Source organism: Dermacentor albipictus, chromosome 1 (genome assembly GCF_038994185.2).
Source record: "Dermacentor albipictus isolate Rhodes 1998 colony chromosome 1, USDA_Dalb.pri_finalv2, whole genome shotgun sequence".
Classification (NCBI taxonomy): domain Eukaryota; kingdom Metazoa; phylum Arthropoda; class Arachnida; order Ixodida; family Ixodidae; genus Dermacentor; species Dermacentor albipictus.
The window spans coordinates 9,422,108-9,998,823 of NC_091821.1; the positions used below are offsets into that span (position 1 = coordinate 9,422,108).

The 576,716-nt window shown below is 44.7% G+C and overlaps 6 protein-coding genes across 16 annotated transcripts; 3 read left to right on the forward strand and 3 right to left on the reverse strand.

Moving 5' to 3' along the window:
• Positions 1–37,385: 37,385 nt before the first annotated feature.
• On the forward strand, positions 37,386–282,184 carry bchs (WD repeat and FYVE domain containing 3 bchs). The gene is made up of 69 exons (XM_070538948.1): positions 37,386–37,699; positions 40,233–40,477; positions 49,843–49,966; positions 51,176–51,450; positions 59,210–59,402; positions 64,304–64,490; positions 65,044–65,210; positions 66,552–66,607; positions 68,777–68,923; positions 69,014–69,111; positions 69,642–69,817; positions 75,555–75,647; positions 82,342–82,535; positions 83,984–84,122; positions 86,200–86,300; positions 86,402–86,544; positions 90,820–90,909; positions 96,520–96,751; positions 105,070–105,293; positions 119,262–119,632; positions 120,650–120,871; positions 126,589–126,761; positions 134,750–134,978; positions 138,146–138,282; positions 138,362–138,473; positions 139,004–139,194; positions 143,718–143,870; positions 144,133–144,206; positions 148,163–148,324; positions 148,909–149,003; positions 149,135–149,243; positions 150,481–150,698; positions 153,217–153,407; positions 157,249–157,377; positions 162,050–162,244; positions 162,336–162,491; positions 168,524–168,725; positions 171,573–171,644; positions 172,865–172,951; positions 173,050–173,188; positions 173,366–173,534; positions 176,728–176,922; positions 177,598–177,696; positions 177,977–178,054; positions 178,433–178,565; positions 182,913–183,004; positions 196,548–196,713; positions 200,619–200,794; positions 206,178–206,326; positions 208,744–208,800; positions 208,893–208,953; positions 214,383–214,552; positions 222,596–222,650; positions 223,218–223,337; positions 223,417–223,534; positions 223,648–223,754; positions 233,902–234,055; positions 234,171–234,262; positions 236,606–236,818; positions 238,100–238,250; positions 242,340–242,587; positions 248,296–248,523; positions 252,973–253,164; positions 260,583–260,874; positions 276,282–276,460; positions 276,975–277,185; positions 277,627–277,738; positions 280,234–280,431; positions 281,088–282,184. The coding sequence occupies exons 2-69, from the start codon at positions 40,274–40,276 to the stop codon at positions 281,188–281,190; spliced, it is 10,578 nt and encodes a 3,525-aa protein (XP_070395049.1). The 5' UTR covers positions 37,386–37,699; positions 40,233–40,273; the 3' UTR covers positions 281,191–282,184.
• A 25,623-nt stretch (positions 282,185–307,807) lies between these two features.
• Cisd2 (CDGSH iron sulfur domain 2) lies at positions 307,808–311,676 on the reverse strand. The gene is made up of 3 exons (XM_070538956.1): positions 311,519–311,676; positions 309,421–309,629; positions 307,808–307,988 (listed from the first exon to the last, which is right to left on the reverse strand). The coding sequence occupies exons 1-3, from the start codon at positions 311,520–311,522 to the stop codon at positions 307,899–307,901; spliced, it is 303 nt and encodes a 100-aa protein (XP_070395057.1). The 5' UTR covers positions 311,523–311,676; the 3' UTR covers positions 307,808–307,898.
• A 135-nt stretch (positions 311,677–311,811) lies between these two features.
• Positions 311,812–331,058, forward strand: LOC139060113 (ubiquitin-conjugating enzyme E2-17 kDa). Of its 2 annotated transcripts, none has more exons than XM_070538953.1 (6): positions 311,812–311,954; positions 313,267–313,330; positions 314,872–314,903; positions 315,084–315,161; positions 321,047–321,152; positions 330,768–331,058. In XM_070538953.1, the coding sequence occupies exons 1-6, from the start codon at positions 311,931–311,933 to the stop codon at positions 330,905–330,907; spliced, it is 444 nt and encodes a 147-aa protein (XP_070395054.1). In that variant the 5' UTR covers positions 311,812–311,930; the 3' UTR covers positions 330,908–331,058. The 2 variants fall into 2 exon arrangements, with proteins under 2 accessions (XP_070395054.1, XP_070395052.1); XM_070538951.1 differs by lacking the exon at positions 311,812–311,954 and adding an exon at positions 312,006–312,080.
• A 20,308-nt stretch (positions 331,059–351,366) lies between these two features.
• Dbp73D (putative ATP-dependent RNA helicase Dbp73D) lies at positions 351,367–355,829 on the forward strand. Its single transcript, XM_070538960.1, has 2 exons — positions 351,367–351,533; positions 353,566–355,829. Exons 1-2 carry the CDS (start codon positions 351,508–351,510, stop codon positions 355,751–355,753), a joined length of 2,214 nt encoding a protein of 737 aa, XP_070395061.1. The 5' UTR covers positions 351,367–351,507; the 3' UTR covers positions 355,754–355,829.
• A 21,799-nt stretch (positions 355,830–377,628) lies between these two features.
• Su(P) (prostaglandin E synthase Su(P)) lies at positions 377,629–396,835 on the reverse strand. The gene is made up of 6 exons (XM_070538972.1): positions 396,519–396,835; positions 396,130–396,339; positions 395,808–396,010; positions 395,390–395,602; positions 389,760–389,877; positions 377,629–377,891 (listed from the first exon to the last, which is right to left on the reverse strand). The coding sequence occupies exons 1-6, from the start codon at positions 396,807–396,809 to the stop codon at positions 377,742–377,744; spliced, it is 1,185 nt and encodes a 394-aa protein (XP_070395073.1). The 5' UTR covers positions 396,810–396,835; the 3' UTR covers positions 377,629–377,741.
• Positions 396,836–454,836: 58,001 nt separating this feature from the next.
• Positions 454,837–565,955, reverse strand: LOC139060119 (monocarboxylate transporter 13-like). Of its 10 annotated transcripts, XM_070538984.1 has the most exons (9): positions 515,758–515,874; positions 513,837–514,071; positions 513,257–513,384; positions 499,801–500,059; positions 486,487–486,630; positions 480,156–480,463; positions 461,971–462,054; positions 460,954–461,416; positions 454,838–455,636 (listed from the first exon to the last, which is right to left on the reverse strand). In XM_070538984.1, the coding sequence occupies exons 4-9, from the start codon at positions 500,027–500,029 to the stop codon at positions 455,485–455,487; spliced, it is 1,380 nt and encodes a 459-aa protein (XP_070395085.1). In that variant the 5' UTR covers positions 500,030–500,059; positions 513,257–513,384; positions 513,837–514,071; positions 515,758–515,874; the 3' UTR covers positions 454,838–455,484. The 10 variants fall into 10 exon arrangements, with proteins under 10 accessions (XP_070395093.1, XP_070395094.1, XP_070395095.1 ...); XM_070538985.1 differs by lacking the exons at positions 513,837–514,071; positions 515,758–515,874 and adding an exon at positions 565,827–565,951; XM_070538981.1 differs by lacking the exon at positions 513,837–514,071 and having other exon boundaries at positions 515,758–515,885.
• Positions 565,956–576,716: the final 10,761 nt, after the last annotated feature.

Consider the following 576,716-nt stretch of genomic DNA (forward strand, 5'->3'; position numbering starts at 1 on the left):
AGCGAATCTACGCATACGCACGCAAGGGGTTGAAATTCTCCAAGCGCGCATGTTCCGTAACACTAAAACGGCCGTTATCACCTTTTTTGGAGGTATTACGCCGCGGTACGTCTACTACAACGGCGGAGAACTTGCTTGCTATCCCTACAAGATTACCACTCAGGTGTGCAAAGTGTGTCACCAAATTGGTCACCGATCGGACGTCTGTCCCCAGCCGGACATTCCAGTGTGCCGTATATGTGGACAACGGGACCCTGTAGCCGGACATGAGTGTGCTCCCAAGTGTGCAGCCTGTGGGGAGGGTCACATGACAGGAGACCGAAGTTGTAAAAAGCGTCTCAAACCCCAAAGCAAAAGAACGCCGAGGACTGGCGTTCAACGGACTACCCGGAAGGACAGCTCAACGAAGCCACCTCAACGCCTACGTTGGTTCAGTTCCGATGATGGAGAATCCGCATCCGATTCCTCGCCGGAGGTATCGGAGACTCGCCGTCGATCCAGGTCAAGATCGCGGACCCGAAAGAACTCCAATCCCAAAAACCCACCTCATTACCAATCACCAAAACCACCTAAATCGGGGGCTTTCGGCACTGTGACCAAGCAAGTGCCACAAGATAACACGGTAAGCTGGGCACGAGTCGTTTCTCCTACTGCTCCTATAACAGAAAATCCCGAATATCGGAAGATCGTTAACGAGAACAAGCTCCTCCGCGAGAGCTTGGCAGAAATTAAGCGAGAGTTGGCCTCCCTCAAAGCTAGTCGCTGTACCGAAACGAACAAAACAACACATACTAAAGCAGCAGGCATGCCTCTCGAGGTTATAACGACGCCGAATTCTGTGGAAGTTACACTCCAACAAGTTGTGCATCAATTACAAACTATGCAAAATTTTCAGCAGCAGATGTACGCAGAATTTCAAAGCCTAAAAACTTACGTCGATGAATCTGTGGCCAGTGCAAAGAGCGCGGCTCGTAAGCGAGCCAGCATTAGCCCCAGCGCTCAATCTAACCGCCGTCCGCGACCCATATCGACCTCGGACAGCGAAAGCACTATTCATGGCGAGTAGAACGCGAGTACATCACGAATATCTCGAAATTTGGCAATGGAACTGCCGCACCTTCCACAAACGGGCGGCAGCTCTACAACAATACATTAACACGGTGCCAGTCAAACCTGATGTTATTTGTTTGCAAGAGATCGGTAACAAGCCAGTCAGATTGACTGGCTACTACACGATAACCCACCCAGACTGCCCTAAGGTCGCGACGATGGTGCTCAAGGATATAGCAATCAGTATAGATTATCTGGCGACTAGCAGCATCAATCATCAAATTGTAACAATACTACCGCAGAAGCGTAGCAAGGCAAAAACAATAATCACGAACGTGTATAGCCCCCCTAAAGAAAGGAGGGCCGATTTCGAGGCCATCATTCGGTACGTCATGTGTCACTCCGGCACCCAGGATAGACTACTGCTTCTTGGGGACTTCAATGCTCCTCACACCAGCTGGGGTTACCGAACAGACACCCCCAAAGGCCGAGAGCTCGAGCGAGCGACCGAAGCATATGATCTCCAACTCATAATTCTCCCTCAAAACCCGACAAGATTAGGTAACAGCGTCAGTGCAGACACCTTTCCAGATCTCACATTCACAAATAATGTCAACGAGGTATTCTGGACCAATCTAGGAGAGAATCTAGGCAGTGACCATTTCATTATCAGTGTGTCGGTAGGCTCCCCGAAAATTCGGCGACCCTGTGGCCAGGTGGTAATCACGAACTGGGTAAATTATCGCAAAATCCCCATGCCGAAGATATCACCTGAGAACGCTGAAGAGTGGGCAAAACACATTCGAGACGCTCATAAAGCAACATCTAAGCGGCTAGCGCTCACAGCGGAAACGCCGGTAGTTGACAACCATCTGCTACATATGTGGGAAGCCAAAAGGGGGCTAACTAAACGATGGAAAAAACAGCGACTTAATCGCAAACTGCGCCACAGAATTGCTGAAATATCAGAGCGGGCAAACACTTACGCACAGCAGTTAGAGACAGCGAGTTGGGCGAGCTTTTGCGACTCATTTCGCGAAACGTTACACACCTCCAAGACATGGGCGATACTTCGCAGCATAATGGAACCAGGAAAAACAAAAACGGCCAATAACCGCACTCTTCAAAAACTTGCCGGAGAATTTTCAGGAACAGATCAGGCCCTCCTCACTAAGCTTAAAGAGAAGTACGTAGGAGCAGTAATCACTCCCCCATGCACCTTGCCATACCAAGGGCAAGAAAACGCGGTGCTAGACGCTCCGATAACTAAGGCAGAACTCTTCGCGGCAGCGCAAGCTGCGAAGAGAAATACTGCTCCAGGACCAGATCAGCTCACAAATGCTATGATCCGGAACCTGAGCGACGAACACCTAGAACAGCTTACCCGGTATTTTAATGAACAAATATGGTAGAGGGGCGTAGTTCCACAACAGTGGAAGGAGGCCAAAATCGTGCTTATTCCGAAAGCAGGAAAACCTCATGATCTACAAAATCTCAGGCCGATATCACTAACCTCCTGTCTTGGCAAATTATTTGAGAAGGTGATCCACACACGTCTCACTTCTTACATTGAAGACCGCAACCTATTTCCCACTAACATATTCGGCTTTCGCCAGCATCTGTCGACACAAGATGTTTTCCTGCTACTTCGCGAAGAAGTTCTATGCAACACCACGGTTGGTGCGGAACATCTCGTCCTGGCTCTTGATTTAAAAAGCGCATTTGACACTATTTCACATGAACTTATCTTATCTGAGCTAAGTGACATCGGTTGTGGACAAAGAATCTATGATTACGCCCGCTCTTTCCTGACCTCTCGCATCGCGACAATAGGCATTGGCACTACGCGCTCAGACCCTTTTCCCATGCCCAACAGAGGTACACCGCAAGGGGTGATACTCTCCCCCCTTCTTTTCAATATCGGTATGAGACGCTTAGCCAAATCACTCGACGTCATACCTGGGCTAGGGTACGCAATATATGCAGACGATATTACCCTATGGGCAACCAGCGGCTCGTTAGGACACAAAGAAGAAATCCTGCAAGAAGCAGCGACCGTTGTTGAAACCTTCGCTCGCAGCAGTGGAATGAGCTGCGCTCCCGATAAATCAGAATTTATCAGGATACGAGGGCGAGGCCGTCAAACTCACGAGCCGGTGAACCTCTTTCTAGGAGACAGCCAGATAAAGGAAGTCCAAAAAATGCGAATCCTCGGACTGTGGCTGCAAAGCAACAAACGAGTAGACCACACCATTAAAACCCTTGGGACTACGGTGAAACAGATCTCTCGTATGATCCGTAGAGTAACTTATCACCGAAAAGGTTTCAAGGAAACAGAGACGATCCGGCTCGTTCAGGCTTTTGTGCTAAGTCGTCTCACATATAGCCTCCCTTTCCAGGACCCCACGAAAACAGAACTAAAGGCCCTAGATGCGTTGATTAGAACGTCGTACAAAGCGGCTCTTGGCCTACCACAGGGAACCTCTACTGAACGCCTGCTGGCCCTCGGGATTCACAATAACTACGAGGAGCTACGGGCAGCGACGCTCATATCTCAACGGGAGCGGCTTAGCTTAACCACATCTGGCAGAAAATTACTTTGCCGCGTGGGTTACCCTACTCATCCACAGTATGCGGGAGAAGAACTCGAATCTCTGACCAGAGTCCTTCGTGAAAGGATCATGGTAGCCCCAATCCCTAAGAACATGAGTCCAAAATACCACCAGGGACGTAGAAATGCTCGAGCTCGAAAGTTAATGCAGCAATTCGATGGAAACCCGGATACAGTCTACACAGATGTCGCTCGATGTGGTGTTGACAAATACGCCCTCGCAGTGGTAGGAGCGGCCGCAAATCAAGGGCTTGTGACTTGTGCCACGGCTAGAGCTGCATCTGCGAATACCGCAGAAGCTTCAGCCATCGCGCTAGCTATTAAAACTAAGGACGCTCTGGTACAATCGTCGATAACTCTTACAGATTCCCAAGTCGCATGTAGACTATTCCTCACCGGGAGGCTACCACACAGCACCACTCACCTATTAGGATCCAACCTAACGCAGAAACACATGATCATCTGGTGCCCGGGTCACGCAGGACTCGAGGGCAATGAGAGAGCGGACGGCGCAGCTCGTGCTTTTGTCAACCGAGCGGCCGACCACTCTGACGAAAACCCCTTTTTACCACGAGACATCCTTGAGCTCCAGCGGCGCGAGCGAAGAAAGTACAGTCCACCACACCCTGACCTATCCAGGCAGGACTCTTATGACTGGCGCCGAATACAGACGCACACATTTCCAAACCTTTATTTGAAAAATGCCATTCACCCAACGCTGTACAGCGCTCGCTGTCCTTGGTGCGGAGGCCGGCCAACTCTCGCCCACATTACGTGGGACTGCCAGAACAGGCCACCCAAAATTAATACTCCAAAAATAGCCGGCAAACTTTCCGGAAGGGAGCAGTGGGAGACTTGGCTCGCCAGCGAGGATCGGGAGATGCAACTAGCGCTTCTCGACCAAGCACGGCGGACCGCTCAAGCCAGTGGGGCCCTGGACTAGGGGCTCCACCCACTCGCTTTCTGCATTTTTTTTCTCTTTTAAATAAACGTTTTGATATATATTGGGTATTTATGTGTCCTAGTAGAACCATGGGAGTGTTAGCCAGCACAGGTCTGTGAGTGGTGGCGCTGGCTGGCGCTGGCAAGTACACGATTCATGAGTGTATACAAATGTTTGTCCCTCTTAAACTTGGGAAAGTGAACAGCTCTAACCCTTGGATTACACGTGAAATCCTTCAACTAAAACGTGGCGTTAAAGGGACCCTGAAACGATTTTGGCGATTTTCTACAAACGTACTGAGTCGTTAGAGTAGGTTCTTCTGATCATTAATTGATGCATCTAAGTGCTCTGCGTAAAGCATGTAATTTATTATAACGTTTTAAAAATACACATCGCTGCCGATCGCAGCGCACTGCTCGGCGGAATTTTAAGCCGCCCCTACCCATATGATGCAAATAACTCATATTACGTCACATGGGCGAGCTATCTGATTGGCTGACCAGGGCGCGTGGTCGATAATTTTTCCAACTATATGGTGAACAAATGATGCTCGTAATAGTTGGAATGTTAGTTACTTTGTTTTTGTAAAAAGAAAATAACTCAAAGAGAATACACAAGAATAGTTTTTTAGTACACTTCAGCACTTCCGGCACACAGCAAGTGTCGTCTGCTTGTGTTACAACGTACTCCATTTTGACGAGAGCTCCGCGGTCAGAGTCGGTCTCAGTCTTTTCGCGAGCACTATGATTCGACTTTGTTGCCTTGTGGACTGCAAACCTAGCGACCTGCAAACCGCGAGTCCAGTATCAGGGCAAACGCAAGCGCAAGGGGACAGGGTCTGGCCGCTTGAGTGTGCCGGGATGAGCCACGAGATGAGCAGAAGGGCAAATGTGAACGGTCTGCACGGTGCAGCCACCTGGTGGCACAGAGCTCAACCATACACAGTAGCAGCAACGAAGTGTATTCTTTGCTGCTGGTGTGTATTTTTCGCAGGAGTGTAATCATCGACACGTTGATTTATAAATGTTTAAAATGCTTTACACTTCGTTAGAGCCATATTAGCGCTTTGTTCGACTGGTTAAGCGCTGCGCCAGCAAGTGTCTGGACCGTGCAGACCGATCAGGCTGCTCACGCACGTCTACGCTAAAGTTCCTTCATCAGCTTGAGTTTATGCCTCCAGTCATTTGCCGAAATGACCAGCTTGCCTGTTTTTAGTGGAGTACCGGACACGTTCGGCGCTACGACAGAATGCTCGCAACGCACGCTGCTTCGATAGCTCTCGGTCGACGGCCAAGCGGCTAGCGGAGAGGTCTCGCGCGGGCGGGGGCGTGCTCCTAAACAACCGGAAGTGAGCGATGTGACGTCGCATCGTGACGCTGAACCAGTGAAGGCGGAGCTTAGCGCCGCTCGCTCGGCGAGCGAGTTGAGGAGGAAAAGCATAGCTAGGGAGGAGGGTAACTCCTAATCGCTTGCAGCTCCATTAATACGTAACGCTTCACTTAAATTGTGGTGCGAATGTTCTACTTAAGCTGTACCCTACGCGCCTACAAAATTTGTCCGAACCGTTTCAGGGGCCCTTTAAGCGCTTGTCAAGTGCTCGTTCACAGAAAAGGTGCATTTTGCAGGTTGTTCGAGAGGAGTTGCGTAAGAAGATGAGATTGTCAAAGTACCAGTTTTTATGCGAAGCATATTAACGTAGGTTTCGGGCTTTCGCGCGACGCCCGGCGGTGGCCACCATTGACCCTAAAGTGGGGTCACGTGACATGACCTCAGGTGATGACGTCACACAGGCTGCAGATTGGGCCTCATATCGCGCCGTCGGTCACCTCCCGGCGGTGGCCACCATTGACCTTCAAGTGACCTTCAAGTAGGTCACGTGACATGACGTCACGTGATGACGTCACACCGGCTGCAGATGGGGCCTCATATCGCGCCGTCGGTCGCCTCCCGGCGGTGGCCACCATTGACCCTGAAGTGAGATCACATGATGTGACGTCACGTGATGACGTCACACCGGCTGCAGATGGGGCCTCATATCGCGCCGTCGGACGTCGTCCGGCGGAGGCCTCCACGCTTCGGTTCACGCCGTCGCGCGCGACGCGGTGGCGGCGCCACCATCGCTGCATCACGTGATATGTGACGTCACGCCAGGGATGAAGCGGCGCGCGCCCGCCGTCGCGTGTCTCTGTGCCCGCAACCGCGCCAGCGTCTTTGCGCCGAGCGTGTATGCGGTCAAGATGCCTCCAAACGCTAAGGATACGCTAAGGTTAAGCCCAGTGGATGCTTCGCATCCACTGGGCTCAACCTTGATAAGCTTCCAATTTTTTTAACATCAGGATGCACAGCTTCCTTACTAGCGACCCCCAAAAGTTTTGGAGGCACCTTACAGATAAGAGAGAACCTATGAGGAAAATTTTTCTGAACAACTCTGCCGTTACGGACACATGTACAATAGCGTCAGCCTTTAACGACCAATTTCCCAGCGTATTTCTGTGTGGAAGAGACACGGTTGCCAAATTTAGAGGCAAAAATCTAGATCTACCCGACCTTGTCATAAGCTAACAGGGACTTTTTTCAGCACTTCTTCACCTCGACACAAAGAAGTCATCCGCACGGGACGATATTCCAAACTGTTTTCTGCACAGATACGCCGAATGGTGCCCGAAATATTTATTTCTTATCTTCAGCACAAGGTGAAGGTAAAGTTCCTAAAGATTGGAAAACGGCAAAGGTCATGCCAATCTACAAATCCGGCAATAAGTACTCTGTAGCAAATTATAGGCCCATTTCTCTGTTGTGCACCGCCAGCAAGGTTATCGAACACTTCATTTTTTAAACACATGAGCTCATTTTTGGAGAGCGATAACTTTTTCACAAGCAGCCAGCATGGTTTTCGGCGTGGCCTATCGATGGTCACACGACTGATTCATATCACCAATTAATTATTCGCGACTCTGGACAAAGGGGGTCAAATAGACGTAATTTTTCTCGATTTCCAGAAAGCGTTCGACCAGGTTTTACATTTGAATTTAGTGACAAAACTTAGGAGCCTCTTAAACAACAACCAACTTGTAACGTGGTTGGACTTTCTAATCATCATCAATACGTACAAATAGCTAAATGGAAGTCTCATACAGCATCAGTGCTTTCTGAGGTCCCTCAAGGCTCCGTCCTTGGGCCCTTCTTTTTCTTACATGTCTCAATGATCTGGCCATCGTCTCTCCTATACGCAGCCATCTTTTTTGCAGATGACTGCATTGTCTACCACACCATCGAAACAAGCGAGAATCAAGCCGCACTAAACAACTACCTAACGGTTATTACTAACTGGTGCCATGTACGGGAGATGACTTTGAACACCTCAAAATGCGCTCAAATGACAATAACTCGTAAAAAATCCCCACTTCCCTGCCCGTACAATGTCAACAATAACCAAATTACTCTTGTTAACCAGTTCAAATAATTGGGTATAATTATTGATTCCACATTAAGTTGGAACCCCCATATTTAAAAACTTCGTCTCTACAGCATCAAAACGACAGTGGTTGCTCAGGCATCGCTTGATACACTGTAACAGTAAAACAAAATTAGTTGTATATACACATCCCTCGTGCGTCCGTTACTTAAGTACGCATCCACACTTCAAAACAGAAACTAACCACATAGAACGTATTTAAAAAAGCGCTTCGCTTTGTTTACGACGCTTATGGTAAGCAGGTGTCCATATATCTGATCTTTATACGCGGTCCGGTCTTTGCACACTCGAATCACGGTGAAAGTTGCACCGCCTAAAAGTGCTATTCAACATCATTAACAGTAAAGTAAAACTAGATTTCCAGGCATACATGCAATATAACACGTCACGACCTACCCGTAAGAAACACAGCAAGGCTATTTTAGTACCTCAGAGTAGAACAAATGCGTACAAAGGTTCCTTTTTCTCGAGGACTATTGTTAAATGAAACGGGCTGCCGAATGAGGTGGTGAACCTTTCAACGTCAGAATCTTTTGTAACAACCGTTGTTCCTTTCTTGTGATTGCTGCACGTTCTTTGTTGCTCTTTAGAAAGTGACCATGTGCTCATAAGAGTTTATTGTTCATTGTATTACTCTTGTTGGTGTTTGCGTATTTCATGGTTCTTTCGTCCTTAGAGAACGGCAATGATTTGTACCAAAAATAACTTATATTGCAATGTACGTACTCCTGCCTTGGCGGCCAGAAGGTTGCGTTCTCCGGTAAACATTACGGTTGTATAGGCTGCAGTTGCCGGGAAGCGCGAAAAGCAGTCGAGAATCTTTGAATGCTATCATGTTTCACACTTAAAGGCGAAGCTTAAGTGTTCTCCATTTTTTATGCGAAGCATATTACGAGGGCTCAACCCAGCTCCTCAGGCGCGGCTGTGTCGCCTTGAATACCACGTGACACCGTGACGTCACGACAGAGGAGAAGTGGCTTTGGCTCAACTCTTGCAAGATGGGCTGGGTGGGAATCGAACCAGGGTCTCCGGAGTGTGAGACGGAGACGCTACCACTGAGCCACGAGTACGATGCTTCAAAGCGGTACAAAAGCGCCTCTAGTGAATGCGGTGTTGCCTTAGAAACGAGCTGTTTTTAAGGCTCAGGCGTGCGTCGCTTGCTCAGGCGCACATTTCGTTGCCGCGCCGAACGCTGCGTTGCTCGACGCTCACCGCGTCCAATGCGGGGCGTCCAAGGCGAAGCAGAGTAACGCATGAGTTGTTTCTTCGTCTAGCCGAACCAAATATAGCCAAGCAACAGCAGTTCACCAAGCTAAACAGTGGTTCAACAACTAAAATAAAGGCTAGTATGCTTCGCATCCTGGGCTTAACCTTACCTAAGCCACAGCCATTTTTTTCTTTGTATCAGTATTGAATGAATGAATGAGTAAATAAATAAATAAATAAATAAATAAATAAATAAATAAATAAATAAAAAAACAGCTATGGCATGGTTCTTCCCTCTGTACGATAGCTTCTATGTGGAAACGTCGACAAAAACAAAGTACATGGCGCAGTTCAGAATCATGCTGCACTGGAAGGTCTGGAACTCTTAATTACGTCCTTGTGACGTGAAACTGCGAATTCAGAAAAGAACCGACCGAAGTAAACGTCGGTTGGATATATATCATTAAATCATGAAAAAATAGGCAGATATTCCATAGACGGTGGGAATCAATGTTATTCGAAGCATTTCGCACATAACTGGCTATCTATAGCGTCGTTTGGGATTCCGCAAAGTGTTACCAGATGGCGCACCATGTCCGTGTAGGTGGGCTTTAGTGTAGGTCAACAAATTGTGTATGTCACGGGAGCTTGTGTATGGAGGCAACAAGGCGACGGCACGACGACTGATTTCTTGTGCTCCGGTGATAAAATTACGCAACCTATGACTTGGGCGGACTCCGAATGCGGTCTCAAAGTGAACTAAACTAGTGCCTCAAAGCACTAGCTGCCACCAGAGAAGGATAGCGAAATCTGGAGCGCTATCGTGCGAGGGAAGGTAAAAGGGAGGAAGTTGCTGCTATGCAACACGACGCGCGCCATGCGACTCAAAGCACATGGGAACAAATGGGGTAAGATTGTCATGGGAGACTTTGCTGTTCAGCTTGGACCCAGAAGAGTAGCTCTGTGTTGTCCGAATGGCCGAAGACACCGCCATAAAGCAAGGACTGGCCGCCGTCTGAGGAAAGGGGGGACTGGGCCTGCTCGGAAGCGCGCACTCCGCAACAATACTAAACAATCGTTAGCACGTTAGCATGATTCCGCCAAAGAGGGCGAAATTTCCCGCGGATATTCCTTCGTCCGTTGCCATTGCCCTAGCGCGGTATATTGCGTACAGCGTTGCATGCGCGTTCATTTCACGAACTTTAGTTCCTCCTGTCCCACCTGGCCACAGCAACATCCGGTAGCTCACGGTACAGGTAACACAGCGCAACAAAACACGGAGACCAACGCGAACCTACCCGCACGGCGCCTTAGCCATGGTACGAAACCTACGGAGCAACACGTGTAAGCGCACAGAACAATAACAAAGCCGCCATTGTGGCCCGAAAGGCGTGGCCGCCACGGCAAAGAAATAAAAAATCAGTAAAAAAGAGGAGAACCTACTACGTCATTTCCTCCACACTTTTCTCCTAGCGCGCGGAGGGGTAGAGCCTCTCCTCAGTTTCCTTCCTCCATGGACAAGGTGGTTTCTCGGCTTTTCAAGAGCCGTACGGCCGGCGCTAATAGATCCGCGTCAACGTGGCGTCAAACCCTAACTTCCGCCCCCGACACGTGATGAAGCAGTGCTAGTTAGGCCTAACAGTCAAAACCGAGAAAAAACTTCGTCGCTGGCTGGCGCGCGACGGATGGCAAATGGTTGCTCGAAGTTTACCGTTCGCTGACTCATTGAAGACTAGACCTGAGATCACATGACTGAAGATGGGATTTCAAGTCCGACGGCGACCAGCCGATACTGTGAGCGCGTGCTTACAAAGTTCGTCTGTACGCTTAATGGGAGGAAATTATTAAGCTCGCGTTCAGGTACAAATCACCAAGCTGAATTTGCGCTACACAGCCTAAACTGCCGGCGTCGCACAGTCAAGGTTGCATGCCACGTCTGCACATCGCGACTACGAGCGACACATACCACGCCACCCGAAGGGCGAACGCGAAACCACTTCACGGCCTTGACTTTACTGTTGACATTGTAAAAAAATTCCGGCAGAACCCTTCACGATGAATGTTGGCGTTAATGCGTGTAGCATTGAAGCAATGTAGCAGTACCTGAATACGCACGCTGCGCCATCTAGCGGTGCCACCGCGAAGTCCGCACGTGGCGCGTGTTTGAATGTATACAATTCACACAATATATGGATATAAATGACGCAGGTTTTTGTATGAAAGTATCTGACTAACAACCCATTAAAAATAACTGTTTCATGAGATGAAAGGCACAAGCGTTAACTCACGGCCTTGTTAGTAAGACGAACTTAAGATTACTTTAAGTGCATTGTCGACGAGGGCAAGCGAGTGGACACGGCCAAGCGCTAACTTTAGCAAATGTTTTATTAGAAACAGGTGCACGTATTTATGGGCATGCAAATCACCCTCATACGCAGGCAAAGGTGCCGTGCGCTTTCTAAATTACGTTTCCAATGAAGAGATAACCAGCAATCACGTCATTTCTTCACATTGTTGCTGTGTTCTCTTAACCTGTCATTTAGACAGCGTCCCGTCTAGCCTATGCGTAGAACTTACCGCATAAAAGCTGAGAGACGACACATTCTCCACTATTTAGAAAGCATGTTCTATGACGCTTGCTGCAGCGCGCCTCCTGTCAGCAGCGTGGTTAGCGATTTTACATAGTTTATTCCACTTGCAGAGAGAGGAAATGCAAATTTAGCATTGGCGCGTTCTGCCAGTATTTTCATGTTGTGTGAAATCTTGTGTAAGTATGGTAAGGGCCCCGTGACGTAGAAAATACGGTATTGGTGTCGGCGGAGTTATTTGTGAGCGAAAAATGCTGTATATATTTAGGTATATGTATATGCCACGCCTTGCTATATGACATGAGGTATATGCGGGTTACATTACCACGCCATTCTATCACTAGAGTTACTCAGACCTTGTCTCACGTTCTTGACAAAGTTATTCCTCGGAATTTTGAGAATGATAGCCCACAAACAAATGGCATGAAACAGAACACCGACAGCGCATGCCTTTTATGTTAAATCTTCTCAGACTTAATTATTAAAAGTGAGAAACAATAAGAGAAACCTGAAAATGATGTATGTTTTGGCGCGGCTGTGCACTACCTCCGGGATCGGCCGACGCAAGAGGCAGCGTTTCTACCAAAAAACTTGCCTTCGTGCATAGTTTCACCGCCAGCGTTTCCCGGTAAACATTACGGTTACATAAGCTGCAGTTGCCGGCAAGCGGGAGAAGCAATCATGGATCTTTGAATGCTATAACGTTCGTTCTCCTTTTTTTTTTACGTTCACGTTGCGTGACAAGAGTGTCCGCCCGCTGATACGAAAACAACTTATTGAGAACGGACTGAGCTACAGACACTAGAACGTGAAGGGGGTATCCGGCTTCTGAGAGGTTAGCATAGCTTGACAGATGAAGCTTCCCATCATGCAATGGTCACAATATTTCTTAAGAGTATTGTAAAATCGCAGACTATCAATGCTCCTCTTAACGAGCTTGGAGTTGGACGAGTTAAAGGGTAAAAGTTGTTTGTTTTCATGTGGTGAGTACTGCCAACACGTTCGGCCAGAGTGAAAAGTAAGCATAATATCAAGGTATACTTTAGCGTGACCTTGTCAGATTCGTTCCTGCACTTGGTAAGAACCAGGTAGTCGTCAAAGTATACCTAAATATTCCAAAACTTTTGATGTGACATGCGTTTAGAAAGGACTCTTGTCATGATTTGCTAAACATGGGTCACTTAAAATATAGGCGCTATGTATGACCCAATACAAACTACTTGCTTTTGAATGTGGGGTTTACCAGAGCATTTGTTTTGTTGAAGTTAGGACTAACCTGCGTCCCTTCGCTTTGCCTCGTCGTCAATGCGCTTAAAGCAATCTCGAGGTGAAAGTGTTTCCATCTTTGCAACGGCGGTTTCTTTCATTCGTTAACTTATGGTTTTTGTGCCAAGATTTCACTCAAATACCACAACTGTCGAACTATTCGCTTAGAAATTATTTGACACTTCTACTGTTCGCCTCGAAAAAAAAAAAGAACATTATCCGTATCCAACGAATTTTTGGGAGTACTACGTGAAGCGAAGCTTTCGTAAAGCGGTTAATCAAATGCTATAAATTTGTACCGATTTCACTCCTGCATTCCTGCGCTAAGGAAACTGGGGCAAGCATGCACTCTCGCGCACCCCGACTAGCTATCTGCAGTGTGGGGGCAAAATAGGCCATTTTTAATTCTTTAGCTAGGATTGTCGATCGGGTCTCAACGCTACGCGCTTTATCGGATAACGCCCGGCCGACCGCACTAAGCAGTTAAAAAGGTTTACGTTTCTTCGCAGCGCGAGTCGCTTCCTGGACGCGCCTTGCATGCCTGCATCGCAGTGGAGGCTGTCGAGAGACACTCCAAAACAAGTTTCACCTTCCGCCGCTTGCATCGCCCCCTTTTTGATGGGGTCGCCTAACTTAGCCATCATTGAAAGCACAAAATCCTCTTTTTTTTTTAATAATTGACCTGTTTGAAATCAGTGTCGCAATTTTAGCGGTTTTGTAGCTAATTTAAGCAACTAGTCTGTTTAGCACGAAAGTTTTCTATTTAGCGACCGACAACATTTTTTAGCGTTTTTATTGAATATTTCGCGGCATTTTATTAACTTCGTAGTTAGGAAAGTTGCTTCAAAAATGACCTCCTAGAACGCACTTTTTTTATACAAAAGCTAGGTATAGACGACCGAAACTCGCTGTATACGACGCATAAGTGATGAAACCAACGTACGGTGGCCTTCACATTGATAGTCTTCACATTGTGATTGTGCTTGGCAACACGGTGATCATCGCAGACTTGATATATCGTGCTCACAAAATTAATATTTTCTTTTTATTCTTCACAAAACCAACTTGAATGGATTTAAACGCTACGGGGTTGTGTGGCATCAATAACGAATTCTAGTGGTGGGACCTTCGCAAGCGTAGCGGTAATTTATTTACCAATATCAATTGGAATAAATTCCATGTTCACATTTAGAACGCGGCAGGTGAATAATGCGCACCGACACTATAAAAAGGCGTGCATATCGGAGCCGCTGAGCTTGTTAACACGGATCTTCACAAATCCCTTCCATTGCTCACGGCTTTCGCGGACCAATGAATACTTCACTGCGGCTTTCAGGTAGATAAAAGGTGGAAGCGTACTATTTGACCTGTATGTAGTTCGGGTAATTGTAATGTGTCGCGTTAAAAATATGCAGCCAGGCGCGTTTCGTAGAATTTAGTTATCGCATAGAAAACGTCTAAAACCAGAGAATTTATAAGAATAATGCGCGGGATCGAATCCCATGGCCGCCGCGGCCGCATTTTGATGAAAGCGAGAAGCAAAAGGCTTGTGCATTGAGTGCACGTTAAAGAACTCCATGTGGTCACAATAATCCGCAGTCACCCCACTACGGCGTACGCGCCTCATAATCATGCCGTGGTTTTGGCACGTAAAGCCCCCAGAAGTTTATTATTATTATTATTATTATTATTATTATTATTATTATTATTATTATTATTATTATTATTATTATTATTATTATTATTATTATTATTATTATTATTATTATTATTATTATTATTATTACGGGCATAAGCGCTTTTGTGCTAGGAAAACTCGATTATTTGTGTTGTTTTGAATCACATTGCATTGTAACCGCACACTCAGAAAGTAAACGCAGAATTTAAGCTGTCATCTTCCATTGTGTACCTTGCTGGAATGTTCGCTGTTTATCCGTTACCTGAACGGACATAGACAGACAAACATGAAACGTCTAGGTGAATAATTTAGTTCACGTTAGCTTATACTACTGTGTTCCAAACGCCTACGTTATTTAAATTTTAAAAGCGAGAATTTTAGCCACATTTCTTGTATCCCTTCATCGACGCGCGTCAAAAAATTTAGGTAATTAAGACTGGACTTTAGTGACTCATTATGTGTAATCAATAATCAGATCTGTCTATGGCAAAGATAACTCTTACTGACGTATTTTTCAGCCTCTTTTAATGCGGTGGAAACCCGAAAATCTCTTATATGCCTATATATACCTAGTGAATGCTTCTCCGGATGATCCAGTTGTCTTAGAGGGCCCCTCACCAGATCTGGCCATTTTGAGCTGACAAGCGCAGAGCATACAATGCGCGATAACGATCGCGTCTGCAAAGCATTAAGTCGCTACGCGCGGTGGAAAGACCTCAAATTTCAATCCTAACGACGTTTTCCCTTCTCCTAGCGGCCGCTGGGCTCCAAGCCGGAGGATGACGTAGATGTGCTAGTGTGCCTACGTACACGTGTTCCTACTGTGACGTCGCTCGTGGTGACACGTGACTTCGAGAATTATGCAAGCGAACATCTGGTATTTGTGTAATTTGTTGCATCGATAGATGAATAAAGTTTAGAAAAATAATAAAAGAGACAAACCGAATGTCTGCGCGTTTTTGTTTTACTTCGCACCGCAGCAAGAGAGATGTACTTCTATTTCGTCTGTTTGTTCCCACGTCGTGCAGTCGCGCCAGCAGACACCGAAACTATGTCATTTTCTACCGTGTTCCATCGTGGGATCATGCTTTGTAATCCGCTTGTGTCTGCCTCAGTATTCGTGTAGCACTGAAATATACAGCTCGTCAGCTGTTCTTGTGCACAGCGCTCAAAATCGTGCGCTGCGCGAAATGAGACAATGACAACAGCTCGCGCGCGACGCCGTCAGCAAAAGTGCGCCGCGCTGCAACAAAATAAAAATGAAGGCGGGGCCCATCCCGTATGCGTCACGCGATCCTCGAGCTCCGGTATGGGAGAACGCAGGGAAAGAATTTCGCTTGCGGAGGCTAGACGGGTCGAGTGGAGAGAGTGTCTCGCTTGGCAGTGGAGCTCGTCTTCTGAAATCATGGGTTCGCGGCACTGAAATATTTCTATCTCGGCTACTAATGAGCCGATTTCAAAAGTTTTAGTGGCAGAACGCTCCCTAGAGGACTCTTGGCAACTTCCAGAGTACGACCAAAATTTGCTATGGTGCTTGGTGAGGGGCCCTTTAAAGGCACGCAACAGGCACGAACGAATGTGCAAAAAGTTTAATTTCTGCCGACGTTTCAGCCGGGCTTTGGCCTTCGTCACAGAAATCTTTTCGTATACCTACATACAGTTGAAAAATAAGAGTTGCTGGCAACCGTGCAGGGGTTTGAATAAACCCACGGCCGGGGACCGGCCTTTATCACGAATAGTGAACCCGCCGCGCTGGCTTAGCGGCTACGGCGTTGCGCGCTGAGCACGAAATCGAGGGATCAAATGGGGCTAAATGCAAAAACGCCCGTGTCCCGTTCATTGGGGGCACGTTAAAGACCCCCTGGTAGTAAAAATTAATCCGGAGTCCCCCACTGCGGTTTGGCTCTTAACCAAAACGTGGTTTTGGCACGTAAAACCATTCATTCACGAAGAGTGCTTGCTGCCATGTTTTTCAACTTGCATTTTCACACACATTCACCTACACACACACACACACACACACACACACACACACACACACACACACACACACACACACACACATATATATATATATATATATATATATATATATATATATATATATATATATATATATATATATATATATATATATATATATATATATATATATATATATATATATATATATGAGAGGCGAACACGCAGAGACACCAAGGACAGCATACGTTTTTTGACCCACTTTAATTTCCATTAATTTATCATTTCTTTAATTCCCCTTGTAAGTACAAGTAATTTCCCCTATGTTGGCCTTGGTGCCCATGTTAATTGGCTTCTTACGCTGGAATATATATATATATATATATATATATATATATATATATATATATATATATATATATATATATATATATATATATATATATATATATATATATATATATATATGTGTGTGTATATATATGTATGTGTGTAAAAACGTATGTTGTCCTTGGTGTCTCTGCGTGTTCGCCTCTCATGATATGAATAATAAAAATCGGCTCCCTGGTACCCTTTCTTCTCGTTCACTACATCACAAGAGTCTTGAATCCGACGCCTTCAAGTAGCATGTGTGCATGGAGGAAGGAAAGTGATAGGAGGGAGAATGCCGCAACGCCATTGAAGCGAACTTGGTGGTCCAACACGGGATCGTGCGTGAAAGTTGGCGGTTGGTTTTAGTGTTCCCGCTCTACAGGCAGAGCCACGGCAGGACAACTGAACAAGCGCGCACTGAATAAAAACTACTGGCATAGCTACTGGGAGCCCAACGTCTCAGCGAATCTCGATTCTTTGTTAAGAACGGCCCAGCTGAGATGCGAGGGCTGCCAGCCAATTGCGACAACGGGCGTCAATGCTTCCTGGAGCGCCGCCGCAAACCTCTATCCACGGCGTCACTAAGTCGCCATTGTGGCTGAATGCGTTCGGTGGGCCAACTATTGTTACCGAACCCACCAACGCCGCTCTGTTCTGCTAGGAGTGGGGTAGTTGCCGCGGGAACGTCGACGAAGGCCCCTTCACACGCGCCGACCAAGACGCAGGACAATGTCTACCCAGGCGCGCTACCCGGGTCAGCTCCGAGTTCTACGAAGCGCCTCTGACGTCGGCTCCGGACCGTGCACCTGTGTGTGTGTGTGTGTGTCTTTAAGCCGTCCCGGGGAGAGGCGGCGTGTTTACAATGACTGGACGGACGTTTCCGTCCCCTTGGAATCAAGGGGGGACCGAGTGGATATAAGCCGCTGTTGTGCTGATGCTCGACACACTTTTCTTAAGCGGTCATATTGGGCTGAGACACTCTCTCAAGCAGTCATGTTAGACTGACGTACTTTCTCTCGCAGTCATGCTAGACTGATGAACTGCATGTAAATACTGTAAATAAACCCATATTCATCGTTCTCGATGAGAAGCAGTCCTTCCCTTCATCAACGTCCTCAGCATGGATAAGTTGGACGACGGCATGGGCCAGCTACCTTCGAATTCATGCCGGACTCCAATCTTGACAACGGGTTCCGAGCGATGGGATTGAGCCCCCAATCCTGACATCTTCCTCCGTGATCTCGACGCAAGAGGTCACGTGTTGGGCCACCACTGTGGCTTCACGGAGCGTTCGCTTGCCAAGGCTGGCTGCGTGACGTAATGCTCCCTCCGATATTTTTCCTTCCTCCATGCACGTGGGGCTTTATTGACCAGCTGCCGTCACCCAAATAGATCACGTACTCGTGACGTCTGCGGCAGAAAGGATGTTCCACATCCGCCGCCAAGGTTTGGGAGTGGTCGCGCTGGCTAACACTCCCAAGGTTAGTTCTAGGAGTAAAAAATAAATACCTTAAAAAGTAGATGGGAAAACGGCGCCGCCATAGCTCAATTGGTAAGACCATCGCATGCCTAATGCGAAGACGTGGGTTGTTTCTTTCACCCACGTACTTTCATTTCCATTACTTTATCGTTTTGTTAATTCAATTCAATTCATCATCATCATCATGAGCCTATTATATGTCCACTGCATGACCAAGGCCTCTCCCCACGATCTCCAATTACCCCTGTCCTGCGCCAGCCGATTCCAACTAGCACCCGCAAATTTTCTAATTTCGTCGCACCACCTAGTCTTCTGCCGTCCTCTACTGCGCTTCCCTTCTCTTGGTACCCAGCTGCCTGGACTTAACTTTTGTTCCAATATGCCTCAGTGCCAGTGTGAAATGGTTTACGGACAACGAAACGCATGGTAGTGACCACGTTCCAACATATGTTAAAATAGACGGCATACTCAAGTCACACTCTACCACCGTTCTTCATCGCATCGACTGGCCTAAATACACGTTGTTCATGGAGAAGAATGGCCAAAAGAACCAGCACAGTCAACCTGGCAACATCGAGAAGCTAATTAACGACGCTGCTCAAGAAGCCACAACGGTTTTTAGGCCTATTCCTAAATTTTCTGAATTCGAAGTAGAATTGGAGCCGCTTCGAGCTATTCGCCGTCGCGCGGAACGAAGGTACAGGCGCACCAAGTTCATCTACGACCTAAGGGAGGCGAGGCGCATACAGAAGAAGATCCAGCGTCGGATCGATGCCCTGCAGTCTCTAAGATGGAAAACCTTCTGTGGTTCCCTTGATCCACATAAACCCTGTCACATATATGCAGAACGGTGCGGGGTCTTCGAACATCACCGCAACAACGCCACCCCTTCAAATGCCTGGCTCTCTGCCAAGGTCGCAGAGAGATCGACGTAGCGGAGGACTTCTGTTTCAAGGTGGCTGGTCTACCGTTCTCGTTCCCCACACGTGATCCCCGTGATGTTCCGATCTCGCGGGATTCTCGTATGGACAATCTATTTTCCATCGAGGAGTTGCAGGCGGCGTTGGCAGCTTGCAGACGTTCCTCATCGCCTGGACCTGAGGGGGTGACATACGTAGCTCTTAGAAACCTAGGTCAGTCAGCCCGGCATACTCTTCTGGACGTGTAGAATAATTCATGGCGTGAAGGAGCGGTTCCTGCTGCATGGAAGTACAGCCGCCTTGTGCCTTTGCTCAAACCAGGTAAATCACCCCTAGACGTGGCGTCTTATCGTCCCATTGGGCTGGCCGGTTGTCTAGGAAAGGTGATGGAGAGGATGGTGCTGGCGCGTCTAGGGTGGTATCTAGAACACTACAAGTTATACCCTGATGCTATGGCAGGCTTCCGACGCGGACGCTCTTCTGCAGACAATGTCATATATCTTGTCTCGTCTGTTCAGCACGAAAAAAGCCTAAGGAGACTGTCAGCGGCGATGTTCCTGGATGTTAAAGGCGCTTATAACAACGTAACCCATCGAGCCACCCTGGACGCCTTGGGTGATGTCGGCCTTGGTGGCCTTGTTTTTCGATGGATATTCAGCTTTTTGAAGGACAGGTCATTCTTTGTGCAAACAGAGGACGGTGCGTCATCACAAGGCAACACTTACCATGGCGTACCACAAGGCGGAGTCTTGAGCCCCGCTCCATTTAACCTCGTGCTCTTCATACCCTTCCACAATCCGTCCATGTGTCAATCAATACAGACGATATATGCATTTGGTCACCAGGAGCGACGCGTCCCCAGGTGCGTGCCAGACTTCAAAAAGGCGGCCACACTAACATCAGGTTATCTTCGAGCGCGAGGTCTGGAGGTGTCCTCCGAGAAGTGCTTTATGGTCGCTTTCACGCGCAAAGCAATGAAACCGTACGTTGTCAGAATTAATTTACACCCTATTGCCTACGAGAACACGCACCGCCTTCTACGAGTGATAATAGATCGAGAGCGCTCCTGGAGTCCTCATATCTCCTAGCTAAAAAGGAAACTAGTCATGATAACCCACGTGCTTAGATTTCTTGCGAGAAAGTCATGGGGTGCGTCTGTGAGTGCGATGCTCCGACTCTATAACGCACTATTCCTGGTTCTCCTGCGCTATAGCTTACCTGTACTGAGTGGGACCAGTAAGACCACCCTCCGTGCCCTCCAGTCCGTGCAAGCTCAAGCTCTGCGAATTTGCCTTGGTCTTCCCAGATGTGCATCCACGGCAGCAACAATAGTCATCGCGCATGACCACCACATCAATACGAATCTTCAAGTCGACGCTTCAAGGATGCATATCAGGCACTTCGCCCGACTTCCATCGCCTCATCTCGCCTCCCTTCCCGCCGTTCGACCTCGTTCAGCCTTTAGCATGATTATTGCCGCCAACCATGGAACATTATACCGTCAAACTTTGCGCCTGCAGCACGACCATCTCTACCGCTGTGGTGCCTCCATCCACTCCAGGCTCTTGTTATTCCCGGCATCAAAAAGAAAACGGAGATGTCATCTTTCGCCCTCAAACAAACCGTGCTATCATTCCTATATTACAAGCACAAAGAACGCATTCACGTTTACATGGACGGTTCTGTCTCCTCTAAAAAGTTCAGCTGGAGCAGTGGTAATTCCCGCAGAGTTTGTCACCATCAAATTCAAGACGTCTCACATTACATCATCGACGGCTGCAGAACTCGCAGCTATCCGCGTGCTGCTATAGAGTTTATTGGTCACAAATAATCGGATTCATGGTCCATCGTATGTGACTCGAAGGCAGTTCTCCAGTGTCTGATGTCCCCTTTCAACCACGGACCTAATGTGCAACTAGTCGCAGACATCTGACTACTCCACCATCACGCAATCGACAAGTGGCACAACATTATCAACAAGTGGATACCGGGTCAATGCGGAATTTCGGGAAATCACAGTGCGGATGACGCTGCCCGATCGGCCCACGATGGTGCTGATATTATACCAATACCACTTTCAAGAACAGATGCAGCCACAAGTCTTCGCTCCCTCGCCCGCGAGCTGACGCAGAATCCGTGGAACACCAGTGAATTCACGAACGCACGTCTCCACAGATTGGATCCACGTCTGCAACTCCGTCTACCACCAGAGTTACCACGAGCGGAAGCAACACTTCTATGCCGCTTGTGGCTCGGCGTGGCATTCACGAACTCCTATTCCTTCCGCATTGGAATGGCCGACACTCCTACTTGCGACACCTGCGGCTGCGAGGAGACGATCGAGCACCTCCTTTGTGACTGTACCCGTTACAATGTGCCAAGAAAAGTGCTCGTGACCACGCTCGAAAAACTGGAAAATCGCCCCTTCACAGAAGAAAAAGTTCTAGGACACTGGTCCAGACGGGCTTCGGCATTTAAGGCCTTAAGAGATTTGCTGAAGTTTTTAAGGACATGCGAATTGTGCGACTTACTTTGAATGTTGTAGCGCGTAGTATCTCGTGACTGTGTGAATTTCCTGGTTTCCTTTTTTTTTCTTCTGTCTCCTTTTATTCCCTTTACCCCTTTCCCCAGCACAAGGTAGCCAGCCGGTACTTACACTAGCTAACCTCCCTGTCTTTCCTCCCCTTTTGCCTCTCTCTCCCTCTTGGTACCCATTCTGTCTCCCTAATTGTCCAACGGTTATCTAATCTGTGCATTACATGACCTGCCCAGCGCCATTTCTTTCTTTTCATGTCAATTATAATATCGTCTATACCCGTTTGCTCTCTGATCCAAACCGCTCTTTTTCTGTCTGGCATTCTTCGTTTCATCACTCTTTGCGCGGTTCTTAACTTGTTCTCAAGCTTTTTTGTCAGTCTCCAAGTCTCTACCCCATATGTCAGAAGAGGTAAAATGTACTCATTGTATACCTTCCTTTTCAATGATAACGGTAAGTTTCCAGTCAGGGGCTCACGATGTCTGCGGTATGCGATTCAACCCATTTTTATTCTGTGAATTTCCTTCTCATGGTCAGGGTTCCCTGTGATTAGTTGACCTAGGTAAACGTACTCTCCACAGACTACAGAGGCCGACTTGCGATCATGAACTCTTATTCCCTTTCCCGGTTGTTCATCATTATTTTTGTCTTCCTCATATTAATCGTCAACCCCACTCTTACACTCTCCCTGTTAAAGTCCTCAATCATTTGTCGTAACTCATCTGCAGTGTTGTTGAATATAACAATGTCATCGGCAAACCGAAGGTTGCTGAGGTATTCGCTGTCGATCCTTACTCCTAAACCTTCCCAGTTTATTAGCTTGAATACTTCTTCGAAGCACACAGTGAATAGCGTCGGAGAGATTGTGTCTTCGTGTCTGACCCCTTTCTTTATAGGTATCTTCCTGCTTTTCTTGTGTAGAATTAAGGTAGCTGCAGAACCTCTGTATATATTTTCCAAGGTAGTTACGTAAGTGTTCTGTACTCCTTGATTACGTAATGCTGCTATGACTGTTGGTATCTCTACTGAATCAAATACGTTTTCGTAATCTATGAAAGCCATATAAAAAGGCTTATTATACTCTGCGGATTTCTCGATTACCTGGTTAATGACATGGATGAGATCCATTGTAGAGTATCCCTTCCTGAAGCTAGCCTGTTCCCTCGGTTGACTAAAGTCCAGTGTGGCATGGCATGGCAAGAACTTTATTTTGGTCCAGGGAATTTAGGGCCCGAGCGCAAAAGCCCCCAAGCTGAGTCGGTGGCTCCGCCCACGCAGGCACCGGTAGGCCAAAGGCTTTCCCGATGTCGCGAGCTCTCCGGACGGCCAGGAGTTGACCTTGGAGGACTTCGCTGGATATACGCCGACTCCAGCCCTCTTCACTGTTGAGATCCGAAGCTCTTTGGTTGGGGCACAGCGAGAACATATGATCAAATAGACGCGGAGTGTGTCCACCACTTTTACATTCCGCGGGAAAATCCTGGTCAATTTTGTTAAGCACAAAAGGTGTGGGATAAGATTTAGTTTGAATCATTCTTACTGTGACTGCCTGAGCTCGGTTGAGCTTCTGATGGGGGGGGGGGGGGAAGGGGAGTAAAAAATCTCCTGCCGTCCCCATAGTGTGAGGTGATCTCGTGAAATGTAGTAAGTGGGTCCTTGTAGGAGCCGCAGTCATCCGGGGGCAGTTCCTGATCTGGTGCGCGGCATGTGAGATCTCACGCAGCAGAGTGAGCTTGCTCGTTAGGATTGCAGCCATTGGGGCTGACCGAGTGGTCCTGATCAGCCGGAAACCAGAGTAGGTGTGAGCTATCCAGTTGCTCGTAATTATGAGTATTAAGACAGTGTGTAACTAACTTGTGTACTTCCATTGAGACGAAGCCGGCTGAATAGTTCCTAATAGCTGTACGGGAATCGCAGAAAATCGTGGAGCCTCTCCTCATTGTAATTGCAAGTGCTATGCTAGCTTCTTCGGCGGCATGAATTGAGCTCGTTCTTAGTGAAGCCGCGCTTAATAATTTACCGCTCTCATCGACCACGGCAATATATAGTGTAGCGGTTGCCCGATCCATAACTAGTTGCATCGACAAAAAGACCTGAGCTTTGTTGTTGGTGCAGTTTACCCAGATTGCATTTGGCCCTGGCGTCCCTTCTGCCCGTGTTGTGGACAGGATGAATACTTCTAGGTATGGGGTCTACAACTAATTGTGTCTCTACCTCCTTGGGTATTTTGAACTTAGAGACGTATCCTCCTCGAGGCAGTATTCCGACTTCATCTAGAATTTTGCACCCTGGCTTAGTGTTGGAGAGTCTTGCAATTTGTGACATCGAATGCGCCTCAATGAGCTCATCTATAGTGTTATGAAATCCTAACTCGTTGAGGAGTTCGGTACTCATTCCATGCGAGAGTCCCGGAGCCCTTTTGAGTCCGTAGCGTATAAGTGCATTTAGCTTAGCCTTCTCTCCTTTCCCCCAGTTCAGGTATGATGTAATCTACCTGACATGATGGATGAAGAATGCCTGATATGCTCTGACGAGATTGTCCTCATTGAGGCCTGCATTTCGATTTAAGACCATGCCCAGGAGCCTTAAAGTACTGTTGGCCTGACCTGTGAGACGGTTTAGGGTTGTAGCATTACAGCTCCTTGCGTCAATGAGAAGACCCAGAATTTTAATTGTGTCTACTCTGGGTATGACCCGTCCTGTGTTGTCTGTGATTTTAATTGGCAGAGTTTCTAAAGGCGCAAGGTTTCTAACACCTTGTCTCCCCCGCCTAAAGAGCAGCAGCTCAGATTTACTTGGTGATAGCCTGAGTCTGGTGCCCTTAAGGAAGGATTCTGTGGTGTCGACGGCTGCCTGTAGTGTCTGCTCTAGTGCTGCGAGTAACCCCCTGGGGACCCACACTGTGATATCGTCAGTGTATATGACGTGCCCCAAGCTCGGGATTTTGGACAATTCCTGCGAGAGCCTGTGCATGGCAATTGGACTGGGGACAATACTGAACCTTGTGGTGTGCCGCTGTTGCCTAAATTGTGTGGATCGCCTGTGACTATCCCAAGTTTGACCCGAGCTGTGCGATTAGCTAGAAAGAACCTCACCTAATTGTAAAAATTGCTTCCCAGGTTCAAGGTTGAGATTTCATGTAGGATATGTTTATGTGCCACCGTATCAAATGCTTTGATAAGATCCAGACCCAGGAAGCCCTTTACGTCCCTGCTAGGGTCGTCAATAATAGCACATTTGATTATGAGCATGGCGCCCTGTGTGGATAATGCCTTCCGAAAGCCTATGAGATTGTGCCTGAAAAGCTCCTGGTTTTCTATGTGTTCTATTATCCTGTTATGTATAGCATGTTCGGCTACCTTGCCAATACAGGATGTGAATGATATGGGCCTGAGGTTCTCCTTTGTTAGTGGTTTGCCGGGTTTCGGTATAAACGTCACTTTGACCTCCCTCCATTCCGCTGGGACGGTGCCGGATCTCCAGTGACTGTTAATTTCGACCGTGATTATGTCTATAGCATCATCGTCCAGGTTTCGCAAAAGTTTATTCGTGATGCCATCCGGACCCGGGGCAGATCTCCCATTTAAATTAAAGAGTACACGCCTTATCTCAGCTGCAGTGAAGTCACTGTCCAAGTCCGGTTGCGATATTCCGGAGTAAGGTTCGCTTATTTCTTCGTTCTCATATTCATTTTTAAGTGTCAGGTACATGTGTGCGAGGTCGTTTGCGACCTCTCTTGCTGTCCGCCGTATAGTTACCTACTTATTGACGAGTCTATTTATGGCGAGCTTTGTGGTACCTCTGGAGAGCTTGTCATTAAGTAGGCTCTTCAATAGATTCCATTTGCCTCCTCTGCGCAATCTGCCCTCTGTTTCTGAGCAAACTTCGTCTAATTGTTGACGTGAGAGTTGAGCCGTGTAGGTTTGTATATCACGATTAACTTGGGCGATCTTGGCTCTAAGTCTTCTATTAAGTCTGTGACTCTTCCATCTAGTTAAAGGGAATCCTTCGCCTCCAGCATGTGAGCTAGCTTGGAGTCCATTTTTCGGATTTAGATTTTTGTCGAGACTGCTTTAGTAACTTTCTTAATCGTTGCCTTTAGTTGATCTAAGGGCTCTTCACAAGATTCGCCATCTATGCTGGTTTCCTTACGCAACTTACGAAAGAGATCCCAGTCCCCGTACTTATATTTTCTTAGTGGTGGTGGTTGCGTCTGTAAGACGACCTCAATTATGTAGTGATCACTTCCTAAATTCTCCTGCAGATTGTCCCACGTGCCTTCAATTCCTCGAAGGAATGTTAGATCCGGGGTTGTGTCTCTGGTAGTGGAGGTACCAGTTCTAGTGGAGAAGTTAGCATCTGTAATAAGAGCAAATTTTAACTCACTGGCCGTGGTTGCCAAATAAGTACCCTTGACGCTCTGATGACCATAGCCCCATTCTTTGTTGGGAACGTTGAAGTCCCCAGCCACTACGAGTGGGACTGTATCTGCCTTATTGGAAATGCGGCCCAAGAGGGTCTTAAAATCTCTTTTCCTATCTCCCGGAGAGCTATAAACGTTAACTATAAACACATTAGCTGCTTTTTTGTTCTTCAGGATGAGTTCGATCATTTGTGCTTCTAAACCAACCTTGCACTTGGGAAGCTCGTGAGTTTCATAGGAGGTAACCTTTCGAACCAAAGTCGCTATTCCCCGAACCCCTGGAATGATCAAGGTTTCGGAGTTGTAACCTGGTAGAGAGATATCCTCCTTAGCTAGTGCTTCCTGTAAGAGAATTTAACTTTGGCCGATCTAATGAGCTGCTGCAGGGAAGCCTTGCGCCTTCGGAAACTCGCACAATTCCACTGCCAAATTTTAATGTTACTGTTGTCGTTTGTAGAAATTATGATACCATTGGTTGACTACCCGAACCACTAGAGTCCGCGCTCGGGCTACCGTATGTGCCTCCGTGGACTGCCGATGCAGCCGCTGCGCTTGCCTTTGCCTTAACTTTGAGCCTTTCTAGTTGAACCACTCGAGCATCTAGATTAGTGATGAGCTCCATGATTTTCGCCAGAGTCCTATCTATTGTTGCTAACCTTGCAGCTATTGTGACTTTTTTGGGGTTTGGGGGATGCCTCACCCTCTCCCATCTCCTCTGCCTCAGTGGTTTCTAAATCTTCCTCCTCCGTTTCGCTAATGGGAACAGGGTGGGGGGCTTTACGTTTGAGTTTGCCGGCCAAGGGTTTTGGAGCCATTGTCTCCATCTGACTACGGGGTGTTTCGGACCTATCTTTAAAGGATTTGAAAGCCTCCCTGAGCTCGGACAGTTATTTCCTGAATTTCTAATTTTCGGATTCTAATGCCAATATTCGGGGATTTGACTCACATTCCGGCTGTGTCCTACCGTTAGTACTCCTAGACCTTACCCTTGTCGGTTGTCCTGGTTTCCCAAGGCCTCCGTTCTTGACTCGGTCGGCCCAGGTTGCTCTTGGGGTTGACTGTGAACGGGACCTCGATCTTGCCCCAGGTTGCTCTTATTCTATTGGACATTATTTTGGTAAATATTTTATATAATACTGGGGGTACGCTAATGGGCCCATAATTTTTCAATTCTTTAACGTCTCCCTTCTTGTGGATTACTATAATGTTTGCATTCTTCCAGTTTTCTGGGACCATTGCAGTCGATCGTCACTTCGTACAAGGAGCCGCCAGTTTTCCAAGCATTACGTCTCCTCCATCTTTGATTAAATCGACTGTTATTCCGTCTTCTCCTGCCGCTCTTCCTCGTTTCATGTCTTGCAGGGCCCTTCTGACCTCATCGCTAGTTATAGGAGGAGTTTCTGTATCCTGTTCATTACTGTTTGTAATTGAGGTATCCTGACTCCTTGGGGTACTGTACAGGTCAGTATAGAATTCTTCCGCTGCTTTTACTATATCTTCGAGATTTCTGATGCTATTATCCTGCTTATCTAATAGTGCATATATCTTATTTGTTTGTCCTATGCCAAGTTTCTTTCTCACTGATTTTAGGCTGCGTCCATTTTTTACGGCTTCTTCAGTCTTTCTCATGTTATAGTTTCGAGTATCACTTACTTTCGTCTTGTTGATCAGTTTTTACAGTTCCGCGAATTCTATCTTATCTCTTGAGCTGGACAATTTAATTTTTTGTCGTTTCTTGATTAGTTCCTGTGTTACTTGGGAGAGCTTGCCTACTGGTTGCCTTGGTGCCTTAGTCTATGCCTCTTGTTAAGTTTGATTACGGCTACTGCTACCCTCTCATTAATGCTGTAGAATTCGTCAATGCTCTCCGCTATGCGCTTATGAATTACGAATCCTACACCGTATTGTTTCTTATCAGGGATACCTCCATAACAGAGGACATGGCCATTATTTAGCAATGTATAAGCCTCACCGCCTCACCAGTTCTTCTAATCTCTCTCTCTCTCTCTCTCTCTCTCTCTCTCTCTCTATATATATATATATATATATATATATATATATATATATATATATATATATATATATATATATAGAGAGAGAGAGAGAGAGAGAGACACTTCTACAGTGCAGTAACTCATTACATGGATAAATTTGTTCCTAAGAAGAATAAAAAACGCGGAAAGACAAATCCTTGGATGAACCAAAAAATCATTCAGGCAAAACGGAAAATTAAAAGAAAACGGAAAGCATGTTCTCAAAATAAGTATACAGATGACGAAACTTCAATTCGGAAAATGAGGCAAGAATTGAAGCGGTTAATTAAGGAGACGGAAGACCAATTTTACAATGTAACATTGAAGAAGTTCCTCTCAGAAGCACCGGCTAAGTTTTGGCGACATGTAAATCCGCCCAATCATCAGTGTTGTTCTAATCCCGAAATTAATGATGCTCAAAGGGCTGATCAATTTAATCTTTTCTTTTCGTCGGTTAATACAAAGGATGATGATGCAGTGCCTAGCGTATGTGAATTCTCTGCCCACCTTCCCATTTCGAATATTGAGATAACTGAAGAAGGTGTTCTGAAGCTTTTGCTCAATATAAACACTAAAAAGAGCCCTGGACCAGACGATATTCTTAATGAATTCTTAGTGAGGTATGCTGAATGGGTGTCTAAGTTCCTTACAAAAATATTTTATTCCTCAGTATTGAATTGTTTTTTCCCTACCGCATGGAAATTAGCGAGAATAATACCAGTTCATAAAACCGGGAACACTTCAGACATTAGCAATTAGCAATTACCGCCCAACTTCCATCACAAGTACATACTCTAAACTTCTGGAACATATCATATTCAAACACTTGTCACAATACCTTGAAATGTATAACTTGTTATCCCCTGTGCAGCATGGATTCCGTAAAGGACTATCTACGATCACTCAATTAGTTGAATTGGTTTATGACACTTCACAAACGATAAATTCCCGTGGACAGATGGACCTCATTTATTTGGATTTTGCCAAAGCATTCGATAAAGTTTCCCACTCCAAACTTTTGTTCAAAATTAATATTGTGTTTAAGAATCCTAACCTCACAAAGTTGTTTACATCGTACTTACAGTGCCGTCAGCAGTACGTTCAAATAAACGCGCATAGGTCCAGTGTTCAGCCGGTGTTATCTGGAGTACCTCAGGGAAGTGTCCTAGGACCTCTTCTATTTCTTATTTTCATTAATGACCAGACGCACCACATTTCTTTTCCAATAAGACTATTTATTCGCTGATGACTGTGTTGTTTATAATAATGTAGAATCTTCCAGTGACCAAATAAAATTGCAATGCAATCTTGATAATATCATGAAATGGTGTTCTGAGTGGCAAATGGTTATAAGTCCAACTAAATCAGTAAGCATGTTTATTACAAGAAAAAAAGAAGATCCTGCAATTTCCTTATAGTACACATGGCAACAAGCTTAAAAAGGTAGAGGAGCACAAATATTTGGGAATATTATTTAGCAGTGGGTGGGGGGGGGGGGGGGTCTTAAGTTGGAATAGGCATGTAGAAGAAGTAAGTAAGAAGGCGAATAATGCTCTTTGGAGCCTAAGACGAAATTTACACAGAGCAACCTCTGAAATTAAATACTTGGCTTATAGAACACTGGTCAGACCAATCATTGAGTACGCGAAAATTGTCTGGGATCCTTACACAGAGAAAAACCGTACGAAACTGGAAAGGATTCAGAGATTAGCTTCTCGATTCGTCTTCAACAAATATGGTCGACTTCACTCCCCTTCAAAACTATGTCAGCTTGCAAATCTTTCCAATTTAGAATTAAGGACTAAGTATGATAGGCTGAAGTTCCTGTTTCTTATTATCCATAAAGAAATAACAATTAATAGGACGAACTATTTTGAAATTTCTACTGATGAATCTTCTAGACATCGCCACAACATGTATATTCCCCCTCCTGTAACCCGTAATGACACATTTAAATACAGCTTCTTTCCCAGAACGATAGAAGAGTGGAACATGCTTCCCGATTTTGTAGTTCAGTCTACCTCTTTAATAATTTTCTGAGTAATTTGCATGCCATTATTTATTCCGAGAGCGTGGTGCGTTAATTATCTGACTTTCTGAATCATCTGATTTTATGATTTTGTTATTATCCGTGTATGTTGTTCTTATTTTACATGCCTCAAGGCACATTCATTGTTTTTTTCTGCTTGCTCTATTACACTGTATATGAAATGCAATTTCTTTTTTGTACGTTGTATTCAGATGTATTGTACGCCCTGCCTGAATCAGATGTGTTGACATTGCTTGTTTTATTATTTTTTCTCCACTCCTCTAATGGCCCTAAAGAAAGGGTTGACAGTATCAATAAAGAAAAGGAAAGAGAGAGAGAGAGAGAGATGGGAGGTGTGGGGCTTCCCACTCACTCGCAGAATAGTTCGTGCACCACTGCGTATTATATATATTGCCCTCTAGCGGTGCCGAGAACAGGACTAGGATAGGATAAGATAGGAATAAACTTTATTTGTCCAACGGTTATTGCTGTTGGAACGCGGGGCTAAGCTGCCAGGGGTCCATCGTCCGAGGAAAATCTTCCGAGATCCTCGGCAACGGCCTTGGTCCGCTGGACGGCCTACTCCTGGTCTTCGGGTGCCTCGCTGAGGAGGGCGGCTTGCCATCTCTCAGCGAGGCGCCCCGCTTCAGAGGGTCTTGCTGTTGTCTTCCCTCTTCCTCCTGGTCCTTCTTCTTCATGGCGCTGGCTATGTTAGCAACTAAGTCCCGACGCCATAACTTATACATGTGGTTCGTCCTGTCTTTCTCAGCGTCCCATAACGAGATTACTGCGACCATCCCTATTGAAAATTCCATATGCTCCATAACTCCTGTGCCCAATAATCCGATTTGGAACATATAGGATCCCATACAAAAACAAATTATTTCTCATATGTCCAATGATGTGATTGGATGCAGAAGTTATGGGGAATATGGCATTTTTTTTTTCAGAAGGAATGCAGAAATCTTATTGAAGTTATCTTCTCAGGACCTTGTGAGTTTGCCAACTGCTCCTTAAGAAATGTCTTGATTCCTTCTAAATGGAAAATTGCTGAAGTGATTCCTGTAGTTAATACACAGAGATTCAGTTATGACTTCATTCAATATTTTTAAGTTCATAGTCAGTTAGCTCAGTACTAATTTTAAGCAGTACCGCCAAAGCATTCTTTTTCTTTACTAAAATGTCTATTACCTGGTATAATTTTGTCTAGTACTATCGTAGCAGAGCATGTGTTATTTTAAATCTGGTTAGCGAAATTTGGAGCAGAGTTGTTATCAGTACTCGCGCGTGGTTTTTGGAATTTTCCAGCCACGGTCTTCGCAACCCTTACAAACCCTGTAATTGAAAGAGGGCGAGTTCGCTCCCAGTTATCCGAAGCGAAAACACCGAGTAAATTAATGTGATGCTACGGGAACACTCGGTTCCCCGGTCAGCGCGTTACAGGTTGCAAATGAAGCTTTGTGGTAAGTTCAAGTAGTGTGGACTGATTAATGCTCTTATTTCAAGACATCGTCCCAGGATATGATCGCAGATTTTTTTTTAATGTGTAATGTGGATGCTAGTAAAGTTACGAGTGAAGTAAATTATTTCAACTGTCATTGTTTTTGCTTGCGATATTCTCTGCGCTGAAAACAGCTCCAGTAATCTGTGATATGATATGAACCTGCTGCAGATGCCTCCGCAAGCATAGTTGCATGTCATAAGCGGCCAGAAGCTTGATTCAGGTTCCAAGTGGTTCCAAGGTTCCAAGTGGACGTGTGAAGCAGCCAGAAACTTCCCGCTTCAACTACTTTTCTAAATTCATGGTCCGTTCTCATCCTGAAGTGTTTATCTTTGTCTTCAATTTTACTTGTAAGCGAGCGGCTTGACGGAATGTTTGAAACTGCACTATTCCGCGGATTTATCGTATCGTCGGCGATGTAATCCGCGACTTTTAATACTCGCAGTAGCGATTAGCACCCCTTTTAAACAGTGCTGGAGCCCTCAGACTGGCGTTTTTATGCATTCTTTTCAAGTAAATAAAAGGATCAGCTAAGCAGAAGTCATAATTATAGTCTGGTCATGCTTTGTAATGATGAGTAATTACCGTGACCCAATGGAATGCCTCTAATGTCCTTGACTGGGTGTTCTACGACTTCGTTAGCAAGAAAGTTCACGCTATCACAATCCATTGAATGGGATCCATTGTTCCTTTTTGCCAAGGAGGTTTGCGATTTTGCGAAGTGCGAGAGTTGATCATTTTTTGTAGAGAGAATGTCTGCAATAGGTTGCGGCCAAATGAGAATTTAGAGAACGCTGCTATGGGTGTCTGTAAACTGACAATTCAAGTAAGTGCCAATAAGGAGACATTTATTTTCTTATTTGTGTCGCATTCGTGCTCCACACTATTGAAGTGAGGTATCATAACATTAGAGCATCTATTCTATATATGCAGTAGCCATCTGCGAGCTATAGCGGATAAGAGAGCAAAGTGCACGATTCCTTTCGAAGTTGGCGTGTGGGATCACCTAACCGAGGCTGTTACAAAAACAGGTGCTTTGCGGACACTTTCGAGAAGCCTGAACATTCTGGTTGAAAATGCAACCCAGCACTGATCTTCTGCGTTATGTGGGGCACACGCTCCGCGCCCGCGGCACCGATAGCTGAATGGTTCTTGCTCCCCAACTGTCTTGGACAGGCATCTTCGAATATTGAAAGCCTTGTGGAAGACACGGGTCGCATATGCTAAATGCACACTTGTGCAGCGTTCGCGAGGGAATTATTGCAATAAAATTAAATGCTTTATTTCTGCATAATTCATATATGCCATGCAAGGATGGTAAAGAAGAATCTGGAATTCGCATCATTTCAGTCGAATGATAAAACCTCGGCTACGTGCGTTTTCCATGGAGGCCATAAATGCTCATCGACAGTGGCGCAGCCATTCAAACTGGCGGTAGCATGTTGTCACCTTGTAAGTGGAGATCTCAATTTTCCGAATGTTGTGCGGTCGAATTTTTCCGTTAGTGCTAAACAGAGTTCTCCGCATTTTTCAGAATTGTTAAACCTCTGCCACGATTTTAATCCAATTCAACTTGTACACGACCCCACGCGTTCTACGCCTGCCAACACGTTGGATCTTACTCTTACCACTGCACCCAACTTAGCTTTTCCCCTAACGTTCCTGCAAGGCATAAGCGACCATTTAATGATGCGCTTCACTCTTAAGGCGTATGTCAGCAGTAAGAAAAGCTCAAAAATTGTATACGATATTACAACAGAGTCGATGTTTCTTCAGTAATTGCCGAGTTTGAATCTTTCATTGGAAACTACCTCGCGAACTTCTTACAACGAACTGTAGATGAAAACTGGTTTCTGTATAAAAGCAAACTTCCGTCTTTAGTTGATCGCTACATGCCTAAAAGAACGGTAACTTCTAATCTCCATTCACCGTGGTTTAATAATTCGCTAAAGCGCCTGCACAACAAAAATAGCTGGTGTTTCGCCGTGTCAAAGTTACAAATCATCCTGATAACTAGTCCCATTATCACCACATTGCCGATGAATGTTGTTCGGCATTAGCCAATGCCAAACAAACTTTTCTGTGCAATACTCTTCCATCGTTTCTTGTTTCTAACTTACGGAAGTTCTGGTCTGTTGCCACAGGTACTAAAAAGAATACCCTGCAGTTAATTCAGTCTGACGTGCCTGTTTTGCCTCTCGAGTGCTGTGATACCTTAAATGACACCTTCTCCTCATTTTTTCAGCAGTCGCTTGCAGCTGCTGGGCCACTTTTATCACACGCAAGTTTTCCGCCTATGGTTGCCATTTTTTTTACTGGTTGGGCGTTGGCAAACTTATCAGTAACCTAAAAATTTCTTCGTCTTGTGGCCCAGACTCCATTAACTCAAAAATGCTAAAACGCACTGAATAGTTTTCATCTGTTATTTTATGGAATATTTTTGACCAGTCTTTACAGCTTTCTGTCCGGCCCAAAGACTGGAAGGTGGGAAAGGTGATTCCGATTCATAAATCAGGTGAAATCCATTCTGCTAATAATTACCGGCCAACTTCTTTAACACTCATCCCAAGTAAAATATTGGAGCATATAATTTATTCACATCTTATTAATTTTCTCGAGACCAACTCTTTCTTTAATAACGCGCAGCATGGCTTTAGAAAATTATTTTCCTGTGAAACGCAGCTCCTTTCTTTTAGCGACTGCGTATTTCTGGACTTCTCGAAAGCTTTCGATTCTGTTTCTTGTGATTTACTGATCTTTAAGCTTTCCCTTCTTAATATTGATCCTGAAGTATTTGCATGGCTAAAGGATTTCCTCTTTAACAGGACCCAGTATTTAACCACGAACGAATTTACGTCGAAACCTTGTTCCGTAACATTCGCTGTACCACAAGAATTGGCACTCGGTCCCTGCTTTTTCTCATCTACATTAATGACCTTCCTGACTGTATCTCTAATTCAACCATTGGGCTGTTCGTGGACGATTGTGCCATCTATCCCAAAATAACTAACCTTAGCGATTCCGGTAAGCTACAGTGCAGCTACAGCATAAGTTCAAGGTACGGTACAGTATACGTGCCTTCTATGTCTGAAATATAAACAGCATGCAAATATGTCAAGCGGACAAATTACGCAGGGCGTGCAGACGCAGAACCGCGTTAATTAAAGCGCACCACAGGGTCCAGAAGGCACTATGGAAGCAGTCGACCGTCAAATCAACACTTCTGTGGCTGCCGCGGTAGCTTTGCGGCTACCCGCCGTGGTTGCTCAGTGGCTATGGTGTTGGGCTGCTGAGCACGAGGTCGCGGGATCGAATCCCGGCCACCGCGGCCGCATTTTGATGGGGGCGAAATGCGAAAACACCCGTGTGCTTAGATTTAGGCGCACGTTAAAGAACCCCAGGTGGTCAAAATTTCCGGAGTCCTCCACTACGGCGTGCCTCATAATCAGAAAGTGGTTTTGGCACGTAAAAACCCAAATATTATTGTTATTAGCTTTGCGGCTATGGCATTGCTAGAGGTCGCGGATTTGATGCCGACCGCGGCAGCCGCATTTCGACGGGGACGAAATAGAAAACGCACGTGCACTTAGGTTTTAGGACACGGTAAAGAACATCACGGCGTCAAAATTAATCCGGAGTCCGCCACTATGGCGTGCCTCATAATCCGATTGTGGTTGTGGCTCGTACAGCCCCATAATCCAAGTTTAATACTTCTGCCACGATGCGATGTGCCATGTGAGACAATGACAATACTCAACCTTCTCAGAGGTTATGAAATATGGTGCACAACAAAGCCTCAAGCAAACACCACTCGCTGTGTGTTCTGTGTACTACGCAGACAAACAGCAGTGGTGCACGCAAGGTAACGTTTAACATCAACTCACCATTCTCGTGTTAGACTAAAAGTTGAAGAAATTAAGCTTGCGCTGCCAACATCACCGCTAATTATCGTCAATCAAAGCAATCAGCACAGAAAGCTTCGCTTACATCGTTTACCACAGTGCGCAGGATCTGCATAATTTTAACGCGAGAGCGTTAAGGGCCCCCTGTCGCAGAAAATCCGGCGTCGGACATCGCTTCGGCAAAACGAATTTCGAACAAAATTTTGAGCCACGCATACCCACGCACTCTTCTACCACCAAAGTTGCTCACACCTTGTCTTTCACTCTTTGCAAAGTTATTCCTTGGAATTTTGAGAACGGCAGCACACAAACAAATGTAGTGAAAAAAACACCAACAGCGCATATATTTTATGTTATCTCTTCTCAAAGAGCGAAATATTAAAAGTGCGAAACAATAACAGGAGATCGACCCACGCAAGAGGCCGCGTTTCTACCAGAAAGCCTGCCTTCGTGCATAGCGTTCGCCGCCAGCGTTTATCGGTAAACGTTACGGTTACATAAGCCGCAGTTGCCGAGAAGCAGGAAAAGCAGTCAGGGGTCTTTGAAGGCGTTGCGCTCTTAAAAGGCGAAGCTTAAAGCATCCTCCAATTTAAAAAAAAAAAATATCTGTTTCGACACGAACCGTGCAGAGTGGTGCGTGCATGTGCATGTCGTAGCAGGTGCTGTTAAAATAGCTTACGATAGCTAATGTATGCAAATGCGGTATTAATTTTTTAAAGATATATCCTGCACGAAAAAAACCGCCGTCGCAAGCAAAAGGAAACCGAAGGTACCATTAACGATTTCGGATCTATTCGTACCCGAAAACGGCTGTGACAGCTAGCTGACCGCCTATTTTACTGACAACAATGGTCAAGAGGAGAGTAGCAGTGTAACACCAGCAGTATATATTAACAATGTCTAAATGACCTGTGCAGCGCATTCTTGAAGAAAACAGCCTCCCCTAAAAGTAAGCAGCGGTTGTTCTTAAAAAAAAATAATAATAAACTGAATAAAACAATAATTGCAAGGAACGTCGGTTATAAAACGTCCATGACAACGGAGATAAGATTGTCTGTGCGATCGTGAGAATCTACGAGTTCGGCTGAGATGCCGAGAATCACAAAATCCATCCTGCGCTAACCATTTCTGGATGAGCGTTTACGGACTTTCACGTATGACATAGTCCGGTAAGTTTACCTGCATGTGTGCATAATTTATGCTTACAAAGGATTGGGTTATTACTCTCACTATTATTCATTCATTGAGACATGTTCAGGGAGTCAGCAGAAATGCGTGTTACGGTGAAACTCAAAATTCCCGCGCATAAAGGCCGGAACAGCCTTGAAACATTGCCAAAGCAGCGCTAGGGCGCTAGCAGCGCCAGTCGTGCTGCTGTTCAAGTTTGGCTCAAGCCAATCAATAGGTGCTAGCCAATCCAAGTGATCTTCGCATCGAGTTTGTGTAGTTGCCTGCTAGCTTCCGCGGCTCATGTCTTGTGAGATGTAGAGCTAGTAATTTGATCCATAATTTGGCAGTGCGGTACCTCACGCTGATAGCAATGGATGAGATAAGCGATGAAGCGAGGAATGATGAAATTCGTAGTTTTAAGTAGCTACTCTAGGAACCCGTGCACAAGGAACTCCGCAGAAGTGTCCGTCTTCAGCTTAGTATTGGTGCATGCATGATCGTTAGCGAAATGTAGGCCTACACGACGGTGTCTGGGCGGCCTACAGCTGTTTCTAGTAAGTACGGGGGCTTTTAGATCACTGCTTTGTGCTTGAGATGAGCTGGCGTGCAGACGTCAGTCGTCGCTGCCGTATAGAGCTTGCGCTGAATGCGATCAATGGTGTTGCTATTACATCCGAAACGACATCATAGCTCTCGTTGCGGTTGCTCGATTCATTTCAAACGCGCACCGGGTAGTGGGGTAGGTTATATTTGAAGCACCAATTCATCTTCGTGTTCAATACCTGTACGCGTATTTGTGTGGATTACAACTTGATCCTTTGCACGTGAGATGTGGTTGCTCTGGGTTCTCATAAATGATGCCATCGAGGACGTAAGACAGTTCACTTCCGCGTGAGAAAATGAATGAACCTGCTTGTTGCTATCATGCCTGTATGCACGTGGGGAATTGCTGGCGTGAAGGCCCGGTCGGTTATATATAAAGAGGCGCCCTTCCAGCTTTTTGAGCGAGTGAAACTTAACACAGGCGCGTTTAAAAACAGCACTTGCTTGTGCAATACACGAACACCTGTTCTTCGCTTGGTGATATAATAATTCAAGACGCATAATGTTATCCATTCCATTCCATTCTGGGCTGACAGCTGCGATCGGTGTTGAGCTAACTACAGTAGGCGACATGGTCATTGCCAACTTGTCGCCGCCCTGGGTGGGTGGGACAGAGCAGCGTGGCATGCGCGCTAAGCATAGAAGGCCGCGCGTAGTATTCCGTTTTATGGCTGCGCGTGTTGCGTGAATAGCAAACTTCTGATAACGGCGCATTATTTTATCTTTTGTTTCAACGGTCCGGCAAAGCAGACGGCAAGTCCGGCAAGCAACATTCTGCACTCAAATGTGTATTTTAAAAATAAACCTGCGATTTGCTTTTGCAGTAAAATGTATAACATTCAGTTGGTGAAAGCTCTTGTTGAATTTATCCCAAGAAAACTATCTGTAATTAAAGAGGAGTGCATCCGTAAGTTGCACCACTTGCGCCTGCACTGGTTATAGCCTACACTTGAATTATTCATGTGTAAATGTTAAATGCAGTGACACACATGCGCTTTAATGTGCATTATAATAGTAGACGCATCGTGGAGTTTGTAGTTGCATTATGTAAATATGCGAAATTCGCATATTGCATGGATAAAGCTAATGTATGTCTGCCTTAAAGGTGAACTGGAAGGTGAGGGCATTAGGAACTAATTTAGAAATTGACATTGTGCTTCCATTTATGCTAGAGGATGAAAATAAACATTCTAATCTGCAACCTAGCCCCTGCTTTTTCTGGTGGGACATGACTTCATTGTGGCCATTATTCTTTTGCTTTTGTTCACTTATGCTTCACGAAACTTGTGCGAGCATACATGTTATTGTTGGTCATAACAAATTTCTTTTTTGTGTTTTGTATATTGTTAAATGACAAATTAATGAATATCACTCTCAAGTTCTCAACACATTGTAGATGTTAGCTCAGTCTTGAGTGTTTCATAATGATGCCCTGTTCCTCCTCATTGCAGAACTTGTTAGAAGTTTGTGGGCACCCTTTGTGTTTCTTTTTCTTACTCCATTTTTCTTCTTTAGCATACAAACAATAATAAACATTTGCCTGATTACTGGCCATTCATTATTGTTTTCTACTGGCATATACTGAAGAAAAATGACACACTGCAGTACATGGAATGCCATTACATTTTCTTATCACACCTGTCATCTATTGACCAGACATGGGCTTTCATGTGACCCTGGGATAAATACTGACTATATTATTTCGTTAACTGTTTGACGGCAATATGCATGCTCATTTTTGCCTTTTTATAAAAAGTTGTTTGAATTAATGTAATGCATGAACTTTGTAGTGATGTCTGCTTGGAAGCATTGTTTGTTTGTTTTGCTAAAGCATGAAATTTCTGCTGTTTTTTTATCACATTATATTTAATGGGCATGTGTAACTCAAGCAATGGATGAGTGACTCCTAAATTAAGGACAGTGTGGCATTTTTGAAATAGTATTCAGGAATGGTTTGATCTGTGCAATACATCGACTTGGTGATACCATGTATTCTTTGTTTGAGCTGACAGGGAAGGCAATATAACAGTCCACCGTTTCTGTTGCTGTCTTGCTCTTCCAGTTGGCTGAATTGGGTATCAGGTGTAACCATTGCTGTTACCTCTTGTTTTTAACTGCCTCTAATGGCACCTTTGTTTTTCGGTTTAAACATGACATGGGACCTGTCTGTTGCTGTCTGACAGTACCGTTTCCAGCCTTGCATAATCATACTTGATTGTTCAAGCATTACAGTTTTTTTCAGTATAGCTGTATAGTTTGGCATACACATGACACAAAACTTGTGAGAGAGAGAAGGTGCAAAAGCAAGTAAAATAGAGCTGTGAGACAGCCCTGATTAAATAAAGCCAGTGGCCCTCATTATATGCCTCACCTTGTTACATGTTACCATGGCTGGTAGCAAGTCTGGAATTAAGTGACAAATTTAACCCATCTAGATTGTCACAATTTTAGAATAAAATTGTGCTTGCTCTGCTGATGCTGCAGGCTGAAGCTGTGGAGGCAGCGGAGACATCTTACCTGCCAAGATGAACATAATGCGCAAGCTGTTGGTGGGTCACCAGGGCCGAGGTGCAGGTGCCTCCGAGGATGGAGCCCAGAGCTCGCAGCATACGGCCCTGGGTTTGATGCACCTGCACAAGCTCTTTGCTGAGCTGTCGCACCCGACTCACCCGCTCACCCAGCAAGAACAAGAGCAGCGACTCTACAATATGCTCCCACTTTTCTGCAAGGTTGTACACACAGCCTTCTGGCAGATGGTTAACAAATGTGATGGGTGAAGTAGAAAAACACACGTGTTTAAGCTGTGTGTTTTTATGCTGCACCTACTTGCATGTTATTGCCAAGCTTGCAGTGTGTTTTGAGAAGTGTGGTACCACAAGGTCATTCTTTGTTGGATTTTGAAGAGTGGGGTGCGCAGTGTGTGTATTACACTGTGCACATCATTTTTCATTCATCCACTTCTACATCCTGCTGGCAGTTTTATCTAAAGTTTGCTAGCAACAGTTAGATGCATTCTATGAGAGTGGGCCTCTCTCTCCCTAGACATTTTTGTGTTGCAGGGTGAGCATTTTTTTCTTTTGTGTGTATGTGTGTGGGGTTGGGGGGGGGGGGGGGTGAAACCGAAGGTAATATCGCTATGTCGTCATTTTGAGAATGAACAAGTAACAGACAGTTTTTTGTGAACGTTTATTCCTTGGTTTTCCGAACATCGAATTTTCAAGCTTCATTAAACTGCTTTATGTGTGGGTGTGCTCCTCTCAATTAAGGCCTGTCACAAAGGTTTTTTTACTAATCACCAAGATTTTAGCAGCCACAGCTACCACATTATAAGAATGAATTCAAAAGCACCAACTTTCTGGATATTCAAGAATACAGCCATCCCTAAAAATTCAATGCCTTATTGTACACTTCTTAATATATGTAATAATGTGTTGCATTTGCTATTAAGTAGTAAAAAGTTTGCATTGCAGGTAGTTTGTCACATGCTGACAGCTTAAAAATTGACTTTATTTTATAAGTGGTTAGTAGTATGAGTAGTATTTGATTGCTATGGTACATGGCTTTAACAGCCAGTATTGTAGCATTTACAAGTTCTCGCAATGTCTTGCAAAAAGCACTCATAATGCTATTGTAATGATCGGGCATATGTAATTACACAATTGTCATGGTTTAGGAAGCCCTGACTTTCCGAACAATTGTTATAGGCACCCTTCACTGCCGTCATTTGCATTCGATGAAAACTAATGAAAGAAGCTGGGAAAGATGCTGAGTGCAGCCTGAAAAAAACTTGGAACTCTATATGAAACAGTTTCACATTTGGGCAGGACACGTATTGACAACACAGGAACTGAAAGATGAAGTTTATAAGGGACTGGTGCAGCCTGCAGTACTTCGTGAAAGCAAAACAATCACAATGAAGTTTAACATTCAGAATTTCCATTGGCTGAGATGAGTGTGCGGGGTGGTGCAAAAAGTTCATACCACTACTTAATACTATAGGCTTCCAGACCTCAACTCGTCAATCATTTTTCAACGCACGCCAATTTCGCGAGTGTCCACTACACCATTGGCAACACTTGTACAACCTTTTAGCTTACCTTTGATATTTTTGTCTGGTTACAGCGTTTAGCCTGTATCTTAAATTTCTTATTGCTGTCTTGACATATTTAATAATCCATACAGGTGTGTGAAATATCCTTGCTTTATCACTGTGGCCACGGGTGGCTTGCTGTTTAGTTAACTGCATACTGCACATTCATATGTTCTTCATTGTTATGTATTTTTATGTAGATGTATTTTTTTATGTAGAAGCAGCATATATTTGCATATATGCTGCTTCTCCCTCTATGTTGTGCATTGCACTAAAAGCACTAGGCTGTTAGCAGTCGGTCATACAAGCAAAGAGAAAAGTATAACATGATAACAAAAAAATAACTCGCGTTACAGATGTCAGAGCTAAAGTTCAAGAGCAAAGACTTGAAGCGGCCCCAAAGCAATTACAGCAGAAGCAGTTTTTGCAGACTGGCGGTTACAAAGCACCCTTTAGTGAACATCTTCTGGCAAGAATTTTCTAATAGGCAAAGCAAATTCTAGAGTTGATGTTTTGCAGCAGTCAAGCAGAGCAGCGCATTTTTCCCTGCATTGTTCGAGTAACAAATACCTTTACCCAGTACATGGTATTGGTTAATCTTTTTATGTTGGTGTTACTAATGCCTGCCACACACACTTGGCATTTCTTGTTGCAACGAGTTCCCACAAATGATGCTGTGAAGCTGCCGCCCTGCAGAGCAAAAATTCATCCCGCAGCCATCCATCATGGCGATTGAATTGAGACTAAAATTAGGTGCAGCACTGGCTGCTTCTGGCATGAGGTAGATGCAAGTGTGGTCATCGCGTGCATCTTCTTCACATCGACTAGCTGTAGCTGCACTAAATCTCAAATTTCTGTTTAAAGGACACTGAGAAGAACACACTCATAGAGCCGTACTGGTGTATGTAGGGAGGATCTAAGCAGTTCAAGGCGCCACACCTTGCCTAATATTTCACTCAAGGTCAGTCCATGCTGTTGTGGGGATGGAGCTTTCATTTATTTATTCAGCCACTACATTGGGATGATTGACAAATCAAACATTAGGACATTGTAAAAATGCTACGTTCACTTGAGCAGTCCAGGAAAATGAGGCTGAAGAGACTCTTTTAATTTATACATTTATTTTGAGGGCTTCTCACCATACAGAAATGCTGCGGTGTTTGGCAGATGCCATTATAGCCTTGTACTCTACAAGCCTAAACACTGTGCTTGTTTACTCAAAAGGTTTGAACTTGTTTAGGGCTCATTTGAAGTTGCACAGCCATGTGCACTAGAAAAGATGAAAGCTGTATTGGCAAATAAGCAATTAATATTTATCCAGCTGGTCACAGGAAGTGAGGTCAGCTCAAGAGAAGTTGATAATGTACTGTTTAGGAAGATTTTAACACAACACTGTGGAAGGAAATGAACTCAGCAAGAACAAGACTGCGGTATGTGACATAGCTAACAGAAGAATATGCATCTAGGCACAGAGTTAAAATATGACTTGTCTATGCACCATTACTTCAAAAGCTGTATAATTGTTCAGGTATGGAACATGCTAATGTTGCTACCTTGTATACTGCATAGTAGGGTGCTGTACAATATATGAAATCTAAAACGCTGTGATGGTTTATAATGGTGAGCTGTGCGATTGCACGTGAAAATTTGATTCCAAGTGAGTTAACGTTAGTGATTATACGAGATAAGTGATAGGTGTTGGAGGCACACCACAACACACCATAATAGTTACAAAATGTCTTGGGTATCAAACAACCAGTGTGGTATGGTGCACCAAGCAGATGGTCCTGTGGTCTCTTTAGGAGCATACCACTGCGTACAGCTCTCCATAGCAACTTTTGTGCTGATGTGCTTCCTCTCGTCTGGTAGCCGAACTTCCTATGGGAAAATAAAATAAAATTATGGAGTTTAATATCCCGAAGCGACACACAGGCTATGAGGGACGACATAATGACGCAATGAGGTGAGGGTGCTTTGGATTAATTTTGACCACCTCGGTGGTTGATTTAAGTCCACCCGAATTTTAATGCATGAGCACTTTTGCATTCCTCCCCCTTTGGAACATGGCTGCTGTAGCTGAAATTTGAACCTATAACTGTGTGCTCAGCAGCAGGGCACCATAGCCACCGAGCCATCACAGCAGGTCAGTTGAGAGCAAATATGTTTTTTGAAGGGATACTAAAGGGCAACAGTAAATTGATATAGTCTAGTATTCAATCAAAACTCTATATGCATTTATTTGGCAGGAAAATGTTAATTATTGGAGTAGAAAATGAAGGACAAACTTTCATTTTTTGTTGTTGTTTTGTTTGGACTCAAATCATAGCACCAGTACATTGGTGTGCCATCACATCTCATATTTGGTCTGTCTTTGCATGGAAAAAGTTCTCAAAACTTCCTAAGTTCAGTCTTGAATTCTTCTTATGTGCGATGTAACCCTTTATCCACAAACAGCACTGAAGTGGGGGGTGTCTGAATCCATCCGTTACTGGCAGCTTGTGGAGGAGGTGTAAGGTGGCGTCTCCATGTATCTTTTGTTCTCTTATCTTTTCTGTCTTAGTAGGCCTTTTCACGTGATAAAGGTTGTCTTTCTGCTGTTGCAGAAGGTTAACTTACCAATCTGGTTTTGCGTGATATTTTTGTTTAGCATCCCTTTAGCAAACCTTTGTGCATGGTTTCTTAATGCTCCAGGCATATTAGGGTAGCAAGTCAGATTCATGTGGCTGATTGCTAATGCCTTTAGTCAAACGTGATTTAAAGAAAAATTTCATTGTGTCTATTATTGCATGTATTAAAGCAAGCGATGAGCTATTTTCTACAGCTTTGATCCTGCCGTAGTTGTCCACAGGCCATGGATTTCGCTTTCATGCTTTTGGTTGACAAGCCTGAGGAAGAGAGTGAAAGCTTTAATGAAATCCAGATAATTCTGTTGGCATATATTTAAACACATACATGCTACTCTGTGTAGGGAGGGGGATCGGCGACACAAAGGCCCTGAAGGAGTGTGGGAAAAGGCCAAAAAAAGGGCAAGAAAAACATGATCGTAGTATAGACAGGTGAGGCAGAGGTAGTGGTATTTATGTAAACAGTCTAGAGCGTGCGAATCAAGTGGATTTGAAACCATGAAACACTTTATGTTGGAATGTCAAGGTTGCAGAGACAAAAAGACATGCTTTTTTAGTGTAACAGGGTTGCCTTTTGAGAATTGCTACATCTTGGAAGCACACCAAGTCCTATGCCTTCTCCTTCCATGGAATGTCAAGCTTTAAAATACATTTTTTCATTCATTCAAGATGCAAGCTGACATGCAATTTCAGTGCATAGCCTCTTGCTTATTTTATTTACACCTTTATTTTGTTGGATGGGTTTTTCTATGGCTCCTTTTAGGGTGGGGAGGGGGGCGCGTAAGCATAATATTGAAGCTTGGCTTAAGGTTTTATGTCTCAACATCAGCAACGTCAGCCTATTTTATGTCCACTGCAGGACGAAGGCCTCTCCCTGCAATCTCCAATTACCCCTGTCCTGCACCAGCCGATTCCAACTAAAGCCTGTGAATTCCTTCATTTCATCACCTTACCTAGTCTTCTGCAGTCCTTTACCCCGCCCTTCACTGCGCTTCCCTTCTCTTGGCATCCATTCTGTAACCCTAATGGTCCACCGGTTATCTAACCTACACATTACATGACCTGCCCAGCTCCATTTTTTCCTCTTAATGTCGATTAGAATATCGGCTATCCCCATTTGCTCTCTAATCCATACCACTCTCTTCCTGACGCTTGACGTTACGCCTAACATTTTTCGTTCCATCGCTCTTTGTGCGGTCCTTAACTTGTTCTCGAGCTTCAGTGTCAATCGCCAAGTTTCTACCCCAAATTTTAGTACCAGTAGAACACATTGATTGTACACATTTCTTTTAAATGATAGTGGTAAGCTTCCAGTCAGGATCCGACAATGTCTCCCGTATGCACTACGACCCAATTTTATGCTTCTGTAAATTTCTTTCTCAAGATTAGGGTCCTTTGTGAGCAATTCACCTAGGTAAACGTACTCCTTCCCAGTCTCTAGAGGCTGACTGGCGATCCTAAACTCTTGTTCGCTTGCCCAGCTATTGATCATTATCTTTGTCTTTTGCATAATAATCTTCAACCCCACTCCTGCGCTCTCTCTGTTAAGGTGCTCAATCATTTGTAGCAACTCATCCCCAGTGTTGCTGCACAGGACAATTTCATATGCAAATCGAAGGTTGCCGAGATATTCGCCGTTGATCCTCACTCCTAAGCCTACCCAGTTTTATAGCTGGAATACTTCTTCCAAGCATGCAGTGAATAGCATTGGAGAGATTGTGTCTCCTTGTCTGATCTTCCTACTTTTCTTGTGGAGAATTAAGGTAGCTGTGGAATCTCTGTAGATATTTTCCAAGATATTTACGTATGCGGCCTGTACTCCTTGATTACGTAATGCCTCTATGACTGCTGGTTTCTCTACTTAATCAAATGCCTTTTCGTAATCTATGAAAGCCATATAGGGAGGCTGGTTGTACTCTGCGGATTTCTAGATTGCCTGATTAGTGACATGGATGTTATCCATTGTCGAGTATCCCTTCCTGAAACTAGCCTGTTCCCTTAGTTGATTGAAGTCCACTGTTGCCCGTAATTTGACCATTTCAGGTGGATTACGGGTATAGACAAACATAAACTGCTCAACAAATCAGTGTCCAGGTAGCTAATGAGGAAGATGTGCTAATGGTCTTAAATTCATTTTAAGACATATGCTGAAATTGCAGAATGGAAGCAATGCAGTAGTCAAGTTGTGCCCACTCAGCAGAAATTCTCAGACTAGTGCCACTTTTTAGATATCCATCTTTAAAATCTGCTTGAACAAAAATACAGAAAATGAAAAGAAAAAAAGATTGTATAGATGCAGGGAGTTGATTTGCTTTCGCACTTGACCTGTATATGAGTAGATTCGATAATTTGAAAGCTCCAGCATTTACAAGCTCAATGGTATTGGGATGCAAAATTATTGCATACCACACTTTGGATGCGCATTAATGAGCCCCAGCTGGGCAAAAATAATCGAGAACTCTACGCCAAGGCATCTGTTGTAGACCGTGTGTTTGACTGGGGCATCTAACCCCATCAATCCATGTCTAAAAGCCTGATGCAGTTTTCTCTCTCTTCCACCTGAAATGTTAGTATGAGACAAGTACGTGAGAGGAAAGAAATGAATCCCTCAAGATAGGGAAATGAGAAAAAGTGCAAGCCTTTTTGTGAACTGTCTCTGTGCATCACTGTAAATTATAGGACATAGTATTTTGTATATTAGCTCTTGTAATAAACCAAAGCAATCTGTATGGAAGAGCTACTCAAATTCCAATGGGCTATTTTCCTCAGCTTGCTTAAATTTCTATAAGACACGAAACACTAAATATGGGCTATGGTGTGTTTCTGCAACTTTGTATTGACAATGAATAGTGTGGCAGTTTAATGCCACATTTGATACTGTGGTGATGCCAGAACATGCACTAGAATATTTACAGCACAATTTAAGTAGTATTCAACGAGGTAGTACAACGTACTAGCACCATCTTGAACTTTCGTGAGACTATGTAGGGGCTAAAGCGAGGTGCGTTTCCCTCTTCTGTTTACACTTAAATACTTGCCAGGTAATTATGGACTAGTAGTCGTCATTTGAACCTTGCCTTGAAACCTCACATCAATATTTTGGCTAGTTTATTAGTATTAGGGATTCATTATTTAAACGAACACTATAGAGAAACAGCAAGTGAGCTTCAAATAGATAATTCATTTAAAACTCTATTCACATTTCTATTTTAAAAAAAATTATTTTTTAAGTTGGCTATCGATGCAGAAAATTACGACCAGACTACATTTTTCAATTTTTGTGCCAAAGTTGTGGTACTGATGACATCAAGCCTGTGACCTGGGTTTCACTCCGTCTTCACATTTTTCTTTTTTCATGAAGAAAAAGTTAATAAAAGTTGCCGGCTTGAGTCACTGGCGGGGAGTGGTGTCACTGATGGCTGTCGTGGTAATTTGAAGGCTGTGTTGTTGTTTATCTTTAGAATTTGTGATAAGCCTGGTTATAGTGAATTAGAATATGTGGGCAGTGCGCCGACTGATGCTTGCCTTGCCTATTCGTGGGTGTTTCGAGAAGTATTGCACATAGCAGCGGCATTGTTGTCGCTAGCTATTGAGCATGTCCAGCACCCTGTAGCTCTACCCATGGCCGGTCTGGAGCATGTGTCTGGTCAGATACTAGACACACGCTCCATTGCCCGACACGCTTCGGCGCGATGCTCCTTCAATAGTTAGCGACTGTGGCACCGCCACTACTGGCAACAAAATATGCGTCGGGCAGAGAGGAGCGATCACGCTGCTCAAAAAGAGGTTATAGTACATTCTAGCCTGCTACAACTAAGCTGTTCCCAGGTGCTGAACTATAATCTACCAGTCTAGGTTTACATGTCTGGTATCTTAGAAAAACTTCTTGTTGGGCAAGTTGGTGCCTATTAGCAAACAGTTTTATAACTCCGCAAACGAACAACCACAGAGAGAGAGCACGCAAGGACAAGCGCAGTACACAAGGACACAAGGCTGCACCTGTCCTTGTGCACTCTCTCTCTGTGGTCGTTTGTTTGCGCAGTTATAAAACTGTTTGCTAAAGTGCATGGTATCAAAGATCCATAGCCTTGCGATTATTTTGCAACACAAACTTTATGAATAAATTTAGTATGAAAGTAGGCAAGTGCTGCTGGTACCTTTGCAAGCTTCCCCTCCTTTTTGCTATTTGAAGTGCGCTCAAAAGCTGGGCACCTGTGATAATACCCATCATGATCTGCCCATCATTGCTCCGTGCTTTCGTGCTGGCATGGCCTCGAGGTAGTGTGATGTGACCTCCGTCGCACTGCCTGATCTCGCAGGCCAGAGTGTTGGCTCAGTGGTATCATTCTCCACTGCCAGGCGACACCATCACCCTGTCGGTGACAAGATTTCTTGGCTTATGCTTCTACTGGAGGCAATGTTTAGTCGTGAGATATAAAGAAACCTAACCAATGCCATTTTGTTTAAAAGTGCATAGAAATATTCACAAGAAGTGGAGGGGATTTCTCGAATTTGAGGGCAGCTTTATGAACAAAGCTGTAGGCTCCTTGCTACAAGTACAGAAATAACATTAGGCTCAGATGTTGGGCCACTGTTTGCCCTTGCACAATACCAAAAAAAAAACACCATTACCTTAAGAGGCAGCTTGACAAGCCAGAAAGAAACTAAAGACAGGTGACAGTACAGCCTTGAAGCTCCTGCACCAGGTCAACATGACCTGTGGCTTTTGAAGGGATTTGCTCGTAGCTGATTGTTTTTTTTTATCAGTAACGAGACTACATTCTATCCTAACAAACGAGAAAACTGAACTTGGCAAACTTTGAGACCATTTACCGCGCCTTGTCCTGTCGTCTTTCTTGTGTCTGTTGTTTTGTGACACAACAAAGTATTCACAACTGCCAAATAGAAAAAAAAATAGTTTGAAATTCATGACATTGCTCTGACGCACAAGTGCTGGGGTTTCTGCACCAAATTCAATAAGGGGATATTGGCCTCAATTTCCTCATCTAGCAATCAAGCTTTTACAGTGTAATTAATGAAACAACACATTTTGAAACAATACTGTGTCAATCTGAGCTGATTAATTTTTTTTTTCTTTAATGTCCCTTTATGCTGTGTCAGGGGCAAATGCTGAGAGGTTGGATTTCAGGCTGGTGGTTCGTTTGAAGTTCATTTGCGGGTTAACAGGCACTGCTGAGGCTGCTGGTGTTTACTTTGCTGGGTTGGCCTGTTTGGCTGTTTACTAAGTGGAGCATTTTGTCATTAAAGGAATAAGAGTTAAGACTGGCTTTCTTGTCTTTTTTTTTGTAAGTGGCATTGACTTATATAATGATTCTGCTCTGCTCCCTTTCTTATGAAAGCTCTGACTTACGTGTTGTAGGTGTTTGAGAACAGCCCTGCTGCGGATATTATTGACAAGTTCAGCGATGTGCTAGCATTCTCCAAGCTAGTTTCCAAGCTCATGGTTTCCGAGATTCGGAGGCGGGCTTCAAATCAAAGTACAGGTTGGTGTTGCCTCTTCCTATACATGCATTTATATATTTCTTTCTCACAAATAATTTTTTTACATTGAACAAAAGGCTGCAAATTTATTTTGTATGTAAATTTATGTTAGTGTTTGTGGTGCAAAAGGTTGTGGAAGAAAAAGATGGATGGGCAAAAAGAACGCGGAACTCAACTAAATTTCTCTTTTTGTTTGAGTGTGCAGATCCTGAGACCAAAATACAGGCAACCCTACAAGCCATCACATACTTATGTTGTAGTGTGCAGTCACCTTTTGCACCATTAACATTGTCAGCTGTGCATCAAGCAGCCGAACATTGTACTTTGCTAAATTTACGTCCATTCACATTCTTCAAAACCTGCTTATGCGACTTTCCTTTCACCCCCTTGCTGTTGATCGAAGGTGTCAGAAGTTTCATGTGATCAGCAGTAAGTAAAAAAGTGACTGCACCCAGTCCAGTAGCTACCATAAATAAAGCTCTACATTATGTGGCATTTGTGCACAGAGCTGACTATAGTGGCCGGATGAAAAACTACAAAACCAGCTTTGCTAAGCAAGCTGATGATGCTAATGTGCATTGTTATAATATTAATCATTGGTGTTGCCTAGCCCACTTGTGACCAACAATTCTGCAAAAAGCAGCCATTGTATTAGCACTTCACTGTATGTGAAACTACCATGAAAATCATGTATAAAGCAAAGCTAATGCTTCTTTTTCATAGATGTAGTAGCAAGGAGTCACCTCTTTACTGAAAAAAAACTGAAGGAAGGCTTCTTTCGGACTGCAGTGCGTTAAATTTTTTCCCAAGTTGCAGGCTATGCATGTACTGTTGCGTCAGCCCCTTAAATTAAGGTGGACTTGCACAAGAGATCGAATTGTTTATCCAGGTCATGGACAGCAAGACGTGGCTCTGCGATGCCAATTAGTGCCTTGACTATTTTCTAACTCTTGTGTGTGATGGAACGAAGTTAGCACCCTGTGCAGCAGTAAATGTACCTGTATGCCTACTAGCAGTTTGTAAACTAGTGTGGTGTACTACTGGTATCATTTCAACTGCCTTTGTATTCATAGCCTGACATGTCACCTTTAATTCCATCTGGCAAGCTTGTTTGCATGTTCTGTTGATTTCACCAATTGTGTCGCGTGTAGCTGTGTAATCCACAAGCATACGCTTGCATCCCCCCCTCCCATATCTTGTGTATAACCCAGAGAGTGCGAGCAGTGCCATTGCACAATTCCTGGAAATTGAGAGCACAGAGGAGCAGAGCCGTGGTTGGATGCTGCTGGCCACCATGAACTTGTTGGCCAGTGGCGGGGCCCCACTGGTGGAGGTGATGACCTCGAGCGCATTGCCTTCTACGTTGGTCAAGTGCCTCTACCTGTTCTTCGACCTGCCACAACTGCGTGACCCTGACCGCCTGGAGCCCCATTGCGAGTTCACACCCCGCGAGCGCCGGATCCTGCTCCAGAAAGTGTTCGTTCAGGTGCGCACAACATGGAAGTGCATTCCATTGGCATTGAAAAATATTGCACTTCAAGTTCATAAGTTCATAAACAGGTCTTGACACAAGTCGTAACCACCTATTACTCTGTGCCAGCATCTCAGGGCATCCAACAGTTACTCAGGGCGAGTGCACACAAATAAGTCGAACCTTGATATAATGAACATAGATATTATGAAGCGAATCTAGACATTTTTACACTGATATCAGCGTGTAACAAATATGTGCTAATAACAAATATGTGATATAATGCAGGTATTTTCATTTCAATGAGACTTTATTATCACTGTTCAACTGTACAGTCAACGACCGATTTTCCGACATGCCTGATAATTTGGATGCCTGCTTTCATGACACCGTATAGAGCCAGTGCATAAGGACGTCTGAAATTTTGAACACTGAAGCCCTTCGCCGTACGATTTTTTGGACTTTTTGTTGGGACCACAGGTCTGAAACACCCTATTTGAAGCCACCGTCATTTTGATGATCTCGTAGCCTCCAACCAGCGATCTCGCACGCTGATCCATGGAAGCCATTGTAGTCATTTTTGTGCTGTCGTTAGGCCTAGCTGCTTCGATGTTCGCTAATCAAGCTTCCTGCTGTCTGGGGCTGCGTTTTTCATATAAACGATTCCACGCTGTCGGCAATGGTGCCGATTGCACCTTCGTCAACCTCCCCGATGGCATTGAAGCACATAAAGCATGGAAGGGTCTGAAGCATTGCATAATGCCGGTTTCCGAAAGTAAGTTTCGCCGCAGTACAGCTGTGTTACGCGGTCAAGCATACGCAATGTATTGCGTTGAAGCATACCAATACTGTGAAGGGGTCATTGTAACAGCATAAAATGTGTTTCCTAATTATACACGCGCACACCCGCCATCTCCTGTTACAGTACGAGCACCAAATGCCAAAAGCTTTGCATAAAGCTGGTTGCCGAAAGTCAGCGTTGCCCCAATATGGCTATGTTATGTGGTGAAGTCTATGCACTGTATTGCAGTGAAGCATACCAATAGTGCAAAGGCACCACTGTCACAGGACACAGAATGTGTTCCTTAATGACAAACACACACCTGCCATCTCCTGTCACAGTACGAGCACCTAGGAGCCTATGATTGTAGTGGTAGGCCTTTAAAGTTATTTTGGACGTGGATGTGGTTGTTTGAGCCCTTAACTCAGTCATTACCACTAGTTATGTGTTTATGTTCGGAGTGTTGAGAGATATTATGTTTTAAACTTTTATTTCAACACGTAGTAGTCGCAACGTATCCTGCAATATGTAAAATTATAGCTTGATTACTGGTGTTTTGAATGGATGCATAGCAGTAATAACTGCTCAAGCAATTTTTGGGAATTCTTATGTGAAGCTTCAAAGAAGCACCTCAAGGAGCACAAATGGAAGTTGTAAATTGCAATTTTATTATAAGTACTGAGTGTAAGAAATATATACATATACTTTTGTAACCTAACTTTTGTAACTCAGATCATGCAAAAAAATTATGACGATTTGTTGGTGTGAATACTAGCGATAGTGATGCCTATGCTATGCGGGAAAGCAGTAGCATGGCAAATGTGGAAAGGCTGTTTTTACATGTGCGCACTCACCTGGTTTGTTTTTTACTGCATTTTTTATGATTGCAAAGTAATGGCTGTCAGGTCAGTGAGAGTGCTGTAGCCTTCTATTGCGTTCAGTCAGCTTTTCTGAGCAAGCAATATGGTTTAGTGTGCGTTCAACTGGCACTGGAACCTCCACATGCTTTGTTCAGTTCCTGTTCAGTAACTTGGAGTGTTGCACAATATTGTGCAGTAATGAATAAGTGCACTTGCACAGGTGGTGTTCAAAATGTAAGAGATTAGACAGCCAGTCAAGCTTCAGTCGAAGGTCAGTCTGAAATTGACTATGTGTTTCTTGTAATAATTTGTACATGTGCTGTTGAAGCGTTGATGGATAAAAGAAACCCATGGTGGGGAAAATAAAGTTGCACTTGATAGTAATTGAACACATTTATAAAAATAACACGCGCTCATGAGCATCTGCTGTTGTTTGAGACATTGTTTAAGCAGCCGATATGTCGTATCAGAACATTTACAAACCGAGAAAAGCTTTTGTGTCTTCACTGCTGCTGTCACTTAAAAATTATGCGCCAATTCGACCAAAGCGCAGTTTTTGAGTCTTCTTAATGAAAGAGTGCTAGGAGCACTGGAGGCTAGTTTTGCGAAACCTCCATTCGAAATTTTATTTTTCCAGACTCCCAAATCAGCCGAAAATTGTAAAGTTCAGTCGTTATTTTAGACGGCGCAATGACGTCGCTAGTAAAAGAATTTCAATGGAAATGTTCAACAGTGCATAGAAAAACTGTTCATCAAGAATGGTTGTTTGCTGGGCTAGTTGGTTCATTGCAACTTATGTAACAGTGCGGAAAAAAAAATAAGGAAAGGACAGCAATAAAGGCTGAGTGAAAAGAGCGCTCGGTCTCTATCGGTGTCCCTTCCCGATTTTTTTCGCACTGTTACGTGAGCTGTTGATCAAATTAATCGATTTTCTATCAACACAGTAACAAAAGAGTTGAAGGCACTCAAAGGCATGCATTCATTTTTTTGGACTGCCTGATTTTTCGGATGTTTTCGCAGTCCCTAGGGAGTCCGAAAAATCAAACGTCTGTATTTGCTAATGGGTACCTGTAAGGTGTCTATGCTCTCTGTCATCTCTCTTAGCTCAGCTCCCCCTTAGTACTCATGAGCGGTGCAATCTAATGGAAGTCTTGTCCCAGCCAACCTTAGGCCAGCTGCTTCCATTTGCAGTGTGCTTTACTACTTTGTGCCTAAGATGTGTGAGGAGGTCCACTTTTGAAATATTGCAGGAGGTCTAGGATTATGTACGCAGAGGAAGGAAAGGAGACAAAGCCATTTCTTTCTTTCTTTCTTTCTTTATTGATTTATTTAAGACAATGAACAGATTGTCTTAGGGGACACGGCTAAAGGCAAAACATTTGCCTGACTAGGCCGTGCCACCCGTACATTGGCAGCAACATGGCAGTGGCAGGCTTTCAGGAGGTCACACATGAAATTAAAGTAGTACACATTTTCAACACTTGAGTACACAATTCGCGTAAGAAGAAAGAAAAAAAAAGGTTAAAGTTTATACAGTTTTCTAATCAATTGAAGCACAACAACGACAAAAAAAGTATGTACGAAATTTTCCACACCTGTAGCTGAAAGGTTAAAGTTTACACAGTTTTCTAAAAACAACAACAAGAAACATGAACAAAATTTTCTATACCTGTAGTTCAACATTTCTATTAGTCTTCGGATAGTAACAATTCTTTTACCGTTTTCTTAAAGCTTTGCTTTGATATTCCAGAATTTAGCAGGTCCAATACCAAGGGGTAGTCGTTTAGAAGGTTAGGAAGTTGAACTGCTAGTTTTTGATCTCCGTATTTCGTTCTGCAACGTGGTTTTCCTATCAGAGTTTTTCTGAGGTTATAATTTGTCGTTCTGCCATGGTATTTACTTTGGAAGGAACATTTGTCTTCCCAGAATTGCCGTGAAATTTCGAGGAATAATTTGTAAGTGTGAAGTTTTGATGCTGTTAATATTTTGTATTTGTTATAGTATAGTTTAGTGGTATCAGTACGTTCTAAGTTACCTATCGCGCGCAGTGCGCGGTTTTGGAGTGTTTGAATTGATTTTAAGTTAGTTTGTGTAGTGGTTGACCAAACTAGCAAACAATACGTTAATCGAGAATGTATAAGCGCGTTGTAAATATTGCGCTTCACATTTATTGGTAGCAAATATCGCAACCTATTTAGCACACCGACAGCACGAGCGATATTTTTTCTAAGAACGTCTACGTGCGGTGACCAGGACATATTTTCATGGAATATAACTCCTAAAAATCTGGCTGTTGTTGCCTGTTCGAGGTTGACCTTCTGAAACTGGAGTGTTATCTGAGGGTGGATTATTGATTCCTTTTGATTTGTGCTCGCAAGCTTATAACAAGCCCTCTTTCTTCTTCCCCACAATGTCAGTATGTGCTGAAATATTATATCGCACACTAGGCACACTGCACCATTCGCTGTTGTCACTGATTTTAGTGGTAGCTTTCAGGAATTGAGCGAGCCAAGGAAGGATGGGAGAAATGGGAGAAAAAGAGGCTGTTTGCTAAGATGCGTCGTTTGCTACAAGGGCGCAGATCTAGGTGAATTTTTTGTTTGTTATTCATCATGGGAAGCAGGACTAGGCAGGAGGTTACTTCAGAGAGAGAGACTGCAAGATAAAATTAAGGGAACAAATGGGTCAAAGTACAGTTAGAACTGGAACATGTCTTCGTGATATACCACGATGCCATGATGACATGCTATTATACCCGCCAAATGCGCCCACTGTCAACACTTAGACTGTGAACGCCACCAACAGAGGGGCACAAGTCTGTGGTCCAGTGGCAAGTGACTCCATACACCTGGGCAGCAGCAGGATCAGCAAGAACCGGGTGGATTCTGTCAATAATAACAGTTGGGTGTGTTTGACTCAGCAGACAGCTAGACCAGATGCCGTGGAGGGGTTCCCCGTGTGTACTTATGTTTAGGCACACATTAAAGGGCCCCTCACCAGGTCTGGCCATTTTGAGCTGACAAGCGGCAAAGCATACAATGTGTGATAACGATCGTGTCTGCAAAATGTTACATCACTACGCACTGCAGAAAGATTTGAAATTTCAAACCGAACGCCATTTTCCCTTCTTCTCACGGCCACCGCGTTCCAAGCCAGAGGATGACCTACATGTGCTGGTGTGCCTATGTTCACGTGTTTGTGCCGTGACGTCACTTGTGGTGACATGTGACTTCAAGAATTATTCAAAGCAACATCTATTATTTGTGTAATATGTTGCTTGAATAGACAAAATAAAGCTTAGAGAAATAATAAAACGCACAAACCGAATGTCTGTGTGTTTCTGTTTTACTTCACACCGCAGCAAGAGAGATGTACTTCTGTTTCGTCTGCTTGTTCCCACGTCGTGCTGCAGTCGCGCACGCAGACACCAAAACTGTGTCATTTTCTACCGTGTTCCAGCGTGGGATCATGCTCTGTAAGCCGCTTATGTCTGCCTCAGTATTCGTGTAGCACTAAAATATACAGCTAGTCAGCTGTCCTTGTGCACGGCGCGCATAATCGTGCGCTGCGCAAAACGAGACAATAACAACAGCTCGCGCGTGACATCGTCAGCATAAGTGTGCCGCGCCGCAAGAAGGCGAAGACCAAGAAATGAAGGCGGGGCCCGTGACATGCATCACGCGATCCTCAAGATCCAGTATGGGAGAACACAGGAAGGAATTCTGGGCAAGTGGAGAGAGTCTCTCGCTTGGCAGTGGAGCTTGCCTCCTGAAATTGTGGGTTCACGGCAGTGAAATATTCTGTCTCGGCTATTAATGAGCCAATTTGAAAAATGTTTGCAACAGCACACTCCCTAGAGGACACGTAACAATGCCCAGCATATAACCGAAGTTTGCTGTGTGGCCTGGTGAGGGGCCTTTTAAAGAATCCCAGCTGGTCAAAATTATTTCTGAGCTCTCGATTACGGCTCCTTTCATGGCCCCATGTTGCTTTCGATCATTAAGCTCCATAAGCCAATCAATTTACTTTTTATGCCTTCCACAAGCATTTTGCAGTGGCACCTTGCATTGCTCTGCAGCTGGAATTGTGCCGTGTCATTTACTTGATTGCCTTTACGTTTGCACGTCTTTTACTGGCTGTGCATGATTGATTGTAGTGGTTGTTTTAGATTATGTGTTGGAAGTGCAATGAGCAAGTATTTGTTGATATAGGTGCACTTGTGCTTGATCATGCTCATTTTTACGTGTTTGGTATTCAAAATACCGTCGAACCCGGTTATGTCGAACCCACATATAGCAAGTTATTGTGTATATTGAGCAGCTGTAAAATCCCCTTGAAAATCCCATGCAAATGTATAAGGCTGGTGTGTACATATATAGTAGGCCCCTTCACCAGCAGATTCGATATATCGAACACAGCATTATGCTGAAGACCTCAAAATGCACTTTTTTTTGCACTTTGAGGTCACCTGGCGTCTGGAGGTGGAGAAGAGAATCGCGTGCTGGGGGAAAGTGCGCAGGACTCGGCGCGCAACAGAGTAACGCCACCAGAGGAAAGTCTAGGTGGTGTTGAGCGAAGGGGGAAGGAGAAACAAAGTGAAGCATCGCAGCGACCCATATGCTTGCCTGTCACCCGCATTCACAGAAGTGAAACGTGACTGTAACTTTATTTGTTCTTTTGCACTTCTTGCTTCTTGCACACCTCTTGTTTGCAGTCAATTTAACTCATCAAGCTGTTCGGCTAGCCCATGTGCTACCTTGAATGTGAACATTCCTTTACGATTTTCATGGCGTCATCGCATGGGTTTAGTGCCTATTTGTGGTGTAATTTTTCTGCAAACGATGGCCACTGCAGGTGTAAAGAAAAGAATCAACTTGGATTTTGCAATGAAGTTGAAAGTGATCCAGTGTGTTGAAGCCGGCGAGAAGTCCACGGTGAGCAGATGACTTTGGCATCCCGTGCAGCACATTGAGCACGCTTCTGAAGAACAAGGAGAAGATAAAGCTACAGGCCGCTGACTAAATAAGATTGGGAGCCTGTTGTGTGCACATTCCTGCCCACGAGAAAATCGAGAAAGGTCTTTATGCCTAGTTCTTGGAGATTTGCGTGAAAAACATTCCTGTCGATGGCCCATGTTTATGGCTGGGCCATGTGGTTCGCTGCCGCCTTCGGCGAGGAAAACATCAGCGACAGCACTCGTTGTCTGGAGAGGTTCAAGAACTGCCACAACAGTGCCTTCTTCATTTCACAAAAGAAGCGAACCAGAATCGGGAATTTTTTTGCACGTAAAGTGTCCTTGCTTTTTTTTCCAAGTTGCTTGCAGTAACCTAGCAGCCCTTGGACGCACCATTCAGTAAGCCGCCGTGTGCCTCGGTACCTATTATTTTATATATTGAATCACCTAAATATCAAACTTTTTTGTGACCCCCTTCAGATTCGATATATCCGGGTTCGCCTGTCGACAGTTTTATGTTCTCTCCTTGATTTGCAATAATCGGGCACCATTCTACTCAGATCTGTGCTCAGCTGAAATGTTGCTGTTTGTCCTATAATATTTGTTGTCCAGAAAACTTATTGCATGATAGATCACACTGATAGTCAACATGCCATCATGTGCATTTTAGTTTTGCTTAAAAGGGTATTCATTTTTGTCAGTCCTACAAACAGCTAACTTGGCACTAATTGGACAGTTCATTTTCATTGCCTGTAATAGAGAGTTTTTCTTAGGATATGACCTCACTCAATTTGCATGAAGGGAAAAAGCTTGTGTTGTTGACTTTGCTAGATGCATTATGGTTGTTCTGTTTTTGCTTTGGTACACTTATGAAATTTAATGATCACATTATAGCACAGGAGTGGTGTGCATGCTGTTGAATTCCGCAGCTATTTGGATGTTCTTAGCATTCACAATAAAAAAGCAATTCATCTTGAATGAGCAGGGATGCCTGCATTGTGGCCATCTTCAAGCTGTAACTCTCAGTTAAGCATATGATGCCATACTTTTTACTGTCACTGCTATGCAATTCTTTATTTGTTATGCATCCACAAGTTCACTAGTTAAACGGTTCGCTTCATTACTTGTGTCTTGTCTCCACTCTTCCATCATGACAATACTTTGTCGTGTCTCATGCAGGTCTTAGTGCGGCTATGCAGCCACTCCGCCCCTGCAGAGGAGTTGGCACGGAAGGACGACCTGACACTGCTTTTCAGTGCCATTACCACCTGGTGTCCACCGTACAACAATGTGTGGCGCAAGAGTGCCTCCGAAGTGCTCATGACACTGTCTCGACATGGTCTCACCGCTCCTGTTGTCAATTACATCCATAGTAAGTGACCTCATCACACCTCTACTTGCCATGGTTAACATGGTTTGCTGAAAAATATGAACATAAATAAAGCCGGTCAAGAACATTGCAGTTTTTCCACTGTCATTCACCTACGGAAGTATTGGCCCACACTACAGACAGTTTAACATGTCTTGCTGAAATTGGCAGGAACAAATTCTTCAGATTTGCCCACGGTGAATTCCCTCTATCTGGCATATCTGGCAACAACTATTAAAATGTAGCATTTTTCTGGAAGTTGTCCATCATTAAGGGTCGTTATTTAAAATTTGGAGTATAAATGTGTTCTGAATTTCAAGTAATCATTGGATACATTGTTTTAAATATAAGTATTCAATTTAAGAATAACATATTTTTATTCCTTAAGGTTACTGTGAATACAGTAAACCCTACTTATAACGAAGTTATTTGGACAAGAAATTGACTTCAAGAAATTGAAGCAGTATTTTGTTAAAAAGTGGTGAAGCTGTAAGCGAGTTATATTAACGTGGGGATGTACACCCCAACAGTGTGAGAGCCAGAATTTCGTTAAAAGCAGAGGAGTTGTAAGCAATACCTGTGTGTGGAGCTGCATGTGTTACAGTCGAAATCCGCGATAACGAAACCTCACGACAGCGAAATTCTCATGACAATGAAATACAGTCGATCCCGGATATATCGAACTCAAAGAGGATCGCGAAATAGTTCGATATATCGATAATTTGAAATATAAAATATGCACGTCAAAAGCTTCTCTAACATCTCCACTCATCTCAAGGCAGTTTCCCGATGTCGTGACTAACGGGAACTTACCGATCTGTGCCTCCAAGGTGCGTAAAAAAACAAAAACACAGCGCGATGACCAGAGCACTTTATTTCGAAGGAAAAAAATCTGTGACCTTTGCTTGCTTTTTCTTCTGCACCATCAAGTTCATTAAGCTGTCCTCAAGCTTATTGACAGTGTCCAAATGAGAAAGGCCAGCTGCTTCCATTGTGCCACAACAGCGGTGAATGACGCTGAAAACTGATGCAAGTTCAGCTGCAGTGCATGGTGGTTGGTCCTCTTCGTCGAAACCTTCGCCGCTGCTCGAGTCTGCGTCCTTGTCGCCCATGATGTCAGCTACAATCTCCATATCAGCGCCATTCGCTACAGCTTGCACGTCGTCGTCAGGGCTGACGAAATCGTGTGCTGTAACGCCGCCTGGGATGGCACCTGGGAATGCCGAGAGCTCGCGAAATTTGCTGTCCAGGCATTCTGTCCTTCAGCTTAACATCGGCTTTGTTCTTGAGGATCGTGCTCAGGGTATTGCGAGGAATTCCGAATGTGGCGGCGACTGACGACTTTTTCTCGCCAGCCTCCACCTGTCGAATGATGTCCGCTTTAGTTGAAAAATCCAAATTCTTGCGTTTCTTTGTGGCCATGGCTCCAGAACACGTGCCAAAAGCAGAAAGAAAGATGCACGGCAACACACGAGTCTCAAGCCTTCGCGTTGGCCTTGTGAACAAAAGGAACAAAGCGAATCGAAAGATGCACCGCTCCGCGTCTCCGCACTACCACAAGCCCAAGCTGCACTGATCTCATTCGTCTCGCTGCGCCAGCGGTGTCAGCCAACCAAAACACAGGAAACGGGCGCCTGCGGTCAGCGTGGTTTCTCCCTCCCGCTTCCTTTTCACACCCAATCGCACTCCAAGTGCTCCTCGTCATGTGCCTTTTACCCGCACGCCCCTTTCTCGGAGTGCGGGGCGGTGCGCGTGAGATCACGGGAACATAGTGAGAGCTTCGTGAGGAGAAGTGCACTTGCGGGGGTGTTATGCAATGGGAGAAGCGCACTTGCAGGGGTGGGGTATGGTGGGAGAAGTGCACTTGCCGGGGCGCAGCTCAGCACAGAGTTTGATACATTGATATGCTGGTGCACAGGAGTTCTATATACGTGAACAATAGCGCTATACTTTTGCGTGGGGTTCCCAAGGGGATTTTTCAACTCTTCGATATAGGCAATAGTTATATCCGGGATCGACAGTATTTTCATATCCCCGGCGAACACCCATAGGATTCAATGGATTTTGTACCTCTCAACAACAAAATCTCACTGTACTACAATCCTTCATCAACGAAATTTGCCGAAATGTAACCCCGCATATTACCTATTTGCACAAGGCTAGCAGGTTCCGAAATTTGTTAAAATGTGATTGCTTTGCACTAAAATTGCATAAAATACCACCACATTACACTTGCGTGGATGCCACCATTTTTGTTTACGAAAACAACCAAGTTCCGGGAGTGATTGTGTGCTCTGCCATCTTGTTTGATGTCATGGGCGCCATCTTGTTTGATGATCGCTTGTTCAAAGAGGCATTCATGTTACTACCAACATGTGACGACGGTTTTCGCACACCTATACTCGCGGACAACTTTCTATGGCAATGAAGGGAAAGCTACGGGAGCTTGGCTGTTACACATGTGCTATGCCACCAAGTAGTTTGCCAGTGTTTGACAGTGCTTTCGGTTGCTCGGAACAGACGCTCAATTGACGCAGCTTAATGTGCGACGGTTTCGTGTTTACCCAGATGGGAAGGGAAAAGCCGCAAAATAAGTAAACTTTTACATTCACTGGTGTGTTTTACCTTACTCAACTGTTGCTAATAAGGTGCTTATGTTATCTCATTCCCAGCTTAAACTGACGTGGATGAAAACACGGGACTCATTTTAGAAGCGCTCTCACTTGTGCGCACTTTGCTTCCATAGCTTTCCCTTCATTGCCATAGAAAGTTGTCCGCTAGTATAGTGCAGTGCTTAATGTGCATCTCAGTGAGCAAATCGCAGCAAAAACAAGGAAATCCACGTCTCACCGATGTGGAATTGTTTACGACGCCTCAGATGGCAGTCGTAGCATGGAGTGCCACTCATCAGGCCGTGATTAAGCGATCGCCCGGGAATACACATCCCTTACTTCAAGAACACTGGTTTCGGTGCCGCCTGACAGGCATAGCGTGCAGATTCTACACCGGACGTAGATTTTCGCGAAGGGCCCGTAATCTCGATCGATTGCCTTCGGGAATGCGAGATACGATTACTTTCACGCTCGGCACCAGACACGTCGGTGTCTATGGGCAACAGTGTGCACTGGAGAAATTCTGTTGCTTGCGTGGAGCGCTATTGCTGTGTCCAGTGCTGGGTTATGCAAAATCTCGCAAAAGTTATCATATTTCCGAAAGCAATTGACCAAGAATACTGCTTCACGACAGTGCTGCCACTGCTGATCGACCCATGCGGCTCACTTTGTACTGTCAGCAGTGCGGTTCTATATCCTCGAGCAAGGCTTGCCAAAGTAGGCTAACGGAATTTGAGAGTAAAGTTTTGTTTTGCGATGCACTACCTATCTGTGCTGTCTTATTTCGCAACAACGAAATTCTCGCAAAAGCGAATTTTTTCGCATTCCCCACCGATTTCGTTATTGTGAGGTTCAACTGTAGTGTGTGTTGTGTCTGTGCTTTGTTTTTGTTTTCACCACACTTCCTTTCAATAAACCCTCACCATGTCACCATAAGTACCGTATTTACTCGCATAACGATCGCACTTTCTTGTCAAAATGATTGACGCAAATTCAGGGACGCGATCATTACGCGGGTTAAATTTCCCACAAAAAGAAACATTTCCTTTTTTCATCCCGCATTTGCTGTGGGATGACAAGCAGGCAGCTGCAGCTGTCAGTGCGGGACACCAAAACAAAAATGGCAGCCGGCAGAGCAAGCCGAATGTGCCGAGCGCGATTATTTTTCTTCTCGTGAGTACATTACGTGCATTGAAACAGTTTCTTCTGTATCAGTAATGAATAATATCGTTAATATTGGCAAATTTGCGACACTAATGTAGCCATGTCCTCTTTGAGGGGACAGAAATAGAGATGGGCGCGCTTAGCTGCCAGTGACAGAAACACATGATGGGCATGCTGCGGAAACTGCGGCATTTGTGTTCATTGCTGTCCTAATATGGCATGCTTCCGCTAAGGGTGCGTGAATATCTTAGCTGCGTTACAAGCGTCAGCATATGAATAGGGTACACTTCTAACGTATCCGTGTAAACGTGGCCACTATCATTGCGGCTCGCAATTTGTTGCCTGCCCACGAGTGCAGACAAGAAGAATGCACAGTGGCAGAAACACATGACGGGCATGCTGTGGAAACTGTGGCATTTGTGTTCATTGCTGTCCTAAAATGGCATGTTTCCGTTAAGGGTGGGTGAATATCTTAGCTGCGTTACAAGCGTCGGCATATGAATAGGGTACACTTATAACGTATCAGTGTAAACGTGGCCACTATCGTTGCCGCTCGCAATTTGTTGCGTGCCCACGAGTGCAGACGAGAAGAATCGGAAGGCGCCCTTTATTTTGTTGTTGTTGTTCACCAAAACCATTCTAAAGCCTACAAATAATAAAGCCGAGGCAAGTTTGGTTGTAGCTTTTTTTTTTTCATGGAAGTGCGAAAAGTGATGAAAGGAATGAAATGGGGCATCTGCTTAAGAATGTTGGGTGCGTCCAGACCGCTTGGTATGTCTTCAAGAGTTGTTCACGTAGCATTCAACAGATGGTAAGCGCGATCATCATTAGCTAGACTTGGCACACAACATATCGCTGTGACAAGTTCAGGGTGCGATCTTTACACGGGGAAAAAAAAAGAATTTTGACGACAAAATTCAGGGGTGCGATCATTACGTGAGTGCAATCATTGTGCGAGTAAATACGGTAGTATGCTGGGCGTGTCAGTGGGCTAACCTCTCCAGATATCATTAAACATTCACTCGCTCTCTCTAATGGTATATGAAATGTCCAATTGTTTTCTTTTCCAACACCTGTGATATTTATGGTCCTGTTCAAATATGGCTTTTCATGTTTGTCTCTTTGCAGGCAAAGGTTGTGTGGCACTATGTGTAGAAAATGTGCAGAGAGTGCAAGAACTTTCCCCATTAGAAGTTGTAGAAATGTTCGTCACCATTTTCTGCTTCCTGAAGGACTCAAGTGAGGTTTCGCAGCTGTTGCTTGATGACTTCCGATCTTGCCAAGGATACGTGTTCCTTTCGGAATTTCTCCTAAGGTAAAATGCACTTCGAATGTTAGACTTGGCGATGGTTGCTTGCTGTAAGCATCATTTTCCTTTGATGTGTTTTTGTTTAGCAATGTTTAAAGAATGAGCATGATAAAATGTCACCCTTGACAGCTTTCTTTTAGCAACACACATTTCACTAAATGTGTGTTTTATTAAAAATGCATAATAATTTAGTATAAGATTGTTTTCTGCCCGAAGATAAACTGCGTGTAGTTTTTGAGACATTTTCAGATTCGTTCAGCTTCTGCAGTTTTGTGTAAAATTAGGAAGTCTTTCATGTAATCAAATACCTTCAAAACAGCCTCTTTAGGCTGCTTTTAGTAGCTATAATTATGCTTGTTTGTGTTGAATTTGAGTGTTTTGAGCTGTCTTTGGCAAGAACCCCAGAATATGTTAATGAATTTTTTTATGCAAAAGTATACAATTGGTGCATTTCTGTGCCAACTGTGGATAGTTGGTTTTGTCTTTTAATACAAAGAGTACACGGTGGTCAGACTTTTTATATGTCATTATTAAAGAAAGAAAATGTTATAAATTCCAGACTGGAGCAAAATAGCTCTCAGGAAGCTTGTGAAGCACTGAGAAACCTTGCTGTACTAATGACATCGCTCACCACTTGTGGCTACTATGAGCTGAAGCCTAGCCAAGCCAGCACAGGTTCACTTTTCCAAATCCCTGGATTTACGTTACCACAGCCATCTGGCAAAGGTTCGTAGAGCTTGACCCCCCCCCTCCCCCAATCATGTTTGGTGCTAGAAAACAAGGAAAAAGAGGTCCTGCAACTTGACTTGCCCATCCATTTTCTGCTTCCGTTTCACTGATTATATAGTCTAATTTCATTATTTTGACATTGGTTATTATTTATATAGCCTAATTCATTATTTTGATGCACATGTGTATTTTGGCCAATGGATTTACTGGCTTGCAGTCTGTGCCAATCGCATGCCGATCCTGTGTGAATACGCTGGTAGCACAGCTGTGTATTAACAATAGTGCAAAACGCATTTGGAATGTAGCTATGTTCACATGCCATGTACTGCCATGCCATGCTATCAGCAAGCCACCAAAATTTACAGGAGACCCTTTTTTTCACCTGTCATAGGCACCATGCTTGCATTTCTGTTGTGTAAACCCGATCATAATTTTTTTTTTTTTCGCTGATATCGGCAAGATTTTATAACAAATATAGGATGCAAACATTGTTTGACTGTGTACCACCAGGAAATGCTTGACTGGTAGCACATGTGGCATTGTGCATGCCGTATAGTATACAGCATAATGTTGCTTCTATTTTTGTGAGCTAGTATGGGACAGTTAGTTTCCTGTGAAGTGATAATGTGAGTAAAGTGACTTGTGTATAACATGTTGTGCATGAATTTTTCCAAATGAATACCTGTTGAAATTACTCAGTTTAAACATATGCAACATGCATGCTGATTGCCAGTGAATTTTCCCATGCTTCTGCAGGTGCAGAAATACTAATGTTACAGTTTGCACGGTAGTTGTGCAGTATTGGTCAACTCAGATTGGTGTTTTAGAGCATCAGGCAGTCTGTAGAGTCATCATTATTTAGCAATGTTAGAATCGAACAACCAGAGCTAGAACCTGACAGCCCTTGCAAGGAATGAAGAATAAAACTCGACATTAACAAAGATGATAATAGAAGCTATTTCTTGGTCTTTTGGGCAATTCTTCAATTATTCTGAAACTGTGTTGCAAGGTCAATAGTTTACGATGCATTGCAAAGAAAAAGGTTTGTTATTATTATTGCTTGGCTGCTTAGGTTGGCATTAAATGGTGCAGTGTTGTTGAATACTATCAAATCTCAAACACTTCAAAAAAGAAAGAGTCGGTGCTTTCCAGGCCCATATGTGAACACTAAACAACGCATCACCACTCTAGTGGGGATGCAGCCATATGGTGGCATAGCTGCGTTCTGTGTAATTTCAACAAATTGCAATTTTTATTCTGCTATTTTTACTATTACCAATGTATACATGTTTGTGAAATTTGTGAAAAAAATTTTACACATGGCTTACACATTTACAGGGACAAGCGTCAGAAATATTCAAGCATTCCAAGTGCTTCAGACTGTTTTTCCAAAAGTGAGTTTAGAGCATGCTTATTTACTTGTATAGTGCTTGCAGTGTCTGTGAAGTTTGAAGGAGAGAGAGCTGTAGTTAAGTGAATTTACTCTGAACTCTGGCAGCAAGTCATTGACTACTCCTCTCTTAGCATGTTAAGAGCCTGCTGGAGAATGTTGGTAAATACTGCATATTCAGCTCAGTGGAGGCAGTAATACAGTCCTCCAAGTATGAAAAGATTCTGCTCTAATACTTAAATTTGACATATTACATGTTGATAAGCAACATACCTTATGCAGTCGACAATAAATTTTTAATACATGCCCAATAATTCGGACGCCTTCGCGGCTCCGCCACAAAACCCATAGAGCTAATATATAAGGATGTCTGAAATTTCAGACACTGAAACCCTTTTCCATCCGACTTTAGGACTTTTGCCACGAATGTAGTTTTGAAATGGCATTATTCGAAGCCACCACCGCCGTCATTTTGATTACCTTGCAGTGTCAAACCAGCGCTCTCGTACATCGAGGCAGCTGTAGGCACTGCAGCAATGCTAGGCCTAGCTGCTTCGACATCGTTACCAAGCTTCCTGCTCTATGGGGTCATGCTTTGCAGTGAAAAAATTCACCGCTGTCAGCAATGGCGCCGACTCTGCCTTTGTATGGCTTTGAAGAAAAATGGCAGAAGTCAAGCATTGCATTATGGAGGACCCCAAAGGTCACCTTCGCCGCAATAGAAAGGTGTTACACGGTGAAGCATACAAAGACTGAAAAGGGGCTATGTCTTACACAGTGCGAGCACCGATACACCTAATAAGTATACTGGCAGGCCTTCAGAGCTATTTCGGATGTGCGTGTGACGATTTGAGCCTTTGGGGGCAGTAAGGGGCATGTATTCCTTTTTTTTTTTTTTCGCACTGCCGCATTCTTTCTATGTGGCAGTCTGAGGGGGAGTCTGAAAAATCAGACTTTGGCTGTACCACTACAATTGCTACTATTTATAGAAGTGCTGGTCTGCGTAAACTCACATATAGAGGAGTTTTTAGCTAACATATAGTTATGTTTCTTATATGAAGACGTTATTATAGCGGCATTTGGACACAATTTGCCATGTTCATTGTTGTTCATCCAAGCATTATGCACTAAGTGTACTCCTAATACTATCTTTTATGTGAGTGGTTGTAATTGAAATAAGGACGAGTCTACTTAGTATACTTTGAGTTTCTAAAGTTGGAATGCACCATAAGTGACAATGCCTAGTACTACTGTACACATATGCATACAACATGACCTCCACTTTCGGTGATATGAATAGTCTTCTTTTTCATGTCCGAAGCCACACTGCTCTTGACGTGCATTTTGAACAAGTCACATAAGAAGTGCTGTACTTAGTTATCTGTGGTGCTCTTTAGGAATTAAGGCTTTGTACCATTATTATGGAGTCAACAGCTACATAAAAAAAGCAAAAGAAAGTTGTAGAAATTTTCCATGTCATTAGTCCTTTAAGCACTTCAATGATGTGAGGGAACATTCGCTCATTTGCTGTGCAGCCAAAAATGTGGGTCTGTGAAAAAGGCAGCCATTGTGAAAGAGCTGTATGCAATACTGTTGAATTTTTGACTTTGTAAGGAATGCATGCTCAGTCATTGGCGGGATTGTTCAGTTCCAGTAAGTAAGACTTGTCCAAGGGCTGAACCTGATTTGTTTATGACAGTAATAAGTTTATTTGCAACTGAGAAATAGCTGTTATCACTTATCAGCTCACTTCAGCTTACTTTAGTGTAGCAGGGGTGAAAAATTGTTCCTCTAGTTGCAGCAACTGTGGCTGAATTACTGGCACAATAATGGCAACAGTAATCTCCAGCTGCATTATAACTTATAGACCAGTACCGTTACACTTATGAATCTGGACATCACAAAAATACTTTCTCAAGCACCTATATGAAGTGCGGGGAGACAAAAAAGAAAAGAAAGCTTTAGCTTTGGTCCCCCTTTCGTTGTCCGTCACTCTTACGTGTTTTGCTTTATAAGAACTAAAACTTCATTCTTATGCACAAGAAAACTACATGGCATGCGATGAATTGTAAGCGAAAAAATGCATATTTAATGGAAAACAACAGAATTATACTGCTTAAAGGCAGAGCACCCTGGGCAACACTGGTTCTAAAATTTTTGTTATTTTCTACAGGCCCAGACAGTGCATTTGTCATCCCTGCTTCTTGATGCCATCAGCACCATCTACCATTCAGACAAAGCAAATTATTTCATTCTCGAGTCCAGCCATCCCTTGTCACACTTTTCAGAGAAGATCCATCTTAAAACTTCAGAAATTCAGGTTCGTTTCTTAGTATGTTCTTTTTTCTATTTTTTTTTTCTATGAAGTGTGCTAGGTCTACCAGTTGATGCCTCTTTTTACTTGTTACAGGAAAAGTTCTTTAAGCTTCTGGAGTTCATTGTCATGGATCTAAAATTTGTTCCATGCAAAGAACTAATCAGCCTTAGCATCCTTCTGAAAACCAACAGGTATTGTGTTCATTGTAATATAGCACGAAATGCATGTCAGAGTTTTAAAGGTGTGTTAGACATCTTAAAGGAATACCTGATAGAGGTGTGATGTTTTATGTACAGGGTAATTTAGTTATTTGATCAGCTTGGACTCATGCAGCACGCATGAATTTGATGCTCAACCTTACGGTACAAAAATAATGTTTTAGCGAGCTTTAAGAAGTTGTCCTTGATAGGTCTCACTGGAGATCAATTACCCCCGGCGTCGCCAGGACTCGAAAAGAACTTGACAGTACGTAATAACTGGCAGAGATACTTAGGAAATCTTATGATGGTACTACATCTACTGTATAATCTCAGTGAGTGTGAAATTAAAGTCTTCTATAGGTATTGGAATACATTATCATCTTAAATTAACAGATAGAGCGTAAGTCTTGTGATTCAGTGCTTGTAGGTCTTGCATACCAAACCATGTTATAGCCTGTGACCATTTCCTAATGCCATGAGCTGCATTCTCACTAAACTGTGGACCTTTCTGGCCCTTGCAGCTCGGTGTCCTGTTCCATCATATGCCTGCACACGCTTGCAAACATCCTGCAATTTAATGCTGTATTCAAGGACGTTTATCGGGAAGTGGGGCTGCTGGAAGTGCTGGTCACGTGCCTGCATCGCTATGCAACTGTGCTCAAGGAGGCCTTTCCCGACGGTGCCGCAGAACCTGTTGGTAAGACCTGTAATGCTCGTGTATACACCAGAACACCGTGAATTCAAAGGGCGCCGCCATATTGATGAGCGCCGGTCGCGCCATCTATCCCAAGCGCCGCGAAGTAGCAGGCCTGGGCTGCCACGCCGGGAGATACGACCCGGCGTGAAAGCGAAACTTGGGCTTTTTAGCTGGGCGGAAGGCGTGTTTCACGTTTTTTCTAACCTGTCATTTTCGCTGTCTGGATTCAATCAAACTTCAACACCTCGTGCAAGTCCACAATGGACACACTGAGTGCTGTGCAGACTGCAGAAGCGAATACATCGGGTAGGTACGCTATTACGTTTGTACAAACCGCGCGCTATATGCTAGAACACCTGTGAGCTTTTTGGCACGTAACCTGTGAAGGAATTTACAGCACTGTGTTGGTGCCATATATTATTAAAGCACGCAGAACACTGTCATCTGCACTTTCAGTTTGGTCTTGTTTTTAATGGTCTCTACTGGGTTGGCCGCGCTTGGCAACCAACTGGCGAGGTCGTTTGACTGCCTGGTTATCAGACGCCTGTCCTTCACCACCTGCACACTGAAAACAAAATAGATGTTATAGTAAGAAGGGCTGTAGTTCTTTCCCATGCCATCACTTTTGCGAAGATATAAAGTCCTCTCAAAATGAAACAGAAAATACACCAGGCCAATTGTATCGTGCAACGACTTAAGAGTACAACATTCAGAACAAAAGCCTACAGCACTCGTACAAGCAGCATATGATGCTAAACCTGCACTCATTGGAAAATGAGGTACTACAGTAGTTATAATGTTCAACTACATGTGCAGTCAAAGCTCGTATAACAGGGCGAGCATGACAGATGCAGGTGTTGTACAGTTGCACAAACCATGACAGGGCACGTAAAATTACCATCCCTACTTAAAGCTGCATCATCAGAACCCCTTTGGTACAAGACAACAACCGCACCTGCATTCCAAGAAATTAGCCCCACCAACTGCAGCTACCTGGTACCAGACCTGTTTCGCTTGTGCGAGGCCATCGGATTGTTGGCGCTCCCTTAGAAAAGAAAACAGTAAAAAAAAAACTAGTGAGAACGATCAAAATTTTGTTACAAAATACAAGAATAATTAAGCACCTTATTTTCCTCGCCATATGAACGGAAATATTTTGCGCTTTGCCCCTCATAACAGCCCGCACGCAGTTTAGAGCTCAGGAGGCTCAAATGAATTCGTTACGAATGACACCTGCAACACCAGCTCGTAAACGTAGGTGCGCTGCAAGAACACCTTCGGCGACGAGTAGTCGTTGTTTACGTTTTTGTGGACGCATGCTACGTGACGAGCAGACTTCGGTTTACTTTCATTAGCAATAGCGCTCACCAGAAAGGCCTACAACTTGTCGTTCACGCTTAATGGTCATTCCGTGCACCAGCTGCAAGTATCGCTAACCGCAAACTCAACTGTTCCGCTTAACCGTCGGGAGCTCTGCCTGAATGAAAACACGAAAAGGCTTGCCTTTTTGTTATAGCCAAGGCGAAGCACCGGCGCGGAATTCTGCTCTATAGGCTTGTTGCCCAGAAAGTGCTCGGAGCAAACCTGCGTATTACGTTTGTAGGGCGCAAAGTTGAACGTGGCACCAAAATATACACAGATCGAATACTCACTCGTGCATTTTCACTGGGTTGGTAGTTCTTCCTATTCACTGCAGCTATCCACCGGTGGCGCAGCTTGGCATTCTTCGTTGCGGATGGAAATCGGCGCAGGCTGAAAACACCGCACCGGCACGATTCCCTACGTGTGTTGTGCTCTTCGCAAACAGCGCTAAGCAACCTGCTCCTTTTCCGCTGGTTGTTTTCCAAACACGACGCAATGATGCCCAGATGACTTCTTCTACTTTGGATCCGTGTGAACGGGCACATTTCCGCACTTTGGAGCCCTAGAGCTGGCGCTTGCCATGTCTATTGGTCGCCGGCGAACACACTTTGGCAGCCCAGTACAAAATAGCGCCGGTCGACCGGGCAACCCGGGTGCGAGAGTATGCGTTCGGTTAGTCTGGGTGCGAGACTAGCGTGTTCTGGTCTATAGGCAGTTCACTGATTGATAAAGACAAGTTTGTTGTGTTACATGTGCATCTGGTGTACATTGCAGTGCACTGCATTTAGGACTGCTTTGTAGGAGTGAGCGTATATGAAAGTGAATTCGAAGAATAAAAACCAAGGTGTATCAAATCAAATATTTTTGTTATTATTTTTCAAATATGAATACTATTAGTTTTGCAGAAATGCAATTCTTTTCACCAACCAGAGGTACGAGAAAAAAAAAAGAGCAGGTTTATTGTACAGCAAATAACATACAGGAAAATTACGCTTTCTGGTCAACAAAGTTCTCTAGTACAACACTTTTGTTTGGTAGCATCATAACCACAGTTATTTAATGTTGTCATGAAAAAATGATAGCTGCTCGACATGTTTGGGGAGTAGCAACCACCCTCCTGCATTTCACAATTCCTTTAGACATTGAAAAGAGCTGCTCACTGGACACACTAGTATCTGGTACCAGCCGGTATCTCTTCACAAGCTGAGCCAACAGTGGACATCATGCTTAAACCATCGCTCACTATGAAACTACTTTTTGACCCAAATTTCATGATGCACTTATCTTTCAACATGTGCTTCTTGCAGTGAAAATTGCTGCCAGTTGATAAGCTTATAAAGGTCTCTCAACAGGGCTGACATGGAAAGAGCCATTTCAGAAGCTTTCATTGTTGAAGAAATATCTGGTTTCCTTGGTGTTGAAATTTTCCTTGCTTTTTCTAAAGCCTGTTTTTTAATCCAGTTTACCATTGAGGAGTCCTTGGAGTACTCAACTACTTTAGAGCAAGAGTAAAAATATTGCCAAGCTTGCTACTTGGTCAAACTTGTAGTTTCAAAACCCTGTTTTTAGGCACTTAGCCAGATTAGTAGCAGAGCAAGATTTCCACCTGGTGGCTGGTGTTGTCCAGATGTATGAAGAGGCAGCGTGGGTACTTGACCTGATTACTTTGGGTAGCCATCATCACCAGCAGTGGCCCTTCTTATTTTTTATATGCTTCACTTCACGACCATTACGCTTCGCCTCATAACAAGACTGTACTGCGGCAAAGCTAACATAAAAAAGCCGACAAGGCAATTTTTGGAGGTTCATCTACTGCGGTTGCTTAGTGGCTATAATGCTAGGCTGCTAAGCACGAGGTCGCGGGGTTGAATCCCCGCCACGGCGGCCGCATTTCAATGGGGGCAAAATGCGAAAACACCCATGTACTTAAATTTAGGTGCGGCTTAAAGAACCCCGGCTGGTCTAAATATCCGGAGTCCCCTCACTACAGCGTGCCTCATAATCAGATCGTGGTTTTAGCACGTAAAATCCCATAATTTCATTTCATTTCATGTTTTGGAGGTTCGAATATTTCAAATGGTAGATGTGTTTTTCGAATTGAATACTAATATATTTGCACACCGCGACTACTTTGTCTCAATGAAATATCACATTTAATGGCTGCATTGCCACATCTTATGAAAATAAGTATATAATTGCCGCTGAATTTTTCTCAACGCGGAGGAGGCCGTAAAAATTTTTAAATTATTGGGCAGTCGGAAGAAACGAATTTCAATGACATAAAATATTTTTCATTTTGTTGAACTTGAGAGTGACCGACCAAAGATATGGTTTCATGCCATGTTGACGATATTTTCACTTTGGCGGTACGAAACGAAGCCTGTGAAGCCTTTGTGCCCACTCCGCAGTGGTGGCTGATGGTGTTGCCCACTGTGGGACGATGCTATCAGCTGACTGATCTCCATGCAGTTTGACTAGTGCAGCATCAAAACCCGTCAGATGTCACAAAGAAAGCTGAAAGTTGCATGAAATCAATGTGACAGTTGACAACCCATTCTTCACGCCTGCCATGCTTGCTGCAAATTTGCAACATTGCACACATGTCATGTCTGAGAATATTAGCAAGATCCGGTGCAGCATTTGAAATTTCGGTAGCCATTATGCATTGCTTCTGCAGTATGGGCTCTATGAACGAAAAAGTTGTAGTTTCACCCAATAGGCGAAGCATTGCTAACGATAGCAATGTAATAAGACAATTGAAGTTTCGTAGTTTTATCGTTTGTGTAAATTGCAGTAAACATTCGCTTACTAATTAACAAGTATAGTGACAAGCGTGTACAGGGAGACTATGAACGCCTGCTACCACAATGCTGGCGGGAAGAGCGCAGACGTAGGGGAGTGTACGCTTTGTCTTGCTTCGTCTCCAAAACTGTAGATTACATTACCTACAGCACTAAACTCACAGGAAAGCAGTGCATTAGCTCCATGATAGGGTGCGTAGGCAGCGTGTGCACCCGGTTGTGCCTGCCGGGCTAGAGGAGAGGAGACATGCTCGCCCCCTTTCCTAGCATGTGTTTGATCGCGTTGCTACCACCGCTTCCCACCACTTTCACAGGTGCATGCGTGAAGCCACTATTCTTCTCGGTTCATTCTGCACACTTTCCCTTGCATCTACAGCACTTGTCACACGAGGCTCGATAGGATTTTATCACACTTGGATTTTATACGAAACATGGCGAGAGGGTGGGTCTTGCGTTTAGTACTAGTACTACTGCTTATGTTTATCAGACGCTGCTCTGCTCGGCGACGGTTCTCTGTCGCACAGCACACAATTTGAGAGGTGCATTCGCAAGCAACCGAATTGAGTTCAACCATTTGACCATTTGCGCCCGTGGCAGTTTCCATTTATTGCCTCGGTATTCCTTTGCAACCAGTGAAATTTCGTTATGTTGAAATTGAATATAAACACACTTCGTTATAATATTGGGGTTCAAATACATGATGTTCTGTGAACACAGAGTTATAAAAGGTTAAATACTTTGTTACACATTGACAATTTTATTATATTGAAGTTCATTATATGAAGGTTTAACTGTAGTTTACATGTAAATGAAATGCTTGTTTTATTTCATTCTGGGTATTCGTGTTAAGAAAAGGAAAAAAATGCTGCTGCTTGTTTTTAGCACATGAATAATAAAAGGAAGGGTAATGTTATGCATAAAAGTTGCTTTAGATAGATTCTTATGCCATGTGTATCGGCATGCTAATTTTACTATGAATTAGTGGTATTAAAATGTGTTTTTCGTGCACTTAATTTCCTGAAGCTAGGCTTTGAAGACTGCATTCTGCTTTGTTATAGGTGTGTGATCATTTAGTTAAATAGCTGAGTGTTGCTTAGAACACACAATCTGGATAAAGTTATTGTTGGTGCGTGATAGGAGGGGAACATAAATTGTATAACATCGGTCCCATAATATTTTTTTTTTTCCTGAAAGGGCCTGCATTCGGATTGTGTGAGTCTGTAAGTAATGAGAGTTCTACCAGCTATAAGTAGATATGAGCTTCGAGGAAATGTGAGATACACCAGATTAGTAAGTATGAGTAAAGGGATGTTCTAGAGAGAACTTGTTACTTCAGCAGTAATGGACCATGTAAAACATTAGTATGTTTCACAGCCAAATGCAGAAATATATGTGAGATGAATGGTGTGTGAGCTTTTACTGCCATATTCTCACTTGTAGGGCTACAAGTGCATATGTTGTGCAATGAGGCACCTTTCTTTTTTTTTGTGTGTGTGTGTGTGTGTGGTGATACCTTTTATATAAACATATTAGATGCGTGTAATCAGTATCCTCTTGCTTGTTGCACATTTCAGCAAAGGTTCCTATTCCTGATGAACAGCAGCAAATGGGCTCTCTTGTTATGGAAACTCTCACTGTTCTCTTGAATGGCAATTCAAACAATGCAAGTGAGTAACCCCATGTTCTTAAACATTGAGTGACACAAAATTTACATTGTTAGTAGAATCTTACATAGTTACACTGAAGGGAAGTATAGTACATGTTTTACTGTGAAGATAAACAGTTTCCCAACCCCTTCAGTTGCTTTTTTTTCCTTTTTTTGTTAAATCTATGTAAAGGATACAGGCTCTGAAAATTGTAAATTGTGGCATACATTTGCAGCCATCTTAACCCACTATGACCTATGATGAAACTGTGGGCGTGATTTTGATCAAAATTTGCGAATAATGAAAGCATAAAACAAATATCAGGTTTTCAAAAAATCATCAAGAAATATTTATTGGTTGCCAAGTAACAATGGTGTACTACATCTAGTAAACTGGGTGCATAGAGTTTGTGGGAGATATTGGGTTCTCCTCCGTGCGCTTGGGACAAAGGAACGACAACACAGTAGTGCAAACAATCACAAGGGCATTTATTGCACCTTTCTTAGATCAACGCCTGCTAGCCGAGTTGCTATCCACAAAACATGCCGATGGGCGCGCGACAAATCTAGAAGTCCGACTCACCGCGTCCTCGCGAGCAAATATGTTCGCCCCATGCTGGATCCCAACGCCTGGTCGTTCGCGTGTTCGGTCACGTCAACGGTGGCGCGTTCGAAGGCGGCCACGCGAGACGGTCTCGCAGAAGCATGGGTCGCCGGGCGCACGCGGGACGTCCTCGCCGCGCGCCGACCCGCCGGGGAAGAGGGTTGCTGCACGTGCGGCACCGCACGTCCGTCCCGCTTACTGTCTCGAACCCAAGAGGGTGAGCGCCTTCCTTTCGGCGCCCAAGTAACCTCGCGGCGTTAGCAGCGCAACACTCGCGCCATCTCTCGCACTGCGCTTCAACCACTTCGACTGCACGGGCGTCACGCAGGCCACGCGGCGAAGCGGGAGTACAGGAGACGCGCTATGCGGGAAAAACGTCAGGGGAGGCGCAAGGGTCGCGCATCCCCACAAGTTTCAATGGCCAAGGCACTTGTCACTGCACTTTTACCTCCTTCTATGAAATATTTGGAAGCACCCTTTTTCAAACCACAAAGTGGCCGTGCCTTCTCACATCTCCATGTTGCTCGGGCGTGACAAGATCATCGTAGCTGCTTTCCGGTTTTTTGAAGTAGCAACCGACCGTGACGATCCGCCTGAGCGTCCAAATACACTTACAGTGACATCCAGCAAGCACGGCGAGGACAACGCCGACATCGCGAGTGCCGCTAGGTGTGTCTTCAATAATTATATTGCGATGAAACCATTTTGGAAGAATATTGTTGCAGACATTGCTAACCTAAAATAACTGCAGACGTCGTTCATGGCGAGAGCATCGTTGTCATCGCCTTCCGCCTCATTTGTATCTTCAGCTGGTTCTGGTGACACAGTCACAATATCAATGTCTTCTATGTTTGCTGCACTCTGAGCTGCATCTAGAGCATTGTGCAAGCGACAAAATGACTTTCTTCCGAAGATAACCTCCATATTCATGCTGGAACACAACTGAACATGAAAGCGCAGATTTGTGACTGCTAACGCCCAGTGTACTATAAGTACACGAAACTTTGAATGTGTGTTCCATTCTTTGAAATAAAGCAGTAGATATGACCGTTTGTTTCTAACACTCTTAACATATGTACCAAACACCATATAAAGCAGGCGAGCAGTAACATCTGAAAAGCGAGTACTCACCCTAATTTTGTAGTGTCGTTGAGCGGAAATACGGGTGGGAAGAAACGGAGTGAACAGGATTGATGCTAACTCCGTTTCTTCCCACCCGTATTTCCGCTCAACAATACTACATGATGCACCAAGTGGCCCAACAGTCTACGCTTCACCCCAATTTGTTGTGAGTCCACAGTTTTGCTAAAATTAGCACGAAATTATTACATATGGATGAAACAGTAGATTCTGCCTTGTATTAAGGTTTGTGTGTGTGTACCCTCTGGGTAGAAGAAATGGAAATAGCTAATAGGAAATATTCAGCTGTTCAAGAGGTAGGGATGCAAAATCAAGTGTACTAGTTCTAGTACAGTGGGCACTAATGGGTTAAATTAAGGTTGTATTTGCAAGAAGTTTCAATGTCACTCTACAATTAAGGGTTGCTATTTTTTAGCGATGCCTTTTTCGATGCTGATGCCTTTTTGCGCTTTCTGCATTGTGTGTGTTCAAATGCAATCACTCACAAACACGAAAACCGTGAGAAGGCATTAGCATCGAAAAAGGCATTGCTACAAAATAGCAGCCCAGATCTTTCGCCAAAGTCCTGTTGCGAGACTCCAGTGGCTGTGATGCTCTGCTGCTGAGCGTGAAGTCATGGGTTTGATTCCTGGCTACAGTGGCCGCATTTCAGTGTGGGTGAAATGCAAAAGCACTTGTGCACTCAGATTTAGGTGCACATTAAAGGCGCCCTGAACCACTTTTTGTTGAAGTGGGAAAGGCATTTGAAGTAAAAATAGGCTATTTCAGAAGCGCTTTGCTGCAAAAAGTACTTCAATGCGTTCAGCAGAAGCGGAGTTATTGGCGAGCAAACACGGCCTCCACTGTGCTCCCGCTCTTTCTTGAATGCCTTGTACTGCGAAAGCTATGGCGCAGTGGGGTGTGCCCAAATTGGTTCGCCTTCTAAATGTCATGTGGCGCGTAGTTAAGATTTTATTTTGGATGTTAACGTAGGCGCCACGACTTCTGCCTTTGGTGCTTACGATGCGCTAAACATAAGCCAAACGTGGTTGTCCCAAGCGAGACACAGTGCACTTAACCAGGGTACTCGTGGCGGCTGCGGTATCCACGCCATGTAGCTGGCTGCAGCTTGATGTCAGCTATCGGCTAATAGCAGCTGCCTTAAGGAATGATGAAATAATGCATCCAATGATGAAATAGTTCGTCTATAAGAGAGTGAGGACATGGCCTCCTGTTGAAAAGAGAGTGTTTGAGAGAAAGATGACTTCGCAATCTGCTTGCGAGCTCCACGCACCGCATTCGACAGCAAAACTTGGCTGAGATGTTCACAGCAGCATGTGCTACCCTCAGACTATGTTATTTCACCAAGCCCGAGGGGTGGTTCAGGGCCCCTTTAAAGAAGCTTCAGGTGGTCAAAATAAATCCGGAGCACACCACTAGAACATCACTGTTAAATGCTAAACCCCAAAATGAATCAATCAGAAAGGTAATCAGTATTAGTAGGGCTCAAAAATGTTACGAGTGAGTGGCACTACCTGTCACAGTTTCTTGAGCTTTTGAGCAATGAAAATTAAACAAGGCTGCCCTTTTCCCCAGTACTACATGATTCGATACTAACAGGTCCAGTCATGCATGCAGTGGCTGTGGTGTACTTTAAAAAGAAAAACAAAAAAACTGTGATGCATGTAAAATTTCTGATATCAATTTTGTTGGCTTTCTGCAGAATGGGACTAATGTTGCTGTTTACGCCTTCTCAGTGCACTGTGCTTGACCTCATATTTATTTAGTTTATTTTTAAAATGGATTACATTGTCAGATAAATTTTGCATATTGTCTTTGTAATTAAGTTGAGCAGTTACTCTCTCCAGCACTGCTAGTATGCACCAGGTGCTGATAACTCTCATTGAGACCTACAGTCTGCAGTACAAATGCCGCAGTGGACAAAATGACTGGGTGTACTGGCTGCAAAGCTCAGAGGGTGCGAACTCAAAGTGCCTCACAGTTTTCCTGTTCACGTCATTGTCGACACCGACATCGACTTTAAGGGGTATTGTTACAAAAATTTTGCATTATGCTTTTTTTGCTTTATTACAAAGCCGCCAACCCTGTGGCGAAACTACAGTGCCGTGCCTGGATTACCTGAATGCGTAAAAGATCACTGCTGTCCTCTTGTGACCATTTCAAAGTGTGCACCAAATGAAGCGCTGTTTCTGGACATATTGTTTACTTACAAGGGCACCTCTGCACGTTACGTAAATCTTAGGTAGTGGCCATATGGTATCACAAACCACTGATACATGTGCCAGTCAGCCTGGTCAAGTGGTTGCAAGTCACACAATGTACCAGCCGTGGTTGCTCAGTGGCTGTGCTGTTGGGCTGCTGAGCAACGAGGTCGCGGGATCAAATCCCGGCCACGGCGGTCGCATTTCGATGGGGGTGAAATGCGAAAACACCCGTGTGCTTAGATTTAGGTGCACGTTAAAGAAGCTCAGGTGGTCCAAATTTCCAGAGTCCTCCTCTACGGTGTGCCTCATAATTAGAAAGTAGTTTTGGCATGTAAAACCTTATAATTAAATTTTTTAATTTTTTCACACAATGACTGTGTTGCCAAAAGCTTGATGCTCACCACATATACCGTTCTTCCCTCTTTCACTCTGTGCTTCTCTGCATTTAACTCGGTGTACAGTGAAACCTCTTTAAACTGTAGTCGGCCAGAGCTTGGAAAACGTACATACTAAACGGTAGTACTGCTTAACCGAAATAACATGAGATTGCCCACTTACCTGTCAAAAACGGAACTCAGAGAGAGTGCGAAGAAAGGGGAAAAAGACATGCAGTATTTATTCACTTCACGTGACAAGAGTGTTACTTTCATTTGATGCCTCGGCGGCCTAGTAGCGACGACAGCGGCCTCAAACTTACTGAAGCTGCGAGCTAACTTTTCAGCCAGCCCCCTCTTCTCGGCAAACACTCGCATGGCAGATCCCTTGTTGGCATTGCATGTTCTCCGTGTACGCGGGCTCGGCGGCCTAGTAGCGACGACAGCGGCCTCAAACTTACTGAAGCTGCAAGCTAGCTTTTCAGCCAGCCCCCTCTTCTCGGCAAACACTTGAATGGCAGCTCCCTAGTTGGCGTTGGATGTTCTCCGTGTGCGCGGGTGGTAGCGCTGCAAAAGTCGCGGGGCGCCTCTTTCATTGCGGGGTGCTGTTCTCATCGCAACGATTGCATTCATGAGGCTGACGTAACATGCAGTTTCTGCCACTGTCTGGCCTGAATTGGCCTTGCTGTCGCTTTCCGTGTCGTCTTCATCACTGTTGCTAGTCGACACTTCGGCAATAACAGAGGCAACGATGGCAAAGAATCGAACCTCGTAACCGACATCTCTTCGCGATCGCAGCAGCGCTGCTGAGCAACTGCTTTGCGTTCCAAATGCCACACACCGTAGTCAACAGCAGATCCCTGTCACGTGCCAGTGCTGACTTCTTCGTGTCACATTCGATAGCACAAACGATGTCTAATTTTTCTTCTATGCTGCGCACCTGGCGTCTTTTTTATTTGTGCTTCGGCATGACGGGATTCCTTGTTTGCATGATGCTACAACGCTCTCTGACACGGTGCTGAAATTATGTTGATGTGGCTTCACGCACAAATGCACAGGGCGCTTGAAGGCCGTTCTGATCTCTGAGGCTTGTTGTTCTGCCGGGCCGCTCGATGGATACGACGCACCGCCGTGTTTGCGCGCCGTAAAAAGGAAACACTACGTGTTAACCAATACGTACGCAATAAGCTGGTACGGTTTATGCGGATATAAAACACTTTATGTTTACTGACTGCCAAGTCGGGATTTGACTTTACTACTTTTAAAACGAAACTATCTTTAAGCGGGTATGGTTTAATGAGGTTTTACTGTAATAATCTTAGTGCTCTGCTGTCACTTCTCTCAGAACATGCCGTGCCATTCGTCTTTTTCACCTTCTGTATCCTATTATCTTATCATCTAAAGCTTTCAGCAAGATGATCGCAGTGAGGCTTCGACTACTTCACCAACTCACGCATCAGTGATACCACTCACATATCAGTGATACCCCCCCAACCCCCAATTTTCATGACATACAGAAGAGCCTTTGTAAACACCCTTATGCCAAGAAATCTAGCACACTTTTCGAATTTTCCCCATTAAAAGATGTTATAATTAGAAACTGGAACTTCAAGCAAAATGCTCGTTTTTCCTTATGTCCTAATTGTGCCTATTCAACATTATAGCACAAATATGTGTCTAAAAACATTTAAAGGCATCTTTATCATGCCTGTATAAATGCCTAGTTATATGTTGGTGCCTATATTACATTTTCAAAGCCTTAACATGCCTTTTTCCATGTTTTGTCTTAGCCTCACTTTGTTTATGATGTTATAACCGCAACTTAGCTGAAGGCAGCCGATTATTACGAAAAACACTCCTGGTGTAAACGCAGCTATTAACAGCATTGCAGAAGACACTATGATGCACTTGAAAGGGACTTAGTGTACTTGTGTACTCACTTCACGTTTTTAGCCAAGATCATAGAGAAACTTGAATGCTTGGGCACAACTCTTACCCAGAATATGCGACTCATTTTGGACAGTCAGGAAATGTTAGCCACCATCCCCAATAGACCTGTATCTGTAGAGTTAGATCAAAACATCAATCTGTATTGGCAGAGATCCCGGATTTTTGATACTAAAAGCACTGTCACAGGTTCTGACTGGCAATATTATTTTGAAAAGGAAGGCAATCACGAACAGCTAGTGTGGGAACTTCAAGGTGGCATTGCCACTCTTCTTTCTTTCTTTTTTTGCCTTTTCTGACCTGCCAAATCTTTGCATGCTGTAAAGCTAAATTTTTCAGTGTCCCATCAGTGTAATCTTGTTTAAGCGTTCCTCTTTACTTTCCCTTCAAATTGCTACTCTGCGCACAGATGCATTGTGTTTTGTAAGCACGACTATTTGTCTACAGGCGTGTTCCGAGAATGTGGGGGCGCCCGGTGTGCGCACAACCTGGTGCCATACCGTTTGTGTCGACAGCAAGCGCTGGCTGTGGTGCAGCAGCTGGTATTGAGCAATGGTGGGGACGATGACATGGGCACCTTGCTGGGGCTCATGCACACGGCACCACCCCTGGCACTTGACCTCAAGAACCACATCCTCAAGGTGCTTTTTCTACAGAGTCTTTAGCTAATCGAAACAGATTTGTAAAATGCAGCCATATATGACTACACACACTAGCTGCCTAACTGCCTCACCAATTGTATGGTTGCAATAAGTTTTTCAATTGTTTTTGGTGGAAATAATATGGAAAACTGAAAGAAGGAAAATAATATAAAATTGCTACTCATTTTTATTTCTGCTTAGTTTATTGCTTAGGGTTTACTAAAAAATTCTAAAATTAACTGAGCTAGGAAGTGTTAATGCACTGAAAATTTCACTGTAAAGTCGAGGCTGCTGCTACAGTCAACATCCGATTTTTTGAACTCCCTAGGGTTCGCGAAGATGGCAGGAAAATCGGGCTGTCCAAAAAAAAAAAATGCATGGAAAAAACCCAAATGTTTTCGAAAACAAAAACGTCCTCAAGGGCTCAAATCACCACAGCCTTATCCAAAATAGCTTTAAAGGTCTGTGAGCACAATTATTAGGCATATCGGTGCTCGTACTGTAACAGGTGACGGCGAGTACATGCATGTATAATTAAGGAACACATTTTAAGTCCCATGACAGTGGGCCCTTTGCACTCTTGGTATGCTTCACCGCAATACGTTGCGTATGCTTGAACGCGCAACATTGCTGTATTGCGGCGAAGCTGACTTTCGGGAATCGGAATTATGCAATGACTTTGGCCCTTGCCGTGCTTTCTGCACTTTTATGCGATCAGCAAGGATGACAAAGGTCGAATTTGTGCCATTGCCAACAGCGACGAATCCTTCAAATGTAAAACACAGCACCAAACAGCAGGAAGCTTGATAGCAAAAGTCAAAGCAGCTAGGCCTAACGACAGCACAAGACTACTATGGCTGCCAGCAGATAGGCATGCTAGAGTGCGTGTGTGAGGCTGGAAGATAATCAAATTGGCGGTGGTGGTGACTTCAATTGAAGCCATTTCGGACCTGTGGTCACAGCAAAAAGTCTGAGAAATCGGGCGGCGATGCGTTTCAGCATCCGAAAATTTCAGACGTCCTTACACATTGGCTCTACGGGGTACGTGGCAGTGCCATGAAGGCCCCTGACTTATCAGGCACATTCGAAAAATTGGTCGTTGACTTCACAGGGCAAAGTTGTTTCGTCCTTTCAAACATTTTTAACTCAACTTGTGAGGTGAAAGGGTCACTATAAGCGAAATGCCTTTCATGGGTTTCTTACATGATTTGTTAGTTAATAAGAAACTATAATTTAAGGCGGAAAGTTCACAATTAAGTAGGGCCGTATACGTGGGCTCAACTGTGTTGAATTTATCATACTGTAGTTCATGGCTGGAATGTATACCAGTGAAAAAACAATGTCTGCTTTGTCAAACACAACAGTTGATATAAATAGGACAACAGATGACAGTTGGCAACAGTTATGTTGGGACTATTAATTGATTTTTTTCATGATGTCTTATGCAGTCGCTCCTCTTTGTGCTTCGGGAGAGCCATCGAACTCGAACTGTCTTTCGGAAAGTGGGTGGCTTTGTCTACGTTATGTCGGTCCTTGTTTCTATGGAAGGATGCCTGGCTGATCCTCCAAGGGAGCCATGGAATACAGGTGAGAAACTTGTCGACAGAGAGAAACCACAATCTGGTTTTTTACTGGTTTTAGAACTAAAACCAGTAACCAGATTGTGAAAAGAACCACGCGAAGTTTGTAGATTGCGGCGTTGGTGTGGTTTATAAGATTCCTTTGTCATGTGGCAAAGTGTATGTAGGGCAGTCAGGCCGCTGTGTTAACGAGTGCCTTAGAGAACATGAGTGATCAATACCAACAGGCACAGGTTCCCATTTGGCTCAGCATTGTAAAATATGCAAGTGCAAACCCTTGTTTCGTGATACCACGATTTTGAAAAAGAGCCGTGACACCACCGCCCGAGAGTTATCGGAAGCATTTTTCATTCAGTCATTGGGGTCACAGTGCACTAGTGTGCCTTCCTTAAACCTTGTACAGCGCTGAATTTGGTTTTTTGGATTCTGTCACATGAGTGCGCTCTTGGGATCGGATGTTGGTGGCTCAACCGCATGGTGCTCACTGCGCATGTTCCTCTAGTTTGAGCTGTCTATAAAGGAGTGACGCAATAAAATGATGTCAGTTGAGAGTAGCGCCTTGTCCTGGGGGGGGGGGGGAGTCGTCTTCCTTGTGTCTGTTGTTTTGCGCTGAACAAAGTATTTATGTCATTTTTTAACGTGTTCTAGCACGCGATCATGCTCTGTGATCTGCTTGCATCTGCTTCAGTGTTCGTGTAGCACTGAATTATACAGCTAGTCGTGTCTCTTCGTGCCTAGCACACAAGACCTTCAGTGGAGGTGTGCTGCGCAGCAATAAAGCGGGAAAAGGAAATAAGGCAGGGCCCGTGACATATGTGTCACGTGATTCTCCAGCTCCAGTATGGGAGAACACAGGGAAGGAATTTCACTTGCAGAGGCTAGATGGGGGGCAAATGGAGAAAGTGTCTATGTTTGCGGGGACACTTGCCTCCTGAAGTCATGGGTTCTCAGCATTGAAATATTTCTATCTCGGCTATTAATCAACCAGTTTGAAAAATTCTTGCAGTAGAACACTCCCTAGAGGATGCGTAACGACTTCCAGCATATAACTAAAATTTTCTATGTGGCCTGGTGAGGGGAGGGGCCCTTTTAGTTTTACAGAATTTTTAAAACTTGCCTGTAGCAGACAGCATAATTCTAGTCCTTGAGCTGGATTATTCAGAGGTGGGTATTACTTGTACGAGAAATTGAAACACATAATAAACTAATATACAAACATTCACTAACATCTTAATTTAATAATTTGCGGTACATATTGTAGTTTACAGATTGTGGCATGTAAGATTGCAAGGCATACCCACTTTGAACAAATTTTGAGGACGGCACAGGTTTTGAAATATGTGTCATCAAATTCGCAGTAAATGTGCACTGTTGTTCCACTTACTTTTTTAACAAAATGCTGTTTTATGCATTGAAGCACAAAAGTAACCGGAACGCCTATGTATTCATCGCACACTTTGGCAGTGAGTATTTCGAAACTGGTGTCATCCTTAAAATTCATTTTAAGTAGATATGCCTTGTAAGCTCACTGGCTACGATTCGTAAATTGCAATATCTGACGTAAAATAATAATAATTAGAGCTTTTTCTGTTAATTAGTTGAATATGTCTTTCTATTTTTTGTGCAAGTAATGTCAGCGTCTTCGAATAGTGCAGTCATGGACTAAACTTATGCTATCTGCCAAAGGCGATTTTTTTTTATTCTCTAGAACTTAAATATGATCACCCCTTAGATTGGTTGCGGTAGGAAACATGAACAAGTATCAGGTGTGTAGCATGATGGAGGATTTCCATTTATTCCACTCTCTATTGTGAATGTTTTGGCTACAAAAGAGAAGCTTACAAAGTGAAGTACAGCGACCTTCATCACACATAACTCTCCTTCTGACAATAAGTGCTTTGCAAAAAGATTTTGTTGCAAAAGGCTACTTGTAAACAGTTCTATGTTATGCGAAGGAATTTTATGGCTTCACTAATGTTTTAAAAATACTATTTTAGGTTTATTGTATCATATTCGTGTGTTCATATGATGAGATCAATTTGCTTTTACTTTGCCCCCTGAATGTCTTTTATCTGTCCTTTCAGTTGAGAAAAAGCAGATAATTTCTCTTCTGCGGACAGTCTTTAGCACCATGACGGTTGCCATGCGGTATGAACCAGCGAATGCCAAGTTCTTTTCCACAGAGGTACTGCAAACCTTCAGAAATAGTAGCTGAGCTTCTGTACTGACTTTGCACTATTGGGGCTTACACATTTATTCTTAATATTCCATCTGTCTATCTTTTAGATCTGTCAAACAAGCCTTGCAGACACTGTGAGACTGCTTGGCTGTTTTACAAACAACACGGACATTTGTCCTGTTGACACTAGCTTCGTGCCAATGGAAGAAAACCTATTTCATGCTGTGTTTACTGGCCAAAATGATTCCAGGTAAGCACCTGTGTATGTTGTCAATGTGTCAAGCTTGGGATTAACCATGCCAAGCTTAGTGTGATACAAAATTTGCTGAATAAAAAGCATTGAGTAGTTATGTCATATTGCATACATTGAAAATTTTCATTCTGCCGCATATTGAATATAGTGTTTTTGGTCATTTATCTGAATGCAAGTTGTACAGTTTTGCTTTTAGCTTCACTTTCCAAGGGAAAGTTTGTGTCTGACTGGCTTCCATTAAAGAAGTCCTTTGCTGTGGTTCATTGTTCCTGCTGGAGCGCTGTCGCACAAAATTCCATTTGTAACCTTCATGCCGCCAGTTCACATGTTGAGAGCAGTGTGCCATTTATGCCAATTTATTTGTCAATCAGTTCACAAAAATAGTGATGTAGAGTAAGCTGGTTCCAGCCTTAAGCTTCAACTCTGAACAAGACATTATTTTTTCAAGCTTTATCTTGGTCCGTGCCTTCTTCTTGAAAAAAGAAAATGTTCTGGCACTGTTTGTTTCGTGTGAATGATAAAAATGCCGTTCACATTGTACAGTTAAGTGTGAACTCACGGTGTGGTATGAAGGAATTTCCCTCTGTGTGCAAGTTCCCAAGTGCTCCGATTTACAGTAGGTAATAGTCAACTTCTGTTCATTCGCTCCTAATGGAACTGACGAAAGTGGTCTAATTATCCAGCAGTCGAATTAAATAAGAGGCCAAAAAAACATCAGAACACACAGCTGATTTATTTAGAAGTTTTTGCCTCTACTGTAACACATCCCCAAATTAAATGCTCACCCACTTTTAAGGGGTTTCAAAGTAGAAAACTAAAATAAAGATGACATTACAGATCCTAATCAAAGTAAAAATTGAATGCGCACCCCATTTAGCAAGGAAAACATAGCATCCCATTCTAGCAACAAGGCAAATACGAAACCACTAAACTTTACCTTCACAGGATGGAAATTTATTTAATTTTCATTGTTATCACTCTCAGACAGCACTTTGTCACTGTCTATGGAGAACCACAACATGTCATCCTCTGTACAGTCTATAGCGTGTATGATATTCTGCTTTTATGAACTGACTACTCGGCAATCGCAGACAGGCTGATGGCCCATGCCTAGACTAACCATTTCGCTAGTTCGTCCTGCAACGCATGCAATTCGTGTTGCAATGCCATGCATGTGACTTGCTGGCTTAACATGTAAAGTAACTTGTCATTTGAATGTGCTTTCTTAATGAGATTGAAAATGGCACATCATTATCGTTGTCATGCTATGCAAAAACTCGCTCTGTCGCCATCTATAGTTGCCATCTTGTGATGACAATGGCGATGACGCTGGCTAGGCTGGCTCTAACGGTAGGTTGTTGCGAACATGGTTTTGCTTTTGCTTTCCTATTAGATAGCACTGCCCAAGCAATTTTGGAAGCATTTTCTTAGAAAAAAATACAGTGCCCTAGAATCAGGTAAATACTGTAATACAGTCAATCCCGAATGTATCTATCAAACTCGAAGGGGATCATGAAATAGTTCGATATACCAATAATTCTAAATATGAAATACGCTTATCTCAAGCTTATTTGAAAGCTCCACCTATCTCAGACAGTCACCTGAGATCATGATGAAAAGTGGAAATTTACCTACTTGTTTCTCCAAGGCCACATTGAACCCACAGAAGTTTACTTATTTTTTGTGTTTTTGCTGACAAATGTCGTAGGTCACTCGCACTGTGGAATATTCTTTGATGAACTGATTACAGCGCAAACTCTAAAAGCCTGCTTCTCCTGGCCGTGAGACCGCAATGTACTTCATGCACATCGAAGTGCTTCTTGCATGTTTTTATTCAGAATAAGGTAGAAGGGCCCGCAGCACGGAAGCAAACAAGCTTATATGAGTTGCGTCACCATCAGCGTACTTGTACTGCGAATGGTGCATGAATTTATCCGGCCATATGTGTGTTACAATACACCATTTAAGTGGCCAATCGCCATATGTTGATAATCAGTCAACCAGGCAGATGCTGCCAGCCTGCAGAACACCCAAGTCCATAGACAAGAATGGCACTGCCAAGCGGCGCTCTCGCGCCGGCGTGAGAGCGCCGCTTGAGGGGCAAAATTCAACTAGTGGGTGTACATCTCTCCCATCTCTCATTCACACGGCCTTGATTGCCTCTTGCACTGCGCGTGTTTGGGCACGTTTCATACCACGCATGGTGTGTGCCTGCGTGTGTGTGTGTGTGTGTGTGTGTGTGTGTGTGTGTGTGTGTGTGTGTGTGTGTGTGTGTGTGTGTGTGTGGACGTTTTATTCGAGGATGATGTACATGCTCCTATTTGCCTTTAAGAAGATTGGTGTGCTTGACGATTATTTTCATGGTTGCAATGTGCCGAAAGGGCGGTTTCTGCTTAGCCATGTAAGTGACACTGAGCAGGTGACTGGGAACGACATCGTATGTACCGCCAGAAAAATCGTTGGCACATACGATGCATGTTAGCTAAAGTCATTTTTGCAGTTTCCCACAAAATGTTTGCTACAAATCTGTGTTGCCTCTGCTGGCGACAACTGACTTCCATCGACACTGTGCGGAAATATACAAAATATATGACCGCATAGCACAAATACGACATGCGCACACAACCTTAACTAGTACGTCCCCTACAATATAGCATAGAGGCAGCAACGTAAATAGCTTGGCCATTTTTCAACAGTGGTCAAGAGACAGACGTTCATAGTATTAGTAATAATTTCTGCTTCGGTAATGCCTGCGCAACCAAGACGCAGGCGTGTATCGTCCAGTAACTCGATCGATCGGTGCAGTGGTGATGCAGGAATGGACTCTGGTCATGCTCAGTGCATCGTGCACATATTCAATTTCTAGGCACGCGTGAACTCCGGCCACTGCTAGCGCATGCAATAGAAGTGATTTTCATTCTTGGGCAGCGCACACACACGCACGAGAAAGAAGACAGGACAACTGAAATTTTTTATTTGAGTAAAAGGATTATGTGCCCAGTAATCATGAAATTCATGTGGGTTAGGTGTAAAAACCGTCATATGCTCACAAGTGATCAATGAACGAGATCGCTTCATTTGCCAGTGGTTTACTTACTTTGTTCGGTGCACTGCAGTGATCCATGTCTGTCGTCTGCTTTTTTCGTTCCATTTTATTGTGAATCGGCAGAATTTAACTGGTGGCATCAACCCTTTCGTGTTTACATTGCTGTCGTGACAGTTAACAGCACAATAATAATTTCCGGTTATCCGAAGAGGCGCCATCGCAAACGAGACGTTTCACGTGCAGCACAAGCTATGCGCGGGCGCGATCTTGAAGGGAAACGGCAGAAACTTACATCCGTGGGAGGTGAAATCGTTCTGCCAGGGGAGAAACGAGCGCTGGCGTCTAGAATGAAACTTGGCGTGTGGATGTCTATTCCCACTGATGTATCCCTGCAAGCACGAATGAAATGCGTTCAACACAGACTGTAGGCCTGCGAATCGCACAGCAATGAGTCTTGCGCGTTGCTACTGCGATAGTCTTTCCACGAAGGGCAGATGTGGAGGGCTGTTGTTTCGTGAAATGTAAACTGTAACATTGAAATCTGTCGAAGGGGGGGTTAGGGTCAGACTTGTTATGTCCACTCGCCAGCAATCCTTAAGTGCAGTTCACGGAAGCTCAAGTTGACAAATTCAGTGGCGCAGACATCTCAAGTTCGACGTCCCATGCCTGGAGCCACTCATTGAAAATAATGAGTGGCTTCTATGCTTTCTTGTGGAACACACACATCGGACCGGGAGGCTTTTTGCATTTTTGAAGCCGCGCGGCGGTCCTTTTTCCGATAACAAACGGCTGCAGGTAGTATACTTCACTGCACATCATTTCACTATCAATATGCTTCAACGCATTACAAGGCTTCATTGTAGTAAAGCTTACTAAAGCAAATCCATCATTATGGAATGCAGCATTTGATATATTGAATGGGGCAGTTAAGGGGAGTTCTATATAACCATAGTACAGTGCTGTACTTCTACATGGGATTTACAAGGGGTTGTAACAACAGTTCAATATACACAATAATTCGATATATCTGAGTTTTATATATCTGGGATCGACTCTATATTATTTTTGTGCTGTGGTAAGAAGTCAATTAAGCCAAAGTTAAATTCATTCACCAGATGGGAAGGTGAGAGTGAAAGTGAAGACAAAGTAGTAAGAGTTAAGTTGTAGGAACTTTTGTGTGGTGCTTTTGGATTACACGATTAAGAAACTTTTTCTACTTTATGCAGTCTTGACCTGACCAAGGTGCCAACATCCCTTATCTCAGCCTTGGTGGTTATCCGGTTGTTGTATGACATGGCACTTGACTCGTTTGACAAGTAAGTGACCTGTGATAAAATTCACTGTGTCATCTTTATGCTTTCTGTTTATTAAAGTCTTATCTTTTCACTGATTTCTATAAAAGGTCAGCTTCTGTTATTTTGGCAGCACTTTTGACAGGCAACACTTTACAATGAGAGTGGTGATGTAGGCTTGTTGGTTGTTCATCTTGAGACGAGCGAGTTTTAGCACAGGCAGGGAACAAGGACATGAGAAGGTGTGTGTTTCGTGTGCCTTCTTGTGTCCTTGTTCCCGGTCTGCTCTACAATTCGCTCGTCTTAAAACGCTTCACACCATCATGATAATTTGGCTGTAGCATCAACAGGGCAGTGCAGGCAGAAAAGTGTACACATAATGCATATGGATCTGAACTTCATTTTATGCAGAAAGCCAGTGTTTTTAGTGCTCTTCGTTTACTCTTGTGCCATTTCTAAAAACTTGTAAAGATGCTTAACACTTTCGGGACCGGCCCATAGGCCATCGATCCTATATGATCGACGGTTTTGCGCGCACTGCCCCGTTCAAATTTCCGCGCGCTTGGACATGTAGCTCCATCTAGGAGGTCGTCAGGAACTAGACTCTCGGTTTCGGCATAGTTTCTTTCATTTCCAGCAGGTGGCGATACGCGAGAGAGAATTTTCTCGATTGCGGCGGCGGCGGACGCAGTGGAAAATGGCGTCGTGCTCGCGTCCGGTCGCTCGAAAAGAACGCCGTCAATCGCGCGATTCCGCTGCTTCGGCAACGGATTTTTTTGATGAACCGAGCAGCGAAGAGTCTGAAGACGACTTCGGCAGCTCCGATTTTATTTCGGACTCCGATTCGGATGATGATGAGCCGCGGACTTCATCTAGTAGCCGAAGGTGAGCATAGTTCCACATTCATTTCTTTCTGGAGTAGGTGAACGGGCTCGCTATATGTTCTCATTATTTTATCTTTACTTGATAGGGTCTCAACAAGCTACGGCAATGATCTGCTGCCGCCAGCGCAGAAGCGGATTGAGTTTTCGCCGCGACGGGAACCTGGCGTGTACTTGGACGCAGAAGTGGGCGTGGCGCTCAGAAGCGGATCAAAGAAATTCTTGACTGCTCTGGACTTCTTTCTTCTGTTTTTCTCGATGAATGTGATCGAAACAATTTGTGACAACACGAACAAGTATGCTTGGACTCACATTTTGGAAAAACCAACGCATGCTTGTTCCGATGGATCTTGGGAAGAAGTCACCCCAAGTGAAATGCTAAAGTTTATCGGACTCGTAATTTACATGGGCGTTGTGAAGGTTCCTCGGCTGAAGCTGTATTGGAACGTAGGAGATCTGTACAGCGGTCTGCTCCCACCACGGATCATGCGGCGACGCCGGTTCATAGCTCTACTCGCAATGTTGCAAGTTGCAGACTTGGACGATGTCACTCAAAGTTCAAGAGGAAAGCTCCGATACATGTGGTGGCTCCTGCAACACATGAACGAAGTGTCAGCGAATCTTTTCCAGCCACATCGCGATCTTTCCGTGGATGAGCGCATGGTGAAATCGAAAGGGCGGTCAGGCATCCGACAGTATATCAAAGATAAAGTAACAAAATGAGGCTACAAGCTGTGGGTCCTAGCTGACCCTGGCACCGGATATACTGTGCAGTTTAGTGTGTATACCGGTAAGCGTGAGCAGCCAGGGCCCCATGGCTTAGCTTTCGACGTAGTTTGCCAGCTGTGTCACAGATATCTTGATCAGGGCTACAGGATCTTTATGGACAATTTTTACACTTCTACTAGCCTGTTCAGTCATCTTCTCAGCCGAAAAACATTGGCTTGCGGAACCACACGCAAGGATCGCCGAGGATTTCCTGCCGAACTGAAGGATGCACGGTGGGAAAAAAAAGCTCGACGTGGCGACATTCGATGGTTGCGCGATCAGAACATCCTGTACCTTCAGTGGAAAGACCGGCGTGTTGTCAACATGATGAGCACGGTTCATACTGCAAATGACACGGTCACCGCAAAAAGAAGGGAAAGAAGGCAAAACTCCTGGACTCAGATATCTATAACAAAGCCTCTGCTGATCCATGATTATAATGCTGGCATGCTAGGCGTAGATAAATCGGATCAAATGATTGGATATTATAATGTTCTCATGAGAAGCGTACGGTGGTGGAAGACTCTGTTCTTCCACTGCATCGATATTGCATGTGTGAACAGTTTTGTACTCTTCCAAGCTCACCGCACATTGCACCCAGAGATTCCTGAGCTGGCACGCACTGCCGGGTTTGACCACCTAGCTTTTAGAGAAGAGCTCATTCGGCAGCTTCTGAATCTTGACGGTGCCAAGCAAGCACACACGCCTCCACCACCCGTCGCAAAACATGCACTCCACAAGCCGGAAAAAGTGGCAAAACGCAGAAACTGCAAGCTGTGCTATGAGCAGAAGAAAATCGAGCTCAAAACTAATGTCTTTTGCAGCACATGCCAAGTTCACTTGTGTTTTACGACTGCCCGGAACTGCTTCGTCGAGTGGCACAAGAACCGTGGGACCTGAGTGGCTGACCACTGGTGCAAGCTAGATTTCACACAAAAAAAAGACAGTTGTAGATACGCGTGCCAAATTTTCACAAGCAAGAAAGGAGGCATTGTAGCACATTTTGTATATCTTGAATTTTTTTTATTATGTTTTTCCACTTGTATATCCATGACTTTTCCAACTTTTTTATGTTGTTCTTTCAGCAAATCTTGAATTTGAGATTTTTTAAAAAATATTATATATCACTTTTAAGTCTAACCTTTCTTTATGCATGAAAGACCATCTAATTAGCTACATTTTGATAAACATTGCAGCAATATAGCGTAATGACTATTCGTAATAAAAAATAATTTTTGACACCCATCAGAATTGCCTGTTTTTTCCCCGGTCCCGAAAGAGTTAAGCTTTGCCTTGAGAGTGGAATGCATTCCAAGATCCTTGACTGCTTCTCACGCTTCCTCCCAACTGCAGCTTATGTAACCGTAATGTTTACCAGGAAACGCTGGTGGTGAACGCTATGCACAAAGGCAAGCTTTCTAGTAGAAACATGGCCTCTTGCGTGGACCGCGATGTGGCGGAGGCGAGTGGCATATAGAGGTGTTTGCAAGGAACTGGGTACGCCGCTTTATGGCCTCTGGAAAAGGGGTTCGTGTTCGAGTTTCTGCGTAACAGAATTATGTTTCCTGGTACCTTGAAATTACAATCTGAAGCTATCCTGTCTGTAGGTTGTGTTTAGGTTGTATTTTATGATTTTTCTACACATGGTTACTTTGAGGAATTCAATTATTTCAGTAACCTCTCTGTGCCACGCTGAAGGCCTGGGTGGTTGTGGTCCAGTAATGTTTTGCCAAGTGACGTCCAACGCCAACATCAGGTTTTTTTCGACACGGGCCCTTTAACGCTATCGTGTTAACACGGCACTTGCAATTTAGTGTGGCCACAATGTTAGTGTTCGTGTGGGTGATCATGCTGTCATACTTTGTTTAAAGGTACCACCACCATATGTGACATGGTTGTATCATTTTATTGCCAAAAAGTCAACTCGAAACACACAAAATGTATTTGCGGCCATAAGCACATTGAACAGATCACATGACTGTGCCCAGGAAGTTCAAACTGTTGCTTATATTGCAATCAGTGATTGCCACAAGCTGAAACACACTACTTATATCATGTGTGTGACAAAATATGTGACAGAGGCATTTAAGTACGGGCGCCGACCTGTTTTGAAGACCTCTTGGGGGCTGAAGAATAGTCAAAAAAATCGAACAGTCCAAAAAACTTGTTCACCCTCAAAAAATACAATTTATTAGGCTTAGAGTGGCTTAAAATATCTCTGATAATGCCCTGCCTCATACTATGCTTGGAGGCAATCAGGTTTGCCTGGAATTGGCCAAGAGTGACGTTATCTCCGTATACAGTCGACAAGAGTGTCAACGCATTGGCGATCTCTGTTGGCAGAGATCCCAAACACCATTGAAGGAATGAGCCACATACTTCACACCACTTGGTTCTCGTGAAGGCTCAGGAGGTAGTGCCAATCACACAAATGCAAAGCCACACAAAGATGCGATAATGTCTCCAAAACACATCTGCTCTGAAACGTGCAAAATGGCAACTGAAACTTAAAAAAAAAAAAAAAATACTGCATGGCAATTGTCATGGTGCTAAAAGTGGTCTGTAAAAGGGAAATTATTAGCTTTTTCTCAACTGAAAGGATAGATAAAAAACATTTAGGGCACAAAGTACAAGCAAATTGATCTCATCGTATGATGATTGTGCTGACCGAAAAGTGCCGTCCTCTGGGGCGTTTTGTTAGCTAAGGAAGAGCAGGCGTGGCCGTAAGGATGAAGCGTGCGCCTCCCTATTTTGGAGGCTTTACAGCAGTCCACTGAAAGCCAAGCCTGGCCAAGCCAGTGGAAAATCCAACATGGCAGCCCCCAAGTTCAGGTAGCGTAGCTTGGAATAAGCTATTTAGGCTGGAAAGTCTATCTTTGGGGCCTAAATTCATCCAGGAAATTGGTTGCAAAAATGCATTAGCTCTATGGAAAACCTGACGGTGCATTTATGAAGTCCGGAATATCCATCAAGTCCGAAAAATCTGTCGGCGACTGTACACCCTTGTTCACTTGCTTAGAATATGGCTAAACGACAAATTCATGAAAATATAAGGAGATGGGTTTCAGATGTCACCAACTGTACTTCCCAACAACAGGTTCTCATGACAGTTCATGACTTTTAATGGACAGATTTAGTCTGCTGGGCCTTGAATAGGATGAACCGTCTTCATGTTGTGCAAAACAGCTCATAAAGTGTGATACTACGGTGGACACTGTGTTGTTATATTGTTGGCATACTCATAGCCATGTGCGCAACATGCAACACAAATGTAGAATTCGTATAAATCAGCTAAAGTGCAAGTGAAAAACAGACATAATGTTTTTTTTTAACAGATGCAGCTTCATGACAGGCATACATATCATGACAGTATGAGGGTTCTTGCAAAATTTTTCTCTGTTCAGGAGTTCCTAAACTAAGTCTCGTGAAAACCTCACTTGGATTCAAAAAATTCCAAGAGCACTCGAGTTTTTGCTAACCACCTGCTTTGGCTGTGAAGCAGAGGTCATTTAGTTGCAAGTTGCTGCATGAGTAGCAACTTAAATAAAACTGTACATAAAAGTGAAAACTTTCCTTAACAGCACAAAAAGGGCATCTACTTTTTTTAAACACATAATGTATCTACTGCATCCAGTAGGCTTTGGTTCAGTATTCAATTTTACATGCCAGGGATGAGTAATGTATGCCTGCCAACAGCTGTATTTATGTAGAAAAAAGAAATAGCATGTAAACCACCGCATCAGAGCAGTCGACATGTGATGATTAATTAGTAAGTTCATAGAGGTGAAGAAAAGGCGAAAGTGACAAGGGGAGGGGAGGCAGTGCTGTGTGCGTCAGCTTGGGTGCTTGCAAGGACATCTGGCAAAGCCTTCAGCTCTTCAGAGCCTGCTTTGTTGTCGCCTGTGCTGGATTGTGTGTGGGTCATTCTTTGCACTTGGCAAGGCATCATTGAGTGCCCCTGCATATGTCTGGTTGGATCTCCCAGGCCCATGGCGTTGACCAAGCTGGTGACCTGCCCCCCTACCCAGCATTGCACGGTCGAGGTTCCCAAGAAGGCTTCTGAAACCACGGGCAAGGGTAGCCCTCAGGCCAAGAAGCCTGTGCTGGCCACACTCAACCTTTCGGCACCGAGCCCAGACCCACTCATTGTGCACCCAGGAGTGGTCGTGGCCATGTTACACCTTGTCCCTTCTATCGCCGATGGCCACGACTCTCAGGTGGGGCCATAGTGACAAGTGTATCTGTGTATGACGGGCAGGTTTTATTGCCTTGTTTGTCGCCTGGCATGATACTTTTGCGTCATTGTTTGTAGAGTCGTAAATTGTGTTCAGTAGGTACATGACACACTGATTAATCAGTTTCATTTATGGATTTGAAGGATATTACGGCAGAGTATAAACTGAGAACACGACTGTTGAGCCCACTTATGATGGCCAGAATTTCATTCACGGCTGTGAAAAAATACTGAATACTGCTGTGGCAATCCCAGTCTCTATTATAGCAGTGGTATTGCTCTTTACAACACTGACATTCAGATGGTCAGTCAAGTGGTCTGTTTTGAAGTGTTTGCGAGGATCATTATACAGTATGGACATGGACATGTACAGATGCCTGGTTTGGTTGGAGTGAGTGAAGAGCTGACAGCAACATGTAGTACAGGAAAACCTTGTTCATACATTCTGAAGAAAGAAGAAATGCTGAGAAAAAACTAACTGGGAAAATGTAGGACCCGAAGTTAAATATTTTGGCAGTCTCAACTGCAGTTGACATCTACGTAGTGTGAAGTGTTACGCGAATCGTTGCCACACGAATGCGCACCAAGCATGAGTGGCCTAAAACATGCATTGTCGTATTTGTGGCTTCGACATGCTTACGTCTACACTCCTCGATTATGGCCTGGGTCAGCAGCTTCTCTGAGCTGGGCATTTGGGCGGCAAAGACACCGACACATGTCCAGTTTGTGGGGCTTATGCGGCTCAAGACACATGCTTTGTTGTTTTCCTATTGCATGTTTTAAGACAGTGACGGGAAACCAAAACGAAATCAAGCTGGTGGAGACACCAGAACACAATGCTGCCAGAGTGAAACATGACACTCACTTTGCACAGCCTGCTGCAGGGAATGGCAGTGTGTTCGGGTTATGGTCTATTAAAAGCATGCGTTACACTTCCAGTGGCCCTATGCCACGGCGCTGGGAAACAGATAAGTGAAGATGCTTATTGCAATAGGGTTAACAGCGATAGCTGTGGTTGGTGATGTGGCACAACCCACAAGGATGTTTGCTGGTACTGTTGCTGGTCGGTGTTGAACTCGTAATCCTCTGGACGAAAGTGCAGCGAGCACACTGCGTGATTTTTCAGCTCTTTGCCAGTGCACTGTGGCAGAGGTACGGTACTTAACCACTTCGAACGGAGAGGTCCACTCATTGGCACACAGTGATAAGTAACGTTGGATCGCTGCTGCAACTGCCCTTGGCCAAGTTCCGCGGACTGTTCGCGCATCCCACGACATTACATGGACGTGGCATTCTCGCTGCTTGTCCCAAATGCAAGTTTCGCGAGCCAGCAGGACCACCGCAGCACGACGCGATAAAAAAACTGAAACTCCAAAGCGCGCGCGGCGCAAAGTCGAACGCGCAGAGTTGAGCGAAAACGAAACCTTTCTAACACCCATACTACTAAAGGATAACGTCAAAATGTTATTTTTTTTCTTAGAATCGAATAGAAGTAGACAAGTAGCATTTTCTTCCGTCTTATAATCTAATGAAATTATCTTTTTAATACGAGTAGTTGAGTACTAGTGACATAAATTATGATGAGTGCTTTCGTCATCGGGCTAGTACCGGAATGTCGCTGTGGGGTCTCAAATCATGTCGTGCATTTACCTCAATTTCTCGGTTACTAAAGCTCTGTATGCGATTATATTGACACCTTAGACGTTCTAGAGCATTGCTTTATCACTTTAACTTGACTTTCTGGTAACCTTTAGTGTCCCTTTAACATTGGTGCCAAAAGGTAATGTTTTCTTGGAACATGTTAACCCTTTGAGGGTCAATTTTTTTTTTGCCAAGCGTGACCCCCCAGGGTCTGTTTCTTTTTATTACAAATTTAAAATCTTCAGAATGACCAACTTCACAAAAATTTAATGCAATTCTTTTAGAATGACCGCAAAGTGTGAAAATTGTTTTTTTTTGTAGGTAAACATGCATTGTTTATTCATGAATACAGATTTTATTTATTTATGCAATACCCACAGCACCTTTACAGGCATTGCAGTGGAGGGTAAATACATAACACCAAGCGGATTTGGGCACCACGACTTGGAAATAAACAATACAGTACAAAAAGTAAGCAAAACAATCAAAGAATAACAGATACTATTCGCATATAGAGAAAAAAAATAAGTAATAGGGCATCAATCCAACAAGGTATAAAATGTGTCATGTGATATTAACTGTGATATCCACTGAAGATAGTAGTCTATTCCACTCCCATGTTGTTCTAGGAAAAAAAGACATCATAAATAGTTCTGTGTGGCAAAATATTTCTCGTACTTTATGGGCGTGGTTGCCTCGAGCTGATGCATAATAAGGTTCAAGTATGTACTATTGCTTGTCCATACCAATTGTTGAGTGAAAGATACTATGGAAAGGCTTTAAACAACGTTTTTTTCCTGCGATTTTCAAGAGACTCCCATTGTTAATTATTCTTCGCTTGTGTAGCGCTAAAGGTAAAACTAATTTCCAGTAACTAATCTTGCAGCTAAATTTTGTACTCTTTCAAGTCGTTCCTTATCACCAACCATTGATGGGTCCCATAACTCGCATGCATATTCTAACACACACCTGGCGAACGTCTTGATGAGTAGCTCTTCAGTTGTCGTACTGAAATTTTTAGCATTACACTGTAAACCTTAATGACATGCTTGCACTTACTATTAGACGATCAACGTGATGATGCCATTTTAGATCAATGGTAAAATAAGCTCCTAGGTATTTATATACAGACACCCATGACAATGCAATATTATCTAATGTGTGCTAAAACAATGCTGTTTTTGGTACGATCCTCCAGGCATCACATGAGGATTTCTCATCTCCAAACGGAGATTTGCGGGAAGATGTCCCTATTTTCGGTCAAACCCTAATGAATAGCTTGCACCTACTATCAGATGATCACTGTGATGATGCCATTTTAAATCAATAAAATAAGCTCCTAGGTATTTATATACAGGCACTCGGGACAATGCAATATTATCTAACGTGTACTGAAACAATGCTGTTTTTGGTACTATCCTGCCAGCATCACCTGAGGATTTCTAATCTCCACACGGAGATTTGCCAGATGTCCCTATTTTCGGTAAGTCACTTTTGGGGGATACAGTCCCTTAGTGAGAATAGCATGACTCAGCACTGGACGCGTTGGCATCTATGTGCAATGGTGTTTCACACACACGGGCAACAGTGTTCCCGGTGCCTTGCCAAGATACTGTGCTTAGCACTGCAACAACGCTATTGCTTGTAGACACCAACTTGTCTGGTGCCTAGTCACACAAACTCTCGCTAAAGTGGTTGTATCCCCGAAAGTGATCGAGAATAACACTCCATGCCAGTGCTGCCATTGCTGACCGATGCATGGGGTGCAGTGTCACAGATGTTTCCATTAGCCCTGCTCATGTCTACATCTCTGGTGTTGTGTAAATATTGGCATGCATGAAGAGGTTAAACTCTCCAATGAGTACGGCTCATCTGAATAGCCTCTTGTGCATTTGGGAAGAAAAGCTGAGCATCTATGAGAACACAAAAATTGAGTTAGCCAAAGTGTGAAAACACTAGCTAGTCCATTTAAAAACAATGCTTTTGCTACCCTTCCTCACTCAAACATGAAGTAGTGTTTGGAAAGGAAGCTGCCATTTCGGGAATGCATGACATAATTAGTGCTGGACTGTGTCACAAAATTTTCTTCTACTGCAGGAGGTTGCCCAAGACTTTGGTTGTGCTGAACAGCAAAGTGGTTATGAAATAGGAATTGGTGAAGTTGGTAGCCATCTTTGTGTATGTTGAAACTTGTAAGTTGAATAATAGACAATCGCATGAGTCAATTACTTTGATTGTTTTTTTTCATTTGCCTCGCAGGGGCGTCTGCGGCAGCAGGCGTTTGGTGTGTTGCAACACCACGTACCCGAGCACACGAGAGTTGGCGCCTCCCGCATATAGCCGTGCGCGGTTTAGCCATGTCTGGGGAAAGGGGGATCCTGTGGGTTGAGTCGATGCTGGGTGTTTGGACCTTCAAGGTCCTCCGGCGGAGGCAACATACCTCTTCGGCCTCTGCTTCACATAGACAGCACCTCCATACTGACGCACCTGGAGGAAATCGGCAGTCGCCTTTTCCTGTCCCTCTATTCAATCTTTTGCTTTCCCTCTCGCTGGCTCTTCTTTCCCGTCTTCTTATCACTTACGAATTTCTAGGCAGCAAGGGTTAACCTGGTGTATGTATCCAACCTTGGGTATTTTATATTAGGTTATAGTAGCTACGTACAGCTGGCGTCCGCGTTTCCTCCCGGACTCGTGGCATCCCCTTGTTGGGCTCGGTGGTGGGTGGCTGGCATAGCTACCGAAATTAAATGAATTCTGTATGGCTAAGACATCGTTCCCCCTCTTTCGGATCGTCCTCTTTCCAAAAGAGAGCGCACCAAATAAACTTTTCAGCTATTCAGCCAGCGCAAAGAAACTTTCCCCCGCTTCCATGCAATACAGCAGTCCATGCAGTCAAGATCCCGAAAAGACAGTCAGAACTATTTCACCTTTCATCGTAGCTAAATGTCTTACTGACGCACTAGATGCTGGCTACAAAGTGAAGAAAATGAGCTGTGGCGACTTTCTTCTTGAGGTCCGTGACGCTCAACAGCATGGCAAACTCTCCAATCTCTTAGCATTCTGTAATGTTGCAATCACTGTTACCCCCCATCGATCATTGAACACATGTAAAGGAGTCATCTTTGATGAAGATCTCTTGAGCCTGAGCGAGGAAGAGCTCCTGGAGGGCTGGAAAGAACACAACGGGATTCAAGTGCAAAGAATAATGATCAAGTGAGACAATCATGATATTCCAACTTAGCATCTCATCCTCACCTTTGCGTCGAGCATGCTACCGGAAACCCTAGAAATGGGATATACCAAAATTTGAGTCAGGCCTTACATCCCAAATCCCCGAAGATGCTTCAAGTGTCAGAGATATGGCCATGGTTCGCAAAGCTGCCGTGGCTGACTGACCTGTGCAAGATGTGGCAAACACGAATCCGACAACTGTAGTGGCACACTCTGCTGTCCCAACTGTGACGTGGACACGCAGCATACCTACTCTCGTACTTGCCCCACATAAAAAAAAGAAAAAGACATAATTCATTCTAAAAACACAAGGACTCTCATGTAAAAGACGGGTCCTGTGGTGGAATGAAGTGGACGACCAAGGGACTACCTTGGAAGACCAGGCCAACGCTCTAGGCAAACACTTCGAACATGTGTCAAGTTCTGCACATTACATAAAATCATTCCTCAAATATAAACAATTAGCTGAACTTAAGGCACTGGATCGTAAATGCCGTCCGGATGAACCATACAACCGTCCTTTTAATATTGTCGAGCTTAAAGCTGTATTGAGCACATGTAGAAGCTCTGCACCGGGAGCTGGTGGAATCATGTATGACATGATTAAAAACTTACACAAAGACACACAAATGACACTTCTGGCACTTTTCAACTCTTTCTGGGCTGCCGGATATCTCCCATCCTCATGGAAGGAAGCTATTGTCATTCCCGTCTTGAAGCTGGGTAAAGACCCTTCCTTGGCGGCAAGTTATCGCCTGACAGCTCTTACAAGTTGTCTGTGTAAGCTATTTGAAAAAATGATTAATCGTAGACTAACTGAACAATATGCTTGATCCCTATCAGTGTGGCTTCAGAGAAAGGCGTTCCACGACTGATCATCTTGTGCGCATTGAAGGAAATATCCATGATACATTTGTACATAAACAGTTCTTATTGATATTCCTCGATATGGAGATGTGTGACACAATATGGCAATACAGGATCTTGCGAGATTGTCGGGAATGGACATTCGGGGAAATATGTTAAACATACTAGAAAGATATTTGTCCAAACGTACCTTCCGCGTGAAAATCGGCAATGTATTGTTGCGACCTTTTATACAAGAAACCGGTGTACCCTAAGGAGGTGCGCTTAGCTGCATGCTCTTTATCGTGAAGATGAGCACACTTCGTGCTTCATTACCGCCAGCTATTTTTTATTCTGTTTACATAGATGACATACATATAGGTTTCAAATCCTGCAACCTTGCAGTGTGTGAGAGCCAAGTACAATAGGGCTTGAACAAAGTGTCCAAATGGGCAGACGAAAACGGATTTAAAGTGAACCCCAACAAAAGTTTTTGTGTGCTTTTCACAAGAAACAAAGGGCTCATTGCAGATCCCAATATCGAAATGTATGGTCAGCAAATACCTGTGAACAAACAGCACAAGTTCTTAGGCATCATACTTAACTCTAAACTAAGTTTTATTCCACACACAAAGTATCTCAAGGTGAAATGCTTAAAAACAGTGAACTTACTGAAAATTTTATCCCACCCAACATGGGGCAGCGATAAGAAGTGTTTAATGAATCTTTACAAGAGCCTGATTCGATCATGATTGAACTATGGTGCCGTGATCTACCATTCTACCGCCCCAAGCACGCTAAAAATGCTAGATCCGGTCCACCATCTAGGGATCCGACTGTCCTTTGGTGCTTTCAGAACAAGTTCCATTGAAAGTTTATATGTAGAATCAAATGAGTGGTCACTCTATCTGCAAAGAACATACATCAGCCAAACATATTTTCTGAAAGTTCACTCTAATCATCAACATCCGTGTTTTAATACTCTTAACGATATGACATGTGCTATACTCTTTCGTAATCGCCCTCTGTAAGACAGCCCTTTTCATTGCTTGTGAGGGAGCTTAGTGTTGAAATGGATGTCCCACTCCTTAAACATCGCTTAATGCCTCCAGCTAAGCAGCTACCTCCTCGGGAGTGGCAGCTGATACAATGTGATATATCTTTCCTACAAGTTACAAAGCACGCTCCAGAGATTGAAATCCAAATGCATTTCCTGGAACTCCTAGTACAAGCACTCCTGCATGGAGTTCTACACAGACACATTGAAGTCACATGACGGGGTGTCCTATGCAGCCATCGCTCCATCCTTCTTGGAATCCGATGTACTGCACCCAGAAACAAGTATCTTTACGGCTGAGGCCTTTGCACTATTGTTGGCTGTGAAGCATATAAGGAAATCAAAACTCCAAAAATCAGTTATATATACACACTCCCTAAGTGTTGTGAAGGCCTTGATGTCATTCTGGAAGTACAAAAATCCAATAATTAATGAACTCTATTCCATCCTGCGTAAAGCATATATGTCTAACCAGCATGTGATTATGTGTTGGGTGCCTGGCCATAGGGGCATCGAAGGTAACCTTCTAGCGGACCAGATGGCCACATCAATTGCATCGCATGCTGTTAATCCTACTGCTGCAGTCCCTGTCACAGATCTGAAGCCCTTCTTACGAACGAAACTGCGAAACTACTGGCAACGTTTGTGGGACGTGGAAACAAATAATAAGCTGCATGTAATAAAGCCACAATTAGGTTTCTGGCCTTCTGCAACAAAATCATGCTGAACAGATGTCCTATTCTGTCGTCTAAGAATAGGACATGCATTTGGCACCCATAACTTTTTACTCACTGGAAATGAGCCTCTAATCTGTGGTAGATGCGGGGAGAGGCTGACCATTCTTCACGTTGTCCTGGAATGTCGGAAAGCCGAATCTGAGAGAAAGAAACATATTCCCTTAGCATACCGGCAGCACATACCCCTTCATCCTGTAATGTTACTCGGCCCAGAGCCGCTCTTTGACACCAATGCAGTCCTAGGTTTCTTGAAAGATGTTGTGTTACATGTTATTAACCCCATACATTCGTAGCGCCTCCTCTCTTCAGAGGATGCCGCTGTGATAGTTGTTTGGTATAGCACATGCCTCTAGGCCTTTGTGTTTCAAGGGCTCTGGCGAGGCAGTAGTGCTCTAGGCAATTTTAGCATCTCATATATTTTGTATATTGCATCATTCTTTCCCAATGCATTTTAGTGTTCATAGTACACGTCATTAATCATTGCCATAATTTTATTACGCATAGATTTTATGCAATTTACACCAACTCTTTTAGGCCCCTTTACAGCCATGTCACATTAACTTCACAGAACCCATCAGACCACTACGAACTCATTAACACTAGCATGGCGCTCTTTGGCCATACCTGGCCCTTGCGCCACTAAACGTCAAACACTCAGGTTTTTGCATTTGCATTCATGCGGCATTAACATCTGATTTGAACCATAATCAACACTGCTTCGATAAATGTTGGAGGGCCCCCTTTGAAGCTTGGAATAAACACTCTGTGACAAGGCATTTGTTTCATCAGTGGTTGCAGATAGAGCTGACACTGCAGCTGTACCTGGCAGAGGTGCTGCGGTCGCTGGTACGTTCGGAGCGCAACCAACAGGTGATGTGTGAGGCTGGCCTGCCTGGGGAGCTGCTGCAGCGCTGTCGGCCCGCCCTGGAGGACGAGCAGCACCCGCTGTACCTACCCTTGCAGTACATGCTCGAGCGCCTTGCTGCACAGGCGCTTGAGCCCAGGGACCTCCGGTGAGCCAGCCCCATTGATCCACCTGCCCTCTCAGAGTCTGCTTAAGCTTTCTTTCTTGTATGTCTTGAAAGTAATGCAAGTTTGAGGCCTCAGAACAGGAAGACAAATTTTTAGCTAGAACAACTATGCGGCAAAGATAGCAGAAAAGGTGTGGGTGTGCGAATATCGAATAATAGAGTTTGAAACGAATATTGAATCAAACCAAGAAGAAAGAGCCAAATATGGAATCGAATATCAGGTTATCAGAAAATTTAATACAAACGTTTACGCTTCAAAATTTTGCGCAAAAACACAGTAGTGCACATGCTCAGGAGGCTAATCACATTACTTAACAATAATCTTGCTAGCTATCAGTAACTTAGGTACCTAGAAATAGGCCCAAAGGGAACACCAAACTAGTGTGCAAGCACTGATGACAACTCAGTTCGTATATCAAGCTCTGGAAAATATTTTTAATCAATGTAATGTCTGTCAAACAGAATTAAATGCTTTTAAACTGAAGAAATAGCTAAATTTTCCTAAATACCGATGGAGTTTTCAGTTTAATATTGGGCCATACTGTGCTTAATGGCAATCTTCTGTTACTTAGAAAGTATTGCTTTCCAGTTTTCTTACATAAAACAGGAGGGTTTTTCCATCTTTATGGGAGATGGTTTTCTGTGAGTTATCGTCAGCTCCTTATAAAGCCAATCTGTGCAACAGACAAAACCTGGGAATGTGCATAAATCACGTCACTTGGCACTGTTCCTTGCGGTCATCAGTGCCGCACACACGTCGACCATAAGGCGAAGAGTTCTCAAATAAGGAGGTCCACGGCAAGTTCGCACGACATCCCCCCCCCCCCTCCTCTTTTTTATTTTCATCTGCATCCACCTGCTGTCTGTGCAAATGTGTGTGCAGCTGAGAGGCAGCGCACTATTACACTATATTTTCGAGCCCGCCATGTAAGTCCAAAGCTAGTATTGTGATAGGCCGCTCGAAGCTACGAGAAGAGAGTAAGATACCGTTGTGCTCCTACGAACGGCTGTGTACATTCAACGCTCGTCCCGTGCGGTTGCTTTTGTTGGCGAGATGGTTTGTCAGCTTTCTGAGGGTCGTGCGAATGCTGTGAATAGATCTGCATTGATTCGGTGACTGCAACTTTAATTGCCGACATCTGACAATGCAGCTTCGATTAGGCTTAACAAGTTATACAGTGTGGCCAATGGCACGGTCAATGGCATGGTCATGTTGAAAACGCGTTGCTGGCTGATTTGATAACGGGCCACAAACAGTCGCGGAAAGTTTGTCGCTACTATTTTCCTACGGGTGGCTCATCAGTGATAGGTCGCGAAATCACGTGTGCAGGTATGGCTGCTGAAGTGGTGTTCAGGTCCGCGGTAGACCAGCCAGCACCTACTGCAAGCATGCATGCCAAGTTTGTCTGTGTGCTCACATGTGGGTTGAAAGCTTCCAACTGCACGAATTTGCGTGCGTGAGCACTGAACTTGCATATCTGATGCGATCAGCATGCCTTCCGGTGGCTAATCAGCCTGATCTTAATGCATGCTTAACCCCCATTGCATGCTTAACCCCCAAATGCATGCCTAACCCCCATAACCTATATTCGAAAAATTTAATATTTGAGAAATCTAATATCATATGTTTGATTCACGAATCTAATTGTTCGAACTTTCACTATTCGGTTCGAAATAGAATATTCGAGTATTCGCACATTCTTAGAAAAAAGGCATGGACAAGTTAAGAGATGACGATAGCACACACGCTAGACATTTAACTGTCATCATCTCTTGGCTCATTTGGGTTTAGAACAATATTTAGTAGGGTTATGTGAGTATTTGAATATCACCAAATTGAATTGCATAGTGAACATTTGAATAATTCAATTTGCGAGTCGAATACCTACTATTCGATTTTTCAAATCATTTTTCAAACACACGGGTTGGCCTGTGCCTTACTGCATGCAGCCTTTTTGTAACACAAGGTCTCAGTCAGTGTAAGATTCATGTATCGATCCTGCCAGTCGCAATATGGGCAAATGGAATGGCGACAGAAGCGGTGCATATTTCAGAAAGCATGAATGCGTGTGCAAAAATCAGGCCGACTAGTCGCATAGCGTATGCAGATTGTATTGGATACAAATTTTCACGTACACATATTCGTGCAGTTTGGAGCTTTACCATATAGACTCACATAAGGGCCGCACCCCCAACTTGGCTGCCCAAAATTGCGGGGAAAAAACTTTTTCAGCGGAGAAGTTATCACGTTCTGTGCCCCGATGCCACGTGCATGTGTCGGCGCATTTTCGTGCACTGCATACTTCAGCGCTGCCTCCACTAGACAGCAAAAGCTGCATGTTAACTTCTAATGTAATGGTACATCTGGGGATCTGAGGTATGCACAAGTCGCAAGTTGTGCCAGCACCATTTCGACCAAAAGGTTCAGTCTCGTGTAAGGGCCACACGTCATCAAAATTGTGAATAGAAAGTGTGGCCCTTGCACGATTCCATATGCCAAGCACACAGACGAACTTGGTACACATGCCCACGGACCCAAACACCTCCTCAACAGACATCAGTTAGGCCATTAGGCCTAATCGGCGCTGCTTCGTCGTACGTCGGCGACTCAAGTTAGGGTGTGGTGCTGAATCGACGCACAATTTGCAGCAGCCGCACAGTGCTAAAAAAAAAAAAACCGCCCCGACAACGAAAGCGAGTGTACGGTATGGCACCAACAACCAACATTTGCAACACATCATACGGTGGCCCTTCGTTCCCAACGCCATTTGTAGATGCATATCAGTTTTTATTTGTAGCTTTGAGCAACTCCTCACAAGACTAGCGTGAGATTTACACAGCGGGCGCAAAAGTGTCATGTTTCTAGTGCGCTGACCTCCCAGCTGGAGACATTTGTGTTGTCAGCGGATGGATGTGTAAAGGTGGGGGTGCCTCACATGAATTTGCCATGGCCTTCCCTATTTCGGAACCTTTGACAGGTGGCAACTGACACTGAACCCGACAAGAAAAAGGCCCCTGCTCTTTATTGTCGGCGCAACTGCAGTCAACTCGTATACGGCAATGATAGCTGCGTGCAAAGTGGCCATCAAGTCAGGTGATGCACAGTCTGCACTCTCATCTGGTGCACAGGTTGACATTTACAGTAAAACCCCGTTAATTCGGATTTCACGGGATCGAAGAAATTGACGGAATTAACGAAATGTCGAATTTACGAGGTGACGACAATAATAACTAAAAAAATTCCGAAAACATCAACATACCTTTACTTCATAAAATAACTGGTTATTGTTGCTTCTTTAGAGCGAGAAATTTGCGCGGAAAACACAATTTTTCGGAGTTCTTGTAGATGGGGCTGTCCACGCAGATTGTTGGGAGAAACCACACAGATGTCCTCCAAAACTTTGAGCACGTCATCAGCCTCTTTAGCAGTGCGGCGTGGCACTTAACACGCATCCGCGATGGGCACATTTTTATCATCAGAGTTGGGGTCTTCGTCACCGAATACATCATCAAGTATTTTGTCGTTGTTGAGGCGACCGGCAACAGCAACGTCACTGTCTCTCTGGGTGTATTCATCCAGCGGGACGTCCGCAGGCAGGAGTCTGTCGAAATGACTGTCGTCTTCCTCGCCGTTTTCGTCAAAATCCGCATCCCCGGCTTCAAAGGCATCAGTGTCACGGACAACACCACTGTGTCGGAAGCAGTTCGCTATTACTGTGGGCGGTGTTGCAACTGGGGGTCCGAAGACGTGGAATTCACTTTGCTCGTGGAGGAGTAAGGGAACATGAGGCTGGGTCCGATATTCAGAACATTTGACAAAGACATCTATATTTACATATGAGCAAGAAAATGCAAAGTTTTACAGAAAAGTTGACGAAGAAGTTGTAGCAGCCGATCACTCCCACTGTCTGTTACTCCTTTAATGCCTGACATGGTCATTGTTCAGTCACTTCCCCCAATCCGGCGTCAGCAGACCGATGACATCAGGTCCCACCAATCCGAAGGTTGGTTGCTCTTTCCCTCAAAAGGGAATTTGGTTGGGGCAGCTCATCGGTGCCCCTTGAAGAGGCCTTGGCCGCTCAGCAGGCTCAGCTTCAGCTCGAAGTCCCATGCTCGCCGGGAGGATTGAACGGCTGATCTCAACAGCAGCGTGTTGTTCCACACATGCGCCATCATGTGCACTGTGCTGAGTAGAGTCACACTGTATTTTTTTCCGTGCCTCCATACAGAGCAACATGCACTCAAGCACTCACCTGATCACCTGATCCAGAGGCTGCAGGGAAGCCATTGTGTTCGGAGGCAAAAAATGCAGCTCTGTGTTTGTCATCCTTAGCACATTGTTATGCGCACTGCAGTTATCTAAATCAACTAGCGCTTTGCACACTATTGCAGAAAAGCGGCAGTCCAATTTGCACAGCCAGGCTTGAAATATTTCTGATGTCATCCACACCTTTTGACTGGAGTGATAGTCTACCGGAAGCTTCTTGATACTTTTGAAGCATCTTGGCTTTTCGGCTTTGCCGATTATCAATAGCGGTAGCTGCTCCGTGCCAGTCATGTAGGCAGCCAGCAAAACAGTTATCCTGTGTTTGCTTTGTTTACCGCCAGTGCAAGGGTCCCTCTTAAATGTGATTGTTTTATCTGCCAGGGCTTTGTAGAAGAGGGCTGTCTCATCTGCATTAAAAATGTCACAGGCATCATAATTGGCTAGGCACGCGGGTAATCCGGCCTTCCAATCTTCGACAACACCTTCACTGACCAGCCCCTTTCTCGTTGCGCTTCGAAAGACCAGGCCGTGTCTCTTCTTGAATCGGTCTATCCAGCCTTCCGATGCCTTGAAGGCTTCGATGCTGAGCTTCAGCGCATACTTCTCGAGCTGTGCACAGATCAGGGGACCACTCAAAGGCAGCTGTGCATTGCGCGAATCGGCAATCCATCACAACAACGCTTCTTCAAGTGTTGGTGCACTGCCATTCTCAGCCATTTCCTGTTGTGAGTGAACTTGTCGCTGTCGTACGCCTGTAGAATCTGAGCTTCATTCTTTACATACGTGCTGAGTGTGCTTCTCTTCACGTTGAACTTATTCATTATTTGCCGCGGCACCCCTGCCTTCATGGCTTTCAATATTTCTACCTTCTCTGACGAATCCTTTGCCTTGTACTTCGCCCGCTTTGGTGGGGCACGAGACCACATGATGGCACAGCTCGCATGGCGCGGCAGCGACACACACGACGCTAACAAAATGCAAAGTATCAACGAACAAAAAGAAAGCGCAAACAAAATTTAACATGTAGACACACACACAAAAAAAAGAACGAAGTTTCGTAATCCTCGTACATGCACTTGGCGTAAAGTGATAAATGCAATAAAAAGGCCAACTACAACAAAAAGAAACTGCACAACTCCGCAACCACACAACCGCGCAAGCAAAAAACGATGTAGAAAATGGCGGACAGGCGGACGGTAACACAATAAAATAAACATGGAGGAATGATGTAAAAAAAAATGTGTGCATGGCTAGGGTAGCTAGTATAGACCAATAACTACCATGCAACCACAGTGATGCAAAGGTAGTGCTCAACACCAGAAGCGATTTCAAAGTCGGAAGTACGCCGTAGTCGCCATGTTTTTTTTACAGGTTTGTCTGTTACAGTAATGAATAAACGTGGTGGCCTTGACATGTTTCCAGCCTTTTAACACTTCCAGCACATGCAAGCATGGCCTTTGAGATCGGCGCACACTTCTCAGACATGCCTTCGTAGGCGGTTCAATTTAGACTCCCCATAATGCCACCCAATCTTATATGCCTCATGTGCCTCTGAGCTCCACGAACTGTCCAAATTAACCGAAGCACAGCCAAATATGTCTGAATTAACAAGAGTTTTGTGCCATAGGGTTATGTATAAGTTTGACAGAACTAGATGGCGCATCCAAATTAACCGAATTTCTGAATTAATGGGGGCCGAATTAATGAGGTTTTACTCTACGAGCATATGATAAGCCACAAAACACACCTACCTCTAAAGCTAAAAAAACCGTTCTGTATTTTGGAGAAAAACTTCTGTGCAATAAAGGATTGCTATAGAAGAGAAGCCCACTATTAAACTGAAACATCTCATAGGATATTCAGTGTGACTTAACTTGACTGCTTCTTCAGCTTCAGAGGGCAAAAATCACTTGATTCTATTCAGCAGACGTTTTATTGATTAAACAAATATTCCAGACCTTATTATAGAACTGAGCTCAGAGTTTGTACACCTCCTTGAAACCTTTGACACCCTTGAATTTTGGAAAAGGGATGCTAGGGCCCTTAACACTCCCTAAAAGTAAATATGCCCCGTGAATTTCTTGAAAACTGGGATTGGGGGCAACTCTCAAACTTTCAAATTAACAAACTCTGCATAGGGGCTATGCCATGGACACTGTCTACTGAGAAACAATCCTAGATTTTTTTTTGGGAGGGGGGGGGGGGGTTGTTGCTACCCAATTGGAATTGGGGTGTGTTCACAGCTACCAATGGCAGGCCTGTTAAAGTCGCTGTTGCCATCGTGGAGCCATATAAAGCCACATCAAGTGACCAAGTCATGCCACCATTTTGTTGTACAATATTGCTGGTTGGTACACAGCACAGCCATCATGGCTCCATTTTCGTGCCCTAGGCTGTAGAAATGCCTGGCAGAAAGCAAGTTTCAGCCATTTGGCATTAACACGACCGAGTATCTTTGGCTTAAGTCAGACACTACTAACCATCATGCCAGAGGGCAATTGACATCACTACAATGGGAAAGTCAACTTAGGAAGGATACCTGAAGATATTGAAGCATGTGTCCAACTCCGCGACTGCTTAGCTACAAGAAATTGCAGCTAAGAAGTGATTTCACTATTTTTCTGTGTACAGTGCAGTCCTTGATATCAATAAGAACGAAAAAATGAATTATTATAACCAATCATTACCATATCTTGACTGCTGTAAAAAAAGAAAAAAAGCTGCCGAACATACCCTCTTAGCTCCGAAACCAAATTTGCCACTTACCATAAAAAATTGACTTTCTAAAAAATTGGATGTGTGGGAAATGAAATGTTTATTATACTATAAACATTGTTATACCTCTAAACAGCATGTCGAGTGTTCGGCACGCTGAAATAGTCGGATATCTGCACTTGCTTTCGCGGACGTTTCAGGTTCACAACCACGGTGTGCATCGCGCGTGTAGCGGCTGCACAAACAGTGGCGGCTGTAATTTAGCGTGAATGAAATCAGTGAGCGACGCTATCGATGACAGTGCAATTTGTGTGAACATTGGGGTTGGCATCAAATGAAAGACCACTGTCGTCATCACTGCTGCTGCTGTCGTCGCTTCCGTCACACAACGTCGCCGTTTGTCGCGACAGCGATCGCCCCGATGGAGATTCTTCCCGGAATGAGGCAGCGCTATCTCCATCAAAGCACCACCTTATTTATCGCTAGTAGCAACAAGCTCCCAGGGTTCGGTAATGTCAGCGGCTGTTACCGTGTTGGTTTCACATGTGGGGGTTTTGCCCTGGCATACTAATTAGGTGTTTCCTTTAATAAGAGTAGACTGTACTGTACATCTTCATTTTTTTAGGTACCTAAAATATTTATAGGTTGCAACATTCTTGTTATTTAATGCTACTAGACTCACTAGCATGTTCAGCACCGTGTTTTCTTGCACATAATTTGTAAGCATTAATCTTCGTGATAAATTTCCTGATATTTGATTCAATATTCACTTTTTTTTTCTTGATTTGATTCGATATTCAATTTGAAATTTACTATTTGGTATTCGCACACCCCTAATATTCTGTCTCAGCCAGAACCAAATAGTCTAGCTCTTCGCTCTTACATCATAAAGTTGGTGCTCAGTGGAACGAACCATAATAATTTAGCAAAAAAGATCCGGTATTCAGTTAAACCTCAATATAACGAAGTCCATAAAATAGGAAATTTGCTTTGTTATATTGAAATTTTGTTGTATTGAAATTCGACCTTATATGCAAATAAGTACCATCGCCGATCGATTTTTGTTACACAAAAAGGGGCCGCAAAATTATCCGAATTATTGGGCAATAGAAAAAAGGAAATGTGAATGAGAAAACAATTCATTTTGATCAATTTGCGTGTCGACAACGAATGATATGGTTTCATGCCACATCGATGATAGCTTCACGTCGGTGGTATCAATTAAGCAAAGCCAGCCACACTTTCACGTGCACTCCGCCCCCGTGGCTAATAGTGTCGCCCGCACTGGGACGGCGCAATCATGAAAAGCGCTGGCAGTAACGAGCAAATGCTTTGTCTGCCTCTCCCTTCAACGGGTCACTGAAACTCAAGATTATGCAACCTCTAATACTAAACGCATGGGAAAACAGCTTGCATGAAGCCACACTGTCTCGCAACGCGCACTCTTTACACACACTGCAGATTACCGCTAAAGCAGGGTGCGCGGCTGCGTATGTGCTCAACCGTGCTTACAGCCATGCGTAGCCACGGCCAAGACACACGCCAAAAATTGAGACGCATGCCAACCTACTCCGGCCACCGGCACCTCATGCGCACTTGATTGCGTTACCGTGAGCTCGCTACCCTCCCCAGCTTTCCCTTTGCTCACACGGGAATGTGGCACTTGTGAAGCCACCATCTTTCTTGTCTCTCCCTCGCACACTTTCACTTGCACCTAAAGCACACAGTGTGCAAGGCGTGATAGGATCTTATCGCACTTGGACATTATGCGGAGCATGATGTGGGTCCACTTCAGTGGTAGCTCTTGTCGCACAGCCCGTGAGTTGAGAGGCACGTTAACAAGCAGTCGCTTGCAGTTGAATCATTTGACCATCTGCATCTGCAGAAATTTCAATTTATTGTCTCGGCATTTTTATGCGATGGCAATGAAATTTCACTATATTGAAATCGCAAACAAACCCACTTTGTTATATTGAGGTACTATATGTATGATGTTCTATGGACAGTAGGTTACAAAAAGTTAAATACTTCGTTATATCCAGAATTTTGTTAAATTAAGTTTGTTATATCGAGGTTTAACAGTATCCGAAGCCCATTCTATTAAAAGTTACGGCCATGGTATGTTGTAAAATGGTAGAGCTTCACATATACTGCTAACTCGAAGCAAATTGCAAAAACAATGTAAACTACAAAATTAAAAGGCGTTGCGACAGCAGCGTCAGCAGGTGGCATGCAACGATGGCAGAAGCGCGCAACGTGGCCGGCGACACCGCAAGCGAAGCATATGGGTCGGTTGTCGCGTGTGCGCCAAGGGGTCTGAACCGGGCGTCGAGATGGAACGGGAGGCGACGCGAGAGGAGGTGCAGCTTAAAGTCGCATTGGCGCCGGAAACGAGAACGTCGGCGGCGCAGGTCGCGTGGCGACTTCGGCATAGGTCAGAGGTGCAGCCACGTGAGGGCAGGGTTGGGCGAAAGGTAAAGACCCAGCAAGTTCCTCGCGAATGGCCCGCCTAATGGGAGCAGCCAGAGATGTGTCAGGCTGGGGAGGTCCATCGTTGAGAGGCAGCATAGACAATTGGCGCGCCACCTCCTCACGAATGAAATCCTTAATCTCAACAGAGAGCGATGCTGCTGGCGTGGTGTTTGAGCGAAGCGTGAGGCTCGAGAGAGAGTCGCCAGGTGCGAGAGCGCTGCGCGCAAGGACCCTTTGTCGACGCAGCTCATCGAAGCTCTGGCAAAGAGTGACGACAGCTGCGACAGAAGTAGGGTTCCGCGCCAGGAGCATTTGAAATACGTCGTCCTTGATGCCCTTGAGGATGTGCCTCACCTTGTCCTCTTCAGTCATGGTGGAATCGACGCGGGCGCAAATATCAACGACATCCTCTATGTAACTAGTATAAGTCTCGCCGGGCTGTTGAGCGCGCTGGCGGAGGCGTTGTTCAGCACGGAGTTTTCGCAAGGCTGGGCGACCGAAGACTTCCGCGAATGCAGTTTTGAAAGCGGACCAGGTTTGCAGTTCCCGTTCATGATTGTGGAACCAGAGGTTCGCAACGTCAGCAAGATAGAAGATGACGCTACGGAGCTTCGTCGGGTCATCCCACTGGTTGTGTTCACTGACGCGCTCGTAGGTAGAGAGCCAATCTTCTACGTCAGGCTCACCTGAACCGCTAAAAACAGGAGGGTCCCGCTGCCGTTGCACGGCGCCGCACATGACAGGAGCGGCAGATGCGCCAAGCGGATTGTTGGGAGCGTCGTTCATAGTAGCGGCTGGAGCAGATGTTAAAGTTCGGCTGCTAAGTTCCAGGGTGAGGTCGGGGAGTGCAGCACCTTCCACCAAATGTAATAAGATGATTTATTATGAGGAACTAGGCACAGTCTAGTAGCACTGGCAGTAGACGAACGCTGATCACGCGCACAGCCGACACAAGAGCGCCTTCTTCGTCTTCCTCTTCACCACAGAAGTAACAGATGAGTGGGTTTACACTATGATTGTACAACCACACAGCATGGAACCTTGCTCTCCACCGTTTTCTGGATGCTGGAATAATGCATTGTGCAATCGTCGGTGGTTGTTTTTGAAGCGCTGTATGCCATGGCTTAGAAGCCAAGCTGGTTAGGCCTAGCAGCACCCTCACCACTCTACCGAGCCAGCAGCGGTGGGTGGCGGTGAGCGGCTCGTGCCGTCGACTCAAAGACTCTCTGTTGGGCATAGCACAGCATGCCGTTACAGGGAGCTTACTAGTAATGTGTTTATTCTTTAGAAAAAGTGCATTTTTGCACATTCTATGAGTGGCCAGAAATAGTTGCCTGTGATGCACTGCTGCACACATGCATCGCCGCAGCAAAATACGTTTTATTTGCACCATCTAAATAAAATTTGGTAAAAAATTTGGCCTTTGTACCTGGTGGTCTGTTGTAACCGGGTCTGTCAAAAGCAGAATTTGTTGCATTGATAATATAGGCGGCCAAACCAAGTAAAAGGATCATCTGTTATATCCGAATGTATGTTGTAGTATGTGGATACATTGTAACGAATTGGGCTGTATTTACTCACACAATAAATGTGATCGCATAATAAATGCACCCCTAACTATGGTCCTCTGCAGTCCCGTGAACGAACAGCCATGCTGTAGTTTTCCAGTTCACTTGCTTTGACTGATGATGATAGCATAGTGCATGCCACCGAGAGGCATCTCTAGGCAGAAAAATGAATGCTTTTCATCATGGTGCCAGTGCAACAGCCAATCAAAATGATGCTAGACAGTTGTGCAGCTTGAAACAAGTGAACTGGTGTGCTGTACATTATCCCTATATTTAAAACAAGCCTTTCTTTGTCTACCTCTCTGCGATTTGGCTAGTGATGGTAGTAGTGGTCACCATTGCTATCAGCTGTCTCTCCGAGTAGAAGCCTTCACTATCGGGGCTACTGTCACTTTCGCGACGTTTAGTGTGACTCAGCATTGAATGTGCTGGCTTATATGGCCGACGGTGTTTTCGGCGCTGTGCTAAGCTCGTTACCTTCGCAGTGTCAGGAACGTTGTCGACCATCTGCATTGAAATGTTTCATTTCATTTCATTTCATTTTATTACCTTAAAGACCCACGAGGGGTATTACATAAGGGGTGGGTACATATATTTTGGTGAGCGAGTGTTAACAGAACGAAACATGACTGGTAACATTATTGGCAAAGTTGGATGAGCACGTGATGGCTGCGATGTCGTTGGGTAGGTCGTTCCAGTCTGCTGCAGTACGGGAGAAAAATGATGCGGCAAAAGTGGTAGTTCGGGCACGAGGTCGGGAAACTTGTAGCGGATGACGAGTGCGATGAGATATGCGGGCTGGAGGGACGATGTAGGGTGCGCGACCTAGTGAACTATGGAAAATTTTATGAAACAAGCAAAGGCTGGCAATGCGGCGACGAAGTGATAAGGGCAATAAGTCGGATTCAGCTTTCAAAGCTGACACACTGATGTCGTAAGAATATGATGAATGGATGAATCTGGCTGCTCTGTTTTGGACTGATTCGAGTGCATTTATAAGGTAAGCTTGGTGCGGGTTCCAAATGGGTGAGGCATATTCTAATTTTGGTCTGACAAGGGATTTGTACGCTAATAATTTCACATGTTTAGGGGCTTGGCGGAGATGACGTCTTAAAAATCCAAGTGTTTTATTAGCGGATGAAATGATATTCGTAACGTGTGTACTCCAGGACAAGTCGCCACACAAGGTAATGCCTAAGTACTTGTAGGATAGAACCGGTTGTACAGGGACGTTAGCTATGACGTATGGGAAATGAAGTGGGTTACGGCGACGCGTGAAGGACAAGATATTGCATTTTTGAGGGTTAAGTTCCATTAACCAGTTGGCACACCATTCCTGAATGCGGTTAAGGTCGTCTTGAAGAGATGTTTGGTCAGAAGCGTTATTAACCTTGCGATAAATTACACAATCATCGGCGAACATGCGAATATTACTAGAGACATGCGTTGGTAAATCGTTAATATAAATTAGAAACAGAAGCGGGCCGAGGACAGACCCTTGCGGGACACCTGACGTTACTGGGATAGGACTGGAGTTGTGATTGTTAACGGTAACGTACTGTGAGCGGTTAGTCAAGAATTCTTCTATCCATTTAAAGATATTAGAGGGAAGGTTCAAATATGAAAGTTTAAGTAGTAGGCGTTTGTGAGGAAAACGCTTTTGCATCGTCAAGAAAAATAGCATCGGTCTGTACGTTAGTGTCAAGATTAGCCTGCAAATCATGAATAAAAATGGCCAGCTGTGTTTCGCATGAGAAGCCTTTTCGAAAAGCATGTTGCGCAGAATGAAAAAAGTTGTGACAATCGAGAAAGCTCATGACATTGGAGTAGATGACGTGTTTCATGAGTTTGCAGGGTACGCTGGTAAGGGAAATGGGACGGTAGTTAAGGGGTGAAGATAAGGGGTTAAGGGGTGCCGAGTGGCACAAGATCATGCTAAAGATATAGTATAACCGAAAGTGAATGCCTGAGAATATCACCCCTGAATAAAACTTGCCTTTGCTCTGCAAGGTATGCCACTGTGGCTGACGACCGTTATGAGATGCATTTGTTGCTAAAACCTGCTGCGCATTTATCTTGGTATGCCCTTTTGTCTTGCCGGCTTATCAAAGGTTTGCTTACACCGATTTCCACAGCTCATGGGATCTGCATGATTTTTGTTTTCTACTTTGAAGGCAACCATTCCATGACAACATTGTCTTTTTCTTGCTTTTCTGCCCATGTTGTGTTTTCCTGTCGGTAATTGGCGTTAATTCCAGTTGTATGGCTGGTTTTAAGTAAAAAGCTCTGCACTATGCAGTGGAGCATGTGAATAATGCTGTCAGAAGGTAATTAGGTGTTGATGTAGCCCTTGTGCACTATTGGTGAAAGCAGCACGACAAGCTGCTTCCTGCGCATAGAACATGTCGTGCCTTTCAGGGGCCGAAAACTTCAGAGCTGTCACTATGTGAAAATAGTGGACATATATATTTACTGCAAAACTGAGTTCTTTAATGAACAATTGAAATTTTTTTTGTCATTACTGTCTTTCTATTTTTGCTCTTTCGAAAAGGTTCCCATAAAATTTACCCCACAGGTTAAACGCACCTACAACTTTGCTTCGGTTTTTCGGAAGACAAGTAGGCTTACACAGTAAATACAGTGTCTAAGCGATGTTTTTTTGCAATCTGCTCGTGTCTTCTAGTGACCATTTCAGGAAGCCTGGAGCCATAGTCAAGCAGTAGATGTGTTTGGGATTAAATACACTATGCCCTTGAAAGGCTCAACATTTCTCTTTGGGAAAACATGACAGAAATAAAATGACAAGCTCAGCTTGTCATTAGTGTGGAGGGAGAACAATTCCTGTAGCACCTTCTTTTTTATTTGTGCCACCTTAGAATGCAAACTGTCCGAGCTGAAGAAAAGTCTCACCATGCTCTGTTCTTGCAGCTCGTTTCTGCGGCTCAGCTCTCCGTTATGCTGCAATGCATTTGATGTGGGCAGTGAGTACAAGCGGCGGACGGGAGGTAGCGTCTGCTTGGCACGAGCCCAGTCGACCCGGCTGACCAACCAGAAGGATGGGGGTCCGGTGCCCTTGACACGCATCAAGACTCTTGTCTCTATGACCACGCCTCGGGACTGCCGCCTGCATGGCACGCTGCTCACGCCCCCCTTTGTGGAGTTTGAGATGGCCCCTGAGGGCTTCAGCTGCCTCTACCTGAGCAGTGTGGCCCCACAGAGCGCCTCAGGCGGCCCACCCATGGTGGGTGTCTCCATGGTAGGCGGCGCACCCGAGGGCGTCATTGGAGGCATTGGCACAGGTGAACACAACCAGCAGTCCGCTATTAATACTCATTCAGAACAGTGCTTCATTTCACTGGCTCTGAGCACTAGCAGCCACATGAACCAACAGACATTGAAGCCAAGGAAAACATGGCAGAAATGAACTGTCTTTTATTAGTAGTATCATAATTTAATTGTAGGGCAGTGTTAAACTTTACACATTAGTTTTCATATTCATGACAAAGATCTGGAAAATGTAAGTGGAATGAAAGACAACTTGTCATCAGTGGGAGCCAAACACACAGCTTGGAGGTGGGGTGCTCTACCAATTAAGCTGCGGAGACGGCTGACCTTACCCATAAGTGTACATTCTCGACCAATATGAAAAGGGAACACCGGATTTATGTTGAAAGCCGGTAACTTTTGTGTGTGTGTGCTTGTAATGAGAGAAAGCTCCATGAACAGGGTTCTTCAACAGGAGAACAATGTAACAAATAGCAGGGAGTGAGGTTCTGACTTACACATTTGAGGCAATCACGGTTTGAACACAGGTTAAGTGTTCTCTTTCATGTTGGCAGGGAGTGTGCAACCACAAGTTAAAGTTCATAAACCACGGATGCAGTGAAAAAAACTGTTTCTCCTCACAGCCTAGCTATGCAACCTGAAATCAAGTTGTACGACGCATGCGCATGCATGTTTGACCAATACACCACATGACCCAATTACATGTGGCCATGTCAGAAGAATAGATAATTTTTTTGCTTCTGCGTGGCATCAAAACATTTGTTCACAATGGTACGTAAGTACCCGTGAGAACACAGAAGAGGACAACTGCCAACCTTCATGTAGGTTTTGAGAAGCCTTCACATGCATAACGCTAAAAAATTTCATTGGCCATTTGATCTTGACCACAGCAATGCGACACACGGCAGACACATGGTTTAGTTCACATTGAGGAAATAATCAGAAGTTACATGAAAACATGCTTTCTGTGGCACACATTTTTATGCGTATCGTGCATTGTGTCAAAACTTATGTGTGGACACATGCTGCAGGGGACCGAATGTTTCCACCGCAACCAGGGCTTTCATTCGCCACATGGCTGAGCGTGGAGCGTTTCAGTGACCCCCATGTGGATCCCCATGCGGTGCGGCTGCTGACACTGGTGCGCAACTTGCATGGACGTGATGACCATCTTGTATGCCTGGTGATTCAACTGTCATCCCGAGACAAGGCTTTGCTTGTTTCTACTCAAGAGATTCCTTTGCCCAACCTCAGTGAGTCTTTTTATATATCAGTTTGGTCTATTTCAGTGTATCACATTCAACACTAAGCTTGTGCAAATACAGTAAAACCTTTCTAATTCAGCCCTCATTAATTCTAAAAATCGGATCATTCGAACTCGTCCTCTGGTCCTGGCAGGCTTATGCATAATTTAATGGAATCAAATTCTCGTTAATTCGAACATATTCGGCTGCACATTGGTTCATTCGGACAAATCTCGGAGCTCGGCAAGTACGGAGAGCCGCAAATGTGCAACACCAAGGTGCAAAAGCAGCGTCCAACCAAACGAAACAGCAGAGTCCGCATTGCCATAGTTTTCAGCAGAAATCATATGTGAATGACAGTGACGCCAGAGCCCTCTATGTCTATTTGTGCCTTTAAAGCTTTTATTCTTGCGTTTATCGCTGCGAATAACACTTCATTGGCCGCATGCCTTCATAATTACCGTATTTACACAATTGTAAGTCGATCCCCTCATATCGCGTGTGACAGGGGGAAAAAAAAGAAAGAGCATACCGCTGGGCGCATTCCATAACGAAAATTTATTAGTAGCTGGCATGGTCACTGGACTAGTCGTCCTCACTAGTGCTGCCATCGTCATTGCTGCTACTGTCCCACAGCACGTCGTCGTCCAGCGAAATTCTGCATTTGCATACATAAGTGCATTTGCATACATACATAAGTCCACGCCGAAAGCACCCAACCACACAGAGCTGTCAGGGAGGCTCTTTTGACATGTCCAGTTGGCATAAGTTCGTGGTCTTCTGCTGCCAGCCACTCGTACTCACGGCAGAGCAAGTCCTTAAAAGGTGAAGATCCAGGCTTGTCTCATGACCATGTTGCACGTCACTGGCAGAGACCGATCACGCATTTCGGCGACGTGCGCCGCAAGCTTGGCCTTCAGCTCCGGAAAGCGTCCCGACTTCGGCCCACGGAAACCTCTTCGCTTGCCGTCACAGGTGAAAATTTTGCTTCGCTGCCGTCGGCACTCTCGCACCACCCATTAAGAAACATCAAACTTGCAGCCCGCTGCCCAGTTATTTGTTTCTTCAGCGTAAAGGATGACAGCCCTCTTCGACGCTGCTGTGAACAAGTGCCGACGGTTTAGTGGACTTGGGGCACTCATGACGACTGAGGAAGCAAGGAAGTAGCACGTGGCCGGCAGTCAAATTGAAAGCATGAAACTAAATAGCCACAGGGAACGAGAAACACGCGAGCGGTGTCTGCTCTTCCATGAACTATCGATACTCCCCGCAAGCGCCGCTGTTCTGAGCATGCCGCCGCGAATGGAACAGTGGCACTTCCATGAACTATCAACACCCCCACCTGAGTGCTGTGTGCGCTGTAAAACTCTAAAAAATGTTGAAAAACCCTTCCGAAAAGCGAGCAAATGTGCAGGATAGTGGAAAGCTACAGGTGGGGTCGTAGAGCAAACATAAAATTGTAACTACGTTGTAGCTCCCCTGATATCCAATTGGTCTCGCTTTTTTTGCAATGCCATGTTTTGGTTTCGATTGTAAGTCGACCCCCCCACTTCAGATTTTCAATTTTTAAAGAATAAATCAGCTTACAATCGTGTAAACACGGTACGTACAGTGCGCTCCACTTATAGCAATATCAAGAAGAACGAAAAATTCTATCATTATAACCAATCGTCGCTATATGTGGACTGCCATAAAAGAATAAAAATAAAGAATTTAAAGAATCCACCGCACATAGCTTTCTACTTCTGAAAGCAAATTTCCCACTTGCACTAAAAATTGATGTTGTTGAAAGTAGGCAGTGAAAAATAAAATGTGTATTTGTACCTCTAGACAGCTTGTTAGGCACTGAAATAGTTCAAAATCTGCACTTGCTTTTGCAGGAATTTCAGGTCACAACTGCAGTATGCGTCACATCCACCTGCTGTGCGAACACTGGCAGCAACTTAGCTTGCATGAAATCAATGAGAGACTCGATCGGGATTGGTGTCAAAGGCGGGCCATTGTCAATCTTGTGGTCACACCTACTAATGTAGTCGCCTCCATTGCACAATGCCGCCATCTGTTGCGACGATCGCCCCGTCGGATATCTCTTCGCAAAACGAGGCTGCATTGTCTGCACTCAGAAACTACTCTATTGAAGCACCACTTGTTTCATCATCCATAACGATGTGCTCCCAGAGCTCGGTAATATCAGCAGCTTCCACTATGTTGGTTTCACTAGTATCATGAGGGGTTTTCGTGCTGGCGCACAAAGCCCGCCTTTTTCGTTGACCTGTATGGCCCCTGGATGCAGCTGTCATGATTGTGGCGCTCCTACGCAAGCTCATACTTCTTTGAGTCTAGTGAAATTTGCAGCTTCATCTCAAGCGACACAGCTTTTCGCTTTGTCCGCGCCATCTTCTACTCTTCAGCACCCATCTTCTTCGAGGCTGCTTCAACGGTGCATTTCCGGGGTTGCTTAGAGAGTGTAGAAAGTGTGGTGCTGCATCACCTTCTTTTTCTTTTCTTTTTCTGTTCTTTTTTATTTTTCTCTTTGTCTCTTCTCTGGACACATGGAACACAACCGCGGGAAACGTGTATGTGAAGCGGCTAGTGTCATCTTGTGGCACACTGTGCCAACTTGTGATGCTCTCCGTGGCTTTCGCAATCGGCATGTGGCGGGACTCGCTATACGCAACAATGGCAGCAGATACGAACTCGTGTAGGCAAACTTTTCACCCTGTCTCTGCATCATTCGTTTAAGGGGAACTTCGCAACGCAAATGTCACGAATATTCTGCATGGAAAATGCCGTCCAGAAGGCAAAATTTTGATTGTTATATCTGATATGCAGTGAATAAAATATTCTTATGCATGTTTTTTTTTTATCTTAGCCCTAATGCATAAGTTTATACTCTTAAGTCGACTCATTGTCATAACCGATATAGGGTTATATGTGGTATCGTTATAAGTGTACTGCACTGTAGTCACAATCCATGATCATGTTGATAGCGGCCGCGGTTTCGATCACAGCGGTTGCAGCAAACAGTAGTTCCGTTTTTACTCAGTGCAAAACTGTCGAGGATGAAGAGTACTTGCTACATTATGATGGACAGACAATCTGTTCGGAACCAGCGCACTGGCAGAAAAAAAAAAAAATTAATAATCGGGATGTGTGTGCAGTAGTGAAATGCATTTCGAATGAGGATGTGCATTGTGGACATGCTGCGAAGGAAGTCGCGAGGCCTTCGTCGCTGCGAGCGCTAATCGGTATGAGATGATGAGAGTTGCAGCTTCCACACTGCTTTTGGGCAAAATAGAAACAGGATATGCTGATTCATTCATTAAATAAAGGATGTTGGTGTAGTGAGCAGGTCATGGCAGGTCATGTAATGTGCAGATTAGATAATTGTTGGACCATTAGGGTGACAGAATGGGTACCAAGAGAAGAGAAGCGCAGTAGACGACGGCAGAAGACTAGGTGATGCGACGAAATTGGGAAATTTGCGGATGCTAGTTGGAATCAGTTGGCGCAGGACAGGGAAGAGGCCTTCATCCTGCAGTGGACATAAAATAAGCTGCTCCTGCTGCTGCTGCTGCTGCTGCCGCCGCTGCCGCCGCCCCGAATTCAGCATTCAATTAATTCAGACATATTTTTTGGTCCCATGAAATCTGAATTGACAAGGTTTTACTATTTATTCATCAGTTCGACTTTCATCAGTTCGACTCTGGCTGATTAGATTTTTCAATTAAGTCAGTTGCGACCGAATGTCACGGCAGGTACTCACACATTTCTATAGACCATCTTGAAAATGTTCTCAGTGGTTAATTAAAACTTGACTGGTTGGCGAAAATGCACCTGACCCAATGTTGACCTGAATCATGACCCCAGTGGCTGTGTTGGTGGCGCTAGGAGACAGTGAATGCGTCAAAGACCTGTTATTTCCTATTGAAAACGCCTAAAACGTCTAATTGAAAATGCCTAAATGCCTTAATTGAAAATGCCTAAGTCAAGCTAAAATAGCTCTTCACAGTTAAATGATTGCCACATTTACTCGTTTATTACGCACACATTTTTTTTTTCCAAGAAAATTGGCCAGAAAAATTGCCTGCGTGGTGAAAACGGATACAAAATGGCATTTCCGACATTCACAACAGCCTCCCATCAAAGCCAGTGTAATTGCCATTGTCATCACAAGCTAGCAATAAAATAAGTTCTTGCATAGGATGGCTAGGAACCAAAAAAATTGATATTTGCAAAAGCCTACTTTCTACCTACACACAAGCTTATCCCACTCAGTCCAGTAAGCGCATAGATGAATTTGTTAGACTTGCTTGCTGTAGTTGTCAGCTGGTTGCCTGCAGACCCAAGCGCCACTTCTAGTACAGCCTTCAGTCTAGCACATGCTCATGATCTCACGGCCGACCACCGATAAACCACTCGTACAAACATTTTAATGATGTATCTACTAGTAGCAAGCTTGCTACTTTTCTGGCGCCAGCCACCACGGTAGCCAGCAGTGACCTTTTTTTCACGGCCACACTGAAGCCTTGACTGTTAGACCTAAGCAGCGCTGCTTCACCAGTTTTTCGCTATTAAAGTTGCAGCTTGCAGATCTATTCACCGTGACTACATAGTTCTCAGGAAGCCAAGAAACCACTTTGCCAATGAAAGTAAAAGTATGGGAAATAACCTGAATGGTACCAACTTTCTTCATAGCCACCATTTTTTCAACATCATGCCTGCGCATCATGTCTGAAAAATGGAAGAAGGCATCATCCAACATCTGAAATTTCGATCGCTCTTATACGTTGGTTCAATAGAAAAGGTGGCAGCGCTATGGGGATGTTCGAATAATCAGTCCAAAAAATCATTCGGCAACTGTAAGTGTGTTCATCTTTGGCTTTTCTTGTCTTGTCTTGGCCTTGTCAGGGGCAAGGTTTTCTCACCAAAGCTTCTGATATATCTTCAGATTTATATTTGTAACATTAAAGTGCAAACTGAAACAGATACTGAGTTGCATAATATGTTCTATTGAATACTCTAAAATACTGAATATGTTCACAAGCCTATCCAAAAAGAACGCTGGAAAGGGCTTATAGGCAAAAAGTTGCTGAAAGTGGCTGGATGGTTATGGAATGCAATGAATGGCAACGTACCATATTTTAATGCTCTTAATACTCAGTGATCTTTTTGCTGGAGAAAATTTAAGTGCCTAGTATGGTTTGCAGTTTGTACTGCTGCTTGGTGGCAATGGCGCATGGCAGGAGTGGAATACGAAGAATTTAGCTGCTCACTGGGTGAACTTTTGGCAAAAGGCAAAGCAATGCTAAAGTGACTACAACAGAGAGCATAGTCAGTGGTCATCAAATGAAATGAAACTGCTCAAGCCTATCCATTATTTATGAGTGCATCACGATTTCCAGGGTAGTCAGTGGTGCTCATATTAATTCAAAAATATAGTATAGTAAAGTACAGTAAAATCCCACTAATTTGTATTTTTTTAGTACCGAAAAAATAATGCCAGATTTGTCTGGACGTTGAATATTTAATGAACAAAAAAAAGCAATACTGCATCGACATTATTTTATTATTAGTGAAGAAGTCTGCTCTGTTCCTGGTATGATATGGAAATCTGCACAAAAGTTGCACTTCTCGTCAATACTCATCAGTTGTGCTGTAGGTGGCATCTTGTGTGACTGGCCAAGGTTGTATTAAATTTAAGGTTCATGACTGTGCCCTTGCAGCTGGTGCTGACTGGGAGCCCGAAGTAAAGGAGGAAGGTTGCATCCGGTTCTGGAGCCCTGAACTGCTGCAGGAAGGCCAGTGGCACCACGTGGTCATCGTGCTCAACAGAGCTGTGCTCAAGAACAGCTCCGTCTCCATCTACATTGACGGCCAGCACATGTCCACTCAGAAGGTAAGAAAATTTGCAGCGAATGTGATGCTACTGTGCAAGCATTACGTCGTGCCTGGTCCCTTGTAGTCGCCACATCACAAAATCACCTCCAGTCTTCACTGAGCTTACCAAGTGCTTCTACACCACTAGTTTCAATTCTAATCTATAAGCCACCCCTGTTTGGTTAATTAGGTTGACATGACTCTTCACATTGCGGAGTGTTATCAAAGCCACCACTGCTTTCCAACTCGTAAAACAACTAAACAGCAACTGAGTTCTTCAAAGGTGCTGTTTATAGTATGCATGTGTGGGTTGTGTTGTGTATGTGCATTTGTATTTTGATGTTGTTTTAGGCATTTCTGTGAACAAACGTGATTGGTTTGTGCACGTATGGCACCACCTGACACCCTATTCTAGTAATAATAGACAGCCGAATTGAAATAGTTGTGGAACCTTGATATAACGAACACAGATGCAGTAAAACCTTGATATAACAAAGCTCTATTTAACGGAATTCGCTATATTTTCATTTCCTGGTCTTCGATCCATTGAAAGCGGTACCTTTTATTTTATATATATATATATATATATATATATATATATATTTGCAACTTAACGACGTAATTTCGTCACATTGTTTTGATTCAACAACGTTTTCAGCCATTTCAAGTGCACTTCGAGCCTGCAGGGCACGTACATCTAGCAAAAGGCATAAAAATTTTGGACAAGAAAATTTTAATTTGCAAGCAAGCGTCCTGCCGCATGACAAGTTCAAGCAGAAAAAAAGTCGTAGAAGCACGTGCTCTGGGATGCAGTATACAGGAAACAGCACTGCGTCATTTCTTGCGTAACAACTTGCGGAGGCCACAGGCACACTGTAGCTCGAAGCACTCGGAGAAACACGGGAGCTGCTGGTTCCTTCAGCGTAAGGGGGTGGGAAAGGGGCAAGTGCACGGTAAGGTGACCAAGTACATGCTAGAGAGGGGAGCACAGCAAGGGACATGTGCAATCTACCCTCTCCTCCTAGCACATGCATCTCCTTTTCTCCACCCTTGCTGTAGCTGTGCCTGGTTGTCCATATGCGGGCCATGTGCAGTATTTTTTAGGTACCGTATTTACTCAATTCTAACGCGCCCTCGATTGTAACGTGCGCCCATTTTCCGTGATTAAAAAAAAAAGAGAAAAAACATTTTCGCACTTAAAAAAAAAATAAAAGTGCTTTACAGTACCGCACACCTCATTCTTTCATACCGAAATACAACATTCTCTCATTTTGAAAAAGGAAGGTTTACTCCCTATGCACTAAAGTTGCAATAAAAGTTGCAGTTTCACCCCAAAGGTGACGCATCGAATGCAATAGCATATTAGTAGACAGCTATACGAAAAGTAAGGATAGTAGTTTTATCGGCCATATAAACTTTAAAATTCGCTTACTAACTAAATTAACAAGCATGGTGTCATGCTCACACAAGCAAACATGAACATGTCCCACTCAATGACCGCAGAAACTCTTTATCAAAACGCTAAAGTGAGGAAGTGCGGTAGCAGGAGCGAGCAAATTGACCTTTGTGTGGCCTCTTGCTTCAATGTGAACTAAGTGACAAGAACACAGCGCAGTGCGCCTAGATGCGTAGAGTCTGTCTCCATTGCAGATCGCTTTCAAGATAGGGGCTGCGAGGCCACAGCAGCTGCTGGAATTAAAACTCCTCTCCTCGTTGTACCAGTCCCGCACACAAGTTTCGCCAACTCCGAAAACCTGTGATGTGGCCTGATTTCCGTCCATCTCCGCACACGTTATCACTTTCCTTTTTAATTGCGGCATCGTGATGAACTCAGCGTGTCTTCGCAGTCACTACTTCCACATTAATAGACCGAACACAGAAAACAGGAAGATTGGTGATGGTCTAACCTAAGCCAGTGCCTACTGAGCACACGTATTACAGCACATGGAGGAAGCTACGGCAGTTAGGCTCAAAGCACATACAAGGCAGCCATGTTGAAATGCCAATGGTAATATGGTAGCACAGATTTAGGGCCGTACTTAATTCTAACATGCACGCAATTTTTGAACCCGATTTGTCGGGGGAAAAGTGCATGTTAGATTCGAGTAAATACGGTAATCTTCAGCAAGTACAAAGGCTGCCGAGACGAAATGTTTAGTGCCTTCACACATATTTTGTTCCCGCGCATCTAGTGTTGGCAGTCGCGCAATCTCAAGTTTCTGAGGCACGGTGCGAAACTTTCGCTCGCATTGCTTCAGCGAGTGTTCTTGGTAAATAAGTGGTCGTTGCCTGAGAATGTGTGGCACCGATAAAACGACGAACCTTACCTGCAGTTGTCTTTGCTATCGCCATCAATGCTCTGCCTTTCTGGTGTAACTGCAGCATTCTTTTTTTCTCAGAACGAATATTTATCTTTCTCCACTTTTAGTTTTAATTTGAGGGCGCCGTCTGATGACGACTGCCGGCACTAAGCGTGGTCAGCCATGGCATCCAAAATATATGGTGCTGTGTGATGCAAAACACTAATCTCGGGTGCCTAGACTCACGCCGATGCATTGCTCTCGGCCCGATCTGTACCGCGTGCACTGCCACTCATAACCACGCTATTTCAGGAAAACCATTTGACTGAGAAAAAAAATCATTTTGGGAATTTGAGAGTCTGTGACTAAAGATACGGTTTCATGCCGTGTCGACGATATCTTCACATCAGCGGTACAAAGTGAAGCCAGCCACACTTTCACATCCACTCCGCCCTCTTGCGGATAATGTCACCCACAGTGGGACAATGCCATCATGAAAAGCGCTAACAGCAGGGAGCGAATATTTCGTCTGCCACTCGCTTGGCAACGTGTCTCCGAAACTCGAGATTACGAAACCTCTAGAACCAAATGCACGGGAGACAGTGCATGATGCCGGGCCATCTCAATTCGCCCAGTCTTTGCACAGATTATCTCTAAAACAGGGCATCCGGGCTGTATACGCACTAAGCCACGCCGACAGCGATGCCCTGCCACGGCTGCGCAACAAAAGGAAACGCGTGACAATTTTCCTACCCCCCTGCCCTCACATGCATTTGATCACACCACCACGAGCTTGTTCCCCTCCCCCCTTTGCCCTTGCTCGCGTGGGAAGATGGAGCTCATCAAGCCACCATCCTTTCTGGCTCACCCTCGCATGCTTTCATTCACACCTAAAGCATACAGCGGGCGGGGCCTGATAGAATCTTATCACCTTTGGACTTGATACGGAACATGACATTGCTCCACTCTGCTTTGGGGGGCAGCTCTCAGTTGCAGAGCGTGCGATTTGAGAGGTGCTTTCACAAGCAGCCGCACGTAATTCGACCATTTGACCATCTGCATCCACGGAATTTTTCATTTATTAGCTTGGTATTCCTTCGTGGCAGCAGTGAAATTTCGTCATATTGAAATTGTGCATTAACACACTTCGTTTTATTGAAGTTTAAAATACAGTGAAACCTTGTTAAACCATAGGTCGCCGGAGCTAAAAAAAGTGTGTACTAAACGGTAGTACTGCCTAACCAAAATAGCATGAGATTGCCCACTTACCTGTCAAAAACGGAACTCGGATAGAATGCGATGAAAGGGCAAAAACATGCAGTATTTATTCACTTCGCGTGACAGAAGCAGTATTTATTCACTTTGCACGACAGAAGTCTGTTATTTTCGTTTGATGCCACGGTGGTTTAGCAGCGACGACAGTGGCCTCAAACTTACTGAAGCTGCAAGCCAGCTTTTCAGCCAGCCCCCTCTTCTTGGCAAATACTTGCATGGCAGATTCCTCGTCGGCGTTGCATATTCTCCGTGCACAGGCATGGTAGCGCTGCAAAAGTCGCGGGGCGCCTTTTTCATTGTGGGGTGCTGTTCTTGTCGCGTCAATTGCATTCATGAGGCTGACGTAACGCACAGCTTCTGCCACTGTCCGGCTTGAATCACCCGTGCTGACGCTTTCCGTGTCGTCCATATTGCTAGAAAATGAAGCAGGTCACTGACCAAAGTCTGAATAAAAATAAAATAACCTTTCGGGATCTGTACGGATCCTTTGTTCACAATGGAATGTCGGCTAAGTACAACGTTCTTAAATAGCATTCAGCACATGACGCAAGGTTCGGGAGTACACGTGGTTCAGAGTGCCAGATGATCTACTGATTGTGTTATTTTGTTGTTTGTATTATTAGTGATTTGAGATTGAGCCTTGTCAAGTTTTTCTTTGTGGCCACAATACCTGCGTTGTCCCAATTTATCTCGTGGCCCGTCTTCTTGGCATTCTCTGTGAGGGCATTTGTCGCTGTGTGGCTTTTGGTGACATCATTCTTGTGCTCTTTGAGATGCCTGCTGAAATTTCCGCTTTCGCCGACATACACTGAGTTGCAATTGGCACATGGAATCTTGTATACCATGCCAGAAAAACATGCCTGAGGGAGAGGATCCTTCACATTCAAAAAGTCACCTTTAAGTTTGCTTGCTGGCACATGCGCGATTTTTACACCGTGCTTCTTAAAAACATGAGCTAAGGTTTGCTAACACCTCAAATGTACGGGACAGCAGTGTGCTTCTGTCTCGATGCTGAAGCGTCTGTCGCTTGTCTGTCAGTCTGCTGATTACTCATCAGGGACTCATCAAGTAAGTTGGAATTTATCATGCCGGAGGTCGTCCCTGAAATACAGCTTGTTGCAAACCAGGAAACGCAAAGAAAAATGGAAAAGCAGGAAGCATCACAACAGAGAAAGCTGAACGCCTTACCGGGGAAAAGCCTGAGATGAGCAACACCTAACTTTGAGATTAGGAACATGTTTTCCTACAAGTTAACCGCTGCGGAAAACAGATTTCTATGTCGTGGTCTTAACTTCCAACAGGGGAAACTCGTGTGGGCTGTCAAAGGCGTGATTTGCTTGCTTAAAAAAAGATATGCAAGACGAAGTCTGCACGAGAGCAATAGGAATACTCTTGAGGATTCACAGATCTGGCTCTCAGCAGGTATTGTCGGAAGACGAGCGAAAAGCAGTTAAGTCCTTACACGAAACCAAGAATATCACCATTTTGCGAGCCGACAAAGGTAATGTCACAGTGGTGCTCAACCATACAGCGTACCAGTCAAAAATGAAGATGATACTTGGGGACAGCATGACGTATGCCAAGATGGACAGGGATCTGACCCAGATAGTTCAAAGAGGCTTGTAAAAGCTGCTATATGATATTTTCCTGGGACTTTCTCCATCAGAAAAGAGGCTGTACTAACAACTGCTCTGCACCAATGGTTCTGCTCCAGCCATCTACGGCTTGCCGAAAATTAACAAGACGCCTGGCCCATAGTCCATTTCACAAGGTTGCACCTGTTCCACCCCTCAAGGTATCTTCACGGGATCTTGGCTCTCCACGCAGGCAAGACGGAAACTCACCTACGGAACACAAGTGACTTCATTAACTAGGTGAAAGGTGTCATTATGGATGAAGATGAAGTACTCGTGTCATTCGATGTGTGCTCCCTTTTCATCAGTGTTCCTGTTGAAGTTGCCATCGAAACCTCCAGACGCTTGCTTCGCAACGATGCGACACTGCAGGATCGCATGCAGTTGGAAATCACTGAACTATACGCCTTATTACGGTTTTGCTTGTCCAACACGTATTTCTCATACAATGGCGCATTCCACAGGCAAGTTTTGAGTACCGCAATGGGAGCATCTATTTCAGTCATGACTGCAAACCTGATAATGGAAGCACTTGAAGCCAAGGCCTTGGAGTTATTTCAGCCTTGACCCAAGGTCTTCTTGAGATACATTGACGATTGCTTCTTTGTCATAGACAAGTAGAATGTGCAACATTTCCTTGACTGCCTAAATGGCCTCGAGCCTTCCATCAACTTTACTGTGGAAGAATAAAAACACGGCTACCTCTCTTTCTTGGACACACTGGTCAAGCATGCTCTGACCGGCCTCACATTCAGCATGTACCGGAAGCCAACCCACTCGGGTAGATACCTCGGTTTCTAATCAGTTCATCCGACAGCCCACAAATGCTCAGTGGTTCGTTCATTAGTTGAATGGCCCTCCGCACCTGTTCTGATGCAAGCAGCCTGCAAGAGGCGCTTCGGACCATTGAAGAGGACCTAACGAGGAACAGGTAACCCAAACATTTTATTCGGAGGACAACCAAGTTCCTGATGAGTAATCAGCAGACTGACGGACAAGCCATGGACACTTCAGCATCGAGACAGAAGCACGTTGCTGTCCCGTACATTCAAGGTGTTAGCAAAGCCTTAGCTCGTGTTTTTAAGGAACATGGTGTACAAGTCACGCATGTGCCAGCAAGCAAACTTGAAGGTGACTTTTTCAACATGAAGGATCTTCTCCCTCAGGCATGTTTTTCTGGCATGGTATACAAGATTCCATGTGCCAATTGCAACTCAGTGTATGTTGGCGAAAGCGGAAATTTCAGCAGGCATCTCAAAGAGCACAAGAATGATGTCGCCAAAAGCCACACAGCGACAAATGCCCTCACAGAGCATGCCAAGAAGACGGGCCACGAGATAAATTGGGACAACGCAGGTATTGTGGCCACAGAGAAAAACTTGACAACAAGGCTCAATCTCAATCACTAATAATACAAACAACAAATAACACAATCAGTAGATCATCTGGCACTCTGAACCACGTGTACTCCCGAACTTTGCGTCATGTGCTGAACGCTATTTAAGAACGTTGTACTTAGCCGACATTCTATTGTGAACAAAGGATCCGTACAGATCCCGAATGGTTATTTTATTTTTATTCAGACTTTGGTCAGTGACCTGCTTCATTTTCTAGCAATGTTTTTACCTGACCAGACGATGTTCTGTCGAAATCTTGACTATACTGATGAATTCTAGATCGCCCTTTCGACTTTACCATTCGCTCATCAACACACAAATTCCGATATGGCTGGAAAAGCTGAAAGGAGATATTGTTGATATGCTGTAGCAGGTAATGTAATCCTGTGCAGCTTGCCATCCCTGATGGGATTAGTCTTCTCTGGGTGCATGACACACAATAAAGCAAGAAATGCTAAGAAACGGCTTCTGGACATAATCCTAGAAGGAGTGAAACCAGAAAATAATTCCGAGGTGTTCCAGTACAGATGCAGGCGAGGCAACTCCACCATCCTCATGTAGATGAGAACTCCTATGCACTGCATCACTTCATTGGTATAGAAAATATTCCGTGACCCATCCTTTTCGGCATATGTTTGTTTCTCCAGGATATGCATCCACGCATATTGTTCGTGTTCTCACAGGTCAGGTTTATTAGCTCTGCGGTGAAAAAGAGTTCGAAGGAAATGGGCCACACAAAGCACTTCTTATACTATGGAGCACCCCGCCCACTTCGTCCCCCGGGTTTTGTCTTGGAAAAAACTGCACACATATTACAGCTGCCGGCAAGAAATCGTGTCCGTGGGACGTTGAGACCCTGAAAATAAGTAATACAGCTGTCAGTACAAGCTTGGTCGTTCACAATTACTTATCAATACAGGGAACGTATGTAACACAAACAGTCGAAGCTTACCCACTGGACGTTCCAGCTTAACTTGACGCATCCTTGTCATCAGTGCTGAAATCTGATGAGTCGTCAGCTTCACTGCTGCTGATTTCATCCTCAAATTCAGCTCTTGAAGCCCTCGAGTCACGAGAAACAGGACGCCTTCAAGGAGCGCCCGTGCGCAATGACGATGCCATGATCAAGGCAAGCATGCGGTACTGCGAAACTTTTTGTGGCATGTTAGAACCACCAAAAACCAACTAAAAATTGCGTATCCACAGTTAATGATCCACATTTATGGATTTAGATGGCGCTAGGCACCTGCAAACCATGCACGCACGTGAGAATTTGAACTTGAAATGCATCAATAAAATTGAACGATTTGAATAGGCATGGTAGCGAAAGAGTTTAGTTGTGACAAGTTTTATCACTTACTTTTTAAAAGCTAATGTTCTTAATGGTGTTCTTTTTTACAGATGCCATATATCTCTCAAAACCCTGGTGGTGGTGCTGCAAACCTGACGGTGGCCTCTTCGGTGTATGGCTTCATTGGGACTCCCCCACAGTTTCGTCATCCATCACGTCTCATCTGGAAGCAGGGCCCCTGCCACATGGTGGAGGAAGTGCTTTCACCCCAGCTAATTCACCAGGTCTACCTTTTGGGGCCCAGCTATGTGGGCAGCTTGCAGGCCCCTGTTATGATTGGTGAGTGCCCTACTAGACTGGTTCTACAGTATAACGCACTTAAAACGATACCAGTTTTAACAGTATATTGAATATACCGTATAGACTCGTGTAAGGGCCGCACTTATTTTTAACAATTTTGACGATGTGTGGCCCTTACACGGGATCAACCCTTTTAGTCAAAATGGTGTGGGCACAGCCGGCAACTACTGCACACCCCAGATCTCCGAATGTACCATTGCATCAGAGGTCAATGCACAGCTCTCGCCATCCAGTAAGGTCATGCCAAAGGGCACAGCACATGAAAATTTGCCTATGTGTGCGCGCGGCATCTGTGCACCGAACGCAATTGCTTTTCAAATGGAAATGGAATTTTTTTTTTTTTTTTTTCAAAACTTTGGGCTGCCAAATTGGGGGTGTGGCCCTTACACGGGTGCAGCCCTTACACAAGTCTATATGGTAACAATGAGTAGTCGACGCACTGTCAATTTCTGTACTTATTCTGCGGTAAAATAAACCACTTACTACAATGCTCTCATGCCGCTTTATCAGTTATAACAATGAAATCTGGCTATGGGGCATGTGCTTCAAAAGGAAAAAAAAAAATCCTCAAGAAAAAAAACTGCGAGCACCTTTGTCATACCCTCCTTTGTACCGCGCATCCCACACAGTGGGCCTTGGTCAGGTCCGTCTCCCTTTCATCCTTTCACCCATGTTGGAGGGGTGGAATAGAGACCAGAGACGGGAGATTAAGGCATACCCTAAGGGGGTGCATGGCACAAAGGTGGTGGTGAAGTGGCACAAGTTTTTTTTTTATTTTTCGGTATTTCGCGTTTCTTTTCTTTTCACTGCAAACACTTAGCAGCCAGATTTAATTGTTATAGCCAAGGCACTCAAACCTTGTTATAATGAAATGGTATGTAACGAAATAATGGATATAACAAAGTAAATGAATTCCCCTTGAAATCCCCATAGTAATTTGTTGCTTAAAACCTTGTTTTATCGAAGTGAAATTGTCTTGCCAGTAGACATAACAAACTAGATTCATCTCTGAAACCAAAAAAATACCCGACTGTAGCATGCTGAGTACATTGCTTTCCAAGGGGTTCGGCACTCGTTCACCACGGCAATTCAAAACACCCCCAGTCCCCGTGCCAAATATGTCGTCAAGCAAGACTTACCTTTCTCACTGCCGCACGTAGCTGTGCACCTGCACTTAAGCAGCAGCTCACTATCGCACTTCTCCTCTGACCTCCCTCTGTTGCCTGTGCCTGGCTGTGCGAGCCAGGCACAGGCATCTTGAAATGTCAGCCTCGGAATATGCAATGTGCACATCTCGCTGCTGCCAAAATGTGCATGAAACAAGCGTGCCAGGATTCAAATTCGTATTAGCCAATAGGAGCACTCCCTTTGCACCACGTGACTGCCGTAACGAATTGCAACGCCAGTTTTTTGTTTTCGCACTCGTTTTTGTTACTTTTATTTCTACATGAAGAAATACAGTGCTGCGGCTGTCCTAATCTCTGATCACTCATGTTTGCCGTGATACCAAGATGGCGGCGCTGCATCAACAAAAAGCTGTATCTGAAACATAATTTGTTACTAATTTCAAGGACAACACACTGTGCAATTTTCTGAAATTGTGCTGTGTATTTCTTCCAAATACCCCTCCATGAGGTAAAGGATGTTCTTAGGATTGTGGGAAAAAGAAAATTTTTTTAATCGGGAAATTTGAGCATATTTTAGTAGAAATTTGGCCGTGTCCCCCCTTAATTTCCTGATTTTTATACATTCTTGGGTGATACGAATTTTGCATGATACAAATTACTGTGCCATCCCGAGATATTTGTATCATCGAGATTCTACTGTAAGCAGTTTATTTTGCCACAGAACCCACACAAAGGTCTGAGTGGAGCAGCTGCTTATTGTTACATTCGAGTATTGTTAAAGCTGAGAATGTTATAAGTGTGTTCGACTGTGCGTCTTTCTGGCTAAATAAAATGTGTGAGCGTTTGTCTCCTCTTCTTTTTTTGTGCAACCAGGCTATAACAATGGGATTTTCTTGGCACTTGAAGATTGTTATAAATGGGTTCAACTGTAGTATCTGAGGTGCGAGTCGTTTAATGGCTGTGTCTGCCATATTAGGCCATCTACTGAATTAGTTAGTGACGCTTCTTTTGCTGCGCAGGATGGGTTTTGATGCTACAACAGTTGGGCTGAGGAAAGGAGTCTGGGAGAGGGGTGAGGTGGAGAGCAGGAAGAATTGCGTAGGGTGTAGTGGCACTTGATTGGTTGCATCAGGGATGCCGTCCAAGCCATGGCAGATGCACACCTTGGCTCATTTATGCAAGAAGAGATTTGTCTGGTTTTACACTTTTATAACTGTTGCATCAAATTTTATGAAAAATAAGTTTTGTTTGCAAGTAACTTTTAAAGGTGTTAAAAGATGGGGTGGCACAAGATTGCCAGAAGTGCACACAGAAAAAATATTGTCTGGAAGAGAAACTGTCTGTCTAAAGCGCTTTCTAAAACTACAAAGTTGTAGTTGTTTGTAATACTTGCAGAATTTTTAATCATCTTCTGCCACATTACATTTCCGTTGCAGCGCGTTAATTTTTGCTGGGCTCATTTAGTTTGTTTTCTTGTTTAGTTGTGTCCGCTAAAAAGTTGTGTTGCCTTGTTCTATTTATTGTTGTGCCCCTCCTATGCAGTGCCTACCAGGCCTTCAGGGTATGTGAATGAATAATGGAATGAATGAATGAATTAATTATATATAATGAGTAAATCAATAGTATCTGCACCACCCTCTTGTGGCAGTGCAAGACATTTTATGCTATAGGGTGTTTTGAACAAGTCCATTCAGACAAGTTTCTGAGGCAAGTCGCATCGGCAGCAACAAAATTGCTGAAAGATTTATTGTGATATAAAAACAATGTGTTGCTTGTAAGGCTCTGCTGTTCCAAGTTTGCCACTGCTTGTGTGCTGCACATAAATGTAAGTCATCTTTAATGAAGTGTGTATCACAAAATGGTTGTGCTCTGTGCAAACTAAAAAAATGTACCATCCTTAATTAAAATATATTTGTTAAAGTGAAGCTGAATTGTGCTAGAATTGTGGCTGCAATGGTTTGACTGCTGACAAAATTATTTGATTTTTTCCTCTGCTTTCCTGCCCTTCTACCCTTGCAGGCACAGAACCTCTGCCTCCTCTTCTTAGTGAAGAGAAGGTTGTGTTCGGTTTGAATGCAACTGCAGTGTCTGTCATGACTTTAGCCAAGATAAGAAGAGTGTACAGTAAGACTGACTGCAAGTCAATTGCTAAGATGGTGAGCACAGCTGCATAAAAATAGCTTTAGTGATTCTGAAGAAACGGTGTGTTCAAGCTAATTTCCCTGTCTTTCATAGCTGGGCATGTCATCGCACGAGAATGCAACGCCAATCCGCATTTTGCATAATTCAGCAGCCCACTTGAGCGGACCAGCACGATGTTTGGGTGGCGTTCTCATTGGTTACCTTGGTAAGTTGCATTGCAGCTTTCATAGCTCTTGTGAGTGGTTCTCTGCGTTAGCAAGCACCGTCATTGCAAGATTGTCACAATCGAGCTATGCCAACTGCTTTGGTGGCACAGGACAATACTGTTTCCTACTGCACTCTTAATCATAGCTTAGTGTCATTGCGCAAGTACAAAAAACTGTAAATGGGCTGTTTCCTTTCATGTACCTACCACATTCTTTCCCATTAAGCAGTTGTATGCTAGACTGCTTTCCCTTCTTGACCACAGTGTGATCTGAAGGATTTCATGAGAAAATAAATTTTTATATAGATATTACCTTTCTTTTCTTTTTTTCTATGTTATCAATCTTGCTTGCACAAAACAACATAGCAGGAAATTGGACTTCTTGTAGCTAAGCTTTTATGCTTCATCAGCGAGGAAAAGTTATAAGCTTGTCATAGTGATTGAACCGGTGCCAACGAACTGACGTGGCTTCATGTCTATGTTTGCTTTCAAAGTAGTATCAAAAATGCAAATTGGGGCTTTCTGTCCAGGGGCACGGACCTTCATCCCTCGACCAGTGGCTCTGACCATTGAGAACATTGGTGGCGTGTCTGTCCTGTTGGGACTGGTGGCGATGGCCCAGGATGTCGAAGGGCTTTATGCCACTGTCAAGGCCCTGGTGTGTGTTGTGCGTAGCAACAGAGCAGCGCAGCAGGAGATGGACCGCATCAGGGGCTATCAGGTGATGCAGTACCCCTCTCGGGTGCTTTTTTGCACATATGAGAAAGGTCCTACCACTTTTTTTTTCCAATGTTTTGTCTCGGTGCATGTGTGTATTGTATGTTGCATGTGCATCATTGCAGGGGAAATATATTTTTTTTTACTTAATTTATTTTTGCACATGGCAGCCCCTAGCAAGGCTATCACAGAAGTAGCTACATAACAAAAATAAACAGTGTCAAGGCAATTAAACATGTAAGAAAACAATGCAGTTCAAGGTACCAATAAACAAATACAAATCACAAAGCGCTGTGAAATGTACAAATAAACAACTTTCTAGGACACTCAAAAATTATTGTATGGGTAATGACTGGAGGGTTCCAGGTATTCAATTCCATAGTTCTATGGTCTGTGGAACAAGAGCTGTATTTAAACCCAAGAATAAAGGACAGATATGTTACGTTCGTGACTGTTCCTTGTGGATGATAATTTAACACATGTTAAGTAGTTCGGCAGTGCATACCTGGGTCAGTTGAAGAGGGAGTGCAGAAGTTTCAGGGACTCAACGTTGCTTCGTTTAGCAAGAGGAGTGAGAGCAAGGAATGCTAGATGAGAAGAAAGTGAAATGTTCCAGTCGTAGTGGCTTCTGCTGTTTGTCAGTTATAGCTTGCATACGCAACAGTTTACTTGGCAACAGGATCCTTTGCGTCTATTTTTTGTACTCGAGGATTCAACAGAAGTTTGTCTGGTCAAGTGTCGTGGTGAAATAGAAGAAATGCAGTCACTGGCCCATTAAAAGGAGTGATGAATTGATGCTTCGAAAGGAGATGTTCTCGAAACAGTGAACCTATGAGCACTTCGAAACATAATCTCTATTGCGTCATCCCACTTGGAACAACGAACCAATGGCAGTTCATAGTTGTCACTCAGTCCTCTTTTTCATCTGGCCACTGAACTTCCTAAGGAGTAATGGTTCCTACAAGTAGTACCCCCATGAGCAAAAGTATACGGGCTAGGAAATGCAAAAATGAAAAAAGAAAAGAAAAAAAACTTCTTTCTTCATAGCCTGGGTGTGCACTGAAGTGACCATGCAGTCATGCTCCACTGCACTTCTCAATTTATTTCTGCATGCTCAAGCCATGAGGAGATGGCACCTATTGTACTTATGCTGTTGCCCATGAATGCACATGAAGTTGCTTCCTTTCCCACATCAGCTGTTGTAAATTTATGTCAAATATTTAACTCATTCATTCAAGCATTGATTGATTGATTCATTTATTCAGTCATGTTCCTCTCTCAGGCTCCTGAAGGTGTCTTGTGTGAAGAGTAGTAATAATAAGCAACAACAAAAAGGACCAAGAAAGAAATTACACAGTACTAGCAAGAAAAAAAGAAATAAAGCACCGAGTATGATATAGTCATGATATACTGGGTGTCCCAGTTAACTTGGATCAAGATTTAAAAATAAAACAGGAGCTCTAGAGGAATCATACTGACTGCATAGTAGTCATAGTCGTGTGTACTTGCAGCCAATATTTTTTTTTTTTATCACGAAGTATCAAATAATTGATTGATTTAATTAGCAAACTTTTTAATCATTCCTTGAATCACTAAAATATAATTACAAAGTTGTAGGGCACCTCAAATAACCTCCGAATCAAGCATTTGTTTTGGTCTCAGCTTTGCCTCGTTGGTTAAAAAAAAAATGCGAGCGAAACCTTCAAAACACAAAATAGATACACGCTCGCTCGCCACTACTCAAGTACTCCCAAGCGAATAGCCACAGATACATGGCTTTACTAGCAGTGGCAGCTCAATACAGGGCTTCACGCTATGTGATGGTCACGGCATCATGAGAACACACCGCTGATCCATTGATAAGCGTAGCAGAGCCGGGGGGGGTATTTTGCAGCAGGGAAACCGTGATGGCGCACTTGGTACTGTAATTTTGTGCACTGATCTTGTTTGTAGACAGGCACACCCGGAACGTATGTTCCTTTTGTTCCCTTTAGCATTTGAAACGAACCTTGCACAGGCTATGTCTATCTACTGCGTTTTCGCAGATCTGTATGGCCAGCAAAAGCTGTTGTCGATTACGTAAATCATTTTTGCTTGACGTGTCAGTGCGTAGGTCATAACAGGAGATCTCAACAATACCACACCAGTAACCTGCTCTTCAAGAAGACAGTCATGCCCTTCACGAATGATCCGGAGGCTAAAATGATCCTAGCTCTGGGGGCGGCGCACGGCCACAAGAGGAAGGCAGCCAAGCTATTCCGGATGTGGCATTGTGGAGGATGCCCTAGTCTGTCAACCATACTTAGAATGTACGCAGTCCTTTGCAAGACGGGTAGCTTCACAAAAAAGTGACACAGGACTGCGACAGTAGTTAAAGAAGCGAAAACAGATGTATTGGCTGCTAACCGTCATGGTAGTGGGTGCGACGCCAGTGTGGAGGCTGGAACCTCAAGGTCATCAGTGTGGAGGACCTTAAAAAAAAGGTCATATGCAGCTGTACCATGTACATCTTCATCAAAAACTTGAAAGCCGAGACTCTGAAAGCAGATTTGAGTTTGCCAATTGGATTTATCGAAATGTGAAGAAGAACCGGACTTTCTCACTCACGTGATTTGGACAAATGAGGCTAATTTCTCCAAAAACGCACAACTTAATCTTCACAATGCGCACTACTGGAGTGATAGGAATCCCCACTGGAGCTGCACCAATACCAGTGGTCGTTTAATGTGTGGTGCGCTATTTTTGATGGCATCATCATCGGACCCATCTTTTTTGACAACACACTAACGATGCAACGCTATGTCAACGACATCCTCGAGGGCCCCTAGAACTACGTCTGTTGCAATGTTCCACTTGCGCACCTTCGGAACATCTGGTTTCAACACAATGGTGATGCTGCGCAGAGTAGTAGTCAGTCTCAAGCGTGGCTCAACAAGCTTTTTCCTGGGCAGTGGGGATTGGCCGGTACGGACCTGTACCCTGGCCTGCAAGGTCGCCGGAAATGACACCGCTAGACTTCTTGTGGGGCTGCGTGAAAGATCACGTGTATAGCAGCAAAGCTACCACATCGGACGCCCTAAAGGCAAAAATAAGCAGAGTCTGCGACAAGATTCCAGCATCGTTGGTCAAAGCTGCAACAGCACAAGTGTTGTAAAGAAGCAAGTACTGTATTACTTCAGACAGTGACCTGTGTGACCATGTGAGTTGCCGTGGAAAATAACTGCTCAAAATTGTTGTAAAACGTGACTGTTTAACGCGCTTTCATGGTATCACCCTACCTTTACATAACAAAAGCTTACGACAAAGATAGAAATAGGTAAAAAAACATCTTTGTTTTGCCTCTTTTCTGGAGTTCAAGAGACAGAAAGGGTAAATGGCTAAACCAGTTGCACCTTTGGATGTTTCTTTGTGGGTGGCTGAGGCGCCTTACGTGCGTTTGGTTTATTTTTTATTGAAATAAACTCCTGAGTAGCTCTTTTCTGTTGTTCCGAGCACTGCATTTTTTCTTTTTGCATGCTCTTTTGCGCAGTGTTCTTTTTTTTTAACATTGGTTAAATTTTTTTGTAGCTTTGTTTCATGATACGCAAAGGTTAAATTATCCTGAGTGCCTCCTGATCAAGCACAACATTCTTGCGTCCGCAGATGCTGACGCTTATCGCACCATGCTAGTTAGATCGCGTCCGCAGATGCTGACGCTTATCGCACCATGCTAGTTAGATCGCGAAACCTCTCGAGTCATCCTACATGACAAAGCTTTGTACAGTGTGGCAATAAATGAATGCAGCCATATATCTTTCAAAGGTTGCTTGGAGTTGCTTGAGTAGCCGTGCGCGAGCACGCATCTATTTCATACTTTGCGTACTTTGCCATCTTTTGTTTTTTCTTGGAAAAAAACAACCAGGCACACTTCAGCACGAAATAAATGCTTGATTCGGAGGTTATTTAAAGTGCCCTACAACTTTGTAATTGACATGTTTACAATTCAAGCAATAAATAAAAAGTTCACTAATTAAAGGCAGTTAATTAATTAATACTTTGTGATTAAAAAAATACTGGCTGTAAGTACACACGACTGCCGCTACTATGCAGTCGGCACGATTTCTCTAGAGCTCTTGGGTTTTTTTTTTTAATCTTGGTCGAAGTTAACTGAGACACCCGGTATAATAATGTATGATAGTTATGTGGCAAATGGCATTGTGCAGCACAGAGCATTGACGTTAGCTTAACATGCACATTTCAGTGTCATCTGTTGCAGTCCATTGACATTTACAGCTTGTACAATTCTTGCAGAAACACCTTCCCACTTTATTTCTCTGTTCGTGTCTTTCTGATTGCCTCTTACTGCATTGTACATGTGATACAGGAAAGTACTTTTAAAGTGAAATAAATGAAAATTAATGCACCCCTCCAAGCAGTGACTTGAAGTACTCCTTTATATGTATGTTGTTTGCTGTACAAAGGATAGTTATTGTGATGTAAACTGTTTTGTGACTTATGCATCCTTTGTTTTTGTTTGTATTCTTTAAGACCCTGGCCATGCTACTGAAGAAGAAGAGTGCTCTCCTGAACAGCCACATTCTCCATCTTGCTTTCTCATTGGTTGGCACGGTAGACAGCGGTCGAGAAACTACAGTCATTCCCAATATGACTGCCTTTGAAGATCTCCTGTGCACTCTTGAGGTACACATGTTTCACACACAAGAGAAGGTGGAATGTAGGCTAACTTAGTATATATATTTGCTTGTCACTGGACCCTTTAATTTCTAACTTGTTAAATTTCCTTTTCCTGTTGTCATGCAGACCTTCTACACATTGTGATGTTAATACTACTGCTTTGCTTTGATTTATGTGCACGTCTTGTTGCTGTCTGTATCTCCCAAGTGCACCACTGTGTGTGCTCATGTCATCATAAACATATCAAAGCTCTGTTTCTTGCTTTTAGGTATGGCGTGATGCACCGGGGGATCTACACAAGTCTCTCTATGAGCACTTCTATGAGCTTATTACGGAGTCCAGGTAATCGGTCGTCACTTTGAATTTTGAAGCAGTTTTTTAGATCAGCAGTCATCACAGAGTTTTCAACTACAAGTTTGCAATTTGCCTTAGCTACTACGAAGGGCCTTTTTGCCATTTAGATGGCCGTGCAGTGAATTTATGGAATGCATGGAAAAAGAAAAAGAAGGAACTAGGAAAGAGCATTGTCACGCAGCCAGTTTTCGCAAGCCAACTTTCCGCAAAGGGATTCACTTCACGTTTTCTCTCCAAAAAAGTTGGCCCAACACGTGACCCTGCACTTGGCGGGCTCCGCCCAGTGTGCTTGATTTCTGGTTGGTTTTAATCTGTGTACACTTGTTCAGGTGTTTTTCCAACTGCTTTGTACGCGTTTCTCCCCTACGTTCTTGTGAAACTTTGATCATTTAATTGCCATTCATAAATTAATTTCCTTAGTTGCTGTGTGAGAGGGCAGCAGCCACATATTGCTCTCACACCCATTGAGCTTGTGCTGAGGGCAGCTAGCATGGTGTAGGAAGACACCAAAACTTTTGCGATGTGATCATGTGCTGGGCCAACTTTTTCTGGCTGCAATTTTATCCCATGACGCACCCTTCCTCCATGATGAAAAGTTCACTTGAACTATTTTTTATATTCTCAGTTGCAAAATAACCAGAAGCAAGGTATAGAGTGCACTGAAGAAAAAAAAATTATAAAGGGGCCCTGAACCACCCCTCAAGGCTTGGTGAAATAACATAATCAGCGGGTAGCATATGCTGATATGAACTTCTCGGCCAAGTTCTGCTGTTATATGCATTTTATGGAGCTTGCAAGCAGAACACGAGGTCACCTTTCTTTCAAACGCTCCTTTAAAACAAAAGCCTGCTGCTCACTCTCTTCTGGACACATTATTTCGTAAAAAAGCGAATTCCCATATGCGGCTGCTATTGGTAGCTGCCGCTTATGTTTAGCACGTCGTAGGCACCAACATCGGAAATCATGGCGTCTACATTAACATCCAAAACAAAATTTGAACTGCGCATTACAGTGACATTTAGAAGGGGAAGCGTTGTGGGCACGCCCTACTTCGCCGTAGCCTTCACAGTGCAAAGCATTGAAGAAGGAACGGGAGCACAGCAGAGGCCATGTTTGATTGCCAATAACTCTGCTTCTGCTGAACGCATTGAAGTACTTCTTGCAGCAAAGTATTTCTGAAATCGCCTATTTTCACTTTAGATGCCTTTCTCCACTTCAATAAAAAGTGGGTCAGGGCCCCTTTAATCTTTCGGCCTTTAAAAGAAAGTGTTTTTACAAAAATCTATGATAAAGAAAACTGACAGTTTTTATCATCTTTAATTAAAGAGCCAGCAGTTAGAAGACTAAAAACATTCAGCCTGTGAGCATTTGAGTATTTATACGTTTTTTTCTTCTAGTATTAGAGCTCAGGTGTCACATCCATGAAGTGTGCATTCAAATAAGGTTGGAGATAATTGTACACCTGTAGTTTTATAAATGGGCACAAAAGGCGAACAATAAATAAGGCTACATTGGCATATTACTCTTTTGAAACTCTCTTAGCAGTTGTTCAGTGGGAAAAAACTGCTTGGTACCAGATAGAAACATGCGTGAAAGCTGTTACTTCCTGTTCTGGATTTCTCTCCTGGCCAAACCATGGCACCCACAATATTATTGTACAACATGGGGGATTTTAATTTTATTTTTGGTGAATTCAGCTTCCTTTTTTTTTCTACAGAAAAAGCCAATAGTTGCCAGGTTGAACTTTCCTTCATTCCTGATTGTCATGTACTGATTCTCTTTGTAGTAAACAACTGTGGTTAGCCTTGGCCAATAGCTGTCAAAAACTGTGATGTCATGGGGACGTGCTTTAGGAGTTTGAATGTGGCAAGATCACCTGTCTCTTTTCTTAGCATCGTTTTCTGGCACACCAACCTTTTGCGTGTGATAAAATTGATAAATTAGCCTCTTGATTGTCTCAAATATAGTCTACCAACTTAGGTTGTCTTAAAGGGCCCCTGAAACAGTTCGGACAAATTTTGTAGACGCGTAGGGTACAGCTTAAGTAGAACATTCACACCACAATTTAAGTGAAGCGTTACGTGTTAATGGAGCTACAAGCGATTAGAAGTTACCCTCCTCCCCAGCCATGCTTTTCCTCCTCAACTCGTTCGCCGAGCGAGTGGGGCTAAGCTCAGCCTTTACTGGTCCTGCGTCACGATGCGACGTCACATCGTCCACTTCCGGTTGTTTGGAGCCCGCCCGCGCGAAACCTCTCCGCTAGCCGCTTGGCTGTCGACCCCAAGCGAGAGCTATCGAAGCAGCGTGCGTTGCGAGCATTCTGTCGTAGCTCCGAAAGTGTCTGGTATTCCGTTAACCACATGCAAGCTGGTCATTTCGGCAGATGACTGGAGGCATAGACTCAAGCTGATGAAGGAACTTTGGCGTAGACATACGTGAGCGGCCTGATCGGTCTGCACAGTCCAGACACTTGTTGGCGCAGCGCTTAACCAACCAAACAAAGCGCTAATATTGCTCTGACCAAGTGTAAAACATTTTAAACATTTATAAAAACGTGTTGATGATTACACTCCTGCGAAAAATACGCACCAGCAGCAAAGGAGAATGCGCTTCGTTGCTGCTACTGCGTATGGTTGAGCTCCATGCCACCAGGTGTCTGCACCATGCAGACCATTCACATTTGCCCTTCTGCTCATCTTGGCTCATCCCGTTATGGCACAGTCAAGCGGCCAGACCTTGTCCCCTTGCGCTTGGGTTTACCCTAATACCGGACTCGCGAAACGCTATTGCGTTAGTAATCTTCCGGTGTAAAGTGACGGCCACAAACACGCAAATCCTGGCGCCGATAGGATAGCTGCAGTCCGGTGCGCAGCAGCCAGTTCGCTCGTACGCTGCCTTGCAGAGGGACACGATGTCGCAGCTTGACATATTGCCAGTCGCTGCGTTTGCCGTCCACAAGGCAACAAAGTCGAATCATAGTGCTCGCGAAAAGACTGAGACCAACTCTGACCGCGGAGCTCTCGTCAAAATGCAGTACGTTGTAACACAAGCAGACGACACTTGCTGTGTGCCGGAAGTGCTTAAGTGTACTGAAAAATTGTTCTTGTGCATTCTCTTTATGTTACTTTCTTTTTATAAAAACAAATTAACTAACATTCCAACTATTACGAAGATCATTTGTTTACCATAAAGTTGGAAAAATTATCGATCACGCGCCCTGGTCAGCCAATCGGATAGCTCGCCCCACTGACGTCATATGGGTGATTTCGGTCATATGGGTAGGGGCGGCTTAAAATTCCGCCGAGCAGTGCGCTGCGATCGGCAGCGATGTGCATTTTTAAAACCTTATAATAAATTACACGCTTTACGCAGAGCACTTAGATGTGTCAATTAATAATCAGAAGGACCTACTCTAACGACTCGGTACGTTTGTAGAAAATCGTCAAAAGCATTTCAGGGTCCCTTTAAAAGAGAGTTTTAGCTTGTCCTTAAATTTATTGCACCTTATGAAATACCCAACCACATGGAATGTAGGTGCGAGCAGCTGAGTTGGTGGTGCCATCTTTTGGCATGTAGCATAACCAGAGAAACACGGCTTTATTACAGTCACTAACCATATTATACTTAAGTGCTGCTCTGAAGTGTCTGCAGTGACATAATCATTAACATGCTGTCCTTTCTTTATTTTCCTCTGACGAGAACACCCATATAGCACAAGAATGCTTCGAACACATTCTGGTTCAACAAAGCATCACACGATGTCACTACTAGCATTACTACTGCCACCCATGACTCTGGTAACCTGGTACTCCATGAAGAGTACCAGGTTACCAGAGGATAATAGGGACAAGCTAAAGCTAATATTTTTCTTTAGCATCCCACCAAGTGTTTGCACTCCCAGTTCCTCATCCCTCTAGTGATACTTGTTCTGCCTCTTCTCTCAGTGAGCAGAAGGCCAACCTGCGAATCCTGCGTGACCTGGAGATGGTGACTAGGGTGCTCATGATGCTGCGGGACCCTTATCTCACTCCATCTACTATCCGGCTTCTTTGCAATCTCCTCAAGACACTCCTTCAAAACACCAACAGAAGTGGCGACATTTTGAGGTATATTCAATTGAATCCTTGATCAAGCCTTTGTTTTTGTCTCTAAACTGCATTGGTAAAGCCAGAATGTTGAACCAATAGGTAACTTTTCGTTATTTATTTCAAGATCTGTATGGTTTGCTTGCAACATTTAGTTTTGTTTCACATATTAGCGAGACATTTCATTTGGCATCTAGAGCAAATGCAGTCAAAAAAGGAAAATAACTTATATATGTAAACTTTTTGTCAAATGAATGGTCTCATACATATATATTCTATGTCAAATACTTTTTTTTGCTTTTTAATAATGTGCTTCATTTCACTAAGCCTGTTATTTATATTTGTTGCTGCTGCTGCTGTAATTGAGACCTGTGCCCTACTGTTCTTCAGATTAATTCATGTAATTGTGCCTTTGCTGTCATGTATAATTTGTGTTAGGACCACAACTTTTGCCGAGTTTCCTAGAAATTAATTGCAGGGACTGACAATCAGTTGCACTTCCCAACTGAAAACTTCCTATCTTCATTAGGATGCCAAAAAAATTGTTTCCTCATTTTCCCTCCCCCTGCCTCCCCCCCCCCCTTTTTTTGCATTTTGCTCCAAAGGTTTGGTCAATTCATGGTTTCAACACTTCCAAACTCCATGGTTTCTGAGAAGCCACTTAATTTGAAAAGGGATGTGGAGACCTCAGAAAATGCAGGTATGGTGACGTGTCACACATTTCCTTTATCAAATAGCCGTAATTTTGCATTGTACTGTGCTTTAGAATGTACATGAGGCTTCACACTATTTATTTTTCTCATGTTATTTTCTGCTTTTTCATTTTTGTAGCTCCAATGGATGACACTTCACTCCTGATACATCATGTGTGCCTAAGAAACCGCTGCCTACACATCTTGCACCTGATGACTTATCAGGGCTCAAAAAATGTTAATGTCCCGTAAGTGAGCTATTGTCTTTAGCATGTTTTTTTTTTTCTTTCTTTCAAGAAGCTCATGCATCCGAGAATTCATGTAGTATTCTAAAATTGGCATGGATAGGGTCTTGTAGGTCTTTGCATGTACTGTAGAACCTTGTTTGTATGTTTTGGGGAAAAAATGCAAGAAAATATGTGCTAAATGAGAATACGTACGATGCAAAGTCACCAAAACATTTGGCAGAGTTAACTGTTGTTGACATCCATGTAATGCGAAGTGTTGCGTGAATTGTTGCAGCGTGAGATGATGACGTGCCTCGAGCTGGTGGGGACTGACTGGCACAAGATGCACATTTTCATTTTCCTAGCGATTGCGTAATGTTTTAAGGTGGCGACAGGAAACCGAAACAACATTGAGCTCGTGGGCGACGCCAGGAAGGTCCACCACTGGGACTGGATATGTTGACTTCGCATCTACAGCTGCAATTTGGCTAAAAAAAAATGAAGGCACAGACTTTCTGATTCGCCCTCGCACATGGAGTTTGTGAAGGAAGGCACGTCACAATACATTCAGAGCTATGCTCCGGATATGATATGAGATTTGTTTTGTTTTTCTTCTCCCCAATTTTCTCTCTTCCTATTGTGGAAAACTGAACTACAAAATGATTGAGTATTGAAGAAGATCAAACTTTTCTTTGTCCCAGAGAGAACACAGACATGCTGGTGTTTGAAAGGGAGTAGAAGGTGTAAACGCAACGTAAGGGAATCATGCATTGACTCAAAGTAGTCAAACAGCCGAATCTAGTACTGCAGTAGTATGCATCACTGTTACAAACACTTGATCATGCTGCGATAAGACATTGTATCAAAAGTCTTTACAGTTGAAAAGCAGTGGTGTGTAGCTTTACAAGAGATACAAAGTAGTAGTAGGACAAACATTGGATTTAAGTGTAGCTTTACAAGCGATACAGAGTAATAGTAGGACAAACATTGGATTTACTGACAAAAACTTGGTTGTTCTACTTATTCACTTACAAGAAGTAAAATTTTTGTAGAACTATCCAGCATTGCTTTTAGACTGCATTTTGAGCTAGATCCAACATTGACTATCTTGAGACCATCCATGCCTACACTTACATTAGTCATTTTGTTCACATTATGATTATAATATTTATTTATCTTGTTATCTTTAGTGTTGTTAAATGCATGGTCAAATTTAGAGCAATGCTGTATCCTAATTTTTTTTTTTTTTCCCTTGTAGGTTCTGCGAGGAGGTAGCCCGAGTTCTGGGCATGGACTGGCTAATGCTGTTCATGCAGAGCCATTTGCATCCAACCACAGTGGTGCTAGCCTTGCAGTGCCTCACTGTGTTCCTCAGCTGTCCAAGCTTGATGCAGCGTTATCGTGAGGCGTCTCACAATGGCGGCTGGCTTACTGAGACTGACCTTGTGCTCCAGAATAGGACGACGGTTCTCCTGGGTGAATGCTTTGTCTACTTTGTAGTGCTTTCTTTTCTCCATTGTGGTCCACTATATATGTGTGTGAAGCATCTGTGGCGTTAGCCAAGGAATGAAGAGGTGGACCTCAAATAAAATAACTGACACTTATGGCAATAAATGGCCAATAACTAACCACAGTGATCTGCACTACGCCTGGAGAGCAGAACTCAGCCATAATGGTACCACATCCTTGAGCATATCTAGTTCCTGCTATCAGTTAACGTTTGTCATAGTGCACACTAGTCATCGTCATTATTTTAAAAGCTATATATTACGCTATTTACAGTGGCAGATATTTAGGCTTTTTTTACAGGCATGTAACACTTACCATTAGCACTCAATTTTCCACTTTACTCAGAATTCATTGACAACACATCATCATTCGTCATGGCGCTCTTTGGTCATACCTGACCCTTGCGCCGTTAAACACCACACAACATCATCAGCATCAATCGGGCCACATGGCTCTTGGCACACAGCCATGAGAAGCAGAGGCACTTCGACGCCTTTGTCGGAGGCTGGTGTGTTGTTGGCGTGGTGATAGGCAGCTGCTACACATCTCCCTCTTTTTTCTGCATTTGAACGAAAGTAAGCACCAATTGTACTCCCCTATTGTAGTGGGCTGACCTTTTTAATGAAATGTGCATAAATAGACAAGTGCAAAATTGTTAAAAATAATTGTCTTCAGAGTAGTGTAGCTTAGAAAGTCCTGTAATTTTTCTCTGTAATTTCTTCTTTCTTTAGATTCTAGAGTAGTGAAAACATTATTATAGCCCACTTCACTACATTCACAAGTTAGTGGCAGTGCTTTTATTTTGCTTTTGAGCATAATGTAGAGACAATCATAAACATAAGTATTAGATATTTTCAAGTTCATCAGGCGATTATCAAACCAGAATAATACCAGAAACAGCTACAGTGAAACCTCATTAAACCGTAGGTGACCGGAGCTCAGAAAAAGTATGTACTAAACGGTAGTACGGCTTAACTGAAATAGCATGAGATTGCCCACTTACCTGAGAGAGTGCAATGAAAGGGCAAAAATATGCAGTATTTGTTCACTTTGCGCGAGAAAAGCCTGTTATTGTCTAGCAGCAACGACAGCGGCCTCAAACTTACTGAAGCTGCAAGCCAGTTTTTCAGCCAGCCTCCTCTTCTTGGAAAACGCTCGCATGGCAGATTCCTCATTGGCGTTGCATGTTCTCGTCGCAACGATTGCATTCATGAGGCTGACATAACACGCAGCTTCTGCCATTGTCAGGCCTGAATCACCCGTGCTGTCGCTTTCCGTATTGTCTTCATCACTGTCGTTAGGCGACACTTTGCCAACAACAGAGGCTACAAGGATGAAAAGACGAACCTCGGAACCGACATCCTTTCGCAGTCGCAGCAGCGCTGCCGAGCAACTTCTTTGCATTCCAAATGCCGCACACCGTAGCCAGCGGTAGATTCCTGTTGCATGCAAGCGCCAACTTCTTTGTGCCATGTTTGATAGCACGAACGATGTCCAATTTTTTTTTTCTATGCTGAGCACCCGGTGTTTTTTATCTGAGCTTCGGCATGACATGAGCCCTAGCTTGCACGACACCACAACACCCTCTGGCAAGGCGCTGAAGTAATATTGATGTTCATGTGGCTTCACGTGCAAACGCACAGGGCGCTTGGAGGCCATTATTCTGATCTCTGAGGCTTGTTGTTCTGTCAGGCGGCCCGATGGGGATGACACACTGTCATGATTGCGTGATGAAAAGTGGTAACACTGTGTGTTAACAGATACACAATAAGCTGGTATGGTTTATGCGAATACAAAATGCATTATGTTCAATGGCTACTGAGTGGGGGATTTGACTTTGCTACTTTTAAAACAAAACTACTGTTAAAACGGGTATGGTCTAACGAGCTTTTGCTGTACTTTGTTGTTTGCACATTGCATTTACGCTTGCGACAATGAGTGGCATCAGTTTCTTTTTGCTTCATGTAGTATCAAAACAAAAGTAATAATAATGAGCCACCAAACATTGTACATAGTGCTGCCACGTCTAGGTCCTCCGCGCAGTTTGTCTTTCAATTTTGCTCCATGTAGCCCATGCTTAGCAATAAAAACTGCGTAGGAAAGAGACATGGAAACAATCAGTTCAATTTAACCTGAAACAGGTAACACTTGCATCACCACTTGAAGGCGGAAGGACATAGTGATGGCCGCACAGGATAAAACATTGATAGGGAACGCCACGGCTTGGATGTTTAACCATTCATACCTGTGTTGTTAATGCACGTTCGCACAAAATTCTCGTGAGAAAGTGTTCCTTGAGAGATACCCTCTTTGTCTAAGCCTACAACAAAAACCATTTCAAGGCCCCTCTCGCATTCTATCTTGGGTGAATTGTCAGCTTAGTTTATTGCACAAGTTTCACTCTGGAAAGTTCTATGCAGAAGCACTCTGAAGCAAGCATTCTTTCTTTTCCTTTTCTCTCCTTTGTCTTGACTGCTTTTTGTAGGCTTTAACGTGTCAACAGCCAACAACAAAGGCAATGTAAGCCAGTCAATCAGGGTGGAGGCTTACCAAATTCCAGGCTTCCAGCAACTCCAATGGCTCATGTGCCAGCATGTCACAGTGCCGGATATCAACTTCCTGCTTCTTGCCATGCTGATGGGGCGCCCCGTCAGTCGCATTCCATGTGGGCTGCAGGTCTGGTTTTTCAATTTCAATTCACCTTATTCCGTGTTCGAAGGACGTGAGAGTGTGAGAGAAAAAAAGCTGCTTTAGGGACATTTTGACAGGCTCTCACATCCTATATACAATAGGCACTTTGACAAGATATAGATGCCCCCCTCCCTCCCTGCCCCACCCCCATGATGCTGTTGTAAAAACTGTTGTAACAAAAATAGGCCAACACAGTTAAACCTCAATATAACAAACTCCAGTATAACAAAATTCTTGATATAACGAAGTATTTAACTTTTCGTGACCTCTTGTCCATAGAACACCATGTCATTAAAACCTCAATATAACGAAGTGTGCTTGTATGCGATTGCAGCACGACAAGAACAACCGCCGAAGTGAAGCCACATCACATTCCGTATAAAGTTCAAGTGCAATAAGCTCCTGTTGCGCCCCGCGCACTTTGTGCTTTAGGTGCAAGTGAAAGTGTGCGAGGTTGAGAAAGACAGATGGTGGCTTCACGCACGAGCAAAGGGAAAGAGGGGGAAGGGAACGAACTCGCGGTAACGCGATCAAGCGCGCATGAGGAGCAGGCTGGGTGGAGGGCGGAGCGTAAGTTGGCGCATGGCTGTAAGCATGGTTGAGCGCATGTGCAGCCGCGCACCCTTCTTTAGAAGTAATCTGCCGCATATGCAAAGAGTGGGCATGCCAAGACAGCGTGGCATCATGTAAGCTGTCTTCCCACACGTTTAGTATTGGAGGTTGCGTAATCTTGAGTTTCAGTGACTCGTTGGAGCGAGAGGCAGACGAAGCATTCACTCCTTGCTGCCGGCATTCTTAATCATAGCATCATCCCAGTGCGGGCGACGCTATCAGCCGCGGGGGCGGACTACACGCGAAAGCGTGGCTGGCTTCGCTTAATTTGTACCGCCTATGTGAAGATATCGTCGACGTGGCATGGAACCGTATCATATGTCACTGACTCCCAAATTCATCAAAATTAATTGTTTTCTCATTCAAATTTGCTTTTTTTGATTGCCCAATAATTTGGAAAATTCTGCAGCCCCTTTCCATGTAGGAAAAATCTATCGGCGACTGTACTTAATTCATGAAAGGTCAATGAAATTGACCTTTCATGCAAATTTTGGTCAAATTTTGGTCAAAATTGCTTTTTGGTCAATGAAATTTCGATATAATGAAGCAAATTGCCAGTTTTACCTACTTCGTCTTATTGAGGTTTGACTGTACATGTTTATGCAGATCAGAAAATTATAGCAAAAAAGAACTCCTGAAATTTAACTTTATCCACGTATCACATGAGCTCATGACACAGCCTAATGACACATACAACACCTTGCATTAACTAATAAACACACTTTTGTTTTTTGAAGCATATACATAAAAAAGAGGTGTGATGTAAGAAGAAAATACAGATAAAATATAGTTAAACCTCTTTATAACAAAGTCAGTAAAATTGGCACTTCGTTATATTGAAATTTGACCTTTTATGATAATAAGTACAGTCTCTGACAGATTTTTCTTACACAGGAGGAGCTGTAAAATGTTCTGAATTATTGCACAATTGTAAAAACGAATGTCATTGAAAAAAAAAATTCCTTTTGTTGAATTTGAGAGTCAGCGACCAAAGATACAGTTTCATGCCTTGTCGATAATATCTTTACAACGGTGGTATAAGTGAAGCCTCTGAAGCTTTTACATCCACACTGCCACTGCAACTGATAGTGTCGCCTGTAGAGAGACAACACTATCAGCGGACCGCTCGGCATCAGCGGTCTGCCTGAATTTACACCGAACATGACGCTCCTTTGCTTCAGTGGTTGCTGCGCGGTGCACGATTAGAGAGGTGCATTCACATCCAGCCACATGTAATTCAACCATTTTACCATCTGCATCCACACCAGTTTCCAATTGTTGCCTCGGTATTCCTTCACGGCACCAGTAAAATTTCATTATGTTGAAGTCACGTATAAGCACTCCTCATTATATTGAGGTTCAATATACATGGTGTTCTATGGATGAGAAGTTATGAAAAGGTTAACCTTGTTATATTGAGCATTTTTTTTATATTGAAGTTCTTATATCGGGGTTTAACTGTGTTATACTAGCAACATCGTACTGCATCACTTCCTTTTTCTTTCTTTTTTTTTTTAGCTTTTGAGCATGCTGCAGTGGCTGATGCACAAGCTGCTGATATCACATCCTTCATGGTCAGCAGCCTATTGAAATCAGTGTTTTACGGGCTCACTGGCTGTTTCTTACATTGTCACGGTTCCTCTTGAGAGCACATCTTCAACTCTTCACTCCTTAAATGCTGATGGCGAGTCAACTCTTCATGACAAAGGTTGCACTACCTTGTAATTTTAATGAATACATAAATAATACACGTCTTTTGCTGTTATTTTCAACGTATCATATTTCTTTAGAAAAAGAAAAGGAAAATAAATGCAGGTTTTTTTTTTAAATGCTCACCATTGATCAATATTTTGAGTCTTCTCATGGCAGTTAAGGGTTTAAGTGGCATTGTGTTTTTGTAAAGCCTCCCATTGAGTTCAGACTAGGCCAGTATTGTAGCTTAAAGAATTGCTCTTGATCAATTCTAATGATTTTAGAGGTGGCCATATGTCAACTTTTCAAGTATGAATTGCAGGTATCAAATATTGAATCGAATGTTGAATATTCCAGCGCAAACGCATTTATTCACATCTGTAATATTTATTTGGGCATATTTATGTACTACTCCTCTACTGACTTGTGAAAAAAGACAGCTATCAGTGACAAAGAATTAGCTTTGAACATAATATTATGATATCATCGAGCGATGCTCAGGAGACGAGCCGCCGCGAGAACGACGAAGAAGTTGGCCGGTGCCCTTGGCACGAGCGAGTGTCAGCCTGGCTGCCTGGCTCCAGTGTAAATAATTGCTAATTATCATTAAAAATATATTGCACGAATAGCCTCTCACCAATTTTAGAGCATAGTTGCAAACAACAACAAGCTTTCAAAAAACACTAAATAAATAAATGGTTGCTGAAAAAAAGATGAAAAGTGAGAAAAGAAAAATGCTGCTGAAGTACATGTGTCCCATAAACACATGTAAAAGGTCCGGTTGCAAGGAAAACATCGCAGGTTGTAAGGTAAAAGATAAAACTGCTACATGACTAGACTGCCAAAAACATAATAGACAGATTACAAGCAAAACTTGGAAGTTGTCATCTAGGCTTCTACCATGAACCCAAAAACAAAGCTTGCTTGCATACTAATTTTTTTCCCACATAACTTCAAAAACTTTTTTGTTGTGTCAATTCTGATAATTTACAATATTATGTTTAGCAGATTGACTACAGTTACCAGACTAGCATTTGGTCATTGCAAAATATTTACTTAGTTTGGAATACTCAAAAATACCAAATAGTTCCTTTTTGGATACAAATAGTTGTTCGATTCATGTTTGCCCACCCCTAATTTATTTCTTATCCTTTACCTCGCAGCTGACCATTCGAGGTGATAATGCAGGCAGGGCACTGCTCAGACCACTCATGGACTGTGAAAAGGAAAAAAAAATTTCGGCAGAATTGTTACATTATCCTGGCCCCTAGCCTCCGATGTAGCAGGCAGCATTGCAGGCAGCATTCCTCTTAACATCTGCCAATGAGCATCATTAGACTGTAGTATACCCATACTGCAGCACTGTCTAATTACGCATAGTTTAGTAACTATCTGTTGTAAAATTTTGTAAGAATTTTCTGTCTGGCAAGTATGCTGCCTTTGGGGAATAGTGATTTTATTTGCTGTATTAAGTTTTCCTAGAGGTGTGGCATAATCAAGGACCTCGAAACTGTGCTTTCAGTTTTCACTGGACAACATTTGGACCTTCTTGTTTGGCGTGCCACCTGGTCATTCTGTCATGGCACAAGGGGACATCAACTTTGAGCTTGTTGTCGTCCTGTTGGCCATGGTGCGATGCATTCTCAGTCAGGTATGCCAAAGGTTCGCTCCTAATGACATAAACCACAGCTTTAAAGGAGTACTGACTCAACATTTTCATGTTGTCATATTGTTACATTAAATGAAGGTCCAGACTCTATAAAGCTTAGGAAATAATGGTAAGCGCTAGATTACTCTAATTAATTTGCTTTAATACTTGCTTCTACGAACAAGTCTTGGTTTCAGTACCCAAGAGGTGCATGTGTCATGACATCACAATACACTGGCTCAGTCTGTTCCTGTAATTGCTGCAGCTTCCACACGTGAGCACAGCCCACAGTGTAAAAATAGGTGTTTCAACGGTGATGTCTGTTTGCAGAGCGAGCTGACTACAATTCTCTTTGCACTTCTTTCCTCCCCTGGTGTGAGCGCTACAGCGTTGGGGTCATGATTTTCTGTCGTCTGCTTGCAGCGTGAGGCCCTGCTATGTATTTCACTGCAAACGGCCTTATAACACGCAATGTTAATTTTCTTGTGGCACTACTAGCTCTTGCCAATTCTCTATTACTGTTTCCCGTGCAATTTCTGAAGAAAGATTGAATATGCGACTAGAAGCCACCTACCAAACTCCCTTTTGAATCTTGATTTACAGTATGGTCATCCGTCATCAACAAAGTTTTAGTTGGTGCTCTTCAGCAAGTCTTCGACCTGTGTTTGTCTAGATGTGCTTGTATTGTGTGTCAGGGGAAAACTGCTGCGCCGTCGACTATGAGTCAGCATGAAGTCAGTGATAGAGATGTACTGTGCAGTCGAAGCAGTACAAACATTTTTGTTTGGATGTATGAGAACCTTCGAGTTTTCAAATTAGTAAATACAGCTCCTCAGAGTAGTATTTCGTTCATCTTTTTGCATATTGTTTTGGCCACAAACCATTGCTCTAGCATTGTTCTAGCTATTGCCACATTCATCACGCGGGCATTGGTATCTTTCACATAGGGAAATGTCTGCATGGTCGCATACTTGTGTTTTCTTCCTCTTTGCCCCAGTGTGCAGTGTTAGCATTCAATAGGCAGTGTTCAATACTTGGTGTAACTAAAACATTAAAACAAAGTAACTTGCAAAATACTTTAGAATAACTAGGGGGGGTTCTGAATACCGAATAGTCTATTTCTAATCAAATCAAGAAACAAAAGTGGAATATCAAATCAAATATCGAATATCAGAAAATTTGTCAACAACTTTAATGCTTACAAATGTTAGGCAAGAAAATATGGTGCTGCACATGCATTCCTAGCATGCTCTTCTAACAGGTCTTCTAGCATTGCATAACAAAAATGCAGCAAGCTATCAGTAACCTAAGTACATAGAAATCAAGATATACAGTAGGGTCGACTCGTGTTAAAGGGAACACCAAATTAGTATGCCAGCACTGATTATAGCTCAGTTCTAATATACGAAGGTCTTGAAAATATTTTTTATTCAATATAATTTCTGTTGAATAGAATCAAGTTCTTTTATTTTTCGCATGAAACTAACTAGTTATTGGCATTCAAGTCTACTTAGTTCCAGTGAGGTTCTCAATTCAATAGTGGACCTCTATTTAACAGCAGTTTCTTATTTATTGCATATAAAGTTTTGCTTTCCAGTTTTTCTCTAAAATACAGATGGGCTATCGCACCTTTACAGCAGGTGGGTTATCGTAAAGCCTGTCTGCACGACAAACGAAAGACCCATGCATCATATGACTCAATCACCGCTGATTCTGGCTTCTCTGTAGCGGGCTGAAACGTATAAAATAAAGGCGCACCGCTACACAGCATAGGCACTTCGCACAGACTTATCAGCACCTACATCACAAAATCTGGTGCTTGTGCAATCGACAGTGTCTCAATAGCAGCCCCAGTGGGCTTCTTCGATTATGCAGTCCCATACTGTCAGCAAACCATTCAGAGCTTCTGGTCCAACTAGCCCTGACAGAAGCGCACATCATAGTCATACAATCCAGCTCTCGGGGGCTGTCTGAGGTTTCACTCGAAAGCACCGTGACCAGAAATCACCCTTCTGGCTGCCGTTGTCTGCTTTTAGCTACTCGTAGATAGTCCCGCTAGTCAGTGAATTCATTATCATGGCCTCCAAGATGGTGCAGCCTCAGCGGCCACTTCGCCGACACAACCATACCGCTTGCATAGTAGAATCGCAGCCTGAGCGCATAGAATGAGCTCGCAAATCACGGTTTACATTGCGCTCTAGCTCTTCATACCACTTGTAATTAAGCTCTCTCATTGCCCGCAGAATTTGAGCACAATTCCCATGCGAACGTAAGCAAAATTGAGATAGTGCCATGTTGCTGTTCATGCAGAAAGCGCCCGCTGATATCCTCAAAGCTCTTGAGACCATTTGCGAAAGGCCCTATGGGCATCTCACAGAGAACGCCCAACACCATTTACTAATCCTGCACATCAAAGAGCAAGTGCTCAAACTTAGCAACAAAATGTATCAACAGATGTGAACAGCAATTGGCGAAGCTCCGATTTTATACTATCGCAGCTACCAGCAATAAAAAAACCATATATGGAAAAGGATATGCTTCCTCGCACATCAGTTTCACTCACCTGAAAGACGAAATCCACCTCTTTACTACACATATAGTAATACGCATGACAAATTTTGCTAAATGCATCAAGAAAGGAAGCATGTGTGCCTGATCGCTGTACTTGCCTAAAAAAAACACACGGACTAAAGCTGCAAAATTACGCTGCTTATGAAGCTTGCATGATGGCATACAAAGTATTATGATAGCTGAGTGTACAACATTTGCTGTCTGGAATGTGCAAAGTTTGCAGAAGCACTCTTTTATCTTTCAAAATACATCAGCAGATGCCGCACGCATCTTTTTCTGACAGCCATCATCTGCTAGCTGCTTGCGCTTGTTCGAGCAAAAATCTGCTGTCAGCTCTCAGTCTGCAGGCAGTCCAGAGCTTCAGGTCCATGAAAAAAAAAGACACACTTCTGGCAACTTTCGCACTAGTTGGTGGAGCTTCCGAAGCTGTCAGAGTAAAATTGAATGTGGGACAGCAGTCCCAACCAGTCCGAGATTATCAAGGACTGATGATGGAAGAGTCCCAGTGAGTTCTCTCCAAGTCCAGTCTCGAAGGCCATGCATTTTGTACTGCAAGCGCCAGAAGCAATCAACGTTACTAGATGGAAGCAATTGCAGGAGCTAGAAACACCTTATAGCCACCATATTTTTGGCCACCACTGATGGCCATGGCCACCACGTCCGAGATATGCAAAGCCGGAAGCACGGCGTAGCATGCCAGTCTCGGAGTCCACACCCGGAAACTGAAAATTATGCGGGTAGATGTACGTGTGCTTTTCGAATTATCCAGTATATAATTTGCATTGCAAATTACTGGATTGCACAAATTATACAAATTAAATTAATTTTCAAGTAGACCAAGATCAAATTATCAAGGTTGTACTGTATATACATAGACTTCGGTTTATTCGACTCCTTTGAGTTTTCGGTTAACTTGATCCTGGCTGGCGCCCTTGCATTTCTATGGGCCCAAACTTTCATTATTTCGATCCTAAAATTGATCTCACCAGATAATTCCAACTTGACCATTCAGCACGCATGCTCCTGACCCCTATAGTGACACCGATAGTGACCACTTTATTGGCAGCATCTGTCTCGGCGGAGCTTAGGTGTCAGTGAGTAGAGCACACGTCATCTCTCGTCAAAAACGCCTATTTTCGGCCCAAACTCGGAAAATTTTCAAGCAGTAATCGTAGCTCACAATGTCTGATTACGGTATTTACCCAATTCTAACGTGCATTCTTTTTTTTCTTTTTCTTTTTTTTAATTGGGTGCAAAGTTGCCTGTGCGGGGCAGACACAAAACAAAAAACCCCCTTCGCAACGTTTGTATGCTCTGTCGCATAACATAAATGTACTGCGGCGAAGCTGACTTAAAAACCGTGTAGCGAAGCTTATTTGAGAAAACTGGCTGCCATTGCGCAACAAGCTTTATTGCTAAAAAAAATAGGGTGCTCGTCAGATTTCTACTTTGTTTAAGAGCTTTAATGTCATTTCTGCATTAGTTTACTACTTTGGACACATAAAAAGTGGGCACGAGTTTATTCAGGGGTGTATTAGCATCGGGCAAACACTGCCAAATGAATTGGTGTGTTTTGGCATATTTTCTGCATCTCGTTTAATTCGACCCGCCGGATAATTTGATCGATTTCGTCGATCTCGTCAGGTTCAAAATAACTGAAGCCAATTGTATATCCCTCCAGCTAGCACCAATTTTGCCATGCAGTTGAAACATTTTTTGATAAATGTACTTTTACTTCAAAACACACGGGAAAGCACGTGCATGAGCCCAATACACGAGGTGTTTTTCTTGTATTTGAACACAACAGAAACATGTACCTATATAGTCGACTACAATACAAAATACTTTGTTTTTTACCAATTTGCCTATCAAAAAATAAATGCAACCATAGATTCTTGGGGTTGAAAACACACTGCTGCCTTAGCGCAGATGGTCTTTAGAACACCCATGTGTACATCTTTATTTAAATGGGTGTGACTATTTGGGGGCATGAAATTCATTTGAATAGTGCAATTTCAAATTACGGATTATTGTTATTATTTGTGATGGTTGTTATATCGCATCTTTTTTTGTCTCTTTCTGTATGACCTCTCCTACCTTTTAGCCACGAGCAGAGAACGTAATGGGTGTGGATGAACACCCTGTGACACTCATCCAGTTTCTTATATACCTTTACAACAACCGACAAGATTTTATGAACATGTGCATGAGCTCAGACATTCTGTGTGCCTTGTCAGCCACGCTGTTTCCATTTGCAAATGGCTTGAGCGAAGTCGCATCTCCAGCCGACGATTTTCAGGTGAACCAGCATTCATGTTGTTTGTAAACTTTTGGCAGCAATATCTTTTCAAGCCTGCTCATCTTTTTCCTGACTAACCATTTCATTTCAGATAATCTCAAATCCCAAAAGCTCAGAGTCTAATGCAGGTTTGTCAAAGCACGCAGCACGGAAATACGTCATGGACTTTCTCAGGGTCATTGTGGTAGACAGCCTTTCACTTGCTTTCCCAACAAAACAAGCACCTGTCATTGACCTCGTTTTGGAAGTAAGTACCACGTGTGAATATTGGACATGCCTCTGCATTACAGTCAACAACCAATTTTTTGGACATGCCTGATAATTCGGACGCCTTTGCGGCTCCACCACGTACCCATAGACTAATGTATAGGGATGTCTGAAAAATCTTGGACGCTGAAGCCTTTCGCAATCCGATTTTTCAGACATTTTGCCATGATAGCAGGTCTGAAACAGCATTAACTTAAGCTACCACCACTGCCAGTTTGATTATCTCGCACTAGCGCTCTTGCATGCCAATCTGCTGGCAGCCGTAGTAGTCATTTTGTTCTGTAATTAGGCCTAGCTGCTTTGACGTTTGCTATCAAGCTTCCTGCTATTTGGTGCCGTGTTTTTCATTTAAAGGATTCGCCACTGTTGGAAATGGTGCCGATTCCATCTTTGTCATCCTGTCCTCCTTGCCGAAGGCGTTGAAGTGGGGAAAGCACTGCGGGGGTCCATAACATTGCCCGATGCTGGTTTCCGAAAGTCAGCTTCGCCGCAGTACAACGGTGTTACGTGGTCAAACGTGCAATGTTTACAGTGAAGCATATTAAGAGTGCAAAGGGCCACTGTCACAGGACATCAAATATATTTCTTATATACACGTGTGCACCATTGTCTCCTGTCTCAGTACGGGTACCTAGACGCCTAATAATTGTACTGGCAGGCCTTTAAAGCTATTTTGAACATGGCTGTAGTAATTTAGTAATTTGAGCCCTTGAGGGCAGTTAAAGGCATGCATTCGATTTTCGGAACGTCAGATTTTTCTGGCGCTTTCGGGGTCTCTAGGGAGTCAAAAAAAATTGGATGTTGACTGTATTTGTGCACCTCTCAACACATTTGGTCTTTAATACGCTTCTTGTTTTGTCCGCCTCTCAAAATAACCTTGGCTCTCCTTCTGTTTTTGTGAACATGTGTGTGTTCTCTTAACTCTTTCCCTACCATGGGGAAAATAGGTGTTTTTTGTATGTTGCGCCAGATCTTCTATTTTTTCTAAAGAAACTACTGCCCTCAATATGTTATGTAATATATAAACAAAAAGCGGAATGAATGCACTTTTCACTCATAAAAGTTTTATTAATGAGATATATGTCATAAAAAAGATATAAATTATCACAATTAAAATTTCGGGAAAAAGTTGATTGAGCTTTGTAAAGACATGCTTTTATCTACTAAGAAAAATATGTAACAAAAACTATGAGATGTACAAAATGTAGTGCTGTCTAATAGGCAATATCTCAAAAAAAAATCAGAATGTTTAATTGAAGAGGTATTCCACTACACAAATTGAATGCAACCACTAAAGTTTGGCAAGCCAGGCTACAACCGCTGATGTTCTGGTGGCCTGCGTCGTCGTCATTCTCAGAGTGGAAGTCCAACGAAAAAGCAACATCCTCAGACTCGCTGCTGCTCGATCCATCGATAAAATCAGCCGCATACGCAGCGGAGTCTGGAGATGTGCGATCTTTCGAAGCACACGCACCGCTCTCAGAGACAGCCATTTTTGCTTGCTACTTTGACGATCGTGAAACTGTGGAGTGTGTTCAAAAATTAACGCCTGGCAGGGGAAAACCGCACTGCTTAGAAAACAAAAACATAGTTCTCCTCCTTCACGTCTGATGGTGAAGTGTGAAGGTCTCGAAAGTGGCATTTGAAACTACCGATAGCCGGCGGCCATTTTTGCTTACTACTTTGACGATTGTGAAACTTCAAAGTGCTTCAAATATCACCGCTTGGCAAACTGCTTAGAAAACAAAATATAGTTCTCCTTCGCGTCCGATAGCGCAGTGTGTCTTTGAGCGTCACGGAAAGTCGTGAAAGCAGCGTTTAAAACCATGGTTAGCGGGCTAACGATGCCCAATGGCTGCAGTACAGAGAGAGTTAATATCCTAATGTTTACTGTATTTGCATCAGTATAACGCAGGTTTTTTACTACATTCGGAAAACACTGTGAATTTTGTTTAAAAAACCATGCTCTAAATAGAATGTAGGCACCTGTGCAAAGCAGTGCAACAGTCCGATGTGCTACTAAGATGCACTAGAGCGCATGCGCACTAGACCATCTTCATAGACAAAGCTACCTCAATGTTCACATGCATCTCAACCACCCACCCACCCCTCGGAGCGATCCATTATTGCAAGTTCTGCAATCCCTGTTGTATATGCAGGCTGTCACACTGTTGTAGTAGTTCTCATATTACACTCTTTAAACATACTGTTATAAGCTCATGGCTTTGGCTGCATCACGCATCATTAATTTGTTTTATAATTAGGGGTGTGCAAATACCGAATAGTAAGTCTCGAATCGAATCAAGAAAGAAAAAGCTGAATATTGAATAACAAAATTATTTCACAGAAGCTCAAATATTTATAAATTCTCATGCAAAAAAAGCAGCTGTTGTACGTGATCTGGGGTCAACTTCTCCCTCCAGACCATCGCAATGTTGCCAGCCATCAAAAACAACTTTTCACTTGGTACACTCGTTGCTGGAATGTCCATCTATTTCATGGCCTTCTTGCACATTCCTGGGAAGTGTTGCTTGCCTGTTTCTTTCCAGAATGCCAGAGGGTCTTGGTCCTTACTTTAAGTGGGCTCTCGAAGGTACTGCTGAAACTCCTTGATGTTGGCTGCTTTGGAGAAGGGTCTTCTTTCTGATGATGCCGCCAGCTTCTCAATTCTGTCCCAGTTACTGCTGACATGCTCCTTGTAAGCTGTAGATGTTGATGCTTTAGTACAGTCACTTGATGCTTCTCCTGGAGAGCTCTGCAACTCAGTTCTTGCAAGCTCCAAGAGCCTTGTTTCCTGGAACGTTTGAGCACAAAAAAGGTTCTTAAACCTTGGGTCACAGGTGGTTTCCAACGCATACTCCTTTTGCTTGTCCTGCCCTGGAAACCTTGTGCTCATGCTTTTCAGCAAGTTTCTTGCAAAATCTGAGGTGTCATCATTGGCTGCAATGCAGTCTTTCAGGACCATTTGTGTTCCATAGAGAAATGGTACTACTGACAACAAAGTTGCATACTTCTGGCCACTAAGATCTTTGGTCGCTTATGCAATTGGTTCAGGAGCCTTGACAGGGCCAGCCGCTGCTTTTGCACTCCTGTGGTGTCAGGTTGGACACAGGTGTGTCGGAGGTGGCAAGCTCTAAACAGACGACTTCTTTCAGCCGCATAAGACGCGAGAGCATGTCATGCTCACTGTTTCATCTTGTTTCCACGTCTTGAATAAGTTCCAAAACTGAGAGCTCTATCTGTTGCTGGCAATCCTGCACTCTTGCTGCAGGATTGTGTGACACTTCTTGAGAGTGGCAGGGACTCCTGCTGTTTCTTCCTTCCTTCCTTTATAGCTAGTTGCAGTGTATGGCCCATACAGTGCATTGGGACGCAAGAAATGCCCCTAAAGGCCGCACGGATTGTCCGTCACCACATAGACTGGCACTTTCTGAGGTGGCAGCTCCAAGTTATCCATCATTGCTTGCAGGTGCTCCAGGATGTTGCAAGCAGAGTGGCTCTCGGTCACACTCTGGTTGTCCAATGCAAAGCTTCTAATCTCGAAGTTCGAGGTTAAGTAGTGGCAGGTGAGGCTGATGCAACTTTGGTTAGACCTCGACGTCCACATGTCACTCGTAAACAAGATCGACTCTATGCTCTCTTTGAAGTCCACATGCATTCTCTCCTTGACAGCCCTGACTGTATCTTTGTACAACTCTGGGATGACTGTCCTCGAAAATGTTGTGTGGCTGGGTATCTTGTACAATGGCTCCATGTGGTTCATCAGCTCCCTGAAACCTCACTTTTCGACACAGATGTAAGGCTGAAGGTTGAGCGCCAGCATTCGGCCAATCCTGGTGGTTATCGCCGTTCTCTTGCGCTGCGATAGGTCTTTGCCCGACTTCAGCGCACTTTTGATGAGCGGCTGTGCACTGTCTGGTCTTCCTTGCTTCCCGCTGTCTCTCAAAAACACTGTGCAGAGAAAAATGCTTGTTCTTGAGATGGTTCGCAAGTGGTGGTGTCGTACTCGACAGCATTCGAAGTTTCATTTCACAGATTTTGCACATTGCCTTTTAGGCCGAGTTCTTTACAAAATGCCTCCAAATGATACTTTTCGTTCATTCAGTCATGTCCCCCCTGATCAAGAGCACGATCGTCGTACTACGTTTTTCAACAGATAATGCAGATGAAATTCGGGAGCAGAACACATTGGCTTGGTTTCCGATAGCGAGGCACTTGGTGGTTTCGGATCGCCCAGCGAAACGACGCTAACAGCCTACGATGTGGAGCGCGGGGTAGAAACAGGGGAAGAGAAACTGGTGCCACCTCTATCCCACTTGCAAAAGTAGGAGAGAAATTGGTTGGCTGTGCGGCCAAGAGGTAGCGTGAGTGCTGCCCGTGCCGGCCACGCAGCAACGGGACGCAGCCAACGCAGCATGCTGTGGCGGCCATCGGGCAGTGGTGCGCAGTTTCGCAGTTAGCAATGGTGCGCTTTCATTTGGTGCTCGTGAATTGCAGTCTCTGATTCCTCTCAAGTGTATCTATAACTTTTGCTTGCGAAGGAAATGAGACATGATGCAACATGGGCGAGCAGCGTAAACAAAAGGCTGTTTTAGCTGGGTTTCACAAGGTTTGGCTGTGTCACGACCACAATTAAATCTGTATGCTAGACCATGATGGAACAATAGAACGGAAATGTGTTTCGCATATTACCCGCCAAGCAGGCTCATTGAATATATTGAATATTCGAGTAACCAAATACTTAAGATTCGATTTGCGAATTGAACTATTCGAACAGTTACAATTTGATTCGTATTCATATATTCGAGTAGTCACACACCACTAGTTATAATCATAATGTGTATGGGCATTTTTTATTTTCCGAGTCATCCAAAGTTGCACCTCACCCAAACACTTCCCTATCCACGGGAAAATACAGTTTTTTAGGTAGTCTAATAAACTATTTTTTACTGCTGCAGCAAATGCTTGATATAGAATGTATGGTATCAATTTGTAGAAGGAATGTGCTTTCTAAGGGTATTATCTTGAAGTGAACATTTTTAACAATTGTTTGAAAAACATTATTTAATAAAAAAATTGTTACGAAAATTAGAAAACTCCGTAAGAACATTGATGCTGCTTTGCACCAAAAGAACATTAAAAAATTTAGAAATATACATTTTAACAAAAAGGCTGTGTACAACATTCCTGCATATATATATAAGCTTTCTATCTGTAGAAGTTCTTTATATACAAAGAAAAATGTTAGCCCTTTATGCTTGTGCGACGGCTCTTACAAACCACCGCGTTGCACTGCAGAGCGCAATAATTGTGCAATGCCAAGATCTAGTTCCAGGCGCCTTGTTGCACAAAACTACACTCTTTGCGTCGCCACCGGCAAGTAGTCCTGCTAAAACAACTTTGAGACCCTGCGGAAAGGAACTGTAGCCTTTAGAACACATCCGATATCTTTAGATCTGAGTGCGGCAGCGACAAAACGGTTCGACGTATAAAACGAAACCTGCTGGCGCGGGGTATCCGATTCCATTCCGGGGCTATTTGATGCACTTTTGCCTTCTGTGCTGAAGTCCCACAAATCGAAATCATCATCCAAGTCTGTGCTGCTACCACCATCAAAAAAGTCTGACGCAGGCTCACTAGCATTCACCAAAATTCGCCGTTTCTGAAGGGCATCTACGCGCCATGTCGGAAGCTACGAGCACTCGTCATGCCCTATTAAAAAGCACTTTAAAAATCCCCCTGTGGTGAAAAAAAGGAATACGAAAGCAAAACTAGAAAAATAGTTTCTCTTTTATGCGCTCGATGACGCTAGCTGTCTGAAAGCATCTCGAGCGCTGCAAAATTTGAAGTTGAAACCATCGATAACGGGCTACTAATGGGTATAGGTGCGGACAGGAAAGTGTTAAATTCGTGTAAGGGTAGTATTTCTAGAGTGTGACTTGTCACCTATGCCATGTCACCGCATCCTCGTGACATGGTTTGTATGCATTGCAAGCTGTGTTTATATTCCAGGCCTTTCCAAGCCATGCAACTCTGAACCAGCAAAGAGAATATGTGACAGAAATCCTTTCATCGCTCAGAGAGCACTTATTGGCTGCCGATGTGTTACTGGATGATCAGACTGCCTTACCGATAACAGCCGGTGGCAAATACACAAACATTCCTCCAAATATTTTCTACCTGACGTCCTGCTTTGTTGACAAGCTCTGGCAAGGTGAGCGTGGATTGTTTGTTCAAATAAATGGTTACTCAGTTAAATCTGCTTAGGGAAACAGTAGGTACTGATAGGAGAGTTGAATGTCATTTAATGCCAGATCTGACCTGACCTCAGTATATTCTTGGATTATACTTATGCAAGCACAATCAAAAGTACACCACAATCGTAAAGGACAGTCACTTGAAAACTTAACACCCAACAATAACTCACTCCAATTTTGAGTCAGCTACATGCCGCAGCCACTACTGCTGAAATATGTATTCCAATGCCATGCAAGACGGTGAACATCTCTGTAAGGAAAGTGTCCAGATTGTTTCCGCAATCATTTGTGAACAGTGTTGAGCACATTGTCACCTAATGATGCGAGTCATATAAATTTGAAATGTTGTGCACTGTCTTGGTCTTCAGTATATTGGTAGCTGTTAGGCTGTATGTGCAGTGAGCCAGTTGAGTCTGCGTTGTGCAAAAGTCGAAGACGGTGAGCAATGTCTTCACTCAGATGCTTTTCTGTTCCTGAGCTGGTTACCACAATAACAAGCCTCTTGTCGTAATTGTGCCTAGCAACCAGCAAGGACAACTTCACCTCAATACCGTATTTACTCGCATGACGAACGCACTTGTCCCCCAAAAAATGTGCGTCGGGGGCATTCATTATGGTACGTTCATTATGCAGGGTAAAATTAGAGTGTTTTTTTTTTTTTTTTTTTGTGGCCACCTTTAAAAAAGTCACTTTCACCCTAAATGTGAACCATCGATTGTGATAGCAAATGTGTTGACAGCTACACAAAGTAAGGATAATAGTTTTATCGGCCATATAAACCTGCAAACATTTTCTTCAATGCAAACTGAGCATCGAGAATGCAGCATGCACAAAGGTATGAGTCGCCATCAACTCAGCCCCCGACGCAGATCGCTTTGAAAATAGGGTGCTGCGGCCGTACAATGCGCAGTTGCTGCCAAAGTAGAATGCCGCGCCACTTCCTTCTTCCCTCTTGTCCCCCCAGCGCCATGCGCGACGGAAGACGGCATGTTCCTTCCCGCTTTCCTCCCTTGTATACAGGAGCTTGAGCCGCGATCATCGGCGCCCCTCCATGCGCGGTCGTGCAACGCACAGTTGCTACCAGAGTGCGACGCCACTGCCACCCCCCCCCCTGCCCCCTCCTTTTGTGTGATGAAAGACGGCACACGAGATTGAGCTGCTATCGTTGGCCTTCCTCGCACGCTTTCACTCACACCTACAACGATGCGACGAGCGACGACAACGACAACAGCAAAAATGCACCTAGAATATCCATATAATTGCTATCACAATAAAAGTAGGAGACACAGTACAATTGATGATTGATCAATTGATGAATGATTCACAATGAACCAGAATTTATTGCAGTTAAACCTCAACATAACAAACTTCAATATAACCAAATTCTTGACCTAACCAAGCATTTTAACTTTTTATGAATTCTTGTCCATAGAACACCATGTGTTTAGAACCTCGATAGTTTAACAAAGTGTGTTTATACACGATTTCAGTATAACGAAATTTAGCTGTCGCCGCGAAGGAATACCAAGACAATAATAAATGGAAACTCCTGCAGATGCAGATCATCAAATAGTTGAATTATAAGCGATTGTCTGCGAACGCACCTCTCCAATTGTGTGCCATGCAGCGACCGTTGAAGTGAAGCAGCATCATGTTCTGTGTAAATTTAAGCATCATTAAAGTGAAAGCCTGCAAGGGTGAGCCAAGAACGATGGTGGCTTGATGTGCACTGTCTTTTACATCTTAGCATGAGCAAGGGGAAGAGGGTGTAGGAGAGCGATCTTTCAGTAACATGCTCAAACACACGCAAGAAAGGAGAGGTTGGTGCACATGTCCTTTTATAGCGCGGCCAAGGCGGCACGTGGCTGTAACCAGAGCCTATGAGTCCTGTTTTAGATGTAATCTGCCACATGAGCAAAGACTGGGCAAGCTGAAATGGTGCGGCACCATGCGCTGTCTTCCTGTGCGTTTAATGCTGGAGGGTGCGTAATCTTGCATTTCGAAAACATGTTGAAGCGATAGCCAGACGAAGCGTTCACTCCCTGCTGCTGGTGCTTTTCATGATATGTTGTTTCACTGCCCTCTGCTGGCAACACTATCAGCAGCGGGAGCAGAGAGGACGAGTGTGGTTGGTTTCACTTTCTGCCGCCGATGTGAAGATATTGTTGACACAGCATGAAACTGTATTTTTTATCACTGACTCTTAAATGCAACAAAATGATTAGTATTTTTCTTAGTCATGTTTGCTTTCCATGACTGCCCGGTGATTTGGAAAATATTGTGCCCCCTTCCATGTAAGAAAAATCCATCGGCAACTGTACTTATTTGCATGAAAGATTGAATTTCAATATAACGAAGCAAATAGCCGATTTTACCGATTCGTTATATTAAGGTTTAACTGTATATGCAGGTTTCAAAAGAGTGAGATACTGGATTTACCATACAAACTTTCACTTATCCTGATGTTAAAAATAACTAAGGCTTAACTGTATGCGGGATTTTCTTGATCATTTTAGATGAATTTTGGCACAAGGTGTTCATTGTGTCAATAACCAAGCACTTGAGCATGCCAGTGCCTGCACAATTTCTCAAGCCATTGCTAGTGCATTGAGCATATTTTCCTGTTCTTCAAAGCTTAGCTTTTGTCTTGACTTCTTGCACATAAAAGTAGAATGTCAGAGCTTAACATTCTGAAGTAAATTTAAGTTCTTAGAAGAGTGTGATACCTCCACTTGCCTCTCATTAATTAGAGTCTGTACTTTTGTAAACTCAACACAGTGTACTCTCACTTGACTGTATTTTAGGTGTATATACCAGAGACCCCCATGAAATCTTGGATTTTATCATTAAGCTTCTTGGCCAAGTCAAACGAAAAGGTATGCCATGTTTTACTTTCTTTTTTTCTTTTCTTTTTTTGCTGTATTTCAGTAATAATTATTTCTTAGATATTTGCATGCAGAAAAAAAAAAAACATTGACTATTGAGTGGCTTTCGGTTGGTCATGAACATATCTTGATAAGGTAAAAAAAACTTAAAAAAGGGTTCAGGAAGCAAGAAGGTATATTGTACCCGGCTGATTACTATATTTTCTGCAATCTAAACGTCCTTTAGCTTAAAAAACCCTGCAATCTCAAAATGAGAGAGCCTGAAAAAATATTTGTTACTGAAATGTATGTACTCTCCTTTTGTCCAAATGTCGACGTTTGAAAAGAAGTTGTTGTCTTTGCAAAGTCTTTCAAAAAGCATTGCATCACAAACAACCTGAGTGGCACTGAACAAGTTCCATTGTGAGGTACTGAAAGCAAAAGGAGCAGCTGCTCAAGTACTGAAACAGAATACTCTAAATAAGTTGAGTGAGTGACTGACTGTGAAGGAGTGTGGTGATGGCTAACAGTAATTTAGCTTGCCGCCCATAATTTTTTTCACGTTTTGACCAACCTCCGACTGGTAAATTTTGAGTTTCTGTGTAACAAAATTATTTGTATTTTGAAAAATTTGCAATACTTCTTTATTTGCTTAAAATGTAAGCGCCATCCCTCAGTTTGGTCATGATTAAGGGCCATAGAAAATAGCTGGCAGGGGGGGGGGATTAAAAGTAAAAGAAAATATAATTTCTTTAATTTCAATGTAGTGTTACAATTTTAGGACCAATTGATGAGCTAAAAAGGTGACTGAATAGAACCGCGCTGCGCAATCAGTCACCAATGAAGACCAGATGATTTAAAGAAGAGGTGCAAAATTCTTGAACATATTTTGAGTTTCTTCCACGAATCAGCCTCCCATCTTCACCTCACTTTGCTATAAATTCCCTCTGTTCCCATCCTGGTAGTGAGCTTGTTATTGTGTTGTCAACATGAGTAATGTAAAAACGGGCATCATGCTTGACTGGCTCTACCAAGTCTGACACCTGACACCCAGTTCAGCATGATGTGTCTTTAAGCTCTCTGGTGACCTCCAGACCACATACTAGCTGCCACTATTATGTGGATTACAAGTAGTAACAGTTCTTTTCCTTTGTGTTTTCATTTAACGTTACGTACATGTTTACTGTTTGGGATTTATTTGCAGAGTAACTGCTGTTTTTCTTTTCTTATAGGCATGCATGTGCAGACAGAGAATGTCTATAGGAGCCTGAACAGAACCTTGTTGTTTATTCTTTCAAGGCCTACAGAATGTGTTGCAGGTTAGTTTGGTTGGCAGTATGCTTTTCTGCTTTGTTGATTTCACGTTTGCTGGCTCTCAATGCATCAGTTAATCCACCGCTTCTCCATTCTTGTCCAGATCAAATGACAAAGCTTGAGTGCCTCCAGAAGATGATTATACACAGAACACTCATGCTAGTTGCAGCAAACTCTGAAGCTGAATTTATTCCCTGCCTGTGTTATTGTCTTCTACAGCTGACAGCTGATGCTCAGATCAGGTAAGTGTAAAAGGATGCACTCTGCAGGAAAAAAATAATAATAATTTTAGAAGTGTCTTAACATTCTATAGTTGTTTGGTTGAAGCATACTATGTTCAGTCTGCCCTTTTTATGTAGGTAACTGCAGTACACTTTTTGCCTCCTCAATGGGCATGGCTTCTCTTGTCCTCTTTTTAGTATGGAGACTGTGCGTCGGACCACCTGGCACATCAATCCTGCTTCCTTTTCGGACCGCACTAGAAATGCTGCTGATAACAAAAGCTTGAGTTCTTCTGAAGAAGGACACCTGTTGGTTGCATCAGCAGCCTGCAAAGTTTGGGAGATAGTCTATCTCTCTAAGAGGCAGGTGAGGAAGCATTTTATTCACCGCATTCCAGTTTAGACGTTTCAGTACGGTTTGTTTAGCATGGAGGGAGCGGCACTTTTTCTCAGGCTACGGGATTTCGTGGCAGAAGGGGGAGCTATCAGCCCCCAGAATTTTCTGGTGATCTCTTAAGCACTGGCCAAGTAGTACCAGGCTGCTTAGATTCTGTGTTCAGACAAGAACCAGTGAACTCAGCATGGCATGGTTTATGACTGAGAAAACATGCTGCAAATTGATTGCAGAGAAAGGACTGTACGGAAAAGAAACGAAGCACCACCACTCCACCACTTGACATTTGTAGTGGCTTGAACAAAATGCACCTTTTTCATAATTGTTAGGACTGTTAGACGCAGATGCAGCTCTCCAACAAGGCAGTTTGCCAAGGTAATGGCAGTGTAGTAAGCAGAGTTGTGCTTGTCTTATGAAATGGAATATGTAGATGTGGCTTTCATGATAAAACCATGTGCAAAAGACCAGCCCCAACATGTTCATCTGAATCATGGCCGGTGACACCACTAGTTAGGCAAATGTGCAGTGCAGAGAAATTCACTTGTAAATTAAAAGATGTGGGGGTGTGGGAATAGTAATTTTTCAGACTGAATCGAATACAAATCGAATAGTGCCAGAAGTGAATCAAAGCAAATATCGAATACTTTACTGATAGTTTTCGAATAGTGAACAGCTGTTTTCACAATTAAAATAAAGTTATGTTCACATCCTAGTGTTCATAACATTAGCAAGTTTCTGTCATTACACGGCACGGTATAAAGCATTGTTTACTAAAAGTACAAATGGACCATTATGAACAAATAAGCAGCTTGTTTGCGTACACAGGACTCTTCAAAGAGTGCAAATGATCACTGTTGAGCTGGTTAAGTATGTCTCCCTGAGTGACAGCAGCAGCTCCATTACGTACGTTCTCATGTTTTATGCAAATATTACTGTGCCCTTGGAGATTAAATGTAGTCTATGTTTGCGGAAATTTTGTGTTTGATTGCACACAGTTGATGTTCTGAAACATTGAAATGCTATTAGAAAAATGGTCATGCCTACCAACAGTGGCTATTCAATTTGGAGGACAAATCGAATAGTTTGCTGTTTGGAAGGTTTGAGTATTCACAAACCTCTAAAGAAAAGACCCTATAATGCTAAGTTAGAATATTGTGCCATTTTCAAACGCTCTTCCAAACAGTACGGCTGAAACCACCAGCAAGGAATACTTTCAGCATTACTGTTTGAAGCTTCTTACAAAACTAACACAACAAACTTAGTACAAATATGTGCAAGCTATGATATGTGCACTCTGATACAGCTGTAGTGCATCGCCTCTTTTCAGCCTTACTAGCTCTTGATGTTTGAAGATTCCCATTATAATGTAAGCAAGTAAAATACATGTGTGACGTAATAGTTCTGTGGAAACCCGCAAGGTGGAGAAGTGGAACCGCAAGGTAGAACATGTATTAAAATACATGTTCTTTGCTCATGTATGTACAATTGTGTGTGAGTGTGTGTGTGTGTGTGTGTGTGTGTGTGTGTGTGTGTGTGTGTGTGTGTGTGTGTGTGTGTGTGTGTGTGTGTGTGTGTGTTTTGTTCTATGCAGCTTACCTGTACTTGTCATTTTGTAAGTGGTACCTTGTGCATTATGTTCACAGAAGCACTTTTCTTTTATTTGTTATAATAACTACACTACACTGTTCACTACACTGTAATGTGTTCGAAATTGCTAAGGTGTTTAGTGTGCTACTGTGCTATGTTCATCGAGCTTCTGGCTACCCTCATGGTTAAAGATAAGATGGCCCAGCAGAAAGCAGTGAGCCTTTGCAATGCTCCCATAGTACTCAATCATTTTGCTCTAAGAGAGGCTGGCCACAAAATAGCATGCATTAGCAGCCTAACCCCTGAACATATAAAGTGAGCTGTCAAGCGTGGTATGTTGTGATTGCTAAAAGCAAGACAAACTGCAGCCTGGACATGTAGGATTCATCTTATGTGATACAGTTAACCTCAGCGAATTCAACCTCTGTGGGACCGTAGACATGTAGGATTCGTCTTATGTGATACAGTTGACCTCAGCGAATTCAACCTCTATGGGACCATAAAATTGGTTTGATTTATCTTAAGGGCCCCCTCACTAGGTTTGGGCATTGCAGACAGACAAGCGTGGATTGTAGATCCTACGCTGACAATAGTATCTGCAAAGTACCAAATGGCTGCACCGTGAAAAACAGCTGAAGTTTCATAGAAAAGCCGGTGCTACCTTCCCCTCGTGGGAGCCCCACTTCTTGCTGGAGAATCAAGATCACACGCCTAGACACGTCTACATCAGGCATGCCTGCAAAGTCCCCGATTATAGTGCTTGACTTCAATAAATCATCCAATCATCCAGAAAGTGCAAAACTGCCACTGGAAGTACACACAGCAAGAAACATAAAGAAGAGAAGAAAAAGGGCTGAGGTGCTCATAATTAATGTAAACATGATGTGGTCTCTCAGCTCCGGTATGGAAGAAGGCAGGGTAGTAGTAATCTCATGTGAGGATACATACTTGGCAAGGCTCAGGGAGGGAGTGCTTATGCTTTCAGTGAAGCTTGCCTCCTTGCAGCATGTCAATGCAACATTTCAGTTTCTCCTATCTCCTGCAGTGATGAACCGATTTGAAAAGTTCTTGCAGTCAAACATCCCCTAGTGCAAGATCACACAAGCACCTCGTTTATCAAATGTTCACTTCACCTCCTACGTCACTGTGTAAGTGGCGTTTAATTGGCACTCCCACCTTGCCATGCTGATGATCGCTAACGAAAATGTGGTGCCGGTAAATCATGAGTACACGAGCAAACGTTTGGAAAGCGAGATGCTTACGCGATCTCGCCTCTGGATGGCACTTTACAACTTACAGTGCACAGCTGACATTTCCGATGGAACCTGGTGAGGGATCCTGTAACATTCAAGCTGAAGAAAGCGGTTGACAAACATAATGTCTTTGGAGATTTCTTGCATGCAGCCAGATAAAAAGTCAGTTTGAATCATCTAACATCACATTAATAAAGGTTGACTAGACTGTTACGAGCTGGTTGCGTGCATGTAGCTAGAGCTTGGGACTTCAGAGGATCAGCTGTATTGTTGAACACATCTTGCTGGGCTTGCACACTTACAGACTGCTGCGTCTTGTTGTGCAGGCCTTGGAAGAGTTATGCAAAGTGCCACTGCCTGCAGCTGAGGGCAGCTCGGGGGGTCAGATACCCGACCTGCAGAGCCTGTGGGAAGTTCTGCATGAGCCGCTCTGCCGCGCCTGGACCAGTTTCCTGGATCTTGAGCGTAAGAGTGGCTACACGCGGGAAGTCATGCAGACGCAGATGCAGACTGTCAGTCAGGTAAGTGTGCTCAACTGGTGGTAAAATCAACTCTTGGCTTTCCTACATTTGACCAATTTTGCTGCTGTTTTGGCATTACAATATCAAATTCTATACATGAAAAGAATAATGAAAGAACTAGAAACCTTGATCCAGTGCCAGCATTATGACAGGTGTAGTTATCATCATCCAGGTGACAGTGGTCATCACTGGCAGGATTTACAGGGGCTTACCTCTTTGATGAGGACGCTGGGAATAGAAGCATTCCTTGGTAAATAATGCTGCAGATATATTTTGTTAATCTTACCAGTGGTCCAGTCATTTTGTTTCAAAGGCTGAGTTTTCCATTTTGCTCTGTGATTATTTGTTTCGTAAGGTATTTTAGACATGTGTTACAGACTCTGGCCATGCTTGCATTACTTTCTGTGCAAGAATTAGTATCCTTAAATTTAGTAGGCCTTATTGAGCATGATGGCATATAATTACTTATATTTATTTACTCAGAAAGGCATCATTACCTTGTATACTTTGTGCTTGTGCAAATGCCACAAACACTAGCAAAATCTTTGTGAAGCTTGACAAACCATCAAGTCAGTGCCTTAGGATGGAGAAATACTTGTACATGTTCAGGTGTTGATGTAACATCTGGCATGAGCTGCTCTTATTCTTCTTCATTCCATTTCTTCCTCCATTTAGAAACTTCAAAAAGTGACTGGTGGACTTTCGAGGCTCGCAAGCCGAAAGATCAAGAGGGAGCAGGCTCCTAAGGTGACTCTTAGCACCATGACAAGCCAGGCAAGTATTGAATGCATCTCTTTTACAGTGCACGGTATGAATCAAAGGACTTTTCCACTGGCTTAATTAAAGTCATGTGGTTGTGGCTAATTGAATTATTATTATTATTATTATTATTATTATTATTATTATTATTATTATTATTATTATTATTATTATTATTATTATTATTATAGTTGTTACTAATAGACTCGCTAAGACAAGAAAAAATTTTGCCATTGAAATTGTCATCTTTTCCATCTTCACTGTTTGACCTCTTCATTTTGTTGGTGCTTTCAAGGAGGTGGAAATGTGGACGCAAATTCATGTTTCCATTGTACAAGAGCTCGTCGACATGCAGTTAAAGCGACATCAGCAGGTCAGTATGTTAGTTTCATCATATGTGAAAGGCAAAGACTGGAAAAACATTTTTTTTCTTTATGACTTTTTGTCTAGCTGAAATTACTAGTTCACGGTGATCACAGCATGGAAGGTGGTGGGACTAGTCGTTTAGATTAAAATTAATTTTTTTATAAAAGGGCATATGGCCTGCACCTGTCCCTTGTACCTTCATCTGGTCCTTGCCCTCCCTTCCTTTTTTTTTCCACTTGCACATAGTTAGGTTTATCTTTAATTGCATGATAAATTATAGGACTCGGGATCCTCACTTTTGTGGTCATTAAAATCCTGAAACTACTCAATCATGGATTGAAAGCCTTTTTTGTATATGTGTGTGTGCGTGCATTTTGTAATGCAGAGTCAACAGCATCTTCTGAAGGATGTCTTTGAGGACTGGCTGCAGACTGAGTCAGAGCTGACTCAGGAGCGGGGTCTGTGGGGCCCAGTCGAGGGATCTCCTTTAGACAAGTGGATGCTTGACATGACTGAAGGTATTGCTGCATCAAGCCACTAGTGCTTATCTGTAGGCTCTCGGTCACCTTCGTGAGGCTGGGGTGTTGCTGCTGCTGTTGTTTGCATAAACAGTGGGAAAAGCTTTGTGTGGTGTGTAAGTATACACCGTTCCTTGTGCATTGGCAGTGAGTCAGGAAGGATGTGCACATTCAGGCCACTGCCCAAGCACCTTGATTCTGAATTTTTACCAGTTACTCTTTGCACTGATCAGAGCTCACTGCCTGTAGGCATGCAGTCTTCCTGTTCAAATGTGTGAGTCCGGGTCGGAGCCATGTGACACTTCAATTAAAGCACTCATTCAAATAACGCGATTTCGTGTTGTTATAACAAGGGTTTACTGTAAACTAGTGCAACAAAAAGATGAGCACAAGAGAGGAGATGGAACACGAGTGCCTCTGTTGGCTGTTTGTCACTAGGGAAAGATTCAAAGCATACCTTTTGCCATGCTGGTGCACCAGGCATAGTCACTACAAAGCCACATATGCATCAGCATGTCACCAACTGACATTTAAAAATTCTTACTGTGCCAAGTACAGCAAAAGAGTCTCACCTTACTGATACCTGAGCTGCCATTCTTTCTGATTGAAAAAAAAAAATGCTTCCTTCTCCAGCCTTGAGGTGGCGTTAAAACTCTTGCCTAGAATGAGGAATATGGCTGAGGAATATGGAAGAAAGTAAATGGGCTGGGAGAGTGTTCAGGTATCTGTACAGGAAAAACATTGATTCACAGTGGAGGAAAAGAACTAGGAAGCTTACCAGCAAGTATGCGGCCTGTAGGGTGGACAACACAACAACAAAGGTCAAGCGGAAAGTCAGAGAAGCTGAATTAATCTCATGGGTGGCGGCAATGGAAAAGAAACCTACCATGAGTAACTACTTAAGAGGAAAAAACGAAATCAGGAAAGAAACCATTTTTGATAACTCAAAGGGAAGCTCATTACTTTTCGAAGCGAGATCAGGATGCCTTAGAACACGCACCTATAAAGCGAGATATAAGAAGGAAGAAGAAGGAAGCTTGCTGTGGTAAAGCTAGGGAAACTACGGAGCATGTTTTATTAGAATGTGAAGACGTCTACCCAGCGGTCGATTTAGGCACCACTGGCCTCCTTGAAGCCCTTGGGTTCAGAGGGAGCAGTGGTAAAGCAAACATGTCCGCAATAGACATTAGTAAGAGGCGACTGGAGGATTGGTGGAAGAAAAGTAGGAAAACGACAAAAGACGGAGATGTACAAAAGCACAGTTTGCAATAGGGGATCAGAAAATTTGGTCATAGTGTTTTTTTTTTGTCTTTTTTCATTGTTTAACCTAGGTAGAATATTAGGCAGTATAGTAGCAAGAGCGTGGTGGCGCAACCCACCGCCCCGTTCCAAAGGGGACGCTCATAACATCCCTCCATCCATCCAGAATATCCATCCCCAAGAAGCATGCATGCTTCAGATCTGTATTCAGTAACATGGGCTGGCAAATTTGTGCCCTTGCCTTCCTCGTATCTTACTTTTTAAGCACATTTCTTGGGACTCTTAGTCTGGCCTATGTACACTTTCCTACAAGAGTATGAGACTGTCGTTGATGCTTCATTTAATCTGGTCATGTGCACTGCCCCCTCAAGTCTTGGATATGGCAAATATAACTTCCATGGAGCTTGCTGATGATGTAATCTGTGGATGCTCTGCTGTAGTTAAACTATGTGCCATTTCCATGTCCTGCAGGAAAGTGCAGTTTGTCCAGACTGTTTGGTGTATCAGCAACCATCTTCAGGTGCATGCTCAGAAAGTGAGAAAAGAGCAGGACAAGGTCACACATTTTTTAACCTATGCTAGCCCATGTATCCTTAAGAAGTCTATTCCAGGTAGGAGGGCTAGATAACTTGAAAGCTGGTGATGGAAGCTTTTTTTTATAGCTATAGCTGTTAGATGTTTACTCCCTTAACCATTCTGATGCCTACTATTGTTGCTGATGACCACTGCAGGAATCCTGAAAACTTTTGCGAGAAACTTACGCAGAAAAAAAATCTGAAATACCCCACAAGGATTCGAACAGCGGACTCACAAACTGCCATTTGCAGATTTTTACCGCTCATCTACTCCACTGATATTTAGTCAGAGAAGAATACTGCACCAAGAAAGAGCACAGCTGCTGTCAGCTGCCATAATTAGCCGACAACCACTCGGCTTCTCCTCTTGTCCTCTGGATGGCACCAGTTTTGAGGCCTCCTTCATCGCCTCGTAACACGCCATCATCCCATTTGCAGAGGGCTTCTTGATGAAGTTTCTTCTCAAAAGGAGATTACTCACATGCATCTGTGTATCTTTACGCCTGCCGATACGACAGAAAACTGCAAGATTTACTCCTAAGTTATGGCCCATAATATTGCCCCAGCTATCACATCGCTGCTTTGCAATAGTCAAAACTGCAACTTTTTTCTTTCTTTTTTTTTTTTAACAGAAAGAATGGTAGTTCATATATACTGGTGAGGCTGTTTTGCTGCACTTGGCAGAATGTGGATATTTAAACGCCTGCTTGTGATGTGTTTACGTGGCTTTGTTGTAGTAATGCTTGGTGTGCACATGAGTGAGAAGAATAAGAGCAATTGAGGGGCTTGATTCCTTGTTGATTACAACCACACCGAGGCAAGAGACAAGGAAGCCAAGGAAAACATAAAGGAAATTAACTGTTTATATAATTGAAATGTAGGAATAATAAGGTGAATGGAATTGAAGAAAACTCGCTGCAGACAGCCATGAGTGATCGCACTGGCTAACACTCCCGGGGATAGATCTAGTACACATACACAAATAAAAGAAAAGTATACAGAACAAAAGCCACCACACTAGCTCGATTGGTTCAACATTGCACGCATAATATGAAAGATGTGGATTCAGTTCCCACCTGCAGCAAGTTGTTGCCACATGTCCAACATGCTGAGTTAGGTATTTGCTGATATTTCGAGCAGTTTCAGTTTCATATAAGCACCAATTTTGGCTACTTGGTCAGAATTGAGCTCCTTCTGCAGCGGTTGCATTTTTGACACAGAAGTCTGAGAAGACCTCTGTACTAGAGAACCAGTACCAGGGTTTCAACACCAAGCCAGAAAGATGCAGAAACTTTGAGCTGTGCATTGTTCACATATTAACACAAGTCAGTGCCTGACTGGACTGATAACAAGAGCAGTCTTCAAATGGTGTGTTGTGGATGAGCAAAATTATTTATTGGGTGTGCTTGCCGGGTTTGAGAGAAAACATTTGTGTGTGCAGGGACAGCTACATGGAGAAAGCAAGGCATGTAGACATCAGGATGATATTTTATACCCCTCTCACACAGGCATTCGAAAGTCTTTGAAGGAAAACACTTCTCCCGAAAAAGAGTTTCACCCGCAGACAAACGACAGGGAGAGATCTCTTTTTCAGAAGCGGTCTTGTCTGGAAATGGAGTTCGTTGATCTCTTTTACGGACGAAAAAAAGTAGCCTCGAAACCAGTGGGCACAAGCAATTATTATATGTTTAAAAAAAATACGCAAATGCATATTTTCTGTCGCCTAGGCTCATCGTAAAAAATTATTTCATGTCTCTCAGAAGGTGCAGTAAACCCAGTAATGCTCATTTTCTTCTGTACTCTCGTAAGCAGGTCGAACGGGTCGCGAATATCACATGATGGCACTTACAGACGCATCCCGTGTGGACGAGAAAAATCACGTGCAGCATTGTGAGTATCGATGGCCAACGCCACGGACGAAACAACCCTGGGCACACGCAAAAAGCACTCTATGGCGGGAACACTGCAGCCAACGCAATAAAAGAAGCCCAGTGTTGCCAGACAAGCTTGTGCACTTCTCTAGTCCTGCAAATGCTCTTTAAAGTGGGAGAATAAATCTTTGTTACAATGTTTCTTGATCTGCCATTGTTAAACTTATTTGAAAAATGTGTAATACAACAACTTTTCACTTATATTTCGAGATAGATCAATTTAATTGGCCCGATTTTGTTTCGAACGCCAGCGCCATGCTTTCGGTAGCTTGTCCAGAAGGAAACACTAATAAGAGATTGTGGGTGCCATGTGTCTGCTGTGCAATGCCTCTTCATTAAAAAGTCTTTCTAGTTGGTAAAAGACCGCTTACGTAAAAGAGTTTTTGCATGCTCGTGTGACAGAGGCATAAAACTGTGAAGCTGCTGTTAGGTTTTGCTTTTTCTTCTCCGCAAGCCCTCTAAGTAAGAGTAACACACTATTTGCACTTCCCCGTGTGTATTTTTAGTGTTTGGAAACTCTTCAGTCCTTGGTTTTTGCTTTGTGCTAGGCTCATTCCTTAAAAAGCACTTTGTTCTTGCAGCTGGCCCATGTCGTATGCGCAAGAAGATGGTGAAGAATGACCTGTTCTATCTGCACTACCCATATCGACCTGATGTGGAAGGAGGGGAGAATGTGAGTATCATGTGCCTAGATGCTCCGCTAATCTCAGTTTTTGTCGTGAAACAGGTGTCGCTTTTTGTTTGCAAAATTTTTATTAATGTAAACGAGTGCTCACCTCACTGAAATGCAATATATTAACAGTTTTCATAAAAACATGCTAAACCGAGGTATTGTTGCGATATATGAAGTATGAAATTTCCTTATCATAATGTTTTTTACAGAGCCCTTTATGTGACCCCACTGTGTCTTGCTCACACGTGCCAGGGACTAGCTCCAGATTGTAGGAATTGTAATATAGTATATATTATGTAGTATGTATATGTAGGAATTGTAAGAAAGAAAAAGAGGAATAGTAGCAGAAATGACAAAAAACGGAATGGAAGGCTGCAAAGGCATAGCAGAGGCAGCATTTGTTTGCCGATAATTCCAGTCGTAGAAGTATTCAAGAATACCTTCTTTGGAAGGTATATTTGTAAGGTCATGCTTAACTATACCAGACACATGCCACGACTTTCTTAACGGGAGATGCTAGGAAAAAGTTTTTTTTTTTCTTTTTCTGAAAATTACAGATTTTTTGTTTTTGCTTGTTTTTGGCAAGTTCAGTTTCTCTACTTTTATGACAATAAAAATCATAGCTGAATTTTCAAATGGTTTAAAAATCACATTCAGAGAGCACAAGGTGGCTGTTAAAAGTCCAAAAGTGAGCTGTTTCCTAGCGTCCTGTAGCCGACTAGCATGGCCGCTCACTATTGCGAATCGCGTCAGGAGTTCAGCCAAGCTGCATTCTCAATATATCCATGGTTGCCCGAGCTACCACAGAGCAAAAAATATATATATATTTTTTTAACATCTCCTTGTTGCATTTTTCGAGCACTGTGTCTGGCTTTTAAACTGTAAAATCTGTTTTTCTCAAAATGCAATTTGGCAACTTTCTTTAGTTTTCCCATCTTGTTTTGGGTACTTCCAATACTTGGATTTGGATGAAATTTTGACCTTTTTTTTTTTTTTAGGATGTGAGGAATGACATTAACTCCTTTAAACTTCTCAATATCACTTATATATTTTATACAAGTTTCAACTAACATTTATTAGGGTCTCAACTTGGGAATAACTGGGGTTCCAGTTTTTCACCTTTATTAGCATATTTTATATGCACTTTCTAGTTAGTTTTCAGCATTCTACTGTTGATGTTAGGGAAATGAGCCATCAGTGGTCCATAATTATAGAAGTTTAGGGATAAAAAGAAGTGTATGCAAAAAGGCCTACATTTTTTATACATTGTCATGGTACAGAACAAAAAAATTCGACTCGCTATAAAACTGATTATATATTTGTAAACATGTAATTATTTCTAAATATTTGTAAATTGTAATTATGTAAACAGCCGGAGTTTCATTTTTGAGTAGAGTCTTCCCTTAAAATGTTTTGCAGGACCCTTTTGAAGGATAACAGACAGTCCACTTTCACATCACAGTATTCTGTTAAGAAAGAAAGTACATTTGTGTGGGTGTCAGTTCACCAACCATTATCCCACTCTAGCATCTGTGGTGTAAGGTGGTACCACAGATGGTTGCTACAGCTAATCTCTTTCAAGCCTCATTGCTCCTTACGAGTTTGTTTCTTGGTTTGCCCTTTATACATGCGCTCACTTGTGTGATGCAGTGCATGTGAACCTCTCTGTCTTGAGCAAATGGAAAGTGCCAGCTTCGTTGTTGGTGGCTTCCTTTCTTTTTTTTTTTTTCCAAGTGGCTTTGTTGCTGTGCTGATGTTGGTTCTCCGTGATGCAGTGCAGCCCTTTTCACTTTGTTAGGTTTTTATTTGCCTAATCACCGGAGAACCGTAGCAGCATATCATCATAGTTTGCAGTGTTGACTGGTGCAACATTTAAATTTTATCACTTAGTAGCAAGTTTCCCAATTGAGAAAGGAGACTTGTACAGCTAGACAAAATAAAACATTAGAACAAGGCCCAACACGTCTTTGGTCTTGAGGACTACGATGGCTAAGAAAATGTGCTCATAGTCTCATTAATGGTAATTGTAGCGTAGTCATAAACATAGAGCATGCAAGCTAAGTCATTATAACACTGCATTGTAGCTTCAGAACTCAAGGGTTTAAATCAATTGCTTGTTATTATAGATAGCTTACCTGTGCAATGAAGATGGCATCAGTTCCTTAGACCTGCACATTTTTTTGTTCACAGCTTTATTTACCACAAAAGACTGACTTTAAATTAAACATGCTGTTGCTCTCAACAAAACAGGCAAGGGACATTGGGTGAAACATATGCTTGGTATTGCAGAACCTTGTCAATGCACATCTGAGCTAGAAAAATATCAGTTTCTTCTTCTTTTTGCCTTTCATCAACTTTTGCCACTATAGCACATGGTATGCCTCTCCAAATCCAGAATTCTGGCAGCATTCAAGACAATAGCACGAAATTATGGCCATTGTGTTCATTATGCCCCAGGAGCTATACATGTTATTGTGTGGAGGCAACATTTTGTGCAATGTAAATAAACAAGTCCCTAACATGCATTTGAAGCCCCTTTCAGAGTCTGCAAAGCAGCAGCATCTTGCAACATAAAAAATTATATCAACCGCTACATGTACTGGAAACCTACAGGTGTGAAATTTCACAAAAGCCTTCTTTATTGAGTGCTTGCATCTTGGAAGAAATAATGTTCTGAAATTTTGTTGCTCAAGGCACATTCATTTACCAAGCATCGATGAGCATGTGTTCAGATGTGTACTTTCATACACACACATTAAAAATGCCTTTGCAGTCATTCTGGCCAGGGACTATTTCACACATTTTGGATGCCATGCAGAAAGAGCACTTGTATAAGCAAACATGTAGTAACTGATTTACTTCTGAAAATTCTTTATTCCTGAAGCTATTGTACAGTGTACAGTCTCCAGCCAGCATGACATTGTTGGTGATCACAGGAACCGTTTTCTCTAGAGTCCTCATTGTCGCTTTTTTCCCCAGTACTTTCGTCAGAGGATGTTTGCTTGTTGTCTGAAGACAAAATGTATTCCCGTCGGCACTAAATTTATCTTCAGATTCACTGAGCTGGTGCGCAAGTTTTTTTTCTTAAAGCACACGAAAACATTGTCGTCCTCTCAGTACTTTGTGCCACGAAAACCATGTGCAAGTTCTTTCAAGTCGGATGTTAAAAATCTGCGGCCCTCGTATGGAGATGCCTTAAAGTGCAATTATCAATAGTTAAAAAATTTCCTGAAAGATATTGCAACAAACACAAAAGAAAAGAACCAGTGCACATGAGTGGCACAACGTGTCGGGTGCTTCCCAGCATCTAATTTAAACCGATATTTTTGTGTGTTAGGAGAGACCCGACGCATGGCTGCGAACGGTCAAGTCCATAATAAATGTTTACACCCTATCTCAGCCAAAACATAATAGAAGTTTTGTGATCAAGCAAGTGCGTTTGCACAGTTACATTGTAACAGAACTAAATGGTCAGTGCTTATTGTGTATATACTAGTACTGGTATAAAAGGACGTCTTGTTGGGCGAGTTGGTCACAATTCATCTTGGCTACTAGGCGCGAAAACACACACGACACAAGGAAGGGGACGGGACAGAGCGCCACTTACAACTGTTTTTATTCGGAGGTACACCACGCACTTATATACCCGTCTTATGCGCAAGGACACAATCACATCAAGATTGATATGGAAGCGCACTAGTTAAATATTTCTTGTCAGCCATATATAAAGATATTGACGGGTCGCTGACGCACATGCTTCCTTTCTTTTCGATAAAGAAAGCTTCAATCGCTTCCCGAGCTTTTTGATCTTTACTTTTTGCCAGAATTCGCGCCCCTGCAAAACATGGCTCACAAGAGCGTGATGGGCAGGACTTAATGTGCTTAGGAATGTTTGGCCCTTCTTTGTCTTGTTCTACATTTCTCTCATGTTCCCTAATTCATTCGTTAACGCAGCGCCCCGTTTGCCCTATGTAGGAGCGCCCGCAGGAGAGGGAGATTTCATACACAACGCCTTCGTTGCATTTCATGAACGGTCGCGCATGCTTGGTGCCGCATCCATTTTTATCGTCTCGTATTTTTTCTATACGAGAACAAAGGCTTCCTAGCTTTCGGGGGGCTGAAAACACAAGCGGCACTCCATGCCTGCTAGCAACCTTGTTTAAATTGTGGGCCATCTTGTGTACATAGGGCACCACCACAGGCCTCACCGTCTCATCTCGACGGGGATCTTCCCCCGCTCTCACAGCCGCACTCTTCATTTTTTGTAGCAGGCTTTCAGCGACTGCCATCACAATCGAGTCAGGGAATCCAGCTGAAGACAGCCTGGTCAATTGGGTCTGGAAGCTAAGCTGCATCCTGTGAGGGCACGATTTTCCCAGGGCTGATTTCAGGCAAAGTGAAGCAATCCCCCGTTTTATTAATTTCGAATGGGCGGAGTCGTATGGCAGAAGTCCTTTCTTTGCACGAGGTGCATATGCCCAACAAACGCGATCCGCACAAAAGTCAATATTTATATCTAGAAACTGTAGGTGGTTCCCCTCAGGCACTTCACTGGTGAATTGCAAGCCATTTCCAAGTTGTCGGAATATGGATAAAATATCATGCACATTCTCTTCGAAGTTCAAACTTCCTTCCTTACTAAAAAATACCAAAAAATCATCCACATATCTAAAAACTTTTAAAACGTGCCTAGCCGGTAAAACCTGATGTAAAACTTGATCCATTTGTGAGAGAAAAATATTACACAATACTGGCGCCACACAAGATCCTATACAAATGTCGGCTTTCTGCAGGAAGAACTGCTGGTCAAACGTTATAAAAGTCGATTGCAAGTAAAACTCTAAAAGGGTTAAAAAATCAGCAATGGAAATTCCCGCATTGTTCTGAAAGGAAATGGGTTCGTTTTTTTCTATACACTCTCGGACGGCAGTAAATAGGGCCTTGTGAGGGATAGAGTAGAATAAATCCACCACATCGACGGAAAAGGCGCGCCCAACATCACATTGCGATTTTAAGAAGTCACAAACTTCGTCAGATTTCTTTGTAAGAAATGGGTCGTCTACTTCAAGTGTACTCAAATTTTTCAACAAGAACTGGCTTAGTTCCTTCTGCCACGACCCTTTTTCCGTGACTATTGTTCTAAACGGCATACCTTGCTTATGCGTTTTTACTGAAAAGAAGGCTTTCAAGGCATTATTTTTGCTTTTTCCTATCTGTTTGCCAAGACGGTCTAACCCAAACTGTTCACATAGTGCAACAGCTCTGCTCTTAACTCTAGTTTCTTTAACTTTGAAAGGCGCAAAATTCTTTTCTAGTGCCTGCGCAGCTCTTTCTGAAAATTCACCTTCAGATAACACGACAAACCCTCCCTCCTGCTTGCAATTCACCAGTGAAGTGCCTGAGGGGAACCACCTACAGTTTCTAGATATAAATATTGACTTTTGTGCGGATCGCGTTTGTTGTGCATATGCACCTCGTGCAAAGAAAGGACTTCTGCCATACGACTCCGCCCATTCGAAATTAATAAAACGGGGGATTGCTTCACTTTGCCTGAAATCAGCCCTGGGAAAATCGTGCCCTCACAAGATGCAGCTTAGCTTCCAGACCCAATTGACCAGGCTGTCTTCAGCTGGATTCCCTGACTCGATTGTGATGGCAGTCGCTGAAAGCCTGCTACAAAAAATGAAGAGTGCGGCTGTGAGAGCGGGGGAAGATCCCCGTCGAGATGAGACGGTGAGGCCTGTGGTGGTGCCCTATGTACACAAGATGGCCCACAATTTAAAGAAGGTTGCTAGCAGGCATGGGGTGCCGCTTGTGTTTTCAGCCCCCCGAAAGCTAGGAAGCCTTTGTTCTCGTATAGAAAAAATACGAGACGATAAAAATGGATGCGGCACCAAGCATGCGCGACCGTTCATGAAATGCAACGAAGGCGTTGTGTATGAAATCTCCCTCTCCTGCGGGCGCTCCTACATAGGGCAAACGGGGCGCTGCGTTAACGAATGAATTAGGGAACATGAGAGAAATGTAGAACAAGACAAAGAAGGGCCAAACATTCCTAAGCACATTAAGTCCTGCCCATCACGCTCTTGTGAGCCATGTTTTGCAGGGGCGCGAATTCTGGCAAAAAGTAAAGATCAAAAAGCTCGGGAAGTGATTGAAGCTTTCTTTATCGAAAAGAAAGGAAGCATGTGCGTCAGCGACCCGTCAATATCTTTATATATGGCTGACAAGAAATATTTAACTAGTGCGCTTCCATATCAATCTTGATGTGATTGTGTCCTTGCGCATAAGACGGGTATATAAGTGCGTGGTGTACCTCCGAATAAAAACAGTTGTAAGTGGCGCTCTGTCCCGTCCCCTTCCTTGTGTCGTGTGTGTTTTCGCGCCTAGTAGCCAAGATGAATAGTACTGGTATGAATGTTGCAGATCCAGATGTACTCTTTACCACGGATGTTAAATATCAATGTATTTTATGCTTCATTCTTTGCATATCCTGTATTATTATGTTAATTTGTAACATTTGTGTTTGTTCATAATGTTTTCTTTGCATATTTATGTTTCCTTTTCCTCACAGATTGCTTGTAAGCCAAAACTTGACCTTTCTACTTGTTTATAATGCAACATTATGCACTTCCCACCTTACTGCTTTCTTGCAATTGCTGAAAGTAACTCTTTCAAGCATGCATAAACTAACTAATTTTCTTCAACTGTATCAGTTTCCTTTTGGGAAACTGGTATGGGTTTTCTTGTAACATTGCACTGTAGTCCAAGTAATGGCTTCCCTTTTTTTGAAGTTTCTGTGCAATAAACTATGGTCATCTACAATTATTCAGATGTGAAGATGACTGCAGAAGTGTTAGAGTAATTCTACACTTAGAAGGAAAAAAGAAATCTACGGTAGAAGAAAAGCAATGCCTTTGCACTTTATAATGCTGGTACATGTAGTAAGAAAAGATTGTTAGTCCGTTAACGATGGTTTGAAACGCTGCTTTCGAGGCCTTCCGCACCGCTCACGGACGCACTGCGCTATCAGACGTGAAGGAGGATAACTATATTTTTATTTTCTAAGCAGTTTCCTTTTTTCCTGCCAGGCGGTGATTTTTGAACATACTTTGAAGTCTCGCGATCGTCGACGTAGAAAGCAAAAATGGCTGCCCACTATCGAATGTTTGAAACACCACTTTCAAGACCTCCCGCATTGCTCATGGACACACTTCGCCATCGAACGTGAAGGAGGAGAACTATATTTTTGTTTTCTAAGCCGTTCTTTTTTTTTTTTTGCAAGATGCGATAATTTTTGAACATGCTGCTAAGTTTTGCGATCAAGTGGGAAGCAAGAATGGCTACCCCCAAGAGCGGCGCACATGCTTCATAAGATCGCAGATCTCGCGATGCCGCTCCATCTGGGGCTCATTTTATCGATGGATCAAGCAGCAGTGAGTCTGAAGACTCTGCCTTTTCGTCGGACTTAGACTCTGAGAGCGATGACGGCGCAAACCAGCCTGGAACATCAGTGGCTGCAGCCCGGCATGCCCAAATGTAGGGCTTGCAGTTAAATTTTTGTACTGGGATACCTGTTCAATGAAAAGCTTTGACTTTTTGTAAATAGTGCCTACTAGATGGCAATACATTTTGTATATCTCATAATTTTTATTACATATTTTTCGTAGTAGATACAAGCTTGTCTTTGGTATTATCCCACAATCTTGATTCTGGCAATTCATGTCTTTTTTATGACATATACCCTGTTAATCAAATTTTTATGCATGAAAAGTGCATTAATTCTGCTTTTTGCTTATGCATTACATAAAATATTCAGTGCAGTAGTTCCTTCAGAAAGAGAAATCCGGCATAACCCATAAAAAACCTATCTTCTCCATGGTAGGGAAACAGTTAACAGAGTTTGTCCTGGTCTTGCACCTCATAATGATGTGTGCATGAAATTTCTAAACAATCATCGGTTTCCATGTTCACACAACATGTGGTACATCTACAGCGCTCAAAAATTGAAATATGTGCGAACAGCAACAAGCAGACAACAAATGCCTTTTACGCGTGATTACATGGAAGTGCGACATGTAATCGCTCTGTATCCAGTTTATAAGCATGGAGTAGTCCCAAGGGTACGCTTTGGAATCTGAATTAAGCCGCTGTTCCAAATGCAGGTGAACCTGAAAATGAAATAACGCATTTGAGTAGTTTCTGAATTGTTCTTGTTTAATTTTCTTAACACTGCACATCATGCATCGTCGCTATGTCGTGAAATGTAAATTGCATATGTCTCCCTGTTAGTAGCAGCTGTACTGGTAGGTTTTGAAGTTTTCTGCATACATGCTAGCTTTCCCTGTTCTGCCTTGTAAGTGCACGTGGAAACTTTAGTGAATATCAGCCATTCATGCTCGTCATCTTTTGATCAACCGTGGGCCAGCATGCCACTGCTCACACAGTTGTTCAAATAAGCTACCATCAACGAAGCATGCACTAAGTGTCTCTAGCTTGCTATGTGATAACTGCTGCAGCACCAAAAGTGTGTACTGGTAACAGTTGGTGTGCTCACCCTCCTTGCAAAAATATTTCTTTGTGAAAATTTAGGGTAACATCTGTTTAAAACATCGGTAAACCAAAGTGTGGAATGCGGCCCATATCGTGAGTCAAGTTTAAATCTCCATGTGTGTTTACTATAGGATTGGCCACCTTTAACTTCCTTTGCGGCTATATCAACCATGCTATTTCGTTAGACAAGTTTGGGGCAAAGTCGGGTGTGATCTCATCATGACTAGTCTTGGCATACAAGTGCCACTTGGAAAGCGAAGTATAATCACTTTGCCAATTTATTTATTTATTTATTTATTTATTTATTTATTTATTTCAAAGTACCTTACAGGCCCCAAGGAGAGCATTGAGTAAGAGGGGCATCATTGAACAAATGACAACAGAAAACTGATACATGAGAGCTAAAAATGTGAGAGCTAAAAATGCTTACAATGATAACGTGCTTGCAAAACAGTGTTACAACATTCTGCTTGCTGCACTATGGTGTTTATACGAAGGACAAAAACGAGACAGACACATATGCGCAACATGTAACATCTCATTTTTGTCCTTCGCATAAACGATGCCATACCAACTAGCCCTAGTCAAAGCTTTATTGAACAGTGTTACAAATAAAAATGCTAAAGCAATACATAGAGTTGTCAGGAAAGGAATCAAAAGTACAGTTCACGGTAACATAAAAAGCAGCACATGACTCATGCAAAATAATGCAAATACATGTACGAGCACATAAAACAGAAACAAAATTGAAGCAACAAATTGAAAACAAAAAAAATGGGAAAGAATAAGAATGCTCAGAGAAAAAGAGACTTCAACCCGGCATACAGAACGGCGGATTGGAAAAAAAAATAGAGAGATAAGGCACATATATGACACGTATTGTATGATCATATCATAAGAAGCCAGCAAACACTGACACCAAGGACAACATAGGGGAAATTACTTGTGCTTAATAAATCAAATGAAGAAACGATAAATCAAGGGAAAGTGAAAGTGGATGAAAAAACAGCTTGCCACAAGTGGGGAACAATCCCACAACCTTCGCATCCGGCGACATTGATGCCTTCAGGTAGCATGTGTGGGTTTATTGACCGGTTGCCTTCACCCAAAAAGATCACTTCTTGTGACGCCTGCGGCAGAAAGGATGTTCCACGTCCGAAGCCAAGGTCTGTGAGTGTTGGCGCTGACTATCACTCCCAGGGTTCTACAAGGAAACATAAATACCCAAGAAAGTGGACGGGGAAATAGCGCCACGGTAGCTCAATTGGTAGAGCATCGCACGCGAAATGCGAAGGTTGTGGGATCGTTCCCCACCTGCGGCAAGTCGTTTTTTCATCCACTTTCATTTCCATTAATTTATCGTTTCTTTATTTCGTTTATTAAGCACAAATAATTTCCCCCGTGTTGTCCTTGGTGTCAGTGTTTGTTGGCTTCTTATGATATGACTAATAAAAAATCGGGCCCCTCAGTTAACCCCCTTTCTTCACGTATTGTATGATATCTCATATGTACAGGTGAATATATTTATTGTGATGAAAACTCGGAGTTCAGTAGTTGTCTGAATTTATCGTTGCTCATTTGCGTGATAGTGCGGCTAGGAAGCGAATTTTATAACCGAATTGCTCATGGTATAGCTGAGAAGTTGAATGGGTTAGTGTTTCCATAAATTCAAGTGAGGCTTAAATCATTATGAAGTTGTCATGATGTGCAAGACGCGCATTCCAGTGACAAGTTTGATAGCTTCATTTGATGAACATATCTATGGAGCAAGGACAGGAGTGATATGTCATGTCGGCTACTTAGTATTTGAAGGGAAAGGTCAAGTTTTATTTGAGTAATGCTTGACTTGTAGTTGTAAATGTGGGAAATGAATTGACCAGCCCAGTTTTCGATGGCTTCTAACATGCAGATTAAGTATTCATGGTAGGGAGACCATATAAGGACATGAACTCAAGCTTGGGGCATAGAAATGATAGGAATGCTAATTTGCAGATGTTAGATGGGCAGTTACGCAAGTTGCGACAAATGTGCCCAAGAGATTTAGAAGTGTTTGCGCATATGGTTGTGATGTGAAAAACCCAGGAAAGGCTCCAGTGTAAGATAAATGCCTAGATATTTATATACTGATGCCTGAGATACTAGATTTGTGTTTATATAATAGGAAAAGCTATGATTTGTAGTTTTTCGCTTGAATGTCATTACTTTGCATTTAGATGAGTTAAGTTTCATTTGCCAGTCTTCACACCATTTGTTAACGAGATCAAGATCCTCTTGAAGAATGAGATGGTCAAGGCTGCAAATTGGTCAATATAATGTACAATCATCGGCAAAAACATGCATGCAGGATGAGATGTTATTGGTCAGATGATTGACGCAAATAAGAAAAAGCAAGGGTCCTAGTACGCTGCCCTGCGGTACACCGGAACTGATATATGCAAGGGGTAACATAAAATTATTAAAGACTGTAAATTGCTGACAATTTGTTAGAAAGTTGTGAATCCAGGAGAATGTTAAGTAGTCTAATTTGAGAACGGATAATATGGAAATTAAGTGGCAGTGAACTACACGGTCGAAGGCTTTGGGGAAGTCGAGAAAAATGCAATCTGTTTGAAGGCTACGGTCCATGTTAAAATGTAAGTCTGTAGTGAATTCTAGTAACTGCGTCTCACATGACAAGCCTTTCCTAAACCCATGTTGGTTAATAAAGAAAAAAATTATTTGATTCGAAATGATATATGTGAGATGCAGGGATATGTTCAAGCATTTTGCAGCAAGTGCTTGTCAATGATATTGGATGATAGTTTTCTGGGGAATTCTTGCGGCCACTTTTGTGTACTGGTATCACTTTTGCAATTTTCCAGTCTAAGGGAAGCTGGCCTGATGATAACGACTGGCGGAAAATAAGACATAAAATTTTGGTAGACAGTGTGACTGTATTCTTTAAAATTTTGGAGTTAATATTATCGACACCCGAAGAACTAGTCAACTTAAAGTTATTTATGAGACCTGCGATACCATCTTCTGTTACATCGATGGATTGCATGTACTAATAATCTAGATTAGTGACTTGCGGCGAATTTGAATGGTCTTCTGTAGTGAATATGAATGAAAAAAAATCCATTAAAGATGACTGGGCATTTCTTGTCACTGATTGGAGCTTGATTACCATCACTTCGTGAAATGTGATGCGAGCCACTATTAGGTGAAATCGCCTGCCAGAATTTTTTGGGGTTGTTTTTGAGCAGTGAAGCTAGATCTTCAGAGTAGTATTTTTCTTTAGCCTCTCTTAAGACGAGCAGTAATCTTTCAAAAATGAGCTATGTTTATCCCTTACCGCAGATGAGTTTGTGCACTTTGCACTTGCGTATAGCCTTTTCTTTTTGTTTGTTAGCCTTTGAAGGTACTTCGGGAACCAAGCGTTCTGTCTATCGCCTGTTATGATTAGAGGGATATGTGTTTCCACTAAAGCACACAGCTTTTCTTTAAACAGAAGCCAGTTTTCATTGACTGACTGAGCAGAAAACAAAGCTAAAAAGGTGCCAGAAAGAAATGTCTCCAGTTCTTTGTTAATTTTGTCATAGTCTCCTTTGTTGTAATCGCGGGTGGTTTTGTTTGAGACGCAAGTAAATTGCAAGGACATCTTAAGAGTAAGTTGTAGTAGCTTGTGATCGCTGAAACCATCTAAGCAAACAACTTCACCAACTGTTTGAGGGGCGTTAGTGAAAACTAAATCTAAATTGTTAGTGCACTGGGTGGGCTGGATAATCATTTGGAATAAGTGGAAGTCTAACATTAAAGAAATGAACTTCATTGATGTATGACCAGAGGATGATAGGTTATTCCAGTTGATCAAAGGAAAGTTAAAGTCACCAAAAAGATAGACGATATCAGCTTGACAGAGCTCAAGAGCTTCAGAAATACTATTACACAGTTTGACAAGAAAGTACTGGTTTGTATAGGGAGGACGATAACAGCATCCTATCACGAGCTTGTTCCTGTAGGTTTGACATTCAGTCCATACTATCTCAATACTGGAATCTGCATTAATAACTTGTGAGGTAACTGTTCTTTTGATACCCAGGAGTATGCCACCACCTCTCTTTTTCAGTACAGTCACACACCTTAACATGTTAAATGTTGTATCGTGTGAAAATATATCATTATTTGTTATTTCAGGGTGTAGCCATGTTTCAGTAAGAACAAGAATACCTCAACTGCAGTCATCAAGAAATGAGGCAATAGCGCCGCGTTTAGGCAACAGACTTTGGATATTTTTGAAAGATATCGATAATAATGGTGCAGTTACAGATGGCTTTGACTTTCTATGGTTCACATCATGCAGTGTGGTTTGCTGCTATTTCCCACAATTTTTAAAATTTTATTTATTTCCCACTATTTCCCAATGGAGGCAAGGGCACAGGTGGTTTGCTTAAATAGCATCAACTTCAGTCACAGCCACAATATTTGTGACATGTCTATGTGGATCACTGCTGACCGCCTCCAAAAACTTTAGCAATACATTGTATGGTATTTTAAATTTCATTTGCTGTTGTATGCTATTTCTCTGGATAACAATAGTGGTGTCAGGAAATACTCAGAATGACTTACCATATGTAAAAAAAAAAAAATGATGTAATTTGAAAAATTTGTTGGGCAATGTGTGCACATAAAGATAAAGTGGTAATTTTATGCAATTTTGGAGCTAATGACGGCAGTGTTTAAGCAACGTCATTTCACTGAAGCTTGGTACTTGCAGTAGTTTCTCAAAACTGAGAACACAGAAGTGTTTAACTGGTATTCTGTATTTGTAGTAGATGTTGAATGCCATCTTTGTTGAAGTGTTCATTGTTGCTTTATATATATTGGGCCTTCCTGTTTTCCTTTTCGCTTTCCTAAATTTACAGAACTGCTATACTACTGCTTTTTGTAAAAGTTTTTGCTTAATATAATGCAAGCGGATATTTTTTTTTCCTTTTCATGTATATGACAGCGTGCCTTGAAGTACAAGGTTGCCACGAGCTTCGATAGCAAGGAATATTACAAGCATTGCCGGCCAGACAGCCTTGTGGAGCATGACACTTTCTCCCCAGATGTCATTTCTATCACCTCTGATGACTGGCCTCAGGAAGGGGACAGCACTGAGGAGCGAGAAATTGGTTTGTTCTAGTGTAACTTTCTGTGTGCATGCTTGAGAGTCGAGTGGCTTATGAATATTATTTTCCTTTTACCTGTTGCTAGCATCAGGTGCATGGCTGTGTGCCTTAGAGTGGAATTCATATGTGATGACAGTATCTTCATTTGGTTCACACTGTTATGAGGGTCTCGCATAAAGCACACCACCCTACATCTGTGATGCTGTTCAGTGACTTAAGCCACTACAAAAGAGGGCCATCATTTTACTTGACAGATGCATACTTCATGTTAGCCTATAGAGAAATCAAGTGATGCTTGCTTCAGGTGCTTTTGATGTTGGTCCTGATACATAGTAGCATGTGACCTTGGGATGCTTGGAACATAGGGCCAGTGGCAGTGGCATAGGGCCTTTGGCATAGGGCTTGGCATAGGGCCCTGGCATAGGGCCTTTGCCAGTGCTAATTTCATCAGGATACATTTGGTGTTCGCTAAGTCTTCTCTGAGAATAGTATGTCTACAGGTCCCACACCACTTCCTCATCACTGGGCAAAGAGCTGTCCCTCCAGGCCAGATAAATACCCACACATTTTATTGCATACTGATATTGTCAGGGTCAACCACAGGCTCCACAAATATGCGAAAAATCTTGTACAGGTGACGATGCATGGCAAGAAAAACAAATTAAAAAGAAATAATATCATTAGCAATAGCACTGCACTGTGTCAGTTGCAGCTTCATTCTTCTTTAAAGGTTGCCTGTTACACTGCAATTGAAAATAGTGTGTTTCATTTCTTGACTTAAGAAAAACAACTATACCTAGAAGTCGTACCCCCCAGCACCTCTTAACTCTTGGCTGTTGCAGATTCTTTCCATTTTCGAACAATTTCTTGCTTGTTTCTCGCCTCCATCCTTCTGCATTTTTGAGATCATCCACTGTCGCATGCCATTGCTACAGTAAAAGCTCATTAATTTGAATTCCGCGGGGATGCTACGAAAATTCAAATTATGCAAAATTCAAACTAGTGAAAGTCAGAAAAAAATTGCTCGATTAAGGCTCGTATATAGTCTGACGTAGCAGGAGCGCGCGCGCGCACATGCTACGTCTCGTTGGCAAGAACAGCAACGTCTGTAGTTCGAAGCACTGCCGCAGCGAACGTAACCGGATGCGACCAATGCAGTTCGACATGCCCGATATCGAGATGGCTCTTGCACCATCCGCACATTCATCAAGTCAAGCCACAATTCATGGTATGGAGAAAAAAATAGGTGCCCACGCCACTTCATTGACGGTCTCAGACAGCCGTTCAAAGCACCGCATGGGTTGGGGATTGTTCTGCGCATGCTCCGAAATGAGCCGCCGACGGCGTGCCACCTACGTCAAAGTCTAGAGGTACTAGAGGGAACGGCATTTCGGCTGGCACAGCGCAACTGGCGTTGCGTGACTAGCCACAAGCGATGCCCGCCGAAAACGTCGGACTATAAAAGCTTTTTTGCTCTGCATCCGCTCGCCGCAGGAACAAGAGCTGCACTCTAAAATGCATTTGCGAAACGCACCACAACCTGCTACGACGTTGGCGTCCGTTGTACTTTCGTAGCTGCACCGACTGCACGCTGCCGAGTTTCACTATACGTATATGCAGTGTCCAAACACATATTCCAGCGATGCTTTCCTTGGAGTAATAGCCACAAATCTCAAAGGCTATGCTTTTTGGTACTGCGAGCGCCAATAAACATTATGACCGCCATGTTTTAGACATTACCTGAAGCGCAATCAGGGTTCATACGGAGCGCGCCACGCAACCAAATGCGCGCTCTGAACAACGATCCCCGATTGCGCCCCTGGTGCCACTTCTCTGCGCAACATCTTGTAAAGAAAGAGCATAGCCTCCAAGATGTAACATGAAAGAAAAAAAAAACATGCAGTGCTGCGTTCGCATTTTTATCTTAACGGTCTTGAGAGAGGGAGAGAAGTGACCTACAACAGAGGCATTGGTCATGCCTGGCCAGGTGCAAACTCGTCTCTCTCCAGTCAGGCCTAAACAAAGGGCCGCATATGGAAAGAGCAAAGATGCACGGCGACGCCAGCGTCGCAACGTGCTCCTGTGCACTAGCATGTTCCCCATCCACGATGGCGCTGCAGTTGAAGTAACGGTGGCGGTGCAGATCTCAGTGGGAATTAGCGGGACTCGTTACATATGGCTTTCAATATATTTTTGGACGGACCGTGGCGGCTACTTCGAATTATCCAAAATTTTGTATTAACGAGCTTTTACTGTATAGTTCTCTCTGCATCATTCTTTTTTTTTTTTCTTGTACACTTTGCTAACCACGGCAAGCAGCTCAGTCAGACATTTGTTCTTTCTCTGTTGGTCCTTTGCTTTGTTCAGGTTACTCATATTTTTACTTCATATGTTCATTATTAGTGCAGTCGTGTGGTTGTTCACTTTTGGGCAGCACAATCACCTCATTACCTTTAGGTTTCCACAAAGTTTGTTGTGTTGTATTTTTAAATGCCATGTACTGGCTTTCTCATTATACATGTTCCTGCTATTGTGGATGCCTTCAGATGCAATGTGCCACGATACTATGCAGAAATAGATGATTTTGAAATTTCACTTGTTTTCGGGTCTCTTTGAAGAGGCCACGACACCAAATTTTTTAGCTTTTATGATGTATCGCATGTTAAACCATTACACATCCCACACAAAGCTGGCAAAACATTAATGTATTCAGTGCAGTATAAAACTTGTTTTTTAATTTTTTTATGTTGTAGTAGAACCATACATAAATCTGGCAACACTGATCGGTGTCAAAATGAAGTGTGTTTTGCGCGGTCAATGTGTGTGGTATATGCATGGTTTCGTTTTTGCATGTACGTCTGGGCAGTCAGTCCGAGATGCATTCCCATAGCAGTGGGCATGCATTCTCTCAGCATGGCACGCACATGATTTTTGGAATGCTTTAGAGCAGATGACTAAACGGTGGCCTGGCGCTTCTTGATGTCACACAAGCCATGCCGAAATGGCATTTGCCGTCTGTGGCAGGGGCTTCAAAGCAACAATTTCAAATTGAAATTTCATGTTGAGATGTGCCTTGAGAGTCCAGTTTGTGTACAACCATATTGGCCCCTCTACTCTGTTATAATGTTAGACTGAGAATAGTTGGATGACAGTATTCTTGTATTTTGTTAGTACGTTTCTTTCCACGGTTCCCTGTACATTTTGCCATTTGCAAAATGAAGCATCAGTTGTCTTTGAGCACTCATATCAACGATCATGTTATTTTTTGTTTCGGTAGCCTTTTGGGAAATGGTAAAAATGAGCCTGCCAAAAATTTCTATTAGTGCTGTTGCAGCCCACAGTGCAGGGGTTCTTGCTACCACAATTGTGATGCAGTGCTCAAAGACACAAAATGGTGTGTGCAACGGGAGAGTACAACAACACACATGTGCTCCTGCAGGAGCAGCTTCTCGTCGCGACATGAGCCATCTTTCCACCCGACAACATATGCACCGCTAGTAGAAGCGCTGTAACCAGCACAGAGATTTGGAAGCACAGGGTGCCTGTCAAGCTGTAATATACAGCTAGAGAGCCAGAATTAATTCCATTATAGCTGCATACAAAAGGAAATCTAAAGAATGTGTTGTTAGTTCACAATAGGTGCATCAGTCCTAGTTTGCATTTTGCTTGAACTAGCATAATATGAATACTGTGACAAACTGTTTAGTGCAGCATTTGTGCACTTAGCTCATGAAGTGCTGTATATTAGTTCTGTGAATTCTGGGTATTTTTGATGTCCTCCTAGTTTGGTAGTGTTAACTTTCATTGCTCTTATTTAAGGAAAGGAAAAACTGCTGTTGGTACTCTTGCTGAGAATGTTATCTGCTTGTGCGAGAATCGTGTTACCTATTCGTTTCTGCAATGCCCAGGTTTTCAAAGTCTGCGCACTAGACTGCAAGTAAATCGCAGCGTCAGTGGTGAGCAGGACGAGGACAGTGAAAGCCTGGACCCTGCGTTGGACGCTTCAGAGCAGGAGGGTGCTGCTCGTAAGGATGAATCACCAGACAACCAGAGTGTGCTTCGCCTCCTAGAAAAAGGCGAAAAGGTGCGTGGAATGAGTTCGTCAAGAACAATACCATAGTGCAAATGAGGGAAATTTGTAGGCCTTGGAAATTTAAGAGACGGAAGTTTAACTGCGACTCTTTTTAGAATAGCTGTTAACTCAAAGCTAAATAATTTCTTCCTTTTCCCTTTCTTCCTCCTTTTACTGTTCTTCTTCTCTCTCCTTTATTCTCCTTTCTTTTGTTTTTAGAATGGGTGTTAACAAAAAGCTAAAAGTTTCACTGTAGAAATTTTACTTGAAGTGGTGCCTGGAGTCATTATGACATGCAGTTCATTTTCTCAATACATCACAGTTTCCTTATTTACATGATTCTAAAGCTTAGCTCCTCCGCTTCTGCTGCACTCTTTGTTGACTTTTTCTGTGTGTGCATGTCTGAGTTTGTCCATTTGTAGAAAGAACGAGAACAGGTGAATGTGTGCAGTTTCTTTTCCTGTTAATATGTTTCAGTGTGCATTGTTCACATTAGATCTGGAAACAAGAACAAAACCATACAGGGTCCATTATGAAAGTAATGCAATTTTTCTGGGAAAAATAGATTTATTGACCAGACCTGTCCAAATGGTTAAAACTCTTCAAAATACTCTCCCCCTGCATCAATACACTTGCGGAAACATACCTGCCACACCCGGAAGGCACCCTGAAAGTCCTCGACGGGAATGTCTCTCAGGAATGCTGTAACATGCTTTTGGATGTTTTGCACGATCTCCCAATGCTTTCGTTTCAGCGCCCTGTTCAGTCGGAGAAACAAAAAAAAGTCACACGGAGCCAAGTCGGGGCTGTAAGGGGTATGGGGAACCACTGGGGTGTTGGTCCGGGCCAGGAAGTTTGTAACAGTGAAGGACGTGTGGCTGGGGGCATTTTCATGGTGGAGCTTGACTGTGTCTTTGATGTCAGCCCTCACGCGCGCGACTCGGCATTTCAATCTCTTGAGCACCTCCAGGTAAAAGGGTGAGTTGACAGTTTCTGCCTGCTGCACAAACTCAAAATCGACAATTCCTCGTGCATCAAAGAAGACAATGAGCATCGTTTTGATGTGAGACTTGGTCATTCACGCTTTCTTTGGGCGGGGGGATGGTTTTGTCTGCCACTCGCTGCTCTTCCTTTTCAATTCTGGGTTGTACTCGAACATCCAAGATTCATCTCCGGTTACGACAGAGTTAAGAAAGTCTGGCTCACTTTGAATCAAATCCAACAATCCTTGACAGTGCAAAACTCGAAGTTCTTTCTGATCTTCCATCAACACTTTCGGCACAAGCTTCGTGCAGACCTTGCACATTTGCAGATCCTTGGTCACTATCCCAGGTCACTACCGGCTGCGTTGGCGGGGCAGAGCCCTCGCCACATTTCCCGACCGGTTTTACCGCACTGCCATGGATAGTCGCATCATAATAAAATCATGCGCATTACTTTAATAATGGGCCCTGTATGTGTGACAAATTGCACCATCACCAAGTCAACATGACTGCTACAAATAGTCATAGTTGGCACACATGAAGCATTTCTGTGAATCAGCTTTCTTATACTTTGTTCATCCATGTTGTGTTCCACTCTGTGACCTTACTTGCTGAATGCTTTGGCACCATTATTAAGGTTTCACCTGGTAAAGTGAGATATTCACTCCAATCTTTTATTCTCCCTGCTTTTATTTACACTCCCGGCTTTCATTTAAAGGCATTATATTCAACTGTATGCAACAGTTTGTTCCAAAGATTGCAAGGAAGGCAACGCATCAGAATCCCTGGATTTCCCTTGAGACATTGCACCAGCAACGCAAGCTTAAACGGCTTAAAAATTCTGCAAGAATGAAAACTTGGTAAGAATTCCGAAAGGGTCATTGAGGAAACGTCAAATAAATTAAAACAAATGATCATAAATGACAAAGAGAATTACTTTAATGTACAGCTTCCTAGTTTTATGAAAACGTCTCCAGGGAGATTCTGGAGGATGATGACTCATTCTTCTTCCCTGTCCGATATCTTTATAATAGACTGTAAGAGTGTACACGATGAGCAGGTTGTATGTTCTGCTTTAAACAATCATTTCAGTAGTGTATTCATAACGGATGATGGTTGTCTGCCTTCTTTTTACATGGATTTGCCTTCCATTCCTGATATTGTTATTTCTGAGAATGGTATATGTCACTTACTGGTAAAAATTGATGAAAATTCCTCTGTCCAGATGGTATACCAAATGCCTTCATAAAACGCTATGCTGAGTGGTGTGTGAAATAATTAGAAATTTTGTTTAGTAAATCGCTTCAGGATGGCATGCTTCCAAATGACTGGAAAACAGCAATAATCAAACCCTTACTTAAATCGGGAAGTAAGAATTGTATAAAAAACTATCGATTAATTTCAATGACTTCAACAACATGCAAAATTTTTGAACACATAATCTATAAGTGTGTAATCAGTTTCTTTGATGAGCATTGCGTATTGACAAACGCTCAACACGGATTTCGGCAGGGCTTTTCCACAAACACTCAGTTAGTAGAAACAATTCACAATTTTGCCAACACAATAAATAATAGAAAACAAACCGATGCTATGTTCATGGATTTCAGTAAAGCATTCAACAAAGTAGCCCACAGTAAGTTACCTTACAAATGAAGTTTTATTCTTAGAAACGATAAGCTATTAAAATGGATACAAGCATACTTAATGAACCATTTCCAATTTGTTAGGATAAACCAGACTGCCTCCAACACATTACCTGTTGCTTCTGATGTTTCCCAGGGATTCGTGCTGGGTCCTCTTTTATTCTTTCTTTATATAAATGACACTGACAATAATCTATCTGTCAAAATTAAACTTTACGCTGATGACTGTATAATATATGATGAAATTAACTCACCCCAAGATCAAATCAGGCTAAATAGTTACTTTGGCAAACTAGTTGCGTGGTGCCATCAGTGGCAAATGGCTATGAACTATGAAAAAAACGTCTTTATGAGAATAACACTAAGGAAAAAGCCCCTTCTCCTCCACTATTTTGCCCAGAACATTTATATCTTCGAAGTATCTCACTGTAAAGATCTCGGTATACACATATCTCACAATCTTTCCTGGTCAAAACATACTGACACTGTAATGGCTACTTGTCTTCGCAAATTGTTCACCCTCAGCCGATCGCTGAAATTCTCCGCACCAGCTATCCGCCTCCTGGCATATAATACAATAGTTTGTCCTACTTTAGAATATGCAATAATCATTTGGGATCCCTACACAAGAACAAATATAGAAAAATTAGAATTCAAAAGAAAGCTGTCCGATTTATCTACAATGCTCATAGTCGAACTTCTATAACAAATCTCCTTTAACGTAGTGGCTTCTCTTTGATCACAGAACAAAATCGTGTTTCCTGATTAAAGTTCTTTTTTCAGCTAATAAATGGCCACTACCATATTGATACCTCACACATCTTAACACCTTTAACTGGTTATGCTACTCATCGTAAACACTCCCTAGCAGTAACCCCGTTAACACCGCATAACAGCTGCTTCAAATACTCTTATTTTACAAGAACAATAGTTGATTGGTATAAACTTCCTGATGAAGTCATTACAATAAATTCTTTATCCCGTTTTCAGGCACACCTGCATTCATGACTCAACCGCGCATAGTTTATTTGCACCTTTTTTTCATGCATTCTGTCCTTTTGCCATGTTGAATTCAAGTGTCGGCATGGTTGCTTGAACTGTATGTTTGTATGAATGCACGTACTTGTATGTTCCCACTCTGCTAAGATCTTGTAAAAGATCGCATTATCTATAAATAAATAAATAAATAAATAAATAAATAAATAAATAAATAAATCCTGGGATTGTGCCAGAATGGCTTTGCTCACATGTGTGGTTCAAGGAGTGGTCTTTCACACATGTAGATTTGCTTGCACAGTGCGCTAGGAATGTCAGCATGTGTAAGCCTGCAGCTACGGCCAGTACGTCGACTTGTTAAACCCAAATTCAGCATGACGTGACATTCTACTTAGGTACCTAAAATGTATAATGCAACTTAATTGTAAATGTCACTGGGCTAGTTGTGTTCAAACAGGCAAAAAAAAAATTTTTTAAATAAGCAGTTACAGCATCAAGAGCCTGACCAGTATTGTGCTCTATCACATTTTTTTGCATATCATTGTATAATGCTTTTCCATGTTATACTGTATATCATTTAGCTTCAGGGAAGCTAGCTAATAAATCATAGGTGGGCTTTTGCTCATTGCAAAACTTTTTCAAGCACTAATTTCCACCTAAACTCCTTAAGCAAGACTGAGGGGGGAAAAATATTGTTAGTTTGTTGCATGCAATATTACCCTGTTTAAACATCTATCATTGGTGTGTGCAAGAAAGTATGGTCAGGTGAAGTATCAGGCTATAATGAAGAAGGAAGTGCAGTTTTTACTTGTAACTGGTTTATTTCATCCAACTGCACCTTCAAGGCTTTAAAGAATCCTTGATTGACATCTACCTCTTCTGTCAGCTCCACACGTTTCCTTAGCACTTGAAGTGATTAACAGTGGGTGAGAAACAAGGCAAGCTTGAGCCTGGAGCCAACGTCTTGACGAGGTCAGGCGAACAACTGCTTTTCTTGGCTGTGTTTATATAGCTCTCACACTTCCTAGAGACGAGCACAAGCGGGCACAAAAGAGTAAGGTAAAGGCTGGTGGCATGGCTTCTGGCAGTTTTCCCGCAGCTAGTTTGTGATAAAAACATCCAAGACAGCCTACAACAAGAGCTAAAAATCTATGGTAGAATAACTCACATTCGCCACTACAGAAGCTGCTGCAATCAGCAAATAGCCTGTTCCATCAACTGCATCTGTGGTGTCAGGAGGCTTAACCTGACCAGTATTCTTTCGAGTTTGAATTTTTACACAGCTGCATTTGTATGCATAGAATTTACAACTTTGGCGCCAGTGTCTATGGGAGCTGAAAGTATGGTAGCACAGTAAGCATGGGATTCTTGGGCAGTGCCTCGTATGTTTTGCCTAAACTTTTTCCTTCCGACATCAAATAGCTTTGCAACTTAGCAAATTGATCATTTTCAGCAAAATATTGCATTATACTAAATGCAACGATTTGCAGTGATCTTGCATGTGCACAGAGACTTACTGTCTTGCTGTACTTGAAAAACTTAAATTTCTAGGAAATTGAATAAATAAAATGTGAAACGAAAATGTAATAATAATGCCACGAGAACGTTTGAAACGACAAGTGCAAAGAATTGGTAAATATATGTACTGCCCATTGTTCCAGCTGAACTATCGCAGTGCCATAGTTCCCTCCAGTAATTTTTGTAGAAACTCTGATTGTACTACGCAGGCTTGTGGTCGCAGTTTGTCACAAAGGCTGACTCTCATTTCAGATCACCCACATGTTCCGGTGTGCACGGGTGCAAGGCCTTGACACATGTGAAGGCCTATTGCTGTTTGGGAAAGAGCACTTTTATGTTGTAGATGGTTTCACATTGCTGAAGACCAGGGAAATTCGAGACATTGACTCACTGCCAGCCAAGTAAGGGGTTTTCCAGAACTCATTCTTGCATGAGAATGGGCTCATGCTTCTACCAAGAGACCGATTTCGCGGCGAATTTTACTCTATTGCCGGTGCTGCTAAGCATGTGGGTAGCAGTAGTCTTTAGCAAGCTGAAGGGCAACTGTCATAAGAACCATGTTGTGTATGTACCATGACAAACCCATTTAGCCCTCGAGACCAAAAGGCAGGGACGTGTTTAAGTGTGGAGTTTAATCATGGAGTTCTGCAGTGGGTTATGAAGGATGTCGTAGTGGAGGGCTGCAGATGAATTTTGATGACTTGAGGTTTTTGAACATGCACCCAAAGCACTGTACATAAGCATTTTTGCATTCTGGCCCCATTAGAATGCAGCCACTGTGACTGGGTTTGAGCCCACACCATCGTGCTCAGCAGCACAATGCCATAGACACTAAGCCACCACATCAGGTAATAAATAGATTGTGAAATAGAAATGGGATTTGAGACATGGCCGTTCCCCCTCACCAATTTTCCCTAAATTTGGCTGGAAGATCCACAGTGGCATGCACCTCGGCATAGCCCTCAACAGCCCTGGACCCATGTACAGGCAGAAAATGGCAAGGATTACTGTCATCATAGCACCAGCAGGGCTGCTGTGCATAGGCTCTGAAGGGGGTGAAATCGGTCTATTGAATCTCAAGTAGTGCTCTGCTCCTAGAGCCTTTTTTATATATAAATAAGTCAATAAGTGCTGAATTATTTTATATTCTGAGTTGCTAAATTCAAATCTGTATTTGCTTTTTATATAGTACAAAAGTGGTGTTTAAGATATTAATAATTTCATGTTCTTAGTTTAACTCTTTCCGTACCGTGCCCATTGGGCATCATTAGCCCGCTAACAATGGTTTGAAACGCCAGCTTTGAGAGTTTCCGTGCCAACCGCAGCGACACTGTGCTATTGGATGGGAAGGAGGAGAATTATATTTTTGTTTGCTAAGCAGTTCGCTTTTTTCCCCTCAGGTGGTGATTTTTTAACATGCTCCGAAGTTTTCGCAATCGTCAAAGTAGAAAGCACTAACGGCCACCCGCTATTGATGGTTTGAAATGCCGCTTTCGAGACCTTCCACGCACGCCGCTCATGGACATTCTGCGCCGTAGGGCGTGAAGGAGGAGATCTATATGTTTGTTTCGCAAGCATGTCGCTTTTTCCCAACAAGGCGTTAATTTTTTAACACACTCCGAAGTTTCGCTGATCGTCAAAGTAGAAAGCAAAAAGGACCGCCTCTTGGAGCGGTCTGTGTGCTTCGAAAGATGGAAGATCTTGGGATTCCACTGTGTTTTCGGCTGATTTTGTCAATGGATTGAGCAGTAGCGAGTCTGAGGATGTAGTCTTACCAACGGACTTTGAGAGCGGCGTCGACGCAAGCCATCGCAGAACATCGGCGGCCGCAGCCCGGCACGCCAAGCTGTAGTGCTTGCACTTAAATTTTTGTAATGGAATACCTGTTCAATGAAAAATTTTGTTTTTTTATGATATGGTGCCTATTAGATGGGAAAACATTTTGTGTATCTCGTAATTTTTGTTACGTATTTTTCTTAGTAGATACAAGCATGTCTTTACAAATTTTGTTCAGTTTTATCCCACAATCTCAATTCTAGCAATTTATATCTTTTTTTATGATGTACATCTTGTTAATAAACCTTTTATGTGGGAAAAGTGCATTTATTCTGCTTTTTGCTTATGTATTACTTAAAATATTGATTGCAGTTGTTCCTTAAAAAAAAAAAAGAAATTTGGCGTGACCTACAAAAAACACCTATTTTTTCCATGGTACGGAAAGAGTTAAGCTGACTTAGTTCAGAAAACCTGTAAATACCTTGTATTAAAAAGTAGTGGAATGATTTAGAATTTATAATGCATGCTATAAACAAGAGTGAAAGTTTGTCTACTTTGAACTAAAGCTATAGGACAACAAATTTGTAGATGTAAAATTTTCTTTGACATTTCAAAAATTTGTTTTAAGAACTTTTTGTGATGATAATCACCAATATATTTGTTCTTTTGTACTCCACCAGAGTTCATCTTTCTAACAAAAAAATATTACAAGAAAGAAAGGAACTGCAGGGCTAACAGTAGTAGAACCAGATATAATGCTCCTACAATATTTGGAAGGGATTTCAATTTAGCTGTGAAAAAAAAAAACTAAGCTAAATGAAAAATAAGCTTACATAAAGTAGCACATCAAACAAACAAAGCAACTTTCATCTCAATTTATCTATTCATTAAATAGTGCACAGGGTGCCTGCCTTCTTCTGTTAATGACAAGGCTGTTTGTTTGTTTACTTTTTTTTTCTAGCATTCTTATGTTTTGTAAAACAAATGAAAAAATGTGACCGAGAACACTTGCCACTCTTTTCTCTCTTCTCTCATTTTGCAGCATGCATGATCCAATTATTCCAAACTCTTCCCCAAGGAGCAAGCACCAGAAGAGAATGTACGTAACCAAGTTTTAAAATGGTTGGAAACATGCAAAAACAAATGTAAAGCAAATACAACTTTTTTTCTGGTCCTCACTTTCTCATTTAGGTGCAGCAAATTTTCGTATGATGACATACGTGAAGTGCACAAGCGACGCTACCTTCTGCAGGTAGGTTGTTATGAACTGTTTGTTTACAACATATATACGATGTTTACAATGTTCGAATGTGCACCTTCTTGATTGCAACAGCAGTTATAAGGACATTCGAGGCGCGTTCACGCCATTTTGCTGTCACAGTACTGACAGCGTGTGTGTCATGGATCTCCTCCGGAGAACACTCTGGCCGAAAGAATGGACTAGGCGACAGGTGTACCCACACGGATGCACATTTAATACAACCCACGCGACACAAACACCAGCACACAAACCTAACAAAACTAACACGCAAGATACAAAGACTATCAGTACACACGACCCGGTAACACTGCTACTAGCGTTCTACTGTTAGTGGTTGGCGTTCGTGCTCACGTCTGGTTCGGTGCGGATGTGGAGTGGTATGAGTCCCGTAGCCGGCGTCGGAGTGACGTTCGCTGTTCTAGAGCTGGCGTCGCTGGCGGCGTCGTTGGCTGCGTCATACACGCTCCCGGTCCAAATGCCCGTGGAGGTGTTGCCGATGATGTTGGCGTTGGGGCCCCACCCAGAAGAGTGGCAACAGCGCTGGAGATACCCCTGGCCGTAGCAGGTGGTAGTGTCCTCCATGGACTTTCCAGAACGGGCTCAGGAACGGCAGGAAGTCTGCGGTGCGAAGCCGTAGAATGCGAGCTCACCGGAGCAGTAGCCGGCGACGCTCTCTTCCAACCGAACCATCTCTGACCCACCGAGCCTCTGCTGCTTTGTTCCTCCCGCCCGTGGCTCGCCCTTCCTCGCCCTTTTAAAGCCTTCACGTTAGTCCACGTAATCCTTCTCTTTGTCTTCTTCTCTTTGTCTTCTTCTCTTTGTCTTCTTCTCTTCTCCTCCACTAATCGCTTTCCACCTCACCAGATACTTCTTTTTCTTCTCTTCTCCACCAATCATCTCTTCTCACCTCACTGAGTACTTCTTTATCTTCTTTAGTCTTCGGTTAATCCACATCATCCTTAACGCCATCCTCGTCGTCTTCTTGAAACCTTTCTTTGTTTATAATTTTATTTTGGTCTCCCTCTTATATGTGACAGTGTGTCCAGCCTGCACGTGGAGGTTTAGAAGGTCCCCAGAGACATGCAATGTGTTTGGCTACAAAAATGATGAAGCCAAGTGGATGCATCATCACGCTCTGCTATATCGGATCTGCAGCAGAGCCAGGGCAGCATATTGTCTTGTGCTGCTAGTATGAAAATTGTGTGCACGCACGTTAGCATTCCTGCAGAGCAGGTGTGTGCGTACCATATTGAGATGCATTTATTGATCTGGATGGAACAAACAGTAAATGTCAAGTTAGCATGAACAAACGCCATCGATTGTTTGTTGATGCCCACAAACGCCAACGGTTTTTCATCGGTCTTGTATTGTGCACCATTGAGCTGCAATGCCTTAACACTGCTTACGACGTTCCTCATTGTACCAGCATTGTGAGATGCCCGATATCTGCCAGAGCACTATTTCTTCTGCACAGCAGCAGTTGTCTCACATGCTGCATCGCGTCAACATGTCACCATCATGTATTGTTAGAACATCGTCTGAACTGCTTGAGAGCAATGCTAAACCTTGTTATTGCTTTGAATACTTCAACTTCAGGCAAAACTGTAAACGTTATTTTGAAGAAGCTTACTAAAACTGGCGTGCATGTCAAATTTACTTGATTGGGGATACATTGACTAGATGTCTGTTAGAGCTCCCTGGTCGCTGCCATAATGCCCTCTGGTCTGCGATAAACCCAGATGAACCCCTTCTCAAAAGCACTGCAGAAGTGGCAGCGCGTGCACTTTTTACTCCCATGCAACACTCCAGACAGAAGTTGCCCACTCCTTCCATTCGAAAGGTCTTCACTCCCCACACCTTACATGAGCATGAAGTTTGCTCAGCATTGAGCTCTTCCTGCGTGCATTTCTTTACACAAAAAGACACTTTGCATGCTTACACTACAGTCGAACCCTCCTATAACAATATTCAAGTGCCACAAGAATTCCATTGTTATAACCAATAATTGTTATAACTAGGTTGCATGAAAAAAAAGCAAAATGGAGGATGGCGTAGCTGTTCCGAGCAAACTGTAATTGCAGGGAGACCAGTTCTCCCCACCACCTTTCTTCATCCAGCTTCGGATTATGGTGACTCATTTAGCTGTTTAACTCTGCTTCCTGCGTGCTCCAATCACATGTTGTTAACAAGCCGCGGCTGTCGGCATTCGAGAATGGCACTGCTATAACAACTGCAAAGAGGGGTCACGGGCGGCAAATGACACTCAAGCTCCGCCGAGGCATCGCTTTGGTGGCCGCAAGAGGTGCCTTTTATCTAAAAAAAACGCTGGGATGTGATCACCACAAGCATCTCGCCACAAACTTCCCACTGGCTTGCACAAGAAAACCGCATGTCTGTCAGCCTTGCTTGCTTTATGCTAAGCTTGCCGATATCCTTCTCCAAGGCATCCAAGTGCTCCACGTAGTGAAGCGGAAGGTCCCTCGCGAGAGCAAGCCCATGAGGGACTTAATCATCTGCAGGACCATCTGCAGGGACAATGTTGAGGCAGCCTGCCCTACCGTCTCAGCGCTGCCGTCGTGGTCGTCACTGTCGCTATCTGATGCAAGCACGTTTGCGAAGATCACTTCATTGGTTAAAAGCACTTCATTTCCAAATCTATAGCAGTGCGCTTTCTTTTCACCGGCAACGTCGTGCATTGCCGATGATCAGCAGGCGGATCAGCCATCTTCTGTTTCAGCGGTGAGTTACAACAAACAGAGACAGGCACGAGCGACTTAATCCATTAGCAGAATTGCGCAGAATGAGGGCCATAGAATAAAGAACAAGAGGGCCCAGTGAGCAATCTGGGAGCAGCACCGGCAGTGTTGTCAGTGCAGTTGGTGCGGTCCATTCATGTGTCGGAGGGTGGCACGGCGCAGAGCTATGGGTGCAGCCCATTTGTGTTCGGAGTGGTGGAAGGGCGACGAGAGAGATACTCTAGAGGCTGAAATGCATCTCTCGTGGAGAGAAGCACATGGCGGCACTTGGGGTGGTGGGCAATCATGCAGCAGCTCACATTTTACTTTTTACTTTTTTTTCTTTTCAATGATTTCACGTTCCATTACCTTTCGGCACGGACACTGAACAGCCAGACTTCATCGTTATAACCGATAATGCGGCATGGAGACATTGTAGTAAACGCGTTATTTCTCCATAGACAACATACAAAAGTTGATATTGCAGCAGCTTTTCATTGTTATAACCGACATATTGTTAAAACCGGTATCGTTATAAGTGAGTTCAACTGTACCTCCTCGTTCAACTACCACATCTGTCCAATGCAGGTGCAGCATAGTTCAATGTGAAAAGTTGAGGCATACAGTGTTGATGCAGCTACCAGTGCATGCCTAATCATAATCAGCATGCTGACTAAAAGTACCTCATTGGTGAAAACAATTTGTTTCCGCACTGACACCACAGCTGGTGATTATTTACCACCTGTTGGGGTAACCAGCTTTAGGTGGACCTGCAAGGAATCGGTGGGTTTAAGTGAGAAAAGCCTAAGCTTAGAAGCCACCTGACGGGAGAGTCCTGAACCATACACATAATAGATTCTTCATTTTTTCCTCTCTCAATTTGTGTGTGGCTTTGCTAGAACATGTTGGTGGTGGGACAATGTGGAGGCCTATGTTAACTGGCCAACTGGTGCTGGCATGTGCCATACCTATTCACCATGCTTTTGGACATCACCTGTGCAAGCAGAAAGAACAAATTTTTGCTCACAAGTCCAAGTTTGTACCTTAATCCATTATGGACCAATTTCATGTACTTTTTAAAGTTTTCCCACCCTTGTAAAAAAACTAACAGCAGTCATAGAGGCATTACGTAATCGAGTACAGAATGCTTATGTAAATACCTTGGAAAATATCTACAGGGGTTTTACAGCTACCTTAATTCTACACAAGAAAAGCAGGAAGATACCTATAAAGAAGGGGGTAAGACAGGGAGACACAATCTCTCCAATGCTATTCACTGTGTGCTTGGAAGAAGTATTCAAGCTATTAAACTGGGAAGGCTTAGGAGTAAGGATCAATAACGAATACCTCAGCAACCTTCAGTTTGCCGATGACATTGTTCTATCCAGCAACAATGCAGATGAGTTACACCCAATGATTAAGGACCTTAACAGAGAGAGTATAAGAGTGGAATTGAAGATTAATATGCAGAAGACAGATAATGATGAATAGCCAGGCACAGGAATAAGAGTTCGTGATCGCCAGTCAGCCTCTAGAATCTGTGAAGGAGTATTTTTACCTAGATCAATTAATCACAGGGAACCCCGATCACGAGAAGGAAATTCATAGAAGAATAAAAGGGGGTTGGATCGCATACGGCAGGCATTGTCAGCTCCCGACTCGAAGCTTGTCATTATCATTGAGAAGGAAGATGTACAATCAGTGCATTTTACCCGTGCTGACATATGAGGCAGAGACTTGGAGATTGACAAAGAAGCTCGAAAACAAGTTTGGGACCGCGCAAAGAGCGACGGAACGAAGATTGCTAGGCATAACGTTAAAAGACAGAAAGAGAGCGGTTTGGATCAGAGAGCAAACGGGTATAGACAATATTCTAATTGACATCAAGCGAAAAAAATGGAGCTGGGCAGGTCATGTAATGCGCCGGTTAGATAACTGTTAGACCATTGGGGTTATGGAATGGGTACCGAGAGAAAGGAAACGCAGTCGAGGATGGCAGAAGACTAGGGGGAGCGATGAAATTAGGACATTCGCGGGCACTAGTTGGAGTCGGTTGGCGCAGGACAGGGGTAATTGGAGATCGCAGAAAGAGGCCTTCGTCCTGCAGTGGACATAAAACAGGCTGATGATGATGATGATGATTGTGATAAAAAACCACCACTCAAATATTGACATATCCAGGCATATAGTTTGCATATCGGAAGTGACGATCTTTTATGCCACGGTCACATGTGAAACTTTCGATCACGATCAAGCCTGATCGAGATCACATTTCTTGACCGTGATCGACTTCTGTCCATAGCTTGCGCAGAGGAGCCAATCGCGATTGAGAAATTCAATCCCAATCGAGCTTGATCACGATGTTACTGGGGTATTAATAATAACACCACAAACTCTGCAACTCTGGCACAATTCCTTGACTAACAATAAATTGAAATAAATTAAAATTAATAGTGCAGAAATTTAGACATTTTTCTCTTTTCTGTCCACAAAAATCAGGTGCACATTCGAACGGAGTAGATACGGTACATGTTTTGGGTGTCCATGATGTCGGTATCAATTCAGTGTTCATCACGGCGCATAACTGTGTGACTTCCTCCAGCTCTTCTTTTCAGTTCAGTTTTTCACATGGGTAAAGAGTTGTACATGTGATAGGCTAATCAGACATGCCTTGTATTTTTATAGCCAATAGCCCTGGAAGTTTTCTCAGCCGATGGGCGGAACTACCTGCTGGTGTTTCCACGCAAAGTCCGCAACAAGGTCTACACTCGTTTCTTGTCAGCAGCCACTGCAATAACCGACAGCGCCCAGGAATCCTTGGCAGGGCAGCGCAGAGGTGCCAACGTAGAGTCAGGGTAAGGTGCAATGCACATTTAGGAAGTCTGGTCTCCGTGCCACACTTTCTTATTGAGGATTGTTATCTATATGCAGCCAGCAGCTAAGGTTGACAACATTCAATTTTAATAAGGTTGATATATTTATTGAACTGGATGTCAACATAGCAGTACAGTAAGCTGTCGTTATAATAAAGTGACTGTGATGGCAAAAAAATTAAGTGGTAATTCAATAAAAAAGACTCCTCCATAAAAGCTAAGAAGGCAGAATTCAAATAGCACAACTCTGCTGAAGTCTAATACGGGTGTCACATAGCGCATTTTCAATCGTGAGCCCAATGGGTGCACAGGCACTGTGATGGCGATAGCTGGTGACAGAGGGCTACTCACAAAGTGCTGCCATCAGCGCGTACCCGCTCCTTGCTAGTTGCCGTGGCGCCATGGCTGCAGTGCTCACCGCTCATAGCTGATAACATGAAGGCACAGCATGGAGGAAAAGGGTGCACAGGCAGCAAAATTTCGTAGCTGTCGATGGAGAGGGTCATTTGCTCGCCCAGCATGCTAAGCTTCACTTGGCACAAAAGGCGAGTGTGCACATGCCCTTTGCCAGTTCACTCTGAGTGGAGCGGCATGTCAGTATGCTTCAAGTAATGTAGTTTAAAATGCACATGTTTGGGTCAAGACTGGAAGAAATAGTGAATAAAGCAATAATTTGAGCAAAAAGATTTCATTTTAACGAGAGTCTGCTGTATGTCAACACTACTATAATGTACAGAGAGAGTAACACATTAAAATTCTTTTTGATGGTTCGGTAAGACTGGAGCATAATTTATAGCTAAACAATGTTATTTTTATGCTGGTCTGTAGGTTAGTTAGGCTGCATAGTGAAAAAAGAAAAACAAACACATTAGACACTTTTCATTCATGTGGTTGAGTTGCTCCACATGCTTTGGTTCACGTGGTTGTAACCAACAAAAAATAAAACTCCTCCTTACCCCCTCTGCTTCTCACTCATAATCTGGCAGGTATGGTCCCATAGACAGTTAAGTAGTACAGACAAACCTCGTCATGACAGTCACATTTGAGGCAAAAATGTCAGTATATCCAATATTCATTATAAGCATGTATTCACTACATGTTGATATTGGGGAGACAAACTTTATGTTGTTATATCCGATAATTCGTTATATGTGTATTCTTTAAAGTATAGTCGATTTCCGTTAATTCGACTGTGATGGGATCGACGAAATGGTTCTAATTATCCGGCAGGTTGAATTAAACAAGATGCAGAAAAAATGCCAAAACACCACTAATTCTTTGGAAGCATTTGCCCCAACACTGGAAGCATTTCTAACACGCCCCCAAATCAAACATGCGCCCACTTGCTGTGTGTCCAAAGTAGAAAACTAAAGTAAAAATGACATTAAAGCTTCTAAACAAACTAAACAAAGGCAAGGGTCTTGTGGGGCACAATGGAGGCCTGTTTTCTAAAGTCAGCTTCGCCTCGATGCAAGCGTGTTGTGTGGTAAAGCATACGAACGTCGCGAAGGTGGTTTTGGTTTTGTGTCCGATTGCACCGTGCAGGGCTATTGAAAAAAAAAAAGGGGGGGGGGAGCGTGCATTAAAATCGGGTAAGAGCTGTAAACAGACATTGGCGAGCTACAGTTACTTAGAAATCTTCACCAAGGTAGGCCCAATATAGGCACTCTCGACGGGAGATTTTTTACATGTGTTCAACGAATTCATTGTCCTGTAAGCTTCGTTGAGACGGATGCTGCTGCAAAAGGGGTTGCTATTAGGGTCACCATAGGAGTGAAGCGCATGCTTGACTCCTGTGTTCAAGTTATCCATGCAAAGGCCAAATTTAGGATCAAAATTACCCAAGTTTGGTCCCATGGGCACTGGCTGGGACCTTCAGTCGAGCTTGAATTAACCGGAGTCGAATTAAAGGAAGTCTGCTATATAGGTCTGACTGTCGTTTCTTGTTAGTGTACAACTAAGATGCATAGATTGTTTGTGTGAATTCTGAGCTAGTACTCTACTCAGATCCGAAGGAGTTAAGCAAAGTACTAAGATAATTTTTGTATACTTCAACTTCTTGCTCATATTGTTATGACCAAAAAAATGCAGTGCACCTGTGGTTTGTGTGGTTAGCCATTTGCAAAAACGTCTTCAAGGATGCTGACTAGGGTGAAACGAAGGTATCTTTAAAAAATGCAGCCAATTCAACGAATTGGAATCTATATACAGCAAAGCTTTGTGTGAGTGCATAGTCGAAACATGAGTGCACGTATGCATGCACACACATACACACAAAAGTGCAGGCACACATAAATTATATACCAAGCCTTTTGTTATAAGCAGGATTGCAGATTACTAACGAGTACGACAGAGGCCTTGAATGCATCATGGTTTCAGAGGCAGCATGCGCATATGTACGTAGCGCAATTCAAATCCATTCTATCTGCAAGAAGCATTTACTTCCTCATTATCGTGCAGCCGCCGATGCTTGAAGGCAAGCTTTCTGGTTCTTTTTTTCCTTTCCCCCGCACGGCCGGCGGCACCACTGCCGTGGATATGCGAAGGCGAGCTCCATTTGGTGGTGGTGCGAGGAACCCAGCAGCACACGCGGCATGCATACTTCGCTGTGATTGATTGGCCTATTCGTCATGAGAACAGCCAGGCTGCAGCCATAGTCACGAAACCTGGCGAGGTTCGCAATAAAAAAAAAAAGCTTTGCTTTAAAAAACTTTCACAAGGCTCCCACATGTGGGAGCAAATCATGGTTCTTCATGAATAGGCTCTTTGACAGTGCCAGCTGGGTTTACCCAAAAGTAAAAGGCAAATTAGTGTAATTAAAAATAATTTTAAAAACTTTTTCATGTTCAGTGTAGTCTGAAATTATGCTGACACAAACTGAAGCCATGAAACAAATTTTACAGTTATCCAAATGACATATAATAGTATATATGTCTACAAAATGGCAGCTTACTTCTTGCAAACCACGTGAAGCAGGTGTGGCCTAGGCAGGTAGGTCTTGTTATGGGTGATATTTTGTGTAAACCACTCAGACAACTCAAACTTGGAGTTGAATGATATGGCACCATAGGGCTAACGGGTCTAGAACAAAATATATCTTAGGCCTACAAAAAGATAAGCGTACAGCTCATCCCCACTCTTCAGCGTACAAAAAGTGTATGGCACAGTGGGTTTGGTGACTCTGTTGAAGCTGTTGTGGTGGTTCCAATATGTGGGCATTAACACTCGCACCATCTCTCGTCGCAACTGCACACTAGGACATGAACTGCCAACTTTGCATGTGTGTCACGCAGGGAAGCTGAACAGCAGACGATGCGAGCACCTTGTGGGGAAGACAAACATTAGGGGACTCAAGAGAGTCTAGCATTCTCACATCCTTCCAACCTTAAATCACTCCATACTCTGGTGAAAACATGCACAGGGGCTAATATCTACATGTGATCCATAAACTAGAAGCAGTACATACAGGAAATGTCCGTGAACTCAAATGACTGTTGTGTGCAGCACCAATGCCTCTGGTTTACAGCACTGGCTCTCGTTGCTCACTGAGTGTCGCACAGCCGGACACAGCTGTCCGCTCTGCCAAACAAGCCACAGGCATCTCCATTGCCTGTGGTGACTTAATCCTAGTTCGGCGCAGCGGGCCGCAGTGTAGATGATGTGCAGATTACAGCAAGCCAGGGGTGACACTGCACATGCTACATGCACTCGAATGTTCAACAAAACACTGAAGTAAGAAAGGAAAAGTAACTCTGCATGCACATCATTCATATAGTGCAGTGTTCAATTTGGCTAGCCAATATATCTGGTGGCTACTTAATTGGTAGGTTCACATGAACAAAGCTTGCTTTCTTGAGTCAAACAAGGAATTTCAATTCATGTGAGGCTAGCTAGAATGAGAGGTCAGCGAAGCAGGGCCATCTTAACCCACTGCCCAATGGGTTGTGTCCCTCCACATCTGACAGGCAACTCCAAAAAGCCTGAGGCCAAGTAAATCACTAATTTGGCAACAACCAGTATCCAACAAAACACCGGAAATGGGCAAAAAACAGGCACCTATGAAAAAAAATTCAGCTCTGTGAGGTGTTCCTACTACTAGCCAGACACTGTATGCAACAGTGTCTGGCTGATGGCGCCCGCTATCCTAGATGGTGTTGAAGCACCCAAGTGTCATGCCACAGTACCAGACTGCTCATAATGGCACCCGTGGCCTCTGGTTACCCAGTTCCCCAAGCTGCTACTCCCTGGGTGAAAGAATGGGAAAGAAGTTTTCTACAGAAAAACTTGGACCACCCATGAGTCTTCTGTAGGCTGATTTCAGATAAGATGGCCAACTATGTCCAGTTGACATATTTAAATGATGTGAAAAGAAAATTATATACTGCAGAACCTCGTTCATATGTTTTGGAACAAACACAGTTTTAGGAAAAGATACTAACTGGGAAAAGGTACGATCCGAAGTAACTAAAAAAAATTTGACAGGCTCAACTGTTATTGACATCTACATAATGCGAAGCGTCGCATGGATCGTTTCAGCATGAGATGCCGTTGCGTGTCAAGCTGGTGGTGCTCCAGCGGCCCGAGATGCATTTTGTTGTTTTCCTATTGCATGGTGTTTTAAGATGGCGACTGGAAACCAAAGCAAAATCAAGCTGATGGGCGACGTCAGATGCCACCGAAGCGAAACATAATGCTCACATCGCGCCGCCTGCAGCAGGGAACAGTGACACATTTGGATTATTGCCTACTAAAGGCGTGCAGTACATTACCAATGGCACTGCGCACCACACACTGTAAAACAGATAGATGAAGATGCTGTCGCAATAGGTTTGGCGCGATAGCTGTGAAGAAGGCGTGCGACGACCCGGGCAGAGATTTGCTGGTACCGGTATTAGAAACTGTGCGTGCTGTCGTTTTCATTTGAGACAGGCAGCCATATACTGTTCTCAATCGCGCGCGCCTCGCGCCTTTTATTATGGTAGCATTTATACAAACATTCCAGGCGCATTTCTGCCATTGGCGTGGGCGTGAGGTTCGGTCGGCGTGGGCGTGAGTTGGGCGTGAGGTTCCGTAGGTTCCAAGGGCGATAAAATCGTCGCTGCGTGCCATATGCTGTATGTGCGAGTGAAAGCTTTCGTTAGCCGGGAAGGCGGGCGGGAAGCCAACATCTGTCTAGGATGGATGGATGGGATGGAAGGTAGGAGCGTCCCCTTTGAAACGGTGTGATGGCAGTTGCCACTATGCTCAGCTTTTTATTTTGCCTTTTATTTTTATTTACCTGTGCTGTGTGTTATTAAAATTCTCTATTTTCTTTAAATACGTCTTCCTACCCTTTTAACCTTATGTCACCTCTCTGCTTTTAAGCCACTTTGTATGCCACTAAGCCACTTTGGTGGCCACTTTATACACAAAAGAAAATGACTGGAAGGATGAACTTTGGCATCAATTAAGGCAATAATTTGCTTGAGATGTGCAAAACATTTCAGCCCTCTGGGTTTGTCATTTGAAGAGAAGGTGGAAGTGTGAGCCAAATTGATGTTCATGCTATGTTTGTAATATTTTTTTTTTCTACCTCTGAAGCTCCCAACAAGATTATATTTATTCTAGCCAGGGGAAGTTCTAGTTACTATCATCCGGCAAAAATATTTTGGTTATGGTATGAATGCTATTCCTGTAATAATCTGGGAAAGTGCCAGTAATGCACAGTTCGTGGAGGGTGGCCATTGACATAAGAAATATAGGGATATTTTTCCAGGTAACATAATTGTTTAGTCCAGAAACTAAGCTTGAATTGGCTTTTGCTGCCCCGAAAACCATATTATAAATCTTTCTCACGTAATTTAAGAATGTCGACCGGACATGGTTTGCTGATCTTTAGAGAAACCAGCCGGTATTTATTTACTTCAGGCATGCCGATGCTTCATGGGCTTTATGCCTCACACTCCCAGGATACAGACCGTGTGGCTCTTGTATTGAAAAATGCACTTACAAACGCTTGTGAAAAGGCTTAGCGTGTGGACAGCAGCCATTGCATTGCTGTCAAGAAAGCATTTAGCAATCGAAATTTATGCTAGTCCCACACTCATTTGGTTCAAATAAAGGTTGTCTAGTTTGGAACAGAACTGTCGTTTGATGTTCCAACAGCCTCGCATTGGGCACCAAGATACATAGTACGCCCTGCATGCTGATAGGACTGAATGAAAGCTCCGGTTCTAACCATGCTCAATCGCTCCATAACGCATCCCCAACCCTTCGTGCAGGTAGATCACCACTATGTGTTTGGGCAAATAAGCCAAAACAGCGCTGTATACTCAAACAGTATTTATTGCTGAGAGCAATACAGTAGGCAATAAGCACTTGGAATCAATCGTCACTTACAGTGCATACATAGACGAGGGACAAAAAGGACAACGAAGACAAGCGCTTGTCTTCGTCGTCCTTTTTTTTTCCCCTCTTCTATGTATGCGATGTAAGTGACGATTGATACAATGGAATACCAACTAGCCCGTACCCAAACCTTGCTTCAGCACTTGGAGGAGGTTCATCTTGTTACATCTGGCTGGTCAGGCAAGGAGCTTGCTCACGAGACAGTAATGTAATCCTGGTGGTAATATTTGGCAGCCAGAAAGAGCACATCTCGTTCAAGGGTACTCTTCTATACCTTTTTACTTGTGCGAGAGGGCTGTTCTGATTTCTGAGAAAATTAATGCCTTCTCATTCCCACAGGTTTTTGTGGAAGCACATATCTCAGAGGTGATAGCAAAACAAGAAGGGAGCATTGTGAACCTCCGTTGTGCCCCAGCCAGCTCCCGGTGTAAATCGCAGTCTGCAATCGTGCTCCAGTGCGATATGCTGGAGGAAGTGGGATGTTAAAGAACCCCGGGTGGTCAAAATTAATATGGAGCCCTCTACTTTGGCACCCCTGATAGCCCACTGTGCAGCTTCAAGACCAAGTCCCACAATTAAATGAATGATTATTAACACAAGGCAATTCATACACGCTGTTGGCTCCTTTCTCTGCGGTGGAAACAAAATGACACTTCTCCAGTGATCACTCAAGGCAAGGGACCAAAATCATGCATGAACTGGAAACTTAGAGGACCAACCGGTGGTTGATTAGTGGCAATGGTGTTGGGCTGCTAAGCACAAGGTCGTGGGATCAAATCCCGGCCACAGCGGCTGCATTTCGATGGGGCGAAATGCAAAAACACCTGTGTACTTAGATTTAGGTGGAGGGTAAAAAGACCCTGGTGGTCCAAATTATTCCCAAGTCTCTCATTACAGCATGCCTCACAATCAAATCGTGGTTTGAGCATGCAAAACCACATTTTTTTTTTTGAGACCCAAAGTGTCTTTTAATGGTTTAAAAGAAACACTGATTGTTATGCGTTTTCAGCCTAGCAGTGTTTTTTGTTTTTCCTTTGTTTGTTTGTTTTGTTTTTACGATACGTGCCACAAGAGAACATTCTATGAATGTTGTCACACGTAATTTTACAGTTTTTCTTATATATTGGTGTTCTAAAATTGCTTTGTCCAGGGCATCAGTAACATGTCCATCGCATATTTCTTTAGTTTTCAACAAGTACATCTAGGTACTAAGATAAAAGAAAACTACTTTTTTTTCTTTTGCCCCCTAAGTATCAGAAATAAAGTAGTGCCTCAGTGTTGGTGCTGACACGCAAGAAAATCTCAGTATCTGCCTAATGCCACCTGCACCCACTTGACATGCATCAGCGCCCTCTTCTGATTTTTAATATTGTAGCATGAGACTGCAAAGTTTTATTGCCATCATGTAAACTTAAAAATACAAGCGTTGCTTTGTGGGCATACAATGACCAGAAGGAATTATTGCATGTTCACTTGTATTCACACTTGCATTCAGGTGCTAAATACTAGGGCACTGAGAAACATGAACACTGTACGAGTAGTTTCTGGGTCTCACTTTCTTATTTCTTTTTTACCTTCAAGTGATTAACAGTTTTCTCCTGTATTCTTATGTGGCTTGAAAATGGCCTTATCTTTTAGGGCAAGTTTGCTAAGCAACCTCATAGGAGAGACATCGGTAACACAGCGATGGCTGGTGAGTAAAATCTTGTAAAGAAAGCTATGATGTGTTATGTAGTGCATTTGATAAGTGCCGCAAAAAGAGAGGGCATGGGATAAGTACTACAAATGTAGTTTTTTAGGTCAGGGGACCATCAAAAGCTGTTTGGCACAAAATGAAAGAAGAAATTTTCATATGCTAAAAGTAACTGAGCTCTGTATGGTATACCTGGCTCTTAGGCTAATGTATACCATGTTTTCTTTTATGTAAGCTGTATGAGGTGATTGTGAAATTTCCTTTCGAATTTTTGAAGATATAAAGTATTAAATACGAATACACCTTGACACTGCAAGACAGAATAAGATCACTGGCCTTTGCATTTAATTTTATCTTAGGATCAGTAAAAATGTACAAGGGCTAAACTAGTAAATTAAACTCTCAAAATAATGAAGCTCCATTTAGCTTTCTACATGAGTTACATTGAATTTGCTGTAGCTTGCAGTGAAAGTTAAGGCTAGTGCATATATTTTTAAGTGGATCAATACCATTGTAGCGGGTTATTCAACTGCAGTGCTGTGAAAAGTTGCTGATATTATTTTTCAGAGGGGTGAGATCAGCAATTTCCAGTACCTGATGCATTTGAACACATTGGCAGGCAGGTCATACAATGACCTAATGCAATACCCAGTCTTCCCTTGGGTTCTTGCTGATTATGACTCAGAAGCAAGTAGCTTTTCTCTTGATACTCAATCTGTATTTAGTTCCAGTTCATCTAATGAAACTTTTTCATATGCCTGTGCAGGAACTAGATCTGAATGATTCATCAACTTTCCGCGACTTCAGCAAACCTATGGGTGCTCAGACTTGTGATCGTCTCGAACAGTTCAAAAAGCGTTACCGAGAATGGGATGACCCTCACGGTTGGTTCTTTTCTCACTTTACGTAATTGCTTCTCCTAAAGCCAGCAGAAATCTTTTGCTCCTGAATACACCTGAATTTGTGTACCACATATGCTGATTTTTTTTCTTTTTAGGAGAGACACCTCCCTATCATTATGGTACATTTTATTCATCCGCAATGATTGTGGCCTCCTATCTGGTTCGAATGGAACCTTTCACGCAGCACTTTCTGAGACTACAGGTGACGTTTCCTTTTTTTTATATGTAGTTTTGTTTCATGGATCACTGAAAAAAAAAAAAAACTTGAGTAGTTTGGCACAGTGAATTGGTATGCACTAACATTGCACTGCAATGCAGCTATACACTGCATATGGACACACACATTTGAATTTTATATTGCATTTTTTTTCATCACTACTTTTTGTACCTCAGCACCGATAAGTTTTTTTCATCGTTGGCATTTTCAAGGGCTCTTATAGAGCCAGTCATGGCACTTTTGCCCTGCTCCTTGTAACAGGGAAAAAGTGTCACATTTACTTTCACACGCCATATGCTGTGAGTGCAAGGGGGAAGCGTGCAAGGGTGAGTCAAGAAGGATGTTGGCTTGATGCGCACTGTTCTTCCATGTGCTCAATAAGTGCACACAAGAAAGTAGGGCGTGAGCACACGTCTCCTTCTCTATCCCAGCCATGGCTACGCATCGCTCCCCAGACTACTGAGAGCATAAGCAACCTGCGCGCCCTGCCTAGAAGGCAATCTGCAGAGGGTGCAAAGCTTGGGCGAGCCTATATGACTGATCGCTTCGTGTGCGCTGTTCTGCCACATGCCTTGTGTTGAAGGTTGTGTAGTCTCTCAAGTTTCGGAGACATATTGAAGCGAAAGGCAGAATGAATTAGTGTTTGCTCTCTAATGCCCATGCTCTTCATTGTGCCAGCATTCTGACAGTGAGTGTTCATGCTCATCGAGTGAGATCTTCTTATTTTGCCTATGCATACATGACATCATGCTTATTAATTTAATTAGTAAATGTATGGCTGCTTAACTAAGTAAATGCAATTAATATGGCTGCTTAACTGCAACATTACTTTCTGTAGTTGTCTAATACTTTGCTATCGTTGTTAATGCTTCGGCTTTCAGACAAAATTAACTTTCTTTTTTCTTTATTCAGTATCTCCACTTTGCATGGATGGTGCTATGAGCTGCAGCTCAAAGTGAACACACCTTTATCGTGACACAGATGACTGCATGCACTTTAGCCAGATGTTCAGTCATTTTCATCTTAAAGAGTCCCTGAAAGGTTTGGATACATATTGTAGACATGTAGAGTACAGCTACAGTAAATCATTCATATCACAATTTAAGTGAAGTGTCTCATATTAACCCTTTGAGGGTCGAATTATTTTGAAAAAAACTTTCCCAGGTGGTCAAATTACTTTATTGCGGATTTTGAATGTACAAAATGTATAAAGTCGAGAATAGATAGTAAAAAAAAATTAGGAACAGTATTTTGGTGTCGGCATCACTCAGAACTGCAGTATGTTCAGTAATATTTCAGAGTGTGGTACTCCTTAAAACACGGTTCTACGCACAGCGCCTTGTCGCAGTCTGCACACCTAAAATGCATGTATGTTCTCCTCTTGGAGTGACGAGTTGTGTTGGCGCACACATGACATCTTCTCTGCGTGCGGCTGCCTTGGGCAGAGGCCTGAGGCACCTTCTCGCGTAAGCGCGTTGCCGCAGTGAGCGAGAATACGTCGTGCACGGCGGTGATAAACAAACTAAGAGCAGCGCCAATCATGATAGAAATCAACTTCTCCCGCCTCTGCAAGAGCCTGCCGACAAAGAGAAAAATCACGTTTCGCGCGCCTCCGTTGCGATCAAGCGGCGGAACCGAAACCGCGAAAGCGCGTTGCCGCTGCGAGCGAGAATACCTCGCGAACGGTGGTGATAAGCTAAGAGCAGCGCCAATCAAGATAGAAATCAACTTCCACCGCCCCTGCAAGAGAGTGCCGACAAACAGAAAAATGACGTTTCGCGCGCCTCCGTTGCGATCACGCGGCGAATCCGAAACCGCAAAGGTGGTGTTGCCGCAGTCTGCGCGACGCGCTCAAGCTAGAAATCAGTTCTGTTTATCTTCCCAAGAAGGTAGCGCAAATTTCAAACGCTTCTTGTAAGTCCTGAGAGGTGGCAGCACCTCCCAGTGAGCACGGATCGTCATTATGGCGCGAAATTTCAAACGGAGGTTCGAAACCGTACCTGTACGGCAAAGACCTTGCGGGACAGAAAACCGTCGCCGTACATGTACGGCGAAAACCTTCAAAGGGTTAAGAGAGCTTTAGACGATTACAGGTTGCCCTCCTCCCTAGCCAGTATTTTTCTCCTCAACTCGTTCGCCGAGAAATCGGGGCTAAGCTCCGCCTTCACTGGCTCTGTGTCATGATGTGATGTTGTGACATCTAGTTCCAGTGTCTTGGAGCTAAGTGTTTTTTACCTTTTAACGAGGCCCTTGAACACTTTTCAAGCCACCATCTTCCTGTTGCAGGTTGTGTAGACTGACGGTTGGAGATGCCTTTAGCATAGGTTAATTATCAAAATACAGTAGACTCCCTTTAAGACGAACTCAAAGGGACCATGAAAATTTGTTCGTCTCATCAGAAGTTCATCTTATCAGAGGAATAATTGGCAACATGACCAGGTGCATCCATATATCTTACTTCAAAACAGTAAATCAAGTAGACTTAAAACGGGGGAAAAATGACATAAGAAGCATTTATTTAGCTGAACTTAATAGAAAAGTGTTTTCAAGTGGTACTCTTGCTTGGTTTCATCCAGTCCATAGTGGATGTTTGGCGATTCTGTGCAAATCAGGGAGCAGCCACAAACGATGTCATCTCACCTTAAATATCCTTCTGTGCCTTCGTGCTGCTGGAAAAAGTTCACTAGGGAGTTAAAGCAGGCATCTACCGCCTCACAGGTCATCGGTGCAGGCTCCAAGCTAGCGAAAGTATGAAGTCCACTGAGCGTGCAGTAAAGCAACGCAGCCTAGAGGAAAGTCCCAGTGATTATGAATGAAGCGGGGAAAGAGAAACGAGGTAAAGCGTCATGGAGGAGGAAGGTAGGCAGAGGCGCACTGGGTTGACCTCCTCTGGCAGTTGCTACAGGTTTCGTTTGCGATAGGACATTCTGGTTTCATCTTGTGATAACATTGTCCTCGCATGCCATATGCTGTGTGTGTGTGAGTGAAAGCGTTCAATGGTGAGCCAATGATGTGGCTCAATCTCGCGTGCACAAAGGAGAAAATGGGGGGCGGGGGGAAGTGCACCTTCTTCTGTCACACGCGTAGCACCGGGGAGGGGAGGGAGGGGGGTATTGTAATTTGACCACGCGCAGTCGCATGGGCTTTATCTTGAACACGATCTGCTTTGAAGGTATAGTCTAGGTGGGCCAATGGCTCGTAGCTTTGCGTGCAGTGTTCTCACCGCTCAGTTTGTGTTGAAGTGATAGACAGCATGAAGGTCACTTCACTCGCTGCTACTGCCGTGATTCCCCATGCCAGCGTTTTGACAGCGAGTGTCCGCAGTCATTGAGTGGGATGGGTTCATGTTTGCCTGTGCATGATGACACCATGCTTGTTATTTTAGTTAGTAAGCGTTTGTTTACAAGGGGGCGTTCTACTCCGACGGCTGCTGCATATGGCATGGCCACACGAACCCTGTCTTGAATGCAATTTGTGATGCGGACAGTCTAGGTGCACCGAGGGCCAATAGCTTCGTATGCGCTATAGCACCCGTATGCTTATACATCACCCGCATTCGTGAAGTGAAACGTCACTGTCGCTTTTTGTTTCCTCCTCTGGTTTTGCCTCTTTCCATAGGCGATGTGTGCCACAAGCCTCCAGAAAGGTACCTTGATGCGTGCGCGGCGCATCAAGGCACCCCAGCCTCTAGATCAGTAGTGGTGGCGGCCACTCCGAATGTTCATCTTAACTAAAGAGCACGTTTGAGGCAGTTCATCTTAAGTGGATTTTTTTTTGCATTGAATCTATGGAAAACCAAACAAACGTTCCCATGTTCTTCGTTATATACGAGAATTCGGCTTAACCGAGCTCGTCTTAACGATAGTTCACTGTATTTAATATTATTACGATATTATCACGACATGCTCAAGAAGGACGAAGTGGGTCTGTGCCCTTGGCGCGAGCGAGTGTCAGCCTGGCTCTCCGGCTCCAGTGTAAATAGCCTGTAAATAGCCTCTTCGTCTGTGTCTTTCCACACGTAATATTCTGGTGGAGGTTAGCGATCCCCGCCCTCGCCACAGAACTCCGAAGTGGTCGGTACATCGAGCTTGTCACCATGCCTCCCGGTGACGAGCCCGCCTCTGCAACGGCTTTGGCTTGTCTGACTGCTCCAATCGTCATGGTTGCCCAACATTGCGACCCTGGTGTGCTCTCTGGCCTGGAGGGACAGGATGTTGATGAATGGATCAAGCTCTATGAACATGCCAGCACTAATAACAGATGGGACCGAACCATTACGCTCGCCAATGTCATCTTTTATCTCGGCAGCACCCCACGCGTGTGGCACCAAACGCATGAAGACGAGATAACCAGTTGGGACAGTTTCAAAGAAAAGCTACGAAAACTGTTTGGCGACCCCATTGGGCGCAAAGTTGCCCCGAGAAAGGCTCTTGCGTCTCGTGTTCAGACGGCTACAGAGCCATGCGTTTCATATATACTCCACGTCTTGGCTCTATGCCGCAAAGCTGACAGTGCTATGTCTGAAGCAGATAAAGTGGCGCATCAATTCAATTTGCTTGTTTTCAGCAATGTCTCGACTATCGACGCCATCATAAAAGAATGCCATCGCCTTGAGCAAGCGAAGAGCCGCCGTATCTCATACCACATCACGCGGCTACCCAACACTGCTGCTACGTCGACATGTGAGGGTCGACCGCGTCAGACTACCATCTGTGACAACATAACCCGTATTGTTCGCCGTGAACTCAAGGCCGCCTGTTCGCCATCTTTCTCAGTGACACCTCCCGATCCACCAGCAACCACGATTGCGATGATTCAGGCCATCGTCAGACAGGAATTTGAGAACATGGGTCTGAACTCCGTGTGTTCAACTTCTCAACCCAACTTCCCCAGTTCTCTAGCGGTCCTCCTCGTCCCCGGCAGTCTTTTTATGCCACATCTCGCCTCAACCCGTCCGAATGGCGTACCCCTGATGACAGGCCGATCTGCTTCCATACTGTCGCATCGGCCACGTCACTTGTCACTGCCGCAACCGATGGCCACCACCTCCTTGGACACACGCCGCCGCTTATTCCCGCATCTTTGGAACTTCTGTTCCCTTTTCTACCCGCCATAAACCCAATGCCGCTGATGCTCCTGCTCCAAACATTCGCTACAGCCTCTCGCCTTCACCTCGACGCCATCAGTCTCGTTTGCCCCATCCCCGTCGCTTCTCTTCGCCGCCTATCGCCTCCCGGATCCAGCCGGAAAACTAAGGCACTGCAGCTTCTGGAGGTGAAGCTGCGTTGTCGACCCTGCCCTCAAATCATCTGCTCACGTTACCTACAAACCAAAACCTTCTTGACGTTGATGTTCACGGCTATCCTGTCACGACTACCCTGTCACGGCACTCATCAATACAGGAACACATCTTTGTATTATGAGTGCTGACTTCCGACGACGACTGAGCAAGCTCCTCACCCCAGCGCCGGCACACGTCGTCCGCGTTGCGGATGGCGGTACTGTGCCTATCATTGGAATGTGTATGGCATGTGTCAGCATCGCCGGCCACCACACTCCTGTGCTCTTCACCATGATTGCTCATTGCCCCCACGACCTAATTTTCGGCCTCGATTTTCTGTCCGCGCATTCTGCTCTTATTGACTGCTCTGCCATTACCCTTCGCCTTGAGTTACCGATTCTCAGAGAACCTTCTGTCGCAGAACCTTCTGACGCACCCCAGTGCCGCTTATGCCCCACCGGTTTTCTTCGCCTGCTGCCAAAGTCAATAGCCTATATTGAACTGTTGTCTTCCTCACCAGTTCCTGATGGCGAGTACCTCGTCACTCCTCTGCCTGACATTCCACTACAGTTTGACGTTACCGTGCCTCACAGTATACTCACTATTACTGTGAACCGCACTCGCATGCCTATCTTTAACTTTGGATTGGCAAAGCAAATTCTACTGCAAGGTATTTGCCTTGCCAGCGTTGATTGTCTCGGCGACCATCACATGGCAGTGTTATCGACGGATGGCTCTTGCGAGCTCAGCAGGCCCCCCATGCCAGTCTCGGGCGCCGATCCCAACATAAAGAAAATGGTTGTGACGGACCTGTCCTCTGCGCTGACTAAAGACCTTTGCGCAGTATTATTGTCCTATCGAGATATTTTCGACTTCGACGATCGCCCTTTAGGCCAGACGCTCACAGTCAAGCATCGGATTCTTACTGGCGATGCTACACTGACGACCGTATCGAGTTTCTGCATCGGAACACTGAGTAATTCAAAGTGAAGTGAACAAAATGCTAGATAAAAACATCATTGAGCCTCTTCGAGTTCCTGGGCATCACCTGTGGTGTTGGTTAAGAAAAAGGACAGCACGTGGTGCTTCTGTGTAGACTACCGTCATCTGAACAACATTACTAAGAAAGACGTCTACCCGCTCCCACGTATAGACGACACCCTTGACTGCCTGTACGGTTCCAGCTATTTCTCTTCTATTGATCTTCGTTCTGAATACTGGCAGATTGCTGTTGACAATATGGACAGAGAAAGAACCGTGTTCATCACACCTGATGGCCTATAACAATTTAAAGTAATGCCGTTTGGATTACCACTGCACTGCAGCAAAAACATGATAAATTAAGATTTCATTTTATTTTTGTTTGCTGTATGTTTAATTAACGCAAACAGATACAGTCGTAAAAGAAAAACCACTACAACTACAAAACTTGGTAGAGGCACTGGCTACTCTTTCACCTGTGGCTTTTGATCATTGCTCTATGTTATGGAGAAGTGCGCACACAAGAAGTGTATCTATTTCAAAGCTTCTCTTTTCTTTTGTGTACACTCAGAAGCAGCCTCACAGGCTCATTGCCTCGTTTTGCTTGTACACGTACAATACATTTATGAGTGTTGTTTAGGCGGGGCAAGTTTCTCACATCGGTGCATCATTGTTGCCGTACCTATTTCGTTGCTCACGCTGCTTTGCTGAATTTCGTGTGCAGGCTATGAAAGAACGAAAGAGACATTACGCAGTTCCAGGATGCTCGACTGGGAGTGGCAACTGTGCCTCTCAGTCCATTATCGTCAGGGAAGCTTATTACTTACAGCGGCCTTCCCTTCCACACTGTAAACAAAACAGTATGGTGCGACTCCACGTGGTTTGTTAGCATGTTAACAACTCTATCATCACATCAGAGTCCGTGAACATTGAATGGGCAACTATAGAATGCAAACTTTTGCTACATAGACACTCCAAGCTCTTACCATTGGCAGCAAGGAATTACGTCAGTGGGTGAGAGAAATGGGGACAGGAGACTGCACAAAATTCGAGTTGAAGGTAGTTTTTTGTATTTTGAAATTTATTTGCCGAAGACTTCAGACTGCGTACCCCTGTCGCTGCCATTCTTGTTGCATTTATCTCTCCAGCCATCAGTCTATGCAGACTGCCCTAGAAAGATGGTGACCTGAAAAGTGTTCGAGGGTCGACCCTTTAAGCAGTGTTTTGATACCCTTTCTTTGTTTCATAATATTGATCCATGTTGCTCTGATGCTGCTGAAAGGTTTGTTTTTGTGTAATGAAATGTTCAATCGAACCCACTTATAACGATACCAGTTTTAACAATGTATTGTATATAGCAGTGAACAGCCGATGCACCATCAACTTTTGTATCTGTTGTGTGGTAAAATAATAAACCGCTTACTACAATGCTCCCATGCCGTGTTATCAGTTATAACAAATAAATGTAGTTACTAGATATGTGCACTGAAAAAAATCCTTTTAAAAAAAAGAAACAAAAGAAACACAAGCCCATTTGCCACACCCACCAAGGGAGACGGGTAACGAAGGCATCGTGCCGTGCTGGGTGTGCGGCACAAAGACTGGTGAAATGAAGCGGCTTGCATTTTTTTTTTCTTTTCCTGGATTTCACCTTTCTTTTCTTTTTGGTGCAGACACCCAGTAGCCAGATTGAAAGTGGCCCTGAACCACCCTTCGAGCTTGGTGAAAAAACACGGTTTGCAGATAGCATATGCTGCTGTAAACATATCAGCCAAATTTTGCAGTCGTGCACGGCACGTGGAACTCGCAAGCAGAGTGCCAATTCACCTTTCTCTCATGTGCTCTCTTTTCAGTAGAAGCCTGCTCCTCGCTCTTTTCTGGATGCTTTATTTTGTAATATAGCAGATTCCCATACATGGCTGCTCTTGGCCACTCACTGACATCAATCAAAAAGGGTACTTGGATGAGTGTGCTTCTTCCTACTGTTACTGTGTATATTTATTGATGCAGTTTAATAAACAGGCAGAAGTAAGCGAAAATCTGCTTTCAAATTTCAATAATAATTACATACTTCCGGAAGAAACTGGCTATCAACTGCTCATGCTCAGCCACGGCCACCCACATAGGAATATAACTTTGGCCACCCTGCTTATTGGTATGATAACCATCGGGTCTTGCTAATTTCGACTAGTTTTGAACACGCACGCTTGCCAGCATGCGCTCACTCCTGGCCATTCTGATTAGATTCCTTCGCAGACTTCGCTTCGTATTGAGCTATTGATAGTGCTTCAAAAGGCACAAGTTGGATGTGGCTACTGTCCATCTGTCAGGTTGGGGCAGGACAAAGCTGGTCTGCACCACATAGCACAACCAGACAGAAGCTGCTCCATAGCTTAGGTACTGCAGCCACCGCAGGGTGCCGTGACGAGTCCACTAGCTGAGCGCACTGCGGCTCGCTGAAGACAATCACGTTTGGCGCATTGTAGGCACCAAAATCGGAAATTGTGGCATCTACGTGCTACGTGAACATCCAAAATCAAATTCGAACATCCAAAATCTAATTTGAGCCACGCACCACGGTGGCATTCAGTAGGCGGAATGTTGTGGGCTGTTGCGGCTTGGGTGGCGTTAGGGCACGGAATTAACCAAGCCCATCGCCTACTACGTCAGGTTATAGAAAATGAAGGAAGAAGGGTTTGTTTAGCTTAGTTACATGGCTCCGGTACAGAAGCCCACTCCATGCAGGAGCAAGTTAAACGTCTCAATTCACATCAGGACCCTCTGTTCTTACTCTAAAAAAGTATCCGTTTTTAATACCATCATCTTCCCTAGGCGAGTCGACTAGGGAATCTGAAGACTGTCCAACATCAAATCATAATCATTGACTCCATTGCGATACCACGCCCACGCTGGCAACAACCTGCAGTAACTCTGCCTCCAAAGAGACTGGTTTGGAATCTGTGGCAGAAAAGCAACCAGCGACACCCAGTTCGTTGTTGTTGTCTCCCTTCTTTTCATCCTTTTCTCAGGTTTCCAGGTAATGGTGGGTTGAGCGCCTTTCGTAGGACCCTTCAACACTCGGTGTCCACGCTACGTTGACGTCTGGATAGGAGGCGTGGTGGTTTGACACATGGCAAACGTCCAGTTAACGCCTTTGTGGTGTTGAGACGTAACAGGGCACACCCTGTTCCACCGTAGCCTCGTAGTGCAAGTCTTTGAAGAAGGAGCGGAAGTACCGCAAACAGAGTGTTTGATTGCCAGTAACTCCGCTTCTGCTGAATGCATTGAAGTGCTTTTTGCGACAAAGTATTTCTTAAGTAGTCTATTTTAGCTTCAAATGCATTTCTCAACTTCAGTAGAAGGTGATTCAGGGCCCCTTTAATTGTTATAGCCAATAATGCAGCAGGCAACATTGTAGTAAGCAGTTTATATTACCAAAGAACATAAAGTTCACAGTGCAACAGCAGCTCATTGTTACACCCAAGTATTGTCAAAACTAGTAATGCTATAAGCGGCTTCAACTCTACTTCTTTCTGTATAATTAATGTTTGAATGTATGTCCCTTTTCCTTTATTCGTGCAACCTGGTTATGACAGTTAACGCTTATAACAATTAGATTTTCTCGGCACTTGAATATTATTGTAAAGTAGGTTCACCCGTACTTCATTTACTGATGCTTAAGAACAAAAATCTTTGTTACACTTAATGCATAGTTAGAGCTGTCTTTCTGTATGACATTTTATCGTGTTCACTTAATTGCTGGATCAAATACTTTTGTCTGACCCAAAGATATTTTCAGCTATTTTCACGTCTTCTGCTGTCTTCTTTGTGGAAGTCAAGTTTCTGAGGAAATTGCTTTCTCTTTCCTAGGGGGGCCACTTTGACCTGGCAGACCGCATGTTTCACAGCGTGAAAGATGCCTGGCTTTCTGCCTCAAAGCACAACATGGCTGATGTCAAGGAACTCATTCCCGAGTTCTTCTATTTGCCCGAGTTTCTTTTGAACAGCAATCGGTTTGACCTGGGTACGTTAAAGTCTTTGACTTTCTTGCACAAACAGCATTCTGCGTCATACATCCTTGCACGATTGCCTTATGTGACATTTAGCTTATGCCATGGTTGTTTTGGGTCATTAAATAGGCTGCAAGCAGAACGGCGTTCAACTCGACAACATAGTGCTTCCACCTTGGGCAAAGGGAGACCCTCGGGAATTTATACGAGTACACCGAATGGTATGAACAATGCAGATTTTGAATTCATATTGAATGCACCTGTTCTTGCGGTGAAAACAACTTGTTTAAATGGCCAAAAGTATAAAACAAGAACTATGTGTGTGAAAGTTGAGAAATTATCTTTCTATTTCATTCCAACTCATTCCAAGACATTTACCACTCTAAAAATTTTCTACATGTTTAAGAATTCAACTGTGCACGCATCAGCATATTTAAATTAATTAGACTTTGGCACATCATGGACATGTTATCGTTGATTTTATGTACTTATGTATGTGTATATGTATAGTATTACACTAAATTTCAAGGTGCTCCTGCTTCTGCAAATGCTGGTTTACTTGTATTCCTAATTAGTATACTGGACTTTGAGTTCTGTACAGTGTCACATGCAATAGGGATCTGTACAATGTAGCCATTGTCCAACCTTTGTATTTTGCTATTTTGCAATTTAAGAATTATCCTGTGTTCACTTTCATATTGCCAAGCCAGTTTCTTCTTTTCCTCATATATTCATATTCAGTTTGATCAGACAATTTTGCTATTTTAACAGACTTGCTTTGTTTGTGTGCTTGGTACTATAGGCGACGAGGGCTCGTCGTAAGGTGCCAGCAGTGCCCTGGCAAACAGCACTGCCACTGGCAGCAGTAAAGCAATGGCATGTGTTACAGACGACTGGGCGAAGGCACGAAGCGCACACAAGCTGCTTCCAGTGATCTTGCACTGCGGTTTCCCAGGCCTGACAAACTGGAAAACACATTTTCATGCATCTGCTCTTGGGAAATGTTGCCGCTTGCATGAGACAGGTCACATCCATGACATCATCATAGTATAAAGGAGAAAACTAGTGCAAATTGCACTAAATATGCACCCCACAACGAAAGCTCACCGGGGCAAGCAAAGACATGGAGCTAGACGTAACAGCTTCTCTATTGCTACTCTAGCAGTTTGTTAGTTCGCTGTACACATTAAAATTGTGTGTGTCATTCATGTACTTTGGTGAAGGAGCAGGAAAATCATGGACAAAGGGAGACATGTGTCTTTCATGTTTGTTGCGCTGCTTTGCTGTTCGCGCGTTTGTGTATACATTGCTGTTCTCTGCCCGTTTCCTTTCTCGCCCCCCCTCCCCCCCCCCTCCCCATGCTTAGCCGTTCTTAATTTCTTAGCAAGTAGTCTAATCTCCAGTCTTGGTCTATTTCGCACACCTTGACTCGGCAGCCGGTGCTCATGTAAGGCCAGCGCAAAAGCGACAGTAATTACACCGCTGTGTTGGCGTTCGCTGTCGATGCAGAGCACACAGAGTCATGTACCAGCTGCAGCCACAGGTGGGAAGCACTAGAAATTAATATATACTTTGAAGGAAAAAAGATTGAGCCGCCAATAGAACAGCAAAATAATGTTTACAAATCCATGTGTTGACCTTTGGTGCGCTAGCTCTGGAGCCGTCACACCTGCGTTGGTGAAGATGCACAATTTACTTGGAACACAAAGCTCTTGTGAATGATTAGCTCCTTTATTGAGGTTAGAACAACCATAGACAAAAGCAGAGTAACCTCAGAAATGTACATATAATTGCATGCCGACCCTCACATATCCATTCTTTCCTCCATTTGATCTGGGGAGGTCGCAGTGGAAACCAATGTTACAAAATGCCCTCCCCATCTTTAGCCTCGTTTGAGTAACTGTTTGTGCACCCAAAAACACCACATGTTTGTTTGAACTTGGTTCCTCTAGGCATTTTGGCAACACATAACAAGAAACGAGGGAACATAGTCAACCAATGTAGTTGGCGGCTGCACCCACCCCGGCCGTCACATGCCATTACATTTGCAGCACCATCGCCTGAGGCGCCACTGGCCCAAACTCACCCACGCCCAGTCCTTATACCACAATTCACTATTGCACACAGGCAACACGAAGCATAATTGTACCTGTTTTTGCTGATAACAAAGGAAAATGGGGAGCAAAGCTTTTTGTTTACTAAACATATTGATTTTACTTAAGCATGATCTGAAAATTTCTGTGGTTTTAAATGCACAGGTTCATAGATTTTGCAATTGAATTTACATGCAGTTTTCATTATGTGTTCAGCTATATAGGTTTGGTTAGTAGACTCTTCCGTATCACATAACGTTGGGCTGTTAATAAATTAATCGAATGATTTGCTGCTTGTGCCAGGTGGTGGTGCCACTTTGATGCACCTATGCAATGCTACACAGACGCCTGTACAACCAAGTTGCTATTTTCAGAATTCTCACTGTGTATCAATGTTATCACACTACTGCTTACATACTTACATTTTTGTTGTAGTCATGTGTATGGATGCATTTTTTATGGCTTTCGCAGGCCCTGGAGAGCGATTTTGTGAGTGCCCACTTGCACGAGTGGATTGACCTCATCTTTGGCTACAAGCAGCAGGGCCAGCCAGCCGTGGAGGCTGTCAATGTCTTCCACCACCTGTTCTATGAGGGCAATGTTGACATTTACACCATTGATGACCCACTGAAGAAGAATGCCACCATTGGCTTCATCAACAACTTTGGCCAGATTCCTAAGCAGGTGACAAGATTATTTACTATGTTTCTTAATGTTTTCGGTAACAGGAAATGGGTTTTTGTTTCGTGAAAGGGTGAACATGAACAATGGTTGTTGGTATGTGAACTTACCCCATATCAAATTATGCATATTGATAGTTATTCATCACTAGTGATGAAAAGAGGATACATTATTTAATAAGCTTGAAGTTCTTAACAAAACAAAAGCATTGATTGATGCAGAATGAAATATAAATGGCTTCTGCACATTATATGCAAATTGCCAGTGCACATAAAAGTGTGCACAAAGATTCATGGAAGAGGTAGGCCAATACCTACAGAATGCCACTTTCCTGTGAGTACTGGGAAATACAACTTTGTCTTTTAAGTTATGCAGAAAACGTGTACACACTAACCATTACAAACAATGCTGCAAATTATTTGTGGCTCTCGTTGCAGTATCCTACCAGTTTGCAAGGACATCATTGAATAAATAAAATTTTAAAAGTTTGTTCAGCTGCATAATTTTCAGGACAGGCATGCATATCTGGTTGTTACCATAGTGCATTGTGCTCGATTGCATGTGTAACAGATTTGTCAGAGCTGGTCATGATGATGCTCGTGGCATTCTTCTCATTAATTTGAGCTCATTATGTGCACACAGACACTTGTTTTTGGTGAAGTAATTTTGAGGTGAAAAGCAAGCAGCCTTGTCCAATGCGCAATTACTTTCTTGGTTTAAATTTAGCTACTTCCAAGTATGAATGAGAATCCTGGAAAGTTCGTCTTTGCACCTTTCAGAAAATTGTTCCTGAAGAAATGGGCAACTAACAGAGGAAGATACCATTTTCCCATGTTGCCAGCACAAGTTTTTTCTTTGCCATCCCACCAACTCTGAATGGTCTATGAAGGAAAGCATAGCTCTGTATACAGACATGCTCAGTTAGTTTTCAGTAGGGCAAGTGGACCTCTTAATTGTTATTACAGCTCACCTTTGGTAGAAGCTGTGAGAAATTAGTCTCACAAATTAGTCATCTTGTTTATGGCAAATAAAATGTTTGAACATATCTCTTCTTTTGTTTTTTTGCAAACAGCCCCCCCCCCCCCTTTTTTTTTTCTTTAATGCTTATGTCATTCATCATGAACGCTAGACTGAAGTAGAAATTAAGCAGAAAGTACACAGAAGTTTTACATTAGTGCAAGCTTCTCTTGTGCTTAATTGTTCAAAGATTTATCATTTTTAATGTGTTTGGCATTTTGCTAATGCTCAGTGTTATTTTCTTTTATTCACCATCGTATGCAATAGCTTTTCAAGAAGCCCCATCCATGCAAAAAGCTGACCAACAGAACCAGCGTGGTGGACCCAGGACCCATTATGCCTGGCTTGAGCTACTGCCATGACAAATTGTTTTTCCATAACCTGGACAACCTCAAGCCGTCTCTACATCCACTCAAAGGTCAGCATGCTGTTGCCATGCCACAGTTGATGGGACTGTCTGGTTTTGTAGACTAATAAGTGTGCTGAGCAAGAATAACCGAAGGGCTTTATTTCTCGTTAGACACAACCACTAGAAGCCAACACACAATGGAGGCAAGCAAAAATTGTAGAAAAAATTTACGCTCCTTTGTTTATCTTTATATTCTTTAATAAAATAAAAGAGAAATTAAAGGGAAAGAAAAAAACAACTTGCTCTTGGTGGGAGCCAAATTCGCAGCCTTTGCATGATGCATGCAATTCTCTACCACTCAAGCCAAGGCACTGTCTGTCCCTCCCTCCACTTTCTTGGGTATTTCTGTGCCCCGAATTTTCTTGGCTTAATTGTCTGTTGGCTTCATCTGGTTGCTGATAGTGTGTTATGTGTTGCTTTATGATTGCTTCAGTCTCTATTGTGTAAGGTGTTTTTCTGATTGAATGGGTGAACTCCCTCGCACTGAGGTACAGAATGCTGATAATGAATAACTGCTGGATGAGTGCGTCCTGTGTAGTCATAAAAGTACAGTCATACCTCAGCATAACTAACACAGATACGATTAAGTAAATCTGAAGGTTTTCTTGCCAATATCGGCGTGTAATGAATGTATGCTTATAACTATAGTCGGGTACAACTTTAGAAAAAAGGTGCGTTTACTCCCCCAAGGTAGATGCACATGCGCCTCCACCAATATGCGTGCACTATAGACTGACGTCATGAGCTGGATGGCCGGTGACCCCGCCAATGGAGAAGATGGTCGCCCGCGCTTCGAACTGGGCCGAGTCGCGTCAGTCGTGTGCGTCTGCCCCTCGTCAGAGTGAATTCTGAAACTGTTTGTGGTGGCCTGTCATGCTGAAAATATTTTTTCAGGCCTACAATGCACCATTTGTGCCGCATGCGTTTATTCTGAGTCATGATCCGGCGACGAAAGATTGCAGCGAGCATCGCTGACGCTTTGCTACGTTTTGTCTGAAAACAGGATCCCGCAGCAACACACCGCTACAAACAAACATCCTGCGTGTTGTTCCATGGTGTTTTGTTTTGTTCCAAAGTTATGATGAGGAAAATTTGCCGAAGTCTGGTGCCTAATGTTAATGGCGGGTGTGAACGTGTGCTGCGTCGCTGTACAAAAATAAAAAAGCGTGATAAGGAACGAAAAAAAAGCTATTACATTCTAAAAATAAGTTTGTGAAAACACAAAGCCAAAAAAGACATATTTTATGCTATTTAAAACCAAAAGTATTTATTTAAAACGATGAATGAAGCATTTTTGTACCTTTCCTGCCTCGATCGTCCTCTCGCCTCAAGTTTGGAATGGTTTCGATAAACGCATAGTTTTCTTTAAGTACTTGTTAAATAGCAACTCATGTAAACCAGCGCAAAAGTCATGCAGAGCTGCTCTTTCTACTTTTGCCCCTTGCAATGAAGCTAAACAAACGACGCGCAGCGTTGTAGAAGGCACGGGATTATTTTTCTCTCGCGATCCGGTATGTGCTGTAGCATTCCAATCACGAGAGCTCTACCAAATCAGTAATGAACATACAAAACTATTTATTTATACCGAGAATTACGCGTTTTAGAAGCACGGTCTCTTGAATGGGACTATTTTAGTTGCGGAGGCAATTGGCTGTCACGCTTCGGTCATCTGGGCGAGGCCTCCCCTTTCTTCTAAAGTTGTATCCGACTATAATATTGTATCTAACAAAAGTATTTTCATGTTAGATGAGACTTTGTTATAAAAAGAGGAGGAAGAAGAGGAAATACATTTATTGAGAAAAAAAAGAAAGGACAAGCAGGTGTCTTTCTGCTTGTGTGGGGAGGCACCCTTTTTCCAGGGCTCCTGCGGCTCTTGCTGTCTCCCGGGCCTGCCGCACCAGTTGCTGCTGGTTACGAGGCTCAGCATGGTCTCCCACTACTTGGGTGTGGGGTTGGGTATTTGCAGGGCTGCCTTCACGTTGGGGCACGCCCATGTGGTGTGATATAGGGAGGCGTAGTCGTTACAAAGGGGACATTTATATGAGTATAGTGTGGGGTATATTGCGTGTAGTCTGCTTAAATGGGGGTATGTGTAGGTTTGTAATTGTCGCCATGCTACGGCGTCTTCACATGAGAGGGTCTTGTGTGGAGGTGGGTATTGTCGTCTGCTCAATCCGTGGTGTTGTAGTATGGCATTGTATCGTAAAGGTACGGGCTCCATAGATGCAGCCATATCCCTCTCTTGTGGCGCTCTGGAGGCATGAGCTCAGGCTACAGCGTGCGCACGCTGATTTCCACGGAGGGACTCGTGTCCTGGAGTCCATACTATTTCAACGTCCAGGTATCGGGAGGCTTGTTTGAGGAGTCGGTGGGCGATTGAAGATATTCTGCCTCTCACGTAGCTACGACAAGCTGCCTGGGAGGCAGTAATAATTGTGAGATGCTCGTTGGTCAGACTAAAGGTGACGGCCAAGGCGATGGATGTCTCCTGCACTACAAGGGCGCTGGCAGTGCAGACCGTCATCGAGACCACCTCTTGAAGGTTATGGTCGACAACACTGTCCATCATGGCTACTTTTTGTGGGTACTGCATGGCATCTGTGTATAGTGTGGTAGGCAGACTGCCATATTTTGTCTATAGAGTCCTTGCGCGAGCTTGGCGATGACCGGCATGATGTTCTGGGTGCATGTTTCTGGGGATAAGGGCTACCTTGATGTGCTCCCGGATGTTGGGGGCCAGATAGATTGCTTGTTCGTGGCCTTTGCCGTGTGTGGGGTAGCCTAGGCACGCTAGGACTGTTCTTCCTGTTGATGTGAGGGCTAGGCGCTCTCGTGGGCTTGTTATAACGAGGTTCAACTGTAATGTGTGTAAGGGCAATGTCACACATTCAAGGATATGGTCGTGTGCTCCCACGTCAATGCATTTTAAATTCTTACACGTGGCACGTCTGTTCAAGGCCACCATATGGCAGGGCAAGGTAGGTCACCCTTTGGGTGTAGACATGTTAATTCTTGTTTACTTTTTGATGAGCATGAATAATTAATGCCCTGAATTTTACTTCGTCCATGTGTGACATGAGGCTTGCAATTAAAAACCTCGATGCATCATAGCTTTATTATTATGGCAGTTATCCCTGCACATACTGTGCTTACTGTTTACCCAATTTTAATGTGCACCTAACTTTCACAAGCTTAAAGTAAGAAAATAAAAGTGCAACTGAATGTAACATGCCTTTGATCTATAAAAGAAAAATGCAGCATGCCCCTCACATTTGTGATCAGAAGAAACAAGATGTGCAGAACTTCACAGAAGCGAATTTTGTTTTAATGAGCTTTCATAATGAAAGTGGCATGTTGTTGCCATTCGCGCTTCGTTGGTCATTATACCAAGCACATAGGGGCGGTATTCTCAGGCAATCACATTTAAATATACTACTATCACATACGTAAGGTTTTGTGGACTCTGCATTGGACGTGTTGAAGTATGGGGATTGACAGTGTTCCAGGCCCTGTGTGCAAAAGTGAGCTTGGCACAATGCCAGAAGTGCTGGTGGCCATATATGCCAACATATCTGGTGCCAAGTCACGCAAAATCTCATGAAAGTAATAATATTATATCTATGAAATTGATTGACCAAGAATACTGCTCCAGATCGTAGTTGAGCACAAAATGAACCCACAGCAACCTTCATGAAAACATGCTATGTCGCCATGGCGATGACGGTGCATCTGGCAGCTCTGACGCTAGGCTGTTGGCAATGTTTCAAATGTGATTTGTTTCGTAACCAATTGTAATATGCAGACAATTTTTGGTTCCATAAAGAATATGTGTGTGAGGTCAGGATAAATACGGTAGTTTTCACCTCTCCCTCCCTCTCTGTCTTTGTCATATTTGCAGGATGTTTTACTAATTTTAAGGTTCAAAGGTTGGCAGGTAGGGCTTGACCCTTGCCATTGAAGATCAGTTTGTTTGTTTGGAATGAGTGATTGCAATTCATAATCTATGTAATAGTTCGTTTCACAGACCCTAATGATTAAAACTGCATTCAGCAAGAGATAATGAAGCCTGCACACATAATTGTTTTTCCTTTCTTCTAGAGCTAAAAGGCCCTGTTGGTCAGATAATACAACATGAGAAGACGGTGCTAGCCGTGGAACAGAACAAAGGACTCATTGGGCCCCTCTACAACCGCTACGTTGCCTGGGGATTTGCTGACTACAGCATTCGTATGGGCCCCTATGAAAACGAGCGCTGCAACTTTGTCTGGGAAGACGTGCCATCTGGAGAGATTCTTTGTTGTGCCTGCCCAGACAGTAAGATTATCATCACAGCAGGCACAAGTTCGGTAAGCAGCAGACATTGTCCTGAGCTTGAAGAAAAATGCTTCCAAAAATTCATGTAGCTTGCCTCCTTTCTACTTGCCTCGCTGCCCTTAACTGAATGCTGTCATTATCTTACTCAAATTTGCATTCAAGAGGGGCTGTAGTGCTACATCATCTGTGCCTAACATGAAAGTGTTCCACAAACAGATGAGTTCTGTAGAAATCAGCTATGTGGATAAAGGTTTACATAAAAGAAAGTAGGAACATGCCTCAATGTAGCACGAAGTTAGTGAGGAACCTGTGTAGGTTTCCTTTGGAGCTTAATGGGCTACTTTCAGGTGTGTACCAACTTTCCCTTACATAAAAGTGTTCCATGAGATTTAAATGTTCAGCGGAAAAACTATTTGGCATGTATCCTTTATGTCAGGCCAGAGAGAGAGAGAGTAAAACTTTATTGAGAAAGGGGGGGGGGGAAGAGAAGAAAGATAGAAGATGCGGGTGGAGCCCCTAGTCCAGGACCCCACTGGCTTGAGCGATTCGCTGGGCTTGGTCCAGGAGAGCCAGCTGGTTGTCCTGTTCCTCGTCCACAAGCCATGCCTCCCACTGCCTTAGAAAGTGGTTTTGTGAATTTGTGCTTGTTTGCTTGTAAAGGTTTTCTGGTGCATATGAGTGTAATGTGTGACAATGTAAGCTTTTTGCCATCCCAGGGACATTTGTCTGCATACCCTTCACCATGTACTTGTCTTAGCTTATGTAGATAAGGATAAGTGTTTGTTTGGAGTCAGGATGGATGGATGGATGTTATGAGCATCCCCTTTGTAACGGGGCGGTGTTGCTGCACCACCAAGCTCTTGCTATTATGCTGCCTAATGTCCTACCTAGCTTAAACAATGAAAGAAGAAAAAAAACATTATGAACTACCACGCCCAAATTTTCTGATCCCCTATTGCGAACTGTGCTTTTGTACGTCTCCGTCTTTTGTCGTTTCCCTACTTTTCTTCCACCAATTCTCCAATCGCCTCTTACTAATGTCTATTGCGGACATGTTTGCTTTACCACTGCTCCCGCTGAACCCAAGGGCTTCAAGGAGGCCAGTGGTGCCTAAATCCACCTCTGGGTAGACTTCTTCACATTCTAATAAAACATGTTCCGTCGTTTCCCTAGCTTTACCGCAGCAAGCACATGCTTCTTCTTCCTTTTTATATCTCATTTATAAGTGCGTGTTCTAAGGCATCCCGATCTCGCTTCGAAAAGTAATGAGCTTCCCTTTGAGTTATCATAAATGGTTTCCTTCCTGATTTCATTTTTTCCTCTTAAGTAGTTACTCATGGCAGGTTTCTTTTCCATTGCCGCCACCCATGAGATTATTTCAGCCTCTCTGACTTTCCGCTTAACCTTCTTTGTTGCTGTGTTGCCCACCCTACAGGCCGCATACTTGCTGGTAAGCTTCCTAGTTCTTTTCCTCCACTGTGAATCAATGTTTTTCCTGTACAGATACCTGAACACTCTCCCAGCCCATTTACTTTCTTCCATATTCCTCAGCCGTTCTTCATACTCACTTTTACTGTGAGCTTCCCTCACTTCAAAACTAGTCCAGCCCATATCACCCTGCACAGCTTTATTTGTAATCTTCCCGTGAGCACCCAATGCGAGGCGACCCACTGACCTTTGGTTCCCGTCGAGTCCTGATTGTACCCCTGATTTAAAGCAAACAACCGCATTTCCAAAAGTAAGTCCTGGAACCATTACACCTTTCCACATACCTCGGAGGACCTCGTACCTATTGTATCCCCATAGCGCTCTGTGCTTCATTATGGCTGCATTTCTCTACCCCTTTACTGTTATTGTTTTTTCCTGTGTTTCCATATATCTACTGCCTTCGTTTATCCATATAACAAGGTATGTATATTCTGTTACCCAAGGTATTTCTTGGCCCTGTATCTCCACTGTCTGTTCACTGTTTTCATTGAATACCATAACACCTGATTTTCTAACACTAAATTTCAAACCTAAATTGTTGCCTGCCTGTCCACAGATATTAGCCAAACGTTGCAAATCACTTTGCTTGTTAGCTAGCAACACAATGTCGTCCGCATAAAATAAACCTGGGAGTTGCTGCTCTACTACTGTACCTGCCTGTTTGTATGAGAGATTAAACCCGATATTACTTCCTTCTAGCGCCCTCTCCATCCTCACCATGTACATCATAAACAGCAGCGGGGATAAAGGGCACCCCTGCCTCAGTCTCTTGCTAATATGAACTTTCTCCTCGCTCCTCATCCCTCCCCATTCAATGCAAACGGTATTTTCTAGGTAAATCTCTCTCAAAAGCTGTAGACAATCGTTACCTAAGCTTTCCCCTTCCAGAATATCCCACAAAATCTTGCGGTCTATGTTGTCGTAGGCTCCTGTAATGTCTAAAAAGGCCACATACAGCGGTCTGCTTTCTGCTTTTGATATTTCCATGCACTTAGTAAGAACAAAGAAGTTATCATCGAAACGCCTACCTATTCTGAAGCCATTCTGAAGCTCTCCCAAAATGCCATTATTCTCGGCCCATGCTTGAAGCTTTAATTTGATTGCCTGCATTGCTAGCCTGTATATTACCGATATAATGGTCAACAGTCCATACGAGTGAATTCTGTCTTTTTCCCCTTACCTTCATAAATTAAATTCATTCTACTTTGTTGCCAACTGTCTGGTATTCGTCTATCTTTTAAAGTTTTTTCCACTACTTTCACCGGAGCTTCCTTACTTTTTGGTCCTAGTTCATTTATCAGCCTAACGGGAACCTCGTCTATTCCTGTGGCTGTACGCTTAGGAATTTTCTCTCCCACTTTCTTCCAGTTTAAATTTGTCAGCACCAGCTCCTTTTCCACTTGAGTCTCTTTCATGCTCTTTTTTTCTTCAAATGCAACCTCGTCATGGCCTTGAAAAGATTCTGCTGTTACTTTTCGGATGTAATTTATTGCCGCTTCTCCTTCCAGTCTGTTTTCATCTTCATCTAGGATATGTTGTATTGTTGTTGACTTCCTGCCTAATAATTTTATGTGGTTCCAAAATATTCTAGGTGCGGCCTTCTTTTTCTCACGTATTTCTGACAACTAGCGTTCACAGCACCAGTCCATCTCCTGCCATCTGGTCACTTTTCAATGGGGCCTACCAAACTCCCGTATTTTCTCTCTTTGCTGTTCAATATATCTATTGCAGTTTTTTAAACGTCCCTACAGGGCTAGTTCGACGTTCAGATATTTAGTACTTTAGCTATTCTTTCCACGCTCATATTTCCCTTCACACCTTCGTGTGCCGGGCACCACGTGAAGCTGTGAAAATTAGTGAGCTCATTGCCTATGCTTGTAATCACCGCTCGGTGTACCACCCCCAACAAGAAAAGGCGACACTCCTCCTGTGAGTCATTGAGGACAGCCTCGGAAGTCCCTCTGCTTTTGGCGTCCTTCAAAGCTAAAGCTACCGTGGTCGCCTCAGCCGTTGCCATACATGCAGTTTTCACTGACACCCCTACTACCCGATCCTCACACGTGGTGACTGCAATGTGTATGCCGCATTCAGAATAACTTGCCTCCATGTAATAAATGTCCGGCTTGCCTTCGAAACTCCTTCGCAATGCTCGTCTTTCGTCTTCCCCCGTGGTACCTTGGGTTCATATTCTTTGGGAACGGTGCTGCACGTATATGCGCCTGAATTTCCCTATCTAGAAGTAATGTCTGCACTATAAACCAGACACGGTGCACACCCCAGTTTGTTTAAAACAGTTCTCCCTTGGTTGGTTTTGCCTAACCTTTCTCTGCAAGACACAAAAACGGCCACTGTGTGCTCTTTGAAAGTGCTTTACACCTTTAGCTTCTCCATCCATTTCATGCTGGGGCTTTGAGGGAGCTCAAGTGCAGCCTTATATGCTCGTCCTATTATGACGTCCGACTGTTTAATCTCTTGTGCAGTGGTGTTCAAATACGGGATGCTGTACGTGACTCGAATGACAACAGAAGCATGCACTAGCCTAACTGTCTCATCCTCCGAAACGCCTTCTTGACTTAGCATGACTCTGCAGATCATTTTTGCCACCTCCATCACCGTGCCCTTGAGTAGCTGTATTGCATGCTTCGCGTTGGCTTTCGGTGGAATGCACATCCCCAAAATTTGGGGGGTTTGCACTTCACGGACTTCCTGTCCATTCAAAGTCAAAGGGAGTTATATATTCGGCTGGTTTGCCTGTCTGGCATATCTTGCACGCACTCACACAAACTCCCAACTTTTTGGGGGCGCATGCCATGCCCGCCACCCATGCAAAAAGCTCTGCCTGGTCGATTGCCCATTCCAAAAGGTCCTGCTTTTCACCATGGGATCCTCAAGTCACCCACAGGCTAATATCATCCGCGTATAATGCACTTCCTAATCTCGCTTCCCCTTCCAACTCTGTTGCTAACCTCCTCATGGCCACCTTAAAGAGGAGCAGAGAAAGTATGGAGCTTTGGGGGGCACCCACATTCGGCAGCCTGAAAGGTTCTAACCTAGTGGATCCTATTTTTGTGGTTGCCCTGTGATTACCCAGGAAGCTGTTTGCATATTGACATATTCGCTCCCCACAGCCCATTGACTCTAAGCTATCCGGAATGGCCTCGAGATATCGTATCAAAGGCTTTCTGCAAGTCCAACGCCAGCACCACATGGTCATCTGCCCCATTATGTAGGTGTAGTACCACCTGCTGTAAAGCTAGGAAAACATCCTGCGCAGATATGTTAGAATGGAAACCAAACATGTTCACGGGAAAAAGGTGATTTGTCTCTATGTGGTCCACAAGTTGATTTTATGTTCCACCTTTTCGAAGAGCTTTCCTGCACAGGAGCTCAAGGATATAGGCTTCAGATTTTTTATATCTCGAGGCTTCCCCAGCTTCAGAATCAGTATGATGTGGCTGATTTCCATTCGATGGGAGCTCTCCTTCTATCCATACCTGTGCGTTAAAATATTTGCTGAGCTCCTCCAAACTCTCGTGGCTGAGGTTCTGGTTCATGGCATTTGTGATCTGATCCGGTCCCAGTACCGTGTTCCTTCTAAAGGACTGGGTCTCCGCGTACACCTCAGCGTACACCTCAGCCACATGTATTGGGGCATCCGTATCCGGCTGAGGTGGACCCTCGTACTGCTCCTTGCGTCGTGTTATGTCACCATCAGTCAGTCACACACATAAATGTTTGAGCTTTTTGATCCAGTCCTCCAAGCGCTGCTTGCATACTCATTTTCAATGAGCTTTAGTGTTTTCTGTCCAGCCGTCTTTGTTCTCTCCGGGTCCGTCATGCCGTGTAGGACATACCACATTTTCTTCGTCCCCAGCGTTCCCCTGAGCAAGTCACAAAATTGATGCCAATTCCCCTCGTGCTAGAGTCCATACAATGCATTACAAGTAATTGCTGCTTGAAAACAAATTCAATGTTTCAAATTGCCCAGTAGGTAACTCGGTCTTGTATGTTGTCAGCCTTGTGGTTGGATCATAATTCACAGAGCATTAGGATCTCAAAGCTCTCAGATTCAATCTTCCAGTCTTATTTTCTTATTGTTCTAATTGTCAACAAGAATGACAGTGCTTGTTGTTGCCAATAGTGATGCCGCTTGAAAGTTCTAAAATGTCATGGTAGGGGAAGCAGAGAGCTGGAGCTCCTGTAGTTTTGTTCCTTGTCCCACTAGGTCAGGCATTCTACTTGACTTTCTCAGGTGGTGACTGTGTGGCAGTACGACAAGAAGAAATTGACATTGAAGCAGAACCTTCACGGCCACACAGAGGCAGTCACTTGCCTATCAGCATCACGACCATACAACTTGATTGTCAGTGGCTCTCGGGACTACACATGTATATTGTGGGACCTGAGTCGCCTCGTCTTCGTGCGCCAGCTGCGAGGTCACACAGCTCCAATTGCTGCTGTCGCCATCAATGACCTTACGGTAAGGCATGCAAAGGTTTTAACACAATTAAAGCTGCTTTGTAGTAAATATCAAAAATTACCAGAAAGCGCTTTCTTGTTAATAAATGAAGAATCTATAGATTATTTATTCACCGGGGCACAGGAGCATGTAATATCCGCTAGAGTAACAATAAAAGAATAAAATTTTTACCCTATGATTTTATGCACTGATGGAGTAAGGGAAAAAACCTAAAGCATGTGATTTATGATTTGCTCATCCATCCTATTGAAAGTGAACCACAATACCAGGATTTGGAGGCTTTCATATAAACATTGCGTACACTTCATTTTAGAAAAATTAATTCTAGGGTTCTTACTAGTCTTAGATAATAAATATATTCCTTAGAGTCCAGATTTACCGTCATTTTCTTATGTAAGTGCCGTGTGCGATTGACAGTCACCACAGTGATAGTCTCATTATTACACAGATTGCTGTTATGGGTGACAGGCCAGTCAGGGGGACGCTTTCACTACATAAGAGAAAATACTGTCGAATCTCGTTAATTAGAACACGCTTAATTCGAACTTCCGGTTTATTCGAACTGATGCCGTGGTCTCGTCAAAGTTATGTGTATTCCATTGGGCGAAAACGCGCAGTAATTCAAACGCACAAGCATTTGCGACCTTTAATTCGAACATACCACGCTCTGACAATGCTCTCAGCAGCGCGCCAAATCACGCGGCTGCGCCTCCGACCAGCATTGCTCTGACCCCACCATAGAGGAAAGGCTTAGAAGAAGCCCCTCAAGTGAGCCACGAACGGAGGAGACCAGTTAGAGTGACCCTTACAGTGACGTAGGCGTGGGAAATTGGTATCATGCAGACCCGCCCAGCTGCTTTATTCGTACTCGTGTCTGGTTCAGCCAGATTGCTTGTTTCGCACTATCGTCTGCTCGCATCAGCTCTCGCTTGCGCTTTTTTTTTTTTTTTTTAGTTGGCTTGGTTGGTCTCGTTTGCTTTCTTTTTTTTTTTTTTAACAATGACGCGTCTAAACCGAGATCTGCCGATGGAAAGGTTGTTGGAGACAGTGCGCCATATCCAATTCTGTACGACAAGACAGAGCCTGAATACAAGGACACGACGGCAATACCCAGTACTTCATTCTCCTTGTCTTTTGAACACGGCAACGCCACAACAGAATGGAGCACACCAACGTGATTATGATCAGCTGCAACGACTTCGTCATCTTGATAAGACATGACTCCCACTAAGAACGCAGGACGAAGAAGGTAAACACAGTGCCAATCTGTCAGCACATGAAGGACAAAACATGTGAGGAAGCAGAAGGAAAGAGCAGCGGAGGCCCAGTCCGGCTTCGGCCACACCGTTGCTTTGGTGGCAGTAATTGCCAGAGGTAATTAGCACCATCCAGCAAGCTGGTAGGAAAGCAAATCCACTTCCCTCCCACCTTTCCTTGCAACTACACTCCCCTCACCCTCCCTCTCAACTCCCTCTTCGATGGTCTCCGCGCAAGCACACCTCCGTGCCAGTGTCAGTGCCGCCAGCCCTGCCGGCCCGGCACCAGCTTAGCCGGCTTCTTGAAGTTTCATTTTCTGCCGTTATCAGGGGAAGCAAGCGTTGGCCAGCGTAGGCAGTTTCGTAGTCCTCATTCGCTCTGTGCTCGTGCACCACTATATTTCACGACTTGCACCATTCGTGCATCTTGCTATGGTGCACAAATACCCCAAAAGCAAGCCCTTCTTTTAATTTGAACAAATTTTCGGAACCCTTCAAGTTCGAATTATCGAGATTCGACTGTATATGAATCCGAGTCCTGATCATGATGAAAACTAGCACTGAATTGCATTATGATAGAGTGTGGACTTAAGCGCTGCATATAGTGGCACAATATGTAAGAAATTTATAGGTAGTACTATTTGTTTAGAGAGGGCTGTGTGTTTCAGATGTGTTGCCAGGAAGGTCTTTGTTTAAGTGGAAGTGGCACACCATAGGGCATTGTGTGTTCTACCAGGATTTACTGTGGGCCAGTTCACATGCTGTGATGTTCTTTTTTTTTTTTTTGAAAAGCATGAAATGGTCCTTTGCTTCATTGTGGACATATTCATAATACATCAAAAGCCGTTGTGAATGCAGTGAATTCTTCCACAGGTGATTAGGAAATGGAATAGTTTGCCTATGTGTATAACTAATTGTAACATTTTAGCTGATTTCCTATTATTCGTTGAAAACTACTTGCATGCTTTCCAGAGGGTTAACTATGAGCTGTCTGGTTACATGCACTTTTACATAGCTTGTTCATTAAATCCTGTATTAGTGTTTCATCCATTTTTACTGAGGGGTGTGTAAATATTCAAGATTTCAAATAGGAGCTGAATAGTCCTCGCTATTTGATTTTTGTTCAATTCGAGAATTCATTATTTGAAATTGTCCACATGATGAAATCCTGATAAGCCAAAATCTTTTAGTTTAAATTACCAGGTAATTTGAACTGCTCTGTTAATCCCAGCAAAGACCTATGTATTTGAATAGGGAAAAAGTGCCTGCAAATGCAATGTCCAAAAGTTGCCAAACAGTTAATCCAAACAAAATTTCTCACTCCCATGACAGCCTTTTGGGAATATATGAGCCAAAAGTGAAGGTTCTATGAATTGCTAGTTACCGTAATGTTGTGTGCCATGAAAATGACAAGGAAAGACATGCCGGAAGTCAAGACCGAACCGGAGCAATCAAAGTGGTGCATCTCATCGTATGCTGATAAGACTTCAGGGCTAGCCCAGTATAATCCAGTGCTGAGGTAACTGTGGAGGAAGGAGGGTGCCACTTCCCTAGTTGGTCACAGTTCATGGGGCTTGGTTAGAGTTACGTCAACTGTTTTTCGTAGCACTTCAAGTAAAGGAGTGAGCACAGCAGCAGCAGTTCCCAGTGAAATTTGTCTATGCCCTAGCAACACAAACATAAATACATACAGGGAAGATTATCCTGCCACAGCACTGTGAGTAGTCTGTTCCGACCGGTTCAACATGGCAGTGTGCAGGCCGCTCACTTAGTTCTGAATTTGCATTCCAGCATGACGGCAAGATGTAAATACGTAGTATGATCAGCCTTTGCTTAGTCTCATCTCAAGCACAGGGCAAATTTGAATTAATGAGATACTACTGTATTAATATTTTTCTGTTCAGTTATAAGAGATAATATTTATTAGAGTCTTGTGGGAGAGAGACCGATACAAGTGAGGACTCTTTCAAGTAATTATGCTGCAGGAGAGCCACAGTTGTTGCATTGAGGCACCAGTTCTTGAGCAAACGCACGGGGAAGATAACTTCTGCTCTATAATATGCAGTCATTCAACAAGAATGCCTCACATTTAAGCAGCCTAATATGAATTAATTGTCTTTATTTAATAAACAAAGCAATTTACCATTAATCCAGTGTCATCATATTTACATTCATTTAAACAATGTTGTGTTGCTTTCTTGTTTAATTACTGTCATTGTTATGGTGCACCAGATAACAGAAATCAGTTGTTTCTTGTTTACAAGCTCCTCTGTTGACTGAACATCCAGTTGTGAATGGCATTACATGCACATATCAAGTAGTGTAAATAAGTCTTTTCTTTTTCCAGATTCCCAGTATTATATATATATATATATATATATATATATATATATATATATATATATATATATATATATATATATATATATATATATATATATATATATATATAGACACACACACACACACACAACCAAAGAAAGATGGTAGCTGCAGTAGGATGGTAGCTGTGGTGTACTGCCAAAGATGGTAGCAAAAAAGACTTGAATTGTCATCAGTTCAGGAATGTAAATTAAGTCTCTTTTACCCTCCTTGAATCTTTCCTTCAGTATTCTTAAGATCAATGTTTCCTTATTCAAATAATCCGTTCAAACCATGTATAGAACAATAGGCATTCACTTGAAAAAGAAATCATTCCCATTCCACAGGAAAAGCACAACATCCTCGGTATGCATACTGTGATTCACAGCTTTGGTCCGCAGTCCTAGTAAAGTACTAATTGTTTACCATCTACCGCGGTTAACACTGAACAGAGAAAGAAGTTTGAATTAATTAGTGACTACTTCTCATGGTCAGGTAGTAGGCTTGCACTGCAGCCGCTAACATTTTTATGATTGTAACGTTTGTCTATCTATATGATTTTCAGTTCTTCATTGTCAAGTGCCAGATTTTTGCGAGTATTGTATGAGTACGAGTGAAAATTTTGAAGAGAGCTTTACATCTGCGCTGTGATATCCAAATTTAGTAATTGATGCTTCAATTTATTGTGTTGAAAGATTTTCTGGTTTTACTTTGTTTGCACTGTAGTGAAGTAATGATGCACAGCTGTGGCACTCATTCCTTTATTGTGTGTTTATGCAGATATGTATGCATGCATGCATTTTGAATTGACAAGAAACTGGAAAATTTTCAGGGAGACTTGGCAACATGTGCTGGCACACACATTAGCCTGTGGACCATCAACGGGCAAGAGGTGGCCAGTGTGAACACTGCCACTGGTCGCAGTGACCGCTTGCAGCAGATACTTTGCGTCTGCTTCTCACAGCTAAATGAATGGGACAACCAGAATGTCATCATGACAGGTTCCAGTGATGGTGTTGTCAGGGTATGTCATGATTTAGTAGTATTTCTTAACCTTTTCAAAGTTTTTCATTATTTGCAATGCATTCACAAGTACACTGTGCTTGTAGCCAACTTGATTCATGGCTGTACTCACAGCCAAGGGTCTTCTGCAGCTTTAAAAAAGAAAGGCACAGCGGGCACATATACAGTAAATAGCTTTAGGAGACATGTCGTCGTGAATCTTCCTTTTCCTTTATTTTGCACCCAGACTGTGTTTAAATAGCAGCCTAATAAGGACTATGCTATTTGTTGTGCAACCCTAAAGCATTTCAATGACCTTAGGGTGACTACGGTAGTTGAACAACACTTATTGGTAGCCCATGCATTTAGTGCACACATGCATCATAAAACCTGTGTTGATAAAAAGGGCACATGTAGTGCACATATGTGCAGTGACCATGAGGTAATTTATGCATGATATGTACATAAGCATTATTTGCCAACAGTGAGGGTTCCCTACAAGGCACTACACATACTGGTTACTGGTAAAAGCTATGTTATATTTTGTGGGTCTGGTGTTGTGTATGTATCTGCATTTGTTTCAAAACGCCTGGTAACATCAGATGAAGAACTATTAACTGCAATGAATTTCTTCTGCACAAAAGCACTCTCTTGGCAATGTATGATAGTGTTCATATCAGCAGTGTTGCAAGCGACAGCAAAACCTTGAGAATACTAGACTTTTAAAAAATAAAGGGAACACCCCCTTGAAAGCTAGTTGTAGTGAAACATATGCCTTGAAGGAGATTCATAAGCTAATGTTCCACCCTCTGCATGACTTTAAAGGGACATAGAAGCAATGTCAAATCAAGCTAAATTGATAGATCAGTGCTCTAAAATGTCTCAAGTGTTGCTTTTACTGAAAACAGCACATCTCTGAGGAAGAATATGATGCATGCAAATGTAAGGCAAGGTTTGTGCCACTGCTGTCAAAATACTATGTAACCAACTCCCAATTACATATTATGATTGTATTAAAATTTGTTAAATTTATTTTTAAAATTACATTGCTCACTTGAACATTAAATAAACTTAAATTGGGCCAATTTTAATGAATTTGTCAACAAAACTGTGTGATGCTAACTCACGCTGTGGTGCAGTAGCAAGTTTGTACGAGTGTGGCACCCTCTCTGCGTAGTCCCGTAACCCACAGAGAGCGGCAACGCCTAATAAGGCATGATCTCCAAGACGGGCACAGCACAGGAATCCTGCATTGTGCAGGTAATGTCAGTCATTACCAGTGCAGTGCAGGATTTCTGTGCTGTGCCAGTCTTGGAGATCATGCCCTACAAGGCGCTGCTAATTACCAGCACAGTGCAATGCGGAGAAAATCTACCTCTCTAGAAAACTTTAAGGGACCCTGTAACAGCTTCGTTAAGGCCACCATTTTTTTTATCTAAATGTTTTGTTAGCATGTTAAAGAACTAAGAGCAAGAAGAACTGTGAGAATCAATGCACGCAAACCAAAGTTATCAGTCACAGAAACTTCAACACACAAGCAAAATTAGAATTACTCTCAAATTTTTGCAGTTCTGGAGGCCACGTTTCACCCTCCCATGACATAGAACTGTGGCGCCCCATAGCAGCAGGGCATTGATAATATGAAGTGGGAGTCGGTGCGCCGTGGTTGCCAAGCCTTCTCAGCTTGTTGATGGCATCACCATTGCCTCCTTGATCAGGCAGTGTGCAGTCTCACTTCTATAGTAGTTACAGCAGCTTCAGTGAGGCAGATATTGGCATGCCATGTGCTTGGCAAATTGATGCATCATTGCCATGGGTACAACACCTTCATGTAGCTGTGTGATAATTACACGATAATTAAAACAGCAATAAGATGTAATGAAATAGTTTTTTTTCACTGTATTAGTAATATCATATGTAAGTAAATCACTCATTACATTTTAATTAATGATTATAGTGCCACACATTGACGTCAAGTTCATCACGAAATGCATCAAATAGCCGCATTGTGACGATGCTATCAATCCCTCCCAACAAGTTTTCTTGGGAGCATCAGCAGTTTTGCATGCAATTCTATTCCTCTTTTATGCATTCGGAAGAAATAGAGACAACAGATAGACAGACCTGGCATGTAAAAGTTATGAAAAGGTCTGTTAAGCCAGGCCATGAGGAGTCTTGTCATTCCATCCGCTATTGCTGCTTCTCTCTTCTCCAAACTCGGGGACTTTTGATTTTACAGTGCTGTTACTAACAAGTCTAAATTTACTGATCATATGTCACAATCTGAAAAATGTTGGCAAACGAGCTGGTGTTCGGGTTTTATTTTCCGCTCCGAAACCCAAGCATGTCGGATGTATAAAGAAAGTAGTTTATTCGGTTCCCCTGTGGTGTTGTTCATCATTTGTAGGCCAAACAGGCAGATGTCTGAATGACCAATTGTATGAGCATCGATATAAGATGGAAAACCAGCTCTCCAGTCACATTAGTGCTCATTGTAAGGCTCACAAGTCCATTCCAGATTTTCATAGAACCTGTGTTTTGAACAGAGCTGATGATCAAATGACAAGAGAGATATTGGAAGTGCTTGAGATCAAGAAGCGTGGTGATGCTTGTATCAGTGAACCCTCAGTTTCTCTATCGACAAAGGAACCAGCGTATCTTGAAAGCGGCGCTTAGAAGCTGTTGTGTATCGTGTTTTCGTTATGCGATGCAGATGACAGCAATGTTCTGTCTTTTTTTCTTGTTGTTTTGATTCTTGGCAGCAGCTATTTATTCCTGTGTCAAGAAATAAAACACTCAGTTGTTAGTGCGCCTATGTGGTAGTCCTTTGTTGCCTTCCTTCGTCCATTGTTTTATTCGGCGCCTTCGTTGTTATCAGTTATTTACCTAGCTAAAATTTCACCTGAGTACGCTTCTCTTCTAAACCACTCTGAATCAGGTGAGGTTTGTTCAAGCTATCGGGGGAGTGGGGAGCCAGAACTCAGTACTGCAAAAAAGTACCCAGAAACTCTACTGGAGTTGTCAAAGTGGGCATAAGCCTAACCCCAAATTTTAAGTTGGCCGACCCACAAATTGAAGCTAGCGCACCCCCAAATTTCAACTTGGTTCACTACCAAATTTAAAGGGGTACTGACACAAAATTTTGAAGTCGAGTTAACGTGTGAGATCAATTTATGTGGGCACACACACATCTACAAAATATCAACGGCGAATACAGCTTAGAACATATTTAAAATCAATTTTGGCTGTACTCACAGCCAAGGGTCTTCTGCAGCTTTAAAAAAGAAAGGCACAGTGGGCAAATATACAGTAAATAGCTTTAGGAGACATGTCGTCGTGAATCTTCCTTTTCCTTTATTTTGCACCCAGACTGTAACAGTAACACATCAAGTATGTGCGCGCAGCCAACCGCAAGACGCAGCACCTCGTGACATCGACAACAAGAAAGGAATGTGAACAACCAATAAAACGCTACGTCACGAGTTTACGCTGCCGTCGAGGCGGGCCCTGCGAGCAAGTTTCTCGTTGCGATCGATCGTCTTGGCTTTCTCCCTCTCTCTCTCTCTCTCTCTCTCCCTTGTCGTGATGTTGACCTCACTGCTGACGCGGCACAAAAATCAGCTAAAATTTGTTTCTGACACAAAATAACCCATACAGTGACCTCGAAAGTGTGCATGTTGTAAAATGTCGCGCAATATAGAAAATTGTTGGCGTGATTTTGACTCGCAAGCAGTCAGCGCAGCCACCACTGCAATCATCTCTGCGAAGCGGCTCGCCTGGCTAGCGTGTTTTCTCATCGCTGCCAATGGCGTCGGGAAGACTAATTGTATTGTCACTTATTATCGACATAAATGTGCAGACATTTATTGTTTTGGACAGTATAGATGGTTTATTACCTGCTGCAGACTGGTCGCAAGGGCCGTCGGCTCGGATCCGATGGCTAGCGAGCTAGGCCTATATACCGTTTCCAAGCGATCGCCAGCTCGTTTGGCTTGCTCGTTGGCTATACTGTCAGCATCGATAAGCGGCAGAAGTGGTCCAAGTTCGTGCGCACCACTGGACGCTTAGAATGGACTCCGTCGAAGAGCAGCCAGATTTGCTCGTTTCATTTCGAGCGTGCCTGGTATAAATAAAACAGGCCGAGCTTAAAGCAGTCCAATGATCTTCCACCAAGACTACGTCCCCCAAGCCTGATTCTGTGTCGACTTTTACCTCGCCTTGTGTCCTGCTCTGGAATATACTTCATTCCCAAAGCGTCCTCAACAAATGGCTCGTACTACTTGTACCGGTGCACATGCATATTGGTAGCTGTCGCTAGCCGCACTTTCCGAGTCACTGCTTTGTAGTGAATCCAATCAAATGTGGTTGGCCACGAATGTGTCACCGCTGGACAAGGAAAACAAGGACGACGATGATGGCGAGGACATTGCAAAGAAGGATCTTTAATAAAGTTTGTCCAATACAATCGCAAAGCACGTGCAGACGTAGCAGACAAATTAACAAGATGAGGCTCTTGCGCCGGCAAGCGCGCGGCCGTGCACACGTCACAGTTTTCTGCCATCACGTGTCCAGCTGTGTTTACATTCCTTCTTCGGCCCATCTCGTTGCTCTTCAAACCGAAACTTAGACTGGTTGCTGCAAACAAGACCTCAAATAATTACCTGTTGCGCTCTGAAGCCAATGCTGTTTCGTGCGGTGATTACTCAGTCATTAGCTACTTATTGCAACAGAAAAAACAAAATCGAAAATTTTTGTGTCAGTACTCCTTTAAGTTGGCCCACCCTCAACTTTCAGTTGGCTCACCACCAAATATAAGTTGGCTCACCCCCAAATTTCAAGTTTGGCCCACCCCCAAACTTCGAATTTTCCAACTCCCAAATTTCAAGTTGCCCCCCCCCCTACTACAGTAAACTCTCAGTTGTACGAACGTCGGTTTATCGAATATTTCAGAATAACGAACTTTTTTAAAAATCCCCGGCAGTTTTCCTATAGATTCTATGCAAAAATGTTTCACTTAAACGAATTTCGGAACAGTCAATATTTAAGTTTAACGAACTCGCTCAGAGGACCAAGGCTTATTTTTACGTTAATTTACGATCAGCTATGTAACGTCGCTGGCGCTACAGCGCCCCTGGGGCAAAGCGGCGGCGCGGAAAACAAGCGGCAACGAGGCATGGCCTCCGAGATTGCCCGCACAAAACGAGCAAGCATGTAATCTCGGAGGCCATGAACAAAGTAACATCGCCGAGCCACTTTCGAGCCCTATAACTCTAGCTGAGGTTGTAGGGCACATTGGAAAGTTGTGAGACTTTGTGTCTCAACAGCAAGCTCTGCCAGAAGAAGTGTGTAAAAACATTGACTCTTTGGACAGTTTTGTTACTTCCTGTGCTTTAAAAGTACAAGTGCACAAGAAGATTACACATTCTTTTTCTAATTGAGAAAGGCAGCATTATAACTGTTATGAACCTTGTACTTGTCGATATATACAAATTCCATTTCACACATTTCAAACACTATGGATGCCATGTATTTTGCTCCATGAATTGCACTTCAAACTTTTGAATCTGTATGCCATGTCTTATGTTGGTCTAGCGGATATTCTGTTTAGTGAACTTTCAGTTAAGTGAACTATTTCCTTTGGTCCCTTGAAGTTCACTCAAGTGAGAGTTCACTGTATAGGATTCCCCAAGCATTTTCGTGGACCCTATGTATCGCTATGGTTATTGGCTCAAATCAGTTTTTTTTTTTTTTCAGTTCGTGATTGCTTATAAAGCTACCAGTCATCTACATTTACGCTATTATAATGATTAAATGTCGTAACTTCACACATTACGCTTTTTCGTGCAGATACAAGGCATTACACCTTTCGCGTAGCAGACAGATCTTGCTGTGGTGCGCGCCAAACGCTGACAGTGCCTATTAACCAGCGGGCATATGTCGGTATTTCTACGTTCCCACTGTGCTAGCATACCGAGCGCAGTTTGCAAGCAGGAGACGTTGCGTTGCAAGCCCCCACCTGTTGTGCATCCAGCTGGTGTGGGAGGCAGTCCAGCAGCTGCTAGCCTATCAGCCGTGTCTGGTTATTCTGGCCTGCAATAGATGACACTACATGCGGACATGCTTCCCCTTGCTGCCTGTTGCTGGTGCTCTAAGCAGCCTCCGCAGAGCACAGGCCACATGCTCACGTGTTCCCTTTCATAAAGGACCACCCTGTACTAGTGGATCATCTGAAATTGCTTCAGACGTGCCGGCTTCTGCGTGCCCGGTGATTACTGTCAATTTTGATGAGTGCGACAAAGCTGTTGCCGAAGTTTGGAGCGAGCTGTCAGAATTTCCGGAAGCCATTGACGAGTCAACAGTCGACGAGTTTGAGAGTGCAGATGATGGTGCCGCGACCATGGGAGAGCCTGAAAATGAAGGCTACATTGCCGACATTGTACCGAGCACAAGTGAAAATGGCCACAATGAGGAAAGCAACAATGGCCCTTTGCCTACATCCCCCGAGGTGTTTGTTGCACTCGCGCTAGTCCGGTGCTTCTGCACGAATGTGAATGGTTGTGGCCTCAACTGCTTTGACTCTTTAGACAATGTGGAGAAGTATGTGCATCACAGGCAGCGAAATTGCCCAAGCAGAAGAAAATACGGGACTGTTTCATGTTAAACTAAACTAGTTTCATCAATAAAGTGACTTTATAAATATGTGCTTTTATGACATCCAGTTCTTTAGCAGGCTTATATCGAATTATGCCGTATATCAAACTCATAGGCATTTTTTTGCAAGTTCGATATAGCCGGGTTCAACTGTAGAAGGATATCAGGTCTCCTTTAAGGCCTCTTAGATTTGTATCTTTAGTGTTCTACTAGCTATGATTTTTCATGTAGAACTTAGGCCTGGTTTTGAAAATGGGCTTTGCTTACAACATGGCTGTGATATTTCAGTCACAGAAGATATGGATGCTGGTTCATCATATTTAAATAATGCTCTGAGTTCTGATGGCTTAAGGCGTTCTAGTGCAAAACAGTTTAACTCCGCTGCATAGACCATAAATATGATATTTATGTTCTACTCGGCAGTATGAACCGACTAGCCCAGCAACATGTACTTCTGGATTACAGTTTAACCCCCATAGACATGGCAGCTTTTCAAGAACAGCCAAACATTATTGGCTGTTCTTGAATGTCATAACACAACAACCACATTAACTGAACTCACTTGTAGTTCAAACCACAAATAGTGTTTAGGTGTGTATCTGTTTCCTCTGTTCTTGTTGTTTATATTTTTGCCTTTGCTTCTCTGCTTTGGCTGTAATTCTGTTAAATATTATACACTATATCTCAAATGGATATCCTGGTGCTTGTCAAAACCAGCTCTAAAGAAGAAGCAGCCGTGACACCCTGTTTTGGAGATCTAATAGTAACACTCTGCTGGACAACTTACAGATGTGGTCTGCTGACTACGTGCAAATCCCCATAGAGGGCAAAAAGCAAGCCCAAAGCAGCACAACTGTAACACCAGCTGTTGTTGAAGAGCCCAGTGTAGCCACAACACCCGAGAAGTCTTCCTCCCCTCCACCAACACAGCCAGCCCCACAGCAGGAAACAATGGCCGAGAGGATAGTTCGCAAGCTCAGTGCAGTTGACACAGATGATGTGGACAGCTTTCGAACTCAGCACACTTCTGCTGCTGTGCTCATCAAGTGTGGCTCAGACAGCTCACTCTCAGAGGATGATGGTGAGTGTTGCAATGCACTGTTCTCTTTTCTTTTCTTTCTTTAAAGGGTAAAAAATTGTGTTTGATTTAATGGTCAGCATCATTCAACAGTTAAGAACGTCAGTTTAACCACTTTCAGAAAATGAAATGCCACGTCCTGAAACCAGTTATATACAAAAGTGGCTCCTGAAATGATGCTTGTCTGTTTCTATGGAAACTGCAATGGAACCTGCAGATCAACTCTTCTTAATAAAGCAGGTCATGAGATTCTTCATCGCGTGCACCACTGGCTGTACATTTGCATTATTGTGTGCACAGTTCTAGTCACAGAGTAGTAGTATTTCATAGCTGTTATGAGAGCATTAATGCCTGAAAAATCTATCGGAATGAACTATAGTGAGTCATAGGTTACTGTATCTTGGCTGGGCAAAGAGGCTGTACGGTCGAACTAAACTTGGTGATTTGTCGAGGTGGTCTTCAGGTAGTACTAAGCTTGGCATTGTGCTGCAATAATACATTTTTTTGCTGTGTCCTGACTGGAAATTTGAGCTTGAGTTCTGACAGCATGTCCTGTATACCAACTGGAGATGATGGTGTGTTTGGTACCTGTATCACGGCCGCTGGATAAAAAAGAAAGGTGCGGCCTGCCGCGTGCACTGAAAACGCTGTCATCTGCCGCCACGCTACCAGTCGGAGTCTCTTGTCTGGGATCGGCATAGAAAATGCACAAGGAACGCGCTTCGAACGCCGTCGCCCGTGGAAACCGATGTGTCGCGTCCCCAAGAGCTAGTGCCGTCCGGCCCATCCAAACGGCCGAGAATGCAACTACGGCTGAGACATTCGCTCCCATTGCAACCCACCTGATGTGGCAGGCCGCACCTTTTTTTTTTTTTTTTTATCCAGCGGCCATGCCTGTATAAATTATCCAGTATAGGTACTCATACAGTTTTGGTCTGATGATAAGTGGACGGGAGTTTAGAATATGGGTTTTCAGTTAGTTTGCTGTTGCTGTTGCTCAAATGCTCCGTCTGCTCCATAACTGTGCTAGCCTGCAATTATTGGTTTTCTTAATTGTCGAGCAGATCTCATATGCCAGTGTGCCTCCCCCCACCGCACCCTTTATTATGATCTTTCTTTTTCCAAGTAGACTTATTTTTTGTGTAGCTGCTATGTTTAAATACCTGTGTTTTATATACACACCATGTTGGATGCCCTCTGCTGCCGTCTGCAGCAACTGAATTTAGCATGTCAACTGGAAGGTATTCCAACTTTTCAATTACTATGAGGGCAGCTTTCCCTCACCACGTGTACATTAAACTAAACAGTAGAATTGGCTGTGCCGGTTCTGTAACTATGAAATGTGTTATTGATTTTTGAGCATGATCCACGAGGGTGATGCCGCAAACATGGCAGCCATGAACAATGTTGACACTGTGTCAGCTGGCACAAAAGTGCAACTTGGGTTGCCAACTCTCAACTAAACGGCCTTAGAGGGAGCCTCACCACTAGTATGTTCACACTCATAAGCCTTATTGACGATCAAGCGTGAGATCAGATGCATGGGCTAGACTGACAGCAGTAGTAGCTGAGTGCATATCCACGTGGAGTCCCCTCCATGCCCAAAAAGTGTTGGCAGCGTGCTTGTTTTGAAGACGAGGTCTTCTTTGCTGACTTCACTCAGGTTTTGTGTATCTGGGATCTGGGTAGGTATCTTGTAATCACTTCCAGAAAAAAACAGCCCTTTCGCGTCTCCAGAGCATCATAGCGAGTTGCAAAAGGCATCAAAATGTAGGTCTAAGCGAGAATTAGTAGAAAAGTAGGTAAAATTAATTATGTGGATGTAATTAGTGGCAGAATAGTCTAAAATTAACCCCATTGCACTATAGTCTGCACAATGTCCAGGATTGGCCCACCTGGCCTCTTGGTCAAAAGATGTGTCAACCAAGTGTCGATGGTCAAAAAAGACCAGTTCGACATAATTGCATGCGAATGTGATACAAATACCATATTTGCAGGATTCTAACGCACTCTTTCTTTTTTTTAATGAAAGGTGCTTCCAATTTGCATGCGCAATACAATTGTAAATAATTCTACTCAAAATAAAAAATGAAACCGATTCTTAAAAAAAAGCTCAATGTAAGGTAGCTAGCCACACTGCCATCGAATGGGTCGTTTGTTGAAAGTGACGGTCAGAGACCTTGCAAGCTGGGTCCATGGTGCGTGGAATGCCCTTCCGCAGATGATGGTTGTGTAAGCCTCCAGAAGTATGGCATTTTTAATGCATTAAATGGAACTGAAGATCACTTTCTGTGGTCGGTAGACAGCGAAAAGGCGGGGTCAGCAGACTCTGAGCCACTAGCCTCTAAAGTTCACTTGTGTGCATGTCTGCGTGCCTTTGTATTGTTTCGTAATATTGTTTCAACACGGTACACGTCGACTCAGGTTTCGTTACTTGATGTACGCGGTGGAATCGGCACTAAGTTATTTTTTTTTTTAATATTTGGGCGGTAATATAACTGCACATTATAATCGGCAGCGCGGTAGAATTGTGCAAATATGGTAACATAGGAAATGAGCAGATAATGAAATGAAAAAGACTGAAAGAGGCAAAATGTAGAGATAATCAACATTTAGTCATCAAATCGTTTAAACCACGTACCATGTACATCGACCTTCATTAGCGTTGGTTGACTCTTGGTTGACTGTTTCTTTTTTATGTCTGCACTTGTAGACCTTATCGGCGATCGAGCGCAAGCTCAGGTGCACAGGCTAGAGTGACAGCTGTAGTAGTGGAGTAGGCATCCACGTGCAGTCCTCTCTATGTCCAAAAAGTCTGTCTGCAGCGGCTTGGCTTGGTTGCACCGCAGTCAGCAAGCCAGCATACCAATCCCGCATGGTAACACTGATTGCACAGTTGCATCTTCATGGTGGTGCAGTGTGCATGTATGTAATTATTAATCCCATGCATCATATTGGCATGGCATAATGCCAACAGGCCACCAAAATCTGCAGCAGACCCTTTGCTCGGTCGTTGGAGGCACCCCATTTGCATTCCTTAGGCATAGGCCTGATCACGTTTTTAAAAAAAATTATGATATTTGTGTGTATGCTTATAAGAAAAGTGTTATTGTGGCCAATGTAACTTAATTATAACATGGTTTGATTGTATATAGAGGGTGTTCCAGCTAACTTTAACCAGAGTTTAAAATATTTGAATGCCACATAGCTAGTCAGAACCAAGGTAATGTTGTTTGCTGTCACTTGGAGATACTCAAATTATTTTTTTCATTCTGCCTAATGTGATAATTAGCCTTAATTAATTAATCAACTTCTCAAATATAATTATATGAAATGTGTCAAGGAGAAAATTGTAGAGCAACATGAAAAACTCCCATACAGCTTTCTGTTGCTCATTCTACATAAAAGTGTTTTTCCTAGCGTGAAAGAAGCCCACAAATGCATGCAAAATTACCGCATGACTGGCTGCTCGAGGCACTCAAGGCTGCCTCCGCCATCTTGCACACCGCATCGGTGGTTGGTTCAGAGCATGTACGAGGGTCGTTCATGTCAATCCGGGACTTTTTGTAAAATCAAGTGAAAGAACAAATGTCAAAGTGTGGAAAGTGGATTTATTTTTCCACATAACCTCCAGCTACAGTTATACACTTATCCCAGCGTTTAACGCCTGGAATGGTTCGGCATAGAAAGATTTATTATTACGACAGAACCATTGTAGGACATGATTCTTCACTTCATCATCAGTGTTGAAATGTTTTCCTCCAATTCCTTCAGGGGCCCAAACAGGTGGAAATCACTTGGTGCTAAGTCAGGACTCTAGTGGGGGTGTGGTAATATCCCCAGCCAAGTTCCTGGATTGTTTGGAATGTGCGTTGAGCGGTATGCAGTCGTGCATTGTCTTGCAAAAAGACCACGCCCTTTGTGATCAAACCCGGACGTTTCTTCCGCAAACTCTTGCACACATCACACAGAACACGGCAGTAATACTCACTATTGATAGTGACACCATGGGGTAAAAAAATCAATGCGAATAATTCCCTGTTTATCCCAGAATACACTTGCCATCACTTTACCAGCAGATGGAACTGTTCAAAATTTCTTGGGAAGTGGTGATTCCATATGCTTCCATTGCATCGATACTCTTTTATATTCTAGGGTGAAATGGTGAACCTATGTTTCGTCACATGTCATGATGCAATTCAGGAAATCCTGGCCTTCCCTTTCATAGCGTTCCTTCAGTTCTCTACAGACTTCAACTCTTCTGTGTCTGTCAAAAGCAGACAGCTGCTTTGGGACCCAGCGTGCACTCGCTTTTCGGAACTACAAATGATCATGAATTATTCTGTTCACTGTTCCTAACGACAGATTACTCACCTTTGCAATTTCATGACAGGTTATGCGACGATTGTCCACGATAAGCTGCTCTAGGCACTGAATGTTTCACAGGAATGACTACCATGGGTTGTGATCCACCACGACCGGGATCATCAGTAATAGAGATACGGCCATCTTTGAAGCGCTTGCACCATTCAAATGTCTTACTGCGACTGAGTGTCCCATCACCTTACTGAACCTGAAGTCTTCTGTGAATTTCAGCAGGTTTCATGCCCTCCTTCACTAAAAACGTCATCACAACACGCTGTTCCACGTTGACGTTCACACTGTTGTCCGCCATCTTGAATAACAGTCTATTCAGAGAGAGAGAGAGAGTAAACGTTTATTGTAACAGAGACTGTTTGGTTATGGTGGGTGGAGCCCCTCCTCCAGGGCCCCACTGGTTACTGCGGCTCGCCGGGCCTGGTCAAGGGTCGCCAGTTGGCTTCCCAATTCCACTTCCGCGAGTCGCGCCTCCCACGACCAGTTATGTAGAGTGTTGTCTAGCAGCGGCGAGGTGGCAGCCGCCGGACGTGACGCGCACTGGAATGTTATGTGTTCCAATGTCGGTGTTCCTTCGCACCACGGGCAAGTGTTGCTATATTTGTCTGGGTACATTTTGTGTAGCCTGTATAAATGTGGGAAAGTGTTTGTTTGCAGGCGGCGCCAGTCCCGTGCTTGCCTCCTGTCTAGGCCTGGGTGAGGAAGGGCTTTGGTTCGCCTACTTAGCCGTTGTAACTCGAGGATTTCTCTTGGCGCACCGGGTGTCGAGGTGTTCTCCCGGGCGGTGTGGCCCGCGGCTCGGCCTGTCATGCCTCGAGCCAAGCGGTCCGCCCGTTCGTTCCCCGCTATCCCTGTGTGTGCCGGGCACCAGGTCACGCAATGATCCATGGAGAGGTTCGTTCCTAGGATGCGGAAGACGCAGCCCGGTAAAGCCCCCCCAAGGAAGAGGCGGCAGGCGTCCTGCGAGTCTGTCAGCACGTAGGCCGATTGGCCCTTAGCTTCCGCGGCGCATATAGCAAGGGCTATGGCCACAGCTTCGGCCGTTGCAACCGATTTCGTGTGTATAGATGCTGCTACGGTTGTTCGTCCTTGGCTAGTCACGACTGCTGCAAATGTATTGAGGGCTCCTGTATTCTTGTGATACGAACTCGCGTCTGTAAAGTAAGTATCCGGGTCGCTTCGCCGCCTTAGTAAGGTGGCTGCCCGCGCGCGTCTCCGTGCCGCATGATGGACTGGGTGCATGTGACGGGGGATCGGCGCCACGTGGATCCGCTCTCGAATTTCAGATGGCAGTAGGATTGTTTCATCGCCACAATATTGTGGTGTCAGTGGATAGTTAAGTCGTTGTAAAACCGAGCGCCCCTGAGGTGTCTTGTTTAGCCGGTCACGCTGCGCCATTAGAGTGGCCGCTGCATATTCCTCGAAAGTGTTCATCATTCCTAATTCGTTCAGTCGGATCGTGCTTGTGCTTTCAGGCAGGCCGAGTGCTGCTTTACAGGCAATTCTTATGAGCTTATCCGCATGTTCGATGTCGTGACGCCGCGTGGTTTGGAATGGCAGGGCGTACGTTAGACGACTAATGACGAAGGCGTTTACTAGTTGCATGGTGTCTGCTTCGGTCATGCCTTCGCGGCTGCGTGCAACTCTGCTAATAAGCCCAGTTACGCTCCGAACAGTGCGTCTGAGATTGGAGAGCGCTATGCTAACGCTGCCCGTTTCTTGAATGCACATTCCCAGTACGCGCAGGTGGGATGCCCTCTTGATGGGCTCTCCCTCTAAGGTGAGCTGCAGATCCGGAGCCCTGGTCGCTTGGGTATGTCTAGGTCTAATATGAATATACTCCGATTTCGCTGGAGCACGCCTCATGCCTGCTCGCCTCATATAGCTTTCAATGGTGTTGATGGCCTGTTGAAGCGTGTCTTGTCGGTTTCCGTAGGACCCTTTGCAGGCCCAGAGTGTAATGTCGTCTGCATATATGGCGCAGCCAAGGTCCCGGTTCTTCTGTAAGTCCAGGGCCATTCTACGTAAGCCGACGTTAAAAAGAAGTGGTGACAATATGGATCCTTGAGGAGTGCCCTTATCTGGTAGGCGATACAGAGCAGAACGTGCTGAACCCAGTCCTATTTTCGCGGAGCGGCTGCTCAGGAAGTCTTGAACGTAATGAAATACCCTTTCTCCACACCCGACATCTCGCAGTCCGTCTAGTATTGTAGTGTGTGAGATGTTATCAAATGCCTTATGGACGTCGAGTGCTAGCAGGATTCTGTCCATGCTGCCCGGAGGAGGATCGAGCACCTCATCTCTTAATAGAAGAAAGACGTCCTGTGCACAGATTCGCCTGCGGAAACCGAACATGGATTCAGGGAAGAGTGAGTTTCGTTCGATGTGGGCTTCGAGTCGGGTTAGAATTACTCGTTCAAAGAGCTTGCCCATGCAAGACGTGAGCGATATGGGCCTGAGATGGTTGAGCTCGCGCGGCTTGCCCGGTTTTGGTATAAGCACGATGTCTGCCTGCTTCCATTCTCGCGGTAGTCTCCCATCCGGTCGCCAGACCTGTTCATTGAAGAAGTCGACTAAGTGCTGTAGGGCTACGTCACTAAGGTTGCGCAGCATTGCGTTAGTGATTTGGTCGGGTCCAGGAGCCGTGTTCTTCTTGAAGGTTTGTGCTGCTGCGTAGAGCTCCGAGAAGGTGATGGGGGCGTCCAAGCTCGAGTTATCCTGTCCTTGGTATTCTCTCATAACGCTTGAAGATGTCTGGGCAGCGCCGGTGTAGGTGCGTTTTAGGTGCTCGAGTAGTTCTTGTTCTGAGCCCTTGTATTCTCCTAACAGCCGCCGCATGACGTTAGACGTCTCGGTGCGCGTGCTAGTTGGGTCTAACATGCACCGAAGAATGGCCCAGGTCTTCTTGGTGCTGAGGGTGCCTCTGAGAGAGTCGCAGAAGCTGCGCCAATTTTGATTATTCAGCTCCTGCGCATAGGTGTTAGCTTCGTTTGCCAGCAGGGCTATTCGGCGCCTAAGTTTGCGATTACGCCGCTGCCGCTTCCAGCGTTTGGTGAGGCTTCTGTGGGCCTCCCAGAGGTGGGCGAGGTGGCTGTCTACTGCTGGTGCTTCCGTTGTGGTCTTGATCTCTCTCGTGGTGGCAGCATGGGCCTCCTTGAGGAAAGCTGTCCAACCTGCGGCCGTGGCTGGAAATGAGGATGCAGCCTGGTGTCGTTCTCTGTACCTTTTCCAATCAGGGAGCCTGGCGACCCCTAGAGGCTGTCGAACTTTAGCTGTGTTAACAGTGACACACAATAGATAGTGATCACTACCTAGCGTTTCGTCCAGGTTACACCAGGTGACCCCCGTCTCGTTGTTGACAAACGTGAGGTCTGGCGTGGTGTCCCGGGCAACGCTGTTTCCCATCCTTGTAGGAGTGCCTGGCTGCGTAATCAGTACAAGTTCGTGGGACTGAGTTTCTCGGAGTAGATTGAAGCCCTTGGCGGTGTCGCGTTGATAACCCCATGCGGAGTGCCAAGCGTTAAAGTCTCCGAGAAAGATTAGTCGGTCTTTCGTTGAGAGCAAGGTAGATACGTGACTTAAAATTAATGAAAAATCGGCCCTCTTATCCCTAGGTGGGCTATATACGTTGGTTATCAGGCACTTTGGACGACCCTTCTTAACTGGCCAAATGGTGAGTATTTAGTGGTGGATTTCTACGCCAGGTGCTATGGCGACAGTGATTGTGAGGTCCTTGCGGGCCAATGCTGCCACTTCAGGGTAGTTCGAATCGCTGTAAAAACGGTAGCCCCCAATAGGTATCCGCATTTTCCCCACTTCCTGAAGACAAATAATGTCAGGTGGGACGAGCGCCGCCTTGATATATTGTGTAAGTGCAGCATGTTTGTTATGTAGTGATCGGCAGTTCCACTGCCAAATTACGAGATTCTCTTGGCGTGTAGGTGTGGAGTTAGCCAGAGTATGGGCTCTCGAAATGTTCTGTGTCTGTGGTTACGGTGACCTTTGGATCTCGGTTCTCCGGGCTTAGGCTGCTACGACGTTTTCGCGTTTTTTTGGCTCCTTTGAGCGAGTTGTCGACATACCGTTTAAGATTGTGAAGCTCTGCAAAAAATAATTGCATTTGTGCGCACATATTGTCTAGTTTCCCTTCCAGATGAGTGATGGGTGTAGGCATCTGTGATATAGGCTGCGTTTGTGATAGTGGTTTGGTCTGTGTTGGGTTCGTCTGTGTGTTGGACAGTTGTGCGGGTGCGTTTGTCTTATGGGTTCCTCCGCGCGTCATCATGCTTGCCATTTGTCGTTTAAGTGTTTCAAGTTCAGTTTTCATGCTATCCAAGCTTGCCTTAAGTTGTCTGTTTTCGGCAACTATTTTCTTGTATTCCTCGTTTTGTGTGATAGGTTTGGTTGTGGAGGACGCGACCGCTGCCCAGCTTACCTGTGGATTTGACAGAACGCCGGCCGCCTTCGGTGCTTCTCTGGATGATCGTCGCGTCTGTCTTGCTTCTCCTCCCTGGACGCGCTCTCGTGCTCGAGAGCGGGATCTGCTCCGGTGAGGTGACGCTGATCTGGACCGAGCGTTCAGTCGGTGTGGAGATGGCGATCTCGTCCTTCCCTGTCGGTCGCGTTGGTCGCTCCTATGGCCGTTTGTGTAGTCCGATTCCTCATCCTCTGAGGCGAACCAGCGAGGTGTTTTCTGCCCTTCATTGCACTTGTCAGTGCTCTTTCTGACTTGAGGTTTTTTCGGTTGCTTGAGGCGTCGTTGGCAGCTGCGGTCCCCGGTGACGTGGGCACCCTCACACGAGGCACACGTTGGCTCACACGGGTGTCCGTCCACTGGGTTTCTGAGTCCACAAATTCGGCACACTCGCAGGTCCGGCTGTGGACAGACGTCTGTCCGATGCCCTTTTCCATGGCATGTTTTGCACACCTGAACAGTAGCACGGTAAGGATGACACAGGAGTTCGCCTCCATTGTAGTACACCACCCGAGGTAGTGACGGGCCACAGAAAGTAAGGGCGGCACTCTTTGTTTCTCCGATCATTCTTGCTTGGATAAGTTCGACGCCTTGAGTCCGTATACGTATGTTTGCTATGATGGTCTCCGGTGGCGTTCGGGGTGGAAGTCCGTGTATAACTCCTCGGATAGCTTCCTCTCCGGTGGCAGCGTATACGTTAACGTCATGCGAACGTCCGTTGATAGTGAGGGAGTGGACTCGGCGTGCCTGCTCCGCGACCTCCTGACTCGATGTCGAAAGTATGGCGATATTGGAGCCGGGCTTTATACGGAGCAAAAATTGCTCACCTCGTATTTGGTAGTCGCAGGCCATGACGATCGCTTCGGCGAGGGCCGGCGTGCTGATAGTCTTCAAAGGCAGTCCCTGGTGTGGTCGGATAACTATCTTGAAGTCATCCTTAGGAAGAGGAGGAAGTTTGGGTATGCCTCTTCGTCGTTTCCTTAGTTTCGCCGGGTTAGTGCTGCCCGTTGAGTCCGTTTGTCGCTTGCGCTCTCGAGCCTGCTGCTTCTTTTGCCGTAGTGTCAGGACTGTCTGCCAGTCGTCGTCCGTCCGCTGGCGTTCCCCGGCGTTGTGGCGAGCGGAGCCTGTTATGCCGTCTTCTGTTCTGTCTACATTTGTTGCATCCATGTTTTCTGCTGGTGTTGTCTCACCTTGCATTCTCGTCGTCGTCTGAAGTTCGCTAAGCGTTCCCGTAGCCATGCCCAGGCAGAACGGTTGCTGCCGTTCGCGTTCCTCACGCGTCGGAGCAGCACCGGCTGCTGCGCTGAGCTGGCGTCGGGTTACCAACGCTGCCCCGTAGTCCGGCTTTGTAGGATCGCTGGACTTCACGAGCGTCACCGAGGGCCAAGTGGGTAGCACACCCGTGTTCCTTGTATCCTCACGAGTCGACTGGTATCTTGGTACCGTGGGTGGATGCACTAGTCTACCAAAAAACACATCGAAACGCAGAGCGCGATGCAAGCAGTACTGCGCTGCTCGGCGCCCCCTTGCGGCCGTCTATTCAGAAGCACAGGAAATGAGCGCCGTCTACCGGTAACAGAACACAGGTGCCAGTTTCTACTGGATACAAAACCTCCATCCTAGGCGACCATTTAAACTTGAAAAAAAAAAGAAAGTCTCGGATTGAGTTAGACGACCCTCGTATACACATGACAGGAGCGTGGCCAATAGGAAAGTCAACGCAAGAAACTCGTTTGGACCTTTCCACCGCATCACATTTGCACAATACCCTCTGGAGCTCCCTGGGTGTCACCACATTAGCCTCTTTACAGCTGCAATTATCTGTGACCCTCCTCAAAAGCATTCCAGCAACTGCAGCACTTACCTTTCTACTAACGTGCAAGTCCAGATGGGACATAGATATAACTGCAGAGAGGAGGGGGAAAGTAGGCAGAGAATGGGTAGAACTGACACAGTTGTGAAATGAGGGAATAGCAGCCTGGTCCCTCTCGCAGTTCCCATACAGAGGGAGAGGGGGAAAGGGGCAAAAGATGAATTGAGAAGGCAAGGAAACAGTGGTTGCAAGCAAACTGAAGGTACGGTATGGTATGCTTCTGCTATTTCTGAAAAATAAACACCATGCAAATTTGTCAAGCGGACAACTGATGCAGGGTGTGCAGCCACAAAGTCACATTAAAACACCATAGGGGTTGAGGCGACACTACAGAAGCAGTCGCACGTCATTACAACACTTCTATGCTCGCCGTAGCAGCTTGACAGCTATGGCATTGCTCGAGGTTGCGGGTTTGATCCTGACCATGGCAGCCGTATTTCGACGGGAGCAATATACAAAAATGCTAGTGCACATATATTTAGATGCACATTAAAGAACACCGGGGTGTCAAAATTAATCCGGAATCTGCCACTATGGCATGTCTCATTATCCAATTGTGGTTTTGGCACGTACAGCCACATAATTCAATCAAAGCTTAATGTTTCTGCCACGATGTGATGTGCCATGTGAGGCAATGATAATGCTTAACCCTCTCAGAGATTATGAACAATGTTGCACAACAACGCGTCAACCAAGCGCGTCTCCCTGTGTGTTCTGTGTTACTATGCAGACAAACAGCAGTGCTGCATGCAAGGTAATGTTTAATATCAACTCACCACTCTCGTATTGGACTAAACACTGAAGAAATTATACATTTGCCGTCCACATCACTGCTAACTATCTCGTATCGGACTAAACACTGAAGAAATTATACATTTGCCGTCCACATCACTGCTAACTATGGTCAATCAAAGCAAACAGCATAGAAAGTTTCGCTTACATCGATTCCCACAGTGTGTGGGATCCACATATTATTTTTTGCTGACATCTTTTTTGTTGTAAGAAGGACGGGGGATCGCCGTACTGGTTAGCAACAAGCTGACCCACATCACTCACGACCTTAAGATGACTGCAACTAAAGTTGAATACATGATGATAGAGATCATCCCTAGCCCAACGAACCGCCAAAGTATATTCATCCTGAATGTCTACAGTAGTCCCAAAGCTCAACGACAGCGCTTCAAAGCCCTAATCACCAAGGCCACGCAACTAGCGCGCGACTCCCCTTTGATCATAGCTGGTGACTTCAACGCGCCGTACCACACCTGGGGCTACCCATATAACACTAAAAAGGGGGAGGACCTCTGGCGTGAGGCTCTAAACCTAAACTTGATGCTAGTCACGGACCCAGCGTTCCCCACCAGATGCGGAACATCGTCGAGCCGTGACACGACACCGGATCTCACCTTTGTCAGGAGCATTGCAGCGGTCAAGTGGACAAACCTCGGGGTAGACTTTGGTAGCGACCATTATATCTTGGCCACGCACCTCCAAGTCGACCAGAAGAGACAGCGCATGTTCCAGTACACAGACTGGGACAAATTTCGCAAAATAAGGGAAGAGCGAATGGAGAGTGAGGACAAGCCTAGCCTCGAACAATGGGTTGCACAGGTTAGACACGACATCAAAGCTACCACCAAAGAGGTTTGTACCGACCTCCCGGTGGAAAAGATGGACAGCCGTCTCGCTCACCTATTGGAGGCCAAGCAATCCCTCCTCGCCAGGTGGAAAGGACAACGGCTCAACCGCAGGCTCAGAAAAAGGATATCGGAAATCAACAGAACTATAGAGGAACACTGCAGGGCGCTCTGTAAACAGCAATGGGATGAGGTGTGCAACTCGATCGACGGGCAGATGCGCAACGGTGGCACCTGGAACCTCCTAAAGCATCTCCTCGACGAGACGAACACTAGAACCAACCAACGCAACACACTGGCGCGCACCCTACACACAGCCAAGCGAGAATATTCGAGCAAGGAAATTTTATCGAAACTCGTACAGAAGTACCTATCAGTCGCATCGTGCCCTACACCACCTTCCCCTGACTACGGAGGCTCCGAGAACCCTGAGCTCGACGCAGAATTCGGGATTGAGGAGATCAGGCAGGCGCTCCACGCCCTCAACGGCAGATCGGCTCCGGGTCCGGACAAGATCACAAACAAAGCTCTACGGAATCTGGACGAGAAGTCCATCGAATACCTAACGGACATCATTAACCAAGCGTGGAGCAGTGGTAAAGTCCCGGAAATGTGGAAATCTGCCAACACCATTCTCATCCCCAAGCCAGGCAAGCCGCCTAGCCTCGATAACCTCCGCCCAATTTCGCTCACATCGTGCGTGGGGAAAGTTGCTGAGCACGCAATCCTAAACAGGCTTTCACGCTACCTGGAGGACCACGACATTTATCCACACAACATGATCGGCTTCAGGGTCGGACTTTCGACGCAGGACGCGATGAAGCTCATCAAGCATCACATTATTGACTGTAATACGCGGGACACGAGAGCCATACTAGGTCTAGATCTGGAAAAGGCATTTGATAACATTCTTCACTCGTGCGTTTTAAACACAATCTCGAGCCTAAACCTGGGGAAGCACTTCCATTCCTACACGAGATCTTTCCTGTCAGACAGAGAAGCCACCCTTAAGATCGGGGACCTGACTTCAGACATGATTAAGCTGGGGTCTAAAGGGACACCACAAGGGTCAGTCATATCCCCAACCCTCTTTAACCTAGTCATGATCGGTCTATCCCGGACACTCTCTGCTATTGACGGTATCAGTCATACCATATACGCAGACGACGTTACCATCTGGTGTACGGGAGGTAGTGACGGACAGGTAGAGACGGCCCTGCAAGAGGCGGTTGATGCTACCGAGAGATACCTTGAGTCCACGGGCCTTCGGTGCTCACCGCACAAGTCGGAACTGCTACTTTATCGACCCAAGCGCAGAGGCCCGAAACCAAAGGGATGGAAGCCACTCGCCGAATGCGACATAAAACTGCGCACAAAAGACGGAGGCTATATTCCGAGGGTGGATGCTATCCGGATTCTCGGCATGATGGTAGAGTCGAGTGGTTCAAACAACCAGACAGTGCTGCGGCTCACTAAGAAGACGGACAATGCCATCAGACTAATCAGAAGAGTGGCTAATCGGCAGCAAGGCCTCGGAGAAGATAACCTCGTGAGATTGGTACATGCGTTCGTAATGTGTCATTTCACTTACGTCGCGGCCATGCACAACTGGCAAAGATCGGAAAGGGATAAGCTCAATGCATTAATCAGGAAGGCAATCAAGAGAGCTCTCGGCCTCCCCATATACACTCCCACGGAACGCTTACTTCAACTTGGCATGCATAACACGCTAGAGGAAATAGCGGAAGCACAGGAGAGGGCCCAGTTCATCAGGCTATCTACCACACAAGCTGGAAGGCACATCTTACAGGAGCTGGGCGTTCCTTCCAGAGTAATCAAAACAAAGTTCTGCAGCATCCCTCGAGAGCAGCGGGACCGCATCACTGTCGCGCCTATCCCACGAAACGTCCATCCAGAACACAACGTGGGAAGACGTCGGGCGCGCGCGAAGGCTCTCCTGGAAAAGGCTCGTGAACGGGCTTCGCAGAACAGTTTCGTAGACGCAGCGCGCTACGCCGACGGACAGGCCTTCGCTGTAGTTAGCGTAAATCATGAAAGCCAAATAACGAACGCAATCTCGATTCGGACGACGTCCTCTGAAATCGCAGAGCAGGCTGCAATAGCGATGGCCTTATTGGACAACAAGAGGACATCAATCTACAGTGACTCCATATCAGCTGTTAGGGCATTTGCCAAAGGAACCATCTCCGAGCTGGCCTTAGGGATATTACGAAGCAAAGAAATCAAGCCACACACACTGATCTGGTTTCCAGCTCACATGGGACAGATCGAGGGTGCCCCGCCCAACCTCAACGAGTCGGCACACGGAGCTGCGCGAGGGATCATCAACCGCATAGCTACCGGGCAGCGTGACGCCGGGGGTACTGACAATCGGGACTCTCCTTCCTCGTACACCGAAATTATCAAGCACTTTTACTTGGCTCGGAGGATCTACCCCCTCCCACATTGCAAACTCAATAGACCTCAGGCTTTGACACTAAGGCTTCTACAGACGGGGGCATACCCAAACCCCCTACTACTTCACAAGATGTACCCCGAAATTCAGACGACAAATGCATGCGCACTATGCAATGACTTGGCGAACTTACCTCACATGCTCTGGCGATGCCCCGCGTTACGCAGTGATGAAAGTAACACTTCTTCACGCTGGGATGCTGTCCTACACAGCCCCAACCTCGAAGAACAGTTATGGGCTGTCCAACGGGCCCGCGACGCAGCGGAGAGGCTCGGCCTCTCTGTCCCGACGTGGGAGCGGCCCGCTGCGCGCTAGGGCGCGCCCTAAAGGACCATAATAAAGTTTTTCATCCATCCATCCATCCATCTTTTTGTTGTGATTTATAAAACCTCATATAGTCAAGAAACACTTTTCTTTGACTGCAACCGAGAGTTAGTAGGATGTGTAACAGCACTTGATTAGTAACATGTTTGTTGGTCATTGCTTAAATAAGCATTGAAAAGGTGTTTATGCTGGTTGTTTTTCTTCTGTCTCATTGATGTGTGAAAAGAAGCTTGTGCTTCACTTTTCCAGACTCTGTCAAGAGCTATGGCCGAGGGGCTACCTCCCCACTCTCTGGTAGCAGTGGTGAGAGTGGCTGGAGGCGCTCCTCCCAGGACCGCCGGCCTTCCTTACTGCAGCATTCCAAGACTGTGGTGGGCCTTATCAGCACCCAGCAGCAGTCTAAGGCAGCTGCTGAAGCTGAGACTCAGGTGATGCCATTGCACTTGTTGGATCAGCAACCTGTCGAAGGGAAGAAGCATTTTCACAGCAGCACTGTAGAAGCAGTATTCGGTCTCGTCTTTTTTTTTTTTTTAGACACCATTATCAGCATGGTACGAATATGTAGCCAGTGTTTAATTTTTGGCTGTTGATATTAATGGTAGAAGTTGACAACCCATAACTAGGGTGCACTTATTGTGTTTGCATGGGATGCTCTTTTATTTATGTTTTTTTTATGATTTAAACAAAGGTAGTGATACTTTGGAAGAGTAGGGGGGGGGGGGGAGTCAAAGGCAGTTATGGGTAATACCTGATATTGTTCTGCTTTAGTTATGCATACAGTGTCTGGCATTGGAGGTTTGCTGGGCTGGATTTTTTTATTATTTCAGTCTGTGCTCCTAAGTTGCTTGGGAAGCAGTGAAAGTAACATGACTGGTTAATGAAGCTGTTCACATCTTAACAATGCATACCTTGACATCGAGTCTCCCATTATGAATTCTATAGGTAACCAAGTCAACTTTGACCATTCCTGAGGATACAAGGAGCACCGGTGGATGCACAGCTGAAGATTCCAAAGGGGCTGCACTTCGCATCAGCAAGTCGGAGAACTCACTGACTGATACCTTTGTGATGATTAATGAGACGGATACACTTGATGCAAACAAGAGCATTGACGTCCGCAAGCTTAGGCGGAGAAGGAACATACTGAGAGAAGGTGAGTAGCATCAGGCTGGTTAAGGTAGTTAGTGATACAGTTTGACAAAGAAAAAAAAGAAAAAAAACATTTAAGAGGTAGTGCTTCTTGCATTCTGCTAGCTTGCAGCGAAGGTGTGACTGTATGCCAAACACAGTTGACTGGACCAAGCCACTTGGAAGGATGCAGTCCCTTTTTCTTTTTTCTTTTTTTTTTGCATTACAGTTATAGGGTTGCTAATCTGCTTGCAGATAAGTTATAAAAATTTTGGCATATATTGTTTCATGGTGGTGTTATGTAGAAATGTCTTGCTATATTTTGGAACTCGCTAGTATAACAATATTAATTTGCATTGTCCTCCTTGCTGCAGATGTGCTTGGAATGACTGTGACCTGTTCGTGAAAAGTATTCTTTCAACATGTCCCATATTTGACTCTGGTTTTCTTCTTCTTTTTTTTTTAGGTTTCAAGTGGTCATGCCAACTTGTGTTTCGAAGTAAACTGACCATGCACACTGCATTTGACAGAAAGGACAACAATGAGCCCGCAGCCGTCACTGCTTTGGCTGTGTCTAAGTAAGTCACTGTGGCGCTAAATTATTATGCCAGAATTGATTCACCTTGTGAAAAAATTCAGCTTTGGAGTTAGGGTTTGGTATCGCCATTACTGCATTCCATTGGAACAAGCTCTTGGCACTCTTGCATATTAGCAGTGGTCCACTGGTTCCATGGGTTGAATGAAGCCACCAGAAGTATCAGCAGTCTTGCTCCTTTTTGTGTTTCATAAAATGAGGATGGCATTACACTTTCTCATGGAAAGTAGGCTAGTGACTGTGTATATAAGTGGCAGTGAGTGAGAGGGTTTGAGAGGTTAATCACGTGCGAGACGCTCCTCTCCAGCCTTGCTCAAACTTGCATGGGAGAGGGTCACCACCTTTCTTGCAGCCATGACAGCTCACATATTGAGCCAGGTGCAATAATGCCTACAGGTCTGATGACAAAAATAAAGTTCTCATTCATCAGTCTTCTTTAGGACTGACATATTGAGAACAAGCAAAAACCTGCTTGCCATATGTCCCTTTGCACACTTATGCACAAGTGTACACTCTCTGTGCGAAAGTATTCACCCAGTGTCAGTACACTACTTCACTGAGCTACTAGTGAGGTAGCTTGCATGTTCTGTAAGTTGCAGAGCCTGCCTTTCTGTAGTATGGAAGTGCAAGGCACTTATAGAAAAGAACCAGATTAATTTAGACTGCTTCTCTGGCCAGCAATCATTTGGAGGCAGGCTGAATGGCCATGAAAGTGTTTGCCAAGAAAGTTCACTGACATTCCCTTTGTCTGTCTCTCTCCCTCCTTTCTTCTTTTTCTCAGCAAATTTATATCCTGTTTTCTTGCTTGATGGAGGACTGCTATCACACTCAAGTGTCAATGTTTCCTGCACTGGACTATATAGTGAGGAGGAAGCTTGCAAATCGAAAAATTTCCTTTCAAATTTCTTTACTGCATCTTGAGTAAAGATGAGAGTCATCTTTTAAATAAGCTTGTAATTGCAAAAAAAAAAGAACTGAATTTTAGTTTTCAGTTGCTTTACTCTTTCCCTTACCATAGGAAATGTGCAAATTTACAGTGGTCCCGTACCCTGTTCACTTCAAGGTACATTAGTTGCAACACATTGGGTGTTTCACATAACTTGAACCAAGCTTTAAATAAAAAAAAAAAGCTGATACATCTTAGGCAAATGAGACCAACGGCATATGTTTCGTAATCAACTCGAGTTAGAGTATATTTAAGTGTGGTTAGTTGCCTAATTAGCTAAGTTCAATTATGCAAATTTATATATAGTCGTTTTAGGGCATAACTTTGTTTTAAAAAGTTGCAGAGTATCCCCAGTAAAGTTGTTTCCATGACATATACCTTTTACGTGAGTCTTTTTTTCTACGCTTTCAAGAAAGCCCGTGAAATATGAAAAATATGGCATCATTGTATGCTTGCACATCTGATTTGCAATGCTCCCATGAGTTTTTCTTTCAAGGAACAATTGCTGCATGTCCATAGTAAAAGTAAACGATTGACCCTGGCATCCAGGCAGCTGCATCAGCACCATATTTTATGAAGATGAACATTTGCTGCAGTACAAAGTGGTAAGTGTTAGGCAGACACTGAAAGCCAACCAAAACACATCCGTAGACTTGTTTTACAATGGACGTGCAGGCTTCGTTCTTTGGAATCGCGGTTGCAAGCACTGCAAATCAGACATACAAGCACACAGTGACATCATATCTTTCATATTTTGCAGGCTTTTTTGAGAGCCCAGGAAAAAGAACCATATAAGATATAATATTTTACATGGAAGGGGCAGGTGAGCACGTTGTAATGTGATCAAACACGCGCTGAGTGCTCCTTCCTGCTCCTGTTAAGCTGGATGGGAAAGGAGGGTGCACACCGCTCTATTTGCTCCAGTTCGGTCTCTGCTTTTCTCGTCATTTTTACGGCGCACGACATTACAGTAGCTAGCAGCATCAAATCTTCGCCTTCAGCCCGGGTTTGTCTGAAAAATGGTCCATGGAAAAGAGAAATTTTGTTCTAAATAACCATTGCACGGTTTTTTGGAGATAGAATTCACAGGAATGTCTATCTAGTCGAATACGTAGGACTTTGCCGGGACCTACAGAGCAGTTCAAATTATCTGGTAATTCAAATTAAGATATTTCAAATTATTGGCATTTCACTGTAAAATTATTGGCTTGTGATGCTTATGTAGGACACTATTGATATGCAGTATCTGATTGAGCACCATACTTTCTTTAGCATTCTGGTCAACCCTTTCCATGCCGCAGGAAATCACAAAAGGTGTACGAAATTTCCCAGAGATTTCCCAAAACATGGCCTGATGACTACACTCGTCATCGGCTATTTTGGTGCAAGTTCCTGTGATGCTCATTAGTGGTAGAAAAAGGGTTAGAACCCACGGCATTTGTTGGAGCCATTGAGCAACTATTTCACATTCCTATTTTCTGGAAGTAGCAAGCACATTCGCCGTGGCCTCAGCCTAGCATGTTTGTATTCAGGGATCACAAGACGGTGTACGTGGGTGATGCAAGGGGGCGAGTGTTCACCTGGAGCGTGACTGAGCATCCCGGCCGAGCCATGGCTGATCACTGGGTGCGAGACGAAGGTGGGGACAGCTGCCTGTCGTGCGGGGTGCGGTTCTCCTTTGCCGAGAGGCGCCACCACTGCCGCAACTGTGGCCAGCTCTTTTGCTCCAGGTCAGCCAGCCAACAGCACAGCATGTCTCATTCTGAACTTGTGCACCTAGTTGCTAAACTAAGCCACCCTAGCCCTGTCTGCTTTCTGGAACTGAGTTTGTGTACAACCTGACAATGCTGTTTGTTGTTTTTGATTACTAATTCAGTCAAAGCTTCGTATCGGCTTCTTCCGGAAGTACATAATTATTATTGAAATTCAAAAGCATATTTTCGCTTACTGCAGCCTGTTTATTAAACTGCGTCAATAAATATTCACACTAACAGTAGAAGAAGCACACTGATCCAACTACCCTTCTTGATTGATGTCAATTATTGGAAAATAGCAGCCACCTATAGGAATCTGCAATATTATGAATTAAAGCATCCAGAAAAGAGTGAGGCGCAGACTTCTGTTGAAAAGAGAACGTTGGAGAGAAAGGTGACTTCGCGCTCCACTTGCAAGATCCACATGCCGCACACGACTGCAAAATTTGGCTGTGATGTTCACAGCAGCGTATGCTATGCACGCACTGTGTTTTTTCACCAAGCCCGAAGGGTGGTTCAGGGTCCCTTTAAGCCACAATTGCCTAAATGTCTCAATTAGTGATGCTCTGGCTTTCTTTCCTCATGTGCTTTTATCTTCACCGTTTGCATTGGTCTACTTCTGTTAAATGCAGGTGCAGTCGCTTTGAATCGGAGATCAGCCGCCTGAGGATACTCAAGCCAGTGCGCGTCTGCCAAACCTGCTTCAACTCATTGAAGCCCCCTGGGGAAACCTAGGGGCAGGACGCAGCCTTTTCTAGTCAGACATATCCCTGGACATTCCATAGCTGCTGTAAAGACTCTGTGGGCTCCTGTTCCCCCCCCTCCCCCGATGGTGTGCTGTATATAGCGTGCATGTAAATATTGTCCTGTGCCGAGTGGTTTTTAAGTGCGTACATTAGTGGCGGGTCCATCCCACTGTGCCGCCATGTAGCCACGCTTCACAGGTGTCTAAATGAAGAAAAAGAAAAAAATAGCACCAGTCAGATGACCATAGTTGCTAGGCTTCTTGTCACTACCATGTGTTATAGCAGGTTGTGTACCACCAAAGTATATATTATATATAAATATATATAAAATCCCAGAGTACTCTATGAGCTGAGCAATACATTTAACTGCTATTTCTTGACCTTTAGATGCCCAGGTTGTATTTTATTAGTTGGCAGGCTGATGTGCATGGCTGTCCTTGTGCTGTGTTCTGAAATAGTGCCTACTCTCTCTGCTAGTGCTTCTTGAGTGTTGTCTGCAATGTTTTCACTGCTAAGCATTGCAATGGAATGCACTCTGAAGCATTGAAGTAAAGAAGCAGTTACGAAATGTTGCAGGGTCACAACTGTGTTTGTTAAAAGATTGTTGGTGGGCAATTAATCCCACATCATCAAGGATGCAGCTTGTGCAAACTGTGAAATTGAGGGCAAGCACTGTTTCAGTATATGCCGTGGTCCTGCACACATGCCATTCATATGTCGCTTGGCAACCAGTGCACGGAATGGGTGTCAATTACCAGCATGTCGGCCTCTGAGACGCTTTTTTTTAACTGACTGTCGTCAACTGTTAGTCATGATACAACCCATAGCACACAAGAGTTGTTTTTATTAATCTTGTTCTTTAATTGAAAGGAAGGAGTGCATGGCATGACAGGTCAACCCTGTGATTCAGTTCTTACGTATGTGCCTGTAGGCTGTGGATGGGCAAGTTGATTGTTATTAAAGTGCAGCTATGTTTTAAGACACTGGTGATCATGTCTTATTCAAAACTTGATATTGACTGACTTCGTCACTGCTAGATAAACAATGGTGCAGAAATGAAAGGGAACCTGCAACACCTATTGAGCTTGGTAAGTGGAATAAATCTACCCAGCTATAGACAGTGCCATCATGAACACAAGCCAAAAGTTATTCATGTACTATACTTGTGAAATGGAATGTGTCAATTTAGGACTAACTAATGTGTATACTTTCGTTTCCGCCATCTCCAGTTCGTGTGACATAATTTTGCGTAATTTTGGCTCATGCGCTTAGAGTCTGCATCACCTTTAGTGACAGGATTCATAGTGACATGACATGGCATTCTCAATTGCACACGTGGTGTACCCTACATTAAAGTTGCATTTAATCGGATAAGTATAGTACACCGTTGCAGTCCTGGTGGCGGGGAGATCGTATCATGTCGCTATCGCTATACCAACAAAGGGTCACAAGGAGCACATCACTTTTGGAGAAATGGAGGCATGCAAGTGAATCTGGTCAAGCGAGAAGAGTAGAGAAAGGTCTGCAGAGTGGGGTGACCGGCTTGGAGGTTTGTGCCTATCTAAAGCTCCTATCGCCCCTGCCAGTTCTGAGTCTGTTTGTTGGTGTGAATAGTCTCCTATTTAGCAGCTATGCTAGTAATGCTATGCTAAGTGCTTCCATTGCCCAGGTGTTACAAGAAAGCAAGGAGCCCAGCCTGTGGTAGCAGAACTTTTCAGTCTGACGTGCCCTAGGTGCACCTCTCCCGCATTCCAGATTATGTTTAACCAGCTTCACCGCGTCAATCACGAAATTACGTGTTGATGTGACACGGTGAATTTTTAGGACCATCATCCACCCCACTAAGCTGTTGTCACTACCTGAGGCACCAGGAACTTAGCATTTCTGGTACTTGACAGGATCGCTGATCACGCAACCACGATTCATTGACACTTGTCACTCAGCGGTTGAAAGTATTGTTTTTTTTATCGTTTTCTCGTGTATGCACAACATACTTTAAAATAGTCCATTGATTTGCGTGAAGACTGGGAAGGTAAAAATGAAACCAACTCTCACTGCTGGAGAGCCCACCTTTAGGACAGGGCTACACTAGAGGAAAAATGTGCGGTGTGCTGCAGGCAATAAAACTCGGGTGTGGCTAGGGTGCTTCGATGCATGCGCTCATCACAAGTGTATGCCTTGCACCACAGCACCGGCCATTCTTTGTGGACCTTCACATAACGAAATCATCGGTTGCCAAAACTAACAGCGCACACATCAAGGCACCCTAGGTGCGAGAGCGCAACCGCACTGGCAGTTATTCAGCTGGCCGCTGCAGCATTTACCTGATAGTGTGAAGGCATCCTTCAATAGAGTCGACTACGCTCAAAACCCAATGAATGCAAGTGCAAAACAGCCGTCTGGGGGGTCTAAGTGACACCGGCTGCCTCATGCACATCATGTGAATGAAGCACGCGGCACCTTCCACGGCATATCTTGCTCAAGTGTGACCGTACCTTTAAAAAACATCGTGGCTTTTTTCTGAGCTGCAAAAATGCAGGCCAGACACAGTTATCAGGAGATGGTAAGCTTCCATATCTCTCAGAGCTGCTAGTCTTCCTTTCATTACAAACTACAGAGGCAAGCACGATGACGGCATCTGATGCCGCAATTAAAAAAAAAAAAGTGTCTTCTAACACAGAAAGTAGCCGTGCTTGGGTTTGCCGGCATCATTGATTCTTGAGTGCGGTCAATTATTGATAAATCATAGGTGTCGCATGATACTGACTAGAGTACTGACCGACTACTAAGCCATGATTTCGAGTTCCATTCAAACATCTCTTGAGCGAAGAAGGATGCGAAGTCGATCAGCGGTTTACCGAAAGAGTGAAATTTGCATAGTATTATACTAACGAAGTTCTGGCACAAAGCCTTGTCACAGTATATTAAATTCAGAAGCAACATAACATGTCCACAACGCAGGAAGCACGATTTAGTAATTAAAGGAATATGAACCATTGGAGCCCCAATGGTTTAAGTTGTTCACTGTGGGTTCGTGAAAACTGCTGCTTAGTTGAATGCGGCAAGTTATAAACAAAGTACTGTCGTCTTTCTTTTATTGCTGAAAAAAGAATTTTTGCTCCTTTGCCCCACACTCACCACTCCCCCTCAGAAAAAAAATAATAATAATAATAAATAAACAAATAAAAAAAGCTGTCTTGGGCCGTGGGTCTCTCTTGCCAAAGGATGTTTCCTTCTCCTGCCTTCCCAAAAACTGTATGTCTGGAATTACCACTGTGTATTTCTTTTCTTTTTTTCCAACGAAACATTTTTTTCCTCCCCCTCCCAAAAAAAAAGCAGTAAGCTATCTCTGAGACCACCACCGGTAGTACATGCAGCAGGAAAGTTAGAAATTTAGCTCAAAAATACCTCCTGCTCTTTCCTGAAATATGCTGATATTCACACCACCCTTTGTGAATGGTATGATGATACAGAAAAATTGACAGTCACTTAAGTATCCTTACGTGATTTGAATGCCAAAGCATTATGACTTGTCTAAATTATCACTTTAAATTAAATCTCCTCCTTAATTCACCTTTCTACAATTTGTATCAACCTCAATCCACATTGCTCTAACTTTTACCAACCTTAATCCACTATAATCCACCTTAATCCAATTTTGAGAGGGCCACGGTGTCAGTTCAATGCTGTGGCTTTTCACCACGGGATTTCGCCGTGCGAGCCACAGCATGTCCAGCACCGGGAATGTGATGTCACCACTTGGTCATGTGGGTATTCTTGCCACCTGATGTTAATGCCGGATGCTTGCTGGATTTCACACTTCATGGGGCATATAAGGTTTTCGCCTTAGAACATTGTGGAAATTGGCTGATTGTTTATAGGTCACAACTAGTCAGTGCCTCTGATGAGAGCAAAGATAGCCTCAGCAGAGCGCTATCATTCCTCAATCTAAACTTTACTTAATGAAAGTTATAAATGGCCATTGGCTTAAGTTGGACTACCTCCTCGACTTTGGACATTTGTATCATCACAGTAGTTCTTTCACCTATCCTCTCATGTTTGCAAGCTCCTGTGGATTCTGTGCAAACACTGCAGAATCATCTCCACATAAACCCAGATGTAGTTCTTTATTTTCTAGTTCTACATGTGCTTCACTAGTGGTTGAGTGAAATGCACAGAAATTTGTAAAGAGATGTGTCAGCTACCATGTTAAGCAACGGCAATCTTGTGCTTTATTCAAGATCGCCCAAAACGTGCAGACATGTGTGTCAAGGCCTAACGGAACACAACATAAAAATCACGCCAATGATGTAGTGGCACCATCTATCGACAGCGAACAGTACTGTACCAATCTTGAAGGTTTGTGCAATGATATGCAGGCGAGTGAATAATTGCAGGCATCTCTCGATGCTGCCACTACGTCCAGCACACTACAAACCATAGAACGAAGGGGAGAGCCACGAAGGCACGTCAAGGGCCAGCGTTTGATCACCCGCACCTCTATGTATCAGTCATTAAACATTTTTAGCTGACTTCAGACAGATTTGGCATATCGGAGTATCTTGTAACCACTTCTAGATAAAAACAGTCGGCTAGGTGACTTGTAGATGTCATATGAACATGTCGGCAAATAGTCTGCAACTAAGGATATAATCGAAAACGAGTGTAATTAACTGTAAACGGGGAAGGATGCTAATCTCTATGTGTTTGTTGCCCTTTGCCATGCCGCCACCTTTGCCAAGTGCCATCTAACTTGGCTGCCACGCCCTCTGCCAGATGGCATGGAGTGCCCGAGTTCAGCAAGGTGCCTCAACGCACGTGCGCACCACTGCACACAGCAAGAGGAAGGGTGTACACATCAAGGCACCCTAGAGTTCAGGACGGAGAGCTAGGTCGGAGAAGCACATCTGAGCGCACTGTCGTCCTTGAGCGCGTGCAGGCTCTTGAGCGTATGAGGGGTTCGTAACGACAACATGCTGCCGCATCGGAAGATAGCTGTCAGTGCTGAATAGAGGAAATGCACACATGCTCAACAAGCCTACAAATGTACCAATGTGCGCAAAGCTCTTCTCACCAAAGTACGCACCAGCCACTCCAAAAGGACAGCCGAAGCTCGCAGGGACCATCTCACCCAATGTGTAATTCATATCGTGCTCACCAGGAATGGCAGGATGTCAAGCAGCATTTGAAGGCCCTGGAATGGAACAGAGTCTCCCAACACAGACATGTGGCTGCTGTGACTTGTGAAAAATACAATGAACGTCTCCTGGCGTTGCAGAGCTGCCAAGAAGACCTTGTGGGGGTCAATGTAATTGTGTGTAAAATACAATACAATTAAGATACAGAATAAATGAATAATGAACATGAAAAAGAGACAGACTAGAGAGCTATAATCAACATTTAATCATAGAATCATTTGAACAGCCATGTACATCGACGTTGTCTTCTTTAGTGTTAACACTTGGTTCACCCTTTCTTTTATTCTGTGAAAAGTTTTGTGAGATAATTGCCTTTAATACGAGACGTTCTGCACTTGATGCATAAATGATGTATTTAGTCCATCAGTTCACTCTCTCAGTATTATTTGCTACAGTAGTAAATTCTCTCATTCTTCTATAAACGGGTAATGCTAGCTGTAGTGGTGTACAGTGGATTGCATATTAACAGATTTGCATTGACAAAGTAGAAAAGAAAATACTCTTCATAATGTCCCTGGGCATGCTAAATGTCGGTAAGCTCCTCATTGTGACAGCTCACTCAGTCAGCTCTTGAGATTTTCAATCCCAGTAAGCAACATGCACAGAGGTCCATTACTGAAGGAAATGCACTATTTGTACTCTAGCAGCCAAATGCAAAAGTAAAAGATCAAGAACTGTTTGCACTCGAATAAGGGCTGTGCTCCTGTAAGGGCCACTGTGAGGGAGTCAACTCAAAACTGCAGGGTGGATGGTTTGGCTGTTAAAATCCATATTCTCAGATGGCAGCCTGAGATTGAAGACCCCGATGAGACACAGAAACTGTCATGTTGTCGTGGAGCAACCCACATACTGTCAGTCAGATTTCCTTGTCTTTGCTTTTGATTGCCTTCTGCTGTGCAGTCAATGTGTTTGTGTAACTTCCCTCAGTTAAGGTTGTCTTGTGTAGTGTAAAGTCCAAGAGTAAAAAGACTTTCAGCATTCTAGAAGACAATTGTTGGAATTTCCCCTACATTCTTTTCTGTTTTGAATTTCATGGGTGGTGTGATTGATGACATCAGCTTCTACTTCATCCACTCAATCTCTGACTCTGCACCTCTTTGCTTCACTCAAGTCAAAATATAGAAAAACTTACTTCCAGCTGTCAGGTTCGCTAATAAAAAAATTTGTTAAAGCAAGGTTTCAGCCTTTCAGCAGCACAAAAAACTTCACAGGCCTTTTTAACACTTCCAGCAGCTAAAACAACTTTTTGCCCTTTTCTGTGCTAGATCAGCCTGACATGCCTAACATCTAATTTGCTGTTCATCACATAGTAAAAATAATTGTTTAGCAAAATATGTGTTCTTCGAAACTTAGTTTGTCATTGAGTATTGGTGGAATCAATTTGTAAGTCTAAGTTAGTTCTGTTTATTTTGCTGACCTATGTGTCTTGGTGTGCTGCATCAAAATAACTACATATGCTTAAATATTACTGCGTATACTCGTGTAAGGGCCACACCACCACTTTAAAGGGTAAAATTTTCGAAAAAAATTCAAAACATCTCATCAAAAAGCAAAGTTAGTTCTGTTGCCACTAGACCTTTCACCTAGCAGCTTTCCTGTCAACGTCGCTCAGGCTTATTTCTTATTTATTTGTGTGGCGCGTCTCACCTGTGTTTAAAAAAATTTTTAAATGTGGTTTTACGTGCCAAAACCACTTTCTGATTATGAGGCATGCCGTAGTGGAGGACTCCGGAAATTTCGACCACCTGAGGTTCTTTAACGTGCACCTAAATCTAAGTGCACGGGTGTTTTCTCATGTCGCCCCCATCGAAATGCAGCCGCCTTGGCCGAGATTCGATCCCGCAACCTCGTGCTCGGCAGCCCAACACCATAGCCACTGAGCAACCACAGCGGGTTCAGCTGTGTTGGCAGTGTTTCCAGTCAAATAGGTGGCATTTCGCCTCTAGAGAAGGGACCCCTGTTTGGGTCAGCATTGGTCAGGTACGATAGGCCGGTATCTGACGTCATTTACTGCAGCGTTATGTCATTTGCACCTCTCTTAGACTCTGCTATAGTTGCGGAAACAGTATGAACCTTTAGAGGGCCGTCATTGGCCTGATTCATGTAAGGGCTGCACCCAGCCAAGATTCTAGAAAAAAAAGTGCGGCCCTTGCACGAGTATATACAATGCATTCCTCTCAAGCCAGGGCTGGGAAGTATAAGAAATACATGTAATCTTGGATACCATCTCAAGATACTCTTTGGGTATCTTGTATCTGTATCATGATATACACTGGGCAAGACGAGTTACTATATCTGCATTTCCAATACCTCAAATAAAGTATTGTATGTCTTTATATACAAGATACACCTATTGCAGAACCCATGAAAATGGTCAGAGTCAATGAAGGCTAGCAAATAACAAAGCTTGGACTAAGAAATGACAGTTTTATGTTAACCTTTGTTTCTAGTAACCGAACACTACCAGGAATATGAACAGTGCACAACACAGTTCCACCTATTGAGACTCCACACTTTTCAACTTTAACTAATGGCAAGCATCAGCTCCCATCGATTTTCTTGAGAAAATAGAATGCTGCGAAGTTCTGGTATATCAAAAACAAGAAGCAGGGCAAACCAAAACTAAAGACAGTCGTCATTATTCATTACAGGAGTATACAATCGGTCAGCTTAAGTTTGAGAACGTAAGGCACTATGATTACTTACGACCAATTTTCAATAATCAACAAGTCCAATAGGACTTCTTGGGCAAGTTGGTAGGATGAAATTTGCTTTAAGGTGGATGTTCTAACTACAGAATTGAAGCCAGGCAGTACTCAAATAAAGCACTTCCTTTTCCTAAAAACTTTGTGCGTAGAACCAGTTTAAAGAAACATGCACTGAATATGTGTCGTGAAGTGCATTGCTGTTCCACAGTCTTATACGCTGCACTTTCCACAGTGTGGAGACTTAATATCTGGAACAGCAATATATTTCTCTGCAAATTTTGAGTATTTTAAGTACACTTTACGAGTGCAGACGCAGTCACTGCTAAATGCCAGCACAGCTAGACACGCTGCAACCAAATTCGAAGCTGCAAAGATGAGCATTAACATGAGAACAGTGCTTTATTGCACTTATTCTGCTCACCACAGTCATCCAGTTTCCACTGTGGCACATCTCCCTGTGTGCCCCTTGCTGTTTAAAGTTATGCAATCTAAAAACATTTGTTGCCAGATTATTCTGTGAGAGCTGCACCGAATTTGCTCTACAGTTTGCCATCATGAAATGATCTGGATACTGCACATCAGAACAATTTGGCTGCTGTCATGGTTAGCTGGCAGTGTGAAGGTGTGTATGAGAAAACATGGAGCCCACTATCACTTTAAGGTCTTCCACAGAGCCAATTTTTTTTTTTATTAAATGCTTCACATTTTCTTTCCTCACTCTCTCCCATACACATGTGCAAATTTGCATGCACAAGCACAGTATGTACATGTAAGATGGTCTCCATTCTCTGCTAGAAGCATGCTATGGCTTTGACAAACTGTCTGTATATTAATCATGACCATATAAAGACAACAGGCAAGAGAGACAGAAGGATGCATAGAAGGGTAGGGAGGTTAACCAGAGGTAGTTCCAGTTGGCTGCCCTGCACAGGGTGAAGAGTTAAGGGTGATAAAAAGAGAAAGAGACTAGAAGGGGGGAGAAAGAGAGACAAGCACAAACAAATCGCGTACACTACAGAGTGGTAGGGGGCAGCATTCTTAAAGTCTATTGTGAAATCAAGCCAAGGAAAACATAGGGGTAATTAACTGTGGTTGAAACTGAAATGTAGAAAATAATGAAGAAAAGTAAATGAAAGTGGACAAAAAGATGACATGTAGAAAATAATGAAGAAAAGGTGAATAAAAGTGGACGAAAAGATAACTTGTCGCCAGTGGGGACTGAACCCAGAACCTTTGCATTATGCATGCAATGCACTACCAGTTGTGCTACAGCGACGGCCACCAATCCATCCACTGACTTGGGTATTTATGTGTACTAGGTCTAGCCCTGGAAGTGTTAGCCAGTGCCTCAGGGCCATGGAGGGCAGATGTGGCACACTATTTTTTGCCTGAACACCCTTTTAATGCATTAGCATTCTTAGGATACTTCACGCACTTTCTGGGGCCTATGTATGTATGTATCTGTCTATACATGTTTGTATGTAACCATTTCCTTGCCAACCTGGGTCATTGTGTAGTCCATGGTCAATTGGTTAGAGCATCATGCTTCTGTGCTGAGGGAACAGGGTTCGAAAAACTATCGGACCAACTTGAGTCACTGAGTATGTAGCAATGTGTACATATGTGCCGCTCTTCGACGAACGTCTTTCCCGCCGACATGGGTCACTGTAGATGCGTGATTGCATATGTACCACTCTTCAATGAAACTCTCCGATAGCCTACTTGGAGCACTGGGTATGTGCCAATCAGTCTGTGCTGTTCTTCAATGAACCTCTTTGATGCCAACTTGGGTTCACTGGGTATGTGCCACTAGGTGAGTGCCGCTCTTCAGTTAATGTTTTGACACCAGCTTATGGAACTAGAGATGGTGCCACTGGGAATGTGCTGCTCTACAAAGATGAAAAAGATCCTTTAAGTTTCTCCAATGGTGTGCAAAATCGAACCCACATCACAAGTGTTCTTCAAAGACAGCAGCCCAATGCTTTAGCAGGTTGTGCGACAGATGCACTGAGCATGTGCCACTTTTCAATGAACGCCTTTCACGCCAACGCTTTATCGAGCTGCGCCATGAATGCACTGGGTACGTGCCACTCTTCAGTGAACCTCTCGCCAACTTGGGTCCACTCAGTATGTGCCACTGGGTGTGTGGTAGTGGTGGTGGTGATAAACTTTATTGAAAGGGGGAAGGGTAAAGAGGGACGTGGCTGAGCGTTAGGGCTCAAGTAAGGCCCTGGGCCTGCTTGGCCTTTTCCGCCCAGTCCACCAGTTCCACTTGTCGGTCGACATCCCCGGAACTGAGCCAGGCTGTCCAGTCAGTCTCGCTGCTGACGGGGGGATGAGAGAACGGGAGCGAGGAACGTACTCTGTGTGAAGAAGAAGACGCGCCTCGCGGCACAGCCGCATCGCCAACGCGCGGCTCGTCTCGCCTCGCGCTGTTGATTGCTGGCGTCCGTTTGGACAGTGCTTCGGGCTGCTTCGCCGTTCCCGGTTGCTGTGCCGTTACATTAGGAGCCGCCAATAAACCTTTTCTCAATTGGTGGAGGTGCTGGGACTCAAACCCCGTCGCTTGACACCCTGGAGCTGAGATCACGAACGCTACCACCCGCCATGACCGACAGCTCCTCCCAAACGGCACCGACGCCTCAGTCCGTCACCTGCACCGGCGTTCCACGACAACGGGACCCCAAGGTCTTCAGCGGTGCAGACGACGAAGACGTCGAAGACTGGTTTGCGTCGTATGAACGGGTGAGCGCACACAACAAGTGGGATGATCCCGCAAAGTTAACTCACGTCATCTTTTATCTGGCTGGTGTTGCCCAACTGTGGTTTCACAACCACGAAAGTGACGTGCCCACATGGTCAGTCTTCAAGACAACCTTTACGGAAGTGTTCGGCCGACCTGCTGTTCGCAAGCTCCGTGCCGAACAGCGCTTGCGCGCCCGAGCACAGCAGACGGCGGAAACGTTCACAAGCTACATAGAAGACGTCGTGGACCTTTGTAAACGAGTCAACGCCGCAATGCCCGAAGCTGAGCGAATTCGCCATATACTGAAAGGCATCGATGACGGCGCATTCCAGATGCTCCTAGCCAGGAATCCGCGCACTGTGTCTGAAGTTGTCAGCCTGTGCCAAAGTTACGATGAGTTAAGGAAGCAACGCGCTTCGACTCGGCGTCCTTTGGGAAGCGACGACTTGTTGGCGAGCCTTGACAACATGTACGACCCATCCTCATTCTTTCAGCGGGTCAAGGACTTTGTGCGTGAGGAAGTTGCCCGCCAACTTTCTTTAGTCCCCTTCGCTCAGGAGCCCACGTCCCGTCTTCCAAACACGCTCCGCACCCTCATTTCCGAAGAGGTCGCCCAAGTTGTCCCTTCCGCACCACATCAGCCGCCTGCAGCCGTGAATCTCAACTCTACGCGGGCAATGCAGCCTGTCGCCACGCCTCTCACCTATGCGCAGCCAGTCCTGCCTGTGGCCGCGCCTCTTACGTACGCCCAGGCAGTACGCAGGCCTCCACCGGCGTCTTTCACGACCCAGTCCCAACCGCTGCCACCGCAAGCCCATGCTACATCTTGGACCGCGCCGCGAGCTAATCCTTGGCGGACACCTGACAATCGACCCATCTGTTATTCTTGCTGCACTCCCGGACACGTCGCCCGATATTGCCGCCGTCGTCCTCAAGCGTTCGGCGACGCCTCGCGGCCCTTCCAGTGCGGCAGCCAGCCATTTCGCCAATACGCCGCTCCTTCCCCCCAACCGTATGCTCGTGCTGACATCCCAGAATTTCCTTCGCGTCGCTCGCCATCCCCTCGCCGACGCTCGCTCTCCCCAATGCGTCGGCGACCCGCACCACCTGACCAGGAAAACTGAACGTCGCAGTTCAAGAGGCAAGAACTGCGCCCCATTCGAACTGTCAAAGTCCTCGCGCCTCTCCTGCTAACGTGGTCGAAATTTGTGTAGAAGGTGTTCCTGCATTCGCTCTTGTGGATACCGGCGCAGCCGTTTCTGTGATAGCCGCCAAACTGTGCCGTTCGCTGCGCAAGGTGACCACGCCGCTTTCTGGACTGTCGCTTCGTACGGCAAGCGCGCAGCCCATCACTCCGCACGCAGCCTGTACTGTACGTGTGCTTATTCACGGCATTGTTTACATCGTCGAGTGTATTGTTCTTCCCACCTGCTCGCATGACGTCATCCTCGGATGGGACTTCTTATCTCGTCATAAAGCCGTGATCGACTGCGCACGCGCCGAAGTTGAATTTTCCCCTTGTGACGCACCCTTGGACGAAGATTGCGACCGCCCTTCTAAACTTACCGTGCGCGAGGACACAGATATTCCACCTGGCTCCTTCGCCCTCGTCCCCGTCTTTTGCGATGCCATCGCTGATGCAACGGTCCTCTTCACGCCGTCCGACGTCTTCATGAGCCGTAAATCTCTCCCACTACCCTTCGCGACGCTTGACATGGCTGGCGGCTGCAGCAATATCTACTTCTACAATCCCCTCTGCGCGCCTATTACGTTGCTCGTTGGTGAATGCCTTGGCTTCGTGGAACTCCTCGACTCTTCGTCTTTGGTTGACGTCCCTGGAGACTCTTTTGACGTCGACCCCGGCCAAGCATCTTCGATGTCCGCGCTTGAGGAAACGTCCAGGGTTGCGTTCTCGCATGCCATCGCCGATACCCTCACACCTGCCGAACGCGCCGACCTTCTTGATCTCCTGCACAAATTTAGAAGTTCATTCGACGTTTCACAACCTCACCTGGGCCGCACGTCGGAAGTGCAGCACTACATTGACACCGGTTCACATCAGCCGTTACGTCAACGACCATATCGCGTCTCTGCCGAAGAGCGTCGTGTCATTACCACCCAAGTCGAAGATATGCTGCGCCGTGATGTTATTCAACCTTCGCACAGTCCCTGGGCATCTCCTGTCGTTCTCGTTCGCAAGAAGGACGGGTCTATTCGCTTTTGCGTCGACTACCGTCGGTTAAATAAGGTAACGCGCAAAGACGTCTATCCTTTGCCGCGCATCGATGACGCCCTCGACAGTCTTCAGGGAGCAGAATTTTTCTCGTCCCTTGACTTGCGTTCAGGGTACTGGCAGGTCCCCATGGCTGCGGCCGATCGCCAGAAAACCGCGTTCATTACGCCTGACGGTTTATATGAATTTAAGGTGATGCCTTTCGGGCTTTGTAACGCCCCTGCCACCTTTGAACGACTCATGGACAACACGCTGCGTGGCCTCAAGTGGTCTATATGTCTGTGTTACCTCGATGATGTCGTGGTTTTCTCGCCTGATTTTCCTACTCACCTGCTCCGCCTTAGACAAGTTTTGACCTGTCTAACGAACGCTGGCCTTCAACTCAACCTCAAGAAGTGCCGCTTCGCCGCGCGAGAGCTCACCATTTTAGGCCACGTTGTGTCCAAGCACGGCGTTCTACCCGATCCTGCAAAACTTCGAGCAGTCGCTGAGTTTCCGAAGCCTCAGACCATCAAAGAACTTCGAAGCTTCGTGGGCCTATGCTCATATTTCCGGCGCTTTGTTCGAAATTTCGCATCGATCATGGCGCCATTGACTCAGCTTCTACGCGGTGACGCCGCCCTCTTCTGCTGGTCCCCTGCCTGTGACTCCGCCTTTGCTACGCTGCGTCATCTTCTCATCTCCCCACCTATTCTTCGCCATTTCGACCCGTCAGCTGCAACTGAAGTACATACAGATGCCAGCGGGGTCGGTCTCGGCGCCGTACTCGCCCAACGAAAGGCGGGCTACCCCGAATATGTAGTCGCCTATGCGAGTCGCACACTGACGAAGCCTGAGGCCAATTACAGCGTGACCGAAAAAGAGTGCTTGGCTTTAGTATGGGCACTTGGCAAGTTCCGACCATATCTGTACGGGCGCCCATTCGACTTGGTCACAGATCACCATGCGCTTTGTTGGCTCGCCAACTTGAAAGATCCCACTGGCCGCCTAGCCCGTTGGGCACTACGCATCCAGGAGTACGATATTCGCGTCGTCTACCGCAGTGGACGCACACACTCCGACGCAGATGCCTTGTCTCGTTCACCTTTACCTCCAGACTCGGCCTGCGCAACAACTTCCGCACATTCCGTGTCATCTCTCGACATGGACTCCTTTGCAACCGCACAACGTCGTGACCCGTGGGTCGCTTCTCTTTTCGACTATCTTTCTGGATCGTCGACCATCCCTGTATCCCGAACCCTCCGACGCCAAGCAGTTCATTTTGCCATTCGTGACCAGCTGCTGCACCGACGCAATTACACTCCTGAAGGTCGTCGGTGGCTTCTGGTGGTTCCCCGCAGCTTAAGGTCTCAAATATGTGCCGCTTTCCACAACGATCCGCAGTGTGGCCATGCCGGAGTCTTCAAGACGTACGAACGAATTCGCCACCGCTACTACTGGCGCGGCATGTACAATTTTGTACACAAGTTTGTTCGGTGCTGTCTTGACTGTCAACGCCGCAAATCGCCGCCTTTACGCCCATCTGGTGCCTTGCAGCCGCTCCCGTGCCCTGCCACACCCTTCGATCGCGTCGGCATCGACCTATACGGCCCGCTTCCTATGACACCAGACGGCAATCGGTGGATCGTCGTTGCTATTGATCATTTGACACGCTACGCCGAAACTGCTGCTTTACCAAGTGCTACAGCGCGGGATGTAGCCTCTTTTGTCCTACATCGCTTCGTGCTTCGACACGGCGCACCTCGGGAACTCCTCAGCGATCGAGGTCGCGCCTTCCTCTCCGAAGTCGTCGAAAGTTTGCTTTCGGAATGCCATATTATTCATCGGACAAGCACGGCATACCATCCACAGACTAACGGGCTCACAGAGCGATTTAACCGCACACTTGGTGATATGCTCTCTATGTACGTGGCATCTGATCATGGTAACTGGGACCGCATCCTTCCATTCATCACGTTCGCGTACAACACCGCGATCCAAGCCACTACGGGATTTTCACCTTTCTTCCTCCTGTATGGCCGCGAGCCTACGCATACCATTGACACGCTCCTTCCATACCGCCCTGACGCCTCCGAGTGTCTACCTGTTTCCGACGTCGCCCGACAAGCCGAAGAATGCCGCCAGCTAGCGCGCTCCTTTACGGCAGAGCAACAGCAGCGCCAGAAAGAAAACCGCCTCGACACGCATCCAAGCACGACCTACGCTCCAGGCGTTCTTGTGTGGTTGTCGGTCCCTTTCCAAACGCCGGGGCTTTCCTCGAAACTCGTCCCAAAATTCGAAGGGCCTTACCGAGTCTTGAAGCAAACATCCCCGGTGAATTTTCTCATTGAGCCCCTGTCACCACCTGAAGACTTGCGCCGGCGTGGACGTGACATTGTCCACGTTTCGCGTCTCAAGCCCTACCACGACCCTCTGCCTCCCGATTCTTAAGGCGCCAGGATGGCTCTTTTTGTCCGGGGGGAGATTGTGAAGAAGAAGACGCGCCTCGCGGCACAGCCGCATCGCCAACGCGCGGCTCGTCTCGCCTCGCGCTGTTGATTGCTGGCGTCCGTTTGGACAGTGCTTCGGGCTGCTTCGCCGTTCCCGGTTGCTGTGCCGTTACATTAGGAGCCGCCAATAAACCTTTTCTCATCTGTAATTTCGGGGATAGCCTCGAGACTGAGCTTCCGGAGGACTGTGCGGCCAGCCGGGGTTAGCGAGAGACGACGGACTTGGGCTGTGTGGTGAGCGTCCAAGAGCTCCTCGATCGTGTTATGCATGCCTAGGGCCTCTAGCCTTGCGGTGGCCGCGTGGTCCGGAAGGCCCAAGGCTGCCTTTGTGCTTCGTCGGATCATGGTGTTTAATTTGGCTAAATCTGTGACTGTGAGTTTGACATATGGTGTGTGGTTCTGAAAGGTGTGTGGTAAGTGAGGGAACAATTGTCACAGTTCACAGGCACCGGCACGCTTCTCATCTCAGAGACCGTGCACTAACTTATTGGCAGTGCCACTAGATGGCACAGCATGCCCAGAGAGAGGCGTAAGAGAGGAGCCCACTTGGCCGCATTATGCGTTTCTCAGTGTTCGCATGCACTGGCATGCCATGCATTTCGGAGGCTACGCATAGGCTTCGCAGTGGCGCCGCTAGATGTCACCAAGTGTTCTTAGGATAGCACAAAAAAGGAGTCCCGCTGCAGTACACTCCTCATATGTAACTTGCTTCGACGATGGCAATATGTTGTGTTGCTATATTGATTCAATGCTAAATGCATTACCGTCGACAGTCATCATGGGATAGGTTCAGCCAATTTTATTGGTCTACATTAGTGGAATTAATGTTTTTCTTTCACAAGCAAACAAATTAAATTCATTATAAATGTGCTAAAAACATTTGTGCACTGCTGTGTAGAAAGTGTTACACATGGCATATCATGTGGGAAGCCAATAAGATCACTCACCAAAGTTGCAGTGCATGCCCATTCTACTACAGACAGGCAGAGGTAAGAGAAAACACTCAGAGGGGCATCGTTATAATAAAAAAAACATGCAAAATCTTCAAAATTCACTAATAATTAACAATGCTTATGAAGAACGAAGACCTACCCTATCAAATAGGATGAAGTTGTGCACAGTCATAGAATTTCTTTCAGTGTTCTTTTAAGTGCATTTCTACTGGAGTTGGACTATTTCAACGACCAAGTTCCCCCATGTCATTTTCATAAATAATCAACTACAAAGCTTTGATCAGAGGAACTGCAACTAACTATGTGACCTGCCTTTAATGGATGCATTTTTGAGATACAAAGTTGCCTGTGATACAATGTAAAGGTTTTTGTATTTTTGGGTTCTCCTTTTGTTAATCAGCTCTATAAAAGGGAGGGAGCTAGACTTGAACAGGAAACTGAAGAGGTCAACTCTAGCAACTGTAGGACTTGCTGCATCAGGTGGGGGTGACTGACAATGAACAAGGGAGTCAGAGTGCCCAACAGCCCAGTTCCCCACAAGAAAAAATAATTAGCCATACATTGATTTTGTTTACCCTCAGGTCTTAAAGGAAGCATTATTGAGAGGAGGGGCTAACATATCAGCATCAAGAATAATGTACATGGTAAGAAGACACAATAGAAAAAACAACAACAAAGGTATCAGTATCAAGGAAATCACACTTTGATACAGCAAAATGCAGCAGCAATTGGAGTAATGGGTAACTTATAACATGTGAAACAGACAACAAAATAAGTGTGTTTAAGGATTTGGTGCGAAATATGTGGTAGATACCATTAGGTAGTATGATGCGATAACGAGGATCCGTGATGATGACCAGTGCTGCAGGCAGGCATTTCCAATCGCAGCATGTCTTTGGAAGGAATGAATTAGGATATATTATCGTTTTATTTTGGGGAGCACCTACTTTATAATGGTGATCAATCCTAGAAGGAACATGCGAAGCACAAGAGACATTGTAATCTGAAGACACTGTTGTGCTGGTAAGTTTTATGGCATAGGAAAAGACGAGAGAATTTCATACAGGTGGCGAGAAGAGAGAGTTTAAGTTTCATGCCAGTTACATTGGCTGTGCACTTGTACTTTGATAGGATAAAATGGGCTGAACAGTTCTGGACCCTTTCTAATAAGTTTATTAATGTAACACGGCCAGGATCCCAGATCGAAGAGGCATATTTCAGGTTGTCTCATACATAATTAAGGTACAACTGCTTCTTAACAGAATACAAAAATTTCGTTTTAGGTAACAAGCATGCAATTAACTTTAGATGTTACGTATTGAATGTGCTTATTCCGTGTCACATTACTTGTAATTTGTACACCGAGGCAGTTATGAGTGCTTACTGTCTCAAGAAAGATGTTAAAGGAGTAGTCAGGGCAAGGTGAGTTAATGCAGGAGAATCGCATAGATTTACATTTAGAAATGTTAAGTTTAATGAACCATTGCACATGGTGCATGAAGTGGCATCAGCTGTTGTGCTCCACACTTAATGGAAATGACTCAGCTGAAGGCGAGCCATGCCACCAGGCATGGCAAGCATTAAGTGAAGAGATGTCCCAAATTAGTTGGGGAGCATGTCCTGCTCAAGAGAGCATGGTCTTGCTTTCCTTGAACACTGTATTTTGTTCTACTTCTGCAGGGCCCCCCCAAACACCAAACTAGAGTACAGCTTGGTGCTAGGAAGATGGGCCTGCAAGTGCAGTTCACTCAAATGTAGTTGTGCAGGATATTAGTGCCAACTGCTCTAAAGAAACAAGTAATGTTGTCCTGCTAATTAGCTACAGGACACCCATGCTGCAAATGTAAAGAAAGCACAGCTACCTGTCTTTTTACACCTAAGAACATATACTAATTGCTTACAATGGCAGCTGACCACGCAATCAGAGTCTGAAGGTGGAGCAGAAGCAGATTATACCTACTCTCATGCACACTACACTGGATATAAGTATGACACTTGCACATATGCCCAACAACACAGCCCATTTATTATCCTCCTCGAGCCACAGGTTTGATACATTAAAGCCCTGAATCACCTAAACCTAATTAGCCAACATTCCGCATAAAGAAAAAAATGAAGCCATGCACTAAACTAAAGCCACAAAACAATTAACTTACAGCAATGTGTAAGTGCAAGTTACTTGTACTCGTCCTCCTACAGAGCACGACCTCCCTTCCTCTAATCTGTAACGCACACTGTGATCTGAAAAATCTTGTCACTTCATTTATTTATTTATTTATTTAATTATTTATTTATTTATTTATTTATTTGAGATACTTTCAGGGCCCGAAGCCATTACAGAAAGGAGTGGGTGACATTACAAAACATTTGTGCAATATACAAAGACAGATTCAACGTGGCGTTTCATGAATGCTGGTTTTGAAGGTGTCGGTATCCAGGATGGCTGCAACGGTGGCGGGAAGGTGGTTCCAATCTTTGCTTGTGCTAGGGATGAATGCATTACTACAAAGTTTAGTACGTGAAGACGGCACACCAACTTTGAAACTATGGTCAGAGCGAGATGATATGTATGACAGTTCGGTGATAAGCTGTTCTTTCAACAAAGGGTTGTGGTGGTAGATTTTATGGAATAGCGAAAGGCGGAAGCATCTACGATGGAAAGAAAGTTCTGGCAAGTTAAGTGTTGTCTTCATTGAGGTAACGCTAGCATGTCGGGAGTAGTTTGATAAGATGAAACGCGCTGCACGATTTTGAATGGCTTCTATGCTGTTTATGAGTGTAATGTTAGCCGGGTCCCAAATGGCGCATGCGTATTCTAGTTTGGAGCGAACTAATGTTTTTTAGAGAGTTAGTTTCAGTGACGATGGTGCGGATGAGAAGTTTCGGCGCAAATAGCCCAAGATGCGATTGGCATTGCTACATATAATGTCGACATGCATGTGCCAGGAAAGGTTGCTGGTAATGTTTAGTCCAAGGTATTTGCACGACGAGACAACTGAGAGAGGGCTATTATTCAGGAAATATGTATGCAGATTAGTAGTATTAGTGCGCTGTGATACCCGCATGCATTTACATTTGCTTAAGTTAAGCTTCATAGACCACTTGTTACACCATAACAGAGCGTTATTAATGTCGTCTTGGAGTTTACGAGAATCATTGAGGTCAGTAATTTTATTATATATAACGCAGTCATCAGCAAAAAGTCTAATAGTTGAAAATTTCACACAGGAAGCAAGATCATTAATATAGATTAGAAAAAGTAGAGGACCGAGAACCGACCCTTGCGGCACGCCTGACGTTACCGGCGAGGGGCGCAGACGACAAATTGTTAGCGATTACGTAGTGTGTTCTATCAGCAAGAAAGTTTTTAATCCAGTCCAGTACTAGCGGGTCAATGTTAAGAAGACTAAGTTTATAGATTAGTAGGTTATCGGATACAGTATCGAAGGCTTTAGCAAAATCGATAAAGATGCAATCGGTGTCAAATCCTAAGTCGATGTTAGAAAAGAGGTCGTTAGTAAAGCAAGCTAGTTGCGTTTCGCAGGAGAAGGATTTCCTAAAGCCATGCCGACTGTTGGTAAAAAAAGAGTTCGTCTCAATAAAATCCACTATGTGGGAATATATTATGTGCTCCAGAATCTTACAGGGAATGCTGGTTAGTGATATGGGACGGTAGTTTTCGGGACAATGTGTGTTACCTGATTTGTGAACAGGAACCACCTTCCCCACCTTCCAGTCGCTTGGTAGTGATAAGCAGTGTAATGATTGTTGGAATATCCTAGAAAGAATAATTGATGAATACAGTTCAGTACACTTTAGTATTTTTGAATTAATTTCATCTGAACCCACTGACGAAGATATTTTCAAATTACCAATTAGTTTTCTAATGCCCACCCAGTCTATAAGAATTGAATCCATTGGGGTATCATAAACTGTCGTTGAAGGTGGCAAAAGCATCGGTGCAGCGTCATGGAAAAAGGAAGCAAAGACATTAAAAATTGTGCAACACTGAACACTTTGAACAGGGGTGTTAGACTGGGACAATTGTATTGCGGCTGGTGTATTACCACGAACAACATTCCAGAATTTACGTGGGTTGACACGTAAGTATGATGGTAATGTAATGTTAAAAAAGGTTTGCTTAGCTTGGGAAATGGCGCTACAATATTCATCGTTGATGCGGTGATATTCGGACCAACGAATCGGGTTGTTAGAGTTTTTTGCGGAACGAAATAACCGTTTTTTCTTGTTCCGAAGACGGCGCAAGGCGGCCGTAAACCAAGGCGACTGCGGATTACAGTGTACTTTTCGTTGCGGTACATGTTTTTGAATTAGGAATAACAGTTTGCATTTATAAAGGGACCAGTTTTCTTCAAGTGTTCGTTGGTCGAAATCGGGCATCACTGCATCCATAAAATGCTCCATTTCTTGCATAATTGCGGGAATATCAGCTTTGGAATAATCGCGAATTGTCTTAACTTTCTTTGTGTAAGAAAAGCGTGTTTTTAAATCAAACTGCAGCAATGAATGATCACTTATCCCAGGAAGATAAGTTAAGGAGGAAACTAGGTCGGGGGTAGTAGACAGCACTAGGTCAAGTGTGTTAGAAGATGTTGGAGTGACTCGGGTTGGTTTGTGGACCAGCTGTGTTAAGTTGAAGTCAAAGCACAAATTTAAGAATTCAATGGACTCGGCTGAAGTACGTTTAAAATTAACACAGTCAGTCTCCCATATTATATCTGGAAATTTAAAGTCCCCTAAAATAAATAATGGAGGGTTGGGAAACCTAACAATCAATTTGTTAAGGACGTCATGGAAATCTGCAGAAAATGTAGAGGACGAATTTGGTGGTCTATAGCATGCACAGAATATAAAGGGACGGTCTGAAATGCTCACGCACACACAGACTAATTTTAGGGGTGATGTAATGTCAATAACAGATGAATTTAGGTTATCTTTGATGGCAATCAAAACGCCGCCTCCTGACTGGATATCGCGGTCACACCTGTAGATGTCATAAGCACCTTCGCAGTCGAATATTTCACTGTTCTTTATTTTCGCGGAAAGCCAAGTTTCAGTAAGGACAATGACGTCAGCGGAGCAAGAATCGATAGTTGAAGATAAAGCTGTTCGCTTGTTGGAAACGCTACGCACATTAGTGAAAAGAACAGACACGCTATTTTGACAAGGTCGACTCGAAGATAGCTATGCAGAATGAGGGGAAGGATTTATAGGACCTGTGGCATCGTTATTTACTTCAGCAGCGAAATCGGAAGAATGAAATTCGCAGATAGTATCGGTGACAGAAGAATACACATAGGTTTTCTTGTTCATGACTAATTTATTTGTCCGCAAAGAAAATGATTGCCCGCTAGCTTTTCTGAATTCAATTAGTTTCTTTCAAGATCGGCGTCTGCAGAAATCTTCTCCCACCGATACTTTTGTGGCCTTTAATAGGCCTTTCAGTGACAGGATCTTTTCTCTTGTTTTGAATGATGAAAACTTGATAATAATGGGGCGAGTCTTGCCGACCACAAAAGAGCCAAGACGATGTGCCCTAGCAATCGCTTGCACATTAGTACAGCTATGAGTACAGTGCATGAGTACAGCAATGCAATTAATGAGTGCATAGCTTGCAAGTAGATATATCCTGATCAGATAACCAGTATAACACACACTATCCTACAGAGCGAGAGACTCAAACACGCACACTTGCCGAGCTCTCACGTGCTGTCTTCTTCAAAAAAGCACTTTTTTTTTATGAGAAGTTCATTTTTACGCTCCTTGAGAGCCGCTTGTTGCCACTAAGTCCGTCCAAAAATGGCAGTACACAGGGACAAACACGGACAAACAAGCAATGTTCCCTAAAGTGATAATTTAACATCTTGCATAAAATCTTATTGGATATTGAAAATATTTTTTTGGAAGTGGTGTGATGCTGATACGCAAAAATGGGCAGTATAGTAAGTGCACCAGGCCTCAGAGTTGCATATCTGAAACACAACAATGCAGTAGCTTTTATGCGCTTCTTAATACAGTTATATAGATATAACTGTTCTTATAACTTCTTTCAATCCTTTAATACTATTCTTTATGCATTTTGCTAAGGTGCCACCCATCATTAAATCTTCAAAGCTTGATGTGGTTCCTCAGACTTAATAGAAGCACTTTCTTGAGAACAACCTATTGGACCTTATAGGCTCCAATTAAATCAACTTCTGCTGTGACGACAATAATGACAATGTGACATATGCCTATCATCAAAACAATGTCCAATTCTGTGAAAAAGAAGGCATACTTGCGAATACTTGCGATTTTAGGGTGATATGTCTTGGGAGCCAAAACTCCAGCGAAATGGTAGGACAACAGAACTGTCAGTTTTGTCTAACAGTACTGGTGTGCACTTAGTCAAGCGATAGGACAGAGATGCGAAGAATCACATTCTTGCCAAGCGTCCAGCAATCAAACTGAAATATAACCTCTCTGTAGGTGAGCTTGATTTGTTAGGCAAGATGTGTTTCAGCTTTCATTCTGGCATTTGAGCAGAACGGTACTTATTGTACTTGTACATATTTTGGCATACTCTAAAGATAGAAGCTATTAGTGCATGCTTACTGCACAGAAGAAACATTCAGCAGTGAGGACGGCCTTCTGTGCAATTCAGGAGTTTCTGAATGCACTAGCCACCAGCTTCACCCTGTTCCAAAAGTGCCTCTCTTGGGAGATCCTCCTCAGAGAATTCATTGCCCGTTATAAGAAAAAATATTTCTGGGGTTCTATGTGCCAAAACTACGATCTGATTATGAGGCACAATGTAGTGGGGGACTGCAGGTCATGAGAAAAGCAAAGATCTCAATTCACTTGGACGTGAGATTGGATATGGCACTGAAAATTGGCGAATGTGGTATATATGCTCAACGTGGCCACTGGTGGTTACACTTTCTTCTGTTCAAAGTGACCCTTTACATCAAGAAAGACTGCAACTGCTTCTTTGGCATTCTATCAGAAACGAGGTAGCACTTAAGTGCAGTATCACAGAGCAGCCTGCAAATAAATGTCTGTGTTTGCCTAGCCTGACTGTTTATCTTCATATATTTAGTGCTCACTGTTGCATATATGCAACACTGTGCATCACTCGCACCAAATATAATTCTAATGCAATCATTAAACTCTGCCAACAAAAGTATACTCTATGGTGTACTTTGCACGGCTCCGGGTGCGGTATCTTGAAAGGACTCTGCAGACGGCTCATACCTTTGTGTGCGCTGTGTTCTTGCCACTCTTGCGTTGAAGCGATAGACTGCACGAAGGTCACTTTGCTCACTGCTGCTGCCGCGCTTGCAGCGCCTTGCAGCAAGTGTCTGCACTAATCAAGTGTGTTGTGTTCATGTTTGCTTGTGCGCGCCGACACCATGCTTGTTAATGCAGTTAGTAAGTGAATGTTTCCAAGTTTATACGTCCGATAAAACTACTATCCTTACTTCATATAGCTGTGTACTAATTTGCTATCACAATCGATGCTTCGCCTTTCGGGCAAACCTGTGACTTTTTTAGTAATCATCATTATTTCTTTTGGTTTTATTGAAGGCGCACACGTTAGTGGGGTGATAATGCAAGGCTCCTTACAGGCAGCACCGCACAGCTGCTAGGGTTAAGGTACACCAGGCACATACAGCTGGTCAATGCAGCTCAACTCTCAGAAGCCAGATCAGTATGCAAGAGAAAAGGAAACAGATTGAATTGTGCCCAGTCTTACTTTCCTCAGAATAAACTACTTGGAGAAAAACCAGTTTGAATAGTTTGCCATATACATTGCCAACTACTTTTAAGTGGTGCTGCATTCCTTCTGCATCACATTTAGACATCCTGCACCTTCGACTCCGCACTATTGTTGCAGACTAGCACTGGCCATGCTACGCACAGCAACAAACATTGCATGCATATGTGCAGCATCCTGGCTGCCAAGGGCCCATGCCACATTTGACATAAAACTTTCTGCAGTGCTTATTTGCTAGCATGCAGTGTTTGACAGCTGTGCTTTCTCTACTGAAACAATTTCCTCCCTATGTGGCAGATGGGAGTCGGGTGGTGCCACCAACTGCGATTATCCCTACTCCCTAATATCTCACCACAAATTCTCCTCTCTCTACACTGTAGTCAGTGGGATTTTCCATTTCATGACACATATGGTACACACTTGTGTACACCTACCCTCTCCCTTCGGCATTCCTTTTTGCACCTTGATACATGAAAAACTGATACACACGAAAACACCACTATCCACTCCAGCTCAGCATATTATATATTGTCGCCCGTGAAATGTCCAGACCACTATCAACCAAAATTACTCCAGAATGCACTACTTTAGTATGTTATTTTTGGCTACCATCCAAAATTTAGTACACAGGCATTTACACATTATAGATTGATTCCCTTTATTGAAACAGATGCCACTATGACCTCAGTGTGGGAGGAGGTAAAGGAAGAGAAAGAAAAAAGACAGCATGTACTGTCTCCAGACTATGAGCTACACTATGCACTTGAATATATATAGCATATACTATGCAATTATTCTCAAAACATGCAAGCTTAACAGATGGTAACATGATCTTGGACTGTAGCGCAAAGTGACACGGACAGAGACTAGAAGCAGATGGGATGAGCGCTTGAGCGGTTTCACGCTTGTGCTTATCCAGAACAACAAATTACAGTTTTTAGATCTGTGCTTAACATTCCAAGAGGAGCCCGTCTGTTGGCACTATTCACCTAAGCCAAAGAAACCACTGCTTGAATTTTCTTCTTGTCATTCCAAACTTGTTAAACAGGGGATAGCATACTCAGCTCTTAGGTCTGCCATTGCTATGTCATCTCCACACAATATGCAACAGAGTTTTTCACAACAGATAGATAGGGTCGAGAAGGCTGGTTATCCTGTTCATTTATCACTAATCTGCGGAAAGCTTGCGAAATGGGTACAAAGCCCCGCTAAGAAACAAGAAAAACAGAAGAAGGAAAAAAGGTTTGCTGTGGTGCCCTATGTACATAAGTTATCCCATGGTTTACGGAACGTGGCCAATAGATATGACGTCAATACAGTTTTCTCGGCCCGCCGCAAATTGTCTATTATGTGCCCTATGATAAATAGGAAGAACAAAGTGGCAATAAAAGAAAAAATGATTGCGGCATTAGACATGTGTCCCTTTTTGTGCCTTGTAACACTGGTATAGTTTATCAGATTCCACTTAAGTGCAGGAAAACTTACATAGGACAGAGCGGCAGGTGCATTAATATTAGACTAAAAGAACACAAATAATCACTTAACCCTAATGCTTCACATCTAGTGTCACACTGTTTCAATCACAATTGTAAACCTTTGTTTGAAGACACAAATGCCAAACCACACGGGAAATAATCAAAGGCATTTCACATCAAAAGATTAGGAGAGACTTGCATTAGCCATGCATCTTTGTCTCTATTAGAATGCGAATTTCAGTATCTTCACAGCACCTGTGTTAATCTCAAATAGTGTCTTTTTGTTGTTTTCTTTTTTGGCTTTCCTACCTATTGATATGTTTAACCGATGTCTTTAGACCTTGTCATGTTCATATGCCGCGGTACTTGCAATCACCTATATATGTGTTGTCAGTTTTAATAAAAATTTAGTTGAGAGTTAGCGCTTGTCCCGTCTGCTTCTAGTCTCTGTCCGTGTCACTTCACACTACAATCCAAGATCATGTTACCGTACCAACTCACCCAACTTTCTGTCCTTTTGCTTAACAAATGGTGCCTGCTGCTTTTTCCCATGCCTCAACAGCCAAGTATTTTCAGAAATGTTATAGTATTAGGTTCTCGCTAGGACTAGTAAATCGAATTCTCAGACTATTCAAGCATTTTTTTTCCCCTTAAATTTGTAGATCTGTTGACATCTACTTTGCTTCTTGTCACCCATTTTTCTCCTCGTTCCTTCTGGAATCTTCCCACTGAACTGAGTGACTGACCAGAGGAGTGTACAGTGGGGCCCACTGTTAAACGGAACACAAGTGTAGAGCATGTGCGAATTTTCCCCTCTGGCAGCTTTGGAACAGAAGACTTTGGATTGGTAGCCCTGGCGTGCATCTTTTTGCACACCTCTACAGTGCATTGATATAGCTGCAGCTAGAGCGCCAGCCATGTGAAAGCTGCACACTGTGCTTCTTATTATTCACTTTTCTTAAATAAAAAAAAAAGACAAGGTGTTCCAACATTTAGCTGTTCTTTACAGGACCGATAGAGTGAAGGGTATAGTCGCAATCAAATTTATTTCAGACTAATAGCTCGCAGGCTAGCAAGAAAACATGCTACTGGATTCTTCACATCAGCCTGTTAGTCCTTCAGGCATCCTTTCGTTTGACAATTAAAGGGCCAACGTTGTCACCACATTCTTCATTGTGTTTGTTGTGTGATCCATCACAATAAGGAAACTGAAAAGAAAAATAGAAAATCTTTTTCATGATATCAAAAATAAATTGACCTGACTAAACATGTAGACAGCCTGACCTGATCTTCACAAATACACGACAGTGACAATTTTCTTACCAGCTACACAAGTTGTGCTCCAGTAAAAAAAAATAAATTTGATGCACAACGCACTATGACCACATGGTTTTAGTTATGCAATTGCTTATAAAGACATATTCTTTAAAATGTTGAGTGTGCAGCAAAAACAATACAAACAAAAACAAAGCACAGGAGGGGAAGAGGAACAAAAATCTATCTTTTATGACTAGTTACTAACAAACGAACAGCTACTTCAGGCAAATGCACAGAACATCTGTGCGTTATGGTCTGTGCAAATGAAAATAAGCTCTGAACTTGGGAAATGAGAAGTCAAACTTAACAATTTGGGATATTTTGCAAGAGGCACTAAAGAATGAATGCCACGCAGATAACAAGCCTAGTCATAGCCTCATCCCCATTAGAGTACCTGTTACCAAATACAGAAATGCTAGTTCTGTATGAAGATGCTGAAATAAAAGCACATGCTTCATACCTAATCCCAAAACCAAAGCACCCAAGAACATAATGATACCATGGGCACATAACACAAAGCATAAGCAGGAAGTGGGGCTGCTACTAGATAAAAAAAATTTAGCTAGACCAGTCTTGGACTTGTTACAACACAAGGTATGATATACATTGTAAAAGCAAGTAATTCCTTTGTAGCTTTGTGCTGCTTTCTAATTAGTGACAATTTTTTCTTTCATGGAACTTCATCCACATTACGATTTAAAGAGAACTAATTTATTCCTTCATATTCACTTTCTTTTACAAAAGGGCTCGGCAGTTATGGAATCAACCAGCTTGGTTTTGAACGGATTCATTACGCAATGTACCATCAGCACAAACTGAAATACAAGCTAAAGTGTAAACTAAAATATCTCTTTAATGCAATTTAAAGAATGCAACAACATGAACATGAATAAATGGACATCCAGGAAAATGTAAACTAGAACACATCGTACATGCAATTTACTTGAATTTTCAATGCACAATTAATGTAAAGCTGGTCGCATGCCACAGCCCGAATACTTTGCATTTCCATATGGATCATATCAATACTGCAGGCACTGGCAACTGAAAATGTTAAGGTGCATTCTAGTTTGTTTAATATTGTTTGCAAATCTATTTACCCAAAAGTACATGCAATAAAAAAAAAAGCCACTGCGGCATTTGGTAATGTCATGAGCACTTGGCATGCCAGATAAAACCACAGCTGCCTTGGCAAATTTACGCTATGTAGTAAGCTACCATTTCAATTGTGAGGTGCTGCCAAACTCATTATGAAGCACATGGTTTTACTGTCACTAAACAGTACGCATTAGTTGGCGCAAGTGCATTGCGTCACCTACATACCTTCTTGGACTTCCAGCAACGACAGAAGACAGCTTTGTTTCCAATGTCCTCGATGTCAACGGAATTAACAATTTTGGGGTTAGTCATGTCGATTTGCAAGTTAACACGTCCCTTTGCCTTGCCGTACGACCTATAGGCAAGGAAGGCAATGCCTAATGCAGCTGCCGTGCCAAGCCATGGCAAGTAGGGCAGGACAGACTCCTTAGTGCCTGTGAAAGTAAGAAAATGGATAACTAGAATTAAAAGGGCACACCACAGAGAAAACAAGCTGAGCTGTACTAGCAAATCCCGCTTCTACAATACCAAAAAGTCACTTTGACAGGAGGCTCGATAAGACAGAAAAGATGCACAAACCACCAAAGACTGTTTGCGACACCACCTAGAAGTTGATACACCAGCTCGGCGTACTCACCCACTCAAGTCTAGCCCATATTTTTTTTTTAATCGATGAAGGGGCCAAGGACTGAACTTAGCAAGTTTCAAGAATTTTACTACATCACAATGGCTTACATACAAAAATATAATTTAAAACTGCATGGCATCACACGCTGGTATTGGTGCTGAGGTTTCAGCGCAAAACTTGGAAAAAGAAAAGCAATGAGTTCCACCTTTTTTTTCTCTCTCTTTTAACAATCAACCTCGTGCTGCAAAATTAGCAATAAAGTTTTGAAAGAATACTTTAGTCTAAACTGATAGTGTTTTTCTTTAGTGTCCCTCTAAAGCCTCACTTTGCTGCACTGCCAGAATGAAGTGGCCATGAAAAATCAAGCTTTCGCATTTAAACAGCCGACTACAGAGAGGAGCAAGCAAAATGCATGTGCAGTCTTTTTCGCATACAAGCATGTGAAACAAAGTAACTGTAGATAACTAGGTCATACTCAAATTTCTGCTTGAATAATACCATTAAATTCTAAAAAATTCAAGTCATACTGCTAAATTTTTAAGTGACAACTCGATTTTGAGCAGAAAAATTTTATTCGAATTTGCCCATGGAAGACAGGAAAAAAAAAAATGCGGGAGAAAAGCAGGGAGGTTGGCTTAAGGTAAAACTCCTCTCGCCTATTTCCAGAGCCAATTCTTGTGTTGTATTTCTTATTTACTAAAGTTTATTGTAGAAAAATGAATCATTACAAAACGTACAAAATTCCCAAGCTTGCCTAATGGCGAAAATACGGTTGTAATATTGAACAGTTTTTCATTAATCAGGCCACCGTCAGCAATGTATGGCAAGTGGCAAAATTTACGAATAGAACTCAAAAACAAGGGTATGACCAAATCGGAATTTACATGGCGAACACGAGAGGAAATACGATGCGATTCCCTACAGCAGTGCAGTGATAAGACACGCCGTGCAGCCGCAGGCAAGGAATTAAGCAACAAAATGAGCACGCAGGCACAGGTGCTATTAGCTTAGGGCTCCGGCACAGCGTTGGAGGTCACGCAGGTGCTAATTTCCAGTTTCAGTTTGACGTTAAGTCCTGTGCATGAGCAGCCCCTCAATTCTGATCAATCTGCATGCATGTAACCAAGCCCCGGTCGCTACTTTCCATACGATCCTACAGCGATATACGAGAACTTGGCACGGCCTAGTTACTAGCTAGCTCGCAAGTTAAATCAGGCTACAGTTTATTTGTGCCCGTGTGCTGACATGTGTGATCATAAAATGTGCGCGCACAGCTAAACTTTTGCATAATCATCAGCGGTCAGGGTGGCACCTAAATACCAATAATAACTTGTCTTGTTTTTCCGTGCCTAGGGGCTAATTACGAACTTTAGTAAAGGTGCTTTAAGCTCATAGTTTGGTCACATACGAAAGCGAGACAGTCTCACCAGTCTTCTAGTAATCTCGGCGCGACATATAACTGCGTTAAAAAAAAACAACGAAAAACTATCGTGCACAACCTACTTTTTTCACCTTGCCCACATAGCTCAATTCACGTAATGATCAAACCACGTTCACTCAAGGGAATACGCTAAGGCATGCGCAACGAGATGAACGATGAGTGTATGTCTTTACAACGCAACAAGTTAACTAGTTAATACGTAGGTGCAGCCTTGAGCGAAATGCACCGAGTTAGTAGAGTGAAAAGGAACTTACTCATTTCACTTCAAGGAGTGTTAACTTCAAGATCAAGTGGAATGATAGGTGATATCAACGACGGTCACACTACAGCATGCTTTTCCAGGCAAAGTACGAGCCTAACGCTGAGGAACGGGCTCTGTTCGGTATTGGGCCACAACCTAAACCTCGTAACTCGTGCTAGTTGCTCGTGCAAGAAGAGGAGAGGTGAACGATAACGAAACATTAAATACTTTGTTTTAATCCAAGAGATATTCGAGTTGCATTTCGAAAAAATTATAGAATTATTAGTAATTTTTTCATGCACTGAAGATAATTTTTGGGGCTCAGTGATAAAAAGATCATTTGAAACAGTTAGCACGCGCAAGTCCGCCGCTGCGCAGGGCGACGATTGTTTAGCCGTGGAATTCAGGGGGTAGGCTTACTTGTCATGGCTTTGAAGAGGATCAACAAGGTAATATTACGATTTTCTCAGTTTTTTGAAAACCTAGTTCTTTGCTGGATGTCTGAACGACTCAATATGGAGCAAGTGTCTCTTATGTGTTGGAAAGATCATGTTACGGAACACTGCCGTGTCAAGGTGGTTATAGGCCTACCACCGCACCGGCGCGAGTGAATGAAAGCCTATCTTTTGCCGCCTTTGAGCCGTAGCTATTGCGCTTATATGTGCACGACCGATATATGTTTCCGCGTCATAATTTATTAATTCTGTGCGTTGTGATAAGATGTGTCGATGATGCATTGCTTGTGTTACGGTGTTCCAGGCACCGCACCGCTTGTGGTGTGCCGACAGCCTATGTTCCTCACCGGGTCATTCTAAAAACGAACATTCGCCGTGATACGGCGTCGAAACTGTCGTTTTGCGGGGAATTGGGCGCTGCAACTCATTTAGGGCAATCTGGCAGGTGTTGCCCACGTATTACGGCGAACGAATGAGCGAATGTGACGCCGTAAATCTGGAATGTTCCTTGTGCCACTCGATAACATGCAAAGAACAATTTTTGATGGTTGCAGTGAAGTTTTTGTTACACCAGTCCCTTTTCTTCTAAAAATGCAGCTCTTAGACCCTACGAATGTTCAGTGATGTAAGCTACATGGCTTTCACAGTAGGTCTCGTGCAGTGATATTAAACCGCCTCCACAAAATAGTAGTAAAGCGGAATAATAATGATAACGCATCTTTTTGCACAATAATCATGTAATGCTACGTATACGTGCTTGTGCGCATCACAGCCTTTGAAGATGTGAGTCACTCCTCGCAATGGAAATGACGACAGCGGACGTCACATCGGACGCGTTCTGGCGTTCGAATCTTGGCGCGGATGTTCCTTGCTAGTTTCCGGCTGCAAATAAATTTCCTTTCATTGAGCAATGTTGTCTGTATTGTGTGGGGTAAAGCATTATCAGCTGACGAGCTTATTTAATTCACGCCTGGGTTGCTCGTATAGTGGCACTGACCTTCAAGAATGCGCGACGGGCGTTTGTTCAAACCTGTTAGACACCGGCAAAGAAGCCCCCCTCCCGTCCGTCTTCATTATTTTTTTTACCGAACGTCGCGGTCGATGCCAGCTATTTCGTAGCTTGATTGAATTCTCGTCGCTGTCACGTGATAGACCGTCCGCATGCTGAAACTGAAACCATTGAGCATTCCCTGTAGTCGGGTTTGTTCAGAAAGGTTAAATGCTTTTGAACATATTGCTGTTTAACTTGACGAAGCACCATATTGTCTCATGCCTTGAATCTTATTCGCATTTTTTTTTTCTTCAGGAGTTGCAGGACTTGGGAAGAGATCCTCCTGCCCAATGTTCAGCGGGCCCAGTAGGAGATGATTGTGAGGCTTTTTTAGGCTTTTGAATTTACGTTGTTTGCGTCCACGCAAAATACTTGTGCAGTGTTCAGTTCCGACACATCGAATTTGCACTTGCACTGTGCAGAAAGTCACTACACTGTCACTTTCTGCACATGCCACTTGAATGACATTTTCAGCGTTTCATCAAATATATTTTGTGTGTGTGTGTGTGTGTGTGTAACCTCAGGTTAATTTGTCAGTGTCCTCAAACATGAAGCAAAGTGCTAGCTTATTAAAAAGTCTGGAACAGTTAACTGGTGGTACTTGTAAATGCAGTGTTTTAGTAACTAAGTACTCGTAGCAGTCTATGTGAAAGTGTGATGGTGCAAATGTAATGACACATGGCCTTTTTTCTTAAGGTATCTCGTCATGTGCTTCATAGCACAAAGCAGCATTTTTTCTCGTTGGTTTCATAAACCTTACTCAAGACTTTATGGATAATAGGCTTAATTAAGAAGTATGCCATGTGTATCTCTGCAGGAAGCACAGCACAATATGATAGTTTCAACTGAGTAGTCTGCAAAGCATGTTTTCCTTTCATCAGCAGAACAATTGTCTGTTGAATCATTAAAAGGTGCACTACTTCGTATTTTGATTTTACTACTACTTCAACACTGCAAAATACTGAATTCCTCCCCTCCATGTTGTGCTTGTCACAATGTGTATGTGCTACCTGCCATGTTTGCTTAGTGGCTATGGTGTTGGGTTGCCAAGCACAATGTTGCGGGATCGAATCCTGGCCACGGTGGCCGCGTTTCTATGGGGGAGAAATGTGAAAACAGTCGAAGTACTAGGTTTAAGGTGCGCTTTAAAAAACCCCAGGCAGTCCAAATTTCCGGATTCCCTCACTACAGCATGCCTCATAATCAGATTGTAGTTTTGGCGCGTAGAACCCCACAATTTAATTTTTAATTTAATGTGGGTCTGCTGTGGTTATGTGTATATTAATCATAAACTTATTTCAACCAACTATTGTTAAGCTGTCATTTTCTTAAGTTTCAAGTTACAAGTGCGGAAGGGTAATCACCAAGTAACTAGCACTTTCAGTAGTGGCTCACTGGCTGCTGAATAGCCATGTGCAAGTATGTGGGTTCAGGTAGCCTTAGCAGCTGCATGTTGGAGATGAAATGCATCAGCCTTTTAGCAACCATAGCTATATATATATATATATGTATATATATGTAATGTTGGCACTTGACCAACATTACTTATGTTGCCAACATTCTCATCTTGGCCATGCAAAACCCACATTTTGGGCTGTGCTGGGGAGGGTGCTTCTGCGGACATAGAAATAGGTCTAAATATAACATTAAGCTTTTGTAGCACTCATCTACAGGAGGGACCCAGAACATCAAGGCTGTGCAGAAATGAAGTGCAATTATGTTATACCTTTCATTTGTTGATGACCATGGACATCATTTCGTGAACTAGTTTTAAGACTAATTAAGCTTTCTCGCATGCATTAGGAGCCTGAGCCTCCATATGTATTTTCTGATTTGCTTTGCATTTCTTTTGACTTGCAGTATTCCACTGGCAGGCTACAATTATGGGACCCGTAAGTATTTTTTCACTTATTCTCACCGTAGCAGTATTAATAAAAACGGTAATATGCCTACTTGAGTGTGGTGCTGCTAGTGATAGGTCAGCTTTTATTGCCACATAATGTTGTGCAGGTGGTTGGAAGTGGCTACTGGCAGTGGACTGATATGCATTCTTGTTCATTCCTTTTTCATAGCCTGACAGCCCCTACCAAGGTGGAGTGTTCTTCCTCACCATCCATTTCCCAACAGACTATCCGTTCAAACCACCCAAGGTAAGTAGTCTTGTTTGTAGCCATATTCTGGGTGCTTCTGTAATAGAAGCATAAGTGTAAAGTTTAACTGCATTTCTGTGTGTAATCAAAAACTAATGCAAACCGTAAGGCATCTACACACAGGGTATGGGTTTCCTTTGTAGCTTCGTGCCACGTTCAAGTGTACAATTTTCCCTTTCACGGTTGCTTATTTACTAAAACATCATGTTGAGCCAGCAGAAATGGTGTACATGATTCATATTAAAGCTCTTTAGGGAAATCTGGCTTGTATTACACACAGGATTTTACGGTCGGCAAAAAGGGGTCAAATCCAAAAGCGGACCAAAGAGAGTGGTATGTCAGTAGTAGAACACACACACTGGGATCACAGGGACTGTTAGATTTGCAACCCCCTCCCCCGCCCCCGCCAACCTCCCTTTTAGGAGGACATTACAAATAAAGATTGTAGCTGTATTAGTGAATTACTGTTCTACAATATTGGACACAAACGGGTGACTTGGGGTGACACCACCTTGAACGACACCAACTTGCAGTGATGTCATGGATTTTGAAAGCATCTACTGGGGCCTAGTTAATTTTTATCAGTAAATATAGACTGCACTGCATTCAAAAGTAGCCAAAGGCTCTACTTAGCAAGTTGAGCCACAACAGCACAAGTACGAAAAAAGATAAATCATCTTTCTGTGATGTCGGGAATTTCGAGAAATAGAACTTTGGCCTTTGTTTGTTTTCTGATCAAGATATTACTGCAAAATAGACATTTCTTTTTCTCTTTAGTGTTCCTTGAAGACTAAAAAGTGAGAAAGACATCACCTAACCCTACATAAAGTCCTTTTGGATTGTTTTGAGTTGTGCAAGGTGGGGAACAGTAAATAAGGCTCATAGACCTTGAAAACTTGCATTTAAATTAAGATTCAAGGGCCTTTAATGCTCCTTGAAAATGTTATCCTCAAATTTCTTGATAACTGGGGTTGGGGCAACATTTGAATATTTAGAGTAACGAACTCTGCATAGTGGCTATGCCATAGCCGCTGTCTATCGGAAAAACATTCTAGATATGTATTCTGAGTCTCTAGACCATTGCAATGTGGCAAATTTATAGCCACCAACGACAGGCTTGTTTAGATTGCAAGTGCCATCGTGGAGCTAGACAAAGCCAGATCAAGCGGTGCATTGAGGGCACGTCAAAGATCCCCTGGTGGTCAGAATTCAACTGGCGTCCCCCACTACGGTAGTCCTCCTCATAATCAAATTCTGGTTTTGGCACGTAAAACTCCTGAATTCCAGACCAAGCGACCAATCTGTACCACTATTTTGTTTTGCTAGTTGATTCACGCCAGAACCATAGTGGCTCCATTTTCAAGCTCTAGGCTCTAGAAATGCCTGGCAGAAAGTTTGTCATTTGGCTTTAACACGACGAGTATCTTTGGCTGAAATCGGACACTACTTTAACTGTCATGCTAGAAGGTGATCATGACTATGGTCATCATGACAATGGTAACGTCAATATAGGAAAGTGGCCTGAAGAGTTCAAGCGTGTTTCCAACCAGGCGACTGTTTAGCTGCAAGAACTTGCAGCAAAGAACTATGTTCACTATTTTGCAGTGTATGTGTACAATTAGGTTTCTTTCCTCCTTGAATTTTGACCTTCAGTATCCTTGAATTATCCTTGAATTTTTAGTAGAATGTTTTGTACAGCTGAACCAAATTGATATCTGGAAGAGACTTAACCCTTTTCATGCCAAGGACAAGTCTCGCTCGTCCAGGAATTCCTTTTCTTCTACTAAATGCCATTGATAAGTAGCAGTCCTTTCATGTTTTGGTGTGAATGCTGCGCTATAATGGCACCACCTTCCCGGAAAACTTATTTTTTAGTATGCATTTGGCAGAAACAAAGCAGAAGTCTTGCTTTCTTGTCTTTTAAAAATGACAGCACTGAGTGTGGTGGCTGCAAGAGCAGCAGCTGCCTTTTCAATGCCAGACTTGTGGTGTTTTTGATGTTTATACTGGAGCACGACTGGCCTGAAGCTGCAGTCTGCTAGACACACTGAATAGTGAACAATGACAAAGCCGACACTTCGAGCACCACTTCTAGGCACAATGCACGTATATTCCACTTCAATGTACTTGAGGTGTCCATGGGATCATTTAAATGGACGGTTGCATCTTAGAACAGACAAAAAAAAAGTTGTTGGACCTTTTAGATATACTGTCATTTTAATTTGTGAAAAATCAATTTCTTAAATTCCATTACACAGAGTATCAATGACTTCTGCACAATTCAAAGAAATCGACCAGTCTTTATGCTAGAACCAGAGTTGCGAGACTTTGAAGTTGATATCCACAAAAAAATTCAATGTCAACTTTGAAAGTCTCGCAACTCTTTTAGATTAGACCAGGTAGACAGAGCAATACAGATAACCTAGTTAGATTCTATCATAAGCACTGATACTTAGTGAAATCTAAGGCTGGTTTTTCAAATTTCTTGAAAAATTGAGTAAAATAAATGTTGTAGATATGCAATTTTATGTGGCTATCTCTGTTTTCAGCACCATAACTTGAAAGAAAAGAGAAGGAAAAACATTTACTGAAAAAAATAAAAGAACAAACAAGCAGGTGTTCTGGTTGTGCAGGGAGAGAAGGAAATATATTTGGTCAGTGACCCAAGTGCGACATTCTTCTTATGGAAAGAGCACTATGACGGCTGCCGCTACAGGGCCTTGGAAATTGAGCAACAGAGTGCAGAAGTGCAGCATCCAAAATACTGTACGAGACTTTTGAGAGTAAAATTCAATATCAGATGTCTGATTTCCTGCAGTTGCACATGGGTGCTACCTACCGTAGGCTTTCCTTTTAAGGGGAGATGCTACTCGAACAAAAATTTGTACTAGAAATTTCAAGACTGCCATTCATAAGTTTTTTATGTAGACTCAAACATATTAGTTTTTGTGTAGCTACTATATCTTTAATTATGTCCTACACAACTGCAAAATAGTGATCTTTGAAGACACTTCCTTGTATATTAAGTTCTCACAAAAAGCATCGTGCTGTAGCTTATTTAGCTCTTTGTAGACTGCAAAGTGCTGATAGCTATTCAAACTGCATGTATAATTAGTGCTAATATGCAAGAAATAATTTGTAAATGTAACAGATTTTTTTTCTCACAATCCTGTGAGAATAACCTTGTGCACTTACAATTGTCCTATAGTACTAGTGAAATTTGGCATACATACTCAAGATATGTAGAATGCTGATATCTACTTGAAATTGCAATATCTCTGCAGTAGCTGTGGAAGTACAAGGTTATGTTTCACATACATGCAGTTCGAATAACTTTGCTGTCTACGAGCTAAATAAGCTACGGCACGATGCTTTTTGTGAAAATTTTGCACCCAAGGAAGTGCCTCCAAAGATCACTATATTTTGCAGTTATGTGGGACATACCGTATTTACACGGTTGTAAGTCTACCACTTTTTTTATTTGAAAATCTGAAGTGTTGGAGGGGGGGTCCACTTACAATCGAAACCAAAACGTGGCACCGCCAAAAAAGTGAGACCAACAGGAGCTACAACGTAGTTACAATTTTGTTTGCTCTGTGGCCCTACCCGTAGCTTTTCGCTATCCTGCGTATTTGTTCACTTTTCGGAAGGGTTTTTCAACATTTTTGAGAGTTTTACAGGGCATGCAACACTCATGGGGGGGGGTCGATAGTTGATGGCATAGTTTCATACATATAATTACTAGAGGGAACTCGGGCACTAGTGTCTATGGGAGCTGCAATGAGAGCGGTTTTACCAGCATGGGAATTATGGGAAGTACTTGGATTTGCCTAAACTTTGCCATTTTGGCTTCAAACGGCTTTGTGACTTTGTAAACTTGTCATTTTCAACAATGTACTGCATAATAAACAATTAAACATAATTGAAATTGTCCGACAGCAGAATTCGAACATGGCTCTAGCACAGTAGACTGATATTGAAACCATTAAGCCACGGACGCATGTATCGAAAAGCAAATGAAACGCTCTTATGAATTTATCGCGGGCATGTCACTACCTTGATAAGCTTGGCGCGTTTTGATTAATCGTTGCAATTAATAGCAATTGTGCATGTTCGCAGTGTTTTCTGCACTTCGAAGACTATAGGGGGCGCTGAAATTTACAATATCTAGCATAATGTACAAGGCCACAAGAACGTCTGAATCCACAAGCACGAAGACCAGACAAATCCGTGTTCTTCCCATCATTCCCATGGTGGTACGACTGCAGCGCCAGAGTTCCCATTTGTGGCGGCACCCTCAGAACGGCGGCGCTTGAGGGGAGTATCGGTAGTTCATGGAAGAGCAGACACCGCTCGCAGGTTTCATTGGCATAGGCATTGGTTTGACGTGTTCCACTTGACTGCCAGCTACGTGCTACTTCTATGCTTCCTCAGTCACGAGTGCTCCAGGCCCACTAATCGTTCGGCAGTCGTTCACAGCAGCGCTCCAAGAGGGCTGCCATCCTTTATGCCGAAGAAACAAATCACTGCACAGCGGGCTGCAAGTTTGATGTTTCTGAACTAGTGGTGCGAGAGTGGCGACTGCAGCGAAGCGAAATTTTCACCTGCAAGGGCAAGTGAGAAATTTCCTATGCGCCGAAGTGTGGACGGTTTCCGAAGCTTGCGGCGTACGTAGCTGAAATGCGTGATCGGTCCCTGCCAGTGAAGTGCGACATAGTCATGAAACAAGCCCAGACCTTCGCCTTTTAAGAACCTGCTCCGCTGTTAGTATGAGTGGCTGGCGGCAGGAGACCGTGAAATTATGCCAACCGGACCTGTCAGAGGAGCCTCCCTGATGGCTGCGTGTGGTTGGGTGCATTCAGTGTGGGCTGCTGTTCCACAAGATGTCGTGGTGTGGTCGTCTGCCAAATGTGAAATTTCGCTGGACGACAATTCGCTGTGGGACCGTAGCAACGATGACAATGGAAGCACTAGTGAAGACGAGTAGTCCAGTGACCATGTCAGCTACTAATAAATTTTTGTTATTGAATGCGTCCTCGGGTATGCTCTTCTCTTTTTTTTTTCTTCCTGTCACGCGATATGGGGGGTCGACTTACAATCTTGTAAATACGGTAATTAAAAGAATATAGCAGCTACACAAAAACTAATGATATATTTGAGAATGATATAATTGAGAGCAGTTGACATGCATACAGCCAAAATATGATCCATAGGCCACAACAGAGGAAATGGATTTCAAATGGCTGCTGCGATAGGCCAATTGGTTATTTTAATCAAGTTGTGATCTCCCTTGTGTGCATAGGCGTCTCCAGGGAGACGGAGCGCATTTGGCAGTGAAAACGACAAAGCACAGTGGACACGCTGCCAACGCTCTGTTCTGTGGAAGAGCCAGGACAGCATTCTGTATTCCACTGCTGGCGTGAGCAATGTGCACATGCACACTAACATTCCTGCCGAGCTTACGTGTGCGTGCATTGGTTTGAGTGGAACACACAGTAAATTAACACTAGCATTTAATATTTGACTGGCTGCTGAATGAAGCCAATTATTTTCCGCTTATTTCATCTCATTCCTCCAAAGTCACACCAGCATTGAGGTGCCTGGTAGCTGCTAGGGTGGTGTGCTGCATCATGCCAACCTGTTGCACTCGCGTATAGTGAGCATGCCACCTGAGGACTTTTGACAAATTCTTTAATGTACTTTTGTTACAGTACTCGCCATAATGTGTGCACCTTAAAACCAGCTATGCCAGAAATTTTAAAGTGCCCAAGCATCTTCCAGCTTTTTGCAATATCGAACTTTAACTGTGAAAAATATGTTGCGCAATGCTGGTAGTAATGTTGAACCATGCATTTTTTCTTTTTGCGTGTTTGTCTGACCTGCAGGTAGCCTTTACGACGCGAATCTACCACCCAAACATCAACAGCAATGGGAGCATTTGCCTGGATATCTTGAGGTCACAGTGGTCCCCAGCTCTAACAATATCTAAAGGTGAGAAAAATGAGTTGAAAGTGTTTCAAAAAATACAGCAGTGTTTTGCACACACCCACTGTTCCTACCCTGATGGTAACGGAACTACATATAATGGAGCGTACTTCTGGCCTTCTTTTATTTTTGATTATTTTTTTTTACCAACTATATCTCCTTCGTAATTTTTTAAATTATTATTAAGCAGACTACAGTGAACAGAATTTGGAGCTAAATTTTATCCACAGTATGTACAATTGATATCTCTGCACCACTGTTTACTTTCAAATTCATAAATTGTGAAGCACTTGAACTGTTACGTCACAGTAAACAAAAGATCATTAAGGCATGCATAAGCACCCATGTGGACTGCTTTCTGCTAGTGGTTGCAGTAAAGTTCCATTAATTTGACTCTGGTTTATTCAATCCCGGTTAAAGGTTCTGGCCGGCACCCATGCATTTCTATAGCCCCAAACTTTCGTTATTTCGATCCTAAAATTGGCCTTCAATGGATCATCTGAATTCGACCAGTCAGCACCCCTACGGTGAGCCTGATAGTGACTCTTTAGTGGCAGTGTCTCTCAGTGGAGCTTAGGGAACAGTAAACACTTCTTTTGTCCCATCAAAAACTTCTATTTTTGGCCTGCCCTAGGAAGGTTTTGAAGCAATAGCTGCAACTTGCAATGCCCGATTACGGTATTTACCCGATTTTAAATGTCCACCCCCCCCCCCCCCCCTCTTCCTTTTCCTTTTATTTTAAACCCATGAAAATCTGGTCGTAAATTGCCTCCACGGTGCAATCAGACATAAATCCAAAAACCAGCTTCGTGGCGGCCTTAGGCTTTACAGCATAACACGATTGTCTTGCAGCGAAGCTGACTTTATAAATCTTGCCGCCAATGTGCAACATGTATTAGTCCCTTGCTTATCTTTCTTTAATGTAATTTCTACTTCAGACACATAGAAAGTGGGCCCGTGTTTGATTTGGGGGCTTGCTAGAGGAGGTTCTGGCTTTTTTCAGCATCTTGTTTAATTCGACCGACTGGTTAAATATATCAATTTTGTTGGCCTCACCAGCATCGAGTTAACAGAAGTCTGCTATAATAACATAAACTTCACTGTTTGAATGCTATTTACTGTGTAAAAATTCACTGCAGTTGTTTTATTGTATTTCATTAGAACTGTACTTGATGTCTGTGATGCACTGTAATAAAAAAGTCTATGCAACCATTCATTGGCACACATCAAGTACAGTAAACCCTCGTTGAACTGATATCTCGCAAGATAGGTAAAGTCGAAATTTCTTCCTGGCTTGGTGTCAACCTCATGTACATTTCCTCTTGCCTCGAAAGGACTATGTGCCGTATTCCGGGTATCTCAAAATTTTGATTGCGAAAATGTCACTACCCAAAGGTTTCCATACCTTTAGCACAGGTGCGATATCGCCAAAAATGTAGTAGGAACGCAAGTTTGTAGGGAATTCCACTTCATTCTACGCCACTGTTTACAATGAAATCAGCAGCGACCTCGTTGATAATGCGGGCAGAGCATTGCTCTGACTCTTGACGAAGCGCGAGATGGTACATGTGACCTCTGCAACATGCATGCTCACATGTACACAGAGCATTATCAGGTCACTTGTTCACCATATTGTGCATTTCTGTGTTTGTGGATCTGTGTTGAATGTTTATTTTTGGCATTTTCTTGAGTAACACGATCAGGGTCGGTATTTTGTAGCGATGCCTTTTCCAATGCAGTTTCTTGCTGCACTTCATCAGTAGTCATACACTCTAAAAACAGTTGCACCCTTTGGGGTGTATATTTGCTACGCAACAATAATCATGTCTTGCCCTCATTTTCTTTCTTTAATGAGCCCGATACTTTCCAGTAATGAACGGCATGCGCATTATCAGCATGACATAGCATTCCCGACAGGAAAGTAACGAGCGCAGCATTTTCAAGAAAGGAAATGCGGGCAAGACAGATGATTATTGTTGTGTGGCAAATATACACTCCAAAGGGTGTAAACTTTTCTTAAAGTGTAGTGACACTCCGCCCACTTCATTATGTTTCAGCGTGTCTGGTATTCCAGGAGACGGACTGGGCATTTTACCGGATGAGGAGGTGCAAATGAACAGCCTGCACGATGCAGCCACCTGATGGTGCAGAGCTCAACCACACAAATCACTAATATATTGCAGTAACCAAGTGTATTTTACCTTGCTGCTGGTGTAACCTTTCGGCAGCAACATGATTACGCCACTGCCGAAAATTTACACTAGCAGCGAAGTAGAACACACTTGGTTACTGCAATATTAGCTGGGTTTGTCTGAGCTCTCTGCCACCGGATGGCTGCACCATGTAGGCTGTTCATGTTTGTGCCTCTGCTCATCCGTTAGAGCGCCCAGTTTGCTTGCATTTTAATTTACCCGAATACTGGACACGCTAAAGCTCTTTAATGGGATAAGCCAGCTGACAATGGTGGATGAGAGTGCCATATAATAGAGCAGAAGGCATGGCTACAAATTTTAGCGGCCTTGGGGTGGTATTCCTGGTCGATTACATTTGAGGAATACAAGCACTTCAGCTATGGTATTTCGCGGGACTACGCTTTGGACACGTCGGTGCCTACGTTCAACAGTGTATGCTTGGCTCTGTGCAAGGATCACTGTTGCCCAGAGACGCCGCACTTGTCGGGTGCCCAGTTGCACACTATGTTGCTAAAGTCATCCACCGAAAATACCACTCCTGGTATATGAGCTATTGAGAGAAGTTCAGTGGCTACTGGTGCCTATTTCAAAATGCTCAATATGGTCCATGCGTGGCCAGGGGCTTATACAGTCGACTCTCTCTACAATGGACCTTGATAATCCGACAAAAAATGTCCGTTTTATCTGAAGTCTGTAATATGTGTAACAACGTTATTGCAAAGAGTGAGTGATGAATATCCAAAGTAAAAAAAAAACAAGTCTGTTTCACCCAAAAGACAAAGCACCAATTGCGATAGCAAATTAGTAGACAGCTATGGGAAGTAAGTATAGTAGTTTTGTCGGCCTTATAAAGTTGTAAACATTGGCTAACTAAATTGACAAGCACCATGTCACGCGCGCACAGGTAAGCATGAGCACATCTCGCTCGATGACTACGGAAAGTTGCTGTCAAAACGGAGTGAGGAAGCAAATTGGCCTTCTTGCTGTCTCTCGCTTCAACGCACACTAAACATCAAAAGCACAGTGCATACGAAACTACCTGCACTGGGTGCACTTTGTCCACATCGCAGATAGCTTTAGAGATACGGCACCCGCTACATTAAACCGCAGCCATTAAAGTAGAAGCCCCTCGTGCCTCACATATGAAAGAGTGCATGCATCCATTCCGCTTTCCTCCCTCCCTAGGATAGGATAGGAATAAACTTTATTTGTCCAACGGTTATTGCTGTTGGTGCCCGGGGCTAGGCTGCCAGGGGTCCATCGCCCTAGGAAAATCTTCCAAGATCCTCTGCAATGGCCCTGGCCCGCTGGACAGCCCACTCCTGGTCTTCGGGTGCCTTGCTGAGGAGGGCAGCTTGCCATCTCTCAGCGAGGCGCCCCCCTTCAGGGGTCTTGCTGTTGTCTTCCCCCTTCCTCTTGGTCCTTCTTCCTCATGGTGTTCGCATTCCCGAAGCACATGGGCCATTTCAGCCCGTTCGTGCTCGCACCACGGGCAGCCAGGTGATAGGTGCAGCGTGTGCCACAGGTGGTGCAGGGGTTAGGGGTTGCTGAACGCGCCCGTCTGCAACCATCTCAGGTTGACCGCCCGGGACCTGTCCAGCTGCCCATGCAGTTGTGGATATTTCGTTCTTTTGTTCCTGTAGTGTCCAAACACCTCTCGGTACGTGACCAGAAACTTCACATCGCGGTCGGTGCCCGGTGGTCCCCAGCTCCGTCAGTCATGATTAGGGTTGTGTTGGTAATGGCAGCGGACGGGGTGGCCGTCGCCGTCACTCCTCCGCTGGGGTCCCGCACAACAATGGCAGCGGCTGCCCTTTGGGTGACAAAGTTGCGGCAGGTAAGCTGTCTCGCGATGAGGTGGGTGCGCTCGTTGTGGTTGGGCAGGGTGTCGGTGTGTCTTCAGCCATTAGCAGTGTTGCTGTCGTTATCGCGGCTGTTGTTGTTTTTGTTAGTGCCAAGCTCCCTGACGTGCGCGGGGAACCACTTGAGGGATTTGTTTGTAATCGTGCCGGACCCGAAGTCCCCGGCCCTGGCGTTGAGCATGCGCGCCACATCCGCAGACACCCAACCTTTGGTGTAGTTCCGAATCGCTGATTTGGAGTCGCTAATGATCGGGCCATCCTCCGTACCGCGAAGACTATGGCCATCTCCTTCGCTGCTTCGGCCGACAGCAGCCTTGCTGATGCCTTGACTCAGATTCTTCCTTTCGTATCTACGAGTGCCATGGAAAAGGCGGGTGCCGCCGCTGTCTGCTGGCAGTGTCGATCTTGCCGCTGTTGCTGCTGCCGTTTTTGTCGTAGTAGTGATGGTGGTGTTTAACTCCGGTTCGTCTCGCACATTCCGTTGTAGTGGTGGTGCTGGTTGTCGTCGCTCGTTGCCATCACGATCACCGGCTGGCCGCGAGTACCTGGCTGCATCGACGAAGAGGATGCCTTCTCGTCTTCCGTGCTCCTCGAGGATTGCTACCGCCCTGCGTTTACGTCTTTGCATGTCATGCACCGGGTGCATGTTCTTCAGCATGTTTTCAGTCTGTATGGTGTCTCTGACTTCCGGTAGCAGTTTTTCCTTCAGTCCCCGCCCCTCTTGATATCGAATCTCGTGCAGGTCTAGGATTCGTCTTCCCGTTCCAGTGCTCGACAGCCTCTCCAGCTGCGCGATTCTCTGCGCCTTGGTGATCTCCTCGAGCGTGTTGTGTAAGCCCAGCTTGAGGGGCCTGTGGGTTGGCGTGTATTGGGGTACTCCCAGGGCGGTCTTGAACGCCCTGCGGATCGCCATGTTCAGCTTGTCAGTTTCGCTCCTGTTCCTGTTCGCATACGCGGTGACATACGCTATGTGGCTCAGCGCGTACGCCTGTCGCACGAGGTGTGTGGCGGCGACCACTTTCTTCTGCAGTTGGGCAACCTGCTCGCTGTTGGCACCGTTCTCTTCCAGCCACAGGCCGAGCACTTGCAACTTGGACACTGGTGGTATTCGGGTCCCCACCCTCGTCGTGATGCGGACGCCCAAACGATGGCGTCTAGCAAGCCCTGCGGGGGTGTCCTTTGTTGCGCGGTCTGTGGAGCAGGATCTTCTACTTGTCGGGTAGTGTAGACGAGTCCCATGTCTGCAGGTGCTGCTCCACCTCCTGGACGGCCCACTGCAGCCAGTTTAGCATTTCGCCGATGCTCGTGTTCTCCATGGTCCACACCGTCACGTCATCTGCGTAGATCGTATGATTGACGCCCTCTGTCGCGTCGAGATGCTCCAGCAGGCCGATCACGACGAAGTTGAAAAGGGGGAGAGTACGGAGCCCTGTGGCATTCCCGCGCCGCCCATTCAGACCTTTCGCAGCGGGACCCCGTCGATCTTGACCGTCGCCTCGTGCCCATTCAGGAAGCTGCTGACATACTGGTGGAACATCACCCCGAGATCGAGTCGGCTGATCTTGCCCAGTATGGCCATGTGCTTCATAGTTCGAAGGCGCTCTTGAGGTCTAGCCCGAGCAGGGCACGCATGTGCGTGCTTGGAGTGTTCACAACCTGTTCCTTGATCTGCAGCATGGCGTCCTGCGTGGAAAGTTCCTTCCGGAAACCGATGATGTGGGTGCCGAAGGCGTCCTGCTCCTCAAGGAGCATTGTCACCGTGTTAAGGCAGGCATGCTCCATCACTTCCCAGATGCAGGACGTGAGGGAGATCGGCCTCATGTTTCTGACCTCTAGCAGTTTGCCTGGCTTTGGTATAACGTCCGCGGGCTTCCACTCTTGCATAATTCGGCCCTCCTTCCAGCGTGCGTTAATGTACTCGTAGAGCTTCTCGATGGCGTTGTCGTTCAGGTTCCTCCGGATTTTGTTGGTGATCCTGTCAGGACCAGGCACCGATTTGGTCTTCAATAGCTGGAGGACCGTTCTAATTTCCTGCACAGAAAAGTCTGCGCCCAGCTCCTCGTCGGGAGCCCCACGGTACTTTGGGTGACTCTGCACGGTGCGTCTGCACAATCTCTTCCGCGAAGGCCTCCGGGTCGTCCTTGTACTTGTGTCGCAGCTTGGTCATCTCTGTACTGGTCGCCGTTCTGGTGCTTGCTGGGTTGAGCAGGTGCCTGAAAATCTTCCAGGTGCTTCCCACGCTTATGTTCCCGTTCATCATGTTGCACAGCTCCTGCCATTCTTGGTCGCACAAGCGGGCACAATGCGTCTCGATCTCCCAGTTCATTTCGTCGATCTTCTTGCACATCTTCCTGTTGAGTTTTTGCTTATTCGCTCTCCGTTGCATGGATTTCTTGGCTGCAACAAGATGTGCCAGCCGGCTATCCACTTTGGATGGTTGGGGAGTGTCGTCTTTCCCGGCTCCGTGGGATCTGTCTCCTCCTCCTCTGGGGGGTTCTTGTCACCAGTCCATCCATTCGACCTTATCGGTGGCTTTCTCTACGTCCGCGAGTAGTTCTCTGCACCATTCGCTGATGTCTTCGACCGGGCCCTCCTTCTTGTCTTTCTCTATTTTTCCGGAATCCCTATTGCGCACAGTATTGAGCCGCGATCGTTGCCTGATCCTCGCAAGTCAGTCGCCAGCCCATGTCAAAACCGCAAAAGTCCATTTTATACGTTCGATTTTGACAAATTGCTGCTAATTTGGTTCGCAGTAGCCGATAGTCCATTCTGGCGTGATCTGTTAAAAGCGAACTTCGTTTCATTAATAAAATAAGTAGAGCAAACTAAGGTTGAAGTATAGTCTGTTATATCCGAAAGTCTGTTGTACACGGGTCTGTTCTAACGAGTGTAGACTATTTTTGTAAATTAACTTATCTCGAAACTGTGCTCATCGCAAAATTTATCCCAGTTTTCACAACTTTGAATGAAGAGTTTTACTGTAGATGTACAGCATCTTTCAGGAAAGATATGGAAAAAGCTGAGGGGTTTAATATTTTCTGCTGCTGTTACGAAAAAGCCAGTGATGCACTCTTTTATGTAGCTAATTTGCTGAAATTGAATGCTGTGAAAAGCACCGCCTATAATATCCATTATGCTAATCTCTTTAGCCATTGCATGCTGCCCATAGGTGTTGGCAGCAAAACATTTCAGTTCTTAAGCTAAACATGCTGGGATCACGCTAGACACACAATTAGCTACTAGAACAATCTTTCTGCACAGGTCTGGCACAGACTTTGGTGTAGTGGATCCATACAAGCACACAACCTCTCCACCTTTCTTGCCACAAAGCCTAAACCATGGGTGCTATGACGTAAAGCTATTCCAAACTTTTCTATTCCAATTCTGCAATCAGCCTTTCCCAATAGGTCAAGAACATTTTTTAACCATCCCCCCCACTTTGCCGGTCTGTCATGCGACTTCTTGAAAACTGCGATAGCTCCCAATCTAACATGTGTACACACTGATCATGCGGGATTCAACCGAACAAAAGAAAAATAATTGCTTATTCGACGCCTTTTGGCCATTAACCCTCTGCATTGGTAAGGTTTCAGGCTGCACCTACTTCACCTGTCTCACTCGACATCACAAGACCTCGAAAAGTCATTGTGTCAAAGTGATGTGTACATGTTAACGATGCATTAATATTCCGAACAAAACTTTTTTTTTTTTCCTGAATAGTCGCAGACTGCTTCGTCCCGAAAGGAATAGAAGATGGCTGCCGCCAATCATTCGGGGACTGGCTACGCTCACTTGCCAGAGAGCATTGGTTGATTTGCGTTTAACCTTTTTGTGGGGCCTTATAACGTTCTCGAGCCCTTTCGGCACGTATACAACATCGCTCTGCCAACTCTTATTTGCTGAGGATTCGTTTTAGCAGCATTTGTAACTGTTCGTTGCACGCCGCTGTGATTTTAAGTCAAGCCACCACAAGCTAAGTAAGGGAAAGTTGTCCAATCACAGACGCTGGCACCTCCCTCTTCATCCGGTTATCTGTTTTCAGTGCACTGGCTGGGCCCCATCGAAACCCTCTCCACTTGAGCGTGCTTCTTGCCTCTTCTCAGCCAATTAGAAAAGTCGCTCAATGTAGGCAGTGTTATTCGTTTTGAAAGCAAACAAGTGACCTCCTATAAACGAGGAGGGCATTTGATTGGGCTGTTCAGGCAACGCTGTGGGTCACTGCTTGATGCTTACATCGGTGGTTACGTAAATTTGACGTCAGGAGATTAGAATAGTTTTACGTTATAATGCCTCATACCATGACTTTTCTGTTCTTCACTCCCAGGTGTGTGTGTGCGTGACACAGGTACATTATTGAGGTACAGTGAAACCGTTAAACCGTAGTTAGCCGGATATCTGAAAAAGTATGTGCTAAACGGTAGTACTGCTTAACAGAAATAGCATGAAATCGCCCACTTACCTGTGAAAAGCTGAACAAGAGGGTATGATAAAAGGGCAGAAAACATGCAGTATTTATTCACTTCGCGCGGCAAAAGTACTTTATTTACTCATATCAAGGCCGGCCCTGATTCTAAGCTGACCCCCCGAATGTCCGAAGCCCGAAAAAATGTAAGCTGAACAAAAAAAAGTGAGGACGGCATTTACAAAATGAAAACGGCATTTATTTAATGTGAACATGCCGAACTCACTTTACATCATTATTGCTGCTAACCTCATGAGCCTGACAGGCTGCCTAGGCGGCACTGCAGAAACGCCGGTCAACAGAGCCCTCTATGCCGGGCCTGTAGGTTTTGGGTAGTACAAAACGCTATGCATGGTGTCGCAGTAGATCTGCTTGTCTCAGCTGCATTGCGATGGGAATTTTGGAGAATTTCATGCATGGGAGGCATTGTAGCAGGTCTTACAATGTTCACCAGAATGGGGGCACCAGTTTGGAATTGTTGAGGTGCATGCATTTGGATGGGGCAGCATCACCTACTCTTGATTACGAAGACGAAATGATGGTGTGCAGTTATTTTCATGCATAGTGTTTTGAGCACTTCCCATGTCCTCCATCTCGGCTCACTACTAAGCAAGTTATCAGTTGCCTAACTTTGTTGAATGAATTGTAAATTGCCATACAATAATATGCCTTGCGATAGTAAACTGTGACAAATATTGAATGTTCTTGGTTAGTTTTATTGGTTTTCAAAAGGACTGCATTACAATGTGCACCAGAATGGTGGCACCTGTTTGGAATCATTGAGATGCATGCATTTGGAGGGGAAAGCATCACCTATTCTTGATTACGAAGACGAAATGATGGTGTGCAGTTATTTTCATGCATTGTGTTTTGAGCACTTCCCATGTCCTCCATCTTGGCTCACTACTAAGCAAGTTATCACTTGTCTTTGTTGAATGAATTGTAAATTGCCATACAATAATATACCTTGCAATAGTAAACTGTGACAAATATTGAATGTTCTTGGTTAGTTTTATTGGTTTTCAAAAGGACTGCATTAAGTGCAGTATACTGCACACTGTGGCCTAGTTTGGTTTTTTACACTTTGCCATATTTTTGCTTGCAGTTTTGCTTTCCATTTGCTCGCTGCTGTGTGATCCCAACCCGGATGACCCCCTGGTTCCAGAGATAGCAAAGATATACAAGACTGACCGAGAAAAGTACAATGACCTAGCAAAGGAGTGGACCAGGAAGTATGCCATGTGACTCTAATAAGGATTTTTCCTGGCTTTTTTTTTTTCAACATTCTTTGTATCCCCTGGAAAAAGGGGACTTAAAAACCCTATGGTAGTGCAAAGAGGATGTCAGCCACTGCTTTGGAAGTCTGTGCTTTGTGTAAATAAAATCATCTTTTACAGTTGTCTCTATTTAATTATAGCTGCAGGACCTAACACTTCTTTGTGCGATAGCTGTGAAGCGACAAAACAGGGTTAAAAAGGGTTGCTAGCCAGTGCTGTTCAGTTGCCGTAGAGTGGATAGCTGTGCTGTAAATGCACCATGGCTGTTTGTCTTGCAAGGAATCTATAAGGACATTTGGTTCTTGGGCTTCTCTGCATAAAAATTGTTGGTTTTGCTCAACAGGTAAAGCATTGATTCTGATGGCAAATGTTTAGACAACTATACGAAGCCAGGTTAGTCGTTTTATTAGCTGTATAAACTACTGCCAACGTTTGCTCACTTAAGCATATTCTCACGAGCGCCTAGGCCACATTTCGATAGGGCCAAAATGCAACCCCTTGCCCCCTCCCCTGTGTGCCTGTCCATAGCCTCCTAGAAAACTTCTGTGCCTGCTGGATGACTGCAAAGCGGCTGTCTATGGAGGTGCCACTTTTGTAGGATTGGCATATAGGGTAGCAACAACTCTCGCCAGGCGCTAGGTGATCATGGTACAGCGTTGTCACAGAGTAGCGGCCGCAGACAACCAAAGTTGTTTGCATTGTTCACATAATAATGGTTGTTTACGGGTGCTTCACATCGTGCACCCGAGTGGAGTGACCTGGTTGGAGACCCCAGTGTAAGTGGCACGCCCAGCAGAACTTCCAACAGTAACTGCTTTTTGTTTTGCTCTCTTACTGACGCACGTGAGCACCAACAACGTAAAACGGCGCTTAAGACCGCCCTACGCAAGTGGTGCCACTGCCATAGTTCAAATGACGGCCGCTTTCGATTGGTTTCATGGTTTCCATTAGATGCATGTTAAAGATCCCCCGGTCAAAATTTTCAGATACCCAACTACGACATGCCACACAATTGTAGAGAGATTTTGGCACGTAAAATACCAGAATTTAAGACTATACAAGTCGCTTTTTCCAAGTGCTTTTGGTGCAGGTTCACTTGACGCGATTTCTTAACCGTTCTGCAGTTAGCCTCCAGCTCCTGTTGCTATGCCACCGCTTTTCACACCTCCAATACCGGTGCTGTGCAGCCCTTGAGATTCATCGGCGCACATGAAAAGGTGCTCAACTGCATTCCCAAGTAGTTTAGAATCCGAGAGTGCGTGCCATGGGTAAATAAAGTGTGATGTGAAAACGCCTCCTAAACAGTTCAGGCTAAACCTAGCTAAGGAAGCAGGGAACAACAAAAGGTTTAAATCTCGTGTTGGTGTTTCGAGGTTTGCCCAATTCAATGAAGCCACAATGCACGGCGTATCCAGTAATCGTTCCCTACTGCAATTTTAAAAAAATGAGCCATCCACTATGTGAAGGTGGATGACCAGTGAAGCTGTTTAGCAGACATGGAATTTTGAACAAAGGTACGAACTCATTTACCGCGATTTTTATATACATTCACGTGGACGATGGAACTGCCACCACGGGAGAGTGGAAGGAAAGTAAATACGCAAGTGCTTGGGAATGCTGATGAAGAGAGGGCAATGTGAATGTAGACGTGGCCAAAGCGGGTGAAAGTGTAACAACTCCCTTTTTGGTCCCGACACATCCACATTGAAATCAATGACCACAAGGGTAGCGTCATCGCAACTAATTTATGCAAAGTGATTGGCCAGGAACCTTGCAGGTGCTGGAGCCATTGCATTTCTTTGCTTGCTTACGGGGGTATGAGCCATAAATGAGTTTTTTCGACATACTGTTATGTATGTTGTACGCATGATTAGAATGTGAGCACTGTTCACTTCACTTAGCTGAGTGCTTGTAGCCTCGTGCCTTAGGGGGCTATGAGCCATTGATGATGATAGTTTTTGTTGACCGAGAACAAAAATGCACAGAACCCTAGCCATATACAGCTTTGCTGTACACAAAAGTTTTGGTTTTCTGGTCTCGGTCAGGTTTCTGCAGCTGTTCATGGAAGATGGGGAGGTCTGAACCAAATGGTTGAGTAAGCTTGGCAACAAACAATGAACACGGCATTTATGTCCTCGCAGCATCTGCTGGTCTGCCTACCACAAACCATGTGATCCGCATGGCAAAGAAATTGCTAGTGATTACGATACCCTAATGTGAAATTTGAGCAAAGCTGTACATGTGTTTTCATTTATATTGGCTAGCACAAACACTGTCTTGTGCAGCACGTTGCAAAAGGAGCAAAGTGTGGCCCGACTGCCTCGCTAATCATGATGCCTGGCCATGATCCACAACAGCCGCCACAGACAGACCTCCGCTCATGCAGTACTCTGTTTCCATACAGACGATGGATGGATGGATAAAGCTGAACCCTTTAAATTGGGTAGCAGCACATGCCACCTAGCCATGACTAGTAATATATTTTGCACTCAGTGGAGGGTGAAATTTCACTCTTGCCTTGATTTTAGCCACCAGTCAGGTAACCTCCGTTTTGTTATATCTACCCGCTTAATGTCTGTTTTGTCTCCACTGTCCCTAGTTCCCAATTCTTTTAAATAAATCAGCCCCGTTGCTTTGAACTGTAGGGTGAAGCCCTTTACAGAACAGTATCAGGTGTTCAGCCATTTCCTCCTCCTCTCCACACATGCCTCATAATTTGTCTATTTTTTGGTAGATGACTCGGTACGTCTTAGTCTGCAGTACTCCTGACCTGGCTTCATACAACAAAGAGCTTCCCCTATAATCATCGTAGGTATTTTCTTTGGCAACTTCCTGCTCGAAAGTTCTGTATATTGCCAATGCTGATTTCGTCTGCATCCCTATATTCTACAGACCCCTCTCTGTTTCTTTAACCTTTTTCTTGACTGATGTTTCTTTGCCCCCCCCCCCCCCTGCTGCTGTCCAAATATTTTCTTGATAATTTTCTAGTTCACTTCCTCCATTTTGTGTCAGTCAACATTCCTCTTGTACAACTAGCTGAAAAACTTTCCTAGTCCACAGCTTTCCTGCCATTTCTCTCTATCGTTCCTCAAATTCTATCTTGCTGCTAACTTCCCTGCCCTCCAATGATGTCCAAACCATGTTGCTCTGTACCCCCCGATTTGGTACATTTCCATGTGCTCCCAGAGCAAGCCTACCTACTCCATGTTGCTTAATTTCCAACCCTGCTCGAACCTCCAACCTCATGCACAGGACCGCATTGCCGAAAATCAGACTAGGAACCATCAGCCAAATCCCTCTCACCACTTCGTACCTATTGTAATTCCACAGTGCCCTATTCATCACAACTGCATTCCTGTTACCTTTAGTCATTAAATATTTTTCATTTTCTGTTGGGTACTCAGCCCGACTGTTTATTCACACTCCAAAGTATTTGTACTTATCCACTACCTCCAGTGTAACCTCCTGTATCCTATGCTTGCCACCCTGTTTATTAAAAATCACGACTGCTGATTTTTCATTACTAAACCTCAAACCTAACCTATCTGCCTCCTTGCCACAGATGTCCATCAATCTCTGCAAATCTTCCTTGTTATTAGCCATAAATACGATGTCATCTGCGTAAATCAGTCCTGGTAATGACTGTTCAATCCATTCTCCTTGCTTGAAAAAAAGGAAGGCGACTTAGAAGGCTATGAATGCGAGCTAGTTGGTACAAATCCATGAGTGAAGAACAGCGCAAAACAAGCACGGAGAAGGGAGGAACACAGGACGAGCGCTGGCCGGTGCACGTCCCTTGTCTGTGTTTATTTTACACTGGTTTTCAGCATAAACAACAAAGGTGACAGAGGGCGTCCTTGCCTAAGCCCCTGCTGTATCTGTATAGGCTCGGATACCTTATTCCCCCATTTTATAAGCACCTTGTTACATTTATAGATATTGTTTAAAAGATTAGTTACTCCATCTTCCACATCTAGTGTGCCCACTATGTCCCACAAATCCTCTTGGACTCGGCTTACAGTCACATGCTCCCTTGATATCCAGAAATGCCAGCCATAGAAGCCTGTGTTCTTTTTCTGCTATTTCAATACACTGCGTCAATGAGAACAGATTGTCCTCCAACCTCCTTTGTTTCCAGAACCCATTTTGTAATTCCCCCAGCACCATCCATGTAAACCACTGACGTCACTGTTATGGGACGGTAGTTTATGTCGGCTTTGCGTCTCTTTCCCTTATACATGCTTATCCTGCTTGGTCTCCACCCATCAGGTGCTTTACCATCCATTGTGATTTTGCTCACTACCTCTCTTAAAGGGACTGACAACCGATTTTTCAGGACCTGTTTTTTATGGCGCAATGCAAAGCCCACCCTTGGTAGTGCTTGCACCTGCAGCAGTTACATCCAAAAGCGCGTGGATGTTTTGTAAGCATAATTTTTTTATCCGAGCAGGCTCAAAAAAATTGATCCCTCCTACAGCAACGCTGAGAAGTGAGAGCGATGTCGCTAGCCCGCCTCGTAAATTGCAAAAGCCGCCCATCACTCTGCTTTCACAGGAGTGAGTAAAGCTGTGGTTAACCAATTAAATTTTGATCTTTTCAACCAATTTTGAAAATAAAATCTGGTACAATAAGTTCACGTTGTTATACAGACCTTTCTTATATTTGTACCGCATTTTTCCCCACATACACGCCTACGTCGTGGCTGGCTGGACCCCGTCGTCGTTCTGTCGATAGATGAGCCAAGCCAACTCGTAGAAAACGAAGGCGAAAGCAGCGCCACTTCTCTACTCACTACAAACGAAGGCCTATTTACACATTCTAAATTAGAAAAAGACTTAAGAGAAAGAAGTGTACTGCATTTCAATACTAATAAAAAGACCAAAAACTGCGTACACTAATAGAAAACCACGTGATCGGCCTCGTACATCTTCATGTTATTGCCGCTTGAGGAGCCAAAGGTCATTTTTTGCGACTTTTAGAGAAGAATTAAAAATACTATAAATCTATGTTTAATTAGAAAAACATGGCTCGTTTTAGCCTCTATGATAGGCAATCTTTCCATCACCGTGGACATCTAGATTCATGTTCCCAGCAGTTGTGTGTCCCTTTAATGCTTGCTTAGTCTTTGAGCCCAATGTCTTTATTAACATAATTGGGATGCCATCAGGACCGGTTGACGTGCCATTACCCTCTTCTCTGCCCTTCCCACACTGTTCAAGTGGAACCACTGCACTAACCGGTCCATCCTTGTCTGATGGAGTACATGCAAAGTTTTGTTGTTTTTTAAATTTTCTTTCATCATTGTTCTTATATGTTCCATTGCATCATCTCCTTCTAGCCGAACGCCTTGAGCTGTAACTTATATAAACCTCTGCTCTAGGCTAGTCTTATTACTCAAGGAGTTGAGATGTTTCCAAAACTTCTTAGCTGTTTTTCTGTCTTTTTTGTTTACTTCCAACAACCACTGGTCCCCTTTCTTCTAATCTTTTCATTGATCAAATGGGACGCTTCCCTTCTACAGTTTAAGAAGTTATCTAAATTCTGTCTACATCAGCTTCTGGTTCACCCCTCTGCTTAGAATATGTGTGTTCCCTGGAGGCTTCCAGGCAATTCTCTACGACCTTGTTAACCTCCTCATCCCACTAGCTCTTGGGATTCTGTCTTCTTTTCCCTTTGGGCCTGACTTGTACCTTGCAAGCTCTAGCTCATATAGCCCTGTTAAATTTGCATATGTCCATTGTTTTAGTATCCTCACAAATTACTTCAATTTGTTGGGTTGCTATTTCCAGCTGCTTTTTTCAAGTAAAAACCCATCTGGTTGTTCATCTTGCCTCCTTCCTGCTTTCATTTCTCTTCCAAAACTCGGCTTGATACGTTTGATACGTTTGTGATCACTACCCAGACTTCTGGAGCCATATTCACCAGCTTAGCGCCATCAGCTGTGTGACAAGGGAACACATAGACAAGAAAAAAGCCGCAGTTTTGCCCGAAAGGTGAAGCGCATCGATTGCGACAGCAAATTAGTGGACAGATATACGAAGTATAGTTGCTTTATCGGCCATATAGACTTGTACACATAGGCATACTAATTAACAAGAAGCAAACATTATCACATCTCACTCGATTAGCACGGAAACTCGCTGTCAAAACACTGAAGTGAGGAGGTGCAGCAGCAGCAGCGAGCGAATTGACCTTCGTGCTGTGTCTCGCATTAATGCGAACTAAGCCGCGAAAACAGCGTGCGGCTTTGCCCTGCTGCAGATCACTTTCAAGATAGGGCTTGCATCACATGCAGTCGCCACCCAAGTAGAACACCCCCTACCCACCTTCCCCCCTCTCGGGTGTCTTGCGAGTGCGAGATCAAGGCACCATCCTCAGCCCACCCTTGCACGCTTTCACTTGCACACACTGTGCACGCCATACAGAACATCACAGCGACACCGAAGACGACGGCGAACATGCACCTGGAGTGTCCATATAATTGCTATCGCAATAATGGCATGCAAGGCCGTAAGCAAAATGTTCAATTCAAAGGTGGTACAAAATGCTCGCCGTGCACCGCGCATACGAACAGTGCTTGAAGAGCGGGGTTCTCTCACCCTCTCCTTCATTCAGCATCCGAGGTATGCGGGCAACTTCACCCAGCAGATTAACCTTCGGCGCTCTTGGCTGTTGGATGTGCAGGGCCACTTCCCATTGTGTGGCTAACGTTGCTCGGAAGAGCCTGTGTGGATCAGCAGACTTCCCAGGAGCTTTCACCCATAGTCTGCAACTGCCACCTCAGTGCCATAACCCCACCTTTATTGTATGTGTCTTTTGTATATAACAGGGAGTAAATCCCCTTTTAATTTGTACCATGGCTGAAGTCTTCTTTACGCCTTACCTGTGAGTCAGCGAACCTACCGTGGCACCCTTATGCATGCATTGCAGAGTGAGGACAAACTACGTGTCTCTTTAGACCTTGGCTAGGCGGTGCTAGGCATGTTAGCCTGAACCCCCACAGTAGACAAGGCATCACAATTAAATTCTAGGGCTTTACGTGCCAAAACCACAATCTCATTTTTAGGCACACTATAGTGAAGGACTCTGGATTAATTATGATCACCTGGTGTTCTTCCATGTGCACCCAAAGCATGGTAAACGGGTGTTTCTTGCATTCTGCCGCCATATAAATGTAGTCGCGGCGGCCAGGATTTGATCCCGCGATGTCCCGCTTAGCAGCGTAATGCCATAGTTGCTAAGCCACCACAGCGGGTAGGGCATCACCTCGGGTCTTATGTTCTGACACTGGGCTTACACCTTTTTTTGTGTAGTGCACTTGATGTTTTGCAGAAGGTTCTCTGCTGAAGTCAGTGTCGAGCTCGAGAACCCAACCCTCCTCAGGTGGCATACCCGGTTATCAAAGCTATACTGCGTTTGATGTGGACACGGCTTATTAAGAAGAAGAGCTAAACGTAGGCAAAGTTCAGTGTTTTCCTTCTTTGCTGTCTTCAAGCAAGCAGAGTTAAACAGTAACAGTTCTCTTTAACATGGGGCAAATACTTCCAACAGGCATGTCCGCTTCCAAAAATAATCTGTAGGTTTAATAACTGTCCCATTATGAGGCAGCTTGTGAGTGAACTTCAGACCTTTTCCATTTTGCTGAAAGGCTGCTAAAACTTCATTGATCATAGCTAGGTCCACCTGAGTGCAAGTTACTTTATAACAATATTTTTTTTAATATAGCCTATGTATCTAAAAACCTTTAGAACCCCACAGCTGCTGTTCCCTTTAAAGGTCCCCTTAACCAGGCCCCACAGAAAATTTCAGTTATATGCTGGAAGTTGTTAAGTGCCTTCTAAAGAGTGTTCTACCACAATAATTTTTCAAATTGTTTCATTAATAGCAGAGATAGAAATGTTTGAAATGTTGTGAACCCATGATTTCAAAAGGCAAGCTTAACTGCCAACATTTCACTTGCCTCGTCTAGCCTTCGCAAGCGAAATTCCTTCCCTGTGTTCTCCCATACCAGAGCTGGAGGATCGCATCACATCTTTTTTTTTCTTTTTTTTTTCTCATGTTTTTGCTGCGCAGTGCGCACTTCTGGTGACGATCTTGCGCACGAGCTGTTGTGGTCTCCCGTTTCGCGCTTTGCACAAGAACACGTGCATTGTTGTCAGGCTACTTCTGAACTACACCGAAATGGATCTCTCAGTGCGCGCACATCTGGAGATACAGTCGAATGTCTTTATAACGAAGTGCTTGGGGCTTCCGAAATATTTGTTACACAGGTCACTTCCTTGTGAAGGTTGCGCACGACAAAGCTCACAACAGAACTGGGGCATAATTATTCCTTCGTTATACAGGTAATTTCATTGTAGAGGCGCTCGACTGTAGTTTTATAATCTGTGCGCACCACTGCACAATGTGGGAACCGGCAGACGAAATGGAAGTACGTCCCTCTTGCTATCACACCAAGTAGTATACAAAGACTTGCAGACATTCTGGTTGTAGGTTTTATTATTTGTGCATTGTATATACTGCGCTTGTCTGCTTAAAATGGCCAAACCTGGTGAGGGGCCCTTTAAAAACTACGTCAAATGCTTTGTCAACCTGGGAAGAAAAAATTATTAAGAGCACTGGAGCAGTGCAAGATCCTATGCATATTCCTTGTCATTGCAGATAAATCTCCTTGTCAAATGTAATAAAGGTTGAATTAAGATAAGCTTCTAACAAGGTAAAAAGTGGCAGACTCAATCGTAGTTGACATTAATGTAATGCCAAGCGTTGTGTGACACGTTGCAGCACAAGACGGTTTCATGAATAATGTATAGCTGCTGTGTGGTGAATGGTTATGTAGAGATTATAATAGGCTGTAGTGCTTATATTTATAATAAGACAATGTTTGGAATGGCAAGATATAACATTGAAAGCAATCTGCAACCCATTGGCATATACACAGTTGCGCATAATTTTAGACTGTGCTATCACTTGGATTGGCCCACGAAAACAGCAAGATGGGCTCGCCTGCCAGAAAGTAGATGGACTCGGAGAAGAACACTTCGCATTAAAAATGTCGACAGACATGCCTGATGAATACTGAAATGCAACAGCCCCGTGTTCATCCCTACAGGCCTTCATGGCTACAAATAATGTAGCATGTGGTACCTAATAATACAAATTTTCAATGTCAATGGAAAACACATATCTTATGCTCTACACTCTGTGTGAAAACTCAGCGACATCGTTTGATTCCTTTTGTCACATAGCACATTTAGCTTCTTTAACAAGTACTGGCTGATGCTCTGTTGCCAGGAGTCATGTTTGCTTACTATAGTGTCCTAAATGGTATTTCCAGCTTCTTTTATTTATTGGTATGGCTACACTCACCCAGTGGGCAGTGGGGTAAACGAACATCTATACACAAAAGATATACGTGTGATAAAATATTATGGTGGCAAACAGTATGAAACACTAGTACAGCTATAGAGAAAACCTTGTAACAAAAGTTTAGAGGCACAAATGCAAAATACTAGTCAAGTTCACACATGAACTGAACAAAAAGCATAAACGTTGCAACTCGTACATGATTTCGCAGACCTGTAAAAGAATTTGTTGCGACAAGCAACTTCAATGATGTCACAGGGAAGTCCATTCTAAGAGTTGATGGTTCAGGAAAGAAATTAACTTTTGAAAGTAAGCGCATAAGATGACATTTCCTTTATCTAAAGCATGTGACTGAGGTGATGTGAGATTACACAGGTCACTTAATGTAGGCGTCTTTATTTAGGCCAATGAGACTTTCAAAATGAGATACATGAAAAAGTGTGACGCATTGCAAGGGCAGGCCAGCCGAGAGAATTTTGTAATGCAATGACACTGCTTCAAAATGTGCAGTTGCTTGTAATGAAATGTGCGGCCTGGTTTTGTATCGTCTCAAGAGGGTATGTAAGATTCTGTTTGTGTAAGTTCTAATACGACTGAGGCGTATTCCAGGATAGAACAAATAATTTATGTACAGTATTTCTGTGAAGTATATATTAAAAGCTTACTTCCTGTCTACAGCCACCTATGCAGGAATTCCACATAAAACCACTCATGAAAGTTATGCCTAAATACTTTACTTTGATAGCTCCAATAATAGCTGAATAGTTCCAAGTAGTACTGTCCCTCAGATGGACTGCATTTGCATGAGAAAAATATATGTGTTTGCATTTCGCCACATCTAAAAGTATGTGACACTGAGCACATCAAACAGAAATTGCATCTAGGTCATCTTCCACTGCAAATAGGTCAGCATCATGAATTCCCCTGTAAAGGACTATTGTCACTTGTATATAAACTCACATTAGAAATTTAACTGTAGCCATAGCTATGAATATAAAGGAAGAGCAAAGGCCTGAGAACAGATCCTTATGCCAGATGAGACAAACTTTAGTTGTCTCATCCATTATACAGTGAAATCTCATTGATACGATTCTGCATAATACGGTTTTCAGAATAACACGCTTTCCCTCTTTTCCCAGCCAACCTAGGAACAATAATGTTTTTTCATACGGTTACTGCGATTGCATTTTCACCTGAAATTCGATAATACCATTGCAGAAGTGGGATTCACTGGTATTTCTAAACCTGATAGCTTTATATTCCAGTGTACTAGCCTCACTAACATTACACCGACCCACAAATGTGCTAAGCCCAAGCCACACTGGAGAAAAAAATGCTTGCAGTACACCGGTGACAGTAAAATGCTGCTGTGGCAGTGCAGCCACACTGACTGGTAGTGCGCAGCTGCCCAATTGAGTGAGGAAACAGCGGCTTTTTTTTTGGTAACTTCCAGAACTTTTTTATGTATATTGAAAAAAAGAAAGGAAAGTCCAGCACAAACTGACAAGCTATTTCAACGTTGCTGAGTAAAAGTCCATTGGCTGTGGTTTACGTGGCATCGAGTGATGCTGCTTCACATAACATGTTATGCAGAGCAGTAGTACTCGACGTCTCACGAACTTTTCTTATTAGTTTGTCACCAAGTACGCCTATTTTCATACTTTATTTTTTAGCTCGTTTTGGATAATATGCTTTTCGGATTATATATTTTATTTTTTGGTTCCCGTGAAGATCGTATCAGTGAAATTCTATTGTAGTTAGCTTTTTGAGACCTTCCAATCAAATAATTGTATGTGGAGCAAGGAAAGAATATTTTCAGGAAAACTGAGATAGGATAGCTTGAGTAATAAGAGAGTGTGACAAATTTTATCGAAGGCATTCTGAAAATCCTTCAGCATAGAATCAGCTTGCATGCCCTTATCGAATGACGTGTAGATCATGAGTAAATTCAGCTATACAACTTGGTAAAGCAAGAGTGGCCAGTTCTGAAGCATTGCTGGTAAACTAAAAGGCTATTGTTTGATTAAAAACGCTCATGTACAGTATATGCTCTAATGCCTTGCAGCAAACACGTGTCGATGAGATAGGCCAATAATTTTAAACAAGTTCTCAGCTCCTTGTCTTATGAATTGGCACTACGTTGCCTATTTTCCAGGCCTCCGATAATGCAGAACTTTCAACGTGACTACATTCCCAGGTGCAACCATATGATGCCAATAGATAATGAAGCCAAGAAAGGCATAGGGGAAATTATTTGGTTTTAGTTGAAGTGTAGAAATTGCATATTAAAGGTAAGTGAAATTAGATGAGAAGATGACTTCCCGCCGATGGGAGCCAAACCCATAACCTCTGCATTATGCGCATACGTTGCACTAGCAACATCCTCTACAGCAGTAGCTATTCTCATGTCCAATTTCTTGGGTATTTATATATGTGTACAGGATTCAAGCCTGGGAGTGTTAGCCAGCAGCACTCCTGGCTACCATGGCGTATGTAGAACACCCTTTTGACCGATAGCAAACGTACATTAACTTTTTAGGAGCTGGCAGCTGACAAATAAACTATTGCATGCTACCTGATGGCATCAAATCTGCTGGAGTCGTGGGCCTCATTATGTAATGAACAATGAGAAGGGAAACTGAGGGGCCCACTTCTTTTTTTGGCTACAACCATATGAAAGCCAACAGATGCTTCATATGGTTGTAGCTAACAAAATTCTGACCCCGCATTCCCAGGTGGTCATGTGGAAGCAGGACATTACAGCATTCTGGCACTCATTTGGTCACCTCCCATGCTTTTAACTGTTGCGAGGAACAATTTAGCAGGATAGCAGACGTCTCAGCAAGCCGGAGTGAGCATCAAAATGATGCATGGTCGTAGGTGTTCTCTGGCATGGTTTCAATGTTCTATTATATTATGTTACCACCTTCTGCACCACGACTCCACCACACAATAACATCCTGGGAAATGAAGCCGAAACTGGCGGCAGAAAAGCTATTAGGTATATTAAATTATTTAGGGTGTTAGTAGGCTTGGTAGTATTTTTTATATGGCTCCGACGTCCCAGATCTTCATTTAACAAAGAAAATGAAGAGTCTGAAATACCATGTTAGTGGCTGATTCTGCTATACAGATCCTGCTTGACGTGTTACTTGGAGTCGCTGCTTTTAGAGTAAAGCCTGAATGTCTTGGCAAATTTTAATGGACATGTTATCAGAGCAAAAGTACTTGAGCTGCAAGCGAACTCTAGTGGTGAAGGGAAGGTACAGGTTTCAATTCTGCTGATAAGAAGCTGTGCTAGCTTCCACTCCAAATTTTATTTTAGACCTCCTTGGGTTTCTTTAGGTCAATACTACATCTTTCCGTCATCTAGGCATAAAAGTTCAAGCACTCCACTCAAGCAGACAGCACTGACTGCACCTCAGAGCTGAAAGCACGAGGAACATGTTGTTTGGCACACTTGGCAGCGCTAATGTGTTTTACTTGTACAGCCAACTTTTTTTGCCACTGGCACCATGAGCCTGAGCCACACATGAATCGAACGATTGATCGGAGATCAATTAACTAGTAGCTACTCCTAGAGGCTCAAGATGTCACATATGTATCACCATCAATGGGTGCGCACTCAAACAAGATTATGAGGTGTTGACTGTGGCAGATTTCAAGGGACACATATAAGAAATTGATGAGAAGACTGACACCAATGAGAGGCACTTGCTAGCACTAGCAGCAGCAGAAGGCTTAGCGGTGGTGAAACACAGAGAAGTGTCAAGAGGAGGCTACGTAGGGTATGCGGAGTCAATACACATGCATAGACTATGCCATTGGTGTCACCCAATATATACCAAGTACTTCAAGGAATGAGTTGACGAGGATGGAATGCACAACCTAAGGCAGTGACTATAATCAAATACGCATTTTTTCAGAGGGGTCCCCAATGCAGTGAACAGCAACACTGAGAGAAGGCACAGAGGTTGACACAGCAAGAGTTGCAATTAATGGCAGCAGAGTTAAAAGCCAGGGTTAATGCTGTGGAGACATATGAAGCTCTCATTGAAGAAATAACAATCGTGCCATAGCAGAAACCAGCCAAAACTGGAAAGCGCTGTTGGGCAAAAGCATGGTAAATGTAAGAAGTAGCTGCAGTCATAAAGGCCAGGCGGAAGGCTAGCTGTGTCCATCAAGAAACAAGGGGAAGAGCAGGAAGCCATTTCCAAAGTATGTGAAATCTACGTGGCATAAAAAGAGGAACCGGGCAAACTATTTCAACAAAATATGCACAAATTTAGTCAAAGTGCTGCTCATGCTGTACCTGGAGGCAGGGCATGCCAGGACACAACACTACATACTTCGTGCATCTCTCAAGGAAAGTGTTCTAGAAGGGATGGCAATGTCTTCCACTGCTAGAGGATTGGCTGTGTGATATAGAAGACAAGGTAAAAGTTATAGTAGATAATGAGAACACCCAAGAACTCATCCTAAATACTGGGGAACTGGATCTGGAGGTCAAACTCAGAAGAGCACCCACAGACAGGGAGCCAAAGCAGGCAGCAGCAAGAATGAACATTGGAATGGCGTTAGGATGTGACGGAATCCCAATAAGCTTGGCGAAGGCGAAGAAACATTCCAGAAGCTTATGGATATTCTGTGGAAGATCACAGTGGATGCACAAATACCCGAGGGCTGGAAGGAAAGTGGAGTGGCTCCATTGTATGATCTGTATCACACTTGTCTAGAGTGGTAAATCAGACGATTTGGCTGCCATATTTTCAACAAAAAAAATGCGCAGGCCGATGCCACAATGAGACCATGATGGTCATGCTACATGTTAGGGCCATTCGCTATAGAAAAACATATGTGGAACCTAGCAGCTACCGCGAGGCAGCAGCTGTGGATGCTGGCGTAGCCTGCCACTCGACCACTCTAGACAGCAGTGATTCAGAATGTACAAAGTGTTTGGAGACAGAAGAGACCTGACAAATTACAGGCCTATTGCAGTGACAAGTGCTTTACAGAATGCATAGTTGCACATGTGGTCAGGAAGAGGCTGCAAAGATAGGCAGAGCATAAGTGTATACATACTGGGAGAGTTCCAGATGGGCTATCCTACAGGATGGCAGACAGAAGATAACCTGTTTATTTTAGCACAGTGTATCGAAATTGCTGAGTGGACCCAGAGTTCATTATTGGTAGCCTTCACATAAGATTGCATTCAGTGACCAATTCTTCAGTGTACACCACACTACAGAAGCTGAACCTAAATGCAAAGGGCCTTCATTTTGTTCGGACCACATATGTACAGTGGAATAACAGCCAAAGTGGATTGGAGTAGACAGACAACAGCCTCTGCTAATGACAAAGTAGGGCTCAGTCAGGGATGCCACCTGTTGCTGATTTGATTTTTTGTTCATATTGTATATTGTGGGTGTATATGAAAGGCTGCAGGTCTACAACACTGGGAGCAGGGAAAGATGGTTGGTAACACAAGTTCCAGCACTAATGAGTGCAGATGACATTGCTCTGCTTGTAAACACACTGGACAAACTTCAAATGCTGCTTTATATATGTGAGGGCAATCAAGTGAAATGTAGGGGGATGGTGTGGGGGATGGAACAGTACCTTGCAAATGAGAGGATGAGGACCCTACCAGGAAGCACTCTACAGTGCATTGGTACAGTGAAGTACCTTGGGGTGCATTTTAACCAAGGCTCCAACTACCTGATGAGGGCAATGGCAGCACGCTACTGTGCAGGCACCCTGCGGGAGTTCAACAAGTATTAGGTGATGAGGGGGTTGTGGAAGATGGTGGCGGTACTGGGGTTGACATTATCATCATCAGCCCATCTTTATTTCCACTGCAAGATGAAGACCTCTCCCTGTGATTTCCAATTACCCCTGCCTTGTGCTAGCCAATTCTAACTTGTGCCTGCAAATTTCCTAATTTCATCCCTCCACCTAGTTTTCTGCCATCCTTGACTACACTTGCCTTTCCTTATATTGCCACCCATTCTGTAAGCCTAATCGTCCACCGGTTATCGACCCTAGTCATTACATGGCCTGCCCATCTCCATTTTTTTCTCTTAATGTGAACTAGAATATCGGCTATCCCCATTTGCTCTCTGATTGACACCACTTTCTTACTGTCTCTTAATGTTAAACCTAACATTTTTCTTTACATCGCTTTTTGCACAGTCCTTAACTTGTTCTCAAGCTTTTTTTTTAACCTCCAAGTTTCTGTCCCATATGTTACCACCGATAGAAAGCAATGATTGTACACTTTTCTTTTCAACAACAGTGGTAAGCTCTCAGTCAGGATTTCATAATGCCTTGCGATGGTGTGTGCACTCCAACTCATTATTATTCTGTAAATTTCCTTCTCATGATCGAGGTCCCCTGCGAGTAATAGACATAGATAAATGCAGTCCTGTGAAGACTCTATAGGTTGGCTGGCGATCCTGAATTGTGGCTGACGTATGGGAATGCAAGTGTTCGAGGGACCATAGCGGAGCTATGCACATCTGCAGACACAGAGAAGCGCCAAAGACTGGAACGAATGCATGTGGACGCGCATACGCATGGAAGGAAAATGCATACGCAAGAATGGGACGACATGCGCGTTAGTGATGGCACTGGGTTTAACAAAGATGCAAGGGTCACTCAATCGAAGCTACATCAACACCAACAAACCACAAATCAAAAGGGAGCAGTTCTTTGCAGGTAGGTTCATACTTTTTGCAAAATTTGAATTTTTTTCTTAAAACCCAGACAATTAACTGTGCCAGGTGTTATACTAAACGAAGTTGACGCCAAAATGCAATCGTTCTGCAAAATTTGAGCAAGAACAGCACAGCGGTGAGCGCAAAACCTTTTTTCGAACACGCACAGCGAACTATTCAGGACATCTTGGCCTGGTGGAGTGTTCCGTTTGAAAACACACATTTCTAGCGGCAAGGTCTCTTTTGAGCTCTCCGAATTCATTTCTGCATGGTGCGTATGTAGCCGGTCTATGTATGTCCATCCTGGACATGGAGGTATACTTCTTCAGAATTAACACTTTCCTCAGATGCTGTGAGTGCAGAACATTAACGCACTGATAATGTGCCTCCCTCCATCCCTAGCTGTGCACCGCAGAAAGAAGCACGAATCGATGCACGTGGTTTCGCATTCCCCGCGAGCGTTGGAAATCCGCAGAAGGTGGTGGTAACAACTTTATTGAGATTCTGCTCAGTTATGATCTGGCAGGCCTGAGTCCTAGGATGGCCCCTCATGAGGAGCAACCCTTTCGGCCCAGGCAACAAGGGCTTTTTGTAGTTTTTCATCCGGTGTTCTGAGCAGCTCCTCCCACGTCTGTTCTGAGGGAGCTGGCAGGAGCGACCTGGGAGGGGGTAATCCCTTGATCGCACTCCCAAAGAATGTGATTTTGGGTAGCCAATGTTTGATTTGTGCAGTTTTGACATATTGGGTTCCATTGCCAGTTGGTAATTATGGCCAGCCAATGTGGGCTGGGGAACGACTTAGTTTTGATTCGACGCAGGATCGAGGCTTGCGCTCGCGTGAAGCTTGTGTTTGGAGGCGGGTAGATTTGCTTTTTTTGCTTGTAGTAGTTTGTTATCTCGTGGTATGTCGTCGGTGCCTCATCCATGGGATCCGAGTCTGAGGGGCACACCTCCCGGTCGATTAGACCTCGGGCTATCCAGTGCGCCTCCTCATTCCCTTGATTCCCCGAATGGGCAGGGACCCATACGAGTTCAACAGTATTTTCATTTGTAAAGTCCCGTAGGACTCGCGCTGCACAGACACCTATGCTGCCTCTCGAAAAGTTGACGATTGCCCTTTTGGAATCGCTTATGATAGTTCGCACGGACGGATTCATGATGGCCAACGCAATGGCAGTCTCTTCTGCTTCCACGGTGGATGGTGTTTTTATGGTCGCGGCATTGAGGATACTTCCCTCTCCGGTCACGATGCTCACTACGTAAGTTTGGTGATTTTGCTTTGTTGCATCGACATAAGCGGTGTGCTGGTTGCCTTTGTACCTTTCTTGAAGGGCTATGGCTCTGGCAGTCTGCCTCTTGTCGTGTCTCCCGGGAGCATGTTCTTGGGTAACGGTTCTATAACCAAACAGTGTTTGACCGCACCGAGTAATGTTGTTCTTCCTGCTGAATTCATAACGGGATTCAGCACGAGTTTACTTAGAATGACCCTGCCAGTTACAGTGCTGGAGGGGCGTTCACGTTGGGCTGTTTTATGGGCCTCCATGAGTTCGTCTAGGGTATTGTATATACCTAGCTCAAGTAATCGTTCAGTGTTCGCATACCTCGGGAGACCAAGGACACCTTTATAAGCTGTGCGAATGACGCTGTTAACCTTTTCCTTGTCAGAAAGGCGTAGGTGGTAGTAGGGGAAGGAATACACGATGCGACTGATCAGGAAAGCCTGCGTCAGATGGCAGACATCAGCCTCCTTCATACCGCGGTGTCTTGTGGCTACTCATCTGATTAGGCCACGTCGGGTTGTCGTCTGTAATCGGACAATCGCCTCAGAATTATGGGTGTTATGTTGAATTAGCATGCCCAGGACTCTTACATTCAGTATGGGCGGAACTGGGCCGTCTTCCATACTGACTTGTATAGGTGAGGTGGCGTCCCTTTTGGTGGCGTGTTTGGTTGATTTATTTCGGATGACGAGAAGCTCTGACTTTGTCGGTGAGCACGCTAGACCATTCTGTCGCACAAAATTTTGTACGGTATCCACGGCCGCTTGTAATGCTTCTGTGATTTCTCCATCGGAACCACTATTGGTCCAGATGGTGATATCATCGGCATAGATGGAGTGTTTGATATGCGGGATCCTTTCCAGTAATGGAGGCAGGTTTCGCATGGTCAAATTGAAAAGGAAGGGGGAGAGGACCGCACCCTGAGGGGTGCCCCTTGTACCTAATTGAAATCATCCGCTTTTAATGTCCCAAAAATGTATTTCTGCAGTGCGATCCTTGAGAAAGCTTGTAATATAGCTATAAGTGCGCTTCCCGACATTCATTTGGGCTAGATTTGTGAGTATTGAAGCATGTGACACATTGTCAAACGCTTTACTCACGTCCAGCCCTTTGTACGGGTGGCTCTTATAGGGCCCGGGTGTGGGATATCTTGCTGAATTTGCCACATATAAAGAAGCGAAAGAAAGAACAGGCGTCTTTCCGTTGCTAGGTGATATGCTAAGCGACATATGGCGTGGCGGAGCATGCGCAGAGTGGGGAGAGGGGCGAGGAACTTACAAACCTCCTTGAAGGAAAAAAAAAAAGAAAAAGCTGCAAAGGGTTTTGGCAAAGCCCATGCAAAGAACCACTCCCGAATCAAAACGATGGCTGAAAAAGTTTTGGCGAGACAAACTAATCTCAGTAGAGGTTAAAGTGTGACAGGCACTGTACTGTTTGGATGTCTGTGGCTTTTTTGTTTGTTTTATTTTAGCCATAGAGTTTCATATTACTATAACTAGAGGGAAATCTGACACTGCGATCGGTCAACCACAGAATACTTATGTTCAGCTACAACCATAAATGCTACAACTATCATGGGAATGATGGGAAGTACAGGCTACGGATTAGTATTCTGTCAGGATATATTTTGAAATATCCAGAATATTTTTTGTGAAATATGTTAATTTCAATTGTTTTGAGAGCGTTTTAGTTCATAAATGCAGAATGTTTGCAGAATGCAAATGTTTGAATTTCAATTTCAATGATGGGAAGTACAGGCTACACTCTTAGAAAAATTTACACCCTTTGGGGCTTATCTTGTCCCACAACAATAATCGTCATCTGTCTTGCCCGCGTTTCCTTTCTTTAACGCTGCTAGCCCGGTACTTCCCAGTCACACGGCATGCGCGTTATCAGTGTGACGCAGCATTCTCGACAGGAAAGTAGCGAGCGCCGAGTTTTCAAGAAAGGAAACGCAAGCAAGGCAGATGACGATTGTTGTTGTGGGACAAATATACACCCAAAGGGTGCAACCGTTTAAAGTGTATACGGATTAGTATTCTGTCAGGATATGTTTTGAAATATCCAGAATATTTTTTGTGAAATATGTTAATTTCAATTGTTTTGAGAGCGTTTTAGTTCATAAATGCAGGAAGTTTTGCACAACATGTTTAAATTTCACGCGCTGAGCACGCCGGTCGATCGCAGCGTCCTGCTGGTGGCGTCGTCGCAGAAGCGTCCCCCGTTCTCCCATTGTTTTGCTGTGCGAACGACATATACTGCCCCATTTCAGTACACCTAGAGTTACTGCTCAAATGTAGCATATACCATAGAGTTTCCTAGGAAACTCTATGGCATATACCTTTCACTCTTAAAACGGTTGCACCCTTTGGGGTGTATATCTGTCCCACAACAATAATCGTCATCTGCCTTGCTTGCGTTTCCTTTCCTGAAACCTCGGCGCTCGCTACTTTCCTGTCGATAATGCTGCGTCACACTGATAACGCGCATGCCGTTCGTGACTGGAAAGTGCCGGGCTCGCAGTGATAAAGAAAGGAAACGCGGGCAAGACAGATGACGATTATTGTTGTGGGACAAGATACGCCCCAAAGGGTGTAAATATTTCTAAAAGTGTTGGTAGCATACACTCTTAGAAAAATTTACACCCTTTGGGGCGTATCTTGTTCCACAACAATAATCGTCATCTATGTCGCCCGCGTTTCCTTTAACGCTGCGAGCCCGGTACTTCCCAGTCACGAACGGCAGGCGCGTTATCAGTATGACGCAGCATTCTCGACAGGAAAGTAGCCAGAGCCGAGTTTTCAAGAAAGGAAACGCAAGCAAGGCAGATGACGATTATCGTTGTGGGACAAATATACACCCCAAAGGGTGCAACCGTTTTAAGAGTAACTAAGTGCACCTAGTGTGCCCTGGTGGTAAACCGTGCTTCAATCTCAAAATCATACAAACTTTATGTAATGTGTTGTGCATTATATAAAATGCTGCATCAATAAAATTAGATTTTACACGATAATATTTGAGTGTAGCTTCTTTTACCGCGCCGCAAGCAAACGCCACTAGTCTAAAGATAGAAGTCAATCCGAAGCCTGTACAGGTTGGTTTCTTATTCTATGAGCGTGCGGTGCACGTTGTTTTGGCGGATTTGCAACGTATGAGTACCTACAAAACTCTCTGCTTGTAAACATACGGGTGGTTCTACTAGCAACATGGAAAAACTATACGTTGTAAGCAGGTGAGTTGTCCTCAGTGGTATTCAACTGTGTTCTCAGCCTTAGTATTAATTTGAAGCCAGGTGACTTAAGCGAGCATGTGCCATCTTGAAAACTTGAAGCCCCGTCACACTGCGCAACAAAATTGCTTAGCACTCCGCAAATAACACATTGTTGGCGGAACAGATCACCGAAGTAGAAGCGTTGCGGTCAGTGACCGTCTACTTCAAAGTACTTAAATGCGCGAGAACAGATTGCGTGTGAAAGTGGAGGATACAGGCGCTCACTAGTAACTGACGTGAGCACGTCCTTGGTAGAATAAAGAAGTTAAACGCAATCAAGGCTATATGTAATGCATCGAGAGAACACAGGAAAGCTAAACAGATGCTTGTCATGTGTCTGAATCTCGACTTGAATGAATAATCAATCGCTTTTGTAAAGGACTGTTCCTGACATAAATAAGATGCATTGTAGTTTACTGTCGTGTAGCATGTATTAGAAGCAGTTGTTTAGGACCTAAAAAAGCGCAGAAACGTCTGTGTGCAATTTGCTTGCGCCAAAACAAACCGTATATGCTGTAGGTGATATTGAATGAGAGCACTACATACCTTTACGCACCCCCGGCTGCCATGACAACACTTGGTAGTTTCCACTCCACTGCATGGAGTCAGTGAGATGGAGTATAAGCTAGAACACAGCACAGGCCATTTTTTCTGGCCTGAGTCAGAAAGTCTCATGCGCTGCCCGAGCCTGGCGTCAGTGGTTTCTAACCTAGCCGGTACCCAGCTTGGGACCTTCTCAGCCTGTCCCAGTTCAGCCCATTAGCCTTTGAGCCTAAAAAGCATGGACCAGTTCTGTACCAGGAAACCAGAGTGCAGGAACGACGATACACAATGTAGATGATGCAAACAAGTGCTGTTTCGTTGCTGCACTCTAGTTTTCCGATCATTAAGCCGAACTGTCCATCCTAGTCCAGTTTTGGGTTGGTGGGAAGATACCAGCCTCACAGATTATTTGCTCGGCACTAATTTGTGAACTGTGCCACACTTTTCACTGGATCAAAGGAACATGTATAAAAAAAGAAGAAAAGAATTCCATCCTTTGTTCATTCCATGCTGCCAGTGCATTAGTTTGACATGAACACTTGTAACAAATTAGCCAAGTAGTTGTACGGCAATATATGGCGAAAGTATAGGTGGCCACTCATGTACACATCACTAACCATTTCATCTCACTTTTGAATCTCGAAGAACAAGTGCAACGTGGAATGCTAGAGCCTAAGCCAATAAACCTGGTAGTAATAGAAATTGCGCTGTTCTACTGGCTTTCTGAATTCGGTAATGCACTGCGGCTAGAAGTTGTAACTCCTATAAATATAAACTAGTGACACGCAAGGGTAATGCTCACATGCATCCATATTCACACATGGAACAAACAATTTTTATTGCTTTATTCAGCTTCATTTTAATGCTGTAAACTTTTCAGTCTATAATGTAGGTATCCGTGTTTCATATTACGAGTGAATTTGGACTCTCCCTATTTTAGTTTCAACATGTAGATTGTTAACCAAAGGGCATGCATGACGTAGACAATGCAGTTTATAATTTACGCCACCAAGTTGTTCATCAAGTTGCTGCTAACATACACTATTCCGTGGAGTGTGCTGCTGTTGTGCCATGGCTTGTCTGCCCCAGCCTTCCCAGACACTTAGAGACGTCACTGACCTAAAATTCCAGTGTGTCAATTTTTATAGTCAGCAGTTTTGCGAAGTTACAAGAGTGCACCCCAAGTCTGGCTGCACTTGCTTGCATGGGCTGGGCTGAGCTGGGCTCGGGCTTATAAGTAAACCTAAGCCTTTGCAGTGCCAGTGCTCTAGCATAAGCGTCATCCTTTTACATGCGAACAGTGTGCAGTAAAGTTTCTGTAACATTGAAAATATGTGTCAGTGTCATTGCAGCGCTGCTTTGTTACTTATGTAATGTAACATCTTTTTACATGTGCTGATGATGTCCATGGGCATTATGTGTTTGTGTATTTCTACATTTCATCTTATAGATTCACCGACGACACTGAGTCAGCGAAGCAAAAGTTTGATCCGGACAAGCGACTACGGAAAATTTTAAGGAAAGCCAAACGGAAACAAGAGGAGGCTCGTAATTTGGCACAAGATGGGTGTCTACAAACAGATTCGGCAGCCATTGCACTAGAAGATAGTCAAAAGGATGGCAAGACATTGGAAATTGGTGACAACTGCCTTGCCCAGGATAACATTGTGGTGCCACTTGTTAAGAAAGCCAAGCTGGCTTCTCAGATTGATGATGCAGCTCCAGCTGTTGCGGAACCTTTGTCTGATGTATTGACATTGGAAACACCAGCAGTAAAAAAGAAAAGTCGAAGGAAGAAAAGCCAACAGCCTCGCATGCGACGTGACAGACGCAATGAAGGCCTGAGTGTTGCTGGTGACAATGGAGCTAACTACAATCTGCCAGCAGGAACAGAATCCACCGTAGATCATCAGCATACTGCATTGGATGATGAGTTAGATGGTGTTAAGGTTGAAGACACAGGAGATGGTGACCACAAACCTGTTCAAGAGCCTGTTGAAACCAGTCCTGGAGAATATTACCCGATTTTGGGTGATGTGCAGGTGAAAAGAACAGATGTTGTTCACCGAGTCCTACCAGAATGGTTATCCAATCCAGAGATGGTTGCATCAATTGTGAAGAAAGGCAAAAAGCCTGGTAGCAGGAAAGTAGAACACTTCAGCAGCAGCCTAAGTGCTGAGATGATGTCTGTGTTGGCTACAAACCACATACGGAAGCTATTTCCTGTTCAAGAAAAAGTAGTTCCGTGGTTGCTTTCATCAGAGCAACGGCGTTCACACCTGCCGCCACGAGATATTTGTGTTTCTGCACCAACAGGTAGTGGCAAGACGCTTGCATATGTTATACCTATTATAGAAGACCTAAAAGTTCGTGTTGTGCGTGCAGTTCGTGCTGTTGTTGTCCTTCCCGTAAAAGAGCTCGCAGCACAAGTACATGCTGTATTCTTGCAGTATGTTGGTGCAACATCACTGAATGTGCAGTTGGTGACTGGGTCGAAAACATTTGCCGAAGAACAGGGACTGCTTGTTCGCAAAGGTGCTAAGGGCTATGCAAGCTTAGTAGACATTGTGGTGGCTACTCCAGGACGTCTACTCGACCACATACGCAAGACTCCTGGCTTTAACTTGCATCTGCTAAAGTTTTTTGTGCTTGATGAAGCTGACAGAGTTATTGAAGATGTGCAAACAACATTAATTCCCGAGGTAGAACAGGCTGTGTTCGGTACAGGCAAGATGAACTGCTGTTGTGGAGGGACTGTCCACGACCGGCTGTGCACACACCCATTGACTGTTTGCTGTCTTCAGCATTGCCGAGAGCCTGTGCAAAAGCTGCTGTACTCGGCAACACTGACTCAGGATCCTGACAAACTGCAAAGCCTTATGCTTTTTCAGCCAAAACTCTTCACAGCCACTGCCACAATCAACGTGCCAAGTGATGAACACCGACAGAAAACTTTCGTTGGAAAGTATACTACACCACAGGGGCTTAGTGAGTTTTACTACCTCACTCATGATAACACAAAGCCATTGGCTGTATGGGATCTTGTGGCAAACCATGGTTTCCGGGACACCCTTTGTTTTACTGCTTCTAAGGAGGATGCCCACAGGCTTAGCTTGGTGCTTAAAGAAATGGGTAATGTTCGTGCTGAAGAATTTTCTGCAAAACTGAGCACAGCAGAACGTGCACGAGTGCTGAGAAAGTTTGCTTCTGGAAAACTGGACATCTTAGTTTGCTCAAATGTTCTGGCCAGAGGTCTTGACGTGGCAAATGTACGGCATGTCATATGCTATGACCCTCCAAAATTTATTAAAACATATGTACACAGGGTGGGTAGGACTGCGCGTGCTGGCGTTCCAGGCACAGCCGTGACATTTCTGCGGCAAGGTCAATTACAAGCTTTCAAGGAAATGCTTTCATCAGCTGGGAAGACAGACATTCAGCCTCTCGATCTTACTGACACTGATGGACTTGAACCACTTCAAAGCAAGTATCGGGATGCTCTAAAGGCTGTTGAAACTATTGTGAAAAGTGAGCAGATTGGTCCAGACAGAAAGAAGAAGTACAATTTTGCTGCCAAGTCTGCAATACCAAATGAAAGACCTAATGTGAAAACAGCAAATGGTGGTTCCACTGTGTAACTACTCTCTTCTCTGCATCCTGTATATATGTCGAATAATCACTATGTTTTAAAATAAATCGTCTGGTCGTTGTTGATGCTCATGTTCTGAAAACTATGGCATATTGGGCCAAATATGGCACATTGGGCACATGAAAAGCAAGTTACATCTGCCATTAAAAAAAAACACAATAGCATTGTATGAACTACTTTTCTGGCAAGGCCTTATAATGTTCTTGAAGGTAACAAACTCTGGTTTGACACATGACATGTAGCAAATATGAAACGGGATATGAGCCAGACTATTTCCTTGATTAAAGCTTTTGTCTCTCGTGAGAGAGGACGAAAAGAACCGATTAATGCATGTGTGCTGTGCAAGTTCTGCTTTCATTCACAGTGCCAATGAAAGCATGAGTGCTGGTCTGGCCTGTTTGGTTCATTGAAGTGAATGTGTTTTGACGCGTGTTGTCAGCTGGCTGCATTCAATGAGAATATTCTACTGCTCGCTGTGGTAGCTCAGTGGCTGTGGCACACTACTGCTGAGAATGAGGTTGTGGGTTCAAATCCCGGCTGTGGTGACCACATTTCAATAGGACCAAAATGCAAAAACGCCTGTGCATGTTAATGAGCCCGAAGTCATATAATCCGGACGGACAGAAAAAACTTTAATGGGAAAAGGACCTGCGAGGTTGCCAGCCCGGGCTCGGGCAACCCGGGCATTAGGTATAGCGTTTCCACCGCTGCCCGGGCCCGCTGGATAGCCAATAATTGGTTGTGTAGTTCTGAGCTAGTCAGAGCGCTTAGCCATCGCTCCTTGAGAAGGTCCGGTTCTATCTTGTCCTCTACATATACTGATCTGATCTGTGTGCACTTCCATAAGATGTGTGCCATGTCTGCATGTTCGTGTTTTCAGAGCTTGCAGTTCACGTCTGGATATTGTGTTGAATTTATTCTGTTTAAGTGTACTGGGTTTCGGAATGTTCTGGTTTGCAATCTTCTCCAATTTGTTTCTTGAGACCTGTCGAGTTGTTTGTGGGGTTGTGGGTATGCTTCTCTTTGTTTCGTGTAGTGTGTCAGTATGTCATGGTATGTGACCAGTCTGTCCCTGTCGTCTTTTATCGCTCCTTCGTCGTCCTCGCCTCCTCCGTCTTCTCCATTGCCTCCGCCGCAGTCCTTCCCCCTTCCCAGGGGGTTGCGGTGTGTTGGGCCGTCACTGTCCGTGCCGCGGTGAGCTAGTTTTCGCGCGACTCGGTGGGCCTTCTCGTTGAGGTTGGGAGGTGCATTCATGGTAACTTCTCCCATATGTGCTGGGATCCATTTGAGGTATTTGGGTGTAATTGTGCCGTTCTTAAAGTCTTCTGCTCTCTGATAGTCTGATCATGACGAGGTTGAAGAGCATCGGTGACACGACGGACCCTTGCAGTGTGCCAGCACTGCCCATGTCCACCTGGATACTCTTTTCCTCGTCCAGTCTGATTCTGGCTGTTCTTCCCGTAAGGAAATTTAGGATAAAATTATACGTTCGTTCGCCCAGGCCGAGTTGTGCGATTCTGTCGAGGATGGCCGTGTGCTTGACCCTGTCGAAGGCCTTCTTTAGATCAAGTCCAAGTATTGCCCTCAAGCCCCACCACGTGGTGTCTATGACTTGCTCCTTGAGTTGTATCATGGCGTCTTGGGTAGAGAGCCCTCTTCTGAAGCCAATCGTGTTGCTGTGGTACAGGTCGTTTGACTCCAGGTAGCCGTTAACTCTACTCAGGCAAGCGTGCTCCATCACTTTACCAATGCAGGAAGTGAGAGAGATCGGCCGCATGTTCTGTATTTCTAAGGATTTACCCGGCTTGGGGATGAGGATCATGTCGGACCTCTTCTAAATAATCTAAAATCTATAATCCGGAGCCCTCCACTACAGCATCCCGTAACCCGCTGTGCACTTTCGGGACATGTAACCTCGCATTACAATGAAGAAAACAAGGATTACTCAAGACTAAGTGCTGCAAGTCAGAATTGTTGGCTACATTTTGTGATAGCTTGACTTCCATGGGCTACACAAATGAGCGTGTGCATGATTCCAGCTTGTCAAATAATGGTAGCACAGCAGCTAACACAAAGGTGGTGCCACTGTCCTAGTTGATGGCCAGTAGCTTCGGTGGGGTAGCTGGACACAGCAGAGCTTCTTGGTATTGAAGGACTGGCCAGTATGGCTACAGTATGCCTCTATACTTGCATCATTGTTCATAGCAAGATCTGCTAATCATGTGGTTTTATTGGCATCCATCAGAGCACTCTCTGCTCTCCTGTCTTTCAGATTTCAGTAGCTCAGACTACTTTTATGGATAGTGTTTTCAGATATTATGGGAACTTATGACAACATAGACAGAATTGCTATGGGATATTCTCAAGCGTGAAGGCATAGAAAACAATTTCATGGAGCTGCTGAGGGAGATATGCAGGAACAACAGAGTACAAATTGTGTGGGAAGGCTGGAAATGCAATGTGGAAATTTACCAAAGACAAGCAAGGGCAGCCTGTCTTCATTGTTTTTCATGCTTTGTTAATTGCATAGCAAGATGATGAAAACAATGAATTCGTGTTTGATTTATCTTGCACCCATAAGGGCAAAGGGTGAAACAGAAAGGCTCCTGTGCCAATATATGTGGATGACATAGTGCTACTAGCGGACAGTGCAATAGATTTAGAAACTTGCAAATATGTGGTAACGCATCAACAAATATAGGCCTTAAGTTTTGCGCAGAGAAATATGGAATTATGACCTTTAATGAAACAATGACATGTCAATTCAACATGATAGAGAGAGAAACTTTAAAAGGATTTTCGTGCAATGGTCGGAGCCTCTTTAGTACAGGAAGTCATACCCATAGTCAACCAATATAAATACCTGGGTGTTGCATAAACGAAGGAAAGACCTACTCAAGCACTCGCCAAGTAATCTAAAAAAGAGAAGCAGCATGCAGTAATAGTGAAACAGCACTTTGGGGCTACAATAAATATGAGGTGATGCGTGGAGTCCGGGAAAGGAGTAATGGTACCAGTGCTAATGCTGGCAAATGCCATTCAGGGCTTAAAATTGAATATCTTGTCGTAGTTGGAAGTTAACCAAAGATTGGCATGCCGATTGGCTTTGGGGGCCCACAGTAACCTCACAAATGAGGCAGTGCAAGGCGATATGGATTGGGCCTTTTTTTGAAGTTGGAGAAGTGCAGAGAAAACTTAATTTTGAAGAAAGACTCGAGAACATGGATGAAAATATAGGGGTGGCTAAAGTGCACAAGTACCTATACCTCAAAAACATAAACACACAATGGAGGAAGAGGTCGGGAAAGTTGGCAACCATGGTACAGGGTACTTCCAGGAGCAATGAAAAAGAAAGTGAGAGAAACGGAGACAGTAAATTGGATGCAAAATCATCATTATCATCAGCCTGGTTACGCCTACTGCAGGGCAAAGGCCTCTCCCATATTTCGCCAACAACCCTGGTCATGTACTAATTGTGGCCATGCCGTCCCTGCAAACTTCTTAATCTCATCCGCCCACCTAACTTTCTGCCGTCCCCTGCTACGCTTCCCTTCCCTTGGAATCCAGTTCGTAACCCTTAATGACCATCGGTTGTCTTCCCTCCTCATTACATGTCCTGCCCATGCCCATTTCTTCTTCTTGATTTCAACTAAGATGTCATTAACTCGCGTTTGTTCCCTCACCCAATCTGCTCTTTTCTTATCCCTTAACGTTACACCTATCATTCTTCTTTCCATAGCTCGTTGCGTCGTCCTCAATTTGAGTAGAACCCTTTTCGTAAGCCTCCAGGTTTCTGCCCCGTAGGTGAGTACTGGTAAGACACAGCTATTATACACTTTTCTCTTGAGGGATAATGGCAACCTGCTGTTCATGATCTGAGAATGCCTGCCAAACGCACCCCAGCCCATTCTTATTCTTCTGATTATTTCCGTCTCATGATCCGGATCCGCAGTCACTACCTGCCCTAAGTAGATGTATTCCCTTACGACTTCCAGTGCCTCGCTGCCTATTATAAATTGCTGTTCTCTTCCGAGACTGTTAAACATTACTTTAGTTTTCTGCAGATTAATTTTTAGACCCACTCTTCTGCTTTGCCTCTCGAGATCAGTGAGCATGCATTGCAGTTGGTCCCCTGAGTGACTAAGCAAGGCAATATCATCAGCGAATCGTAAGTTACTAAGGTATTCTCCATTAACTTTTATCCCTATTTCTTCCCAATCCAGGTCTCTGAATACCTCCTGTAAACACGCTGTGAATAGCATTGGAGAGATCGTATCTCCCTGCCCGACGCCTTTCTTTATTGGGATTTTGTTGCTTTCTTTATGGAGGACTACGGTGGCTGTGGAGCCGCTATAGATATCTTTCAGTATTTTTACATATGGCTCGTCTACACCCTGATTCCGTAATGCCTCCATGACTGCTGAGGTTTCGACAGAATCAAATGCTTTCTCGTAATCAATGAAAGCTATATATAAGGGTTGGTTATATTCCGCACATTTCTCTATAACCTGATTGATAGTGTGAATATGGTCTATTGTTGAGTAGCCTTTACGGAATCCTGCCTGGTCCTTTGGTTGACAGAAGTCTAAGGTGTTCCTGATTCTATTTGCGATTACCTTAGTAAATACTTTGTAGGCAACAGACAGCAAGCTGATCGGTCTATAATTTTTCGAGTCTTTGGCGTCCCCTTTCTTATGGATTAGGATTATGTTAGCGTTCTTCCAAGATTCCGGTACGCTCGAGGTTATGAGGCATTGCGTATACAGGGTGGCCAGTTTCTCTAGAACAATCTGCCCACCATCCTTCAACAAATCTGCTGTTACCTGATCCTCCCCAGCTGCCTTCCCCCTTTGCATATCTCCCAAGGCTTTCTTTACTTCTTCCGGCGTTACCTGTGGGATTTCGAATTCCTCTAGACTATGTTCTCTTTCATTATCGTCGTGGGTGCCACTGGTACTGTATAAATCTCTATAGAACTCCTCAGCCACTTGAACTATCTCATCCATATTAGTAATGATATTGCCGGCTTTGTCTCTTAACGCATACATCTGATTCTTGCCAATTCCTAGTTTCTTCTTCACTGTTTTTAGGCTTCCTCCATTCCTGAGAGCATGTTCAATTCTATCCATATTATACTACCCAAAATATGGAAACATATGGATATGGATGGAAAATATGGATGCAAAATATGGAAACAAAAAGACCATAGAGATTAACAAAAATGGCAAGAAATAAATTGGGAGGGAAAATCTGCGCAATAGCGCAGAGGGCAGAGCTTTGCTGTTTGAGGCTCAAGCTGATTGCCTTAGCACAAAAACATACTGGAGCAAATATGTGCCACAGGATGAGGCATGTGTCTGCTGCAGCAAAGATCTGGAGAAAAAACTGCACATTCTAATGGAATGTGAAGGTATTCACCCAGCGAGACCCATTGGTAAAACGTACACCTTCCAGAAGCGCTGGGGTTTAAAGTGGATGGAAGTATTAACCAGTCAGCAGTCGAGAGAAGCAAGAGGCATTTGGAGTATTGGTAGAAAAAAAAAAAGGCAGGGAAGAGATTGATAAAACCTGATTTGTTATAGGTAATGGTACATGGTAAATATGTAAGTTTTAAGGAAGAGAAAAAAATACTAGGGAGATGTAGGCAAAATGGCTAGATTGAAAGCATGTAGTATAGCATACTTGATTAGTTCAAGCAGGCTAGGTGAATGTCTGTCACTACCCTGTTTCAGAAGGGTGCCAATAAATCATAATTTTTACAGATGTTGCACTTCGTGTGTGTTGTACCTAAACTTGTCTAAATTGCAGTATTGCCATCGTAGCTGTTATGTTTGAGGACTAATAACAAGGTGAGAAGCTGTGTGTTTGCCTAGTCCACTTTGCTCTGCTAGTGCTGTAGAAGTGAATAAAGCTTCCACACTGTATGTAGCATCATTTGCATGCCATTAGTAAATGATCACAAGTACCATAATTATGGATCGTCGTGTGACCAGAACTGATGTTGAAGTTTCTGCCTTATATTAGTGTGTCTACTCTGGTGCTTCCCAAGAACATTCAATAAATGTGCCGTTAAGCTTACTTATATGCCAGCTACAGTTCAGCCCTCCTGATCAGAATATGTTGTGTTCATGTTGCTTTTGCTGGTAGCTTTTTATACAGACTTGTAATTTAAGGTCATATAGTTGTATGTTGCAGTGTGTGGTAAAAGTCATTCCCCTATAAGACAGAAAAAAAAAGGTGGCTTAACTCTTTCTAGGCTGCATTATATACCACAGGGTGTAGCTGGTTTACAAATGTGCGTTTCAACCTTACAGTGCAGAATATCTGATTAACCCTTGCTGTGTCGTTTTTTTTGGATGTGATGCACCCCCAGCATGTTTTTTTTTTCTCCAATATTATAAAACAAGCACAACAGTTTACTTTTGGTTGTGCAGAAATGAAAAAAATGACATGGATAACAGCAAATGCTCTCTTGGTGTGGTCCTCGCATTGCTATCTGACAAAAGGAATGTCAAAAGGTGCACGGTGGGACAAAAGTGGAGAAACATGCCAGTGCGTCAGTGATGTTGAAATGTAGGCCTCGAGTGCGTAATATTGAGTAGAGGAAGTATTGAGTCATGTTTTTCCACGTACAGTTTTTTTATTGAAACTGTCCCAAGTTACTGTTCAACATTTGTTGCAGCAGTTGCAAGTTGTAATTGTTTGCATATGAGTGGTAATTTTTTTTTTTTTATATGGCATTACTGAATAACAGAAAGCTTCAAATGGGCATACTGCCATATTGTTTAAGTGCTACATTACATCACCAGCATGAATAGTGTGGGACCTGTACACGAAAGAAAATATTGTCCGGTTAGAAAGTATTCAAAGAAAATCTGCCGGATGTGTCTACAATACCTACAGCTGGCACGCATCTGCTAATGCTTTGGTGAAAAAGGCTGAACTTGATTTGTTACAGTCCCGGCACCATGCTGATCGGTTACAGTACCTGTATCTAATCTATCACAATAAAATAGGAACAACAAAGGACAATTTTATTCAGTCTGTCACTAAGTGAACCACATGCTCTCACTACTCCAAAAAACTGTGATAATTTCATTGTTGAACCGATATCTTCAAAAAATTAATTCTTTCCGTGAACGGTGCGAGAATGGAACGTGCTTCCAGCCGACGTTGTAGAATGCTCGTCTTCGGCTGCTTTCGTTTCAGCCCTGAAGGCTCACCTGTCGACAATTTATTTAGCCAGAAGACACTAGTTCTTTTGTTTTCTTTTTTGTCTATAGGTAAAGATGTCCTTTGTTGCCTTGTATGCGTATGTTTTACCCTGTATGTTTTCCGATGTGACTTAAACCTTGTACCTGTACACGAAACCAGTCCTGGTATATACATACATATATATATATATATATTCTTTTTATGCGCAAGCGATGTTATGCAAAACATGTATTGTCTGTATTATATATTTATGCATCTTGTACCCCACTCCTGCTCACAGCCTTTGCAGGCTAGTAGTATTGCTGAAATAAGTAAATAAATAAAGGAAGTCCTGTAAAAAGAATGGAGCTCCAAATAATAACTACAGTCATAAGCAAAATACTAATGAAAACCTACTCCCAGAAGAGTACTGCACCTGCTCTCTCTGCTTCTGCCCTTTGGCTCATGCATGCACAAAGAGGAATCATCACTGTGGCTCAGCAATTAACAAACAAACCTTTACAGGTCTGTGTTCCATGGTATCTTTGGGCTGTATACAGGTCTGTAAAGAGTTGCACGCAAAGCATGCTGATGTGCTGTTTTTAAGGATAGGTCCGCATGAGAAGTGGCATTTTGTAATTACCAAACTTTGATTACAAATATAGCGTTTTATTACAATGAGAAGAATGGGGAGTGTGAACACAAAATGTGGCACGATTGTGACACGAAAAACGTGACTATTTTTACTGGAGCTCCTCCCCCAACTCCTCCTTTTATTGTACTCCTAACAGTAAAGACAAGATGTGAGATTAAAGAACCTTGTGCAACAAATATCTACGATATTTGTGAGTTGGTTTGCAAAGGCCACTTTTTGAGAGTGAAGTGACTGCTACACACACTTTTCAAAGTGCTTCCCCTACCTTACTAAGCACAAACTTTTCAAAATAATGTTATTAGATGTGGTGCTGTTGGACAAATTAACAATCCTTGGTTTTCTTTGGTTATAGCTTTGCTTGTGAGGTCACTGTAGGTAAATACATGTTTTCAATTTAAAAAAAAAAAGAAATTATGGATTGTTTTAGACCAGGACTGCGCAAAATATGGCCCGTGAGCAAATATTTAGTGCCCCTTTCCGAGTTTAGACTACTCTTGTACACAGGTGCTCCAATGAATATATGACCACGTGATCAGAAAAGCTTTTTCATTGCCAAAAACAATCCATGGCAAACTTTGTGATGTGAGGCAAAATAAAACAAAACGGGTGTGAGAGCATAGGATCTTTTGTTGGGAGCAGATAAAATGAACAACCACTGAACGTATTCGTCGTTACCATGACGAAGCAGTGCTCATAATTTAATGGAACATGGTGAACGATCGTGGATGCTAGCACCTGCGGACCAATGTTTTTGTTTGTTATGTTACCTTACTTTTTTTTAACCTTCACAAATATTAGCTTGCATTTCAATGGATCTGGAGCAAGCAGCAGTGACGGTTATTTTAATCTGGTAACATTTGTACCGACAATGTCATTCAAGGGTTTCTGCTAGGCCACCAAGTAAAAGCCGCTCTTTATGCATTCTAAGGTCGTAATAAGGTGACGAATACTTAGCGGCCAGATTTCTTGACATGCTGCTAGTCCAAATCGTATTATTATTAGGTCACAGATATAGCCACTTCTCATCCATTCGAACAATGAGAACCACAACGCTTTCTATCCATAGGAGTTTCTCAATTTGAAGATAAACCTTCATATGCTTGAAAAAATCTTCAGAACATGTTTCAGCAGAATTCAACAGCATTTCGTGTCAATCTATTATAAGAAGCAGAGTGGCCACCTGTTTTGTGAGCCTTTCTTGATAATGCTGGAAAACTGCAACATGCAGTGCAGCTAGACCTGAATCAACTTGCACTGTTCTCCAGAGCTAAAAGGCATGCAGAAAGAGCAGCCCCTCCTTGTGTTTTATAAGAACCTTGATAAAAGCAAATACAGAAACATAGATAAATGTCTTGAAACTGGCATCTCTCATCAGAAGCAACTATGTCTCTGAGATATTTTATTTGAAGACTCTGAACAGCTGTAACCTTCAGTCTCCAAGGGCTGAGATCGCAAGAACTGTGCTGATGATGGCAATGAATGACACAAGCAGATTGCCTTTATGCAAGGGAAAAATGCAACAATTCCACTCACGCCATTGATTTTGACGCCATTTGTTAAGGTTCAGTTATTGTTTATCAGTAAAATTGGATGGCAGTGTGTTATAAAGGAGCCAAAAATTGAACATGGCAAATTTCGGGAACATTTACTGCGCCAATCCGGCCTAAATAGTAATAGTAAAGTATACTTTGAAATCTGTTACATTGCACTCACATACCTGTGCTGGTGTTTGGCACAAAATTAAAAAAATGGAAATTTGACCTTCACTATCTCTTCTAATATAAGCCTATTATCGTGAAATTAACGAATACAGAGTAGGCGAAAAATGTTATCATTATAAACTGATAGTGTTCTAAACCCGACATTCAGCCTAGTGAGGTATTTGTTATGGATTCTATTCAAACTTATTTGGCAGAAAAATGATGGCTATTAGTGTAAAAAATGAAGAGTCAAGTTTCCTTTGCTCAATTCTAGGCCTACACTGCAACACCTTACATTAGTATAATGTCATGAATTCTAAAGGCACTAAGAAAGAAAAAAGAAGCTGAGCTGTTAATGCCACTAGATGAAGCAAATGTTCCATTGTCTCATGAAATGCTTCTGTTGAAAAAGTACAACAGCCAAATGTTCACATTGATTGCTAGAGAACTAAACATCATAGCGGGATCAACTGAAGGAATGGGAGAAAGGCTCCTCATAGGTAGTAATCTGCAGGCAAAGTTAAATGTAGCTTAATTGTGTGCAAAGTGTAAAATGATCAGTTTCATAAACTGCTTGTTGAAGCCCTTTATATAGATTTCAGAGAAATGTAGCAAAAAGACTATTGTTAAGGTTGGCCTGAAACTGCAGGAAATTAGCAAACACCTTTAGAGGACGCTTTAGAGGAGGCTCCTACCTAATACATGGGAAGGGAGAGACCGTTTGTCCCGATAACCAAAGCACCGAATTGGATGATGTTACTGGCGTTTACAATACAAATTTAATATGTAGTCACAGCAGGAAGCAGACTTTTTTTTTAGGTTGTCAATTTATTGAAAATTGTTGAAAATTGAAATATAAAAAATAAAAGAAACAACAAACATAAACTAAGGTAAGTTTACAACTCGGCAATAAAAAAACAATGGCCGAATTCTGTAAGCGCACATAATAATACATCTAATACAGACGATACTGATGTATTACGCACTGCTCTGAAATATACCATTATTTGTTAATAATTGATTTGCAGAATCATCATAAACATAATAACAATTTCATGTAAGCTTTAAATTCACACATCACATTTGCCCGCTTCAATTTCTCTAACAATTTAAAGAAGTGCAATATCCATTTTTAGTGGAGATTTATAGGTTTGGAAAATTTGTGCATCTATTTTCCTAAAAATCAATTTCTGGCAACCTAAAAAGTAATTTGAGTTCCTTATTCCAAATTTTGCTTTCTACTGTGACTAGAATTGAACTTTCTCTTGTAAATGCAACAAAAATTTCATTCAAATTTGTCCAGTGGTTGTCTCACAAAAGCATTTTTTGTGTTTTACATGTATATTTGAATGGGGAAATCAGAGTCGGCCCTCGAGCTGAAGCTTTCTCACAACCCTGTAATGTCAAAACACAGTTTCACATGAAGGAAAATGAGAACTTGTTTACCTTTACTTGCGGCCATGAAAATTCAGATTGTATGAAAAAGAAAAGCATTGAAATGTTATTTGACTTATAACATAATTGGCACAATACTTACAGGGACTGACAACTGGCCAGAATGTGTTGTGAGACGTTGATGGAAATGAAATGATCATGATTTATAGTGATAGAATCCAACACGCTGCTCGCAGTTTAAGTAGGAATTATAATTTTAAATTGGTAAAGTCTCAAGAACCAACAAGTGTAGCGGCCTGGCGGCCGGATGTAGTATATGAGGTTGCGCTGCGTAAGTTGGCTGTTATTAAATACAGCATATTTATTTCTTAAAAGTGCAGTTCATATATTATTTGACGCTTGCATTTTATTCTATGCGTATTAGCAAAGAAATGACAAGCGGCACACACATCCCACAGTTCATGTGGCACACATGCTATTGTATAGGTGCGAGTTTGCAAGTAAGTACCCAGAGTCGTGTGGTCTCCCTGTGAGATACAAAATGCCATCGACTAGAGCTATAAATGGGTGCCAGCACTACACATTAGCACATGCATGACTACGGCAATACGCTGAACTGCTTATCACACGTAAAGGTGTCATTTTGCTTTCAAGAACTTAACTGGGCTTGGCTAAAGGAACACCCTTGACTGGTTATGACCAAAGCAGTTGGAAAGAAAACATGTAGCCATTATTGTAGAAATAATTTAACATTTTGGAAAACATGATTCGCAGGAATATCGGCTTGATAAAAAAAATTGTACTTTCTCATGGCTATGGCTGCACTTGTGATCTGACTCCCACCAATGCTGACGTATAATCGCTATTGCGCTCACTTATCACTGTTTTCAGCATGCTTCCAGTGAACGACTGCATCCTCACTGCAGATTTTAAAATTCTGATGAAAAGTTTTCCACAGCGTTTTCTACATTACAACTTATTATTCGACACATTGAATGGTAAACATTTCATTGCACTAAAAAAAAAATTAAAAATGGGTACCCTGGAAATTTGTTGTCAGCCACTTTAATTAAAGGGGCCATGACATCCAATTTTTGAACTTTTAACTATTAATTGCATTCTAAACAGCACGCATCCCACAGCAAGCTGGCAAAATTTGAGTGCATTTGGTGCGATAGAAAATTTCAATTTGCATTTTGAATATTGCAGTTGAACCGTATAGCAGTATGACAACACTAACTGGCCACAAAGACTCGCACTCCTAGCTATGGCTCCCACGGAGTAATGGAAGTAAATATTGGAGGCCATACTTTTGTGTAGTGCAAGCACTGGTAGTGTTTGTAGGAGGTGGAAATACATATGGTCGTCATGCATTATTTTGTTTTCACATGTGCTGGTGGTGGATACAAGATATTTTCTGCGGGTGTTCTCTGGTTCGTTCTGCTTTTATTTGCGAGTGAAGAAATTGCGGGAATAATTGAACAGCGATGCCTTTACTGCACCGTTGGGTACCAGAATGTGCTAGATGTGATTACTGAATGTTTTGAAGCAATCTACACTGCTCCACAGTTCCTGACATCACAGAAGACATGCCATAATTTTCAGTCAATGTCAGTGGGAGGGGCTCAAAGGCAGTGGTTTCAAACTGAAATTTCCAGTTAAAATGTGCACCGAGCAACCAGCTTACTTTTTTTTTTGTGTGTGTGTAAATATATTGGCCCCTCTACTGTCAATTACAATGATAAACTGAGAATAATTGGAGGACCGTGTCATGGCCCCTTTAATAATCAGTTTGCTGAATTATCGACAACTGATAACCCTCTCCAGTGTATCAGAAGTGTTACTATAAGTTATGCATTAAGTTTCCTGTGCCTAAATTAGAATCTGGCAAACCAAAACACGATTAAAGAACATGTTGATGAAGTTGCAAAGTTGCAGGCTGATTGGAGGTGTTACAATAAACTTTCTAAGTCCAGTTAATGGCAGTAAGTTGCAGATGTTCTTGGCATGCTAAAACCATTGCCATAAGAGGAATAGGAGGATAATAAGATAGAAAATTTGTACAAGACAAAATAAGGGAAAGCGGGGTACCTTGAAGAAAAAATAAATTCTGGTATTTTCTGGGGTTTAATGGGCGAGTTCACAGCAGCGCTAGTTGGATGCTGAACTGCTTTCTGCTTTTTATGCAGTTTTTGGCCTGCTTTGCCAATCCTGTCCCTGGCCTGACCAGTTTTCTTTGCCTCGATACCAATGGCACCGGCAACCCTTCTTCGACTATGTTGCAGCATGTGGATAACTCGGCTAGTGGGGACATGGATGACCCTATCTACTCCACTGAAAATAGTCCTGCCCTGTTCATCGCCTCTACAGCCGATAGTCTGTGTGCCATCACCTTCGGTGACATGATCCTGGCTCCTCCAATCATTGGCAAGTCTGGCATGGTGACTTCCCCAGCAGGACATATGAAAACGTCGTCGACAACTGCCTGCTTCAGTGGGCGAGTTCACAGCAGCGCTAGTGGGATGCTGAACTGCTTTCTGCTTTTTATGCAGTTTTTGGCCTGCTTTGCCAATCCTGTCCCTGGCCCGACCAGTTTTCTTTGCCTCGATACCAATGGCACCGGCAACCCTTCTTCGACTATGTTTCAGCATGTGGATAACTCGGCTAGTGGGGACATGGATGGCCCTATCTACTTCACTGAAAATAGTCCTGCCCTGTTCATCGCTTCTACAGCTGATAGTCTGTGTGCCATCACCTTGGGTGACATGATCCTGGCTCCTCCAATCATTTGCAAGTCTGGCATGGTGACTTCCCCAGCAGGACATATGAAAACGTTGTCGACAACTGCCTGCTTCAGTGGGCGAGTTCACAGCAGCGCTAGTGGGATGCTGAACTGCTTTCTGCTTTTTATGCAGTTTTTGGCCTCTTTGCCAATCCTGTCCCTGGCCCGATCGGTTTTCTTTGCCTCTATACCAATGGCACCGGCAACCCTTCTTTGACTATGTTTCAGCATGTGGATAACTCGGCTAATGGGGACATGAATGGCCCTATCTACTTCACTGAAAATAGTCCTGCCCTGTTCATCGCCTCTACAGCCAACAGTCTTCGTGCCATCACCTTCGGTGACGTCATCCTGGCTCCTCCAATCATCGGCAAGTCTGGCATGGTGACTTCCCCAGCAGGACATATAAAAACATCGACAACTGCCTGCTTCAGTGGGCGAGTTTACAGCAGCGCTAGTGAGATGCTGAACCACTTTCTGCATTTTACGCAGGTAGGTTACCTAAAAAATGCGAAGTGCATTCGTTCAAATAATCGCTTTCTGCTGCTGTTTTCTCGCACACACAATTCCATATGTGCTTACAGTTTTGTGTCCCTGTGCTCTGACCAGTGGCGTAGCAACAGGGGGGGCCGGGGGGCCGTGGGCCCCGGGTGCAAGGGGCCAATAGGGGGGGCGTGTCATATACGTCTGAAGACACCCCTCTTTCCGCCGGCTACACCCAGGGGGGGGAGGGGGGGGGCGTGACAGAAGACATGGGCCCCGGGTGCCAGACGACCTAGCTACGCCACTGGCTCTGACCTAATTTACTGTGTGAGCAGTCTCCTCTTGAGCGGTGATGTGGAACTGAATTCGGGGCCTCCTAAGCCTAACAAAGGTAAACATTGCCTGGTGGCTGATACTTGTTTGCGAAGCTCATCCATTTTGATGAAATGGGTACCACGGATGGCAAGGATGTTGATTTGTCTTCAGTAACGCAAATGCTTGCCAAATTAATTAAGGGTCAGAAACGTATATCACAAGAAATAGCAGACATCAAGGACTTCCATCAGGTTGTTAATTCAAGGTTTGATGCCTTAGAGACGCGTGTCTCTACAATGGAATCACTCCGAGCCACACTTTCTTCTACCACAAGCAATGGTAAAGTGAATAGCGAACTTCAGCAGCTACAAATCGAAATCAACCAACTTTCTTTGTGTAATGATGATTTAGAAACTGATGTCGCCATAACAACTTGCTGCTGCATGGCTTCACTGAGACACGTGATGAAACCCATGATCTTTTGCTGTCTAAAATTTCTACATGGTTCAAAGAAAAACTTCAAATCGAATGCCTGAGTGCTGAAAGGTGCCACAGGATTGGTTGAAGGCATGCCAATGAAACTGCTCGACTATCGCGAAAAGACAAATGTAATTAAAAACGGTCACAAACTTAAAGGTTCTGACTTCCATATTTTCGAGGATGTTTCAATGCGCATACAATCAATCAGAAAAAAGATATCGGAAGCATCTAAGCCCTTTCGAGATAATGACTCCATCAAGCTTTGACTACGCATTTATTGATAAAGTTAGGTACAATTGGAATGATGATACTAACACCCGCACTAAGGTTCTTTCTTGCACAACAAAAATTCTTTCCAACGTCTCCACTATTACCCCCCGACGCCTCAGTAACCAACCACAATAACCCCTACGCATCATAAATGTTAATGCCAGGAGCTTAATTAACAAGTTTCCAAATTTTCTTTCACCATTTATTGCTGGTGTAACAGAAACATGGTTGCATGATAACACATATGACTGCAAAATAACTCCTCCAGGTTTTACAGTTGTTAGAACTGATAGACGTCATGGAAAAGGAGGTGGCATTGCATTATTTTTGCCGTCTGACGTTAAATTTTCAATACTTCCTAGCCCACCTCATACCAAATCAGTTTGGTGTAAGGTCTTTTTCAGAAGCATTTTTTTTAGTATTTGGCATTACCTACCGCCCGCCGTCATCGAACATAGCTCAGCTGCTCACTTTAACGACATTCATGCATGAGCGTGTCTTGTCTTCTTCAAGATTTATCTTAGCGATTTAATGCCCCTGGTATTTTGTGGCCATCTTTATCGCTCACTGGCCATGATGTGGGAATAAGCAAAGCACTGTTACATTTTTTATTATATTTTGGTTTAAAGCAAACAGTTGAAGCAAACACAAGAGGTGCTGCAGTTTTAGATTTAGTTTTTGTTAGTCCCTGCCTTTTAGATAATGGTTTCGAATGTGACGTTACAGATGGTATTTCAGGCTTTAAGGCTGTTCTTGTATCTATTTCTGTTCCAGTTCGTAACAATCCTTTTGCTCATTCTACTTTCCCTGTTTTTGCACATGCCGATGACGTGTCTATTATTGATCTCTTATGCGATTCTTTTGATGATTTCGAATGTCTCAGTGAATCTGATGATGTGAGTTTCTTGGTGGCTTCTTTTTAAAAGATTGTGGCAACATCACCTGTTGCGTCACGTTACTAGGTTAAGGTGTTTAAACCGAAATGGTGACCCCCTTAAAGTAGCCGAATTTAATATAGCCAAGATAGAACTTTGCCTCAAAATTAATTCATCAAAGGACTTGTACTTCAGGGTTACATTACAAGGTCTAATGAAATGTAACCCTAGAAAATTTTGGGCTTCAATTTTACCCAGCTCAGCCTCCACAAATACAGTTGTTATAAATAATGTCGCTTCCAATGATCCATTAATTATCGCCACGGCATTTAACGAATGTTTTCAATCGGTATTCACAACTGATAACTTCAACTTACCTACCTTCATTCACGACTCACATTATTTGATTTGCAATATTACCATATCTCTCGAAGGTGTTCTGAATCCAATTTTACGCTTAAAAAATCCTGTGGCCTTGATGGCATTAACCACACTTTTCTTGTTGGATATTGTGCTTGGACTATTATAGTCAATATTTGACTAATTTTTCAAAAATTTTTATCTACCTCAACAGTTCCTTTAGTTTGCAAATTGTCAAAAACTCTTCCCGTGTACAAATCCAGCAGCAAGCAGTGACCATTAAACTATCGTCCGATTTCATTAACGTCTCAATCATCTAAACTTCTTCAACGTATAATCTTTAGCATATTATGGAGTTTCTTGAAAATAATAGCATTTTGAGTGACGCTCAGCATGGTTTTCATCGGGGGTTTAGTACCATAACTCAGCTCGTAGAATTCTCGCATGACATTTCACACGATCTCAACACTAGTAATCAAGTAGATGACATTTTCATTCATACACTCAAAAGTTCTCCATAAGCTTCACACTATACTTAAAGGGACCCTGAAACGATTTTGGCGATTTTCTACAAACGTACTGAGTCGTTAGAGTAGGTTCTTCTGATCATTAATTGATGCATCTAAGTGCTCTGCGTAAAGCGTGTAATTTATTATAAGGTTTTAAAAATACCCATCGCTGCCGATCGCAGCGCACTGCTCGGCGGAATTTTAAGCCGCCCCTACCCATATGATGCAAATAACCCATATTACGTCACATGGGCGAGCTATCTGATTGGCTGACCAGGGCGCGTGGTCGATAATTTTTCCAACTTTATGGTGAACAAATGATGCTCGTAATAGTTGGAATGTTAGTTACTTTGTTTTTGTAAAAAGAAAATAACTTAAAGAGAATACACAAGAATAGTTTTTTAGTACACTTCAGCACTTCCGGCACACAGCAAGTGTCGTCTGCTTGTGTTACAACGTACTCCATTTTGACGAGAGCTCCGCGGTCAGAGTCGGTCTCAGTCTTTTCGCGAGCACTATGATTCGACTTTGTTGCCTTGTGGACTGCAAACCTAGCGACCTGCAAACCGCGAGTCCAGTATTAGGGCAAACGCAAGCGCAGGGGGACAGGGTCTGGCCGCTTGACTGTGCCGGGATGAGCCACGAGATGAGCAGAAGGGCAAATGTGAACGGTCTGCACGGTGCAGCCACCTGGTGGCACAGAGCTCAACCATACACAGTAGCAGCAACGAAGTGTATTCTTTGCTGCTAGTGTGTATTTTTCGCAGGAGTGTAATCATCAACACGTTGATTTATAAATGTTTAAAATGCTTTACACTTGGTTAGAGCAATATTAGCGCTTTGTTTGACTGGTTAAGCGCTGCGCCAGCAAGTGTCTGGACCGTGCAGACCGATCAGGCTGCTCACGTACGTCTACGCTAAAGTTCCTTCATCAGCTTGAGTTTATGCCTCCAGTCATTTGCCGAAATGACCAGCTTGCCTGTTTTTAGCGGAGTACCGGACACGTTCGGCGCTACGACAGAATGCTCGCAACGCACGCTGGTTCGATAGCTCTCGGTCGACGGCCAAGCGGCTAGCGGAGAGGTCTCGCGCGGGAGGGGGCGTGCTCCTAAACAACCGGAAGTGAGCGATGTGACGTCGCATCGTGACGCTGAACCAGTGGAGGCGGAGCTTAGCGCCGCTCGCTCGGCGAGCGAGTTGAGGAGGAAAAGCATAGCTAGGGAGGAGGGTAACTTCTAATCGCTTGCAGCTCCATTAATACGTAACGCTTCACTTAAATTGTGGTGCGAATGTTCTACTTAAGCTGTACCCTACGCACCTACAAAATTTGTCCGAACCGTTTCAGGGGCCCTTTAATAACTCTTCTTTAGTTGACGGGGCCGCTAGCTTTTTACATAACCATTCCCAGTATGTTTCATTTAATTCCTCAAACTTGTCTGTACTAAATGTGACATTTGGAGTTCCTCAGGGTTCAGTACTGGGGCCACCTTTGTTGATTATATATAAATGATTTGGCAAATTATGTCTGCAAAAATCCACCTTTATGCTGACGATTGTGTGCTGCATAATGTAATTAACATGAATGTTGACCACCTTTCTCTGTTTCTTTTACACAATTTTGCAGGTGGTGTGGCAAACGGCAAATGAATATAAACTTTGTAAAAGCAGTCACTTTATCTTTTAGTAAGTGCACTTCTATTTCTTTATTTATTTAATGGCTCTTTCTTTGAATGGGTATCTGAATACAAGTACATTGGCCTCATCTTTACACCTAACGCGTCGTGGTCAAGGCATATTGAATACACATGCAATAAAGCACTAAAAAGGTTATCTAAATTGTGCATGATGAAAAGCTTGACGTGAAACAATATTGCTAACATATAAATCGCTCATCCGACCCATTCTAGAATATGGTTGCCCCATATAAAGTACCTGACATTAACACCCTCGAATCAGTTCAGAAGAAAGCAATCCGTTTCATATACTGCCGTTTTGACTGAAACTTGTCACCTTCATCTCACCTTGTTGCACTAGGTCTACAATCTCTGTCCGAGCGGCGTGATTGTGAATACCTTAAATTGTTGCATAGTCTCATTAACACCCCATGCTACTCATTAAAGAACAACTACCTGTCTCCTGATAAATGGAAACCTACTAGGAATAGCCACAAACTTAACCTTGCACCATTTCAACTGCATACTAACCTATTTAAGTATAGCTTCTTTCCTTGTACAATTGAAAAATGGAGCTTACTGTCAGGTGAAACAAGGTCACTGCCTTTACAGAAATTTTTGCATAAGTTAACATGATTCATGCTGTGTGTATTATTACTCATTGTATCTTTTATTTTGAAACACTCATGATTTCTACGGTGTTGAAGTTGATTTGCGCAGAAAAATGTTTTCATGTTATATCCAATGTACAAACCCACCCCTACGGTAGGCCAATTGGGCTGCAGTATGTACAGTAGCCCAAATCTTTAACTGGTGTGCGGGAGCGGCGACTTTTCCGTGCGTCAGCGCCGTTTGACGGGGCGAGGCTGCAAACAGTCTGAGGCTAAGCGCATGCGGACAAAGCGCGCTCAGCTGGGCCCATCGTCTACTAGGCTGTTTCCAGCCTCGCCGCGTCATACGGCGCTGACGCCCGGAAAAGTCGCCGCTCCCGCACACCAGTTAAAGATTTGGGCGACTGTATGTATGTATGTGTGTGTGTGTGTTGTGTGTGTGTGTGTAAAACTACAATATGATTATGAGGCATGCCACAGTGGGGGACTCCGAATTAATTTCAAATGCCCGGGGTTCTTTAACATGCACCCAATGCATGGTACACAGGCATTTTTGCATTTCGCCCCTATCAAAATGCAGCTGCTGTGCCATAGCCACTAAGGCCACCACGGCAGGTTACCTTGAAGAACCTGTCTGTGCAAGTCATGAGGCAATTGGAAGAATCAGAAGAAGCTAGCGAAGTGCTCCAGAAGCCATCAAAATGCCTTCAATGTTATCAAAATAAATTTTGTAATTGGTGCTGTGAACATGGTAATACAGGCTTTGAGCTCAAAATTTGCATAGATATAATTAAAAACCTCAACATACCGATTATGTGCATTGAAAGTGTCTGTGAGCACAGAAATATTAATCTGAGCATGGTGATTAGAATGAGGCCCATCTTTTGGATCTAACGGCATAGGAGAAATGACTGCACTATGCCAAAGAACAGTTGCATGGCCCAGGCCGCCCACAGCTAATGGCAGAAAAGCTGACAGAGGGAGTCGTAACCAGACAGAGGTAGGCACAGCAACAGTGGCAGAGGGAGTGACATTAGGGGTAGAGAAGCATTACAGCTATGGGAGAGAGTTCAGACCACGAACACTTTCACTGAAGGCTGGGCTGTCTTTCTGAAAGGCCGCACATGTGTGCCGGAGTCTTTTGAACCAGTTTCGGGCTTCTAAGATATGAGGAGTTCAACAACCAGTAGAAAGCTCAGCTAGGGACTTTCAGTTCACTGGAACACTACCACAATGCGTATCTGTGCAGTCTCATATACCATCGTGCACTTGTCTAGAATCTTGCGGCAGCACGTCACCGTCCTTTTATAAAATTGAGTACTGCATGATCCATGCGGACCCTTTAGAATGTGCAAATGGTCTCACTAGGCTGTAACTCACAGTAATCGAACAACCATTATGTTATGTTCAATTTCTCTAGCTGCATGAAACGTCATTACTTTGTGTTAAAACCGTAAAGTCAACATAAGCGTCCCCTTTGCATTATTTGCGTGGTCACGTTTTACGTGCGCATATAGTGTTTTATTTCACAATACATTGAAAGAATATGCTAACATGATTTACCATATTTAGTCGAAAATAAGGTGATGTTTCTTCCAAGAACACTTAGCCTCAGAGGCCCCTCTCCCCACCGCCTTATATTTGGTGCTGATAGATTCAGTTACTGTTTCAATATGGTGGCAGCAGTGCCACAGTAACGGGTGTCCAGATTCGAGACGGAAGCACACATTGTAGCAATTAATAAACCTTGGCAGGCGAAGCAGTATTGTACTTTTGTGCGTATAACCCACACCGAGAATTCAATTTTTTTTTTTTAGTTATGGGGTTTTATGTGCCAAAACCACGATTTTATTATTAGGCACGCTGTAGTGGGGGGCTCCAGAATAATTTGGACCACGTGGGTTTCTTTAACGTGCACCTAAATCTAAGTACATGGGTGTTTTTGCATTTCGCCCCTATCAAAATGTGGCTGCCATGGTCGGGATTCGATCCTGTGACCTCATGCTTAGCAGCCCAACACCATAGCCACAAAGCAACCACAGCAAACAGTGCGTGTCGTAAAGCCACACTATAAGGTGAAATTTGTACTGCTGTGATGTTGCACCTCAGGGCAAAATTCGCATGTATAACCCACACCAATTATTCTAGGGGCTTCCGATTATTCGGTATTTCGAACAATCCCCACCGAGTGTGAATAATCAGTCAGATACTCTATATCACCTTATATTAGAATGCACACTTTTCTTTTTCTCGGGTCCTGCTACTGCATCCTCACCTTATAATCGTGACCACCCTATAGCCGAATAAATACGGCATGCGTGTACGCTATTTTCTGCGAACATAACAAGCATAATCAGTCAAAGGGCTATGCACATGCTGTTCATAATAAGTATCACTGTACATAACGAATGGAAGCATGACCTATGGCTGCATATGTGCAAGTGCAGCTCATAGTTTGCATGCTATGCCTCTTTCATTATGTTCAGACTTACATTTAAGGTAATTTAATGTAACCTGCAGTAGTGTGCAGAGTGGCAAGGAATAAACATGTATCACACTGAATGCTCGTTAACCTATTTAATAACAGACAATACCATTTTTCATGACTACAGTACAAGGACAAAGTAAATGAGATGCAGCAAAACAAATATAGTCCGAAAGTAACTCTACTAAAACTAGCACACCATAGAACTCAAAGTACGAGCCCCAGCATGGCTTGACGTGGCTTCTTTCATCCTGTAGTACCAAGGACCAATATTGGTGTCTGCTAACATGTCTTCAAACGCTGTGCAGCCTTCCACAGAGCTCAGCACACCATAAACAGCCTGTGTATGAAAAAGCACATAGTCTGGCTAAGAACAGTTGCTCTTGCATAAGTTCATTTGTAAACAATTCTTATGTATGATAAGAATTGTTTCCAAATAAATAAATAAATAAATATATAAAAACCCAACAACAACATATTGTAATAGAATCAATGCATCATTCTGACTTTTTATTTTGTTAAAAGGTCAAAGAATTGTACTGAAATTGCACGGCCTCTCTTTAGAACACTTATCGCAAGCAGTACAGCATGGGGCAAACAAGAGGCACCATGCCGCCAAAGCAACTTGTCAATATAGTAAATCACATGTTGAAAACAACCAGACTGCATGCTACAGTGATAAAATTGGATATGAATTTGCAATGCTTCTTGCCTATTGCGACCACTACAAATAGCAGAGCTTTGAGTTTTGAACAACTGTTTGAAAACGTGTGTGCATGTTGCATGAAAGAGAGTGCATGTGCATGCACTCGACTCTCAACAATCGCATGGACTACAAGAACCTGCGAATTTTGAAATTTTGAAATTCCTACACTCGAAAGATAAAAAAACACAAATAAGTTGGTGAAAGATACTACATTGTTTTACTACTTCAGATTTATAACATAATTTACAGATTTTATTCTGTATGTCTGCTGTGAACAAGCATTCAGCTCTACAGTTTCAGCTAGAATGATCTGCACTACATACAGACAGAAATGCTTATGAAATCTTCATGTAACAGCACCTGAATTGGCTGTTATTGTTATATAATAGTTCTACGGAGTGTGTTGCGTCACAGTGCTGTGGATAGGTCTGAATAATCGAGTGATTCATAAAAAAATTTGGCTCCGAAAATTGGCCGGTGAATGCATTTGTATTCTCTCAAAACCATTTTTGCCCTAAACATGACAGAAATTAAGGATCACTGGCATATATATGACAATTGTAAATAAGCTTTAAAAATTGGGCATTTGATGATAAAATCATCAATGTTGGCAGGTACCTATGAATATACCTCAATTTGCATGTCGGCACTTAAAACAAGGAAACATGAGAAGTCACTCTCACACTGACCATTCATTTGGTGACTTTACCAGAAGTGTGACCAGTTGCCCCAGCACTGCGACTCGACTCTTTCATTACCGCTAGAAATGTGCTCATTTTGGGTGCTCTAATCAGGGTGCCTGCCCTGATTTTTCCAGGTTTTCCTTTTGCGAAATTCAGAGTGACACAGAACTTCGTTTTATGTCAACACGGGCTGATACCATGTCGCCCGATGCTGTCACTCTCTAGTAACCATGCTAAAAAAATAATAAAAGAACTTAATCCAGTTTCAATAGTAAGGAGTAGTGTTTATTTTATTCAAAAAGAAATCGGAAAGGAGGGATTAGTAAAATGCACAGCAAATAAAATAACTTTAAAAAAATGGTAAAACTCATTGCAAATCGAGTCGAACATTCTAAAATACGAATAAAAAGGAGATGCATACAGAAACAGATATTTTCGAATATCCCCTTCTGTCATGAATTGTGATCGACTGTCGATACATGCGTGAAACATAGATGGTGCTTGAGACTCCACTGAAAGCAAATCAAGGTGGTAGAATGACTCTGAGCATTTTTATGACGAGTCATCATAATTACAAAGTAACTAAATATTTGAATATTGTAAAGTCAGTCACGCTACGTTTCTTCACAAAAAGGATTAAATCCCCTGCTCGACTTACATGCACAACTTATTCATTGGCCTCAAGCATTTCAAGAAAGAAAGAATATATATTTCGAGGTTGCTACCAACATGCCCCACGTCAAACGTCACGTAAAACACGGTAGTGCCTTCACCAAAGCGGTACTCTGTAATGATACATATCACTCCGAAGTAAAATGGAAGCAATTTCATTTTACTAGAAGTTCCAGTAAAGTTCCATTCCATGGAAGAAGTTCTTCTAAAGTAAGATGAAGTAATTGAGGTTATGAGAACATTCAATTTACCGTAAGCTTAATGTTTGTGCTCTATTCCTCGCTACCACTGCACAGAAATGGCAAAAAATAGGTTGCATCCACAAATGTGAATGCCGTGAGTGAAGGGGATATAGTAAGCTATTTCTGTCAACTGATAGCAAGCTCATTGGTATGAAGCCCAAACTTTGTCACAAGTGAGGTTCTCTCTCAACAACCGGTGTGTCAACCTCAACTGTCCTGACATACTCTCAGCCCGCGCACATTGCCTCAGTGCTGCGTTTCACTGCTTTAAAGAGTTTATTTTGGTTTGGATGAGAAACACCTGCATCTCGGTGCCAGCCAACACTTTGTTTTTTGAGCTCAAGCTCCTTGAAAGAAGAGGCGGCACGCTTCCTTTCCCATTAATTTCTCAACGCATAGGTCCTTTCTGTCCCCGTCCTCCTTCCACGCGTTCACCCCACGGACCATTAGAAGCATCCTCTTGATCAGTTGTACAGTCAACGTCCGATTTTTCGGACTCCCTAGGGGCCGTGAAAAATGTCAGAAAAATGAGGCAGTTTGAAGAAATTAATGCATGTCTGTTACTGCCCTTAAGAGCTCAAATTGCCACAGGCACATTCGAAAAGGCCTGCCAGTACACTTACTAGGCATATTGGTGGACACGTCCATAATTAAGGAATACATACTGTGTCCCATGACAATTGTCCCTTCCCACGCTTGTTATACTTTTACGCATGCTCTACTTTTATTTTTATGCAATACCTTTATGCATGCTTCACCGCGTAACAATGCTGTACTGAGGTGAAAGTGACTTTCGGGAACTGGCATTATGCAATGCCAGTTCCCGATTGGCTTCGAAGCTTTCTGAGCTTTGAAGCCAATTGCGAGGACCACAAAGGCGGAGTCAGTGCCATTGCTGACAGCGACGAATTGTTTCAATGAAAAACACGGCATGTGCCGCGGTAGTGGCTACGGTTGCCAGTGGATCTGCGTGTGAAAGCACCGGTTTAAGCCGGAGAGGTAATCGAAAAGGACGCAGTGGGGGCTTTAATGCTGTTTCAGACCTGCGGTCACGGCCGAAAGTCTGGAAAATCGGAAGGTGAAAGGTTCTTGCGACCGCCATTTCTAATGTGCTTATACATTGACTGGCACCCCAAACCCATCCGTGTTATCGGCCGTCTGAAAAGTAGGTCGTTGGCTGTACACTGGCATCTCCTCCAGCCAACGACACAGCATCAAAGGTGATTCGTTACGATCCCTCTCTGTTACTCGAGCCAGCATTACTGCGACTTCGGTTCCCTTTCAATAAAATTGCGACTAATTTTCTCTGATAGAAGCACAAATGTCCAGTTTTCCTCAAGTATATCCAGATTATTCAAAATCCCTGAGAATTCTCAGTTTTCCCAACTGGTAGACGCCCTGTTTTATGTTTTGACGTTTGACATAGTAGTCACAACGTATACCGCGATACATTAAGTTATAGCCGGATAACTGGTGTTTAGAATGGATGTAAAGCAGTAATAATTGCTCTGACAGGTTTTGAGAATACTTGCGTGAAACTTCAAAGGAGCACCAGACAGAACAGGAATGAAAGTAATAATTTGCTATTTTTAGTAAAGTACTCAGAGTAAATAAAATCTGAAATATACAAAATATGCACTTGGCTCCTAGTTCCCAACTTTTCTAACTCATTTCACGCAAAAAAATTATTAGGATTTGTTGGGATCAATACTAGCCATATTGATGCTCATGTTATGCAGGAAAGCAGTAGCTTTTCAAATGTGAAAACGGGTAAGTTCCTATCGTACAGGGAGCCTGCAGCAGGCGCTGGCTTCGTTTTTTACTGCATTCTTTAGGCTCGTAAAGCAATGTTTATCAAATTGGGGAGCATGGACAAGCTTCCTCATACTTGACTATTGCGTTCGATCAGCTATTCTGTGTAATAAGGTGGTCTACCGTGCGTTCAACTGGCACTGGAGCCTCCACGTGCTTTACTCAGTTCCTGTACAGTGCTCTACAGTAATGTGAAGTCTTGCACAGTAATGAATAGGGACACTTGCACAAGCGGTGTTCAAAATGTGAGAATAGACTGCTAGTTAAGTGTTGGTCAATGGTTTGCCTGAAACCAACTGCATGCTCTTGTGCAAGTGAAAACCTCACACAACGACAAGGATTGCTTGTAATAATAGTAGATACATTGTCGGAATGTTGATGGCTTAACCCTTTGACGGTCAATGACGTAAATATACGGCACCGCGAACAAGTCTGAAAATGGTCGATGCCGTATATTTATGGTGCCATCTGTACGTTTAAAAAGCGCCCCAATTTCCTAACTTTTTATTTTCTGTCATGTGCTGCCACTATGTGGGGATACAGGGAATTTTTTTCGCACGCCTCCCTCTCTCGGTTTTCGTTGCATGGTTTGTTTTAGCGCTAGTTTGCTCCTGCGCGTCTATATAGTACCGCTCGTGCGTCGGCGTGCGCGCGGCCATTTGGATTTTGGTTTGCGGGCGATTTCGGCTTTTTGTGCTTGCAAAAGTGATGGCTATCCGGCTACTAATTGCTCAAAGGGCAACCGCTTGTTTCTTGCTCGTTTAGTGCTTACACGGGTGCGCATAGGAAGGTTGCCGCCGTGCATGCGTTTCCATTTCCGTTTCTTTTCTTTCTTTAAGACTCGCGAAAACTAATTGCCCTAGCTGGTTGGCGATAAGATGAACATTAGCGGAAGTTTGTCACATGTGTTGCTTTTTTTGATGGGCACACAACCAAACAGTTTTCTTGAGTGCGCGCACCTACGCAGTTCGATTATGCTATGGATGTATGTATTAGTGTAAGAGCAGGAACATTTGAGACTTGCGAAATATTCTTGTGTGCTGATTTTCAGAGCCTTGAGCTATGTGCATAAAAATGCATCAAATTTTTAATTCTGATAAGTTTATTTTGCTTTTTTATTGTTGTTATTCATGAATAAAGAGTGCATATATACCAACGCAAAATATTTTTTTTCTCACTTTGCGGTCACCCTAGAAAAATTACGGTCAATTTTTTTCGAAATAAGTCCCTCAGAAGAATTGGAATCTGCAATAAAAAAATTGGCCCTGGGTGGTCGCATATGGCGAAAAAAATCGACCCTCAAAGAGTTAAAGCAACCCATGGTGGGAAAAATAAAGTGGCACTTAATATTAGTCGTACACAATTATCCAAATAACATGTACTCATGAGCATCTACTGTTGTTTGAAACATCGTTGAAACAGCCTAGACGTCACATCGAAAAATTAAACAACCCGAGAGAAGCTTCTGTGTTTTCACTACTGCTGTCATTTAAAATTTATGTTGCTGAGTCAATCAAAGTGTAAATTTTGCATCATTCTAGTGAGGAAGTGCTAGGAGCACTAGAGGCTAGCCTCGACGATACATCCAGTCGAAGCTTTATTTTTCCAGACTCCGCAATTGCCCAAATATTGTAAAATCTGAGAAATAGTTGAAGTTCAATTGTCATTTCAGACGGTGCATGACGTTGCTAGTAGAAGAATTCCAATGGAAATGTTTAACAGCGCACAGAGAAACTGTCGATCACATTGATCTATTTCTATAGGCACGGTAATGAAAGAGTTAAAGTAATGATTATATATGGGCAGTTTTGAATGCAACTGTTCTTTTGAACTAGGTGACCATTTACAAAGAACTTGGCATGTCTTTTCTGCAATCAAATTTGTCACCTTTGACATGATTAATTACCGTGAAGTAGGCTACACTGATAAGCTGAGCAAAGCGAACGCTGCAGAAGAGTCCTTGACATCACAGTGGGCTGACTGTCTGATTGAGTAGTACATTTCCTTGACTCTTCAGCATCACTTTCCTACTAGGTTGTCGGACCACTACTGCTTGGTATCCAGTGTAATTGCAGTTGTTCGTGCTACCATACGTGTTATATTGATTGATTGATTGATTGATTGATTGTTTGACTGACCCTTTGACATTCCAAAATAACGCATAGGCTATGAAAGACGTTGCAGCAGAGGGCTCTGAATTGCACGCATCAAGATGTCACTGTCTTCTAATAGAAATTTTGTCTTTGCTCATTTTTACTCACAAAATTAGAACACGCGAGCATACCTTTTCAACAGGGCAGGGGAGTAGGGGCACAGAATTGACATATTAAAAAAAAGGGGGGGGGGGGGGCGAGATCTCCAACTTCCTTTCCTCAATTGAATCCAAATAGTAAGTGGCAGGCCACAGTATGCCATGCACAGTAAGAAAACCAGTGGATGAATTAAATCCAGGGTGCAGAGAGAGAAAAAAAGAAAGTGACAGCAAGAAGGAGAGTGTCACCCTTCCGGATGACTGAGAGGTCCGTGAACATTTTTTTGTATCTAAGACAGTGCCGTTGCCTGCATCAAAAATACAACAGCTGCACTGTTTTTATTTGTACTAACCATATATTAGTATTTGTTAGAGGAGCTCAACTACACACTCAAAGGAAAAGCAACCATGCATAAGTACATATGGCAACATGTTTGCTTCTTTATCTATATACTGTAGCACCATGTGAATGGATGGTAGAATCTATACATTGTGCCAATCATTTTGAGATAGCATTACTTTGCTCAAATCAGGGGCCATATTTTATAAGGACTGTTCTGCCTTGATTCTATTCATTTCTAATTGTCCGTTGTGTTGAGTGGCCAACATCGGTGATAACATTAGCACGGCATTGTGCACGACAATGAAGAAAGGAAAAATACACTGAAATGGAAAAAAAGTTGTTACAAAATATGGTCCCAGAAAGAAGAAACTGGAGCAAAATTTTTAGGCTGATACATTAGATGATAAATTGGGATTTATGTCAAAGTTATCTCAAAATTTTGGTTCTTGCACTCTACAGTTTATTTTGTAAATGAATAGACAAAATTAACAACTGCAGTCCATGTCATTAAAGGAGCACTGACATAAAAATCTTGCATTTCTTTTTTTGTTGTTGTTGTTGATTAGGTGGCTTTCAACTCGAATTACGGTACGAAGCCTCAATTCCCTGGGAAAAGAACTAATCAGTTAGATCACATTTTAATGAGACCAGTTCAAAATGTGTGCCAAGAGTAATGCAACTTTGAGCATGAAGCGCAAAGCTGGTTATATCATAGTAACTGGAGGTGGTGGTCACACAATTTCGCAAATTGCACCCGTGTTTATCAGTCAGCCCAGCGCAGTGGTTGAAGAGATGCAATGACTGTCACACTGAAATCTGGTTACACACCAACCACCTAAACTGGCCCTTCAATCCTTCTGCACTTCTCCAGAGTTTGACACAGGTTAAACCTGGTCCTTTGTTGTCACTTTACAAGAACACAGGAGGCACCCTTTACACCATTACAGTGTACTGGAATAGGGGCAGTGTGTTCAGGAAGGGCTCGCCGCCGAGGCGCTTCATGTAGATAGCACAAGATGATGCTATAAGAATATGGGCTGTACGGAACCGATGGCGCAGCGCTTGCACTGCACGTTAATATTATTGTAATCATTTTCTGCCGCAGTCAAATAGACATGCAAATGCTCGGCGGATGTTAATATGCATGCCCGAAACTGACTTGATATAAGAGATGAATTATACGTGCACTCCTAGGGCATCTCAACGCCCATTAGACGGATTTATTAACCTGACAGCAAAGGTTTTGCAGAGACCGATCGTAGTGGCTTAAAGCCATTAAATCTGTTTTGAGCCACGCTACCATGTAACCAGATATTATTTGTACGGAAAAAGAAAACCAATTGATTAATGGGTTTAATATCCGCAAGCAACACTTGTGCTGGAAGCAGCACCGTAGTAAAGGGCTTCGAATTGATTTGATGCAATTCGGATTCCAGACGCACACATTTTTTTTTTGCGGTTCTCATTCATAAAAAAGTGACCGCAACATCCGCGACCCAACATCAAGCGTTTAGTTCCTCAGCCGCTGTTGTAGAAGAGAAGGCAAAACAATACGTATGTACATAGCGTACATAGCCCAAAGCCATTTAGACCTTCCCTGTTTGGCATTAAGCCTCTTTCGCGGTAAACATTTGTCCCTCGTTCTTTCATTTTGCTTCGCGAAATGCCGCAACGACTACATTTGCACATACAGTTTATTCGTGCATGTTTTTTTATTTAGATCATGAAGTGCTCCCGAACGTCAGGCTCATGTGGAAGTATGAGACACACCGACATCCTATATTTCTATGAAAGGAATCAAACAGGTAGGAAAGACGCCAAGTAAAAGGGATCCCTGAAAAACTAGACACAGTATGCGAAAACACAGAAAAACGATGCGAGTACCCAAACAATGAAGACTTACAGCGGAATTAATATGCCTAACTGAATTCCTTAATTCATTTCTTAATAGTATTAACAAAATTAGCTTTTTGAATGCACCAGAAAAAGTTGTGCAGTTAGATAAAAAAAAACACGAAGTGTCAGCATGCATGTTGCACCAGCCTGCTAAGAACAGTGGCTAACTTTCAAGTGTAATTTCCTTTTTCGTTGTGCTTGTCTTGACGTTAAGACTTTTAACATAAAAGCGCACATCTGCTGATGCGAAATCATCAGCATGCAACTTGCAGCGTATGGCATAGGCAAACTAAGCTTTCACTAGAATCATGACATCGATTATCCCGCCACTGCAAAGCTCCTTTTGGCTGAAGAAGGTTGTAAATATTCCCTCAAGTTTCTTTACTGCTTCAAAAAGCAACTTGGAGGAATACAGCAAGCCTCCCCTGTCACAAATTTCGTGAATTTTGAGACTATGCTACTGACACTAAAGTTCTGCAAAAGAAGAGAGCGGCAGTCCTCGCATTTGTTGCGAATAAGAAAATTTCTGCGCGATATACCTTGCTATATAATGGATGAGGCAGTCATCACTCCTTTCCTTCACATAAGCCCAGCGCTCTGCTGGAGTACTGTACGTTTAGCCTTTGCTTTACAAGCTTCGGATTTCTAGCTTCAACTAACTCATGAAGTGACGCAACGTCCCCTTCCTTGCCAGGATTATCAGGTAAGTTAAGTGAAGTAGCGATACCAAGTCTTCACTGGCCTCTGTGTTCCATTTGCATTGCCTTCACCAAGTTATAAAAAGACAGGCAATTCACGACAATAAAAAATTGAGACGGCGTTGAGTGATCGTTGGATCCGCACGACTACCCCACAATACCAAAGAAGTTCTCCAACTTGGCTTAGTCTAGATGTCAATAGGGTCAATAGATATTTACAACCCTCTCCTTCCAAGTATTCCAACAGCCAAAGTGCTGCACAATGACACACAGAGCCCATCTACCGTCGACTGGCTCAAGAAGCTGCCAAGTCATTTTGCATGCGACTCCTAGCGAGACAGAAACTCGAGAAATTCGTTCACAATGCTTCAGAGCAAGCACGCTGCAACTGGCCGCAACACACGGAGAATGCATCCGTACAGCCCGTGCGGCTGCAGCGCCGCTGCATACATCCGGGACCTGTCTACGCTCCCAGCTCCAAAGCAGTGCGTGGCGCGCTCCGCTGTCTGAACACACTGCCCTTATTCTAGTACACTGTAACACCATCTCTCCCTTCTTATCCTATCTAATGCTCAATGGACTCCACTTTTGGCAGTACAATTATGGTGCGAGTGCATGTGCCAGTATAATGTGTGGTACCATGTAACCAGTTCCTTTTGCTTCCATGATGCATCCAGCTTCCTACTTTATGTCTCAAGTCATTGCATATGGCATGCATTTTGAATTAGTTGTAATAAAATGCCAATATAATTTGTTTATTGGTGGTTTCTTGAAAAAAAAATGAGGCTTTGTGTCACTATTACTGGTTCAACAGCTATTCTTTAAGAAACAAGAAAAAAGTCAATAATGTTGTATCAGTAATTTGGAGTTAATGAAGCGGAAAAGGCTACTGAATGGTAGCAATAATTTTCCTGCCGCTGGGGAAGAACACTTGATGGGGAACTATGACCACGCAATATTTTTTTTTAATACTCCAGAAGCCTTCGTGCACATGCTTCCTACCTGGAAGAACTGCACTTAGAGGGAGAAATGTAGTGGATAGGACTTTTGGTTGGAAAATACCCTAACGGCAGAGAGACAGCAGGGCAGCCAAACAACAGAATTTTGCAAATGGTACATTTTGCATTTAATAGGCATGGTGCAAATCGAAATGCAGTCAACTTTCATTGATGTCACCTCAGAAGGATGTGAAATTGTGGTAATATTATTTTATGGTTCTAACTAATTTGTCTACTGGATATGTCTAACCATAGTGATTTCCACTTGTACTAGCAAGTAGAAATGACTGGTGTGCTGCTTCCATGCTGTTTGTTAAAAAAAAAAAAAAACTGTAGTGGTTCCCTGCTCTCTACCATGTGCTGCCTTTTTTAAGCTCCTGAGGCATTGGCTGGCCTGCAATTTGTACTGCTGAATTGAATGAAAAATAAGTGTGCACACACATGCGCTTGAAAAAAGGTGGGTGCTGTAGAATAATCTTAGTTGGCTGAGCCTGGTTATTATACGCCATGGGCATGAACTGTTACACAAGGTCAAGTGCCGTTTTTTACTTAGTCTCTGTTGTGACAGTTCCTACCACCTGCAAGCCTCACTTATGATGGCATAGCACAAATGAGCATTCTTCATTAGTCAGCCACATAGATACGTCTATGTAAGTATCATGCACCTTTTCACACTAACTCTGCCTGGAGTTAGCCCAATAACTCTACCAGGCATTCCATGTTGATAGTGTTATACGACGATGTGAAACTACAATGTTTAAAACAGTGCGCACTTGTCCACAGTTTGACAACACTAACCCATGCACACTTATGGCATGAGTATTTATGATAATATAATTATTGGCTATCTGCTTTAGTTCGAAATAAAAAAAAAATCGAGTTTTACATGCCGAAACCACAATTTGATTATGAGTCTTGCCTTCGGAATGACTCCGGAATAATTTACACCAGTTGGGGTTCTTTAATGTGCATATAAATCTAAGTACATGGGCGTTTTCGCATTTCACCCCCATTGAAATGCGGCCGCCGTGGCTGGGATTAAATCCCACGACCTTGTGCTTAGCAGCCCAACACCATAGCCACTAAGCAACCACAGCAGGTAGTTCGAAATAAGCACTTTCATCTGCACAATACCATAGGCAAAACTTCTAAACAAAATGTAATTAGCCAAGATGTCAAATTAACAGACAGCTACTATACTTCGATATGGGGCTTCTGCAAGCCATAACCAAGTTCCCAATAATTAAAAGAACAAGGAGAAAAAAAGAAAGGAAACACACTTATTAAACTACTTTTGAAGATTTAGAACTGCTCATACATCCAGTTTATTGAGCTAGCACATTCCAGGCACTGAAACTAGAAATTTCAAGCACTTTCCACAAATAAAGCAAGACAGCACATAAGGCATGCTTGGGTTAAGTATGACGACTGCACTGTTGCACACAAAAGTAACAGAGCCCCCCCCCCCTTGACATTTCTCAAATCATCATCGAGTGTCGCTTCACGGAACGGCTGCCATTCATTGTTGTTTAAGGCATACTCACATGCCTGATGAATAATGTCATGTACCTTTCTTAGCTCTTGCATAAATTGATGTCAAAACAGGAGGAGAATGAGGGAGAGGGGAGTCCATGACTTTTGCTCATGGGGCAGTACAGCCAGTGGCACTTCGTACTTTACTACCTAGACTTCTGGTACTAATGATACACTTGAAAATGTGTTAGTTTCTGCACATTTCTGCAAAAATTTCCCAACAAGAAGGCTTTCATAAAATGTAATGTTTAAGATAATGCTACATGATCTCGCAAAACTTAAGCACGAAAATATAAGCATATAGTATAAAGTTTTGCCAAACAATGGGATAACCTTACTCACATATAGGAATGTAAATGTTTGGTCTTCCTTACCAGGTCAGCAAGGTTTGGAAGGCTTCCTCCATGGAATTTCTCTTTCTTGCCTAGTGCCATTGTCCATTCATGACAAGCATCCCGAAAGCTTTCCCTGACGTCGTCTTTCAGGTTATGCCTGAAAGAAAAAGCAGGACTTGACGAATAAGCCTCCTTCATGCCACAACACCAAAGAGACAGGTGTGTGCCATCACCTGTTGCTACTGACGTGACACAAGGTGACCATGTGCACTGGATTTCCTAGTGAAGGGTTTCTACCAGGTTGACATTTCCAAATTCCCTGACTTTCCCAAGTTTTCCCTGTGTGGCTTTGCAAAATTACTTGAGTGACACAGAACTTTATTTTATGTCAAGATGGGCTGACACCATGTCACCTGTTGCTGTCACTCTCTAGTAAGCATGTTAAAAAAAAAGACTTAATCCAGTTTTTATAGTAAGATGTGTTTATTTTATTCAAAAAAAGAAAAGAAAACAGAAGGGAGGGGTTAGTGAAATACACAGCAAATAAAATACCTTTGAAAAATAATGGTAAAACCCATTGCGAATAGAGTTAAACATTCTCAAATAAAAAATAAAATAAAAGCAAATAAAAAGGAGATGCATACAGAAGCAAATATTTTGAATATGAGCTATTTTTATTAATTGATAGCAAGCTCACTGGTATGAGGCCCAAACCTAGTCACAAATGACATTCTCTCTTTCAACAGCTGTTAAGTGAACCTCAACTGTCCTGACATACTCTCAGCCCATGCACAACGCCTCAGTGTTGTGTTTCACTGCTTCAAAGAGTTTATTCTAGTTTGGATGAGGAGCATCTGCATCTTGACATTTGCCAACACCATCTCTTTCTTTCTTTTCTTTTTTCAAAGCTCAAACTACTTCAAAGAAGCGGCAGCATGCTTTCTTTCCCATTCATTCTTCATGGGTAGCTCCTTTCTGTTCTTGCCCTCCTTCCGATGCGGCGCGTTCGCCCCACGGACCGCTTGAAGCATTCTTTTGGCCAGTTGTACAGTCAATGTGAGATTTTTCAGACTCCCTAGAGGCTGCGAAAATGTACGAAAAATCAGGCAGTTCAAAAAAATGAATGCATGTCTTTTACTACCTTTTACTACCTTTTACTACCTTTTACTACTACCTTTTACTGATGAATGCCACTTCGGACCTGCGGTCATGGCAAAAAGTCCGGAAGATCGGAAGGTGAAGAGTTCTTGCGGCCGAAATTTCAGACGTGCTTACGCACTGACTTTATGGGGTACGGTGCCGCAAAGCTGTCTGAATTGTCGGGCATCCGGAAAGTCGGTCGTTGACTGTACACTGGCAACTCTTCCAGCCGACGACATGGCGTGAAAGTAAATTCGTTACGATTCCTCTCTGTTAGTCAAGCCAGCATAACTGCGACTTTCGTTCCCTTTCAATAAAATTACAGCTAAATAATTTTCCCCTGATCGAAGCAAAAATTCCTTGAGTTTTCCCTAAGGATTCTCGGTTGGTAGGCCCCCTGTAGTTGTCCTAAGCATTTTATTTAGGCTGCAGATTGCTGAGGCCATCTATTCAAGCAACTCTGACAGTGAAAAATTGATGGCAGGTGGATATTTATACTCATGCACTTCTGTGCTAGTGATGACTTACTGAGTACGCAAAGTATTTGAAGACATAATGGCGACTTCAGGAATAGCAACAATATTTCAGGCAAGATTCAACATATCTGTTCCAAATATTTCAGTTTCTTTTGCTGCTTTCTTTAAGAGACTTAAAACAATCTGCAGCCACAATCAATGACTGAATTCAGCTTCAGTAACAGCTGCATGCCTGCATCAGATAGTGCATTGTGCTTTCACACCAGTGTCAGACCGAAAGCCGATACCCTGGAATAAATGCGCTAGATAGATTAGACAGGTTGGTGTGGACGAAGTAATGTGCGCAGACCGATAGAACGAGAATGTTAATGTTTACGGCGATTCCAAGTTGTTTGCTCAAATATCTTGCACGCCTGATATATACTCCACATAAAAAAAAGGCCGAACCCAAGCTTCTGCGTAATGTGGAAGTTGTGGGTTTGGCTCCCACTGGCTGCAAGTTGTTTTTTATCCACTTTCATTTCCCTTGAGCTCATCACTTCTACACTTCAATTAAAAATTACAAATAATGCTAAACTATGCTTTCCTTGGCTTCATTATCTGATGGCTTCATATGGTGGTGGATAACAAAAATCTGGCTCCTTGGTTGCGCTCCTACTCATTCATTGCATAGCAAGGGTCTGAACTTTGGCAGGTTTGATGACTTCAGGTAGCATACGAGGCTTTATTGGTCAGCTGCTTGCTCCTACAAGTTCACATACTTCACAAACTATGTGATGCCATAGGTCAAAAAGGTGTTCCACATCTGCCGTCATGACCTTCAGTGGTTCTGGCCATGACGGCACCACTCAAGGCTATACCTTGCACACATATATCGGAGAACACAGACATGGGAACAGCCGCCACCGTAGCACAACTAGTAGTGTAATGCACACATACAGCAGAGGTTGTGCATTCAGCTCCCACCGGCGGCAAGTAGATTTTTCTCAACTTTCATTTCCCTGTAGCATATCATTTTTACACTTAATTAAAGACCACAAATTTCCCATATGCTTTCCTTGGCTTCATTATCTGTTAACTTCATATGATTGCGGCTAACAAAAATTGGGTCTCTCAGTTCCCCTTTTTCTACTTCACTTCCTAAACAGAGTTATTATACCTAACTAGTGCCAGCTGGAATGAAATACATAGCAATTTAAACAACCTTTAACTTTAGCTGGCTGAAAATATGAGACATTACTTTTAGAAAAGTCTGTACAAGCAGGAAAACCATTCTTTCCTTGATAAAATGTTTGCCATTGAAATGCAGATAAAGCCCTGACACAGCCTTCAGAAGAAATCACAGTCATTGCACATATTAAATATTGCACAAAACACTGTTCACGTAAGAGACATAATTTAACTGACTGCACTGTTCTCAAATACTTGCACAAAACATCCACAGAAAAAAGAAACAGGAAAATGGAGATTTGAAGTGACCAACGTTGGGTGAACAAGGGAAGCATCATGATGGTGTCTACATTATGACAAGGGGACTTGGCTTCATCAGCATGTTGCATAAAATGTGCTTCATGACCTTGAAGGCAAGTCTAGATCCCACTATTTCACAATTTGTGAGCTGACAGGCTGCTTAGACATATAATTGTTTCACAAAGTATTATGTTGGGCTAGTTAGTGCATAGATGTCAATGGTTGTGGCACAAAAGGTGAGCAAAATAAAGAAGGAACAGACAGAAGGAGCACCAGCACAGCTAGTAGGCGCTCTCTCTATCTATTTCTTCATTCCTTTGCTAACCTTTTTTGTGCCACAAACATCCATGACAATCGTTTCACAGAGTGTGACATAATAAGTTGAGTACCAAAATATAACAGCCTCACAAGTCACTATCTTCAATCAATGTAAATGTGCACATTTTTCCAAACAGCTGCCTGGGTTTGATTCAGTAACATGGTGTACCATGCATATAGTGTGAAATTGGTATCAGGCATCAAAGCTGTGAAAACGAGGCATAAGATGACACTTTTCAAACACCATTATTCTGATGTATTTACCAGTGCATACAGCATTTAGGCAGATTTCAGCAAACAATCTTTATAAATGGCTAATGAGAGTCATTCATAAGCAAATTACAAGGTGATGGTTTATGCGTTGCAACTGTGCATGGCCAATACATTGATAACATATGCATCATTCCATGCCAATCATCCCAGACATTGCGTTTGACCATCTCAGATTCTTACATAACAAATATGTGCAGTCGCTCGCATCATATATAATGTTCCCATGCACACCAAACAGGATAGTGCTGAAATTGACTTGCAGTGCTGAGCAATGCAAGCTTGCTTAATTTTTTTTTTTCGAGTATTAGCCATAAGTCACTCTGTAAAAATTTGATCTGCGCAATATATATAACACATGCACTATTACAAGCACCTAGATCCACACTTGATTGTACTGCTACAACATAAAATGAGCGTTTCTATGTGCGCTTCATTGAAATTTTTCTCAAATGTACAATTTCCTTTCTGGAAAAAGTTAAACTGGCAAGAAAAGATAGATAATTAGCAACATATCAACAATGGATACAAAAATGTGACTAGAGTACCCGCCAAAAAAAAAAGTATAAATTTTAAATGTAAGTTCACAGAAACAGCACACTCTGGCTTTTTATATACACACACACACACACACACACACACACACACACACACACACACACACACACACACGCACGCACGCACGCACACACACACACCCACCCACACACACACATATATGTGTGTGTGTGTGTGTAGATAAAAAAAGGACTAATAAATAATAAATCACATATATGTAGCATGACTCCAACTGCACCCAAGTAATAAGGAACCAAGTTCCTAGCAAGTTCCTTGATGTAAATGTGCACATGAAATGCAATTTTTAATTTATTAGGGAAGATTCAGTTGTTCACATTAATACATATAATTCTGAGAATGTGACCTCAAGGGAACACTACATCCACCAAGCTGCGATTATTTTCTATGTAGGAATCTGAGATGGTCCAGAGCAATGTCTGGGATGTTTGGCATGGCAAGACCCACATGTTCTGCATTCTGCAAACTATATTTTGAGGCATAAGCTCAGAAATATTGTGCCAAAGGAAAAGCTACTTCTAGTTTTACATTTATGAGACCAAAACTTATGGATTTTTTTTCTAATGTGGCACCTTTATACTAAACAGAGCATTAACAAACTCTAGTGTAGTTCAAGAGAGAGAGAGAGAGAAAGATAAATGGGGTGGGAAAGGCAGGGCGTTTAACCTGAAAAGATTCTGGTTCGGTACCCTGAACTAGGGGAAAGGGAAGAGGAATTGAAGATGAAAAGAATAGCAGAGAAAAAAAAGCAAAGGCACGAGAAGCAAAAAATTGAGGAGGTTGGGAACGTCCATGAGAACTATAGTCTGTCTAATAGGCCACTCGAACACAACACTTTCAAGAGTGCCTTGACCGACTTGTGGTGTGACAACTGTATAGGCTGGCATTCCAAAGCTGTCTGCTCCGAAACACCCAGTTTTCAACGCACACCAGCGCGGTCGCAAGTTACTGCCTGCTTGCGCTGTATCGGGGAAAATGGCAAAGAACATGCAGTTACATGTACTTATTCTAAAGCTAAAATAACTGATTCCTTTACGGAACTTATAATGGATAACAATGTTGAACTACTTGAATTCGCTACTCTTTGACCAGATGTTGACACTCTACTCTGTTGTATACTTCACACTTTTGCCGAAAAGGCGCACACATCATTCGGATCAACCTCATTTCGCAAAAATGGACGTAGCTTGTAGAAATCATCTCACCAAACCCTACTGATTACATTCCCAATAGTACTGTTCTTTTTTTTCTCTGCATTTCATATGCAATATTTCTCTCCTGCTTATTTTAGTGTGTTGTGTTGTATGTATATATTACCAGGATGTGCTTGTCATGCTTAAACCCCTTTTTTGGTTTGAGGCACACAGTAATAGCTACAAATAATAATAATAATAATAATGTATAAAATAACAAGATCACCTTTTTTTGAGCCTCTTGGCCACAAAGTACATTGCAGCGGCGCCTACATAAACGACCAGCAAGCGCTCCCAGGTAGGAAAGTTTTTCTCCCATTCGCCAACTTCCGAGAAGTAGTTGAAGGCCTGCAAGGCCTCTTGCCATGTGCGGTACACATTTGGGGAAAGTACGTGAACCAGAACATCATCTGCCCACATGCGCCAAGTCATCTCCTCCCTGCATGTGCATAATTCAAGGAAAGAATGTGGCAGCTCACCCTACAAAAATTGCCAAATTGCAAATGCTTTTATGGACTATGTTAGTGACATGGGACATAGAGGCCTCATGGTGCTAATAATCCTTGGGTATTAAGCTCGTAACGAAAATTATATATCACGAAGACAGATTACGTTATTGCCGTAAATGTGAACCATACACTCACTTCAAGTCATCAAAAGCTTTTCCTTTTGCAGGAGGATTGTCCATCATCAGAAAGTACTTGTTGAATACTTCAAGTGACTCTTTTCCTGAAGCATCCTTAACCTTGACTGGGTCATACAGACAGAGGTATTTCCTGATGCCGCCCTTAATGTCACGGAGGTAGCTCTGCAGCATACTGATGATAACTGTGGAGTCGTTAATTTGCTGTATGAAAATGAAAACAGATAAGTCACTCATCATGATTAAGTTTTAAATACTGCATAAGAACTGTCGTAAATTACTTCTGCATAAGAAAGGATAGAGGAATTGCAGTAATCACAAACCCAGCAGTTGTCAGCTTCTTCTACGAGCAAGATCGGTACTTTCTTGTAGTCGGAAAACTTCAGTTGCTGACGAAGCACAGGGTCCACCTCGATGACGTTGTACGGGATGCCATAGAAATCTAAGAAGGCACGGACTTTGCAGCAGAATGGGCACGTTTGGTATTGATACATAGTTATCTTGAGACCAGTTTTTGTCGACGGCCCGTTTACCTACGTGAAGACCAAGGAAGCAGAGGTGCCACACTTTGATAAGAATCTCTCAATAGAAGGACACAAGGACATTCAGAGAATGAATGAACATGGCTACGCGGGGCGGCCGGTAGTCGTGTCAACACATCTGTCATCGTGCTGACAAGCAAGCACAGTCACAAAATGAAAGGTGCACTCACGACACGTGAAATTTTTGTCCCAGGATTGCTTATATTTTTTGTGTGCAGAGGCGACAACATATCGCCGATTGGTTCTTTTCTTGGTTCCACGCTTCGCATATAAGCGTGACCAACAGCGCCGCAGGCAAGCCCAGCCACAGCAAGGAAACGCAGTTTGCCAGAATTCCATTTCGATCCCGCGCGAGCAAACAAGCTCAGTTTTGCAGCGTGAATATTTGCGTACGAAGTAGGTGGTAAGAAGCATTTTGCTAAAGACGCACACCGGACAAGTTGCGCACTGAGAGCCGCCATTGCAATGTGTGCTGGTTGTCGGTGGCGATCGGTTGTCATTTAAAGCCATGTTAAAGTACAACTAAAAATTTATAATCTGTATTACTCGACAAGAAAAATTTGTTATTTCATAAAATGAATACAACATTTTTATACAAGCATTAGCGGCTTTGAAAACAATACTTGTGACAAAAATTTGCAGCATGTGAAGACATGGCCTTCAAGATTGGGTAGCGCTCCCTCACCTTCCCATCTTAGAGGCCAGGGTAAGCTATTCTGAAAAAGAAATTATGGGGTTTGACGTACCAAAACAACTGTCTGATTATGAGGCACGCCGTAGTGGAAGAGTCCGGAAATTTAACGTGCACCTAAATCGAAACACGTAAAGGCCCTAAACAAACATCTGGGGTCTTTAGTATGACGGACAGCGGGAATTTGGGTTCTTCGCTCGCTGACAAAGCAAAATTTGCAATTTTCGCAGTTTGAACGCTTGTGCATGTGCATTTCAATATCTCTAACTCACCTTAAAAACAGAGGTGGAACAACTACAATAAAGAAATACTAGAACGTTTTGAACCACTAGATCACCATTCATGTTTTGCCGCTCTTTCGCTTACGCTCACAAATCTGTTTCGAAAACAACGTTGACGCATATGGTGTAAAGGTTGTCCTTCAAAAAGGCTGACGCAACTTACGCAAATACTATAGTTGAGTGGTGCCATGAAAAGGTAACGGGCAAAACTAGGTGAATAAATTTGGCAGTGTCGCCAATAACTGAAGGTACTGTAGTTATCTATATATGCAAACGTGCGTGTGAAAGGTGATAATGATAAAGAGCACGTGGCCGATAAACAGTCTTGTATTAGCAAAGTGTCAAAAACCAAGCTCGAGGTCGCGGTTTCGATCACGGCCGTGGCTGCCGAAATTTAATGAGGGCAAAATGTAAAAACGCTCGTGTACGTAGATTTAGGTGCACGTGATCAAAATTATTTCGGAGTTCCGCACACCGTTCAATAATCAGACCCTGGTTCTGTCTCGTAAAACCACAGAATTTATTATTTTTCTAAGTGAAAAGCAAAAGCAAGGCACGCGATCTCAGTTGTACAACCTTTATAAACATTGATAAGTTAACGTCATCGTTGCAGACATCTAGCCTAAAGTATAAGTCTATGCGTTCGGCTTGTGAATATTTCCTGCCTGTATACGTACAGTGCCTAAATGTTATGCTGAAAAACGCATTTGTCTTGCATTCTGTTATGCAGCAACCCATATATGAGTGCAGTAATGTGAGAAATGGCAGCATATAATGAGACATCTCACCAAACGAAAGGGAAAGCTTATTGCCAAAATATTTAGATGTCACTCGAGTAAAACCGAATAAAGACAGCCTCGAATTAACTAAGACGTGGTTCAAGGCAGCTCACCAACACGTTCACCTGCCTGAAGCCACAGGCCACGCACATAAACTTGAGAGCGTCGACAAAACAAAGTTCATGTTATATGCTTCTTACAAACACGAAAACCGATCAATCAAATATTACACCTGCGGTGGTTTTACTTCTATATTCCACCCCCCTCGTTACATGTGATTGGTAAAATCAGTGCCAGTATAAATGCTGAGCCGCAACATGACAAAACTCCCCAGGAACATTTTCCTAACATTTAGATGCTCAGAGCATGCGATTGTTGAAAATTAAACATAGGGTTCGAGCAGTCTTCTCATCGCCTTGATTATATGACTACGACGGCGAACGTGTAGTGCTTCGGAAGATTTCCTGAAGACCGTTTTTCACGAATACACAAATTTAAGCATAACGGCTTGGTAGAAGAAGGTTCTTGCAGGCTTTTTCCTACGTTCTCGGTCGCTGGGAAATAAAGTCAATGGTGTCGTTTTTCCGCTTATCTGGTGCACAAAGATGTGCCTCAAACGGGCATGCCGGAGTGTTTTCAACTATAAAATCAGACCGAAAAGTAAACTTAGCAAACACGTCCGCAGCACCGTGTAAATTACAAACACCAGACAACACGAAAGCGCCGCACTGACTAATGCACGGACATGTACGGCCGCTTCAGCAGCCCCGACACAATATGGCGGTTGCGCGGCGCGGGCCTGCTCAAAGGTTGTCACCACCCTGTACGGCGGGAGACGGCGCCGGCGCCTTCCCAAAGTTCCGTCGTTTGCTAACGTCTCCACCAATTTTGCGCCATTACGACCCGACAGCCCACATACCGACGTGCACATGCCAGCGGTGTTGACCTCGGCACTGTTCTTGCCTAGCACAAACAAGGGTTTCCTGAATATGTCGTGGCTTATGCAAGTTGTACCCTTACTAAAGTTGAGACAACTTGCACTGTGACAGAAAAAGAATGCCTCGCCATCATATGGGCTCTTAATAAGTTCCGGCCTTATTTGTATGGCCGTCCATTTGATGTAGTCACGAGCCACCATGCACTAGGTTGGCGGTCTTCCTTGAACGATCCTTCAGGCTGTCTTGCTCGATGGGCACTTCGCCCGCAGGACTACGATATCCGCGAGCTGTACCGCAGCGGACGCCAGCATTCTGATGTCGACGCCCTCTCGCGCTCTCACTTACCCGACGACAATGCCTGCTGCTCACTGTCCCAGTTTACCGTTTCTTCGCTCGACCTAACCACCATCGCTTCTGAGCAGCGCAAGGACCATTTGATTGCCTCCCTATTAGACTTGCTTTCTGGATCATCAGCACAACCAACCACTCACACGTTGAGTCGCCCAGCTCACCATTTCGTCATTCGCGACAACCTACTTCACGGACGCAATTATAACCCCTACGGGCGCCTGTGGTAGTAGTACCTCGCAACCTGCGTTCCGAACTATGCGCAGTTTTCCACGGCGATACACAGTGTGCACACTCGGGAGCTTTCAAGAACTACCAGCGCCTTCGACAGCGGTACTACTGGCGAGGGATGTACAGCTACGTTCAGAAGTTCGTTCGCTCTTGCCCTGATTGTTAGCGCCGGAAATCTTCATCTAGCCTCTCGTCAGCCATTCTGCAACCTTTACTTTTGCCCTACCCGGCTGTTTGGGCGCACCGACATTGATTTGTAGGGGCCCCTTCCCCTGACATCGGCTGGAAACCGCTCGAAACCGCTGGGCCATTTTGGCAGTCGACCACCTCACGCGATACGCCGAAACTGCCGCCTTCCCGGCAGCTACAGCGCGCGATGTTGCCTCTTTCCTGCTTCACCGATTCATCCTGCGTCATGGGCCATCTCAGGAACTGCTCAGTGATCGCGGACGTGTCAGTGATCGCGGAGTGCCACGTTGTTCATCGCACATCTACGGCGTACCGTCCTCAAACCATTGGCCTTACAGAAGGCTTCAACCGTATGCTCGGTGACATGCTTGCCATGTAGTACGTAGCCTCCGACCACACAAGTTGGGACGTCATTCTACCCTTCGTAACATACATGTACAACACCACCCTTTTTCTTACTGTACGGTCGGCACCCATCGCACACCATCCACACAATTCTACCATACCGGCCGGATGCATCGGAACGTGCGCCCATTTCTGCCTCGGCAAGACATGCTGAAGCGTGCCGCGATCTCGCACGAGCCTTTACCTCCAATGACCAAGAGCGTCAGAAGAGCACTTGCGGTGACATTACCTCTGGGCCCACCGTCCTAGCTGGAGCGCTTGTGAGGCTCTTGGTTCCTTCCGCTGCACCTGGTCTCTCCGCAGCACTACTTCCCAAATATGAAGGGCCATACCATATCGTCGAACGCGCATCCCCGTCAACTATAATGGAACCCTTTGAACCGTCTTCAGACATGCGCCGTCGTGGATGAGACATTTTCAGCGTCGAGTGACTTCCCAAATATGAAGGGCCCTACCATATCGTCGAACGTGCATCCCCCGTCAACTAGGTAATCGAACCCGTTGAACCATCTTCAGACGCGCGCCGTCGTGGATGAGACATTTTCAACGTCGAGTGCCTCAAGCCGTACTATGATCCACTCATAGTGAGAAGCTGTTAGGTCGCCGGACGGCTCCCTTTTCATTCCCGGGGTTAATTGTAGTGAAGAGGAACTTTATATAGTGGGCCATCCTCTCCAGCGCTTCTTGCTCGGGGAACGTCGCTCATGCTGAGAGTCCGTGCCCTTGCCTGACGGTTGGCCCAAACGAACACCTTTACGTGTATAATAATTCAGAACACCGAGCAGAGTACATTTTCCCCTATTTTTTTTTGCCTAAACTCGTTTTACCTTTCATTTTTTTTTCAAACCGTCCAATTCCTTACTGATCCCCTACGGTGGGTATGCGCCATCGTACAGAGGATCATCATCAACTCGATGATTATTTATGTCACATGCGAAGCCAAAGCTATTGACGACGCAAATGTGTGCAAAGAGTGACGACGATGGTATGACGACGATGGTGTGACCACCATAGGCTGACGACGCTTGAGTGACGACGATGGTAAAAAATTCAAGCAGAAACCATCCTTTATGATTATCTCTGTCACGCGAAGCGAAAGGTATACAGACATCGCAAATGTGTGCAAAGAGTGGCGACGATAATGTAACGACGCTAGTGTGACGACGACTACATGACGACCATGGGATGACGATGCTTGAGTAACGATGGTGTGACGCTTGATGACGATGGTGTGACGCTTGATGACGATGGTGTGACGACGGTGGCGTGACGACCGAGGTATATGGCGACCATGAGATGACGACGGTGTTGTGACGACGGCGGTGTGCGCGATGTCGAAGGTGGTCTGATGCCTATGGAATATGACGATGTTAAAGTTATTGCGGTGGTATGACGACGTCATAACGACAGTTGTACGTCGACGATGGCATGACAAATGACGTTGATGGTACGACCACGATGGCTTGACTGAGACTTTGTGATGACGATGCGATGTCTACAATGTCGTGACGATGTTGGAATGATGACGTCATGATGACGACTATATATGACAACGCAGTGACAGCAACAACGTGCCCCCCCTCCCTTGGTTACACCCTTGGCCGCTGTATGTTTGGCCAGGTTAATTTAGTGCACAAAAATTATCCTGGCTGCGGAAGAAGACTAATGACCGAACAGCGTAGGTTTCATATTGTATATTGTACCAAGGTTTATTTCTTTATTTCTCTCTTTTAACAGTTTGACTGTGGTAGTTTAGCTAACGTTCAAAAGTTTCATGTATAACTAGGTGATGACTAGGGTCTCCTTACTTAGCCCTTAGCCGTGACACTAGACCAAAAATGTTTCAACAAGCTTTCGTGAGATCAATCTTCTAACCTTCATGATAAGTATCTCATTCATTTCTCGCGGATATATGCCGCGGACGGCGGCGGGTGATTTGCGTTGTTCATGTGTGAAGACAGACAAAACTGAATATAGCTTTACATACATACATACATACATACATACATACATACATACATACATACATACATACATACATACATACATACATACATACATACATACATACATACATACATACATACATACAAAGCGACTTGACCAACTCGCCCAAAGAGATATCCTGATTATAGGAAATAAGATATCGCGAAAATGCAATAGGTGCGTAGTGGGCTCACATTTTCAATTTCATCGTGCCGTACGTAGCAATGGCGCCTAATCTTATGCGCTGTTGGTAGCGCGCAGTCGTAAGCGTTCCTTATTAGACCGTGCCGTGAAAACGTAGGGGACATGACATGACAAGAACTTTATTTGAGTCCTGAGGGACTGAGATCTTGGGGAGCCAAAGCCGAAGCTCAAGTCGGTGGCTCCGCCCAAGACGGGACCTGGAGAGGAAGTCCCGCCGCAATGTCGTGGGCCCTCTGGACAGCCTGGAGTTGAATGTGGAGATTGCTGCTCTTGAGGGATTCCTCCCATTGTTCTTTCGTGGTGGGTGAAGATGTGTTAAGGACTGAGCATATCCAGAGTATCTGTTCAAAAAAGCATGAGTCATGACCACATTTGGGGCACGACTGTGAGTGGTCAGGGTCTATCCTGTTAAGAGGAAGCTTTAGCTCGGGCCCAACTCCGACGCGGCCTATTCAAATACATGTAAAAACGCAAAAACGTTTTTCTGAGATAACCCCTGGACCGATTTTGATGAAATTTGTTGCAATTGAGAGAGTAAGATAAATGCTAGTGACTGTTGGAAGCAGAATTTTGATTTAGGGCTTACATTTTGTTAGAAAGATTTTCAAAAATTCAGAAGTTTGAAAAAAATAGAAGCATAAAGTTTACAAACTAATAGCTCTGCATCAAGAACAGATATCGCGGTTCTGTAAACGGCATCCATTAGATCATTCAAAGCGGACAAATATCATATGTCTTTTTACGTCTTACGTGAATTCGTTACATTGTTTACGAGGGTTCTGCAAAAGTTGTAATTAAATATTATTACATTTTTTGAGATTCAAGTGTAACATATTAATTTTGTCCGCTTTAGATGTGCTATCAGATACAATTTACAGAATTGCGATATCATTTTTTCTTGTTGAGTTACAGAGTTGTAAACTTGATAGTTTCGTTTTCTGAAAATTTGCAATTTTTGTCAATTTTTTATAAAATATTGAAGGCCTAACTCAAAAATTCGAAACCAACAGTCACTAGATTTTAAGTTTTTCTTTTAAATGCAGCAAACCTAGTCAAATTTAGTGCAGTGGTTGCCGAGAAAAACGAATTCTCCTTTTACATGTATTTAGATAGGAGCACCCGAGCTAAAGCTTCCTCTTAAAGGGCCCCTGAAACGGTTCGGACAAATTTTGTAGACGCGTAGGGTACAGCTTAAGTAGAACATTCGCACCACAATTTAAGTGAAGCGTTACGTATTAATGGAGCTACAAGCGATTAGAAGTTACCCTCCTCCCCAGCCACGCTTTTCCTCCTCAACTCGTTCGCCGAGCGAGCGGGGCTAAGCTCCGCCTTCACTGGTTTTGCGTCACGATGCGACGTCACATCGTCCACTTCCGGTTGTTTTGGAACCCGCCCGCGCGAAACATCTCCGCTAGCCGCTTGGCTGTAGACCCCAAGCGAGAGCTATCGAAGCAGCGTGCGTTGCGAGCATTCTGTCGTAGCGCCGAACGTGTCTGGTATTCCGTTAACCACAGGCAAGCTGGTCATTTCGGCAAATAACTGGAGGCATAAACTCAAGCTGATGAAGGAACTTCGGCGTAGACGTACGTGAGCGGCCTGATCGGTCTGCACGGTCCAAACACTTGTTGGCGCAGCGCTTAACCAGCCAAAGAAAGCGCTAATATTGCTCTAACCAAGTGTAGAACATTTTAAACATTTATAAAAACAACGTGTTGATGATTACACTCCTGCGAAAAATACGCACCAGCAGCAAAGAAGAATACGCTTCGTTGCTGCTACTGCGTATGGTTGAGCTCTATGCCACCAGGTGGCTGCACCATGCAGACCATTCACATTTGCCCTTCTGCTCATCTCGGCTCATCCCGTTACGGCACAGTCAAGCGGCCAGACCCTGTCCCTTTGCGCTTATGTTTGCCCTAATACGGGACTCGCGAAACGCTATTGCGTTAGTAATCTTCCGGTGTAAAGTGACGGCCACAAACGCGCAAATCCTCGCGCCGATCGTAAAGCGGCAGTCCGATGCGCAGCAGCCAGTTCGCTCGTACGCTGCCTTGCAGAGGGACACGATGTCACAACTTGACATATTGCCAGTCGCTACGTTTGCAGTCCACAAGGCAACAAAGTCGAATGATAGTGCTCGCGAAAAGACTGAGACCAACTCTGACCGCGGAGCTCTCGTCAAAATGGAGTACGTTGTAACACAAGCAGACGACACTTGCTGTGTGCCGGAAGTGCTTAAGTGTACTGAAAAATTGTTCTTGTGCATTCTCTTTATGCTGCTTTCTTTTTATAAAAACAAATTAACTAACATTCCAACTATTACGAAGATCATTTGTTTACCATAAAGTTGGAAAAATTATCGATCACGCGCCCTGGTCAGCCAATCGAATAGCTCGTCCCACTGACGTTATATGGGTGATCTCGGTCATATGGGTAGGGGCGGCTTAAAATTCCGCCGAGCAGTGCGCTGCGATCGGCAGCGATGTGCATTTTCAAAACCTTATAATAAATTACACTCTTTACGCAGAGCACTTAGACGCGTCAATTAATGATCAGAAGGACCTACTCTAACGACTCAGTACGTTTGTAGAAAATCGTCAAAAGCGTTTCAGGGTCCCTTTAAGGGAGCGAGGAGTGGGATACGAATGGGCTTGCAGAAGTCTGAGTGTGCTGGCCTGAGGTTTGTACAATTTGGGGTGAGGGGGTGGACATGTCTTCCTGCCCAGTCGTTAACGGGAAACAATTTCGTAGAAAATACATAATAGATCTTTGTGGATGTTGACCTCGTTCCAATCCTGGCTACCCGCGACAGCGTGGTACGTAAAATCGTGCGCTCTCCGGTGGGCCTGCTCGTTTGGATTACATCAGAGCGGGTTAATTGAGCCATCTAGATGGACTGGGAACCACGAGATGTGGTATCCTCCTTCGCTGCTATCCCTAGTTCTTTGAAGTGCTTTGTTCACAATACTGTTCGCCTGTTCAGACACGAGGGTGGTTTTTTCATAACAGCATATCATGGATATGTTTATCTTCTGTGGCTTCCTGAACTCGACGGCCTAAATTTATGTTCATGCTATATGACGGTATTCAGTGTTTTTCGACGCATTATGTGATAACATTTTGTTTGCAATCGACGAAGAGCAGCCGGTGCTATACTATAAGGACGGCAAATCTCACCTGTTACATGAAGTCATAAAAAAAAAACATCTATACGCAGCTCGTAGGCGGCGTGCTAGGCAGCTGCCGTCATCTAGAATATGGTATTTTAGAGATATAGCAAGGTTTAGCGTTGCGTCTGATGGTGTTGTAACACTACGTCGAGGCGACATGTCGCGACGAAACATTCGAAATGTAACTTAGCAAGGTGTTGCTTCGGGCTATACTTGGTAAACCATGGGCGCTATAATGTAAAAATATTCCAAACTTTTCTATTCCAATTCTGCAATCAGTCCTCCGCGATTGGTCAAAAACTTTTTCGGACCACCCTACTTCACCTGTCTGTCACGCGACGTCATGAAAACCGTGATAGCTCCGCATCTTATATGACATGTGAACACTGATTATGCATAGTTGGACCGAACAAAAGAAAATAGTTATTTCCGATTCGACGCCTTTTCGCCATTAGCCCTCGGCTATTGGTCAAGAGTTTTCGGGCTGCACCCACTTCACCTGCCTGTCACGCAACGTCACGAAACCGCAAAAACTCACCGCGTCGCATTGTAGCATACACATTCGCGAAAACAGCACACATCATTTTCACTTGAGGGCAATCACCTTTCTCTTTTTCCCATTATCCTTTTCTTTGTTTATCTTGTCGTTTTTGAAGGCTGCGTAATTCTTCAGCAGAGTGTTTACTGCTGGATTAAGGATGTTCTTTAACATTGACTCTTGACTGGGACCAGTTGCACAAGTGTCAAAGTCTTCACTGTCACAGAGCAAATACATCATCACACTTAGAAGTGCAGCTTTCTGATTACTCTCTGTATGAAATGAAACATTCTGATATTCCTTGCCTGTAATATGTTCTAGTACAATCTTGGTGCACAGCACCACATGAACGACACATGGCTGTGGAAATTTCAAGCCGCCTCTGCTCATATTATCAATCAGCATATGCTCACTGCGTTCAAGCTCTCGCTCAGTAATTGTGAATAAATTACAGCAGTCATTGCAAGGCTGGTGCTTCAAAGCAGCATAGGCACAGTAGCCAGCGATGTACACCAATGCCGGCATGTCTTCCCGGGGTTTCTTTAGGTCACAGCTTCTTAGCTTTATGTTATATTTGACAATCAGCATTTCAGCACATGGCTCTTTGCAAGTGTCAGTGGATGCTGGCATATCTGGCAAGATCAGTGCGTTCTGGAGGCGGATCTTTAATTGCCTCAGCTTCAAATACCTGTGTGATCGACACATTGTAATGGGACCCAGCTTCCGGCACTTTCCAAACCGAGCTTCGAGGGGATCGGTTTTACATTTTACAAGCAAAACGTACGTAAAACCGAGCTCCTCCAAACAATATTTTGACACCTTGATCAAGGCGTGTGCGGAAAGCCGGAGAGCTGAGTGGGTCTCCTTTGTCAACGCACCTGTATGCACACACCTACTTTTCCAGTCGTCGAGCCAGGTAACAAATGTGTCGAGGAACTGCAGCTGCTCACCATTGATTTTACGTACTGCGCTTGCCACACATCTCTCACTCTGTGTCCCTTATGTCTTGATGTCTTGACGTTGACGATGCTCCACCATCGCACAATTAGGTCAATGACATCTGCAGTACCATCTGCAAGCGTCAGATGCAGGGTTTCGCCTCTTACCCTCAAATCAGATTAAACAAAAGAGTTCAAAATTTGCAGAGCAAGTTTCACGTTCTGCCTCTCAATATTTGTGGGATTTAATGCTTTATACGTTAGCCCAAAAGCCACTTTCACAGTATTAGTTTGTTCAGCCTCATGAAGCTTCCTGAGTGGTGTGAATGAAGCACCCTCCATTTTCTTACTTTCTGTGGTTCCACTGGGAAAAAATAGGCTATATAGACTGTTTTTGATTGATTCTTTAGACTGATAGACATATTTTTTTGATTTAGCCAATTGTTTCTGATACATTTCAGCAAATGCACAGAGTCAACAATATGAAAGAGTGGCTGCTGCGGATTCTGAATGGGGGTAAACAATTTCGAGCTTCTAGGCCGCACTGAACATAGCCATTACTTTCTGGTTAATGGAATTATTGTCTGTGATGATTGCAACGATATGAAGGTTCGCTTCTTCAAGTCTCAAGACAACTTTTTTTACAGTTTCATGCATTCCTCCGCAGTAATTTCTGACACTGGAAGGATGTGTGCAGCATCTTTGAACGGTGACAGGAGAGACTGCACCATAAATGCACGGGCTCTCTTAGCAGGTTCAGAACAGTTCGCAGCAGCCCCTGTTATGCTGCCACCCTTGTATTCAAAGAACTGCTGTAAGTGTATTTCATCGACCATTAATGTTGCATTACTTTCATGAGCTTTCAGCAGATTTGCCTTACTTTTCATATATCTTAGAAAGCCCTCTTCATTTTGCTTATTTAAAGGACTAACATGATGTGCACCACAGACACGCTTGATTGTTTCAGTATGGGGAAACACTAACTTTCCACTGCTCCTCAAAAACTTGTAGCCATGTGGTTAAATAGTGTAAAAAATGTTATACAACACCAAAAGTTCCGCAGAATACCGAACAGCATTATTCCTCTTCATGAGGAGGTGACACTGCTCTTTGAGGAACATCACAGCGCCCACCTTTTCGTCCTACAGAAGGTCTCCACTTGAAATGTCATCAAGAAGTGAGATCACCAATTTCAGTGCAGCCTTTCCTTTGTCCACTTGTTGTGGTTCTCCTTTAGTGCAGTGGTCCTCGATATTATCCGAGAGCTGAACAAGCACGCGGAAATCGTGGATATGATCCGGGATCTCAAAACACTTGTCAGATGTAAGACGAGCACCTCTCCAAAACACACGCACAGACATATCCGACGACACAGTCACTGACACAAAAATCTCGAGAGCGCGTGCTGTCACTTTGATGTGAGCAAAGATCATGCAGCTGTCGCAAGGTACCACTGTCCAAAACTTTTTTCTCTTCTAGCTTGTGCAGGCGTAAACCGATGTCTTGGAGGCTGTTAACTTTGTTTTCTCGTTCCTCGTTCTCGTGCGCTAAAGCTGACTGTTTTAAGGCCCTTTGAAGCTGTTCGTTCTCCACACGTGTTCGCTTTGCATCAGGGTCTTCTCTCGACTGGCGAGAATCCGAAATATATTGCGGGCAGTCGGGAAAGATCGTTGGAATGGCATCAGGCGTAAGCCGGGTGAGCTTCATTTGAACCTCGATGGTCCATCCATCGCAGTCCGCGTATTTTGATATTGTACGTAGGTGCTCGGGCTTGAAATGCCGTTCACAAACATGCGAAACAACCAGCGCCGTGATATTATGAACACATATTGACGCCTGCAAAACTGTGGCATGCGCTTACAAATCTAAGCGCGAGATCTGTGAAAAGTGAATTTCACCATGAGCCATTCACCGAATGAATATACACACACCATCGCAAACGCACGCGAGCCCACGTGGTTTACACGTGTAAATAAATGGTCACTTGGAAACGTATTTATATAACAATGGAATATCGTAGTTCGCACTAATACACTTTCATTGTACATTGTTCATATAAATCATCACTGCACGAATTGAAAAGCGAGACAACACTTACCAGCGGATCTTTCAGTTTTCCAACGTCGACATCGTCCCGTCGCACTGCCCGCTGCCATTTTTTCCTTCGTTCGGCATCACTTGGAAACCTAAACAACCTGACCTTTGGCCCGTTGTCGTAGTTTCCTCTACAGTTTGGCACACAATATCCGACCATGACATCGAACGGACCGCACGTGTACACAGAGGAATAAATGCGAAAAAGCGAACCACGTGCAGCCACGTTCTCCTGCGGTGTCTCGACGACGCAGGATATGCGCGTCACGTGCGTCGCGTAGCACCTAGCGCCATGAGGAGATGCTCAAGGGCGACACCACGCGCAGTGGAACGGCTAGGGCAGAGTGGGGTGACGTCAGAGGATCGGTGCGGGTGAGTGCGGAGGCCTCCTCCTAGTCTAGGTGGTTCTCACTCGGCAAGGAAAACGTTCATTATGTCGCTACAGTGGCTATTAAAGCGAATAGCTTTCTTTGGCTATTTCGGTCATTTTCGTGGTTGGTCAGTGGTCAATGGTCAGTCGATGGTTGGTGGTCGGACTCGGCAAGCAAAACGTTCATTCTGTCGCTACAGCGGCTTTTAAAGCTAATGGCTTTCTTTGGCTATTTCGGTCATTTTCGAATGGAGAGCCGAAACGTCATCACATTTTCAGTTATCTTGCTGGGTGCGTCTTTTCGCGCTTATTGATCAAACTTTAAGAGCGATAGCACCGTCACAGCCAGCCAGCCAGCCCGCCCGCCCGCCCGCCCGCCCGCCAGCCAGCCAGCCAGCCAGCCAGCCAGGAACTTTATTGAAGTACTGAGTAGTTTCAAGCCGTTGGAGATCCCGCGCGGGGAACTCCTCCGGCCGAAACCGTAGGCGACGCCCAAGTCGGGACGGGAACGTGGTGACGCTCCGCCAGTTCTTGGGCCCTCTGGACGGCCTTGAGTTGGAGCTTGAGGTCCGGGCTTTTGAGGGCTACTTCCCATTCGGTTTCACTGGAGAGAGGGCCCTTTGGTAATGCGGTGCATTGCCATAGCATGTGCGAGAGTGAGCAATAAAGTTCTGAGCACTCTGGGCAATTTGCCGGGATTTCTGAGTTGTAGTGGCTTAGTAGGCCTCGTGACGGATACGAGTCCGTTTGTAGCATTCGAAACGCGGCCGCCTGCGCGCGTTCGAGTTTGGCGTGTGGGAGCGGGAATTTGGTTCTGCCTTTCCGATAGTGGGAGGTGATTTCTTGGTAAGTGAGCAGCGGGTCATTAAATTGAATGTGCAGCCCCTCGGAGGCCGTGGGACCGTCGCGGTGGGCAAGTTCTCGCGCACGGTCGTGGGCCGTTTCATTGAGGTTAGCTTTTTGCTGGTTGGAGTTGGAGTGCTGGTTGGTTGGAGTCTTTCTCCATGTGAGCGGGGAACCAGGAGTGGCACCGTTTGCTCTCTTTTGAGCTCGCTAGTAGTATACGCGCTGCTTCTATAGATACGTTGCCGCATTCGTAGGCCCGAATTCCGGCACGCGAGTCCGTGAAGACATAAGTAAATGTGGGGTCTGCCATGGCGATGGCTACGGCTATTTGTTCGGCTTTAGCGCTGGTGCTCGTTTTAACCGATGCGGATGATCGTAGCGTTCCGTTGCCGTCCATGACTGCTATTGCGAAAGTAGATGTGCTGCCGTACTGGGCCGCGTCCACAAATGCGGTGGCTTCACGATCCGCGTCGATGCGGTCGAGAATCGCGCGGATGCGGTCCCGGCGCATATATACCCACGTTGTGTTGTGGGTGGACGTTTCTGGGAAACGGTGAGACTTTGTATTTGTCTCTAATTTCGCTCGGTAGGGTAACCGCGTGCTCGAGATAGGGAGAAGGGGAGACATTGGCTTCATTTAGGATTAGCCTACCGGCTTTGGACGAGGATAGGCGGAGTATTTGTGCCATATTCTGAGCCTCGATCACTTCGTCGATGTTGTTGTGCATGCCTGGCTGGTCAACCTTTGCTGTACTTGTTCGTTATGGAATGCCCAAGACCTGCTTGATGCTCTTGCGCATGAGTGTGTTTAGCTTCGCCTTTTCTATTTTCGTCCAGTTGTGGGCAGAGGCGACGTAATTAATGTGACTCATAAGGAACGCGTGGTATAAGCGCAGAAGGCTATCTTCGCAGAGACCCTTCCTGCGCCCCGAGACTCTGTGGATGAGTCTGATCGTGTTTTCGGTTTTGGCGGTTAAGTGTTTGATCGTGTGTCCGTGACATCCGATGGCTTCGATTAGGAGCCCAAGAATGCGTATGTGGCTGACTCGCGGAATCTGTTGTCCGTCTCTTGTGTGTAGTGCGATCGGAAGTTCGTCTAGAGGTGTTAGGTAAGCGGACTCCTTGGCAAGACTTGCGAAATAGTAATAGTTCCGATTTATTTGAGGATAGTTTCATTCCTGTGTTTAGTAGGTACTCTTCCGTGGCATCTAGGGCAGACTGTAATGCCTGCTCTATGTCTCCCAGGGAGCCTCCCGGGCTCCAGATGGTAATGTCATCTGCGTATAGAGCGCAGTTTACGTTTGGGATGTTTCGTAGTTTTTCTGCGAGTCCCTTCATCACTATATTAAATAGTAATGGAGAGATGACTGAGCCTTGTGGTGTACCGACGGAGCCCAGCGTGTAGGGGTCCGACTTAAGTTGCGAGACTCGCAGTCGGGCTTGTCTGTCTTTTAGGAAGGAGCGTACGTACTCCTGAAATCTCTGGCCGAGGCCGAGGCCTGCCACAGACTCCAGTACGAAGCGGTGCGAGACGGTATCGAATGCTTTCGTGAGATCGACGGCGAGGATGCCTCGAACGTCTCTTGTTTTAACGTCGAAGATCTGTCTCTTTAGGAGTAACATGACGTCTTGGGTGGATAGGTGGGGTCGAAACCATACCATTTTGTGTGGGAGGAGTTCGTGTTCCTCAATGTAGGGTGACACTCGGTTTTGAATTACGTGCACGGCTACTTTACCCACGCATGACGTAAGAGACATGGGGCGTAAATTGTCGAGGTTAAGTGGTTTGCCGGGTTTTGGGATGAGGACCACCGTGGCAGTGCGCCATTGCGTTGGTACCTCTCTTGTTTCCCACACGTGGTTGATGTCTTTCGTGAGTAATGTAATGGCTTGGTCGTCTAAGTTACGCAACAGTCGGTTGGTTACCCCGTCGGGTCCTGAAGCCGACCTGCTTTTAGGTTGTGTAGCGCCTCTCGGACTTCTGCTTCCGTGAAGGCAGCGCCTAGTTCGGGAGTGGTTTCGCACTTTATGATCGGGTAATCGTTGGGGTGAGCGACGCCTAGCGGAAGGTACCGTTTGGCAATTTCTTCCAGGAAGGACTCTTCCGTTCCCCCTTTCTCTTTATGTGAGTGTAGAAGTCGGTCTAGCGCGTGGCTTTGATTATCCTTCGTTTGGCTGTCGTCTAACATGCGTTTCAGGAGGTTCCACTTACCTCCTGTCCGCATGCGGCCGTCAACTGCCGAACAGAGTTCGTGCCATTGGAGTCTTGTGAGCTCCGTGCAGTATTGGTCTATAGATATGTCTCGGTTGAGTATCGCGATGCGTTTGCGCAGGCGTCTGTTGAGACGTTGCTTTCTCCATCGCGCAAGTATCGAGTAAGTGTGCGAGGTGAGGGTCAACCCTTGGGCCTTCCAGTTCCGTTTGTATGGTTTCCGTGGCTCTGGTTACGTCGTCCTTTATCGCAGAGAGGAGTTCCGCGAAGGAGTCATACGTATTCGTATCTTCCTTCCGTAACTTACGGAAGGTATCCCAGTCTGTGAGGGTGAAAGATCGGGGTGGGGCCGTCGTGTTTGGTATTTCTGTGTGTATGACGAAGTGTTCGCTGCCCAGGTTCTCTTGCGTGTTCGTCCATGTGTAGTTTGCAACATTTCGGAGTAACGTGAGGTCCGGCGTAGTACCGCGCTGCGTCGACGTACCCAATCTGATGGGGAACCTGTGAACCAGTGAACCTGTGAACCAGTGACACTTTTTTGCCCTTTATGAAGCTGTGTCTTCGCATTCTTATATTCCATTGTATCTTCGCATTTCTAAGATATATTTTGCAGAACTTCTACCTTTTATATGTGCTCTCTGTTGCGACTATAATTTTGGTGCAATTACTCACAATACACGACCGGTGACAGCTACACCTGCGTAATACATTGGAACGAAGGATAGCATCATTTAGATTTTTCCCTGGCCGTTGCATACTTACAGAAATGTAAAGAAGGTTCTTGAATTACAAAATTTCATTGAAGTATTTGTCCTCAACTTGTTCATTTCATGGTCTGCAGGTTTTTCATATGAGCAGCATGCACTCCTTTGCTGGTTTCGAACTAATGTAGTTTTAAAGTTCGTGTGATGTTTTCTTTTAAATAGACAAAGAAGGTGGAAGAATTGATATCAGTTATTTCTGGCACAATTTTTTGGGACATATGAATATATTCTTTTATGAAAAAATACATATTTTATATGTCTTTACAGAGCGTAGCGCTCAAGAATTCGTTTGCAGTATCTTTGGCAATGGCAATGCAGTTATCATTCATATATTTCATCCCTCGACAAGTTCTATAAGAAGCAGGCCGAACTGGATTGTGAGCTTGCGTGTGTGCAGCACTATGTAGCTGCCGATTCAACAACTCGGATGCGTTTGCGCTGCTCGAAGTGCGTACGTGTGTACTTGAGTGTACCCAATCGACTGCCATGTGTCTTGCTTGTGCAGCTTCATAATTTTATCATTTTAGTAACATGATGACCAAACGCAAGACGCGTGACATATACGCCCGAATAACGCGAGCGTCATGTAGGAACGTCCGTGATCAATGCGGAGCATCTTAGCTATTCTCGTCGTTTCGTCATGACGCTGGCATCGCTTTATGCAGTAAAACTGGTCCTACGCTTTTATGACAAACTGGTGCCGCTAGTTCTCAATCGCAAAGATCACAGTGGAACCTGTACTTCATTTGTGAACAAAGCGTATGCAAGGACGACAGTTACACATAGAAATGGTCTCCATCAATGAGCACTTTCGTCCTTTGCGCAGTTCCAAGTCAATATGAGCCAACAAACTCGTGCACCACTTTATCCTGCCGAAACGGTGAAGCGGAGAAAGCCTACTCACAATAGTCAAAATCATTTGCACTAGTAGCGAACAGTTTCTCCTCGCAAAATATATTTGCAGCGCCTAACGAAAACATGCACTGACAAAGCTATGCACTCTCAGTACTACAACAATAACACGTGTTACGTTTCTAGCACATATATGACAAAACACAGCTTACGCACTCCATAGGAGCGCTCTGTCCCGTCTCCTTCCTTGTGTGTGTTTTCGCGCCTAGTACCCAAGATGAATTGTGACCAACTCGCCCAACAAGACGTCCTTTTAAGCACTCCGTAGCTTCATACACCTGTTGACGATAGCGCGATCAGGAAAACAAATCTGAACGAGCACCGAGAATAGCACCCGTGCATGAGCTTACCCATGCCTGAGCTTCGTACCCTGTCAACAAAGATAAAAGCTACGTTCGTACACGTTTGCACCTCCAATACTCTTAAAATCCATCCCTAACATAAAACAAAACAAAAACTGATTTCTTCAATGACACGGTTAGTCACGAAACTTGACCAAAACATCCGAAATCCCTTGCGAAAGCCTCGCTGCGGGAACTCGACGGCCAACCGTCATGGTGGTAAGTGCGCCGAGACGCGGAAATGTAGGAAAAACGGGAGAAAAGGGCGCGAAAAATACTACGTGACGACGCTCGAACAAATGCGAGACGCAGACCTTCTCTCCTGCCTCCTTGCATGCTCCTCGCTGATGCGGCGGAGGCAAAATAATAGTATGTCGCTATCTTTTAGTTTTATTCAGGAACCTTAGTGCGCGGCAGGCCGAGCGTGAGTCGACGTACCCCGAAGTCGTCGCCGAGCGCCGGGCATGAGCTAAACAAGTCCGGCAAAAGGCGCAGACTTGGCGGCCCAGGCCGGAGGCTCCAGTAGAGGAACAAGAAGAATGGGGAAATAAATAGTGTGAATAGTGCATTGCCAAACCGCTTGTAATAATAAAGACTGTATACATTTCCTTGCAGTACGTGCCTTACCATCTTTCCTAATGGCACTCTACACTTTATAAAAATCGAAAAACGGACATAAAACATACAAAATAAAAAATAAGCCTTGAAAAATCCGCCACACTTGCACACACTTAAAGCATGTAAAAAAAATTGTACGCGCAACGCACAAAAAGGGATTAGAACCCATACGTATGTGCGTAACCCGCGTTCACGAAGTGAAATGTCACTAACTTTTTAGAGCGCAGCTCCTCGGCGCCCGTTACTGCGTTTCGCGTCGGCGTCGGCCCTCGGCGTTCTCTCTCGGCGTAACCGAGCGAACGAGCACAGCGAAGGAGGAATGAGCGAACATGGAGGGTACCGGGAGTCGAAAGACAGCGATATCGAAGAGAACGCGAGGACGAAAGCGGAGGAGGAGGGTATGGCGAAAGCGTGAGAAGAAAAGCGTAGTGCCGCGCAAGACGGGCTCTGCGGCAACGACCGCTACGAGATGCGCCAGAGTAGCGCGCCGTCGTCTGTTCACCGATGGCATGCGGCGAGCGCGTCGTCATATACCATATGTGGAAACACAGCGCTGCGTGAGCGGAGGTCTGTCTGCGGCGGCTGCTGTGATCGCGCCCACGCGTCACCCACGCGCTGCCTCGCGATCTCTGCAACTGCCTCGTGATCTCTCGATTAGCGAGGCACGAAACTTGCATCAGTTGCATCACTCTTCACTCCGTTTGCAATGTGCCGCACGAGACAGATTGTCCGCGCCAGCGAATATATGGCCAAATGAAAACAAGCATAGAGTTGCGCTCAAATTTTGCACTGGAGAGTATCGTAATCGTCAGTGAATTTTTTATTTATGTATTGATAGTGCAATCCCAAGTTACTAAGGTATTCTGCATCAACTTTTATCCCCAATTCTTCCCAGTCCAGGTCTCTGAATACCTCCTGTAAACACGCTGTGAATAGCATTGGAGATATCGTATCTCCCTGCCTGACGCCTTTCTTTATTGGGATTTTGTTGCTTGCTTTATGGAGGACTACGGTGGCTGTGGAGCCGCTATAGATATCTTCCAGTATTTTTACATATGGCTCATCTACACCCTGATTCCGTAATGCCTCCATGACTGCTGAGGTTTCGACTGAATCAAACGCTTTCTCGTAATCAATGAAAGCTATATATAAGGGTTGGTTATATTCTGCACATTTCTCTATCACTTGATCGATAGTGTGAATATGGTATATTGTTGAGTAGCCTTTACGGAATCCTGCCTGGTCCTTTGCTTGACAGAAGTCTAAGGTGTTCCTGATTCTATTTGCAATTACCTTAGTAAATACTTTGTAGGCAACGGACAGTAAGCTGATCGGTCTATAATTTTTCAAGTCTTTGGCGTCCCCTTTCTTATGGATTAGGATTATGTTAGCGTTCTTCCATGATTCCGGTACGCTCGATGTCATGAGGCATTGCGTATACAGGGTGGCCAGTTTCTCTAGAACAATCTGTCCACCATCCTTCAACAAATATGCTGTTACCTGATCCTCCCCAGCTGCCTTCCCCTTTTGCATATCTCCTAAGGCTTTCTTTACTTCTTTCGGCGTTACCTTCGGGATTTCGAATTCCTCTAGACTATTTTCTCTTCCATTATCGTCGTGGGTGCCACTGGTGCTGTATAAATCTCTATAGAACTCCTCAGCCACTTGAACTATCTCATCCATATTAGTAATGATATTGCCGGCTTTGTCTCTTAACGCATACATCTGATTCTTGCCAATTCCTAGTTTCTTCTTCACTGTTTTTAGGCTTCCTCCGTTCCTGAGAGCATGTTCAATTCTATCTATATTATACTTCCTTATGTCAGCTGTCTTACGCTTGTTGATTAACTTCGAAAGTTCTGCCAGTTCTATTCTAGCTGTAGGGTTAGATGCTTTCATACATTGGCGTTTCTTGATCAGATCTTTCGTCTCCTGCGATAGTTTGCTGGTATCCTGCCTAACGGAGTTACCACCGACTTCCATTGCACACTCCTTAATGATACCCACAAGATTGTCGTTCATTGCTTCAACACTAAGGTCCTCTTCCTGAGTTAGAGCTGAATACCTGTTCTGTAGCTTGATCTGGAATTCCTCTATTTTCCCTCTTACCGCTAACTCATATTGCCTTGCTTAGTAACTCAGGGGACCAATTGCAATGCATGCTCACTGACCTGGAGAGGCAAAGCAGAAGAGTGGGTCTAAAAATTAATCTGCAGAAAACTAAAGTAATGCTTAACAGTCTCGGGAGAGAACAGCAATTTACAATAGGCAGCGAGGCACTGGAAGTCGTAAGGGAATACATCTACTTAGGGCAGGTAGTGACGGCGGATCCGGATCATGAGACGGAAATAATCTGAAGAATAAGAATGGGCTGGGGTGCATTTGGCAGGCATTCCCAAATCATGAACAGCAGGTTGCCATTATCCCTCAAGAGAAAAGTATATAATAGCTGTGTCTTACCAGTGCTCACCTACGGGGCAGAAACCTGGAGGCTTACGAAAAGGGTTCTATTCAAATTGAGGACGACACAACGAGCTATGGAAAGAAGAATGATAGGTGTAACGTTAAGGGATAAGAAAAGAGCAGATTGGGTGAGGGAACAAACGCGAGTTAATGACATCTTAGTTGAAATCAAGAAAAAGAAATGGGCATGGGCAGGACATGTAATGAGGAGGGAAGATAACCGATGGTCATTAAGGGTTACGGACTGGATCCCAAGGGAAGGGAAGCGTAGCAGGGGGCGGCAGAAAGTTAGGTGGGTGGATGAGATTAAGAAGTTTGCAGGCATGGCATGGCCACAATTAGTACATGACCAGGGTTGTTGGAGAAGCATGGGAGAGGCCTTTGCCCTGCAGTGGGCGCAACCAGGCTGATGATGATGATGATGACTGCAATCCCTATTGGGGATTTCAGAGGAGTTGGTTATAAAACAAGGCTGATTACAAATCTTGCCAATTTTGTAAAAAGTATTAGACCTGACAACCTTAAAATGTAAAAAAAGTGACTACCATCGAAGCCAAGAACTACTAAAATTGTGTGAAAAATACTAAACGTCGTTTCATTAGTGAAGACGCGCACGCACGCACGCACGCACGCACGCACGCACGCACGCACGCACGCACGCACGCACGCGCACACACACACACACACACACACACACACACACACGCACGCACGCACAATTACCTGACTTTATTGTGTAGGGACGCTTCTTTATATACGTATGAAAACGATGATTTGCACCACAGAAAAATTGATATGTTCACGATGTTTATTCGTGAAATATTCATGCGATGGTGGCCAAAATTTACTTGCCGTTTTAGTGGTGGTTCTTCTGCCGGTAGCTCATAATGATCAAGTGGGTCCAAAAAGCAAGGCTCTGAAAAATGGCTATATATATTTTTTTGTTTCATTCTGCTGAGGTCATTTCTGCCCTAAATAGGACGCAAATCAAAAATCGTAAAATTATTGGGGTCAATACGACTGTCGTAAACAATCTCTAGAAATCCGGCATCTTACCATATAAAATCGTAAAAGCTGGCAGGTATGAAATACAAACACAAATAGAGCATAGAAAAGAGAACACGATTCCACGAAGCTAGTTTGAAAACAAAGGAGTTAGCACTTGGTTGAAGAACTTTATGATTAGTTCCACTGTTCCACTCGCTAACAACTCTCGGAAAAAATGAGTACGTGAAGCAATTCACGCGCATGTGCGAAAGCGAGTTGCTGTTAAGTTATGCCTGTGAGTGGTGGAATATACTGATATAAAAAAAGCAACCAGTTTTGATGTGTCATTGTTGCAGTAACCATTAATTTGCCGGTAAAAAATCTAAGACAGGAACAGCGATTCCTGTGGGACAAGACACGTAAATTAGCCTTGACCAAAATAGCTATTATTGAAGAGCGTCTACAGCCATTATACGCATTTTTGCATTTTCTCTATTTTGCCTATATCAGTTTTGGTAAAACGGCCTCATATATAGAAACGCAGTAAGACGACAGTTGTATAAGGTGAGTAACCGAACAGTAGGAGTTCATAATTTTAAAGCTCTTTGCTGAAAGAACAGTTTGTGGTTTGGGTTAGCTGCAACGCGGCCAATGTGCTTTGACCAATGAAGGGTGTTATTGATACAATATCCTAAGTATTTAATGTGAGTCGCTTCAACAATAGGCAGATTGTTTGCACAATATCTAAGTTTTAAAGGTTTTCTTTTCAGAGTTATAGTCATCCAAAATAGTGTTTTCGAAATTGATTTCTCTTTGCCTGAAGTGACACCATTCGATGATCTTCTGGAAGTCTTCATTCAGCTTGTGTTGGTCAGAAGCACTTTTAATCTCCTAGTAAATGAGCTAATCAACGGACTACAGTTAAATTATCACTGAAATATCTATTACGATGCCGTTAATGAATATAAGAAATAAAAATGACCCAAGCACGAATCCCTGTGGGACGCCATAGTCTACCGAAAGTAGTTCTGAAGAACGGTTTTCGTGAACGACATATTGCTGCTGGTGTCTTAGGTAGGCTGACAATCAGGGTCCGAATTCACAAAGCTTTTCGTTCGTTAGTGCTGTTTTTCATTGGCTGATCGCCTCCGCTAATAATATGTCCTACATAACTATTGGCTGGCACGAATGCTTTTATAGCGTAAGAACGTTTCGTGACTACGAGCCCAAGTTATCAATTGTGTATCTTTGAGGACTTCACTTAATTGATAAAGCAACTGTTAGTGGGAAACACTCTAAAATGCTTTGCAGAAACCTGTAAAAATTGCGTCAGTTTGGTTACCTTTATTTTTATCTACTGCGAAATCATGAACAGTTTCTATTAGCTTAGTAGATGTAGAATAACCTTTTCAAAAACCCTGTTCGTATCTTACTAATGTAGTTACGTAACGGATGATGGCAGCCTAAATTCTTGCATTTCCTTTCAGATTGTAAGATTGCAAATACAGTACGATTCAAAAGAACACAAATAACCTAGTTATTCGACATGACAAGCACTTACTCTACGTTATTCCTAAATTTTTCTGCTTCTCGACGTTCGTGATAGGAGAACTCAACACTTCACTACATGTAATTAACAGGGCGATAACAATTACCCAAGCTTTACAAAAGTAGTCACTCCACCCTTGACATACCTGAAAGCCACTGTGAAGTATTAATTAGTCTGAAAACCGATTTTGATGCGACTTCTTTATATTTGCGTGAACCAGCTATCATACCTACCCCTTTCTACAACGTCGATGTGTCTTATTCCCCTGCTGTGTTGTAAATCGGAACATTACACTTATTTCCATTGGCTCCAAGTAATTTATTGCCATGCTTGCGAACGTTAAGAGTCGCATACATTTGATAGCGCCAAGAGACCCGGGGCGCTTCATCGCATTTAAATCAGTTTCGTAACGAATAAAAAAATCAATTCTGTGAGAACATTGTGATATCTGTTCGTGACCACTGTTCTCTGAAGCACAATTAGAATGTGAACACTACCAATCGGAAGGCAACCATTGCTTCAACATGGTCATGGAGCCTATCCATCATACAGCCGACTTTCATCTGCATACAATAACTTTTGGATAATGAACTGCGTTCTAGAAGGCTGTATTTGAAGCAACTTTCCTAACTTCGAAGTCGCTAAACTGTTGCCAATTGTTCATTCAAGTCGCCTAAAAAGCCGCTGGTCGATATATAGAAAATTCTGTCGCTAAACAGAAAAAAGGTCGTAAATCTAGTGATAAAATCGCTAAAATAGCGAGACTGATTACAAACCATTAAACTATGAAACACAAAGATGATTTTCTGTTTTAAAAGATGGTTAGGTTCGATGGCAGGAACAAATATGGGATGATGCAAGCGGCGGCAGTTGAAATATTGTTTTTAACAGCCCGGCAACCGCTTCCTCTGCAATGCAGGCGTGCAAGGTGCATCCCGGGGAGTGATCGCATCGCGAAGGACCATAACCTTTGCTGCTTATGCATGTTGACCCTGTTGATGCGTGCAACAGGGTCCATGACTGATGCCATCGATGACGGAGGCATGACGGCGACACTTTGTTGAAATACTAAAATGTCGGTAAGGATATATAGCTTACCAATATAAAATAGTACAATACTTTTTCTGCATAGAATTTGTTCAGCTGATAGGCCACAATGCATTTGTGTCCAAGCAGATGAAGCTATACATCATCTATTACTAGAATGTCCACATTATGATACCGAAAAACATCTGATACGCACCTTAATCGCAATAGACCACATGTCCATGAGTATTAAATAGATTCTACGGCTATGGCCAACAGATATATTACAAGGGCAAGCCTGGTAGCCCTCCAAAGATTTCTGGAAAGTAATATTGTGGAAAATTATTGATTGCAGCTAGTATTCCTTTCTGTGGCCCAAAACCAATTGAGTAATTTCTGTGTCTTGGCTTCGTGTTTCCTGTAATTAGAGTATGACAGCTGACTTTACGAACTGGAGTGTCTTGTATGGCATCTGTTGTGATATGTATTTGTTGTATACTAGCTGGCTTTTCGTTGTAAACGGCTGTTAGTTGTCTCTTCTAGATTTATGTGATATGATTTAATGTTCAAATTTGATTTTGAAGGGATTTGTGTGGTGAACTATTGCAGTGCACTTACGTGACCTGACTGTCTGATTTTTATTGCGATAACAATTATGTATGGACACCCCAGGCGCATTCCTGCCGTTGGCGTCGCCCTGAGGTTACGCATAAAGTCCAAGGGCGATAAAATCGTCACTGCGTGCCATATGCTGTATGTGCGACTGAAAGCGTGCGAGGCTGAGCCGGCGATCGCGGCTCAATTTCGCGCACGCAGGGTAGGAAAAGCGGGAGGAAGCGTGCCGTCTTCCGTCGCACGTGAGGCTCCGGGGGGAGGGGAGGGAGGGGTGTGCATTCTACTCTGAGTGGCCCCGGCGGCCGCGCACGCTCGCCCGGGCCGCTGTATCTTAAAAGCCATCTGCGACGGGGACACAGTCACCGTGCGCTGTGTTTTCGAGGCTTGTTCGCGTTGATGCGAGAGGCTGCGTGAAGGTCAATTCGCTCGCTGCTGCTGCTGCGCTTCCTCACTTCAGCGTTTTGACAGCGAGTTTCCGCGGTCATCGAGTGAAATGTGTTCATCTTTGCTTGTGTGCGCATGACATCAGGCTTGCAAATTTAGTTGGTCTGCATATGTTTACAAGTTTATACGGCGATAAATCTAGTATCCTTACTTCGTATAGCTGTCCACTAATTTGCGATCGCAATCGATGCTTCGCCTTGCGGGTGAAACTGCGACTTTTTTTATTCGTGTTACCTTTATTTTGTTAAGTGCTGGCTTGTTATGTCATACTTAGTTCATACTTGTTCTATGAGAAAAACAGTAGCCGGTGCCACCTAAAGGCGTATTATAAATGGTATAATAAAAGCTAACTGGACTGAATTCAATTTGATCATATACATCCTTCATTGCACTGACATATATTGCTGAGGAAATCATACAGGTTTGATCTTTTGGTAAAACATGCGTGTCTTCCACAGGCTATGCAGACTTATAAGTAAGAACGTGTCAATGGTATATCGTCACAACTTGTTGGCACCAATTATCGCTCGGAATGAGGATTTATGTCTTTTTGAAGAGTTCGTCGAAGTACATGACAAAATAAAATGGAATATCTGCTGCAAGAGACATTGAACGTTGTTTTATAAGCGGCACACAGCAGTCACGTTAGTGCGTTTCAGATATTGGTATCTATACATACGATTTATCCACCCACATGCGTGTGCTACTCCTGTACTGTCCAAGCCTATCAAATCTTTGTAGTAGGCTTGAGTTGGTCGTATATGGCCAGCAGTGCAACATAGATTCGCTGTCACGACGGCTCTGGGATGACTTGTTGATACCAAAGGCATATCATTATGTCTTATAATTTGTTCTAACGTGTATAATTTGTTCAAGCTCATACTTGTCAGGGCGAAGGTAAAAGAAGTATCAGCGCCCTGGTAGTAAATCATCTCACTTTCGTAGCACACGACATCGGTTGCATATACTAAAGGTTGAGCACTCACTCATTGAACTCATCCCAGGAAAGTATCTCAAAAACAGCATCTTCGTTCATAACATGTGCAGCTCGCCCAGCGACCATAAGTAAAGAAAGAGCGAGAGAGATAAGGAAGGTAGCGATGTTAACCAGTCAAGAGTCTGGTTGGCTACCCTACGCTGGGGAAGGGAGAAGGGGAAGATAGAGAAGGAAGAGAGAGAGGGGGGCGTGGTTGTGCGCTCGTTTGCTTTTCCCGCGATGGCTGCTCGGCCGGGTGGTCATCGCGCAGTGTCTGTAGTCTTTTACGACGGTATTAAAAGCGGAGACTTTTAGAACAGTGGAAAACAGAGGGTCCTGATGTGAACTTTGACGTTTAACTTGCTGCTGCATGTAGTGTGCTTCTGTAGTGGAGCCGTGTAACTAAGCCAATAAACACTATAAAAACTTTTTGTTCATTTTCTACAACCTGATGTAACAGTCAATGGGCTTGGTGGATTCCATGCCCTGAACACCATCCTAGCCGCAACACCCTATGTGGGTGGTCTGGGGGTACGCTTGGTGCGGGGCGTTGAAGCAGAGATTCACAAATATCATAAATAAGGCAGTCGTCAGGGCCAAGTAGTGTCCGCTTTTGGTGGCAGGAGACTTTAACATAATATTATTAACACAGACACACACACAGACACACACACACACACACATATATATATATATATATATATATATATATATATATATATAAACGAGAAGAAAGGGGGTTAACCGAGGGGCACGATTTTTTTATTTTTATAAGAAGCCAACAAACACTGACACCAAGGACAACATAGGGGAAATTACTTGTGAGCTTAATAAAGGAAATAAAGAAACGATAAATTAATGGAAATTAAAATGGATGAAAAAACAACTTGCCGCAGGTGGGAACCGAACCCACAACCTTCGCATTTCGCGTGCGATGCTCTACCAGTTGAGCTACGGCGGCGCCGTTTTCCCATCCACTTTCTTGGTTATTTATGTGTCCGAGTAGAACCCTGGCAGTGTTAGCCAGCGCCACCACTCGCAGACATATATATATATATATATATATATATATATATATATATATATATATATATATATATATATATATATATATATATATATATATATATGTATTAGTTGAAGAAACGAAGGCGCACACTTGCGAAAATTGCATTTTTAATGTTTTGACGTTTTTACAGAATGATATCAATTGCGACACGGCAAAATTAGGAACAAATTGGCATGCTTTGTCAATTGTTTACAAGAACTACACATCACGATATGGCAGAAAGGCACGACATTTTTCCTATGCACTCGTTGATACTGGATGACACAGTGTTAAATTTATGGATGAGAAAGGATTCTCGTACTTCTCGGTCATGGTGCGATTTGAAACCTGATTGTGTTACTGTTACATCGATGTTGTCAAACGTATGACCTGGCAGTCGAACGCGTTTAGATAATGGAAGGTCCGACAAGCTGTTAACCTGTGCTTTGTGGTTGTTGAATCTAACACGAAAAGTTGTTTCGGTCTGACCGATATGCTGCATATGACACACTGAACATTGAAGCAGATAGATGATGTTAGTACTGTCGCAAGTGAAGTCGTCGTTGATTTTAGCAGAAAAAATTGGATGCTGTGCTTCTAGCAGTCTTCGATGTGGTCATATGTGTACAAACTTTACAACGGGGTTTATTGCAGGGATGACAACCAGCAGGAGCAATCCTTTTAGTCTTGGAAGAGGTTACTAGGTCACGCAGATTCCTAGAGCGACAATAGACCACTCTTGGCGATTCTGTGAAAATGTGTTTAAGACGATCGCTGTGTGTCAATTAGTTATAATGCTTCTTGAGAATGTGCGACACGTTAGGAATAGATGCAGAGTGTGTTAGGATAAGGTTAGTTTGTGAAATTGACGCCGATCGCTTGTGCGAGCCGATGAGTTCGTTCCGGTCGAGACAGTCAGCCCGTTTAAGCGAATCGTCAATTATTTATGAAGGGTATTTCTGTAGGGTTAGTGCGTTACGAAGCTGGTTACAGTTGCGAGTTACAGTCGAGGTTGAAGAACCCGGCGTCGCCCCAACTGGTTGGCAGTGGAGGGACACACTACCCTGGAGACCCCAACTTTGGACGACATCAAAGAGATCGTGTACTCTTCGTCCTGGTGACAACGTTCGGAAGGAAGGTGTCAGGATTCATGACTGCATGACTTTTTTTCACTAAGATATCACTTGGCTTTACGTATTTTTGGGGGAAGTACAGAACAGTGATTTTCTTTAACCATTGACGGAAGTTTTGAGTACGTCGAGGTTGTTATAGAGCGAGGTGGGCTCGGTGGCTGTGCCACGACACGGTTTAATCCACTTCTGTTCACCATGCAGGATTTCGTTTGCGCTATCTCCTGCGCGCTGTTCCCCGTTCTTCTGGGCCCTGTATCAACCATCCACGTGAACTGCCCTTTTCAGGCAAGCCTCGTCACCGTGGACAACTGGCGCCTACTTCCAGCTTTGGCCACTGTAGTAGTTTCTGCGGCGCTGGAACCTGGAAACTGGACGCTCGAAAAGGAATTCAAGGCCACACCGTCATCGACTTCATCAGGCACTCTGCGTATAAATCATCCCCGCCAGTCGTGCCGTCGGGCGCGCTCTGTGGGCTCGGTGGCTGTGCCACGGCACGGTTTAATCCACTTCTGTTCACCATGCAGGATTTCGTTTGCGCTATCTCCTGCGCGCTGTTCCCCGTTCTTCTGGGCCCTGTATCAGCCATCCACGTGAACTGCCCTTTTCAGGCAAGCCTCGTCACCGTGGACAACTGGCGCCTACTTCCAGCTTTGGCCACTGTAGTATTTTCTGCGGCGCTGGAACCTGGAAACTGGGCGCTCGAAAAGGAATTCAAGGCCACACCGTCATCGACTTCATCAGGCACTCTGCGTATAAATCATCCCCGCCAGCCGGGCCCGCTCTGTGGGCTCGGTGGCTGCGCCACGACACGGTGTAATCCACTTCTGTTCACCATGCAGGTCAGTAACCAGTATCGCCTTTTCGCTAAAAAATCGAGCAATCGATGCCTTATTCAGCTACCGAGCCCTCAGTGCTGGGTTTGTATCATGTCTGATTGTATTAACATTGTTTGTTCATAACTACTTATGTTATCCGGAGAAATTGAAACTAACCCAGGACCCCCCCACGCTAAATGAAATACTAAGTGAACTAAAAGGCTTGTCTTCCGGTCACGCCCACCTCATTGGTGACGTGCAGAGCCTAAAAAGCCAGCTCTTAAGCACCGATAAAACCATTTCCGAACTAGGCAAAAGAATCGACAGTTTAGAATCGCACTACCACCAGCTTCAAGCGCTCCGAACGGAATTAGACACCGTTGCAACCACCTCCTCCCAGACTGCTCGACAGATCTCGGTATTGGAGACTCGGCTGGACGACATGTAAAAACGCTCCCGACGAAACAACTTGTTGTTTTACGGCATAGCGGATGACACGCCATCCGAGACCAACGCTCAGTCTGAGGAGCTAATCACTGCATTTTGCAGGGACCATTTCAATGTACCCATTGAATCAAAGGAAATAGAGCGTGCTCACCGTCTTGGTCACCACATTCTAGGCCGTTGCCGCCCCATAATAGAAAAAATTTAACTCTTTTAAAACCAAGGAAACTGTGCTCTCTAATGGTCATCAACTCAAAAATACACATTTTAGCATTGGGGGAAGATTTCTCGCCTCGCGTTCGGAACGCACGGAAGCACCTTCTCGCCTTTGCTAAAGAAAAATCTGGTGCTTTTCTTTTAAGATATAAAACAATATTTATGGGCTCTAAACGCTACGTATTCGACGATACAACCGAAACTGTGGAAGAAAAATCATAGCTGCCCCCTCCCCACCCCAGTTCATCAAATGTTTCCGTTCTTGGTCACAAAGCTAATCTCTTTTTCGATTATTTTCACAAACATTCGCAGCTTTCTTTCTAAACGTCACCACGTATCGAGCCTTGTATATTCATCCAGCAGCAATTTCCTTATACTAACTGAAACGTGGTTGACTTCTGACGTCACCAACGGCGATGTTTTATCCGACTTGCCTAACTTTAATCTTTTTAGAAAGGATCGTCTCGGCACACGTGGCGGGGGCGTCTTCATTGCTGCAAACAAACAACTTTCGTGCTCTGCTATCAAAATATCCTCCGACCTTGAAATATTATGGTTAATATGTCGTTCCGCACCGCAATCGGTGCTCTTAGGTGTTTGCTACAGGCCTCCTAGATACAGTCCCGATTTCTCACGAGAACTTAATAGTATTTTAACCAAACTTTCGACCAAATACCCAAATTCTCGCGTCGTTCTCTTTGGAGACTTTAACTTTCCCAATATCGATTGGATGACCCTAACCTCGTCAGCACCAAATGCGAAAGAAGCTAACGAATTTCTTGACGTCTGCCTAAATTTTAATATTACTCAGCAGATATCACAACCTACACGAGTCACTCCCGATACCGCCATTATTCTTGACGTAATCTTAACAACTGATCCAGGCAGCCTGTCTTCTATAACATTTCTAAATGAAATAAGTGACCACAAAGTAATTCACGCTAATTTTGCCTTTGTTCCCGAAATACGTCAAGCTTGCAGTAAAACAATTCGAGTATATGACAAAGGGAACTATGGGGCCATCATTAGTGAACTTGATGCCTTTTTTCCGTCGTTTTAAGACTGTTTTTGGGAACGACCTATTAACGAAAACTGGTTACTCTTCAAAAACAAAATGAACCGGTTAGCTGATGAATCCATCCCTAAGGTAACTTTCCGTCCCACCCGCCAAAAACCTTGTTTTACTAAGTCAATAAAATCGCTTGAAAACGAGAAGAAACGTCGTCTTCGTGTCGTCAAGACTAGAAACGGTGTTTGCGCATGGTACAAATACAACATTGCAGAAAAAGCATATTTAACAGAAGTGCGCAACGCTAAATACCCATTCTTTCACACTGGGCTACCAAAAATCCTTGCTGATTCACCCAAACGTTTCTGGCAAATTCTAAACCCACATGACACCCCTCCTGTTATCCTTACTAATCAATCTGGTCAAGAAGCAAGTTGTTCAGAAAGTGCCAATATATTTAATATAGCCTTTTCGTCTGTCTTCACAAATGAACCTAACCCTACTGAAACAGAACTGTTTTCTGTTAGTTTACCTGAAATGCCACCGATAAGCATTAGTTTCTCTGGTATCCTGTCCTTAATTGAAAAAAAGGGAGTTGTCATCTTCTACAGGTACAGACGAAATAAATTCCAAGCTCTTCAAAAACACCAAGCACATATCTGCCGAATTTTTACTGTTGCTGTTTTCCCAGTCACTCTCCTCAGGAATTCTCTCTTACGATTGGGAGTGTGGGAAGGTCATTCCAGTTCACAAAGCAGGCAACAGAGACTGTCCGTTAAATTACCGCCCCATACCTCTAACCAGTGTGTGTTGCAAACTCGTGGAACATATCATATACTCTCAGATCATGCAGTTCCTTGATTCTAACAGCTTTTTTAATCCCTCTCAACATGGATTTCGAAAAGGCCTCTCATGCGAATCCCAACTAGCCCTTTCTCTTCACGACCTGCATGCTAACCTTGACACTACCCTACAAACAGATGCTATTTTTCTTGACTTCACCAAGGCTTTTGATAAAGTACCACACAAGCGTCTACTAATGGAGCTCCCTCAACTAAATCTGCCACCCGACGTTCTAAACTGGATCGCCCAATTTCTGACTAACCGCTCTCAGTTTGTTTCCCTTAACAATGTCAAGTCTAACTCGCTCCCTGTAACGTCCGGCGTGCCGCAGGGATCTGTCCTCATCCCACTTTTATTTCTAATATATATCAAGGACTTGCCTAATAATTTATCATGTAACATCCGCATGTTCGCTGACGACTGTGTTATCTACAACAAAATAACTAACATATCTGACCAAATAACCCTACAGAATGATCTTAATAAAGTGTTCCGCTGGTGTAACCGCCGGCTAATCACCCTTAATCCTAATAAATGTAAATTAGTTTCCTTCCACCGCCGCAATAACCCACTCCAATTTCCCTATGAAATCGCTAACATACCAGTTGAAACAAGTGAATTGGCCTTGGTCTAACACTAACCCCTGATCTTTCCTGGCGCACCCATGTCGCGAATATCATTTCATCGGCTAAAACCGATCATTAGGATCTCTAAACGTCATCTGCGTCACTCACCCTACCACGTAAGACTTTTCGCTTACCAATGGCTAATTCGTTCCAAAGTTCAGTACGCATCACCAATCTAGAGCCTTCACCAAGTTTATTTGATTAATGCTATCGAAGCAGTGCAACATCGTGCTGCTCACTTCATTCATTCTTCTTATTCATACGATATCAGCGTGTCATCCCTTAAGAATGAATCTGGTCTGCCCACTCTTTCGTCTCGCCGCAGGATCGCCCCACTATCACTTTACCACAAGTTTTATCAGTTTTTTCAGCCACCCGCCTTGCATCGCACGGGCCATCCACTTCAAGTCGCCCGACCCCGTTCTGGCACCACTACTTTTTCTGCATCATTTTTTTTGCCACGCAGCTTCAGAATGGAATGGCCTTCCCCACGACATTGTTTCAATCACCTCTCCATCACGTTTTATTCAAAGTGTATTCATATACCTGTCTTGTTAAAAACATGTGGCATTAGTAACATCTCTGTACAACCCACCCCTTATGTAACGCCTCCTTGTGGGGTCTTTAAGAAATAAAGTGAAGAGTTAGCAGCACTAACGGCAGCCATGAACTTGAAGGCACTAAAGAAGCCGGAATTGCTTAGCTTGGCAGGGAGCTGGGCCTCCAAATTGTCGAATCAAAGAGAAAGTCGGAGATCATTGAGGCGACCGAAGCGAGCGGGGCAGGCGACGATGAACTGAAGGAATGCCTAGAGAGCACTGCGGATAAGCAGGAAGAGCGTAAGTGCTTAGAGGAAAAGGAAGAGCGTAAGCGCCTAGAAGAAAAAGAGCGCGAGCGGGCAGTACATGAGGCCAAAGAAGAGCGTGACCTCGAAATGAGGCGCCTAGATATTGAATTTCTGAAGGCTCAAAATACTGAAAGACCTAGCACAGAGGCACGAGAAAGCGAGCGCAGAATGACAAACTTGATGGTACCCTACGCAGTAGGAGGGGACATAGGTCTTTTTCTGGTAAAGTTTGAGCGCTCGTGTGAGAAGGCAAAATTTGCGAGAAAAACGTGGCCACAGCGCTTGGTTACGTTGCTGTCACGTGAGGTAGCTTATATCACTACCCGCATGAGGAAAGAAGTAGAGGTCTTCGATAAAGTCAAAGCGAGTCTGCTTGAAAAGTACGGATTATCTGCAGAATCATTCAGGCGAAAATTGAGGGAGGTCGAGAAGACCAAAGGTGAGTCGTATTCATATTTCGCATACACTTTGGAGGTAGCCTTGAAAGAATGGTTCAGAGAAGCGGGTGCACTCGGCGACGCCGAAAAGACAATGCAGTGCGTTGCTTTAGAACAGTTCTACCGCCGGCTGCCCGAAAACATCAAGTATTGGGCTCAGGATAGGCCAGGCGTGGACAATATCACGAGAGAGGCCGATCTCGCTGATGAGCACGTAACTTGCTGTGCGTTCAAAGGCAACGAAGCTTATAAGAAGATGAAGAAATACAGTCCCGGCAAGCCAGATCAATGGTGAAAGTCGAGTCAGTATAAATTCAAGGAAAAGTCAGATTCGGTGAAAAATAGTGACAAGAACCGCAAGGGAAATGAGGAATCACCCGAACAGAGGGCATAAAGGCAAAAGAAAAAGCTTTCGAGGCAAAGAAACCAGTCGTTTGCTACAACTGCCAGCAAAGGGGGCATATCTCTGTACGGTGCAAAAATCCCAAACTAGTGTTGCTGTTACCAACTAGCAACACAGAAAATCTGAAATTGCTAGAACCGTACATTCGATACCTTGTGGTAAACGGCAAACCGTGTCGGGTGGTTTGCGACTCGGCAGCCACAATGGACGTGGTGCACCCGTCGTACGTAGATGAAGGCCAGTTCACGGGAGAATGTGCTTGGATAACGCAAGTCGTAGAAGCCTCCAGTGTTTGTCTCCCTGTGGCAAAGGTTCGCGTCGAAGGCGCTTTTGAAGTACTGGATATTGAAGCCGCCGTCTCGGCACATCTCCCGCCACAGTATCCATATTTGTTTTCTAACAAATCCGAGGATTTGCTGCGACGCAGGGGAATTGGGTTTAGTGAGGGAATGGTACAAGCCCTAACTCGTTCTAAGGCAAGGGAGCTCGCGGCCAAGGCAGTGTACGAATGTCCAGTGCTGGAAGAAACAAGTTTGACGGAGGATTCGTCAACCAGCACCAAACACGACAACCCTATAGGGGATATCGCGGAAGGTACACTAGCTAAAGAAGAGGCCAGGAAAGCACCGGAGCCTGAAATGTCTCGAGAGGCAAAATGCAGAAAATAGTTATTGAATGTCAGCCCTGCCACATTGATTGCTGAACATGAAAAAGATTCCACCCTGCGTAACCTAAGGCCAGACGCAAAAGAAGGTGTGGCCAAACAGAACGTAAAGTTCCTCAAGAGGGCAGGCATCCTTTATAGAAAGTACACCAGTCGAAAGGTAGCGCAATTCGACGAACTCGTGGTGCCGCATCCCTATCGTGAGCAGCTCCTGTACCTAGTCCACGGGGGCTTTTGGACAGGCCATCTGGGCACTCGGAAAACGAAGGACCGCTTACTGCAGGAATTTTACTGGCCCGGCTGCTTTTGAGAAGTGGAAGCATTCGTAAGAAGCTGCTACACATTTCAGCGCATAGGCAAGCCCGGAGATAAGGCTAAAGCGCCAATCAAACTTGTTCCCATTATCACGGAGCTGTTTCGCCGGCTCATAATAGACAGTGGGACCAGTTCCTGCAACGCAGTCTGGATATCGCATATTCTCAATGTACTATGCCCCGCAACGAAATTCCCTCAAAGAACTAAGCTCAGTGGAGATCGTCAACGCGCTTTTGTCTATCTTCGCGCCATTGGAGCTTCCCGCAGAAATCCAGTCAGATAAAGGATCCGTCTTTACGAGCGCACTAACCTCGACGTTTCTGGAAATGTGCGGTATTAAAATCATTCATAGCTCAATGTACCACCCGCAGTTAAACGCGATATAGAACGTCCACTCAGTCATGAAACGGCTCGAGCCCTTTGTTATGAGCACAAAGCCAATTGGGAGGTTTGCTTGCCTGCAGCAATGTTCGCACTTCGAACTGCACCACACGAGTCAACAGGTTTTTCACCTTCAGAGCTCGTTTATGGTCGCTGCCTTCGGTCCCCTCTTCGCATTGTTCGAGAAGCCTGAGAAGGCCGGGCGGATGATCTTTCGGTTGTGGCATAAGTGCCAGAGCTGTTAGACCAACTGCACACTTCTCAAGAATTAGCAGGACAGGAAATGTGTAAGGCACAACACAATGCTATGACAGGACGGCTCGAACGCGACGCTTTGAAGTTGGGGAAAAGGTAATTATCCTGAAACCCTCATTGAAGAACAAACTACAGGTTCAATGGGAAGGACCGGTTGAGATAATTCAGAAATTATCTGAAACAAGCTACGTAATCATGGTACCGGGAAAACGAAGGACACCACCAAGTGTACCATAGCAGTCTACTTAAACCCTACCGGCACGGGGAAGCCATTGTGAACATGTCCCTTAACCAACCTGAGATGCCTGTCGACTTTCCAGAGTTAACAGCAGTGACGGAGGCAAATGACATTCACGAGACCATTGACAAGTTAGTAGAACAGGCGGAGTTGAATCCCAATCAAAGGGCCAACTGAGGGAACTCGTGTTTGAATTTAATACATATTTTCAGACACACCTGGCAGGACAACTGCGATCATTCACGATATAGAGTTAAGCTTATCGGACCCAGTTCGTTCGAAAGCTTATCGCTTTTCACCTCGTCAACGTCAAGTCATGGCCGCTGAAATAAACAAGATGTTCCAGCTAGGTGTAATCGAACCCGGAGAGAGTGGTTATACCTCGCCTCTTATCTTCGTTGACGCACCAGGAAAGGAGCCGCGACCGTGTATCGACTACTGCAGGCTCAACTTAATTACGAAGGACCAGACCTACCCGATACCCCATATTGAGGAAAGGTTTGAGATAGTGAGCAGTGCTTATTTCAACTCCACGCTCGATTTTGTCAGAGGACACTGGCAGGTTCCGTTGACCGAGAGGGCAAGCAGGCTTGCGGCGTTTATATCCCGATGGGAACCTTTTGGCCGAAACTCCTGAGCTGTGGATTGAAGAATGCTCCCTATTGTTTCTCTAACCTTATGGACCAGCTGCTACGGGGAATGGAGGGCTTTGCACTTCCGTATCTCGATGACATAGCAATCTTTTCTTCATCACGGGCGGACCATATGCAACACTTGTGAGCCGTGTTGTGTCGTCTACGAGAGGCCAAGTTAAGTGTCAAGGCTCCCAAATGCCATTTAGGGCGCACGGAGGTAGCTTATCTAGGTCATGTAATCGGGCAAGGCCATCGTCGGCCTTCCGAAATTAAACTGGCCGCAATAGACAACTTCCCGCAACTACGCACCAAGCCGGACATCAGATCATTCCTTGGCTTGACAGGTTATTACCAAATATGTAACCCGCGTTATTCCGAGATTGCAAGTTCTTTAACACATGCTCTCAGAAAAACAGAACCGCAAACGGTAAAGTGGGATGACGCAAAATAAAAAGGCTTTTAGTATGCTGAAGAAATCGCTAACGAGTCAGTTAGTGTTGAACGCGCCCGACTACTCTAAGCCATTCATTCTTCAGTGTGATGCCAACGACAGGGTTATGGGGGTGGTGCTTTGTCAAAAGAGAGATGACGAAAACGGACGCCCCGTACTGTACGCCAGTAGGAAGCTTTCAGTTCGTGAGGAAGCATACAAGCGCATTAGGAAAGGAATGCGCCTGCGTAGGATGGGCGATGCAGAAGCTAGCTTGCTATATCGCTGGTTCAAGGTTCACCATAGAGACTGACCACTGTGCCCTCACATGGCTGCAGTCCCTGTCTACGAAAAATGGCCGTCTTTTGCGCTGGAGCTTGGCTCTTCAACAGTACACCGTCGCTATTGGCTACTAGAAGGGTAAGCTTAACGGCAGTGCCGACGGTCTGAGTCGTTGACCCTAGAGTAGCGAAACCCTCATGCTCACTCTGGTTTCCGTGGCATTATTACGTTTGTATTTTTGTTTCATACATTCTTTTTATTATCGCGAAGTTGTAGTTGATTGTTAGCCGATTTTATTAACCATGTCTTAATGCTTTCAAGAAATGGCTGTCTTTAGTGTTCGGGGGGGGGGCGAAGACGCACGAAAGGGATGGGGATGCAGTAGCGGGTTTTCTTTGTTTTTTTCTAAGTCCTGGTGTATCTCGCGGGAGGGTGGCCGTGTGCTCGCTTGCCTTGTGTGCCGTATGCCTTGTGGTTGTGGGTCCGGCACTGTTATGGGATAATTGCTTGCCCAAACAGGAGACGAAAAGTTGTAAGACCGGTTTGCAAGTCCAGCTTCACCGGACCGGACCAGGGAGAAAAGGCATACAAGAGCGCCACGAGGACTGATGAGCGACTCCCAGGAATCTACCAGCTACGAACCAAGGGTTTTTCACCCCGGAGGGAAATTCTTCTACGTAAACGCAGATCCTACGCCCAGTGGCTGCTGGACCCTACGCGTCGGGATCTTCCTCCCCCGCCGGAGATGCTGTTACGGTTGCGTGTAACCCCCGGGGAAAAATGATGCTCGAAAGTCCCTGCTCAACCGAAACGGAGGATGGATTCCTCATTTGTTGTGGTTGTCTCGAATGGTTGCCGGTCTGGCGGACGCCCCGCAGTGTTTACAGGCCCCTTTGTATGTGTGCGTGAAAACCCTTTCCGCGAACTGTCTGACTCTAGGGGAGGCCCTTTCCCGCGAACCAACGTCGCCTAGAAGAAAGGATCAGCCGCCCATCCCGGACCCACGGGTTGCCTGCAGCGGTGGCAAGTAAGTGCAACGTCGCCTAGGAAAGTGGGAGCAGCCGCAAAGCAACGACGGGGTCGTGCAACATCGCCCGGGAGAAAAGGAGCATCTGCAAAGCAACGATGGGGACTCAATGCATGTCACGTACCGTTGACGTGAGCAAGATCTCGCCTACGAATTTAGTGGGCCTATTTAAGGGGCCCAGCAATGTATCTTTCAATTCATCCATTCTCTTCTTCTTATCCTTCACCAACCATTGAATAAACAGTGCAAGTTTCGCACTAGAAATCGTCTCGTCCTTGCCTGGTCACCATGGTCTACCGGACGCCTGCAGCCTGCCGACAACGCCACGCTACCCAAAAGTAACGCCGGTCGGGGTTGAAGAACCAGGCGTCGTAACACTATGCAAGTTGCAAAGAAAAGGTAATCTGATTTAATGCTCCTTTCGACCCGAATCGATTAAAAGACTGGACCGAAGCCATTCCTCGCAAAGACCGTGGGCTGAGCCAAAAAGATGCCGTTTGCAGCGAGCACTTTATGAAGGAAATGATGATTGAAAAAAGATACTTCGCCGGGTTTGGTGGCAACATTTCGCTTGACGTTCCAAAGAGAATCGTCCCGGCAGATCACGCCATACCTTGCATTTTCCCACCGGCATACCTAAAGAAGCGGAAGCCACCCATGACCAAGAAATCGACCCCACCCACAAGTCCCAGAAAGAAACGACGTACAGCAGAAGTCAGCAGGAATGGTGAGGCTTAAGGAGCACCCAAACATGACGAGATGAGGCAAGCATCCTCGGTTCCTGTATGCGTGGACCCAACTGTTGTTTCTGCAGAAAAGGACTTTTCATTTGTTGACCACAAGTGTACAGAATCCTCTAATGTCAACGTTCATGAAGGCTGCCTCGCTAGACATCTCGACACAACGCCCAGCAAGAACTCTGCAGCACTGAAAACGCAGGCCGGCTCCACCGTCGACAAAATCCGTCGGCGGCTCAACTGCCCAGTGTAGCTTGGAACAACCACAGTGTGCATCAAGAGGGACTTCACAACTATTGCTTTATCGAAGTTATCCTATCCCTATTAGGACAACCCCTTCCATCGAAGGCTCTCCTCGTCCAACAGGTGAAAAAAAATCAACGTTTTCTTTAAGCACCTTTATACTAGGCCGCAAGCTTCAAACAACAGGAATTTCAGATGTTTGCCAGCTGTGCTGTCATGGGGACTGGGCCGTTGTAAGCCAAGCGGTACAATGTCTTCGTGAACTGCAACTGTGTCCTGGCGGCCCATGTCATATTACGTAAGCAGATGTGCGCCTCGAATGCGGCTACAAAGACGCGAGCAATACCTGGAGGTATTACCGGTGCTCCTTAACGCAGCAAAAAACAGAAAAGAAAAACAAAGAGCCTGCACATATTGCAGTAGATTGATATTGCACTTGATGCTGCAATGTGGTGGGCTGAGTAGCATATCACCTGACCGACCGGATGATATGCTACTCAGTCATAGTTCTGGGCCCTGCGGGTGGGGTCGATTTCTTGGTCATGGGTGGCTTCCGCTTCTTTAGGAATGCCGGTGGGAAAATGCAAGGTATGGCGTGATCTGCCGGGACGATTCTCTTTGGAACGTCAAGCGTCAATAACGTCATAGTTATTCTGCTGCAGCCGCTCGGGAAACATAGTTCTCGCACTTTTTAGTTAGAGTAAATTAATGCAAGGAAACTGCTTAATACACATCTCAAAACATGGGCACGCTTGAGCACGCGAATGTGCGAAAGTAAATAAATAAATAAATAAAATGAGGGATGGTTTGGCTGTGCCAACGAGCGTAGTGCTCCGCGACCACGGTGTAGGAATTATTCTTACACCGTGTCCGCGACAGCACATTTCAGAGTCGGGTTAGGCGATGCTAGGTCGTTCCTATGCCTAGATTTAGCAGTTTAACTGCCGCCTACCACCGTGGCACAATCCACCGGGGAGGTTTATAGATCACTGAAAGTCTTCATACCATTCCTGGCACAGCGGGACAGTGGTTAAGTAATACACCACTGCCCTGGCAGGTGACTGTTTCCAAAAGAGCCACCCGCGGGGCTTGTGAGACCCAGGTTTCTCACCGAACAACCTCTCGGGAGCTGAAGTTATCTTCGCACGCATGCATGCATGCATGCATTCTTGCAAGGATGCAGCCGCGGAATCCAGGGTGGTAGCTAGGCTAGTGTTTTCGCACTAAAACAACGGAACGAGCGGAAAAATCAAGAGCGAGTAAGCGAATGAGTGAATTAACGGTATAATAAGCAAGTGCACGTGTACGGAAGTATGAATGAGCGGTGTGTACGAAAGCTCGAACAAATGCTGCAATGATTTAAGGAATAAACCAACTAGCGAACTAGCGAAAAAGCGATCAGCGCATGGAACGGGCGAACGAGTGAGCAGGCAAACTAACGCACGAAGAGAGCGGTCAAGAGAACAAAAGAGACGAGTGATCGTTACAGCTCCGCTATCAGGGCGCCGGCGCTCACTCGCGTAGCAGGTTCGAATAACCCGCCAAAATTCATTGCCTTCTACGCGTTATGCTATGTTCACACTACGGTCGTAACGCGCGTAACAGCTCTTTTGGCGTATCGAACGTAACGGCTGTAAAAAACGTTACGGCAGTTAAGCCGGCACCTTTGTTCACATTTACTGCTGCTTAAATTACGGCTTTTACAACAAGCCAATCAAATTTGGAGCTGCAGAATCGACGTCACCAGCGGTCCAATATGGCTCCTGCCAACATGCGAGCGCTGGCCGAGATCGAAGAAATTCACGCTCAAAACAAACCTATAGTCATGTATTCAATCGCCCAAAGACGACGAAGGCGACGCAGAAGGGTTTGGGTGCGGCAAGTATTTCTCGACAGGGCCGTGGACGGCGATTTTCACAACCTTATTGCCAAGCTGCGAGTTGGTGACGCTGCGATGTTTTATAACATCATGCGCATGTCGCCCCAGCAGCTCCGCTTCCTTGAAAACCTAGTGAGACCACTCATCGAAGTTCGGAGCACGCATCTGCGGCCATCGATTTTCTCGGCGGATAAACCAGATGAACTGAAAACAGTCTCGCAAGGCGCACTGCAAAAATTTTCACGAACACAGCCAATCGTGCGCACGGAATGGCGGAATGGCACTTCCCGCGCCCGGAGCTGTCTGCAGACGGAAGGACAGAAGTGTCGTCACCGGTTGTTGAAAGACGAAAGCTTATCGATCATTGGCTGTGTCGCAACGGTCGTAACATAACAGTCGTAAATGTTGCCGACCCTTTAACACTCTCACCCACGATTTTTGCGAAAATTGCGCACGTTGGTACCTTTACGTTCGCAGTCTGAACTAGACGCATACGCTTGTTGCGCTTCCGCTTACGTATGTTACGAAAAATCGGCGCCTTACGAACGTAGTCTGAACATAGCATTACGCTAAACGAGCACGAAGCCGCTGCTTCGCAAAACTGGAGTTAGTAGCGAAGCTGCACGGAAACAATGCGGCAAACGTATTTTATTCTCTTCATTAACAGCTTCCGGAAAATTTGCATTCACAAAGCGCGCGTATTCCCCATAGAAAAACATTGCCGCACACTACGCCCTTGGCGTAGTGCACGCCCTTGGCGTAGTGTACGCCCTTGGCTTGGCGCTCTTTGATGATACTTGGCCCTTGCGCCACAAAACAAAATATTCATCATCATCACACTACGCCCCGGGCCGCTGCTGGAACAGCCATCTCGTGGCACTTAGAGAAACTATGGGACTTTATCGGGGACCGGTGCGGGCCTCTGTCCTCACCTATATATCTTCCACCGTGCTCTGAATAAACGTTCTTCGTTTGGTAGCACTCATTAATGATACAGACGCCACTGGTTAAAAGCAAACGCGAGGCTTAAAGCTTGCGTTTTATCGGTGGTAACTTGCATCAGTTTGTTTAGCTGTCTCGATTTCTATTGACCCTTTTCGCGGAGCAGTTCGTTCTAGAGAAACGAGATGGCGCTTTCGGCGGCGCGCCACACGTCGCCTTAGCGACGGCGCACGAATACGAAACCATTACCACTTGCACCGGTCTTGCTTCTGTGCGATGAGCTGTTGAGATGCAACTGAGTTTTCAATAACACACTATGCTCCAGTCATGCCGGATTGAATCATGTGGATTGAAGACGTGTGCAGTAGTTGGTTGCAAAAATAGTGACTGGCATATTAACGAATGAAATAAATCTGCGTAGTCAAGTTCGCGGACCGTTGCTGCAACTGTCCGTACGTGTTACCAGCATATCGAGATGTACGACTTTCTTCGAGGATACAGAAATTTGCTCATCCGCCAGTGTTGTATCGCTAACCTTCAATCAAAGTGCTTCAGCCCCAGGACGTCGGCAAGAGTGAGTAGCGCTCGTTAATCAATTACAAAGGGAGTAGCGCCGCTACCGGTCATAATACGTTTCGCGCTCGGTATCTAAACACATCTACCCTAAACTGGCACGGACTCTTACGCCCACTCTATCACCGACGTGGCAATAAGTGAATGGGCGCGCACTTGAATATATGCGCACCATATACGCGCAATAAATGACGGACTACACCGATAGCGCACGGATGGTATAAGCTGAATGTTTCGCGGCGGTCCACAAGAAAAAAAAAATATGGGGTATTACGTGCCAAAACCACTTTCTGATTATGAGGCACGCCGTAGTGGAGGACTCCGTAAATTTCGACCACCATGGGATCTTTAACGTGCACCTAAATCTAAGTACACCGGTGTTTTCGCCTCCATCGAAATGCGGCCGCCATGGCCAGGATTCTATCCCCCGACCTCGTGCTCAGCAGCCCAACACCATAGCCACTGAGTAACCACGGCGGGCGACGGTCCACAAGAGTAAGCGAGTTACTAGCAATAATGCATCTTTGATATAAGGTATTACAATGTAGAAAACGGCTACGTATTAATAAGCCTTAGGCGCAGCAAGAACAAATCTGTCGGAACTGAGCACACCCGCGAGCGATTAGGCATAAATAATCAGACAGTGACCGCGCCAAGGAGATTTACTGAGTCAGAAATGTGACAAGTCGCTTCTTCAGCATATATGCCAAATAAAGAACGAAGAGCAAAACACACTAATCATGATTCCATTGAGCGGAAAGTTTTGATAGATTGGAATACATATTTAGCCTCGCTTTTAAAACAAACACCATATACGCTGCTCGCGCCCTTTGGATATAGCTTAATCTGCTTCCAAAGCACTCTTGCATGTTCTCTGAAGCTGTGGCCAAAGCTTCATGTCGTCGACCCAGTCAGCGTCTACGATATCTCCTGAAACAGAGGCTTACTAAGCCGCACCGGCGTCATACACACCAGGGGCATAGCCAGGGGGGGGGGGGGGGGCTTATGGGGCTTCAGCCCCCCCCGAAATTTTTTCGTGCTGTCCATGCACCACCGACCAAAGCGACCCCCGGCGCCGGAAATCACTCTGGATTTTGTCTAGAATGTCTTTTTCACGCTTCAAAAGACATTTAACCGCGAAGATTGCGAACTCGGGCTGGATTTCGTGGCAACGCTCATACACCGGGAGTCACATAACGCCAAGCAGTCCCATTCGAGCACAAAGTTTCAAGGGCGCTTTGATGGTGAGCGGGCTCGCCGCGGCATCTCACTAAGGCCACGGAATGTATGGAGCGCATGGATATCAATCGCGAAACTTTATGGGTATAAATGTCATAAGCTCTTGATGTGAAAGCTGCATTGACATTTCCAAAGTTGGGCTTAAGATTTTCAATTGCGGAACTTTGTGGGTTTAATGTTGTTATAAACATTTGACGCCAAAGTTCCATTGACTTTTCTAAAGTCTTAGAACGGAACATACAACGAGACAAGCCAAATCAACACACTAGCAGACGAGTTGACAAAGCACGCAGCGAGGTCCAATGAGACGAAGCGTTGGGGTGGTTCATTTGTGCCGTCATGTCTCATAAAAAAATATCAACATTTTCTTTAACCTACGCCAGAACATCCATGTCAAGACACTAAAGCCAGCCAAAGTAACTACGTTCTTATTTATTTGTTCTACTTTGACTTTTATTCGCGAGGACACATTGAGCCTCTTCAATTTTTTTTTTGTTCTCGCTACCCTACCCGCGAGCTGCCAGAGCCAGCCAGAGCGCATACGTTTTTCTCGTATGGCCCCGACCACTGCGCGGTGCACTTCGGTGCGCGTTCGGTTTGCTCTGGCCGAGTGGAATTTCGCCTGGCAGAGTTTTGGACGCTTTCTGGCTAGCAGACGAGAAAAAAAAACAATGGTCACTCGCCGCCATCACTGTTGGGACTCGAAGTATTGCACCGCGTTCCTTGAGCGGAACCTTTCCGGAAAGTCTTGTTTCGCCCGTGCAGGATACTGAGCAGTATGCGTATGGTTCTCAGTGGACCAAGCGTCTCATGTTTTCTTCGGTATTCCTTCCGTAGCCCCATAAGGTGCTCGAAGTAGGCATTCGATTCTGGCCAACATACTTTCCTATGCGTTTTTTTTTTCATTTCGGTGCTTCCGCCCCACAGAAAACAAATACATTGTTGCGGCGCAGTGAATTGTCGCGTGGTGAACGTTCGATTTTCATACTTCTTTTGCGGAAAGTAATGGGCGACGGGACGCTTAAGATGCCGGATACGCTTATTATATTATTCCGAAAGCAATTATATGGACACTCCAGGCGCATTCCTGCCATCTCCCTCATGTTTCGTATAAAGTCCAAGGGTGATAACATCGTGACCACGCGCTGCATGCTGTATGTGCGAGTGAAAGCGTAGGAGGGGAGGTGGAATGGGGTGAGCCGGCGATGGTGGCTCAGTCTTGTGTGCGCAAAGGAGAAAAGCGGGGAGCAAGCGCGCCGCCTTCCGTCGCGCGCAATACATCGGGGGAAGTGGATGGAATTGAGGCGGAATCTAGGATTCTGTGAATCTATGAGTGTGCAACATGTTTATTTGCCTTGTTTGACGCATTATATACAGTTACTTTTTCTTACATACATAGACTCATTGGAGACTTATACGTATACTTAAATATCTTGTTGCGAGGTTTTGTGTATACATGCAGTGAACTTTGTTTCCAGTGATACTTTTTTGTCCTTTCTCAAGCCGTATTTTCGCATTTGTATATCCCATTGTATCTTTGCATTTCTAATGTACGAGGGCGAGTCAAATGAAAGTGAGCCTACCCTAACCGAGCAATAATGGTTCGGTTCATTATCTGCGAGGCATGCGCGTAGAAGAACGGCATGTCTAATTTACAAAAGTGACACGCAGGTGTGAAGATAAATGTTCTTTAATGCTCTCATACACTGGGTTGAATATAGTTGCGTCACATAATGGACACTTCAAAAGTTGAACAGCTCGGTGTCGCGAAGTTTTTGACAGCTGAAAGTGTTTCCAAATCAGAAATTAATCGCCGTATGGCTGCCGTGTACGTTGAACACTGCATTTCATTGACCACTGTGAAGCGTTGGAGCAAACGGTTCAAAGGACGTTGCAAAGACATTCCAAAACCGGGCCAAAACCATCGTGCAATCACCCCCCACACAATTTCAAAGGTTCATGAGCTGATGAAACAAGAACGGAGGATAAGCATCGATGAACTGGCAGACAGTCTGAACATGTCACGGTTCGGTTCACGCCATAATTCATGAGTTCTCGGTTATCGGCTCTTTGGTGCGCAATGGATCCTTAAGATTTTGATCCATCGCGAGAAGACGGAGAAGTTTCGCGCTGCCTTGACTCATCTGATCGGGTATCACAATGAGGATGACGACTTCTTGAATGCAATTGTGATCGAGGGCGAATCTTGGTGCCACTACTACGAGCCTGAAACACGACGGCAAATCTTACAGTGGAAACATTCGAATATACCACGCCCAAAGAACGCAAAGGCCATCATTTCCGCTGGAAAGGCGTTGTTGACTTTTCTTTCGGTCGTCAAGGTAGAATTACCTTACTGATAGAATTTGCTAAATCTTGAGAGGCTATCAATTGTTTCCGGTATTGTGAAAGGCCAGAACGGCAGCGTGTCGCAATCAAGAACGAACAACGCGGGAAATTGACGAATGGGGTCATCTTGTTCCACGACAATGCCTGTCCCCATGTCGCTTATGTGGTTAATACAAAACTGGCAAAGTTCAAGTAGGAAACGCTGCAACATCCACCATACAGCTCAGACCTGTCACCTTGCGACTTCTACATTTTGGGGCAACCGAAAAAACAGCTCAAGGGAACCAGATACAGACATTTTGAAGCAGCAACCCAAGGAGTTTTATAAGACGGGAATCACGCGACTCGTTAGTCAATGAGACAAATGTCTAAATTCTAATGAAGACTACTTTTAAATAAAGTACCCCGTTGTTGGCTCACATTTATTTGACTTGCCCTCGTATATCTTGCAGAACTCCTGATTTTTATACGCGCTCTCTGTCGCGACTATAACTTCGGTGCCATTACTCACGATACACGACAGGGGACAGCTACTCCTGCGTAATACATCGGAACAAACGACAGCGTCCTTGATATTTTTCACTGGCCATTGCATATGTACAAGAATGTAAGCACGGTTCTTGAATGACAAAGTTTCATTAACATATTTGTCCTCAACTTGTTCAGTTCATTGCTTTTAAATTTTTCATATCAGCGGCATGCACTGCTTTCCTGGTTTCGAACTGATATAGTTCTAAAGTTCGTGTGATATTTTCTTTACTTAATAAATAGACAGAAATATGGAAGCATTGATATCAGTTATTTTGGGCCAAATTTTTGGCACGTACAAGTATATTCTTTTATGAAAAAATACATATTTTATTATTTTGACAGTGCGTAGCGTTCAAGAATTGGTTTGCAGCATCTTTGGCAATGACAATGCAGTTAGTATTCATGTATTTGATCTCTCGACAAATTGTTTAAGAGGAAGGTTTAGCTCGGGCCCAATTTGACGCGGCCTATTCAAATACTTGTAAAACGCAGAAACGTTTTTCTGAGATAATCCTTCTAATCGCTTTTATTGAAATTGGTTGCATTTGAGAGAGAAAGTTAAATCCTAGTGTCTGTTGGAAACAGAACTTCGATTTAAGGCCTGAATTTTGTTTAAAATATTTTGAAAAATTCGAAAGTTTGAAAAAATAGAAGCATGACGTTTACAAACTAATAGCTATGCATGAAGAAGAGATATTGTGGTTCTGTAAACGGCATCTATTATAACAGTCAAAGCGGACAAGTTTGCTATGTCAATTTGTATCTTACGTGAATTGGTTACGCTGTGTACAAGGGTTCTGCAAAAGCCGTATTTCCACAATACTAAATTTTATTGAGATTCATGTGTAACATATCTATTTTGTCCGCTGTAGATGTATTATTAGATGCAATTCACAGAATTGTGATATCATTTTTCATTGTTGAGTCACGGAGTTTTAGACTTGATAGTTTCGTTTTCTGAAAAATTTTCGATTTTGGCCAATATTTAATAAATAGTTGACCACCTAAATGAAAAATTCGAAACCAGCAGTCACTAGAATTGAACTTTTTCTTTTAAATGCAGCAAACCTCCTCAAATTTGGTGAAGTGGTTGCAGGGAAAAACGAATTCCCCTTCTACATGTATTTAAATAGGAGCACCCGAGCTAAAGCTTCCTCTTACGGAAGAGGCCGAGCTGCAACGTGCCCCCCCCCCCCTCCCGAACAAAATTTCCGGCTACGCCACTGGCCCCTTATATATATATATATATATATATATATATATATATATATATATATATATATATATATATATATATATATATATATATATATATATATGGGGCCACTGGCGTAGCCCCCCCCGAACAAAATTTCTGGCTACGCCACTGCACCTAGTGGACATGTCCATTTCGCCTGTTGTTGAGGTTCTGATTGGCTGGGCTGGGCTACGCGCCCGCAGTAGCGAGGCGCCGCAGCCAAGCAGCACTTCAGCAGCAGACGAAATGGGCATGTCCACTAGGTGGACTCTTGCAGAATACCTCCTCTGGTGTCGAGAGTAGCGGCGCGGCTGACACTCTCGCCACAAGGCTATGCAAAAGTTTTTTAGAGCGCAGCACGGATGAAGGAAACTAAGGAGAGGCCCTACCCCCTCCGCGCGCTAGGAGAAAAGTGTGGCGGAAATGACGTAGTAGGTTCTCATTTTGTTGCTGCTTTTTTATTTTTTTTTGCTGTATGGCCACGCCTTTTGGGCCACAATGGCGGCGTTGTTTGAGCGCTCACACGTGTTGCTCTGGTAGGTTTCGTGCCATGGCAAAGGCGCTGTGTGGGCGGGTTTGCGTTAGTCACCGTGTCTTGATGCGCTGGGTTACATGCACCGTGCTCTGCCGGATGTTGCGCGAGCGCGCGCGCCCCGCGCGCGAAACCACGCGCAGCGCGGCGTGGTTTCGCGAAAGATGTAAACAAGAGAGGAGGGTGGCACAAAAGGCGGAGCATCGCCATGAGCAACGCCAACTTCCGGCTTCACTTTTGCTTCACAAAGAGTGACGTCAGGGCCTCTCCTTAGTTTCCTTCCTCCGTGGAGCGCAGCTTTTCAGCGCCCGTTCCTGGGGCGAGCGTCGGCGTAACGAAACGAACGAGCACAGCGAAAGATGAATGCGAACGCGGAGCGCAGCGGCGTACGAGGGGCGCGAGAAGGAGGGCGGAGAGGAGAGTGCAGGGGAGCCATGAGGCGGAAGGTGGAGGAGGGTATGGCGAAAGCGTGAGAAGAAAGGCGTAGTGTGGCGGCGATGGCTACGAGATGGCGCCAGAGTAGCGCGCGTCGTCCGGGACATGGGTTTCATATACAATAATTACTAGAGGGAACACTGGCGCTAGTGCCTGCGGGAGCTGCAGTAGGGGCCGTTCAGTCAGCATGGGAATTGTGTGAAGTACATGGATCTGCCTAAACTCCGTCCTTCTGGCTTCAAGCGACTCCGCGACTTTGCAAATTCGTCATTTTCAACAAAGGACTCTCTATTAAATAACTGCATAAACATTATTCAAATTTCCCAATGGCAACATTCGAACACAGGACGTCTAGTACAGAGGCCCGATATCGAAACCATTACGCCACGGACGGATGCATCCACAAGCGGCGCAGAACGCCCTTACGAATTTCTTCCGGTCAAGCCATCGTTTTAGATGTTTGGCGCGTTTCAATTTGACTACCTCGACAGGTTGAGCCGCTGCAATTAGTGGCGATTGTGCGTGTTCGCAGAGTATCCTGCACTTAGAAAAGCATAGATCGCTTTGAAATTTAGGACAATGAAGACAGATAAAGCGTAATAAACAAAGCCACAAGAACATCTTAATCCACAAGTATACGAAGGTCAGACAAATACATGTACTTGCCATGATTCCCATGGTGGCTGAACGATCGCAATGCCAGAGTTCCCTCTAGTAATTATTGTATAAAGCTCTATGGTCTGGAAGGTTCATCGGCGGCGGCTGCTGTGAATCGCGCCCACGCGTCACCCACACGCTGGCTCTCGCGATCTCCAGATTAGTGAGGCAGACGCGCCGCACTTCGCTTCATTTGCAACGCGCCGCACGAGACAGATCGAAAACACGTATAGAGCGCTGCGCTCAGATTTCGCATTAGGGAGTAGAGTAATCGTTGGTCAATTTTTTTTTTCCACGAACAGATTAAATCGTTGGATGGAGCGTATCACACAATTCGGTTGGTTCAGTTGGACTACTTGAAGAGGCGGACATTACTTGCGTGACAAATCACAATATTCAAGTAACTAGTTAAAATCTTTACTATAGTTAACTTTTTAACTCTACATATTAGTGCACGTGGTGCACTAATTGGAACAGAGATGCTTAGTGGACATGTATAAACAATAAATGTGCTGGGGACGAATTCCTCAAAGCTTCTTGTTCGTAAAGCCCCAACCGGACGTACGCGTTGGAACGCGTCCGCACGCGCCGCGCTCTCTTGAAGTCACGTCGCGCCCGGCGGAGGAACAGGGCGCGCACCCAAACGATGCAGGAGTTGCCGCGCACTCGTCGCCGCGCGTTTCGTCGCTGCGATTCAAGGCAGCCCAGCCTACGCTTAACGGTCACGTTAAGCAATGTGCTAAAGATGGCAATAACACGCAATAAGTTTTAACTTAAAATTTGTTTTTATATTTTAAAAATGATATTGCAGGACCCCTATAGTGGTTCAGTCAGCTCAACTGTCAGTATTGTGAACTCGGTGAAACCTGCAGCAGCGTCGGCATAGCATCACTCGCGTGCTCTGTGCCTTACGCGTTCTGCACGCTGTGTCAGGTGCCAAACTTCTGCGATGAACATCGTTAATAATGCGCCCTTTACGGCTGAAGACTTCAGCGGCTGCCATCATACAATACCAAAACCCGCGCGGAACTCCGATCACAACGCACGCAGCTTGCCCGGGCTTGCAAGCACGCCGCGCGAAGAATCGTTCCGGAAGTCACGTTGGTTCGCCGTCGTCACGTGAGGCGCGTCGGGCGGGTGACGCGAGCGGCAGCTTCCGGTGCGGGCGCAAGAAACCTAGCAGTGCAAGGTCTCCACGCCGCCGCACGTCAACATGCGATGCAGCCTCCGCGCCTGACGCTGTACGCGTTCAGACGCAGCGCTGCGCGTGCGGCCGCGTACCAGCGCGTACGTCTGAGAGGAGCTGTTCCCCGAAATCAGGCCGCGTTTCGACGCGTACGAGCCGTGCCGCACCGTCTGCGCATGCGTGGGCGCGTGAACGCGAGCTTGCGCGCGTCCGCAAGCGTACGTGCGGTCTGGGCTTAAGACTTTGCGTAAGACACACGCGAAGATACATTCTGTAAAAAACATGCACATAACGCATACGGGAACATATAGAAACTGGTCGATAATATGGAAAATATGAACCGGTGCTAACATTTGGAGCAGAGACTTGGATGCTAACAAAGAAGCTTGAGAAATAGCGAAAAAACCGCGCAACGACCGATGGAACGAAAAATTATAGGCGTAACGTCAAAAGACATGAATACAGCGGTGTGGATTAGAGAGGAAAACGGTGGCAGTCGATATTTTAAAATGGAGCTGGGCAGACCGTGTGATGCGTAGGGCAGACAACCGATGGACTATATGGGTTACTGAATGGATTCTGAGGCAAAGGAAGCCCAGTCGTGGATGGTAGAGAACTAGGTGGTGTGATGGAATTAAGAAATTTGCAGGAATAGGATGGTGCCAGCTGGCGCAAGCCATAGGTAATTAGAGATCGATGGGAGAGGTTCTCATCCGGCAGTGGAAATAAAATAGGCTAATGATGAGGTTCATGATTAGTTTGATGATGTCCGTGTTTCTTTTACTTTTTTTGTAAATACGTCTTGCGGCAAATTGCTCGAAAAAAAGTAAAGACGTCAGTTCAACATCACGTGATCGTATTTCCCGCACACAGTTTCCAACGCCTAATCGTGGTGTGTGATTTACGGCCACAAAACAAAATTTTAGTGCAGTGGCAGCTCGCGAAGCTACCTTTCTCGTCTATCATAAGTAATGACGACACTAATGACAAAATGAATGGTTGTCGCAAACCACAATACTCAAAAAAGAAAAAAAGAACAAGTATACGTGATTGTAGCTGGCGATCCCTTTTTCTAATGCGCGATTCGTGGGAAACAACGTCCGTTAAACTTTCAATGTCCGTTCAAATATTTATCGATAAACAATAACAGTTGTATTTCGTTCTGCAAGTTTGTGCTTAATGTGACGAGTTAAGTACCTTCGCAGAATGGCAGTGAGTGCGCGTTGTGTTATCTGTACAAGCTTGGCGATTCACTTCAGTCGAGAGTTTACCATGAATTACGCCACCTAGTTACAGTTCACATCTTCACTCGTTCTTTCGTCAGTGTAGGCGACTCGAAACTTTTTCTAAAAATATTCGAAATATTACTGTAAATGTCGAATAAACGGCTGTTCGATTCTAATGCCGAATCGAATAGCTTGAAGTTCGATTCGGGCGTTCAATTCGGCAACTGAATTCCTCGCAATGCCAACTGTTTCACAGGTTTTCTTAGCTCATCTTCACTTCCTGTGAACAGCGAGTCTTCACCAAGGTGTGGGGCGACGCAGAACATGTGCCTGCGCATGCCGTTGCGGCCATGTAAAGGCGCTGGCACTCGAGACGCCCAAGCTGCAGTTTGTGTTTGGCTTTCTCTTATAGCTCAGACGCTTCACAGTGAAGGTTATGTCTCTCTAAAAAAAAAAAAGAAAGAAGAAGTCTCGTTTTATATGCGCAGTGAATTCCCGAATATAGTGGCAAGAGTACTTTTAGCGCAGTTAGAGAGATAAAGAGAGAGAGAGAGAGTGAAACAGCTAAATCAAATAGAAAAAACAAGAATGTTAATCGGAATAGAACATCTTGTTCGTTGCCTTACATAGGGTAAGGATGAGGGGAGACAGAAAGATGGCGAGAATAAGGGAGAAAGGAAGGGAGGGAAAGAGATAAGAAGAAGGCAGGGAGGTTAACCAGAATCACGTCCGGTTGGCTACCCTACACAGGGGGAATGGGAAAGGGGGAAAACAAAGATAACAGGGAGAGAGAGGAGGGAAGGAAATTGCAGTGAGTTCGATGACGTGTGTGGCCTTACAGAAATTGCATTGGTAGTCACAAATGGTCGCACAAGCCCGTCGTCCTTAAGAAACACAAAAGTGCCTTCACTGCTTTATGGGCCGACGGGCGATGGGGGCGGTGTTCCAGCAGCACCTGCACAGAAAGCGGCCGATTGTCCAGTTTTTGGAAAGCTTTGGCAAGTTCTTGTCTCTCTAGGTCATATCTTGGACAATGGCACAGCAGGTGGTCGATGTTTTCTTCGGAGCCACAGACCTCGCATGCTGCACTGTCAGTCACTCCAATTAATGTAGAGTATGCCTTTGTGAAGGCCACTCCTAACTAAAGGCGACAAAGAAGCGTAGCTTCACGTCGAGGAAGTCCGGTTGGAGGTCGGAGCTGCAGGGAGGGGTTTAGTCGATATAGTCGTGTCAGTCGTAAGTTTTGCGAGTTCCACTCGGTCACTGTGAGGCTACGTGCCAGGTGTCGAAGCTGCCTTGCAGCGTCAGTCCTTGAAAGCGGAATCGGAACGCTGTGCTCTTCTTGATGAGCTGTGCGAGCAGCGTTATCGGCGGAATCATTGCCGCTGATTCCACAGTGGCCAGGCACCCACTGAAAAACGACTTCGTGGCCTTTTTGTTGGACGTCATGGTGAAGTTTCACGACTTCGTATGTCAATTGGTCATGACATCCGTGTCGGAGAACTGACTGCGTGCACTGTAATGCCGGTTTGGAATCACAGAACACAGCCCATTTTCTGGGTCTTTCCGAATCAATGAATTCCAGGGCTCGACGCAGGGCCGTTAGTTCTGCCGCCGTTGAGGTCGTGACATGCGATGTCTTGAACCGCAGTGTCATTCCTCGCGTTGGTACCACCACGGCACCACCGGAACTGCATGACGTAGTTGATCCATCGGTATAGATGTGGACGTGGTTGCTGTACTTTTCATGCAAAAGAAGTAAGGTCAACTGTTTTAGAGCAGAGGCCGGTAAATCTGTCTTCTTCTGTAGTCCTGGAATCATTAGATGTACTTGTGGACGGCTCAAACACCACGGAGGAAACGCTGGCTTGGCCGCAGGTGCGTACCCTGACGTAAACGACGCACGATGTGCACTGACAATGCCGCTAAATGTCGAGCAGGGCCTTGCAGCTGTGAGGCTCGCCAAGTGGTGCGAAGGGGTCCTGGCATTATGCCTGAGATGCATGCGCATTGTCTCAACGGTAATGTGCGTAGTGATTGGGTAGTCCTGCGCAAGGGCAATGGTTTCAGCAGTTGATGCACTGCGTGGTAACCCAAGACATATCTTAAGGGCTTGGGCTTGAATACACTGTATCGCACGCAGGTTAGACTTGCAGGTGTTGGATATTGCAGGCAGGCTGTATCTCAGGAATCCAACGAACAACGCCATGTACAGCTGTAACATAGCGTGTACAGATACTCCCCAACTTTTTCCTGCAAGGAAGCTGAACAGGTGACAGATAGCAGTCAGCCGCTTTTTTACGTAATTGACGTGCGGAGTCCAAGACAGGTCTCTGTCAATTACGACTCCCAAGAATCTGTGAGTTCTGCTGTATGGTATAAGTTGTCCGTTAATAGATACGCCGTAACCAGACATTGGCTTCCTCGTGAATGCCACCATTGCGCACTTTCCGCATGAAATTTCAAGTCCTTGTTCATGAAGGTAGCAAGATGTCATTGTGGCAGCCTTCTGAAGCCGAGCGCGAAGCTGAAGTCGTGTCACGCTTGATGTCCAAATGCAGATGTCGTCCGCATAGATAGAAAGGCGTACGGTGCTTGGCAGGTTGTCAACTAATCCACAGAGGGTGAGATTGAAAAGAGTCGGGCTAAGCACTCCGCCTTGAGGGACTCCTCGGCTGCTGTAATGCTCGGATGTCGGGCCATTTTCTGTGTCTACATAGAGTGGTCTCCTCTGTAAGTAGCTGCACACCCACATATACATCTTACCACCAAGTCCGACGGCTTCTAACGTGCTAAGGATGGCTTCATGGGTGACATTATCATAAGCCCCTTTAACGTCTAGAAACAGAGCAGCAGATAGTCGCTTACGGGCCTTTTGGTGTTGCACAAATGTTATCAAGTCAACAACGTTGTCTGTTGACGAACGGCCACGTCTGAAGCCGGACATAGCATCTGGGTAGATTTCATAGTACTCTAAGTACCATTCCAGGCGTGTTAAAATCATTCTTTCCATTGTTTTTCCGACACAGCTGGCAAGTGCTATCGGACGGTATGAGGAAATGTCCAGGGGCGACTTGCCAGCTTTCAGAAGTGGAATGAGGCGAGTTGACTTCCATTCTTGCGGAACCGTACCCGTCTGCCAGGAGTCGTTGTACAGGAGCAAGAGTGCCTTCCGAGCGTGGTCTCCTAGCTGACACAGGGCACGGTATGTAATGCCATCAGGTCCTGGCGCTGAAGAACGCCTGCACAAAGCCAGCGCAGCGTCTAGTTCTTCCATAGAAAAAGGGCATTCCATGCGGGGATCACGTGAGAACGGTGGATGGTCGAGCGTTCCCGTACCTGTTCTATCGGAATTTGCTTCGCCAGCAATCTTTCTGCAGAAGGATTCAGCGACATCAATATCTCTACATTGTAGATGGAGTGCCAGAGATTTGAAGGGGTGACGCTGACCAACGGTTGTGCGAAGGCCACGAACAGTCCTCCATATAAGCGACAAAGGTTTTCGCGGATCCAGGGACTCGCAAAAGGATAAGGGAGAAAGAAAGCACGCAGAGGACATAAAGCTGGCTGGATTATCAAAATATTTTGCACGTGCACTTCGCACTGCAATACTGTGCACGAGTTGCACTCAAGAAACTCACAAGTACTTAGAAAGGTACTCGTAAATTCCCGAATGCAACTGAAACATTTATTTGAGCGATTGCCCGTTTTGAGGAAGACAAAAATAGGCGTATGCGTGTGCGTGTTTGTTTGGGAGGGGGGTGCTCGAGTTACGTTTGCGGAATGATGGGTTTCTTAGTTTGGGCTATCCAGAGAGCCCACGATGCGGCGGTTAGGCTCGGCCTACCAGTCCCCACGTGGCAGCGGCCCGCAGCTCTGCCCTAGGGCAAAACTTCTCAGGACCTTGTATATATAGTTCTTTGTCTGTCTGTCTGTTAGCGAGTACAGTGTTCTAGTATAGCAGTGTAAAAAAAAACAAGCGCAATAGCGCGACACTGGCGCATATAACATGCGTACAGTATACTGGGCCCGTAATAATACTTTGACTTTAGTGCTGCGCAAATGCCCTGTGCGACGCCTTACTTGAATGACGGACAAACTGTTGATGACTTAGCCAATTGATTTGCTCTGAAGATGAAATCCCCGAAAGCTATTCACCAATAATGCGGCCCCTGAAGCATCGAAGTCGTAGATCGATGCGTATGTGTACAGTGTTGAGTAAAGGAAACACCCAATTTGTATTCAGTCCGCGATAACATCAGCGTTTATTCTACGTTATGGTAAAATGTACGTCGCGGCCGTATGCAGATATCTATTAACTAAAGGTCAGTATCAGGTGTTCACATTAAAATCAATTAAATGTTAATGTCTCTGTCCAGTGGACAACCCTGTACTCAACGTACGCACCACGGAAGCGCATTGGCCACCGCTCTTCTCGTCGGAACGTCGAGCGCGGTGGCCAGATAAGGCCGCTGTTTTGTCCCAAAGACGATTCACTGACAGCGACTTCACGAACGAAGGTTCTACAAGTCACACCAAACCTTCGTTCACTAACTGAACCCGTGCGGTGTCACGCGCCCAAAGACACACGTCAATAGAGTTCACTCAATGACAGCGAGCTCTCGCGGTCACGACTCTGCCGTGATAAGGAGTGCTGTGAGTGGGGGGGGGGGGGGGGGGGAGGGAGGGGAGCGTGCGTGCTCGTCCCGAAGTCATGCTGCCGCTCTCTTGCCCATTTCCACTTTGTCACGCCTTCAAGGCTCAGCGGGTCACGTGACCACCAATCGGCGCGCGAAAACACATCGCGCCATCGAGCCTTCTCGGTTCGCCCTTGCATGCTCGCCCTGGCACTAGCAGTAAACCACGTGTCCTCCAGCACACGGCGCTCGGGCTACGTACGCGCTCGGCCACGCGGGCAGAGCGAGCTCGGTCAACCGAGCGGGTTGGGTGGCGCGGGCTGCGCATGCGCGGTCGCATCCAGGACCGCGAGGCGGTGGCGGCGCGAACGCGCCTCGAGTGTCCGCGTTATTAATATCACAATTAAACGACCCGCGAAAAGTTTTACGAAAGAATGACTTCTCAACGTGGGCTCTATTTGTACATACGTTCGAATAGTGGGACCGTATTTCGTTAGCAATCTTCTCCGATTTTTATTCATTTCTCATCATCCGTCCTGCCGAGTGGCAGACCACACGTGCCAGCGAATGACAAAGGGCAAAAACAATGAAAAGAATTCTTGCAAAATGCGGCCCCTGCTCGCAAAATACACGGAGAGCATCCGAATAATCGCAGACCCGCAAATAGAACAGCTCGATGTCTTGTTCGTTACTCGTGACATCTGAATAGTTGCATAGTCCTAGAGTAAAACGTTATGCGTTTTATTCGATCTTGATGGGCTTTCATATTTTCTGACCCACTTTTAAATTTTGAACTGTCCGTGGCAGTGACAAAACTTCCATCTTGCGCTGCATGCGTTATTTCTTATGCGCACTCGTCACTTTTCCTAGAAAATAAACCATGACGTTAAGTTACACTTACTAAGGACGTTTCGTGCTAAAATTTAGTCTAAAGGAACCGTTCACGGCAAGGGCCATTCCAACGGAAATGCAAGAATCTTTGGCTTTGTTGGCTTTGGCTGCAAGATCTTTAGCTTTGTTGGCACTGATGCTTCAAAAGTAAACAACTAAAGAAGTAAAAAAATAACAATATACCAGGGGTGCACCTGGAGCGACGTCGTATTTTCTGTGTTTTATGTCCTTGTCTTATGCACTGCAACGTTACCGAAAAACCCAAATACTTTTCGGTGCATTCGACCGGTCACTTTGGAGCTCCGGCTCTCGCGGCGCGGTTTACATTCAGTAGGTCGAAATCGAGCGTACCTAACGCAATCGCCTAACACACAGAGCGCCGCGCTCCAGCCCAGAACACATTGGGCCACGTTTACCTTCGAGCTGGGAGCGCGACCGAGGTCAGACAGAATCCCGATAATGTGGGTACTCCGATTGCCCTGGGAGCAGCCAAACGTCCAGATCGGGCAGGTTTTCTCGAGGCAGCTCCGCATCGCTGTGCAAACCAAGTTGGAGAGTGGTCGGGACAAGTCGAAGGCAAAACATTAGTTTTATGACTTAGAGGCGTTGTGAATGGCCAGAGTGCAACCAATGTTTAATGCAATCTTTGTAGCATGACTTGGAGCCTCTCGTCGTCTCGATTCTTTTTTCCCGTTTCTTTTTTTTATTTTCTCCTCCTCTCTCTTGTATCATTGCGCTTTCTTCTTTACCGATGTCGGAGGCCCTCGAGCCATACGACACCGTGCAAGGCCTCGGCACGGAATGGCTTTCGGCGTACAGTCCAAACACCCAACACGCTGGTCGCGGCTGCTACAATACATGACAGCTCGCAGGAGTGCGTCAGGCGAATGCGAGGGCTATGCGCAGCTTCGCCGTCCGGTGCCTCCACTTGAGCAGAGCCAGCGCGCCCCAGCACACGGCCAGCACGACTTGCATGGCGGCCAGGCCTACCATGAGCATGAAGTAGCTGCCCAGAGTGTCCCGAACGTAACCTGCGAAAGAGGAGAGTCGGTGGTCTATATTCGAGTGTTGGATGAAGGCGTTGGGTGCACGCGTTGTTGGACCTTTCGCTTTATGCCCATCAAAGGAAGAAGATGTGCATGCGGCATATTGAAAGCATTATATGACCAACCTTTATTTTCTTTAGAACAACAAAACACGGACACAAGAGAATGGTAGTTCAAAAGGGGGGGAGAAGGGGGGTGAAGGAGGCAGACGGAAACATTACCTGCGCATGCTCACGGAAAATCAGTCATGGACACAGGATAGACGAGTTGGTGCTGTCCATTATTCACGGCTTGGCGCTGCCTTTCCATGAGCCACGTGCTATGAGCATGTGCGGATAGTTCTTGTGCCTTCTTTTCCGTAAATATGCGACCTTTGAATTTTGCTTTTTATTCATCTCGTTTCCGCGCTTTGTGCGCCTGTTTTTCATAAGATACGGAACGGTTTGTTTCTTTGGATCATATACGCATAATCAAACCGTGCCTCGTTTCAAGCCTTAAAAAGAGGCCGTTTATTGCACTGAATATGTATCTGGCTTATTTCGGACACGAGTTCGAAGCACAACTGCGCAAACTTGCGCGCCAATTAGCCCCATTAAACGCGTCAATTAACTCTTGAGCCTTTAGGTGCGCTAGGAACGGTGTGTGATAATGCCCAGTGGAAGTGGTTTGCTTCCAACCTCTCCATATGATAATTCCATCAGTTAAACCTAGATCTATAGTTCTTATATATGCCCCTCGCGTCCTTGCTCGTTCAGCGCTCCATCTTAACTGGGCGAAATGTAGTTAAGCGAAGCTGACAGGTGGGCATGGTGTTCTGAACAAAAGGAGAGAGAAGAAAGGACACATTTGCAAACAATTTTGTCAATAAGCTGGGAGACAACACAATAGATGCCACACAAAAAGAGATGATGGGCGGCGACAACGCATTCAAAGTAGTCCGCAAGAGGAATTTTAATGCGCAACAGGACTTTTTTTTCGTAGGTGATATCTGTAGCACCTGCGATGCTCGCCCATTCGTGAGTAACCGTGCTGGTCTCTTTTATTAAAAATGTTTCCCACAGGCGGTGGTAAGCACTGAATGTCCGAAAAGAAAAAGAAAAGCTAAACAAAACAAAGGGGGCGAAATGCAAAAACACCCGTGTACTTAGATTTAGGTACACGATAAGCTTGCTGTCTGTTGCCTACAAAGTATTTACTAAGGTAATCGCAAATAGAATCAGGAACACCTTAGACTTCTGTCAACCAAAGGACCAGGCAGGATTCCGTAAAGGCTACTCAACAATAGACCATATTCACACTATCAATCAGGTTATAGAGAAATGTGCGGAATATAACCAACCCTTATATATAGCTTTCATTGATTACGAGAAAGCATTTGATTCTGTCGAAACCTCAGCAGTCATGCAGGCATTACGGAATCAGGGTGTAGACGAGCCGTATGTAAAAATACTGAAAGATATCTATAGCGGCTCCACAGCCACCGTAGTCCTCCATAAAGAAAGCAACAAAATCCCAATAAAGAAAGGCGTCAGGCAGGGAGATACGATCTCTCCAATGCTATTCACAGCGTGTTTACAGGAGGTATTCAGAGACCTGGATTGGGAAGAAATGGGGATAAAAGTTAATGGAGAATACCTTAGTAACTTGCGATTCGCTGATGATATTGCATTGCTTAGTAACTCAGGGGACCAACTGCAATGCATGCTCACTGACCTCGAGAGGCAAAGCAGAAGAGTGGGTCTAAAATTAATCTGCAGAAAACTAAAGTAATGTTTAACAGTCTCAGAAGAGAACAGCAATTTACAATAGGCAGCGAGGCACTGGAAGTCGTAAGGGAATACATCTACTTAGGGCAGGTAGTGACTGCGGATCCGGATCATGAGACGGAAGTAATCAGAAGAATAAGAATGGGCTGGGGTGCGTTTGGCAGGCATTCTCAGATCATGAACAGCAGGTTGCCATTATCCCTCAAGAGAAAAGTGTATAATAGCTGTGTCTTACCAGTACTCACCTACGGGGCAGAAACCTGGAGGCTTACGAAAAGGGTTCTACTCAAATTGAGGACGACGCAACGAGCTATGGAAAGAAGAATGATAGGTGTAACGTTAAGGGATAAGAAAAGAGCAGATTGGGTGAGGGAACAAACGCGAGTTAATGACATCTTAGTTGAAATCAAGAAAAAGAAATGGGCATGGGCAGGACATGTAATGAGGAGGGAAGATAACCGATGGTCATTAAGGGTTACGGACTGGATTCCAAGGGAAGGGAAGCGTAGCAGGGGGCGGCAGAAAGTTAGGTGGGCGGATGAGATTAAGAAGTTTGCAGGGACGGCATGGCCACAATTAGTACATGACCGGGGTTGTTGGAGAAATATGGGAGAGGCCTTTGCCCTGCAGTGGGCGTGACCAGGCTGATGATGATGATGATGATAAAGAACCCCATGTGGTCGAAATTTCCGGAGTCCTCCACTACGGCGTGCCTCATAATCAGAAAGTGGTTCTGGCACGTAAAACCCTCTAATTTAATTAAATAAACAAAACAAATCAAATTTAGTTACACAGCGGTCTCCACGAAAGGTTGGGAAATATTTAAACACGTGAAACACGAAACAAACGTGGTTCAAAGCCACTTTTACAATTAGTACCGCATGAACGAACTGTAGCATATGCTATACCCGGAACTCCAAGTGAGAGTCGCGCCGTTGAAGAGTCTGCTAGTTGTGGTCACACGCACTGGAAAGCCGAGGCTAACACTGCTACAATCTTAGAAAAAAAAAAAAAGTTGCGTCAGCTGCTAACTAAAAGGTAGTAACTACTTGTAACAAAAGTAACTAAGATTGCTGTTATTAACGGCGCTGGTATTTGCAACCTATCCAAAGGAGGTAGTGCATACGACTCGCACAGGTAGTCAGTTTACGAACCATAGATAGTAAAGGCATCAGTGTAATCACGTTTGTTACCCAATTAAGTTAATGGGGCCTGTTTTGCTTACAAGCGGCGCTTCCATTGGCAAGAAATAACTAACTTGCTTCTATTATAGAAGTGTATGATAAAAATATATACGGGAAAAAAATAAGGAAACAAACGAGGACTGCATTGCCACACATTTTAGTGATATTTATAATATCATAAAATAATGGCTTGTAAGGGTCATGACAGGAACATTAAGTTACGTGTAATCTTTGAAGAGGTTCTATTGGAACCTTGGCCGGATTCTTGTGGTCGTGATGTTGTAAAAGCTGTAGTCGAATTCTTGCACGAGGACCGCTTAGATTAGAGACTTTGAATATAATTTTAGGAGACCTTTAGGAGCACAGGTTGTACCGCTGGGTTCGCTCGTCCTATGTATTTGGATAAACAAACAAGAACCTATATTTGTATAACGTACAGACTGTCTATATGAGCGCGACAACTCAGAACATAGCTATTAATCCAACGTTATGATCAAAAATATATTTTATCTAAACATCGCAGTAAGATCACCACTACACAGCATAACAGACCACATGCGAGGCGAGGTCATACTTTTTACAAACGTGCCTTTGTGACATGGTAACTGCTTAGGAAAGGCAGCGCTTATAGAAAGTCTGAATTATCGAAGGTAGTAAACAGCCAATAAAAGAAAAGTAGTAATGGGTGGTAAATTACAAATCATTACTACCGTTTTACTAACTTTTGTTTCTCAGAGTGTACTGCAACCGCTCGTCACTGAAACGCAGCTTACCGAAAGGAGGAGGAAACTGCGCACATACGCAGCTGTATGCAGCTGCGTGAATGAACATGTTGGGTTCCCGAACTCGATACTTCGCAGATAAGCATGCAAAAGTACAACACAGCAGGCTTCGCCGGGGTGCGCTGTTATTGCGGGCTCCGCGATGCCCCGGCCGACTCATCGAACCAGACTTGGCTCGCCATGGGCCGTACCTTCCGCAAGAGCAGGGAGAAGTGCGCGAGGTATATGCGACGCTGTTTTTTGTACGTCCGCGGCCCGCAGTCGTTCCTTATAGTTGCTTTTCGTTCCGGGAAATTGAAAGCATAAGGACGTCACCCTAAACCGTCAAAACAAGGGTAGCGCTCTGGCGCTTTGCGTTTACAAATGAAGCGAGGTCAGAGCCCCTCTGTGTTACAGTGAGTTCAGAATAAGGCAAGTTGGAGAATGATGTACGGACATAGTGAGACTAAGTTTACAACCATTAAGGCTGTCGCAAGTTTGTGCTGGCGCTGTGAAGCGTTCCAGACTTTTCGCTTGCTGCAAATAAGCCGTGGTTTCAGAATGCCTTTTCTCATATTCACGGACGACACATTAGTCGCTGCCCGCGCAGCGCTGTCGGAAGGGAGTGATCCAGGCACGTACACAGAACGTTTATTCATCTGTAAACCAATGTCACTCGCACTCAGTCCTGAAATATAGACTTACACGTTCCAAATCAACGGGGTTGCTATGAGAGATGCTATAGTCAATTTCATCAGTTTAATTTTGACCACGTGTGGTTCTTTAACGTGCTCCTAAACGTCGGTTTACGAGAGCGTTCATGCACGAAACGTTCTTGACCTCGTGCTCAGCAGCAAAGCAGCAAATATCTACGGAACCACAGCGGCGGGGGACTCAGTTCACTTGTTCAAGCAAGGCTGATGGTAACATGTGGAGTCACGGCATCAGCAACGTAACAAACTGGACCTCTCTCTCTCTCTCTCTCTCTCTCTCTCTCTCTATATATATATATATATATAAATATATATATATATATATATATATATATATATATATATATATATATATATATATATATATATATATATATATATATATATATATATATATATATATATATATATATATATATATATATATATATATATATATATATAGAGGGAAAATCAGACATCCACCCTTTCGTAGCAATTCCTACAAAGGAAACCCATACGGGTTCCTCGAAAGACTAGTCTCAGAGTTGAAGAAAAATTCGTCCTGGTCCGGTACTCGAACACGGGACCCGGGGCAGCCGCTCTACCATCTTAGATCTCTACCAGATGCTAGCTTCCTTCATCGTTCACCTCAGTGACTCATTGCTCTGGGTTAGTAAATTTTGCATATTTATGACGCTTGAAAGAAGCGAAAATGAAGTATATACGAAGACAGCGGTCATTCGCTACGCGCATGGCATCACCCAATTAATAGAAGTGCCCCACCATTCAGAGCTCGGCATATCAGTATGTGGTTTGGCATATGCGGCCCACTGTAATGAGATTGTCTTTCGTTTTTTTTCCCCGTAGAAGCGTACACTAGAATGGTAGAGACTTACCGATGATGGGCGCCCGCGCGAAGAAGGGTAGCGTGCACGAAAGACTCATGAGCGCGAAGGCCAAGGGAATTTGTCCCTTGGGGAAGCGCTCGGGCACGAACACGAAGAGCAGAAAGCCTCGGCTGCCCTGACCCCAGCCGACCAGAATGCTGCCGGTCACAAGCCACGCGTAGTGTTCGCCCAGCACCGCCATAAACACGAAGCCGATGCCTTGCACCACGAAGCTGGTGAAGACCACCGTCTCCTTGCTGGTTAGCCCCGCGTCGACGGCCGGCGCAAGTGCCACGCTGGCCACCGCCCAGCCCACAGACATAGCTGTCATCAACATGGCGGCCTGGTAGCCTTGAAAGCCGCAGTCATGTGCGAAGTCCACTATAGTTAGTGTGTACGTGAAGATGGCGAAGCATCCGCACGCGTTAGTCGTGCAGCATATCGGGAAGATGCCTTGCAGGAATGGCCGCACCTGCATCGAAAGCAGCAACCCACACGTTGTCACACATCACTCGTCGCTTGTGCATTGTCACCATGCGCGCGTACTTTAATTTGATCCCGCGGGGTAAGCCATTAAGTGCTAGTGGGAAGGTATGACCCCCGAGGGGAAAGCCCTTAGGTGCTAGTGGGAAGGCATGGGTCCTAGCACAATTCAGCAGGTTCGGCCATAACTGAGCCGTCCAACAATTGGTCATGTGCCGTGCTTTAAGGCCACCGTGGCAATGAAGAGAATGTACTAGAATACAGGCTTTAAAGAATGCGCAAATAGGTGAAAACTTGCAAAGGGCATAACTGTAGCACAACCTGTCCTCTGTGCATTACGAAACCTCATTGAGTATTGCCTTTAGATAGTGACACAGAGTTGCGACTGCGCTGATTCATTGTTCTGCAATAATTCTAATTGGAGAACAGGGAGAATCATAAATCAACATGCGATGTGCAGCATTCGGGTTGAATCAAATATTGCTGTCAAGATGTTTTGGCAAAGGTTCAACATTCTAAAGACAGGAGAGTGCATTGACTTACCTTTTTGAATATAAGTGTGCTTTTGGGAGTATTTTGTGTTGTGTTTTCTTGCTTCACGATGTGACCATTTGTATTTTCCCGCACCTGCGTGACAAGAAAAAATAATTCTGTGTAAACACACTTGCACACGTTACAGAAAAAAAAAGCGACCAATTTCAATTGAAATTACTCTATTAAAAAGTGTAATTAATTAGTGAACAATTTCTACCCCACGACAGTCTCTGAACAATTGCTAACAAGTGGTCGAATACCTTTACGTTATCTTTCTCGCAACATTTTTAACATTCCACAAATACAGTCAATAGAATGAGCCGGCCTGGCCCTTTTCGTACCTCCTCTGCAGCCTTTAAGACATTGTCTGCCCTAACTATTGCTTTTCAATTTCTGTTCGGTCATCTTCCCTCATTTTATTGTGAGGCCATCAACAGCGACGCTGAAAACTCGCTCTATCTGCGCTCCGGACGGAAGGGCGATGTCATAACGTACGAACACAGGACGGAGAAATCGGCGAACAAAGGCCGAAAACTATCCGATGACAATCTAAAAAGCGAAGTCTAAGCTAACTGCACATGAGCGTTCTGGCATTTTCTTTTATGTGGCTCGTAAACGCGGAACAATCGCGAGACGCAGAAAGCGGTGCCGACAATGGGCTGCGCAACCTTTATTGAAGGCGAGGGTCTGCGTTTGCTTATCTGAGCGTCTCCGTTTGCTTGTCCGAACGTCCGCATCCACGAGAGCGCTGCGTGCCACGAGCGCATGTGTTCTGTTGTGGTTCCCGCCAAATTCAAGTGCTCAAACCTGTGTCGCCTATTGCAACTTGTCGGGGCAACAAAGTAACCGGTTACGTGTAATTGGTTACCGGAAAGCGTAATTGAATGATAGCGAACGTTACCGAGTAAGAAAAGTAATCGAACAATTACAAAACTCCAAAAGCTGTAAGTGGTCAGAAGTTGTCAATTACACGTAATACGTTATGTAGAAGGCTGGTGCTGATGCACGCGTCTCCACGTTTCATGACGTACGTTTGAAGCTTAGTGTAGTACGCAAGTGAGTCAATCCAGGATGAAGCAAAACACAATTTTTTTCGGAGAAAAACAATCGCCGTGCAGTTTGTTGAATGCTGCACGCAAGTTGTTTAGGAAATCGGAACTACGTGTACTTACTGCCCCATATATATATATATATATATATATATATATATATATATATATATATATATATATATATATATATATATATACAATGCACGCTACGGCATTGGTGGCATTGCCAAAAGAACTAGAAGAAAGAAGAAAGAGACCAGCTCGAGTATGTTTTCATTTCTCAGGGCGCGTTTTCCTATACATGACTTTACATGCATGCCACTGCTGGAAATAAAGCAATTAGTTGATAGTCGGCTCTGTGCCCACGTGGTTCTTTCTTTTTCCTGTTTTTGCACTCTCCGCTTTGTTCGTCCTAATAGGAGAGAGAGAAAAAAAACCAGCACACATGGTCGCAATGGAGAACGGGGCCCGTATTCACAAAGGTGTCCTTACGCTAGAACTGTTCGAAAAAGCTGCAAATTACCAATCGTGGCAGCCGGCCGATGGCGAATGGCGACTGTGAACGAATAACTTTCTGAATTCGGCTCCGTACTACTGCTTCGAGATCTTACTTTAGCCAAGCCATCGTTAGCCTTGAAGACACATACAACTAAACAGCTTAACAATACTGGAACCTCCCCTCCCCCACCCCCCTTCCCGCCCTAAATCCTTTTTTTTTGTATCTGCAGGCGGTGCTGTTCAGCAGCTGTAATTTGCCGTTAGAAGTACAGGCATCGAATGCTTCCGTCGCAGCTACAATTGCCGAACACAAGGGCACCAAAATTGTAAGACATGGTTATGGTGTGGGCAGACAAAAGACAATGGCGCTCAAGTTGTTAGTGCTTACATCGGAAAACTTATACATTGCATAGCGTCAACCTCTGAGTACGCTAGAAACTTATGGACATCTATAGGTTGTCCCAGGTAGCGTTAGCCAAGAAGACATGGTCCAAGATACGAGTTCAAGACCTACGGTGTTCCGTCGTCCAATCTCTGACGACCGAACATCGTATTATAATCGTATCTTGCATCGTGACTTCTTAATTTTCTTTATTTGTTTGAACAGCTTGGCTATTAGCTGGGACACACGGTAAAGTGCCCTCGAATACTTGCTCTGCTCCAAATAGCTGACCGCTATTAACGCTAAGAATTTAAGACGATACAAGCTATTATAGTGGGATACAACTTGTCTTCAGTGAAGCCCCGCCCCCTCATAGCCGCCAGCCACCGTTCCTCCGCAAGGCTGCAAATACAGGCACGTACCCCAGGATTTTTTTTCGGGGGGGGGGGGGGCACCACCTCCATCATCATCATCATCATCATCGTCGTCGTCGTCGTCGTCATCATCGTCATCATCATCAGCCTGTTTTATGTCCACTGCAGGACGAAGGCCTCTCCCTGCGATCTCCAATTACCCCTGTCCTGCGCCAACCGATTCCAACTAGCGCCCGCGAATTTCCTAATTTCATCGCTCCACCTAGTGTTTTGTCGTCCTCGATTGCGCTTCCCTTCTCTTGGTACCCATTCTGTAACCCTAATGGTCCAACGGTTATCTAACCGGCGCATTACATGATCTGCCCAGCTACATTTTTCCCTCTTGATGTCAATTAGAATATCGTCTATAGCCGTTCGATCTCTGATCCAAACCACTCTCTTTCTCTCTTAACGTTATGCCTAGCAATCTTCGTTCGATCGCTCTTTGCGTGGTCCTTAACTTGCTCTCAAGTCTCTGCCCCATATGCACTGGCAAAATGCACTGGCAAATGCATTGGCACAGGACATATTGCACTGGAAAAATGCACTGATTGCAGACCTTACTTTTCAATAATAATGGTAAGCTTCCAGTCAGGAGCTGGAAATCTCTGTCGTATGCGATCCAACCTATTTTTATTCTTCTGTGAATTTCCTTCTCATGATCAGGGTTCCTCTGATTAATTGACCTAGGTAAACGTACTCCTTCACAGTCTCTAGTGGCCGACTGGCCATCCTGATCTCTTGTTCCTTTGCCCGGCTATTTATCATTATCTTCATCTTCTGCATAATAATATTCAACCCCACTCTTACACTCTCTCTGTTAAAGTCTCCAGCCATTTGTTGTAACTCGTCTGCATTGTTGTTGAATAGAACAATGTCATCGGCAAACCGAAGGTTGCTCAGATATTTGCCATCGATCTTTACTCCTTAGCCTTCCCAGTTTAATAGCTTGAATTCTTCTAAGCACGCAGAAAATAACTTTGGATAAATTGTGCCTCCCTGTCTGACCCCTTTCTCTATAGGTATCTCCCTGCTTTTCTTGTGTAGAATTAAGGTAGCTGTAGAACCTCGTAGATATTCTAACGCGAAAGACGAGTCAGTAAGACGAGAAACTATTTACAGATTATATTTACAACAACGGTTGCAGCGCTGACCAGTAGGATTCACAGCGCGAGCCCAGTTCGTTCTTCCTCCTCTTTTCTGGAGTGATGGCGCCTACGCGCCTCGTTCAAATAAACAGATACCTCACGCATGTAGCAATATTTTCCATGCTTTTTACGTAAGCGTTCTGTACTCCTTGATTACGTAGTGCCTCTACGATTGCTGGTATCTCTACTGAATCAAATGCTTTTTCGTAATCTATATAAGCCACATAGAGAGGCTTGTTGTACTCTGCAGATTTCGCGATAACCTGGTTGATGACATGGATGTGATCCATTGGAAAGTTTCTCTTCCTGAAGCCAGCCTGTTCCCTTGGTTGACAAAATCCAGTGTTAACTTTATTCTATTGGATATTATTTTGGTAAATATTTTATATAATACTGGGAGCAAGGTAATGGTCCCATAATTGTTCAATTCTTTAACGTCTCCTTTTTTTGTATTAGTATAATGTCTGCATTCTTCCAGTTTTCTGGGACCCTTGCAGTCGATAGACATTTCGTATAAAGAGCCGCCAGTTTTCCAAGCATTATGTCTCCTCTATCTTTGATTAAATCGACGGTTATTCCACCTTATCCTGCCGCTCTTCATCGTTTCATGTCTTGCAGGGCCCTTCTGACCTCATCGATAGTTATAGGAGAGTTTCTGTATCCTGTTCATTACTGTTTCTAAGTGAACTATCGTGACTCCTCTGGGTACTGTATACAGGTCAGCTTAGAATTTTTCCGCTGCTTTTACTATATCTTCGAGATTGCTGATGATATTATCCTTCGTATTCTTTTAGTGCATACATCATGGTTTGTCCTATTCCAGGTTTCTTTTTTACTTATTTCAGGCTGCGTTCATTTTTTACGGCTTCTTCAGTCTTTCTCATGTTATAGTTTCGAATATCAGTTATTTTCGCCTTGTTGATCAGTTTTGACAGTTCCGCGAATTGCGTAACGCTGTGCGGCCGCCAGTTCTATACAACCGCGTAGAGCGCAGGACTCTGCTATTCTAGACGTACTGCGTTCACTGCGAAAGGTTAGAAAAACACCCACATAAGCACAGCAGAGAAGTGGCTACGTGAGGCGGTTCGACCGATAACTGTAGAAGCGTCATTCAAAACAAGTAATTGTTCTCCACTTCCGGCAGTGTTTTCTCTACTTCCTTTTTAAATAAAAAGATGTTGATCCATAAATATTCTCATAAACAACGGTTAACTTTTTTATTATTCGATTTTGCTTGCAGTTTGGTTGTTGCCTTGGCTCTCTCCGTTAGTAGATAGCTTAATATCTCAACTCCTTGCGATTTTTGTTTCCGGTTTCCAATTTTGCACGAAAAGTGCTATACAATTAAGGGAAAACAGACGAGGAAATGGGCGACAGTCATCTTGCTTATGGGTTTAAGGGTTATTGCATGGTTTCATGATGGACGCTCTTTCACATTATGTTATTTCCACCTTATCTAACCCATATCACGTGTATATGGTTCCGGGCATCTGCCAGCGTCGGAGCGAGCCGTAACTCAAGGAAACAATGAAGCAAAGGGATAAGTTAAACGCAACTGGCGTTTTCTCCGGCCGCAACTCGTCCCATGAGAGTACAGACCAGCTGAGTAACAGCAGCATCCCTCTCCTGCTCCCAGGATCAGCCTAAACAAAGAAGGTTGAACTAACAAAAGCAACAGCTATGCGCGTGACGGTTGAATAATGGTGACAACTGAACGCATCTCGAGTTAATCGCGCGGGTGCGGAATCTACGAGAAACTGTCCTTCACATTACAAGAGATGCCGATAACTACCGCCATATAAAAGGAGTGAAAAAGGCAGCATAATGCTGACCGATGAACAGCTGCGAAGTCTCGACATTGATGTGGCGGCGCTTTAGGAATGTGTGAGGAGTGGTGGGGTGGGGGGGGGGGGGGGGTATGCCACATGATCTCGGGGGGGGGGGGGGCCCCGGCCCCCCCCCCTGGGTACGTGCCTGTGCAAATAGTTCGTACTTCAAACTTTCCCTGTTACCTAAATTAGGCGGTAAACACAAAAATAAAATATTAACGCGCAATTTTGTGCGTTTTCACTAGTGTATTATAGTGGAACGGCGAAAGCCTAATTCTTTATTGAACTGAAATAAAACGCTTGCTTCGCTGCAACTATTTACTGTCAAGTTTCGCCTCAGTTGGCAGGGAAGTTTCATGAATAAAACGGACTCGGCAGTGAAATGAACTGTACCGCGGACTTTTGAAGAGTGAAATGCTCCGACTCCATACACTTTGTCCATGTCCGTTGCACACCTCATCGCTTACGCCGATGAAATGACTGTCCGAGAACAGCAGACGTTCCGGAGGTATAAAGTACGACGCCATTTCGAAAAGGTCACATGACGACGATTTTGTTTGCTTCCGTGATTGGCTGGCGGAGTAACACAAACCCGCGCGATTTGTGTGCCTTGGTTGCCAAGTGCTGTTTCTTTAAGTTGTATCCTATTATAGTGCAAGTAGCTTTCTGAAAATATGTTCATACTGACCACATCGCGGCTTTGATGTTACTCTTTACAGCTCTTTGTCTATTGTCCATGCTGTGCCACGTGTTTCGTAATTAACATGAGATGTGACAGCATTTGCTAGAGCTTATATAAATGGTTGTCATCGTTAGCCCTACTTCCACATTAATAGATAACCCAAAAGGAAAAAAAAAGAACGTAGTGGTTAGCAGATCCAGCGTTCTCAGCAGCGACTGGGCACTGTGGCTTGGTTCTAAACCGCACTGACGACGACAAGCAGCTTAGTTTGCTGTGCGTTGTAGTTCTACTGACTTTCGTTTTTATTCTCATTGAGAGTCCCCCACAGAAACTACTGCCGTGACACGGTGACGCATATCATACTCAATAAGAAAAGGCGGACTGTTTTCGCACTCCCTTAGCTGTTCGTGTCAAAAGCGATGTGAACAAGTGCCCCATTATGAGCGTAAAATTACGGAGGCATCATTGTACACGTTGCCGAAATCACTTCGAAGCAACAGAAAAGGCCCATCGGACTTGGCTGTTTCAGACGCTGTACGTAAAGAGTGTGCAATCTGTAACCGCACTAAATGAAGGACAGAAATTCTGGACACTGACAAGCAGCATCAATAGCTCCCGCAGATTGAAAACAAGCGCTAAAATGACACCTTCCACAAGTGTCTAATGACACATGTAGAAGGTGCACTGAAGGTACCGTGCAGGCGATGGTTGTACGCGTCTATCCACCAATATGCATGCGCCGATACGTTTTTTTTTTTTCGGCAGAATCTAGGGTCAAAAAGCTTGCGCAGTTTAAACTACAGGAGTCAGTGGAAATCTCCAGTGTTTAAGAGGAAAATAATGATTTCAAAAGAAGGTACCTCAAGAAGTGGAAGTGCCGAATTAGATAGATAGATAGATAGATAGATAGATAGATAGATAGATAGATAGATAGATAGATAGATAGATAGATAGATAGATAGATAGATAGATAGATGGATGGATGGATGGATGGATGGATGGATGGATGGATGGACGGACGGACGGACGGACGGACGGACGGACGGACGGACGGACGGACGGACGGACGGACGGACGGACGGATTTTATTTGCTATCCTACCTTTCCCATTTTTGCCACTGGCTTCGTTTAGGTTGTTTCAGCACGATGTATTATAATCAGCTGCCAAGCGTCAGCGAATCATAGAGTGCAGCCAATCAGAGTTCGTCAGGCGCATATTATTTCTTGTGTAGCATCGGTGGTGGCGTAACGTTATGCACAGCAAGTCCTTTTCTTTCCCTGTTTCATGCAGTATCGGAGGCAGTATCGCTCGGATAGATCTCGAATTATAAACTGAGGAATTCAACAAAGTGTATCAGACAGTCTATCATGCATGCAGCTGTAGGCGTCACCGCGCTCTTTAGGGGCATTATTATTCGCTGTAGAAGCGTCGGCGGAGTAGCCGATAGTGATATCTCCATTCGAGTGGCTGCCTTTATGTGTTGCACCGAAGTTGTACAGGCAATAACAACAACAAAAAAGAGTAGCCGATAGGTTACACTTCCGTCTGGCAACCTGCAGTACCGCAGTTCTAATCGCTGCTGCGTGGCTTTTTTTCTTCATTTTATTTTTTATATAAACATCTCGGAAAGCATTTCGGGTATACTACGGTGGACATCCAAAAAAACCAGGGTCGCGATAAAATAAGGGATTTCGCTGTAAAAAGAATACGAAGTGTGTATTTCAGCAAAACGCTCATTATGGGGAAAGGATGCAATTCCAAAATATTACCCTTTTTTTGGGTGTATTAGTTCACTCAAACATCATTTTCTAAGAGTCGAAGGGGGTGAATTATGGGCACAAGAAAACACCCTTAAGGTTGCAAATTTCCTTAGGATGTGCGGAGACACAAGGGTGAAAATCACGTCTACAAATGGTCGCCGAGGATATTGCATTTCTGAAATTGCAGCGATTACCGCAGTGCCGTCAGTCTACACGATAGCTTAGACCCCCCCCCCCCCCCCCCTTTCATTTCTTCCAGGTGGCGCGTTTCTGAAGTCAGTTATCACGTTTCTCAAATCACCGTTTCCCAAGCATGTCCAGTCACCTAAAAAAAAAAATGTACATATAAACCTGCCCACACCACAAACCAGGCTGCGGGAGCAGTTGCCGTGTGGTTTTCGACTACCGCAGAGCGACCGATATTAGTGCCCGTTCGCAAAGCGCACATGCCCCATAGGCAAACACCATCTTGAGCCAGAGCTCAAGATGCTCAACATGTCGCTGCGTCGGTGTCCTTCTTTTCAAAGTTTTGCCGGTATTTAAGAATGCGAGCTATACCTTACTCGAGTAACGTGACGCACCATATGCCGCAAAAGTCGCTGTTCCACTTCGATGCCGTAAAAGATATAGTCCGCTTTTTTATAACCAGAGCTTGTATTGTAAGTAAAGCGCAAGAACTGCACCGAGAGGCTCAGAGACCTTAACGACAACGTAAAAAAAAGAAAAAAAAGTGGTCATGAAATGTGGCTGACCTTGCACAGCAGTACGTGTGGGCGTTGACGACGCTTTCAGAGTTGCGCCGTATCTAAAAAAAATAATAAAGACCCTCCCACTAGGCTGATAGTTAAATGAGCAAAAAAATTAATAGTCTTGGTTATCAGCGGAAGAAGAAGAAGTGCAGCGTCCATAGCTTGTGTTTACATCGGCTCCATCTTTTCGAGATGTTTTCGCCGCGATTTTCTGTGCATACCAGCTCTAATTTTGTACCATTCGAACCGTGAGACCACCAGGACTCTGTAGATACCAAGTTATCAGGTGGGACATTTATTTTTCCGGGACTGCGACCACTTTTGTGTTACGATCAAGCCGTCGCCGCGCTAAGGCTAAGCGCGTGCGCCAGGTGCTCGGCCTACCAGGCTACCTGGCACGTTCCCGCGCGTGTCCGTGCGAGCTCTGCTACGACGCACAAGCCCCTGGCCAAATCTGCGAAGCATGGAAGTCCAAGTATGTGGCAAAGATATTTCCCCAGAAGAGTTAACCGCCGAGATGGGCTGGTGTACCGCCTGTTCCCGTCGGTGTACCGCCCGTCGCCCAGACGAGCAGCGGAGCCGAAAACTATCCCAAGACCAGCAACCTAGGACGCAAGACTCTCGCTCTCGCTATAGACCCAGGCAGCAAGTTAGAACTCAGGTTCTCAAGGCCGGGCGCATGCTCCCACTACCAGCAAATGAGATCAAGATCATCGTCAGACCCAAAGGAGCACTCAATATTACCAAGGTCGGCAGCCCTACAGTGACTGCAGCTATCCTTCAAGCAGCGCAACTTAGCTCAGAAGCCAGTCAAAACGACACAATATGCTCGAACAACCAGCAAAACATCATGGTGATCAGCACGCCCAGCCCGCAAAATGCGGACCGGTACGTAAGAATCAAGTCCATCCAAGTCAACGGGGTAACCCACGAGGTCAGCGCGTACGAAGCCGCCCCAGATAATACCACCAAAGGAGTCATCAGAGGCATACCTCTCACCGATGACGCCAGACAAGTCGATGCTAACATCATAAATGAGCGTAATCCTCTAGCCCTGGCCGCAAAGCGAATCGGTTCCACCACGACCATCGTCATTGCCTTCGACGGACCTGACGTACCATACATGGTTCGGTATGGCGCAACATTAATCCCATGCTCCCTGTACCGCAAACAGATCGACATCTGTTACCACTGCGGCCGTCTCGGGCACCGCATGGACGTTTGCCCGTTCCCTAATAACAAGATCTGCCGGGGCTGCGGAGCTCGCAACCCAGATCAAGATCACCAGTGTACACCCAAGTGCATGTTGTGTGGTGGACCCCACTCCACAGCGGACAAAGCTTGTACTGCCAGATACAAAACGCCGTACATTATACGAAGACGCCTCGGAGAACGCCGAGTAGCACGGCATTCAGCCCTTCAGTCAGAAGATTTCGCCTCCATGGAGACCAAGCACCGGTCCCGGTCCCGCTCCCTCTCCAGACCGAGGTCGGACCGAGGTCGGTCCAGATCAAGATCCACGTCGACTCCAGGAGCCAGATATACCTCAGAAAAGGTGAGCTTCGCAGAGGCCTTGACGGGCGTCTCGCGAGAGGGTCACGTAAAATCCCCCCCACTGCCTAAACCCAACACAGAAAACACAGACATAGAACACCTTAAGAAAGAAAACGCAATTATGCGTGATTTAATCCAAAAGCTTGCCCAGGAGGTTCACAGCCTCAAACAACCCAAAACCCAACCCACACCTAACATCCCAGAACCCGCTACCAGCAGCCAAACCGAAGAACTCTCAAGACCAGCCCCAAAAAAGCGAGCCCTCCAAGAAGGAGCTCAGGGCCAAGTACGCTCCGAGGTCAAGGATATGCTCGTGACGCTCCAAAGCACGGTGGAAACTTTACAGAATTCTCTAATCGCCCTTATGCACAGAGTCACCACCATGGAAGCTAATATTCAAACCCTTTTCACGCACACCGCTTCCACCGCTCAAACCGTAGCCATGGACACCACAGGAACCGTCGCCGCCACCCTGCCACCTGTGGCATCCCCTATCCTTCATCATGGCCCACACTAAAACTGACACAACATTGTGGCAGTGGAACTGCCGAGGCTACCTCCATAAACAACCCGTTCTCCGTCAACACCTCCGTACTACTGCATGTCAACCCGACGTAATCTTGCTCCAGGAAACGCACAATAATCCGGTCAGCCTTCCAGGATATAACTCTTTCACTGCGAACAACGCTCCGCACGGAGTCTCCACACTCGTTCGAAAAAGAATTACCGCAATCGAACACGACCTGAACGATCGGCGCACCGAACACCTCTTCATTGAGCTCATCCCGCACAGAAAACGAAAGGAAGGAATATTTATCCTCAATATCTACAATACTCCATCTCAACGCCATAGCCGATTTCTAACCCTCTTCAAAAAGGCCCTTAACACCGCAGGCAGCAGCCCCCTTATCATCGGAGGTGACTTCAATCTCCCGCACACAGGATGGGGTTACAGACACAGCTCTGCTGCAGGTCGTAACTTAGGGCAAGACTCCCATGATCTCGGACTTACACTCATTACTGACCCAGCCTTCCCCACTCGCCTCGGCACTTCTACTGAACGAGACACGACGCCAGACCTCACTTTCACCAAAAACGCAGACAACGCCCATTGGCGCAACACCCAGCACGACCTCGGGAGTGATCACTCTATCATCGAAATTACTCTCCCACACCTACCAGCCGTTATGAGAAGAACAAGGGACTTTACTTGGACGGACTGGGATGCGTTCCGTAAACGCCGTATAACAGCAACGACGGACACTCCCATTACCGACATAGAATCATGGTCATGCGATCTACTGTCTGATACTAAATCGGCCACCCGCATTATCACAACAGACTGAGCGCATGGACAGTAGACTCGCTCACCTTATCGAGGCCAAATCATCCATCCTCTCTAGATGGAAGGGACAACGGCTCAATAGGAGACTCAGACGGAAGGTCGCACTTCTCAACAAGGAAATTGAAGCTCACTGCCGCGTTCTAAATCAACAGCAATGGACAGAGCTCTGTCACTCTCTAGACGGGCAACTCCACCACCCCCGATCATGGAAAATCCTCAAACATTTGATTGATAGCACCACCACCCGCTCATATCAACAAGATCGCCTCACCAAGCTTTTATTCACAGAAAGCAAGACGCATGGCCAGGACCACGTTAAGAAGAGCTTATGTCAAAAGTACATCCCATCTGGGCCCACTCAACCTCACGGCCCATACACAGGGACCTCCAACCCTGCCCTTGATGAAGACTTCAGCGTGGCAGAGATTCATGCTGCCCTACATAAGCTGAACAGCCGTTCGGCGCCAGGCCCAGATGGTGTTACGAATAAAACACTAAGAAATCTAGATGACCCCTCGGTGCAACAACTCACCGAATACATCAACAACTGCTGGCGCCAGGGATCCATTCCCTCGACATGGAAAACGGCCAAAGTAATTCTCATCCCCAAACCCGGTAAGCCATCTAGCCTAGCCAATCTCCGGCCCATATCGCTAACTTCATGTGTAGGCAAGGTCATGGAGCACGCACTCCTAACCCGTGTAAACACTCACCTCGAAGACACAAGCGCTTACCCCCACTCGATAATTGGCTTTAGACAGCATCTTTCCACCCAAGACGCTATGCTCCAACTTCAGCATCAAATCCTAGATGGCAAATCTCGTCCCACGAAGGCGATCTTGGGCCTCGACCTCGAGCGCGCCTTCGATAATATAAGGCACTCCACCATCCTCGAGCGTATCTCCTTGCTCAACCTTGGAGAACGCACTTACAACTACGTAAGAGACTTTCTATCTAATCGGAAGGCCTTCCTGTCGGTCGGAGACATCCGATCGGAGGAACTCTCCCTCGGCAGCACGGGCACACCGCAAGGCTCTGTCATTTCCCCAATACTGTTTAATCTGGTTATGCTTGGATTAGCACAGGAACTACAAAAACTCGACGGCATTGAACACACCATATACGCCGACGACATTACAATCTGGGCTCCAAAGGGCAGTGACGGCCAAATCGAAACTGCCCTACAAGACGCCATTGACATCGTAGAAAATTATCTTGAAGGCACGGGACTCCGCTGTTCCCCTGAAAAGTCGGAGCTTCTCCTATATCGCCCCACACTCCGTGGACGCCCCCCGCGGGGCTCCACGACTAAACGCCAATACGAGGAAATCGAACTCCACTTGAGGGATGGCAGACCCATACCCGTGGTCCCTTGCATCCGCGTTCTTGGTATGACCATAGAAGCCAACGGAGCTAACTCTACGGCTATCTCAAAGATCCTTCGACAGACCGCCAATACATCCAGACTGCTGAAACGAGTGACCAACCGGCGAGGGGGTATGAAGGAAGAAAGCCTCATCCGCCTTGTCCAATCTTTTATCGTCTGTCACATTACTTACGTTGCGCCCTTTCTCAACTGGTACAAAGCTGAAAAGACTAAACTGGACATCATCATTAGAGGAGCCTATAAGCAGGCCTTAGGACTACCCAACCACACCAGCACGGAACTTCTATTACAATTAGGTATCTATAACACGCTAGACGAGTTAATCGAGGCCCAACGTCGATCTCAACTAGAGCGGCTTACTCTCACGGAAACGGGCCGTAGCATTCTAAACAAGCTTAATATCACCTACCACCGTCAACATGGAGACAAACACCCAATACCACGTGACATTCGGCAATGGATACACGCCGACCCTATTCCGAAAAACATGCACCCAGACTACAACAAAGAACGTAGGAAGGCACGAGTTACTTCCCTCATCAAAGCTTACGCCAACACCGCGGGCGTCACCTTCGTCGACGCAGCTGAATACCAAGATGGACGGCGCTTTGCGGCGGTTACCACAGTAGGCGGCTTGCTCCGACATGCTGCCAGCATCATTACCAAAAATGCCGAGACGGCCGAGGAAGTGGCCATCGCTCTGGCCACTCTTGACCCAGCCTGTCACACTATACTGAGTGATTCTCGCACAGCAGTCAACAACTACATCAAAGGTCGTATTTCTCATCAATCACTCCGTATCTTACGACAAGCCCCGCACTCGCCTGAAAATCAAATCACACTCGTCTGGATCCCAGCACACGCCGGCGTTGTCCACCCGCACCTCACCAACCTCAACGAGGTTACACACTCCGTAGCACGAGGACTAGTCAACCGTGCCGGAGACGGTGCAGATGCACCCGCAGGACGCGACCGCCTTACAAGGTACAACGACCTTGTAAAGTCATTTTACCTTGCAAGAAGAACCTTCCCCACCCCTCACCGCAAGTTAAACAGGGCACAGGCAACCACCCTTCGCCTGTTGCAGACGAATACATACCCCTCCCTCACACGCTATCACACTATATACCCCGACATCTACCAGAGCCAGATGTGCAAGGTCTGTCAAACTGAATCGGCAACACTCCCTCACATGCTATGGGAGTGCAAACATCAATACCCAGACCTTAATCCCGTGACCCTCTCGTCGAGATGGCACGCCGCCCTGCGCAGCTCCCATCTCGACGACCAACTCTGGGCGACCCAGCAGGCCTACGAAGCGGCGAAGAGGCAAGACCTCGACGTCCCATCGTGGGAGGCCTAGGCCCAGCCGACTGAACTGCTGGTGCTCATTAAAGTTTACTCTCTCTCTCTCTCTCGGTTATCAGCGTGCGAGCATCCCTTCCTTGGTACTGTCACAAAAAGAGGTATTGTTTCTTGAATGTTAATAAGTGTGCGCATGACATCTAAGCGTCTTGAGCGTCATTTGTATGCGTATATACACACGCGGCCTCTTTCAAATAAAACCATTGGACGGAGTTAGCGCATGCGTCGTGCACTCCCTGGCGGTCCGTGTGATTTTGTCGCTTTACTCGCAATATGTAGCACTAACAAAGCCTAATTCCTAACCTTCCCAGGATCGGTATAATGTGAGAATTCATTTTACTCCATTCTGTTCGTTTGTTGTCATCGACCACTCACAACCAGCCGATCCTGGTGATAGCGCGCAAGCGGAGCGCTGCTCAGACCACGGCAGAAGCTCCAAAAAAGAACAGGGGCCGAATTCGCGAAGCTTTTCTTTCGTAAGTGCTGTTTGCCATTGGCCGTCCGCCTTCGTTAACATTACGTGCCGCATTCAATTTGACTGACAGCTGCTCTTACGAACACTTTTAGCGTAAGAGCCTTTGTTTTTTGTAAATACGGTCCCCGAGTTGAAACGAAATTGTTACGTTATACATGTACACCAGGCATCGCATGGCCGTGTCTAGCCGCCCGTACTTGATTGGGTAGAAGAGTGACGGCCGTGTTTTACACTCTAAAAAAACATGTCGTCATACTCACTAACTAAATACCAACACGTTACTTGTCCCAGAAAGCGCTACCTTCTTAGTAAGTGCAGCTAGTAATATGATCGTTATTACTCTTCACTACCTGCTGAAGCTAGAAAAAGCACTAACTTAGTAAACTAAATACTACCTCGGTAGTGCAGTTACTAACGCAAGTGAAATATAATTACTAACAATACAATGGGGCCTATTCGATTTATAAGTGCCGCTTGCATTGTTATATGAAGTCGATGGTGTTGTAAAATCATGGCAAAGTAATAAATACATATGAAAAAAATTACATGGTCGCTTAAGATTTCTCGTAAGAGGTGAACGGCGAAAGCCTACTATTCCCCCTCTTATCATTCGTCTCTTTCTCTTTGTCTCTGCTCCTTCTCTTCTTTCTTTTAGTCATTACTGCTCACTACTAAGCACCTTTAGTCATTTATAGTCAGTTGTGGTCATTACAAGCCGTCGTTAGACATGTTGGTCATATCGTAGTCATTAGTAGTCATTACAAGTCATTTCCGTCATTATTAGTCATTTCTAATCAATTGTAGTCGCTACAATTCGTGGTTAGACATATTAGTCATTTCGTAGTCAATAGCAGTTATTACAAGTCATTTCAGTCATTATTAGTCATTACTAAGCATTTTTAGTAATTTCTAATCAATTGTACTCGCTACAAGTTTTCGTTAGACATATAGCCATTTCATAGTCATTACTAGTCATAACAAGTCATTTCAGTAATTACTGCTCACTAGTAAGCATTTTTAGTCATTTGTAATCAATAGTTGTCATTACAAGCCGTCTTTAGACATATTGCTCATTTCGTAGTCATTAGTAGTCATTTCAAGTCATTAGTAGTCATTACTACTCGTTACTAGGCATTTCTAGTCATTGCTAATCAGTTGTGGTCATTACAAGCCGTCGTTAGACATATTGGTCATTTCGGAGTCAGTAGTCATTACAAGTCGTTAGTAGGCGTTATTAACCTCCACCAATCTCTACTATAACGTTATCATTCACTAACTGCCACTATAAATGATTTTTCATTCTTTAATCTGTCTTCATATGGCGTGATCACGCTTCGGCGGACACTGCGGCGGTCAGGTCTGCTGACACAAACTTCACCATGAGCCTAGACAGACTTTCGAAGCTTTAGCTCGGGCCCAACTCCGACGCGGCCTATTCAAATGCATGTAAAACGCAAAAGCGTTTTTACGCGATAGCGTTAAGGAGCTCGTGTCGCAGAAAAGCCGGTGTCGTCGGCGTCGGTGTCGGCGTCGGCGGCGTTGACCGTGAGCGATAAATCACGGCAGGCGCTTCATAAATAAAAAGCAACTTCCAAGATTGGCCCGGTGGGAATCGAACCCGGGTCTCCGGAGTGTGAGACGGAGACGCTACCACTCAGCCACGAGTTCGATGCTTCCAAGCGGTGCAAACGCGCCTCTAGTGAATGCGGTGTTGCCTTCGAAACGAGCCGTGGAAAGTTATACTGCGGTGTATATCGGTAATTATGAACATGTAACGTACAGAAGTCACAATTACACGAGTTGCGAAGTGCGTTTCCGCTGCATTTCTTCTGCGCTTTCCGCACACGCAGAGCCATCTTGCGGCAAACACAGAAGACCCCCTCCTCTCAATGTACGGCGCTGCCCCGACAGGAGGCGCGCCGCGCGCGCATTGGGACCGCTGCCAGGCGCGTCGCGGGACTCCCTCTCCCCTGACGACGCTTCGCCGTGCTCCCGGTTTAGATTACTATCTATCTCTCTGCCCGTGCCGATCACGACGTTTGGCTGGCGTAGATCGTTTCCCCTCCGAGACACCGAGTTCTTTGGTTCGTTTCGTTCGCTCAGGTGCACGTTTCGTTGCCGCGCCGAACGCTGCGTTGCTCGACGCTCACCGCGTGATAGGTGGGCGCTAAGTCCGATGCGGGGCGCATCGTAAGTGATTGCTGTGCCGTAGCGCATTGTCTTATACCCCTTGGCGGGTCGACGGGAACGCTGTCGCGTCCCACTCTTGAAGGCGAAGCTTAAGCGTCCTCCAATTTTTTATGAGATAACCCTAGGACCGATTTTAATGAAATGTGTTGCATTTGAAAGAGAAAGTTAAATTCTAGTGACTGTTGGAAGCGGAATTTCGATTTAGGGCTTAAATTTTCTTAAAAAGATTTTCAAATATTTGATCGTTTGAAAAACATAGAAGCACGAAGTTGACAAATTCATAGCTCTGCATAAAGAACTGATATCGCAGTTCTGTAAAGGGCATCCATTAGATCATTCAAAGTGGACAAATTCGATATGTCATTTTACATATTACGTGAATTTGTTACGTTGGTAACAAGGGTTCTGCAAAAGTTGTATTTCCCTACTACTAAATTTTTTATATTCATGTGTAACATATCAATTTTGTCCGCTTTAGATGTACTATTAGATACAATTCACAGAATTGTATTATCATTTTTCGTTGTTGATTTACAGAGTTGTAAACTTGATAGTATCGTTTTTTGAATATTTTCGATTTTTGCCAATTATTAATAAAATATTGACAACCTAACTTGAATATTCAAAACCAACAGTCACTGGAGGTTAGGTTTTTCTTTTAAATGCAACAAACCTCGTCAAACTTGGTGCGGTGGTTGCCGAGAAAAACGGATTCTCCGTTTACATGTATTGAGATAGGAGCACCCGAGCTAAAGCTTCCTTAGAGAACGGCGTCCTTTCGCTGTATATTAGGGCATCAATTAAGGTATATGTGTATGTTATGTTCACCAGGAGCATAAAGGCGCACTACTCTGGGTAAGAAGGTACTAATCTCTAACAAGCAATTAACGATGCGCAAGAATACACATTCAGAACGATAATGGTGCTACGCGACGCTTACTCAGAACAAATTTAAGAGTATTTACAGCCCCAGTTTGAGGGAGCACATATTGCACCAGTGAGAACCTATCTATTTGGTTAAATAATCAACGCTTTTTGCATACATTTCTACAGCCAACTGTCTGCACATATGTGTGCTACGACGTCGCACGTAACTGCTAGTCCAACATAATGAACAACACTACAGCTTATCTCTATTTCGCGAAAGACTGTCACAATCACAATAGGCCACGGCCTGACGAGGTAGTAGTGGCTTAGTAGTTACTTGGTAAAAACTACCAAGAAGCCTTTCTGGCTGTTAAAGGCAACCCTAACTAGCTTTATTAGCCGCTGGCCCCGTCACCCCTCGTGCCCCGTCACCTCCCAGCACGAAACTAGTGGATTGGCTTGCGGCCAACAGCCAGAGGTCGGCCACGCGTACTTACCGCGGGAGTTTTGTGGCCGGTCAGCGTAGTGGGCGGCGGCGGCGGCGGCCGCGGCGCCTGCTCTCGCTGCCACGGCTGCGGTGCCAGGGGCAGGCAGCAGAGGAACAGGTGCAGCGACAGGGCGCCCAGCAGCAGCAGCGACGTGGAAAAGCCGTACTCGGTGACGAAGTAGGACGCCACGGGTGGGAACACGACGCCCGTCAGGCTCAGCGTGACCGACATGAGCGCGAACGCCGTGGCGCGATACTTGATGAAGTACTGCGACAGCAGGGCGCCCACCACCACACCAACCGAGGCCACGCCCAGACCTGCGCGCGTGCGCCAGGGGATTAGTCAGTCACACGCCGGGTTGTCGAACTAGTTTGCTTTCTTAAGTGCTGTTTCCCAATGGCCGGCTGCATTCGCCGTAAGTGTATGTTCGCTCTGACTAATGACCAACGCTTGTTCTTTCGAACAACTTCAGCATACGACGTGCCTTGCAAATGGTGCCCCATCATTAAAAAAAGCAGCTTAAATTAAATAAACTACAATATTTAGCTAATTAGGCAGAATACGAAGTATACTGGCTCCTTCACGTGAGCGGTAACTACGTACAGTGGGCGTTCATCTGCATAGGAGGCTTTTCTTCTGTTAAGCTTTTTATGCGAAGCATATGACGAGAGCTCAACCCAGCTCCTCAGGCGCGGTGGTGTCACATTCAATACCACGTGACACTGTGACGTCACGACAGAGGAGAAACGGGGCTCCAATTCGCGCCGTCGCTCGCGGCGGTATATAAGCAGCTGCGCTTGCCTCTGCTAGACACTCACGAGGTGAGATGCCTCCTGGAGACAGAGCTGCTCGTTGGAATGAGAAGCGAAGGTTGCGGCGTGCTACAGAGACTGATTTTCTAGGTGGCTTTGGCTCAACTCTTGCAAGATGGGCTGGGTGGGAATCGAACCAGGGTCTCCGGAGTGTGAGACGGAGACGCTACCACTGAGCCACGAGTACGATGCTTCAAAGCGGTACAAAAGCGCCTCTAGTGAATGCGGTGTTGCCTTAGAAACGAGCTGTTTCTAAGGCTCAGGCGTGCGTCGCTTGCTCAGGCGCACATTTCGTTGCCGCGCCGAACGCTGCGCTGCTCGACGCTCACCGCGTCCAATGCGGGGCGCGTAGTCGCTGCGCCGTAGCCCATTGTCTTACGCCCCTTGGCGGGTCGACGGGAACGCTGTCGCGTTCCACTCTTGAAAGCGAAGCAGAGTAACGCATGAGTTGTTTCTTCGTCTAGCCGAACCAAATATAGCCAAGCAACAGCAGTTCACCAGGCTAAAAAGTGGTTCAACAACTAAAATAAAGGCTAGTATGCTTCGCATCCTGGGCTTAACCTTAGCTAAGCCACAGCCATTTTTAAAACTTACCACGCCTTAGCTGCCATTCCATGAATGACTCCAAACAGGAATCGTGTGGAGCACGTGTAGCATACCGACTGATGCAGCCGCTTATTGGAGAGAGAAAGGAGCTCTGAAACACTATAGCACTGTGAAGCAATTTAGTCCCTTCCGGAAGTTTTACTGCGTTTATAACTAATACCCTTACACCCCAGAAAAATAGAAGGCATTTCCACAAACCAAAACACTAATATAATCGATGCTTTGAGTTGCTATAACACCCTTTTTACTGAAGGGTGCAAGTCATCCATGCAGGTGCTATTCATTACGGCACCTTGCTATTCCGAATATTATTATTATTTATTGGCATCCCTCTTAAAGCTATGTGACAAACAGCCACATAGCTTGCTTGAGTTAATCAGGTGTGCTATATGTGTTTTTCATTCTAGCATTTTGTATACATTTCCTTAATCTGTTTTCCTTCAAACTTCTGTATTTACCATGTACCGCTACGTATGCCTATAACGGAACTTGTCCTATCCGTATCTTCCCTGCAACCCACCGCAGTTGCTTAGCGGCTATAGTATTGCGCTGCTAAGCACGAGGTCACGGGATCGAATACCGGCCGCGGCGGCCGCATTTCGATAGAGGCGAAATGTAATAAAGACCGTGTTCCATGCATTAGGGGCACGTTAAAGGTCCCTAGGTTGTCAAAATTCAGCCGGAGTCCCCCACTATACGGCGTGCCTCATAATCAAATCGCGGTTTTGGCACGTAAAACCCAAGAATTCAGTTCAAATTCTCTTCCCTGCTATTTCCCCACTCATAATCTAAACGTATCTAAACGAATAATAATTAGGCAATGTCACCTAGAAGGACTTAGAACCACTAAAACAAAGCAGTTACTGCATGGACTGATACATATCCCTGGAAACCACTAGAAAAAAAAATAAGCATAGTTTTTCTGTTTTGTTCCTCAGTTCTGTTCCTCACATTATGGCACCGCGATGGTCACAACACAGCATTCAGTCGCTTTGACATTGGAACAAATACTACACAAAAAACAGAGCAACCCTAACACAGAGCACACATACGCATCGCACATGCGCATACAAATTAGCACTGCCCGCTCTGCCTACAAATGTACTATTGCGCTCAGTACGAGCTACAACGCACGACCGCTTTGCCACGCGCTTTCGCGATGGACCTTATACTGAGCGTGATAGTACCTACTAAGGGCTTAGTCTATACACTTATCGTGTTTTGACCTACAATGCAGTGCTAGTGGATGCATCTTCGTTCTGCTTGATTAAACAATAAATCTCGACAGTATGCTTATTTAGATATAGTCAGCTAATACGCACCTAAAGAACCACACAGACCTGTTAATATAAAATGGCACCGTATTGAATGCCTTTTGAGAAGCGAGTTCCAGTAATCAGAACAGTAAGGGCATGTACAAAAAGCAGGTGTCTTGACAGCCCGTAATACCGTTAGCACTAAAAGGGTGCGTTGGGTTTACAATGCTAGGCTAATACGCAAATGAAAAAGGTTGTTTTGGTAATCACAACGCCCTTACATTTTTGCAACTTTCTGTAAATCGAAACGGTTGTTTTTGTTTTTGCGCTGGAAACAACCTTAAGGGTGCATAGCGGTTTACAGTGCAGCTGTGTGCAGCGTGTTCCCTTCATTTTCCACTCCTCGCGATCCACTTTAAGTGATTGGAAACGCACTAGATATCCCCGCTAAATGGGCATGTCGAAATATTCCGTACTTGCGACATCGTTTGATACAGATGCCGTGTTTTGTAAGAATATTTTGTGCCGCCGAGTGGTCGATATACCGGAAATTGCGACTGGGGTTTCTATGCTACAATGGCAGTGATTATTACGACCCTTTTAGCGGAGCAGTTTGCCCTGGAGGAACGAGATGGCGCTTTCGGCGGCACGCAGCGCGTTGCCTGAGCGAAAGCGCACGAACACGAAACCATTACCGTTTCTGTCCTGCTATATGTACTGTGCGATGAGCTGTCGGAAATACGACTGGGTGTTCGCTAACGCACTCTGCATCATTCATGCTTCAAGATGTGGCTACAAAAAAGTATACTTTTTTGTAGTGACATGGCATATTAAGAAACGGAATGAATGTGCGGGGCCATGTTCACGGAATGCTGATACAGTTGCACGCGTTGCCGGCACTTCGATATGTACGGCTTTCCTCGAAGGTAAAAACAAATTGACTCATACGCCAGCGTTGTATCGCTAACCTTAAAGAAAAAAAGGCTTCCGCCTCGGAATGTCGACAAGAGTGAGCACCGTTCGTTACACAGTCACAAAGAGAGTAGCGTCACTTCCTGGCATAGTAATTAAGCTTCTCGGACGTTGTCTACACACATGCGAAGATGGAATACTGGCGATTTAATCAAAGATGGAGTTGACCAAATGCTTGGAAAACTATACGAAGTTGTGCTGCTATGATATATGAAGTGTCTATCGACTGCAAGGGTCCCAAAAAACTGGAATACAAACATTATACTAAACCACAAGAAGGGAGACGTTAAAGAATTGAAAAATTATAGGCCCAATAGCTTATATCCCAGTATTACAAAAAAACTTTACCTCTCAATATTATAATCTAATCTCCCAGCATTACAAAAAAAAATTACCAGAATAATCTCCAATAGAGTGAGGGCAACACTGGACTTGAGTCAACCAAGGAAACAGGCTGGCTTCAGGAAGGGATACTCTACAATGGATCACATCCATGTCATTAATCCGGTAATCGAGAAATCCGCAGAGTAAAATAAGCATCTATATGGCTTTCATAGATTACGAAAAGGCATTTGATTCAGTAGACATGCCAGCAGTCATAAAGGCATTACGTAATCAAGGAGTATAGACCGCTTACGTAAATATCTTGCCATATATTTACAGAGATTCCACAGCTACCTTAATTCTGCACAAGTAGGAAGATGCCTATGAAAAGGAGGTCATACAGGGAGACAATCTCTCCAATGCTATTAACTACGTGCTTGGAAGAAGTATTCAAGCTATTAAACTGGGAAGGCTTAGGAGTAAGAATCGATGGCGAATACCTCAGCAACCTTTGGTTTGCCGATGACATTGTTCTATTCAGCAACCCTGCAAACGAGTTACAACAAATGATTGAGGACATTAACATAGAGAGGGTAAGAGTGGGGTTGAATATTAATATGCAGAAGACAAAGATAATGATGAATAGATTGGCAAGGGTACAAGAATTCAGGATCGCCAGTCAGCCTCTAGAGTCTGTGAAGGAGTACATTTACCTAGGTCAACTAATCACAGGGAACGCTGCTCATGAGAAGGAAATTCATATAAGAAGAATAAAAATGCGTTCGATCGCATACGGCGGACATTGTCAGCTCCCGACTGGAAGCTTGTCATTATCATTAAGAAGGAAGGTGTACAATCAATGCATTTTACCCGTGCTGACATATGGGCCAGATACTTCGAGATTGACAAAGAAAAACTCGAAAAAAAGTTTGGGACCGCGCAAAGAGCGATGGAACGAAGATTGCTAGGCATAACGTTAAGAGACAGAAAGAGAGCGGTTTGGATCAGAGAGCAAACGGGTATAGGCGATATTCTAATTGACATCAAGTGAAAAAAGAATGGAGCTGGGCAGGTCATGCAATGCGCCGGTTAGATAACCGTTAGACCAATTTGGGTACGGAATGGGTACCGAGAGAAGAGAAACGCAGTCGAGGATGGCATGAGACTAGGGGAGCGATGAAATTAGGAAATTCGCGGGCGCTAGTTGGTGTCGGTTGGCGCAGGACAGGGGTAATTGAAAATCGCAGGGAGAGGCCTTCGTCCTGCAGTGGACATAAAACAGGCTGATGATGATGATGATGATGATGATGATTACGTAGTGCAGAACATCTACATTCCAATTACCACCCTTGTGCGCAGCAAAAACGAATCTAACGCAACTGAGCACACCCGCGAGTGATTAGGCAGAAAAATAAACAATCATTGACAGCACCGAGGAATGTTACTGAGTCAGAAGCATGACAAGCCATGCTTCATAGTGATTGGCAAATAGAAAAAAATAAATTATGGGGTTTTACGTGCCAAAACCACTTTCTGATTATGAGGCACAGCGTAGTGGAGGACTCTGGAAATTTCGACCACCTGGGGTTCTTTAACGTGCACCTAAATCTAAGTACACGGGTGTTTTCGCATTTCGCCCGCATCGAAATGCGGCCGCCGTGGCCGGTATTTGATCCCGCGACCTCGTGCTCAGCAGCCCAACACCATAGCCACTGAGCAACCTCGGCGGGTTGCTTATTGGCTAATAAAGAACAACGAGGAAAAGTAACTGATGCTGATTTAATTCAGAAGCGGAAAGTTTGGACAGCTTGAAAAGCATTTCTGTAGCCCCACTTCCCGTAAGAGCACCCTATACACTCCTAGTACCGTTTGGACAAGGCGTAATGAACTCTGGAAGCCTTACATGTCCTCTGAAGCTGTGGCCAAAACTTCGTGTCGTCCACCCAGTCACCGTCTACGATATCCTCCAAAACAGAGGTTTGCTGAGCCGGCGAAGCAGGTAGCGCGAGAATAGGACACGCTAGCGCGCTCGACATGAGGGGATTGCAGTGTCGGCCTCTCTGTGCCATGGTGCAGCGCCTTCTCGAGAGAGGCCGACACTGCAATCCGCTCATGTCGAGCGCGCTAGCGTGTTATATTCTCGCGCTACCTGCACGCGAGCCCATATTCTTATTCGCCCGCTTTGGAGGCGCCAGTCGCGCCGCTACACACCCATTTCAAACACGGAGGCACCCTAGGCAGGTCATTGACGCGTCACCACGTGATAAAACATGGCGGCGCCCACGGGATCGCCGTGAATGGGGTCGACAGACAGCGCGAAATATGACGACTCGGCAAACCCCCGTGACGCGACGTACGTGCTATTCTTACCGTGGATCACACCCAGGACAACCGTCAGAACTGTGATGTCGACGATGAAGTAGCTCGCAAACAGCGTCGATGAAATGATGACGGCGGCCGCGAACAGCAGCTTCTGTTCGTTGAACCAGTGGGCCAGCCCACCGTACAGCACGCCTGCGTGATTTTTGGTACAGGTAAAGAGGGTGAGCAATGCCGACTGGAACCAAAGTTCACTGTCGCTAAATTGGCTATAAATAGGTAGTATTTACTATTGAAACAATCTTGCTAAAGCTGTAGAACTGGTAAGAAGGATCTCTCTCTCTCTCTCTCTCTCTCGATATATATATATATATATATATATATATATATATATATATATATATATATATATATATATATATATATATATATATATATATCAACGAGAAGAAAGGGGGTTAACCGAGGGGCCCGGGTTCCCAGGGTTCTACTAGGACACATACATACCCAAGAAAGTGGATGGGAAAACGGCGCCGCGGTAGCTCAATTGGTATGGCATCGCACGCGCAATTCGAAGGTTGTGGGTTCGGTTCCCACCTGCGGCATGTTGTTTTTTCATCCACTTTAATTTCCATTAATTTATCGTTTCTTTATTTTCATTTATTAAGCACGAGTAATTTCCCCTATTTTGTCCTTGGTGTCAGTGTTTGTTGGCTTCTTATGATATGACTATATATTGCGAGGCAACTGTCTCATGTACATAAGCACTCACCACTTCTGTTATCATCATCATCCATCCCAATACTTTCACTCCCCTTCCCTCTTCCCCAGTACAGAGTAGCAGACTAGGGCGCACTAGCTCAGGTCGACCTCTCCGTCTTTCCTATCAATAAATTCTATTCATTCATTTATATATATATATATATATATATATATATATATATATATATATATATATATATATATATATATATATATATATATATATATATATATTCATAATAAATTCTATTCATTCATATATATATGACTAACTATATGAATATGAACTATAACTATAACTATAACTAACTATATGTATATATATAACTCTCTCTCTCTCTATATATATATATATATATATATATATATATATATATATAGAGAGAGAGAGAGAGAGACGAAGCAAGCGCCTCTCGAGTTTGTTGTGGCTGTGTAATTTAGTGCCAGATCTACTATGCCATCAAAGCACCAACTCGCCCGATAACGTTTCCTTCTTTCGCTTATTTGGCTCAACTTAACAGCGTGTAGAATGTGCAGGCTTTATTCAGACGAGAACGCGAAAGACAAGTAAATAAAAAAACTTCACGACTTGGTTTTGGTTGGTTATCGTGCATACGGAGGCAATGCAGGAAGAGCGAAACGGTCTCCCACGATAGGGAGAGGAGCAGACGACGCGAACGATCGGAGGTCGAATTCACAAACCTTTCCGTTCGTTAAGTGCTCGTTGACAATGGTTAGCCTCCTTCGCTAATAACATGTCCAGCATCAGTATTGGCTGGAATTTGTTTTAACGCGATAGCGTTAAGGAGCTCGTGTCGCAGAAAAGCCGGTGTCGTCGGCGTCGGTGTCGGCGTCGGCGGCGTTGACCGTGAGCGATAAATCACGGCAGGCGCTTCATAAATAAAAAGCAACTTCCAAGATTGGCCCGGTGGGAATCGAACCCGGGTCTCCGGAGTGTGAGACGGAGACGCTACCACTCAGCCACGAGTTCGATGCTTCCAAGCGGTGCAAACGCGCCTCTAGTGAATGCGGTGTTGCCTTCGAAACGAGCCGTGGAAAGTTATACTGCGGTGTATATCGGTAATTATGAACATGTAACGTACAGAAGTCACAATTACACGAGTTGCGAAGTGCGTTTCCGCTGCATTTCTTCTGCGCTTTCCGCACACGCAGAGCCATCTTGCGGCAAACACAGAAGACCCCCTCCTCTCAATGTACGGCGCTGCCCCGACAGGAGGCGCGCCGCGCGCGCATTGGGACCGCTGCCAGGCGCGTCGCGGGACTCCCTCTCCCCTGACGACGCTTCGCCGTGCTCCCGGTTTAGATTACTATCTATCTCTCTGCCCGTGCCGATCACGACGTTTGGCTGGCGTCGATCGTTTCCCCTCCGAGACACCGAGTTCTTTGGTTCGTTTCGTTCGCTCAGGCGCACGTTTCGTTGTCGCGCCGAACGCTGCGTTGCTCGACGCTCACCGCGTGATAGGTGGGCGCTAAGTCCGATGCGGGGCGCATCGTAAGTGATTGCTGTGCCGTAGCGCATTGTCTTATACCCCTTGGCGGGTCGACGGGAACGCTGTCGCGTCCCACTCTTGAAGGCGAAGCTTAAGCGTCCTCCAATTTTTTACTAACGATTATAGCGTAATAGTTTTTCGTGAATACGGTCCCACGCTCGTGCAGCCCACCTGCTTCGCTGTGAGACCAATCTTGATGCCACCTTTCTGTCTTATTCTCATGGTTCGTCTGGTCTTTTTAATAAAGTAGAGGTTGCGAAGAGTAATTGTGAGCGTCTTCCCGGAAAGCTAACTTGCAGTAATAATTTGGACCGATATTCAGAAAGAAAGTTCTTACGCTAGAACTGTTAGTAAGGGTATACGCCATGCATCCTATCGTGATGCTGGGCATATAATAAGCGAAGACGACCGGTCGATGGCAAAGTGCACTTAGGAACGGAAAAAGCTTCGCAGAATATGGCCCCTGTATTGCCGTAACCTATCGACATTATAGTTAACGTGTTCTTTTGGGGGTAGAGCGAGTACGCAGCTGGCGCTGTCCATAATTTTCTGTCGTTATGCGCAGAGGCTGAAACGACTCTCAGTTTCCAGTTGTGGGTATGCATTTATATTTAAGTATATCCCCTATCCATTGCTCGTTGAGCGCCATTTAACTAACGCGGGAACAGTTGTTTCTGTCTGTCGACAGAAACAATTGGGTATAACTTAGTAGCCTATACGGGAAGGGGACATTGCAGCTGTGACGGAAGCGTTTGGCGTCTGTATACCGCAAACGGGACAGCGCAGCTGTTGAACAGCGCCGTCTGCACCAAAGCGCTCCGCGAGCAGCGAACACTTGCCAGCTTCGGTACGACTTGCGGGCTCAGACACGTCTCCCCCGTTTATTCCCACAATGGTATAGATCGTGAAAGTGATACTCCACTATTACGAAAGAATACCGCGCATAGACTGGTCGCCCCTGGTTAGTATGTGACTCATGGCTGTCGCGCTTCACGAGGAAAGGTTGCTCGCGGCCTCACGGAGGAGGGCGTGGAGGCGAGGCGCAGTCGAGTGCTTGCATATGCAGAGCGCGTGCTCCGGATTCTCGGATGCCGTCGCCAACTTATGACGTCTTTTTGTAGAGCGAACCGGCTGCTCTGATCGACGATCCGGTTGAGCGCTCGTGCCAACTTTCCTTTTTCATGGGCTCACTGGCAAGAAACCAGGCCCTTTGTGTGACTGCCCAGTGAGTTTCGCCTGGAAAGTATCAGACACCGTGGGATTGTGTCTCGAACAGTATGCTGTAGCGCATTGCTGTGGGTAACGAAGCAAGCTCGCGGCAATGAATAAGGGTGGCGAGTGGCGAGTGTGGAAACTCGAAGAGTGGCTCGCGGACGCTTCTTAAACCTTTGTCAATGCTTTTTCGATTCCCGTACATTTTCACAAGTTCTTTTTTCGTATTTGCGATTGCTTTGCTAATTTTGTTTTCATGTGCGATCTCAATTTTGCATATGAAGCCTTGCAAGCTGACGTCTTCCGTTTCCAGTGAACTCCCTCCGAGCTGGGCCCGTATTCACAAAAACGTTCTAGCACTATAGACCTGTTCGTAAGAACGGGTGCCAGGCAATCGGGACGTTGGTCACGTTGTTAGCGAAGGCGGTCGACCAATGGTACACCTCTTGAGAACAAAAATATATGTGAATTCGGTCCCTGATTTCCAAGAGTCCGTGTTCCTCGCTTCGAAACTGTTTATTTATTTAGTGAGTTATTTTGCACACACCGTCTGTATACCATGAAGTCGCGTCTAAAAAGCCGGACGCTGAGCCTGCGACCCGGTGCAGGTCAATAGCAGAGGGCCTTATCCAATGGCGAAGGAAGCGGGCATGAGGCGCGCAAGATTTTCTCATAACTGGCAATTCACAAGTGCGGCGACGACAACGCCAGTCTTGTCGTCTGAGAGAGAGAGAGAGAGAGAACAAATATTAAATGAAAGTTCGGGAGGTTAATCAGGACTGAGCCTGGTTGGCTACCCAGCACTGGGGGAAAGGGAAAAGGGGACGGAAAGATTAAAAGAAGAAGAGAAAGTCCACTGGGAATATCGTTCGGTCACTCAGTCCGGATCACAGACGCTGCTTTCAAATATCGCAGCAGCACTTTTGTGGCCTTTTGTAGCTGCGATATGCGAGGCCATGGTCCAAAGATCTTCTTCAAGGTGAACGGTTTCCTATCTAACTGATTGAGAGCGTCTTGTCGTCTGAATCGGCAAATCGCAAATAGCACTTGGTTTTCTCTTACACTGACGGCAAGTAAGCGTTATTTCCTCCTTTTATTATTTTTTTTCTTTCCACCTGACACGTCCAAATTTTCGGATGTGAAGAACAACGTGTGACACATTCTTTACCATGGATCCAATGCAAGAAAAAAAAAAGAAAGGGAGAAAACCCCTGTGGCACGAATCGCAAATTCAATTACGCCAAACTTCCGCAACTGTCACGGACGCCTGCAACGCGGTTCAGCGGGAGGCAGGTATCGGTAGACTTGGAGGAGGCGGCTCCTGGTAGCTACACGAGAGGCAAGCAAATGGTGTTTTGGTGGACATAAAAAAAAAAGAAAAAGCTCCGCCAGAGTCGACGATGACGTGGAAACGTGCAGGGCTTACACCACAGAAACAATAATTCATGAGGTCCTCGAGGGGCTTCTGCACTCCGCAGAGGACTCCCGTGGACCTCATGAATAATTGCCACGGTAATGATGGTGACGACGCTGCCCATAAGCCACGATTAAGAACCAGCGGGGTTCACATATGAACAGCCGATTAGAGCCTAAATACCTTTATGTATTTTTTTTCAGCAACCGGAAAGCATAGAAGGATTTTGGAGCAAGTTAGGTGGAAATGTCAGCATTTGCGACAGCGCACATGTTTTTAAAAGCGCCGGCAACCAAAAATTACTCAGTATACTTTGTACCTTGCAAATGCAATCTCTTTTTATATCTGCCTTTTGGCTCTAAAGGTGTTTCGTTAATTATTTTGTGCCGCTAATATTTGAGTTTACCGGGAATAGTGTACTTTCTTTAGTTTTATGTCAATTCTGTTAAGACGAAATGTTAATAAAACGGACGGATTTTCGCGATCCCTTCGAGTTTGTCTTAAATGGCAACTCTGGTGATTTTTCAATGTCCACTGACCTTAATAAAATCTTGAATATACGTTCTCTTTCTCACTCTGATTATGCGTGTCAAACGATAGTTATTTAGTCTTCCTGAACATGCATTTGAAAGACTGGTTACGGGTTCCCGACTCATACCCGCGAATGTATGACATTTTACTGGCCACTCATGGTTCGTGACGTCAGGGTATAAAACGCCACTTCGCCCGGAAACGGCGAAGCTCGTTTCTTCTTCTACGAGGCGGTGGCCGACAATGATCGTTCAACGTAAACGAAAATAAACCCACCTGGGAGTTTTTAACAGGTGATGTGCCCTAAAACCTCCCCTCCTCAAATATTTACTCCGATGTATGGGAGCAAAACAGCGCCATTCCCTCGTTTCACTCCGCTGGCTAGCTGCGGAAGTATTAGGGCGGCATGACGCGATTTTACTCCGCTTAAAAATCTTGTTCTCCCGTGATACTCCGACAGGGAGTTTTAAAAAACTCCCATCCGCCGAAAGAGTTTGGTCACGTGGCGCTTCCCATGAGGCTGTGCGCCTCGCCAGCGACCGGGCGCATTCGGTGGAGTCGGCAGTGCTCATGGCTGACGGTTTGTTTACATTTGTGAAGTGTCGTTCCGTGACAGCGTTTCGTCAATTTGTTTCCCGTATTTCCTTCCAGAAAGAGTTATAAGCATGCCTGCAGCTCGCTGTTGCTCAACTTCAAGTACGTTAGTGTGGATCACTTTGCTGACAACGATGAATGCAAGAGCAACGTTTTCAAGTGCAGAAAAGGCTTAGGTATACCTCGAAGCTGCTCACTGGCTCGTGATGTCGGCTCAGATTCTGACTGTGTTTTTGTGCTGCGTGACCCTGGCTTGTGTTCTTCACTACGTTAAATACGACTTTTATGTCATTTTGGGTACATGTTGACAACGTCCGGTGGAATGTTTGAAAGGACCGCGTAGCAATGGCAACAGCAGCCACTGTTCGAGCGACGACATCCGTGCTAGTCGCACATGAATGGCGTACCCCAGGTTCATTGCGGTGCTGTGTTGCCAGTGAGAAAGACCGGAGTGCAAGCAACTGTTTTTATTTATCTGTGAACGGATATCCTCGCCCGAAGAAAAACGGTAGGACATAAGTATGCTTACTGTAAATAAAGCTTCTTATTGAGCGATGTGCATCGAATTGTTATCCCGCATATAGGTTTTGGTCACGTCGTTGCTTCCGATATTGCATTAACATTACGCTCTATTCTAGACACTGATTTAGACGCATGCCTGCTGGCTCCGAGTTTAAGGATTCACTCGACAGATCAGCGATGTAGCTCCTTTTCACAACCGAGAGATCTTGCTCGGACGCGGAGCAAGTAGTGCGGTGTATAAAATGTATGACTGCGCATTTTTCGGTGTTACGTCGGCTGCTGCGGGTCATGCGCACACGTAATAATTTGTTGCTACGCTACCACAATATCGCAAAAATTTAATTTTGCTATGAAGCAGACGCACTTACATTTTTCTTGCTTACTGTAACTAACGCACTACTTTTTGGCCGCGAACGCCGGCAGTGTGCGAAGTCGCTCCAGCACTCATAGAATGGCATGCTAATTGTGAAAATTTACGCCATTAACTTTTTTCTCTCACTATTCTGAATTAACAGTTTTGTGTTGATTAAGGTATTCTGTTAATATCAGAGAGGCACATCTCGTATGAACGAGCATGTGAGTTGTAATTCTGAAAACAGCACAGCTGCTCCCTAGGCGGTTACGAGGCACACAGTATCGTGGCAATATATACTGGCACCGTTGCTTCTTGAGTATCGCGTGTACGTGGGATGTCTTTCAAATTTCTGCATTGGGCGTTTCTGAAATGTTTATGTATGTCATGATATATGTGCTTTCATTGACTTGTTTCGTCGAATTTGACGCGGTCTCGTGTGCATATATCGAAATTTGACCAGCAGCCTCTGTATGTAAAGATGTTTGCGCAAACTCGCGTGATGCCGCTTTTTATACTGCTGTTGCACCTCGAAAAAACTCCGTCCATTGCAAAGCAAAAAAGAAAGAAAAGATAGAAAAAATTGCTCCCATAATTCCACGTAAAAATTCCTCTCGCCCGGAGTAAAAATTCTACTCCGATAATACGAAGCATAATAAACTCCGAACCGGGGGGTCGCTAGAGGACGAGCGTTATACTCCCACCTCGGAGTTATTTCCGTTTACAGTGTTTTGACAGACGTCATAACCGGCGCTTCTCTTCGTCTTGCCGCAGCACAATGCGTTGAGCTTGGACCACGTCAGCTGTCTCGCGCGACGGCCGTGGGTCGAAAGCAAACGGCGGCCCTTCGGCGCTTACACGTCGTCGCTGAAATCACCGCTGTCGAGTTCGAAAGAGCTGGAAAAGACATCGTCAGCTTCGCTTTTTTTTTTGGCGTTAGCACTACGTGTCCTGCGTGTTTACATTGAGGTATCGTAAGATCTGACATCATCGACTCATCGCAGACGTCACACGAAGCAGCTACCCGTTCGGCTTTCTGTGCCTCGTTTACTGGCTATTTAAAGCTATTGATGAGTTTTTAAGCAAATTAAACCACCCTACCGGTTACAGGACTGCGAATGCCACTTGAAAATGACGATATCCTTATATGGTTAAATAAACGCCGGAGTTGCGCGCCCCTTAACGGGACTTAACAAGGTACGCAGAGTTTTGGCTTCCGCGCGACGAGCACGAGCGTAGTGCGCACGCACGCATTAGCGTTACTGCTGAGCAGCGGTTTGCGTATACCTCACCGTGGTGCACATATACACTGGCGTGAGCTGAACGGACAGCAAGTCAACGTCAAGCGGAATGCCATCAAACCCTTTCACTTGGTGCTGAGAAACGCTCAAGGTTTTTCCGTTGCGGTCCCATTTCGTGCACGATGGAGGTGCACGCAAAGTCGCTTAACGCCGCTGCCGGCGTTACTCACCGCGCCAGCTCTATAATTGCCCCGCGACTGGTATCTGATCAGTTGTCTCGCGCGATGCGTCACACCATGTCGCCCCCGGGTATTGTTAAAACACCGTGGAAGGAGCTCGAGCGCTGTAAACTAAGCCTCTCTATGTCGCTTTCAACGCTTCGCTTTCGGGCAAACTATAGCAGTTTTTAATATGACGAGCCTCTTAGTGACCACGTGGCATTCTTCACGCACGTGTTTAGAGCGAACATTCTCTTCTCTTTTCTCATCTTCGTATTCCTTCCTCCCCTTTTGTCCAATGTATGACGTAGCGAACAGCACACATTTCCGGCTAACCTGGCTGTATACTTAGCTCTTCATATTTTCTCTCTCTCTCTCTGACCTTTCTGTCATACTCTAAAATGGCAGACTTGGAAGCAAACTATAAAGCAATCGTATTCTGCGCGATTGACAAATCTTGCAGAATACTCGTATGCGAGCACGTGCTTCGAGATATCTGACGTCGAGTTTGGCACTCCGCGCCGCTGACTTGGCAAACACGCAGGCACTCCCAAGCGTGAGCCAGCGTTGGCGTCACAATGCAAATGATGGCAACATGCAAATGTCCGCGTGCAATGACCCAATGCCATCTGAAGGTGCCGGTATCTTTTTTATCTGGGAGCCGAGTGCGAGAAGATAGAGAGAGAGAGAAAAGGAAAAGTACCAGCAGTTGCTGCCGCATGTCCGTGAAACGAAGAAGGGCACTTGGCGGGCTTCGCTCATCTGATTGTGCAAACGCCGACAATTTGAAAAGCAAATTTCACGATGGATATCTATACATATATAATACGTACTCGTTGAGAAAATGAATCTGCTTGTACTCTTGTGAAACGATAGACACGAACTTCTTATACTATCAGCGTATCAGCTGCATTTAGTAACCTAACGGTTCAATATTCAGCCCGTCATTATAGTCGACAGCTGACTATTACATGCTTTAGCAGCTTACGTACACATTGCCAGGTTACTGGACTAAATTAATGGAATAGCTATCTTTCTCATGTCTTTTTGTTATTTGTACAGCACATTTCGTCGAAACTGCATGTTCCTGTCCACGCAGGCCAATACTGCAAGTGCTTTGGTTAAGCACCGCGGCTTACCCGCCATGGTGGCTATAATATATGGTGTTGCGCTGCTGAGCACGACGTCGCGGGATCGAATCCTGGTCGCGGCGGCCGCATTTCGACGGGGGGCGAACTGCAAAAGCACCCGTGTCCCGTGCATTGGGGGCACGGTAAAGATCCCCTGGTGGTAAAAATTAATCCGGAGTCCCCCACTACGGCGTGCCTCATAATCAAATCATGGTTTCAGCACGTAAAACCTCAGAATTCAGTATCGGCTCAGAGTGAACGCAGCGAATTGCGCCTATAGTCTTGCAGCGTAACCGATGTTTGATTTCTTTCTTGAACTGTCTTGCTTTTTTTTTTTTCAATCTGTGCTTGTAAAATAGACTGCGCGCGTAGCTGTAATCTGACCCAACGGTGGCGCTCATCTTTCGTAACGCAATGGAAGTGACGAAAGATCGCACACGATGTAAATGCAGAAATCGAAGAGCAAGAGTGCATACTGCTCGGGAACCTCAAACAACAATCGATGCGGCCAGGGAGATTTTATGTATGGATTCGCACGAAGGAATAGACGCACGGCCTCCGCGCTGCACTCAGCGTGTCTGTAGTACTCCAGTTTTCTCGTAGTTGTGTTCGTCGTTGTCCTAACATTTTACGTGTTCGCGGATCACTGCGCCTGCACATTCCTCTTTTAAAGAGCGTGTAGCCTCCAGCAGTGCGTTTGCGATAGCACGTTCTTGAGGTTGATCCGTTCTTTGCCTTAAAATCGGGCTGCTGAACAGCAAGCACAGCTGCCAAACAATGAGTCGCGACTGCTACTCCTTTTGCGATTGACACGAATGAAGCGGGCATGAAAGAGAAGCGCTTCCGTCGCTGTGCTTATCGTACAGATGCTGAAAACCACCACCGCGAACGATCTGTTGCCTCTGAAAAGGCATGCAATAATTTGTGCTGCGTTGTGATTAAATGATATTTTCCAGCCTTCCTTGAAACACCCGAAACGTATGACGTCAATTTTACCGATACGCGCGACTCCCAGTTTAGCAAAGCGCTGCTAAATGTTCTGAGGCAGTGACTTATGCTATTAGCGTTGGTGCAGGCGTGCAGTTGATTACGCATATACACTTACTTGCAGGGCCTATCTAAGCCTTGCAAGTGATTTCGTACCGCAATATATGAGCCTTTAACAGCGGCCTTGTCTTATTTTTCGCTGTATTCTTGTCCCTTGTACTCCGACACGAGAAAGGATCAGTGTCCGACAATATACGCGCGTCAGCTTCAAGTCATGCCAATGAGGAATGGCCTCAGCTACACAAGTCGTTGGTCAATAATAAATTAAGGACTTCCTGATAGCGCACTTTCGCGTGACATCTTTGACTTCCTTCTTTGGGCTAGTGATCAGCCGCTTGGTCCCACGTGCGATGCACGCAGAGATAACACTCAGCAACGTGAAGTGGACCACACCCGAAATCGTCGTTTATAGCGAGAGTATACACAACTCAGGCGGCGCGCTGCCCACCATTTAATGGCCTGTGCCGTGTACGCCTAACACTGTAGTGTACCTGGTCCGCTCAGGCCACTTGGGCTCTCGTCTCTATCTCGAACCAGCGGATAGTTATAAACCGGTCTGTGTCGTCCGGATTGCCACCGCGGTATCAACATCGGCGGTCGTACCTTCACGTATGCAGTGAAGGACGCGCAAACGCGTGCTTCTGATTTGGTCGCCGAGGCAAACTGTATGTTGAGTGCGTGTCAATTATCGGTCAACAAGACTGAACGCGGGCGAAAAGAAACGCCAGTTTCGTTCCATCCCCATTTTACTTTTCTTGTGCAGTGGCAGAACGCTCGTAGACGCACTTCTCTATCTGCCTCCCTTTAATCCAGTGTATCGGGCTTCCACAACAGACCGAGGTGGTGGGCTCTTGCGTTTCCCCCTACGTTTCAAGGAAAAGAATAAACACTTTCCTGCTCATTTCATTTCCAACACGGCCACTGCCGATGCGCAAGAGCTGCTGGCCGGTACGCTGCGCAGGCCCTCGGCACTACGAAGTATATTTCGACAAGGTGAATTACGGCTCGGCGCCGGCTCCGCCGCTGCATACCGCGGCGGGAAACGTCGCCGGCAGAATTCGCCGTTCGCGGTTCAAGGTTAAGGGTGACCACCCGTTCCCTATGGAAATGCCTGCGATCACCTCGTTTTTCGCTGCTTGGCCAAGGTGTGTGGCGTACAGCCGCGTGGCGCAACCAGAAGAATGTATACTATGGGCGCTTGAGATATTCTGGCCTCAGTTAACATCCGTCAGGGAAAATCCCACGAGACACGTGGAGCGCGATAAATTAGTGCACTGACACCGAGATCGCACTGCGAGCTGTCTGAAGGACGGTTTCGGTGTAGTGGTCCTCGCTCGCAGCAGACCGATGTTCGTGGAAGGAAAAGAAACGCTGCAACACACGCCTTCCCTCTTTTTCTTCTTTTTTCCTTCCGAGTGTGTAGCGAGCTTGATGTAAACAACGTCGTTAAACATTATTACCACTCCCGTGTGTTCCATTCAGCAAGCTCCGTAGAGCAGTCACAGGTAAATCCTGACCCCCTGCCCCCGGCCGCTCGTATAGGAATCTAGCGCATACACATTAATGACAATTATTTTGCTTTAACCATGACCTCTCGCAAAATCGTGGTTTTCCCGGGAGAAGCGTTGTTGTTGGTTCTGTAGCTCCGAGCGAGCCATGCTGTAGCATATTGCGCCCCTGTCGCGAGGCACGCTGCGTATGTCTTCACTTTTCGCCTGAAAACACACAAATGAATACTTCGCGTTCGCATGTGCGTGGAACGTATTCCAGGCGTATTTCCGACGTGGATTGTGTCGGCCAGCCACATGTTCCACAATATATCTTTAACCATCTGCAGAGCTTGCAGCTTTCGTGTTTGATTGTGTGTATTGCGTCACGCGATGAGCATACGCGCTGTAATCCCGGTTGAGATGCGCTCCATGAGGTTATCAATCAAACCGAACAACCTACGGCATGCGTTCTGGCCGCGACTGACAGTGTATAGAGACAAGTCGTACCGTGTAATGCTCGCGACGGTGACGAGTGACGTCCCAAGGGGAAAACAGACACATGTTTCAAGTACATTGCCGGCGATCACGGAAATAATTGAGTTCCTCGTAGTACTTATAAGAAACGCTTAGAGGCAAGCGCAAGAAATTATATTTTCCAGGACATTCTAACCAGCGCTACGTGGCCAGCGGGTCGTATTCTACTGCTGCCATTCCAGCAAAAAAAATGACGAGGCAATAATAATAATAATAATAATAATAATAATAATAATAATAATAATAATAATAATAATAATAATAATAATAATAATAATAATAATAATAATAATAATAATAATAATAATAATAATAATAATAATAAAGCAATAAGTAAATAAATAAATACGGTCATATTTCTAGGGCAGTTTCGCTTTCCGTCTGAGCCAACGGCGTGTAGAGTCTATGAATAGTGTCATCTAATATGAAATAACGGAATTTTCAGTAGTTATCTTATCGGAGAATTGACCTCATTTTATTTCTCACGCGCAGAGCAATTACCTCTGTCGCATCTCTTTCCTTCGCGCTATTCCCGCGCGCACTGGCTTTCTCGGCGCATAGTATTCCTTCGAGTTTACTGGAGCTTAAGCTGAAATGAGCATGTTTTTTGGGGGCGAAGGGGCGCCGATGCACTGTAAAATAACTTAGACCCTTAAAAGTGAAAAGGGGTGTAAATGCGTTTATAACTCTCACCCTTAAGGTGTTATTTATATAACTGACACCCCAAGGCTGTGGGTTATAGACACATTTACACCAGTTTTCACTTTCAAGGGTCTAGATTATTTTACAGCGTGGTGGACCACTCACTTCCAGTGAAGTACGCGCACATCATGGCCGTGAAAGGCTGCGACGCAGCCTCCCTGGACGCTCCCGAATGCTTGATGAGCCCCACGTAGAGGACGGGCGTGGAGCTGAGGCCCACCCAGCCGAAGAATGCGTACATGGTGCAGAAGACGCCCAGGTACCAGGCCCTCGCGGAGTCCGGGCCCTCGCGCGCCGCCTTGCGGGCTGCTCCGCTGGTCTGCGGCTTGGCCATCGGTGTCGCTGGTCAGTGATGCCCGAGGTCCTGCGAGCACGAGCGCGCTGCCAAGTCACCTTCCGGCCTGCCGTATAACGTTGCAGCTTCTATGGAGGGTTCGTGTGCGTAAGCGGGTGAACGAGCGAGCGAGCGTGCGTGTTTCCTGCAAATTTTTACTCTGTTTCGTGGGCAGTTGTAAGAGCTGCATAATTTCCGACCAGGTGCAGATTTCGCTCGCCGTTTTAGATAACACCTTACTGAAAGCACAGGCAGTTCAACTGCAACAAGCGTCGTATATATGTCTGCCCACTGCATTCAGGAAATCGATGACGCATTATTTGTCGACTTTGGGACAGCTTACGCTTGTTGTCCGCCGTGATTGTTGAATATAGCAATGACATTCCGCTGTTGAGCACAGGAGCACGGAACAGCCGCATTCCAACGGACGTGGAACGCAGAAACGCTCGTGTAACACGCTTTCGACGATGTAAAATAGACCCGAGGCTGCCTACCATACGGCGTCTGCCAAAGCCCGGTGGGTTGCTTTGTGAGGTTAAACCTATCAATCTAGTTGAAGTGCGCCCGAAAGAGAGACGGAATAAATGGGAAAGGTTAATGTGTCCTAAATAGTCTGATTGAGTCTGCGGGAAACGCTCGTCATTGTCCCCAAGTTCTAAAGGGTATACCGTGAAGTGTGTACCGTGAAGTGTGTACCGTGAAGTGTGTACCGTGCGTGATGGCGGACTGCATTTGAGGCTCTGAGGAGAGCCATCCGCTCTACGTGCACATTGAAGCACTAACTTTTTTTCATATTTTTATCGCCCTTTTAAAGCGAAGGAGCCCCGCGAATACACCCAAAGTGCCTCGAGCGGCCAGTCGCGCGGCAGTTTTGCGTGCATTTGCGGGCTTATTTCACGCTCGGAAAAACACTTCTGTGTAGCAAGTATTGAGAAACAGGAAGCTGTATCGGGAGTTTTTCATGTAGCTCTACAATTTTCTCATCGACGCTTTTAATCTAACTATAATATTTGAGAAGTTGAATAACTAATTAGGAATAATTGTCTAATTAAGCGGAATGAAAAAATAATCTGAGTATCTCCAAGTGACGTCAGACAACACTACCTTGGTTCTGTCTAGCTACGTGGCATTCGCATATTTTTAAACTATGGCTAAAATTTGCTGGGACACCCTTCATGTATAACCCGCGTACTCTGACCGACAAGCTAGTGTCGGCATAAGTGCGCCCTCTTCTCCGTAATTGCGTAATGAATTCCTATATAGAACCTAGACATATGTCGGCTGATACCTCTAAAGCCTGGCGGCTTGTTGGTGGAATAACTAATTGTATTCGACTGATTCCTTGATTTACCTTACTTTCTTTGATTTAGCCCCAAAGGGTATACGATCCACTGTGACACAGGTGGTACAGAATCCTTAAATCTGTCCTAGATATCTGTCATGCTTTTTTTGTTCATACACCTGTTATTGCCATTGTTCCCTCGAGAAGCATCATACATCGCCTTCGTCCTTGCGTCATCGCGGCGTACACGTCTTACACTGTGCATCCGTTGCATTTGGAGTTTGCATTTCGGCATAGCTTGGGAGCGGTTTAGTGCCTGAACGTAAAAATTGTATGAGATGAAAGTTGTGAGCTTTTTCTTATTATTGATAAACCTTACATAAACATTTCATGAGGTTACCGTTGCGTAGGATGAACGTAAACACAATTGTAGACATCACTGTTAGTTAAGAGCATTTCATTAACCGCTTCACAAAAGCTTCGCTTCACATTGATTCCAACATGTACGTTGAATCTGCATATATATATATATATATATATATATATATATATATATATATATATATATATATATATATATATATATATATATATATATATATATATATATATATTGCTTCCTTTAACCAAACTGTGTAGCTGACAAAAACTTCCCGACTCAGCCTGCGACCTGTCAGCTTATATATCCCCTATATAGTCACGATATCCCCCCCCCCCAAACCTCCCTCTGTATGCTATCAAACCTTGTCATTTGCGGGTTTTTATTCAGAGGGGGGGGGGGGGGGTAAGCGTGTTTTTTCACAGGCAGTCAATGATGACGGAATTACTGCCTCCCCCCCACACACACACGCTCACGCACGCACACTTTTTCTCTGCGTCTTTCTTACGGGGGGGGGGGGGACAACTTCAATTGACCCGTCGTTTTTTTTTTATCTCAAGCTAGCGAACTCCTCACATACGCAAGGCCGAGTGTGCTTTCTCACCTCGCGACCGTGCCATGGTCGCAGCACACGGACAAGTAGAGCGGTGAGTGCGAAGTGAAAGCGTTAACGTCGGCTGAAACCGAACTAACGGGAACAGCTTCAGCCTAAATCCTCGTCCGTTTATCTTTACCTTTTTATTACCATTCCCCCCCTTTTTTTTGCGGTCGAAGAGAAGCAGGCTTCATTAGAGTAGGCAAAAGCTCACTGCAATTAGCGGCCACCAATCCGCGCTGAGGTCAGTCGTCCTAAATGCCTTCCTTCCCCTGAGCCAGCAAACGGCCCCCCATTGCATCCTTATGGCCCATCATCCGCGTACTCCGGCCACCAACCATCTGATTTTATAACGCCGTGCCGGACAGAAAGAAAAAAAAACAAACAAACAAAAAAACAGAAACAACAATAACAAACAGAAAAGCAGGCTGTCCAGCGTCGCGTATTCTGTCAGATTGGACCATAAAGGGAAGCATGCGCGGTCGTCGTCACCGTCACATACAGGCCGCTCAGGGACTATTGTTGTGTGCCTTGAAGCCGGTGTATGGCACATCCCAGCTGCACCTTCACCTCTGTTTCACCACTGCTACAGAACGTGCGGCGTTTTATTGAGTAAAAGTAGCAACACAATTAGGATAGCCCGTTCAACTTCATCCCCATCATCAAGAAAGAAAATTGAGTGCGTTGCTTTTTTTTAAAGCCACTTGTAAACTTACACAGACACTTTTCGTTGGGTGTCAAACGTTTTAAAATTAAAACTGGCAATTTCATGCGTTTTTTGGCATTTGTGAGTTATTTTGAGTTCCGAAATTTTCAGATGGCCTGGAGAGGAGCATGCATTTGGATCCCTAACTCATATCAGAAACGAGAAAAGTGGCTCAGAAACTATCACAATCACTGTATACGATGGTGATAGCTCTTGGGTTGACTCGAGCAAGGTTGACTCGTAATCAGGAATCATTTTTATTTCAAATACCGCGTGCGTGGCGCCTAGCTAAGCGAAAACATATAATAGATGTCTAGAGTGCTCAGTGGCCCGTACAATTAGAGAGTTTCAGAATTGGTGCCGCTTGACTTTGGGACCCTAAGTCGCGTTGCGTAGGTCGCTCTAGGGTTCGGAGGAGCATCAGAGTTTAATAATTGGGACAACAGCAGCGTTGGTGGTTGAACGCCGCAGGGGTTAAAATAGAAGGCACTTGAAAGCGAAAGACCAAAGCAATAAGAGTCTTTTTACAAGTGAAACCTAAAGGAATGCATTTTAGAAATAAACAAAAACCAATCTTATCCCACACCTTATGTGCTTAACAAAATTGACCGGGACTTTCCCGCGGAATGTAAAAGTTGCGGACACACTCCGTGTCTATTTGATCATATGTTCTGGCTGTGCCCCAACCAAAGGGCTTCGGATCTCAACAGCGAGGAGGACTGGAGTCGGCGCATATCCAGCGATGTCCTCCAAGATCAACTCCTGGCCGTCCGGAGAGCTCACGACATCGGGAAAGCCTTTGGCCTACCGGTGCCTACGTGGGCGGAGCCACCAACATAGCCCGGGGGCTTGTGCCCTCGGACCCTAGTTTCTCTGGACTAAAATAAAGTTCTTGCCATGCCATGCCTTGGAATAGTTTGCAATAAAAATGACTATGATATTATTTGTACGACTTGTTTCTGCCCTCTTTAGGCCAAGGCTGGTCAAATGACGCTGACCCGAGATACATGTAATCTGTATGCTGCACCATTCAATGTTACAAATAATCAAGCTCTTTTCTAGAAAAAGAAACAGACGGAATGCCAACACAACAAATATCATGACGTTCAATAGAGAACGCCCAAAAAGAATGCCGGGGGTGTTTTGATCCCGGTAACTTCTAAACACGAGAGTCTGGTCAAGAAACGGCGTACAGACGTTGAAGAAAGGAAACTGAGCTAGATAAAAAACATGCGAAATTAGGTTGGGTTTCGTTGATGCAGGAGACGGAAAGTTAGAGATATTAGGGAGAAAGTCCCCGTGGCACTTCAGTAGAGTAAATACGCTGGTGATCACGACGATGAATTTATGAAGGCAGCCACAATATTTCTCTACCTTGTAAACGACGTTGCGCTTCTAAATTTAATGTTTTTCTGTAGGTGACCGGCATTTGTAGTTCTGAAGTTGTAATATTGCTGTATTTGCTTCGAATCAAAGCACCTCGAACCGTGGCCCACTTAATGTTTTTCGCGGCCATTACCATCAAAACAGGTGAGGCTAACGGAAGTGCAAAAAGCTACAGCATTAGAAAAATACTGTTGCCTTTTTGTTCAGTTTTCTTTCTTCAATTGGCCATGGCACGCCTGAGTGCAAAAGATAATTTTCTGTGTGCGCGAACAGCTTTTGAAAGTAGCTCCCAATCTCGCCGTGCGTTCCTGCTTTCGTGTTTGTGTAAGTAGCAGAGACATCTGTATGCATTCTTGCAATATCACAAATCCAGGGGCTAGTATTCTGACATGAAGGAGCGGTCCGATATTCTAATTAGTGCTGCATTATAGACAGTTTAGAGTAAACCGGGCAGGGAAAGCAACAGGGAAGATGAAGATGCTCTGGCGTTGAAAAAAACATTCAGTACTGTTCAACACGGATTACTGAAATCAAGTGGCAGTGTTGCAGAAATAAAAGCACATGTGAACACGTAGAAATTGTCAACTGATTTCTCTCAACAGCACGCACATTTAGAGCGACGCTCGGTGCACAATTAACAGCACAACAAGATAGAAACAGCGAGACTGACAGAAATAGAAAAAAAGAGAACTGTTTTTAGCCGAAAGCACGAGATCTGTCACGTTCGCTTTCGCTGACATTTAGTGCGCGAACGTTTGCTCGCGCTCAGTCATGTGATTTCTCTAAGCCTGAATACAGTTACTGTAATTCCAAGCATTAATTCTGTTGACATTTTGAAAAGCAGTACATAAACTTTAACTAAATTTATCGCCGAAAAGTGCAAACGCTGTGCTTATAGTCACTTCTTGACAAGTTGCGAACACTTTTTATGGCTCGCAACATGTCAAGCAACTTCGTATTTTTGTTTTTATTTGTTTTTATAATAATTAGTAATAATCCACAATTTTTACAGCTTGATAGCAAAAAAATTCAGCGCTTAGTTGATAAAGCATAACGAGTACTGTGGTCGGCATCATGAAGGATTTACTCAATTATTTAGTTATTTATTTCAGGCTAAAAGCAGTTGATATTTTACCAAATGTGTTTTGGCTGCATTGCAGCCTACACCATCCTTGGCAGTAAAATACGGTCTACTACTTCACTGCTAGAGACCAGTACTTTTATTTTCTAACCGAGAAAACTTGCGGCCTAATAAATTTCGCTACTACTCGGTGTAAGTCGCTTTTCTTCTTCTTTGCGAAGTGACCGGTGTCACTTAATGAATGCGCATGCAAAGCCTTCATGTGCTGCTTGGTACGTCGATGTCATTTATCTGTTGCGCCTTCCAGTGTGCAGGAGAGAAAGAGAGAGAGAGAGAGAGAGAGAGAGAGAGAGAGAGAGAGAGAGAGAGAAGAAAACAAACAAACAAGAGCAGTCCTACGAAGAGGGTAAAGCAATACCTTAAAAAATAACTAACAGGAATCATTACTTGCGCTATTCTTTGCGACCAGTGCTAGGACACCCGCTAGGATCGTAAACGAAGCTGCGTCGGCGTAAGAAATCTCGGCGCAATGCGTCCGACAAGCTAGGCGTGCGTCTGATGCTCTACCATCCGAACATTGCGCCGGTCCGGTGGTAAACCTGACTTTACAGCTCACGTCAGAGCAGGCGTTGCAGACGGAATTTGTTCGAGAATGATCACCCGCGTTTTCTCGCGTGTGCCCGTTGACTGTGAAGGCGATGGCAATGGCATAGCTCGAGCCGAGGATATCGGCGAGTTTATTGACGGGTAGTGGCTTAAGTCAGCCGTTCCAAACATGAAGCGATCGCTCGACTTTTTCGGCAGCTCATGCAACCTCTACATGACTAGTTACGCTGCTCGCGCATTTCGGTTTGCATGCGCACTCAGATGCACAGCTGCAGTAGTCGTGCATGCGTCACGAGAGGATTTCCGAAGTATGTTATATACGGCGAGCATCAATGCCGTGGATTGCTTATGTTACATAACGAGCACAACTCCCGGCGCATCCCCTGCGCAACAGCTGCTTCGAAAACAAACTAGATAGTCGCGCCACATCCAGCAACGTACGCGAGCGGCAAGGCTGTTGTTTTTGGACGCACGGTGTGCGGAGGCGGTGGCATTAACCTCTGCGGTATAGACGCTGTGTCTCTGGCGCACAGCGTCTGGGACTGAGGGCTTCTATAGTTTTACTGCGAGCTCTCGCGCGTGGATAGCTGGCTGTGTAGGGCCCGCAATTCCGCATCCGATAAACCGTGCAAACAGCGACCTAACCTTGTCATAATGAGCGCTTGCGACACCACCAGCAACCTTCTGCGTCATTTCACCGGGTGTCTCCAGTATGCCGGACTGACGTAGAACTTTCGACTTCCGTTCGTTATACTTAGACCGGTTAGCTATAGAGGGCTATCGTCGCGTTAGCGGAAGTTCGCCCTGGAAGTAAAACGCTTGAACCGCAGCGTGTAAGACTTATTGCATCAACAAGAAAGTCTTCATAATGACGGGATGGTACGCATAACAAGAGGGCACACTGATGTGTCGTCTTGTTGCTGCGTACGTCGCATTCGATCTTTGCTTTTTTATACACCCTCTTTTCATATAAGCCCAGTCGACGACCAGGACAAAACCTCAAATGGTTTATTCACGAATGCATAGAGGCAAATAATTAGCAAAATGCCGAACAAGATTGCGCGTCCCCCCCTCCCCCCGTAGATAAAATATAATTGAAATCGTAGCAATAATTGTTGAAAAGTTTTCAGAACCAGTTATAGTAATCTTCAGATTACAGTCGGTATATACGTTAAGCGAAATCTGTGTCGAGTGTCGATATCGAAAGTGTCGAGCATAATCGGAGACTGTAAGGAAAACTCGCAGAAAGCTCTGGGCCAAAATGTTCTTATGCTCGAATCGTTGGCATAAGAGCAAATTAAAGCAAATCCTGGTGCTTAATATATTATGAGCGAAGACGTCCCGTCCCGCCAGTGAGAAAGGCTCCTGGGCCTGTATTCACAAAGCCTTTATACGCTGAAGCTTTTCGTATGAGCATGTTCCAGTCATCAGCGATGCTGGACATATTAGTGAAGTCAGCCGGCTGGTGGCGAAGAGAAACTTTTGAATTCGGCCCTCGATTCCCAGCTGAGAATTACCTTTTTTTCCCTCCTGTCTGACATCGCTATCTGCATGTTACTTCACAATGAAACATTACTAACTCACGTAACTGTCAACACTATGCTAATCCAGCTGGCGGTTTCAGAGGGGTTTATCACTTACTGTCAACAGCCACGGACGAAGAACAGAGAAGTTTGACGTCCTTCCGTATTCTTTAACCGTGCACCCATCGCACTTCAACATCAGATGATGACCTCGAGTAAGGAAAAAAAAAAGAAACTGCATCACTGATATTGAACGTCACTATTGAAAGTCGCGGCTCTGAGCGACATGGCTCGAGGCTCACACAGCGATCGTCACCTGGAGGGTCATGGCAGGTAGAACAAGAAGAAGGGGGGGTGGGGGCACGCTACTCACCCTGGGAGACGCCGACTCCTCCAAGCGCGCGCGGGGGCGAGTGTCATCGCCGCGTCACGCAGGGCGCGAACAGCAGCCACTCGTAAAACAAATGGACCAACCCACCTGCATGGGCAGTGGTTGTTCTCGGGGAGCCGTTATCTCCGGCCAGCGTCGGCGGAAAGGAGGGGAGCGCATCGGGGCCCGAGCTCGCTGCTACGACATGGGCGCGTGCGCCAAGACGGTCACGCGTGGCTCCGGAGGCTGCCGCACCGCAGTGAATGACGCCTTCTGCGCAACACGCGCCCGGCGGCATGGAGTGCTCGCTCTGCCGCTGCCTACGCACGTGCAGGCCAGGAGCGCACGTGCCCTTGGCGAGGACAGCTGGATGACGAAGCCGCGGGGCCTGCTGCAGCCGCTATCTTACGCGCGACGGGGATGTACGTAATACGCTTTCGTGAGAAAAACACAAACACGAGAGTGGATGAACTGCGTGCCCAAACAGGTCCGGGTTTGCTTTTCGAGCAATGCGATACTCGCAGAACCGCGGCATGTATAAGGAACCCATGTAATACGTTTTCGCGTGCACCTATATAGCTTCGAACACGCTATAATGTATATGTCATGTGGAACGCGCCCTGCGAGGGAAGGAGAAATGAAGAGAATTGGGAATACGTAGGAGGGGGGGTGGTACGCTCTATTGCCTACGTTGCAGGATGAGAGGGTGACAAAGGGGCCGAAAGATAAAAGGGCCAAGGGTAAAGAGAATTGATGCGCACGGGAACAAACAACACAGCGTCTCTCGCGATTAGGTGACCACTCAAGCCTGTTCACCTTGAGTGTCGGAAGAATGCTAGCGAAAGATGGCCATGTCCTTGATATTCGCTTCCGCAGTAGGCCTAATATCTAATCGGTGGCACACCGGAGGCGATGACGTTGGATATGGACCTCGGGACAGTAGTCAGCAGAAATGCTCGAACTGTAGTTGGCCGTTGGCCAGTAATCTTTTGAGATGAACAATAACAATACGGTATAGAATACGGTTTATATGTCCCACATATTCTTCTCACTCCCTTGACTAAAAGAAATCAAAGAGCGCATCCTCTCTAACTTTTTTTCAGAGGTGCTTACCCTCCTTCTGCGCAACCGCATGCACAAGGCTGGGACAATGGAACTATTCTATTCTAACACTGTTCCTTTTCGCGCTTCGCCAGTGGTCCAAGAGTAGCGACGCCCCCACGTTATCATCGCTGGATCAGCCGATCGGGAGTTGGAAATCACAATAAACCAATAGAATTCGAGCTAAGAGGACCCGTGCATTATGCCGACCCAGGACCAGGATTTTGTAGCGATGCCTTTTCCAATGATATTCTCTTTCGCGCTCTTTGCGCATCGTCAGTGACCGCAAAAACACTCCGCCCGCGTCACCAATGGGATCACGCGGCCTTCAACGGAGGATTATAAGGATGGCATAGAATCGAGCCGAAGGCGTCGCTACAAACTTGCGGCGCAGGTTCGAGTTAATCGAGTGCGGTGAACGACAAATGGACGCTGCTATTTAGCGACGAGTCGTCTTCGTGCGCCATAGTGCTGCGCGGATTGCGAATGAACTAAATGAACTGCATTTTGCGAGGTACTACACTCCGAAGAGAAATGCGAGAAATGTCATCGAGCACCGAGAAAACTATGTTGCAAGAACGAATTAGAAAGCCTCCACACGTCGCGCCGCTTTTAACTTGTCTGACCTCGCGACCGACGTGTCGAGACCTGCAGTGAAGCTATCCGTTGTCATGACCAAAGCAGGGCATTGTCGCAAGATCATAAGGAAAGAAACGAAAAAACTTAGCTGCTATGCTCAAAGGGACAAGAAAACTCTGGAATCCCTAAAGGTGGCGCTAGCGATTTCGCGCCAGGATGGTTTGGTCCTTTCACGGGAACACAAATTCAGGATAAAGAAAGAAAGAAACGAAAAAAGAGGGTGAATATCTTACTACAGTGCAACTAGCTTACAAAATATTATTTTACTGAAATGAATATGGTCAGCATAACGAGGACGACAGTAAATAAAAGAACGAGGGACACAGTTCGTGAATTCCTCGTTTTTATTGTTATGTTTCTACTTACTGTTTCTTGTTTTTTATGCTGAATAGAAGTCGTGTTCATAGCAAATGCACTGAGGTTGGACACGCGCTACGCAGTGTGACGCGGCAGCTTCATCGTAATGGGATGAAAATGATTAACATTTGCCGTGCATTCGGACGGTTTGCCGAGGCGCAATAAAGAAGAGCCTCAAGCAATGCTCCGCGCTGCGCTGCCATGTGCTTTCCTGTTTCGACGCATTACACCAAACTGTACATAAAGAATTTTCCTAGAGCAGAATTAAAAATGTATAGACTTTGAGCTCTTTTCTGATGTAATGTATTCGCGGTGCCACTCGCGCAGTCCTTGGGGCTGTCTGAGGAAAGTTATACGAGCGCAGCCAGCCATGCTCGACATAGATATTTGCGTTAACTACACGGCTCAATACGCGTGCTAATGGATAAAAAAATAACGTTGATGGGAACTAAACAGCTGGGTGCATGGGTCCATAAAGTCGCAGTTTCGCCCAAAAAGGCAAAACATTGAATGCGATAGCAAATTATGAGACGGCTATACGAAGCAAGGATAGTAGCGTTATCGGCCGTATAAACGTGTAAACATTCGCTCACTGACTAGATTAACAAGCATGGTGTGACACGCGCACAGGCAAACATGAACACATCTCACTCGATGACCGCGAACACTCGCTGCCAGAACGCTAACGTGATGGAGTGGCGGCAGCGGCGAGCGAATTGCCCTTCGCGGTGTATCTCGCTTCAACGCGAACTATAGGCGCTCCACAACGCAGCGCACACGAAGCCATCAGCTATTTCGAGTTGTCTAAACTTTGTACTCACCGCAGATTACCTCCGCGATAGGAAGCGCGCGTCCGCGGTCAGCCGCAGCCGTAGTAGAAGAAAAGTGCACTAACCTGCCTCACCCCACCCGCTCCTAGCGCGTACACGTGTCTCCGCTACCTCCACCCCCCCCCCCCCCCCGGCACGCACCAGCAGGCGGCGCCATCTTTCCTTCTCTCCGCCCTTGCACGCGCTAGATCGAGCCACCACCCTTGTCTTCTCCTTGCTTGCACCCTTGCTTCCCTCGAACCTGCAGCGCACGACGCGCGGCCGCAATCGTATCGCACTTGGACTTTATACGGAACCTCACGGCGACGCCGACGGCGGAAATCTGCTTGGAGTGTCCAGGTAAATAAATAAATAAATAAACTTTGCAACACTTCTGTATTTCGAGAACAAACGTGTTTTCCACAATCGTTTTACTCGATCGTAGATCGCTTCAGTGCCATTACAGTCACAATCTTATCCGAATTTTAAACCGCTGCTAATTTCACGCGTACGTTGCGTTCGGATTCAGTTGAACTACTGCGCCACACTCGCATATCGCAAGTGTTTTATGGGTACAGGCGAAGTCATATGTGAGCGACGTGTGCCCGTATTCACAAAGCCTTACGTTCGTAAGTGCTCCTTGCCATTGGCTAGCCGCCTTCTCTTACGATGTCTTCAGCATTAGCATTGTGCGGAATTTTCTCTTGCGAACAACTCAAGCGTAACAACGGTTTGTGAATACTGGTCCTTATGTTTTCGGTACGTAATTAAATATATATGACTATAGACGACTTTTCAGGAATCGGTGAATGTCGCACCAAGAAAATGTCACATCGCGTGGCAAAACTCTATTGTGCGGAGGAAAACCTCAATCTGCTAGATGCATAGGGCTATAAAGAGACTAACCCCATATTTACAACCCGCTAGAATGAAATAAGTTAGCAACTGAGAAACGGCATAGTGATTTACGTAACCTTGCACTTTAGCAGACACACTTGCTGGGGTTCCCTTAAAGTTCGGAACGTATTTAGGCAGGCAAACTGTATATGAGATTGGGCGCCGAATTCACCAAGCTTATCGCATGTAAGTGATATTTGCCATTGGCGGATCGCCTTCACTAGTAGCCATTTCAGCATCAGGACTGGCTGAAATTTGGTCTTACGAACAATTCTAGCGTCAGAAACTTTTGTGAATAGGGGCCCTGATGCGTAACTTGTGGCGCTATATATTCACTAATATACAAGTGGCAAAAGAACACGTCTATATTATGAGAACGAAACGTTACAGACATGAGTAACGATGCGGAGTTTGTGGCATTGCTCACTCACGTGTTCACAGTGGTCGCGTTCGGGCTAGAAATGGCAGGATGCAGATGCCGATCAGCGTCGAGAGTGTTCACATGTCATAGCCCAGTCATTTTGAAAAGTCTACCGCTGGGGCTCCAATAGGAAGCGCTCATGAAACGAAGCTCGAAAACACGTCCGTTCTTATCGCAAGCGCTGCTTGATGGGCTTCGGGCAATCACGCTGCACAACTGCCGAAATGTACACTGGAAACCAATGCAGGTCGTTTCTTTTTTGTCTTCTACGGTTCATGTGCGGCAATGAGAGAGCCATGCAGCCCAGCTTGGGAATCCCTACACGCATCCCTCTTTGTGAGCGGAACAGGCTACGGACACTAGCGAAGTGTCGTTGACACTACCCTGGTCGCCGGATTAACGGGCGAGGAGGTTAAGCTCCAGAAACAGGAGGATTCTCGACCCTCAAGGCGATAATGCGGGGAGCTTGTAATTCAGCTTTTTAGATGTTGCACTTTGCCGGGCGCACTAAATTTATGGCCGAAACAACCTCTAAGTTGTCTTATACAAGAACCCCCTCCCCCCACCTCTCTTCCCTCCCCAGACTCCAACTATTTTTTTCTTTCATGTGACAGGAGTCGCTTTCACATTCTTGATTCACAAAAAAAAAGTTTGTAAGAACATAGTTTTCTGGGAGCTACCGGGAACGGAACGGCACGCACACGCGCACATCACAGCCCAGCGCAACACAGCCCAAACAAAAGCTACTTTCCTAGAATAGAGTGGGTAGTTCTACGAGTCGGTATTTAATTATTCGGAAACTAGAGCGCAGGAAAGACGAGATACAAAGATAACACAAAGACAGCGCTTGTTTGTGTCATCTTCGTGTTTCGTCGTTCGTCCTCTCTCTCTCTCTCTCATAGACACACACACACAGTTTCTTACATGCATATGCTATCGCATCCATGCGGCTCCCTGGAAATAAATATACCACTAGCTCTTCCTCAAGCAACAAAAGTTTCCAACTCGAGGAAAGACAGATATATAAGGGTGGTCATCTCCTTCTTTCTATTCTGTAGTAAAAAAAAAAGCTCACCTTAGTGCCGGCGCAAATAAATTATCCCAGCAGTCGTTTCTTTTGGCAGCGCTTCAAACTCGGGAACAAAGGCCAGGGCACATATTCTGGTTTGTGCCTATCAAGCGCCGCGTCCGATGGCAGGTCATCTGCGACACACAAGAAGCACGGAGAATTTCTTGAGAGTGATGGGAGGGTCGTCGCCGTTGGAGCCGGCACCACAAAATCCTGTAGCCAGCGACGTTCCGTTTCATGGCGTCAAGCTCAGGAGCGACTTCTGCCAAAGGGTACGCGCTCGCCCAACGGGACAAAGTCATCGCGGTTCCATAGTCGTCTACACGCATCTTTCGGGGCAACGCAGGTCATACGTACGCACATGTAATATACTATAGCCCCAATACGCGTTTCCAACGCTCTAATAACGTGTACAAGTGACTTCTCTGAGGAGTCCATGCACGCCAATGGTTCAGCCGACAACAAAGTATTAAATACGCGTAAAAACAAACAAAAATACGTTAGGCTAGGTTGGCCCCGCGCGTCCTGCTCGTATAGCTAAACCCCGAAAGGAACACTGCGTTACTGCGACTAATTAGTCACTCACCGGCGTTCCGCGTCAGCCGGCTGGACAGCATGGGATCGTGCTAGCATCCCATGCCCTCCAATTGGGAATTTGGCGAAGGTGTGGGTCCCACTTCAAGGCCGACGAGGTGGCGGATTATTGCGCTGCGGCATACGCGCTAATGTCCACTCCCTTCCTTCGTCGGCTTCACTTGCGCACGTAGCAGCCAACGGATGCGTCACTGCGGGCACTTGGCTTGCGCCAGAATAGTCGCTCCCTGTTGCGGAAAGGGCATTGCTTCTCTCACTACCTTTATCTCTCTCTCTCTCTCTCGTGAGCAAGAGTCGGAGCGCGAGAATGACCAATAAGCCCGGCACCACGAGTCCGCTCTTAAATGTTCAGTCGACTTTTAATTCAAGCTAGTCGGTGCGGTCAACGTGACCTACGCTCGGTCAGGCGTGTTGAAAGACGAAGCTCTGGGGTTCGTTACCGAGAATGAATATTTCGAACGCAGATGAACGTCGGTTGGAAATTACTTAGCATTCAGCGCTCATTCGGTTCCAGTAGATAACAGCGCGCATCGGTGCATGGCAAATAAAGACCGACGCTATACATACCAGCGTACCATAGGTACAGTTCTAAAAGCGGGCGCCTTAATGTGAGTATTGAGGTTATAAAAGCGGCTGCGTGTTTTCCATGGGCCGAGACTGGCCACAGGGTACGGGCGCAAGAAGGGTTTGCAGTGCGTGGTGAAAAGAGCGCGGAACCAGTGGACGCAGCAAAATAACGGCGTGGGCATCAAAGACAAGCAGCGTCAAGGTCACCCCACAGAGGAGGAGGGCTCAACACGACGCATGAAATGCTTCGGAACCGCCAACACGATTCGAGCAACGACGTATAACCCGGACGCTTGCGTAAGGGTATTTTCAGCATAGCGCTGCCGCATTTGCCACATGGTTGGCGAATTACATTCTGAAAAACACTTAACGTACGAACAAGTTGCCAACGACGTCGTTCGTTTTTCCGCTCGAGCAATCGAAGAACGTCACTCGTGCAGGCTTTCAATGACTTGTGAAACGATGAGGCGTCTTGTGAAACGATGAGGAGGAGAAATTCCCGAAATGAATCAAGCCGAACATCACTGTGCACTTGTTTGTTCTGCTTTAATTGCGGGGTGAGACTTATGCGCCCATGTTGAATTACTTCGTTGCGCAATGCGGCATCGTTAGTACAATTATGAACGAAAGGTAAATTAATTAAGGTTAACTATAACATTCGACAAAATAAATACAGGACCGGCGCCGAGAATAGGTCAGGAGTCTATACTTTGGTAAGCAACGGCGGAGTGAAGCTGTTTGCAAAGGCTTTGTTGTTGCATATTATAGATCGGATCAGGGTGTTTCGTTGTGACCGGGTGTGCGTCGTGATCATGGGCGCGTTTACAAAACTAGTTTAAAGAAGCAGGGTGGTGCCCTGCAACCATGTTACGCGAACATGGTTACGCACATTTACGCCGTATAAGCTAAGCAGTCTCTGTGCGCATGCATTTCTCTGTCATTTTTCTCTCTACGGGTGTCTCTAAATGAAAATGTGCCAGCCAATAAAGAAACGGACATTTACTAGAGGCTATTATAACATTCGAACTTCCGACTATCGCAACCGAGCATTCGACATAGCTCAGTCAGATAATCCCGCAGGCGGCGAGGCTACCTTATCGCTGAAGAGTACAGCCCAGAGGGCCCTACATGCCTAAGAGATCCGTTGATTTATCGGTTTTGCTTATCGTAATAGGTTGCACGATATAGTATCAATTCTCGGTGGTCCTAACATCGTGGTTCGCGGATCTCACGCGTGCATGCGGCCTTGAGCGCGTCTAGGTACACGATATATTTTCGGTGAATTTGAACAGCACTTAAAGCTTGCGTCACAAAGTAAGAAACAGGAAAAAAATTCCAGCGCTTACTGAGAAGCCCCGAGCCGCGTATCGTCCGCTCGTTGCCGTATCTGTCTGCCTCTTCCCGTCCGAAACTTGCGCTCCCGGGTAAATACCAAGAGTGGCGAAACGGACCGCCGCAACAATACGGGCCTGAGCCTCATGCAAAGCCCTTGACATATTGACACGTGTACTTATCTTTATATCGGGTGACCAAGTTTCGCCGCCGAACAAATGTTATCGCACAGCGCGGGACGCGCCTGCATGTATCTGAAGTTTCTGGGTTGCTCAGTGGCTATGGTGTTGGGCTGCTGAGCACGAGGTCGCGGGATCGAATCCCGGCTACGGCGGCCGCATTTCGATGGGGGCGAAATGCGAAAACACCCGTGTGCTTAGATTTAGGTGCACGTTAAAGAACCCCAGGTGGTCAAAATTTCCGGAGTCCTCCACTACGGCGTGCCTCATCAGAAAGTGGTTTTGGCACGTAAAACCCCAAATATTATTATTATTATTAAGTTTCTGGAAAGTTATCGATGCTTCTATCCGCTGTCTGTTGTCGCCGAACCTTGTATTATCTGATTTCATCGCGTGAAGCGAATGGTGTAGAACTTTGTGGAAGGCACGCGGGTCCGAACGATTAGACTGGAACGTTCGACGACTGCTGTATAAAAGCCAACGGGCTTGACCCGCTGACCAGATTTTCGACGATCGCCGACTGTGTTCGCCGCTATCGTTGTGCTATAAGTGTAGCCTGTTTTGTGGGCACAGGTTCGCCCAATAAAATTTAGTTTTGTCGTTCACAGTGGTGCTACTGTGAACGACAATATCCTAGGTGTGTTCGGCCTTTCTACAGCTTTGGACAGATCTTATACTAGAGATAATGAGAAGGAGGAAATGGGGGAGGGGGGGAGAGGTGGAACTGGCCCCGTAGTTTCCCAGGAACGCTGCGGGCCTATACGGTAGGAAGCCGGGAAGGCTATGATTCATTTAACCTACACTAGTGCCGTCTTCTATAAGTCAGACATGGTTTGAACATTTCGCACGTGGAAGAATTGAATTTTTTTTTAAATCTGTCGCTGGTGTGCCTGCGTTTGACCTCCTCCAGTGCGCTACACCTGCAAGCTTGGAGTGACGCGTGACAGCGGCAAAAAATGCCGAGAGCGAGTGGAGCTATACTAATCCAGGTGCAACCAAATTAGGAAGGCCCTCTAAGCTTCAATAATGACACTCCCTCACCAGAACAAGAATTGGCCTCTCTGGTACAGTATTCGGCCACTCCCTCCCTCATGATTCCTACAATTACGCCATGGCCCTCAGTCCCCAGCAGCTGCGGAGCACCTGAACAAGGCGGGGGTCATACCTGTAACGCAGCAGAGGGTGCTAAGAATCTCTGGACCTGTTCAGGCCGCCACTGGAAACTTTCCCTCACAACCTTTAACAGCCGAGCAACAGAAAGTGGACCGGGAAAAGCCCTAATGATGAAACAAGAAATGAAACTGATTTCACTGTTTCTACCGATCGCAGCATAGTGAAGGATGTAGAAGTGTTAGGCAGGGTAAAGTGCAGTGATCATAGGTTAGTGAGGGCTAGGATTCACGTCAAATTGAAGAGAGAAAGAATAAAATTGGTCAAGAAGAAACAGGTCAACCTAGAGGCAGTTAGGGTAAAAGCAGACAAATTCAGGCTGGTACTTGCAAACAAATATGCACCCTTATAACAGAGACATGAAGATGACACAGAGGTAATGAATGAAACCGTAAAGGAGGCTGGCTTCAGAGGCAGCAGTTGAATTGGGAGGCAAGACACCAAGGCAACCAGTAGGCAAGCTCTTCCAAGTAACAAAGGACCTAGTAAAGAAACGACAAAGAAGAAGAATGTCCTCCTCAAGAGATAAAATAGAATTCGCGGAACTGTCCAAACTGATCAACAAGGAGAAAATAAGGGATATTCGAAATTATAACGTGAAAAAGACTGAGGAAGCCGTAAAAAAAAATGGACGCAGCCTGAAATCAGTGAGAAGGAAACTTGGCGTAGGACAAATCAGAGAGAGTGTAAGAGTGGGGTTGAAGATTAATATGCAGAAGACACAGATAATGATGAATAGATTGGCAAGGGAACAAGAGTTCAGGATCGCCAGTCAGCCTCTATAGTCTGTGAAGGAGCATGATTACCTAGGTCAATTTACCACAGGAAACCTGATAATGAGAAGGAAATTCATAGAAGAATAAAAATGTGTTGGATCGCATACGGCAGACATTGTCAGCTCCTGACTAGAAGCTTACCATTATCATCAAAAAGGATGGTGTACGATCAATGCATTTTACTGGTGTTCACATATGGAGCAGAGACTTGGAGACTGACGAAGAAGCTTGAGAACGAGTTAACGACCGCGCAAAGAGCGATGGAACGACGAATGCTAGGCGTAAGGTTAAGAGACAGAACGAGAGCGGTTTGTATCAGAGAGAAAACGGGTATAGCCGATATTCTAATTGACATCAAGAGGAAAAAATGGTTCTGGGCAGGTCATGTAATGCACAGATTAGATAACCGTTGGACAACGAGAGTTACAGATTGGGTACCAAGCGAAGGGAAGCGCAGTAGAGGACGGCAGAAGTCTAGCTTGTACGATGAAATTAGGAAATTCGCGGGTGCTAGTTGGAATCGGTTGGCGCAGGACAAGGGTAGTGGGAGATCGCAGGAAGAGGCCTTCGTCCTGCAGTGGACATAAAATAGGCTGATTATTATTATTGTTATTATTATTATTATTATTATTATTATTATTATTATTATTATTATTCCCAAAATATTTTTGAGCGGTCGTTCTGAAATTGTTAGTTTAAACAACCAATCAGAATATAGTAGCAAGCTGCCTGTGAAGGCTGGTGTACCACAGGGATCCATTCTACCTCGACTACTCTTGAATATATTTACAAATGACTTGAGCTTAATAACTTCCAAGTGTTTATTATTTCAGTACGCGGAATACACTGTTTTGCTCACAAGACATAAAATACGAGACAGCAGTTAATGTGTTGCAGGGAAACGTAAATCATGTAATGAAATGCTTCGCTGATGAAGAAGGGTAAAAAGAAGGACACCGACCACTGAATGAATACAATGCTTCGCTGAGAACGTAATTTCAGTGAAGACACAGAAAACCAAAGTAATATGTTTCAGAAATCCGTTAAAGACAACCTTCATAGACACACATGTATTCTTACATGATCATGATTCTCTCTCTTGTCGTTGCGAACCCGTTGAATATGTAAATTCGAACAAATATCTCCATGTGGTTTTCGATAGCAGCTTATCATGGCATGACCACTTGGCTTACGTTTGTGCCAGGTTACGGAAAGTTTCATGGTTACTCTTTATTATCAGATCTTTGGCTCCAATGTATGTGAAGAAAAATATAATTTATGCACTTGCGTATAGTGTTCTTAGACACGGAATCACCTTATTTGCGTCTTGTCCTTCCCGTTGGCATTGCTGAATTGATAGCATCTTAAAAAGATGTTAAAGAGCATTGTGTATAATTGTCATATCCCATCCGGAGCGGACATTTTCCAATTCTTACGTTTTCCTTCATTCCATTCTCTTTTCGTACAAACTGTTCATCGCCAGTTCTGGACTTTTTAATTAAATATGATGCTAACCAGAAGTTGCGAAAAACCATTCTTAACAAGCTTAACAAGGTATGGAAAGGCAAGACGGTCTGCTTATGTGCCTGACATTTTTAATGGGTTACCAAAAGAACTTTTTGCAGTAACCTTTATGCGGAACCTAAAAACGCATATGAGAACATTATGTTCGTTGTTGTATTCTTTTACAGTTGTGTATAAGTATGAGATTATATATTTTGAGTTTTGTTTCCTTGGAGTTAGCATTGATGTCCTTGATACTGGTTTTGTGATTGCTTTCTTTTTATATTTCTTCAGCTCCTTTCAAGCAATGTACTGTTTGTTCTTGCCATTTTGTTTCCTCTGCCAAACTGCCGGGCTCAGTTCTTCAAGCCTCTTGTTGGCTTTGACGGGCCTGAACCTCTCTGTACCCTCTAGAAAGTGCAATAAATAAATAAATAAATAAATAAATAAATAAATAAATAAATAAATAAATAAATAAACAAACAGATAATTATAATAATAATAGTAATAATAATAATAATAATATGTTGTCGTAGGCCCCTTTGATGTCTAAGAAAATAGCGATGACGAGTAGGCGTCGACGTTTTTCATGTTCCACTGTCGTAACGAGGTCAATGACGCTGTCAGTCGGAGAACGACCCCGCCGAAAACGGGTCATCAGGTTCGGATATAGATCATTTCTCTCCAGAAACCATTCGAGCCTCGCGAGGACCATTCGTTCCATAACTTTTCCAACCCAGCTGGCTAATGCAACTGGCCGGTATGAAGTAAGATCATAAGGAGTCTTTCAAGGCTTCAAGAGAGCAACCAGGTGGCTGATCTTCCACTGCTCCGGAACAATACCGTGGACCAGTGGCGTAGCCAGGAATTTTGTTCGGGGGGGGCTACGCCACTGGCCCAATATATATATATATATATATATATATATATGTAGCTGCACGTTTTTCCCTGCAACCACTTCAGCAAATTTGAGGAGGTTTGTGGCATTTAAAAGACTACTGGCTTCGAATTTTTCATTTAGGAGGTCAATTATTTATTAAAAATTGGCCAAAATTGAAAATTTTCAGAAAACGAAACTATCAAGTTTAAAACTCCGTGACTCAACAATGAAAAGTGATATCACAATTCTGTGAATTGCATCTAATAGTACATCTACAGCGGACAAAATAAATATGTTACACATGAATCTCAAAAAAATTTAGTATTGTGGAAATACGGCTTTTGCAGAACCCTTGTACACAACGTAACCAATTAACGTAAGATACAAATTGACACAGCAAACTTGTCCGCTTTGACTGTTATAATAAATGCCGTTTACAGAACCACAATATCTGTTCTTCATGCATAGCTATTAGTTTGTAAACGCCGTGCTTCTATTTTTTCAAACTTTCGAATCTTCCAAAATATTTTAAACGAAATTCAGGCCCTAAATCGAAGTTCTGTTTGCAACAGACACTAGGATTTAACTTTCTCTCTCAAATGCAACCAATTTCAATAAAAGCGATTAGCAGGATTATCTCAGAAAAGCGTTTCTGCGTTTTACAAGTATTTGAATAGGCCGCGTCGGATTGGGCCCGAGCTAAAGCTTCCTCTTAAACAATTTATCGAGGGATCAAATACATGAATAATAACTGCATTGCCATTGCCAAAGATGCTGCAAACGAATTCTTGAAAGCTACGCTCTGTAAATACAAGTAAAATATGTATTTTTTTCATAAAATATTATACTCGTATGTGCCAAAAATTGTGCCCAACATAACTGACGTCAATGCGTCCATGTTTTTTGTCTATTTATTAAGTAAAGAAAATATCAAACGAACTGTAGAACTATATCAGTTCGAAACCAGGAAAGCAGCGCATGCCGCTAATATGAAAAATTAAAAGGCAATGAACTGAACAAGTTGAGGACAAATATCTTAATGAAACTTTGTCATTCAAGAACCGTGCTTACATTCTTGTATATATGCAATGGCCAGTGAAAAATCTCAATGACGCTGTCGTTTGCTGCATTGTATTACGCAGGAGTAGCTGTCCCTTGTCGTGTATCGTGAGTAATTGCACCGAAGTTATAGTCGCGACAGAGAGCACGTATAAAAAGCAGTTCTGCAAGATATATGAGGGCAAGTCAAATGAATGAGCCAACAACGGGGTACTTTATTTCAAAGTAGTCTTCATGAGAATTTAGACATTTGTCCTATTGACTAACGAATTGCGTGATTCCCGTCTTATAAAACTCCTTGGGTTGCTGCTTCAAAAAGTCTGTATCTGGTTCCCTTGAGCTGTTTTTTCGGTTGCCCCAAAATGTAGAAGTCGCAAGGTGACAGGTCTGAGCTGTATGGCGGATGTTGCAGCGTTTCCCACTTGAACTTTGCCAGTTTTGTATTAACCACATAAGCGACGTGGGGACAGGCATTGTCGTGGAGCAAGATGACCCCATTCGTCAATTTTCCACGTTGTTCGTTCTTGATTGTGACACGCTGCCGTTCTGGCGTTTCACAATATCGGAAACAATTGATAGCCTGTCAAGATTTAGCAAATTCTATCAGTAATGGACCCTGTCGATCGAAAAAAAAAAGTCAACAACACCTTTCCAGCGGAAATGATGGCCTTTACGTTCTTTGGGCGTGGTAAATTCGAATGTTTCCGCTGTAAGCTTTGCCGTCGTGTTTCAGGCTCGTAGTAGTGGCACCAAGGTTCGTCCCCGATCACAGTTGCAAACAAGAAGTCGCCATGCTCATTGTGATACCCGATCAGATGAGTCAAGGCAGCGCGAAACTTCTTCGTCTTCTCGCGATGGATAAAAATCTTGGGGATCCATTGCGCACCAAAGAGCCGATAGCCGAGAAGCTCATGAATTATGGCGTGAACCGAACCGTGACTGATGTTCAGACGGTCTGCCAGTTCATCGATGCTTATCCTCTGTTCTTGTTTCATCAGCTCATGAACCTTTGAAATTGTGTGGGGGGTGATTGCACGATGGTTTTGGCCCGGTCTTGGAATGTCTTTGCAACGTCCTTTGAACCGTTTGCTCCAACGATTCACAGTGGTCAATGAAATGCAGTGTTCAACGTACACGGCAGTCATATGGTGATTAATTTCTGTTTTGGAAACACCTTCAGCTGTCAAAAACTTCGCGACACCGAGTTGTTCAACTTTTGAAGTGTCCATTATGTGACGCAACCATATTCAACCCAGTGTATGAGAGCATTAAAGAACATTTATCTTCACACCTGCGTGTCACTTTTGTAAATGAGACATGCCGTTCTCCTACGCGCATGCCTCGCAGATAATGAACCGAACCATTATTGCGTGGTTAGGGTAGGCTCACTTTCATTTCACTCGCCCTCGTACATTAGAAATGCAAAGATACAATGGGATATGCAAATGAGAAAATACTGCTTGATAAAGGACAAAAAAGTGTCACTGGAAGCAAAGTTCACTGCATGTATACACAAAACCTCGCAACAAGATATTTAAGTATACGTATAAGTCTCCAATGAGTCTATGTATGTAACTGTATAAGTTAACTGTATATAATGCGTCTAATAACTGTATAACTGTAATAACTGTATAATGCGTACATAATACTGTAATAAAGAAGTAACTGTATATAATGCGTCAAACAAGGCAAATAAACATGTTGCACAATCATAGATTCACAGAATCCTAGATTCCGCCCCCATTCCATCCACTCCCCCCGATGTATTGCGCGCGACGGAAGGCGGCGCGCTTGCTCCCCGCTTTTCTCCTTTGCGCACACAAGACTGAGCCACCATCGTCGGCTCACCCATTCCACCTCCCCTCCTACGCTTTCACTCGCACATACAGCATGCAGCGCGTGGTCACGATGTTATCACCCTTGGACTTTATACGAAACATGAGGGCGATGGCAGGAATGCGCCTGGAGTGTCCATATAATTGCTTTCGCAATAATATAATAAACGTATCCGGCAACTGAAGCGTCCCGTCGCCCATTACTTTCCGCAAAAGAAGTATCAAAATCGAACTTTCACCATGCGACAATTCGCTGCGCCGCAACAATGTATTTTTTTTCTGTGAGGCGGAGGCACCGAAAGGAAAAAGAAACGCATAGGAAAGTATCTTGGCCAGAATCTAATGCCTACTTCGGGCACCTAATGGGGCTATGGAAGGAATACCGAAGAAAACATGAGACGCTTGGTCCACTGAGAACCATACGCATACTGCTCAGTATCCTACAGCGGAGAAAGAAGACCTTCCGGAAAGGTTCCGCTCAAGGAATGCGGTGCAATCCTTCGAGTTCCCACAGTGATGGCGGCGAGCGACCATTGTTTTTTTTTTTCTCGTCTGCTAGCCAGAAGACATCCAAAACTCTGTTCGGTGAAAATCCACTCGGCCAGAGCAAACCGAACTCGCACCAAAGTGTACCGCACGGTGGTCGGGGCCATACGAGAAAAACGTATGCGCTCTGGTTGGCTTTGGCAGCCCGCGGTTAGGGTAGCGAGAACAAAAAAAAAATCGAAGAGGCTCAATGTGTCCTCGCGAATAAAAGTCAAAGTAGAAAAAATAAATAAGAACGTATTTACTTTGGCTGGCTTGAGTGTCTTGACATGGATGTTCTGGCGTAGGTTAAAAAAAAATGTTTATATTTTTTTATGTGACATGACGGCACAAATGAACCACCCCAACGCTTCGTCTCATTGGACCTCGCTGCCTGTTTGTCAACTCGTCTGCTAGTGTGTTGATTTGGCTTGTCTCGTTGTATGTTCCGATGTAAGACTTTAGAAAAGTGAATAGACATTTGGCGTCAAATGTTTATAACAACATTAAACGCACAAAGTTCCGCAATTGAAAATCTAAAGCACAACTTTGGAAATGTCAATGCACCTTTCACATCAAGAGCTTATGAGATTTATACCCATAAAGTTTCGCAATTGATATCCATGCGCTCCACAGATTCCATGGCCTCAGTGAGATGCCGCGGCGAGCCCGCTCACCATCAAAGCGCCCTCGAAACTTCGTGCTCGGATGGGACTGCTTGGCGTTATGTGACTTCCGGTGAATGGGCATTGCCACGAAATCCAGCCCGAGTTTGCAATCTTCGCGGTTAAATGTCTTTTCGAGCGTCAAAAAGACATTATAGACAAAATCCAGAGTGATTTCCGGCGCCGGAGGTCACTTCGGTCGGCGGTGCATGGACAGCACGAAAAAATTTCGGGGGGGGCTGAAGCCCCATAAGCCCCCCCCCTGGCTACGCCCCTGCCGTGGACCTATGTGTCATTGTGATAATTGATCAGCGCAGTGCGACTAGCCCTGCCAAGGTGAGGGAGAGACGAGTACGAAATCCTGTTAGGGCCAGGGGCAGATGAATGCCGACACGACGCAAGAGCAGCCTCTAATTCAGGCATCGTAAAGGACAAGTAGTAGTGGTCACTTGGGGAAGGTGGTGCAAAAACTTCGAATTGGATTGAGGCTGGTTGAGTTGTGCCCACAATCATTTTGCAGAAGTCGTCCTCTACCTCTAGATCAGTGCGGCGTTGGTAAAGGGCCAGAGCACTGAAAGGGTACCTTTCTTGTGGGAGAAAACGTAGGCTCCTGACTACATGCCAAATACGTGACAGTGGCTTGCGAGGATCCAGTGATGAGGGCAGAACTTTCTACAGCGCTTCCTTCCTAATTTCTCGAGATGGCGCTTTATTTGTCGTTGAGCTCGGTGACAAAGGGCGAGATCGTACGTGTATTTCATCCTTCTGTATTTCCTTGCAGCGCGCTGTTGGACTGCGCGTAACCTCTCGAATTCCATGTCAATAGGAGACCCCGGTGTAGGTGCACATATGTTCCGCGTGGCCTCACCGAGGGCGGACGTGATCAAGTCTTCCATTTGGGTTGGTGACTCAAGATCCGCACAGGAATTCTCCACGAATGTCTTAAAAGTGGGCCAGTCTGTGCATCGCACATGAGACGAAGTGGAAGGTGCGAACCACTTCACGCCGATATACGATGGTATCTGATCACTGCCATGTGGTTCCACATCACTGAACCAGCTAATAGCTGACTGTAGTCGCGAGGAAACAAACGTTAGGTCCCAGCAGCTACTATAGGACGTGCCACGCAGAAACGTAGGAGAGCCATCGTTCATATTGACGAAATCCTGTGAGTGCATAAAGTCGGACAGGGCTTTGCCTGGGTTATTCATTACTACACTTCCCCATTGGGGGTGATGAGCATCGAAGTCGCCCACAATAAGATGAGGAGCTGTACAAATCTGGATTGCTGAAGACAGGTACGAGAAATCAATGTGATCTCTGAGTGGAATGTAGCAGCCGAGTATCGAGAATATCCGTCCTTTAAGCGTTAACGTCATGCAAATGTAGTGGTTAGTGTTATGGGGCCGGAGGACATGGCGGTAGTGTGAAATATCTCGGTGTATGCACACTAACACCTTGCTGGTTTCATCAGCTTCTCGAGACCACAGCAATACATATCCAGAAAGGCGGAAAACAGAAGGCATGTTGGGCTCACATATCATAATCACAGTGAAGCGGTATTTCTGGACGCGCTGTCGGAAGTCACTCAGGCGACCACGCAGGCCTCGGGCATTCCACTGCATCACTACACTGCGACGTATGTGCATCGACACAGAGGAGGGACTGTGGGGTAGCGCCATAACGAATTACTGCACTGCCGCCAAGAGCGGCTCAATTGCGTCCAAAAACTTAGCAACAACCCTTGTTGTTGGCGTATTGAGGCCTGCAAGCAGCGTGAGCATGGAGTGTACAAGTTGTTTCAAAAGAACGTTCACCTGCTGGCCTTCCGGCTTGTCCATATTGTCTACTGGAACGGCACGGAATGTTGGACGCGTTGGTTCGACGACCTTGGACGAGAGCAGGCCATTCCACATCAGAGGAGGTGGATCATATACCCGCATCTTTCTGAACCACCGTGGTAACATGGGGCGCTGCAGTAGGCGGCATCTTATCATTTCGGCTCAAGACATTGTGGCAACAGAGCTGAGAGTTGCTGTGACGGTGGCTGAGCCAGACTAGTGGCGTGTGACTCTGGGCGTCGGCGACGGGAACGATGTTTGTGGCGACGAATAGACGCGGCCGCTTCTTGGGGATTTGAGTTGTCTTTTACCATCTTCTTCAGGATGAGCCTCTCGTTCTTCATCATAGGACAGTCTTTAGCCGTCGCCTCAAGAGCGCCGAAGCAGTTGGTACACTTGACAGACTCCGTATGGAAGTATCATGCTGGTGTGAGCCGCCGCATCGACGACTGGATATTTTGTTTCTGCAAACAGCACTCACCTGGCCAATCTTGTTGAATTTGTGGAATTGAACAGGCCTGGGAACATACAGATGGACAGGATGCCGCTCATAGCCCACCTTGACGTGGGATGGGATAGAGTCGGCTTCAAAAAACTACTTTAACACACCGTGATCGGCCGAAACGATGAATGTCGACTATCCTGGCCGTAGAATTGATGAGTGACCGCAGGTCGCTGTGCGTTATTTCAGGGTCTACATCTGTAATAACTCCAGCGGAAGTCCGTTTTCCATGAGTGAGATAAGGGCAGACCAGCATACCGCCTAACACTCCCATTTCTTTCAGCTTGTCCACTGACGCCCGAGATTTCACATCTACCGTAAGGACGTTCTTCCATGCGTTGATTCTGACCTCTTGTACTTGTCCTGGAATCACCTGGTCAAAAAATTGGGTCAGCCGCTGTCTGTTAATGATATTCAAATTAGCCGTCTACGTTGTGGCTACGTAAGCCACACAGAAACCGTCAGGTGCGTCAACATTCTCTGTAGGCAACTCCCTCGCTGCTGATATCCGGCGCAACACGCCAGGTATGTCAACAGTCTTTGTAGTCGACTCATCAGCTGTTGATGTCCGGTGCAACTACCTTTTCAGGAGGCGCGATTCAACAGGCGTGAAGCTGCTACTGTCGGAATCCATCTCAGTCACCGTGGAGCAATCTGCCGAATCTGGAATCTCCACGTCGGTGACGGCCGTAGCAAAGAAGGCATCAACCGGCCGAGCAGCAGTTGGGTCGACTGCGTCGACAGGAAGCTGCACGGGACGTGTGCCCGCCATCTCGAAGGATGACGTGATCACTGTGTACACACAATATTAAAAAGCTACAGAAAACTGGAACAGCCGAAAACACAGACGTTATCTATCGCCACTTCTTCTTCCTTCATCTTGCATATAGATATCCTTTAGGGTAAATAATACAATCATAAAAAGCAACATACTCTTAAGAAATGTTTCAGGCTTCATTCGAAAAGTGAAAATCTTCAATCAGATGTCGTTGACTAGACACGACAACACTGAAAGACCCTATAGTGGCGGAAAATGCTGCTTGTACAAGTTTTTTTTTTTCGCCTAAAGCTCCGATATGTGGCGTATTATGTGCGGCAGCGAGCTCCTGGCATAAATTTTACTCTCCGTGGCCTGCGCAGTCGCACTGAAAAGTCACCTGTGCTAGACAGCAACTGAACTTTTGCGCGGTTCTGGCGCTTCATTAATTTCATTTTTTTTTCACGGGAACTACTATCATGATCATATACGAAGGCAATTCAGAGATACCCAATAAGCTTAACTTTCGATACTCAACGAGTATCTTGGATGAAATATTGTGGAAGTCTCCTGGTTAAAAATTTTAGGCAATGTCGACCAACCTTTTTCTTGTAGTACACTTACTACCTATAATATAAGAAGAAACAATTGCGTAAGTTAGCCAATGTACTTATTTTATTGCTTGACCTACACTAAACCCTTGCGGAGAATGGTGCTCTTCTTCAGTGTACACAAAAGAAAACAGGATGACGCACCGTCTATAGTATTTCCATTCTACATATCTTGTTAGAGCTTACCGTTTATTGCGCAACAAAAATTAGCCCAACAGAAATTAGCAACAGAAATCTAGGCACCTAAATGAGCGTTACGAGCATTTTTTGCCTGATAAATGAAAATTACCTGATTACAAATGATGGTTGCCTTTTTACAGTCGCTAAGAATTGACTTGGGCCTGCGTGCACCTCGCGTAACTAACTTCGACCGAAACGTATAATATGAAAGTTTGCCGCACGTGCAATTTTTCAGTAAGGCAATACTTTTATTTTTAGCGCCTGTATAACGCCTGCAACAGAAGAGGCAGAACGATCTAGTTACAGATTGTTGGTGTTTTCTCAGTGTGGGGACAACTCGATGCTGCAAATGACCGCGTAAATCTCTTGCTGAAGCCGGACACCGGAAGTGTTCTAGGGCAGGAAGCCGTCAGCGTTCGACATTAGCCGGTGGTCTCCCTGTCAAGGGTTGATAAAGCTTAATTTCCGTGCCCTGACGAGAACCTGAGTATTCGGCACGGCGTGGGTGATGGGCAGTACCTCTCGTTCCACATCACTGGTCGTCAGAGGGTAGCGAGCTTCAGGGCATGTCGTTTAACGTAGACGAGATTCATATACACAGGCAGCGCTACCAGCATTTGCGTAGCGCGGTGCAGGCACAACGCTTCCAACTAATACATAGTCTTCGTCTCATGCTTCCATCGGGATTCGAAATAGCAGTAATTTCATCAACTCTCCGCCAGAACGAAACATTCTCCGTAAGAGATAGTTCTTCTTTGCTCCTTAGTTTTCAGCACAGTTGTAATGAAAACGAGGGATCTTGGGGAGCCTGGGACATCTAAAAGAATTCATCGGTCATTTTACTGCGACAGAAATAATCTACAGACGCCATATAGGCGCATTCACGCCGTCGGCGCCACCACTGTTGCCGTGCCATCCCACTGACGGCGCATGCGCGGCTCGTGCGTTGAGGGTTAGATCGTTTCCCGAGACGCAGAGTGCGCTTGGCTGCAAAAACGACGAAACGTCTTACTTTTATAAACTTTCGTGGTCGGTGTTCGTTTTAATTGTTGTCATGCATGTTCCCAAGCAGACGGATGACGAAATCCTGGAGGAGTTGCGGGCGCGGTACATAGGCGATTTCGAACCCGCACAAGGACAACCTCCAACCTACAGCGGGAGCGACAATTACGACATCGACAAGCCGATCACTATCACTGAGGTGCAACAGTCACTGCATGCACTGACACGAAACACCACCCCAGGCAAGGACAAAATAAATAACAAGCTCCTGCGCAATCTGGATGATGGCACCACTCAATCTCTTACTGACCTCATTAATCATCACTGGGAAGCGGGTACGCTACCAGCAGACTGGAAGCACGCGGACATCATACTCATTCCGAAGCCAGGCAAACTCTCCAGCTTAGAAAATGTGAGACCAATCTCACTGACTTCATGCCTAGGCAAGCTACTGGAACATGTCATCCTGAACCGGCTTCAACCTTACCTAGAATCCAGCGACCTCTTTCCCGAAACAATGTTCGGATTCCGGCGCCACCTTTCTACCCACGACACCCTTCTTCAGCTGAAGGACCAAGTCCTTGAACACATCTCACCGCACAACACCGGAGTGATTCTAGCACTCGATCTCGAAGGCGCTTTCGACAATGTGGCTCACCATACCATCCTTACAAACCTAAGCCTCAGGAACTGTGGTCGTAATACTTACAATTATATACGCGCCTTTCTAAGCAACCGCACGGCCACAATAGGCATTGGATCACTCAGAACCCTGACGTTACCTACCCGCAACAAAGGAACCCCACAAGGTGCTGTTCTATCACCCACCCTTTTCAATATTGCTATGATGAAATTACCTGACAAACTAAACGCAATACCAGAAATCAGGCATGCAATATACGCCGATGACATCGCTATCTGGACCACCACTGGTTCCGAAGGAGAGAAACAAGACGCCCTTCAACAAGCGACCGACGTCGTGCAGCAATATGCAAAAACAAGTGGACTCCGGTGCTCCCCCGAGAAGTCAGAACTATTAGTCGTTCGACAGAAATCACGAAGTAAACTCAATGAAGTACTCCACATCACACTCGCCGTCGACGACACAGAAATACCCACAGTAAACCGCGTCCGCATTCTCGGCCTCCACATACAACAGGACGGCGGAGGCGCATACACCATCCAACGTCTCAAGCAGACCACCTTCCAAATCATGCGAATGGTCAGCCGCATCACCACCAAACAATACGGACTGAAAGAAGACGACATAATACAGCTCGTCCAGGCCCTGATAATCAGCCGCACCGACTACGCTGCCCCGTACTTGCCCCTCACTCCCAAGGAGATACATCAATTAGACGTACTTCTTCGGAAAGCCTACAAGCAAGCGCTCGGCCTACCACCGGGAGCAGCGACAGTCAAGCTTGAAGCCCTAGGAGTCCATAATACTATAAGAGAAACTATAGACGCCCACCTCACAAGCCAACGAGAACGCCTAGCCCTCACACCAACAGGAAGAACAGTCCTAGTGCGCCTATAGGCTACCCCACACACGGCAAACACCACGAACAAGCAATCCATACCCGCCGTGGTTGCTCAGTGGCTATGGTGTTGGGCTGCTGAGCACGATGTCGCGGGATCGAATCCCGGCCATGGCGGCCGCAATTCGATGGGGGCGAAATGCGAAAACACCCGTGTACTTAGATTTAGGTACACGTTAAAGAACCCCAAGTGGTCAAAATTTCCGGAGTCTTCCACTTCGGCGTGCCTCATAACCAGAAAGTGGTTTTGGCACGTAAAACCCCATAATTTAATTTAATTTTAAGCAATCCATCTGGCCCACAACTTTCGGGAGCACATCAAAGTAGCCCCTATCCCCAGAAGCATGCACCCGGAACATCATGCCGACTCCCAATTCCCGGACGTTGAAATAGTGTGGACTCCAGGGCACGAGTGCCTCCGTGTAAATCAGCGTGCGCACGCTGAAGCCCGAGCTCATGCCTCTCGGGCGCCACAAGAGAGGGATACGGCCGCATCCGTGGAGCCCGTACCTTTACAATACAATGCCATACTACAACACCACAGATTGAACAGACGACAATACCCACCTCCACACAACACCCTCTCACGTGAAGACGCCGTAACATGGCGACAAATACCCCATTTGAGCAGACTACACGTAGTACACCCTACACTATATTCATACAAATGTCCCCTTTGTAATGATTACGCCTCCCTATGTCACACCACATGGGCGTGCCCCAACGTGAAGGCGGCCCCGCAAATACCCGACCCCACACCCGAGTAGTGGGAGGCCGTGCTGACTAGTTCGGACCCTCGTAACCAGCAGCAACTGGTGTGGCGGGCCCGGGCGACAGCAAGAGCCGCAGGAGTCCTGGACTAAGGGCGCCTCCCGCACAAGCAGAAAGACATCTGCTTGTCGTTTATTTTTTTTTAAATAAATGTTCCTCCTCCTCCTCCTCCAACCAGACGGGTTTCCGTCCAATCCTTGATTTCAGAAAAGGGCGAAGCCAAGTGGCCGCACCGTCAAAGCTACGCTCAATCGCCTCTGTGGCGGAGCAAGGGGGCCACGTCCTGTTGCTGGCATGTTATGCGGATGCAAGAAGCGCGCCGCGTTCCTGTTGAACTATGCCGTGCGTATGCTGCTGTCACAGCAATAAACAGCAAGCTAACGTCATCTAAAGTATTTCGATGGGCGCTGACTAATGCAGACAATTTCGCACCGGTCTCACCACGGAGGTGTGACGCCTGCAACGCAACTGGCGGCGCCCATAACACCCGCGTTGTGAGACGCCTGGCAGGGCGTTGTTCCTTCTATGCCCACCAAGAGTTGCCTTGCGTGTTGTGTCGCGCCAACATGTGGCACCCGCGTCTAGTGAGAACACTTTCGAGTAGGTCAAGCGCAACGCTAAACTTTACTATCGCTGTGAATGCTCCGCACTTGTCACAAAACTGTCAATTTTCATTGGTCGATTCAATGGGTAACCGAAAAAAAACCTCTTTAGCGCTTACTATGTAAAAGCAGCTGAATCGCACAGCGCCTAATTGTGACAGCTATGACACAGTACTTTCACTTCGTACCGCGACTTGGCGTTCAGTAAAGGCGCGCTGCGTACACAGGAGCTGTGTCCTCCGCCAGTGTATTCTCTTACCCCCCCCCCCCCCCCCCTCCCTGTGTGCGCGTGCGCTTCACTGCATATATCAAGAGTCATGCGGCAAAGGCAAACCCTAGGAAAACTACCATTCCCTACGTGATCATATGGCGCCATCGGGCGTTTCATTCCGGCTTAGGCGCCTCGGAGCCGGTAGTCGTGTGCAAGCGCTTTGATGCCACCCGATAACATTCTATCGTTCTCTATAGTTACGTGTCATTCCTGCTGACGCAATGAAAAGGCACGGTAGCGCTAATTCCGACAACACAAAGAAGGAAAAGACAGGACGGCTGCTGGAGCATTTTTGTGCGGGAGATCCAGCTTGACTGTGCCAGCGAATTTGGCAGCCCACTTCGTCTTCACAACATTTCGTACAAGGACACGCGAACTTGTGCGAAGCGCCCGTTTGCAGAAGCCACTGAAGCAGTGGTATGCACGCAATACAGGCGAATGCACGCAAAACTGCCGCGCGACTGGCCGCTCGAGGCACTTAGCGTGTGTTCGCGAGCTTTTTTTCACGCTCGGAAAAACACCTTTATGTAGCACGTACTGAGCAACAGAAAGCTGTATCGAGCGTTTTTCATGTTGCTCTGCAATTGTCTGATTGACACTTTTAATCTAGTTATAATATTTGAAAGGTTGATAAATAATAAAGACTAATTATGTAATTAGGCGGAATGCAAGAAAATTATCTGAGTATTTCCAAGAGATGGCAAACAACATTACCTTGGTTCTCTCCAGCTAGGTGGCATTTCCATATTTTTACATCTGCGTACGTGATAGTTCGGACACCCTGTGTGCTGCTACATGTGCTACCGCTGGCAGTCTTGGGCATTTGCCGAAGGCATCTTACCCGAGCGTAGTCACGTACTTTCAAGTGTCAGTACTGAAAGCGCCGCAAATATCGCGAGCAACGTTGCATATTTGTCTTCTTTTTTTCTGCTTGCTACCACTTAGTCGCGTCCATGCGCGCAGGACCAAGCATGCCGTTGCATCTTAAGCGCGCCATCCAAGTTATCTGCCTCTTTATCTGGCTGCTGGCCAGAAAAGGTCGCATTAAGTATAGTCTCGAACGTGTCGTGTTATAAGGAAGTTGTGCTAAATGGGGAGCGCTAAATGGGGAACAACTAGAACGGCTGGAAGAGGTACGCCTCCGGTTACTCCCCATTTATTACACGCAAAAAATAATTTTGGTTTAAAGATAATAATACGAGGGGCGTTCCGAAAGTAACTTTCGTCGTTTTTTTTTTGAAAGAGAAGATGTTGTACCAGTTGAAACGAACAATCACTAAGGGTCCACGCCCACTGCTGGTTCGACGACGGAAGGAGCGTCAGCGGAGGAGGAATGACGCATGCGCAGAGCGCCGAAGAAGAGAGGGCAGCAACAGACCGGCGTGCCCGCGAGGGTATTCGAGTACAAATCACGGTGGCAGACAGACGTTTGCTGAGAAAGTGGTCGCCAATGGAAGCGCGTGCTGTTATCCGGTATGAATGTACCCGTTGCCTGCACTGAAAGTTGCACTGTAAGTACGTCACTTCCGAAACAATGCTGAGATGGAGCAGGCTGTGCGACAATTCCTTGCAGCGCAGGGCATCGAGTTTTACCAGAGTGGTTTCTTCAAACTGATTGCATGGCTACGACAAATGTTTCAATGTAGGGGGCGACTGTGGAAAACTTTTGCAGGGTGTATAGGTAATGACGCCATGGTGTATTTTTTTTTGCCAATAAAGTTTTCGTGTGAAACTTAATGACGAAACTTACTTTCGGAACTTCCCTCGAAATAAAAATAAAGTTACATTCTCGGGCGTACAGACACTTACAAGAGTGAAAAACAAAAAACGAAAACCAAGCGAAGCATAACAATGAAGGTGACTCACTGCTCGAAATTGTGCCTGTTATTTCGCACACATGCCCATACTTATAAAGCAAGTAATTAAAATATTGTGCATTTATTTATTTATTTATTATTTGTTTATTTATTTATTTATTTATTTATAATACCTCAACGAGGTCCAAGAATCGGGACATTACATGAAAAACACTTGACAAAAAAGAAAAACATAGCGGAACAGATTAGGTTGCACAACTTGACAGGTGGTCTTACTTAATAGCAGTCTTAAAAAGGAAAATGATGGTGACGAAGGGAATTATAGAAGGAAGGTTATTCTGTTCTCGGGCTATCTGCACAAAAAGAGAACGTTGTTATGTAGTGGAACGGGCGAATGGGCATTTGTTAGGTTCACATCATTAGGGCGCGTTATAGACATGGCAATGCGAGACGTGAGGCGCTCGAGACGGCTGGCCGACACGTGGTCGTTCGCGTAACTCAATGGACCGAATTCACTAAGCTTTTAGTTCGTAATCTTTGCCATTGGTGGGCCATTATTACTGATGATATGTCCTCCATTCGGAGAGGCTGAAGTTTGCAGTTACGAAAATTTTAGCGTAAGCGCTTTTTACGAACACGAGCCTGTAGATTCCTGGGCAGTGTTGCGCCCCAAATCGACCGTACGCATTCTTTTGGTGCTCCTCCCGAGGCAGCCCCTGCATCAGCGGCCGCCTAGGCGGTGACGGGGCCTGACACCGAATGTGACACGTAAGTAAAGTAGCTCACTTCGAGGCAGACTACGCCGCCCTCCGTGGAAGTGGTAACGACCGCGAAAGCCAGTCGCGTGACCCTGACAAGCTGAACGTCACGGAGAGCAAAGAGCCAGTGTCAACGACTTTAGTGGAAGGAGTTTCCAGATTGCCTCGTCCTTGCTTCAATGGTCGGACATCAGAGGCGGAGTCCAGTAAGGTGGTACGACCATGGGAGAAGTTCTGTGAACAATACGACCTCTCTGATTGGTCGAAACAAGATAACCGAATTCCCTTGTGTAGGGAACTATGGAATACGGCTGTTTTAAAAGCGGACACCTTTGGTGCAGTGATGTGTGCGCTGACATGTGCATGCTCAGACATGTGGTGAGTGCAGACACGTGTTCCGACATGGAGTGGGCTCCCATATCTGGAGCCGATTGTGTGAATATTTAAAATAAACCTCTTTCTCATTTCCTTCAACCTCCCGACTTCATCTCCTAACCAACAAGCAACTCTCGGCGACAGGTGCAGATGATGGCGTGGGCACGCTTAGCGAGCCTAGTGCGACATCCCGGTATCGCGAAGGCCAGCGGCCATGTTGTAGGCGCCCCGGTGACGTAGGCAAGCGACCTTCATAGTGACGCCCGAGTCCAAACCACGGACCTTAGAACCGGACCATAACAGCAGTTTGATCACCTCAACGGCCCACCCGTTCAAATGAGTAAACTGCCCATGAACCTAGAGTTTTATTACCACATCGCTGAAATTTGTCGAATTTGTTCCGAATTTGGTCGTGTCCGTATATCCATTAAATCCTGATTGATAGCTACGTTTTTTGGAGAGATTCCATTTTTTTAAACTTCAGTGCCCATTCATTTACGCAGTGCCAACGAGACGACCACCAGTAGATAGTGGCCGTCCGACACACGACTAAGGTACACGCGTGAGCACTATTAACGTTGAGGAACAGGGAGTATTTGCTGCACCTTGCCTGGATTTAGAGGAAGTCATGCTGAAGAACAGATTGGTCTAGTGAATTTGTTGTTCGTCGGATTTATAACGCAAATTTCAGGCAGTCTGGAAACACACCGGATAGAACAAGGAATAGTGTTGAGGATATTGAGTGAACGAATACGAATTGAAGAAGACCGGTTAAAAATTCTCGGATCCAGTTAACAATAGCTGGGTGAAGGCTGATGTGCGAGAGCTCACGCAGGAGATATTACACTTTCTCGAAAGGATTTTCGAAGTTCAAGAAGAGGGCGTCAATGGGGATGTTGAATGAATGTATTATGGGGTTGTACGTGCCAAAAACACGATTTCATTATGAGACACGCCGTAGTAAGGGACTCCGGATTAATTCTTTAAGGTGCCCCCCAATGCGGGCTTTCTTACATTTCGACCACATAAAAAAATGTGGCCGCCGCGGCCGGCATTTGATCCCGCAACCGCGTGCCCAGCAGCGCAACACCATAGCCGCTGCCCAGCAGCGTGCCCAGCAGCGCAACACCATGTGGAGCCTTGTGTCACCTCGTCATGTTTAGTGCGTAAAGTGCTGGCGTTACGAAGAAACCATAAAAGGGTGCAGGTCTGCTCCCAGGTGGCGAACTTGTGGCGATGATGGCAGTTGTAGCGATTGTGAAACCCAGAAAGAGGAGTGCTGCCTCTGTAATGGAGCTCACTCCGCTGATTATCCAAGTTGCTCTGCAAATGCACGGAAAATGTAAATTCTGGAAATTGTCGAGGGCAGACGCTGCTCCCACCGAAGAGCCATTGTAGAAATACACAGCAGAACTCAAGGATACGCTGGTGTCACAGCTCGTAAGACAGCATCAATGGAAGCGTCCCTTTCTCTCTCCATTGCTGATGCGGATGAAAGGGCCATGAAAAAGCCTACGGAGCGTCTTGCTTCAAAATTATGTGAATCCCTGGCGCAAATAATTTGTAACCAGATGGCGCAGATCCTCGGCACACCTGCCACTACTAGTAAAATTTCTCAGAATACTGAGCGTCCGCACCTTTCAAATAAAGAAGTAGCGCCTGTTGACACGTCCCAAGGGATTCAGATTGCAGGATGATCCATTGAGCATAACTAGATTCAGTCGGAAGTTCTGAATGATTACGCGCAGGACTCGGATGACATGCTCATGGATTCCCGATTCCTTTAGCGATCCAGATCCACTCTGTCCAATACAACTATAGCTCACTTATTCAGTCAAATACTGAGACGTACATAAAAGACATCCTCTCAAAGACAGATTTTCTAAAAAAAAGGCATTTTAAGTCAGGCAGTTGCCGAGTCAATTCTTTCTCAACAATAGGGTCTCTCAAAATTCTTCACTGGAATTGCTGATCGATGCACTCTGCAGCAAAATATTCACTATATCTACCTTTTTAATTTTCTCCAGATATCATTACGTTACAAGAAACCTGGATTTCAGTTCATCAATCATTTCATTTAAAGAATTACCGATCTTTTTGCTTGGACCGTCATCCAGAGAAGGATGACGGCTTGCATTCCTTATTACAACAAACGTTAGCCGTAAGGCGAAGATTTCATATAAGTATGTGTTCTCTGACAGCATAATTTTTGCCTTAGATATAAGCGTACGAGGTTGCTTGTCTCTTTATTTGGTGAACTTATAATTTCCTGTGGGCGTACAGGATAACCGAGATGTGGACTCCGCTCATAACGAGAAGAAAAACTTTTCGTTGCAGATTTTTATTCCAATCATACGTGCTGGCGATTAGAACTGACCTACGCGAGAAAAGCTTGTGGGATCAGACATTAGCTAGTAATATTTCGTGTCTAAATCCTAGAACTCCTACATTTGTTCGTGATCAGTCTCGCTCAGCCTTAGACTTAAGCTGTGCAAGTTCGTCCCCATGCCGTTTGAGCTGGTCTGGCTTGGACTGTGCCACTAACAGTGACCACCTCCCAATAATGTTAAAGATTGCTTGCTCGATAATATCATCGTGCTCTCAGGTTTAGGTATGCATAAGCTATAATTCAAAAATAACCTAAAATCTGATTTGTCTTCTTATTCTCAAGAACACGAATATATCAAAACTATGAAACTTTGAACAATAAAATGTTCTTTCAAAAGAGCTGAATTTATTGTTGAATCTGGCAAGAGCGGTTGCTTAAGTCCATGGTGGAATATCGACTGCTCGCGAGATTACCGACGACGTAACGCCGCATGGAAGCAAATTCTGTATAACCGGTACCTCAAAAAAATTTTTCTGATTGAAAATTTAACTCCGCGGTGTTCAAAAGCACAGCTGCTAAAGCCTGAGAGGATTATGATGCTCAACACTATATTTTTTGAAACCTGGGAACAAAAATGCGCTCTTTAGATATATGAGATCGAGCAAAATTCTACCACCACCAATTAATGTTGACTATGCAATTCTGTCGTCAAGGGGAATATCAGAATCACTAGAACACATTTCTAAGGGCCTAGAGTGCGGATTGGCATAGTCATTGTCTTATAGCCTTCAAAAGTCATTATCTTATAGCCTGCGAAAACCAGCTCTAGCGTCAGATTTTACAGAAGTTACAGTGCCAGAACTACGAAACGTAGTTATAAATTTGCATTTGTCAGCTCCTGGTCCTGAAGAAATTATGGTAACTATGACAAAAACGTCATTCAAATTATCTCCTTATCGCCTCTTAAATAATCTAAACTATTCTTTGAACAATGCTTGGATATCTTATCAACGTAAAATAACATTTAGGTACCTAAAATGAGGATCTTGTTATGTCTTAAAAATTATAAGATCAATTTCCCTTACATATAATATGGTCAAGCTCTTAGAGAGGGTCTTGCAGTGTAGCATTACTATTTGTATGTCCGATCATTTAATAATAAGTACAAACCAAACTAGCTTCAGACCAGATTGCTCCAGATATGGTGTGTTCATGGTGACGTATAGAGCCACGTTCAATTCGCCAAAAAAAAAACAAAACAAAGCTGCTCTATTTACACTCGTCATAGCAAAAGTATGTGACAGCGCTGAACATTCAATTTTATTGAATAACCTACAGAGTCACAGTTTTCTAAAATATGTGATTGCGTGGTTGGCAGAATTTTTAGAACAACCGAACTTTATTGTTTTAAAGCTGGTTGCTTGTCTAAATTTAAACAGACTCGCGGTGTTCTCGAAGGCGCAGTTATATCTTCCATATTACTCAACACATTATTGGGTTCTATTCCAACTTACCGGGCCGTACAAGCATACGTTTACGCAAATGATGTTGCATTTTCTGCGTCTGCCTGTGACATTTACTGCCTTTATCAGAACTTGCAGAGGCACATGGGTATGCTTGAAGTATGGCTCCAGACTATTTGCTTGTCATTCAAGGGGCCCTGAACAGGGGCGTAGCCAGGGGGGGGGCTTATGGGGCTTCAGCCCCCCCCGAAATTTTTTCGTGCTGTCCATGCACCGCCGACCGAAGTGACCTCCGGCGCCGGAAATCACTCTGGATTTTGTCTATAATGTCTTTTTGACGCTCGAAAAGACATTTAACCGCGAAGATTGCAAACTCGGGCTGGATTTCGTGGCAATGCCCATTCACCGGAAGTCACATAACGCCAAGCAGTCCCATCCGAGCACGAAGTTTCGAGGGCGCTTTGATGGTGAGCGGGCTCGCCGCGGCATCTCACTGAGGCCATGGAATCTGTGGAGCGCATGGATATCAATTGCGAAACTTTATGGGTATAAATCTCATAAGCTCTTGATGTGAAAGGTGCATTGACATTTCCAAAGTTGTGCTTTAGATTTTCAATTGCGGAACTTTGTGCGTTTAATGTTGTTATAAACATTTGACGCCAAATGTCTATTCACTTTTCTAAAGTCTTACATCGGAACATACAACGAGACAAGCCAAATCAACACACTAGCAGACGAGTTGACAAACAGGCAGCGAGGTCCAATGAGACGAAGCGTTGGGGTGGTTCATTTGTGCCGTCATGTCACATAAAAAAATATAAACATTTTTTTTTAACCTACGCCAGAACATCCATGTCAAGACACTCAAGCCAGCCAAAGTAAATACGTTCTTATTTATTTTTTCTACTTTGACTTTTATTCGCGAGGACACATTGAGCCTCTTCGATTTTTTTTTTGTTCTCGCTACCCTAACCGCGGGCTGCCAAAGCCAACCAGAGCGCATACGTTTTTCTCGTATGGCCCCGACCACCGTGCGGTACACTTTGGTGCGAGTTCGGTTTGCTCTGGCCGAGTGGATTTTCACCGAACAGAGTTTTGGATGTCTTCTGGCTAGCAGACGAGAAAAAAAAAACAATGGTCGCTCGCCGCCATCACTGTGGGAACTCGAAGGATTGCACCGCATTCCTTGAGCGGAACCTTTCCGGAAGGTCTTCTTTCTCCGCTGTAGGATACTGAGCAGTATGCGTATGGTTCTCAGTGGACCAAGCGTCTCATGTTTTCTTCGGTATTCCTTCCATAGCCCCATTAGGTGCCCGAAGTAGGCATTAGATTCTGGCCAAGATACTTTCCTATGCGTTTCTTTTTCCTTTCGGTGCCTCCGCCTCACAGAAAAAAAATACATTGTTGCGGCGCAGCGAATTGTCGCATGGTGAAAGTTCGATTTTGATACTTCTTTTGCGGAAAGTAATGGGCGACGGGACGCTTCAGTTGCCGGATACGTTTATTATATTATTGCGAAAGCAATTATATGGACACTCCAGGCGCATTCCTGCCATCGCCCTCATGTTTCGTATAAAGTCCAAGGGTGATAACATCGTGACCACGCGCTGCATGCTGTATGTGCGAGTGAAAGCGTAGGAGGGGAGGTGGAATGGGTGAGCCGACGATGGTGGCTTAGTCTTGTGTGCGCAAAGGAGAAAAGCGGGGAGCAAGCGCGCCGCCTTCCGTCGCGCGCAATACATCGGGGGGAGTGGATGGAATGGGGGCGGAATCTAGGATTCTGTGAATCTATGATTGTGCAACATGTTTATTTGCCTTGTTTGACGCATTATATACAGTTACTTCTTTATTACAGTATTATGTACGCATTATACAGTTATTACAGTTATACAGTTATTAGACGCATTATATACAGTTAACTTATACAGTTACATACATAGACTCATTGGAGACTTATACGTATACTTAAATATCTTGTTGCGAGGTTTTGTGTATACATGCAGTGAACTTTGCTTCCAGTGACACTTTTTTGTCCTTTATCAAGCAGTATTTTCTCATTTGCATATCCCATTGTATCTTTGCATTTCTAATGTACGAGGGCGAGTGAAATGAAAGTGAGCCTACCCTAACCACGCAATAATGGTTCGGTTCATTATCTGCGAGGCATGCGCGTAGGAGAACGGCATGTCTCATTTACAAAAGTGACACGCAGGTGTGAAGATAAATGTTCTTTAATGCTCTCATACACTGGGTTGAATATGGTTGCGTCACATAATGGACACTTCAAAAGTTGAACAACTCGGTGTCGCGAAGTTTTTGACAGCTGAAGGTGTTTCCAAAACAGAAATTAATCACCATATGACTGCCGTGTACGTTGAACACTGCATTTCATTGACCACTGTGAATCGTTGGAGCAAACGGTTCAAAGGACGTTGCAAAGACATTCCAAGACCGGGCCAAAACCATCGTGCAATCACCCCCCACACAATTTCAAAGGTTCATGAGCTGATGAAACAAGAACAGAGGATAAGCATCGATGAACTGGCAGACCGTCTGAACATCAGTCACGGTTCGGTTCACGCCATAATTCATGAGCTTCTCGGCTATCGGCTCTTTGGTGCGCAATGGATCCCCAAGATTTTTATCCATCGCGAGAAGACGAAGAAGTTTCGCGCTGCCTTGACTCATCTGATCGGGTATCACAATGAGCATGGCGACTTCTTGTTTGCAACTGTGATCGGGGACGAACCTTGGTGCCACTACTACGAGCCTGAAACACGACGGCAAAGCTTACAGCGGAAACATTCGAATTTACCACGCCCAAAGAACGTAAAGGCCATCATTTCCGCTGGAAAGGTGTTGTTGACTTTTTTTTTTCGATCGACAGGGTCCATTACTGATAGAATTTGCTAAATCTTGACAGGCTATCAATTGTTTCCGATATTGTGAAACGCCAGAACGGCAGCGTGTCACAATCAAGAACGAACAACGTGGAAAATTGACGAATGGGGTCATCTTGCTCCACGACAATGCCTGTCCCCACGTCGCTTATGTGGTTAATACAAAACTGGCAAAGTTCAAGTGGGAAACGCTGCAACATCCGCCATACAGCTCAGACCTGTCACCTTGCGACTTCTACATTTTGGGGCAACCGAAAAAACAGCTCAAGGGAACCAGATACAGACTTTTTGAAGCAGCAACCCAAGGAGTTTTATAAGACGGGAATCACGCAATTCGTTAGTCAATAGGACAAATGTCTAAATTCTCATGAAGACTACTTTGAAATAAAGTACCCCGTTGTTGGCTCATTCATTTGACTTGCCCTCATATATCTTGCAGAACTGCTTTTTATACGTGCTCTCTGTCGCGACTATAACTTCGGTGCAATTACTCACGATACACGACAAGGGACAGCTACTCCTGCGTAATACAATGCAGCAAACGACAGCGTCATTGAGATTTTTCACTGGCCATTGCATATATACAAGAATGTAAGCACGGTTCTTGAATGACAAAGTTTCATTAAGATATTTGTCCTCAACTTGTTCAGTTCATTGCCTTTTAATTTTTCATATTAGCGGCATGCGCTGCTTTCCTGGTTTCGAACTGATATAGTTCTACAGTTCGTTTGATATTTTCTTTACTTAATAAATAGACAAAAAACATGGACGCATTGACGTCAGTTATGTTGGGCACAATTTTTGGCACATACGAGTATAATATTTTATGAAAAAAATACATATTTTACTTGTATTTACAGAGCGTAGCTTTCAAGAATTCGTTTGCAGCATCTTTGGCAATGGCAATGCAGTTATTATTCATGTATTTGATCCCTCGATAAATTGTTTAAGAGGAAGCTTTAGCTCGGGCCCAATCCGACGCGGCCTATTCAAATACTTGTAAAACGCAGAAACGCTTTTCTGAGATAATCCTGCTAATCGCTTTTATTGAAATTGGTTGCATTTGAGAGAGAAAGTTAAATCCTAGTGTCTGTTGCAAACAGAACTTCGATTTAGGGCCTGAATTTCGTTTAAAATATTTTGGAAGATTCGAAAGTTTGAAAAAATAGAAGCACGGCGTTTACAAACTAATAGCTATGCATGAAGAACAGATATTGTGGTTCTGTAAACGGCATTTATTATAACAGTCAAAGCGGACAAGTTTGCTGTGTCAATTTGTATCTTACGTTAATTGGTTACGTTGTGTACAAGGGTTCTGCAAAAGCCGTATTTCCACAATACTAAATTTTTTTGAGATTCATGTGTAACATATTTATTTTGTCCGCTGTAGATGTACTATTAGATGCAATTCACAGAATTGTGATATCACTTTTCATTGTTGAGTCACGGAGTTTTAAACTTGATAGTTTCGTTTTCTGAAAATTTTCAATTTTGGCCAATTTTTAATAAATAATTGACCTCCTAAATGAAAAATTCGAAGCCAGTAGTCTTTTAAATGCCACAAACCTCCTCAAATTTGCTGAAGTGGTTGCAGGGAAAAACGTGCAGCTACATATATATATATATATATATATATATATTGGGCCAGTGGCGTAGCCCCCCCCGAACAAAATTCCTGGCTACGCCACTGGCCCTGAACCACTTTTTTATAAGACATTTGAAGTTAAAACGGATTATTTCAGAAATACTTAGCCGCAAAATGTACTTCCACGCGTTCAGCAGAGGCGGAGTTATTGGCAATCAAACATTCCGTTCGTGGCGCTTCCGCTGGGAATCCAAGGTCGAAGCCGTTTCTGTGGTAGCATTCGACGTTGGCCCTTTTCATCAATTAGTTCAGGTTGTCAGGTTCAGGTAGAGGGGCCTTTTTTTGACCCTTCAACAGTCGGCGTCAAGGCTGCGTCGAAATCTGAATAGGCGCTGATAAAGAGGGGGGGGGGGGGGCGGGCTGCCTCGTGGCAAACGTCCAAGGATTGCGCATCGCCGTATTCAGACGTAACGTGGCTCTATGTTTATAGCAAGGTGCACCAATCAAAAGAGCAAATTTTATTTTGTCTTTTCTTATTTCTTCATTACACTCATTGAGTTCTTCAGATTTCATCAGTTTTCGTTCATTGCACAGATCAGTGTCTGTCCTATGTGACTGCCAAAAAACTGGCTGGTTAAGGTGGGCTAAGTTTAAGCTTTAGGTGCTGGCGTGAGACCTACATATGTTCCTCATTTTTAATGTAAGAATGATCAAAATTTTGTACGGGTTATTAACATTTCGATTAGCCTAGAAGAATGTGCTCTGTAAGATTGGCTACTAATCGGTATCCTTACTCTTCTCGAATAAAAACTTTTTTTTCCGAACTTGGCATCATACCTTAAGCGCTATGCATCTAGCCAGGAGGTTCTTCAAATGCCGTAGTGACATGACTATATTGTCACAATGCGAACCCAATACACAGCCGTGTACAAAAGCACAACAAGCGCCACCATTTTTTACCGTTCATTCAGCTTTACAGTGCGCAAGTTTCACCTGCAATACCGCGATCGCTAATACTTTTAGGGCCAGACAATGAAATCTTCCTTACCTCAGTAAGGAAGCCTTCATTGCAGTGAGGCTACCTTATGTCACTCTGAAAGGTTCCTTACTGAGGCGCCCTCAGTGAAGGCTTCCTTGGTGCTTCCTTGGTACTTCCTCAGCATAAGAAGCCAAACAATGAAACCTTCCTTACCTCACTAAGGAAGCCTTCATTGGGGTGAGGCTACCTTATGTCACTCTGAAAGATTCCTTACTGAGGGGCCCTCGGTGAAGGCTTCCTTGGTGCTTCCTCAGCATAAGGTAGCTCCAAAGCTACCTTCATGCGTCCTTACGCCGCTCCTGGCCCTGAACGAGCGCTTTACCTCACTGCTTAACTACGTGGCATTCGCTTGCGCATGCGCACTGTCACCCACCTGCGGAGAAGCGCGAGCACGGTACGTTTTGCCAGGCATGTTCGTTTCAGTCACGCGTGCGGCATGCAAGCATTGCTAGGCGTTGCTAGGCGTTGCAAGACGCCGGCGTGCCAGCGTTGCTGGAGCACATCAAGTTTTGCACTGTAATGCGCAACTTTTTTTTAACTTTAGTAAACGAAACTAGAAGAAAGCGTCCACGCTTCTCTATATTAGCTATTCAATTTAAAGATTGTGCGACGATACAACATTTTTTAATAGAATAATGGTGTTCGCGGAAAGATTTGAAGAGATAATCTCGAACCCAGGCACGCGGCAACCGCTCCTTAGGTGAGGACGGGTGAAGGGAGCTTTCAGAGTACGCTTGCTTCCTCCATCGGTCCTTCGCTGTAAGGAGGCCTCACGTAAGGTTAGGAAGCGCTCGAAGGAAAGGAACTAGGGGTGTGCGAATATTCGGAATTTCGAATACGAATCGAATATTTTCCATATTCGAAGCGTATTGGATTCGAGAAATGCATGTTCGGAAATTCACGAATATCCGAGGACGGCCGAATAACGGTGGAAACGGCGAATATTCGGATAGACTGAGAATAATTGAGCAATTAACCAATTGTATGCTTGCTCCGCATTCTCCTAAGAACATGTTTATTAACTGAGAACTTCGCATGATCCGCTCATTATCTGTATGCTCTGTTTCAGTCTATCTGCTTCAGGCATTTGAGACATGATCAGTTTCGGTTTCTTTTTCACCAAGCTTTATAATTCCAATTATTTTTGGAATGCCCCATTGCCTTGAAGGTTGCAAAGGCAACTCAGGGTTTGCTAACATTGATTCAAAATGTATCAAGGCTCTTTGTGCGGAGTGGAAATTTGATGAAGTGGCCAGCCTAGTCATGTTTCTTGATCCGCGCTTTATGGCCACAGTTCATCAGGCATCTGGTCAGATGATCTGGCTGAAAAACCTTGTGACAAGGGAGCTCCAGGAAGCCGTCGTGGAACACCGTGGGGACACTGCCGTGCCGGCGTCGACTTCGTGTCCACTGGTGGCACCGAGTGTATGGAATGCTTTTGACGATCTAGTGATGAACAAAAAGAAGTCACATTTGGCATCTGCCCCTGAGGGGGAAGTTACAGACTACGCGCAAAAGCCTCTTCTGGAAAGGGGCATGAATCCTTGTGAGTGGTGGCAGTCCATTGGCCGCTTCAGGTACCCGCTTTTAAGTGCACTCGCCCGGAAGTACTTGGCGATCCCTGCCACTTCAGTTCCTAGTGAAAGAGTCTTTTCTACCGGTAGAAATGTGACAGTGCATAGAGAGCGTTTACTTTCTGGCCATATTGAGCAGTTAATTTTCCTTCACGACAATCTGTAACAAGCATTTTACCTGAGTGAGGGCATTACCTGAGTCCATTATCTATAATTGAGTACCTCTTTAATTTGAAGTAACCTTGTAAAATGCAATGTTATTTTTAAAAGGGTAATAAAGCTATTCTTACCTCTCTTGCAATTTTTTAATACTACACATGTATTCGATATTCGATTCGATATTCGAAGAGAGTTCTTCGCCTTATTCGTATTCGATTCGTAATCGAAAATTTCAATATTCGCACACACCTAAAAGGAACATTTTATTGTTTGGGCCAAGCTACCTTCATGCGTCCTTACGCTGCTCCTGGCCCTGAACGAGCGCTTCGCCTCACTGCTTAACCACGTGACGTTTGCTTGCGCGTGCGTGCTGTCGCCCACCTTCGGAGAAGCGCGAGCACGGTACGTTTTGCCAGGCACGTTCTTTTCAGTCACGCGTGCGGCATGGAAGCGTTGCTAGGCGTTGCACGACGCCGGCGTGCCAGCGTTGCTGGAGCACATCAAGTTTCGCACTGTAATACGCTACTTCTTTAGGTTTAATAAACAAAACTAGAAAAAAGCGTCCACGCTTCTCTATATTAGCTCATCAACTTAAAGATTGTGTGACGATACAACATTTTTTATTGAATAGTGGTGTTCTGGTGTTCGCCTAAAGCTTTTAAGAGATAATCTCGAACCCAGGCATGGCGGAAACCACTCCCCACGTGAGGACGAGTGAAGGGAGCTTTCAGAGTATGCTTGCTTCCTCCATCGGTCCTTCGCTGTAAGGGGGCCTCACGTAAGGTTAGGAAGCGCTCGAAGGAAAGGAACGTTTCATTGTTTGGGCCTTAAGCTTTTCATCTGGAACGACACTGAATAAAAGACAACATAGTGCAATACATATACCACGGACATGCTGCTGGTTCAGCCACAGCAACTTGCCCGCACGCCACAGCGTACTTCACATTTGACAATCTCAGAACGCACATTCGAGATTTCTGTCGAGTCCCCAGTCACTATACTGCTTCTTTGCCGTTGCAGAGACCTCAATGCACATTTCAGAACTTCTTTCAGCACATAAATGCTGCCTTCCGCCGGATTTTACACAATCAGCAACACCTCTGTTATACTCCTGCGGTGCCTACAACAGCCGCAACACGACTGCTGGAATTGCCAAAAAAAAAAAAAACCCGTCGTTCACAGTGGCCCTACGACAGATGACATTGCTATTATTGAGCAAGTTGTATGCACATAGAACGCACTTGTGCACCGATGGATCAGTTTCCTTCAACAGCTCCACAGGTGCTGTTGTCATCGTGGCCTTGCTAGTCGCAATCAAGTTCAATGTGTCCCACTTGATGTATACGGCAACAGAACTTGCAGCCCTGCGTACTGCTTTTAATTACATCGTGCAAGCACAAGCTCGAAAGTTGGTAGTTTTTTGTGACTCCAAGGCAGCCCTTCAGAGTTTGCAGTCAGCCTTACGACGCAGGATTGATGACCAATTGGTGTCTGCAATAATTGAAGTTCATGAAACAACGTGCACCGCGGCAGGGCACCGCGGCATTGATCTTGCTGATGATTCCGCGCGTTCAGCCCATAAGATAACCCAAGACAGTTCCCATACCCTTATCAAGAACAGCCGCTGCGAGGGATCTTCGTTTGCTTTCTCACACCAAGACGTAAACTTTGTGAAGCACCCCGAGTGTCTCAAGCTCATCTCCTCAGACTTGGCTCTTCGTTGAAGCTGCATATGTCAACGCAAATCTCCCGCTTTGATGCAACTTTACTGCACGGCTTCTGGTTAGGAGTGGATTTTACGAAAGCCTATCTCACTCTTTCTCGGAATGCCGGACACGCTTTCCGTGATTCGTGCAGCTGTGAAGAGACAATCGAACACGTGTCGTGTTTCTGTGGTCGTTATAATGTCGAAAGCGATGTTCTTCGGAGTGAATTAGACCGGCTAGATTATAGACCATTTTCAGCGACAGACTCTTGGATCATGGCCCTACGCGTCGCCGTCTTACAAAGAAAGGGATGCGGTCATTACTACGGTTTATGAGATCGACTGGCTTCAGTGACCGAGTGTAGGCGTGGTGGGCAACCGAACGTGTTTCCGCTGCTAATGCTTCCCTCCCTCTTCTTTCTTTCTCTCGTTTCGTCTTTTAATCCCCTTCCCCCTGAGCGGTGTAGCAAATAGGACACGCGTATGGTTGACCTTTCTACCTCTCATTCTCCTCCCCCTCCTCCGAGCAACTCCCGATACGTTTTTATAGGAGCGACAGCTCAGCCACAGTTTATTCTTTTGCGTGATGCTCACATGTGCTATCTAGACCGACCCGGAGCAGCAATATACATTTATTCGCACCTATAGCCCACTATGCTATTATCACATGCCGTGTGGATTTGATAGGCGTGATTGTGCATGCATTAAGCGTTGCCTATACAAAATACTTCTTTTATAAAGTTAAGCTGCTTTAAAATCGGCACAGATCCCTGCGTGCAATGTGCGAGAGGACATAGCGCGCCTAATCTTCAGTTGCAACCACGTTGCATTCCAAAAGGCCCTCCTAATGATCGCACTAAATGGACCTCAGGTTACATACCTTGAGCGAAAACACGTACTTGGACCGCGGTCTAGTGCTGCCAGTGCGCCCCGCGATACGAAAGCGCTCTTAACGTTTCTGAGAGACACTATAGTCTCAACGAGATGCCTTATTCTTATATGCTCTTTTGTGTGTGTTATGCGCGTGTTGAGCGTCGTACGTCCTGTGTCTATTATTTAATTTATTGCATGCTGGGTGTGCCGCCATGCACACTCCTCCAGTTTTCATTAAAGAACCTCTATCTTTCTCTCTCACTACCACAAGGTCCTTCGCATCGATCTGTCGTTTCTCTTTCTGTCTTACTCACGGGAGGCTGAATTGTGCTCCTTGTCGTGAAGCGATGAGCAGTGCGTTCTCACTGACACCCCTTTTTTCGCAGGCTTTAAGTATCACTTTATTAAAATAAATTATGTTTACTATTACCTGCACAATGCAGCTGATTCTGAAGTAAAGTGGTAGAACGTCCATTATAAGGTTTCTCCGATGCCATAGTGACGCGAGCACAAGCTACCGCGCTTTAGCGTCAGAAGCGGCCCCATTATTATTTTCGGGCTCTGTTGCTTAGAAGCGCGAACTCTTGAAAGAAAAGTCCGAGCGGTAACAAATTTAGCAAAGCACGATGTCACGACTGAAGGAGTTATAAAATCCACTCACAAGGAATCAGCTGCAGACTTGGAATTGAGCTCCTCAGGCCTTGGTGAGCACAGTACACGGCACGATGACATCCGATGAAGCGACAGAGGGAATCCTTTGGTTTCGGAACAGAAACGGAGGGGAAATCTAAAGCTTTTATGGCGATAAAGCACCGGCCGATGGTGCGTGGTCATTTGGACGGGTTCCACGGAAGGCGATGCACCCCAGCCTGACTCCCCGACATGTTGCGTCGTGATGAAATCGCCTTCGCACGTCTCACGCGTCACGCGTTTACATGGTGATTGCAGCTCGTTAATTTGAATTCCTCGGTGCCTCCGGGTGATTTCTGTCTTGTTGGTTTTTTATTGAAAGCATCTACTACTCTAGGCGTCAATCTGGAAGCAGTCCAAGAATTGAGACTCGTTGATCTTTTGATATATATATATATATATATATATATATATATATATATATATATATATATATATATATATATATATATATATATATATATATATATATATATATATACGCAGGAAAGAGATGACGAAATTTTTGGAAGATTTCTTTTACTTAACGTTTTCGGCTGGTGGACCAGCCTTCGTCAGAGTACAGTAACGCATGTACAACACATACACAGCTTTAAAGGCACCGTATCACGAGCAGAGGGTGCGCTATCTACACTGACTAGACCATACACTGCGCATCATAAATCATTATCATTGCGCATTATAAATGATTATCCATGACACGCATTTTGGAGTATACAAAAAATGAAATACAGATGTGTTCTCGATACAATACATACAAACATGACTCTGAAGTAAGTGCCAGCGGTTACAATGGTTATGTGTAGTGAAAACAAAATGACTTACACATGCAGATACAAAGGCGTGATGTTTAACACATTAACACATGGCATATATATATATATATATATATATATATATATATATATATATATATATATATATATATATATATATATATATATATACAGAGAAAGCTCGTTAATTCGAACTTCAATAATTCGAATTTATGGATAATTCGAACTGTACGATTTGGTCCGGCCAAGCTCCACAAAAGTCTATGTATAAAAAAGTCCGTTAATTCGAACACGAGAAGGTTCCCTCACGGATAATTCGAACTACGCTCGCCTGGCACACGGCCAGAGAAACTAGCCTACTGCCTACACACAAGGCTGTATTGCCTCCGAAACGGAGACAATGCGCAAAATCTACGCACTCCGCTGTTCGCACTTCAATATCGATAATGAGGTGCGAGAAAAATTCCAAGCAGGGCCACATGTATTTTTTCACGCGCTAGAATCGGAGACCAAAATGTAGTCGTCAAAGCGTTTCTAATAGCTGAGAACGAAAGGCGAAAGAAACGTGCAGAAGCAGGCACTTTGAATCGCTGAATTCAGCTGTTAATAGCGCTTACTTGCGAACGTTTATTTTGTGTCCGGTTCTGTTCCATGGTAAATACGCAGAGCAGCTTTACATCCGTACGAAAAGACACTGAATGTAATTACAGACAGAGATGTAATCGGGCACTTTGCATGGTCCATTCCGTGCACAACGTCTCCAACGAAGCGAAGGGCTTTTATGGCAAATTCCCTGTTAGCCCAGTACCCGCGTAAGAATTGTGTAGAACTAGCGGACAAAATTAGCGCACACGGGTAGCGATATCAATTGGGCAAAATCAGCGGACAGATCATCGTTAACACCTATAGCGGAGGAGAGGTTTGCGTAAGCGGTATATTCACAACACAGCGAGTCGCGCATGGCATCTATTTTCCTGTCCATTTTGGACGGTAAAATATATGCAGCTTAAGCAATATTAATATTTGATTTCGCGGTGTGATTACAGACCCGCAACTTCGACACACACACACACACACACACACACACACACACACACACACACACACACACACACACACACACACACACACACATATATATATATATATATATATATATATATATATATATATATATATATATATATATATATATATATATATATATATATATATATATATATATATATATATAAGTTATTTTCTGGGATTCTGGAAACCATGAACAAATATTTTGATCCATACGGGCGTAGTGATGTGGCTTTTTCGTTTGAACACAACCTGCATTCAAATGGGTTCAGAGGCCACCTAATTCCCGCATTTCCACGTTCCCCATGTACGCATGCCGAGCCCGCTCAATAAACACTTGAAAAAGAAAGCAGGAAAAGAGTTTGTTAGAACAGCAGAGGCTCCTCAAAAACCACCTTCTATGTACAATCAGCAAGTTACAGTATTAATTTAGGACGACATCGGGCAAGGATAAGAGTAATAAAGTATTTATCAGAGTATTAACGTTCGGCTCTAGACAATACCGCAACGAAACTTATTTTCAGAAATCGCTAATGCGTCGTACTATGTTCGGCATTGAGTAGTCGTGAGTGGGAATTGTGCGGCAGGTTGGAATAAGAGGGTGCTGGACCCGACAAGTCCCACAACGCTCCACGTAGTTAAAGGGACCAGCAACAGCGAAAATGGCGATAAACACACAGCCAACGTTGACAACAGCAGAACAGCGGAGGGAATAGGCGTTTCCGTTTGAATCCTCCGCTGACCGTCGCAAACAGCTTTGTGCGACGGCGCCGCCACGACGCTTCACGCGAAGACGGCGACCTTTTCTCCATCACTTCGCTACCACAGTGCATGCCAATTTTCGTAAGGCCTCCTACATGTTAGGCAAAATATATTTGACCCCACTGCCTATCTTTTGTTCAAATCAGTGTGCTGTTTGATAGTCTTTGGAACAGTGAAAGCAAGGAACGCTGTACACGTGACCATTCTTATTTTTTTTAGCGAGAAATGCACGAGAACCTACGTTGCCTCTCAATCTGGGCGAAGAGCCTGGATTTGAGGCAGCGTGCATGGTGTGTAGGTCATAGAGTCCCCCCCCCCCCAAAAAAAAAAAAAATTACCGACGATTACGTTACTTCCTAATGCGAAATTTGAGCGCAGCAAATGCGAGCCTTTGTTTGCGTTTGGCCTCGGCCTCGGCCGCGCGAACGGTAGAGTCTTCTCTGCGACGGCGATGAGCTTCTGCTTCAGCCTCGCTTACTGCTGGTTGCTCTCGACGGCGGCGATGAGCCTCCGCTTCGGCGGTGCGAACGGCAGGGTCTTCTCGGCGGCGGGGATGAGCTTCTGCTTCAGCCTCGCTTACTACTGGTTGCTCTCGACGGCGGCGATGAGCCTCCGCTTCGGCGGTGCGAACGGCAGGGTCTTCTCGGCGGCGGGGATGAGCTTCTGCTTCAGCCTCGCTTACTGCTGGTTGCTCTCGACGGCGGCGATGAGCCTCCGCTTCGGCGGTGCGAACGGCAGGGTCTTCTCGGCGGCGGGGATGAGCTTCTGCTTCAGCCTCGCTTACTACTGGTTGCTCTCGACGGCGGCGATGAGCCTCCGCTTCGGCGGTGCGAACGGCAGGGTCTTCTCGGCGGCGGGGATGAGCTTCTGCTTCAGCCTCGCTTACTGCTGGTTGCTCTCGACGGCGGCGATGAGCCTCCGCTTCGGCGGCGCGAACGGCAGGGTCTTCTCGGCGGCGGGGATGAGCTTCTGCTTCAGCCTCGCTTACTGCTGGTTGCTCTCGACGGCGGCGATGAGCCTCCGCTTCGGCGGTGCGAACGGCAGGGTCTTCTCGGCGGCGGGGATGAGCTTCTGCTTCAGCCTCGCTTACTGCTGGTTGCTCTCGACGGCGGCGATGAGCCTCCGCTTCGGCGGTGCGAACGGCAGGGTCTTCTCGGCGGCGGGGATGAGCTTCTGCTTCAGCCTCGCTTACTGCTGGTTGCTCTCGACGGCGGCGATGAGCCTCCGCTTCGGCGGTGCGAACGGCAGGGTCTTCTCGGCGGCGGGGATGAGCTTCTGCTTCAGCCTCGCTTACTACTGGTTGCTCTCGACGGCGGCGATGAGCCTCCGCTTCGGCGGTGCGAACGGCAGGGTCTTCTCGGCGGCGGGGATGAGCTTCTGCTTCAGCCTCGCTTACTGCTGGTTGCTCTCGACGGCGGCGATGAGCCTCCGCTTCGGCGGCGCGAACGGCAGGGTCTTCTCGGCGGCGGGGATGAGCTTCTGCTTCAGCCTCGCTTACTGCTGGTTGCTCTCGACGGCGGCGATGAGCCTCCGCTTCGGCGGTGCGAACGGCAGGGTCTTCTCGGCGGCGGGGATGAGCTTCTGCTTCAGCCTCGCTTACTACTGGTTGCTCTCGACGGCGGCGATGAGCCTCCGCTTCGGCGGTGCGAACGGCAGGGTCTTCTCGGCGGCGGGGATGAGCTTCTGCTTCAGCCTCGCTTACTGCTGGTTGCTCTCGACGGCGGCGATGAGCCTCCGCTTCGGCGGCGCGAACGGCAGGGTCTTCTCGGCGGCCGCCCTTAGCCTCTGCTTCGGCGACGCGTACTCCTGGATCATCTCGACGGCGGCGACGGTAAGCTTCTGCTTCGGCGGCACGCACCTCTGGATTCTGACGGCGACGGCGCTGGGCCTCTGCTCTGGCAGCTCGTTTAGTAGCAGCAGCAGCAGCAGCAGACGGAGGACTTCCATCGGTCGGCTCGCTCATGGCTCAGAAAGAACTGGCAGATAATTTCGCAGTGGCGAACGGCAGCGGCAATTTCGGCTCGGGCGGTGCACATATACAGATCCGCCGCCACCGATCTGGCTCTCTGATTGCCACCGCACAGGGCGAACGGCAGCGGCAATTTCGGCTCGGGCGGTGCACATATACAGATCCGCCGCCACCGATCTGGCTCTCTGATTGCCACCGCACAGGGGTTGCATTGGAGGAGGAGCGAAGAAAGGAATTAAGTTCGAGCCGGCGCTTTGACAACCGGAGACTCGCAGGAAGAGGGGGGAGGGGGGCGGCGTGTACACCCAGCGGCAAACGATGGGGGCAGAAGCGCGCGCAGCAAGCGGACAACACGATAAAGGGAGGAGGGAAGAGATAGCAGCGACTGACTGATGCCGCTGACGCCGATAGTGAGTCAACCCCAGCTGCGGGGTTGGTTTCAGGGACAACGCCGCCGATGCCGACACAAACAATATGATACCCTCGCTTCCGCAGCGCTAAGAACCAGGTCTAGCCGTGGGAAGGTGGTCACGTATTCGTCGACGTGCCGGGGCCTACGTGAAATAACCGGCGCGTCGGCAACTGAAGAGCACCCTATCCGCCACACAAGAACAGGGGGGGGGGGGGGACCCTTTCCTCCTCTTTCTGCATTGCGGCGACGGTGTTCTATGCAGTCACGTTATCTTGACTCTCTAGCGGCGTCAGCGGCATCCAGCGGTATCAGTCGGTCGCTGCTAGCGCTGGGGGGATGAAAGGGGGGCGGAGCTGGTTACGAGGCCGACGACAACGCCTACGACGACGCGAAACCCAGGAACGGACGCCAAAGAGCTGCGCTCTAAAAAAAAATTACTAGAGGGTTAAATGTGGTGCTAGTGTCTATGTGGAAGATGCAAGTGTATTATGCTGGTTCAGCCAGTATGCCAGTGATGGACAGTACATGCATTTGCCTAAACCTCGTCTCTCTGGCTTCTAGCGACCTTGTGAACATTTATTTTGTGAGCGATCATTTTCAACAAAATATTCCGTTACAAATGCAACGTTTCGCGATGATTGCGCATGCGCGCAAAGACTAGTTGTCTTGTTTTCTGTGAAAAACCGTGAGCGCTTGGAAATTCAGACAAATAATGCCGAATAAATAATGTCCAAATGACGTCTGAAGCCGCGCAAAGACGAAGATTACCAAATCCATGTACTAGCCATCATTCCCATGGGTAATTTACCGATTGCAGCGCCATGATGTCCTCGAGTGGCTTTTGTAGAAAACTTTATGGCATGTACTATGAGTGTGCGATTTCCATAGCAAAAGTTTTCAGGGAACGGCATCCGAAAAAAAGGAACAGTACATCATCTTGGTTTGATAGGGGAACAAGATTCTTCCGCGCATGACCAACTTATTGTTCATATGAATTGTCGGCTGAGTGGCGAAGTAGATAGTAAATTTAACTTTTTTTCGGAAATTCCGTTCTGCAAAAATTTTGGTGGTTGTCTGCACACCAGTCACCCCAAGATTTTTTTTTTAATGTATGCTTGGGTAGCGGAAAAATTCGGAACTTTTTTCTTTGCATCTAATTTCGTCGTTCAGAATACATCGGTGCGCACGAGTACCGAGAGAATGCTCTTTAGAAACTTCTGGGTCACGCGCTTAAATTGATATTGTACACCCAGTACGATGTAATTTGTTCGCACGGCAATATTCTTTATCCGCCTTGCGCGCATTTCCTTCCATGTGCCCGTTGCTTCCCCGTCAGGAGAGCTATAGGACGGCGCGTGGCCTTCCTGATATGAAACTAGAGGGCGTGCAGTTGAGAACGAGATGGGGCCGAAATGCTAGAACGCTTTGTACTTTGCCAACCTGGAATTGAGCTCTCAAACAATAAAGTCTCTCTCTCTCTATCTATCTATCTATCTATCTATCTATCTATCTATCTATCTATCTATCTATATATATATATATATATATATATATATATATATATATATATTTAGTCATATAATGAGAAGCCAACAAACACTGACACCAAGTACAACATAGGGGAAATTGCATGTGCTTAATAAATGAAATAAAGTAATGATAAATTAATGGAAATTAAAGTGGATGAAAAAACAACTTGCCGCAGGTGGGAACAGAACCCACAACCTTCGCATGTCGCGTGCGATGCTCTACCAATTGAGCTACCGCGGCGGCGTTTCCCCATCCACTTTCTTGGGTATTTATGTGTACTAGTAGAACCCTGGGTGTGTTAGCCAGCGCCCCCACTCACAGACCTTGGCGGCGGACGTGGAACGTCTTTTTTGCCGCAGGCGTCACGAGAACGTGATCTTTTCGGGTGAAGGCAACTGGTCAATAAACCCACATATGCTACCTGAAGGCATCAATGTTGCCGGATTCGAGACCCTCGTTATGTAATAAACGAGAAGAAAGGGGGTTAACCGAGGGACCCGATATTTATTAGTCATATAATGAGAAGCCAACAAACACTGACACCAAGTACAACATAGGGGAAATTGCATGTGCTTAATAAATGAAATAAAGTAAGGATAAATTAATGGAAATTAAAGTGGATGAAAAAACAACTTGCCGCAGGTGGGAACCGAACCCACAACCTTCGCATGTCGCGTGCGATGCTCTACCAATTGAGCTACCGCGGCGGCGTTTCCCCATCCACTTTCTTGGGTATTTATGTGTACTAGTAGAACCCTGGGTGTGTTAGCCAGCGCCCCCACTCACAGACCTTGGCGGCGGACGTGGAACGTCTTTTTTTGCCGCAGGCGTCACGAGAACGTGATCTTTTCGGGTGAAGGCAACTGGTCAATAAACCCACATATGCTACCTGAAGGCATCAATGTTGCCGGATTCGAGACCCTCGTTATGTAATAAACGAGAAGAAAGGGGGTTAACCGAGGGACCCGATATTTATTAGTCATATAATGAGAAGCCAACAAACACTGACACCAAGTACAACATAGGGGAAATTGCATGTGCTTAATAAATGAAATAAAGTAATGATAAATTAATGGAAATTAAAGTGGATGAAAAAACAACTTGCCGCAGGTGGGAACAGAACCCACAACCTTCGCATGTCGCGTGCGATGCTCTACCAATTGAGCTACCGCGGCGGCGTTTCCCCATCCACTTTCTTGGGTATTTATGTGTACTAGTAGAACCCTGGGTGTGTTAGCCAGCGCCCCCACTCACAGACCTTGGCGGCGGACGTGGAACGTCTTTTTTGCCGCAGGCGTCACGAGAACGTGATCTTTTCGGGTGAAGGCAACTGGTCAATAAACCCACATATGCTACCTGAAGGCATCAATGTTGCCGGATTCGAGACCCTCGTTATGTAATAAACGAGAAGAAAGGGGGTTAACCGAGGGACCCGATATTTATTAGTCATATAATGAGAAGCCAACAAACACTGACACCAAGTACAACATAGGGGAAATTGCATGTGCTTAATAAATGAAATAAAGTAAGGATAAATTAATGGAAATTAAAGTGGATGAAAAAACAACTTGCCGCAGGTGGGAACCGAACCCACAACCTTCGCATGTCGCGTGCGATGCTCTACCAATTGAGCTACCGCGGCGGCGTTTCCCCATCCACTTTCTTGGGTATTTATGTGTACTAGTAGAACCCTGGGTGTGTTAGCCAGCGCCCCCACTCACAGACCTTGGCGGCGGACGTGGAACGTCTTTTTTTGCCGCAGGCGTCACGAGAACGTGATCTTTTCGGGTGAAGGCAACTGGTCAATAAACCCACATATGCTACCTGAAGGCATCAATGTTGCCGGATTCGAGACCCTCGTTATGTAATAAACGAGAAGAAAGGGGGTTAACCGAGGGACCCGATATTTATTAGTCATATAATGAGAAGCCAACAAACACTGACACCAAGTACAACATAGGGGAAATTGCATGTGCTTAATAAATGAAATAAAGTAATGATAAATTAATGGAAATTAAAGTGGATGAAAAAACAACTTGCCGCAGGTGGGAACCGAACCCACAACCTTCGCATGTCGCGTGCGATGCTCTACCAATTGAGCTACCGCGGCGGCGTTTCCCCATCCACTTTCTTGGGTATTTATGTGTACTAGTAGAACCCTGGGTGTGTTAGCCAGCGCCCCCACTCACAGACCTTGGCGGCGGACGTGGAACGTCTTTTTTGCCGCAGGCGTCACGAGAACGTGATCTTTTCGGGTGAAGGCAACTGGTCAATAAACCCACATATGCTACCTGAAGGCATCAATGTTGCCGGATTCGAGACCCTCGTTATGTAATAAACGAGAAGAAAGGGGGTTAACCGAGGGACCCGATATTTATTAGTCATATAATGAGAAGCCAACAAACACTGACACCAAGTACAACATAGGGGAAATTGCATGTGCTTAATAAATGAAATAAAGTAATGATAAATTAATGGAAATTAAAGTGGATGAAAAAACAACTTGCCGCAGGTGGGAACCGAACCCACAACCTTCGCATGTCGCGTGCGATGCTCTACCAATTGAGCTACCGCGGCGGCGTTTCCCCATCCACTTTCTTGGGTATTTATGTGTACTAGTAGAACCCTGGGTGTGTTAGCCAGCGCCCCCACTCACAGACGTTGGCGGCGGACGTGGAACGTCTTTTTTGCCGCAGGCGTCACGAGAACGTGATCTTTTCGGGTGAAGGCAACTGGTCAATAAACCCACACATGCTACCTGAAGGCATCAATGTTGCCGGATTCGAGACCCTCGTTATGTAATAAACGAGAAGAAAGGGGGTTAACCGAGGGTCCCGATATTTATTAGTCATATAATGAGAAGCCAACAAACACCTGACACCAAGTACAACATAGGGGAAATTGCATGTGCTTAATAAATGAAATAAAGTAATGATAAATTAATGGAAATTAAAGTGGATGAAAAAACAACTTGCCGCAGGTGGGAACCGAACCCACAACCTTCGCATGTCGCGTGCGATGCTCTACCAATTGAGCTACCGCGGCGGCGTTTCCCCATCCACTTTCTTGGGTATTTATGTGTACTAGTAGAACCCTGGGTGTGTTAGCCAGCGCCCCCACTCACAGACCTTGGCGGCGGACGTGGAACGTCTTTTTTGCCGCAGGCGTCACGAGAACGTGATCTTTTCGGGTGAAGGCAACTGGTCAATAAACCCACATATGCTACCTGAAGGCATCAATGTTGCCGGATTCGAGACCCTCGTTATGTAATAAACGAGAAGAAAGGGGGTTAACCGAGGGACCCGATATTTATTAGTCATATAATGAGAAGCCAACAAACACTGACACCAAGTACAACATAGGGGAAATTGCATGTGCTTAATAAATGAAATAAAGTAATGATAAAGTAATTAACTTCCCACCTGCGGCAAGTTGTTTTTTCATCCACTTTAATTTCCATTAATTTATCATTACTTTATTTCATTTATTAAGCACATGCAATTTCCCCTATGTTGTACTTGGTGTCAGTGTTTGTTGGCTTCTCATTATATGACTAATAAATATCGGGTCCCTCGGTTAACCCCCTTTCTTCTCGTTTATTACATAACGAGGGTCTCGAATCCGGCAACATTGATGCCTTCAGGTAGCATATGTGGGTTTATTGACCAGTTGCCTTCACCCGAAAAGATCACGTTCTCGTGACGCCTGCGGCAAAAAAGACGTTCCACGTCCGCCGCCAAGGTCTGTGAGTGGGGGCGCTGGCTAACACACCCAGGGTTCTACTAGTACACATAAATACCCAAGAAAGTAGATGGGGAAACGCCGCCGCGGTAGCTCAATTGGTAAAGCATCGCACGCGACATGCGAAGGTTGTGGGTTCGGTTCCCACCTGCGGCAAGTTGTTTTTTCATGCACTTTAATTTCCATTAATTTATGATTACTTTATTTCATTTATTAAGCACATGCAATTTCCCCTATGTTGTACTTGGTGTCAGTGTTTGTTGGCTTCTCATTATATGACTAATAAATATCGGGTCCCTCGGTTAACCCCCTTTCTTCTCGTTTATTACATAACGAGGGTCTCGAATCCGGCAACATTGATGCCTTCAGGTAGCATATGTGGGTTTATTGACCAGTTGCCTTCATCCGAAAAGATCACGTTCTCGTGACGCCTGCGGCAAAAAAGACGTTCCACGTCCGCCGCCAAGGTCTGTGAGTGGGGGCGCTGGCTAACACACCCAGGGTTCTACTAGTACACATAAATACCCAAGAAAGTGGATGGGGAAACGCCGCCGCGGTAGCTCAATTGGTAAAGCATCGCACGCGACATGCGAAGGTTGTGGGTTCGGTTCCCACCTGCGGCAAGTTGTTTTTTCATCCACTTTAATTTCCATTAATTTATCATTACTTTATTTCATTTATTAAGCACATGCAATTTCCCCTATGTTGTACTTGGTGTCAGTGTTTGTTGGCTTCTCATTATATGACTAATAAATATCGGGTCCCTCGGTTAACCCCCTTTCTTCTCGTTTATTACATAACGAGGGTCTCGAATCCGGCAACATTGATGCCTTCAGGTAGCATATGTGGGTTTATTGACCAGTTGCCTTCACCCGAAAAGATCACGTTCTCGTGACGCCTGCGGCAAAAAAGACGTTCCACGTCCGCCGCCAAGGTCTGTGAGTGGGGGCGCTGGCTAACACACCCAGGGTTCTACTAGTACACATAAATACCCAAGAAAGTGGATGGGGAAACGCCGCCGCGGTAGCTCAATTGGTAGAGCATCGCACGCGACATGCGAAGGTTGTGGGTTCGGTTCCCACCTGCGGCAAGTTGTTTTTTCATCCACTTTAATTTCCATTAATTTATGATTACTTTATTTCATTTATTAAGCACATGCAATTTCCCCTATGTTGTACTTGGCGTCAGTGTTTGTTGGCTTCTCATTATATGACTAATAAATATCGGGTCCCTCGGTTAACCCCCTTTCTTCTCGTTTATTACATAACGAGGGTCTCGAATCCGGCAACATTGATGCCTTCAGGTAGCATATGTGGGTTTATTGACCAGTTGCCTTCACCCGAAAAGATCACGTTCTCGTGACGCCTGCGGCAAAAAAGACGTTCCACGTCCGCCGCCAAGGTCTGTGAGTGGGGGCGCTGGCTAACACACCCAGGGTTCTACTAGTACACATAAATACCCAAGAAAGTGGATGGGGAAACGCCGCCGCGGTAGCTCAATTGGTAGAGCATCGCACGCGACATGCGAAGGTTGTGGGTTCTGTTCCCACCTGCGGCAAGTTGTTTTTTCATCCACTTTAATTTCCATTAATTTATCATTACTTTATTTCATTTATTAAGCACATGCAATTTCCCCTATGTTGTACTTGGTGTCAGTGTTTGTTGGCTTCTCATTATATGACTAATAAATATGGGGTCCCTCGGTTAACCCCCTTTCTTCTCGTTTATATATATATATATATATATATATATATATATATATATATATATATATATATATATATATATATATATATTCGATTTGGGAACGCGTCAAAGAATCCTATGTCCATGTAGGCAAAATTATTCCGGAGTCCGCCACACGGCGTGCCCCATAAGAAGATCGTCGTTTTGGCGCGTAAAACTCCAAAACGAAAAAAAAAGAGCTAAGCAAACTTGGAAAACGAAAATACGCACGAGAATGCCGACGAATACTGTCTCGCGTGATAAAATTAAACCCTGCTCAGAGTGCAATTGTTCACAGCTTCGTGCGCGCGTCACGGCAGCTGCTGTTCACCACGGGAACCTGGCATCCCAGGTTCCCTTGGCATGCACTCCTATCTTTCCATGCACTAGGGTGCACTAGAATAAGGTTGAGTGGGATGAGCGGCCAGGGCGGATGCTGCGCAGTTAGGCGCCAGACGACGAAAAATACTCTGACGGGGCTGCGATCCAAGTGGATTGGGCCGCGTCAAGGTCGCCCCGTTGGAAACTGCTGGCGCACTGCTCGGCCGGGCCGTTCGTACTACTGCACGCGCTGGTATTTGCATTCGGACCGCTCCAATGGTGTTCCTAACGTAAAGGCGTTTATTAGTCACCGGCGTTCGGGACCGACCGTTAGAGCACGGCACGGACCCCCAGCACGAGCGGGCATTCACGAGCAAAAGCGCTAAGAGGACGACCCGCTATATCGTTCCAATTCTTGTACTAACTACATGTGACGTGTATGTATGTGTTAAAAATAAATGCCGTTCTTCTTTTTCAGTTTTTCTTTATGCCGCGCGGTCGCGTGCATTGAGGCCCCAGTGTCGACTTTAATTATGCAATGTTATTGCATTTCCCTTGGAGAACAAATATTTTTCTAGTTATTCAAGCAGCATGTGTCTCTCGCGCGTATTTTTGCGCCTATAGTTTTACATCAGTAGGTCTTGCGAAACGCAGATGGAAAAAAATACGTAACCTTGCTGGCTGCCACATTAAACAAATAAAATATATTTGTCCCATCCGGTTCCCTGTTCTCAGAGTTACGGGAAGTATTCTTACAGAAAAAAAAAAACGGCAGCGCAACATTACGTTTGTGGTTGCGTCTTCCTACCGTAAGCGAATGCGGAATAGTTCTATTAGTACTTTTAATGCGGTCGGATCTCGGGCTTGAAAAACAGTGTCATTTGGCCATCCTAAATATTAATCATTGACCCGTAAGCCGTGTTCAATTTCTTCCCAATCCGCACTAACAAAATACGAAATACCGGCGCTGTAGCTAAATAATGGCTATAATGTCTATGACGTCGCATTGCTAAACTCGAACTCGCGGGTTCAATCCAGGCCGCGGAATTCGATGGGGATGAAATGGAAAAAAACATTTATATTTAGGTTCGCCCCAGGTGGTTAAAATTAAACCGGGTACCTCATAATCATATCGTTGTTGTGCCACCTAAAACCTCAGAAATTGTTTACTAAAAAACAAAAACAAAAAAACAAAGAGGTAGCTGTGCCCGTTTTTTTTCCTATGAGTGTTAGCGAAGTGAAATTATTCTCGAGACTGGTTTCCCAGAAAAACAGATTATGCTTATCTTATATTTCATACCTGCATATAATGCCGTTCCCAACTATACGTCCGCTCAACTGAGTAGCTTGTAAATTATAAACGGCTGCTTTCAGTTATCCGGTGCGATATCATAGCAACAGTATAATGAGAGATAGAGGCATATAAGGAAGGCATGGATGTTAACCACTCAAGAGTCCGATTGGCTACCCTGCGCTGGTGGAAGGGAGAGGAGGAAGAGCGAGAAGGGGAGAAAGAGGGGGTATAAAGACGTGCAGAGTCAAAAGCTTTCGCAGAAGCGAGATGTTCTCAGAAAGAACAAACGTGCCTTCACTGCCTTCTCAGCCGATTATTGGTTGGTGGGGATGGTGTTATAGTATTGTCTGTTCACTCCGAGGACGATGAAGTTTCTTGAGTGCAGTAATGAAGCAGTTTAAGGAACGGCATGTCTCGCATTCACGTAGAGATATATGCAGATTTGCTGTGTTCGTTAAAGGAGTTTACAAACGTGATAAGACTGCCCCTACCACCCCCCCCCCCCCCCACCATAAAAATTATTCTCCTTGCCTGAATTGGGTTAGCAGATTTACAGGCTTAGGCCCCAAAACTGGACGTTTATATTGAGCGACTGCTAGGAACTTGTTAAGCAGAAGTTTTCAAACCCCGTGCGTTAATTAGCTCAGGAACTGCAGCCCCTTGGCGCAAACATCCTCGACTCTGCAGCATCAGAATAATTCGGAACAGTCCTCACTTGCATCGGTCACTCGCCCTCGAAACTTCAAACTGCTGTTATGCGTTACATTAGAACAGAAACGATTATTCGATCATTTCAATAGTGAGTCTTCGAATCGAATACGATTTGAGTAGCAAATGCCATTCGATAAGACGATAAGATGTTTCTACTTCATCTCCATTGCTGGTACGTTAAAGGAGATTGCCAGACGAGCCATGGAGATTACATTGATCTTTACTTCCCAGCCTCTCCGATTCAGTTAGAGTGCATAGGTAATGTACTTTCTCTAACGCTGTTGTTCATATCACCGTCCACTTATTTCCATGATTCCTTCTCTTGGAAAGTCCATTTGTCCACCTGGGGCGGGTTCCATCTAGAGTGTATACTATAATAATAATAATAATAATAATAATAATAATAATAATAATAATAATAATAATAATAATAATAATAATAATAATAATAATAATAATAATAATAATAATAATAATAATAATAATAATAATAATAATAATAATCAGCCTGGTTACGCCCACTGCAGGGCAAAGGCCTCTCCCATACTTCTCCAACAACCCCGGTCATGTACTAATTGTGGCCATGTCGTCCCTGCAAACTTCTTAATCTCTTCCGCCCACCTAACTTTCTGCCGCCCCCTGCTACGCTTCCCTTCCCTTGGAATCCAGTCCGTAACCTTTAATGACCATCGGTTATCTTCCCTCCTCATTACATGTCCTGCCCATGCCCATTTCTTTTTCTTCATTTGAACTAAGATGTCATTAACTCGCCTTTGTTCCCTCACCTAATCTGCTCTTTTCTTATTCCTTAACGTTGCACCCATCATTCTTCTTTCCATAGCTCGTTGCATCGTCCTCAATTTAAGTAGAACCCTTTTCGTAAGCATCCAGGTTTCTGCCCCATAGGTGAGTACTGGTAAGACACAGCTATTATACTACTACTACTATTAGCGTACTACTAAAATAGTAGTACACTTTAGTTCCATCCGTGATTAGGCCTCCAGCCACAGGCCGTGACTCGAAGCTGCCGTGCGCGCTTCCAGAGGGGACCTCTATTCTGGAGAATCCACCTTTTTTTTTTTCAGGGCGCGACGGCGCATGTGCCCTGCCCCAGCGGATTAGTCGCGAAACGCTTTGGAAGGGTCGAGTGCGCGGCCCGATTGCGGTGGAAAGTCCCTACAAAAAAAAAAAAACGAAAAGAAGCGCTCGGACGCGCGCTGCTGCAGACACTCGTGCGTGTACCGCATTGAAACTCTACTGCATGGTAGCTCGACGTCGGTGCGGTGCCGAAAACGTGCGCAGCGTGGAGTCTGCAACTCTACTTTAATACAGAAGGCGGCTTCATCCGGATCACTGACTGCACCGAGCGACGTAGTTGCCACCTTTCATTGATGGCTGGCAAATTTAACGAAAGATCTCTGCGTAACACTTGGGCGACACTTAAAAACATCACGTTGCTGACGAAGTTTTGAAGCGTCCGCTCTGATTTGCGGCGGTGGCAGCGCGTGCCTGATCTCACGAACTCGTTCAAGGCGCGGTAACACTGCGTCGTTACGAGACCGACAAGACGCTCACGCCAACGAGTGGCCGACTATTCAACACAGTGTGTCACTGAAACCATTTTATCATACCAGGCCGACAACAACGCAACCGATGAGCGCGAGTTGTCGTACTGCGACGGGCTTTCTTGTCGACGGCACAGATAAAATCAGTGTGCTGACCATCGTTCGACCGAATCCCGTGCGATTCGAACTGACAGTCGAACTGACAACGCCATATCCACGCCTTCGTTTCTATATATAATTCATCGTGCTCACAATGAGTCAAAACATGCTTACGAAGTTGAAATGCACAAGCTTCAGCCTCCTCAAGCCGTGCGCATGAAGTTTGAGCCAATGTGGAACCTCTTCAGCGAAGGTTTAGCCTGGCGCCGTCGAGTTCGTGCACCCGCTACCGGCGGACCTGAACTGAAAAGTAGGAAGTTAGGACGAAGGAAACTGCTTTTATAGTTCAGTTATGACCTTAGCGATTTGAAATCAACTACCCTTTGCACGGCGCGTGCGCAATAAGCAGCAAGTGGGGACACAGCACTGTGCCAACATCAGTACGTCACCGTTCCCGCATAGGCTGCAAGTTGCATTCGCTGCGGGTGCGTCTGTGTGTGTTGTTCTGCTGACACATTTCTCAGCTCCAGAGATGCACAGTTTACCTCTGCGTCAAACGGGAAACAGGAGACGGTGCGTTCGGCGCAGCAGCATAAACAGCCGCCTCACTCAGTTATGCCAATGGTGTCAGTGACCGTGTTCTCGCGAGACAACAACACGGCCTATAAATGAGAGCTTATGCGAGCGCAGTTTTCCCTAATTATGCTTTACGGCAGGCGCAAACTGTAAGTATGATGAAGTTAAAAAATAAAGCGAGAATCAGTAATAAATTAACAGTCCGTAAGATACGCATCTGGCCGCTGTTTAAGTGGCTCGGCCGCTCACGTTGACTGGTCTCCGGGTGGAACAACGCGGCTCATATGCGCAGATGTGTCTGTTCTGCTACGTTTTGACATCATTTCATATCAGCGATGCAGCTTTTATATGAGCGTCAATAGCACGAAGAGAAGCGTGTCGTGGAATTCCAGTGAGCCACTGCACGTGGACACCTAAACGCTTGAAAATAAGCGCACTGTCCGCGGCTTTTCGAAGCTGATCGCTGGAGCAACGTAATGTTGCACAGAAAGTCGTGTTGCAATTAATTGCCATTTGCTCTCTCCTTTCTGTACCCCGTAGCACGGGGTGAGCCAAAGGGCCGTACCAGAAGAGGCAGACCAACCACAATCAAGAGACGACGCCCATCAACGTCGTACCTTCCGCATTGGACATCATAACAAAGTGGTAAACTATATGAACTAATGCATTATTTTACATAAATTAAGTTGAATAAACATTTGGGGTTTTGCGGACTAAAAACCAATCATGCACGCCGTAGTGGGTGGGGGGCTCTGGATAAATTTTGACCAACTGGGGTCTTTTTAACGTGCACCCAATGTAGGGTACACGATCGTTTTTGTATTCCGACGCCATCTGAATGCGACCACCGCGGCCGGCATCGCGCCCACGACCTCGTGCTCAGCAGTGCAGCGCCATAGGCATTGGGTTATCGCGGTGGACCGTGTGCCATTTTCGTGGCATCCCTATTGGACGGCGTCAGCATGTTTTAGTTGCACACACACACTGCCTTCCTATAGTCAGCGCTGGTACCCCATAGCGCTGGCGTGTGGGTCGCTGTGGTCGTCACTGCAGAATCAGTGTATGAAACTTAGTGGCCTCCGCGATCTCAAAGCGCTCGCAGCAAGCTAGACTTTACGCGAAAGCGACCAGTCGCAGAAAAACAAACGATAGTAGTAATAACAATAAAAACGTTTTTTTTAAAATCTGATTAGGGATCTATGACCATGAACCTATGCGGATGACGCAAGGTGTTCGACTGGTAAGAAATGTAAACAAGGTTTGCACATTCACCTCCGCCCTTTTGCAGCGAAGCTGTTAGCCTCTCGGTGGTCGGCATTTTTCGTGTCCGTCCGTGAACAAGAATTATCATGATCAGCAGCAAGCAAAAACGCAATAGTTCATCCCCCTCGTAGTGCAGAGGCCCCAAGCTCTCAGCAAAGTGAACCGAACAGTGCATGCATTCATTGGAATCACCCATACAACACACAGAACAGCATATGTTTCAATAAAAAACAAGCATCCGAACCATCATTGAAGCAATGCGTACCCCCCCTCATCATTTATAGTAGTAGGTTTGGAACAGCTGCGCTGGACGTCGACTCGTATAAGTCTGCAGATAAAAGCCGACGCGCTTGATCTGCAAATCAGATTTTCGCCGATCGCCGACTCTGCTATACATGTCCCTCTCAAATTGTTTGTCTCAATATACCGCGAAATGAAAACACGTATAGGGCTGCGGCTAAATTTCGCGTTAGGGAGTATCGTATTGTCAGTGAATAATTTTTTCACTGTGCCTTATACTCATCGCCAAAAAAAATTACCAAAGTTGTTAGCCTAATGAAATCAGTAATTTACGTGGCCGATCGGTCGGTACAAGTCGTCGTGACATTCTAGCAACGCTTATAACCTCGGACTGCACGACCCTGCCTGTAAACAGCAAGAGCAGCAACATACGCCGCCGTTGATAACATGGCGGCACGCCAACCGTGTGTGGCTTCGCGGCGGCGTATTTCATCCTCATTAGCGCGAGTGAAAGCGGAACTTCTTGAGATCAACATGTGCGTTGGGTCACGTCATTGATGGCGCCATAAAAACCCTAAGATGAACTATGGCCTTGATAAACGCAGCGCATCCATAGGTGACGCATACCCACGCAGCAACAGGCGTACCGTTCGTAATTATGATGAAGTTGATCACGGCGGCCTTCGTGTTACCATTTTGTCGTTAAAAACATGTGAAGACGAAAAAAAAAAAACACGCACGAAGGTTCGGTGCAGTCAGTAACTCAGACATAGGTCAGTTTGTGTCGGAAATTCTATAGCACCTGCGAATGACTGTATCTGTGAACGGCCGCCATGGGTGCTCAAGACAACTCGACGAAAACCGCTATTTTACTTGGGCACTGTAAACAATTCATGGCTTTACTGTCCGAAAGCAGCTTCCGTGCTATAGTAGAGGACCAATTTCAACAACCTGAGGTTGTTCAATGGGTGCAAAAATCGGATGGAGATTAGCCCTAAAAGATAAGGGCTCGAAAATAGTCGCAAGTGTGGCACGTGCAGCATGACTGTAATCTAATTTTCTTTTTGAAGAAAGGGAGGAGGAGGAAAGCATGCACCCTCTTCCACCCCCTTCTTCTCCTCCTTATTTGCTTTATGCGTTGCTATCAACTTGCGCCGAACCTCATTTTGTTACTAAACCTGAGCTTCTTCGACACAAGCTTTTAGTATTTTTGTGTCATGGAATACATACTGCATTGTCAAAAATATTATGGCATGCCCAACGCGATCGAACAAGACCCATATGCCCCATAACTCCCTATATCTAATAATCCCGTGTGATTTATCGCCTTCCGTCGTAGCTGCGCTTTCTTCAGGCGCCACCTGTAGGGCATTTCTGGCGAACTTAACAGCATGCCGCGAAGACGTGACTAAGTGGATGGATTGTGCTAACTGCTTATAACAGTTGAACGTTTGCAAAAGAGACTCAGTAATATACCCATGATGAGCGGGCGTTACGAAACCTTCAATGTTGCGTTGTAAGGAGCGGCATGAATTTGATGATAAGAGGGACGTATACCGAAGATGAGGAGGAGGAAGAGTATTGTCAGAATGAATCCGAGAGGCGTCGCACAACTCACTATCTTTTCACTTGTGGCATTTTGTAACACTACTCTTAACTGGCATGATTGCGAGGCAAACTATAACAGCCAAGCACAGGAGCTCTTCGTAACTAGAATCACGTTGCAAATTCTTTTGCAACGTTTTGTAACAACGAAAGGTGTATATCTACATGCCAGTTCTTATTAACCAATTTCGAAATGTCACGTAGCCAATCAGGAGAGAAGCGGATTCGTATTTATTTATTTATTTATTTATTTATTTATTTATTTATTTATTTATTGTGAATACTTTCAGTGCCCGAAGCCACTACAGAAAGGAGTGGTATGGAAGCAAACGTGTGCAGTGAAATAACAGAAAAAATGTTACAAGGCATCTTCCGAGGCGACCTTGAATCGTTCTGTATCTACAATGGCAGCAATGAAGGAGAGAAGGTGGTTCCATTCGGTGATTATACTTGGGACAAAAGAAGCGTGACATCAATTAGTGCGACACGATGGCAAGCTTACTTTGAAAAGGCGATCGGTTCTAGCTGAAACGTAGTAACGTGGTGGAAAAAGAGCGACTCTGAATACTTGATGGTGGTGGTAGATTTTATGAAAGAGTCGGCCCGAAGCATTTGCGACGGAAGGAAAGATGCGGTACGTTTAATGTTCTTTTCATGTACGTGACGCTAGAATGGCGGGCGTAGTTAGACAATATGAAGCGCGCGGTGCGATTCTGAACTGCTTCGAGGGCAAGGATGAAACATGTCTGACTGGGGCGCATGAGTACTCTATTTTTGAGCGGACGAGGGTTTTGTAAATCATTACCTTAACGGGAGATGGAACAGTGGAAAAGTTTCGACGCAAATACCCAAGCATGCGGTTCGCGTTGCTAGTGATATATTCAATATGAGAGTCCCAGGACAGATTAGACGTGATGTGAATGCAGAGATATTTATAACAGTCAGCGGGGGGTAAAGAGACATTGTTAAGGAAGTAAGTAGGCATACTTTGAGTAGAATAATGTCTAGAGATACGTATGCTTTTACATTTACTTGGGTTAAGTGTCATAACCCAATTAGTGCACCAATCAAAAATACTGTCGAGGTCACATTGAAGCTTAAGGGAATCTATTGTTAGCAATTTTTGGTAGATTACGCAGTCATCTGCGAAGAGCCGGATAATTTAAGTTGAAACGCAGGAAACAAGCTCGTTAATGTAAAATAAAAAAGAGCAAATTACCTATAACTGGCCCTTGCGGGACGCCAGATGTTACTGCGGTAGAGACAGAAGTTGTTCGCTGTCACATACTGGGTGCGGTTAGACAGAAATTCTTTTATCCGTGCTAAGGGACATATATTAAGCTGAGTAAGTTTGAAGATAAGTAAATCATGCGAAACCGAACCAAAAGCCTTTGCGAAATCAATGAATATACAATGCGTTCAAAATCCCAGGTCTGCGTTAGTGAACAGGTGAAAGATTGCAATTGCGTTTCGCACGAAAACGTCTTGCGGTACCCGTGTTGGGAATTACTGAAAAAAAAAAGCTATTGCACTCAAGGAAGTCTATAAGCTGCGAGTATATTATGGACTGTAATATTTTGACAGGAGGGCATGTAAATGAAATGGGATGGTAATTATCGGGAGGGTGTACATCACCTAGCTGACTTATGCACGGCAACCACCTTCCCTACCTTCCAGTCCGAGGGCGGCGCCTGCACTTGTAACGACTGCTGAAAAAGTTTCGATAGAATCAGCGATGAATATATTTTGGCGCACTTGAGCGTTTTTGATGAAATGCAATCAGGACCTGCAGACGACGACACCTTCAAATAAGCAATCAGTCTCTGAACACCAACAGCGTTGATCACGATGGGGTCCATTTGTAGGAAAGAAAAGTTTGGAAAAAGCAGAAACACCGACGGGACACCTTTCTGAAAATATGTAGCAAAAGCCGAGGTGCGGACGTCCCTCACACCGGCTCCGTCGTTTTTGAATGTTTGTGCAGCCGTCTTTGCCGCCATCACGGATTCAAGCACATCACTGGATTTGTGAAGTCACCGGGAATTCGCGGACACCTTTCTTTAAGGTGGGACTTCCATTTTTGGACTTTTACTGGCCTTTCTTGGCGCAAGACCTAAGTAGGCCTACTGGCCCCGCCGGGCCGCGATGGCGGGCACGCGCATGGAAGATGAAGACGCTAGCGGATTAGAAGAGAATGAGGAAGATCTAGGTTGGCAAATTGTGACAAGCCGAAAATTTCGCTCCACCACAAGGATTGCTGGCGATGGGAAAACATCGCCGCAGAGCCAGCAAGAGCAAGGCAACAGCAGCAAGAACAAGGGACCTACAACCACTATGTTCAGAAATCGGATTGTCAAGGCATCAAGGATGCCCCAATTGCCCGAGGAGCACAGCAAGATCATCATCCGTCCACGTGGAGGTCTCAACTTGAGCAAAGTGAGCACCACAGCGATAGGCGTGGCGATTATTGAAGCATCAGGCCTGACTCCGCAACAAGCCCGAGAGGATGTCGTTTGCCCTAACTTCACGCAAAACATCGTGGTGGTTAGTACACCAGACCCCAGTCATGCTGCCAGGTATGTGCGAATCAGGTCAATAGTTATAGGGGAAACCGCATATGAAGTGAACGCCTACGAGACAGCTCCGCATACCACGTGTAAAGGGGTGATTCGGAGAGTTGACCTCAGAGACAATCAGGCCACGATAACGCAGAACATTGTGCATGATTTTAACCCACTGGCATTGGCAGCCAAACGCATTAAATCCACGGGCTCGGTCATCGTTCTGTTTGATGGGCTCAAGGTGCCCAATTATGTCAGATACGGGTCGACCCTTGTAAGGTGTTACCTGTATAGGAAGCAGTTTGATGTCTGCTATGCTTGCGGAAAGATTGGACATCGGGCAGATGTATGTCCAACACCGGACGTGGTACAGTGCAGAGGATGTGGAACTCAAAACCCGGAGGACAATCACATGTGTGTGCCTAACTGCAAATTCTGTGGAGGGGACCACCCAACTGGGGACAAGACTTGCCGACAGCGGTACCAAATTCCATACGTGGTGCGAATTCGACGACGAGAACGCAACAGATCTGCATCGGGGGCGACACCACCTCAGCTGCAATGGGATGCCCAAACGGGCACCAGGGGGCGCACGCGCTCAAGGAGCCCCACACGGTCAAGACGCCGCTCGCCGTCGAAGGGCAGAAGCCGCTCCAGATCACGAGAAGTGCAGGTGCGCTTCGAAGGAGGAGGGCAGACGCCTGGCGACAAGACGACATCTGGAACAACCTGGGCCGACAAAGTGAAAGGTACTGTGAGGACCGCGGAGAGCGGTGCGGGGCGGCCGGTCGGAGATAATGATGCCAGGGTAGAACAGCTAATTAAAGAAGTAACGTATCTGAGAAAGGCAAATGAAGAACTTACTAAGCAGGTTGTAGAACTTCGCAAGAACTCGCAGACTAGCTCCACAAAAGTACCAATAGCCAAACCGGTGAATAATGACAACAGTCAGGATGAAGAAAACACACCAGCTCCAAAGAAGCGGGCAATAAGCCCAGTAGAAACGACAGTGTGCTCGGCTTTGGAAGAGATCAAGGAGGCGATTAAACAACTTAGAGATGCCATAGACAAAACTACCTTCAAAGTTGATAAGTTATGGAAATGGAGGCTGACGGCTGAAAAGAGGCTTACCAAAGTAGAAGCGCAAGGCGAGGACGACGAATACTTACCCTCAGAAGCAGAAAGCGTCAGATCACTCCCTGGCGCGTCGGGGGGTTCTACGAAGCGTACTCTAGCGGGTAGCAGTAAGGCGGGTTCTATAAGCAATGGCTAGCAGGGGGAGCTTTACCGTGTGGCAATGGAATTGCCGAGGATTTTATCACAAAAAAGCACCTCTCATGCAGTTAATAAAAAACTCTGCAGACAAACCGAAAATTATTATGCTGCAGGAAACCTTGGCGGATGACATTAGCCTCTCCGGATACAAAGCGACATGCAGGGGCAAAGATCCGGGTAGGGGGCTAGCCACGCTCGTAGATAAGAAAATACCTTACATAGAACATGATTTGCACCTTGGACTAAACAAATTAGAATACTTACTTGTGGAAATAATTCTGAAAAGGAATACAAGCAAACCGCAAAGCCTCTTTTGTCTTAATGTTTATAGCAGCCCTAGCGACATGAAACAGAGTTTCAGGGCACTTCTTAATAAGACTATGGCTATTACTAAGCACGCTCCACTCATTATTGGAGGAGATTTCAACGCCCCACATCAAACCTGGGGATATCGCTGGAATACTAAGAAAGGGGATGGACTCTGGCACCTAGCTACAGATCTTAATCTCTCCCTCATCACAAACCCAGCTTATCCCACTAGGTGTGGTACATCTACATGCAGGGACTCCACCCCAGACCTTACTTTTGTATCAAATTTAGCGAACGCTGGCTGGAATAACTCCAATATTGACCTGGGTAGCGATCATTACATATTGCAAATACTATTGGAAACACCAAGTAATGAGGTAAAGCATTTTAACTACATTGACTGGGATCTTTTTCGGAAAGCAAGGAAAAGCAGAGCTGAGACAGAGACAGGAGAAAAGAAAACACTCCAAACTTGGACCACTCAGCTCAGGGAAGATGTAAAGGCGGCAACGAAGGATATTACCACAGAGGAGGATATCGAAATCATGGACAGTAGGCTGGCGCACTTGATTGAAGCCAAACAATCTAGGTTAAAAAGATGGAAAACGCAACGTCTGAACAGGAGACTCAGGAAGCGCATATCATTGTTGAATAGGGAGATTGAAGAACACTCCAGAAATTTACAGAAACAACAATGGGATGAGCTTTGCAATTCCATAGATGGTCGAATCAGACGTGGTGGAAATTGGAATTTACTTAGACATTTGCTTCATGAGAACGACACGAAATCTAATAGGAGAACAGCAGTAGCACGACTCGTCCATCGTGAGAGTCAGGACACAACGGAGGAGGCCATTCTGGATCGGCTTGCAGCTAAGTATTTACCGCTTAAGGATAGCAATGAGAGTACAGACCCGCCTGAATATACAGGGGAAGACTGTGAGCCTATGGATCAAGACTTCACAGAAAGCGAAGTTCGCGCAGCCCTGTACGACCTCAACAGTAGATCTGCTGCCGGTCCAGATGGCATTTCCAATAGGCTGTTGAAAAATTTGGACGATGAATCTATAACATATTTAACAGAGTATTTCAACGAACTCCGGAAAAATGGTGATTATCCAAAGGAATGGAGAATTGCTAACACAATTCTTATTCCCAAACCAGGCAAGCAACTAAATCTAGATAACCTAAGACCCATATCGTTAACATCATGTCTGGGCAAAACCATGGAGCATGTCATACTCAATAGACTTACTAAGTATGTAGAAAACAGAAATCTTCTTCCGCATAACCTGATCGGTTTCCGTCCTGGACTTTCGACTCAAGATGCAATGCTTTTAATCAAACATCACCTTATTCTTGCTAGCCCGCTGCATACGAGAGCTCTTCTAGGCCTAGATGTAGAAAAGGCCTTTGATCGCATCAAGCACAGGGCCATATTGAATATCCTCTCGGAGATGGGATTGGGTAAACGATTGCACAATATAGTTAAAGCCTTTCTCGGTGGCCGTTCTGCTTGTCTCAGGTTAGGCGAACTCCAATCGACAACTCTGGAACTTGGGAATTGTGGGACACCACAAGGGTCCGTCCTATCTCCCATGTTATTTAATTTGGCAATGTCAAAAGTGGCTCGAGGTCTCGCGCAGATAGAGGGTATCCACTTTGCTATATATGCAGATGATGTAACAATCTGAAGTGCCGAAGGTAATATGGGACAAACAGAGACCAAACTACAGGAAAGCATTTATGTGGTGGAAACAACACTTGAGGGTATGGGACTGAACTGCTCTGCTAAGAAATCTGAACTATTGGTACTACGGAACAGTAAGCGTGGGCGCAAACCGAACGGATATATCCCAGAGGAAGAACCCCGCATTGACATATACGCGAAGAATGGAGAACCAATCAGGCAGGTGGAGACTATTAGAGTGCTAGGACTTCTCCTGCAAGCGAATGGATCTAATTGCAGGATGATACAACACATCTCTAACAAGTCAGAAGAAGTCATTAGGCTTCTGCGTAGAGTTACCAACAGGCATAAGGGGCTAGGAGAACACAGTGCCATAAGATTGGTACATGCATTCGCCTTTTGCCACTTCTCGTACGTGGCTGGCATGCTACAGTGGACACAGGCTGACAAGAACAAGCTAAACGCTTTAATCAGACGACTTATAAAGACTGCACTAGGACTTCCCATCAGCACGGCTAACGATAGCTTATTGCGCCTAGGGCTGCATAACACACTAGAAGAGATAGCTGAGGCTCAGCAGGTGGCCCACCAGGAGAGACTAATGGGGACACGACCTGGGAGGGCGCTACTTGAAGAAATTGGCGTAGAAATTAACAACCACACCAACGAAGGAGAATTACTAACACAATTGCAAGCGGGACTACGAGAAACAATAAAGACGACCCCGTTCCCTAGGAACATGCACCCGACACATAACCTCGAGAGACGAAAGGCAAGGGCGAAGGCACTCCTTCAAGACATAGATCAACATAAGCAGCAGGCGGTGTTCGTTGACGCTGCCTGGGTTAAAAATAAGGATGCGTATACCTCCGTTGTTGTAGACACTCAAGGTAACATACGGGATGCCATCACCGTCTATACCAAGGACCCAACAGTAGCAGAACAAGTAGCAATCGCCTTAGCCATTCGGGCTAATCGGTGGACACATATTTACAGCGACTCCAGAACAGCCATACGCAACTTTACCAACGGATATGTGACACGGATAGCAACAAAATTACTAGAGAAGGTCAACAGTGAGAGGATTGAAATCCGCTGGTTTCCTGCACATCTGGGGGTAGTGGACGGAGCTCGGAGAAACCTCAATGAGGTGGCAAATGAAGCAGCACGAGGACTTTCTAGCCGTGCTCTTCAAGACCGAGCAACTTACACTTCACCCGGGGAACACAGGGATCGATTATTAACATATAACGAAATCACGAAGCATTATTATTTAAGCAGAAGGGAGTACCCATTGCCACACGGTAAGCTTTGCAGAGCCCAAGCGGTCACATTACGTTTGCTACAGACTAGAACATACCCAAGTCCATATTTTATTAACAGGATCTATCCTGAGAGGGAAACTCAAATCAACTGTAATAAGTGCAATGGCATCATTACTCTTGACCGCTTTGGTCAAGAGTAATGGCAGTGCCCCGCGGTCTTCACAGACTGTGACAAGGAAGAAGAATGGTGGCGGCAAATGCTACACAGCGAATCACTCTC

Bases quoted from the DNA above. Each gene is read 5' to 3' on its own strand.
- bchs (XM_070538948.1), top strand. From the start codon at position 40,274: ATGAACATAATGCGCAAGCTGTTGGTGGGTCACCAGGGCCGAGGTGCA. The intron at 51,451-59,209 runs GTGCGCACAACA...TGTCTCATGCAG, and splicing joins TCCAGAAAGTGTTCGTTCAG to GTCTTAGTGCGGCTATGCAG. The intron at 68,924-69,013 runs GTTCGTTTCTTA...TACTTGTTACAG, and splicing joins TTAAAACTTCAGAAATTCAG to GAAAAGTTCTTTAAGCTTCT.
- Dbp73D (XM_070538960.1), top strand. From the start codon at position 351,508: ATGGAAAAACTATACGTTGTAAGCAG. The intron at 351,534-353,565 runs GTGAGTTGTCCT...TTCATCTTATAG, and splicing joins AAACTATACGTTGTAAGCAG to ATTCACCGACGACACTGAGT.
- Cisd2 (XM_070538956.1), bottom strand. The intron at 307,989-309,420 runs GTATGTAGGTGA...TTTTCTTTTCAG, and splicing joins GTTGCTGGAAGTCCAAGAAG to TTTCCTTATTGTGATGGATC.
- LOC139060119 (XM_070538992.1), bottom strand. From the start codon at position 500,029: ATGGCCAAGCCGCAGACCAGCGGAGCAGCCCGCAAGGCGGCGCGCGAG. The intron at 486,631-499,800 runs GTGAGTGGTCCA...AAAATCACGCAG, and splicing joins GTGCGCGTACTTCACTGGAA to GCGTGCTGTACGGTGGGCTG. The intron at 455,637-460,953 runs GTAAGTCTCTAC...CCTCTTTCGCAG, and splicing joins CGCGCGGGCGCCCATCATCG to GTTACGTTCGGGACACTCTG.
- LOC139060113 (XM_070538951.1), top strand. From the start codon at position 312,021: ATGGAGCAAGTGTCTCTTATGTGTTGGAAAGATCATGTTACGGAACAC. The intron at 313,331-314,871 runs GTGAGGCTTTTT...TTTGACTTGCAG, and splicing joins GGGCCCAGTAGGAGATGATT to TATTCCACTGGCAGGCTACA. The intron at 315,162-321,046 runs GTAAGTAGTCTT...TCTGACCTGCAG, and splicing joins ATCCGTTCAAACCACCCAAG to GTAGCCTTTACGACGCGAAT.